The sequence below is a fragment of the Nomia melanderi genome, chromosome 7, assembly GCF_051020985.1.
Source record: "Nomia melanderi isolate GNS246 chromosome 7, iyNomMela1, whole genome shotgun sequence".
NCBI classification, from domain to species: Eukaryota; Metazoa; Arthropoda; class Insecta; order Hymenoptera; family Halictidae; genus Nomia; species Nomia melanderi.
In genome coordinates this window covers 1,395,692-1,972,407 of record NC_135005.1, presented here as the reverse complement: position 1 = coordinate 1,972,407, position 576,716 = coordinate 1,395,692, and the positions used below count along the sequence as shown (strand labels likewise).

Genomic DNA, 576,716 nt, shown 5'->3' with positions numbered 1-576,716 from the left:
ATGGTGTCTGCTGCTTCTCCTGGAAACGCTTCAAGTTCAACAATGCTTCTTTTACTGTTTAATCTGGAAGACGAATCGCGCCGAACGCGAGAATGGATCGAGACGAAGCTGATCGTAGAATCTAACGGTGGACCAACATGTTTCTGGTAGTGTTCTTAACCTACTCCTCGGACGAAAACGAATAAAATCGATGTATACGAAGTAAGACGACAATAGGACATTTCTATCATTTTAGTGGGGATTTCTAGTTAGCCACTTTGAAATCTCAACTGGATCAATACATCAAGGGTTCCATTCTTTCGACACGATTTTCTAGCCCCAGCCTTCTTTATTTTTAAGATTCTTTGGGTAAAGTCGCTCCTTTCAGTAAAATGTTGCTCTCAGTAAGATAGGTTAAAAACATATTTTAACGTGACGTAGGATTAGGTGATCAGTGTTCTTCCCAAAAATGTGAAAGGACGTAGGACTATGTTGTTGGCATTTTTGTAAATAATTAAAAGTGATGCAAGATTGTATTAGTGGTATTCAGATGAAGAATTTAAAATGATAATAATAATAAAATATTAATAAAGTATTATTATATTAAATAAATACTTACACACACCTAATCCAAACGACTGACAAGCGCGACGTTCAGTTAGGACATAAAGATGGTCCGTACCGATTACGTTATCAGTCGCCAATATGTTAGCACTAATAGTACCGGGAACCGGTCAAATGACCAGATTTCAAATTCTGCGTTTTCTTTTCTTCATTTAATTTTATATCAATTCCTACATTGTCCGATTAATTGGTTTTTCAATTTTCATCCTTCCTTTCGTTCCTAGTATCAGTATATTGTAAAATGCCTATAGTTAATTTTGAAATGAAATGAAATGAATCGAGAGATGAGTTGGAGACTGAAGGACAGGAAAAAGGAAGACAGAGATGGGGGAAGATCAACGGAGGGCTGAAGGTTGCGCTTATGTGTTGGTGCACGAACGATGGACCGTCAGCCGCACCATGTGCTAACTTAACTGAAGGGATTAGGAGCTTAGTTAATGGATGCCCCTCGTACGGCTCACGGGTAACCACTGTGCCTGCCCCCATGCCCGTAGCTACGACGCCCTTGAGCGCTCGATGGATTTCCAAAATCTTTCGTAATAAATGCCGGGTTATATGACCGAAGGGGGTCACCGAGGTATTCTATGGCCCTTAGACCATTTGCGGCCTTTGGGATTACAGCGCTTAGTTAACACCGGATCTCTATTAACTCTTAGGGCTAGCCGTGCCCCTCGTGCCTCGTCTTTTAGCGACCAGGAAGTGTACTTAGCGCCGATTGAAACGGAGAATAATTTATCGCCGGTAACAGGTTACCTTCTCGATGAGTCCGAAATCAACAGTTAATGTCAATCGTGTAAGTTGGGGAGTTTCGTCGATAGTTGCTCGCCTCCGGCGTTGGTTGTTTATCGCTTGTGAAGAGTCTAACGTCGCTGTACAGGCTGCTACACGCTTTAGATGAGCCTGATAGTTGATTAGTTGAGTCTAATTATTAGACTGTAGATTTCTATGGGTTTCTAAAATGAATGTGATAATCGCTATAAAATATAAAATACGTTTGAATTTCATACTGTCTTCACATTAAGTTTTTGGCATTGAAAATATTTTAGAAAGTATTATAATTATATTCTTGCAGCGAAACGTTTTAAATTGGAGGCAATTATGTTTATAGATAGACGATAATAATATTTGTTGGAAAAAATGATTTTGAAAATATAAATCAAAAGGGGAAATGAGTTTTCTTTATTCAGACATTAAGATTAGTTTGTTGCTATTTGTATTAAATAGTGATGAAAAGGCTATATAAAAGGCTATTATAACTATATGATAAAAATAACAATCAGTGAACATATCAATAAACATTTACATCTTTATGCAGCTGACCCGTTTTAAAACGGGAAATTTTAATTTCTAATCCTCTTTATCCAATAGGAATGCAAACGAACATTGTCACATTTGTGTAATTCAAATATTTCATTAATACTTACGTTTGACTATAGCGCAAATCCATTCAGTTCCTGAATTATGAGCGTCAGCGCACATACAGCACAAGTGAAAGAGGATCACGCAAATTCAGACGTAAATATACACCCATGAAGCGCACATCCTCTCCGCATACACAAGGTTCCGCGCATCATTTATCTTACAGGCTATTTAAATTAGACAGACCCTCGTAGCGAGAGTTCGAACATATTTCTAAGAGGATCCATTACGTATTTACCAGCCCATTAAAACAATCACAAACTCCAGATTTAATGCTCCTCACCGAAAACCGTTGTTCAACGGGATTAAACGTGGTCATAATGTGATTATAAATAATGCATAGGGTAACGTGTTACGGGTTCCTTGGCCGTCGCGAAACCCGCGGTGGCCGATAAATTTGGAAAATTGTTACCTAAAGCCGCGGCGCCGCCGGTAGTACACCGTTCCACGCAGATTTCCTGGAAATTCTATTCGATCCAGACCCCGATTTAGATGGCTCAAGGCGACTGCGTGTTACGCGGTCCCGCGTTATTTATTGTCGGCAGGTACGCCCGCTGAAAACTTACCGTGATATTCCGGTGGAAGTGGTACGAACAGCCGAAGAAGAAGGGGCCCACTGCACCCACAAATCCATACGAAGATATTGGCAACTCGACCCGGCCTGTCGTCACTTTTTACCATCGTTCTTACTCGCGACTTTCAACGACCTTGTCTCCTCTTAGGATTCAGCATACTCCGTATGACCTTCGACCCTCTGTCGTCGGACTTACCGAACTTCGAGGGATGTGACGTCATGATCAAATGATCGGAACAGCTGACCAAGTTCGGATGAAATAACTGCTTCATGTTGTTTGTTTTGCTTTGCTGCTTTCAGACCCGTTAATTACTTTTGTTACTTTTACTTACTATAATTTTTGTCAGTTAATTACTCTATCCGGGAAATGTGGCCATTTTACTAAACGAATATTTTTAAATAATTACATTAATTCTCGTTTATATTTCCTCATTTTTGTGAAGTGAAACTTCATTTAAACTTCATTTAAATTATTTCAACAAATTTGGTCCTTTTAGTATACTAATAGAAGTAGTTACATTTAATTTAAATTTTCTGTGATAATTAAAATTCAAAAAGGACTTAGGAATATAGAAAAACCAGTAATAGTCGGTATTATATGCAAATAATTTTACATAATGAAGAAAAATGTTTGTACTCATTTAACACATTGCGTACTGGTAACGAGAAATCTCGTTTTTACATAAAGACACTTAGCTATGCAACTTTGCTAATTACCACAGCATTTAAAAAAATATTAAATTTGATTCGAATTGATTATCTATTTTAAATATATCACATACCAATATGATATCTGAGTTTTTGTATGCATAGTGATATAAGTTGATCTAACTAAAAATTGCTATCCACACAATTCAATTTTCTAAAAAATAGCCGGTACACAATGTGTCAATATATGTGATCTCATGATGATATTTTATATCATATTGATATTTCTTCATTGTTGAATCTTAATCAAAATAATACAATATTTGTATTATTTATAAATTTGGTATTTTCAGTTAGGAAGTGTATTGAGTTTAGTTCATTACTATGTAATTATACACAGTATTCATAACGGCTGAGTCAAAATGACTAGTTTCGGTTTTCTTGTTTCCCAATTGTTGATATCTCAAAAGCATTGAATATCCAAAATAATTTAAAAAATAAATAGTATAGTAATCCCGGCTGAGCCCCCAATTTTATAGTGGGGCTACTATTATTATAGATTTTGAAAAGGTGGATCTTCAGTAAAAAGAGAATTAGGAAACAATATGAACAACACGTAAAAATACAACTTAATACCACGAAGGCCAACACACGACTCTCTATCACGCACAAAAATGTTCTTCTCCGCTGTCTCTCACCAAAATGTCCTCATGCACGCATTTCCACTCGCTTTTAACACACACCCCCATTCGCTCTGTCTTTCTCACCCTTGCACCCTTCTCACTCGCATCTTTCGTCCATAGTCAAAATTCACGCAGTCACGTACACGCTTTTTTCATGGTCCAGTCGCTCAGTTCCAGACACTCTTCCTCGCATTCTTTCAGCCACTCGAGATTGTCTAAACGCAGTCACACTATTTTCCAAACATCCCGGAGCCGGTCCGTCGCAATACGACCTAGTCGCCCTTATGCACGCACAACAAATCATTCATCCTACAATACTTTAATCTACCCTAAATATTCTAGATACTACAATAGTTTCACTTAAATACTATATTGAATGTCTAAAGAAACTGCGAATAATCTATTGTTAACATTTTTATACGGATTGCGTATCAATCATATTAACTGCTCGGTAGTTTTAGTGTTAAGACAGAAAATGGTAAACAAAATTTCACCCAAAATAATATTACAGTCTATCGATCACATGCGCGAGTCACAAACAAGAAACGACAATTTTCGTCGGCTTCCAAACAACGTGCCGGTTCCCGTTTCCAAACTTTGATCACGAAAGGAAACAATTTTCTTTCAAATTTGCTATCCATTCAACGCTGTCGTGACTGTTTTCAGAATTTTTCATTTTTTGGGGTAAATTGTAAGTACATTGAATAACAGCGAATGTAATTGTGAAATAAAAAAAGTATTGTTTCCGTTGAAACTGGCGTGCAGTTTCTGTGACGACGATATCGATGCAAGAAACTTTCCAGGAAAATTACGATCCGAGTGTTACACGCGAGCGACTGAATAAAGATTAAATTAACAACGGTGGTGTATTGATAAACATCATCGATCCGAGACATTATTGTTCTGGCTTATTGAAAACCCCTTATTTCCGTAACAATTTGATTTAATAAACTAACTGCGACTTCATTTTTCCATGTGACCTTATTTTGAGTAGCAGTATAGGAATAAAAACGTTGTGAATATGTTTTTAAAAGTTTCAAGTAATTATATTAATGTACAGTCGCTGTATAATTAAATAAGCATGACGTGTAATTAATTATATATAAATAAAAAATATCTTACTGGAGGTATCGGTAACTATACTAATTAGATGGCAAAATAAAAGAAAAATTATTAATATCTTCCATGTTTCGTTTCTAATAGAAACTGTAAATCGATGCTTTAATTAGATTCATACATCCTATCATTATTTAAAATATCGGTGTCAATGAAACGTAGAAACAAGTTACAATTAGTAAAGAAGTTCAGAAAATGATAACACATGTGTTATTCTATTTCTAAACATAATGATCACAGTCACTGATCACATACAATGAAAAAGGGATATTTTATTGATTAATAAACAGTTTGAGGGTTTAACAGTTACACAAAATAATGCAACCTACATTTAACCAAAAGCATAACATACTAGCTTCATACCAGACAAGGAGCATAGATTTATACGTGATCAGACAATTAGTGTAGAAATTAAAAATCAACAACATACTCGTAAATTTTATTATAAAAATGATAATATTAACAATACATAATCTACCCGTTATTCGATTTGTGTAATCATACTAAAAGACATTACAAACGTAACCTAGTAACAATAATACCCTTTCAATTGACATCCATATCCAAATAATTTAATTTAATACAATATATCCTAAATAGTAATAAAAATGTACTCATCACATATTGAGTATTAATCACATCTATAAAAAATCCTTTAACAAGTTGATCGCCAAAGAAGCACTCATCAAAACTCTCATGCACTCGAAACAGGCCTTCTTAACGAAGCAGAAACTGAAAACTCAAAATGTTTCATAGCCTGTCCTTATATCTCACAAATCCAATAAAATCCAGTTCCCCAATACGTCACGAAAAAACTTAATCTTTAAGTTTACGTAGAAAGTAATGTCACCTGATGACGCGACAGTCAAACTGTTAAGTGAAACGAACTCGCGGTCGACGATACGTCGAAAAAACGAACTCAGTGAGCAACGTCGAACTATATTATTCCATAAGCATATGACGGTGATAATGGACAGTTCAGTGGACGCAAATGAATATCGCCGGAAATATCTGAGCAGCATTTCCAACGCAACGCATGTTTCGACGCCGCTCATCTCTCTCCCGTCCCTTGCCCCTTCGCGGCCGCCCAGTCACCCACCACTTTCACTCTTGCGCGTGGAAACACATTTTCCTCAATTCCAGACGTCTCCGCGATTTTCATTCCGCGACCCGTGAGCAAATAACTCGACGGAAACTGACCGTGGCAGCGGTAGGTAGCGCGCCAATGAAATCCCGCGGGTTCAATTTTTTTCCCCTCGACCTCGTTTCTCTTCGATCTCCCTTTCCCAACGAGCGATTCTTCCGCATTTTACATCCTCTCGTGCCGCACGCCCGTGACACAATACACACGCACCGCCGACCGCGAAATTTCACACAGCCGCCAGGCACCCCTTGCCCCTTTACGCCGACGTTTTATTTTGTTCGTTCTGTTTATTTTTCTCGACCGCCCCCCTGCTTCCTCTGCCGCCCCACCTCGCCCCCACCAGTTTGTTTCGCTTTATTTTCATGTGCGTCTCTTTACGGGGAATCATAACTTTTTCGAGCGACGCGGTAAACGACCTGTAACCAACCGTGCACGGGCCACACCGTGAACCGAAATGCGCCACAGATGACGTGGACATCGGCTTTTAGTCTAATTTTGCGAGGACTGTCCGGTATTGTGTCGTCTGTTTTGTGTCAGTTTTGGAAAATTTCATGGTGATCTTTTGTTTAAGTTCTGTCATAAGTATCTTCTTAGTGAAGTTTAAGAAAGCTTATATATGTTTCTAATTTAATTTTGTAGGCTCTGTTTTCTGTCGTAACACTTCAATGTCTTTCATGTCTGTTTTGGAAAATTGAATGATGATCTTTCATCTAAGCTCGTTAGCATCTGTCTTCTACTGTATCACTTGTCATGAGTGTATTTTTAGTGGTGATTAGAAAACGTCACATATGTTTAGTCTAATCCTGCAGATTTTGTTTACTCATTGCATTTGACTATCATTGCATTTATTTTAGTTATGTTTAGCCAATTTTATACTGGGTTTTAGTCTAATTTTTCAGAACCTACTTTCCATCTTATTACTTGTGCACGTCTTTTTAACTAATTCTGGTAAACCTTATATCACAGTTTTAACTGTCTTTTTGTTTATTTTAACCGTATCGGATTAATTTTCAAAGTCGATTTGTTTATAATAATTTTATTGTTTATTTTCGACTATTTCGGTTAAGAATTCGACAGTTGTATCATTATTCAAGGGAGCCTCTATATATTCAAAGTGTTTCAGGAACAAGTGACTGAAGTCCATGCGCAAATATTCTACTAATCCTGCCACGTTCCCTGCCACGTGGGTTAGCGGTAACCCGAGGTATACAGAATGTCTCTGTAGCTGCTGGTATACGTACAATTATAAGATACGGGTGACTGTCCTAAAGGCTAGTGGAACATCACCTTTAAAAATAATTATTTGTAAGAAAGTACACGTAAATGTACGTTGCTGTAAAAAATATTCGATCTATTATAACACCGAGTGTTGGGAAAAAGGGGAAGTATAATTAGAAGCAAAAATTATGTATATAGGATTATTGTAATTATCACTTCCCTCCAATTAACTTCTCACTACGAAATTTATTTTAGAAATATTTCATAGGGTTCATAATAAAAACAAGCAATTGCTAGTGAACAGGTTAAACGCAGGGCAAATACAATTATAATATATTTTTTATAAAAAACGGAAACAGAATAACGAATAATTACATGTTTACTCAGAAAAACAAATAATTTATCGTTGAACAAATTGATATTATTTCGGGTTCTAGAATTACGTGTATACTCGTCAAACGCAATTAACTGATTAATACGGGCGCGTACTGGCACTTGGCAATTCGCATGAAAAAAGATTGATTTTATTCAACAAAAACAAAAGCACAAATTCAAAGCATGGAATATAATTACTTTACATCACGTGTATATTGTAAGATGATCGACGTCAAAAATGTGTTTGATACGGACATTGCTGAATAGACTCACGCTAAGCAAGATTCGCCTATACAAAATCTATAGACCACTGATTACTATACAAGTTGCAATCGAGAAAACTCGAAATCTCCAGAAAAATGAATTCATTAAAGCTCGCACTTTCAACGCGCGCTTCAAGTTCACTTCATCCGAATCTCTTACACTCCCACATCCGTTGAAACGGGACGTTTCACTTCCGATCGATAGCCGCGTGCGATCGTGATTAATATTACCGTGGCGCGGCATAACCGAAAGCGGCCCATTAATTCAATCCCGAGATCGTGTATTCATTATAATCAATTACGGCAACATTTAATCGTGGCGCGCGGTAAACAGGCCGGCGTTTAGCCGCGGCCGAATAAATATCGGTGAATAAACCGCGCGAAATGCTTGGCCGCGATCGGGAGCGAACGGAAAACCGGAACGAGTAGCGTGCCGGAACGATTGTAAACGCAATTAAGTAGATTAATAATCTCACGGAGCGGTGAATAAGTGCGGTTGTATGTTTGCAACGCAACGGGGTATAGACAACGTGATAAGATTAGACTCTTCGGTATGGAAGACTTTATTTGATAGAGTACTGGCACACTTCGATAGCGGTGGAGATTATTTCGGACCGAGTACTTGATACGGCGCACAGTGGTCGGTTTAGCCGTTTTAGGTGACTTAAAGTCAATTTCAAAAATTCTGCTTAAGCTATACAATTTTTGCTCACCGAGATAGTTGTACGTGTGACGAATAAGGTAACAATTATATTTTTCACATTAATGTATGATACTTATAAACTCGCGTATTTTAGATAGTACGTGATTCCTTTATTATGTATCTTTGTGTTATTATTTATACTTAATCGTGATTTATAATCAATAATATTTTTTACAATTGTAATACTTCATGAATGATTTTGATATGCTTTCCTGTGAGCTTCTGCTTTTTTTCAAACACTCCAACCTTCGGCAAAAGTTTGTGTTCATTATACACGAACAATTTTTCTGCGAATTGTCGCCTTTTTCTTAGAGCATTTTTCACATAGCGTGACACGAAGCATTGGTTGATATTTATTAACCTGTTCTATATTATACAATTGATTGCAATCATATGTTATTATCTACTGTGTTATTATTATTTATTATATGTTATGTAATCTAATCTAACGTATATGAATATTCAGCTTTTTTATATAAGTATATATAATGAACAATATTTAGTATTTACTTATTTATTATATACTTTATAACTGATTATTATAATTATATTTTGTCGGAAAAGTTCGATATATAGATAGTTTTAATTTTCACCGGCTAAATGGCCAAATAGGCTACTGTGCAGTCTGTAGAATAGAGTAGGACTAAAAGTCCAGCAGGTAAGAAATCCTAAATTGAAAATTATTATTGTTTATTAGTCGACTGAGCGGTGTATAGCACAATTCAGTCAACGACAGGTATTACAAAACATTGGAAGCGTTGCTATTCGATTTCAAGTGTTTTTAAGACTTGTACAACGATTTTGTGCTTATTATAAATTATTGTTTAACGGAAATTTAAGTGACTGTATGAAGATTCTATGTTTCTTTAGCAATATGCTCATGTTTTGATTTATTTCTGGGTGATAATCTTTTTTAATGTATCGATAAATCTATCGAGGTACCACTGGAGCAAAAAGTCCCTCATTGGAATTTATTACCTTGCATAGAGATTTATCGTCTTTTTATTTAAAATCTATTTATAAGAGTGCTGCAGTATAAAATACAAACTAATCGCGGCTTAAAACTGTTAAATATAATGAAAATAAACATTCATAATTTTAGTTTGTTGAAATTTTTAAATCTCTATAGATACTCAAATGAAATATAATTTACGTCTGAATGTTTCTTAAGTAGCCTAAAATGTACACAGAGTTTGGTAGTCGCTATTCCTCGTAAAAATACTGATATTATCTACGAATTGATTTGCCTTTCCATTCTCTAGAAAAATACATGTACCATTAAACAAATATCATGAAATAAATGACATTTAAAGATAGTAGTGCTCGAATATAGCAAATTTGTTACTTCACACTATTACTTCAGGTTTTTAAATAAAAAACAACAGATCCACGTAGATCCACCAAGATTTTAATTACATTTTATCACTCGACCTCTGTTCTTTAACTCCCATGAAAACTAGTTACATTTTCTTGCGAGTTTGTCGCGATATCCCTTTATTTGGCAGAGGAAAAACTCCCAGCCTCTGACTTTTTGGCAAGGCCGTGAGCACGTGGCTGTTCGAACTTTTTCTGATGACACGGCCGGGCAGTCCTGTAATGGTACCCGGCTTGTGAGCATTTATTACTGGAAACATCGTCATAGATGGTACACGCGTGCAAACTAATCAAGCAGCTCGCTATTCGGCTTACAAACACCAAGAAAGACTTTTCCCAAACCTACGTATCTGCAATCTATAAATTAATTATTTTCATCGCTGCGAACCACATGCTGCTACGCGTTATTCTCCACACCGCGAAACTTCTACACGCGGAGAATAAACGCAGCTCGGTCGTCGTCGCGCAGCTTGCTTTCCCTTTCTTCTTTTTAGTTTGACGACGGAATCGACGTCTCCGTCGTGCACTGTGCATATGCATGAGTAATTTCGACGCTCAATAAATAGAGAGCGAGGCGCGTGGATCGCGAGTTTCCTCGCTTAGCGCCGCGCCGCGCGAATTAACCGTTTCGTGGGTGAATATGTTTCTTATATCCAAAGTGGATTTGTCGCGGGAGCTCGAATGAAATTATGGAAGTTTGCGGGGAAACTCGTGCGCTTGCGAGCTTCTGTGTTTAGCCGACTTCAGGGACGAAATCTGCAAGAGCGAGCGTTGACGCGGCTCAGACAGTTTTCGCGTCTTACCGTTCTATGCGGAGAAACTGCCGACGGGAATGCAAGATTGAACGAAAGGGAGAGAAAGATTCCCTGAATCAAACTCAGGCTGTGAGTGGTTCAAGGGTTGACTATAGTTGATTAGATATGTAGGCTAGTAACGGTCGATTGTTCATGTTATATTTGGCAAATAGGGTGACTGCATTTTGGAAAATCTTGAGTGACTGAAGGAGTGCGAAGGAAGAGTATTTGGAACCGAGCAACTGGACCGGGAGAATGGAGCGATTAGCGGAGCATACAGTTCACCGATCGTAAGTTAGCTGGTTACGCACAAGCTAAAAAATCATAGAGGCGAGGGGACTCTTCTACTCGCAAGGAAAGGTATCGAACCCGGAAATTAAAAACATTATGAAACTTTGTGTGAAAATAGAGTAAGTGTGTACCGTAGCTAGCAGATCCGGCTCGTAGGACCGAAAATATGTATGCGCTAACAGCTCCGGTTCGCAGAACCAGAAATTGCTACGCTACGATCGATGGGTCGACGCTAGGTCGCGACTCGAATGTTTCCGCGAATTTACGTAGACCGTACGCGTGATGCCCGCCAAATTAATCTTGGGCACCTGGATCCGTCGATGGAGCAGTGGTCGCGTGTTCGCGTTACGTTTTGTTCGAATCGAGATTTTCGTACGAGTCTTTCGTGTGATAGACTTGAAGGTATTACGTGAATTGAATTTTCCGAATGTTATACATGAACTCTACTTGTCGAACGCGTGTCGTGGACTGTTCGAATGCGTGTGAAAAACTATCTTGTCGAATGCGGGTGCGGAACTATGAAGAGAACAGTTCTTGTCGAATGTGCGTGAAAAACTATCCTTCGTCGGAACTCTTGCACCCACAAGTCAACTTTCTTACCCCTCCTTCGGATGTATGGAAGGGGATGCTGACGGAGTGGGAACAAGAGATCGACGAAGTTTCGAGTAAAAAATACATTTGGCAACAGCGAGAAAATACCGCTACCTTGACGAACGTGCAAGGGTGTACCACGATGCGAGTACGCACCTTTGTCCGCAGGTAGTCCTCGCTGTTGCGCGCACGTTCGGTTAGTCAGCGACGAAAACCCGTTACGTGGGCCCATGTGCACGTGCCTACCTAAGTACGGGCACGTACCCAGGGCCGCGGGTAATCCTCGCCGTTGCACGAGAATTCGTCTGGTTTATGACAAGGGCGATTTTTGTACGGGACAGAAAATGCGAGACTGACTTGCACAATGGCCGAAGCCGGGCCCCGGATCAACTGTCCCGAACGCTCGATCGTGTTTGCGCCCGTGTCATAAACCAGAACCGTGTATCGACGTGCCGCGGTCCTCGGTATCCCGAAAGGCCCCTTGTTCCACGACGGAACAGTAAGTCGTTCAAATCTCTCAAGTCGCTCAAATTCAAATATTTTCATGTCTATTGCAATATTATCGACGTGAAAGTCAATGTAAAATTTTATTTTGCAATTTCAAAGACGGAAGAGCAATGTATTTTTTGCTTGAACTTTTTTCCTCTATCTCTCATCGTTTTCAAGATAATCCACGATATTATTATCACATTGCAATGTATTAGGCTTGACTTCCTCTATTTACTTACAAAGTTTCATAATTGTTTGAATTTCCGGGTTCGATACCTTTCCTTGTCAATATGCTTGTCAATATTGACCAAGTCACGTAACGAAGAAAGCAAACAAAACTGTACGCGATGCAGTGAGATGTAACCAATGCTGGCGTCGAATCGCGTTTCGGTAGCTTCTTATGTTTATAGGATCATGGAAACACAGATACCTAATTAATATGTTTCTTGAAAAGACTGTGGTGGAGTGTGACGATTGAGTTTTCTTGCCTCTGTGCACTTTTAGCTTGTTGGTAGTCGGTCAACTTACGATAGTTGGATGATACAGTGTAGCCGTCACATCTTGTCCGAGCTCCAACAAGCTAAACGAGCACAGGGACAAGGACAGGCGCCCACTCACGGCGCTCGGTCGCTAGTTACGGCAACAATGACTCCTCAGTTTCGGCGCGTCCTTGTTATTGGTTGAGTCGCGCAACAAAGAATGTACAGTGCGTTGTTCATGTGAGGCAAGTCGGCCTGTGGCTCAAAAGTGAAGAGGAGCAAGGGGACTCGGTCACACGTTCCACCTCAGCTCGCGGCTCGACCAGTAACAAAAACATGCAGAAACTAATTCGAGTATTAGTATCGGTCCGCGAGTGGAAGTTCTCCCTTTTCCCTCTTCACTTTTAAGCTACAGGCCGGCTTGGCTCTCGCCAATAACGCACTGTAGACAGAACAGAATTCGACGGAGTGAGATATAACGAACATTGACGTCATATTTCATGTCTATGCAGCGGCAGCTTTTTACGTTTGCCGAATCCTGGGGACACGGAAGCTTGACTACTATGGTTCCTGGAAGGACCGAAATGGAGCGTGCAACTGATTCTCCTTGCCCCTATGCACTGTTAGCTTATCAGTAGACAGTCGGCCAAGACGCGAGACCTACACTGTACGTGACTGCGTGAGTTTCAACTATGAGCGCAAGGGACAAAGTACAGGTGCGAGGAATGCGAAAAGAGAAAGGAAGACCGATTGGAAGTGAGAGTTATGTTCAAGTAGTAGTTCAAGTAGCTTTATCTCTATAAAACTACGAATCTTGAGCGATACTTGGCTGTGATTCTGTGCGGTGACTCTGAATCGTGATTCTGTAAGCATCTTGTGAGCATTAGCGACCGAGTGAACATAACTTGTCAGCGCAATAGCATTATATAGCTACTATTTTCAATTAATAAACTGTTTTCGTTAATTAAATCCTACAAATTGCGAGCTCATCCGGCATTGGCGGAGTGAGGACAAATCCTACAGGTATCATCTGGTCCATTATTGTTTAAACATGCGAAATAGAGACAATGTTATCCGCCCGTTATGCAGTTCGCGTACGTGGAGCATGATTGTCTATGATTACAGAGTTTCGTATTTATATAGTAGCGGGATTACTAACACTTGCAATGTAAACGGAACCGGAGTAATTCTTCGTTAATGAAGTTGTGTAGGATCGTGTTTAGTCAAACCGGGTATGCAGTGATTGTTGGTAGCGAAGTAGATTATGTAGAATCGTCCATGTTTAAACGTAAAATTGGTCAGTTCAGGCAAACAGTGTGTTGATTCTGAACGGACAAGTGCTGAAAGATGAGTTTGATCGGACGAGGTGTGTATAATTAACCAGTTCAAACAAGAAGTGAAAAACGACTGTGATCAAATCAGTGGTGTAAAATAACTTTAGTTTAGTGAGTGGTGCAAAATATCATTGATCGGGTAAGTAGTACAAAGAAACATAAACGGATGGAAAGTCTGAAGTATACTTGATTAAACAAGTACTGTGAAGCAAGTTTGAATTAACATAAAAATTAAGAGTAGGACATATCGATATTACTTAATCAAGCAAATAATTTAGATTAGAAATTGCTGATACAAATAACACAAAATGTTTTGGTAACCCCTTGCCTTGTAACAACGTGTCAGACCTGTGGTGAAGATTTTCAATCTGATTAACAAATATAAATATTACTCAGTTCATTCTAATTCAAAATAAGTATTACTTTTTTGTAATCAATTATGATACTTAACAGGAAATATAGGCATAGAATAGGCCTAGAATTTTTCTCCTTTTACAATAAATTATTAATGACACATTAGTAGTATCAATGGGAGTTGAGAAAGAAATCATAAGGCAAGAGGTTAATTAACTATGCAACGACCAGCTAGATTAAAGTTAAATTACTAATATAGGTTTAATTGCTCATTCGTTTAATAAAATAACACGAATTTATTTATAAATTTTTATTAATTAGGTTAAAATTTAATTGGACTTATACGATTGTTATCCAGGAATGCACAATCTGAATGAATGCATATTCAATAATACTCAATTACATTCATTCTTTTGACATATTCTTCCATTTTTTGGCTTGCGTATATTTTTATATTTATACAGAAAACTCAATATACCATTGAAAAGTATAAACGAAAATTCGTGAATATTTTCTGTAACATTTCGTGCGTATCGGAGTTGAACACATAATTAATACTATGAAAACTAAAAAATCCAATTTTTCTCCTCTCCTTTGTCACTGCGACCTTTATTGAAATTTCATGTTCGCAGGAAGCTCTTTTGTACCTTGCAAAATACATTCACTACACTAAAACGGCGTCTCTCGCCTATAGGGGTCGGTGTACCTACCGGGTTGCGTTTTAATTTCGATTTATCAAAGCAGTGACAGCAACGTGAAAGGATCGGATACGTCACACACGTGTGGTCCATCGTGTCACCCCTTAATCCTTTCGAAACCCTCTTGGGTAACTGCAGTCCGTGACAAAACTAGTGGACACCGACAGGTTTGTCTGACTAAAAGCCCTTGATGCAACCTGTCAAACGTGGCTTACGTGATTCTATCTTTTACAGCGCTATACAATTGCTCTTAGAATAACCCCATTTCGATTCGCTTTTTACTTCGACGAACTTTCTGCAAAACCGCACTCCGTTTTGTTTTCTTTCCGCGATAGCGACTTTAAGCCTCAAATACGAAAAATTGATAAAAGGTTGCTAACTATTGAAGTTTTAGTGAATACTTTCTGATATAATATTAATAGTAATTATACAATAGTAATGTATGATAAGACGATTTTGGATACTGACACGCTTGTAAGATAAATATTCAAATAAAAATGCAACGGACAGTTTGAATAATAATTAATTTTTGTATAAAAACAAGGACTTATGTTGTTTTCTTTCATAAATATAAAATGCTTCTATCATGCATAATTTTTCATGGTTAAATAGTACCGGAAAGAGTTAATCTCAATAATGTTCATTCAAAACTGTCGTTCGATACGCACTCCCCACCACACAATAACGGATGTTCGATACGTATGATCTTTGCATGGTTAATAAGCAACTATTGGGTAATAACCTTTGCAAATAATATTCAATATGAACTTTTAAGTGATTAATACACGAATACACTATTAAAAATAGTAACCTTACTATAATTACATTCCTATATCATGTTAACCTTACTATTACATTCTAATTTTAATTCTTTCAATAAAACCTTATATCTATAAATTTATAAATTAGTGTATTCAACAGCTTTCACGTCAAATAAATTTTTGAAAATCTTTTCGTCTTTAAGTCACCGCAGCAGATAAGCAATTTGAGTAACAGAATTTTCATCCTACTACATTAAATCAGTGCAAGAATAAAAACTGCGTTTCAAGTTTCAAGAAGACGCCGCGCAGTCTGCGTTTAAAGACAATTGTTCGCTGAGATTTGTCAAGACTCCGCATTAATTAAAACGTTGCGATTCGAAGTGCGCGTATTAACTCATCACGTCGCACGACGCCCCAAGAGTGGCGCAGTTTGGGACAATAATTACGGTAGACTAGACACTGGTGGCCTCGTCTCATGAAAAGCACTTGACGCGTCCCTTCGGACGCGCCGCAGTGCTGCGGTCGATGTAATTCAATTAAACCGTTATTATTGTCTGCGCGCAAGACTCACGCGCCCCGTGTCCAGACAATTGTTTCACTTTAATCTCCATGAAGCATGACCCAGCCAATGAAACATGTTAAACCGATACATATTTTGAAACGTGCTGCCTAACCGCCCGTATTCTCCAATTAATGACAGCTTAATCTCATGAAAGCTGCTTTGGCAAGGATTGAAGAGTATGACACGGATATCGGGTATACAAAACGTTGAGTGGCAAAACATTTAGCCTAGAATGTAGAACACTGAGTGGAGAAAACAAAGATGGCGTAGACTTCAAATGTTAAAACAAACTGTAGAAGTTTATTTTATCTTTCCCTTCGGAATTTCCGAGGGAGATTTTTTTCTTTGGGAAGTTACTCAATGAATAATTCTCCGTTCAAAGATACTCTCGAGAATTTAGCAGGAAAATGATCAAGGTATAGTCGTAAATTTTCAAAGGTCTGAAGAAGTTATTCGAAGGTTATTTTTTATCGATTATACTGCAACTAATTACTCGAATAAACACGTTGGAAACAAAACAGATTGCTATTGGAAACGCATTAACGCAGCCCGACACAATTGGGAAATTTACATCTCTCGAGGAGACATATGCGCTCGATAACAGTGTCTCGTACGTCACAGTGTTCACGTTCTACCATTCTCCCAGACTTTCCAATCGCTGTCATAATAATCACATAACCCGCTACACCTGCGAAACAAGCCTACGCAGGTAAAAATTGCTTACAATCAGTTGTAAGAAATACTATAGTGCTAAAGAGACACCACCGCATAGTATTTATAATACGTACATTTTTGTGTCAATCTTTACAACATCGCGTGTACTGCGTACAAAGACGAAGACTCGCTCGTATGAGTATAATTACAAGAATGCGCGCGACCCCCCTTCGTCATCTCTCTTCGAGGAGGATCGATCCTTCGTGTGTCAATTTCCACCCAAGCAAGATCACTAGCTTTTCCTGGGAACATCAACAGGGAAAGCATCCTTAGCCTCATCTGTAGGCCCTTGACTAGCATCTACGGTGTTGATAAAGGACACTGCGTCTGGACAGTGGCGTCGTTTATGCCGATCTTTTCCAGTCCAGATATTTTTCGGCCCTGTAGGTATAGTTTATTCCAGACAATAAATTATCCCAGGTGACCCTGTTGATTCTTAATTGTATTTCCAAAGTTTCGTACACAACAGGTGTTTGATTTACAGTTAATAATAATAATAATTAGCAAATGATGAAAAAGGTTAATTAATTGTTTTTAAAGTGTATACTCTGAATCTGTGAATTATTAAGGTTGTTATTGTATAGTGATTTATTAAAACATGACACAAATGTAAGGTACAAACAGAAGAGAAAAGATATATGTGATATTTATGCAATAGAATCTACCGAGTTCTTGAATTATCTGTATATTTTTTAATGATTTGAAAATGGTACTGTCAATTATTAATCATGTTTTCTTTATACTTGCATTTAAAAAAGTGCTGGAACATGACAAAAAGAACATTTTGTGTGTCTGTGTATTAAATAAGATCAATATATCTCGTTTGTAATATACAATAATTTAACCTAAATTCAAATGTAACAAAGGTCGTGACGATATTCGATACTTAATTTAGTACTTGGTTAATTCATCTTTAGACTGATTTGAAATTTGAATTTATATCAAACTTATCTTGCATTTTTCTAAAACGTGATTTTAAAAGGTCTAGCATAAATTGACCTTGTAGGCCACATGAAATCCGAACTAAATTTCTACTAAAATCGTCAAATCTACCTGTAATGCAACCAAATCCCTAATTATCGTAAAACCCGATGTCTCGATAATTTTCTCTTTTATTTACTCAAAACGGAATACGTATTATTAAAATTGATTTTACCCGTTATATGCTTATAAAGGATTTACGCACGTTATTATTTTAATGCGATCGAACGCGTTGTTGTTCCCATAATATGATTACTTATTAGCCGGTGTGGATTCATTACGTTCCCCAGCAGAACGCCATTTCATTTCATAATTCCTTATGTAAACGAACATACATTAGTCCAGTCGGAACACGGGCAACAATAATTGCACATTTATGATATTAAATAATGAAACATCTCGTTACTGAAAAACGAGGGATGAAGCAATTAAACGTTATAATCAATGCACATTCGTTGCCCGAGTCGTTTTCACTGCCCTATACGCAATATACAGAAACGAAAATTTTCATTATGTTCCTGTAAATGTCGCACTTTTCAATCGTTAACAGGCGTTATCAAATTACATGCTACGTTACATCGAAACGAGGTGGTAAATTATTAATATTTCGGTATACATTTTACTATTCCACAGGGATGAAGCAGTCATTAAACACTGGTCATACAAAATTCGATACCAACAGATTTGATGAGCTCTGAATATTCTGAAATGTCCCAGTTGTAATGCAATTCAGGATCTGTTGCGTCTGTCTTGAAAAAGGATTATTTAAAACAGCATAACCGCTGCAATAACGTTTGTTACAACACAACTTGATAAGAATATACTATTCTTCTCGTAACATTAATATAATATTATAAAGCGTTTGAATAAAATATTTAAGCTTACGTTTCGGAACAATAGTTTCTTAGCAGGCAAAGAAATTTTATATTCATATAGGAAGCCGAGCCGCTGCGCGTGATCGGCCTTCCCCGAAAAAAGAGTACGCGTGTTTTTAAAGCAGGTCAGGGGCCGTTCATGTTTGCAGTAAACGAGCGCCACCCGATAAACAATAATAGTAGGCTAGGTATGACTCGGAGTGTGAGTGTAAGTGTGAAGTGTGATGATCCCGAGTGTGTGCGTGAGAGAGCGAAAGCGAAATTGAAAGAGAGAAAAGACAATAAGAGTAATAACCCTTGAGTACGTACGTGTAGCCTCTATATAAATGATATAGGTCGCGGGATCAGGGTTAGTTAATGAGCTCGCAGTTATTATCGGACATGTTCTGTGTTTCGTTATTTTGTAATTGTCATTATACTATTAATAAAACATTAAATTATCTACATTGATGCATGATGTATGTTCAATATGAAAGTTCAATATCGCATGCACAACAAGTATTCACTTTCAATTTATATTAATTGAAGGATATTAATTATTATTGTAGTAGCTTCTCGTATGAAGTACTACCGTATATATAAAATTTATTTTATTAAATATAAAATTCTTATAACTTCACGACCTGTCGCTCTCAAGTATTTCCTACTAATTAAACTGAAGCATAAACGTTTAGTCACACAGACGCTCGTATCGCTTTGTGATTATAAAATGTAATGAGAAAAGTATACATACACCGCGGCACGAACTTATGTGGTGACCTAACAGTTTCTTTGTTTTTGATTACCGTGTGCGTGCATACTTCATATTTTGCATGTTAATGTCTGCATCCTTCATCTGCCAAAATGTAAATAAGGTTTATCACATTGCTTGTGAATAAACATGACAATATTAAGTAACAACAAGTCCCATGATTAATCTTAAAATTTAGAGTCACTAATACATTCCGTATCTACTCTAATACGTGTATTAATTAAATTCAATTAAAAATCTGCAATTCATCTCTGCCTCTATACTCTAATGCATGTGCTTAAAATTTCGATCAAGACGACATACCCCCGGAATCGTTTCATTCAGAACATTACAAATTCTTCGATTCTCCAAATTGAAAATAAAAGATATTTCAAACGTTAATACCTTAACCACTTAACTGCGTGTGACGAGTATACACATCTTAAAATTTGAAATGATATTAATTCTTTCAACGGTGAATTATTTATTTTTTCACATATTTATTCACATTCTTCTTCGTTTTGCTTTGAGTTTTCATTAAAGTAAAGCGCATTCATCCTGCATTTGACGAATATACACTTCATGTTTGGATTTTAGCGCGCGCAAACAAGAGATTTTTCCAATTAAATTCCCCAGTTAACAGGTTCATTAAGACACCACATCGTTCACAGTTCACTGCCAACGAGATATTATCATAATCCAAGAACTTCATCAACAAAGTCCTCGATTATCCCGTAAAACCACATAGACGCTTTCAAAACGGTTTCCATTCATCATCAGAACGTGTACGTACCCATCTGACTCTGCCGTTGAATCAATCGCGGAAGGGGATTCTTATTGGAAACGTATCGACACGGCCCAGCAGAAAAACGACGGATTCCAATGTTAGATACACGTATCCTAACCCCCGTAACCGTCCCAGTTCAATTGTTCGCTGGGATATAGTAGCTACGAGACGGGCAATGCCGACGAGCCTGCTCCCATGAAAAGCATTCGATGCGTTCCATCGACGCGAGGGTGTCCTACATCGGACGTGCCGGATGCTTGTACTTCCCGGCCCCCGCCACGTTTATTTCCATATATGTTACGCGTGCCAACATGCTGCTTACTCCGCCCGCGGGACAATAAAGTAGTCTGGGCGGCGGTGTCCCCTAACCGAATCTCTTGATCCTCTTTCCACTGGTCTAACCAGTCGCCTCTCTCTCTCTCTCTCTCTCTCTCTGTCTCTCTCTCTCTCTCCGTCCCATGGTGTCAGCAGCCGAGACATTTCCATTTTATTGGAAGCCGGAAACGAGTATCGCGAGGAAACGACTCGTTTCGTGGTGTTCGTGGCGTGGAGCTAGCGTCTCCGCGCAGGAATCCGAATTGGGTGACGTGCGAGCACTCGGGACACTTGTCCCGGACCACGGGACATCATCTGCATGCGTGACCCGGCTGGCCATCCTGGCCGTCAGGTTCTGTGCAGCCGCACGCGGAACGTGCACGTACATTGCTGTGCATAAATATTTAGTGCAGGAATTCATTCGGTGCATCATTAACCCTTTGCGCAGCAGAATTTTTTGCATCTTTGAAAACTCTTCTCTTCGAGAACTGAATTATGCATCGAAGACTTGAATACTAGGGGAGAAGGCAACCGCGTGTTAGTCTCTCGTTATTTGAATAGTTAAATTATCCATTATCATTAAATCATTCGTTTTGGTTTTAAATATCAAATCTTTAAGTCAACGTTACAGCGACATTTGATTATAATTTGGTTAATACTAGAATTTGTGTTTGCACGTTATAATCACTTCTCGAAGACATTATAGGAGTGCAGGAATTGAAGTTTCAATTGATAAAAATCAACGTATTTAATAATTTGTTAGTTATTTGGTAGTTTTTTATAATTATTTGGTAGTTTCTGTGTTAAAATATCGTTTGTTTGGTTGAAAATTATTTAATTTTGAGTCTTCGACACATTTATCGCCACTTTATGGCGAAGAAATGTTCAAATTTCAAACGGATGCAATTAAGCGATTAAATGAAATAAACAGCGGAATTTACTCCGACACTTAATATCTAGTTCATTCGCCTCGTATTGACAGACGTTCTTGAAGATAAAGTAATTCTGAAAGTATAACGCCGTAACCATAGCTTTACTGATAGTATTGTTCTTAATGAAAATATTAATTACTTGTATAAAATCTGTGCGTAAATTCATTCCTATTAAGAAATAAATGTATATATTTATTTTTGAATTATAACCAGATTTTTCTTATATAGACAAATGGAATAAAAAATTACTTGTAAAGTGATAAGAAGTCGCAGATAATGAAGGTAAATACATCATTGGTTAATCTTCTGATGACCGTTGTTTACTTTGTCACCTGTAACTCGCAGTATTGAATACGGTGGAATGCGTCTCGAGCGAAAGCTTTGATTTAAAAATGACTCCAGCGTAGTCGTCTGACGTACGGTCATCGAAGGATTAACACTAACCGATCCGGCATTTTTCTTACCGTAACCAGACAAATAACTAACTACAAAATAAAGACAAACAAGTTAGATGATACATATTTTTAGCGGAAACAGAAACAAAAGGAAAAATAAAAATTGAAAAACTGATTAATCGGATAATAAAGGAACTGATATAAAGTCAAATGACCGAAAGAAAACACACGATTTAAAATCCGATCATTTGACCGTTTCCCGGTAAGGTTAGCGTCAAAATAGTAAAATGTGTTTTATTTACATTGTTTGAGAATTCCTGAAAAGTACGAGAGAACTTACGATCTGACTTACAATTGGCAACAAAAATATTCGAACGTTATACATACTTAAGCACATGAAATGTTCCATAATTTGTTTGCATATTGCTAAATATTTTAAAAATTTTATTGCATATAAATGCCATGAATTGCAACTTGTTTCAATAAATAACAATATACGGTGTACTATTTTTTAAAGTGATAATTTACAATTTTACACACGCTATTTAAATACTTTCGTTGCTGACTGTAATAATAATATAGCGGTCTGACGAAGTCACAAACATTTTAATAATATCACATCATGTGTGCAAATACTTATGCATATTAGTGTACACCGCGGTCGGTGCATTGCTGCCCATACGACGTTTCCGTACGCGCGATGCGACGTTTCCATACTCCTTCGGACTACGGGGTGTGCGTGAAATTTTCATTAGGCACCCTCGTATGCATTTAGGGGCCCCGTCACGTCGAGTGGCTGACGACTCGTACGGTTTTGATTGGGACGGCTGTGAGGCATTAATTCAGTTTAGCGAATTACGTCCGTTACGGTTAGGAGCAAATGAATTTATATTTATGTTCCGCATTGTTTTTTTGCTAGGTAAATGAATCGTGAAATATTCTTTCCTGTAAAAGGGGTAGTAATTATGTCGGGATTTGGTGCGACGTTTGTTAACGTGACTACTAATTTACTAAATATTTTACTATTTAGGAAGTTCTGTATTTGGACAGTATATTTTTTAATAGACTATTAGGATACAAATATTATTAAAATGTATCAATTTTTTCAGGTAATGGAATCATTTTTATGTTTTTCTTAAATAAATGAAACAGTTTCACTGGTTTTAACTATTGCGAGTTTTAATCTTGTTAACTGTATATTGATCGGTCGATATGAAAATAATCATATATTGTAATGGCAGAAAAACGTGTAAGTTCTACCAGCTGGTGTTTACGTAATTTTGTTGTAAGTAAATGAATTTATGGATACTTTCAAGAAGTGGTATCAATATTATACAAAGAGTATATAAAATTATAGTTTAAGACTCTATAAAATATCATAGGATAGAAATTCATTACGTTCTAGAAATATGACCAATATTGATCGTACATAAGTTTATGTAGTTGTAGAACGAAGTCCTTATGTACATGAAGCGACATGTCTGCTGACATGAGAAGAATGTTATCTTGGAAAAAGAAAATAATCAGTAAAAGTAATAGCAAATATTTTAAAGATTCAAGAACGTATAATTTTTTCGTAAATACTCGGTAAATTTACTTTAAGCTAGATTTTATTTGCTTTAAAACATTAAATTAATTATAATATAAATTATCAAATAAACGTTACAATTAATTCTAAAAAATTTATCAATTATTGTATCTATTATCTGTATTACCTTTACGTAACTTTAGTTCATGAACGTTTGTACAACAAAATCATGAAACGGGTAGTAAAAAAATCATCAAATACAAGAGATCGAATGAAACTTAAATTTCATAAATAAGAGTAATTTATCGAATTTATTCTTATTCTTTTCTGTTTTAAATTATCTTCGTACACTAGTGCTTTAACTTTGTCATAAAATCACAGTTTTAATAGTTATTTTATATTTCATTAATAAAAGTTCTGGAGGATCGTATACACTTAAATAGATAATAATTAAGAATAAAACATAAAAAATATATGTTATTTTCTAAACAACATTATCTAAGAAATGAAGCAGAATAAATATAGAATACAAAACATACATTAATTTTTATATAATACAATTTCATCGCGAACAGGTTAAAATTTCAGCTTCAGATTCATCTACCGCGTAAAATTTCCAAACCTCTCTGTTAAAATTTTGACTTTTCTAGAGCATAATAAATGTCCCTCTTTAAAAACACCTCTCGTTGTTTAAAAAAATGAAAGTCTCCGACACAAAAATCTAAAAATAAAAGTTTAAGTTAATAAATTACATTTCACACGTATAACAATTTTCTTGTTACAGGAGAAACAATAATCACAAAATTACAATAGAACCTCAATTAACCAAGTTGCCATTTTCCTCGATCTAAATTGTCCAGAGTTTTGGTTAAATTGAAACCCAATCATACCGACTTTTCAGACCATACCTCAGAATATGCACAATCAAAATTTCCAAACATATTTTTAAAAATGTCTTCTCAAGCCTTCATTTATTTAGTTTGTCAGACGCCCAATCTAACCAGATAATCAGGACTACACTGTATTTCATAACTAATTGAACATTTGAACAGTTTCATTCCAGTCCCGACAAACACGGTTACAATTGGCACACCTTGTACAGACCTCCGCGGACGTGGATTCTCTAGAATGGAATGGCGAGCGATTCCAGGTCGGTATTCTCGGCCGCTCGCGTGAATAACTTTATTCGATTCGACCCCCGGCCCTGCCCCTCTTCGTGTATCCTCTCCAGCTCACTCTCACCCTCTTCCGGGCAACCCGGTAATCGGTTTACTCCGAGGCACTCGCCGCGAAAGTACATCATTCGGGATTATTGCGTCAGGCGTATCCGCTGCGGTTCGCGCGACGCTGCCTCGATGAGTGCTCGCACGTAGTAGATGCTTGGACGAGCGCTGGCTATAACGGCTCAGGGTGAATGAACTTGTCGAACGTTAGGAGTGAAAGACCCGTCTGGTGTGCTAAGTGCGAATGACAAGTGCTTGAAAGACTGCGGACTCGTTAGGGTTCTGGATTGATTTTTAGTGGAGTGCTTTCCACGAGTCACGTCTAAAAGGGCACGTGCGACTATGAAAGAGGAAATAGAATCGTGCCTCCGTCAAAGAGCACGCTGTGAATATAATTGTCGAGAACTGAAGGTGCAATTGCTGATCAAATTATTATGACAGCTTCGGGATCATCGCTTATTTGATTGTGCATGGGAAATAAATGAGGTTGCTACTTGATGCAGACGTTGGGATGTATGACAGGAGGATATCATTTCAAATGTTACGTTGCTGAGTAAGTTCCGTCTGTCTTCTCGTTCGTATAAACAATCTGTCGCTGTTATATTTTACGAATCTTTAATATGTAGGTTGCTGTAAAAATTTCGGGAATTTGATGTTCAACTGTTTATATTATTTTCGTAAAGCTTCAGAGTTTTAATGTCAGAAAGTGCTAACACAACACAATGGAAAATGTATTAATGTTGGAGAAGAATATATTGAAAAAGAATAAAACTGTTGGTTCAATCCTATTTGTAACTTTTCTCATATTTTCCCTTTTTAAGGCCTAAGGGAAACTGTATAAATTCTCTGAATAAGGTAATTTTTCAAAATTGGAATTTGCAATTCAAGTGTTTTAAGACATCTCAATGATAACGCAAGACTACACATGGCTATGGCAACGCAAGAAAATATCATATTCATTATATTCCCCAGATCTGGCGCTAACAGATTTACATCTCTCTCGAGCCTTTCAAAACAATTTAAATGAAACGGATTTTTCAAATTTCAGTGGAGTAAAAAGTGTAATACAATCATTTTTTAACAATAAATCCAGAGATTTGTATGAAAAAGGAATAGTCTTGTTTGCGGTAAGCACAAAATGTTTCCAAAAATCGAATTCGCAGACGATACATTGAAACAGAGAGAACTTATCCAGCAACCTAATATTCTTGACATTGACGTATCTGTTCTTCTTACTGAGTTTATAAGAACGCGTTACCTGTTGAGCTGAACACACAGCTGGTAAATGTGTTTTCGAGGCATTCTAATAAATCAATTTATACGAGCAAACGAATTGAATTTCTTGAATCATCAATGGAAAATAGCAGCATGTTATTAACTCCATTGCCAATGTTAAAGAACAGGTAAGTTTTAAAATTATGTGTTATAACGCATAATTAAACAGAGAATTATTCATTGATACTATTAAAATCATAACCATTCTTTTTTCATGTGAAGATTTTTATATTTTTTACATCTACTCTGTGTATTAGGCAATACACAACACCTACTAGTCAGCAGACAATAGTCAATAGAAAACATGAGTAGCCAATGGATAGATGACAATAGGAAGTATAAGGAGATAATGAACATAATACAATCAATATACAATGAAACATTCAAGTAATTAACATGGACAGATTTGAAAAATTTAATTTATCTCTGCAGGATACTGGGCCCACGTATAAAATTGGTTAAATTAACGACTAATCAGATTAAATTTGTGAAAACCACACATTGAAAATTTAAGATTTAAAATTTAAAAACCTTTAAAAGCTTTCCATATTTATCCTTCCGAAACGGAATATTCGGTCCATTTATATTTAAAATTCTCTTAGCCTAGTTAGGTCTTTTCACTTTTAAACATTTTACTCCAACGAACTGAAATTAATCTCAAAATCGGATTCACTCAGCAATACACGGGATATAAAAGAGAATGTAACGCTGTGTTGGCAATTTTACTCTTATACCTGTGTCAACATTGTAAATAATTTCATACAGCAGTTATAGCGAGAAAGATCATTGAGGTAATATTTAACATTCACAATCCAAAATCTCCGTAAGACAGTCTGCATATAATTTCAACCGTGTCGATCGCCGCACGGCGAAATTTTCGAAAAAACCGATGTCACAACTTGAACGCCGCTTTCAAAAGTTTCCGTCCGGTATTCACAGCAGGATTACAAATATACACTTCTGTAGACACAGGGCTGCCTCTCTGAAACATGAAAGTAATGTGTAATCTCGACTAAACAAAAACGAAATAAAACATTTCGCGCCAAGTAACATTTAATTTCGCTGCTCTCCTATGATGTTTAAAATTTATTCATGGTTCCACTTAATTCCGAATGCAGACACATAATACAAAGCCACGGTGTAATATTACTAACTAAATATTTCTCGACGCCTCAGGTTCATTTTCTGAAAAATTAAATTTTTAAATATTACTTTTTAAGCTTGAACTCATGTTTCTGCCTAATTTTGAATGCGCTCAGATAATTCTATGCATTAACAAAGATTTTTCATGAAAAATTATATAAACATTCGTGTTGTCACGTAACCAAATATTTATCAATATCAAAGTTTGATTTTTAAACAACCATTACTTCAAAATATATAAATATATGATCAACATAAAGAACTCCGTTATATGGTTAATGCTCTCGAATTGTTCGACGTACTTTCACAATGAATCTTACCTACAGTTTTGATTATGGATGATCGTGTGTCACGAAAATTCATTGTTTATTGCGAACGGGCGCAAGTGGAAGTAACCAAGTTTCGAGAAAAGATGATTCAAAGTCGCTTCCTCGTGCGGAATATCAAGTAAAATTTCAGACATTTTCAGAATACAGATAAGCGTAACGTCCCCCGTAAAATTGAACATTCCTGTGCAATTCTTCACGACATCTTTACTGACTTTTATGATTCCAAATATAGCGGTAAATCAATATTTCACCACAGTTACCTCGTCAAACATTTTCGACTGTACTCCTTTATTTTCTGTTTCAATACTAGGCAACGCGAACACAGCTTTCCGTGACAAACTGTGTTGAATCTATGTTTCTCTTATATACAATCAATATCCTCCTACACTACAGCGCGTGCTTATATTGTAGATTATGGTAGTAGAAGTCTAAAGTCAGTGTAAATATCGTGTTTGACAGAAAGGAAAATAAACCTTGTTAGAGGAACATGAATCGTATGTAATTAGTGAAAGTAAACGATGACCCGTACATTGCAGGGCAGACTATATATCTAGTTAATCAAATAGGGTGGCGAAACGAGTTGTATGGCTGGTGAAGTGACATCAGGCTATTCGTGTTCAGAGAAGTAGCATAAGAACAGTATATGGTAATACGAGTAGTATAAAAACTATATTGACATGTCAACTACCACCATTTGTTGGTAAGAAAGTTGGTTGGAAAATTTTGAAAACATGAAACTAGGTAGAGTTATTGATTACTTAATTATAATGTCATACCTTATAGCTTCATATAACTTTACCTGTACTATTAATTTTATTTTCATTATGTAAAGTATAGGATTATGACAGTCAAAGATATGGAATCTTGATAACGAATGTGTTAAGACATACAGTTGTCGAAGGGATCAGACTACAAAAGTAAGTAACAGAAACCGTATACAGGCAGGCAAGTAGCAGAAACCAGATATAGTCAGGCAAGTGGTATCGAACTTATATATGGCCATAAAAGTGGAATGGGACTCACATGCGATCATGCTAGTAATATAGAAGCCACATATCGTGAAAGAGTACTATGTTGGGGGTCGTGGTCTATCTCGTGAATGATTTAGAACTCGCGACCTAGCGAAAATATAGTGGACTGTATTTGTACAACTTAGCCGGTTTACAAGTTTTCGAAGTGTGTCTTTTCTAGTCGGTGGTTGCTATACGAATGCTTTTCGAACTCGCGAGTGCTTCTCAGCTCCCCCTTGGAATTTGCAATTGTCCACTGATTGGTTCTTCCAATTTTTGGGAAAGTCCAATCAGCGAACCTAAGTTGGAAGGTACCCCTTCCTTTACGCCCTCGGCGTGTTTCCTTGAGGAAGGGGTCGTGAGATTTTCCAAGGGGGGAGAGACTCGAGAATTCGGCGATGGTGGACGACGAATCTGGTCAACACCAGAGACGGTTTCCTGACCCTGCATCGGCCGCGGAAACCGTTGGGCGACCCATGGTTCTTGCTGACATGCTCAGGCCGTGAAGGTTTACAGCAGGGCAATAACTATTGAGACCAACAAAAAATGCGTGCAAGAAACTAAAGGTATCGACAAATGCTACGACAAAGAGTAAAAATTGTAAAGAGCGTACCATCCGGCGAGTGTCGTCCAGATGGCAAAAAAGAAACTAAATTTACGAATTCTCAAAAATAGCTGTGCTTCTAATCCCTGCCATAAACCCCGTACAAATCGGCCCGAACATACTATGCAACTAATATGTTGTAATACGAAACATATAGAAGTGACACATTATCACACGTATCACATGTATCCATGCAAGTAGTATTATATAAGTTCCATATACGCTCGTGTAAGTAGTCTAGGTTCCATATGCGATTATAAATGTAGTATAGCATTTGAAATTAATGTGTTTATAATGTGAATATTGTATTCACTGAATAGTAAACATGTTGAGGTCTCCATATGTATAATGCTTGAAGTACGTATAAGAGTAATGTTTATATATATATAAGCCGCTATCTTATCAATTGTTAACATTTAAAATATACATAGATATACATTCATAGTATTACATTCATTTCTTTTTGAATAAACTATAATCATGCAATCGTTTTAGCAAACACAATTGTGAAAGAAATTACACGATAATGGGTTAACTGAAATCGATTAACACAGATCTTAAATGTCTATTTCTATAATAAATATATCGATTTTAAATACTTTTGTGGACCAGTGTATATGACCATACAAAGTGTATAATACCCAATTTGATTATGCGAGTAATATAGGACTTTCGTACAGTTAGGGAAGTAGTATAACATCGCATGTAGCTATTAAAGTAGAATAGTAATCACATGACGTTATAGAAATACTGTAAATATCATATGGTCAGATATGTATTACAAATACCACACTGAGTCAGACAAAAACATAGAAATAATATACAGTGAAGTAGTAAAAAACAATAAAGTCACATAAGTTACCAAAACATAGACTATCGTCAAACAAGAAAAACTGATACTAGATTATGTTTAAAAAAATCTGTAGAGTCGATATGATAATTTGTCGATCAAATCGATTCTGATTGTATCTGATCCCATCTAGAGGATAATTTCTCCTTGATTGCAATAACACGAGTATCAGGTTCTTGGTAGTTGGAAAAGTATATATAACCAGGTTCTAGTTAAGTAAATAGAACAGGAATGTGGCCAACCAGGTAAATAGAACAGCGGTTGTATCCAGTCAGACAAGTGGCGTTACAAGCATTCAACGGGGTAAGTAGAACCGGCGTTGTTTCAGTGAATAAGTAAAATCGAGACTGTATTCTGCTGTACAAGAACATGCCAACCAATTTTGGTTTCTGTGCTAGAATACGATACGTTCCTGTTTAATATATTGAAACCATTACGTAGATTTTAGAAGGATGATAACTTGGAAAATATAATAGGTTTCGACTTTCAACGAACTAAAACAATACCATGGATTTTTCTTTGACTATAAAGGTACAAGCTATTGATTATATAAACAACATATGTTGCGGTAAAAAGAGGAACAAATAAAAATCTGTAAATAATAAATGTGATTAATCTGAATTAACTGTTCTTTTCATTTAACATTAAAACAATAGGTACAGTTATACAAAAACTACAGGAAACAATAATAAATTAAACATTAAGGCTGAAAACATGGTAAGATAAAGTTCTTCATATACATTGACATTCTTCATTGTACTTACATTAATTATTGAATAATTTTGTTCAACGCTTCGTCTTGTGTTCAGTACAATGTACTGATACAATAAGTATTAAAAACGTTAAAGAATCACAACAGACGTTATTTTGCACTTAGACATTAAAACAATTTCGACTTGTATTCCGGAAAATGGAACAGTGATATAAAAACGAGCAAAAACGACATCAAGCGAGTAACAAACGCCATTACTAAACCTGGACCAAAGTGTATCTAATCATTCAGACTCGACCTCAAATTTCCAATCTACCGTTTCGACGGATACATTTGCGATATTATTCACCATTCACCGCACAAGCCAGCAAAACCCGATGTTATCGAAAAATCGGAGCGCATTACACGGCCGAAGGAACAGTTGTACTTTACGTCGTCGGTTCTCCCGATTACTTCCCCCAGTTGGCCGCCGACAAACACCGACCGAATTTCCCACGCCGCGCGGAAATAATTAAATCCTATCCGTTGAATAAATTTTCATTGTAATGACGCCGCGCCGGAAACTGTGCAGAATTTTAAATCACTTTCTCCCCGCATAAAATTCATATTTGTGAAATATGAATTCGCCGAATGATGGTTTTCGTTTTCCAAAAAGGAACGAAAAATCGATGGGGAACGCGTCGCGCGCCGCGCCGGTGTCTGAGCCAATCGAAATTTGCTCCGCGCCCGGCGCCGGTGTTTTACTCTGATTCACAGTCCGTTTTTTCCGATCTCAGGAGGATTCCCCGGCCGTGCCGCGTCGCGCGCAATCACCGACAACGGTAATGGTGCGTCATGCGCCAGTTTATCGGCATCAATGATCAGTAATTATAATTAAACGTTAATCACCCAGGAGCCGATTCCGTGTGTGTTCCGAAATTCGATTAGGCCATATCAGGAGAGAGTGCTCCACATTCGGAATATGGAAATCTAGCGTCTCGTTGCTTGACACACGCGAATTTTACAGTTTTCTGTGGCTGTTCTTTGCAGGAATCGCTATGGTTTGTGTTGAATTTGACAGGCAACTGGGGATGATGTCGAAGCCGCGAGCAGGAGACCAGAGAAAATCAAGAAGAAAACACAAACAGGAACAACTTAAAAAGAGACCTCGAGCTATTTAACTGGTAAAAGAAAATGACAACAATTTATGTCTTCCTAATATACACTTGTAAGTCGGAGACGTCCGCACGCTATAGCTCCTAGATACAAATAACAAATCTGCGCTTTTCTGTGCAACGTCTTGCTTCGCTTTTTCTATTTCTTGATGCACAATTGGGTAGATAGAGTTCGATAGCTTAGTCCCTGTTTGCAATTAAGCATGGATGCTCGTAAAAGGTTACTTCAGATGCTCGACAACGACGATGTAGGCGGATGTCACTGTTTCGGGATTTTTCCGCATCTCGCAGAAAAGGACATCTCGTGAAATGCCTATCATAACTTTACAATTGGTCGGTGATAACCAACATGTGTCCAAATGCTATTTCTTTTAGAAGATCTCTTCTAGAAAAGAATGTTACGCAGAGCGCATTGTGTTTTCTTTCACCCTTTAGCTACTATATGTTACTATGGTGGCTTTCGCGTACAGTAGAACCTCGCTTATCCAAATACGTTGAGGGAAAAGTTTGTTCAGATAACTGGCTAGTTCGAAAAAAGATCTCGATTCTTGGCGACGTTTAGATAATATAGTTTATTGACCATGCGTCGAAGACTGAGGCGACCTGAACTGGAGTGGAACCATCCTCTTGCCTCCTTGACTTCCCAGCTTTCACAACATGCGACAACACTTCTGTTGAGGACTGTAGTCTCCGTCCACGACGTAATGACTAACGGAATGGTACGAGAACAAGAGAAGTCTCGTGTTATGAGCTTTGTTTATAACTTTGATTGCTTACGTGTAAGCGTCTCGATGAATAGCAAGTTAGAATTGAAGATGAGTTAAAGATTAACCATTTAGACCACCATTCCTTAGTCTAGTCATCAAGTCGTGGGCGGACAGAACACACTTAGCTATCCGCTCCATTTTCACGGTCTAGTTGCTGGGTTCCAAACATTCTTTTGTGAACTCCTTTCTTTGCATTTCTTCAACGACTCAAGATTGTCCAAACGCAATCACCTTGTAAACTTCAAATAACATGAATTATTTATAAAAATTACAGTGGACTGTATAGACAGCTGATTCTGGGAGTGTGCTTATGTGATAACCTTAGTTGCCAGAATTAATGTACAGAAAATGTGTAAACGTAAATTAGGGATGCTGATGACCTTACGGAGCTTCGTTACTGATTGACTACCAATTCCTAGAAAACTCTCGTTAACAAAAAGAAAGGTGGAAGCGACTTCTGGAAATTTTAGAACTCACTAATTTGTGCGTAAGTATCTTATTTTGGCGCGTATGCCTCTTATTTGGGTGCGCGAGTGACCACGCGTCTGGCGAAAAGGGGCCCGCAGGTAGAAAGGATTTTAGCTGGTCGTTCGGAACTTCTCGGCACATATTAGATGACTTTACCAGAAGCTATAAACTATTCTCTTGAGAGCAATAAACATAAAGTCGCAAATACAAACAATGAAATAACCTGTCAGTACAAGGATGCATAGAAATTAAACCCTTTGCACTCGAGAGGTGATTCTGACTCATAACTTGATTTCATACAGTAAAATAATAAATTTTGGTATTATACTCCGTATAATGTATTAATTTAAGAAATACTGAAATAAAATAGCTGTGTTCCTCAATGTATGTGTGATTTTTCGTCGAGTTAGTTTCACAAAATATGGCCTTTATCTCACCAGAAAACGTTAAAATATTTCTAGTGACAAACTTCCAAATGCAAAGGGTTAAAAGACTTTAGATAGGCTGTAACTCTTTGTGTTGCATTGTAGAAATTAAAGAATCTTCTGGAAATCGTCACTGCCCGTGATTTTGAATTTCTAACACACCCTATTTTTTAAACATATCGTCGCCACCCAGTCTCAAGATGACACCGACCAAAGTACAAACAACTGACCATTCATACCCTAGATATATATCATCTTTTTGAATGATACGCCACCACAGTGGCTCGCCCTTTTCTTTATCGCCAATAGCTGTGCACACTGTTATTTACACTCTTGCCGTACAGAGATGTATTAGTAAGTTCTGTTGTAAATAGACAGTTAAAAATAAAGAGTATTTTGAATGAGAGAAGAAAGTACAGTTGTACACTTATCAGAAATTGCTACAGATTTTAAGAGAACCAAGAATGTAAAGAAATATGAAAATGGGAACTATGTTTGTCAATGATATGCCTCTTGAAACAGGTGATTTAAGAGTACCATAAATGTTTCAATACAAAATTTAATCTTTCTTATCATGAAATATCATTGAATGCATTTGTAATTGCATATAGCTTCTTCAAACTGATGATGCAACTCAAAGATAATACTTTATGTAGAATTTTAACGAAGAAATCAATGAAGAATATTGAATAATATTTTCTAATAGCTAGCATTCGAAAAAACTAAGTCTTCTGGCAAGTGCACTCTGATTTTCCTTAAGCAAGAATAAATACGCGGTATATCAATGACATCAATTTAAATGTCTCCCGACATTTTTTTGCTCTTTTTTTATGTAGATTTATCTGTTTTCACGTTGCAACGCCTGTTCGGGTAAAGCTTGTATATTCTTTAAATGAAGATACATGTTTCGTCGTATATTTCTGCCAATAGTTATTATTTTCTACTCCTCCAAGTAACTTTAACTGTGGCTTTTAAAGTCGAGTATGTAAAATATTTATACCCAAATAAAGTGACACTTCTCGACACAAGTCAGTGGAATAGCTCTTTATATAGTCAGTTGAAGAGAAGGTATTCAAGTATGCGAATGTATTTCCGTCCTGTGCCCTACTTCCAAGAAAAGAAACAGTGAACGTTCAATTATTTTACCACAAAATAAAATTTTTTCACTCCACAATTCGTCTACAATTAATTGGAAACAATGGAACCGTTGTCAATCCACTTGGTTACTTGGAGAAGTATCAGCGGTAGATTGAAGGAATATATACGAAATCGAGGGTGACAGCATAGGAGCATCGATGACGGTAAAGATGGAACTATTGTCGAGTCGAATGGAAACGATGACGTGTGGAAATTGTAAATTGATCCCAGGCCGAATAATATATCGTGTTTGTATCACCGAAGCGACAGCTAGAACAGATCGATTTGAAAGAAAAATAAAATGGATGTTCCAAGCATGAAATATATAGGCCGTGCGATATTGTAACTTCCACTTCTTTTTTTAACTCTAAGTCACCTGATTTTATTGTCATAATTTTCATTCAGTTGGTTTTCTATAATTTTCATACACCTTTGTTTAATGCTTTGAAGTATCACCAACAATATTTGATAATTGCGTTCAAAATTGTGTACAATTTAATGGAATATAAAAAGTATGAGAAATATTTTTTAAATTCTTCGATATGTTATAAATAATTTTGTTCCGGTTAACATGAAATCATTCATTACGTAGATTAAAACACCATTTATACTAATAATAAAAACTTTGTATTTTTTGCACATGACACTTGGACAAACATCACGTTTTCATTATTTAATCTTTACATTGATTTATATGTATTTATATATATTTCTAGTTTTGTAACACCCGTCAAATAGGTTTAAAATATTTTGAATTCAGACAAAATTTCATTCACCTTATGAAAATACTTTCGCGCAAGCTATAACATTCCAACGTTATCGAACTTCATTAAAATCATAATTTCAGTACATTATGGAGATCAAAAACTGTTATAAACGTATTATACCCACCGTCAAAATGTTATTATACTGCAGGGATTTAATCCAATTTACGCTTTCATCGACACGTTCTGAAGAATTATGAAAATTTGTTTCAATAATTGCTAAAATTGAATCAGATTTTCATTCCAATAGAGATATTTTCATTGAATTAAAAATAACACGAAATAGTAATGATTAAATTTTGAATTTTCTGAATTTAGAAAATTTGCATACGTAGTGAGTATTTAATATCCCACAACTTATTAATTAATGTTGATTTTAAAAAAGCGAAGGCGGGGAAGGTTTGAAAAATAAACCGAGGAAAAGGAAAGCTAGAAATCAGAATGAAAGGTAAACGGGAGAAAAATGACATGATGCGTCCTATAGGGACTCGATATTTCAAGCATGTCCGCGTATTCGGTAATAGGAAACGGTTTACGTCTTCGATTCGTCGTCGGCTCGGTAGATTTATTCCGACCACTAGGGAGGGATTATTATTTTCCGTATAAATTTACATGGTAGCTCTCCCCGCTCGTTTGGTGATACAGCGGGAAAGAGAAGCCTGGAAGATGGACTTAAGGATTCCGAGTGAAAATCCTCGTAAATCTTAACACTTTACGTAACGAAGGTTTATTAACCATTAACAATCGAATGTTTTGTGAAAATATGAAAAATCTGGTTTTCATTTGTATATATTATACTTGTTGCAGCTTGAAATACATTTTCTGTTTTGTTATATCAAACACTCTATAAATATTGTCTCTATTTTTAGTCACTATTCCGTTATTTTATTGTTGAAGTGAGCATTAATAAAAAATTAAAGACCATTAAATAGTCTTAAGCTTTTTAGTGACGGTACCATATTAAAAACGAGTTTCAAAATCTTCTTTACATGGTAATCGTAAGAAAAGTTATTGGATTATACTGCACGAGATGATACATTGGTTAACAGTCATAATAACTTCATAACTTCATAATTAACAGTCAAATTGATATTGTTATTGGAACATTTATTAAGAAATTTCAAGCTGTTAACCTCTTGTGATTTTACATAGAGGCAAATTCGACATTCGATTTTCTTCCAGTTGTTACATATATTACACACTTTCGTTAGAATGATTTATAGTTAATTATACATCGTTATCGTGCCATACATAAAAATGATTTTAGTGTCTCAAATATTCAAACAAAAGATTCAAATAAATAGGAAAAGTGTTATAACGAACTACAGTTGATTCAAGAAATATGGAAGTTTCAGAGTGAAGAACCAAAAGTACTTCGAATCGTGCAATATTAATCATTGATCTCGAAAAGATTATAAAATATTTAATCGTTTGCACTTAAAGTGTCCATCTATGAAATCTAGGTTCAGTGATATCTGCTTATGAGTTTACAGCTGTATGTGAAGCAAAGCTGGTTATTCAACTTTTGTGAGCTTTCTTCCGAAGAAGATTCTTCGATGGATACGACTCACGGAGTCACAAAGGACTGCGTTTTAAGAATTCCGCGTATTTGATGGATCAACCTTGCCATGTGAAAGTAGAATCGGGTATATTGAGGAATCGTGTGGGATGAAAAGCACTATACTATGGGGGAATCCTTAAATTATACCTGATGTTGTCCCCTATTTGTTAAAGAATATTAAAGAAGCAAATTCGACACTTTGACATTATTAATGGGTGTATAGAGCTTGGTACCAATATGAAATAAGTATTACCATGATATAAACTAAGAATTGAATAGGATATAGCTGGTTCTTTAATTAAATGACATAATTTAAATAAATTGTTTATCTAACATGTTTCTCGTTTACACATGTAGTTTAGTGTAAAATTCGCTGCTGACAGTTATAATTATTATTTTACCTAGTTATTATATAAGCGAGGAAATTAATATTGTAACAAAATATAATAGTATTTAGTTTCCATTGGATTATTTCTTTAGTCATTTTTCTTTTCAATGCTACTTATATTTGTATCACAATATACAATTAAATATTAAGTAATACATAATTTAATGAAATTTCACTGAAAAAGATGTTCTTTACATCTCCTAAAAAATGCAACAAATATTTTTTTCCTAAAATATCAATTCTTTTCAGTTTTCATTAAAGTATATAGCGAACATTGAATAATTACATCTGGGACCTCATCGTAACTGTAATATCGTTATCCCCACAACGTACCCAACAGGTTTCTCTGGACACATCATGACGCCTGCTGACCGGCCATAGCTGAATAATATAACATAATTCAACTATAGTCCGTAGCTATTGTTGGACCAGATGATTTCAACGTCTCTTTCCTTTCTATTCGCAATCTTTTTCTATATTCAAATCGTTAATGGCTTATTATACAATTATGATCATGATTCTAACGTACTTGATGCCATTTGCATCAGATGAACACAACAAATATAATGGTGAAAGTTCCATTCAATCAAAAGTTTGATTTTTTAAGTAAAGCTCAATCGCGAGCCTTTAATCTTATCGAACGTTTCGACCCTCAGTCTTCCTTTTTCCTTCAGTCGGGTTGTCCTTTTCTACGTCCGCCATGCAAACATCTTCGTTTCTTGAGGTGAAATCGATTCTACATCTTCATAATTGTAACATACATGTTCCGCTGTGCTGTAATTATCCAATGTTCACTGTATTTATCTGTTGCATTACAGTCGCACTGACACGCGACAAATATATAAAATTCTCAGCAAAGCAATAATTATGTTGAAAGTTTTTCCAATCGCTGTGTCTTGCATACGCAAGTTTGTACCTTATATCATCGACAAGTTTCGCGTACGTTTCAACGCTTAGTGTATCGTTAAATAATCATGTTTCGTTTGTTCCGTTTACATTTCAATTCCTTTAATCCACGAGAAGCAACGAACGCGTCTTTCCAAGTACTATCGCACTCGCCAGAAAATATTTGTTGAGCCGTTCGTAGAACCCATGGCAATAAACACACATTGGACATCGACCGTCATTCTATTGTTCAGTTGTTATGTACGCGTTTTTTCTCGCAGTCATATGGTCACATGATCGGCCCATATAATGTGTAGTTTCGGATTGTTAAAATATATTTGTCTGCTTATCAAGTGATTCGTTTATTTTGATTATTAAAGTGCATTCATCTCCTCATCAGGCTTTAGGGTGCATTTATCTCCTTATCAATATTCATACACATCATTACTTTTTCTCAAATTACATTCAGTATTGTGTCCAAAAGCCAATTAGTAACATCGATAGAACTTGTTCCCGCGAACCGAAAAGGGACGAAGTACGACGGCAAGGAATGAAAGGGTTATGTTGAAGCGACATCACAATTCCGGCGGAAGGTTCGACCTTCGCAGGGAGAGAAAGGGAGAGAAAGGGAGAGAAAGGGAGAGAAAGGGAGAGAGGGAGGAAGAGAGAGAGGTTCGCGCTTTCACCGCGGTATGTCAGGCTTCTCCTTAAATCTTCATTTCTATAAATCCGTTTTCTCGTTTCGCGACTCGAACACAATGGCGTCGGCCCGATCCCGAGGCAAGCCGGGATTCGTATTAATGATCTTTCCTTCCTGAAGCTTGGTGGCGGTTTCATCCAACGGTCAGAATGTACCGCTGGGATCTGGAGGAGAATTAATATCGTGAAAAATTCGTCAGTCATAGCCGCCACGACGGATACAGGCTCCCAAGCGGACGGCTCGTGATTTCGTAATGGGTCCGCCGCGTTCTCCTCAGCCAGGAATCAATTAATTCTGCTTATCACCGTCGGTTCTAATTGGCGGTAAGTCCGTCAACACGTCGTCATCGGTGATTTCAATTACTGAGTTAAGTCGTAAATAAGTTTCGTCCCAAACAGAGTGCAATTATTGTTTCAAGAAATTATTGTATTAGGTCTTTTTAAAAGTAATACTGTTTCTTGCCTCACTTTGTAAGATATTTTTGAATGCCGTTTTGAAAATTGACACTTATTGACAGTAAGAGCGAGTATATATTATACATAAGAATAAATATTATTAATAAAAATATTGAACGTTTTAATGAAATTTTATTTCTTTTAATGTTACATGCTTTGTAACAAAACTATAATTTGGAGGAGGAATAACATTTAGATTGCGGCGACGATTTGTGTCACAGATAAATATCGTTAATTCATGTATGTTAAAAATAACACGGTGAACATATGCGGTTATAGACTGTTTCATTTGGGTATATGGGCACTGTCAAGACTATCGAATATTTATTTCAAGTTGCGGAAGGACATTATAAATTTGTCATGTGCGACCGAGGAATCTAAACGTGAGTGGAACTGCAATAGAATTGTTGATGATAGAGCTGAGGACGTCTGCATTGAGAAATATTAATAGGTTATGGAAGTACGTGAATAAATGTGTATCTTCATTATATGATTGAATCAAATAACGTGTATTTCTAAAATAAAACTACGAACACATCTTACAGGAACATCGATTGTCTATAATCAGACAAATTAACTGTTTAATGTGGCAGGTCAAATAGCAAACACTTTAGCTCGTAAATCATACACGAGTGCCTTTGTGATATAGAGTTTCAGTGCTCGGGCAAGTAGTACAGAGCCATCCTGATCAAGCAGATAGTATGTGGTTACCCTAGTTAAGCAGATAGCACAGGTCAATCGTGATGAGATAAGTACTGTAGAATCTCCAGAGTCGGACAAGTACTACTAAATATCCTGAATCAAATAAATAGTTTAGGTTTATTCTAATCAGTCACGTAGGATAAAGCTACTGTGTTCAGGTAAGGAAAATGGGACTTTTTGAATCAGGAAAATAAGTAAAACTTATCCTTATATTCCTGATCAAGTAAGTATTGTAGAGTTATTCTAATCGGACAAGTAGTACAGCTACTGATAAGTCAGATAATATAATACATCTGTGTCGTTTAAAAAAAATATAAGGCTATCCTAATTCTATAAATTGTTTAGAATTATCAAATTATTTATGTCATGAAAAGTTTGACGAATTAGATAGATAATTTACGACAAATCTATCGAAAACAATTAGTATATTATAACCTTGATACAGTACCAGCTTCATTAATGAAACAATACAGTATTTCATTTCCTATTGGAGATAAAACTCTTTATCAATATATGGGAGGAAATGAAAACATTGTACACCATTTTTCATTCGAGGAAAAGAAGATAAGAATTTTACCATGGTCCACTAAATTCCCGACTTAAATATTATCGAGAATTGTTGGAGAATACTCGTCAGGGATGTATACGCGAAATGTCGGCAATTCAGCAACGTTGAAGACCTCAAGAAGTATATACAAGAGAAATGCAGAGCTTTCAAATTCAAAAGATGAAAAAACTGTATGAATCTCTTCCCAAAAGAATGTTAGATGTTGTAACTAATAAAGGTGCTAGCACACATTACTAATAAAAGATAGCGAAATATATATTCTGTTTTTCCAAAAGAAAAATAGCCTATTTTATAGTTTTGTGGGTGGTCATCAGAGGTATTTCTATGATCGTGCGTGTATTCGGAGAATCGCAATTCCAAGACTTCGCAGAAAATCATCTCTGTTACGTTGTAACAACATGTTTCGGATGTTATGTTTCGTTCCCGGCGAGATGCAAGCTATGTTGGGAAGCATCATTGTTCGAGGAGACCGTTAGACAGAAATTATACTTTCCGAAGTAAAGGCATGTACCACCTTGACAATTTCGGGATTTTCCATTTTTTTTGTGCCTTCGATTTGACCTTGCCGAACTGAAAACTTCAGGTAGATTACGGGGTTATAGAGCATCCCTTATTACTGTTTACCTTAATCGATATCTGAGATAAAAGACCATTGAAGTCCCGCTAGGAATATTTTTTCGACACTCACCAGTTCTTGTAAATTCATCGAGCAGTAAGCATCAAACAAACGCTCGTGCAACAACACTGTACCAAAATATTAAATTTAATGTTAAATTTTATTTTTAAAATTAAGTGTAGACTGATTTGCACCAACCCCAAATATTCGAGTGCCATTAATTTGCCGCTCGCAGCGTAGATATAATTAACTTTGAAATTTAAAGTTTAAAAAACATTGTGCGCGTTGAACAATCTCCTATGGCAAACAATAACAATTCACTGGCAGAAGAAACGAATTCTTTCTCATAGTATTGATACATATAATTTTGTATGATGTCCTATAGCTTAATCACGAGGTGTATTTCATGGAATAGAATTATAACGTTTTTCCTTAACAGATAAATATTGTTCAACGCTCATCTCACACTCTATTGCGCAGTGAATCCCCCACAGCAATTTCATACTAAACTATGACTACCAACTTGAGGAACGTAAAAATAACGTTATACAGTGTTATACAACAGAGGTGTCTAACTTACTCCTCTCACGCTAGTAACTCAAAAACAAGGTCTCCCTATTACCTCTACTCAAGGAGTTACCCGAGATGGCGTATGTAAGCAGTTCCATGTAGTGTTAAATATAAACAAGAAGGTATGCAGAAGGTAACTTTTGTGAGAAGAATGTCACTATGGTGCCTGTAGAGATGCAATTAGACACCCTTGTTGTAAAGACAATCAGAATTTGGGCAAGTCAGGGAAAGACGGTCCACTTCTGTAATCGTTTGAGTGCCAAGCAAAGTAGAATCAAATTAACTTGATTTATTTGTCTTCCTTTTAATTATTTATTTTTATTTTTGTCATTACCTGCTAAGAAATGGGAAAACAGAAAAATCATGCTATTTACAATCTTCTCATGTAAAAATAGAAAAACGTAATTCAGTTTCTGAACTGAAACGAAAGAAGCGCGATCGCGCCGCTCAACCCTTTTCTACTGGGTTTTTGCAGAAACGGTTAAAACAAATATTACATCATAATCATCATTGATAACAAAGAAATGTATATACATATGGGTATGGATGGTTGAGCGTGCCTGTGGTTGACCGGTATCGTCTTGCGACATAATGGCGCCGGTTTGCCTCGAGAAAAGCGGAATGACTGCATTTTGAAAAACCTGCGAAGTATGAATGGGTGATAGTTCGCGCGCGTGGTCGGTGTTATCTTGTGACTGGACGACGACGGCTCGTTTGGAAATAGGGGTGATTGTGTGTGAAAAAGTCGAGTGCCTGTAGAAGCGCGAAAAAAGAGTGTTTAGGACCGAGCGACTGGGACCGTGAGTTTAAAGCGTGTATGTGACAGCGTGAATTTTGGCTATGGACGAAAGTTTAGGATGCGAGTGAGAGAGAGTGTTTGAAAGCAAGTGGGAATGCGTAGGCTACTGACTTCTGGGTGCGATCAGCGAGCGAGCGATTGTGTGATTATCGTAATGATAGTATTTTCATGTGATCTCTGTTACAGTTTTAGTCAATAAATTGTTGTTCTTATTAATTTTGAATATTTTGAACATTCCCCATCACCAATAACACCAAACTTCCTATATATATGCAGGAACGGAAAACGCGCTGCAATGAAAGCGATGATCACTCACAGTCTGTCGATTGGTCAAAATGTATTATAAGGTTTAGTTTCTTAAGGTATGAATGAACGACTGTTTCGGCGTGTGTTTGGTGTCGTCTTGCGGCGAGATGATGCCGGTATATTTAGAGAAAGTATGACTGTAGACAATATGATCTCGGTCACTGAAGAGACATAAAGGAACAATGTTTGGAACCGAGCGACTGAATCGTGTGCCATGTTAGGCATCTTTGTTGCATTCGCTTTTTAATTCATTCAGGAACTGACCACAGGCAGTCACATTCCAAACCTTCGTCTTCTCCTCTATCCCTACATAACATTCCTTTCAGAAATGTCTGCACATCAAATTTATGCATCCGGTGAAAATATCCGCCTTTTCCAAAACTCAGGGACTGCAGCGATGGAAGTCCGAGATAATGACCACAGGACCCAAAGTGGCGGGCCCTAAGTAGTCTTGCCAAAACTTGCAGATCACTGCAGTCCCAGTTTTCTCAAACCCCCTTCCCCCCATCCCCTTAAGCTTGATCCTCTAAAACCAAGGAAGAACCGCAAGGGCACTTCAGTCTTTTTGAAACGAGCGATACCTGCGTGACTCTCTGTCCATTTGTGTAACAGGTTTTGTAGAATAAAGCAAACTAAAATCAATCAAGTGAAGTTTTCTTTCCCGTAACGATCTCCCAGACTCACATGGCACATGAGAATGACGTGATCAGTAAAGTGTATACGTGACTGCGAGAATATTAACTATGGGTGCAAGGAACAGGGTGCAAGTGGGAAAGGATGTCTGTGAAGAGAAGAGTGATTGAGAATAACTGTTAAAAGTGCGTGTGAGTTCAGCGGGAGGACAGTATAAGGAGTATAAGCAGTATGAACATTGTCGAAGTCAGGACAAGCGAAGTCGAGAACAGTATACAGAGTGTAAACGTAGTGTAAAGAAATCTTTAGCGAGCATCGGCAGATTCACGCCTGTTTTTATTTATCAATTATCTAGTTTAATGTATAGTCCAGTATAATCTACTTTGTAAATGTATAGTCCTATTACGTTGTCCCAATCCTACGTGTATTTATGAGAGCAAATACATATAAGAAGAACAGTTACAGAGGCTTCTGTGCAAGATTCAGCATACTACTAAAAACAATTGAGAATTTAGACATTTAATAATTTAAATGAAATAGGCCATCTCTCTCGGAATTACTCTATCTGTTAACACTTTCAACTATGTCAATTATTTGTTACTAAGTCTTCAAACAATTTTTGATATACTGCTATAAATAATATAAATAATGTTCTAAATAATTAAAATTCAACGGTGAGGTTAAGCGTTGAATGTTTCTTCGATTTTCGATTAGATTGTGGCTGGATTCTGGGTTAACTATCCTTGGAAATGCGTTTTGTGAACAGCGGCAGTTTCTAAAGGTACTGAATAGGTAATTTGAATGATAATGTAAATGCGCCGCGCATTAAAATCTTAATATTCGATTATACAAGACGTTTTATAAATGAGCTGGAGGTATGTGTGACACATGTTTCGAGGGTGTAACACGGTGGTACATATTATAACGTTTTCTGGATGCTGGCCAGGTTGCAAGTATTCATATCAGCAACGGTTGCCAAGAGCACGGGAACGTCTAAACGTGCAATCTATATTTTCTATGACACAACGTCGATACGTGTACATGTTCAATTAAAATATCATCGTTGATCAATTAAAATTTACACCCTAACATCTCTATTACTAAAGTATTGTAGAGACCTTTCATTTATTCTTCGATAAAACATCATAAATTTGATGTGTTTCGACTATTTCGAAGTATTTTATATTACTATATAAGTACATACCATGTATAATTTTCATAAATTGAAGCTTGACTGACTGTGTAACTGACTCAAGATTTTGTATATCATTATACATTTTATAAATCTTTAGTGCGCAATGTTTACATTTCAGAGTATACATACACTCTTTATATGTTGATCCTCTGGCTTTCGAAAAATGTATTTACCCTTTACTAATTTTCACTTCATCAAAGTAAAAAAAAATATTATAAATACATACTATACATTAGCACTTCATTCTACATCATAAATTAGTATATTCTACATCCATTGATTATGCAATTCCACGCAAGTATATACGCAAGTATATTCAGTTAGCTCCAAATACGTTAACGCTAAACACCATGATTTCCAATGCAACAAAGTAGCACAATGAAAACGCACACCATATGTCGGTGCTGCAAGCAGGAAGTGGTTGCAGTTAATCAATCACCCATTCCCTGAACTAAGAAATAACCACGCAGCAGCCTCTCGCCGGCAGCCAATATTTCCAGATAATCAAAAAAACATTACGACAGCGAAAACATTTTATACGCGTAATTCGACGCGGAAATAAATTTCGAAATCCAGATACGCTTTGCAAACATAGCTCGCCGCGAGCGTCCTCACTGGAGCAGTGTTCCTCGAAAGTTTTCCCTGTTCCCGCAAAACGATAACAAATTTTCGCGTGGCTCCCTTTTTTCCCGTGCAAAAGTTATTTCGCGTGCATACGTTATCGAAATTCCCATTCAGAGTAGCTCCACATACGTGTGTGTCCCGCTTTCGGAATCGCGGCCACCTCCAAATGGACGCCTACTCGATTTTCCCCTTTTCCGCCGCGCGAAATCTTTCTCCCCGCTTGTGCAGCACAAACTGAGTCACAACTATGACGCTTTTCGTTCCCGCCTACAACGATCATTGGTATGCGAGCGCACGCTCCGCGTTCCGCGAGACCGGCGGAACGTATCTCAAGCGGGCGGCTACGAAAACGACGTATATACTCGCCGCGCGGGCCGACGACTCGACTGCGCCGAACTGTTTGGCCGAGTATGTGCTAGATACGCTGTTATATTGTGCTGCTACTAGCTCACGTTCGACGATAAGGTATCTACCGGCGCCGTCTTTTAAGTCTCTCGAATTTCTCTTGGCCTATTTTCGGAACCGGTAATGGGAAGTTCGCTTCTGTTGGTATCTACCCTCTAGGTTTACCGTCGGGAATTTCTCTTCTTACGAATGACATATTGATTATTTTCACTCAATAAGGCATGGATAAGATGGAGATATAAACCGCGGAGGTAGCTGACAATTTTGATCTAGAATAGTGGGGAGAACACATTTTTTATGCAGTTGAAAATTTCAGATGCGGTACAGTTGGGTTTAAGTAAATTCTTGCTGTAGCAGCAACTCTCACGAATGCTTCTGGTGGAAGAGTTTTGAGCGTGAAATGAAATACTTTGATACTTTGTGTTGTGTCTTGTTTCGTTACTAGGACTGCAACCATTTTTTTATTATTTGTTTTTGAGATATTAAATTATACTATAATTGTAATCATACATCAGCTGTAAAAATTAAATAATTATTGGAGCGAGATAATATTTTTCTTTGATTGATGCAAATTGAGAAATATGTTACTTAAATTCTTTTTGAAGCTGCTGAAATAAGACAAAGCATTAATATTATATTTAAATTTTTTATTATAGATCAGAGAACAATATTTTTTTAAGTAAATTTGCTTTCCCTTTCTTTTCAGTCTTTTTGAAATGAAATACTATTTTTATACAGTACTACTTGTTTTCAATGCAGTACTTATTTTCAGTGCATCAAACTGATTGCAGGTAAATAGTATTATGTCAATATTGATATTTAAATCCTTAAGAACTTATTATAAGAAATAAGATTGTATTTTTATATAAAGAATGTAAAACATAAAAAGCTGTTTAACATTTACAATAATTTTGTATAGTGAAAATTATATTCTTCCTGCTAAGATCTCATAAAAAAATGAAGGAGATATAAAAATTCCTATATTAATATTCATATAGGAATTCTTCACCATATTTGCACATTTTACGTAAAGGATTTTAGTATTTCAAGGTGAACTACTAATTTCTATCGATATTAAACGTCATGTTCATGTTAAAGTAGCCTTATTCAGAGCATGTTTCATATCATGCTGTTGGTAATACCAGCATATTTAGGTACCATTTGGGTTATTATCGTTTCGTGTCGCATTGGAATATGTCCACCGTTGTGGTTACATTAGCAATCGGCCAAGGAAATAAATTAGTGTACACTCAAGAAATAATGAAGAACATAATTGAGACGACTGACTAAGTTCATGAATTCAAATTGTTTTGCTAAATCCGTATGAACACACGAAATGCAATCTGCACAACAGCCTAAGTAAATTACGGTTCACTTCACTGTGTTTTGCTTTCCATATTGCTTAGTGAATCGTGCGCAGTGGAAGCCTACGCTTTAGGGTCCCCATAGAAACAACAGGATTCACTTTACGAAATCTGATACTGCCTGGTCATCTTACAGGTATGAAAATTGATCATGATATTAGAAAGCGTAAATAGAGAAACCCCTGCTAACGATGTTTTGATTAAAGTAATGGTGAACCGTGGAAATAAACATACAGTGGAATGGTTTCTGAATTACAGATTCATTATCTTCTAAATTGATATTGATAAATCGTTAAAATCGTTGAAAATAAATAAATTACTAAAAATAAATAGTTCAAAAAACTGTTTAAATGAATAATGCTACAGTTTTCATTGAACTGTAGTATACAACGTGTACCATTTTACTGGGCACTTCAATTCATAACTGAATTTAAATTTATAAATGTAAAAATTTAAAAGAATTTAAGAACGCTATTATTTTATTCTCAGCTCACTAATATTTTTAAGAGAAGAAACCAGTTCCCACTTACCATGAGTCCCTAGATCTACTATCTATTCATTATATTCATATCAGACATTCTGAGAGACGAGATTCATTGTCCTACAGGACGGGTAATTCTTTTATCAAATCTAGCGTCATCGGGGCGTCGAGTGAAGTGTCATCCCGCTGTCCGACAGCTGCCAAACGCCGAAAACGTCCCTTAAATAAATAATAAACGTCGGCGCTTCATCGTTTCCCCGGTGATGTTCCGCGCAGCGGTGCCAGTAGGGGCGGGCGAGTCCAGCGAGTTCTGCGTCCCGCGATCGATGATATTAACGCTTAAATGGAAAATGCATGCCGCGGTAAAACGGACGTTATTTGGGTCAGATGCGGATATCTAACGCGCTGATCGTGATAACGTTATTATTACCAGACGAATAAGACCGATCGCGCCCTGCGCACCGGAGCCGCCGGAAACCGCGCCCTCTGAGCGACTATATTTCCGCGGAATAAGATTTGCGGAATTTTGTAAAATGGCAACTCAACTGGAGATTCGATATTGCGGAATTCTGCGGAATAGCTGCTGGGGAAGTTCAGAGTTCCAAGGACGACGCCAGCACCGACACCGGAACCAGAAGCGCGATAGTTTCCTTTCTTTCTTCCTGTACTTCGTTCTTCTCCCCTGATGCTTTTTCGTTCAGCTCCGTTTCGTTTTTCGGAAATAACGGTATACATGTTTTCGTCACTCGATTGAACAATTTTTTTTTAAATAGGGGAGATTGAAGGAACAGTTTTAAAAATTGGTCTACTTGTGAAGATGAGTGTGTGAGATTGGGTGTATTCTTTGACTACAAAACGAATTTTGAATCTTATTGACCTTTTGTTATAAAAGAATGCGTTGAAGCCATGACTATAGTCAAGTTTCTTTGTGGAACTGGGCGGCGGTCTGACCCAGCAACGCTGTTTATTTTTTATAAAGGTTTTGTTCGCCCGCATATTGACTATGAATGCTTAGTTTAGCTTCCGCTACGTAAAAATTTGAGGGAAAAACTTGAAAAAATTCAATGTTTTGCTATTAGAGCCGCTCTGGGTCTTCGTATAACCACTAATATTTTATTACCAAAATCAAAACTTTCACATGTTGTTGATCGCACTGAATTTCTATCAAATCATTATCATTTTCCTGTATCTCCTCCACGGTTAAATATTATCAATACTCTCAATATGTAATTATGGTTATAATATACAAGATCTTAATTATTGGATAAATTGAGCAAATACCAACTATATCCGCCATTAAATACTATATCGCTGCTGTACGAGCCGAATATTCAAGCGTGACAACTTATGCGTGAATTTGAAAGAAACTGCAATCTGACACCATAATGTTATATGCTTAACTTATTGTATTCTATAGTATTCTAAAAAAGATAATTGTAATAGTTTAAGTAAATTTGAAGTATAGCTTTATAACTCTGTGCTGAGAGTTTCAATTAAGCTTTAAATAAAAAATATAAATGTATGAGGTATCTTGTAAAATATAAGTGTAATTTTCACTTAGTTGTAATCCTTTTTTCTACTACATCTTTCAGAACTGTATTTGATAAAACTATTTTATCATTAACAATTCAGTGGAAACAGACAAGAATTTAACACTAAAACTGCCAGTCCCACACATTAAACACAGATACTGTTATATCATTTTCATATTTTACCTATTTTAAATTTATATGATATGGAATATTTTTCAAATATGCTATTATTTTATCTGTAATAATGCAGATATTTATATTTTTACTATGAGAATTCGTTGAAGAAAAGTCAATAAAGTTATGTTTACATATTAGTAGACGGCAGTCTTTATACATACGTATCATTTTCACCTTGCCTATGCCATAATTATAACGCGAGAAATTAAAGGTAACACACGTGTGCTATCTTTTTCTTTGGAAATGTATACAAACTCGTTGAAGCAGAAACTGTTCACATAATTAGGTTCTTCATATATTAACTCTTAAAGGTTACGGGAAATTTTCATGCATATTCGAGAAATGCCGTACACTTTTAAACAAAGATGCACGATTATAAATAAAAATTTATATTTCGGTCAATTTTAATTTAAATTTCATAACATTTTTTCACAGCACTAAAAATATGTTGGATTTCCTTTATTACTAATAAAATCGAAAAGAAACTTTTAGCAAGTGCATGAAAGGGCGATACATCGTTCCTTGGCACTCAAAGGGTTAAGACTTCACTAATTTCCTCCACTATTTCTAATTTCTACACATTCAAATAACTGGAATTCACGTTACATTTATACACATTATTTAGCTTATTTTTCGAATGATGGCAAATTTCAGTTTTATAATTTTGCGATGGATTTGTAAAAATAGTTAATCTAATGAATATCTAATGAATTCATTTAACTATCTCATAATGAAAGATAACAGAATTAACCATTTCTTATTACTTATAGCATACTACCTAAAGTGTTCATATAATTTGAATGATATTCGGTACGTGTTCAGATAATAACAGCTCAGCTACGGTTCGCTTAATTTCGTGCTTATGAAAATTTCATTTGGACGAATAGGATTCAGATACTTGAAGCTTTACCGTGGAATAATCTTCGTACTATAAATTGAGACTCTGCAAATTTATTGTAAAAATAAAGAAGGATTCTTTCACCAGAAATGATATTTCAATATTTTTTGATACTGATGGACGTGTGGATTAAAGTTTGCTGCTTCGGTAGCTTCAAAACCCCTGATATCGGTGAAATTTATTTCTGCCAGTCACTTGAAGCTTGTCTTTGTTCCATTTAACTACTCAGCTGTATTCGATATTCTACATGTTGGGTAAATGGACGGTCTTATTCTACATATATTACCAAGTGTTGTCTGGCGAATGGATGCTCCTATTCTACTCGTTCGAATAGTCACTACGTTTGTTTCACCTACCTATACTGTAACCACTCATATTCTGTCCTTTTGAACAGTAATCAATTAAGCTTGCAAACTTGATCCACCAACGATTGTTCTGATTCCAGTTGTCCGGAGAATAGTTGTCACGATTTTCCTTGGTAGCAGATAATTATTTTTATTAAATTTAATCCGTTAATGGTTACCCATAATTAATTTGCCTAGAGTAGTTATCGTCACCAGCGTATGCAGTACATTTCGGAACAATGATGTATCTATTCTACCCACTAAATCAATAATCATTCTTATACTATTTATTCGATCAGTGAGTTCTCTCTGTCCCACTAATTGGATCAACAATGTAGGTTGTGTTTATTAGGACACATCAATGATGTATTTGTTTTTCGACTACTGATTCGTCACATTGTGCTTATCTAATCAATGGATGTCTATGTTTTAATTCCTTATTTTATGATTTCCTCCATTTTAATCGTTCGATATTTGCCTGCTCCTATTCTACATAAATGATCTCTGACCGTCCCATTCTACTTGTCTGACCAGTGATGTATCTATTCTAGTTACTCGATTAGTGGCTATCTCTATTCTACTTATTCAATTTCTCACCACACCCATCTATTTGCCGACCAAACATGGTACCTTTTATTAAGAAAGTTATTGTTCTTTGTACATTTTTGAAGTACATTATCGATTTTACTTAAGTTATTTATTTGAGTGTATTGTGTACTGTACTCTTCTAACATTTCTGTTTTACCTAAAAGACATAAGAGTAACAGAATTTATTATCCGTATTCAGTAGTTATTATAATATATTCGCTTAAAGGAACAATTACCACAATGTCTATTAACACTGAAATTATCAAACAGGTCAAAATGACGCATTCCTGATATCTTCTTTTTTAAAAAGATAACAGATGTTTCTCTGAGAAATTATTAAAAACAATGATTTACAAATACACAAACTGAATTGTAAATCAATTGAAGTCTCGATAAACACACTTTTAGAGTTTCTATAGAGAAATTTCAAAAAGTTAATTTAACTGCTCAATACGTTTATTGTTAACTTCTCGATTTCTGTTTTGTAAAACAAATCGCTACAATTCCTTGGAGTGGTCGTGGATACTTGGTCAGAAATCACCACAACAACATTGATATCATCATCTACATAAAATTTAAATTAAAATATTCGTGTACTTCCACAACAATCTATTTCCAGCGACACTATATAGTTTCTAGACACATAGCTATTTCCAATTCCCCTATTACGCGCTATTATCCGAATTACGTTAACACGTATATGAATCAATAGCACGAATATCGCAAGCTCAAACGCGTAAAGCTTGCGCGTGCGAGAGTATCATAGGAAATGCGCGACCATTTAATATGTTCTACGCAAATAGAGAACTGTTAAACAAGTCACGCATGGGAAGGTGAGCCGAGCAGCGTTCCCGTCGTGCAAAATTTACGAGCCGTACTAAAATGACTGACAATTCGAAGGAACTGGTATGTGAAAATGAATTTTTTCCCGTTGCGCCGAGCCGCTCACCGATTCCGGCAAATGTTTGGTTTGGATCATGACGAGTGTGCTTTTAATTTCTCCTGGTCCTGTACATGGGACGAGCTTCGCTATGATGCTTTGTTGCATTGAGCTTCCTCGAACCCAGAGGCTCTTTCCTACTTTTCCAATCACAGCAGTACAAACACTGTTTGAGAACAGAAATATTTCTCTTGACACTGCGCGATTGTTAAAAAGAAAATTCAACGTGCTTCCTTTCATCTTCTTCGTTACTGGAATTTTTCAAGTGGCGAGTCTCTTTTTATTTTCATGAATTGTAAAGTTTGACCTTGCGCTTTGAACTGGTAATATCGTGAGGAACTCAGAACGAATCACATTTTGAGCGAATGGCGCATGTGACTAAACAAGTGTCTTCAGTGACGAGTAAATTATTGTTTCATATTGCAAATAACCGATTTTATTTGAAATCGTGCGTAGTTTTTAAAACAAAGCATCTTGTTTGTTGCAATAAGATTTTAAAATGATTCAGAAATAGCTTCTACTTTATTTTATTTCTAGAATATTAAAAATGTTTTTTGTTTTGCTTCAAAACATGTTTATTTAACTTGTATGAAGTATGTTCTATTAAGAAGTTCAAATTAAAAATGAATTTACTTTATAAAATATTACGGTTTTTGCATTATGATATCATTTATTTGCTGCTCTCATATACATTACTAAATAATGATATAATACCATATAATTTTTCAGAAAACACCTCTTCTGAGGTTTCTATTAACATAATTAACTGGTTCATTTCATATCATTTACCCACTGAAACATTTTAATGATTGAAGCAAGAACAAATGAAATATTCAACTTGTTATTTTAACTCCAGATATTAAATATAAAACTGGGTTCCCTGAAACTAAAGTATGCTTACATTCATACGTGGCTTTCGGGTGAAAGCTGTGTTAAATAGGAATTTGTTCCCAACGTTTCGCCAACATTACAGGTAGCTTCATCAGGGGTTAAAGACACATTGACACTTGCATGTGCCTAGGAAGCCTGTCTTTATATAGATACATAGTTCAAATTCCGGATTAGTAATCATTAGTAGTTTTTAATTGATCAACTGAACAATTACCTATATAAAAACAGTCTTCCCAGGCACACGCAAGTATCAGTGCGTTTTTAGCCCCTGATGAAGCCAGCTGCAATGTTGGCGAAACGTTATGAACAAATTCCTATTGGACACGGCTCTCACTCGAAAGCCACTTATGAATGTAATATTCCCGGCCGTGAAAGCATTAAATCTACTATAAAGTATGCTTATTAGCTCTTATGGTGCTGCGTACGGATTTGAAATAGTTACTCTTCACGACCTCGACAGACCTTCATTTCAATACGAGTATTAACAAGTTATTTTTCCAAACTAAGATCCCAACAAAATAACCTCATCTTTTCAGTAATTGTAGAATCAGAACTCCGAATTGGTAATTCTAAAGTTAATCATCCGTGATTTAACACTAGAATTACCGTGCATTTAACACGATTGATATGTAATTCCTATAAAAATGGTAACAATAGATTATTTTCAATTTCTTCAGATACTCATTATAGTATTCCAATGATTTATTTTCAAAATCATTTCGAATATTCAACGTTTTGAAGATGTTAATAACTGCGAAATAAAAAAACCGAAACTAGTCATTTTGACTGGTGCATAGTTTTAATGTTAAACACACCAACCTAAAAATATTCCAGAATATGTTTCTATTAGATTGATGTATATGAAATTTCGAAATTTTTCGAAAAAGGGAAATCTTATTTCATGTTCTGAAGGACGTTTATTCAATCAAAATATGCTCCATTCAATTCGATACACTTCTGCCAACGTGTTTTTAATAAATACATCCTGCTTCTGAAAAATTCTGATTGTTTAGAATTAATAAATTCTGCATTGTTCTTTCATTCACAGTATTGTTCCCAAATGCTGTGTTTATATTTTGAATGGCTTCTACAGCAGTATTTCAAAGCTCGAATTCATATAAGAAATTTACACCAATATTGACGGTATCTAAGTATTAAAAAAACTATTCAAGAAACAGTTATTATGCGAAATTCGGAAAAACCTTTTGCAAACTGTTACTCTGATGACAGGGAATGAAACTGTTTCCGAAATTACACGAAAAACAAAAGAATAGCAACAGGAGTACGAACATTTACGAGTAAAAGAAGGCCGACATTCCATATGCAACCTAATACATACCTTCATGTTCATGACATTTCCTCAGAAAGATCGAGTACTTTTTAATACCACAGAAAAACAAAACCAGCTTACCGATAATTGGGTGGGGTTGCTTAGCCACAGGGGCTCGTTAAGGGATTCCTCGAATGCTTCTTCGGGGAATAGACGGTCTCGCGTATAATCACGGACGGAATTCGTGTTTGTCCATGCGTGACGGTGAAATTCTGATTGGGCCTGGGGTTGAATGCGTGCGTGTATCGAGATTCCGGTGTCAAGCCAAGGGCCGGTACGCAAAGCTGCCGGCTATGTTCTGAGAACGGCGCAGCAGCGAGGCTTCGTTTCGCCGGGAGTAACGTATGCATGAAAGGAATTCTGATGAAAAGATACTCAAAATTGAATTTACCGTGGCGCCCGGGCCCGGTATCGTCGTTACGTGGAACGCTGTTTCAGCTGCTCCACCGCCGCTCGAGGGTCCAGGCGTTTATGTAACGCTGCCTGGCTCTCGGGTTGCCGCCTTGCTTGCGCATGGACAATTTTCGTCCGCTCGTTAATGACTTACACACGGCCTCGGACATTTGACCCTTCCCGCTTGAATAATTGACCGGATGGTCTATCCTAGTACAAAGCGTTTCATTGAGAAAGGAGCTTGAATATTCGGTTTAGTCGTGAATAATTTCCATCACCACCGTTTTAAATTTCTTCCCTTCCCGGAGAATATTTACAATTTACAGTAACCCAACACTCGCCCTCTATTACTATCGTTCTTCCACGGAATCCGGTTAGCTTTCAGAAGTGTAGAATTTCCGTGTTTCCGAGATTACAATTGTTTCTGCCTTTTTCTGTCCGGTTAATTGAGAATATTCGATTTACTCGAGAATTCATTGCACTACTACTGTTTTAAATTTCTTTCCTTTTCTCGGACTATTTGCAACTTGACCCACTGCGCTCTGAAAGTATTTCACTAGAAATACTAAACGTTTTCCAACGAGATACAGACGAAATCTTTTTAAAGCCATTTAACGGGAAATCATGCGTAGATTAAGATGCATAATTCTTCTTGGAATATTTCATACATTCATGGAGCATACGGAGCTTGATATTAAATATTAAATTTGATAATTTTGTATATATTGAAACACGTGGTCACTGAAAGTGGACATTCGAGTGCAAAAGGTTAACGGTACCTAAACGTGTGTCCTCCATTATTACAGTTCTTTGCGATTAACTCTCAAACGTATTGGATTTTCATGTTCTCATGATTGCAACTGCTTCTTCATCTTTTATTCCGGTTGATTGAGGAAGGAACTAAGTATTCAGTTTAGTCGCGAATTAATTCCAGAACCACGCTGTTTTAGCCCAATTGCATCCTTTGACAGATTCAAAAATATTCCATTACAGTTAAACTTTTTTTTTGTTATATTTGAATGGTTAAAATGCAGAAATAAGTATATATAGCACAATATAAAATAATAACAATATAATAATACGGAAATATTGATTGACTATTTATTGGTAATCGACTTTAACGACATAATGCAATAATAATGCAAATAGGTTAAATTCCTTCCTTTGTTTCTTTCAAACCATTTATAATTTATCAATGTAATTATTACAATTACAATACAATTATAATTATCACTCCATGATTATCTCTCAAACACATGAAATATTCGTGTTCTCATGCTTACGATGCTTCTGCACTTTTTTCTGTGAAAAGTTCTCTCAATTTGCGATAACGGAATTATTACTGATATTCCTTGCTTTCTCCTCGGAATTATGTTAATTGTATTGCTTAATTAAGGGTCGACGCGCATTTGGTAGCGGGACTGGAGTACGTGACCCATTTCTTTCTGGAGAATATATTATTTTTTGTGCGTGATGAAAGGTACTTGTGACTTTACTGTGGACTATGTCTGTTTTTCAAAGATGTATGTTTACGTGCTGTATGGAAAGTAAATGTTTAAAGTAGGCGAATTTAATATGCAACACTTGCTATAGTTACTAGCAATATTCTTCACGAGGAAAATACATTTGTAAGTCATCTCCTACGCATGCGGGGAAAACAAATCTGGAAATGTACTCGTATTTTGTCCAACAGATAATCAAATATTTTGAAGAAAGTAAAAATAGTTTTGTAATTGCTATGAAAATGAGAAATTTTCGAATTAATTTAAAGCACTGGGATAACGGAACTATAGGCATACACTTCACTATTAACAGGTAAATTAGCTCAATTTCTATAAATAAATGTACAGTTTGAATTCTATGGTGAATTAATTTATACTCTAGTAATTATATATTAAATGTAAGTTCATCGAGTGAACAGTTTGAGTCGATTAGAAATTATTATTAAAATAACATTTTATAATTAACTTTACCTAAATTAAGAGTATAAGTTCTCGTAATAAATTATTATTTCAATAATTACGAAAAATTAATTTAAGTAAAATTGTATATTAGAATTAAATTACATGAAAAAATAGTTTTAATGCAATAAAAATCATATTTTAATAGAATATGCATAATAATAACCTGTAATATTTGTACTTGTGAATATTACTTTTAAAATGTAATACAAAACCTATACAATACAATTTTAACAAATAATGTGTACCCAAAAATTTATGTATTTCTATAATGTAATGATAGAAAATTGGAGTGAATTGTATAGATAAGATTATAATACCGCTTCCGTCCTACATTATACAAACAGATTTAGAGAAACGCAGCATAAATCGCACAGTTTCTGAAGTCTCGCTGAAGTTTCCTGGTTTAATGTATTTACTCGACGCACCTCATCCCCAAGGTACAATTGCGTTGACAAAGGAGTAGAATTTCCTTGACTATCAAGTACTATAAAACAAGGAGAAACGTTGTGTAAAAGAAGTCTTCCTGATTTCAACACCAAATATACGGAACTTTATCCTTTAAGTATTTACAAGTTTATTTATTAATGAGTAATTCTTTCTCATTCCGTGATATCCTTTAAATATGAGAATTGTTCGTTTAATTCTTTCGTAAATTGTAATTTCTTTACAGCTGGTAGATTTATACTAATCACGAAGGTACACGTATACAAATACGACTAATAACTGTATGTTCTCAGTAGATATTTTTGGAAGATGACCTTGGTATTTCATACTCTGAAAACATTAAAAACAAAAAGAAAGTGTTTCTTTGACTGAACGGTTCTCTTAAACTAATTGTAAGTTATTGTATATACTTACCTATTTATAAATACATAGCACCAATTCTGAAATACAGGTTACATTTTCTTAAAGAGGTGCAGGTAATTGCTAATTTAATATAGGAAACAATATATAAACAAATTTTACACGATAAGAAAAAACAAAATTACATAGCTTCCATTTTTATAAAAATGTTTAAAGAATTTACGCAGTTTCGTTATTTCAACGAGAACAGAAAGGAGTACGTACATTTGTCCAGTTGGAGATACCGATCACTTGATCGCGTGCAATACGTTTAGTGTCAAGGAGAAGAAGAAAAAACAGAATTCCTACGTAAAGTCCGCACTTTAAACAATTACTTCATGTTCTTGTTCGAAAGTCAATCACCTTCACCTCCGATTCCTTCCATTTACTTCTTTCCTCCAGCACGTTTGTAACGCTTTACCGTTTCTTTGAGTCGCGCCCAGTCGGAGTACATTCGACGTTCCGCACACGGCGCTGCGCCGTGAATGATTAAGCACGCGGTGGTTTAGGGTATACAGTCGGAAATCGACGGCATCGTAAGCACCTCTAAAAAGATCGTCGACGCGGTGCGAACTTCTTTTCCGGATAACTCGTGTGTACGTGGCTGGGCGCACGCTAGCTGCACATGTATACAGCTTTGGGCGGCTCCTGCCCGATTAAAGCTCAGCGAATCGTGGGACAGCCCTTTGTCGTCGGCCCCGGAGCGGAACATGGGAGAAGAAAAACGTTAACGTAGGAAAATTTCTGTCGGAGGCGGCGACGAATCCCCAGAGACAATCAAATATATGCGTCACGTGCGATCATCCGACAAATTGTTCTTTACAGAGCAGTGGATCTCACTGTGAAATGGTGTTTAATCGCGGTACACGTTACAAAGTAGCTGAAATGAATAGAAAGGATATGAAAATATATGTCATCAAGAAGTTAAATGTAGCTTGATATTATATCTTAAAAATCAACATACTTTATAAGCGAAATGTAACCAAAATTTTCGATGACTCAAGACACGTCAACTGTATACTTAATGTAACTCTCAAGAAAGGAATAGCGTGTAGCTACAATTGCGAAAAATTTATTGTACATTTTTATAATACGAAAGTATATTAAAAATGATTTATTGTGAGACGTTGTTTAATCTTTCCGCGAGTCTAGGTTTAGCTATACATTCAAAATGATGTCCAAAAAAAATTACGTATATATTGATGAAAATTTTATTAGAATTTCGCCAGTATAAAAGTATTTTGGAAAAATTCCATGTTCCAGTTTACAAGACAGTTACACTTCTGAAATAATTTCGGAGAAAGTATAACATGTAAATATATTGATAAGATATTTATTATAGACTTTTTTAATAAAATGGAATCTTATCCAAATTAATACATTGCGTACTGGTAACGAGAAATTTCATTTTTATATAAAGAAACTTAGCTATGCAACTTTGCTAATTACCACAGCCTTTAAAAAAATATTAAATTTGATTTGAATTGATTATCTATTTAAAATTTATTGCATAACAATATGTTATCTGAGTTTTTCTGTGTATAGTGATATACGTTGATCTCACTGAAAATTGCCATCCGCGCAATTCAGTTTTCTGAAAATTAGTGTGAGTAAATCGGGAAGGACTAAAGGATCGTAAGAATGTTGAAACAATGGAAATATATTTTGTGGAAAGTGAAGGCTGTAGTATCTTTGAAACAATTGTAGTTGAACGTTGTTTAAATGTTTAACGAAAAACAGTTCATTGTTGTTATATAATAATATAAAACCACCATATTGAAATAAAATCTAATATTTATATTTCATAATGCAATCAAAATAATAAAGCATTTTCTCCACAGTTAATTTTTAATGAATGTCTCACTTTTTAGATTACATTTATTTCAGAAACATTATCACCATACCTACTCAGATAAAATTTGTTACAACTTTAATGAGCAAACTTATACAAATTTTGCAACATATACTATTCAATAAACTATACAGTAGAAAAATGCATAAGAATTTCATTAAATGATTGAATGTTTCTTCATAACACTATATAACGCAACTATTTTACGCAAATATCTCAATATTAGAAATTGACTCCGCTTCAACGTCAATGCGTTCAATACTTCCTTCCAAAAAGTCGGTTTACATCAGAAAATTCGAAGAACGTTCATAGATCCGCGATACCGTTCCAACGTCGAATTTGTATCCGAAATAGCATGCACGATTCGGTTCATCTCTTAAGACCCTTTCAACGGAATTCCGAAAAACACGTGAATGCTCGCCCTTCGAGTCCATTTCTTTCCCTTTCTTTTCAAGGGAGGAGAAATCATCGTCGCACGACGGCTTTTAAATGGAATTCTTCGATTTCGTGAGGAACTCCCGTCGAGGTCCGGATTGCGAGCCTAAAGGGAGAGAAAGTGGAAGGAAGCGGGAAAGAGGGATGAAGAGAGAGAAAGTTTTGACGAATGTCGTGACTATAATTTCTATTGACCGCTCCACGTTCGCTTCTAAAAGGGTGCATTGAATCGTTCCGTGAAAGCTGAAAAACTTAACGGGGCTTTCCAGGGCCGCTCTCTACACGGGCACCCGGGTTCTTTCGTATTTCTGCGGAGGGAATCAGCAATGTGTACACATCGCCGGTCGTTACGTTCTACTGTCGCAGATTCGTGTAGAATTTAAAGTCTCAAGCAGCGCGACAGCCGGGGGAGCTGAGTTTAAAATTAAGGCAGTGGTATCGTGGTCGGTGTGCACTCAGGAATTTAATAGCCCCGTGTAAGTACACACTTAAGGGCGTATTACCGCGAGGCAGGGAGCTCGAGTGTGCGGCTGCAAAGCGTTGAGAATGAGGAAAGAGTATTGTAATCACTTTGCCCGTAGCATCAAGATAATGTTACGCTAACCGTGAACAGATTTCTTACTAATTAGCAGCGTCGGGATGACAATCTTTTGTTTACTCGGGACCAGCCATTTTTCAGGAACAGATGACTGGTATCCATAGAGCATTCATTAAAATTTCAGAGACGTCCTTCTTTTATCTTCAATAAATCTTGAAATTATAAAATTAAAATCACATTTAAAAATATCTTTCATCTGCAAAATTACGTTTTATTTGGTAATTTTTATCATTCCTTTATATTATATCGTTTGGACAGTAATTTCTATCAAGGTTTTATGAAAAATTATTTAACTTTTGTTAATTTTTACATTAATTATAAACGAATAGTAGTATTTATGGCTATAAAAATAAAAAGAAAGTAGTATTTATTATTGCCTATTTTGAGAATATTTGAATATTTAACTTTTTTGGAAAACAAAAACAATTAATAATTAGATTTGAATAAAAAAATATGTAAACTATTTTTAAAATTAATTTGTCAAAGGGTTTCAAACACCATTCATTTACAATATTTTACATTCAGAAATTTGTTGTAATTACATCGAATTGACGATGAACAAAATCAACTTAATCTCTGGTATACTCAACAGTCATATAAATTCAACTTTTTCGAAAACACAGGTTCACAGGTACGCAATAATTTCAGCTTGAAGTGTAGGCTTTCTTTTACATAATGGATTACCTCACTTTTTACTACATCAAGATTACAAATGCAACGTTGACTACTCTTTTCCATTTTCGACTATGTCATAAATCTTAAAGATTTACGATTCCACGAAATTTGGACATCAAATTGTGCTTTTGAGTACACTACGGCCATCTAAGATTGTTGCAAGATTGTAAAGTCAAAGAATTAAACCAAAGCATGTAATACGCTCTTGGTGAGGTAGACTCGACTTGACCACACTACCAACACAAACCAGATCTTGGTTATACCGCACTTTACACAACAGCTATAAAACAGAATGATTTAGTACTGTATATCCTTGAATTTGTCGCAACCGAGTTTATCATACGGATAAAAGAAATACGATGCGCCACTTAAAATATTACGTTCACTTTGAAACTTCTACCACTGGGTAATTATTTATACTTCTTGACTATACTGAGAAATAACTGTTAGAAGAGAATTCTGGTCAATTTTTAATTAAGGTTTAGCATTAATTCTCTTTGTCATTTCAATCTTTAAAATCTGTCGTATACACAGAATGTTTGAAAATATTACTCAATTGCTACGATTATTTACTTTACACGTGTTACACGCTTACTTCATTTTGCACTAAGAACTATAAAAATAACTTTATAACTTACCAATACTATTATTTTACAGAAATGGAAACAGATTTGATAATTCTGTATTTCGATAGGATTCTAATTGTAATGTGTAAATGAATAAATGTGTTTACCAATATAATTCCGCATGCAATGTTTATTTTCACAGTTCTGTAATTGAAAAATAAAGAACCCAAAGCCAATCATTTTCAACTATTGGTAATAAAAGAACAGTCAAGAAATTTTTTATCCTGATCTTGAAAAATAGTAAATCATTCTCAATTCAAGACATTTCCCTAAAACATTTGTATATCCCGAATCACCGTAACCATATCATCAAAAATACAAAACATATTTAGTTAGCCTCCTTTAGCTGGGACTTAATATATATACACTATATTGCAAATGCGTTTGTCCATTACCAAAAAATGTCTTAATCCGATAATTTTGAAATTATTCGCGTGAATCTCTAAAGCAACAAAAAAGCTATCCGAAATGGAACGCAGTCGATACAACGCGTACACAGATTAACCGAGTATTAATTATAAAGCGAGACGGAGCACGTGCTCCCGGGGACTGTTTAAACGACTTTTTCCGCGGCAACAGGGGAGCAATTTATTTCACATGATAACGTTACGCGTTCCCAGCGTTATTGCATGCTGCGTTGCATCACACCGGGCGACTTGAATTGTGATACGTGCCGTTTACCGGCCGCGCCTCGCGCGCGCGCACGCGCCTGCCGCGTGGATCTACCGCGTATTAATAGAAAAGCGTAGCTACGCTCCGCGTGTTGTGCGTGCAAAGCAATTTCGAAATTAAGGCGGCGCCGGTAAGCGGCCCTCCGCGTTCATAAATTCACAGCTTGGCGCACGCGTGCGCACTTTGTCGGTGCATTATCGCGAATGGGCCCCGGCACCTGTAAGGCTTGATCCACACTAGCGATCAGGGGTGAAGCTGGAAGATCACTTTGAAAAATGCCAGGCTTATTAATCAGTTTCTATATGCTCCAATTTCATTTTCCATGCAAACTTTCTGTTCGTCAATACAGTTGCACGTTGCTGATAAAAGCCATAGTAAAGTACTCACAAGGAAAGATCTCGGAAATTCAAAGAATTATGAAATTTTCTGTGTAAGTAGAGAAAGTCAAGCCATACATAATACATTACAATTTTATTTCGTGTTGAATTTCACTTTTAAGGGGTAAAACCACCCCTTGAAAAAAATGCAAATTTTTCTTTCCTGTGGATTATTTTAAAAACTGTAAGAGATAGCGAAGAAAAGTTTCAATGAAAAATACATTGTTCTGTTACATCTATAAAACTGCAAACATTTTTCAGAAAGTTCAATATTTTGAAAATTTGAAAAGTCTTTTCAGAATTTTATTATGCAATTTTATATGAGTAAAAGAAAAATGTATTTTTTGTTTAAACTGTTTTCGTTATCTCTTATCGTTTTCAATATAATCCACGGTATAAGGAAAATTTTCATTTTTTTTAAGGGGTGGTTTCATCCCTTCAAAGTAAAATTTGGCAGGAAAAAGTTGCAATCTTTTAAGCTTAACTTACTCTACTGACACACAAAGTTTCATCATTTTTTGAATTTCTGGATACAATACCTTTCCTTGTCAGTGAAATCTCCATCTTGCCCTTATAAATCCGTCCCTCCATTTACGCGGAGTATCCGTTCCACGTGGATTCGTTTTACGTGAAGAAAAATCGCATAAATAAAGTATACTGATACAACAGAAAACAAAATATTGGAAAGGAAAGCCGGTATAAGTTATTGAAATACATTTTTCTTTTACATAGCTTGACAAAAAAGTAATAATTTCAGGAAACAAAAGTAAATTTTATTCGGTGTCACTAAATTCAAATCGTGTAAATTCATATCTCAGAATAGTGTTATAATTTATCGCATAAATAAGAAACTCGTGTGTAAGAAGTGCCGCGTAAATGGAGGAGCGGGTGTATCAATCTGTTAGACACCAAGTAATCTCCTAAAGATACTGGGTTGTTACAAAATGTTCTGGAAATTATGACAAAAGTCACAAATATGTTTGAACTAATGGTTTTATTGTCTTTCAAAATATTCTCCTTCAACATTAATACATTTTCCATCGTGTTGTGCCAGCGCAATTTGAGCTTAAAAACGTGAAGCTTTAGAAAAATAACAAACGACTGAATGTCGACGTCAGAAATCACGGATTCCCAAACTTCCTCAGCAATCTACGTATGATCGGGTGTTGATTAGTTACAATTCTGGGTTTTACCCGCGCGTTCAATATAACGAGACTGCGTTCTATACAGCTCAACACTATACTACCATCTTAACCATTTGAGTATGTTCAAATTTCATGTTTAGAACAGATCCACTAGATTTTATCGCTTTGGATAACTTACAGTGTGCTTGAATTTTACTACTACTTACCATGCGCATCGTGTCCCTCTTTTTCATGTAAACCATGTAAGCAATATATTTTTTGTCTATTTCTCATTAGTTTCCATCATTTTTATTGAATAAAAGAAGCGTACCGCTTGGGTTTTTCTGATATGAGTTTTTCTTAAAAAATTTCTGCACTAGCCAAAGAACTTATACTCCTTCAATTAGTGTCAAAAATTTGGGAGGAAACGTTTTCGCTTATTTCTACATCAATAGCAATTGTCCAAAGGGTATTGTCAAGTATTGCTCAAACGATGACGTCCGTGTAACGTATAATTAGGTACTCAAAAAAGTATCCATCCACCTATTTGTATAATACATTTTACATATTTAATGAATGTTAAAGTTAAAGTTACTAGGTATAATCTATATTGTTATAAACTTTGATTTATATATTTTAAATTGGAATAAATTCAGTTAAGAAATCAAACCCCATCGTAGTCTATTACATTTTCACTCACCTAATTATGAGAACATGTTCTCTGAGTATGTTTTATTAAAAATTGCATTAATTTTATATAAGGTGAACATATTATTACCCATAAGAAAAAGGCAGTTCTGGATAATTGAACATTGAAGAGTCGACAAGAAAATATTTCTTTAAAGCTTTTTCTCTATTCCGATCCACTATTTCTACGACTGAAATCATATAGTTCGCTGTAAATTCGCAAATGTTCTATGAGATGTTGATCATTTGTTACTTTTTTTCGATTGCCAACTATTCTCAATTAATCGCATCCTGTGAATGCTCCCTTAAAGACCGTCGAGACGTATGAACCGCAACCATTTCAAGGGTGATCCTGTGATTTAAGGCACCCACGCACGGACAAGGTCGCGCTCGTCACGCGACCTGCGTGTGCATCGTGACGCATCGTGACCGTTGCGAGGGCCGTTCGCTGCCCTGCACGACAGTCTAGATTATCGTATTATCAGGCAACTATTCTAAAATTATCTCTCTGTTCATCACGATATTACTTTCCATGTATTTTTTTTGTACATTCTACAGTGAATCTAACTAAAGTCAAATAGATCATGCTATTGTCCTTGATTTGTGTGACATCAGGCTATATTCAGAAAGTGTCAAGTTTTTAGTTGCGTCTTTAGTCTTGTTGCGATCCGTAACGTGGAAAGTGATTGATAAAAGTTTACTACTTGTCAGGTCCCTAAATTATATTTACATAATAATATTTATTTAGATATTAGATCTATCTAGGAAGAAACAAAATTTGGATTTACGACTTCCAGTAAGGGAGCGAAATGGTTATCTCAGTCGTTTCTAAAATAGCTATGGCTCGTTTTAGTGTTCATTCGTTGCATTTATTGTTTCGTCCGTTCAAAAAATTGTATATCTTATGAATTGAGAACTAGAATTCACTACTGACTGTTCAAGAGCGTAAATCGATATCATACATCGATGCAAGTAGCGTAGGAAAGTGATTAGTCAGACACTTGGCGTGGGGCGACATTGCTTGATGGATCGAGCGCGTTTTTGTGAGCGACATGGTTGTAGCTGCGACAGGCCAGCACGGAGTTTGTGTCGAAGTCGTTTTGAAGCTATTTGGGGAAGAAGGGCTGTAATACATTCTTTTGACGAATAGCTGATACGAACGTTGAACGAGAATATTATGGAACACCTGGCTTTTTTTATCGAATAGAAATCTGTTTCTTCGAGATTGCACGCTAAGTATGTTCATATTAGGTTATAGATTTCCCTGTGAATAGAAGTTTTACGCAGACGGCAGTCATCAAATTCAGATAAACAGGAATTTTATTTTTTTTACGATAATAGCTTCAGTTTTGAATGAACAATAATGTAGGAAAAGTTGAATTCTATGACAGTTTTTGTGGTACTTCTCTTCGAAAATTCACAATTTAATTAGTACACCTATTTTTTTGAAGGTTGAACCCCTTACCTTGTGGTTCCTTTCATAACTCCCTTTTTCTTGTCAACAATTTATTATTAAAGGAAGAAATTTCAATTTCATTATCAGTTTATGATTGTAAGTGTTTGCATGGTAAAAAAAGTAAAATCTTATACAAATATATATTTTCACTGGATAAACTGCAAAAAGAAATAAATTATTAATAATACTAGATCATATTATTTTCTACATAGTTGTAAGATTCTTCCTTTTATAATTTAATCTTGCGATAAAACTTTACGAAATTGATCTACAAGCATGAAATTGAATGAAGGATCATCAGTGACTATAACTTAAATATTAACAAACACGATTTCTTTGAAGGCGAGACTGTCTCAAACATCTAACGGTAGTTACAACATTGGCTCCTCACCGACTTGAATGACCTTGAAATATTTTGTAAAACTTTCGTACTTATTTACAAAAAGAGTAACCCTCATATGACCTTCATCTTGATATATATTGTTAAGGTCACGGTTCTGTACACCCAGGATTTCAAACCTTTTGACAGTGAGTATTGATTCAGAAGTTATGAAGCAATAAAGTTTCGCATTGCGCTAGAAATTTTCGTCTTCATTTTCATATTTAAAGTTGTGTTCTTTATAATATATATATACAATTTGAAGCGTACAGCTTCGCTCAAAGGAAGGAAAATTATGTAAAAGAAATATTCATGTGTATTAATTTTTTAAGTTTTTGATATTAATTGAAGCTTGAATTATTTGACGTTATAGTTTCATTACACATTACTGTATTATTTGAATGCTTATTATAAACATGTCTTTTGCATCTAATAGTGATTTGTTTCAGTTTAGATGCATTGTATTTAATTTTTTATTTGTTGCTTGTAATACGCATTTGCAGAAACATCTCCTTACTGTTGATTGCTCTCTATTGTCGTTAGGGCTACGTTTCCTTTTTAATTTTGTTCCCTGTAGATATTTTATACTTTCTACATGTTTTTGTAATCCTTTTAAATTCGAACACCTATCATCAATATACATTTTAATCAATTGGTTTCAATTCGAACAACGGTAAGTAACGCGATTATGCTTTCCTAATTTCGTATTATAAAATACCGAATGACATAATCGCGTTGTTTTTCTATTTCTAAGTAGAAAACAAAATGACTGGTGTTGACGCTCGGTGTCCCGAACTGAAACACCGTTACGTCAACGTTCCTTTAAATCTTTCAAGGGATCGTAGCTCAAATAACTTTATGAAGCCATCGACCATTACCTTCAACAACCACCCTCAGCTGTTCGAGGATTAGTATTTTTACATTTTAGATATTTACTCTTTGCATGTTTTATTAGGGTTAAGGCGCTTCATACAGTTTTTTATCTGTTACGATCGAGGCACGCGGAATTTCCATGACGTCACGCCAAGGTACTCTCGATACCTGCAGGTGACCGATAGACTTGGAGGTGGTCAACTTTCCGGTGATTGTCACCAATCAGGAAAAACTGCCTCCTCACTGTCCAAAACGTAGAACTCTAGGAGACCACCAATCCGCGTGTCTCATCCCCCGACGCTGCCCTTACAGCCACCTATTTAAGGGTAGATCTTAACACAAAACGCCGAATTTCTAACCAAGAGTTCCACGGAGTCTCTAACGAAGAGTTCCACCACAACACATATCGACGGAATCTCTAACCGAAGAGTTCCACCAACAACACGCATCAACGGAACATCTACCGAAGAGTTCCACAAACAACACGAATCAACGGAATATCTAACGAAGAATTCCACAACTTAACGTATCGACATCGATCCAATTACAACTCATCGAAAATCTCATTATTTCATTCAGGCTCAGCATCACTAATCTGAAACTGAGCCAGAGCATCGCCGTAACTAACTGCGAAGCTCAACAACTGGAAATAACAAACGTAAATAACTCAATTCGACTCTACGGACCGACAAGCTGGTAGCAGAAACATAATCGAGTCGTTAATATTCAAATCGTTATTAATATCTTCATAAAACCAAAATCGTGCGATCGACCATAAATAATGTTATAAAATTTTTTAACACTAGTACTACCGAACATTTAATAGAATTGATATGTAATCCCTATAAAAATTGTAACAATAGATTATTTTCAATTTCTTCAGACATTCATGATAGTATTCAAGTGAAACCATTTATTTTTAAAATCAGTTCGAATATTCAATGCTTCAAAGATGTCAATAATTGCGAAACAAAAGAACTGAAACCAGTTATTTTGACTGATACGTAATTTTCGTGTTAAGTGAGAAAATTAATGTTTTCCTAAAATTTGTTGATGCGGTGGGTTCGAGGAGCCCCCTCCTTAGTACCCCTAGGGTTAATACTTGGTTACCGCCGATTCAACTTAAAACTATACCCCTTAACGAAGCCCAAATCTTAGCAAGCCTCCGCACGGATCGCCTCCAACATTAAGACATTTCCATATTCTCCATCTGCGGCTGTAAATCAAGAATACCGCCGGCATTGCAACCACCCCGGGGCACGAACGCTCATAACCGCCATCAGAATTCCGTCGAGCGTTCGTCGGCGTAACGTGCGCGGCGCTCCTTTGAATTTTATCGAAATAGCAACATTTTGTAGCGACATCCCCGCGCGCCGCGGCTCGAAATATTTCACCGGTGTCGGCTGACACGCGTCCGCTAAATTCGTCATTGATCTCGAGCACGTTGCCGGTAAGGTTTTCCGATCGCGTCTCTCCGGCTGTGTTGCGAAGAAGGGGCGAACGGCTCCGGAGGACGTTTTACACCCGGGGATCGCTCCCCCGCTCCTCTCGTGGAACATTTAAAGGCAGGGTCTGCGCACGTACGCCAAAAACGAAAATTGTGGCCGAGCCGTGTGACAGGCGGAAGGAAATGGAATTTTCGCACCTGCAACCCATACTATGAAGCGGCGAAGGGACGCTAATGCCGTCGTCTCATTTCTCACCCTCGGCTCGATGGAAAGAAAAAAACGATAGGTGGCAGCCGGGAGGTGAAATGGGGGTGGTGGTGGAAAGGTTTAGTCACGTTCGCTCGAACATCGATCGGCGTGCGGTCACGAGGCATCGGAACCAACGCTTGGAAACTTTCTTACTTCCTATGAACGGTTCGGGGAAGGATACCCCCTCGCTGCACGCTAATTTGTCGAGTAATAACTTCTTCCATGGGTTGTCGTTTTTTAGCCACCCTGTGTTTTCATGAGTGAGCGAGGAACCACGAAGTGAAAGGTATCATTAGTGCGTGTTGGATAATATTATGTTTTAATCATTTTGTTTTCTTCTTAGTCACTTTTTATTTCATTTTTCTACCAAAATTTGTGCTTCCGTAGATGGGTGTGCGGGTAATTTACAAATATTAAGACGTATTATTAATTGTAATGTGCTGGTGAATACAAAAAATTGGAAAGAAATTGAATGCTTCTTGGTTTTTTATTTTTTTTTCAATGTGTTTTCAATATTTTATTGTTAATTTTATGTGAAATGTGTACTAATGACGGATTTATAATAAATAATTAATTTCACAAATTTTTTCTATGTCGAATTTTCCGTTTCCTATAAATCACTATAACCTAACCATTTGGTTTATTTATGATTTAACTAGAGTTGAAAGTTGAAAACTTCGATGATTAAACTTATGTTTAACTTCAAACTTGCGTTTTCTATATAAACCGGGGAAAATTAGTGTTGCGAAATTCATTATATTTTGCGGCAGAATTTAAAGTAAGTAATATTTAATTATTTATAGAATATACTTTTATAGAAATATATTTTGTTTTCTTTAAATATAATCAAACTAAGTATGTTTTAAATAAACTTTATTTATGATAATATTTACAATAACTAGGTTGATATTTGTTTATCAAATTATGTCAAAAGAAGTAGATATTGTAAACAGATGAATTTCATTTTTAACCAAACTCAAAGAGAAAGACACAGATCGATATAAAAAAAAATGTTATCGATTCTAATACAAAGAATAAATGTTTTAAACTTTGGCGCCCATTTTGAACATTTCCAACAAAATATTCTTTCCTAACTTCGCAAAAAATTATCCTTATCAACGAGCAATAAATGAGCTTTTTAAAGCATGGCAAGGCAAAGATTTGCTGAATGTAAATAATATTATCGTCTTTTTAAGAAATTAATCTGTTACACGTAAGCGCATGCAATATTCTCTTTAAGCAAGTATACTGTTTGCAGCAGCAACGTTTCCGCAATATCTAATAGTTTGGGTATTACGTGCCGTTCCAACTGTTATTCCGTCTGCGGTCCGTTGCAAAAGGGAATACGGTTCCAGAGGAAAGAAAAGTGGCGCATTCGAGTGAAATTTTGTCACTCTCCCCCTCGTTTGTACGTTCGCGTTGCTCTTGTTTGAGTTCGCCGTTTGCGACGGGCCACTTTTGCGATTAAAGTTTAACTTTCAAGTCAGGCCAGTGTGTTCTCCTGACCGACAGCTTCTTAAGCAAGGCCAAGAAAAGAGTACTTGAAATAATTTCCCCCGAGGTCGGCAGTATATAAGCGAATACAGACCACCCTTATTGCGGTAAATGTACTCGCAGCCAGCAGAAGAGTTGTATTAAAAATGCGTGGAATAAATTAGATGAAGACTGCGTTGGAATTGGTTATGCTGCATTGTGCAGTTCATTAACGAAGCTAACATCGTGCCTGATAAAATTATGCGGTTGTTGGTAGTCGTTTGTACTGGACGGTTCAAAACAAATGTTTATACTCGGTCACCAGATTTTTGATGATGGAGATTCGGATAAGTTAAAAATTAAAAGTAACATTTGATAACAGTTTGTCATATTAGTAATTAAAATAGGAATCCCTAGGTTCGGAGAATCAATTTTTGCAGTAATTTATTGTTAATTTATCAGCATTATACAGAATATTTGTTAGTATTTTGCGAGTTAAAAAGTTGTAAAGTGAAATTCAGTTTCCGAGATACTAAGAATTGGTGATTTAAGATTTAGTCTTCTAAAAATTAGGTTTTAAACTCCAGATAGTTTTATATAGTTTGTTCTTTACTGATAACTACATATGAACCTCTAATTATTATAGACATTCAAATTTGTAAAACTATTACAAAATAAACTTAAAAACCATTACTATTCATTGTGATTATGTAATTATTTTGGCGATTGAATATTGGACTCTAATCGAGAGGTACATGACATAAGACACCAATCATATAAAAAAGAGAAAAAGAAAATTTTATGTTAATCAAGGATTAAGTACATTTGCAGTTCATATAGGAAAAGGTTTTCCTCTAAAATAATACAATACGTACATAATAACTTCGACAAAATTATTTCACAGTGAATTTTTCATTTAACATTAATAATTAATAAAGTATAAACAATTATTCTTCCAGTTTATGCACACATTCTGGTTCACCGTGCTCAGTTAATTGTAAGGAAGATTCTGTTTTCCAACTTTAGAAATAATACTATTGCTTTCAGATGGAATTTCATGCAGGAACTTCATATCCAAGATAAAGTTATCCGAGTCAAGAAAGAAGCTTAGATTCATAGTCAGAGGTGAGAATTTTTCACGAATTTGGGAAAAAATTCGAAAATTCCTTTTACGAAAATAGTTCTCGCGCTGCAGTAAATTTTATTCACAAAGAACTGAATGAAATTTACCGGAAACCCGTGGGTGAACCCACCGAAATTACAGGGCTGGCCCGAAGTGCATTTTTACCTTTCCCTCCACTAGCACGAAAAAGAACTTAAAAATTCAAAAATTCGTTTCAACTTCAGAAGTTTCATTTAAATTCAATGGCTGCTGGTAAGGTAATTGTTGAATGAACCGTGTCCCAAAATGCGTTCGACGAGGACGTCTCCGTTGTCGCTGCGGGACGTGTAACGTCCAAAAGTAGCCATTAGCCGGACCGAAGTAAACGAGTCGGTTAAACGTGTACACGCATACAGTTTACGTTACGCTTTGTTATAAATCAACGAACTAAGATGACGCGTGACACGGTCACGTCACGTATCAACAAATTTACATTGTCGAAGGTATGAAATTCATAGCCAAACAAGATTTTCAAGTAGGGTAGACCGAGGCAAATAATAAGAATATTGGCCATATTTGTTACATTGTTATAGAAATGAGCATGCTGACCGTCGATATTACTTCCTACGACTTCCCTACACTTAATCCAATACATCTTTAATTGTTTCAAATCGTTGTTTTCTACCAGCACGTGTCAGAATCAAAGCGAACGTAATGAATTTGTGGCTTGTCTAAAATACGTCGTTGGAATTTTACGTTTAAAATGGCAGGCTAAGCTTAGAAATTCAAATGTTTCGATTATTATTAGTCTGTAAGGTATCTAAATTTAGTAGTTAATGTAGTTATTCAGTATATTCAGATTGTTATATCGTATTTTGTTCATTTACCGTATTCACTTTGAAATTCTTCGAAACAGGGGAGTTGGATATTTCTCACTTTTCACTTTTTCGTTTATAAAACGAAGATTTTTAAGTTTTTCGAAATTTTTTACTGATATTGAACTTGAATGTCTATTAATAAGAAATTTATGAAAAAGTATCACGATTCTAAGTGTTAACTATTAGTTTTTCGCTGTTACAACTGAACTGATCAGATTCGCCTCGGTCTACCCTACAGTATAACCTCGATCGTCCAAGCTAACTGGTACAAAATGGTTTGGTTAATCGAATAATGGTATAATTAATTTAGATACAGACAGAATTAACAAATAATAGAGAATTCGAATAATTCAGGTTCTATTGTACCTGTGTACAGAGGTAAACATTAAATTTTATAGAAATTCCGTCACATCTATTACATTGACATACTTCATTTCTATACACTCATATTTTCGTGAACTATATTAACATTTGTTCTCCTACAAAAGGAGTTATACATAGAGCATGGAGAAATGAATGGCGATCCTTCAAAAATTTATACAATGTAATGCATAATAGAGAAAAGTAAATTATTTTCGATTGGTATTACATCTAAATAGATATTAACACTACAACTACCGCACCCGAGAAAATTACAGGTTTTAGTTTTCTTATTATGCAATCATTGGTGTATTAAAAGTGTTAAATATCCGAAATGATTTTGAAAATAAACAGTTTCACTTAAATATAACATTGAATGTCTGACGAAATCGAAAAAAATGTATTGTTACAATCTTTAGAAATGCTCGGTAGTTTTAGCGTACCAATTATATATGACAGAATCACAGAATTCTGAAGCATTTACCAAAATATTATATTACTAATTTTTATTAAAGTCTACGTTAGTTACTCCTTTCCTCTCGGAAAGAAGCGAGACCACCGGAGATAGCTGAAAAAGTGGCCGCAAACGCCACCAAAAATCATTTTTGTACCAACTAACCGTTGACGTTCGCAAAAATTACACACGCCATTTTCCAGTTCGCAAATTTTACATTCATCTCTCTTCCGCGCGGGTGAAAAGAATTTATGAAATTCGCCCGATAACCGACGCACGGCCGTCGGGAACTGAAATATCAACGTTCCAATGTCTGTGTACGCGTGTGTATGTTTTCGATAACAAAATTTATTATAAGTTCACAGGTTTTTTCCTCTCGATTTTATTACGAGAATTAATGAAATTTCGCAGGCGCCTTTTGGCGTGGGCTTTTCGCGTCGGCCGAAACAAACGCGGTTATTACGCCTCGTATGCATAAAGTGATTGAACTCTCCCCTTCCTCGCCGCTGCAGCCCGCGCACGCAATTTTAATTCACGTCCCGTAATAAAGGGAAACTGAAACGGACGCGTACCGGTGTGCTTGTAAATGCGCTATCGTAAATTCGATGTGTACCGCGCACTCATCTCTAGCGACTTTAAATTTACGACGTAACGCGCGAATAAATTATGGCAACCAACGCGGCGGAACGCTCGGTATCGCGGAAGTTTCGTGGCACGTTAAGTTATTTGCACTTCGTGAAGTCCCATCTTCGAATGTTCGGTATGTTTGACTTCATTATTGTTCCGTGTCTGCTCAGCCATCGCTGCGTTTCGTATTAATTCACTCGAACCGTGCTGCGCGCTGATTTCGAATTCTTTTGTCTACTAAACGCGGGATATCGCAGAATCTTTTAATTAAATCATGGCGCAAGGAATATGCATACACTAAGTCCGATAGTAAATCGTACAATAGTACATCTATATCAAAGATATTTCTTTAGTTCTAAGATTGTTCTTGTACTTGTGAGTTGATTATCAGATTCTTCTTATTTACTGTATTTATTCTATCTTAATATTTGTGTATGTACTTTGAGTTTTTATAAAACAGAGCAGATACTAAATTATAAAACTATTTCATTTTCTGGGAGTTTACCTTTTAATTCTGTGTTATTTACAAATGTTTTCAAGGTAAACTTTAATATCCTGAATTTAACTATTTTGGAAATAACGAAATATTTATTTCTAGAAGTTACTTGCTGCTTTAAAAAGCAGCAGTTCTATTTCATTATACCTGACTGAAAATATCATAATATTAAAAGAAAACAATGTAAATATTTGTCAAAAATGTTCTAATGAGTAATGCAATGCGATCAATAAAATGTACTATTTATTTTTAAATAAATTTAGTGTTCTTCCAGAATTAATCATTTTTAAAAAAGAAAGGATTGGACAAAAATTTCAATCCAGAGTAATAAGTAATTGGTGAATCAAATTTTCGTGCAAATTACATAATTTTAAGTTCTACGAAAATTCAAGGTTAAACTGAAACTGTAAATATAATTAATTTCTTCACATTTAAATCTTCTTTTTTATCAATTAGAAGGAATTTCATATTTAATTCCAATATACGTTGCTAGTGTTACAAATCAGGTAACAGATGTATTACGATTCACGAATTGCAATGAAGCGTTTTATTTCATATTCTCTTCGGTACGTTCTGTACAAATTGGTAGAGGAAACCGAGGAATTAGCCGTTGCCGTACAATACATGAGAGAATAAAAATAAAACAGCATACAGAATCCTGTACTGAATATTCACACAGAATTTCCATAAATAAAATGTTTGAAATCATATAATAATTTCACTTAAAGTAAATCGTATGATTTCTTCACCTCTATTATTGATATTGCATTTAAGTATTTAAACAGTTTTTTCACAAATGAACGTCTGAAGCAATATTGTTGAACTCAACAGAATTTAATCTTTATCTAAAGCGAAGGAAACTGTAGGAAATGTAGGTACTTTAATAACCTGTTATTATCATATAACAAGTTGTTAATAATATAATAATTTAATTCGTTTATTAATGTTGATCAAATGTAACTAAACACGTTATGTGAATCGCATTGTATATGTTTCTATTAGTTGAAAGCATTAGATGAATTACTTTGAAAGTATTAACTAGTTCACTGTCATCGATGAGTATATATGTCGTCTTAAAATACAAAATGGCATTAACTTTTTCAATGATGAAGTATTTATTTTTTCAGATAAACGTGTAATTCTTCTTTATTTCGCTGTAGTTTTCCATTAGAATATATTATAAATGCATTTCTCCTAAATTCACAGTTGACTGGTTAAAATTAATTATTAACTAATAAAATTAACAGATTATTTATTAAATCACTATTTTTCCAATGAACATATAAGACATTTCACCTATAAAACATTTTCCCCCGAACTTTTCCCTTAAAAATGGTAACACGTACTAAAGAAAAGAAATTCAATATTGATAAATTAAGGAATAATGAATATTAGACGTTTTAAAATGTAGATGATTCATTGGTACGCCTAATGTTACTTTGTCCAAATGGATACGAAGAAAATTCCGTTTCCATTCTCTAACTTTCCGGTGCAATCAATTTCCACTGCATCAGGTTTCATCAGTCTGAACAACAGCCTTCTCCGCTTTCAATTATTTTGCAATGTTACGAGCAACGCAACGAACGCTACGTTCTTAGAATGTAATCTCCGACGCATCCATCATGCGCGCAGCAACTCGGCTGCATGCTTCAACGAAGAATATTTCTTCCGATTCGCCAAGGATAACGGACGAGACTCCAGTTTTCTTCAATCAGTCTTCGGTTCTTCTTAGTTTCGTAGCTTCGATGATGCGTGATATTTTTCAAAGATCTGTCATTCTCGACGTGTAAGTTTCTTATTGTATTCAGAGGAGAAAATTTTTCATCTGAAATATCCAGTCGCTCGAATCAGCCGGGGAATCAGAATTAAAAACGTTAACAGAAAGCAATTTTATAAAAATTTGATCTAATAATCATTTATAAATATACTGTAGATATTTGTATAAATTATCGTTTACGAAAATTAATTTTTAATGATCGGAATTCAGCGGAAGTTTATGTTATGTTATGTTTAACCTGTCAAAAATTGATTAACTTGAGAACTACATGTAGTATATAGAATATTTGTAGTAAACTTGCAGATTCATTGTTTAAAATGCAGACTAATAAATTAACGTTACAGTAGCATATTTAATAAATATACTAAGAAAGTAATTATTAGATAAAAGTAATTAAATAGTAAAAAATTAAATGGTAGTTAGTAGTAAATTATCAAATATAAACTAATTAAGAAAGAAAGAAAAGCAATTATTTCAATACAAATAACACAGTTTTACCAATATCTCCTTAAAGCGAAAAAATAACTTATTTTTCATAATCTTACTGATACAATTAACAAAAAAGATATTCTACAATCAATGAAATATCATTGCAAAGTGTTTAAAAGGATTCTGTTTCTTATTCCTCTGAATAAAGTTGCTCTTTTTCTGTAAGTTCAAGCTGGAACGTTCAAATAGTAAATGTATTAAGACTGACATAACAGCGAAATGTTGTTAAAAAAATTTAGGCTGTTATACCGTAGACGTTAATCGCACCAAATCTTGTGCCTGTGATCACAGGGCACACGAAACTCGGGAGGAAAAGGTGGATAGCAGTGAACGTAAAGCGGGATACATCTTCGAGGGAGTAGAGCGCATGAATTTCTTGCAGCCGGTTCAGCCAACTTTCGGCATTTATACCGGACTCGATCAATAATGCATGATGCTCACGTCGAGACGTCCGGCAACCAAAGTATCGGCCAAATGGAAATGGAAACCATGCCACGAGCTTTTTTTCCCCAGTGAAAAATCGGCGCGGACGGTCGCGAGTCGATTAATTCAATTGAACAGCCGTAGATAATGGTGGATTGATAAAAAACGATCGGCAATAAAAAGACACAGAAAAGCTATCGTTTCCCATCGCCCTGAACAGATGAATATCACCGTGTAATGTTCATCTATTGACAGTGACTATGATTGATATTTGCACGATTTAAAAACGCATACTCAATTACGACAGAATTGGTGCATCTGATGGGTTATCACGGGACCATGCAATTAGAATAAATGTTTTCGTTCGATTTCTGTGTTTTATTATCTGTTTTACAGCATAACATACTTTCGACATGTCGTACCTTTAGCGCTGTCGTCGATCAATTTATTGGAGTTTTTTTATTTTATCTTGGTTTATTATACAGGATATTATCATGTAATTAACAACAATAATATTGTATTAAATTTTCCTCCATGTGTTTTTTATTTTCACGTACTATTCAAATAAGAGTGTAAAGTCACAAATAAACTATAATATACAAATTAGTTTCATACTGATAGTTTATATAAAATGTGACTGCACTTCTAACTGAAAAAATTAATATTTCCCGCAGAACTGAAAGTAAGAAAAATGTGTAATGGAAAACAGAATATTTAAAAATATTAAAAAGTATGTGAATACATATTCTGCTAGAAGCCACATGTTTTAACGAAAGTAATTTATTTATGGCATTCATTTAATACATGTGATTATTACTTAAATTTCAATTTTTTAATGTAACTATATATTTTTAGTTATTACGTTTGTGTACAAATGATATATAAATAAGTACGTAAAAAGCATACACTTGATTTTGGTCAGGTTTCGAGATATTGCACGCACAAATATGTATATTGGAAAATAGAATCACTGTGAATAGAAAGTATTGATGATTGTTTTGGTCGAGTTTTCCTTCAACGGGTTTTCAGTTAATATCTCTAGTGGGCTACGAATTGACCACGCTTATTATTCGAAACTATAAACCTAATGTTGTTCCTTCGTATTTATTCCCAGTTTTACATTCTTCTCATAAATGGTAAATGTGCAGAAAAATTGAAACAAGAAAACGTTGTACTATTTCATGTTATTAATGTAATGAAGCATATAAATTTGTTATATTTGTAATATGTTTAGAGAGACACGAGTATCGTTTAGTTATTTGAATGAAATACTATTTACATATTTGTTTATTACTATATGAAGGCGACTATTATGATAAATTCAATCAAATATAATAAAATTACCATATAATGTCACAGAACGACAATAATAAAATGAAATTCAAATATTTTGTATTAATACGCTGATATACAGTACTAGAATTATCTATTATATTTAATAATATTTTTTACAGGTAATATTACTTTTAAGTTCACGCTGTTCACAATTCAATTACAGCACGTGTAATTTTTACAGCTATGTGACTAGTAAGATCGTTTATATTCAATTTATTTTAAAAGAAAAAGAAAATATTGCACAGTCATAGTACTCGGAGTACGTTACTGAAATCTTCGTTGCAAGAAGGGCCCATTTTTAATCATTAACCTCGTTATTTCTGTACTTGGCGCAACCATAAATGCTGCAATGTTGAAAGTCTTTTATGAAGCCTATAAAGTATAGTACCCGACCGAACACTTCAAAATTATTAATATTATTCGCAACTTTTGAAATTGTATCTTAGGATTCGTTCAAGCTTCAAACTAAGTTTCTTCAAGTGTAAAATTGTGGAAGAGATTTCATCCCCACAGGATAATTATGCCTAAATGTTATTTTCATTTACTTTCGAAATAGATAAATTATCATTATTTCTAAATATTAGTTATTATTCACGTATTGCTTATTATTTATAAATAGTGATGCTATTTATCACGAAAATAAGTAAAGAAAGAAAATTTAAGGTTTAAAAAGTGCGACATAATTTTATTATTATTATATTAGTATTTAATTTATTACATATGACAAATATCTTTAAGTTATATTTACACATTTAAATTATATGCAGTGTATATGAACTAACTTTAAATAGTTTTGTAGCTCTTCTGATCATCAGTATATTCGAAATATTTTTAATATTGTACTGGAAAAGATGTTATATGCCGCATCAGAAAAAATTCAGCGTTTCGATATTTTCATTAATTGATGTAAAACATATAACATCACATATGTACGGTATATAATAAGTTTATAAGAGAAGAGAGGTTGCTGAGATCTAACACTATGTTCGTTTTCCAAAGTTTTATTTACAGAGCGTTAACACAAGTTGTTGCGCGGCTCGGAGATGCTAACTAACTAAATAATGACGAGAGTCGATGTTAAAGCGTGTAGCTAACCAAAACTTCGTCGTACGTTGTCTCTGCTCTTCTCCTCGCGGCTGCAACGGACTTCACCTTACGAAGACTTTTTCCTTCATGACGAGGACCCCAATTGGCTTTTCGCCGACTGGTGGAAGTCCCGAAAAGAGGCTTCCACAAATCAGGTTATTTTACAACTACCCACCTACACTTTACACTCCCAGCGCATTTCTTCGGAGCAGTGGTAGTTGTTAAGAACGCTTTACTTAATTTACGCGTAACCGAACCGAACTTCAACTTTTGCCAGTTGACGAAGTTCAGGCGCACGCCTCACTCAAGCACCTTGAACTGCAACCCTTTAGATGATCCAAAACTTATGGCGTCTGCTTACGCTATTGAAACTATCTTGAGAAAGATACGTGAACCTATCTATAATATTAACCGCGTTTACAACTACCTTTATTATAAATGATCGTCAAACAATACAATTAACACGTTATTACCAGCGTGTAGCAATAGTGGTACACAGTCAATTTACAGCATTAAAATAAATTAGCATTATAATAATTGGTTCATTAAATTATTTATTTTAGTGTTGTAAATTAACTGTGTACCACCGGTAATACACGCCGCATAGTACAGCCACACGCACGTTTGCTGGATGAAAGTCAATAACTAAACAAGTACGAGTGATACAAAAACATGCTTCAGACAAAAATTGTAAGGTATAGAGCTAAAGATATGATGGTTATATTATTTTTTAATTATAGAGATATTATGAAGTTTTTTAAATGACAATGGATATTTTGCGTTTTGATTCCAATATTATATAAATAGAGAAACAAAATTTATTTGCACAAAATTATGTGAAATCAGATCTACATATTACGAAGAATATTTTCCATTGTTAGAAATCGGTTTAAATATATTTAACAATGAATACAGGATAAAAATATAAATGTAAACCCGGAATATCCTTAGAACAATCTTGAAGCGTGCTAAACAGTAATTATTATTATTCAATTTTTCGAATAAAAATCATTCTGTATAGCAGGGACTAGTTAGCAACAAATTGATAGCCTTCAATTTTCGTTATGTGAATAGTCGCATGTTTACGCCTACTGGAACGTGTTAATTGTACACCGAGAAGTTGAGGAAGCTTCCTGAAAATTTGGATCACAGTAGACCCAGCCACCGTTGTCAGAAGGTTAAACGTGGAAAAATATAACCGGTCGGGCGAGACGTAACAAGAACGTTCCGTGTCTTCCGTTTATTTCCCGGTCGTCGAAAGTCCGCTCACGTTCTCATCCGTTAAGCTACTTCCTCGACGAGCAAACATCCAATAATTCTGTTCGTGCTTCTTTTCGTGGAACGAAGCGTTACGTTTTAAGGTGAATTCGTGGGACTCAATTACTTTGGACGAAGCGGACTTTGCCACTTTCTAATGGGAGACCTTAAAAAACGTCCTCGATGATTATCTTTTAGACGGTACTACGCCCTATTACTCGTCGTCCCTATTATCCAAGCGTTACTGCAATTCGAATGAAAATATTGACGTAGCCAATTAAATTTAAAATTACCGTAAGTCTTTTGATATTTTTATTCAGCACTTATTGAAATATCCAACTGATAACGAAAGTTTATAAAACTTAAATTTTTCTCAGTTATTAAATTTTATATTTTCCTTAGTTTAATATTTTTCATCATTGAATTTAGGCATCGCAACGATCAGTACTTTCCGGCGGGTATAGGTTATTTAAAAAAAAATCTCTACTCGTCATGGGACAGCATTTATAAAGATTGAAAAAACATTTTCAAAATCGTTAAAGGGAACGAGAGAGGGAGAAATGACGAAAGGTGGGGGTGAGAGTAAATTCGTTTCAAGCGCTAAGTACACTCAACCGAGTACAATCTTGATAGCACTTGAACATATCAAGGCTCTAGAACATTTTCACTCGGCAGAGAACTATTCTCCGCTTCGAAACTATTTCAAAGTTCGTCGGCAGCTCACTGGAACTTTAAGTTCATGTGCCGCTCTAGGTCCAGGCATTCGTAAATTGGAATTTGACATTATTATTTCAATTAATCCGTGGCTACGCGTAGAAAAAGGTCAACGAAAATTAAAATAAAATCCGTTGCCGGTATAAGGGTCTAATAAAAGTTGAAATAAAATTTTACGAGGATGGGAAGGTAATAAAAATTTAATAAAATCACGCAAGAATATTAACTGTAACGTTCACGCATTATGTCTTTTTTTTATTGTATTCCTTCAAATTTCCACGTGTTTCTACCCCCGTCGTTCTATTTCTGTACGCGGAATTGTTCAGGATTAACGTTGCATTTTTCACGACGACCGACGGAAATTCCTGTTCTCTTTAGCTCGGGGAAAAAACAATCATTTGGATTTATTTGAAATAAAAGTGTTGCAGCTCGTCGACCATACGAGCGCCCGTTGTCCACTAACTTTGAACCGGTATAAACAATTTGCGTACCCGGCACGGAAACGTGACAATGCGCGCCGGTTAATCACGTGAGTGGTCTGGTCTATCCGTAAATTGACTATTGATTGATTAGTTTCTTTTATTTGACGAACAACGGGAAAGCTATTACGCGCTCTCAATTATTATTTAGACCTGTGCTGGTTCGTGAATTCAGTCGATAACATTTTTTTCCGCTTTTTTCCTTGCGCCGCCCGTATTTTTCGTTCTCATCGGCATCCACCCCGTAGGATTATACGATGAATAATATAACGACTTTAGTTTGTATCATGAAATCGCGTCAATTTCCCCATTAATAAGCATATCGACGTATACGAATAAGATATAAGCAAAATTTTAATCAAACGATGTACGTCGGGTAGGAATAGTTCGTCGCAATTTTACGTGGGTAGTTTAAACGGTTCATGCTGTGCTTAATCATTGGAAATACAAATTTATTTTGTTTAACAATTTGAATTATTCTTATAGTTTTAAGCGGTTGAAATTGTTTGAAGTGAGCTTATTTAACTTTTATTAGTGGATTTAAAACATATTTATTCGAAAACAAAATATAAAAATTTTTAAATATAAATTTTTTTTGTCACGAAAGAAGTGTGCAGGGATTCAGTTTTTAATTTGTTTAACTGTGGTACATGAACATCCTGGAAAATCTGATGTTCTTCTTATAGTAATATTTTACAAGAAAGTCGGCAAATATTTAAGAGTAACAGATTTAGCTAAATGTTATTACATAAAAATATGAATGATAAATGATGTTAATCGTTTAATCAAGCTTGAAGAGTAAATCTGTAATTTTGTAAGTTTAATTTTTATGCAGGTACAATTCTTAATTAAAAAACTCGAAAAAATCTCACATATACACCTTGGTAAGAGTAATCTACTAGATTTTTTTCAAATCTTTGCCTACAGCTTAATAGAGAAAACATAAGGAAATCCAATAACCCGATCTATCTCCATAACTACCCTCTTGGTCAAGTTAAGGGATTGAAACTCAGCAGAGAGTGATTTTTCTTGGTGAGCTATCGAACGGTCCATCGTCAGTTTAATTTGGTTCAAGGGCACTTTGACCCTCTTATCAGACTATACTCCTCATTTAATTTCTTTTGTAACCGACAGCAGAAGGTAAATGGTTACAATCAAGATGTAGAAAAATACAAGACGCATGAACTCTTTTCGTGGATTTTATTTTAGATATCTACATTCGGACAGATACTTAATTTCTTCTTCTGCACGTACGTATTTTGTTTCTTAAAGTAGTATTATACAATAACTCTTTTGCAAAATACTAAGGTAATTCGGCTAAAAAACTGAAATATTCATCTAACATATTTTTATTATAATTCGTAACTCGAATTATGTACCAACATACAATATATTATTATAGCTAATAATAATTTTCGAAAAAATTTCAAAAACCTAGTATATAAAAAGAGATACTTTAGCAGAATAATACTCATAAGACAAAAAGATGAATAAAAATTATTGAAATTTTTACAATGTTTTATATAACATTAAATATCGTATCAATATTCACATATGTGCTACATAAAAACTTTTCCTAAAAATCACACTAAATTTATAATTATATTTCTTAGGTTTCACAATTCAATGGCAATTAACTAATTCACCATGGTTTCGCTCTATTACGGTTTAAAAGACAGATTTCGTGGTTGGAACAAACGGGGAATGTAGAAAGCCGGAGAAAAAACTACCTGCGGGAATTTATGAAACAATCGAATACTTTTACAAAGAAGTAATTGTCTCACTTTCACTGGCTAGGCTCCCGATTTTAATTATTTCGCGGCGTTCTCAGATATTAACCAGGACGGCTTTAAACGATACGCAAGCCACACGCAATAAATAATTTCTTCCCGTTGCTTTTGTTCCGTCTTTCCCGCCGCTCTCTCTGGCCGTACAAAGCACCAGGTGTAACCGGCAGATCCGGGCGTTGTTACTTTCATATTAAAAGGATTAATGTAGTTAGGGATCTACTGGTTCCCGTCGAAATATGCCCCGTATATTCACCGAAGGTGAAATTTAGGGGATGGGACAGCCGAATTTACGCCGGTCGCCGCCCGCGACTGTATTTATCTATATAATTTATAAGTACCGAAATCTAGAGACGCGCCGCGCTCGTGTTGGTTAATATATTACTATGAAAAATATCTGATTACGTGCAGCGAGTATCGAAAACATTCGTGTTGTTATAAATTTCGATGTTAAACAAAGGATAATTGAGTAAAAGACAAATTAAATATTTGTTTCTAACATAACTTCTTAAAAGCGTTTAACCCTTTCGTCTCGAATGCTACACGTAAGTACCACGAACATTTTAAATTATTAAAACACTAGAAAACGCATTAAAGACAAAAGAAAATTGTAGCACACGAAGAGCTTATTTCTTTCACTGAAAAACTTTTATTTCACTTGGAAGCAGCTATTCTTGGCCCTCTCTTTGATTTAGGAGAACAAATACATATTCAGCGACAAAAGGGTTGAAAAGGAAGCGATATTTCTTTGACCTGTTCCAACCTGTGAACTGTGGAATTTAGTATCAAAAAACCTCCATGGGTGCGTAACAAAATCATGCAATGCCGAGTATGCGCGTCAAATACAGAGAAAGTTTTCCTACAATATATTTTGATGAAACTATAGAGTAAAATGAAGAACAATGATATGTTTATTTGAAAAAATAAATAACCGATTGTTGAATAAATTAGTACCTGTTATTTTTTAGTTTTAGGTGACGTGTATTTTCATTAAACGCACTTAACTTGTTACAAGAATCCAATGCACAGATATGAAGGCAAGTAAAGCGAGCCTGGTTAAAGTAAAATAGGATTTTCTGTTGCGCTGATGTAAGTACATAACTTACACTCGTTTGCATACATTATAACTCAGTGTCGTTTTTGTAAAACCAGTTTTTTGTAATTTTACTACAAATATACATTAAAATTATCGTTATTAGTTAAATTTAAATGAAAATCAAATAAATCGTTCCATGTAAAATGAGGTAGAAACATTGTTGATTTTTTTATACGCTTTGTTTATTCGTGGATTTTTCAAAAGTTGAAATTTCAAACATAGAATTCTGGAGTTAAGCAAAACTTATTTACGTCTTTCTTTTTTCTTACTATTACTGTAATATTATTACTAATAATTTGGTCACCAAAGACAGTTATTTTATTTCTAAAGATTTTTAAATTTATTTCTACCGTAAGACTATTATAAAATTATTTTATATTCATGATCATATTCGTATATACATTCAAATATAACAATTATCAATTTTTAATTTACATATAACAATATACTTTTTTATGATCGAAAACTAATTAGATTGACAAATTAATTCAATGTTAGGATTGAGAATAAGATATATTTGTTAATTAAAAATTGCCATTGATTAACGTATATCTATTTTGTTCATTTGAGGCAGTACAGATGTTGTTGTTGTTGTTGTTGTTGTTGTTGTTGTTGTTGTTATTATTATTATTATTAAATACACATATATTACATCCTACATAAAATAAAAAAAAAATCCGCTACCTCTGCATGGAATCAACTATTATGAAGGACAATATTTTTTACAATCTATACCTCTGATTCTAAAGCGAGCAGTATTATATTGATTGATTATTTGTTGTAACACACTGAGCATGCGGCACAGTGTAATTTGTCTCGCGGCAAAAACGAATATACAAATTATTGATTTTGTCTCCGAAAGACGGGAACAACAAGCTGTCGACGTATTTATAATATTATAATCAAACTTTTCACAATGAGCAATAAATAATATTTCGTCGACTGGGAATTAAATTTTATCATGGAGACAGTGGCATTTCATTTCTGACACTGTCCAAAGGAAAATTATTGAGATATAATAATAGTAACAACCGTTTGTCAACAGACAACTTACGTATTATATTCGATTTTCATTTTATAGAATTGTTAACTACTCCCAAGATTTACTTTCGTACAATTATGTTGCTAGAAAAAGTTATTACTAAACTATAGATTTTCTGTATCTCTGACAAATATGAGTAAATGTGTAGAATATTAAATAGAGAAATCGTTACAAGTATTTAAAAGTATTGTTACTTTATTCTCGATATGTATATTAAAACTTTTAAAAGAAGAAATCAGTTCCTATATAATTTATATTTCCATAAATTGCTTTACAAAACAAAATTCATAATCTAGGTATTATTGTAATTATAATGCAACATACATACTACATATATACTTTCTTGTTTTTTGATATCAAATTGAATATCCTACAAAATATTTTTAATGGGTCTTTTAATCAGTTAACGACGAATGTACACGTTATCTTAAAACTCAAAATGATACTTATTGCGTGCACAATGAGATTTTCAAAAGTAAATTCCACAGTTAACAAGCTAATTTCTTTTATTATTTTATATTTCATGTACTTAACTATTCCTTTTTGTAACATTATTAGATATTCTTATATAAAGTACGTTACATACGAAACGTTATTTCAAAAACACTCTAACTGAATGTTCAACACTTTTTCCCGCGAAATAAACGTTCTCCTACATGTAGTTTCCCACGATAGAAATGAAGTTACGTTTCACGTAAGAAATTTTACGAAAAATTATCGTTCCCAAGTTCCGGTAAACTGTTTTCAACGAGTTAGGAGGTGTATTAACTCGACATCTCACGCAAAAAACGGTAACTCGGAAAAATAGCGAGCACCGGAGCTTTTATTTTTGTTTGCGTGATCGTTTCGAATTATCCGCCTCTACACTATTCCGTTCATATGTTTTTTATATTCCGTTGTAGTCTGTTTCATTTAAACGTCAGAAAAATCGATCGAATACTGATTAAACAATGTTTTGACGTTTCATTATCATCGAGCATACATTTCAGTATATATAGATCTATAGAAATATATAATAGATCATGTCGGTATTATTTTTTATATTTTAAATACGATCTTCAAAATATTTTAAGCGTACTGAAATTCCATCGAAATATTTAAGTTTTCGACAAATTTTTTGAAAATGAGGGGTATAATATTTAGGTAATGTGAAGATAACAATTCGAATGATGTAACTGATATTTGATACGATAATATTACATTAATTGATATAGCCGTCGTTTCCAAGAATTGAAATTTGCAGAGAATTAATTAGTTAAACAATCAATTACATAGATGCACTTTCTACTGTTTGAAATGACACTCTGTCTATTAGAGGTGTTAAATTCTCTGATCTACGATTGAATTTCTGTAATTTCCTGAAATTACACAAATAGATCCCATTTATAAGAATTCTTATTGCATTTATTTAGATACAGAACTTTTATTTGAAATATTTTTAATTCATTTCGAAAATCATACGTTACGTTAAGTAAGTAAAAAACGCAAAATAAAATCCCTTTTGTGTGAAATTACATTTACAAGAAACTTACATGTATTTAAAAACATGGAAATTATTAAGTCATTTTATAAACAATGTAAAATAATAATAATTGCCAAATAATTCTTCGATACTCATTAATTTTTAATAACAGTAAATTTATTATTACTACATTTGTAAACTATAACTTTCACAAATAAACTATTTATTTTATTCATTGAAATACAAATGAATATTCAAAACAGTAAATGTTTTTTGAGATACGAATTCAAAAATTTTTCGAGACGTAATAATTAAGCGTAAATATAAATATGTATACTTTGTATGAAATATTAATGTCCAGAAGTGTTGCTTGTAAAATGTAACGTAACGTTCGTAAAGAGCGAAATTTAACGTGTTGTTAAGTCTCCATTGTTAAAATTATAAAAACAACACCTATGACACGTTTACATCGAAAATGTAAGGAATGAAGTAAAATAGATTGTCCGTTATACATGGGAAACGGATACATACTCCTGAAGGTTAATTCCTTTCGATAGAAGGATTAGGTAGGATACCGTGAAACGTGTCCGAACGGATTAGCGTGTTATACCTGAATCCAACCCTCGTCACATTTAAACCTCTGACTTTCTTCGCGCCAAATTCGCAAACGCGATGACATAGCCTTCATAAAACATGTAAATTAGATACTAAAAATGTTCACCCACACTGACAGAATATTTAAGTTTATTCATTATGCTGGTGTTCTACTTGAGTTTTATTAACTAATACAAGTTTTATGCATTCGACGACGAGTTATAATTAGCTCAATATTTTTTAATTGTCAAATATTACGAGAATAATCTTGAATCAATTATTGGAAACATTATTTATTCAGTTAAGTACACGTGTTAATCTAAATGCAGTTAAACCATAGAATCTCTTTTGTTTCTAATGAAACAACGACTGTGAAGTTTTTCATAGAACTTGCTCTACTTACCAACAACGAGGAACATTTATATAAATTATTAATCGCACTGTTCACAGATTAAATCACAATCAATTCCCACTTGTGAACTTGTTTGGATATGGAAAAACTATTCGATAAACGTATCAAAGAAACGAACAAAGCATATAAAGCAGGAGTAAATAAAGGTGACAAAGAACTTCTGCACGTAATCTCATAGAAAATTCGGAGAGCACTGGGGACGAGAGTGTTTCAGATCGGATTAACGTCGTAGTTGTAAGCCTAACCCTCCTACGTCCACTCCTTTAGGACCGGGTTACGAAGAACACGCAATACAACATCTTTTTCCTCGGATTTCTCCTTTTCCCCAGCAACGTGCTAATCGCCTTTCTATATATAACAGCTTTATCGAATGGCCAGGCACAGCGTAAGAATCCTACGTGATGGCACGTCGATCGTAATTGTTCGACAAGACAGTTGTACATTTCACGTCTTTTCACACATTTTTCGTTTATGCTTTTCACACGGAAATTAGATAAAATATTTTTACATTAAAAGTTATTCACTCTTTTAATGCCGACTAAAGAAATTGTACCCAAGCGGAGAATGCCGAGCCAATTTGATGTAATTTCATAAGATTTGAGAATAAAGTCGTAGATAAAGGTAAGAATGTTATTTACAAAATTCAAGAGGGGATATATTACGAAATAAAGGGAGAATGAATGAATGCCAATTGTATTTCAATATTTGTTGAAAATTGTATTAATAGTATTTGTTCAAAGGCATTAAGAAAAATGTAAAAATCAGTTTTCTTTTATAAACAGTATTTGCAAATAAGAAGAATCGTCGTTTGGTCATAGTTTGATGTAAAACACGTAGTATAAAACAGATATACTGCGTTTCCAATTATTTAACTAAATTAATTGGAAAACTAACTACACAATTATAATTAAGATAAATCAAATAGTTAAACCCATAAACAATTTTTTCAAATAGTCGAACATCTCACGTAAGACTTCTGAAGTGGAATTCAACCATTTATAACGTTTTATAAATTTATTTTGAGACAGAGATCTCTCACAATGCGAAAAGGGTTAATGTATATTTAATAGAATACTTTTAACCAGTTAACTGTGTTTGACGAGTATACACGTTATCGTAAAGCTTGATACGATACTAATTCTTTCCGCAATGAATTCTTTATATTTTCACATAAACATGTAATTCTTCTTTGTTTCGCTTTGATCTTTCATTAAAATATACCCTATGTGTATTCGTCCTGCGTTCGATAAGTACACGCTCCACTTTTTCATTTTATTGCGCGCAGAACGAGGGGTTTTTCCAACTATCTTCCACAGTTAACTGGTTAATATAATATTTTTATGTGAAAAAGTAGAATGAATTGAAAATGTTGATCTCACTTCTACTACTGTAGGGGTCAGAATGATAACATACGCACGATAGAATGTAATGAACGAACTGTGTACGTTTTCACAAATTTACATTTATAAAATTTTATGACAACTAAAGCGACTTAAAACAAAATGGATCTTGTCATGCGTCAAGTTTGGTAATTCCTTAATAACCCTTGCGAAAACTTTTGATTCGGCATGCTTTACACAACTATATACGTTATAAACTGTATACACGTATTCAAGAGTGTACATATTTTTTATACAGGTTGGTCTATTAAACAGCATCAAATTATACAGTCAATTACTTTTTATTGGTTTATTGGTTCCTTTAAAACAAGACTCTCGAGACCAGCGCAAACCATTTTGTCTTTATTCCCATACGTTGGCGACTTGCTACTGTTCCATATATGAAAATAAAGATTCAAGTTTTGCAATAAATAATTCTTATGTGTATAAATCCATTTTTCAGTGGTTTCGTGATCATTTCAAGATACAGGTGTAATCAAAAATAAAAAAATACACCTACAAATTTTTGTAAAACATGGCCGTGGCGTTTGTTATACAAACAATTCCGTTTAACTATTATAACAGCATAAATTAAATTATGTAGGAATATAAAATTAAAGGTTAAATACCTTGAATAATGAATCCAATCGTTAATTAGAACTTGTAATAGCACAATTCAATTAATTGCCGTTTTATTCATATTATTTCAATGTTTCTTCTGTAATTTTGCTACGTGCAGTGAGCAACTTTTATAACTCACAGTGCGTGCATCCAATTGTCGAAGTCCCCACTTCCCGTGGGTATCCAGTAAAACACAGATAAAAAACAATATCTCCTCATACGCTTAGAAAAAAAAGTTTTCAGTTTTCAAGCCGATGTTACGGACTGATGCGAATGAATTTCGCACTTTCAGATTGGAATACGCGAACAGGTTCAAATGAAATTTTTTCACAAGAGTGGTATTGTCAAATTACTAGGGTGTGAGGGGCTATGGAAGGGGAGGAAGAAGCTTTAGTTTGATAAATTTCCGAATCGGCAGTGATTCTGTCATAATCGGATTTCAAACAATTCGGTGACTATTCGCGCGGATGGATTTTTATACGAAGTACATGCAGGTTTTATTTGCGAATGTAATCGGAATTTTATTCCGGCTATTAATTGAGTCGATTGGCATTTGAACGCTGTCGGTAGTTACTTAAATTTGCTCGCAGATATGGGGAATTTATATTCGCTGAAACACCCCATTGGAAAAAACTATTGTCAATTAAAAGGAATTAAAACTGAGTTGTTTAGCGACTTATCTATCGACTGATGGGAAAATTCTGTTGACTTTTTAATGATGGACCATATTCGTTATTTTTAACACTCGTGAACACAAGTTTTACCATCCTTGTGTCCTTAATTTAGGTTTACATTTATTTTTATATTAATCGTATTAATTAATAACCTTACTACCATGTGTGCGTTTAAAAATAAAAGAAGTAGGCATTAAAGTTCGTTCAAATTAATTTTTCTGTTGCAGTTTATAAAAAAGTCGAATGTAAAGTGATATTACATAAATCGTTTAAATGGTTTGTTTTAATATATTACTTTCGCAACAGGTCTTATGATTATATTTTAGAAATTATTCATTTTTATCACGCATAATTATATAGAACTAAATACAGACAAACGGTTTATTAAATACTAAAAAGATTTTTATGTTATTTAAAGCTTGGAATCTTTAATCCTTTAAAAATAAAATGTAATTAATATTTTAATTCTTAATCCTCAGTGCTTAAAAAAAGATGGTAAGCTCTATTAATCCTTTATACATAATCCTTTTAAATGAAATATTACCGAATTTTCCAATTCTTAATCCTCAAAGTTGAAATATAAAAATTGAAAAAGTACGAGTGCAGCCATTTGAGTGCGGCTTCTTTTAAATACGCAGTCCGCTAACAATAATACCGGCAGAAAATTCTAAAAACCTCTGATTATGTAGAAAGCTACAGAGAAAACTCTCGCGAGGAGCCGCAGCGCCATGATTTCTAATAAACAAAAAGAGCACATGGGTTCAAGAAACGGAGTAGAATTTAACTTACCTCGCAGGTTGCACGACCATGCAATGTTTCCTCCGCAGAAATTCCAGCATTGCGTACTCGTTCCCTTCATGTTGTCCGCCAAATTGCAGCGTACGGACACTGAACAAAGCAACAACGAACAAACAGAAAACGAAGGTACAAGAGACACAAGAAAAAACAGAAAAAAATAAAACGCCAGAACGAAATGAACCGAACCACGCGAAACGCTAACGCTATTACGCTGTTTTCGAGTTCTGAAGATAAGAGAACGTCCCGCAAAGATGGCCGGCGCGATATTGGATCTGTGGAAGTCGCAGGAAGTGACCGGGGGGTAAAAGTCAAAGCGCTGAGTAATTTATTGAAAACGAATCGCTATGTACAAACGTATTAAATACAAGTGTGTGACATTTATACAGGGATTGGTGGAAGGTTGCGTTCGAGTGTTAACCATGCACGACAGTCAATATGCTCGCCGATAACAATAGATAACTGGCCCTGTACCTGCGGCTGCGAGCGGTCGGCCTATTTACAACCCATTTCACCGTTTATATTTGCACGTCGAGATTGGCAGGTGCGTCGCGTTCGCGGGGCCAGTCGGTTCGCGACATTTATTTGCCGAAACCATAGGTCGACGGGACGAACCTGCCCCGTTTTCGTGTCTTCGCCGCGACGGATCCCAATGAATTATTGTAATACTACTCTCGCTGGAAACGATATAACGCGATCGCAAACCAGATTTAGGTCGTAGATTCAGCTAGTAGATTTCAGTAGATAGTTAGACTTAACTCGCAAGGGAAATTCAGTAAGATTTGTAGAGTGCCTCGGTAGAAATTCCAGCGTAATTCTCCTTGTGTCATTTTTTAGTTTTCCAGGGTGAAACCACCCTCTGCGCGGTTTCTCACGTTTCGTGCACGTCTTGGATACTACAATAGGTAAAAAGAAATTGTTAGAATGAAAAATTTTATGTTGTTCGAGTTTCGTGTTGCTGCATAATGATGTTGTAAAGGATATGTTCTTTAAATATGTAAACAATACGTGAAAAATATTTATCATTTTTATCATTCGAAATTCTGCGCTACGTAAAGTTCAAAAATAATTTATTGGATTTATATGATATATGTATAGAAGGAAATGAAATTTTTATTCTAACAATTTTTCTTAATTTTGAGGCTTATATTGATCTTTGAGGGTGTTTTTGAAAAATTAAAAATTAATCAAACTGCCATATCTATTAAGATAAGCAGTTTAAGCATTAATTATAAAGTTTGTGACTTTTTTCAATAGTTGTTGCGTTTAAAATTTGTAATTTGATAATGAATTATACAAATTTCTGAATACAATCGGTTCGTAGACAATTCTTACGACCATTCATGCATGACATGTTGATTGATTGACGACCTGACTAACAATAAGACTTCTGTATTTTAGATATTGATTGGTATTACGATTGCAACATACCTATTCCAGCGAGTGTAACATGCCTACTTGAAAGTATTACTTTTGAAAGTAAAATTTGCGAGTCAATGAAAATCTGGGACTCATTGACAGTTAGTATTGGATTGGAAACAACTTGCAAAAGTCTATTCTTACGTGGACACGTAACATAAAACGTATGAACGCAAATATTGTACCTGATACCAGCGTGAATGAAGTTGTTCGCGCAGCTCTCTTTTATTATATAAATATTCTCCTGTTTTATACAATAAGGGAATTGCGTTAATGTAAACGACGGGTATTGAAAATATGTCTCTGTCGTCAGGAACTGAAATATAAATTTAAATCAACAGGAATTCTTTCGCATCGATTTATACCCTTCAGGATTAATTTATTGGTGGACAGTGATTGAAGGGAGATATTCCTGTGGCTGTTAGGCAAATCGTTCTGGATCACATGTTTTCCGTTTTGGGATATCACGATTTAAAATTCGATGTGTCAATAACTGACAGTCGATTTCGATAATTCTGCACCCATTGTTTTTGAAAGAAAAATTTCTTTCTCGTTTTTGGAGAATATAATTTCTATTCTCGAACCTTAATTGTGATATGTACTCAAAACTTTTAAAAAATGTGACTCGTGTCGTTTTGTTTCTCAACCACAGAGCTGTTTACTGCTGACACTTGCTTTAATTGGCAGTACCGTTCACAATATAACATTGAAAAAGAAACTATACGCAATAAACTGTCGTATTATAAATTATCACTAAATAAATGTTTTGCCTGATTTTAAATGACTATTAATTTTTTTTTATACTATAATAAATACCGTAAATTGAAAGCAATTATCAGCGTCGTACAAACTCTTTTATTTTTAAATTTTAACTTCGACGTTACAGGTTGCACATACACATTTATAAATGATATCATTACATAAAAAAGAAATGGATAGTATAACAACACGCACTTATATCTTCTTGGTGTATAATGACCGTTGTAATACGCAATGTTATTCTACACAGAAATTATTTGTCTTATTTAAAAATATGGCTGATGTTCAAAATGTTAGACAATTTTTATCATCTTGTATAATAACAAATTCGATAAACAAAAAAGTCATTTAGTATACAATTCTAAAGAATATAACATAAAAGTATTCAACACTTTACTTACCGGCATTTTACTTGTTAATATTTTAATAGTAAATAATTAATATTTTTCAATTTTTCATTCAATTCTTCCACGCCAATAATTCGTTTCAAGATTATTACAAATAAATGAGTGTGGACATTTCATTTTGGTAAAACTGCAGTTTAATGCTTTTCCTCAATTCTTTTAATTTTACTATTATTCTTGTTTAGAGGGCCCTGTTTTATGATTATACAGAAATATGTTTTGATGATTATACAGAAAGAAAACAATCTTACCAATTGGAATGACTTTGATATTTGTTGCCAAGGTCATCATTTGAAATAAGTCTTTTTCTAAACATGTTACCGTTCATCAGCCGTAGTTTCGCATATTCTCTCTGACAAAAGTACCAGTAGCTTCGTACGTTCATTTTTTTTTTGGGCATATAGAAATAAGTTTCACTTGCATAAAAAGAATCGGTGCAGGGTGGATCCCCTCTTCTACTTGGCCTAAGTAAAACTTATTTCTATATATATATACAAAACAGGGTATAAAACTGCCGCGATTGACTGGGACTGTAGGAATTTTTGTCGATGAGAGTACACGTAACAGGAAACGATTGAGGGCTTATTGCTGTATACCACAGCCAACGCGATGACCGCGGGGCTGTGCTTGCGGCTGTCTCGCAGACACGCTCATATATATATATATAGAATTCAATGTAGCAGTAACAAACATTTTTTAGCAATTATCTCAGAAGGTACAAGGCTATAAAACTTTTATCAGAAAAAGTTGATGAAAACATCAATTTTTATATTTGTCAATTTAATATTAACTTAATAATTATGTAACCTTTCGAACTTCCTCCCACTGATTTCTCGTTTTAGCGCTAAAATGAAATCATCTAAAAAGAAATGATAGTGAAATAGTTGAGATAGAGAAAAGATAGTAACTGCAGTTTTACCTTAATTTTTAATACATAAGCTGCCTCGGCTAGAGAAAGTCATTTACCATATGCTTCTTGGGAAATCACTTAAATATCTTAATTCAAAATGAAAATAAAAAAAATATCTAAATAATCTCCTTCAACTGGGCAGCTTGTACATACACGACCATGTGAAATGATACAATACCGATTAATAAAGTGTTAACAAACTTCACTGCAGTGTCCATTTTCATTAACCCTTTGCCATCGGTATATTTCTTTATTGGAACTACCAGCTAGTCGGAGCAAATTCAACTACTTGAAGTTATTTCTTCATAAGTGATTTATAATAAACATATGAACATTAAGAAAAAGCACAGAATATTTTGGAACTGATATATTTTGTTTAATATTAGCTGTAGTATATAAAAATAAAAAAAATTTAATTTTTACACCTATACAGACAAAACAAGATCACGCCGCCAAATTAGCGATGCCGACTTCGCAGACAAATTACAAATGACACCGATCGCAAAGGGTTAAACCAGACAACTCTCGTTACGCATCCGACGCCATTGCCCATGATACCAGTCTGCGAGAATGAATCATACTCAAAAAAGCTACATTCGCTGAAGCATCCGCAGGCTACCAACAACAAAACAATACCACATTCATACCAGCATACAAAAGTCCGTACGCGCAGAAAGTAACCCGTGAGTCCACAAGAAACCAATAACGCCGCAGCGCGCAGAAATTAATAACGAAAGTATTCGAACGAATTACGCGCACACAGCACGCAGAAGCAAACATCGGGAAAGCCGAAATATCGGTCGCGATATCGGGCGAAGCGAAATTTCCGTCCAGCAAGGGAAAAAATCAGACCGGCAGCGTCGAGGCGAACACAAACAGTCGCATCGTTGATCGGGAACAGGAGGGTGAAGAAGATCCGCGCGAGGACACCCGAGCAGGCCCGCGGTTTATCGGTGCTCGCCAAAATCCGTCGGCTCGAGCGAAGATATCAATTCGGCCCCGTTGTGCCCCTATCGGGTTGCAAAAACGAAAGCTCGCGGCCGGCCGATGAAAGGGGAGAAAAAGCACGATCGTGTTTCATAACGAAGGCAGCGGATATTAAATTCCATCGGCGAATGCGGAATTCCCGTGTACGCGGCACTTCCGTGTTCCGACTTTTGTTTGCGACCGACGGCCCAAGCCGGCAGACGCCGAAAGCTGAACGTACGCCACCGCTGCGTGAATATGCGCGCGGAAAAACAAAGCTTGTTCACGGAGGAGGGACGGTCGCCCTCCGCGGCGCGCGCGGCGGAAGAACGGTCCATTCGATTTTCGAGATCCCAGTGAAATTACACTTTCGTTCGTCCTTTACAATGCCTGGTCAGCTGCATGCTCATCTAATGCATTTTTTTCATTCTTCATAAAGCGAGGACTGTAAGTTTCTACCCTTTCATTGCGGAGGGCTTTAACTTCTTCCGCTGGAAAGACGTACTGCGTCTTTTCGTCGCGTGTCTAGATGTTCGTATCAATGTTTGTATAGAAAAATGTTTGGAATGGTTGCTCCAGATATCGTAAAATTATTGTAGTTTGCAGTTTTGTGCACCAGGTTTAAATAAATAATAAAATATGAATTTGTGTACGCTAATTTGCGTTGTGTTATTTGATTATTTGTTGCGTGAAGTGTAAGGATTCGTGTATTGCCAGATCACTTGTTTGAGTTATTATAAGATTCAGAACGTTTCATTTAATGTAAGGAACTTTTCTGTGGACGTGTAGATTGGACTATGTTTTTTTTTAATGAAATCTAAAGTTTTTAATTAATTATAAAGAGCAATTGTGTTTTATTTCCTGTGAAGAGCACTAACTGTAAGGTAGAAAACAATATTAATTCTCGGTAATTTTAGTAGTAATCGGTAATTTAGAAAAGTAATTTTATTATTTCATATTCATTATCCATAAAACGATTTATTGTTATAATTTCAAGTGTCTAATAATAGTTTTCTGTTTCAATGAGATTAAAAATTATTTTAACTTAATCTATAGTAAAAATAATCACGTACCTATATATTTCACAATATATATGGTTAATATACAATTTTTGAATCACGAGCATTTAACTAAATATTAAAACAATTTTTTAACTCATCGTGAACATTAGAACCTTCAAACTCTTGTTCTTTAATTCCTTCATTTTTTAGCTCCGAATAACCTTCTTCAAATTTAACTTTGGATGATTAATGTCATTAATTTTTTAAATAAATCAATTAGTTTTCCATTGCTAGATAATTACTGTGTTCAGGTTACTTTCTATATATAATTACACGTTGTAATACAATGATAAACAATTCTCACAGTGCACTGCGGAACTTTACATTCCACACCTAAACTATTAATATTACTTTGAAAAGTGTCTAACATATGTCAAAGTTTTAATACAAAAACTATAATTTAGAATAATTGGTTGTGACTTTAATAGTTGAAGGGATGAGTAAAAATAATAGAAACCAAAATGTTAGTAAATATTTGCTGTGGATAGAGTCTGTAATTCCGCTTTTATTGAAATTAAATTTGATTACGCGAAGCCAGATTCGTCAAACGATTTTTATATACTCGTATATTGTGAGTAAATACAATGTTCCATAGATAGTTCCAATATAACCGTTGACCATTTCATATTTGACTGAACGGAGATCTCTGTGGAAAATTGTGTTGTGATATTAAACCTTTTAAAACGACGGGTTCCGATCATAATCGAAGTTTCTTCGCTAAGGTTTGCTTAAATGGATAGAAGAACGGAGAAATACGTTGACACACGACATAGATTGACGAAGTAAGCAAGCATGGCCAATGCTTCCTGTTCTCAAGGGGTCAATCAATTTTGCTGCAACTGAAGTCAAAGTATGATCCATTAGTTTCTGCAGATAAGCACCAATCTTCTTTCGGCTAATCAATCATGCTTTTTTTGAAAAACTTGTTCAAGTACCATATAATCGATGTAATGGGAGCAAGTTATTTGACCTCGATCACACAAGTAATTTTATGCGTTCTAAAAAATGCAACAAAATTTTCCACGTATAAATATTTTGACATGCATAGTGAACAAAAAGAACTAAAATTTCAAGAAAAAACCAAGTTTTCAATTTATAATCGTCATAATAAAATAGTTTTCATTGATATCGATTTGAATAATATCTTATTAAAAACAAGATTTATTGTATTATTTTGAAAATTTAAGTATTGGTCTTAAGAAAACATTGCAATATAAGGTTTAATAAAATCCCTCAGAAAAAAGAACTCTTCTAACAAAAACCACAGAAACCACCCGAATATTCAATGAGAAATAAAAAAAGGGTCCTTTGACGTATAAACATTCATCTAAGTAAAAGCAACTGTTAATAACTTTACTTGAATATTTGTAAACACTTGTTCGATGTTCAATTGCTTGGGAAAACGTGTCAATCGCCGAGCAATTAAAAGTAATTATTTCAATACTGCAATATCATAATTTGTTTCGACAATTAAATGTAATTTCACTTATGCGTTTGTTATATCCAAATTAAACTTTCGCTTCTTTTGTGTCCACTGTCAACGTACTTAAACGCAAATTAATAAAAACTGTACACAAATAATAATGAAACATTTACCTAGAGTTGTTTATATTATCCCGAGTAGCACGCGGGAAGCATATTTAATGTATAAAATTCGTATTCTGGAACGAAACCTCGTTCTTCCGCCGGTCGCGCTTCCTCCAAAGAATAAAAACGTACAATGGAGACAGTCGATTAATCACTTTCTCGGTGGAGGTGTGAACTATGCCGCGTATACTTGCGATTACGTTATTACAAACTGTACAAAGTGTTTCTCACGGCTCATAAGATTATCGCTACATTGGGAACGATTAGTTCAGTGAATTTACTTCGTTCAATGAATCTGTCGCTTAACCCTCAACGATTATTCACTTGTATATATATATAATATATGCATATTTATATCTGTCTCTATCACTCTCTTACACGCTCTCTCATTCTTTCACTTCTTAAACGCGCGCTCCACACGGTAGGAATTCTTCCTACAAAGAGAAACACATCGTGGAACACGATCAAAGAACGATTTACGCCGGATATGTGTTCGTTTCATAATATTTACAAAACAATGAAATTCTTTCTCGATGTTATTCTCTTTCGATTTAGTACGTGAATATTTTTAATCGAAATATTTGCAACATTCACGTCCCTATCGGACATCAAATATTGCACTGTCGAATGAATGATATGTTGATGAAATGATATTCAATTCTTGATTAATAAAGCTCCTTTTATAGGTGATCCAATTTTGGCGATTAATTTTCATCGCGATTCCATCACCTGAATAGACAGTGCTGGAGCGCTTAATTATCACGTAAAAAAAAATAGTTTTCATAAAGACAGGACTCTTGTAATCTGTTAAGCCGTTAAATTTTGCATCATACAAATCCGCATGGATCTAGTAAAAAATTCATAAAAACGATGTGTAACGAATTATATTGTAATACATGTAAATAAAGCGCAAGTAATGTTGCTAAAAAAATATTATCACACAACTGAATTTAATAATTTAAATGACTAATCCAAAAAATATAAGAAGTTTGAAGAAAATTAACAATAGAAGAAATTTTAACTTAAAAGATACTACTGAATATGCACTTGATGAGTTAACTCGTTGTCTCTCAGAATTCCCACAAAAATCCCACGTATCTTCCTTTCTTTGTTTTTATGCATGGAAAAACACAAATACATTTTTCATTTCAATTTGTAGGAAGGGCTGTGTGTATACTTTTTCCCGTAGACAATTCGATCGTACAGAAGGCGCCCATTAAATCGACCACGTACGCCGCCAATACATTTCATTAAGCTCATCAAAGTAGATATGTACATCAATCCTTCGCGACACAACATGTCACGTTCTGTACGATCGACCGTGATCACTTTTCCCCAGTTATCCTTTATTGTTTTCCCTTATTGTTTCCGCGTGATTGGAACGCTCGTCACGCGCGTCGCCAAATGAATCGATTATCCTTCGTCAACGAGCCGAATCAGGAATCGACTCGTATGAGATCTCGCTCGATATTATATAGGTTCTCCTAATAGAGTGGCAGTATTCCTTACCGCTATATCGATCCTTAGCTTTATAATCATCATATTAAATTACCAACGTCACATTATAGACAATATCGTAGAATTTTCATATTCAAAATGATATCTCTTGATTAATTTATGGAGCGACGAACGTAGTCCTGTAAAAGGACTTCAATATCTATATTTGTCCTATAATTCGAAACACTGTTGTATTTTCATTGGAATGATATATATGTATGTATAATATGATGCGAGTTGATGATAATTAGTTAACCGACCGTTGGTCCTCTTACCAGAACTACTTCCAGCCGCGCATATGTACGTCATTTATGTTTCTTACGGCGATTTATATTTTATAGATTGTTGTAGTGACTGGTTAGTAGAGTAACGTCATAAATTCCATAATAACACATCGGTTTACCTTTTGTTCCAACGCCTGTTTGGCGACACAATTCGTTCTAACAGATATAAGTTCTTCATTGTTCCGCGTTGAACACCTCGGATCCAATACCCGATAGATAATGGTTCGACAAATACGTGTGAAGATAATACAATTTTCATTTTAAATATAAGAATTTAATATTCATCCGGATTATTTGAATCTGATATGAATATTGCGATAAACGAATTAATATAGATAATGTTTTGTAAAAATAATTAACATTCAATTTACTTCAGTATAATTATAATTGCACGTCATTCCAAATTTCAGTTCGTAGATTTATATTTTGTTGAGCTGTTTATAATACAAAAATTAGGGAAGAACACTAGTAAAGAATGAATAAAATTAGATCAATTGATCCTTGTCGAAAATTATGTCACGCGATAATTAAAGTACGGAGTTAGCATAAAAATTATAAGAAAATTATTGTGTCCGATATTTATTAATACTCCATAATGGGTACATTTTTTATCATTAAAACGCTTAAACATCTTGGCTAAGTAAGGTCCATAATCGAAAATGAAATTTACTAATATAAATCCAATATATATAGTAGAAAATGATTAACTTTGTATGATTACATTCTTATGTTGAACCTTTTCCATTGTTATAATTACGATATTATAAAATTAATATTATAATATTATGATATTATGAAAAACCAAAGCCTGTTGTTACCCGGCATGAACAAGATCAGTTCTAACAAGGAAGGTTATATAACCCATTCGATTTTGATTAACTATTATAAATTCGTACAACAACTAAACAAGAAAGAATAAATATATTTTTTAATGACACATACTCAAGTTTATAGAGTAATAGTTATCCCTTGAAAATCGATGCGTTCAAAGTCTACCTCAAAAACTGTTAACCCTTTGCCTTACGATTTATTTCGATTCGGATGTTTCTGCTTACGTTACTTAGTCTTGTTCCAATTTTATTGATACAGTTATTGTAGATAAAATTGTAGTATTACAAGTTTAATTAAATTTACTTATGAAAATAAGAAAATTATTTTGTTTACGACATGGCAGATTTGTAAAATGTACAAAAATCAATTTTCGTGCGGAAAGCACGTGCAGGCGAGATTCGTCCTTTCCACTCAAGGAATTAAAATACAAACAAACGCCAAGATAACTGCAAAAAGTTAATGAAAAAATGAAGAAAACGTATTTTCATCTTAAGATTTTAGTGCTCGCAAGTTGAAATATTAATGTAATATCAAGCTATCAATAGCCTGAAGAACATGTATCTAAAACCAAAAACTGTCCTTTCTGAAAATACTCCGAAAGTAAGAATACGAATCAACATTTAATTTATGACATGAAGATGTTTTCGATGCTACCTTGAATGACCGAGATATTAGTACTTATTTACGGAGCAAACCAGAATATCTATCGGCTAAATGGAACGAGCTTGTTCTTTCCTATAAACTTAACTTCAGGTCACACGACAGCTTCTCCTTCTACATCCTTCATCTCCCCCCACCCTCTAACCATCTACGAATACCCTAGACCAGAATCACACGATATATCCGACTCCATGGTTTCGTCGGATTCGGTTTCTCGGGACAGCGACCATGTTTTGCAAATCGATAAGGGGGTTTAACGAGCACAAAACGGTCGCTCGACCGCCGAGAGGAATGCGAAGCCTTATAAACGACGTTTCGCTAATCATTTTCTTTATACTATCGATTAATTCTTCAACATTCTTTACACGCTCTATTATATATATTTATATATATCATATATATATATAATATATTTATAATATAGCTATACTGATAATATTATATATTCGTATATATTATATATATATATTCATATATATATGCATATATATGTATATATTTGTATGTATATATTTATACGAATTTTATACTGCAACCTCTATTGGTATTGTCAAACATTTATGCACTTCGGTTAAGCGCACCTTAAGCTTATTAGTAGTTTCTTGGGAACTTAAAGGTAGGTGGCTCGAGGAATTTTATTCTTATCGGCCGAATATACCTTCACTTTCGTCTCCTTTCTTTTTCCCTAACGAAGCTGCCCCGTCACGGGACACTGGTTCTCCGTTTCGTTAACCGGCCCGCACCGAACAACTTAATCGGCAATCTTAAGTTTCCAAGCGCCGTGCAACTTCCGGCCGATACAAAATCTGCGCGCGGTCCGTCTGTTTCTCCTTCGTCAGCGGCGGTTAATTAAAACCTCGCCGAAAAAGAACCAACGACTTTCAGTCGCGTTTCGTTCTCGCGAAGCTAACGAACTTTGCCGAATACTTTATCGGTGTCCCATCCGCCGCTTTAACTCATTTTGAACGTCGGAGCAGCGACGCGATAGATCCTTGGTTATTGCACCTTTTGTTACGGAGCTTGTGAATGTGAAATTGTAACCGTTCTACAAGGTAATTGTGAATTTTTCACACGGAATTTGAAGACGAATTTTAAAGCTACGATGCTTGGGGACTTGCTTTATTGTATTTTATGTTCATATTTCTTTAAATAATTATTAGAAAACTATATGATACGTTGGTGCATTTACTTTAATTGTTACATTATTTTAGGATTGTAATTGACAAGCAAATTCATTGAAAAATTGATTAACAGATTTTAAACTGTTAATCGTTGAGTTTTTTAATCTACTATTCAAATCCAGTTGTATATATTCAAACTATGAGAGATACTCGATAGGAAAATTACTAAATGGCAAAGCAGAATATATTGTATTTATTCTTTAAAATGATTCGAATTTCTTTTAGTCGCATGTTTTTGAAGAGTTGTTTAATTTTTCTTTGAAGTAAAGTTTGCTAACAGAACATATGCAATACAGCTTCTATTAGTAACAGGATGAAAATAATTTCGAGAAATATTTATTTTATTTTACGTACCAATATGAAGCTGAAAACGAGAATTTATGATACAGTATAAAATTCATTTAATGAATACGGACAGACAAGCAATACAGTCTCAGGATACGGTTTACGAAAATAATTTGATTTATTATTACTTTTTATTAGATCCTTTTTAATAAGTTTGACATAAAAAACATGTTTAAAAAATTTCCTGACGTAAACTAAGAATCACGCTGTAAAAAATGTATTTGCTGGACATAGGAAACACCTTTGAAATTAATTCATATAAATAAAAACTAATATTGTTTTCTAGAAATCCACACTCCTTCATATCATTATTATACATTTCTCCACTTTGCACAATTCTAAAGACAACTAATTCCAATTCTATTTCCCTTCTTTTCAAAATCAAACACAACAACAAACTTCGTCAATTAGTAATACTTTAATTCTTCCCTATTTCCAATAACCAATGATCCACCTCCCATCACTCTTCTGCTCTTAAATAACCCTTTACGAATGAGTGTTTCAAAATTTGCGAACCGTTGCTTGCGATGTTGAAAATCTCCTGCAATTATATTACGAAGGATTTCATTTATTCAACATAATAATTATATACGTAATAAGACCTTTAACACAAAAAATACAATTCTGGCAAATCTTGTTCAAAAGTCGATATTCAAAAATGTTAAATAAGCATTCGCAGTCCAGTCGCGACAAAAAAAACTTTTTTCATTTTAACAACTCATGAATACTGTGCATACTCTTTAATTCTCAACATTCAAGTTTTTAATGAATAGTATTCAGATTTAACAGTACTTAACAACGTTCACATCCACAAAGGATTAAAGTATCCTTTCTTTTAAATGTGCCAAACCCAGAAACTTTTTTCTCAAAACAAAAGCCGGTATATAAAACAGCATTCCTCGACGAAAAGAAACGGACGGATGCGCTGGGGCGCAAGAAATAACATCCCGGAAATAATTAACTTCTTGCCATACAATTTTCTTCGCGACTATGCCTGTTAGATCTTATTACCATTAATAACTATTAAATTTACCAGATCGAAAACAAATTTTCTGTTCACTGTCAAGTGTGCATTTGCTTTGAAGGTAAAACATTGATAATAATAAAATGATCTTTCACTTGGAACCTACGTGCAACGAAATAACATTGACTTTTATTAGACCGACCTGGAAATTCTTATCGCGTGCCTCATTCGTCATTATATGGCAAGAGGTTAAAGATGGCTTTATACAAGACCGTGCCGTGGCTATTTCGTCTCAAAGCTGAGTCCGTGTATCAATGCATTAGTACTCGCGTACGTTTAGAGATCATCCGAGGCGTCATTTTTGACGAAAGAGTTAGCTATCATAGCCATGCTCTTGGATGAAGAGAAAGAAGAAGAAACGCAGCAAGGAAAGAGAACGTGATATAGTGTTCATATGTAGTGGCAGAAGCCTAAAGAAAAAGGAGAATTTGATATTTACAAATAATTAATACATCACGAAGAAAAGTCCCGTGAATGTTTTAGAATGACTCAATATTGCAATACTTAATACTACAAGAGAAACGTCTTTGAGTCAATACTTTACGGATAGGACATCTACAAATGTTCATCCATATTCGTACTATGGCAGTGTCTTTCCGTGGCCCGGCTGGTAAACCGGAGAAATATCGATATCAAATACGACCGGGCATGCCTGGATAGCAACGGACACGGCACAGACATATTAGGTTGCCCTATAAGTTTCTCTCGTGCCTTTGCAGTGTCTATTATGACAGATGTTTCGGAAAGATTTCCGAAGAGATGAAAGAAAACGATCAAAGTAGATTGTGCATAATTCAAGAACATGACACGAAACGTAAAGTATAGTGCATCCATTGAGTATGAATAAAACGAAAGAAACATTCGAGCCAGTCTAATATAAACAGTTCCGTGTAAAACTACGGTAACCGATTTGCGCTCGAAGTGCGACTGGAACACGATACAGACACGGCGCGGTCTTGTATAATTGGACCTTTAAGCGACGCGAAGAACGTCGTGTCTCCCACGATCCAGAAAGTCTGGGCCACGTGTACTCCGAACGTGACGCGGGTGTCGTTGGCGGTGGGTATCGCAAGCTTGTTTGCCGACAGTATTAATTTCAGGACAGCGTGTGTGCGATTTATCGAACGTGCTCATCGACTATTGGCCCACGATAGGAACGTCCCGTTTCGTATCGAGCGCCGGAATCATCCTCCGACCTCCAGTCCAACTATAAATACAAATCCGTTCGCGTTCCTGTTAATCGCGGCGTAAACGCGCGCGATGAACATTGTGCACTCTTGTGTACCCCTCCAGGGAAACTCGGAAACCTCGTTGATTACAAGCGTTCGGTGAAACGCGAGTTTCTCGGATGCGAGTCGCGCGAATACTCCTCGCGGTCCAGCGATCGCTCGGTGTATTAAAACGATCGCGCTAATGAAGTCGCGGTGACCCGCGCGAGAACTCCGGATCGTCGTGTAGAAAATTGATGTTTGAATCGTCAGTGACTAAGATCACGCGGTTCGAACGGGTTCGCAGTGGCAAATCGATGAACTGCTGCAAGATGATCGTGAACGGCGATTCTTACCTACCCCCCTGGATGATCCGAGGATCGTCTTCTCTCGTACGATTCGGTCATCCTAGGTACTAACTTGGTCTGGTTTGTTGGTGGAGCTTGGTCGTAGAGGGGCTGTGCCACCAATTTCCGTTCAGCTCGCCGATCATAGAAAGCCGGATCAGATTCCAGCCTTCCAGTTCTCTGTATCAGGTGTCGTTCGAGTCGCCGTGCTTGTAGCCGAGGTTCTTCCGTTGCAGAAATAGGTGGATCTCACGGAAGTTCGGCCGGTCCGCGTCGTTCCTCTGCCAGCACTCGCGCATCAAGTCGTATACGTCTTTGGGACAGTTCTTCGGTAACGGTAGGATAATCTGTGAATCAGAACAACAACGAATGCTAAGCACAGTGGTACCTTGTGTAACGCGAACTAAAAATTTAGATGTTGTCTCCACATAACGCAGTTAAAAAATTGCTGACAAATAATTGTAAAAGTGAGATTCCTCGTAAAACGATAATATATGCAGTCAGTAGGAAATGAGCAACATACAAATTCTATAATAAAAACTACAGAAAATGAAGAAAGCAAGCTAGTATTTAAACGTGATATGGATGGTAGTTAATTTTAAGTGATTATGATAGTGAATTGATTTTATTTTCGTTTACCTTTTCGCTTTAAAATCTTCCACATATAAAATGAAAACATTTTATGTTCTTGTTGTTTTAAAATAAATTGCATATTATTTTCTGTTATATTAAAAAAGGTATTTATTTAATTTAATTTTTGAAGCTCTTTGTTTTGTATAAGACGAACTTGTAATTATTGTAGTTTTATTAATAATAATTATAACTATTGTAACTTTCAACATTGAAACTTGTAAACTTACATCAAGTAATCAATTTTTTTAAATAAAATGGCATTCGAATAAAACAGAATTCATTAAAATTGGAATTTCTTTAAGTAATAAGAGAAACTATCTTTGACATTGGTATAAGTACAGTTTATAAGATAACTACACTTATATGAAATAAAATTATTTTTGATTTATTCTGTTTAGAAATGAGTACTATGAAATAAGCCATTGAAACTGATATACAACAGAAAATATAGAATAATTTAATAGATAAAATATACAATTGTATAAAAATTACTTTTTTATTAATAAATTGAAATTATTACTTTGTTATTGCTTAGAGTACTTCATTGTGATTGAAAGTAATTCGCTTTCGAGAAAAAATAAATCAGTGCTCGAACATTCTGAATGGCAGTGAACGTTTGTCGCATGTATATTTCACGCACCGGTATATACGGTCTCATAAATCGACTGTTGAAATGTTTGTTATCCAGTTCTGCAGACCTACACTTCCGTCCATATGTCATCGGTCACTTACATAAATTTCATGAATAATGAAATTAAAAAATAGTCAATAATTCTGTGCAGTATACAGAGAATATGTTTGTTACATTTTAAAACAACTGAATTCTAACTAAACACGATGGTAGATCGGTAAATTTTAAAAATATTTTGTTAATAAATTCGCTGCAAACTTTTATTATTTTCTCCTGCTCGCTTTCTTATTATCTTAAAGATAGTATCAAATTATAAGAAATAAAGAAAATTATCCCATTTTTCTCTACAAGTTACCAATTGCTTAAAAAGATGGAGAAATAGAAGGACATCAGAAGATTAAGGATAAGGAAATAGAGGATTCATCGGTAATACTATTACCTTCAAATTGCGAGATTATGTTAAATTATTTTAGGAGAAAATATTATTCTATTGTCAAATACGAAATCGTTCATGTTGAATGAGGAGCTATTGTACTTATAGAATAAGAATAAATTAAACTAAAATACTCTTCAAATAATTTGAGTACTTTTAATCATTTAGCATATCCGTAGCCATATGGAGGTAAATATTTAAAAAACTCTTCTATAAACTTTTAGTTAAAGAAAAAGTTGTAGAATAAAAGTTTATAAAAGATTTTTAAAATATTTACCTCCATTTGCTTTCAATGCTTCTAATGTTCACATTTCTCAAATACAAAGCAATTATTGAATTAACAGATATTTTAATCAGAAAAAAATGAAACGGGAAAAAAGTATTGATAAAGGAATCAAAATTTAACGCGGAAAGTTTGGGGAATGTTTAATGTAATCTAAGGATTCATTGTTGACATTTAAGTTAAGTATACGGATGGAGTGTGAAAATATCGAAGAATTCTTACCCTCCTCTCATCCTCCTGGTAAAAATACGTCGCGTTCTCAACGATACGATGGTCGGGTAGCTCCTCGAATGGTTGCTCCCTGGCGAATGTTAAAATTTCCCAGAGCGTCACTGCGAATGCCCAAACATCGCTTTTTGTCGTGTGCCTTCCCTGTTTACAACAAATCGCAACAAAGCAATTCATTAAACCTTCTCAGATCGTAAAATTATTCATTTATATATACTTAATACATTAATAAATTCGATAATCTTAAATACAATTATATTATTTAATACTTCACAGAACGAAATATACTTTAGTACCATAATTCATAATTAAGTGGCTATTAATAAAGTTTATTATTTCAATGAAGGATAGAATTTAAACTTGTTGTTTACGGAATTTTATTCTGAAAACAAAGTAACATGTAGTAACAGCTTTACATTTATTTTTTATAAACGATATACTCTGCATGATTCAAAGAGATAAATACTCCTTTAGTTAATGGATCTAAATTAATGGAATCTTTGATTTTGATAAGATTTCTAAACGCGTGATAATCCATTACATTAGATTTACTAAAAAAGGAACCACAAGTCATGTAGATTCCACTTTCAAAAAGTTTCTAAATCGATCACTCGATTAATTAACTGCTATAATTTAGATTAATTAATTACACTGTCCTGGATGGTTAAAATTAAATATTTTTAAACAAACTTTAATAGAATTAACTGACTTCACCTTGGATTCGCACAATATGTAATGTAATAGATATAAAAGGTAATTTTTATCAACACCACCATATATACCAATTTTAATTTTCGAACCATCTCTAGAGAAACTCACCAGTAAAGTCATAAACAAGCAATCGCTTTGAAAATATCAGGCGCCAAAATCGTTCGATTTTATTTCAACGTCGCCTCTACTTCTGTTATAACACATACCCTTTCATATCTATACAATTTCCATTCAGTATCCGATTCCGATAAAATCGATAGTTATGGAGCAGACTGTCATCGAGAAATAATAATATAATGTATATACATGTGAAAATATTTTGTGAATTGAGAAACGGAACCAATAATCCTATGATACTCTTCTTTGTGGTACTAAGGATTCAAGTACTCCTGACGCATTGTCACGGGAAAAGGAGTCGGCTAACAAGACGACTACCCCAAACTGTAGATTATCGATTCATATTTGCCTGTCGCGAGTAAAAATATTTCTGAAAAATCGGTAGGATAGTTCGAATGTCAGGTGATACTTATTTTACCTACCGGAAACATGTTAACACGATCAACCAGTTAACTGCGTCTGACGAGTAAACACGTCATCTTAAAACTCTAAATAGTGCTACCTTTTCAGCTAATAAACTATTTATTTTCTTAGACAAACATGTAATTCTTCTCCGTTTCGTTTTATATTATAAGTGCGTTTGGCCTGCGTTTGACGAATATACACTTCCTTATTTGATTTTATTGTGTGCATAATAAGAGATTTTTTAAACTAAATTCCACACTTAACTGGTTAACCCGGCGCGTTTTCATATTTCATACAGCACAACTTGTAAAGCAACGATGGTCCACGTTGGGTTGGAAATGTTAGTAATTATTAAGATTATAATCTTACTTACATCTGTACTATCAAAAAAATTAGCTTAAAAATTTTCTTTTTCCACGGTTCAAACGGAAGTATGAAATACATATATTCCCTTATCACCAAATTTTGTGTTATTTATGTCTGTATTAAAATCTTACGTTTAAAATGTATGGAAAACTCAGTATTTTAGTATTTCTGGATTGTAAGCGAAGAAATGCTTAGACAAATAACAATACAGAAATACGCACTTAATAGAATAACATAATAGTAATCATATTACATGTGTTAATAGGCATACACAACTTTAGATACCAGTTTATAAGAAAGAAAAGAAAGTAAAAGTGAATTTTTCTCAGTAGGCTCTGTCTTCTTCGTAACGACACATTTTATACAATTTTACAAAAGTCATTATTTTACTGTAATCTTACAGATTAGGAGAAACCATAAATGTATAAACATACGCACTTTAAACATATGATAATACAGCTGTTAAGACAACAAGGGGACAATTTTACGATACGGGAAAATATTCATAGAGACGTTCATAACCGTTAGCTTTACATTCGGTACTTTAGCAGGCCGGCCTGCAGTCAATATGCGGCACATAAAGGTTCAGCTTAGAGATCAACCATTGTCTGTTTTTTCACTTTAGCCCAGGTATCGTAAAGTCGTGTTCCATAGGGTCCGTTAAAAATTCAGAATAAAGTGTCCTCAAAGATCTTGACCTAACGAATTTCCCTAACGTTGCCAAACATTCATCCAGCGTGGCGACCAACTCCATCACCCCCGCTCCAGGGAAATGCCGCGCTACGGGCATACTGGAAGGGGACGATACAGGAGTGGTTATCATACTTAGGAAGGGATGGAAAAACGCCCCTGAGGCCCACCTTCGTACATCGAGAGGGAGGGAATGGGCCCAGGAGGATTATAAAAACCTTTCAGAGAGTTGAGAATCAGTCAGAGTTTGGAATCAGACAGAAACAGCATCAGTACAGTTAGAACACAGTTTAGAAACAAACCAGAATCAGAATCAGTTGAGAATTAGAAACAGGAATACGTTCAATCAGGAACACGTTCATTTAGCATTCAGGAACAAATTAGAATCGCTTCAGAAAACCTCCATTCGGGGAGGTACATCATTCAGTCAATCAGTCATTAGAACTCTTAGTCTCAACATTGGGTGGTCCTTCGAGAAAAATTCAGCATATACTCAAAAGTGCTCGAGACAATCTAAGTGCTGTACATTTGGTCCTTTGAGCCGGATCAGCGTTCACGAGTGCTTAACAAAAGCAATAGTGTGAAGTATTATATTTGATACACTGGTGATATGGTAATTCGTAATAGTGTAATGATACAACGATAGTATAATAATAGTTATAATATAACCATAATATTAAAGTATTCATGTCCACAACATCATTCACAAATTAATCCGATATCACATAAATGCCATCCGGCGATAATGCGAAATTAATTCACCGTATGTATGAGCTAATAATACACACTAATTAAGCAATAATGTAAGTGATTAAATTACATTACTTGAGATGATTTCTCGTTCAATGATTCATTAACAATCCACATTATTATGAAAAGGCTTATCAAAAAATTACAACCTGTTGATCAGCAATAATTAAAAATCAATCAAACAACGCCATCAATGCGTAAAGTCTCGTTCGCATACGACCTTATGTAAACGCCTCCACCATGAAACGTTTACTCTCCTCCGCCGATCTCTCGCGATGTCACCGACGCGTCTTGCGGTTAGCTCGGTCGGCGGTCGCGTATTTCTCTTCCGCGAAAAAGCCGACGGACCGAGAAACAGCACGGAAAACCGAGGAGAATTCCGGGCAGGTGCCCGGCATCGTACCGCGAAATTCGACGGGAAATCAACCGTTCGATTCGACCTCGGCGCAATTAATTAATTCACCTTCCTCCCACACCTAATCAATCAGACCGGGGGCCTCGCGTTAAAATACAACGGAGAGAGTCATAAATAAAACATTCCGGCCGCGCTGTGCCGCGCCGCGGCGGGGAGATTGACTCGGTAATGGCGTCGATTTTTCATTATCGTCAGATCCGACCGGAAAAATGAAGTGCACTGCGAAGGGAGAAGGAAAGAGGTCGGTTAGAGTACGCTGCACGCTAGAAGATTTTCCTCGTCACCTGGCCGTAAGGGTGCCATTCGAAGTTGAAACCGATTTACGGGGACGTCGAGCGCGCGCCGCGGCAGGTGGTATCGTTGCCGGGCGAGAAATTACTCCGACGTAAGTGCTTTAGTTACGTAATTTCAGGGAACTACTCCATCCGGGGGTAAAGACTGTACACGCACCCGACGAGTTTACGGATCACGCGCCCTCCTAGAATCTTATAAACGTACTTCATCGTGCGCGAGAGCGTGTGTATACGTCCCGGGTACGATTTCTAATTAGCTCGCTAACGTACTGCTGCCTAGTGCGTAGTACGAATCGATGCGATACAGTTGAGTGCAACTTTGTCTTGACTCTGGGTAGACTAAATGGTGGCTTTTCGAGTCACAGAGATACAGGATGTTAGAATGTATTATTCCGTATGTGTAGAATTATTAAGAATTCACGATGTCGTTCTATAGAATAATAAGGTTAACGTTGAAGTGAATTTAGTTGAAGTGAAGATGGTGTTTAAGGTTATGAGAAAGGAAGAAACAAAAGTCGAATGAATGGGCGTTCTTTATTGTGTCAGTATATGTTGTGTTGCGAAGATCTCTTATGTATTGGCTGTGTTTTACAGCTCTTGTAATTATTTTTTAGTCACAAAATAAAACTAACAAGAATATACAACATATTTGGTGCAATATAAATGACACGAATTACCTTTCGGTGTTGTATCATTTACAGATATGCAGTTATTATACTTAGTAAGAGACATCAACTTATCTATTCTATGTTTAACATATTTTGCTACATTGCGTAATGTTTATTCTAACAACAAGTAAACCGTATATAATTTCTTAACACTTTCGCGGCGGGAAACATAGTCCTACATCGTTTGAAATTTTTTAGTAGGATACGTGCAACGTAATCCTACGTTATTTCAAATTCCGTAGCTGAGCTTTATTAAAAAACAAACTTTTTCTCTACGCATTTATAATGTTTAATTTTTTAAAACATTGAGCAACCAATGACTATAAGTATTATAACTATAAGTATTATATTCACATATCTACAAACAATACAACCTTGCCGTATTCAGTTACAGACTTTTAGAAATTATATGCTCGTATTCGGCTAAACGTTTTGTCCGGCTATCGCCTGTCGCGAAAGTGTTCATTTAATGTATTGTAGCTTAAAATATGTCAACTGAATTTCATGACAATATAAATTACTCCTAATAATTTCACTTTTAATGTTTGTTAAATATTGTAAATACATTATACAAATAGGTAGACGAACACTTTTATGACTAACATTATATATTACATAAATATATACAAATAAATCGTTATACAATTTTAATTTGCATATCAAAATAAGTTTTCCTAAACAAATTTATATTTTAATCTCGAATTTTTTGTGAAATTCCCTTAGTATGCAGTGTATTAGAAAAAACTCTTGTTGCTTTTCTAGAAGATTTGTATTGAAGCATTGTTTTACTGTTAGTGAATGTCTATTCCTAACCGATGTATCAGAATTAAATAGTAGCGCTCGTAGATAATTTTCTTTATTCTTCGGGTTTATATTGGTTATTTCTGATTTTTCAACTGCAGAAGTTATCAGTGAACGAAAAGAATATGGTCTGAATCTTTTAGAATAATTGATATTTTTAAACTTTCAGATTTCTACACAGTTCTCTTAAAATATTCATTGTAATTTTAGAAGATAATAAAAATGAAAGAAAAATTTAAAATTTGTATAAAATATCTGATGTATTCGTAAAAACATATTTTATTATCAATGTTTGCTGATGGAATATATGCAAAGGTGTGAAGTATTCAAATGAATATTTTCTATTTATATTGCAACACAATATTTCATAAGAACCGACTTGTGATTTATGGTAAAATACGTTGGATAATATTTTTATTTTATCGGGTAAGTTCATAAGTTTTATGCAGCTTTCGACGCAAGCGCTCTGCACGCATGGAAAATATAAGCACGTGTGCAAACATCATTAATCATTTGCGGATGGTTATGTTCTTCAGGGTTTCTCCTTGCTCTTAAATTACTTTATCGATAATTCTTTCGATGTAATCAATCACACTATGGTTGGAGCCTCAATATACAAGGTGGTAAAAGTAAAGAGATGATGATTTTGTATAAAAAAGTAAACTGAAAATTAAGAATGAAATTGTTTCTAATAAATTTCTAGTTTCTACATTTCGTAAATCGAACAATACAAATACAAACACACAAACTTGACTTTTCGTTAAATAAACAGCCTTGTATGCACACATTTAAATCCAACTTTTTTAAACGTTTCGAAAATGTTTCACTTAATGAAAGTTGTCTATGCGGTACTTCATTAACCACAAAATCTAAGTAGAAAGATTTGTGGCTGTTTATATTATCGAACATTGTTTGAATAATATGTTAAAACGTTACTGTTTAGTTTTATTTAAAAGTATATTCATGTTTCACGCGTTTATTCATTTGATACTGTTACAGTAAAAAAAATATTACAGTGTAGCAGATTTATATGGAAATGTACAGGCATGTCAGTTATATCGTATTGATTCGAGACGTGTATTATAAAACGAACAGTGCATCGACACGCACCACTACATCTCAATTCAATTAGAAACAATATTTTTTGTCCGATCGTTGAATTGTAAATTCCCCGCCGCGTTGAGCAAAGTTAACTTCTACGTAATGACTAAACTCATTTATATTGTGAATAAAAACAAAAAGGAAAGACATATACTCATTGAAGATAAAAACGAAACGTTAATGATTGTTAACGTTGTGATACCAAAAGTTTTTGTTGGATATTTATAAGTTCATAATCATGTATCTTTGAAATGATTATGCAAGATTTTCGATATACTCTACATTATGCATCTGGGTAGTCCAACGGGGATTAACAAGTAGTCAAAAAGTTAACAATTACAAGAAATATAATACCTATCATAATGTTATAACCTTCTGAATTTGATCAATGGCCCAGAACCGTAGATTCATAAAATACTATCGCAAGAGAATGTAGCACGAAGTACAAAAGTAAGTTTTATCTAAAGATTCTTCAATCTTATCCTAGTTCGTGAAGTATCTGCTTGAAAGATCTGGGAATAAGAACAACGAGGTCGAGAAGTTAAAGGTTATTTCTTTATTGAGCTATAGTGTAACTTGTCAAAGATAGCAATTTTATTATTACTTTTATGTAACGTGTAGTTTATCGCCATATCTAATCATATACTGGCATGATTCTTCACAGAAAGTAGAATTAGAGACGCAGAATTACAAATAACACTTTTGATTAAAGTATTATGAAGAATATGTTACAGAGGACTGTTGTAGGTAAATAAATAAATACTGCATATTTATAAAAAATATGCGAACAAATGTGTAAATCATTGTATTATATATATATAATATATAATTGTTAAAATTTGTATATTTAAACAATGTTTCACATCCTTTATGCAGCGCTAAAAATATTTACTATACCGTTCAGTGTTTCCAGTAATTTAGTTGTATTTAGTTGTTAAATTAAACTCACGTAAGTCTATTATGTTGCCAAATAACACGTAACACGGCCTTTGATTTGCACTATCCACTGAAGAGTTTCTATAGTTTCCTATTTTAAATATAAATTCAAAAAAGAAATTGCTCAATCCTTGTCAGTTTTTGAAAAATTTAATTTGAAAAAAAGAAATTAGACTTGCAACGAAATGTTTATATACTAAATATTGAATTTACATTTTTCCAATGGCATACTTCAGGCAACTATTTTCATATAGTATTCAACAGTGGTAAATTTAACTCAATCAAAAAGTTTCTATCACGTTGCAATGTCGTTTCACTATTTTATAATTGTAAGAGGAAATTCGTTTCTAGATGAGAAACGTTCCTTCGTTATTTACTTGCCAGCCACGCGTCGGCTTTAATATCAAAACGATTTGAGCGCGGCTGGCTGTCGTAAAGTTTACGACGGTCGATCGGGGGACATTAGTTCGCACCGTCGTTCAACTTAATAAAGTCAAACGTTAAATCATTAAATCGACGCTAATTCCGAATAATTCTTGAAACGGCGTTTCGCCCGGCCCGGACCGGTCTCGTTTCATTAACGCGGCACAATGGCGGAGGTCGAATAAACGATGGCAATAATGAAACATTAACGATCGCAGTCAATTTGAAATGACTACGTGAACGACCGGCAAAATACTATATCGCCCGCTCGTTTCCCATTTACTCGAATTACCATTTAGCTATCAATTTGCCGCTGCACGGATTTCATTCATACGCGATTTCCGATGGTAATGGCTCCCTGTTGATAAGTTGATCGACGCTGTGCTCTAGGAGCGGAACCAGCAGAAACTGCGGCAAGATGAACGTTTCAGCGAACTTTGCTTTCAACGTGATTCACCGTGTTACCTCTTTGTAAAATACTGGCTTCGTTAGAAAGTTTTTCTATATGTTTTTATGACGAAATTAGTTCAATGAAGTAGTATTCATAGATCAAAATATTGGACAATGTATTTGTTTATTTGGAACATTTATCTATGTATCACAATGTAAATCATAAAGAAATGGAAAGATTTTCTGGTTGATGTTATATAATGTTAAAGAAATATGTCAATGTTATCAAAAAATAGAAAATATTAAAGAAAATGAAACCATGCAAAATATTTTATTATGATACATCTTAATTGCTAATTGAAAATAGATATAAAATAAATTGTTTTTCTACTCAATTTTTTACTTGACAGATTAAACATAAACGAATATTAACTAATTTATATTAAACTTTTTAGGATACGAATAATAACATGCTATTGTCGATATTTATAAACGTTGTATAATTGGGACAATTTTTGTCGTACCTCAAAATATATATGTTTATGGTTTATACGAAACAATTGCATCCTTATGTCCTTGCTATACAATATATTTATAAACATTTATTCTATATAACTATATATAGTCAGTTAATTGCTAGTCTTTATTTATTTAAAACTTTTTGCTGGAGGTTTCTAATCTAATTCTCAGAATGTTTTTGGTCACTGACCCAACCTTCCTTCCATTGTATTCTAAGCGAGTGATACCACTGTCCTAAGGGTGAGCTGATTTCTCAGGACTTTCACCAAGCTTGGAAAATATCGTCGTATGACTTGGTTGGTCCGCTGTTTTATTACAGGGACGACCCACATCTTTTGAAGTGTCTGTCACTGAACGTCCTAAATTGAGCAGTAGTCGTAAGAAATTTTCCGGGGTCTTCTAAAATTTTCAAATTTTTCAACTGCTCGAACATTTTCATAATTGGATGTATTTAAAAATGAGAGATACATGGCTCAAGTGTTATTACCTAACATAAATAGTCGAAATTAATCTATTTTTAAACGAAGTTTGTAACGAAAAAGTATTATTTTACATTTTTAACCTTATTATTAGCTTTTAAATCTTTATGTAAACGCAGTTATTTCAATATTGTAAAACATTTTTCGACCGAAACGAGTGTTTCATAAAACTGGAAATGGAAAAGACTATTCAAAATGGAGTTTATTAAAATTTAATTGAAAATTCTCATCGTGTCATTTATTTTTGAAGAAGTTACAGAATAATTGAACGTTGACACACAAAAGCGAACCCGTAGTTCGATCAAACAATAGAACTAGAAATACCAACTTGTTCGGATTGAAGATTCCACTCAGTTTGAAGGAGTATGTGTTACGATTATTCAGGGCTACCCACCAAAGGATCATATAACTGAATTCGGTATGGAGAACAACACGTTTAATTGGTTTCAGCGATGCTTGTGGCGTTTGAAATTAAAGAGATACCGTGTTTGAAATCTACATGTGTGTGCATACGTGCATGTTTTAGGAAATACAACGCGTGGTTTCATTTCGAGAGTTCTGGGAAAGTTGGTCGCGCGGCGGAGTCAATTTCAAAGAGAGACCACGCGATCACATGTTTTTCAGCCACTCATCCGTAATTACTTATTCATAATTCCATTTCGCATCAATTCAAGTAGAAACATTCTCAATGATTGGAATATTAATAATTTCAAATATTTACGTAACCAAGTGATTTATAACATAAGACACTTGTATAACTTTCTTCGTTTCTCTCTCCTTTTTTCATCGATTAATTGATAAAAAATATTGCTCATTTATTTTACACGATCTAATAATTGGTTCTAAGAGGACTGAACGTGTAATCTGTGTGGATAATCATTTATTGGATGTACAGTCTTTAAGAACTATTTTTGGTGAAATACTGGACCAACTAAATGTTTCCGTATTTTGTTCACTATCAAAATGTTAAATACATGAATATTGTGAAACATGCAAAAAAGTTGTTGAGTATAGCAGTAATGTGATGCTGAATAAACTGTAATTCCGTGAAGTGACGCATATTCTTAATCTTCTTCAGAAATTTCGAGAAGACTTTGTAACTAGTTAAATAAGATTTTGTTATTGAATGTTAAAGAAACAACCAATTATGAGTAATTCCTTAAAAAAATCCTAATTAAGAGAAGTGATGCATTAACAATATTTTGTAACAGGTACGTTCGGCCAAATGCTTTCAATTCTTTATTTCTAACTTAAAATTTTCAATCCTCGGTAGTAAACAAAGACAAAAAATAACGCAAACAATTCTACAAAAAGAGTTCTTCGTTCTTCTTTAAAGTACATTTCGGGAGTGTATTTTAATACATAAAAATGTGTTTCCAGTAACGTTAGATGCAGGGTTTTATGTATTACTACTTTATAGAGCAACGTGTCTCATATATCAGTATCGATTCACGAACGATGCGTTCCGTTCACAAAGATCACATTCTATTGCATGCATGCCGGAGCAGATGGGTTAACAGATTGACTGCCACGAGAATTTTGAGTGTTTTGTATAGTAATACATATTCTTTCGTAATAAAGGCAAATGGCATTACAAATAATTATTAATGATTTAGTATCACAGTACGAATATCGCACTATTTTCCAGCTACTTATATTACTAAATATTTTTATTCCACATCAATTTTCTTACTGTAATCTTTCCACCGTTGAAATCAACGTGTTAACACTAACTGTATCAACGCTTTGTATAAATCTATTTCTACCGTAATCAGTCAAATACTTGACTACAATATAAAGTAAACAGATTCGATGGGAAATTTTTCTTAGTGTAGATATAAACAAAAAGAACAACAAAAAATGAAAAACTGATTAATCCGGCAATATAGGAACTAATATAAAATTAAATGAACGAGAAAAAACGCACAATTTTAAATCAAACTTCAAAACCAATCATTTGACCGGTTCGTGGTACGGTTTTGTTACCATAGTCGACCTAATTAAAATTTCGGTAATTTAAAATTTCACTAGTTTTTCCAGAGATGCAGATTTCGCTCCCCTCAAAGAAACCAGCCTCACTAATGCCAGTCTCTATTATCTAAAAGACGTTCGAGTACACATATTTTGAGAAACACAACTTCACTAAATGAAAATAAACACGAAAATTTCTAGCGCAATGCGAAACTGTAATGCTTCACAAATACTGAACCAATACTCACTGTCAAAAAGCTTAAAGTTTTGTACAGAACAGTGACCTTAACAATATATGTCAAGATGAAGATTATACAAGGATTGTTCTTGCAAATAAGTACGAAAACTCTCCATTCCCAGACATATTTTTGTGAATATCTGGAATACTAAAGCCGAGCAGCGGTACATGTATAGGAAAAAGTTGTTCAGAATCAAGTTCTCAGCAATATATTCCAAGGTCATCGAAGTCGATGAGGAATCAGTGTTGTAAATAATTACCAAAATTTCAGAATATAGAAAGTATTGATGCAAATCGAAATGGAACGGTTCGTCTGCGACAGACGCGAGTTGATGTATTCAATGGTCCCGTCTGATCACGCGCTGGCTTATTCCACTTGTCACATATGGTTCACCCGGACCGTGGAACACGGAAAAATCCCCATTGTCGGAGACGTGTCTGCATTCCCCGAGGAATGACTCGCGTTTCCGGGGATTCCTGAAGGATAAACATGACCAATCTCGTTCTGTTTTTCAAACGTACACTGGGATCGCTGGTAAATCGAACTGTGTATACTCTAACAAGAGCCACTGCGTTTTAACGAACGCAGAACGCTTCGGGTTTAACTTTTTAGGGAGTCTTGGAACGATTCCATTAGATAGTATCACAAATCCGTAGAATATTTATTTAAAGTTTTACCAGGTGAAATCGTCTTAGTTAACTTATCATTCCCAATTAACGCTTTATCTACCAGAAACCTTATAATCGGCTTTCCGATTGCGAATGTTTATCAACCGATAATCTACTCAAATTGCGGCGTTTTAAAGCTAAAGAAATCAGCGATATAACTTTTAGCGAGAAATTATAGTTCCTGTGCTGTTTAATAAGGGCAAGGTTTTATTTCGACGTTGGGTAATACAAATTTATTTTATACTTTCGTATAATTCGCGTTATTTTTATTTTCATATAGTTTATTTCTATAGTTTCAAATACAAATTTTATTCAGTTTTCTTCGGTATGCTGTTAAATCAGAATTGTTTTCTATACTTTTATAGTACGTAAATGTTACCTGCAGTCGAAATTAAGAAACCGATTGCCTAAATTGGACCGTTGATGCTATTATAAATATATTCTTTTGTAACCAAGCACATAATGTTTCAGTCAGTTTTTTGTATGCACGTATCAACCATACCGCTAAGATTGTTTTCAATTTTTTCTACTCGAAAATATCAACACATTTTCGAATTTATTGATGTATTTGTTTAACTGATCAAATATAGGGAACTTTCCCCTACTTTAATTTTAACACTAGAATTACCGTACCAGTCGAAATGTTTGTAATATAATTTTGCAGCGCAAATATCGCTCTACATGCTGATAGGTATGCTTTTTTACAGTTAAATTGTGCTCGCTTCACGTTATTAACTTAAAAATGTATAGAAAGCAAATTCGTATAATATTCTTGTATGAGTATAAACTGGGTCATAAAGCTGTGGAAGCGACTCGTAATATCAACGATGCATTTGGACAAAATATTATGAATGAACGCTCGGTGCAACGTTGGTTCAAAACATTTCGATTAAATCCAATATTGGTCAATTCAAAGGGCCCAATTCTTCTACACGATAATGCTCGACCACACGTCGCACAATCAACGCTACAAAAGTTGAACGAATTGGGTTATGAAACTCTGCCTTATTCAACATATTCCTCGACCCTATCGCCAACTGATTACCACTTTTTCAAACATCTCGACTATTATTTGCAAGGGAAGATATTTACCAACCAAGCAGCCGCTGAAAATGCGTTCAAAGGATTCATCAATTCTGGAAAACCAGAATTTTATTGGAATTAAAAAACTGATTGTCTGTTGAAGATAAGGTTTGGAAACCGACATCAATTACTTACTCACCCAAACATAATCAGCGACAAATGATCGCCGTAAGTTTCAATGTGTGTGGGCCCCTTAACAATAACTGTACCAGGAAGTGGTCAAATGGCCGGATTTAAAACTCTGCGTTTTCTTTTATTCATTTAATTTTATATCAATTCCTATATTGTTCGATTAATTGATTTTTCAATTTTCAGCCTTCCTTTTGTTCCTGTTTCCACTATGAAAAATGTATCATCTAATTTGTTTATCTCTACTTTGTAGCAAGTTATTTGACTAGTTACGGTAGGGAAAGTGCTGGTATGGTGCGTGTTAACCTTTTGCGATCGGTGCCACTACAGTGCCGACATTCAACATTTGTCTTCAAAATCCGTGTCGCCAATATGGTGGCATTATGTTTTTTCTGGATACAGTGTTATATTACTCGATCGTAATATATATATCACCTATAGAAAAATAGCTTTAAAAATGTATATTTGCTTCAACTAGTTGGTATTGCCGCTAGAAAAATGTACCGATCGTAAAGGGTTAACCCTGTCCTGATAAAGATCTGCCGATGGACAACCGACACTCCTCTTGCTCGCGAAAAGGCCTGTTAAACAGGCCTGCATTAACACTAACTATTGTGCCAGTCAAAATGACTGATTTCGGTCTTTTTGTTTCGCAATTATTGATATCTTAAAAGCACTGAATATTTCGAAATGATCTTGAAAATGAATGGTTTCGCTTGAATACTACAATGAATGTCTAAAGAAACTGAAAATAATTTATTATTACAATATTAAATGCTCAGTGATTCTAGTGTTAAGAGGTTAAAGTTTTTTCGACATTAGCTTTACAAAATACTTCAGAATGTTCCCCAATAAGTGAAGCGATCGTGTCGGGATTGTCGGGCGGTTTAAGCAGAAAAAATTGACTCAACATCGAAAACGAATTGTGGAACGCATATGGGAAGGAGGGCAGGGCGGGAAGCCGCACCCTCGTCGGGACTTTTAGGGTTCCGCGATGACACGGGGAATAAGCTCGATTCGCTAATGCCGCGCGACCGCAGACAGTTCTAGCGGGATGAGGGTTCGCGGTTTCGCGGATCGACAGTCCAATGTCGGCTGGGCCGCGGACGAGAAATTAAAAACAGGATTCGCCGAATAAAATACGTCTGCCGCGACCCCATTTGTTACACCGATGTACTGGCATAACGCGTGCTGCCGATAAATTCACCGTGGCTCGATCGCGCCGCCGCTACGCGGAATATGTTTTCTAGCGACTTCATCGCGAACGAGCGGCCCGTTTCATATTTCTTTGGGAGAACCACGCGATAACCATCGGCTCCACTCACCACACGGAAAAAAACTGTTCGAGTCTTTTGCTTTGTTAACTACGGCGCGAGATTTGTATGTCGCCTTTGATGTTTGTTCCGTTACTGTACGCTGCAGTGCCATTATATAAATTCAAATTTTCAATTCTCGAATGTGTATGCTCCTTTTTTATTGGCACTGAAGGTTATGGAATTTTTACGATACATTGACTTTAGAAACTACAGGAATTGATATTAGATTTATAAAGCTTTGTACATCTTTTTTAATGTGGAAAGGTCGTTCGTTTTGATGCTGAAACTTCTGGATATCTTCCCGTAGGGATATTTCTGTGTACGTCTCGGAATTTGTGTTCTGCGAATGATTTTAACCCTTTGCTCTCGATAATATTTACTATTATAAATATTCATTATTTCCTGCTGAAATATCGATAACATTATTTGCAACTAAGGTAAAGAAAAATCTTGCATAAATTAAGAGACATAACTGTTTTATCTTCATGTCTCACGTGTTGATACCTTACACAGAATTTAATATTGAATTTTAAATTCTACAATTTTACTGCGTTAATATTATTTCAGTCGCCTCTTCAGTGGAAAGGATTAATATTATTTCAGCTTATTATTACGTCCTTAAATTTCGTTTAATATCAATTTATTCCAAGTATTTAATATCCTGTTTCGTTTAATTAATTTTGTTAGTATTAAATTAAAACTATAAACATAATTTTGCAAGTATTACATAATACACTACACGTACTATATAGTTTTCTAAAACTGAAATTCCGAAATGTAACTAAGAAGCCAATGTTAATAATAATTTTACTCAAGACGTCATAATATATACGTAATTCATGAAAATATAAATAACGTATACCAAATGTATAATAATAATTGCTATTTCTCTTTTACATTAACATATTACTCATTAGCTTGTTTTCCAGAAATTGATGTTGGGAACGTGATTAAGAAGCAAATGTTCCAGGTAATTAGCTATTTGATGCACAGTAATCTGCTCGCCCCCGTTCTAGACCGGCACGGCTGTTTAAATCTAGTTCGAGTTCCTTCGATCCCCGTGGATCAGCGTAGATGGGTTTCTGAACAAGGAGGAAGGTTAAAATGGTTTCCAGCGGATCGAGGCAGCATTCGAAATCGTAACTGGTTGAGGCACTCGGAGGCAAGCTATTAAACAATGATCGATACTGTTCCTGCTTACTAAAACCGGGATCGACGAATCTTGAGGGCAAATATTGAAACAAAAATAAACGTTCCGTCCATCCGTTCGAGTGCGAAAATCGAGGCTTTGATTTCGAGCGTTCAAAACGGACAACGGGCATTCGCGAAAACCAAACCGAGTTTCATCGCGCGCGAATGTGCAGCCACGGTCCATTTAAACATCACTGACCGAAACGGCTCGAAATAAAACCATTGGATCACGTTCGCGTTTCCCCTCACTGCAGCACGCTGTGTACGATTCTAACGATTTAGATTCATCAAATTAATTGCGTTATAATTTTCGAGGAAGTTGAATGTAGCGAAATTAAATTTTTAAAGCAGTAGAATATGATTATTGATCATATTTCATAGTTAAAGTAATAATTATGGGGTTGTAGATACATCGACTAACTTGGTAGAAAATTAATTAATGACTATTGTTGTCAGGGATACTACGTTTCGAGGTAACGTAATTTGAGCTACGATCTTGACAAGAAACCTTTTCTGAATTGTGCAGTTTTAATAAATATGTAATTGATATAGCAAGAAGATTAGTGGAAAATGAGTATTAACTAATGTCGTCGAAGAAATTGTAAGAATTACTATCTCATGAAAGCCATCTTAATTTTCCTGATATTTATTTTGGTTCGTTAATAACTTAACTTTTTGGCACCAGGAAACAATTCTATAGTTGATGTATAACACATGAATCGAATAAAATGGAGTCGTATGTCATAATAGTTTTTAAATATTTATATATTATACACACTAGGCCAGGACCTGAATTATTTTATTATCGATCCATCATTCAATATGTACCAGTTAGGTACATATCAAGTATATTAAACATTTGAAATTGATGCAAAGAAAAAACAAACAAATTATATATTGGCTAATATACAATATACATATACATATATATATATATATATATATATATATATATATATATTTATTTATTGCGCTACTGCACCTCCAATATTAATTTAAAAAAATGTTAGTGTTAATCATTAAGCTGATTGCCTACTGTAAATATTATCATGAGTAAATAAATTCCTCCTGGGTACTTTAGATTCGCAAAAAAATGTTTAAATTAATTAAATCATTTTTCACGCTTCGTATAATGACAGGAAAACGAATTTTATTAATAGATTCAAATGTATTAATTAAACTCACTTCGGGGTGATAATAATGTAATAGTACTTAGATGGTACTTTGATGTTTAAATATGAAATGTTATCAAATTAAAAGTGGCTATATAAAAACAGCACCGACATTTAGAAAACAGATTATTTTTCATTACAGGAATAACCTTTGCCAATATATAATTATATATTATTATAATTACTGAGCGAAAAATAGTTACTTTAATTTCGTATGTTTCTATAATAGCTGTTATTACTGGCGCCAAAATAAAATAAACGATCCGAATAAAAGGTATGACTGCTTCTTTGAAGCACAGAAAAAGCTTCATATAAATATATTAAAATGTATTACTTAAGAAACATCAACTGTTAGTATCAATTATTAAAATAATTAGCATTCTCAAGGGGAATTCATGCCGAATTATATCCCAAACTTCAAATAAGCATAATCAATTCAATTGTCTGAATTCTCGACGTGGATGTTCGAAATTCCAACAGATTGTTCAATGACAGACTAATTAATTACTTACCATCAGCATGGATTCCCAAGCCATCCACCGAATTGGCAGTGGAGGTCGACCTTCGACCCGGAAATAGTCAGCGGCGTAGGCGTTCCTTCCGGAACCAAGATCCGACACTTTCACCGAATAACCACGGCCCACTAAGCAGTTTCTGCGACAAACCAATAAACCGTTTCATCGTATATCTCTGTGTAATCTTCTTGTTTTCCAAAAATAAAAATGGTAGTATTAAAATGCATTACAATCACTACAACTAGCATTACTACATAAAACTACTAGCGTGCAAAATACACTACATTGGATTTACACCAGAGATGTTAGCGTTACAAATATACAAACATTCACATATCAAATATATATTACAGTAAATGTGATTAATCCGGTGATTATGTATAATTGCCGGTTATTATATATAATCACCACTAATTTTGGTAAATGTGATGAATTCTTGAATATTTATCAAATTAATCGGCGAGTTTATGTAATTCCCAACTCGCAATTTAAGAATTCATCACATTTACCAAACTTAGTGGTGATTATATATAATAACCAGCAATTATACATAATTACCGGATTAATCACATTTACCGTAACATATACATATTATATACAAAATATAGATTTCCTTGTATTTCTCGGCTAGTTAATCCCTTTTCCATTTGGTTCTCGTCATTCGTTCGTTTTATGCTCTGACAGAACCCTTCGCGCAGACCCTGCTACCCTTGTAATACTTACAGCGCAACATTCGTGCTGCTAGAAGACAGAGTAGACTTCACGAGACAATCCGTCTTCAAGGCCAAGTGGATTATTTTGGTTCCCCCTGTTATGTCAGTTGGAGATACGCGGATAAGTGTATTGCCGCGAAACGTGCTTAATACACGGTTCACGGATCTCGAGGAGTGTCGTGTTATCCATAAAAAGATCTTGCTTCGGATATTTCCTTCAAGCCGATAATGCTTCGGAAATATTTTTGAAACAAAGATACAATGGTTGCAAATTCCAAGATAACATGAAATGTCACAATGCACAGGACAGTGGTATGATTGAGTTAGAAATCGTCAGGTGATGATTCTGAACACTTTACAATATTCACTCAATGTATTTCAGAAACATTGATGAAATAAAGGTAGAATTATTTTATTCTTGGCATTACAATTTCTTTGCCAGCTATGTTTATCAAAACCAATTAGTCTTTAAATAGCTAAAAGGACAAGAGTTTCAGAGTTCGCAGTATATCTATATCTACTATAACTAATATTAACAAGAAGGGTGAAGCCTTACATGTAATTTAAATTATCTTGATACATTCAGTGATGATAAATTAGATATATAAATTATGATGAGATGATTCTGAATTATTTACAATTTCAATTTAATATACTTTGAAAGTTTTATTAAAATATAAATATAATTATTTAAATTTTATGATTATGAATTTGATATACTTTGAAAATTCTATTAAAAGAAATATAGTGATTGAAACTTCATAAACTATATAACTGTTTTTTATATTGTTTCAAAATACAAGTCAGTGACACTCATGATCTACACAATATCGGGAGGTGTTTTTAATCCTTTGCAATATAAATTGTTGCCAATCTTCTATTTTTATATTAACAATTGTGTCTGAACACATTAGACTAATTAGCAATGGACAATACCGTTTCTGAATGATCAATTTCAAGGAATTTAAAAATCAATTGTAAAATGAAAGTCAATTGTGTGGTGCATCCTGACCGTTGCACAGGGTGTAGTTGTATTTGAAGTAAATACTAAAATGAGTCAGTAAAACATATAGTAATTGAAATAAAACTGAATATCGATCCTGCGACGAAATTGGATTTGAAAGAGTTCATCATTTGGTTGCGATGTAACAGAAAACCATTAGTATTATGCAGCGTGCTATTTTCATGACAATTGTTTTGAAAGAATTAAAACGAAAAACCCGTTGAAGCAGTTATTTGATTGGTGGCTATGTGTTATAATTATAACAATATATCGAATGCTATGCTAAATTAGTGAAATAATAAATATGTTTTCAGCAGAATTTTCCAGACATATATATGTACATATTTACCTTTCACTAAACATGTAACAAACAATTTTGTAAGTCTTTATACGAGCACCAACTCCAATTAAAATGGCAGTGAAAGAATCACTTGAAAATGTTGAACGAAATTTCTTTGTAATAAATATTCTTTTCAAAAGTGTACAATTTAAATATGCTTGTTTCAGGTATAAATGCATGCATAATGTGTCAATATATTTATTTTACATTATTTATGAATAAAATGTTTGAAAGAATCGATTTGATTCTCTACGTAGAAAACAAATAATGCTCAAAGAATGTAGATCTATGCTTAAATGGTATACAAATTTTTATGAATGGATTTTTTAAATGACACTCGAAACAAAGCTATTCCCCAATCTAGAGCCACGAAGCTTCCTTCGTATACGATCCCAATTAAACAGTAAAAATGGAATACAGAATATTTGGTATAACCGTAATACAATAGGGTAACTTTATACAAAACAAAATTCATCAAATAAAATTTTTCGTAACTCACTGGGATTTCGAAGTAACTGAGTTCGACTCAATCGCCAACATACGGCTTGTTAAACACGAATACACTGTTTCGTCTCTATATAATATACTCATTCTGCTTATTATAATTCCGAATACAAATGTACCCAACAAATATTCAACAAAAACCTTTTTATGAACAGAATACAAAACAAAATTATAATCTTTTCTAATTTAAAAATGATGTGAAAGCTTACGATACACTCAATACATTCTTCGGTACTGCAATATACATGTATGCATGCACTCGAATTATCCTACAATGGTACAAAATTATACTGAAATACATGATATTTATATTTCTTCACTTTCAACAAAACCTTTACTAGTTTTAAATCATAGATGTCCTATACTACTATCGGTATCTAAAAACAACCAGCTTTTTAATATACTAATCTACTTTTTGATGTACATAAATGGATACTAAAAACTCTGTATAACAGTAGTCAGAGTAAAGAATACAACAATTAAATGACATTTGAAGAAAAATTAGTAAACAATATTTCAATCAAGTACAATTGCATCATTGTATAGCCTATAAACCACATGAAATAGTATTATTTCAAATGTAACAGTGTATCCTTGAAGCATTCAGAACGTTCGAATAATCATGAGCCGTACTGTACAAGGAAACTCGGCACTTTACACAACTGCAGCGACTACCGCGATAGGTGAAAGCGTTTCTTTTCTCTAAAAGTAATCCTTGGTCCTCCATCTTGCTCTTTTGCGTTCGCGCGCGCGTTAAAGCCGCGTCTGGCGTCGATGCATTCTGGAGGACCATTTGGAGGCTCGCAAAGGGGGCCGCTTTTAAGCAGCCAACAGCAGAAAAGGTTCCGGGCACGTCGGAAGCGATGGTCGTTCGAAGTTTCGCACTGATTTGCACGTAAAACCGGGCGTTTATCGTATACCGTGGCGGATGGAAGAACAGTTTAGTAGCTACCGCGACGCTTTTATTTTACGCTCGCCGCGGAGTACCGTCGACCCTCGGGTTTCTCCCGTTCCGGTCGACTTGCTGGCAACTTTTTACGCGATCGGTTAAACAGAGGAGTTTGGGCTGCGGGACGCATGGAAAATTTTGTGCTGTGCTTTGTGCTCCTTCAATTTTTTCTTGCATTTTCTTCTAGTGTACATTTTACAATTAGATTCTTCATTTTTTAAACAAATCGTAGTCTATTCGTATAAGGAATATTATTTTTGAATAATTAATTCCATAAATGAATACATCTTCATTGGCAATTTAAATATTCGCGTATTAATATGCACAATAGCAAAGCTAAAAAATTGAAAATAGAAAAGTTGACAGTTCTCTTCATTAAACATACCGAACATCATTTTTCTATTTTACCGCCATAACAAGAGGAACCCATAATTAACCTCTCGCCGTGCGGGTCGCGCAAGGGGAATGCGTTTGACGTTCAATTGCATAGTAAAATGACAGAAAGTACCGTCAGCGTGATACGCTTTGCTCGCGATATTAACTATAAACAATCGTACTCATTACGTGCGCCAATGAATTTAACATGATTAAAGTAATCGAAAGGATCGTCGAGTACACCGTGCGTATTTTCATTAATACAATCATTAAATGTTTCCGTGAACCGGCTACCTTTCGCGGTGCGGTATCGTGAAATTTTTCTCTTTTCGCGCGCGACAGGTTCCACGGCAGGCGATAATGCGAGCAAATTGTTTGCACGATTTCACCGTTTAATCGCAAGGACTCAAAGGGTTGCCAACTGTTTCATATACATCGTTTTATTTGCCGTTGGCCGGTTGGTTATTGGGCTGTTCGGCTCAACACTCGTTTCTATAAATCAACAGGCAATTAATTTCAGCACCGGGCACGACACGCGCGCGCTCCGCGTTTATGTGTGACGGCCGCGCCTGCGACACAGCGCATTATAATTAAAGTTTATGATTAGAGTTAATAATTCGAACACGTGACTCGGCTATCCTCCACCCCGCGTGTACAGTTTTAATGGCGCTGCTATGCCAAAGTAACTCTGTCGCCCCTCGTGGAGTTTCTAAATCAAACCTGCGGTAAATTCAATGTATAACTGTTTAAGTTCGCCCGAGTTGGAAACATATGTCTCGAAAATTTCTCCTTTGATACGTTGACTGCTGCATTAGCACCCATAAAAATACTATTACTTCCGGATAATTTATTAGCTTTGCGGGGAGGTTTATGTTGCTTTAAAAACGAGTTTAAACCAGAGCAGTTTTTATTAGCAGTTAATTAAAAGTACAGAGATCGTGAAAGAGTAAAATACACTAGATGTAGTGTGGTAATCAATAAAACAGAAAGTCAAAGCAAGGAGTAACTGCTCGATAATGTTGGTAGAAAAAATAATAATAATAATAATCTGAATAATTTCTTTTTTATAAACTCTTTAAATGGTATGTACTGTTATGTTGATACAATTAACGGTTAGAAAACGGAATTAAGTAGAAAACATATCTACCTTGACCAATTTTGAGCGCTTTTTATCAATCATCCGATATTGTTACAATCTTATACTAATGATTCCGGATTTAGTAACTTCAATACATACGATATTCATCCGAACCCGATAGTAATGGTTGTAAACTAGTGGTAACTGATAGGAAGCTGATAGTAACACTAATGATGGTTCAGATTTGATAAAGCTAGATATGAACCCGATTTCTGATTGCAAATTGGAAATAAACTACATATTATATATGTGTTAAGGACAATTTTACTTGCACGTAAAAATTTTTCATTAAAAACAAAATTTGCCTATTTTAAACTTTTCAGTATTCTCTACAAGAATTCATCAATGAAGCAAACAAAAAGGAAATATTAAAATTATTACTTTCTATCAAGAATTTTCAGATTTTGTACCTTACATCTACTAAAATCATAAAGTCCCTTTTGTTGAGAAATTATAACTAAATAAATTTCTTTATATAAACACTTTATACAAATATAAATATAGGGTGAACATAAAATTCTTTTTTTCCTCTTAGTAAATTATTAACGACAAGATGATTCTAACGACCGAGATTCTAGAAGAAATAACGCAATGGATTTCCCTTGTAAAAAAATTCAAATAGTTATTTCCCGTAGATTATCTTGAGAACGATAAGAGATAGCGAAACAAGTTTAAACAAAAAATACATTGTTCTTCTACGTCTATAAAATTGAAAAATAAAATTTCTCTGTTTAAACTTCTCTTCCCTATACCTTACCGTTTGCAGGATAATCCACGGGAATAGAAAAGTTTCATTTCTTTCAAGGGAGGGTTTCACCCCTTCAAAGTTAAATTCGTCACGAAAAAAATTAGGTTTGACGTACTCTACTTACACACAAAGTTCCATAATTTTTAAAATTTCCGAGTTCGATACCGTTCCTTGTTAGTAGTTAAACAAACAGAAAACCTGCGATACAACGATTCGATGCACGCAACGTTACTTTCCCATCGTACTCAATACTTCAACCACAGCAAATAAGACGTTCATCTTAATTCAAAGTTGAGAACTCGGTACGCTGAAACCAATAGTAGGCACAGACTCGTTGCAGCAACAGTTCCGCGGCGCGGCTGTTTTCAGCGCGGCGACGCGACGACTGCGCCGATGTAATGCATTCGCCAAGGGTGAAGCGGCAGGGTATCGTCGAACGAATGACTGATCGCCAAAGTTTGCCTTAAAGTAATCTATGAGAAGCTGTCTGTCGTTACCTTGTGGCGAGATCCCGATGCACGAAGTCCATTTCCTCGAGATGTTTCATGCCGGATGCTATTTGCGTGGCCATGTAAACCAACGTGCCGAAACTGCAACACGAAGAACGGGCCCTGAAGTTTGCTAGCCGAAACTCCCACTCCGTCTATGTGTATAACGCGGCGCCCAGCGCGTGTATCTACAGGGTATCGCGTTATGTACACGAGCAGTCGTTTGCATCGGCTCGCAATACCGCAAATGACGACGCTTTAAAGTACAGTCGGACGCGCGTCGGGCGGCCATTTGCATTAACAACAAAAGCTCTGGCAGATCGATCGTTCCCGTCGTTCGTTTCTCCACGCCATAGAAATAAACTTCGACGTTCTTTTCGCTCGCTCTTTTTTTTCCCCCATTCGAAACACGAACCGGTCAATGAGCCCTTTTTCGCAGGGAATCGGTCGCTCGCTGCGCCATCGTTTCCCGGTTATCGTTGCGCGGAAGGTCGTCGCCCATGTAAACAGCATCGACGAGATCATCTACATGGATTTTAAGCCATATAACAGAACGAGAAGTATTTTATTATTGTCGGATCCTTTTTTAATAATTATGTTAGTAAATACAATTAAGTTGTTACAGCGTAGAAATAAGTACTTGCACAAGGTGGACCACGAAGCGTCAGCTCAGATTATTCTGCTGCTAGCAGTTCGATCGGAAATTTTGTTAGCTATAATAACATGGTTCAAGGAGAGCTTTAAGATGATCGTACCAAATTTTTGGTCAACCCTTTTTTTCCAGAGTTATCAAAGTCTACTCAAGGTCAAGTACTACCGATTGACTATTTATCAACAGTCTAGTAAAATATTGAAAAATTCTTTTAAACAATCTTTCACTTCCTCCAGTAGCAATGATGTTAGCCCCCTTTTTAATAAAGAATTTCAACGTTTCAGTAAAATAGGCAAATAGTTTCAAGAGTGGCCGACTGTTGATCATGGGGATGCTGTGTTGTTAAATAATCTACAATTTTTATAACCATATCCATGATATCCTCAAGCCGATTCGACGTTTGATTGATAGATAAACAACGTATTTTGATACTCTGTCAAGTGTCACAATTTTTTGTATAAAAAATGAGTTCTCTCTAAAAGAACAATCGCAACGAATCGTCTCAATTTCCATTCCGTTCATATAGACAATCGGTTGAATTATATGGAATGTTCTGTGAGCGCTGATTCGACAGTCAATGTGTTAATTACGGACAAGCTACTATACGACGAAAACGCGTAGGATACGAGTTTCTCGTTCGAATCGCGCTCTTTTCCAGAACTAACATTGTCGTAAGCGGATTACGCGGCGGAACGGATTTATTTGCTCGCGGGATGGCCACGTCAACGGAACCCGCGTAAATACTGTCGAACGCGGATGTTCACGAAGAGAACCAATATATTTCATTCGTATCCAGCGAAATATTCTCATTTATTATATGTTCTGGCTTTTCCTTTTTCTCCGCTTTTTTCCTTTAATTTCGAACAAAAACATACGAGCACGTAGGAACGCGAGCTTTCATTGTTTTCCTTTCGGGAATATTGCCCAGAGATTTTTGCCGCGACAGGAATTCCGACGGGCAACACGAAATTTCAATTAATGTACGTTTATGTAGTGAGGGGTAATATTTCCGGTGGGTTACTGTCGGAATTTATCGTTGTTCACGAGTCGTTTTCGATGGCGTTGACGGAAAACCGTGGCTCGACGGTTACGGTGAAAACTGATCGGCGAAAATATGAATCGGGGACCGTTCTAGGAATCGCGGAACTGCGTTCAGCGGTGGCCCACGCGACGGGCGGGCACAATGATCGCGGCCATGGCGAATGGAAACAGTTTCGTTTGTGTTGGCGGTTTAATTAACAGGATCAAGTAACCTGAGCTCAACACGGAAACAGGAATCTAATTCTGTCTGTTACAGAATTGATTTGTTTGTTGCGGCTTCCTGCTGTGCCTATCATGGTATCGATTGCAACGAATACCGCACGATAAACAAATCACTTTTAGAATGTTGTCTTTCAATCATTTTTAATAAACTGTTCGTTAGGCTCGTACGACTGTTCGATTTTGAATGTTATGTATAACAAGCACTTAATACATTGTTAACTGGTCACGAGTTAACCTGTGTTTACACTTGCATTAGCCATTTCGATTTCTGGAACGCAGAGCAATATAGAATATTGCAAATGCAAAATATTCAAAGTTATATAAAAGATATATCCAAAGTTTCATTTCAATTCATTATGTATAAATAAAGTATATTGAAGTTTATTTAGACTGTTTCACTATCATATTTAATTACGGAATAATAACCGTTGACATGGAATTGCTTCTCCGTAAAATTGCCGGTTAACAAAGTGTTAACTGGGAATGCGAAGTCGATTGGTCATTCGAGTTCAGTTTCATTTTTCAATATTTCTTTATTTTCGCGTTTATTTAATAAATTATATTCGTGTTTCATCGAATCGTATGTCCGTACTAGTACAAACCACGGAATATTGAAATATATCATTATACAGTGTTTACTATATTAATTTGATTCGTCTCGAATTCTGCTTTCGCGATTGCTCACGTTTGAAAAGTACACAGTTAGGAGATTAAACGTGATTATTCGAGGTTTGATTAAACTGTTTGTGCAATTTTCAAATTTCTTGCGGTAAAAATATCTAGTTGAAGAACCCTCGCTTCTCATTAGTAAAACATCTATACTTGATATCTTTATCATTTACAGACATATTGAATGTAAAAGTTAACACTAGAACTATCATACCAGAAAAAATGAATAATTTTGGATTTCCTATTATGCTTGTATTGGAGTTATAGCGCTATTGATATGTCATGTTACTTTTGAAACGAACATTTTAATTTCTGTAATACAGTGTAAATTGTACGGAAACTTAAAAAAAGGACTCTCACAATATTTATAAGAAGATGTATTCTGTAATTCCATTTATCTTTACAGAAAATTAATTGTGCAACAGCAACGTTTCGTGAATGCTGAAAACGTACATTAAAAATTCCCCAGCAAACTGGAAGCTATACCAGAAATCGCAGCCTAGAAAGACTCTTAAGATTGGAAAAAGAGTTTACACAAACATATTATTGAACGAGATCACATAAATATGAAACAATAAAGATGTACTTCTTTCGATAAACTAAAATTATTCAAACATTTTGATCGCACCTCGTAAAACGTAAGAATAAGTTATTGTAATGAGACAATGTGAGATATAGGAGCGCGCGAGACTTGTTGCACTACTTCCGACACATTTTACTACCGTACAAAGAGAGTGTTACACCTTTTTATTGTATAGCATTGTTCATTCGACGATACGAAATTTATATATGTAGTCATATAATTTTTTTTATGGTCGTGCTGCACCATAAAACAACGCAAACTGGTACTTTACATTTGTAGAGCACTCGGATATTACGTCTTTCTTACAGTTCTTATAAAGTATGATTGAAAATAATCTGAATAAATATTACATATAGTATTTCCACTGTACATTGATATCAAGTCCAACTAAAGAACAATAACACAAAAATAAAATTACTACAAAGTAGTACGTATCAACGGTAACAAAGACTATGCATATTACGGATTCATGGGACATTCAAAAACTTCTTTAGTATTTGTAGAATTTTTCATAAAAATTAAACACATTCAGTATTATGTACAGAATCGATGAAATACTTCAATATTTATGTAATTATATAACTCCAAATCGAAATGTGAAAATAAATAATATCTGTTTGTATTTGTCGTTGTAATTGTTATTTTGTTACAATATTTACATGTGCAGTTGTTGAAAGTTAAAAAAATTGGAAGGAGAAAGGAGAAAAAATAATTGTTCTCTGTGACATGAAAAATGTGTCTCGTGCAAGTTACTTGAATTCCGTTCAGAGATAAATTTCGAGTGGTTCCGAATAGTAGATTCGAATGCTTCATCGATGCAGTAAGATCGTTTCTCTTGCAGGGACCAGCAAAAATGAGTTCATAGGAAAAACACGCTCCGCCGACAGCTGTCATGAGCACCGATGATCTTCTCTGTCGTTCACCTTTCATTTTCAGCCGATTTCTCGTATTTCGAGCACTTTCGACTGATTCGCGGACACGCCGCATTTCCACACGCGCCTCGAACGTGATTGGAACTGACGTCCTCACAACGATAAAATCGAAAAATTGGGTTCATTGTTCTCCGACGGAAGCCATCGTTAACTGGAATATCATTCGTCACGCGCATGATGGAGCGACAAGAAAAATCGCCGTTGTTTCATTTTCGATTGGACACGGAGGTTACAACGGGGACGCCGCTCTACCGAGTGATTAAAAAAGTCAAGCATCACCCGACTGTACGGTTAACTGACACATTGTAATATATGAAACTAATTTACCACGCCTACGATTCGCGCGAAATATTTCGATGGAAAATTGCCCTGCCACGATTATCGATAAAAAGGTTATTTATTTGAGGCTTGAAATTTGTCATTCGATCAGAAGCAATCGACATTTATTAATTAAAATTTCATTTCGTTTCCTCTTCCCATCCATTTTTATCCTGGTTGTTAAATTTTTAAAGCTGCTTTGCGCATGTCGTGCAATTCATTTTATTTTATTTCATTGACCTTGACTCGTATACGAATAAATAATTCAGTATTGTAAACGTTTAATCATGATAATATTCTTAAAACAATTAATTTTGTTAATTTGTACAAACTGAATACACAAAATTAATTTTGTATACGGTGTATGAATTTTTTGTTAATGATGCGCGTAATGTTAAAAAGTGAAGAATATTTATCACGTTAACATTTTAATATACTAAATAAGATTCGATAGAATCAGGATTATCGTGTTGCGGTTAATTTTACCTTATTATTTAATCTTTTATTATATAACAGCCAATAGAAAAGAATTGATATGAAAGTTCAGTCTCGAATATGTAAAGATCAAACGGAGAAGGAAAATGAATGAATAATTAATAATTACGATTGGTCTTTGTCATCTTCAAGAACTAGCTTAAAAATTTCTAACACAACACGTGTTAATCCTACCGCAAAAAATTATACATTTCATTCTACTTCATGGAAATGATTAGAAAAATTACAATTTCCATGAAAATTAAGAAACAGCCAGTCTATAGAATTGAAACAAAAATTATAATTTCCAGTTAGAATTTCATACGTGTCTGGAGTGACGTTATCTTAATCGCATCTCTACAACCCAATATAATTACTCTACTATTAAACAACAATGTAAAGCAATTCGATTTCCACTCAAGTCAAGAAACTACCGACACAATTCACTGGAGAACCGAAACACTTGATCTTCGATCGCGACACCGTCGTCCGATCAGCCGATCGTCAGTCAACTTTATCATTTCCTATAATCAAGGCTCCGCCGCGCCGGCAGTGCAGGCAGTCTGAAAACGCAATCCCTTCCGGTCAATTTAATCCCCCTCCCCCCGGATTGTCAGTCCGTCAACCGATAAAATTGTTTCGATACTGAAACGCTGTAATTAGCCGTACCTGAGGGTCTTAGCAGTGTGCACGGTCGACGTTTCAGCGATGTGGCTCTGCAAATATTGATTCAAATCCCCGTACTCGCCGTTTTCCGATACGATGCACATGGGGTCGTCTTCGAGGCTGGCGCCGAGTAGCCGCGCGACATTCCGATCGGCCAGCCGTGCCAGTCTTTTTGCCTCCTGTTGAAATTCTATCCTGGAAAATACACGGGACACTCGGAAGTAATATCTTTATAGTCGGATGCCCTACCGACCGGCTTTGTATTCAATACGGGCGGGCGTGTATATATACTGGAAATAATGCGAGTACTCTGTCTGCGTATCGTATCGTTGTTCCCTGAGAGCTTGCTCTTGCTCCTCTCTTTCCGTCCAACTGCATCGGCGAACAGGTTGGGACCAGACGGATGGAAAGGGATCGTCGAGGGGGACGAGGCTGAAAAAACGGGAGAAAGGAGGGCATTGCAGCCGGCGGAAGCTACGTAACGCGGCCCACAGATAACAGCTACCGAGATTATCGTTTCAAGAACGCTCGCGAGTTTCATGTTTAATAGAGCTTTGCTGTTGTATTCCGCTTCTCTAATATTTATGATCCGGATAAGAGAAAGCCTGATGTTTCTGAGCCCCCCAAGGACTGCTTACCCTCGAACACGAGTGTTCGCGAATCGATCCAGTCGCAAGTGTATCGTATGCACATGCTTTTCACTTCGCGCGATGGACGTGGTCAATGGGTACTTTGACTTTACATTCTTCTTCTGTATTATTCGAAGGAAACGATGGTTATTGTTAGACGTTGGGTACTGTATCAGAAGTGTTCTGTGTTTTTATGAAACACCGTATAATTAAAATATTCGATGACTTTCAGTTTTATTGAAGCAACTGATCAGACAGTAAGAATTAATAGTTACATTAATTTGATGCAGTGCATGAGATGATGATTAGGCTTAGCCTCATATAACTTGTAATAGAAGAAAATAATTGTTTTAGTTCATTGGTTAATTAAGTAATTATAAATGTTCAAATCAACGTGTGACCTTATGACCGTTATTATAATTATCTCGTAAAACTTGAGAATTGGGAAGTTTATTTCGCGAGAATTTCTGTCAAGAGTTATTAATAAAATGTTGCTGCAAAATTTTTCATGATTTCTTGAGTTATGAAAATGGTTAAAGATTTTATATTCATATGTGTGTGTTAGTGGCGTGATATGTTGACTATGCAATACCGTTACTGCATTTTGCATTTGTTTCTAGAAAATACCTTTAGTTATTATGGACTGGGATTTTAATTAAGAAACTTTATTACGCCGAGCAATTTTGAGGCGCAAAGAACTTTGCGACTGTAACTGCGTGTGGTCGACATGCAAACAGGAGAGTGCGCTTCTCTGGAGATCAACGCAGTACTTTCAGGAAAAGGGAAACCAAATAAAACTTTCCGCCGGTGCGGAGTAAATTGCGATCTTCTAAAATTGTGCAATTGCCTTAATTTGCTTACATGCCGAACGAGCGGAACATCAAAAATTACTTGATGTAGGTCTAAAAACTTCTCGGAAACATCTGGTCCAATTGTAGAACCGAGAAACTGACAATCTTTGATTATACATGCGTGTACAGCTGCATGTTAACGAGAAATAATATTAATGACATACATACATTATAGATACTATAAGAAACTAAAAGTAAACAATTTTCCTTATCATAATAAAATTTCACCGGTTCACAAAGAAACTAGCAACTTTGTGGAATTTGTTTAAAATACTCATTACATTAAAATAAGAAAAAGGGAAAATTACATGCATCTGAAATTCCACAGCCCTGTAGCAAGCGAGTGAGAGTCAAAAGATGCACGAGTCAAAGAAAAGATTGCATAATCCTGCAGATCAAAAGTTTATGATCATTTATTTCGTGAAAAGAAATCTTGAATATTTTAATGGAAAATATATAAAACGAATTTTCATACATACCAAAATAATATATACAATTGCAGATAAACGATGAGATTACAATAACTAATTTGTATTTATTTGTGATTATCGTTCGAAATTATTTCATGCGTCTTTCGTCGACATAGGTCTTTTTTTAAAAATAACAATATTATGATTGAACATTTATATACTTAGTGTAATATTCGAGAAGAATTATGGTAGACACGAAAAGCTCTATATTTTGTAAAACCGATAAAAATGTATGAATTCAACGAAAACATTAATGTAATGTTATTACACAAATAATAATGTTAACAAAATTATACCAATGCAAATTTTACATTATTTTATTCTTGCAAAACAGGTTGAGATAAACAATCGAATAGTGGAAATTTCTCATAAAATAATAGTCTATTTTGTAATAAAGTGAATCTGAGATGTGTTTGCTTTGTTAACAATAACTGCTCAGCAATAAGTATAGTAAACCAACATCACCCGTAAAGATGAAATAAATGAAATGAAATTTAATTTGCAAAAACATCCGCATAGCAGTCGCAACTTTCCCATGCAGCATATTTAGACTCGCATTCGCGCAACACGGTCGTTTCACCTTTCACCATGGAACGCGTTGACGAAATTTGCACGGGAGCCTGTCGCGCACCGTGCGCGACCCGAGAAACGTATTCGTAATTCAAGCTGTAATTTGCAATATTGTTTTGACACGATGTAACCACGCGAAATTCGCGAACGAGCTTTTGTCACGAACGATATCAATTAATGAAGAGGAGGGCGCAATTAGCGAAACCGGCACGACACGGTGCACACGAGCACGCCTCGTCGTTCGAAAACTGGGCGCATTCTTCGCGCGATCGACGAACCGTTTCCGACAGTTCCCTTGCCGAAACACGGTTCGCGTGTCCCGGGTAAGATAATCATCAGATTTTCATACGAGACGCGCGTTAACGAGAGTTTCTCTAGTTTCGCGGGGGAAGAACTATAACGAAACCAACGAAGAAAGAGCAGGAACGCATGGTGCAGCAGAAAAACCGTAGGGACATTACGGAATTTGTTGAATATATTGACATTGTACATTTCCTCTTATTTATCATTTTCACTTCCCAGAAATTTGGTGGTCTAGATTGTCGTATTAACTGGAATAAATTGTTAAATTATTTTTTATGGCAATACTATTTTCTATGTATATTTGCATTCTGGATAGAATTGAAGTCGATAGGATTATAGTAACATCATAGAAGAGTTATTAGATATACTAATATACTTATAAATATGTGTGACTTAGTACAGCTTCCTTTATTGTTGGTGAATTTAATATCATTAGTCGCTGTGCGTTTAAGTAGCGTGTATTACACAAAGCGTTGGCTGATACTTAAGTGCTACCCACATGGGTCGTCGCGTTGCGTTATCGTAGCGTATTGAAGTGACAACACCGTATTGAATATGCGTATTGCATATGGCGTACGAAAGCGACGATATGCGTACGCTTTGCGTACCAAAGGGACGACGATGTGTGTACGCTTTGCGTGCCAAAGGTACGACGATTGGGCGAAATGTTGGCGTATTTTGTGTACGGTATTAATTAATTACAGTACAGTTGTAATGTTGAATAGCATATTAGTTGTGAAAATATTATTAATTTAAAGAATGTGGAATGACGAGGAGGACGTAATCTCCATGTATTGTTATACAATATGTATAATTATATTATATGTAATATGTATTATTATATATAATATTATTATAATCTATCTTTCTCATTGGATGTTTTTCTTTTTAAGTATTTCACAAATGATCTATCTATTTCGTCAGTATTTGATTCTTTCTTTTTCTACAGACTCTTGCTTTATTTGAATTTGCAGAATTTTGAATTTCTATTAAGTCCTCCATCTTCGGTTTCTTTCGTGCTGCGACGTCAGAAGGTAGAATTGGAATACAATTTTATGACACCTCGTTAGCAACGGAATCAGGAAATTATTGAATCGTGGCAGTAACTTATTTTTTTTACATAAATGAATTTATGGACGGTCTGCGGAGAGCATTATATTCTTTTACATTCGGTTTTGAACTCTTCACTTCTGGTTATGCAATTTAGAACAGTGTTTTCAACCTTATTTCCATCAGTGAAAGATAGCATAATTTTACACGGACCGGTAATACGTTGTACTTACATGTCATCACAAGAGTGCATTAGAAATACACAAAATTTAATACTTATTTTCGAAACACATACTTTCATTCATTTGAACACAAATTATTAAACAATGTGATACTAAACAGAACGCTGTAAATGTGTTATCGAACAGTTGCGATCAATATTTAAAAAAAGCAGAACTTATAATTATGCACTATTATAGTTGTACATTCTTATTTATAATATTATAATTATATATATTTTCAATAGGCACTCTTTTGCAAAACGGTGATGGATAAACACTATACACCATTCTGCGTTGTCCTGATTTATCTGGTCGCTTTTCGAGCGCGTCGCGCTGGTAGCAAGCGATATGTCGCGTGGGAAAAGAAAGAAAATTAAATGAAAAAAGAGAAAAGATACGAGCAAGACAGAACAAACGAACACAATTGTACTTTCCAAGCATCCCGAGCTTCTCGTCAACGATACACGTCCCGCGACCGTTGTGCCGAGCGGAGGAACCTGTAATCCCCGATCTTGTCTACCCGGATGATCCGTTTGCCGCGCCGGCGATAACGCGTCGCCTGTTCTCCGGAACACGCTTTATCATGCACATCCGCTTTTGCATCCTTGGCTTCGAAAAGGACGGGAGAAGTTTATGGACACAGGTACGTGGATTGAAGAAGTGCTGCAGTTTGTGAATTAATACGGTCCACTCTCATTTGCGATTTCTCTTGGCTAAGCTACTGGTTTTTGTTCCCTATAATCCAGATAAAGAGTTACTTTGTTCGTTGTATCTCTTAAAAGGTGTAACATGAATTTTGAAAACTTTTGAAGCATTTGAGTGCGAAAGAAGGTAATCTCGTGTTGTATGAACAATGCTACTGTAGTTTTTGCAAACTCCACCTGTACTGAATAATAAAAGTTGCTTAGACTTATAATATTACAATATTATAGATAACATTTACTTATAATAAGGATATATGTATACAAAATTATGTACTTTACATTTTTTTTACACAGATAGAAGAAAACTGTACTGCACTCAAACGGTTATATTTAGAAAATCAGGAAGTTAACCTTTCCTTTTATATTTCTCAAATCAATTTGAGGCTAATTGTAATTGTTATTCAAAGGAGTCTCGGCCATAATACATACATGAACCAATTGTCGTGAATTACAGGAAGTTAAAAAATCTATATTTCTTAAAATCTAAACTAAAAAAGTCAAAATATTTTGTATCCTATTAAACAGTAATCCTCTTTATCTTGAACCGTCAGAAAAATTCGAATTATTCACTGAAACAGTGTTTCCATCCTCCTAGAGAAGTATGTGCTAGTCGCCTCTTACGTTACAGCCGTCGAACGGTAGCTTAAAAGTGTACAGAGGCAATGGCAGCCATTCACTCGCGGCACTCGGCCCGAGAGTAATGGCGGCTCAATTTCGGCACGTCTTTGTTATTGGCCGTCTAATTTCTTCGTCCCGTGGCTGAGTCAGTAACAAAAACGTGTCAAAACTGAGCTGCCATAAGGGCCTATGCACATAAGCGACGCGACCCCGTCGCGATCTCGTGACGATAACACTGGTATTTTAAGTACATGTACCACATATACAGAGCAAATTTCATCTTACACAATATACACATTTAAAGAAGAAAGAAATATATTTGTCCTTGTCGTATATGTAGTACACGTTCGTAAAATCGCCAAACGCTGCGGCGCCGCAGAGTGGACGTATCCTTTTGCCCCTGTGCACTTTTAGCCTTTTGCATTCGGAAGTTTCTCGTTAGAAATATTTAACATTTTTTGATGAGACAAAGATGATATCCTTGAAACTAACTCGAACAAAAATCACAAGTGCATTGAAGAACAAAGCTATTTTATACCGATATTTCACGTATCGAGGCATTGTACAAAGTTCAAAATTAAATATCAGATTTTATAGTTTTACTGCGTCAAATCAAGTGGTAACTGATATTCACCTCCCTAGGTGTTGTTAAACACAATTCCAGCTCCCTATTATTGAAGCAAGATGCCGTTCCTCTTGGATCGCATCTCCAACAATTACAACGCGGTATCGTAACAGATCAGATATCGATAAAGCGTCGCTCATAATTACACTCTAAATGAAACGGGCGACGCGTTACTGAAACATTCATTCGAGTCTCCGGATACAGTGGCTCGGAACTATTAAACGACCGATATTTTACGGCGATCGAAAGTCTGGGAGTTATAGAACAACGCCGCGCCGGTGAATTATACCAGCCGATTATGGAGTGTTACTCTGATTCATTTATCCGGCGTAGAATAGCGCGAAGGGGTGTTGGAGGGCGGAGTAAAGAGGCAGGTCCATGGAAGGGAAATAATGGAAATATAGGACATCGATAGAAAATTATCCCAATCGATTATATCTAGAGCGGCACGTTAACGCGATAATTCGATAATGTGGCGCAAAGTGATTTCAAATATAATAACACAGGCCGCGCATTAATTTGCCGCGACACGATAATGCGAAAGGTGTTTAAACGGGCGGCGGACTGGCGGTATAATCGAATAACTCCGGGCCGGGACGCTATTATTTTTCCCGACGCGCACGGGTCTTAACGACGTAACACCGATACCGTGTTACCCGCCGCGATTCATCGGCAGTTTCGTAATTGACTGTATCGAGCTCCCGATTCGACCCAGATATCCTTTGAAACCGACTGAACTCTCCGGGGAATTATTTAAACGGCCTGCGAATCACGGGGCAATAACGGACCGGAAAGTTCGAACGTCTAATGCCAATATTGATTTCACGTCAAAATTTTCGCCGGCTATATCGCGCCGTGAAAAACGAACGAGAAGTCGGACGCCTAGAAAGTTTTATTCGAAACAGTAATTGACTCGCTGGCCGGCTTGATCTCGAATTTCCGCGTTCAGAGACACTGCACCCTATCGGCCAGATTCATTTGGAACCATAAATGTCTGTCCGATGCGGCGATGGGATTCTTCTCTGATACAGAGACGCTGATAATAATTATTTAAACGTAAATTAGTAGATTTATGAGTTAGCGATATAATAGTTGGATTGTTTATTAATTTATTTTTATATTTCCAATTTATTTAATATTCATAATTAGAATATTAGTTGAATTAAATCGAGCACCATTTGATTTAGTTGAAGATAAATCTCAATTAATATCTGGTTTTAATACTGAATATTTACATTAATTTTTATAGCTGAATATTTAAGAATTATATTTGTTAAAGTTCTTACAGTAACATTATTTTTTAGAGTAGAATTAATATGTTTAATGTTTGATATTTATTCTATAATCCGTGTGATTTTAATTATTAAAGTTCGTTGTACAGTGTGGAGCAATAACTATTATCACCTCAGATATCTTCGAAGTTATAAGTTTCACAGAAATATTTTCTGAAATAAAATCGATATGTTTTTGCTTCCGTATCATGATAGAGGATCTCAAAACGAATTCAACGACCCATTATATAAGGTCATTGAAGGTCATAGAAAGTAGGGAAAGGCGATAATACTTACGGTTTTGGTAGTAAGTGAAACATACGTTTATAGTAGGTGTTCGAAGTGGTGACCATCACTGTCAATGCAACATTAGATTCTTTTTACAATTGACTGACTTGCGAGTCTTATAGCGTAAGAACTTATTGACGCACAGGCTGCAATAATTCGCTGTTGCATGCCGTAAGGTGTAGTTGGTATTTCTTTGTACACTTTATCTTTCAGTGTTCCCCACAGGAAGAAATCTATAGGTGTTAAATCTGGTGAACGAGCTGGCCACAATATTGGATCGCCGCGTCCAATCCAACAACAGTGATGGTCATCACTTCGAACACCTACTATAAACATATGTTTCATTTACTACCAAAACCGTAACTATTATCGCCTTTCCCTACTTTATATGACCTTCAATGACCTTATGTAATAGGTCGTTAAATTCGTTTTAAGATCCTCTATCATGATATGAAAGCAAAAACATGCCGATCCATTCAAAGAATTGAAGTTGACATTCAAATGTACGAAGTAACTACACCTGCAAAAAAACTATTATCGCCACCGGACGACTCCCTTCGTACTGTGCAATTTTATTTCTGTGAAACTTATAATTTCGATGATATCTGAGGTGCCCCATATAATAGTTATTGCCCCACCCTGTATATATGCATAGATGCGTTAGCGATCGGTGTACCACTTTCAGCTACTTTTATGATTACTGCGTTTATCGAAATTTGAATTATCACTAATGCATGTAAAATTGAAAAAATAATTGTAAAAACAATTCAATCGATAATATGTATATATTTCTTTATTGGAACGTACGAATATACAAAATTATAATGTAAACAAGTGATGTAAACGTTTCGAATCTATTTCAAAAATACGAAAAACTACGGTAAGCGAAGGCATTCTCATTTTTCTTTCTTCAATTAACCTGATTAACCTGAATAATATAGTCATTATACTGTATTAGACTTAACTATTATGCCCACCTATTATCATATTTATGTATAATAAAATATAATTATTACCATATTACTTTATTCAATTGATGTAAAAAGTATGCAATTATATAAATTGGTTAAACAAGTGGTTATATAGATATTACGAAAGCAAAAAAAAAACGAATGAAATTGGAAAAAAAGGAGAAGAAAAGGGACTAAAATTACAAACAAAGAAGCAGCACATAAAATTAAATTAGCAACAAAGAAAATAAAATTAGGGAAAAGAAGAAAAGCAAAATAGTAAAAGAAACATAATATAGAAAGACAAAATTAAAACCTAGAAAATAAAATTATACAATTGTATTAAGTAAGATGCGTCCAAAAGAAACGCATTATAAAAATTTACGACAAAGATTATTAAAATATAATTCAATATGAAATTCAATTTTATAAAAATCATTAGAGATTATAGAAATAATGAAATATTAATTGCTTATTATTTTTTACTTATTAATTATCTAACTTTGTTAGGACAACAAGGGGACAATTTTACGATACGGGAAAATATTCATAGAGACGTTCATAACCGTTAGCTTTACATTCGGTACTTTAGCAGGCGTGCCTGCAGCCAATATGCGGCACATAAGGGTTCAGCTTAGAGATCAACCATTGTCTATTTTTTCACTTTAGCCCAGGTATCGTAAAGTCGTGTTCCATAGGGTCCGTTAGAATTTCAAAAAAAAGTGTTCTCAAGGATCTTGACCTAACGAATTTCCCCAACGTTGCCAAACATTCGTCCAGCGTTGCGACCAACTCCGTCACCCCCGCTCCAGGGAAATACCGCGCTACGGGCATACTGGAAGGGGACGATACAGGAGTGGTTATCATACTTAGGAAGGGATGGAAAAACGCCCCTGAGGCCCACCTTCGTACATCGAAAAGGAGGGAATGGGCCCAGGAGGATTATAAAAACCCTTCAGAGAGTTGAGAATCAGACAGAAACAGCATCAGTACAGTTAGAACACAGATTAGAAACAAACCAGAATCAGAATCAGTTGAGAATTAGAAACAGGAACACGTTCATTTAGCAACCGTGTCCATGCAGGAACAAATTCGAACCGCTTCAGAAAACCTCCATTCAGTCAATCAGTCATTAGAACTCTTAGTCTATTCAAAAGTACTTGTGACAGTCAGAGTGCTTAACAAACTTCGTAATAAACTATATTTCAAAATTGATGGTATCAAGTACCTTATTAAATTATATACTTTTTTTATGTTACATATATTGTTAAAAGTACTTAAAACACTAAAGCTTAGAATGGCTACAAATGACACCATTACTCAAAAAACTAATTCAATCCTAAGAAGTATAAGATTATCTAGTTTGAAGTTATATCGACTATTAAACTATATACTGTGAATATTTTCAAGAAACAGTGTTTACTCATCACATCGCAATGATCATACAGTTAAAAATTAAAATTAAAGAGAACTTAGATGTTCGGGCCGATTTGTACGGGGTTTATGGCAGGGATTAGAAGCACAGCTATTTTTGAGAATTCGTAAATTTAGTTTCTTTTTGCCATCTGGACGACACTCGCCGGATGGTACGCTCTTTCCAATTTTTACTCTTTGTCACAGCATTTGTCGATGCCTTTAGTTTCTTGCACGCATTTTTCGTTGGTCTCAATAGTTATTGCCCTTCTGTAAACCTTCACGGCCTGAGCATGTCAGCAAGAACCATGGGTCGCCCAACGGTTTCCGCGGCCGATGCAGGGTCAGGAAACCGTCTCTGGTGTTGACCAGATGCGTCGTCCACCATCGCCGAATTCTAGAGTCTCTCCCCCCTTGGAAAATTTCACGACCCCTTCCTCAAGGAAACACGCCGAGGGCGTAAAGGAAGGGGTGCCTTCTAACTTAAGTTCGCTAATTGGACTTTCCCAAAAATTGGAAGAACCAATCAGTGGACAATTGCAAATTCCAAGGGGCAGCTGAGAAGCACTCGCGAGTTCGAAATACATTCGTATAGCAACCACCGACTAGAAGAGACACACTTCAAAAACTTGTAAACCGGCTAAGTTGTACAAATACAGTCCACTACATTTTCGCTAAGTCGCGAGTTCTAAATCATTCACGGGATAGACCGCGACCCCCAACATTAGAAAATATCATACCATAAATACTCCAAAATGTAAAAGAATGTTACTCAACGCCTACAAGGGTACCGCTCACCTTGACAACACTGCCATAAAAACAAAATCACCACTAATTTTATGAACCAATGCTTCAGAACATAGTTACTAAATAAATGTTTCGATTTATTAAGAGAATATTATTGTCGTTTTAACATATGCACCTTGCAGTGCTTCAACTTGTATGTATAAATTACTAACACGACTCCGTCATAAACAAAGAAGAGATTAAGCACATATATCATTGACAGTTTTATGAGCATCGAACCATAATGCATCATCGACACTTTATCGAATATTCAACGTTCAACTATCCCGCGAAGTCTCGCGGTAGAGCGAGCTCCGTCGACTTTCGCGATTATTTGCTTAATACCGGCAAATTTCGGGTTAATACGCGCCGCGGAGGCAGTTGATGATAATACAAGATCCTTACCTAAGCGCATCCGAGGAGCCGGGTCTCAGGGACTTAACGATCACGAGGTCGCTGCTGGTGTTCCGGAAAACTTCGTCGTATCCGGGAAACCTGTCGACCTCGCAAATGTGAACGTCGCCGAAGTATCCGCAGCCGAGGTTTTCAACGATGTTGAGCTTCTCCCGGGGGAAGTCTAAGATGCACTCGGGCACCTCGTCTTCCTCCTCCGTAAGCATATCCTCGGGACTGTAGCTTGTCATGCTACTAGAGGCTTTCGCGCTCATTGGCGGTGGCGTGCTCGGTGTGGGTGATGGCGGCAACGGTGGTAGAGAATTCTGTAATAAAAGGCAAATGCGCCGATGGAAAAGACTGGGAATATTTGCAGAGATATCAGCCACAAATGATATATCGTATTCTTCATTGGGTCTAATACGTTTTTTTGCGAACTACATTGTTGACGTTCAATTTGGAGTCTTATGATAGCTGGATAGAGCTAATACAAGTTCCAAACAGTCCCAATTTTTAAATTTCGAATTACAAGTTTGATTTCTTAAAGCGATGCAAATTGTTGTTAATAAAAGAATCAATTTTGAAAGTTGTTTAAGATAAGAAGCGGATAATTCAGTGTTTTAGCCTTTAATCAATGGTACTCGTGACAAACGCAGTTTCCAGTGCCATAAAGATTTAAAGCACTCATTATAGATGTTAATTCAGTATGCAATCTAAGGTAACAACAATGAAATTAATGTTATTGAAAATTGTTAAGTATATAACTTTATGTTTTAGAGAAGTATGTAGCAAGCAAACAGCTAGAATAGTTTTATATGTGTATGTATCTTATATTTATTATAACTGGTTCGTCCAATATGTTTGTATTTATAAATTGTGATCGCTAATACTAGAAAATATTCAAAACACATGAAATATCTATAATGCGTTTACGAGAATTAAATCAATACTAGTTTATTTTATTTAATATTTGTCAGAATCAGAAGAAAAATAGTATTCAAAAATGATCAAATCAGTTATTCGACATAATATATTATTAGACTTAATATAATACGTTAATACCATACCAGAAGTGATTTTAATTTAAAAAGCTTATACTCTCCACATACACTTTTATAAGTCACAGGCACTTCCATGATATAATTCTGCCTCGTACTACGTTTTATAGGAGTTTAACTGGAGTTCATTTGGTCTCACTAAATGCTTCGTTCGTTGCGTTACCCCAACGAATCCCCCAAGTATTTAATTACCACATTTGTATTATTCATGAACCCGTTATCAGTACACCCTTCCATTCAATTATTTTTACGTTACCCCCGGCCTAAGAGCAATTAGGAAGCGAACGTATAAAAATTGTCGATCGATCTTTCTATGGTAAATACACCAGCGATTAACAATAGTCAACTTAAAAGGCTAGAATGAGGAACGATACTGTAATCAGATGAAAATACGCGTAAAGCCTCGGAGAACTTAAGTAATCAATAAACACACCCTTTATATTATCGCTCGGTAATCTGTGTGTGCCCACGAAAGACGTTTCTCTTGGGCGTCTCGCATTAGTTATGATTGATAGTACCTACACGTTACTGCCTTGTTTTTCATCCATTAAGCTTCATTATTTTCCGTTCGAGGTATTTTAACAGCGCACGATAAATTCCTAAGGCGAGAAATTATTTATTGTAATCATGCTTCTAGCAAGAAAAAAATACGTTTTTGCCACGATTACAGTTTTATCGGCTTCAAAATCAAATTATACAAGTGCGGTCAGAAGAATATAAAACTCTTTAATATTAAACCTAGTTTGAAATTAAGAATTTCAAAGTAATTTATCTTATTGAATCTAATTAAACAATAAACTAATGTGTTTTGAAAGATATACTGACTCGAGGTGAATCAAGTTGTGAAGTAGGAGCAGTTACTAGAAAGCTACATCATCAAGATCTAAAATGCTAAACTTCAGAGTGCTGAACTCCAGATTAACCAAAGACCACCTAGATCCAAGGATCCAAAGATCTTAGTACAGAATCCCTCAAATCTATTTACTAAATCCACAGAACACTTCAAGTCCTTAAAACATATTTAATTCCTTTAAAGTTTGTACATCCTCAGATTTGGCACCCTGAACCCGAAGATGCTGAATCAAGTGTTCAGACAGTCTCAAACATAGATTCTCGAATTCTGACAATTCGACGATTGGATTCAATAGGTCTTTGTTATTTTTAAAGATACGTCAAACGTCTTAAAGACGAAGTTACCTTGATTGTTTTTAATTAAATAACCTACTTTCTCTATAGATCGATAGAGTATCAAATTCTGCGTATCAAATTGTTGACATTCATGTGTTCTAAACTTGATATTTAATGATATATTAGCAATAGTTTGATCCGCGTAAAACAAATGTTTCTGAGTGTCCATTCACGAAGATGGCAGTTTTTATCTTACAATGTTTATCAATATGGTAACCTTAAAATCTCTAAAAAAAAAATGACAAAAAACAGATATCTTATTGGTATCACGAGAGCCCCACTAAACCATTCAACTCTGTCCTTAAGATATTTGACGTATCTTTAAAAACAACAAAGACATTTCAGGTGGCAACGTTAGGTGACTCACCCTGTATATTAAAGTTCGTATAGTGCAATTCCGAAACGTGCAATTCCGATATTTTCAATCCATCAAACATTATCGAATATTCGAGTATCATCGAGTTCACAGAACACAAATTGCAAATAAGGCCACTGAATTCTCTCGAGAACAATAACACCAAATGCAGTGGCCAATGAGGTACAACTGGAAATTCCGATTTACCATTTCTCGGCGAGTCGTGCCGCAGGATCTCGCGCAGAAATAACAAGACTTCCAGGGACAAAGTTCAGGGGAAATTAAATTAAAGCGAAAGCCGGAACAGCGGCGGTAGCGAAATAACACGGAATTAAGAGGAGCCGTTGGATAAGCTCGCGGGCAGCAACCCTCGAAAGGGAAACGATTCAAGTGGCCGCCACCGCTGCTGCCGCCGCCGCGTGCCGCGATCGCGTTGTAAGATCCTACAGTCACGAAGTGGTGTTTGACACAGTTTCAAGCCCGAAGTGGCCCGCATTAATGCCCTGGGAAGGGACTAATCGTCGCGGATCGCATGTCTGCCGTACATTTTTGATACTCACCTTGCAGATCTCCGTACTGGCGTAATACTTTTCCGGCGGCGGTGGTATGGGCGGCGGGTTAGAAGGATATTCTTGAACCGGGGGAATTGGCCTGGCAAGATTGATCGCCGTGTTCAGCAACAGCGGAATAACCGGCTGCACCTCCGTGATCCCTGTCCGACGATACCGTGAAACGGGAAAGGGAAAAAAGAAATTTTGACAAGGTTAGAGACACGATGGGCACGACGCACGGAAAGGAACAGTTCGTCGCTCGACTCTCGACGTTCATTGCGGGTTGCATGCATCAACTCTTTTTCCCGGCTGCTTCCGTTTCTTTTTCTATTAACGACCGCGACACGGTTTTGTTTTATTGGGACACAGTGTCGCCCGTCATGCCCGTCCCCGCGTTTCACATGATTTACTCTTATCTTTATAGGACGGAACCGTTGATCTCGCGCACTGATCGGGAGCCATGTGATTCTGCAATTAAACCTTTTTCTCGGCGTGTTTGCATTTGCATCCGGGAACGATTTTTAAGCGACGTTTTCGAGGAAGTTTCGCCTCCATTGTGCCACGACTTGAACAATTATTAATGTTAACCGAGTGAAATGCAGTTTCGAACTGAGATTTAACGAAGTGACAAATGGTTCTATTAGCTTGTTTTGCACATCAAGAGGTTGGTATTCTTGATTGATGCACGCTGTTCATGCATACAGTGATTATGAACGATTAGAATGTACATGTTCATTTGTGGAGGCTTACTATTTGCAGAGGGCACACCGTTTCCCACGATAAACTGATTATAAAGTTGCTTAAAGCGAATTATTCCAGACGGATTTTCCATATTTCAGTATACGTGCAGTTAACCCGGGCCGTTTTAAATTGAACTCGAAACGAAGCTTTCTGGAAAGTTCGTTTAAACTTACCATGGAGATTATAGCTTAACGGAAGAGTCATTTAGCTCACGCTACTGTTAAAATTGTTTTTACTGCTACTGTTCCGTACCCAGAAAACTTCTGACAGCCATGCTTGACCGCAATTCGTTAAAAAGCACTAGAAAACGCAATTGTTTGAAATGCACTGTGTCGTCAAATATCATAGCACAAGCAAAATTAAAACAGAACCTAGCAATACAAAATTTCCTTAAATTTATTCAAACGATGATCAGTAATTTAGCACTATAGATCAGAAATATATCCATATTATTTACAAGAAGTGAATAGATATTTACGAAATCAAATTTTATAACAAATTAATCATTGACCTTTTTGCACGGACCAAGGTTTCATATAAACTAGCCTTCATTCCATACGTTCCATACAACAAGATTTTAACATAATACACATCATGCACAAAATCCTCTGCTGCCCGACTTAATTATCCACTGTGGATTTTGTCTCACAATGATCCTTAATGCAAACAGCAATTACGAAAATCTAATCGGTCGTGCAAAATGTTCGAACGTGAAATGTTGCCGTATTGGTGATAATGGTTACAGTCACGAGAAACCCGTCGAGATATTTAAAATCGATTAAGGACGTGCCGTCGGCTGTACAGAGGGCCGATAAATCACGTGGAAGTTTCTAATGATTTGTGTTCATGTAAGTATTGGCTTAAGTGCCACGAACTCTATAATAATCTGTCGACCATTACCCTGTAATTTAATTCGAACGCTGCCCGCCTGCATATCGCGTTAGGTGTTGCGTTTATCGTCGCGGCCGGCGACTATAGTCCACCACGGTTTTACGTAATTTTAACCAAACGCAAACTCGATAATGCACCGCAGCGCAAACCCGCTCATTCCGAGTTTTCACCGCCATTTAATTAAAACAAACAACGTTGTAATAAATATCGAGGGCAGTCCGATTCCGCGCAACGAAATTCTACGGCTATTAATGATCGACATCGCCCAGCAGCGGAACTGTGAATTGATAATCGCTGGAACCGAAATGCTTCTTCCGCTCGGGAACGATTTAGAGCGGCTTAATAATGCACGCATTAAGTTTCGAAGGCTCAACGTCCAATTAGCACGTTGGATTCCAACAATTCACAAGTCACGTTCCAACCCGATATGTCGTGATTAAATATCGAATGTTTCTATTTCAGTCTGTTACTGAATTTTCAGTGAACTGTTGCATCGTTTAAGTCATCGGAAGTAATGTATTATACCGAATGATAAATACAATAATTTGTATTTGTGATAGACATAATGTCCTTTCCCAGATTGGCACCGTATACTCTATCGTACATTAATTAATATATTTAGCGTATGCGCGTGACTGACAGGGTGTCATGTACTTGCACGACTGTACTCGTATTTTAAATGTATTTTAGCAATATGAATGAAATCACATAATTTGGTTCGAACAGCGAATGGATTAACGAGTAAATAAAAATTATTCAGCAATACGAATGAAATCACATAATATGGTCCGGCAATCGAATAGGTTAATGAATAAATAGAAGTTATTTGTTAATAACAAAAGACAACGTTAAATATAATAAACATGCCAAATGACAGAGCATTAATACGATAACACAATAAAATCTAAATAAAATAACAATGATAATAACAATCGTACAATGATTAAAATAAGGAAAACCTGAATTTTAAAATATGCAATACTTTGTAGCGAATTTTCTAATCGAAATTGTGCATTCGTAACATAATGAAACTAAACGATGCAAGCCGAACAACAAAAAGTAACAATAAGAAAACAAAATCGTTTGAATCTTTATGGCGCTTAATAATACTGTACAATGTTTGATGAGGCATGGCGTCAGTAATCGTGCGCGGCCCGAGCCACCACTGTTTGAATTAATTTAAATCGGCCTAACGGCGCATGCACAGGCAGAGTTCGAAAGGCTTAAGTATCGCACTTAACGTCGCTACCAACCGCTGTAATCCGTGATAGTTTTGTGTAGCTGCGGTGTCGTCGTGGTGTAGGCAGCCGCGTGGTACTGCGCCGGAAGCGGAGGGCAAATTGGTCCCTTGTCCTCGCCCTCCTCCTGCACGGAAACCTGCGGCCGAATATCGAACGTCACCGTTAATACACCTGACATTTATGCACACGCGATATCGTACTGGGAACTTTCCGTCACTTTGTGCCGCCGACTTAACACTATCTCCCCTCCCCCTTCCGCCAGAATTCACAGCCACCCTTATTGTATTTTTTTATCGTACCCTGAAATCGTATTTTTACCATTCGACTGCGCGCTGGGTACCAACTAAAGTCATTGCCGTTGCGCGACACGATGTTTGCATGATAGCCGCCGAGGAGATTTGCTAAGAGATTACATTCGAGAGTTGCGAGAAATTTAATGGTTTTTATTGAAAAGACAAAAAGATTGATCAATTTACTAATCGTTCTTTAATCGTTTGATAGTATATTTGTGTAATAAAATAGTAAATATTATGTATTAAACGATACTAGATGAACTTTGTTAAAATAACGTTAATTATTGAATGAGTGATTGTGGGATTAATGTTAGTTATTAAAAAATGTTTGTAAGAGCTGACTCTTGTATGCAGAGCGACGTCCTTTGTCGGAAGCCGATATAGGGCGCTCGGAAAGTGGGATGCACGTGCAGGAGCGATTCCCGAAATCGGCGCGGCGCGTTCTTTTAGCGAGGACCAACAGGACGCATGCGGTGTCTTTCAAGGCGCAGGTGTTAATTTCCGAAAATGTCGCGTCATATAGTTCTTCTGTCGGAAGCCGACACACAGCGCTCGAAAAAATCGGACACACGCGCGGAAACGGTTTCGCGGAATTGTTGACGCACCCTTCAAGCTTAAAAAAGAAGGCGATTTTCGATCGCCACGCATTCCAAAGTCGATCGTCAGTCGCGTTCCGTCGAAGACCAGCCCAATTATTTTAATAAACTAAATAATCATCACGCAGTGTATTTCTGTTCAAGAAAAACTATCCTGACTCTACCGAACTTCCGCTTACATGTTTAACTAATTAATTGAGTAATATTAATTTTCAACTGGTGTCAATGTGACTTTTATCGGTGCAATTTTTAGTGGTAATTTTATATACGAACAATATAAAAGTCAAGCGCACTAATTACCTATGTAGTAATATCCTTTTTTTAGTTTAAATAGGACACATATATTTTTATATGCACATACATGCGTAGAAAAGTAAAATATACCTAATATTTTTTTGATAATTTATTAATGACTCTTAGATTTACCTTTCCAAATAATCCAGTCAAAACATTTGTACAAATCGTTGATACATTTTTCCAGCGTTAGAAACAGATTATGAATTGCACGTCTGCTATGCATAAAATATGCGTAAAACTTTTATCTCGCCTGACGAATCACAGAGTCACGGCATCGCGCCGTTGCCAATAATTTCATGCGACGTAATTATCTGCACAATGCATCGATACGCATTCATCGATGTACGGTAATTCCAGCGAATAAAATTTATCATATCATCGAGTAATTATTAGTTACGGTTCGGTCTGACGGAGGTGGAAATTGGATCACTGGATATTGTGCAACCCACAATCCTCAATAATTAACGTTCAGCCGAATGTCTGTGTCAATAAGTTCGAATACGTAAAAGAATGTCGTAACAACAACCAATAATGAAACTTTCTCCCTAAATTCGATTATGGATATTATATCAAACCATTCTTACGCAAAAGCTTGTTTCAAATAACAAACGAAAGATAAGAATGACGAATATATTCATATTCGAATGAAATTATATTCGGCGTTAATAAATAAACAATTAATTCCATGAAATCATGTTTGGCGCATGATTAAATAGGAATTTAGTTACTGTAAATTTTAACAGTTAGAAGCATGTATACAATGTAATTGTTTAATCATAATAGGTAAATCATTGTAATAAAGGCTTTAATCGAAATTTTGAAACAAGCATAAAATTTAAAAATAAAACGATACTTAAAAGATATAGCCAAAAGCGTCACATGCTTTTAGCATCCTTAATATAATAGTTGACAATATCTATATCTATAGTAAAACTTATAATAAATTATAATAAATGAATAATGAAAAGATGATCTTTTATATCGATAATAAAAGTAAGAACCACCCATAATTCCCAGCTTCGAATCACTATGTCAGCATTTTCCCCGAACATGTAAACCCACATAGAATTTTCAAGTAACGGTCGCGTTACATTACCACATTTCCATTAACGGTGCCCGTTACGAGCGCGTCTTTTACACGGAGGATGTGTACTATCGTGGCTCGCGTGGCGCTAAACGAATGGCTTCGGTCAAGGATCGACGCCGCGTCTCAGGAAATTAAGGCTGTTACCGTAACAAACAATCCCGCGCCCGATCTTGCTCACCTCTTCCTTTCTTCTGGTCGATAAGAGGATCATGTCAGAGCACGAGTTTCGCTACGGTTGCGAGATAATATCCATTGATTTTTTTTTCTCTTGCCCCCGGCTCGAATGTCAGAGACAGTCTGGTTGGGAGGGCACCAGGGGTCGGGAGGGATGTTAATTTCCGTTTAGGAAGTGTTAGGGTGCCATGCCCGCGAGATGCTGCACCGCCACTGTTAAGATAAGATAACCACTTAGCCATCGGGATTCTACTCGAATCTCTTTGCCCGGTTCCTCTCTCACCCCAACCTCCATCCCTTTCCACTGTCTTCTTTCGCCGCCAATGTTCTCCGTTTTTTCTCTTTGATCGTCGCCCGTTTCTGATACGTTGCTCGTCTTCTTGTCATCTAGCTTTCCATCTGACGCCTCTCTTTCGCCATTAGGGCTATCTGAACTTCTGCCGCGACTTCCTGCGCCCTTATGGCCGCGCATTCAAAGCGACTTTGCCTGCTCGTTCGCGTTGATGGCTCGATCACAAACCCTCTTTTCTGCTACGTTGAGGTAAACGCTGGGTGAAATATTATTTTAAATAGCAGATTGTCTATTTCACCTTAGATTTTGCTTATAATTTTCAAGAAATGTTGCTTTATCGCGATCAATTTTTGAATTGTTCTTTAAGTTAATATATTAGTTAGTTAAGAGTTCATGGATAATATGTAGTGCATAGATTTCATAGGGCAATATTCAATAGGAATAAATAAGCTGACTTCGAAAGCAGCTTTGACATTCTAAGACAGCATAAAAGCACCAGAAATTATTATAAGTTACCTACTTATTTGCTCCTTTAATCATCTTTTGTTTAATTATGAATTTTACGTCGTATCTACAGTTTCGTAATTATCAAAGACGTGGGATTACAGTATTCGTTTATTAAAAAATTTGTATTTTATAAGATAAGTAATTATAAGATAAGTATTTTAATAAATCTTAATCTTCCAGTTGCGTTTTCAGTAAATAAATTTCGTAGGATCATTATTGCAGCTGATTTATGAAGTATCCAACAGCGATGGGTGCATCAGTGAAGTACGAAAATTGTAAGCCATGTACTGAAACGATTGAAACGGTTTCATACGAATAATAGCACTGAAACCAGAAATGAAGTTTATCCAATTATTATTTTAAATATATTTGAAATACGAAATTATTTTTGTATGCTTCACATTATTAAAATAAAAGGACTTTATTTGCCGAAAATTTGTTCTCTATATAAAATATTATTTTATCTAAACCGTCGAACACCTGATATTTTACATACACAATATGAAAAAATATTTTTTTCTAATCTTATATAGCTTTGATCTAAATTAGTTATTTTCTGAATAGTGCGAAGCTATCTAGGGTATGATCGTGGAAGGACGCACGCGGCGATCTTTTATCTCTTATTGAACTAGTTGTAATAAAGTGCAACAGTGAAGTCTCCCCTACCCATATTAAGGGAAGGTTCCGATGAGCGTCGTTAACCTCTAACGTTGGCATTCAATATGTTTCCTGCTATGTGAAATTGTACATTAGCGTTATCACGATGACAGACGAACAGGAAGTAAGGTTGTCATTTTATTACCATCAGGTTGCACGTCACGTTCAATATTTTCCAAAGGAAAGCAAGCTGAGATGAAATTTGTCAATTTCGTGTCGACTTTTAGATTTATGCCACTAATTACGTCACATCTTCTATATGATAATATAATTTTTTTAAATGTATGTCTGATAAAAATCGACTACTATTATCATTAATATTACTAGGATAAGAAGGAAAACATAATTTTCTATACGACACTGTTTTATAACATTATTAAAAACAAGTGAAAGGCTATTAAAAAAGTTGAAATGTAAATTTTATGTAGAGGAGAGTTATACAAAATCCGCTACCATTGTTTTTGGTAAGATACATGCTGCAAAATACAGTTAAAACCTTCCGTCGCATTCGGACAAACCTCGTGACATTATCAAACGAATCCTAGGACACATATCATCACAGTACTCTGTGTAGACGAAGTTAACAATTTCCAGTTGAAAAGTTTCAGCATTTCAGCGGTGAAGTGGCCCCTTTATGCCTGTTTTTCGTTTAAAAATTTATTTCGAAAAATACTATTTTTATTTTGTAGTCTCTATACAGCATTTTATTGCTTTATTTACCTTTAAATCGTATACCGAAATAGAAATATATAATGTTTAGTAAATCAACTCATTTCAGATTGAAACCGAATAGTTGCCTAGTTTTGCCTCGCGCTACCTACAATTGCAGATTAAAGTAATATTTTTTAACTTATGGCAATAGAAATGGCGATTTTTATTTAATTAACAATGAAAATTAATATCATAAACAGTTAAAATAAACTAAAATTGTTTATAAATACTTTATTAATCTATCTAACAAGTGATTATGACACTATTCATTAAACAAACCCATCATTTTTATTACGTGATGCTTTCTTAAGAGTTTACACATTTCAAAAATATGCAAAGTTATAATTATGAACCAAAGTATCCACACAATTATTTCAAATTCCACATACGTTCGATCGCGAAAAGTACGTTTGTGAGACGTGATTCCAACGCAAGGTGTTAATTTGGACAGCCATTTTGTTTGTTCGATGCTCGATCCTGATGGAAAATGGAGTACAATGTATTCTCGCGCGCAAACTCACACCCGCACACACAGCCTCGTAATTGGCAATATGAAAATCTTCGGGCGGACCCGAGCGTGTTTCGGTGAGCCGGGCTCAACGGCGCGAATGATTTAATACGCGAGGAAAAATTAATTACAGAGAAACCAATCAGCAAGCGGAATTTTCGACTGATCACACGGCAATCTTCGTTTAAGCGAAAAATAATCGATCGAACGAACGTTAATTGAAAATAGTAATTACTCGATAAACACCGGCCGGCGGGGAAGAATCTCGGCGGAGCTTTCCGTGAACGCGCTTTCACCGACCAGCTAACGGTTCCTCATTATAACGGCCGACTTATTTTCGTGAACATTTACCGATTCAATTGACAAAATGCTGGTTCGTCAAGCGACTGAAAAAATGCAATCATTTTGATATCTGTTTGTATGTTCATTTGACAAGCAGATGTTCCTCTCCTGGTGTCAACACTCGCACTAACAAATTGAATTATAATAATCACCGCTTTCGTTTTTAACAATAGGTTTATGGACAGTTGTACAGTTTGTTCTATTATGTTTAGAAAAATTGAAGTTCGCTCATTTTAATCTTGGAAATTAGAGATTTAAACATCGACTATTAGGACAGATATTCGTGTAACTATATCAATCGAAATTGACGTAAATATATATTAAATAATGATCATAAACCTAGTGTTAAATTTAACTACACATTTTTCCCATCTTTATGTATACAGATATTTGATTTCCAATAGATAAGTCATTTACGTTAGGAATAATGGTTATTCATAAATCGTACATCATTATAATTTTATATTTAAATATTTACAGCAAAGAAATATTCTTTCCAGTTCAGATGATTACTGATATGGAAAGGTTATATTAACTTACTTCTGTAAGGTATTGTAATTAAAATTTATTCATTTACTTCGGTAAACTTTTCAAAACAGAATTCACGTATACAGTTTTTAACATAAAATTAGTTATTATAATGCTGAACACTCTATTAATAGTAGACTTTTCTACATTTCTTTTTTTTACATAGACTTTTCACTGTAGGGTTCCTTTAACACAGAAACAAATAATATAAGGGTAAATTAAGGAAAGCTAATCATTATTCTTTTTTTAGAACAGTATTTTCGATACAGACTGTTTTATAACTAGACACTGCAGTTTTCACGATTTACAGCATGCACCAGTGGATGTAAAAGAAATTTAATCAACATAAGTGCTGAATACAATTCGCACAAAATGTTTTCCAAGCACATGCGTCACTTCTAAATAATTAAAGTAGAAATTATTTGAGTCTCATTGTCGGGAAATACTTGGATACCATTACGGGTCCGCAAGAATTTTACTGTCCAACATCACTTTTCCAATTGTGGAACTTGCCAGACATTACCTCCATTTTTACGATCTCATAAGGATAGGTATAGATTCTAGGAGTGTCTCTTCTATATTTAGTCTCTTGTCCCTCGCAATAACTTCTTAATGGAGCAACCAATCAACTATGAAGGAGTGGTTTCTCAATTATCCAGAAGGGTCAAATTTTTGCCATTTTACTACACGATGTTCCAGAACCGACAGTGCAACTAAATCAAGTTACTTAGTATAATATTAATTTGATATATACATCATGCACAGACAAAACGAAATAAATTACATTTTGGGAAATTAATCATACTGTTTTTTATAAATGTTCAATAGAATAAACATTTTCCATTGAATAAAACTATTTTCTACTGACTTGTTTATTATTCATCTGTTGGAAGTATCACGTAAGAGGAGACTAAAGACTTTTAGGGAAAAATAATATTATAATGCCAGAGATGACCTCATAGTACAAAGGATTAATACATACCAGTAATTTAAAGGTTAAATATTAAACATGTAAAACACATTTAAACGTACGAAAAACATTTTCACTTCATATCACATATAATATTCTGTGTTACATTTAGCAATGTTTGTATAAATGAATATTTCGCTCTAAATATTAACACACAAATAAAAACGAATATTTGCAGAAATTATTTTTGTGTGTTCTTATATTTACATATTCGTACATCATTCTTTCCTTTCATCGCGGAAAAAAATTCCTATTATTTTTATTATCATTATCCACAATCCACTATTTTAATTAGATTATGAGCAAATATAATAATTATAAAGGCTCTGGTGAGAACAACACGCTTTGTGTTCCTTTGTATTTTTACTTTAATTATGATTTGAGAAGCAAAACATTGAACTAAATCTAACATATGATTTCTCAAACATTTGCTGGCGCTGACATAAAAGTTAATCCTATATAAATAAAAATGACACGAAGTCTGTATTGAAATATACCTCTGAAATGCACCTATGCTATGCAAATATTATTGAGTATAATGTTTCAGGTTCAAAGATATTCTTTTATATTTTCAATTCACATTTTTATAAAACTTGATTGATTTTCATTTGTCATTATATTTCTAATGTCTCCTATATATTCAGAAGTCCAGTGGAATCTATTGGGATAATTTGAAAACAGGAAAACGGGAACAGCATCCACCATATCTTTTCGCAAGGTATTGTCCACTTTCTCTGAATGACCCTGTACACTGTGTACGGGACGATAACACACCCCCATGCGGTCAACCAGTGTTTGCAGTGGTCGTAAGTATATCAATTGGTTGCACAAAAGGACCCTTTCGACCGATACATTGCTGACCCCTTTCGTGGACATAGACAGGTTCGACTGACCCGTGTCGCTTTTATTGAGGAATATCGTACAGTGCGTAGTCGAGCGCCTTCCGTTATGGACACACTAGGTGTATCGACAATCATAATACTTGGCAAACCTTACGATCACTTGCATAAATATATGCAGGAAGTTTTTTATGAAAAACTTCATGTCGGGAATTATTAAATTGCCCCTGCTCTATGATTCCTTTCCCAATTGCGCTCAACAGAGATATTTTATTGTTCATAATTTCTTAGAGAACGAAGAGAATTCTACGTTTATTCTATATCTACGTTTACTCAGAAGTAGCACAATTAATAATGGAAAAATAATCTTCAATTCGGACTTGGAAGAATGAAGTGATATTTGTATTTGTTAAATTCTATTTGGAATCCTTACCACGAGTCTGACACGATATCGTAGGGCAAGAGGTTAAGAATATTTTGGAAACGAGAATCATGTAAACGCAACTGACCTCTCTATGAGTGTATATATTACATTATTAGAATTTTACTAACATGCGTTACTTGATTATTTTTCGTTTTTATCTTTATTTTACGTTGATATAGCTTCTGTTTCATGCTATCGTAATTTTGTATATTATACTTATCCAATTCTTTTCTCTTTGTCTCATACTGTATATTAAATCTCTTTTCTTACAAACTTTCTCCTTTTGTTTATTATAATGTATCCAAGTAGTTATTTTTATACTTTTCTTATATATCGTATAAAATATTAACACCTTTATGTTAACGTATGATATTGAAATATTAAATAAATGATCATAATAATTATTGTTATTGTTATTGGTCCTAGTAATTCAGAAATTTACTATAATATAGTGTTATTAGTTCCTTCATATTGGTATTGTTATTTATAATCAGTTTATACAAAATTACTATAAAAAATAAAGTACATTAAATTGGTCGTTTGACAAATATGAATATATGCTCGTTCATCTGTTTAATGTTCATTTGAATAACGCATGACTACTAAATTAACATTAATTAACATCAATCCAGCTCGTGCCATATTTAGAAACTGATCATTTGATTGCAAATGTTGATGCGTTTATAGTCTATAAGAGTCTTAAAAAAAATAAGATGAAAATTATAATGAAGTTTGATTCATTTTTATCTCATTCTTAAGCAAATGGTACTGTTAATACAGGAAGTGAATCCTTATTCAATTTCGAATTATCGATCCTCCATTGTAAAAGTGTAAACGCGTATTAAAAATCCAATGACGTTAAAAATACTACCATTGAAGCTATACTAATCAATTTTATCCCCAGACAGTAAGAAGCAATTTACGTGTTTTTTCAGTTTAATTATTAATAGATACATTGTTTTTATCGAAAACCTATTTTACTTTATCGAATGAATGAATCTTTAAGTTGGAAGTAATGTTAAAAGGAAACTAATTTCTGAATGTTTGCAAACTTCACAAGGTACTTTTAAACGATAATATCAGGAAGGAGAAAACACTAGATTTTAATCAAGACATAATGTAATTCTATACGTAAACAAAATGTTTAAAAACACTGCTGCATAAACCCGGCCAATCAAGAACAATATAAATAGTATTGTTTCTATACCCTTATGAATTTCTTTTTAGAAGTCATTCATACACGGTGTTATATACTCTCAATAATATTAGATAAAACAAACATGTTATAATAATATAAAACATTAAAATAAGTACACCGTGTAATGAAAAGCATATAAGAATAATATATTCAATGCATGGTTCGTAAGACCATAAAATTATATAATATTCGATTCAAGCACCCTCCCATGCAATATTCATCAAAACGTGCACAGATACGTGTCTGCTTGACAAATTTTCAAGAGACATTTTCCCGTATGAACTCATCCTACATTCTCGACTTACTTCTGCATGAGGTGCCGCGTCCAATTCGATTACACCAGTTTCCGATCTCAGTATCCGCGGTATAACAACAGCGCGATACACCGACAACGAAATAAATGATAGATAATACCCAGGAACATGGGCTCTGTGCAAGTGTTTCACCGTACTTATTACCATGCTGTATTTGTTCAGAGATGTAGAACGTTTCGCTGCATACTAATGGGCGCATCCAGTTTATCACGGGCATCACGATCGATAGCCTGCTATTAAATAATCTCCGGTCGTCGCGGTTGAATTAAAAGTTCCTTCGTCGCAGCGGCGCGTCGCGTCGTAGAAATTTAAGAACCACTCGTGACAGTTTTAAATGCCGGCGATGAGAGATGGTTATAAATTTTACATCGAATGTGGATTAATTTTGACTCAGCTGGAATCTTACGAATCATCGCTTGTCGGCGACTGTAATTAAGCAATGATTTCCTTTTTTGAATCTTTAATACGATGAAAATTTATTGCTGTTAAGTATACATTTGTATTCATATGGGTTGCTCCATATATAGGTTCAGTAGCGTTTGTGTTTATTAGTCGTTTGTTATTTTTGCTGCACATTTAGTCTCTTTTTTCTCTTCAGTTTTGTAAGATAAAGACCGCGTGTTACATTAAGTTATATACTAAGAAATAAATATACATATAATATATGAATAATTGTTTCGTTAAAACTGTCATTAACAAGTACATAATCCGAAAGATTTATGACATTAAAATTTATGACAGTAAATAATCTGAAAGATTGATAAGATTGAAATTTATAATAATAAACAATACAAAACAGTTATCGGAGTGAAATAATTTTAAAAGTGTCTTACAAATTTTTAAATATACAGGAATTCATAAACATTGAATATTAATCAAAATATCTAAAATAATTCTAAGTTTTAAATGTATTTAGGTTGATGTAAATTCTTTAATTAGTAATAAAGACTAACGTAAAACATTCCCATGAATAATTTCCGTTCAGTCTGGTAATACTGAGTACGAGGTTGGTTTAAATCGCGACTGATAATCATCGTAGATAGAATTTGTCGCAGGTGAAAACACAAATCGAAATAGAAGGCGTTCACGTTGATGAAATCCCAGACGTGCAAAGAAGGGGATTTCAGGAACAAAACGATCTTCCATTAATTAGCAGTGGAGTGCTTTTTGCCATTTTCATTACCATGGGTACATTTCCGCCCTTTTCCCGTGAAAGCTGCTCAACCTGTCGGATGTTTGCACATTTCCTGCCTTCGCCCGACATCTGCCCCCTTACCCAGTGTCCTTTACTCTTTCCCTTATTCCGTGCTTTTTGCCTCCTACGGGCAGAACTTTTCCGGTTTTCCGCGTTCGATCTCTGGTCACGTATCACTTAATCCGCGAGAACCACAAAAATTATAAATTCAAATAATCCAGCTCGATATTATCATTTGATTACCCTGCACGCGGGTACACAAACGATTGTACAAAATGATCCTGTTAAGTCGGGCCACGCGATTATTTCCATGAGAGGAATATTTTATTTAAAAGTGGATATTAATTTTCTGTACCCCTTTTTTCGTGAATGATTCATCTGAGTGCTTTGCATGTGAAATGAATGCACGTAAAGAGGTTATTGTAACGTTATTCGTTAGATTTCAAAATCAATCATTTAATTTAATACGTCGTACAATTTGGTTCAGTTTATAATTCATTTAATTTGTAAGCCATCTAAATTGATTATCTCAATTTCTACTTCGTTTAACCTTTTCAGTGCGGTAATCGTTTGTCATGACAATAGTCGAAGAACAAAAGCAATGTCACACAAAAGATTGTCACTTAACTTGTCACTGATGTTCTTAATTTATTTTTAATAAATGGGAAAGATAATGCAAATGCAGTTTACGGTTGTCAATTTTAGTCAATGCTCGTATCGAAGAGGTTAAAATATTCTATACAACTTGATTAATGCGTGTACAATTTTGACAGATTATATGATAATCAATTAATATAAATAGCTAATATAAACGAATACATATTAATACAAAAAATTGAATATGGATAATAATATATACATAATTTTTTAATTAATAAATACATAAATGTCATTTGTATAATTTTTCCGTGAAATATTGTATAGATACCACACTTGGATTTTAACTTTTCTGATGATTCCGTATCGATTAATTTTTCAAACATCTAAATCATATAATTTCATTTCACTACTTACGATCTCACGCAACTTTCCCAGATTAAAATCGAGTTTAACGTCTCGAACAATTCCTATTCACTGAAACTCTCAAAACCATGTCAACTTGCACAACTCCAACGCATTTCGACGATAAGTGATTAAACGACGTATCATTCTCCGCATGAAAACGCGGTCCACGTAATCCCAAAAAATTCACCGCAACAATCGCGATAACCACGTTAAGAGAACAATACAAACAGACTCTTTTGAGGAGAGCCACGCAAAAAAAACGGGGACACCCATTATCTCGCATTTTCATTCTATTTTCTTTATCTCACTTTCAGTTCGATAATTTCTCTCAATTGGTGCAATTCGGGGGAACGACGCCAGTCTCGTTTCTTTTGCCTCCGGATTGCCCGGCGCACCGTTCGCTAATTCGCAGTTGACGTTGATGAAAAGTTTCCTCGGTGAGCACGCGTACCGAAAAGGAAAAGATAAAAGTAGGGAAAGAGAGGAATAGAAAAGGGGGAGAGAGGGAGAGCGAAAAATTCCCGACGTTCCCGCGAGAGAACCTCCTGAATTCTCTGTTTGATTTTCATCAAGACGGTGACGGTACGCAGCCGGAAATGGCCCCGTTCCACCCTAATGCTTAATCCGGAAACGACTGGCCGTGACAATGCGGATACACGCGTACGTCAAATTTGCGGCCCGGGATTAGAGTATACGCTGGAATCAGAGAGTTTGTTGCTTTAAATTAAAATAATCTGTTTTCGCTCGGCCGGCCCCCTCGTATCGCGACGAGCCCTAGAGCTAAAGTCGGTAATCGCATTACCTCACTTTTGAACGCATCCCCTTCGCGTCCCCTGCATTCCGTGCTGCTCGTACACCTTGCACACTCCGCGCGCCCGTATAAGAGCGGTTATGTAGGTGTGCGTCCTGATCAGATTCGAACGAGCATAATAAATTCGACGAAATTTAACCCTTAACGGTCGAACAACAGCGCTGAGCAAAAATGCAACAAATTTTGTTTACGTTCGTATTTATTATTGTATTATTATTTTAATTACTATGATTATGTGTAGGGCCATATGCATTTCGTAGGGTTATTATTAGATTGCGGATCTTTATGGAAATTCAAATTTGAGAACATAATTAGAAAAATTAAATTACGATATCAAATGTTTTTAATAGTTTATATATTTTTCTAATCTTTCACTTCCAAATTTCTCATACATTCACAAAGATCCGTAGTCCAGTTGTACGTAACTATGGTAAGGTCATATAGCAGAATGAAATTAGTTTATATTTATTTATTATATTTCCTGTAATTTGAAATATATTTCCGCTTTTGTTAAATTAAAAATCTTATCAATACTTCCTCTACAGTTAGCTAATATTCTGTTAATTCATAGGGGAGGTTAGTATCATTAACAAGGAAAAGTATCGAATCTGAAAATTCAAAATATTGTTTTTTTGTAGCGAGTTTCATTTTGAAGGGGAGAAGCCACCCCTTGAAAAGGTTATAAATTTCTTTTTTGTGGATTATCTTGAAAACGGTAACAGATAGTGAAAAAAAATTTAAATAAAAAATACATTGTTCTTCCACGTCTATAAAATTGTAAAATAAAGTTGTAAATAAAATTCTAAATAAAATTCTACATAAGATTGTATAAAATTGTAAAATAAAATTTTATAAACGTAAAAGAATAATGTATTTTTTGTTTGATCTTTTTTTCGCTATCTTTTACAGTTTTCAAGATAATCCACGAGAAAAAAAGATGTTCATTTGTTTCAAGGGTTAGTTTCACCCTTTCAAAGTTAAATTCGGCACGAAAAGGAATTGCAATGTATTAGTATTGACTTACCCTACTTACACGCAAACTATTATAATTTTTTGAATTTTCAAGTTCAATACCTTTTTTGTAAGAAATTGTCGACCGTTAACCGTTAATGAAATTGAGTTTTCTGTGCTTTCAATTATGCGACATTCCCTCATGGAAATTCGATGTTCACTCATTACGGCGATATCATCAGGTAATCGTTAGAACGCTGCTTTACGAAAATTTCGATACCGCGGATGATTTTTGTTACTTTTAAGGGCAATTATTTAACTGGAAAGTTCTGTATTACGGGCTTCAGGGAATAGATAATTAGAGTTACGGGAACGGACAATAGAAAATCGATAAAAGTGTAATGAAGACAATGCGAAAGAGGAATTTAATAACGATGATGAAAAATTATTGAAAGGCGTCGCTTTAAATAATTTCATCGAAGTGGTGCGATATAAGTGAACTAAAATATCAATTTAAAGAACTTTGCTTATATTGCAATGTTTGTAAAATATTTGAATCTCAATACGTTGTTTTATATTATGGACACTGTTATGTTTACATGTATATACGGGGTGATTTAATTGGAAAGGATATGACGGTAGATGAAAGAATAGGTTGAGAATAAATAATAAAATTTTTTCATTTCTTTCCCTTCATACATCAATTTCTAGAAAATGAAATGACGTGCAGTTGAATAACTCCTAACTAAATGTAACCCAAGTAGACAGTGAACTCGATAAGGGATCATTTTACATTTATTTATTCTACGGAGTAAAATTGGACAGTTCGGTTTAAATTTCTTTTGCTGAATCAGCCAATTATTAAGTACCGGAAAATGTTCGTGTAGTTTTCTGGTTAGCACTGAATTGAGATCTGATTTCAATTAGTATTTCACTAGTTTAATGAATGAAATTAGTATTAGCAGCAAGTTTTGTCTATGCCGTTGGTATTAAATTAAATTAAATTATTTTGCAAAAATATTCTCTGGGTTTTTTTATGTAAGAACCCGCACTTTTTGCGGTACGTATTATAATCGATCAATACAACATTAAAGAACTGAATGACTTAAATAATAATACTTATCGATGTGTACGTTGACACGTCTTATAAATTCAGTATTCACGTCGAATGAAACTAAAGGTTTACATTATCATATTAATATTAACACTTAAAATCTCATCATAAGCTATAAGATCTGTACAATCGATGATAATTATTACTCAAGAAATTACTATAGCAATTGATGCAACCGTAAACATCATTTAAAAAGAAAAAAATATAATTAATTATCAAATTATTAATGCACTAAGTATCATTATCTCATAACTTCAAAATTCATTTGATTAGGAATCTCTATCCTACATTAACTTAACAACGTTTATTAGTGTTCTTCAACATTTTACGTCCTATATTTCAAACGAGAGATTCGCGGGGTAATTTAAAAATAAATAAATTCCAGTATTACTTAAAAATGTTCAGGAAAATTAATGACTCGGATAAATATAAATGATAAAAAAAGCAATTCGCCAATTTATGAAAAATATTCTGGTACTGAAATACTGAAATAATAAATTGGTTAGGAATCGTTGTCTACGGTCGCAGAATGCATATTTTTTTCGCGATATATTACATAGTAACAAACTATGAAACAACGGCACGGTGCATGCATTTTGTTACATACAGAGTTCGCTACAACGCCCATGAATGCGCGAGAAATTCAAAAAGTTCAGTATTGTTTCGGCGAGTTAGATAAAATGTTCTGATTCACACAGTTCCCATTACATCGTGAGGAAAAAAATATGCGGAAGGTAAAATGCTCATTGGCGTTGGCGAAATGAAATGCCCGCGCGTTTAAATCAGTGAATCACGCGAGCTAAAAAAACTAAAAATAAGTATTCGAATATTTATTTATATTACGCTTCTGCCCGGATGAATATCAAATGAACGGTTCTGTCGGAATGATATCCAAATCAATATTAATAATTTTATATATTCATTTAAATTTATGGAACAGAAAGCTGGGAAATTTTAAATCACTAGTTCCATGCTCTGGCCATATTTTTCAGTCGCGATTTATAGTCGCTGGTTGGAATTTTATTTGAATAATTTCATGGCCAAGCGAGTCGAAACACATCTGTTTCGGCTGTCGGATGAGAATCGAAGAAAATATTGTGTATACAATTCAATTAAATAAAAGCTTGGCAGGATAATGATATACAAAACTCAAGACTTCATTTCCATAACTATTGGTATTTTATGATACTTTATTCCTACAACCGAGTCCGAAATTCGTGGTTGTCAATTGGTAACTGCGACGGTAAAATTCTATTGTGGTTCTGAGAGCTCCATCAACCGTGATAAAAAATTCATTGCATGTCTGATCTGTTCTCTCACTCGTCTGTGGTAATAGTTATCACGTTATTCTATAAAAAATCCTATAAAATTCAAAGGGTTTCGTTCCCTACAACTTTTCCATGCATAGCTTTTTATTCAAACCCTTAAAAATGTTTGTAGAAATTAAATAATCTCTTCTGTCGTTTTTCTCCTATAACAATAACTGTAAATTGAAATAAAACTTGGACAAATGGAATGAATAAAACTATTTTCATTGTTTATATCGAAATAGAAATCCAAAGAAATAACATCTTTTCCTTTAAAATGGAAAAAGTAAAGTATAATAATATTAGAAAATTTTGAGAAATGATAACTACATTCATGATTCTGATATAACTTCATAAACACATTATTAAACCCATTTATGAATTAACCGCTTGCCTTATAATATTATAATCGTAGCAAAGATATCACATTGAATTTAATAAATACTTTCATATATTATTCAATCCATGCCAATAGGACGTGAAACTGATTCTCCGTCTATGAGCATTCAACCACTTCAGTAAATTGACTCTTACAATGAACACAAAACGTCTTTTATTAAAAAATTACAATTAACTAATCTTTGTGAACCTAATACAAAAATATAAGGTAATAAGATTAAAATAGCATACAAAGCTTCAGTAAAAGAAAAACTAAATGGTCATTTATCGTATGCATCTGTCATTAAATCATAAATCTAAAAACAAAACGGGACGTTCAAGCGCACGTCAATCCGCAAATAGAAAATCTTTACATCCATGAATACGCTATAAAAATGACAGTATAGGCCGAGGATAAAATCGGTGTAAGAATAGCATGCTTGAGAGACGTATCGCATTCTCTAAATTTAAGAACCACAAAAGCGAGTACTCCCTCGTCCCAAAACGAAATCCATATTGCCACCCTCAATGTAGATCCCGTTCCCGGATAAACAGTCTCGAGAGCCATGTAAGCCTATCGAGTAGTCGATATCCGGGTGAACTCTCACGGCTAAGGGGTGGCTGCCAGTTCGCGGGAAGTGCAACGGGGTCAGCCAAAGAAAAAAGGGAAATCGCGACACTCGACGGCTTTAGAATGTCGGAACGAGACAAGTAGCAGGTGGCTAATGCAAGAGGGTGACGTGGAACAGGCTGGAATACTGGAAGGAGGATGCCTACGTGTGTACACAGGTTTCCTTACGGATGGGTGAACGAGCTAGATAACGCACGTCTTCTAGCGGCGACAATGTGCCCGTGCGAGGCTAGCTCTCTTTTAATTAAGTAGAGTCAGCTCGATTGCGTGCTAACCCTCGCCCCTTCCCCGCCCACGCTTTTGTCCCGATCGTAGCTAATAAAAATTTACTCAGTGGGAATTATATTGATTCTGCCATATGAAGCTTGACAGACCGGTCGATTCATGAAAACAGAAGTTTCTTCTATTTTACCTAGACTGCGTCGAAATGAACGCGACTTCCGGTGGAACCGAAGCTCCCGTTTCGTTCTAATGACCCGACTTGCAGAATTCTCCTATGAATGGATATTTATGAAGCTAAGATGTTCTCTTTTGTCGTTGCTTTTCGTTGCTTGAATATGAAACGGAATTCGCTTTTAAGGGAATTTTTTAGAGTTTTTAATGAACGTATTCGTGCAGTGGGATGACGATCATGACGGTCCTGCTGTCGTTTATCTCGTGCTCAAGTGCAGTAGTTTAATCCGATGTTTTGTACATGTAAAGCGGGGAATCCCCATCCTCGTCCACGTTTTTATTTTAGAATTCTCAAAAATCATATATTCTGGTAAAGTCCATTCATTGAAATTCGAAAAAAATGACTTACAAAACAACTTACTTTTAATTTTCACAAAAAACCGTTGGATTAAAACTCTGGGATTTTTGGGAATTATAAGGACAGATTCATGTACTGGGAAAAAGCGTATTGCGGCTATACCTGCGCTGCATTCCAGACACATTTTTAAACGTAGTAGTAGAGTGAATTTTTTACGATTAGTTAAAAAATTAAAAGAACGCGCCGGTTTTCTCAGTGGAAAGAGGTGTTTAAAATGATGACGTTAACGACATATTTCAAAATCATCAAAATCGGTGCAATCTATATCGTCATATACGTACATATTCATTAATTAACTTTGTATATACATAACTTCTAAATCGATAAATTCCTAAACTTGAAACTTAATATTTAGTCCTTTTTCAAGTACTGACAATATATGTAAAAGAGAGTTTTGAAAAAATTGTGTCCCATAGTAAAGTTCAAATGAAACATCTAGTTTTGCATCTACGGATTCAACAATACTAAGTTGAATTTTGTATTATAGTACTCAAACGAAAAGTTTCTCCAATATGTGGCTTATAGCATTTAAAGAGCACGAAATTAACTTCTTATACTTTTTTGTTAGTTTATTTGAGCTTTTTGTTAAAGTCTGGGGATACATTTTTTGGGTATTCTAATTTTATTGAATTTTTCATAAGCATGGAAACCATAAAAATGCGTAAAACTTAGTTTTAAACAATAAAAAAAATAAAAAATCGTACACCCTTCAAAAGCTTGAATTTTTTGTGATTTGGTATCGTAAAAATCAAATCGTCATGTATTTCTAGTCAAAAGATATAACCTTCGAAACATTTTGCCAAATACAAACTTTGAACACTTCTCCCTCCACTCTCTTAGGGCCCAGAAGAAAGTTACGCTAGGAATAGATGACCCACCTGTAGGTCTATGAATGTGCAAAGTTTTAACGAAATCGATGTGGGCTGAAATTGTATGTGTTGTTGGATTAGAGATGAAAAGTTTTGATTTATTATATTGATTACTGTTGAAATTATTTTATACTTGCGAACTTTAATGAATGTTGATTCTCTCAATATGTTTAATCATGAATATTTAAATTTGGAGAAATAATTATAATGTGGCAGCGCATGTCTTGACTATAAGAGAAGTTAAAAAAAAATGGGATAACACCTATATATTTCACTAGTAAACTGAAATAAAAAATCTTGCCAGTTCTTCATGACGTGTGTATGTGATCTTTTATCAGTAAAAATTAAATATAATATTATATATATTATAATATGTTTATATTATAGCATAAATTATAAATTGACTACTATTTTATTTGTTTATTATTATGTACCCATTAAATTTGCATAATGATTAAAATTTTAGAAAATCAATTTTCTCAAATACACTATCTACTAATAAATCTTTATTAATTATATGTTGAAACATAGATTCGTATATTAATAGTTGTATGTTAAAATTTTTAATTCCACTAGCCAAATTCATTAAGACGAAAATCAAATGTGACAAAATTATAGTTTTAGCTTCGTTTACAAAATTTTAACGATTAAAGTCCGCCAATAGCGATGTGTGAGTTAGGTCTCCATTCTGGGTCGAGCTGTTAATGACCTAACTTACCCATAGCGCCATTGACAGATCGTTATAGTTCAGAGAGCTCTATGATCATTAATACTTTAAAACGAAAATAAAATGACAATTTTACTGGTTCTGATTTTTATTTTATTTTACGTTGGAGAATCACATAAAATTTAACTTATAAGTATATAAAATTAACAAAAGTTCCAATATTATATTAGATAAATATATTCTTTATAGCCTTAAACAATACTTCAGATAGAAATATTTTTTTAATTTTAATAATTATTTAAAGATTTTTTGCGACTTATCCTCGTTTCACTCCGTCAACGTGCTGTTGAACCTTATCGAATCTTCGAATACTTTTGGAGAATTGATTGCTCGATCTTTTCATGACGTCTATATTACGGGATTGATAATGTTAGTTTTCTAACTAATGCTAGTTAGATTATAATCGAAAAGAAGAAAACTACGTATGTTGATTATTTTATATTTCTTCTAGAAGTGAAAAACGATGATTGCTCTAGGACAAATCGTATGCGGAACAGTTCAATCCAATTAATGGACCCAATCCCGATAACTAATAACTCCTATTGCTGAACTTTCACAGGAATCGCGGCTTGTGAGTGTTCTTCCGCGAATAGAGAATATTGTGTCCTGCTCATCGTTTCGTTTATAGCACAATATTCAAATGTATTGGGAAACAAATAATATCCGCGCACAGACCGATATACACATTCCTTAGTACGAAGCACACACAACGGCTAATTTATAGAGCATTATATAATTTATATTAAACACAGGATATTCTCTAAATATATATTATTATACATTGTATAACTTATGATTTAATTTATATAATTTAAAGAATAAATATTTCTATGCTGAAATGTAATAAGATTTCAATTGAATTATATTATTCCATTTTAATTTTATTCAATTTTCAAGTTTATGATTTAATTCGAATTTAATTACCCGTTTAAATGGTAAAAGAAATTATTCTTTTTCTCTGATTTTCATAAAACTGTATTATCGGATAAATTTAATGAACGTCAATTTTAATAACGGATCTTTTTGCTTCACAAAATAAATATTACATTGAAATTTCCTTTTATATTGTTTCAAAAATCATTCAAAGGAATTTTTTGATCAATCACAATATTTAGCGCTTGTTATTAAAGATACTGTAATAAAAACCGTAATTTCACCTTTTGTAAGTGATAAAACATAAATTCGCCGAAGTTATGCAAACTGAGGAAACTTAATTAATGTTTATAGCCAGTTTTAATATAGCGAGCGTCACGTCTCTGTCAGACAATTGTTTGGCGCCTGTCTTAAGTTGAACTCGTTGGCGCAAACAGGTTTGAGGAGAAGCTTCCGAGGCGAATTGAGCTTCGCCGTCTGGCTCCCATTATTTCCCATCGTTCAGCAACCTGTTAATTACTGTCTTCCGTACATTCAGTAGAAGGGTCGAAGTCCCGGCGCTGTCCATTGACAGCAAGAAAGTTCAGCTTATTATTAATCCAATTACAACAAGTTCAAGACACTAAGAATTTTCGTGTCTTTTATTTCCGTGTTCCGTTCATTATATTTCTTTGACTGAATAAATATGATCAGAAATTAAATGAAAATTCAAACGTAAATTTAGTACTGCTTTTTATTCATTGTTATATTCTTTCTTTCTTTGTTTTGTTTGCGAATTATATTCTTAATTAATATACAAACACTATCAAATAGAAATATATTTATTTATTTAGGGATTTCATTATTATGACAATAACAAGGAAAATATTTAAACGTTTAACGAAATTTTCTTTTTCTGTCACGTTTTATACATTTGCGAATGAAACATATATATAAAATATAGTCTCATAATTATATACCGTTTCGATGATTGTCGCTTGCTTTTTTACGCTTCGTGTGATATTCATTTATAACGCCAAAGTATTAATTTTTCAGTAAATTTTATTTGCTTTTAACATACGGCATGATTCAACACTAAAATATTAATTCTGTGGAATCTAAAAATTCAAATATTCTTCGCTGTGTATGTCTTAGAAAAATATTAATTACCATAGTAATAATAACTCACAGTTTTGTGTACAAATTTCCAAACTAATTTTGATTCCATTCAAAATGTACGTACTTCATCACGGTTCTAAAATTACATACGATTTAATTTTTAAATATTCTGAAAGCAACGTAATGAAAGCACACTTTTCACGGTGTTAGTTCCAACATAAAGAAAAATATACAAAAAAAAAGAAAAACAAAATGTCGTAATCACAGTTCCGGTTGTAATTTCGTTGTAAACTAACCACGTATAATTAAACAAAATACAACGAAACAGGCACGAGTAAACTGCGAATGTTTATGCAAATTAACAATTATACGACAACCGTTACGAACGGAACATTTATCTAACTAATTAAACAACTAATTAAGTCAAAAGTAAATAATCAACTTCGAACTTCATTAATCTCGAGCAAAACTTCTGTTAGCAAAGTTGTAACTATCGCACCAGTCAAAATGGCTAGTTTCTTTTTATATTAACTCCACTTTTCAAATACTTTCAAATTCGAATACTAAAATACCAATTTTATTTCTTTACATACGTAAAATTCCGTTTTCCTCGTACTGTTCATTTCGTGGAGTTACCCACTATCAAACTCTATCACTTTATCAACTCATCAACCGAAACTCAGAAGCAAGCATAAAAGTAAAAGAAAAGATAATTAAAAAATGAAATTCACAAAGCAAACAGTTCACCGCAAAACACTGAACGAAAATCAAATGAAAACGTACACGTTACCGAATTCCTCGCGAGAATTTCAATCCGTGCAAGTTCGCAGTCGGTTCACGGGCCGAACTGGGCCGCGCCTCCGCGTTTCCTTCGACCTCGTGCTTCGTTAAATACCAATTTTCCGAGGAACGCGTTCCCCGTGCATTTACTTATTTCCACGTTCCCCAGTCGTGTCTCGTTTCTTTTCTCCAATACAAAGGGGAAGTCGGAATGCCTTGCCTGGCATCCGTCTCTCTATTTTTTCCTTTGTGCTCGCCGGACTTGTTCCTTCCTTTTTTCACCTCGCCTCGTGTTTCAACGCTGCCCGCCGCGCTAACAGCGGTAATTAATTTTTCGTCTTGAAACGCGCGGCTCTCATTACCAGACCCCGGCACCTGTGTGTACAGAGAGTACCGGACGGCGGTCTTTTCGGCGGTGGCCAACGGCACACGGAACCGCGCACGGATGACAACAAATATAAAACTTTAATAATTCCCGCGCTCGCGCGCGGTCAGTACAGGATTTACGAGCGAGATAGACACATTTCTCCAACTATATAACTATATATATATATAACATGTATATAGCATATGTAAACATATATATATCTCTCCTTCTCTTTGAACAATTTCTCTGCGGCGCAGCTATCGCGTCGAACGAAATGCTGGATCGCCAACCGAAAACTCTCCACCTCAATATCTCTTGACCTGACGTTACGAGAAGAATTAGGTAGTAAAAAGTGAACGACTCCATGGGGCTAATATGGCACAATGGACATATCTTTTCACCACACTTTTTTACGAAATAAATCGCTTCTATGACTTTTTCTACGGGTGTTGCGGCGTGTAATGTTATGAGAATGTTGGATGTAGCGTATACGTGTTTAATGGACAAATTTTCTCGGTTCGCAAGGTTATATACGATCTTCAAGTCAATCATTCCTCTCTTTTCCATGTGAATATCAATATGAAATTTTACTATTGAATTTTTCCTAACAAACGCTTTTCGTTTATGTGGAAGAAATAAATTGTGATCTTGAATTTACATAAATTAGTAAAGGTTAATACGGTCTTGCGTAAATTCTTCATGCCCGTATATGTCACGGACATGGTCGTTAAATGGTCAATGTATTATGTGTGACGCTTTTTTCCCCTTTTTATAAGTTGATTTCGGTAAAAATGGCACTTTATAATAAAAATCTATTTTGTTTCTTATATAGTACACGTTTGTATTACATGTGATGTCTGTTTAGAATTCTGTAGAATGAATCTTAAAAATCTGTTTTTCTCTTCATAAAATCTATTTTAAATGTCCGATAGCATACATTATGCCATAAGAATATTCGATCGCATTTTTGGAGAACGTGTATTTAGAAACATTTCGCAAAAAGCTTGTTCAAATAAAAATAATATTTAATGTTTCGATCAAACACATAATTTGAATACTAAATATTAAATTAATAGTTAAAACTAATAATAATACAATAGGTATAAATCTGTGCACTGTAGATGATGAAAATCATCATCATTATATTTGAAAGATAACTTCTTAATAAATAAGCCACAACAAACGTACACAGATGACAAAAACCTACAACATAGGAGAAATAAAAACTATAATATCTTCTTTATAGTTAATTTGATAACAAAATTAAGATTTATTTAGACTGGAACAGCTGTGTAAATTGCAATTATAAAACTTATAGATTTAGAATGTAATACTTTTTTCATGTTCGTAAAAAAATTAATTTGTTGTATTATTTAGAAAAATAAAAGAAGCTAAATATTATAAAGTGTGTTCATCTTTAAATCTAAAAACTTCTATTTCCTACACATTACGATAAAATTAACAGTTCGTGTAAAATTCTAAGTGGACGCGTTACACGAGTCGCTTAGTATACTTTCCATGAACATCGAAAACGTGAAAACATCAATCTGAACGTAACAATATTGACAGTCAAAATGTGATCATTCAAGACCGTTGGGCAAGGGATTCCCCGAAAAACGAGGACTTTGTGATTCATGATTTACGAGGGCAAGCGGTCCAAGATTCCCAGGGTGACGCCATATTCTTTTGAATTTTCGTTTCGGCCATGGATGCACGTTCTTTACCGGCTTCAAGAAAAATATTTGATCAGCTCCCATCCTAGCTTGAACTTCCATGGCCGGCATCCAGGACATCGTGTCGAACACGGCTAAGATGTTTTCCGTGATTGCTCAAAAGCCTTTTCACCGAGCATAGGGCAAATAGGCGCCGCTATCGATTTAGAGTAAAGGTCTCGATTTTAGACGTGAACTAAAATGAAACTGTAAACGTGGCACGCGAAACGTGTATTAAGAAATTCAGGATCCGTATTTTTATCACACGTGTATTCTTCGTACGTGAACGTTTCTCTGTATTAGTTGAAGTAAGAAGGACTTTTCAATGTTTTAACGATATTTTAGAGAACTGTGTATACTTATTTTAACTATGATCCTAGAAACGTTGAATAATGCGTTACGAACTATAAGTACAACACGTATTCGCGGCGGTAGAATGTTAGAAGTTACAATGTGAACCGTTTGATTGTTGTAGGCGGCCTACCGAATCGTTCTTTAGGCAGGGCAGAGGTGATGAAATGTTTCCAGTAAATTGCAGGTGTGTTTTAGTAAATAGGAACTTTGCGATCGGCGGATTTCAAAAGGGAATTTCCTTATTGGTTGATAATTTGTCCGCTCGGATGGTGTATTAACCCTCGCACTGTGGATGCTGGTCATTTTGACCTAATTATATATAGTATAAAATGTGGAGTATGTACAAAATTTACATGTAATAATTATATGACACATGTAACTACTTTATGTACTAATTGCTTTTACTTGTAATAAGTACTATACATACGTAAACATATTTGTAACATTTTGAACAAATATTCCCCTGTGAATACTCCCAATAACAAATGTTTCCTATGGGTCACTGACCCTGCATTCGCCTGCTGCTTGAGTGTCGAAGCATTCGTCTTTCGAGGATTAAAACGCTTGTGTAGTCTTGGCCTTATATCAACAGTAACGCCTTAATTTTGAGAGATCCTTGTCATTGGTCGAGTCGCATAATAAAGAACGCAAACGAAACCAAATGCGACAAAGTGAGATGTAACGATAGAAAATGAATGTTGGCGAATTCTAGGAGGTCCAACTTTAGAAAAAATGAGGTGGAGCGAGAGACACTGTGCGCTTTTAACTTGTGAGTAGTAGGCCATGACGGGAGAGGCTCAATGTATACATTGCACGTGAAGCATGTATTAACCTCTTAATTGTCAAATTTTCTCGGTAAACAGTGTTATTTGCGAACTTCAAATCTAGTACTCCCCTTATTTTCAGTTGATTGCGAATATAAAATTCCTTTCAATTCCTAATAACAAACGCTTTTCATTTATATAGACAAACTATACCGTAGTCCTGAATTTGAAGAAATTAATAACAGGTTTAATATCGTTCTTCGTAAATTCGATGTGCCTGTGTATAACACAGGCTTAACAGTTACAAAATTAAAGAATTAAAAATCCATATTCCCAAATCTACATATCCGTTTGCGTGTGTATTACATTGCCCTGTGAATATTTCTTTATTTCTTAACAACTGACGAGATAAGATTCAAAACTTCAAGTTCACCTGTTCACCGACTGTACACAGGTGTAACAGAACCACACGAGTACTCATGAATTAAAAACTTGACGGATCACACCCTCGCAGTTAGTCTCTCGAAAAGTTAGTCTCTCATTCTGGAACTTGCATCAATATTTTTTCAGTCAAGTGAAGCTTAATATAGGACTTTCATCATTTATTTGAGGACAGTTGAGAAACGTTGAAAATGTACTTATATACGATGCAATTAAGGTAGTATGAATAATTGTGGCAAAAATTTATCAATTACTATACTATTCGAATAAATTGAATGTTTAGTCTAGCTCTACATAGGACTGCAACGTTAAAATTTATTACACGCGTACGCACGCGTGTATTTACATAGACGTGAAATAGGAATCTATAGTTCAGGGTTTATTAGGCGCAAAATAAATCTTAAAAAACCGGACGTCGAATCGCGCTCAGGAAAAATCATGTGAGGAGGGAAGGGAGACAAAATCGGCGTCATTTGGCAAATTGGCAGCGTCGAGTTAAAGGATTACTCCGGTAACGGTAACGAGGTGGCATTCAATGTCTCGGTTTCCGACCGCGAGCCCGTTGCCTTGTTACGATTCGAGGGAGACACCGGTCGCCTCGTCGCGTTACTAACAATTTCCTCGACGGATGACGCGTCGGAGGAAAATCTCGCGTCGCGAGAACGACGGTGAACCGGCGTCGAATAAATGCTGTCCGGTTAAAGGATTTTAAATGAGACTCTGGGCAATGTAAACTCGTGGAACGAAGGTAATTCGAAAGTTTCAAACGATGGATTTAACTGGCTGATTGAATTCCGAGAGAAATTTTACGATCCTCGCTGTTTGTTCACCTTTTATTTGAGATCCGCATGTTTATGTTGTAATTTCGTTTAAATCGCGCGGACGGTGCTTGTTTTTAATCGACCGAGGATAAAGACGAGAATAAAGACGATCTACTAGCGATGATAACATTGGTGTCTATCGTAATGGAAAAGTAAAAGCATCGACTTGCATAGTGAATTAATAAGGAAGTGAATATTTCAGTTCATTTTATTTATATTTCGATCAATTCTGAATTTTGTACAACTAGATTCATATTAAGTATAAATTCAATTTTTATTTTTGTCTTTAAACACGTTTCATTAAAGAGTAACAACAACAATTAATATTTTCCTTTCTTAATTAAATGAAACTCTTTAAATCCAATTGTCGAAGTAATAAATATTTGATTACTCTTTTGATCAACTACTCTGCCTTTTTTAAAAAAATGCATAGAAGTATCACTTACTTCGCAGATGAAAACATTTCAAAGAATTCAATTAAAGAAATGCACTTTTAATATTGGTGATTGAAAAATAGTGTCCGCGCGAGGTCGCCTTACCTTTAGATCCCCGTGTTGATCGTAGAATGTCGATGGCGCGAGGGCAGCTTTGAGTCTCCTGTTTCTGTAGAAAATGAACATGATGGCCGCCAGTAGCATTACGATCACCGTTGTTAGGATTCCGATCACCAGACCGACGAACTGTTTCGATTCCGGTTCCTTACTCTTTTCTGGAACTAACAGTTATAAGCAACAATTACTTACAATAATGTTTTGGTAGTTAAAGTGAGCGTATGTGACAGATTTAAATAATAATTAAAAAATTGTATTCAATTCACGTGTTGGGCTATAATGTTGGAAATAATAAAAATATCAAAATCTTACAGTTATAATAAAATACACAAACATTTATTAACACTGAAACTATCGAGCAGTTGAATTAACTTTTTGAAATTCCTCTATAGAAACTTTACGAGTACATTTATTGAGACTTTAATCGATTTTCACTTCAGTTTACGCATTGTTACATCGATTTCTCTAATAATTCCTCAGAGAAACATCTGTTCTCTTTTTTATAATTCCAAAAAGAAGAAAGCAGGAATGGGTTATTTTGATCCGTCTGGTAGTTTTAATGTTAAACTAATAATTTTATTGGTTAAAGATCGTGCACATGTTAATTTATTAAATTTAGAAGTAATTAAATTTTGCGAAGAAGATGATTATCCCCAAACATCTCACATATTTCAAAGGAAAAATATAACAAGACGTAAATATGCAATGAATTTAATAGAACAATACCTTTATGAATAATTATTCCCAAATGTTCATTAATAGAGTTGAAAGCTTTTCACGAATATTGACTATTAATAATTATGGCTTAAATATAAAATTAGTTACAAAATGAGTTACATTACAATAAGAGAATTTAAGTAAAGTGCTTGATATCAGCACTAATATAAACAACTTTCTAGCAATTTCCGTATTTTATTTCGAGCGCCACCAAATTCTCTGGTAACTGTGTTCAATGGCATCCAATTAGTAGAGGTGACGAAGAGTAAAACGACGGTCTCGTGGTTTGATGCGGACGTGCGTTTGAGGCCCCATGAACAATCGTACGTGATCCCAGACATGCAAGTATACGTGTCTCCAGTGTCTACCAGGCAGGGGACCGGATACACCAATGTACATGACCTATCACGGTGGATATTATCGTGAAGGCAATCTCGCATAATGCACGATGGGGTGATAATGATGATTGCGTTCATCATGCGCGCTATAATTGGATCAACGTGGATCACCTCTGTCGATCGGTTGCTTTTAATCGGCGATCGACTGTTCATTATAGTTTCATATTGTTCGGCCCATTTAACGATCAGAAAAAAAATAATCAAAGAAAAATGCTTTCCATCATTCAGTGAAAAAATGCACAGTAATCCCTCCATACTTGAGTGCTTTCACGATGCGCACGCTCTGTTCGTTGAGAAGATTAATAATATTAGTAGATATGTTAGTACTTCGTTAGTATTATATTAATAATAATTGTTGCACTATATTATATATACATATAACAGTGTATTGTATATTATATATTAACGTATTATTAATGCAACATCAGAATATACAACATTCAAATATAATTCAAATATAATTTTATATTTCTATGGTTGTACAAAGATACGTGGTTTAGTAATAAAATATACTTTAGTGTACTACACGTTCCTTTATTTGTTCGGATACTGGAGATTTCACTGCATTTAATATTACATTCAAACGACTGTCGTTTTATCAGCGATTTTGCTGTATTCCATCCTGAAAGAAAGTTCCGTGGAATTTCGAGCTCTTTCGCGCTTCATTTGAGATCGCTACAGACCAGACTCATTTTGCTTCTATTCTAACGCATGTCGTAACGCTCCACGGAAATACACTCCAAACCGACGAGAGGAAACACCACGTTACACTCTGTAACGTTTCTTGCTTGGTTTCTACTTCTCCTTTCCCGTGAGCTGAAGATTATTGCGCAGAGTACGGAATATTGGTCCCGTCACGTGAAAGACCGAATGAAACGAGCTTTACACGACCCGTGTTGCGTAGATGCAAAAAATTTTAATTTTCTCTTCGACATCTGCAATGAAAATATTGCTGGCGACGTGCATATATTTAAAGTTTCCTTTTATTTTCAATTTTGTTATTGGAAGTACTAAAAATTTTAGGTTTTTGACACCTTAGAAAATATTATGACACTTTGCTTACATTATTTTCCTGCAGTTTTTATAACTTTTGCATTGCATTATTTTATACAATAAATAAATAATTAAGATATATATATGACTGTAAATAACATTCGCTATTTAATATTATTATAATTGTTATACTGTTTATCTATGCATATTATAAACTTGAATATAATTAAATAATAATGTATAATAAATACATAAATCGCAGTGAAGAATTGAGTAATGAAAGTAAAAGTAATCAATTCATTTTAGTTACTGACGAAAAGACTTGCACAATTATTATTTGCATAAAGAAAGATGATTAGATAATAATTTAAGCTTATTAAAAAACTATAATTAAACTATAATACTATTATTAATATAGTGATGCTATTATGTGAAATAATACAAAAACTGAAAATGTAAACCTCTATTACAAGTACAAACTTTTATTTATCTCATATACTTTAGTAAATGAATTTTAAGGAAAACGCACGAATCATTATTATGAGAAAGCAGAATGTTCGAAAAAGATCGAGTGGCATGGTTCTTGACACAAAAAGGAAGTATTCAATAAAATTCTGTCTATTAGCATTGCAAAAAGTAAAACAAGTTCTCCGTGAACTCGGTCATAAAACTGGTCGATTAAACTTAATATCCTTTCAAAGAAGAAGTGCTGGATAACAATTAGATCGTTTATTGGGCAATACGACGACGTGAAAACGTTGGCAAGAAGTACTTTAGATTTACCTCCTTTAACACTTCAACTCAAAGTGAAGTACTCTCCGGAGGACGGAACCGGAAAAAAGGAAATTAATTAGGTTTTACTTTCTCCTGGCAACGATAAAAGAATGGAATGGTATTGACGCATTATCGATTTATAGATTTCGTGGAAGGGAAATTCTCGATCCTCTCCGTTGTTTAGTTTGATAACAAAACGAAGAGCTTTTAAGAAGTAAAAGATACCATATCTTATCAGAAAATATATAAAATATAGAAATAAATTCAAAGCATGAACATCTTATACTATCATGTAAACAAATTTTTTAAATGCTACAAAAATATTTAAATTCGCCATAGCCCTTAAATTTATGACCGATTATAATATTCATATAAATAATTTTTGTATCCACTGCAACTGCTCAAAATGGAAATGTTGACACAATTTTCTGAAATCTTCACGAGTAATACTACGTGTTCAATACTTTGAAGTTTTTATTATATTTATTATATTATATGCATTTTAATATTACGACTTCAATTACACGAAATTAATTCATAAATCTATTTCCTGCAATTTATTTCCTTAATATTATTTTTTACTTAGTTTTACATAAAAGTACCCAACCATACGATTAAAATTAATTACGAATATTCTTCGGTTATCATAGACTACACAAACATATATAAAATTAGTCAGATCACTTGACCAATGTATTCTTCATAACTACACATGTTTTAAAGTTTACGAAACCCTAAAACCAATACAAAATCACGTATTTCACTAGGTCCAAGCTAAACACGAATGAAAAAGGGACTAGAATCAAAAGCCTCATACAAAACACTAGACGCGGTATAAATAGAGAATTCTAAAAAATAGAATTAAAACATTCGATATTAATCGGGCCGCACTGTTCCATTGGAACCAAGCGCGCAATAATGGGGTCGGGAATCAAATTTTTTTTCAAAATCTCGTTATACGATCCCTTTCACCCCATTGTACCCAATCAACATTGTAAAAGCGAGCGGGAGAAACAACAAGGAGGAAAGAGAGGAGAAAGGAAAAGGAAAAAGCAATGGAAAAAAAGGACTGTTCGTGATCGGCATTCAATTTTCGTGCAGCATCGAAGCACAAAAAGGCAGGCCGGGAAAAGAGGGTGGGGAGGTGGGTGGGGAATAAAGAAGAGTGGAAATCGTGCGGAAAATTACGAAGGGAACCCTTCGATGCAACAATACCAGAAACCAGGCGAGTAGACTTACGGGCATTATCGTTGTTTTCCTCCTTATTAAAAGTGGCCTTTACTTCGTCTCTCTGCAACGGACCCTCGTTATTCTGATAGGGACTGCCGGTCGCCAATACAATGCCACTCTTGTTCCTCGGCTCCTCGTCCTCGGTGTTGTTCCATTCGGAGATTACTGCGCATCACGGATGAAGACTAATGAAATTTGCGACGGTCAAAGAAACGAACCGCCAACTGAATCTTTTTAAACACGCCATATCGCTTTAATGAGACGGCAAATTAATACTTCTGTCGTATCACTCGAAACCTTTGCGATCGGCACATTTCTCTGGTGGCCATAGTGCGTAAAAATAAAAGAAGTCGATTTTTGGAGTGTTTCAGAATAAATATGATATTTTAAAAAACTTTAAAAGTCGATTTATTAGTACTTTAATTATTGGAAATAATTCGTTGAATCAATAGATCATAAAATAATGCATGTACTGGAGTGTAAAATTATGCTGCCATAGTGACAAACTAGCTTTGAACACAAATTCTAAATACCGCCATTGTGGTGCCGATCGCAAAGAAATGATCGTTTGCTGCATATGTTCTTTATTATCCTTCCATTTGGGATTATTTCTCATATTTATATATTACGAAGGAAAATAAAATAATTAAGAAAGAACAATTTACACTACTTCATGTTCTTGGTAAGAGTAAGTCTTTTTTAAATTCACAGATTAATAAATACTTCCAATTCTATGATTTTGTTCATAGTTGTAATTAACTTAAAGTATTATATAGAATTTTTCTTACATTTGCAATTGCTTTTTACATATAGATTTATTTCAATGTGGTTTGATTTTGTATAAAACACCCTAAATTTAAAATGTCATGCTTATAGATATGAAAATATTTTTATTAGAACGGTTAACTGTCATAGCATATAATTTTGAATTACAATGTTATGTCTATTTATGACATTATATTTATTATATTATATTTCACTATAATGGACAAATAATATACTGATTAATTCTGTAGTACTTTTATTTTTTCTAAATAAACTAATTAAAATATTTAATTCAAAAGTGTTTTATTATACATTATCATAGTAAATATTCTCTGAATTTCTTTAAATAACTATTTTATATTAAACTTTCAATTCGTTTGAATACACGTTTCTAAATACCTTCGAACGTAAAATATAAAATATTCAAATCGAAAGCAATTATATTTCTATCTCTCGCAGGGAACTGAATAAATAAACAATAATAGTATAAAGCACCATATGGTCCATACGATAGAAACAAAAAAATATTTGTACAAAACGTGTGTTCCAGATATTACACAAACACATTCCCTACATGACATTTATCTTCCAAGCTCGTTTCTCTCTATCGCATTCGCCAATCAGAATCTTAATTCGCGAATAACATTCCTCGAATAGACTCAGCAAATTATTCGCCGTAGTCTGTAAATTTCTTACGATATCAATACGAATCTTATGGAAACTCCAGGACAGTCAATTAAAAGACGGCGAGGAGCCATGCGGGCTTCATCGGGGAAACTCAAAGAACCGTCTCATCTTTCTAATTAAAAGTAAACCAGGTTTCGGAAGTTGAAAAACTACGATTAAAGCAACCGCCGCTTCCACGTGAATAGCGTCAAGAATATCATACAAAAACAACAAGAGAAACACACAGGAAAAATTGAGAAAAAGGACAACAGATCTCACGAACCAAGACTTAACTAAGCCCTATACAAAAACATCAAAAGAAGGGCACAGGAAAAACCAAGAAAAAGAACAACAGATCTCACGAACGCGGCAGAAGTATTACCGTATAACAGTACGGAAAACGGAGCAATTTCGCGACGCAGTATACACGTTATTTCAAACTTTCACCTCGTCGCGATAAATTGCGAGAGCGTAGCCGAGGCGGCGTGAAGCCTCGCCGAGTACATCGGGGGCGAACATTTAATTTACGGTCAGTTCAATGAGCGTCGGGCTTGAAAAGAGCACAGCACCCGGTTCGAGAATTGTTAATTGCGCCCGGCTCGCCTGTTAAGTGTAGACATTAATTACAGCCCGCGAAATTGCTGTCGACGATTTTCTTCCCGCGGCGAGGAGTCGCCGGCCCGGAATCGATATATATTTTCCCTATCGATGACGGGTCTCGACGGCCCGTTCGTGAACGCCCCGCAGTAGCCTGTGACGAGAAGAGAGCCAGGTCGATGGGAAGTTAACGGCTCGTACCAGGAGACCGCGGGCCACTGTCGAATGATTAACGACGGTCTCGGTCTCTTGGTCGCCGCAACGAACCGGCGCCGAACTTTTCGAGAGGTTCCCCGCTGCCGAGGACCGCAGAAGGAAGTTTCGTTTCGGTTCGTTTCACGTGGACCGCAGGAACGTGCATGTTACGGATCCGTCGTGAGAACGGACCCGTCGATTCCGACGGGTCCGCGTGATATCGGTGTCCGTTGTGTGGCCGTTCCGCGATGGATTTCGGAGAATCGGTTTTTGTTGGGGAAAAATATTAACCGTGTCAGTGCTGAAGAATTTGTTTTGTTTGTGAAGTCTGTCTTTTGTTGTTTCGAGAAATAATGGACACGGTAATAATTTACCTTGTATAAAAAGTAGTTATCAAAATAATACTTCATTTTTATTTTATTGAAAATTAGTATTGATACAACTATAATTACTCAATGAATACGAACGTTATACTTCGTATTTCTGGCGCAATCACGCGATCGTGCTACTCTGCGTTCGGACGGTTAATAAAAGTGTGTGTTAGAATTGTAATCAAATAAGTGAGAGGATTTTTAGCATTTCGATATGTGTAAATGTATTTTATACCATAATAATTACGGAAGATAATATACGTATAATTAAATTTGATGCATGAGTGCTTGTGCTTACATATGAACTGTGGATTCTTTGTCTGTTCGACGCAGGTTTCACCATCATTTTGCAAAATTAGTGTTTTGGGTTCATATTTGAACAATGAATAACTCGGATTTTTTTTATTTTCTATATATCTGACCGTTGCGATAAATTCTCTGCATTAATTTATATCTCTCTAAACTAATACAATATTATAGAGATTTCATGAAAGAGGTTTCAATGAATTCCGAAAATTAACAAAAATGAAGCATAAGTATAAATCAAAACATTGTAATATTACAATGTGAACAAATTTATTATTTCTTAAGAAAGAATAACTATTCTTTTGATAAGCAGCTGTTTTCCTATTTTTCAGAGTTTTGAACAACGGCTATTAGTAAAACCAAAAATGTTGTAATTAGTTGGTTAATCATATTCTATTTGTTAACATTTTGTTTTCAATTTAACACGTTATGTGCTGCAAAAATCTTTAGTTGATATTCAGAGAAAAACTTGTTTTTCCGTAATTATTCTTTTATAGCAAAGAAAAGAAAGAACAATAATTATTTAACGTTACAATCCTTGCATTACACTGTTGTCAAGTTAGTTACGTCACTAAACATTTTCATTCGACATCGGTTATCTTGCATGTTACGATTGTTTTCAAGTAATTCAGAAGCGTCGGTCATCAGTGACTGACATGACACTTAGCGTGTTAAAGTACTATTTCGTCTAGAACATATAGCACCTACAATTTTAAATAGCATTCAAAATATTTGCTCTCTATATTTCATCCAGGTCTGTCGGCGACACATAACGATCTTCTTTGACAAGCTGTTAATAGTTTTTGAATTGGGTCGTTAAATGGTAGGTTTGACAGCTATCAGGTCAGTCGAGCTATTAGTGATAAGGTGGGTGACAGTTTCGGAAGGTAAAAAGTTTGTCAATTATGTAACGAGAGAAAAATTTAATCCGAAAGAGAAAAGAAATATGATGAAACGTGAAATATTATAAATAAACGCAATGCAATAGGCAAAAATGGCAAGAAGAATACGAACTTTCTAAATCTCACCTTTTATATTTGTTGAAGTCTACATATCTATTTTTAGAAAGTAATAGGTGCAGTTTTCATACGTAAAAATATTTAATTAATATATTAACATGTCTAGAACGTAATAAGTTAAGACAAAGAACCGAATTACGTAAGTGGGGTGCAAAATGCATGAAACTACTGAAATAATGAATTAAATAAATACCAGATGATTACTGAATAAAAAGAATAAAGCAATCAGGCACTAACAAACGAAGTTAAAACGAAGTTAAAGGTAAGTGACAGACTTTAATTAATGCTATTTCTTGCTGCTTTTTCTGTTAAAATATTACTTGAAGCTTCTGCTAAAGTAGTTAATTTTATAACGAAAGTTCATTTCGTAGTTTCCATTTATAATCAGATTGCAGTTTTCAAGCATTCATATGAGTGTACAGAATATCTATAGCGTAAAGGAATAATTATAAGAATTTAAACTTTTCGTTATTTCATTTTCAACTTATTAATTTCTTAAAAGGAGTTTCCAGAAGAGTAGTTTCTCGTGATTACATTAATTTTGATTTTACATCAAAGTTGTGATTTATTTATATTAATATAATCAAAAGGTATATTAAAATCAATCGAGATGACAATTCCGATGATATCACACGATCAACTATAAAAGATGACGGTGGGTAAAAAGCGCGCAAGTATCCGCAGCACGTTGCTCGAACGAGAGCACGTGGTCGCGGACCAGAAACGAAACTTACTGTTGAAGCACACGCCCTCGAAAAGTTTCAGTTGGCGAAGTCAGCGTTGGGCACACCGATAGAGCGTAACCATCGTTAATCATTCCTTCAGTGTGCCGGTGTTTTCTCGTTTCACGAAAGATAACTCCGATTGCTTAGCACCGGAGTGGTTGGAATTCCATACCATTCGTGTACCACATAATTCACGTTCGCTTTTCCGAAAATGTAGCACGAATCACATTCCCAGATTTTTGTTCAACTATTCATCGAATCAATTCTCCTTATTTAACTATGCTTAACCCTTAATAACCGATGGTGATCTCAGGGACGCAACAAAGGACATACATATGTACCAATGGAATGTGCATCAAAGAAATTCGTGAATAAGTTTGGTTAAAGTAAATGACTTGTTTTCGTATTTTAATTGGCAAGGAAGATACAAGAAAAATTACAAACAAGACTTTTTTAATATATTTTTTAAACATTACTTTTGTAGTTACGTTGTGGTGTAAGTTCTTTTTCATCTCTGTAGTTAAGGGTTAATTGAAGAAGGTAAACATTAAATTACATTGTGAATTAAAACTTAAACTTATTTCACAGGTTTCTGTCCAGATGCAATCTGTTGTATTTACAAGTATGGAAATTTTAAAGCATTTCGACGTTGCAAAGAAATCGTTTACATTTTGTATTAGAAATATTAAAGATCAGTCTAAGATAAATTATACTTTACTAAGATTTTTTAAAAAATTTGTTATAAATTTGGAAAATAAATAATGTAGTCGAATAAATGTTAGTTAAGAATGACTTTTCAAGATTTTGTACTTTCATTCATACCTAAAAAAGAAATTAACATTCCTTAATAACAAAAAGATAATCCTAAAGTCATAATTTTTAATGACAATCGATACGAAAAATCAGTTTTTCTTATTAAAAACTCTCAATAAGGATATTTCAAGCAAATATACATTGCCTCACTTGCCAAATTGTTTCCATCGTCTTCAAAAAGATCACTCTTGACGCTATGGACAATAACAAAGTAATTTCAAGCCTTCAGAACCTCAAGCAAAAGAACATTTTCCACTTAACGATCACAGAGAAAAATTCTCTCGCGTTCACCACGTCAGCCAAGCCGGGGAATCCATTGTTCCCGTCGTCGCGGATACGTCCCGGGTCTGACGTATCGCCGTCAGCGCAGAGGCGCCTGATTATCCTTCATCTTTCCCAATAATTCTATCGTTTCCACGGCGAGGTGACGTGAGCGTGTCACCGAAAATTGGAAATCGAATCGACCGAGATATTGAGGAAGAAAGAAGACTCCGAAACTCATCCGTTCCTTGATCCCGAGTCTGCAGGAGCCGTCTTCGCGGGTAGACACGTGGACCGCGAACAGGATACAGTCGCAGCCACGAAATGCGGTAACTTATTTCGTTTTGAATATTTTTGTGTCTCTTCTCTTCACAAATTTCCCATTTCTTATATCAGTAATTTAAAATAATAGTGTTTCAACTATTATTTCTAAGTTCTCGAGAAAAACAAACTTTTGTGAAATGTGAAATGTGAAATGTGAAATGTTATAATATTGTGAATAATTCGTATTCTTATTACTTAATATTTTTATTAATTATTAATATTAGTAATTGTAATATTAATATTTAATTAATTTAAGAATATTTCATATTTAAAATATTTACTTTTACATAATTTTTATACGCAAAGAAGTACACTTAACGTGAAAATCACTAGGAATTGATATCTGTGTATGAACAAACGGTTCTAGATTGTCGATTAATCATCAAGTGGTGCATAGCAGATGGAAACGGGCAGAAGGAGGTTATTGATGAGTACAGCGACAAAGGTAACCTTACACTAGTATTGATAAATCGAACAGAAATTTTCTCCAACCGCAATATATAATTTCAGTTTCTACTACGATAACTGTTTTTAAACGTCTAGTAACTAGACAGGAAAATGATACATAAATGTAAGTATAAATTTTATCCTATAGCTGAAGAAATAACGGAAAGGATAGTAATTCTCTATGAAAATTAAATCAGAAAATGAATTATGTGTAAGATTTCTTTATTTGGGTCTGATCCTGGAGAAAATCATGATTTAACTTTATGGAGTAAATGCGCTTAACTGACTTAATTGAATACACGTGGTTTAATCGACAAGAAATCATTTTTTATGAAAAAATGAATGAAGAATGTAGTATAAGGTTCTTTCACTTAAGAGATCTACAAAGCAGTTACAGAATACCCTCAGTTTTAACGATAAAAGAGTTTCCCTTATTCATTTATTCTTTTTTTAGCGAAGGATAACTTACATTCTAACCAAACTGTTTAATCCTTATGTTAGTACCCAACTTCCTTCACCCAATTTTTATTTTGTTCTCCTGAAAGTTCGATAAAATCATTTTGAATTTCCATTTTTTAAACATTTTTACATCAATTTTAGTTTCGAAAACAAATAATACACGCAAAAATATTGTGATAATAAAAGTTGGATGAATGCAGACATTTTGGTTGCCAACATAAGAGTTAAATACGTACACGAGCAACACGAGGAAACGAATAGAACAGATTTTTATCGAGAATCGTGTTTTATGTTTTTCTTACCTGATTCAAAGATTACTTCGCTGAGCATAATCCACCGAGCCGCGAAATACAGCTGCAATTTCAGAAAGCGGCCAGCACGTGAGTGAAGCTTTATGGTAACATCACGTGCCTGCTCTAACACCAGATCAGGTATGTAAGAGAACTGGACCGGCTCTCCGTTAAACTGATTTCCTCCAGCGCCAAGATAAACCTTCGCGTACGAAAAGACCTGCGGAAGAATCACACGTGTATACACAATGGCGGATTGACACGTTCACACTGGTTTAGCCAACCAATGGGTCACAAGACGTGCGTTTATCTGACGGACAAATGAGCGCCAGCGTTACTACAACTTACGTGTTGAAGTATTTGACCAATTGCCAGAACCCAAAGGCAAAATTTTTATCCTCGTTTAACCCATTTGTATTATTAACGCATTTTTGCACGGATTTTTCCTGGTCTGTATCACCGGAGCGCATATATGGGTACCACTTTTGGGATATTATAACTAGAGCGCATACGAACATAAACACGGACAGTTACGCCATGTCCAGTACTATCGTAAAGATTTACTGGTCAGCATTTTCGAATATTCATTAAAACAAATTTATTGAAGAAAACTCGCGAACGTTTAAAACAATTAGAATATGAGTATTAACTTTATTGCGCTAAATAAGATTATGAATTCCTTGGTTACGCCATTTTGTTTTTAATTTTTTATACATTTCGAACCATTTTTATGTGGATGCAATAAAAACATTTTTAGTGATAAAGATTAAGTTTCTACTTTTCCCTATGATGTAAATGGTTAACCCTTTCGTCCCGAATAGTACGCATCGATAGGGTAGACCGAGGCGAATCGGATCAGTTCAATTTTAACAGCGGAAAACTAATGGTTACAACTTAGAGTCAACATCTTTTTCATAGATCTCTTATTAATAGACCTTCAGATTAAAAAACTTAAAAATCTTCGTGTTATAAGCAAAAAACTGAAAAGTGAGAAATATCCGATTCACCCAGAATTCCGGGGTGAATCTAATTATGTTTTTAAAAATTTGAATTTGCATAAAGATCCGCAGTCCAGTTATGAGTTTCTATTCAAATTATTTAAGCCCTTAGTTCCCACTGCAGATAAATGGTTAAATAAATAGAATTATAAAATAAAATATCATTAGGATATATTTATTTATATTTAGAGATATATAGAACTTATATGTGTACCTAAAATCTTGTGGGCAAAACAGAGCACAAAGTAGTCAATATCTTACACTTTATTGAATTCATTATTCATAATAATTAAGAGTTAAAATAAAAATGAGAGAACTTGTATCTTGTTTCCATTTTTGACACTAAAAGTATCACGACCGGTCAAGTAACTAACGTTAAAATTTGTTTAAAAATTCTAAGTTTTTTTCATCTATTTAACTTAATATCAATTTTCGTATTGTAGGACTAAATAATCAGATATCTCTTGAATATTTGACAGGTGCATCCTAATAACAATTTTTCTAATAGTTTCAAAGATATATTATATGAAGATACATCGAAATTGCTTGGAACGCCACAAAGTGTATAATGTCATACGCGAGCGGGATGAAACGGTTTGGTGAACGGGTAAACAGGAAGCAAATGGTTGAACGTGATGGAAACACACCGTCTTCTTCTTTCCGCGTTCCAATATACACAGAGGTGCGCGCGTACGTGTACACGAAATAGAGCATTAACTATCAACCGCTCTTGGCAATTTCGCCTCTCGTAGATCCGCGAAAACGCTATCCAGGTTGATCGAATTAAAAATTTAATCCTTTGTCGGTAGAGTTGCTCCAGATCCTCCGACACGTTTTTCATTCGATATACGAACCGTGTTCGGCGATAGGATGAATTTCTCGTGACTCTTGTACCCGAAAGAGGAACATGATTTTTGGATTTCAATGATTCAGCCCGTTTCAACCACGCTGTTCTTCAAACATTCAAATCTCTGTGTATATACCGCGATTTAGAGTTTCTGCGCGGACCTGGACTGTTAGCAAAGCTGCTGGTTCGGTGGAGAAACAAATATCAGTGTTGTTGCGTTCAGTTAACTGTTTCGGGTTTCTGTTTTATCGATCAAATATTTTTAATTTACGCCGGGGAAAATGCCCAGAAAATCCAGACTGCATTGCTTCAGTTTTTCCCGTGTATGTTGCAGTTATGTGAAGCTTAACAATGAATACAAAGAGAGTCTTTCTGCAGCGAAATTTTGATACATGGAAAAAGAACGGTTACAATTGCGGCGTTGCATTTTTATGCAGAACAACGCGTACATCTGTTCGTTTTCTCCAAAAGGCGTTGCACTTAAGATGAATAAATAAGATAGAAAAGAATAAAGAATGATTGTCTTTCAACAATTTATAAAGATTATTTTCGTTCTTATATACAGAAATAAAACATTTATTTTTTGAATCGACAGACTTTTAGAGACGCTTTCGTTTCTTTTGTATTTAATAATTTCATTGCATTAAGAAAAAGAATTTGTAAATCGAACACTTGTTCTTTCTTATTTGTTCCGATTTCATGTATCAAATTTTAAACAATTTCTATTGTACGTGAAAATAAACGAACAACAATATAAAATATAACGTACCTGAACATCTTTGGTGAAGTAGTTGTTTGTATGTAGGTGTATGGCAGTGAAGTTACGCGAGTAATCAAATTCGAAGGTTATTTCAACGGGACGTCCAAGCATACTGGGTGTGTCATTTCTCCAACCCACCCATTCATACCCTGTAAAAGAAAAAGTTCAACGATTGCAATTACTGTTAAAACTTAATATTATTCCTACAATATAATATGAATACGTAATGACCATTTGTAAAAGAAAGTAAACTTTTATTCAACTACTGTCATTGTAAGGCACAAACACTTGGAACAATAAATGAATTAAACAGAAAGTTATATCTTTTGTAAAGAACTTTATTAGATTCCAATGTAAATCAAAATTTATATAAATTTTCACCAAATTTGAAATATAAATTTCTACTTATTTTATCTAAGTTGTACCGTTTTGTATTTTATACGTGAATATATGTGTCTTCTAATTTGATCGTGTTTATGTAGTCAAAGACGTATTTGTTTAAAATACCGAGATAAACTGAACTTAAAGATTATATTTTATCATACATTAATGCTGACTGACAGAGTATTATTCTGTTCGCACGAATTTTGATGAAATTCTCTGTATGTATAAAGTACACGAAAACAATTTGCATGTATTTCCTTCGCCGGTCGATGGACCAGTTCGAGAAGAGGAATTCTACTCCGCAGCTGGGAGTTTCGAAGCTATCAAATTGAATATTTAGAAAACAAATGGAATTATGCAAATCATTAAATTGCTTTTTGATTTTCAGTGGCGTACAAAGTGATGTGAGCTGGTTTTTGTTATATTACGGATCTCTTCGGTACAATATGCAAGATTAAACATTATTGTAAATATTCATAATATCCTAATTATCTTACACATTTTAAATGGTCCACTTGCTTTGGATGGTAGGAAAAATCAAGGAAAACGTGATTTGGTTTTAAAGAAACTAAAAATTGTTACAAACAAACAATATTTTTTAAGGTTAGTTACAAAATAGCAAGGTCATCAGTGTTTTTGTAAATTAGAGTAATAATAGACAATGTAAAGGCTAACCTAATTATGTAACTGTGATATAATGAAATAAACATGAAAGCACGATCAGTAAAGAAATTTAATTTAACGAGCACTCAAAAATATTATTATTGAAATCATTTGATATATACATATAATGAATATATCTAAAAATAAATTTTGTCCACTTGCTATAATGTTGTGTTATTGCCTATATAATTAACTCTAACATAAAATTTCGGTTTTTGATTGAAACAATATCGATGTTAATGTTTTTTACTCGAATTATGCGATTTATAAATATTTGAGTCTGAAACTTCAAGTTACTTCTATTAAGATTATTCAATACCGTTTCAGTGTACTTGGGGTACCTTAACCAGAAATTATTCTGATCCCAATTTCTAAGTTTAAGATTATTCTGATTATTAATCCGGATTATTCCGCTTCGAATATCTTGACATTGAGTTTCACTGACTTACATCTCTTGACACTATGTTATCTTGATTAGTAATAATCTTGTTCAAACTACAGGTTTACAACAAAAAGTAATACATTTTAAACACACACCTCTGATATGGATGCTCCTTTTATAAGTATTTATTTAATATATATTTTTGCATAAATAAGTTAAAAAGAAAACGTTTTCTCAAAGTAGAACAGATGAAGAAAATCAAAGTACCTATATCTGAAATTTATGTAACCAGTGGGCAATAATTTTTAATTTCATTATTTTTTATGTACTTTGATTATGATTAATTTCTAATTATTATTAGGTTTGAAATTTCACTTTATTAGAACTTCGTTATAATATTACTGCTAACATTAATTTCTTGGGTATTTATACACAATATCAATTTTTATAAAATTAGTCAGTCAAAAAATAATAATCTCTAAAATCATCTTAATTTTAAATAATCATGCATGCTTTATTCAAATTGGACATAAAAAAGTTTATTAATCTTTATTTTCTGTTATTGCAATTTTTTAAAATATTTACCATATCTTTAGAGTAACCAATTTCTATGGTGGTCTTATTATTCCGAAATGTACCATAGCTTCCATTCTTCATCTACCGTATGAATTTAAAAACATGTTCTAAACATAGATCGTATAACATATTTTATCTCATTTTCCTGTAATTTTAATGAATTCCACTTTTAATATTATTAAATAAACAACTACATGATTAACAAGAATTTAATCCTCGAATTTTTACAATTCGCATAGAGCGTTTCACACGCAAACAAAAAATGCTATGTCTGTTCGCAACGAACGTATCTGAGAAATGACATTTTACATGGCCGGATCCGATTACTCCATCGACACGCGCCGCCCCGATAAACGAGACAATAAAATCTGTAACATAAATAATCCACGCGGTTCGTGCGTGACGCGAAATTTGTTTGCGCGCGGGTCACGAACAGCGCGGGAAGCGTTCACATCAAACGAACAAATTGTTTCAACACTGGTCCGCATTTGTTGCAAATTGCGCGAAGCTCTTTTAGCAGAAGTTCCGGCGCGCAACCCATTTTCGTCCAAACGACAGCTGGTCTTTGAATGTTACCTTAATTAATTGCCAGCTGAATGCAAAATAGTAGGCGTTTCGCGCAATCTGCGACTGCATTGAATTCAGTGCATTCTATACAAATGAACAAAAAAGGGAAGAATAGAGAATCCCGGCATTCTTCCGTTCTCCGTGTTGGAAACACTCCGTTCATTCTTCTTTCTAAAAGCTCGCGAAATACATATGTTGCAAGCACGGTGTCCTCAAAACTTCGTATGTAAATATAACCGCTGCTCAGCTTCGGTCTCACGTATATACATATCAAAGCAATTTCGATACTATATATTGAATCGTATAAAGCAATCAGATATTATCAAATGAGTTAAAATTATTCATTTCCAATCTTATATTTTAGAATTATTTAAAGAATATCGATCTATTTATTAAAATCATAAAACTAAGATTTATTTTCAAATATATTTATTTTTATAAATAAAGCAGAAATGTAATATTGAGAACACTGATTTTTTTTATGCATGAAACATATATTTATTTTTTCATATATAAATTTATTTAAAGCATATTAGAAACAGTGTCAGCTTATCTGAATTTTTCAGCATTTTCATATCAGAGCATTCAATTGAAAATTTTATATTACACTCCCTTACTAGGGAGCTCATGCTCCGATTTATAATGGATACGTTACCGTGCTATGTGCATACTAAGGTTCCGGAATCTCAAATACGAGAGTACAATCAGTGCAGTGTACTCTTGTTATATGTATGTCAGTTTAATACACATTGGACGCTAGTATTCAATTTTAACCCTCCATTACTCACGTGGATAAACACCAGCAGATTAATTTCATCGAACTATTGGCAAATGGTGCTTCCTTCCCGATTCTACATTTATGTGTCTTTCAATTAGAGCTCCTAAATTATATGAAATAATTGTATGACATATAATAGGGATATTGTAAAAATTTATAAAACAATTCAAAACACTTTTGACTCTTTGACACGTTCTTTTGTTAAATTGGTGTCCTCTGTAAATGTAAGTAATCGTTTAAATTAAATAGTAATATTTTTCAAAGCGTAAAAGTTTGTTTCCATTCAGCTGCAAAGTGTGTTAGGAAAATACTAATGAATAAGTTGTCTCGCCTTGGACATATCGAGATTCCCATTATGCATAATGATATGACCCCTTTAATTCAGAAATCACTTAATTAAGTATTAATATAATTTTACTTCTATTTTACTCTTTACGTTACTTTCCACCATTCCTGTTTTCCTAGCAATTAAACTAAAAGTTTTCATACCTTATATTTCATAAGGTCAGAATGATTATGATATGAGAATATATATAAAGTATGCACAGTACAGTATTTTTTCGAATATTTGTTACGAAAAATCATTCTCCACCACAATTCTATTTTTCCAATAATGTTCTTAAAAAGTGGAATTTACATAAATACACGTGGCCCGATCGCGAATGATCGCCGAAAGAGCCGGCGGAAATATTATTTAGGCGTTGTATTGAGCTTTGGCAACCGATTTTCCGGTGTCTGCTTCGATTACTCGAAGCCACGATCAACCTGGTTTCCATTTTAAACGTGTCGGTGGCTACATGCCGCAAAAGTAACGAAACACGCTTTGGAAACTGGAAGAGTTCTGTGTCAGTGAGGCGCAGCGGCAGTTATTCCCCGAATCCTGCCATTAGATTTCACGGTATAGGATACCGCGGACGGGCTCACGCGTCCCGTGAGAGAGCGCGGATTGAAAATGGACTGCAATAACCTTAAAGCCGGGTGCGGACGCCGCGCCGCCGCGAGTTACGCGTTTTTCCGAAGCCGGTCTCTGTTACTTTTCGCGGTCCGCTTCGAATTTCCGCCTTTAAACTAGACGCTCGGCTGCGGTTTCCTGGCCAAACTTTCGGCCGCATGCGCGAATTCGGGAATTCTACGGTTGCCTCGCATTCCCGGGATGAACTGCCGGAAGTTTAGTTAAGTTCGGATAGCACGGGGCCGTGCCGCGCGAAATGTCAGCACGCTGACAGCCCTGTTTTTCGTTAACGCATGCCGACGACCGAATTACGGATGATTAGTCCCAGTATTTGGTAGTTGGGAGTTTAATTAATCGTCTATGGACGTATCTTAGGCTCCTTATTCTGATTAACTTGAAAGAGAAGTTCGAAATGAAAGCATTCAAACACTGGTATTCGAGGTTTAATTAAAATGTGATGAAATATATTATGCGCATCGTTTGTGTTTGTGCTTTAGAATCAAGGAAAATGAAGAGGCTTCGATGAATAAATGATTAAAATTATTAGGACAAAATAAATTAGAATTATTTAGTATTGGGAAAAATTTAATAGTAGGAAAGTTGAAGGTTCATTATAATGGAGACATAAAAACTATTGATTTTATAACATTCAAACTCTTGTTGACGACTTGAAATTAAATTTGATAGGTAGGGTAACAGCACCTAATACGGAACACCTGATTTTAAAAGCTTGTAAAAACGAGATGTATTTTTTTCAATGAAACCCGTATCAAAATGCGAAGAAATTGATGAATATTCATACGCTACTGGATAACAATGTAGAAATTTGAGTACCTCCAAATTACGGTAAAAAAATGTAAATAAAATCAAAAATAGCGAACTAAAAAAGTAACTCCTAATATGGAATATCAAGGTAATTTACGAAGAAAACTCATTTTTACCATGAGAAATTAATATTTATGGACTTAGAAAGAATAAATAAACAATTCTTCCACTTTTTTGAACTTATATCATGTTAATTTTTTTCTTTTTTTTCTTCTATACGTTATATATATGAATAACACATCGGAATAACTACATTTTTTCTCCATTATTATCATTTCAGTATTTGTCAACATAAAATAAAAATATAAAATAATATTATGTAACATTCACAAAGAATGTGCACTCAATATAGAACGTGTTCCATATACACGTATTCCGCTGGAAAAAATAATAACTACCTTGAGAAAAAAGTAAATTTCCAGCAAATTGCTTCTGAATAGTGAAAAACAAACATGTTTAATGATAAATTAATCAAGAGTAAAATTTTTTAGCCTATCTGTATTGAGAAATTTAACGGTTTAACTCGTCTTTCAGAAATTTTACGTACTAACAGACACAAAAATGCTCTGCATTCAATGACAAATTCCTAATTAATGTACTATTAATATAATTATATTATATTACTAATGAAATATTTCTTATACTAATTAGCACACTAAGTTATTTATTTTCCGTAATATTATGGTGTTTCATATTAGGAGCTGTCCATATTAGTCACTGCGGCTACTAGAGTAACGGCGCGTCGCTACTCTACGAATAACAAAATATCCCTTGCAGCTTTTGAATACTTCAGATCTGCAGTACGTTTAATCATTTAGCGAATATATTATCTTTTTCTCTCCAAAAAGGAACGACGCTATCGATGGACTAAGATTTTGCAAGTATAATCAAGAGAACAATCAAATAGCAATGACATAACACAACGTTACAATGTTCGCAAATGTGAATAGATGATAAAGGAAAACAATTTCTTCAGAATTACGACCTATGCACGAAATAAATTTTCTTATAAGGAATCTCAGAACAAACTCAACATCATCCACTTTATGAATTAATCTATTTATGCAACATCAAAAAGTAAACGCACGAATGTTCAGATAAATATTTCGAGCAACACACCGCAAATCCTCTCCGCGTCATTGCCGCTCTATTTACGATTCAATTTCTTGTAGCTTCCCCGGTGGCGGTTCATAAGATCGTGAGAAGTTGATACACAGTACACCCATGCTACGCCACCTCGCAGAGATCTGTTCTTCACGCTATAAATCCTGCACACTTTTATCTCTCGTTCTCGACGAATTCTCTACGGAAGCAACGGGGTGGGTGGATAAAAGAAGGTAAAAGATGAACGCGCTACGGAGAAGGGGTAGTAGAGAAAAACGAGGGGTTCTCGAGCAATGGTAGGATAGACTCCGTTTCGACATTGTTGTAAGGGAATCGAAGAAATGGGACATTGCAGCAGGCGCGGCGAGAGCCTATAGAGCAACGATGCGCCATCTGCTGCGTGTACAGATCATCGATCATTTAATAGCGCAACACTAACCCAGCATCAAATCATCGTCGACATATTCGCATTGGACCGTATGCATAAAAAAAGTATAAGCCAAGGGATATTGAACTGAGAGCATGCGAGCTCTATACTGACTTTTCTTCCACGCAGAGTTACCCTCTTCATATATGCAGTGGTCTAGGATTTACTGTAGAGGATAGACTAAGAAAAGTTTGGGAGACAAGAGTGAGGCGTTTCGTCCGGGGTCTACCAGTGGACTCGTCAACAAGGCAACCTGGTAGACTCGTGTCTTAGAAGTCGAGACGAGTGATAGGGGTTTAACGAATAATTAATAATACGAAAACTGACTAAGAGCGGGAAAGGCCTAGGTATGTTAGCCCTCTGTTGGCGGAGAGCTAGAACTGCCGCCACATATCTACCCTCCGTTGCAATGAATGGCACTTTCGTCTGAGTGGTCAGATTCGAAGACGTACGCCTTGCTTACGTGGATTTTTGGTTTTGGTATATGATTCTTTGAAGCGTTCAGGTACACTAATCTGGTCGCGCGATAATAAAAGATCGTTAAATCATGAAACATTGGTGTACTCTCAGTTTCTCTATCTTTTACGCCTACGAAAGCCAATGACATTGTTATATGTAATGTCATAATATATTATATATATATATAACAGTTAACCTGTCGATGTACTGCGCCTGCACAGATTGTGATGAGGGATAAGCTTGAAACCTTTAACTCTAAAAAATTAAAAACATTTATTTTTCTTTTGATTTTGTAAGTAAGTATTCGATTCTATATGCACAAATAATGAAATATCTTCTGGAAACTTAAAATTCGTAAGTCAAAAGACGCCACTCGTTTGTCTTAATTTCTCATCACGTTTTGTAATGTATATTTAAGATTCTCCAGAATTTAGTATCTGTTATTAGTATTTTAAATATTACACATTAGAAATTTAACATTTTCTTCTACTTATACTTAATACTTATAAGCATTTAATTTTTCTGTATAAATACGAAAACGATTCACTTTACATATTTTCTTATAGACCTAATCAAGTACGTCCATTTATCGACAATGGCATAGCTTAGGCACACCTCGTTATCATCTTGATAGCGAACTTAACTCTGTTATCAGTCATGCTAATATACTTTTGATGGTAACCAAAATGTATTACGATAAACTAATCAAATGCCTCCATTTTTTCCCTACTATCTACATTCTCAATAAGTAACAATGTTATTTTATTATTTTCCTTGGTAATAAATGTTAATATTTTTGAGAACACAAGAAATGAAGTTATGTACCAATTTCTCAACAAAAATGCTTTTATGACTCGAATCATTACAAAATAAAAATACTGATATGGATTATTTTCACCCACCTTGTAAATCTAGTGTTAAGCAGAAAACAGTAAAAGCCTGTTATATGAAATATCAGATTTACAACTCTGCATTATGGTGATAGCACACAATACTGGCATAGAACTTATCAAACGTTAGGAGGGTCCGAATCGTTCCATTTCGATTCGGTATCTACTGTACCCCTTTGACTTCGGATTTTCCAGCGACGATTCCTTCCGATTCCTCAACAATGTTCGAGGCCTGCGCTCACCCGGCATTATATCATCCCTTAATATCGTCCCCCCGAGTAAATAGTTTCCAGTTTCCTGTCGTCGCCGCCTTCGGTCGCTATCTGCCATCAATTCTGAACATTCAGAGGGGTCGTAAGATAAACACCGGCGCGCGTACATCGTGGCTGGAACTCGCCGCCACCCGCGCCGTTGCCTGATGATTTTCTCACTTAAACCGCCCTGAAACTATATGGCCGCGCGAATGGCGCTCGTAAAGGGGGTTGCCAGTCGATGCCCTGCGTTGTCACCTACTGACGACGATGTACTCTCGCGATTTGAGAGGACATTCTCGTGTAACGAGGTAACAAGTAAGTGATTTTTATGAATTTTTCTTGTTGGTATTGCTGCCAATATGATAATATGAATATTTAAGGATGTAAAGAGCTTTAAATTTTTAATTTTTATTGAGTAATGCATAATGATTTCTTTAGTGACGTAAAAATATCTCTTAAAATTAGATAGTTTCCTATGGATTGCATCTTTCTCTGAGGAGAAGTCTGAAAGATTAATGTAGCTTCCGCTTTCGGAAGAGAAATGAACTTTCTTAGTTTTTAAATAAACTTATCCTATATTATTGAAAAAGGTGTAATAAGTTTCTCCTGAGAAACGCTTTCGAAGTTTTGAATAAAGTTCCAGGAAACTTAATAATGAAAATCAATCTAAAAAATTCATGACGTTGGAAAATATTAATGAAAGTATCTTGAGATCAGTTGAGCTGTGTTCCGTCCGACGCGGAACAAAACGGAGAAAATCCTCGAAGGTTCGTTTATGATATGGACGTGCCAACAAATTTACTTTCGGGATTAGCTTTTTTCGAACTCAGTTTATTTATTTTAGTTACAAGGGGCAATCGCACCCTAAACCATGAGAAAATCATTTAGTTAATCCGCGCATCTCCAGACAATAGTTTTGGAATTTTTGTCGTTCGTACAGACAACCGACCATATCATAAACCGGGAATTTCCGAAGGGTCGACGCGAACCTCGTTCGTAACGGTTCCGCCAGCCATGCGTCAACTTGGAGGAAATTTCCAAGGCATCGGCAAATCTTCGAGGATCCCTCGCACGTGGTCATTGCCCTCACTCTTGCACCAAGAGGGCAGGCCAAGGGGCGTCGTCCAAGACGCCCCCCGATTTTTGGATTTATGTGCTGATTGGGTATTTTCAATTTCCCAATCAGCGCACCCGACACAAAACCTGTAGGTGTCGTATAAAAACACCTACAGGATCGCACTCAAGAGGTTTTTTTACGCTCATTACAAGATAAGTCGCTCAACCGTTCGGAGTGACGATATCTCGGGTTTTTTCGCTCAATCGTTCGGAGTGACAATCTCAGAGACTTTTTCTCATTGCACAACGTTCAGTCCATCGTTCGGGACACATAAGTCGCTCAATCGTTCGGAGTGACGATATCTCAGATACTCAATCGTTCGGAGTAACGAGATATCATTCATTCATTCAAACAGTAGTCAGTCCATCGTTCGGGACAACTACAACTAGTGATCTGATCTCAACCAGTCGGAGATCAGAATTGAATCAGTCGATTTCTGAAGAAATTCGTAAATCGACGCGTCGCGAGTATTAACGAGACCTAAAGTTAAAGCTGGGATTTACAACCCCAGCCGAGGAATTTAATCCGCGTTAGTATTCGTGTACGTGCGACGCAACAAGCTGCATAGTATCTCGTTGTAAGTAATTAAGTTTTTTGAAAAGACGAAGAAAAAGTATGTGGCACTATTTAAAAAAATACCAGTTACCTTAAAATTTTGTAAAAAAGAAACTTTCGAGGAAAAATTTCCCTGTGATTTGGCATTGATGCATATGCATTCTAAAACAGTGTAACTTCATTCTGAAATGCCTTTTTATAGTTTCATGAATAATAAAGATTATAATATCTATAATGATTATATAATGTCAAAGATTATAATATCTATAATGATTATAATATATAATCATTATATCATATGAATCATAAGGGACAAAATAAGAAGCAGAGCACAAACATAACTAAACCTAGGACACAAACGCATTAAAAACCTTGATGTTACCTAAAAACCGAAATAGACACTACCTGAATACATCTGAATCACTGTGCTTGTTACCTAAATCACGACAGACTTTGATCTATAAATTGTCTCCCATCTTTTATTCTACTAGAGCTGTTTAGGTATTTCCTTTTCTAGAAACCGTGCAAATAACGCCGTTAGAAAGAGATATCACATGAAAATACAACTGAATAAACATCCGGAGAATTACTATCAGCGAATATTGTCAAGGACAGTGTAGACTAGAAACAAATTCAGCCGACGAATACTCTTTCCCTCCCCCGTCACTTGCAATTTGAAAGAAACCGAAGTCGAAGGAACGAACCATAGCTTGGTATAAAGAGAGTCAGGAGAGCCGGTGCACGCAGTCTCGACGGGGTTTAAAAGTTTAAGAAGCTGCAAGTACGTAGCACGGAGTGTGCCTGGCCTGTCTCGACCGCGTAAATGGAAAGACACAAATGTATCCTGGGAGCCGGTAAACAGCCGTGTGGCTCGCAGTCTAGCCCACGGTTCAATATAAATGTAAATTGGAACAGATTCGAGTGCGGCACGGAACACGTTTGCCTTCGAGTCCAAGCTTCCAGTCCAACGCCGCCGCGACATTCTAGGATTCCCTTATCTCTGGCTGGCCTACACACCTGGAATCGACGCAAGGCAAAATTTTATTTCCGTTTTAAACCGTGCTCCTCCCTACCATTGGAAGACGCCGACGATGAATTCGCCCCACGAACGGTTACCGCTGACCAGCCCCGCTTCTAGGCCTCCTAGATTATCTGGCGCGCGTTCAAGAAGTTCCATGATTTTCCCGCCCCGAAACTTCCGGCGAAATTTTTCGGATTTCGCTTCGCCTACCTTCGTGCCAACTCATTGCGCCCGCGTTACAGGGGATTTGGGCTGGGAACTGATTAACCGTACAACAAGCGGCTGTTTCTTTTTTAATGAGTCTATATGTTCTGTGTAATCGCTTCGGGATTAATGCGGAAGTAACGCAAAAGCGCGAATAAAATATTTGTGAAAATTTGTTAGTTCATGGGAAGTTTTATGTACAGAGCGTTTCGCAGTGTGTGGGAAGTAAATATAATTATATACAGAATGTGTGATTCCCTTTTGTGAGAGTAAAATTATTAACAGTGAAACAACTCCTGTAAGCTAATATTGAACGAATCGTAAGGATTGAGATAATGTTAATATTTTAGAAATTAAGAATAGAATGATAAAAATGTAAGCAAAAATGATAAAAAGGGTCCCAGATATATACGCATGTTAGATGTAACTTTGTTTATAGTTATTAAATTATATGTAGTAGTTGTTCATCTATCTGTAGAAAAATTGCATTTGAATATAATTATTTATTCCTTTAGTTTATTTAGCTATAGTAGTTCACAAATTCGTCTGACCTTGCTATACTGAGTATATTAATTTTTCGTATCATTTTTCTATCGTAAATGAACCTCTGCATTATTTCTCATGTAAAACACTTTATATATATATATAATCTCTACTGTTAGTTATTATAACTTGGTAATATCTCTGTGTGCTTTTAACCAACCTCCCCCTATATGAGACCGCAACATCCATATTTTACAAATGGTGTGTCCAAACATTCTAACTTTGGAATACCTTTTAATCAAAATTTATGCGTCAAATAAATAAAAAATTTAATATTGACTTTACGTTAATATACACATGACACACGGTTCTTCTCTTTCTGGTTGATTCAAACGTGGTTCCAATCTTTGAAATCATCATCTTCATAAAATACTCATTTATCTCTGAATTTATTAGATATGTACTTCACTGATAGTCACAGCTTCTTTTACTGAATTTTCATTACTTTTATACATACAAATTGCCCGTTAAAACGTATAAAGTTCCAAGACCCTGCATCGTGAAAGTACCTGCAATATGAATCTTCATTGAATGTTCAATAATCCTTTGAAACACCGCTGTAAATACGATAAAAAATGTCTGGTATATTTTATGAAGCATAATCTACGATGGAAACGCATTCGAACGTTCAATAATCTGTTATACGATTCAAAAAATATGCATGTCGCGATCTGTCTTATGCGTCGGAAAGTTAGTTGAAAGTATACTAAGACGATGATCTATAATCGTTAACGAGGGAGACTGTTTTGACCTATTATTAAGTTTCTCTGAATATTCATAAAGTTTCTCGTAAAAAATTTAATTTCTTAAGGAATATTACACGTATGTACGTTCTTGTGCAATGGTTGTGTAAACAGTCACCTTAACTGTTTGATATAGTTATTTCAGTATTTTTATAATTATTCCTCACCTATTATCGAAAGTTAATTGATCAGATTAATCAAAACGTAAATATGTATAACGTTTCTATGTTAAGGAGAGTATTTTACTTGGTTTCTAAAGAGTAAAAGTATATAAAACGTAATAATTTATGTTATATTTGTGTTATATTTTTTCTGTACCTTCTGTACCTCGAAGTACACGATTTAATATTCGGACACCATGATATTTTCTTTTTTCCTGATGATAAACAACAAGTTGCCGAATATGAAATGACGAATTTTTACTTTTACGACCCATTTTTACAAATTCGTTGTCGAACTAGCGAAGTTTACTATGAGATTAATTATTTGAAACTGAACGAACTACGACGCACATTTGATATTTAAAAACAGTCCTATGGGATCGACAAATTTACTATTAGGAAGACGATATAACAGGTGTTCGAATATTTTCTTAACCTCGAAATTCAATCTAATTTCGTTCATAATTTATTATTATATACAACAATAAAAAATAAATAAATTAATTTTATGTATCTATAAAATAGAGTGTATACTTTAACGAATCACGGATTAGAGTACTATGTAAATAAAAATACGAATACTATATCAAGGAACTGTACGTAAGTATATGAATAGATTGAATTCTGAAATTAAACGTGGTTTCCTAAAAATAAATCAATATGTGCTTTGTTTTAGAATACATTTTAGTAGAAATGGGAAATCTAAGCCTGAAATAAAGCCGTACTCAAAATATCATATTCCTAATATTACTAAACTTCTAAATTCCATTAAATTAATATTTCCCATAAACCGTTTTCAATCTATCGAGTTGCAAATAGATACTCTGATCTGCCAAATACCAGTCGCGAAATTAACGGACTGCTCAATTAAACCAGCGAGTCACGAACACCGACGATGCATCTGATCACCCCGAAAGAACGAGGATCCGCGAAAAAAGACGGACAGGCGGGAAACGAAGAAGAGAAACAGCATAAGTCAGCCAACGAGCGGGTAACTCGCGAGTGTAGCCGTGACGGCTCTATCACGCTAATCTAGACACGATCAGGCACCTCGCGCTAATCTCGTTGCAGCACGAAGCGGCTCACCTTTCCCGTTACCGCTGACGTCCAATCTGAAGTTGTCAGGACCCTTTTGCCCGTCGACAAGTTGACCGAGTCCCCCGGAGAGGTAACCTCCTTCCTCCCGGCCATCGTACGTTCTGTCGGAAAGGTCAACCTCCGAGCCTCTCTTAATTCCTTGGGGCATGGAGTAGGACACCAGGCCATCTGCAAAAAAGTACAGCACATCGATGTAATGTACCTACATACCCTGGATCGCGTCGCGTAGAATACTAGCGAGCGATGCATCACCGCGACGGCACATGGTGATGGGACGGAAACGTTATTCCCGACGATACGTGACAAGATTTCGCACGATGCGCCGGGCACCGGACGAAGCGCGTGTACCGACAATGAAACGCGTAAGAGAAGTTTTCAATTCTGAGAAACCTGTGCCGGTTACCTCGGTTAGGGGAAAGTAGGGTAAATGGGATACTTTTCTTTGAATCGTAATTACAAAGTATCTGGAGTAATAAATGTGTAAAACTTTTTTTGGAAGTCTTCAATAGACCTTTGGTTGTAAGGAAATAAAAGAGTTTTTTATTAAAAATATTTATTAGTTACGAAGGAAAATTTTTATAAAGTAAAATGGGACACTCATATGAAATCATATAGAAATACGAAATCTTTATTTTTACTAAGTCAAAATTGTTAACTGAATATATTTAGTTGTTAGCTGATATAAATAAACTATAAGTATATATGATTTTATGAACAAAAGTAGCAATAAATGTGTCATCTTCATTTTCTGCGTTGGTATAATCTAATTAGTTTTTATTCCATCCTCGATTCTAATTTGCTATACGTCAATACGATTACAGGTAACCAATTAAAACTGTAAACAAAGCACATAGCAACGGACTCATGTGCTCTTATGCTGAAGTGTTTCGTTTTGCCCTACGCACTATAACTTAGAAAAGCATTTAAAATTTACAGTTTGACATTGGGTAAAGATATAACTTAAATGTAAAAAATACAGCTTAAGGAACGTAGAATCCAGTACTGTAGTTATTTTGTTCAAGTTTTTAACCCAAAGGTAAAAGAAATGCTTCAAACATCTATGTAACATCAAAACTATTTCACTGAATGTCTTTGCAATACTTTTAATCGGAAAACAACTCATACACTGCTCTGCAGTCGATCTCAAACTGAATCGAGAAATTATTAGAACCATGTTATGCAATATCAAAATACGTGGTCTTTATCTATGAAAAACATTACTGCCTCATTTTAGCTGACCACTCAGTTTAACCCCACTTTCCCCTACCTGTTGCCTACCAGGGTGTATCTCTGATTGATTTATGATATGTTCACTTCGTCGCCAAAAAAAGACGTGCACGAAAAATGCGCAGAGAAGAATGTGCACACGTACAAAAGCGCACAATGTAAAATGCGCACATGAATAAAAGCGCTTCATATAAACTACGCATAATATATAATCCGTACATATAAGAAATGCGGAATATTTATTGATTTATTACAGAAAATAATTACTTATATATAATAGTTGTTAAGTAAATTATTTATTGCAAATTTGCAATTCTTCTTAAATATAACAATTTATCTGAAAATTTATTATAAGTATTAACGGCTGATGCTACTGCATCCAGAAGAGTTTTACTTATATAATAAAGATGGGTATAGGTGGGGATAGTTTTTTCATGAGAAGGGGGTGTAGGCGGAGGAACTGACCCCCCTCCCATACCATTGCTTTATAATTCTACAATACATATAATTACGGATCATGGAATTTGCATAGTTTACACAATGCATTTTTCGCTACGTGCACTTTTTCATTCTGCGGTTTTGTACACATGGGCATTTTTCGTTTACTATTTTGCAATGTAACTTTTGTTCTTTCAAGCTGATTATTCGGAAAATCGTTCATCCTAATGGATCTATTTCCTAATTATTTCGAATAAGGGTGTTCTACTGTATCCGAAATCGATGACCCATCGTGTGGAAGATGCAAATTTTTACCCGTATAATTAGCGGTTTGCTGTATAGATCGTGTATGCTCCGCGTTGCTTACGAGAAAAAATTTAGAAGAAATGCGGGTCTGATTAGTTAGTTTTCATCTTTTTTCTCCTTGTTTTCAGTACTAATTTGCTATTCGTTAATACGGTTACTCGTAATCAAGCAAAACTACAAACAAAACACATGGCGGGAAACCCCTATTGCCCTTGTGCCATTCCGAAGCTCTTCTTGTGAGCAACGAGTATTACACGGATCAGTATGAGAATCAGTATGATTGATCAGTAAAAGTGATTGAATTGTGTACGATGTGTATGTTACATTAATTTATTTTAAGAATTTCAGTACATTAGGAGACTTGATATAAATACTAAGCAGTTGGGCGGTGTGTTCGTGTATATAACGGTGTACTTATGACATTCTTATTTCGTATGTTATTCCTAACAAACACATATATCTATTAATTCAAATTATAAGTTAACTCAAAATAGAAACGTTTTCTAGCTTTTCGATCATTTAAAATGTTCGTGGCACCTTTAACCATTCGGAACGAAACGGTTAAAGAATAAAAAATTGCGATCCTTTTTGGAAAAAATTGTTTTCTTCGCGAGAAAATACCATTTATCGGAAGTACGGAAAAACACAGTTTCGTCCCGTACGGGCGAGTAAAAAGTTATTTTCATCAATTTTAATCAATGTGAAATTACTCTAATTAAGTTTAAATTATAGACATTTATATTAAGGTTAGGAACATTTACCAAATTTGTAAATAATTTTAGTTTATTTTAACTAAAACTGTAAAGACTACAGAATGTAAATAATATTTTTCCACACGGATTTTCCAATGTCAAGATATAAAAAGACAAAGGCACTGTTTCACCTCCAAAGTGCTGAAACTTTTCAACTTAGAATTTTTAACTTCGTCTGCATGCAATACAATAATAATCTATATTCCGAGATTCATTTGATAATGTGACGAAGTCCTCCAGAATGCAATGGAACGTTCTGATTGCATTTTAGAGTTCTTATCTTATAAAAAACACGAATACTCCATTTGACCCACGTACCCAATTTTGTACAACTTTCCTCTAGATACTGTTACACGCAACTCTATTCAATGAACGTAAAAATAATGTTTAAAGTTAAATATCTTATTTTTGTTTGAAAAACTTCGTTTCTCAAAGACTAAATTAGTAAGAAACGAATATTTTAAGATTTATATTCAGCTCAGAACCAAGAATAACCAGTCGAATAATCGCGAATGCAAAAAAGGAAAGATTGCACAGGGTTATCGGAAACTAAACAAATTTACAATATATTAAAATATTCTTACTACTGTTGCCGAAATATTATCAGCTCGCCACAAATGGTCCATTTTAAAACAAACATTTATCAAAACCAGTTTTCCATCCATAAGGACACCAATTCCGTAGCACAATAACGTCAAGCAACTGCCACGTGAATGCAAACGTCGTTCACAACAGCGCGCGTCGTGATTTAATCTTTATACATCTTCATCAATGCCACAATCGTGGCCAATAAAAAGGATGCCCGTTCCCGGCGGCCTCCGTTCCCGCGGGACCGACGGAAAATGATTTATTGGACGTTGAAACGATAGCTGGAAGAACTGGTAGACATTACTAAAGACGGGCGCGGAACAAGTTTGAACACTTTCCGGAGGGGGGATGAATATCCCGTATTCATTCGGCCGCGTTTCCGCCGCTTCGCCGTGGAACGTATTGAATTTAATCGGGAGTCGGAGATGAGATGGAAACGCCGCGCCGCCGACGGTATTAAATTAATCGGTTCACGTGAATGCTGGCCGTAAGGAGAGCGGGATATTCACTCGCGAGCGAACAACGGACGCGTTAGAAAACGCGCCAGGCCAATTCACTTCTCTCGGTGCCCCCCTTTTACCGATAACAGTATGAACGATAAATTTTACGCGCCGTAAAAACGCCGTCTCCGTATTTATCATGGTGTTATTCGTCGTGCATAGCACGCGGCAGGCGGAAAAGAGGGTGGGAAAAATGCACGAAGATATATACGCTGGCCGCGTGCGCCGCAACGCTCTGTGTCGCACGCGCAGTAATATCCAGTAATTTCAACTACAATCACCGGGAGACCGGCGTATGGAAAATATTTCGTTCTTGTTACAGTAATTGCTCGCCGCCGGAATTGTATATACAAGGGTCGTTTACGGTTTCGCTGTTATTCACCGTAACGAGCCGCCAAATGAAAATACCGCTCACTCGATGATTCGAAGAATTTTTTTGGGTTCGATAGATACCATGTATCTTTACTGATTTAACAGTTGAAACTAGGATAACGATTTCAGAATTGATTATTTACATTTCTATCCTTTTAGAGTGTCGAATTCGACGAAATATGAACGTTATGAAAGTAATTAGCGCAGCTCGTTGAATAATCGAAACTGGGGCGCTCGTAATGATTTAAGATTCTTTTATATTTAGCACTCTTGTCTGCTTTTTTAATTCAATGATTCGATCGAATCTGAAACAGTTTTAACGTCTTTAAAAATGAAAGAGTCGTTCAAGCATTCGGTCTTCGGTGGAATATTCTGTAAATCAATAAGTAATGAAGATAATAACTGGCAATCAACTAAAAAAAAAGAAAGACGGTCGATTATTTTAGAACAGAATCCTTTCAAATGATTGAAAATAAAATCTGAATCGATTTTATTAAACTACTATTATTATTTTTCTGTTTCAATCGTGTAAAATAAAGAAATAGTAATAAAACAGTAATGAATGCAAAGGACTCGTTGAACGATAATGCAAAATTACGCGACACGATCTGATGGTAATGTAGAATACGATAATGGGAAACGAACATCCTCTCTCTAGATATTTCTTACATAAGCGTAAGCGATTACTAACGGTGTCGATACCGTCGCAATATCGATACTTATAACCGTGAATTCGAGAATCGGGCATGCTCAGCCTCCGCGCACATTGGCACTCGGCTCGTTCAACCGTTTCCGGGTTAGATTAACGCAAACACACCTGTACACCCTTTGAATTGGGTGCACTAGTAAATCTGCGTTAATGCCGGCTTCCAGTCGGCGAAGTTGCTGCGATTCGATCGGAGTTTAAGAATATGAATGCGGTATGGTACAAACGGAAGATCCACTTAACACGAAGCTTCCTCTTTAAATTGTTACTTTCTGCAGTGAATCTATATTTGTAAAAGAAATTTGGTTTACTTTTGAAATCAAAAGTAGCGACAGCGAGATTTTAGTTGTAAGTTAAGTTAGTTAATGCATTCGCGTCCGGACATGTTTTTACATATTTAATCGTAATAATAACAATGTTTGCAAAAATTATGCTAGAGTGCATTCTGTTGTCACATGCTTAGTTTTCTGACATCAGATGCTAATTTTTGGTAAATATTAATCTTAAATATTTGGTATAAATAATTTGATAAAGAAATTAATTATTAATGTTAACTTACAGTATCGAACAGCATGGACGTGATAATCTGATACGAATTTGAGTATTGAACCGTAACGCGAGAAGTAAAATCCGTGAAATGTAGAACCGGCGGGGTTGGAAGAAGAAACATGAACTTATGGAGCCATAAAAGTGAAGTAAATTTATCAATCGGAAAACGTGAAATGATGAGCCCCCTTCAGGATGATTTCGTTCATTTCACAGATATTGGTTCTCGCATAAATGTCTCTTATCTCAACAGAGGTCGATCCTCGAAATCACTCGCAATAATTTCATCAAATTCGAGACAGTTTCCAGTCAATTCAATTCGGTAATCATAACTGCAATGTACTTCGATGTTATTTCCATATATACTAATTTCGTGTAACAGTTCTTATATCGAGAATAATTTATGTTAACCGTTATGTTAAATACGTTAAAACCTACGTATAATTTATATCTTCCAAAATGACTTTTAAAGTGATTAAAAATAATAGACTTGTATTTTCTTATTAACTGTGGTCATGTCTATTTCAAAGATAAAACCTCTTTTCAAAAGTAGCCCTTTTTAGTATATCCTATTATTTTAATAACTTTCTCGACTTTTCACTACGTAATGTATCAAAATTATTAACAAAGAAAACAGAACCTCATTTCTTTTATTATAGGAGCATATCTTCATAGAAAACAATTTTCACAACACTATTTCATAATATTTGCTTCCAATAAAAAATTTAAAATATCGCCACAGAAATATGGAAAAAATTTAGTGACAGTATTTTTAATTGTATTTGGAGTGTAACATTGTTCACTAGTGTAACAAATGTTACGATTCTCACAGCATTCAGATTTTTCCGCCAAAGACTTTGTTTGATTGAAGAAAACGGTAGAACACCATAACGATGATAAAAATACGTGAAAACTATCAGGTCGTCCTTTCCAATACTTAGAGGTGGACAGTTTGCCGCGAATAAACATGAGAACGTGAAACACGGACAAAAGGCGAGGTGGCTTTAAATTTCACTCACCGATCCATGGACAGCCGTAGAGCTCGACCCGTATGCATACCATGCGCATGTGGGAGGTATAAGGGATGAAACGGATTTTTGTTGCCACGATAGCTGGATCGAAGATTTGCTCCTTCTCCGTGTACGGATTATTGTTTCCCGCCAGAAGCTGTAAAAGAAAAAAATTGTCGTTCGTTTTATTAGTGTATTTACAATCGTGCCAATGAAACAAACAAAAAACATTTTGTTACGCGTTCATGAATACTAGGTCATCCCATACGTAATACCGTTTTCTTTTATGTTAAGTTTTAGTGTAAAATATTAATACACATGTTTTACTTTAATCGTCGACTTATTTACCATCATTGTGTGACCTTTTCCTATTCTTCAATTAATTTTTCAATGGCATCTTCGAAAATAGTATTTCAATATTTCATATAAATAGTATTACAATATTTAATATAAAAATATTTTTAGTTTCTCTGAATGTTGGGATTTGGTTTGAGGATAATATGCATTCTTGTTATTGCCAATCATAAGGGAAACGTCGTGGTATTATTGTGGTGGAGGTTCAAGATATTAACTGGTGCAAAATGAACCACTTATTCTAAGAATTTAAACTGTGGCATGTATCATTTCGCACATATTAGGGATTCAATTGATGCAATTTGCAACAGTCTAGCATAATGTGTGTTACATTTCAATCTCACATGACGTTGGATGTTTAGATAGAGAATATTTCTATATGGTGGAACATTTAATACTATGAAAGAGGATAATTTTATAGTATAACGGTAGAACAGACACATGGAGTTAGTAATTACAGGCATCCAAGAATGAAGATGTAATATAACTCAAACCAAATAAGATATAAAACAAGTCGTGACACTCTTCTAAAAGTTGAGTTATTACTAGTCAAGATAGCAAGACATTTCCTTCTATAAATCCCTGCGTTTCACGTTAATTATTGAAGAATAAAGACTTTAAGGGAGAGCGTGGTGTGCGTATTACTTAACAACACATATATATTACAAAATAACCTTGAACTCAATTGATCTGTTTATCTTCGAGTAATATTTGCTTTTTACAATATAATAAGACATCATTTCAAACTTCCAGTTCGTATTGTACAAAGCTGCTGAAAAGTTCGAAAAACATTTCGTGGAAAGTATCATTCCATTGTAATGGTTATAGTTCTCCAAAGGGATGGCTGCAATTGTAATTTAATGTAAAAGTTACAAATATAAAGCATCTTTTCTGTATAATATGATAATAAAAGTCCGATTACCATTCAAATATACGATTGTCTCCAAACGATAAAACTTTATATATAGGTATTTTTCTTTAAATATACAGACTACGGACCAATAATCGAAAATATGACTAAATTTTATCCAACATGAACAGTTACTGTAAAATATTAAGAAAAAAAATTAATTTATAGAAGACAGCTTCATCAAAATATGGAAATGTTTTTTGAACAATGTATTGCAACATAGGACAGTAATAAAGGTAATAAACGAGACGCGTCAGAATGTTGTTAAAATACCATTTCATTTATATGAACTTATTGAAAGTTAAGCTATAAAGTAGAGATTAACTAAGTTCCTACTTCACTTGTGAATTTTCTGCAATTTACTGCAATTTTAAATTTTAGAATTTTAGAAATGAGTTATGAGGACAATAATTCAGTGAAGCTTGATGAATAAATTTATTCATTTACATGGATAAATTAATTTATTTATTTATATTATTTTGTATACTATTCAATATAATATTATACATAAAAAGTGTTCATATAAGTGGATTACTGCTTAACATTAATTTAGATAATAAGAGCTCACCTATCATGCACTTATTTATGTACTTATGAAAACTTCGTTTGAATAAATGAACTTCTATTTTTAGACAGAAAAATGAAATATAATTTGGTGATATAATATTTGTGTGGTGTGTGGCTGTGTTGGCGACCAATATATTTTATCTCGCATTTTATTTTTCTTCGTATTAAATATTAGCGTGATAACAATCGACACTGACAGTCAATCGAAATCAAGATCCCAAAATATTCGAACGATTCGCCCCTTTAATTGAATCACACCTGTGTTTTTAAACCCAAGTTTTTCTATGCTAATGCTTACCTAAAACTACTTATTTTCACTCACTGAATATTTAACTGGTGTATACTTTTGTATATATCTTTTGTACACATTGCATTCAAGTGCCTTCATTTTAAAACCAATTGTTTGACTGGTTACGGTAGGAATAGGTATCTATAAAGTATCGGTACGTTTAGTGCTAATAAATGAAAAATAATTGTGGCATTATAAGATGCTTCAAGAATACTGAAAGTTCTTGCTTTGTTAGAAATTGTCAAATAAGCTGAGGTACAAAATTCTAATTCCGAGACCTAAATGTACCCATCAATAGCCATTCGAGAGTTAAAATATAATTAATTATTTGCATTTCTCCGTTTTCGACTATATACTGCATCCCTAAGCAATTCGAAGCAACCAGCAACATATGAAAAAGAGAAACGACGTCGGATGACGGAACCAGAGGCAACATCGGTCACGCAGACGGCGGTTTCGTTAAGCCCGGCCGCAGACGGAGCATCGGGTGGTCATTGGATCGTGTTTACAGCGTTAAGAACGAATCTCACGGCCCTCGAGCACCATTTTCCGGATCCGATTAGTAAACAACAGCTCGGCGAGGTCCTCTTCTAAATGTAAATGCCAGCGTTAAATCTGGATGGAAACGGCGGTCGTCGTTCGTTTCCTGTACGGTGGCCTCCGTCTGTCTCTTCATCCGATCGATGCCCACAGAATAGAACCGCATCGTTGCCGCGCGAAGGATATGGGGGTTCCGGCTGAAATATGAACGCCGAGGTCGAGAATCAAACCTCGAACGACGAATCCGAGTCCAAAACGAACCGGCTCTCCCGTAACACACTAACGTGCACGCTGGATTCCACGCGCCCGCTCGTGAAGAGCAAATGCATACAAACGTCGACAAGTACTGCGGCCGCGATGATCGGGCTCGGTTGGTTTCGTTTGCGTTTCTGTGGGATTAGAATTTCTAACCGAGTATCTGTTATTTAATCGAAAAAATATATCAAACGCGTAACACGACGCCTTCGACCGCTTCACCCTGTGAAAACTCGACACGCGCGGTTAACATGTGTATTGCCGACATATTTAGATGGGTGTATCACTCGTAGTGAAGACTATTTGGTCATGCATTTACCCTTTAGATGACCATTTATTTACACTGAAACGACCCTGCTTAAGGTATTTCATTCTGTCGCAAATTTGTGCACAACTGGTTTAAAGAGAACTAGAGCTTTACAGGTTAAGTTGAATTTTTATTTATGAAGATAAGAAAATATGAATGAAATTTTGATTATGTTGCGACAGATTTATGAAATAGTTTGTAAAATTAAGTTTCACGTGGAGAGTCAAACTGCTAAGTATTAATATAATCAATTAGTATAGTAAGAAACGTGGATCGATTGGTCCATTCATATTGAGCACTGAATTTCCTTGTTAGGGTCTCAATGGACATTCTGTCTTATAGTAAAATTTCCATTTACCTAAAGTTTTACAATGAAATACAACATTAAATTTTAGATATACTGTTAAGTATACCTATAGTAAGTCGTATATAAATTCCGTTGTACAGTGTAATTGTTGTTCTAGGAATTGCTTGATTATATTTCGCATAACAAATTGCCTTAAAAACGATAAGACCTTATTAATAATAACGACGAATGTATATTAGAGTAAAGTCAGTTACAGTATATTTAATTGGCGAATAAAGCTTTTATTCATTATAAAACGCGGAATGTATTTACGAAGCAATAATAAATAAAAAATAAATTAATAAATAGGCAAACGAGATTAACCTCTCAGGGACGATGCCATATTCTCGGATTCTTTTAATTTTGTGTCAAATCTTTTTTATCCGTTACAAAAGTTATCACAATTTATTAATAATTCAAACATTTTGATATTTTGTATGGCTATTTTTATTTCTAGAAAGTGAAAAAAAGTGATAATGAAATGTACCTATATCCTTTTTTTGAAGCGGAAGTAAAGACGCTGGAAGTAGTGTCAGAGTCAGTAACATATATCAACGTCGTCCCTGAAGGGTTGTTGTAACTTACGAAATGGAAGTTAACTGAATTCCATTTGATCGACGTTCTGAGACCTGGATTTTCGGATAACGGAATTTCTTCGTTCAGTACATGTTAATACATTATTAGCAGGCTAAATGAGGCATGTCTTTAGATATTTTCATAATTCATTCATAAAATGGTAAATTTTAATTAAATTAAATTAATTAAATTAATTAAATTAATTTTCTTCTATGTTAGAATGAACAATACTTGCAATGAAAGCTCCTGTTATTGGTTAATACAGAAGAAAAGTACAAGGAAATCAAACAAAAATAAAATTGCTTGACCGTCTTTTTTCTTTTTAGAAGACTAACCGGGTAACGAATAAAATTTAAATTGGTTTCTTTAAAGTCTTATTGTTATTGTTTCTGTATAGAGATGGGGAACAAATATTTTTATAACATGCATTGAATTTTCTATTACGTTCGACTTTGTATTGACAGATCGCATACGTGTGATTTTATTCAGAAGTAGGCGCAAAAATATGCTTTAAATTGTTTAAATTCATAAAAATTTTGAAAAATGGAGATGTAGAAAAATATTTCTGGTGATACTTACAAGATATCAAAGCAAAGTGACCATGTCTTTGACTTTGCTGTAAGAGATTAAAGTGTATCATCCTACATATAAGAACAATGCAAACTTCCACTTAAAACAAATATTAATCATCCAGAACATTTATATAGTATCAAAGAAAATAAAATGAAAATGCGATTCAGTGTTTCATGACAAATACTTCAATTACTTTACTTATTCTTATTTTGAAACACAGAAACATTCCTAAATTATACATTTTTCTACATTTGTCTATAGTTTTATAGATACAAAATAAGTAAATAATTAAAAGCGAGTACACAATTTTATTGCCACGCTAATCTTGATAACTAAATAAATAAAGAGCAATATTCAGATTAAGTTCTTTAACATTGTGATCACAAGAATACATTTTTCGTTCCATTAAAGTCCTTTTCTGCGAAGATACTCTGTAGGAATATGAACTTCCCTGCAATTCTAATATCATATTTCTGCCCTTAGTTGATGAATTTAATATCATGCTGATTCGATCACTACGTCACACACAGGGAATATTAAAATACTTATAGAAACAATAGTTCTTTGATGTCCGTACTATTTAAATATCGCTTCGTCAGTCGCAACCGCTCCGGCCGAAGTTACTTGGAAATTACCTACTTGGATTCACTTCGCCCTCGCAGTTTAATACTCTATTACTTTCGAGACTATGTAAGTCAAATTCCTACTTCGTGAATTCGTATCAAACTTCGCGCAAACTTCGCGCAAGCGTTCGTAAAACTCAGTAATCTAAAATACGCTGATCCAACATAAAGCTTCCCCGCACCATGACAGACTCGGTAATTGAAATTCAACGTCAACTGTGGCATTGGTGATTTCAACTTCGCTTTTCGTCAGTTTGTGGTTATCTGTTTCACGTGTAGTTTAGATACTCGAAAGTCCTCCATTCTATTTTTTTTTGTTTTTTCTTTGTAGCAGGAATTGTTTTTATTCGCTTGTCAGGCGGATCAATAACAACAGAAGCTTCGAACTCGACGGGCGAATCGCGGGGGATGATACGATGATGCTTGAAAAGCGATTTTCGTGAAGACTTTTCACACAGATCGAACGATTTTCTAGCGCTTCGCGTTAGCAGCACGCTGGCTGATATATTAAATGGATTCGTGCCGTTTCCATGAAATCCGACGATGTGCTTGTCGCATCTGCGAGACGGGAACGGAAGAAGCAGAAGAATTTCGAGACGCTTTATTCGCATCAGAGTATGTATCGCGCCCGAGAATCGACGACAAAGCTGCAATCGCTTCCTTAAGCTGGATATCATACTGAAAAAAGATTATTTGAGGATACTAGTCGGGATCACATCGCTGCATCAAGAATTGCATCGTATAGAAAGAATGGTAAATTCTAGGAAAAGAAGTTTCATTCGCAATTCATCTAGAAATCTTTATATATACTTTTCATTTAGAAAAGTGTTTAACTAAAATTGATAATAAAATTCTGTAAATACTTTATATATATATATATCATATGCCATTATTGTAACAAACAAAAGCAAGGCTAAAATGTAAATAATAACGAATTTAAATTAACAGAACATATGTACTGATATTTGAATTTAAATCGTATGAAAAAACTGTGTGTGATTTACGTATCGTAGTATTATATGTCAATGATTTTTTGAACATACGATTTTAACAAATAAATTGAAGGATAAATAAAATAAACATTAAATTCCCTTCGAATTAAAAGAATGTATACGTAAGTAATTCAATTCCGAAGATAAAATATGTAAAGAAGTGTTTGGAGACCTACATATACAGTAGCATAAATCAATGATTTTTATTACTGTGTGATCAGTACTTTAGATTATTACGGACTAGAATAATTCGTATACTATTATTTTAGTTATAATCCTAAAACAACAAAGTGTTCTGTGAGCTATTTACAGTAGTATAAGTCAACGATGGTAAGAACTCTGACTAAATATAATAATACATAAATCAAGGAACAATAAAAATCAAACGTAAATCAACTTCACGCTAAAAGAAAATGTGCGTTTATGTTTTAATTTGAATTTCAAAATAGAAAACCGTTCGATATCTTCTGTATAGTAGTGCAAATCGATGGTTTCCGTTGATTCGTGGCTAAATGTCGATGTTCTATTTACTGTGCAGGCATAATGTCCATGTCTCAGGGTCACGAGACTCAATATCGAGCCAGTCGAGTCGCGGAAACTAATACCGATGAACTCGAGGTCATAAGGATCCAATATCGACGACTCCCATCGTCAAGACAGACTCTACCGGATCTAGGAGTCGCGGAATTGACTACAAGAGATCCCCTAGGAGATCAGACTCGGTGAGCACGAAAATTAGGTCTTATGATGCCGATATCGCTGATCGTGTCTTTCCAGATCTTCGTTATGGAAGCCAACGATCCATAGATACGAGATGACGACTCGGTTGTTCTTAAATAATTAAGAATGTTTTTATTTCAATAAATATATGTCATTCATTTCATAATATAAATTATTCATATTTTTTTAAACATAATCGTTACATTAATTTTCTACAAAATATTAGGATATTTTGATGAAACCTCATTAAATAACTACCACCCTCCCAATTTCAGACATATTTATTTAATCATGCAAAAATTGGATTCTTCAAAATGATATTGTCATATGTTGAACATTTTGAAAAAACTGAAATATGTATTTTTTCATTGGGACAGAAACTGATAAAGAGATAATCAGATTTAACGAGTGTAACATGAATAATTGTTCTGTCTACAGTTTCTAAAAAAGAAGTACATTTGGAAGACTCGTTAATATGTAAGTAAATGGATTAATAAACGATTCCTTTTCAGAAACCCGGTTGAAAAATGCCAAACGGTGCGATCGCGCTTCTTTCGTTTCAGCTCAAAAATTAAATAGTGCGATCGTTCTATTTTTCATTTCGAAACAGGCAATAACAAAAATAAAGATAAATAATTAGAAGAAAAACGAATAAAAAAGCTTCATTTGATTTTACAAACCGATAGGCTGGCACTTTTAGGCAGTGTACCGGTAAAGCGCGATGGCGCTACTTGGCACTAAAACGGTTAAGGTTCATAAAACGAAAGAAATTAAATATACATTCGTTCTTTGAAACTAACACTATCTCCGAAACTACTTCATTTATCCACTTCAAAGGAACAAAGGAACATAATCGCATTTACCATCAAACGTAACAAACTTTCTCAATTCAACTTAACAAAGTACATATCAAAATGTTATACTTCCCGTTAACCAAAATTTCGGAAAAAACATTTTTGAATAAGTATACTGTACAAACATTCAACATGTACCTAACTCTCTTCTACCGAAGAAGAACAAGAATTCTAGAACCCACAAATTTTCACATATCAAAACGAGAACACTAGCTCAAGATCTGACTCTCTGAAGTTACCGAACGCGCATCGATCAACGGTCCATCGAATTAACGTGACTCTCGGGCGCACGTTGAAACCGGACGGGAGCCAGACGCAGACGAAGAGCGTAGAGAGCTGGCAGCTGTAAACGGGCAACCGAGTTGTAAACGGCACGCAAATGGAACGCGCCCCTTAAATCGTTGTGCGCGGAACCCCGTAGAGGGGGCAGAGGGTGAGGCTATAGGGATCGAGGGGGGCAGGGGCTAGTGAGAGGTGAAACGGAGTAGATGGTGGAGGTGGACGAGGTTATATCGGCCGGCCCGGAACGACCGACCACGGATGCATTACAACTGCAACTGCAGCGTGCAGGAATACAAGCCAGCAGCCAGGGGTATACGCGATAGGAATAATTAATACAGCCATAAACAAGAGCAGGGACGGGCCAGCGGTGGTCGGGCCGATATCGTCCTACCGACACATAAAATTGATATCCGTGCTTGAAGGAGGGTAGGATCATTCTGGAGGGTGACCATATATCTCGCCGCTCAGATGGATCGCTGTTGCGCCGCTGGCAGCGGAATAGGGCAGCAATTGTAACAAAGATTCCCCTGTATATTTTACTGGTTATTTATGGGTTCGTTTATTGCGATTAATCCTGTCACGACGAACGCAAGGTGTCATAAGGTTTCACTTTCGCTACCCGCGATAAGAGACGCAAGATAAGTCGGTCTTGCGCGATCGCGGATCGATTAAGGGATGATTTGCATATTGTATATACTTGGGGGCGAGTATTAATTAAGGTTTACTTTGCGGAACATGATAGCGTTGTGTTTATTGTAGATTGTTGGGAGTTGGGTTGAGTATGATGTAAGAAGTTGAATATTATAGTAAGCTACGAAGTTAGATAGTGTTGAGCTCTTTTAACCCCTCGCCTTACGATTCAATTTCGCAGGTACATTTGTTAGAACTATTTATCGTTAATAATGCACTAGTAAAAGAAAATATTCTATGTCTAGATTTAGTATAACCATACAAACTGCTAACAAGGACAATAATGTGTCATTTAAACATAACACAATTTAATGACATCTATGCTTGTTAAACCATATTAGAGATCTTCGCGTCGAGTCTGACACGATATTGTAAGGCAAAGGGTTAACTAAATTCTTTTTATCTTGCTATGCACTTCTATTGCATTTTCATTGAAATTATTCTTAGTTAACATTATCGTACCGGTATTTTATATACACCTAACCCTTCCGTAACCGGTCAAATAAGTGGATATAAAATAAAGGTAAACAAATTAAATTTTTCTTAGCGAAAACAGAAACAAAAGGAAAGACTGTGGCGGCAGTTCCGGCGCTTCGCCCATAGAGAGACAGCATACCTAAGCTTTTCCCGCTCATAGGTAATTTAGAGTCAATTTGTATATAAGAATCCGTTAAGCCTCCAACATTCGTCTCGGCGTCTAAGGCACGCGTTCAGGTTGACTTACTGACGAGTCCACTGGTAGATCCCGGACAAAACCCGCTCTCTCTCTCTAAAACTTTTCTTAGTTCATCCTTTTTCAGTAAATTCTTAGGCCGTTTCAAAACAACAGTTAAAAAACTGATTAATCGAACAATATAGGATTTGATATAGAGTTACATGGACGAAAGAAAATGCAGATTGTGGTATTAATGGTATTTTAAATATGTTTTATTTAAAAAAAACACAGGAATTGATAATTGAATAAAATACACATAAATAGAAACGATATAGCTCACAGTGTACAGGTCTTTTCTCTTCTCAAGTTAACGCAACTCTCTCTAAGTCTCTCACCATCCGCACTTAAAAACCATTCTCTCCCCCACAAGCATTCTTCTTACTCAGACTTCCAACAGATTATCAAACACACCTCACTCTCACCACCATGCACTCATCATCCTTGCTTACGCATCCTTCGGGAAAAATCTATCAACCCTTGGGCCTGGTCTCCATGAGTCCCTTTTCTCTTTTATGACCCTTAGAACACTCGCTGTTCCACTGTCTTAAACCTACGATACTACAAGATTTTTGATCAAATTTTCAAATTGGTCATTTGACCGGTCGTGGTACGTCTAGTGTTAAGGTTTTCTGAAAGTTTGATTTAACATTGGGTTTATGAACGTTTATTGCACGGTTTATTCTATTGTTTCTAGACAAAATTGATGTTCGTTTGGTTAGCTCTTGGAAATTAGGGATTTAAAAATAGAATATTAGGGTACATATTCGTGTAATTTCATCAACTAAAATCGACATAAACTTATTAAGTAATGTTTATAAAATTCTATATACGTAAAATTAAAAATATACACGTGGAATAGTATTTTATATCTGCAAGGGCATTTCGAAAGTGAAAAATTTGTCTGCATTTCAAAGATAAAGCGTTTGTTCTACTTTAACGAAGTGAAGAAGTTAAAGGTGTGGAAATTAATTGATAGAGAAAGTGACTGTGTGGAATAATGATGTATTATTTGCAGTTATCGATGAATTATCTATCCTATATTTAATTTACGTAATAAAAACAAAAGAACTGTTAAAATCTTTCTCTGAATTTAAATACATTTTTGTAAGGAAACATTCTAGAAGTGTAAACAAAACAGATCCATACGTAAGAATTGAGAAAAGGGTTCAATAATGGTGATAAATATTTCACACACAGTATACAGCTGCTATAAACAAAGAATTTTAAATCAATTATTGGATACTAATGATTTGTTAAATATTGATCGTTAATGTTAGGTTTAAGTTCTGCTTTCCTAGTTTTCAAATATTTCGGAAACGTGTGTATACCTTGTTTATGAGGTGTATTCGGTTCGCGTATGCTGGTTGAAGTTTTATCTCCCTAACTAACAGAGAAACGGCGCGTATCTAATACTGTTCCAGTGCAGTGTATGTAACCCGTATTTCCAAGCTTCCCGGTCTCATTCGTTCTGGACAATCACGCTGCAATCGACCTTTGTCGGATAGGTCGCATTAGAGATGACGGTGAATCTGACGATGCTGGAAGTGCTGTCTATTCATCCCCTTCGGAGGGCGAACTCGAGATTTACTCGATTTACTGAAATTGTAATTCGAATACAAACACTCGGTCGTCATGCGATTTGTCTAGGCTGAAAACTCTATCGATTGTCATGAACAATACTGAGCTGATTATTTCTTTACAAATTTATTAAGTATTTTCGTCGAAACAGATTTTAAATTCCTCTAAGGAAGATAATGCAACGAATTTTAAGAATTTCATTGTGAAATTGTACATATTATAACTTGAATTAAAAGCATGGGTACGCCGTGAATCTAAAGTTAACTTTTCTACACATAATCAAACAAATTTAGAAAGAAAATTTAACTGAATAAATAGAAAATGTTCTATTATTCGATAATTTCTCTAAATTCGCTGCATAAGCATTTTAAAAAAACATCCATTTGAAATATATGCGTTGAATATAATTATAACTCAACGTGAATTTTAAATTAATTTCATAAACAGGAAACTATACATTGTGCATCGGACGTACACAAACAGGAACATTGAATTGCATCTCGCTGAATACGAATGGTGGTATTCCCACGCGAGAATGAATTTTTCTCCAGCCGTCAACTTTATAAAATGGATTCTTGCCGCGCGTAAAGTTTTCTAAAACTCCTCGAAGCGTTCCGTTCCGCGCGGTGTTTAAAGAGGGACAAATTGGAATTGCCCGAGGAGGGTAGTGTACTGATGGAATTAAAGCCACCGTTGGAACGTCTTCCGCCGAGTTTCATTATCTCGACGAGGTTAGGAGGTCGAAGCCAGGTAACCCGAGCAGGTGGTAGCGGTGGCTCGTCTTATGGAGTCGAAAAACCAGAACGAGCTTACGCGGCGCGTCCCATTTCCGACCGCTCCTCGTGGCGCCGTGTAGGCAATTACTTTCCAGGAGCAATGTGCTGGAAAGGAGCACGCTTCTAATCTGTTTGCGGCCGAATTCAGGTTCCACGGACTCCGCTAATGAAGAACTGTTTCATTTCAACGTTCTTAATCCTGTGAACGCTGGGACACTTGATACTTCCTCACTTGCAAACACCGATTTCTGATATTATTAAAAAAAAATATGCCAATAATTCTGTCTCATGGCGGGGTTTTCATTATTATTTCGTATAGCCTGTTGTATAGAGTTAAATAACAAGCATTCTTGTAGAAGCGCGACAAAAATATAAGTAAATCACTTTTTGTGAAGGTAATGTAATTTTGATCGTATAGGGGTTCCTTTGTCTCAAATACCTACAGTAATAATTATATTCAATAATTCTATATATTTTCTAGATGATAAATAGGTAGATTTTTAGGCAATTTTCCTTCTTCATAGAAAAGTTTGAGACAAACATGAAGTTTGTATGAAGTTTGATTAAAAATGTCTGCATATGATTAGTTGAAGCTTTATATAAACTTCTGTAATTAATGGTAATGCATGAAAAAATAAATTTTTAAATAAATTTGAGAACGATTTAACGTTAACAGAATAAATTGTTATCAATTTACAAACATTGAAAAGTATAGTAAATAGGCATTCTTTTTTTATGCGTGACGTTTTATTCAATTGAAGATAAACTGAAAAAGGTTAAGTTCGAGAGAACTTAATAGAATTAATAGAATATTCATTAGAAATTATAAAAATTCCTATATCATTGCCACAACGTAAATAGAATGGTACAAATATAAACGGATCGAATACATAGAACAGAAATTTCATCAGCTTTAAAGTAGAATAATAATTTGCACGCAACGAAATTCATTAAAAATGGAGTAATTTTCTGTATTAAAATTTACGAATGAACACGTCGAGTCAGTTGAAATGTGTCTCGTCACAGGTGACGGGGAAATATTCGGAAATGATGTTTTGTCGTTGGCGTTACCTCAATCCGGGGAGTTATCCTTAAGAAGCTTGTCTTTAATCCGCTCGGGACTGAAATCTTTCCTCTGTTACGCTAACGAACAGCCATGTAACTCGGAGCTCTCAACTCGAACGAAAACATTTGTTCTCAAACTTCAACCATTTTATGACCAATTTTACCAGAGAAGGAGAATAAAATTAAATATTCCATGCAATTTGAAAAAGTGATATGCAAGTCAATTTGAAAGATTATATTCAAAGTAGGAGGAAATAATCATGAAAAAAATGATAGAAACTTTTTTAGAAACTAGAATTATTAAAGGTAATATTACCTTAAGGATTAAGAATTTGTATCATCAGTATTTTATATATCACGAGAAAATGAATATTAATATGGAATAAAAGTATAGATATAAGTACCATTAAATCCGAACATAAATATCTGGTTAACAATTGCAGTAACTATTGCTGTTGAAAAATTTAGGAATTCTTCGTGCTGAATACGTTACTAACACAAGTATATATTCCAGACATTAAAAAGAAAATCGGCACTCGACCACAAATATTAACAGACCCAAATGATAAACTAAAATCATGGAGAAACTGATTTTTCGATACTTCCAATCGAATCACCATCACAGGACAAAGTATGAATGACACGCCGTGAATTTCAATAGCTACCAGGAATTTCGATTTGGCGGGAAACCACGGTTAAGCTGAAGTGCTCGCGAGTAGTAAGTATTCGTTGATGTCGAAATCGATTTCTTCGTGCTCGGGCGACCGGTATTCCCAAAATCAAGCGAAATCGGTCGACGTTCGCTAAAAAGGAATAAAATTCAACCCCTTCCGTTCCTCGCCTCGGGGCGAGAGTCCTCGTCCGGATGGAAGTACTCACCGATCGAGCCTGCATCTCGATAGAGTTGCGAAAAGAGAACAGAGAGAAAGTTGAAAAAAGGAGAGATGAGCCAGACTTGTCCGGCGAAAAAAAGGAAGGAATAGGGTATGAAGAGGAAAAGAGGGTGAGCGAGAGCGGAAAGGGGAAAGGGAAGAAGTGTGGCCGTAGAAAATTGTTTCCAGGCCGCGCGGTAATCTGCTAATAGGGTGTCCACGTTCGGGCCGGTAATCCGTAATCCATCAATACCGACCGATCCTGTACCGGTGCTCACACGCTTAACAAGCCTGGTCTATCGACGATAATTCATACACGTTCCCGTGTGTTTGGTTACATAATATTATACGGGACCTGTTAAATTTCTGTGAAAATATTCTGAAGCGATAAATTTAAATTTTGAGTTTTTCTGCACCAGTATGCGTTCATATTTACTGTGTTCTTTTTATACTAGTATTTTTAGGGCTTATTGTTCTAGGGAATTAAACAAGTTTTCGGTGAGTTCGTAAGGTTTACGTTAAATGTTTGAATTAAATATCTGGTCGAACGCAGTGTTTGTAAATTATTCGATAAAGCTGAGAAGTTAGATGTGAACTTTAAAAGTCAAATGTGGTAATAAATATTTTAAAGGCGAGTCTATTTAATTCTACATGTACAGAAGATAATGTGCTAAATGCAACTGAGCTCACAGCAAATTAAATATCAGCAAATAATAAATAATTGTCTTCGGTTCTGTGATAATTTTGCGAGTATGCGTGCAATGTAATTTGTTAAATAAAATTTTCAGAATAGTTTATTGAATATGCGATACGATTATAAGAAAGACAGCTGATCTAATTCTTCCACGCCAAATGGATGATATAAACAAGCATATCACAAACAATTTAAATGAGATCTCAAGAAGACAAATCAATCTACTCTGAAGTAACTTTAATTAAATAAACCAAGCACAACCCATTTCTCAGGTACATTATTTATTCGCATGAAGTATTCGAAGGCTGTTGAAAAATAACCCACTTCTTTCCGAGTGTCCTTTCTTACTTTCGTATGAACAACTGCAGAAATTAAAGTTAGTTAATTTCATGGAAGAAAGCGTGACTTCGGTGAAACGTGAGTCCCCTTGGCGCAGGCAGAAATTTTTACGAGACACCACGTGCATTTCCATGTTCGAGCAGGCCGAAGGAAATTTTCTAGTTTCCCCTTGTCGCGCATTGAATTTCCCGTGGAAAGGGTTCCCGAGGTGGTGGTGCGGAGAGGATAGAAATGTCTGCCGGCTCGGCCGCGTATAACTTTATTTCTCTCCTTAATTCCTCGCCGGGATGAAACAAGAGGAGTCTAACGGGATTTCCTTCGAGGCTGAGAGACCTCGTTGATTTTTCAAACGCGCCTTGAAATTCAACGGATAAAAGGAATGACAACTGCGCCGCCAAAGTATAACACTGTGCCCGGTATGCTGACTCTAGAAAATGTTTCTTCGCTTTCAACGGTGAGGTATTTATTTTTCAAAGTTCAAAATATTCGTCTCATAAATCTGCTTGACATTACTTTCTGTAACACTTCTGAAACTTTCTCGCTTTCATTTTAGAAATTTTTAATTTTCAACTTTCGTTTAACTTTAACGCGTATTATTTCTTGGTACAAATAAAATTTAGTTTTTAGACATTTCCTGTGTTTTATTAGAAACGAATATAATCATTATTTTATTTAACGTAATTTATTTAATTCATCATTGTGATAATTACTAATCAAATGCTCAAGTAGTACAATTTGAAATTTTAAATCACAAAACATCGCCACTAGACTTAGATCTAACGCACCTGTATTACACTAAATCAAATAAAACTTCATACTACGCTAAATTTTCTAATGTATAAGATGAAACTGCTAGTTAACTCTACATCTGATATAATTACATAATGTGATAAACAAAATTAGTTTAAAATCTGCTTTTTCAGAAGCAAATCTCCAAAAACTTTAAAAACAATATTTAAAGTCACAAACAAAGATTCCTAGTAACAAACAGCTACACAGGAAATGCTAAAAGAATGAAACAAAGATAATTGCAGCGTTAAAACTTCTCCATCCGCACTTCGTTCACCGTCAGGTTCGCGCATTAGCTCACCGTCCGATTATAAACGTAGCTGAACTACTGGCGGTGATATAGCACTGTTTCGATCAGCCCCTCTGCTTGAGCCGCGATCCTATTGAATTTCCATTTATGATATCGGGCCGCCGATACGCTTGCTTATTTTTGCGCATTAAATCCTCGTTTTGGAAATTACTCCCCGTCCCACGGCCGCCACGCCTCCACCCCTTCCTGCCTCGTTAGAAGGTTAAGCGGTACCGACGGCGATGGTTCTCAAAGTTTCCTCGTTGTACGAACTCGTTCGCCGGGCTCCGTTGTTCTCGCAGTTCCGGCCGATTTTTCGAATGGAATTTCATATTTTAATTGCCACTCGAAAAGCAAGATTCCCAATGAACGGCTGCGGGGAAGAGTGGGGGAGGATTTTATTCGCGATTAAACGCGAACGGTAAACGGTCGTAGGAATTTCACGACTCCGGGAACCGGCAGGGAGTTTAATGGAGCCGGCGCGCAGCAGCGACGGGTTTGAGAACCGTTTTAATAACGCGATACTATCAAAATTCACTTCGTCAGGCGAGTTTAACCGATGGACTCCGTAATAGACGCTACGTTCAGCCGATTCTCCATTCTCCGACAACGGTTTTTTTTTATCCGTTCGTTCTTCCGGTTTTCTCTCACTTTTTCTTCTATTTCCTTCTTTTTTTCTCAATTCTGCAGACTCGAGCAATATTATCGCGAACGAACGCGCCCGGTAATGACTGCTGCGTAATGACCGCGCCCCGGCCTGCTAGTTTCGTAATGCCGGGCCGCTCGCTCGCTATATTGCAATTTGAATTCCGCTGAAATCAGTGGAAAAATGGTGGCCGCTGGCCCCGCGGAATGAATATGTTAATTGGCTTTGGAATTGGCTGTCCCTATCGGTGATTGATTAAAATTCGATACGTGCCGTCTAGCGGCCGCGACGATCGCCTGAGGGGGCGGGAACGCGCTAGTGGACCGACGCGACGCGACGGTGCGAGGGATCACCGGGACAGACGGGGGCTCGTGGAAGTTACTTTACGGATAAACGAGATTGAAATTTCGATGGAAATTACCGGCCAGTATCTGTGGACTTAAGCGGTCGGTCGTGAAGTCAAACAAAAGTCGGGAACTCGTCATCTCTGGCCGGACGCACACCTCACGACATTATTCAACGACGCGATAACGTTATTCGAGCGCCGGCATTACGTCCATCACTTGTTTATTTCTCAAGAAAACTACTAAGTGTTACTTTAATTTTCAATTTATTTTAACAGTACGAAGTTGTGTAAGATGTGAAATTATGTTTCGTTATAATAGATTCTATTTAATAGGTTCCGGGAGGCTTAAGCTTTAATGTTGGCTCGTTTTGCGTACACTCCAGTACAGTTTTCGACGTTCGAGATTACCCTCAACTAGAGTGCATATACGCGAACCTGCACACTCAACGAACTTGAACTCGATTTGCTTGCTTGAAAACAAACCATCGCGTGGCTGTAGGTAGGAATATGCATACCGGTATAATGTATGTAATTTGTATAATTTTGTTAATGGAGAAGTTTTGTGAACAAACAGCGTTTGTTTACAGCGGCGAACATAAAATAACATTCGGGATTAAAATTATCGTTTATTTCGGGACATCTGTTATATCAAGAAACTTTCTTTGATTCTTTTTATTATTTTCATTATATTAACGGAATATTATTATGTCACTCGCCGGAAGAGTAAACAAAAACCACCTCTATTTCTGTTAAATGGAACAGTGAATTTCATTTATAATGAAAACTAGTTTTGTCTAATAATACAAAATACAACGATCATTCACCATCTTTCGCTGTCTCTTTCATTAAATATTATTCGTTGAAGGTAGTATTAAATGCAGATACAAAGATATTTCGAAGGAGTTCACTAATTCTCTTCACTAGTAATATTAAACAAATGCCAACTTATTATTAGCAAATATCAATACGAAGTACGGTAGAATACTATCCGTCCACAGCCCGTTTATTTGAACTAATATTGTTGCAATAATCAATTTACTACACATGATATTAAAATTTCAGACTTTAATTTCAGACTACGATTAATTATGTGTATATTTCATATGAATGCCAGTGTGAAATATGAAAGAACGTTTCGAAAATATTAGAAAGTATGAAAAATAATGTTGTAGCGACACTGTTTATATAAGAAGGGAAACTCTCATGAACACAAGAAAATTATTTTAAAAAATTGTCACTACAACGCTTTACTTTAGACGGTTTACCGCGTGTACACAAAATTGCTGGTTTAAATTGAAATGTTATATTTACGATATCCCGATATAAAAACTAATTTTTAATAAATATCTTTTTTAAACGCGCCTTTGCGTTCGAAACGTACAGCTGCCCGCAAATATCGTTCCATTATGATGCAAACGAGCTAATGTAAATACACCTCACTATTAATTTGAGAACTTTTCAAACATATTTCACGTCTTTGAGGTACTGTTCAGGAATATGAAATAACACGAGCGTGCATCCACTGCAAAACTGCACACACACAAAATAAAACAAATTCAGAACTTTTTTAAAAATTCATTGAACGAATTTTTAAATTTATTTCGAACGTTTATCCATATTACAAATACCCGAAACTCCAAGAGTTACTGCTAATTACTTGGGTAATAAAATTCGACTATCCCCAGCTGTGTTTTAATTCTTAATTTCGGAGTATTACAAATCAGAACGGTTAATAAACTTGCCAGCAACAAATTTTGTACGCCCGTTCAAATGGAATTCAAGCATCACGAAAATAGCACGACAGATGTTGTAAGGTAACGCGACGACTCCATTCCGGCCTCGAGAAACACGAATATGTGTATTTCAGCCCGCGCAGAGAATACTCGTACATGTTGACTTTCACCTGCGGATTTATCGCGACGCACCTCTGGGAATGTTATCATTGGGGAGCAACCGTGTCTTGTTTCTCGCGTGTAGTGTCCTCCTTTCGCCAGAATCCCGGCAGTGCGGGCGATAAATTCCGTGCGCGAAAATTACCACACTATAGGCATGTTTATTTGAAAGCTCGTTTGTCTGTAGTGCGCCATTCTTGCGGACGGAAACTGATAAATTATAACGAGGCGAACAATAAATACAATTGAGATGATAAATATCTTCGGACGTCATATTACTTTTGTGTAAGCCAAGATCGTTGTACATTAATTAGTAAGTTGTGGATTCACTGCGTTTATAGGGTTTAGAGATATACAAAATTAAAGAGAACGAGTGAGTGGTAATGTTTTTATACTCATTGTACTCTCGGTATATTCTCAGAATTCACAGGATACTGTGAATAGAAATTTAATCAGATACCATAAAATGAAAGAAGGAAGGTGGAGTAAAAAGAGAGTGTGGAAAAGAAAATTGAGACGCCAGAAATTTAATATAATATAATAATAGTTACTGCTTACAGTATCAAAACAGTAATTTCAAAGTTAGAACTAATTGAAAGTAGCAAATGAGGGAATTCCTTCATTATTGAATTTTCATAATTCTAAGTATCTATAGTTTTTAAATACAATTACCATGCGAATTAACACACTAATGTTGCATTCTAGGGAAAGTACATATGGAAAAATTTAACAAATAGTTTACAAGACATCTGAAACTAAAAAGTTCTAACCAATATATTGTTAAACCAAGAAATTTTGTACAAATACTCTTAATTGTTTTGCATTTTTTAAATAAAAAAATTCCTAAATTAAAGAAATTAAGACTAACCGTACCGGCACTTTGTATATACTTATAGTTATTGTAACCAGTCAAATAACTGGTTACAAAATAAAGGCAAATAAGTTAGATAATAAATGTCTTACAGGAAATAGAAACAAAAGGAAAGACAAAAACTGAAAAACTGATTAATTGGATAATATAGGAATTGAATTTAATCAAATTTTAAAACTGGTCATTTGACTGGTTCGTAGTACAGTTAGTGTTAAGAAAACATACGCTTCTTGACAATACCAAATATCCTCCACTCATGTACTCGTAATACATTCTATATTAATTTTTTTCACTGGGGTTACCACTTTTATATTATTCACATTTTTTATAGATACTACATCCCTAAGAAATTTAGACAATTACATGAGCATACATAAAATGGTCTACATAATTTCAATTTCCCTTGTACGTAAATGATTTCAATTGGAAAAAAGTAAATATATTCCACTGTAACAAGCAATTTATACATTTATTCAGTATTTCACATTATATTCCTTCGAACAGTTTACAAGGAAATAATTCTTTTTACTTTACTGGTGATGATTTTCTCGAAACATTTTTCCTCCAGGGATAATTCAATTTCTCGATAGTCATTTTATAACGAAGGTAAGTGGAAAGACGCCGCAAATGAAGGCAGTTCACGGAGTTCCGTTGTTGGCGCCGGTACGCCGACGTTAATGAAACACGTCCACCGTTGGCAATTGTCCCACCGCAGCCCTGACAACGACACCCTAACGCAGAAGGAGGAGCCGATATCTAACTGGACTGCCGCGTCCCGTACCGTTTCCATCAGAACGCATCTATATACGATCTACAGTCCAGACCTTCCACTGTTTCCCTCTAAATTCAAATAAAGTATTTTCTGTTAGATCTACGGAATCTCTCGACTCTGATCTTCGAAATGTAAATGTTTTCAAAATAGTTAATAATGTAAGCAATTATTAATAGACGAAGCTAAATATTTACTATTCATTTCCTTCCTCTAATATGGAAAGAACAAGCAAACATTAAGATGGCTAACGTTTCTTTTGATATAAATGTACATTTCTTAGAGACTCCAAAACGTTTTAATTTTGACTATTAACGTTTTTCAATATTAACTGATATTTTCTAAAAATTTCGGTTTTCAGACTATGTATGTCTTCTTAATTCTACTTATCTCATCAATTTTTCCCATTAATTACCCTTTATCCTATATTTTATTAAACTCATTGAAATGAAATATTCCTCATCTCTGAGCCACGATAATAACAAACAAATTTTCCTATAAAATTCTAATCAGCGTATTTTTTCATTCACGCTTTACATTCCTTTTGACCTCTCACCTATGGTAACTTCAGATATTTCTCTAATGAAAGGAATTTATTTTCCAGAGATGAAGAAAGTAAATTCACATAATGCCCTACGGTAACGTTTAATACCATATTAACGACAGTGTATATTCTTCAAAGGCTACTTCACTCAGAACTTCAAACCCGATTCCAAGCTGTACATTAACCCTTTAAGAATATTGGTACAGTGAACTAAACTACTAGTCCTTGTATACAGATGAATTTTCATCTGATGAATAATTTTAAAATTTTAGGTTATAGTATATATTTTAATACGTATACACACTATATCATAAGTGTTTCGACATCTTATGCAATAATTTCCTTATTTCATTTTCTTTAATATAAATTTGAGCACAGAATTTTAGTCAGTCGTACGTCTGCACGTACGTGTTATGACCTGGGAGTCGAAAGGGTTAACTAATTATTAACGAGAAATTCTTCTAAGAACGCGCTTATTCCTTTCCTCAATTCTTCTCTTATTTAATATATTTCACGACTCATGATGAGATCATGACAGCTTGGAAATTTTCCGTACGGTCGATCGCATACGTGAAAACTGGTTTTTCCGTTTCGCCTCGCGTTCTTCCCGCTCGTGGTAGTGGCGACTACGTCTGCCGTAGAAAAATGCCTGCGGAGGGCCGGGGTCACGTACAACGGGGCGATAACACAATCGTTTCGCCTTTTCCCTCGTTCGCCCAGCCCGTGGCGCGTTTCTTGGTCTCTCGCACTCCCTTGCCTAGTTCCGCGACTGGCTCTTTCGTTCCCCCCTTCGTATTCAAAGTGCAAGGAGCAAAAGGGAAAAGAGCGTGCGCGCACAAAGATCACATGCCGGCCAGATTGAGGCTGCAGGGTAAACGTTCGTGTTCTCTCTTATCCTCCTCCAACTTCCGTTTCCTCTTAAATTCTCCCCCATCCACTTTCCCTCCCATCTTCGTTCTTCCACACCTTTGCCTCCACGCCTTTCCCGTGCAGACCGAATCCGAGCCGCTCCCTCCGCTTTGAGCAAATCTGCGTGAAAATGGAAGGAACGTCTGGGCATGAAAGCTGCTCTGAGGACAGGAGGGAGCATGTGTTATGTGCACTCCGGAGAGACGCGGCGCGGCACCGTGTACTTAAGAAGGACAACGCGGCGGAGTGGGAAAGAATCGACGCGCCCGGAGAGAATATCAGGCGCGTCCCGATGACAACGGCCACGAGCTTGAATAACCAGCATCCGGCGATGGAACTTGGCACGGAGTTCGGAATTACTTTTGCACCGGGGAGCTTTTCTTTGCCGAGGACCGAGGAGCTTCAGTTTTGTGATAGATTAATAGAGAACCATGGTGCTACCAGCTTTTTCATTCCCGTTCCCCAACGCCGGGACTAATGAAAGCGCGGTTAGAATCATTGGGAGTACTGTTCTTGTAGAGGATGTTGCAAAACTATCGGACCGTTCGACATACGAGTGCTTCTCGAGTAAATACAACTTTTCGAAATATCAACTCGTTAAACATGTAGTACTTTTAGAGAGTGTTGTATGAAATCGTATTGATAGAAGCAGAAATGATAAGACTTTAAGGTAAACGATCGGAACAAAGTACATAGCTAGTTGGTGAAAAAAACAGCTGAATTATTAACGGACCGCATTAGATGTAAATTACGACGACTAAGTGTCCAGACAGAAAAACACGGAATGCTACATGATGTTACTGGAATCTCGAGGACCTGGCAGCTTATCTATCAATCATAGAATCTTATAGTTGAGGTATTACCGGAACAAAACCTCTAGCTTTATAGACAATGAAAAAGGGAGACTATTAATGGCTTATATCAGGTCTAAATTATGAGGACCAAATACAAGGGAAGAAATAAAAATTATTTTTTCTTAAATGAAGGTTTATCGTCGCATCAATTACTGACTTATTAGCGGCAGCCAATAATAGATTGTTTTAGTTAGATGGAGTCATATATAGGTTTGTTGTTTAGGATGAAATTAATTCTCTCTGTGTTACGGAAGTATTAAAAAAACAGGAGAAGAAAAAATATTGATTCAAGAACAATAAGAAGAATCAACTTACAGCTGATGAAAAGAGATGAATCACATGTAAAATTACTTTTCACTCGTTTTTCATCTTTTAAACAGTATAACTTCAGCTGAGCAATTCTGATCTACAGTAAGTAATACTAAAAATGCACAATAATTAAAGCGATTCAACAATTATAGGGTAAGTTACCGAACAAGTTCCACTTGTAGTATTAATAAATAAATACCTAAAAAACCAATTTAGTTAACAACAAACGCTTTATTATTAATAACAATAATTACTAAGATTAAACTAATACCAGTACTAAAACGCTAAGTCGCCGGGCTAAGATCACGCTCGCGCTTTCAACACTCTCGCTAGACTCTCGGTTCAAGACTCCTCCGTCGTTGAACATCCACGCACATTTATCATTCATCCCCAACCGTTCTTTCTTCCCTTTCACATGCATAATCCTCATATCCATAATCAAAACTCACACAGTCACGTACATGCTTTGCTAATCGCTGCATTTCACAGTCCAGTTGCTCAGTCCCGAACACTCTTTCTTCGCACTCTTTCAACCACTCATGATTTTCTAAACACAGTCACATTGTGTCCTAAAAATACTAGCGTCACCCACTCGCAAGACGATACAGACTACGCACACCGACAATCAACCATTCACACCTTACAGAATATTCTGAGTACTTTTGGTACTATGACATTTTTAAGAGAAAAGGGGAAACTGCCTCAATAATGTTCACCGTTTTCCTTTGCCATATACGACAATTCCAACCACCAAAAAGTGAGAAACAAAATTGCTTATTCCCACCAGTTATATTGACCCTTTCGCTATAATGGACGAGATATCTCGGTTCTAGGATGTCGAAGAAACGATGCTGTGGACGAGATATCTCGCGTATTTTTATTATTGATATGAAGCATTTTATTTGAATACGATTAACAGAAACAACATTGCAGTATATTATCCCAACAAGAACTTGAAATCTTCAATTCAAATCAAACTCAATCAATCCGCCGTGAAAAACGATCAACGAACTTCTACGAAAAGTCAACAGGCTTCTTTCACATCTTCAACACTTCTTCAACATCTTCATTCCATAGCAATTTCACGGTCAATTTCCCGGATGGCAATCGTTGTCGTAATCCGTACCGTTCACGACGCTCGATCCATCTATTCAACCCAAATCCGAAAGATGAATCTCATCCACATTATTATCGCAAATGACCGTCTGGGTGCCCGGCCAGCTTCGGAGCCACGCGGACGCAATAATAATTTAAGGCGACGTAACCAAGGCCCGTCCCGATGTTCCCGTAATTTCATCAACGTCGTTAAATCCCTTTACCGGGCGCGATGTATTTTGACGAGCTAATGGATATCGCGTACAGATTATCATGCTAAAGAGACGTTAATTAACACGTCGCCCGTTGTAACGGCCGCTTACACTGGTCACGGATTTCTGGCTCTCGTGGTATATAGACAGCCACGGTGTAAAAGGGATGGAACACGGGCCGTTCGGTAGTCGGCGCAGGGTAGGTGACACACCGAGCGGGGAATACAAATGGTGGACAGCCTCCAGGCTATCGGGGCTAGAAGCTTCCCGTGCGATACGCGCAAATTTCCCCGTTCAAAAGAATGGAATTACGGCTGGCGACGCTTTGTCCCCGGCGAACCCCGGTTAAATCTGTAATCCGATTTCCTTGACGAGAACAATTATAAAGAGTGGCACCGCATTAATTCTGCCGGTTCGGGTTTCGCCGCGGAAATTGCTTTGCAATTGGCTCGTCTAACAATCCGCCGGAAGCGGCGGTCCGTGAAGGTAGGTACGAAAAATCGGGACGAACGGGAAGAACGGAACAGAGCGGTTAGGGGTTGGAGGCGGACGATGCATGCGGATGATCGCCGGTACGTACTTATAAATGAGGTTTCGATCCGCACTGCCCGGTAAATTTCATTTCCTCGGCTCCGCTTGCCTCTGACGTTTCCACATATTTGTGTCCGGTTTTAAAAAGACACTTGGCTAAGGTTCGATTAAGTGGAGAATGGGTTGTTGTCTGCGACGCGATGAAGCGTTTCATGATTATTGTGTTGTACGTGAGAAATTGAAAGGGAACGTTGTTTGCATTTTACGTATTAAAGTGAGGATAAAAAAATATCGTCGCATTTTTAAATGAAGTTTAAAGAAAGGTTTCACTGTTTTAGCACTTTGCCGGCAGGATTGTTGGAATGAAAATACGTTTGTTGTTGCCATCGTATCACTTCGATTCATTGTAGAAGAGAATAATTTCAAAATATTTGATACGTATGAAGAGCTTATGACACGATCAACCTATGTGTGTACAATAACATAATTTATATAATGTTAATTGATTCAATAAACACTAATTTCAAATAATATCGGTTGATAAGTATTGATATTGAAAATGTGATTTTTAGGATCTTGGTGGGTAAAATGTTAAATTAAACATCATTGCACTATGCATTGCGTATTTTGTTTGGAAACTACCTGTTGTATTCTAGTTCACCTATTTGTAATATTTATACATACATCATAATATGAATGTCACACTGAAGAGTAAAATGACAAATCACTTTAACCGGCCCAATAGTTTTGGAAATTATAACGAAAACCTATTGTGTATGACTAGTTTTTATCGTAATATAATAACAAGGTTGATGATGAAATGTACACGTGTAGCATTTTCATTTAATTATATTGGTATTATCTGTTTAGTTTAATCATATTGGTTAGTATCTGCTGTAGGAAAAGTTTATACATAGAAAAGTTTCAAGCCTTTGAGGAGTACATTACTCGGACAATGCACTTGTTGCGTGGGGAGACATATTTCGAAAATATAACAGAAACTTTTTACTTTGAAATGAAATACAATATTGTTCGAATCAGTCTTTAACAATAAAGTAAAATACCTTGACAAATGTTACTTTGACACTTTTTAAAATGTAGGAATTATGACTTAAAGAATACAGTGATGCATTTGAAAAGAATGTGAATTGTAATTTGTTTTTTTAAATCATGTATTATGTTATATTATTAGTAATAGGTATAACAATAGTGAAAAATTAATTAAAAGTAATCAATTTATATTATCCATTCTGTACATGATCAGGATGAGTAATATTGTTTTGAAATATCAAAACAATGAATTATTTCCATTTTTTAACATGCATCTGAAGTTAATTATTATAGAACATATTAACACTTCTGTTACGAATAGTAAATAATTTATCGTACAAAAAATAAAGAGAATGATTTTTCTACAAATTTCATTGTTAGATCCTGTGTTTTCAGAAATATGGGATTCAGAAATCCACAAACTATCAATCGAAATTAAGTGCTGCGTTTGTCTATTGTACTCAAATTTCTACCTTAAACGAACATGCAGAATAACGAATTATCAAGGCCTGAATATCTCAGTTACTTTATATTGTTTTCTTACTTTTCTCATTACATTCCTCTCCTATAGTAATATTATTGTTTTGCTCATATTTACTGGGATTTTTACTCAGTTTAGTGAGTTGTACACGCCCTATCATTTGTGTGCAACAGTTTAGAAACACCCTGTATTTGTGACGCCTCAATTTTCTTGTCAAAGTCCGACATCATAAAGATGTAACATGTATTCAATATATAAAACAATAAAATAGATATCGTATGTTCTTGATCTGCTGGTAATTACACTTTTTAATTCTTGAGCAGCAGTCGAATTGATCGATTCAAAATTAACTCTTTCCATAGAGACTCATACAGACTCATCTCTTAGTCGCCACTTGATTTGATACAACGAAATTATAAAGTTCGATATTTAATATTAACTTTGCGTAATGCATCAATACATAAAATATTAAAATAATATAGTATAGTTCCTCAATGTACATACGATTTCTCTTTAAGTTAATTTCAAAAAACGTCGTCTATATACAACTGAACAATAAAACTCTGGTTTGGCGTGGTCTATTTTTTCTGAGACTCTAGTGTCGAATGAGTTAATGATACAGCAAAAGCGTTAAGTCAAAATGTAGGCAGTTAGGTGTGGCACAGGACGCGTGCACACGGGCCAACGATCGATCAGAGCCGGTCCAAGCGAGTCGGACGACACCACGAATTCTTCGTGCGTCGCATTCATAACGAATGTAAAAGAGGCAGTTAGTCACGAACACGAGTGGCTGAAAACTCCGGCGGCAAAAAAAAAGAGGTTCCGACGCGAATCGATCGCCGGCAGCCAGCAGTCAGACGGTGTGTACGTACCTCCATGCCGCGTCGATTCCTCCATCGCACCCACTTGTTGAACCCCGGCCGCCAATATTCGACGAAGTACTCTTCGGTGTACTCGACACCGTGGCCGTTCCCGAATCTGCCCTGGGTCCTGGTCGACGTCAGTATACGCGCACTGTGGAGATTGATCTCGAGGTACTCCTTCCCCTCTTTCGTGACCATATTTTTCGGACACCAAGCGCCGCCACCCTTGTCCTGTCTCAGCCTGCGAAACCGAGGAATTACGCAAAGAATTATTACGACCGTTCTGAACCAGGAATTTTCTTTTTCACGAAAATATTCTGCTTTTATGGGAGAGCCACATGAATCACGTACTCAGCGCTGTTCACGTACTCGCTATGTGTTTTGTTCGTAGTTTTGATTGGTTACGTGTAACCGCATTCGCGAATGACAAATTGGTAATGAAAATGGGATGAGGAAAGATGAAAACTAATCAAGTAGACCTGTATTGCTTTTAACGCGTTGACTGCCACGAGAATTTCGAACGTTTTATGTAACAATACATATTCTTTCATAACAAAGGCAAATGGTATTAGAAATAATTATTAATGACTTGGTATTATAGTACACATGTTAGACTATCATCTAGATATTTGTGTTACTAAGTATTTTTATTTGGCATCAGTTTTCTTATTGTAATCGTATTTAAGCAATTTTTGAAGCTTCGGCTACCGGTGGCCATCGTGGTAGTCAACGTGTTAAAGCTCTTCTACTGTATGACGCTGAGTACGTAACGAAAGTATTTAAAATTGATGTATTTATAATGGAAATGGACATCGCAGACGTGTGCTATTCAATTCCAATGAAGTGTATACACATTATTCTCACATGTGTTTCAAGTATCATGCGTACGGGAATTTCAAAATATTTGTATTATCTGATCAATACAACAATGTCATTGTGAACATACCGATTTTAAATACTTTTGTCGGTTTGCACTCCGATATAGTTGCTAATAAACGTATTCAATCTGCATGATTCTGCGAATTATTTAAAAGAGATTTTTCTGATATGAATTAGATTGTCATAAAAACTTCTTTCATTTCGTTAATACGCAATGAATTTCCAATGTATTTTGTTTTATGGCGTGTTACTGAATTACGCATGATTTACTCTGATCGACTGTCCTTCCCTATGTCCCCAAAAGCCCAATAATGCCATTTTACTGAAAGTCCAGTTATATTAAATGTTACAGATACAGCGCAAAAGAAACTTGCTAAACGAACTAATACATTATTCACGAACTTCGAATCAAATATTAATTTCGTGCTCATTTAAATATCTAGGTAAAATTGATATCATTCGATTCCACGCGATAAAATTTTCACAATACAGTAAGAGATAAATGAAAATTTGAGTAGTGGAATGCTGATAAGATTATTTAAAATAAATAAAATCATAAATAATACCGTAATAATACAAAACATTTAATGTAAAGTGCAATTTATTTACTTTTTCCAATCATTAAATATTACTTTATTCGATAAAAAATCCTGTTGGGACGTCACAGCGTCGTCAGTGGTAGCGACGAATAGAGACGTTGTGTAGTGGACTGTATTTTTTCTAACACTTATATTTAGATTTCTCAAGTACACTCTATCTGCTAGGTTCTTAGCCCTAGGGCGTCTATGACAACTCTAATCTAAAATTGAAGCGCTCTCGTTAGAGGTGGACTTCCACCTCTCTAGCACATTACTAGTACTCGCTGATTGGTTTTCCTTAAATTTTGATAACAACCAATCAGCGAGTCTATTTTTTCTAGAAAACACCCTTCCCTTGCGCCCCAGGCGCGCCCTTTCTGGGTGGGTGTTCATGTATGGAAAGTGAGGGCGGCGAGAACAGTTTGACAACCATGGGGAAATTGCTCCAGGTGTGACTCCGGTGCGTTCACCGTTACAAAATATTGTCGAAATTACCCTTCGGAACTGTCCCCTTTTATGACACGTCTTAGCTATTTAGGACAAGAGAAGCGAAATCCCAAAACTAGACAATAAAGTATGCGCTCTCTCGCCAGGAAAAATATTTTAAGTCTAAATTGCATGTCAGATGTTAACCAAAAATCCTAATCTCACAAATTGCCAACTACGCACGTCCGCGTCATAAAGAGTATTAGTGCTGGGCACTAACAAATCCTCTGAACAGTAAAGTAGATAAATTTGTTCTCAGTTCCGGTTTTATGAAAATAGAAAATTAAGAACTTTTACTTCACAATATTACGTAATACTAGTGAAATAAGACTACCTGATTTCATTTAAAATAAAAAACATAATTTTGAATCCTAAAATTCATGTCTACTGTAGCATACATTATGGAACAACTAAATGAAATAGTCAGTCAGGTAAATCAGTAAGAAACTAAAAATTGAAAGAAAAATACTAACAAATACAATTGACGAGTGGATTCGTCATCACCAGTTAACAGACGGCAAAACCACTGGTTTTGGCTACCAGTCAAAAATTCATCCAGTTCCACTGCACCGAATCACGTACCAAGCCCCCTTTCCACTTACTGAAAACCATATTCCCTCCCAACCGTATTCTTCGCCCGACACGAGACTCGTGAAAAAATAATTAATGGGCCCGGTCTTTTTCCCTTTTTCCCATTTTCTGCGCGCTGGTTCCACACCGGCATCGACACGGGTGTTCGCGTATAAATTAATGACGCTTGGATTGATTTACGAGCGACCGTTTAGCCAGAGGTTTTTTCAGTATCGATTTTGAGTTATTTATAATCATTTATATGTATCGAACAGCTTTTTGCTATAATGGTTTTCAACGCCGACACCGTGGCAAGTTGCGCGAAAGAAAGAGAGAGAATGGGAGGGTGAGTAAGAGGGGAGAAGCAATCGGTGTTTAATCATCGCGCACGGTTCTGACCCATTTACATCGTTGCTGAGAACAACGGGAAAGCAGTTTCGATTGCGAGCTGCATCGCCGTGCCTGGAACAGCATTATTATGGATGTTCCACTCTGTACACCTGTACTGCTTGACGAGCATAACGGCTTCAATCTGCGACGAGTGTTTCCGAGACTGAAAAAATTCTCGTGGGAACACTCGTTTCGCGGAGCCGCGTTTGCAAGATCTGCATTAGCGGCCGGCATATCGATTTCTCGTGAGGAATAGCGAGATTGAAGGCATCATTGAACATCGGGGAACTGATAACGGAATTACATTCGAATGCGTATTTTCGAACACCAAACAATTCTCACGCTAACGGCTTGAACCTTTGGGAACGAAAGCCAGGGATCGTGAACTTGCAAATTATTTGCCATCACTCGAGTTATTTTTATGAACGAAATATATTTTAGAATACATTAACATTAGGTTTACGGAACTCTATAATTTGAAATATGTTGAATTTTATAATCGTTATTTGGCAAATGTTTACGTCGACTTTGATTGATACAATTACATGGTTATACATCCAAAGTGTTTATTTTTAAACTTATGATTTTCAAGATGTAAATGAACGAACATAAATTTTTGTAAAAACAATAAAATAAATTGTACAATAAATATACCTACTGTTAAGTAGTAGGCTAAGTTGTATAGAGACAGGTCACAAGGTTGTCAGAATAAATTTGTAAATAATTTACTCAACATCGAAAATAATGTCTGTAAATGTAATTGTTCTTTTCAGATGAAATTTTAATTTATTTAAATTATTCATATATATTATTTTATATTATTTAGATTATCGTTTTGCTTTATAACCCTAAGTACAGATCTTTCACATTTTAAATTATCATGAATTCGTGTTTCGTATACTTTATGCGTTTATTTCAATCTACTTGACAAGTCATAAAAGGAAATTAACCTTATCAATAATTAATTAACTTTAATTAATTAACCTTATAAACACGCGCGCGCACACACACACACACACACACACACACCATGTATCGACATAAATTCATTCATAAGAAAATATTCCCCCCACACATCAGAAACTTTTCAAACAGTTCCTTCCACATATTTAAATATTTAAATATATTTCCCAGGATAGAACAGGTGGCAAGAAACAGAATCAGAATCGGACAAAAAAATCATATACTCACACATTCAATCAAAAGACAATACCGATCTGTAATGAATGTGCTGACACAATTACAGCGAAGCGTTTACTTCTCCATTTCAACAAATACAAAAATCTCCGTAACAAGCAAAATATCAACCCAGTACTAAAGGAAAACCTCAAGAAATAACAAATAGGAGACCTCATAAAATATATGAAGAAAGCACACCTAATACAGAAAACAATATAATAGAAACGATGGTCGCTAATAACAACAGCAGTTGACGCGACCTTAAACATGATTTTAAAACACGAAATATTAGCATTCTTACCGTTCCTTCAATCCGCCAAATCGACTAAACGAAAACACAAAACCCATCACGTTTCTCTGAAATTTTTAAATGCACTTTCTAAAATCTGGTCTAATACAAAATTTTTAAATCGACATTCATATTCCAATAACTCCAGCATTCCATTTCATTTCCATATTGTTTACTAGGTCCTCGGGCAAAATGTTTTCCCCCAAGCTCGAGCGATCGCAGGCCATAATTTCGAGCGCCAAACGCGTTTTTAATTCACCTAAGGGTGGGATCGTGGCCCAGATGCATGCGGAATATACTTCGCCGACGGTTACAGGCTCACCGGGTGTGCACGTTCAATAGACACCGATTATTGTGTACGTGTGCACGTGTAATTCCGGCTAAAAATAGCGCCGGCCCGATAACAAGATCGTATTATGTACAGCTCGGAGATCCTTCGCGCGATAAGAAAGCCGAGCCGAGTTTAATTTTAAGCTCTATTTACCGTGGAACGAGCTTTCGGAATTAAGGATATCGGCGAGCGGGCACCGGCCGCGCTGCGAGTGGCTTATTATCACTAGCGCGACTGAGTTATCGGCGACGAGGAGCCGGCTCGGTTGCCGAGTGACTCATCGGCCGTTTCCCTGATACAATTTTCTTGATTTTCAAAGCTCGTTATCCGCGTAATCGTCCCGAAATGAAATTCTATTCCCATCCGAGAATAATTTTTTCCTCCTCAGATATTGCGCGGATTCCCTTCGTCAATTAAAATTAATGAATCCTGACCCGATGAGCCGCGGGGCGGATGGTGGCTCTGACAGATTCTAGTTCTTTGTTTCGTCTCGCGTTGAACGGACCGCGGATTATTTGTAATTTCGTTGCGATTCGTCTGTGCCGGGCAATTAAAGGGTCTCCGGTTCTTTTGAAGAATCCTCATCTTACCTCGATTGAACTTCTGGCAAGACAGTAGAGAGTTTCAGCTTTTGTTCGACGCGGATTTTAAGATGTTTGATAGCGGTAATATAGTATTAAACTATATATATATATATATATATTTACATTCTTCAAAATAGTTTAGTACCACGCTATAACTATAATAAATAAATATATATATATATATTTATTATTTATATTTATTATTATATTTATTTATTTATTATTTTGAAAAATATATTTATAATGTATAAATTAACAGTCCAAGGGAAATAGGATTTATAAATATTGTCCTAGCCGAAAAGATAGCCTGGTAAGCGACTAAATATTGAAGGTGTATAAATAAAATGAAAAATGATAGACTATTGTCGAACAAATTGAGGACAGCATAGTTTATTGAATTTTAATTTAGTAAAGTCAAGTTTATTTTTAAATTTTCTTAATAAATACGACAAGATTATCTTGGAAATCTAATATTTACACCAATTATCAGTCTCTATTATCAGTAGTTAAGTAAATTGTCAGCTTCCATTATACAAAAAGTCTTACATTTAAATATATTTATTTATCAACTTGGCTATGAAATTCTTGTTACTAGTGGCTCTGTTCTCACATTTTAACAATTAGTAATCTGACAGTAATATAATTGTAGAATAAATTAATAAGGCGTATCGCATCTCGTTACACACGTTCAAATTATGGAAAACTAAGATCAGTAGCAAGCAGAAGATTTCTTGGTAATGGAGATTCTACCCAAACTACTCAACCTATTTTAAGTCTCCTTCATTACGAACCTCATTAAATCTTGTGATTAGTCTCAGAGGAATATACTTGTAACTGCCTTATTAAAAAAATAATTCTATTTTAAGCTGAATGGAAATGGAGAAAAAAATAAATCGCATGTATACCCACTTCAACTGTATTTAAAATTATTTTGTCACTTTATTTTGAAATATTCAGTCCTGTTGTCAAGTTACAAATCAATTAATATAAAATCAATTATTGATGAATGAAATTTATGCAAATAAATACATGTAAATATTATCCGAGTAGTGTGTAAATTACTTTTATTAGACATTCCACATGCTTGAAAAGTTTAATCTCTAAATTTCGTTATATTTTTATGAAATTCTGAAACTCTTCTTTAAACCCACAATCATTTTAATATCCGCGCGCCAATGAAAAATAACTAGACACTCCTAAACCTTATCTATATAATTCATAAAGTACCATTATAAGACGTTCCATTTTCTCAATCTATTTCACCGGCAAATTTATTCATTCCACGGTAAAAAAATTTGAAAAAAGGAAGTACAAAAAATACCACGCTTATCCTCCTCTAACAAGAAACTGAGCTCCGCACAATCTCCTAGAGTCAGAATAAATTTTCGCTCGCGAAAAGTCCGATATCGATCAGCCAACTTGCAGCAAAAGCAAGGCATCTCCCACGAGTGAACGTAACTTCTAGCTTGCTCTACAGGATCCTCGGTACTCCGATCCAGATAGATGCGTGCATGCGCGACACAAAGCGGCAGAGAATCTCCATGGAAATATTTCAGCTGGTTCGGTCGTCGAGCACTATCATACAGGCGGCATGCCCGCATGTAAACAATAGACCAGGCGAAACCCACTGAAAGCGTTTGCGGTTAATTAGGCACCAATGCTGTTAACAATGTCCTGGCTTCATCCCTACCCTCCGTTCCTCCGCCATCGCCCCCTCTTCAACCCGTTTTCGTCTATCTACAGAGTTACGTCGCGCGGCCGAAATTCCCCATAACGCAGCAGCCTCGGTCAGGATTTTAGGCGAATAAAGTTATCACCGACCCTCCTTCGCCGACTGATTCCGTGATCGCCCTCGGGCCGGCTAATTATCTGCCGTTCCTGCGGGCTAATTACGCGAGCAAGGAAATTAGCCGCAGCGAGCGCGGGGGACCGAGGAAAATTTTCGACGACACTCGTATCCGGCGGTTAACACGCGATCAAACGCGGAATTCGAGACATCTTTCCCATAGGAAATTCCTCTAAGCCAGAGAGATGTATGATTAATTCGAAGGATACTGATTTTTACTTGGATTCTATGATAAATATGCGAAAGGGTCTTCGAGTTTTCTGAAAGACAAAGAAATGGATGACAATAATTGTGGAGCCTTTCTAGGAAATACGTAACTGCTGAAATTGAACAATTGATTGTTTTTTATTATCTTTAGTATACAATTTAAGTGCAGGTTTCCTGATTGTGGATAGTTATCGATAATACTGACGATAGGTGCCGGTAGATGAAATCATTGTGACTAACGATACAATACATTCCATGTAACGTTAGATCACTTTCCTTTTCCTTCAGAAAGATTTGAAGTTTGATACTTATTATTCTTTGTAGACATATTTTTCAACCGTTTTAATGTTAATGTGTGGAATAATTTCTGATATTGAATCGACTATTATATGAGGAAATGTTTCTAACAATAGTTGTTATAATATCAAGGAGAATCTATAAAAATTCATTGGTTGTAACCTTAGTATTTTTTGCTTTGATATAAGGATTAATATAAATTAGTACAAATAGTAAAATATGTATATCAAAATAGTAAATAGTAAAATATGTATATCAAAATAGTAAGTAGTAAAATATAAATAGTAAAATGGTAAATGGATACTAAAACAGATATATTTGTTTAATGCTTATATTCCTTTATTCTATAATAAAACTATGGACATTTTTGCAGTTTTAGCCACGCCACACTGCTGATATGTGCAATCTCTAGAAATCTCTCTTTATTTGTGGTAATTTTTATTTCTGTCACTGTCACCAATAAAATAAATTCATACATCATAAATATTTTACTGAATGTTGGCAGTACCAAATACCTAACAAAATATTGCTTATTTCCTGTTTTTTCATAATGTGAATGTTCCAGAAAGAAATCTATATTAATGACCTTAAGAGTTCAGCATTTCAACAATTCATCAAACGTCAGCGATTCATAAAACCGTTCAGTTTGTAAACTTCAATGTAGCTTCGTCTGCATACTCATGGATTTTTCTACTACACGACTTAACGCATGATCTGTTGAAACATTTTGAAGTATTCACAAAAGCTTCATAGAAACATTCAATCCTTTTGAACCAAAAATGTGTACAAAGTGACTTTATGGAGACTTCACTGAAATAAAATTTTGTTGTTCAAATGAAAAACATTCGAAATACAAATGATTGAAGTGAAAGTAATAAAAGTCTATTATAACTCTTCATATTTTCCAAATTTTATCGGATCGATTCAATAATGCACATATATTCTTCGCAATATGAAGACAGAAAAATGTAAGGAGAATGGATTTTCTGAATCAGAAAATTCTTTTAAAGGACATTAAAAGGCCAAGGAATGTACAGCTAGTCAATCAACGAATCTCGAATAGCGGGTGCATTTCGTGACCCTAAATTTTGATAAACAGTACGTTATAGACGCAATCCCTTGCATATCGCACAGCTAACCGACAACAGATGAGGGTTGTTTCAGGAACTGGTTCTTATCTCTAACCACAGAGAAGGATAATGATGAGCCACTGAAAGGAGGCAAGATAGAAGCGACACTCTAAACAATGAAACGTTTGCAAAACCCTGTCCATCATTGTTAAGAATACATACAGTTAAGAAATAACCCTCATCGTCCCGTTTGCATAGTCAAGGAACATTTAGTTTTTACGATAGAGAAAAAGGCCCGGACACATTAAATAAAACCCTAACCATTCGAGACACCATAAAACAAACAAATTCAGACATTTTCAATACACAAAGGACGGCTTAGCTTCACGACACCCTAACGGTACTCCACACTCCTACTGACGATACCTGACTTGACCTGTCCAACTTACCCTACAAGGCGTGACCACAAGACAGCAGATTCAACCCCCAACAACTTCATTGGACGAAAATATTTCCCACCTTTTAACATACACACGAAACAGTACACACCCTCATCTCCACAATTAGTATAAGACACACTCGATTGTACAAATCAGACAGAGTTCATCAAGACAGCGACATCATAGTATTAAGACAAGTATTTTCAACAACAAAATAAAGGGACACACAGTCCGATAAATCAAGCCAATCCTTGTTAATTATTCAAAACTTATTCAGTACGCCAGTGCAACCAAGTTAACAATAAATATCTGGCCTTACAAACCAGATACATAAAATTAACAATTTCTTTGGTCCATTGACCTACATTACACATTAACATTTTGGTCCTTCGAGCCGGAGACATCCGGAACTAGTGCAACTAACAAACAAACTGTACTTGTGCGAACGAGTGAACCATACATATTACGTGTGAGTTCAACAAAGGCGGCTACTCCAATTGGTACAGCGGACTTCCATTCTGCCGACGCTGTTCAAGGGATAGGATCTTACATCTCATCATCGAGAGGCCTAAATATTCCAGCAGCCCAGGGGAACGTCATTGCCGAGCCAAAAAAAGGGAACGCAGCTACAACGTACAAGATCAAGCAGGAAAACAGAAGCGGAAACATCAGTGGTGATCGCCTTCCTACACAAATTTCCTATCTTCAACCGTAAGTCATTTCTCCATTCTTCGATTTGAGTCAGTTTATAAATATGGAAGCTACATTGAAACAATCTACTGTAATCCGAGGTCAAATCAAAGCGTCATTGACTCGCTTTAAAGCATACTTAGATTCATTTAATCATTCATCGTCTGTCACTGAACTTCAAAAACGGTTAGAGAAGATAACACCTTTGTACGAAAAATTTGACACAGTACAATGTCAAATCGAGTCGTCCGTAGAAGGTACGCCGTCGGCTGAGGAACATACAGATGTTCGCGATTCGTTTGAAAATTCATTCTTTCATTTAACCGCCTTAGCAGAAGACATAATATCACGATCTCAAGCACATCATACACAATCCACTCAAGCACCAACACCTATTTCAGTTATCTCTAGTACAGAAAATCGTATCAAATTACCGACCATAGAATTGCCCACGTTTGACGGTTCCTATAACAATTGGGTGAAATTTAGGGATACTTTCGAGTCACTCATACATAATAATCCAAGTCTGTCAAACATAGAAAAATTCCACTATTTAAACGCATCAGTAAAGGGCAACGCAGCACGTACAATTCAGGCTTTAGGCATATCGGAATTAAATTACACGCTTGCTTGGAATAGAATAAGGGATCGTTATGAAGACTTGAAAACGTTAAAGTACCATCATGTAAGATCAATGTATGAAACACCATCTTTTCCCAAAGAATCATTGACGGGTTTAAGACATTTAATTGATAACGTTAACAATAATTTATTAGCACTAAAAGCACTTGGCGAACCAACAGACTCTTGGGATACACTCATAATATACTTACTCACATCAAAATTGGATATTAACACACAACGCGAATGGGAAAGGAGAATGAATAATATTCAGGGAGATGTATCGCTACATGATATGATGAATTTTCTTGAAAATCACTGTAAATACTTAGAAAGAATCACAGCAGACAAAATAATACCCAATAAATTCACAAACGAAATTAGGCACAACAAATTCAAAGTCGTTACCACACACGTAGCGAACTCGCATACTGGGTGTCCTCTCTGCACAGGGGATCACCAGTTATATAACTGCTCTAGTTTTTTGAGATTGTCTCCCATTGAACGTCGAGCAAAAATTCAGGATTTACACATATGTTTCAATTGTTTCACAGTAGGTCATAGAAGCATAGACTGCACACGAAGCTTGTGTAAAAAATGCTCAAAGAAACACAACACATTGTTACACATAGATTATAATACAAACGCATCACCTCAGGTTAAACCAGCTCCCACAACATCAAGACAAAACACATCAAACGTAAACGCACACACTACCACAAATATGCACGAATCAATTACCGTTCAGACAGTTATCACACAAGAAAATAAAGTGACAATGTTAGCCACTGCCTTAGTTTATATTAAAGATCACCGCGGAATAAAAAGGGAATGTCGTGCTCTTTTAGATTCAGGGTCACAGTCACACTTCATGTCGGAAAAATTAGCAAACACACTACAATTAAATCGTGAGAAAATAAATGTTCGAGTCTCAGGAATTAGCAAGTTAGCAAAAAACATCCAGCATCAGGCACATACAAACATAATCTCGCGTTTCAACGGTTTCAGCAAATCAATTTCTTGTTTAATTTTACCAACCATCACTGATAATATTCCAAATCGACCAGTTGACTCTTCGCTATTAGGGATTCCATCCAACATGTTTTTAGCAGATCCATACTTTAATGTTCCCCGAGAAGTTGATATGATTATCGGCGGGGATTTATTCTGGGATTTAATGTGCGTAGGACGTCACTCATTAGGACCCCGCCATCCTTCCTTACAAAAAACACAGTTAGGTTGGATTATCGTAGGAAAGTTAGAACTTTCTCCCTCTCTCGCGGAAACACACACCATCTGTCACTTAGTCACAAATGAAGAGATTCACAAACAATTAGCGAAATTTTGTGAAATCGAAAATGACACGAACGAACACACAAAGACACCGCATTTTTGCGAAGAACATTTTAACTCCACTGCCACACGAGACATGGAGGGGAGGTACACGATAGCAATTCCATTCAAGGAAAATTTAGAACAATTAGGCAATTCGATGCACCATGTAGAGAAACGATTACACAACTTAGAACGTAAACCAGATACACAACCCGACATTAGGGAAGAATACACTAAATTTCTAGAAGAATACGAATCATTAGGACACATGAGCGAGGTCACAAATAAGGAAGAACTATACACACACTCAGGGTATTACTTGCCACATCACGCAGTTTACAAAGCAAATAGTACTACTACGAAATTGCGTGTCGTTTTTGATGGGTCTGCCAAGACCACGTCGGGGCTTTCACTGAATGACGTTCAATGGGTCGGACCCGTAGTTCAAGACGATTTAATATCGATTCTTTTACGATTTCGAAAACACCGGTACGATCTCTCGGCAGACATTGCCAAGATGTATCGGCAAGTTTGGGTGCGAGAACAAAATCGCAAATTCCACCGCATACTTTGGCGCAAAGATAAAAACAGCACGATCAAAACATTCAAGGCATACATGTGTGTATTTGTATGTTTCTCCACTAAGGCTGTACATTTAGAATTAGCAACAGACATGACAACTTTATCATTCTTAAATTGCCTAAAAAGATTCATAGCACGCCGCGGATTGTGTCACACCATTTTTTCAGACAATGGTACTAATTTCATCGGAGCACGCAACGAACTTCTCGATCTTAGTAAATTATTAGTTGATAAAGAACATCCTGAACGCGTTGAAAAATTTCTAAGCGAAAATAAAATTCAGTGGCATTTGACTCCCCCTCGAGCTCCACACTTTGGAGGATTGTGGGAGGGAGCAGTTAAATCCACTAAGAATCATTTAAAGAGAGTCATTGGCGAAACTCGCTTAACATATGAAGAAATGTACACCGTATTAACTCAAGTCGAAGCATGTTTAAATTCACGACCCTTATCCCCCCTTTCCGATGATCCAGCAGATCTATCCCCTCTCACACCTGGACACTTCCTTACCGGCGATTCACTAACCGCATTTCCAGAACCTGACCTGAAGCATATCCAGGAAAATCGACTCAGTCGTTATCAACACCTCCAGAGTATGTTACAGCATTTCTGGCAACGATGGCAAGCTGAATATCTCCATCAGCTGCAACAACGCAACAAATGGCGAACAAAATCGCCTACTACATTTGGACCCGGGACACTAGTTCTAATTAAGGACGACAACCTTCCACCACTCAGATGGAGGCTGGGACGGATCGTCGAACTTCACACTGGAGCTGACAGGATCACTCGAGTGGTATCCATTAAAACAGCGGAAGGCCTGACCAAACGGCCACTCACCAAAATATGTATCCTGCCAATGGATCAAGACATAGAAGTTCCACCAAATGGATAATCACAGGAATTGCTCCTTGTATTTATATATTCATAATTCAATTGTATATAGATTCAAACCCACACCGTACATTGTAAGCTGTATATATTGACACACACATTCATTATGTAATTTAAGTTCATCTCGCATCAACACACACATTTGTATGGGCAGTTATCATATTTTTCACCACACACATAGACTCTTTGAACGAAGTCGTTCAAGGCGGGCGGAATGTTAAGAATACATACAGTTAAGAAATAACCCTCATCGTCCCGTTTGCATAGTCAAGGAACATTTAGTTTTTACGATAGAGAAAAAGGCCCGGACACATTAAATAAAACCCTAACCATTCGAGACACCATAAAACAAACAAATTCAGACATTTTCAATACACAAAGGACGGCTTAGCTTCACGACACCCTAACGGTACTCCACACTCCTACTGACGATACCTGACTTGACCTGTCCAACTTACCCTACAAGGCGTGACCACAAGACAGCAGATTCAACCCCCAACAACTTCATTGGACGAAAATATTTCCCACCTTTTAACATACACACGAAACAGTACACACCCTCATCTCCACAATTAGTATAAGACACACTCGATTGTACAAATCAGACAGAGTTCATCAAGACAGCGACATCATAGTATTAAGACAAGTATTTTCAACAACAAAATAAAGGGACACACAGTCCGATAAATCAAGCCAATCCTTGTTAATTATTCAAAACTTATTCAGTACGCCAGTGCAACCAAGTTAACAATAAATATCTGGCCTTACAAACCAGATACATAAAATTAACAATTTCTTTGGTCCATTGACCTACATTACACATTAACAATCATTCTGTACAGTCGCAGAGCCAATCCTGAGTTATACGACAACAGGAATATCATTTTCATATGGTTATAGTATTTTCTGAATATTTACCAAGTTTCATTGATTAAAAATCGTTAACTTCGCAATCTTACGTCTATTAAGAATATCGTTTTATCGACTAGTAACTGAGAAAGCATAAGGTGTAATACCACTGCAAGAACTGTAATCGTTTCTTAAAGAGCACACGTTCCGTCGTCGTTTACGTAATCGGATCATGGTCGATGAAACAGGTTTGAAGTGTCTAGCATGATACCGGCTGTGTTACAGCAGTTCCTTTCGTTAATAGCGCCATCAACGGGGCGGATGCTCCGTAAGTTGGTCGTAATAACAAAAGAAAACGACGCTCCAGGAATCGTAGGAATTCCCTTACGTGCCTTCCCCGAACCGGAAAAATTTGTAGCGCCGGAAATGCTGGAATCGCCTCGTTCCGCCACGAAAAGACATAAAAGAAGTTCGAAACGTACTGCTTAAGATCCACCGAACCCGTGTGTTTTTAATCATAAACTTTTACAAGCCCCCGTAAACCGCGACCGTAACAACTACGCGGAACTTCATCATGATGCTCCGTCATCAAATAAAATTCTTCGATATTGCTTAAAAACAACATCTGGAAAATTGCATTGCTTTTACTTCTTGCTCTGAGGACATTTGCTGACAATTTATTAATTGGAAAGCATATTTTGGATATGAACATAATTTGAATCGAAACGTTTCATGGTCTGTTTCTGATAAGCTACAATTTATTTGAAGAAATACCAATTATAATCTGTGCACCCACTGGCTTATATGACAAAATTGTTAATGTACGAAAAAATGTTTTTCTTATTAAATAATATTACTTATAATTAGAGGGTTAACAAAAACTGATAAATTATTTCAAGTATTTAAAAAATTTGTGTAATTACTCTTTTTTTACTATTATTCAAGTTTCTAATTTTATTAAAGGCTAATTTAGATTGAGAAATGGAAAATTAGGAATCTATAAAAATATCGAAACTGGGCAGAATTTTTCGGTGTTACTGGTGCACTATAGGTACCAGTGAAAAATGAAAGATATGTGATATGGAAGAATTATGTTATTGTGATTACAAGACAGTTGCAATTACTTCTTATATAGTTGTATAGAAATGCTCAGATTTGCAGAAATATTGAATCTAAAAACGAACCTTGTAGTATTACCGATACAAAATTAAATTTCTTCTGGTTCTTCTTTTCATTAAATAATTTTATGAGCAGTAATAAGCTTGAAAACGGGATACTTATAAAATCTTATAGCAACATAACAAAAACGTAATATCTTTTCAAAGCTAATCGTGATGAATAGAATTCAAGAGTTTAAGTAGTACGATAAAAGTGATAAGCAAGAAATTTCATCATATCAAGCAAGGTTGGAAGATGACTTGATAGCTAGGCTGAGAAATGCGGGTCTCTATGGTCGGAGTGGAAGGACATATCACGCCTATTGTCTCACGCATTTTCGGCTCTAGCATGCAGTTTCTGAACAATCACACATGTTAACCTATTCAGACCTGATTTCCGTAGAAAATTATGTTCACGTATCTAACAACAATAGACCGTCATTCAACGTACCGTCAGTAATGACATTATTTCTAGTAAAATAGTGGTAGTATACTACTTTTCTGATAGAAATAGGCTCAAAGCAAATGTGTATATATGGTTTCTTGTTAAGGTCCCCATAGGATTTGAGTCTTCCAAAGTTTCATGATACATGTTGCACTCAAGCAAAAAGTAAAAAAGGCTCAAACCCGTCGCCTGTTGCGATGCCTGTATCACCGCATGTTTCAACATGTATGCGGCCCTTTATAGCTTCAATATTTTATCAGATATTGAAGTAGTAAAACATTGTACATTATAACGTGCACCGGATTTGAAAATACTAATTCTGTCGCATGATGGTGAGAGTAAACAAAGCACATAGCCAAAGATCTTTTTTGCTCCTCTGTTGTCCTGCTAATCAATTCATCCTCCCAGTACAAAGAAACAAAATGCATTCATCCTTAACTTAATTGAGATAATTTGTAGTACCTCATCGTAGTCCGGTACAAAATTGAAACGTCCTAGTATACATCTATCTTCGAGGTGGCACAGTCGAGTCATTCGATATTTATTCGTGGAAGTTCGGCAAACGAAGGGTAGCGTCGGTTTCACGCGCAATTAGGGCCAGCTCTTCTGTTTCACGGAGAATTTCGTTATCGGGGAATTCTAATTTCTTGGGAATTAGTTACGGACTTCGATCCTAATAGGAAGCCAATAGTCCCGACGAAATGTGCGGTAGCGGGCCAGCAAGCAGTCGACCGAGCAACCAGCCTTATGGGTTCGGTGCTCCAAAGTAGCCTCGCTGAGAAATGCGGCAAAGTGGAAGCCAGGCCGACCAGAGGCATTACGGTGCCTCATCAGTCGAAAGGTGCATTAGCATTGCTAATGACCTGCGATCATTACCGGCACACGCCGCTGCAACCATCTTCGTCGTGCTCCGCCTGCGCCGCGTTTGCCATTTGAAAATGGGCCGCCCGCGTCCGTGGAACTACCACCTCAGACTGCTACAATGATCTTCCCGATGACAATAGACGGGAAAAACGCGAGCGCGATGCATCAAGATGATTAAATCTTACAAGGCAACGTACCGAAGTGACATCCAACGATTTTCGTGGGACTTTTGTAGAAAGTAGTTCTTATGACAGTATTTGATACGTGAACTTTCTGCCGGCCATCTTTTCTATTGAAGGGGTGAGAACAATTCTTAATGCTGCGGTGGAAAATATATTTGGTCGAATATTTTGAAAATCGTTACAGCTAGAGCGACGGTGTGACAAGCAAAACTGTGTATTTTTAAATAAGGAATGCAACTTTATCGATAGATTCTAGCAGATTTCATTTGTATAAATAATTAATTAACACACGGGGAAATATGTTTTTCATTAATTTTGTAATAAAATGTTAAACTATTCTTATATACATTTATTGTGAAAAGTAAATTTTCAAATATGAAATATGAACAGATTGAATTTTTGATTTTTGTACTATGAAGAATGTTGTTGCAGTTGAACATTTCACATATTTAAGAAATCAATCAAATTCTATTGCATTTTAGGTCATTATATCGCGATACACTTTGGAAGTTGCTCTACGAATGTTTTCTATAATGAGTGGTTTGTAAGGTATATTGTTTCTCATTGAAAACAACTTCTATTTATTGAACATGAACCATAGTAAACCATTTTCAAACTATGCATTACATGTATCAGTCTTATTATTCACTATAAAACAATGTGGCAATGGTTGTTATGAAGGTTATGAAACAGAAAATTTAATAAGGTATAATATCTAGCTTGCGGAAGTTTTTTCATTTACGAAGTCCTTTACCCATTTACAAAATGCAATAAAATAAAAATTGTAATAAAAAACCATTGCTACATAAATGTGAACTCTTAATTAAAAATGTAAAATTCTACCTGATATTCTTTTTTAAGAAGTTCCAACTGAAAGCGACCTCACGCAAAAGATAAATTAAACTGTATTTATTTATTTACAAAAAAAATTATTCGTTGCCGTAAATTAGTCTTTAAAGTTACAAATTTAAGTAAATGTCTACCAGTAATGTTGTCGTCTCATTTTAAATTCCATAAATACTTAAATTCGTTAAATTCGCCATTTTTATAAAGTAACTTATTAAAGAATTCCGAGAACCCGTACGAAAATCCATACATCGCGTAATACGTCGGTAAATGATAAACTTGTTTATAAACTATGCAATAACCAGAAATTAACCGTTTAATGTACCGGAAGTTAAACGGAAGGTAGATGCGGAGCAATGCAATCAGCAGTTCTTTAACCGGAGAAAATCGACGGGACGGCCACTGTCATCGACTCACTCGCCGAGGAGCGGCAATATTCAGGACACGCCCGCAGGCCACTCGCTTTCTTTTATTATCTCGAGGCGTACGTGCAGCTCGACCACTCATCGCAGCGACGATGAACTCCCTCAGCCCCTCACCCCCCTGCAGCTCAACCCCTCAACGTGGAACGTTGAACAGTCGGGTAAAAACTAATTAAATTTTTCCATAATACGGCAATTTCGATGATAACGCGGCAGTCCGTCGCGGGAATTGCGGGGACGCTTGAAAAGTCGGGGCGAGGACCGGTGGCGAAACGGTGCAACGTTACAGGACATTATGCCGTGCCGTATGAGCATTTCGCCGGGGATTAATGCTCTCGCTAATTAGACGCGAAACGACCGACGATTACGTTACGCGGTTCGCCCGGGAAGACGGAGTGCCCTGTGTTGCGGAAATTTCACTCAAAAATATGGATTTCGGGCTAACAAGCTGGCCTGTCCGGCGAACCTAGTTCACGAGACTTATTAACAGAGATCCTTAAATACATTTGAAAGAAATTTACAGAAACGGGAATACAGAATTGAGAACTGAAGCTCATATTTTATATTAAAAATTCGAGTTGCTGGTAATTTCATACTGGAAACGAATGATTGCATTTGTGGAGTTTAGAATATAAGTGAAGAATACCCTACGGATTAAGATGCACAATTGATTGAAATTAGTAGTACAATAGAAAATATTTATGATAAACAATTGTTGCTCCTTTTCTTTGAAATCTTGTTATAGGAAATACAAAAAACAATATCGTTGACGTATGAACCGTTCGGAAAGTGTTATTCTATTTAAGAGGAACGTGAAATTCAATTTCACGGAACAAAACATTCGATGCTTCGTGATTACAATCGAACACCTTCCTCGAATAGAGAAGTCGAATGGAGAGTAGACCGAAATTGAACTAGACTAGGAAACAAAATCTAAATCTATTCGATCAAAGGTGGGGGAGGTCAAACGGAGCTAACCTAAGTCCACGACATTCAAATCAAATCAACCCAGGGCCAAGGAACACGGACAGGATCAACCCAAGTTCGAGGAACCTAAATCGGACCATCCCGATACGGAAAGATCCGAGTTGGCCTAACCGGAGATCGATAGTCCCAAATTGAACCAACGTGGAACTAAAGCATTCTAATAAGACGATTCCCGATACAAGGTCTACAGACCTACATAGGACTATTCAAGTATTGATGGATTAAACTCTGAAACAGTCTAGAGACCTAAGTTCAAGATTCTAACTGGACCTTGATCTATGTATCATACAATTTTAATATCGTAGAGTATACTTTAGAAATACGTAATTCTATTTGCAATAGTATGTCATCTGAATCTTTGATTTCAATGCGTAGGTACTTTGGTTTAATCCTTTATGGGGTAAAATTTTTCAAATACGAAGAAAAATGTTGTTTCTCTTAAATATTCTTAATTAGGAGCAAAGAAAGATTAATTGATTACTTTTAGTTTTTAAATTTGTTACATACATTTTTTTATCGAAATCTATCGATTTATCTATCTATTTCGATTTATCGAAATCTAGATCATAAATGAAATTTAATCGTATTCCAGAATCAGCACCCAGTTACCAATAAGATCACAGGTTCGTCTCTTTATTTAATAATTCTGAATCTTGTCTTTAGTTTCGTTGGTTTCGAGTCTTCCGATATCGAAATTATCTACTTTAAATTTCTGAGTTCTAGAGTGGTTTGTTTCGAGTAGGTATCCCAGCTTTAAATTTGTTTGTTTCGAAACTCCTTCGAATCTAGAATCACTGTCCAACGAATTTAAACTTTTTTAATAAATTCAACTTTAAACAGACAATCCTCTACATTTTCTGCAAGCTGAATACAAATTAGGAATCTGAATAAAGGTTATATAAATCTTTATAAAAAAAAGTAATTCCTTAGATTTAGCTAAATAAAATTATAAACAGCATAGGATAGAGAAACATCATTATTTTGAAATTTTGAGCTTAAATTGTGAAATTTGAAGTTTGATATTTTAAATTAAGTTGGTTAAATTTGAAATTAGAATTTGTTGACTTTAAAATTTCAAAAGGACATTCGTATTATTATATCATTACTATTATTATATCTAAAAACTGTCGTAACTATTATATCATATTTAGAACACGACTCTCTACAAGAATCACTTATTATCAGCATCCGCGAAATGTTACAATTCATGTCGGGCAGTATCACTTACGAACAAGAGTATGCAAACAACAGGTATAAGCATAATTACCTGAACCTCTAAAATGCAATAGAACTATCCCACTCACGATTCACGTTAATATTAGATTCCACGCGTATACCTGAACAACGCGACTATACATCGCAAGCTCAACAAGAAAGAACCCCGCTTCAGCGCCACGTGTTGCTCTCCCCCACCCTCGAGCACTCCGCGAAGCATTTCCATCGATTCGGTAGACTATCGGATAGCGCCATCAATTGCTGACTGTGCAGCGTAACAGTTTGTCAGTAGCTAGAATAAAGAAGGAAAAAAGGAGGAAGAAAAGGGAAAATTGTATGAAAAGGGTGGCCAAAGAACTTCCCTATTATCGTAACCGTCATCGTTCCCCTAACTTTTCCAATCTCGGCCGCGCGCGAGTTGTTTCCCAGGTCAACGAGTCTTCGCAGTTTGCTCGGTCGATCGAATATTTTCGATGGACTATCGCGGCACGTACACGGCGACACAGATTTATACAGAAGCGGCCCCGTTTACGGCGTGCCAACGCGGAACGCGGAACAAGGGCGGACACGCTAGGGCCCGGCGTTCTTTCACGCTCGCGAGCCCGGCCCCTCGTTCGGTGGCTTCCTACCAGCCCGCGGTCGCTCGCGGGGAAACGGTTATCGAATATGCCGAGAATGCCGGCGCCGAATACGCCATCAGCCAAATGATCCGTGAAAATTCCGGTTGGCCCCGACGCGATTTTACGCGAGCTCGATCGCTCCTTTTTTACTCTCTCGCACGTGTGCGCCCGCGAGCGAGCGAGCGAGCGAGCATTCTCCATCACGTGCACACCGTGGAAAGCACACGGTCGAAGAACGACAAGGAAAAAGCTCGACGGTGTACCCGGAGCCATCGATATTAAAGCTTATACTGAATGACAGTGATGCTCGATGGAACGGCACGGATTGATTCCGCCTCCATTCCGAAGGAATCCGCGGATCCCGATACCGGAACACTTGTCAATAAATAGAACCGTTTCCTTCCGTCTCTCGCCCCTAACCGTCGACGTCTCCCGGTAGGTCCCTTTCTCTTTTTGTTACGTCGTCTTGAAAATTCGCGACCCGTCAATCACTGAACGACGTCGCGCGATGCCCGGGATGGAAACGTTTTAAGCCGTCCGGTAATAGACAAACGGAAAATGAGGTTTCTCGAAATAGAGGTGGTATTGTGCGCCGACGGTTGCGTTCGGGGATGGGTTTAGTAAACGTCGCTGGTGGAAATTGGGTTGTTACGTTGCTGCAGTCGGAATTGTTGATGATGTATTGCTGCGTTTGATACGTTTATATCGGACTCGTATTTCACTTTGACGTTGGATTCTTGTATATAATTATTAAAAATTAATAAATTATTATAAACTTAATAACATTTACGTACTGTCTCCTTTCATTATAGTACAGTTTCTACCTTTTAGATCTTAATAAAGTTTAATTAAATTCAGTGTGATTTACGGACATTGGATGTATAATTTTCTTTTCTGTTTCTGGGCACATATATGTTGCATTAGATGTTTGTATAAATCAAAATTAATGTGAATTAATATAAGTAAAATTTATGACTTCTGTACCTTTATATATAAAACTTCTCTTAGGTATCTAGTTAGCAGATTTTGTGGAATAAGGCCAAATTATGCATTCTTTGGAAAATGTCTTAACATCTGGTTAGTTACATTTCATTTGATTTAAGCGAAAGTATGAAATTTTTAAATTTTAAAACAACGCAGTAATTTTCATAAACCCTTTGAAAAAAATTATCTATGTGAAGGAGAAAGCACTGTTTGGATTCAAAAATTGACGAACGATAATTTTCTTTTCCAAACGTAAACATTATTATCGAAAATTCAATGTTCAGCGTGTTCAGCAACTTAATAAGAGTTACCACGAAAGGTTCCGTTGAATTTGTTTTTCTACATTCAGAGTGAATGGATCCAGATAGATAAAAAAATATGATCCAACCAGGAAAGTACATTTTTAAAAACGGTAACAATTTATACTTAGTAACTTATTTCATCAAATCATTGGATTAAATATATTTAATATTTAATATTAAATATTTAAAAATTAATCAAGAAATAAGGTAGAGAACACAACAAAGAAAAAAAGCAGTAGAAAATATGCCCTAAAGACCATAAAAGACAATTCTGTGCGCAAAAAAAAACTTACATCAACTTTCAAAAACTGGAACAGTTTCAAAACAAAATTTTATAAAGTTTCAATGCTAAAACTTAAAATATATTATACCAAACCATTTCCACGCGTTTATATAATTAAACTTGACAACACTGGAAGTAAATTGCCTTTAACACGTTGAACGCCGCACGATTTCACAGAGAAAAATACACAAAATGTAGCATAATTTGTAATATAGAAATGTTTTCAAATAACCATCGTTTAATCGAGCGAACTACAATACTTCGATTTGGTTGGAGATCACCGATGACCCCCATGGCATTCAGTGTGTTAACATTTTCATACGTGCATTCCCACAATGGTAACACTTAAGAATATATTAAAAAGATGAATATTTTTTATAAATGGGTCCGTGAAATCCTAACATCAAACCAAACTTAAACGTGGACACATACGGCGATGCCCTCGAAGAGGATGAATCTTCTTCTCAAATCTATTCAAAGGATGTAACTTGATTTTTCGTCGTCATAGACCTCCGACCCTTTGAGTTTCCGTTGCAAAGCGAGTCTGATAGCAATGGTAAAGGGATATCGACGTTATTCCCGCGGACCGTGGATCCTTTTTCAAAGTCCACCGTTAAGGACGATAAACGGGATAAAAATGTGGCGGCTTATACATTTATAATACCACATCACCTTATCTCACCCTCAGCATACCCTTGCCGACGGTTACAGATGGCGGGACACATCCGGGCCGATCCCGAGGGGGAGCTTCCGCAAGTCAAACTCAATCTGCAAATGGGACGGTCCTATTTTCGGCATCTCGATGCCGCTTGATCATTCTCTTGCTGTGCCGGTGCCTTTCATGCGGGCAGCGGTAAACTTTCCTTCGCAGTACGAACCGCTCGGTGTTTCATTGGTCTTTCGTCGACCGTGTCTCTTTGTGTTGTCTAGTTTTTCGTCGTGCGAAAATTCGCAAACGAATTCCCAGTCAGACACCGTTAAACTGGACAAAACTCATTGTACGAGGCAGAGTGACGTAAATCGCGGCGCAAGTATTCATTTATGCGAAATAAAATTTCCTTGGTGCAGTTTATAGGGACCGGAGTTGAACGAAAGTTGACTTTCACGATGATTTTAATGTGGCAACTTCGGTGCGTAAGTTATATCGAATTTTGTTGCTTATTGGCCGCAGTCAATAATGTAGGAATAATCACAGGATACGACTGACAATCTTTTTACACGACTCGACAAACGACAAACTGCCCCCAAATTCAATCACGCTCTCCATTTATACTCGCATCTTTCATCTCACTCGTACACCTTCCAGAACATTCTTTCGTCACCTTGCACTGACTTCATGTACATTTGGAATATTCCAGTTTCGTTAGGCTGAACGTAGAAAAATCAATATTAGTAAAAATCAATATATTCTAGAATATTCCAAATGTCATGAACATTCACAACCGATGCATACCGTCGTCATACATCTATTGCATACACGCACATTGTACATTACCCATACTTTGATCTATTGTACACACACATTCTTTATTACCCACAATAATAATTAATGTGAAAATATTTAATATCTTATCAGCAGGATTGGTAGAATATTCTGTAAATAGTGGTTCAAGGAAAGGCGTCATTTTACATAAAAGAGTGAGTCGGAGAGGTAGATCAATATTTTTTATTCGTGTTTTCAAATTACAAAAATAAGGTCAAACTTAAATTTGATCGAAACCGAAAATTCAAAGGAAATAATTATACCCTACATTTATTTTACTTATTTTTTTCATGTGGAGTACCTTCCCTTAATTATTCCACTCTTATCCGGCAGAGTCGGACAAATAAATGCTTACTCCACAAAGTTTTGATCTCGATTTTCTGAAAAAGGAAAATTCAAACTGAAAAACGTTAATTTTTTATAAAAAGTTCCTAAAAAAGTATGTTCTGAAATTTTCATTTACTTTCGCACTGATCTATAATCAGCTAGTAAAACTAATATAATTGTTCAATTACCACTTAAAAACTATCTGGATAACACAGAAGTGAAAGAAATCTCTCGTAATGTACTTTGTTCGTAGTTTTGGTTCGTTACATATGACCGTATTGACGAAATAGTAAGTTATTACTGAAAACAAGAGGAGAAAATCATGAAACTAACCAATTAGACGTGTATCCATCAACGAACCAAGTGGTAGACAGGCAATAAGCGCTTCGAGGAACACTTCGCCTAATTTCCCTAACGATGCCGCCAATGTGCAAGGACTCCGTCTACTATACTCGAACACCACTTGAACCGGTAATATTATCCACCGTAAAGTCCTTGACGAGAACAGAATAATTGGAACAAAGAAATATTCCGATTATAAAAATAAGAAATAAGTTAATTGAGAAATCCGAAAATATGCCCCGTGAATTCGGACAATAGAATTCCAGTCATCGGTGGCTCGCGAGTGTCCCGTGTAATTTATGTGACCGCTTTAAATAAATTTTAAGGAAAAGTTTCGCGCGACCCGCTCCGCTGTTGAATAATTGCAGTTTAATCGATGCTTCGACTGTTCCAGTTTCAACGAAAATAAAGGCACTCCTCCCGCGTGCCCCTGGAAATACGGAAACTTTTCGCGAGCAAAACCAGCGCGGGGGATTCGCCGTGGAACACCGATGAAAATTGCGTGGCCGGGCATATTTCAACGGGGACAGTTCACGAAATACGTCGTTGACTTTGTCCCGTGCAACCGTTCTCGATGAATATTTGTCTCTCGGGCCCTGTTAAGCGTTTCGTCGGTTTTTTTCTCTCTTTGCCCATCGCGTCGCTCCGTACACACGTCGGAATTCGTCGTTAGAAACTTACACTCCTGAAACGACTCGATTCGAGCCACCGATATCGATTGTAAAGCTCGACGTTCGTTCGCGCGGATTACACGTTCCCGCAGGATTCACCGGAAAAAGGGCACCAAATACATCGATGCTTTCCCTGGAAAAAATGTATGTGTAGCCGGTTATAACGTTGGCAAACTAGGATGTTTCGTGGGAAATATATGTTGTGGACTGTGCATTCTTGCTGCGCAGTTTTGCGGAACGAGGATCTCGCGTTTTGAAATATTGAATTGAGTACACTGGAAGATTTCGTCCGGCTCGGAAGTGAAAACAGAGAAAATTTTTATTATTCCTCTAGGACATTATTTTTGAAATATAATTTATTGCTAGTAGGATTCTAATGTCTTCTCTAAATATTGTTGGTTTCTTGTTGTTACAAATTTCATTTCAGTTTTAACCCTCCGCTGCGAATATGCTTTTTGGGAATATGATTTATCATTGTTCTGAGTTCTGTAAAAATCTGATAAAATTCTAAAATATTGATTACAGTGCTTACTTTAATGTACAAATGACACTTTAGCCAAATCTGTAATAATCAAGTATTGAAAAAATATACTGTAACGTTTTACTGATAAAATTTATCTTTAAAAAAAAGTATGAAGGGATTTGCTATCCCTTGAAAAAGTATAATTATTTGGAGACTTCAATTTGGGAAGTTGGCAATTATATCAATGGAAAATAAAGTAAAGCATCGAAAAATAAAATTGTAAATGACGTACAAAGCAAATTACGAACAAGTCACAAAATATACATATTAAAAGGCACAATGTTTATTATAATAGTGTGTCCCATGCTCCTCGCTGACTGCTGCTCTGCTTTGAATACTTCCAAAACATTAACACGGACAGCAATGTGGACCATTAAAGGAACAAAAATGATTTTATCCTCTTAAAACTTGGAATTGAATTGGAGAACGACACTTGGAATGTCTAATTTTTATAAATGCAAGATTTTTTAGGTGGTAGACCCAGGTAGGAATATAATAAATTTTTGGCAGGACCATAAATGATTCATATTGCCAGCGGGAGATTAGGTACGCTTTGACTAAAATTGTTGACCCAATATCAGTGTGTACAGTCTGATATAACAGTCTTCTTAAAAGTGGGTCTAGGAACGCGTTATTTCCTTGAAACTCATAAAGTACACAACGTTGTAAATACATTTTTGCACATAGGCGTCTCTTGTACAATCGCCAAACTCGCCTTATCTACTGGCAACATTAGGCACAGTGCCTAGAACCTACGAGAACAGAATTAATAAGAAGTGCATCAAGAAATAGGATATAAAATAAGATTTTAAAATAATATCAGATTGCTAAAAACCGGAAAAGTAAAGCAGGTAAATTAATTGATCTCCAAGATTATTACCATGTACAGATCAAATAAAAGATATTATCTAATGATCAGTTGTTACTATGTTCACATATAGCTTCGAATGTAAATTTTTGTATTCTAGGAGAAAAAACTGAACTTCTGAGTCTACAACTGAATTATTATTCGGGAAACACGGTATTCAAAGGAATTTAAAGAAGAATAAATATAAAATATACATAAGGATTGCTAAAAATCTGAAGGAATCAAATGACTGGATTTAAAATTCTGCATTTCCTTTTATTTATTCAACTTTATATCAATTCCTATATTGGCCGACTTTTAATTTTTGTCTTTCCTTTTGTTTCCGTTTCCGCTAAAAAAAAGGTATCATGAATAGGAAAAGTGCCGGTTAGTATTAAATAATTTATCATACATACTTAAGAAATGATTCGACAAATATTATAGACCACAGAAATGGGGAAAAAAGTATTTCCATTAAAAATCTATTCAAAGAATTAAAATAATTATATTAGATCGTATTTATTAATTTTTCAGATTACTAATCACATTTTCATTAGTAACTTCGCGAAATCAGTTTTATATTATCATTACTTACTGCAGAGAACTAGAAAAATGATAACATTTATTAACGGGAACATGATTAACGGAACGCATGAAGTCACGATAAATTGAGTATTCCTTTCCAGGAAGCTTGACCGTGTTTACAAAGAGAAATTGCCGAGGTGCAAAGCTTTCGACGAAACGCAAGGATAATGAAAGCCTCCATAAACTAAAACGAGAACAAAGTTTCAGCTCGTCATACATTAGAAACGACAATCCGCAAAAGTCATCCCGTCACGACCGGAAACTCTTTCGCTGGTAGCTCGTACGTCGAGATACGTGATGCCCCTTTAATGAGACGACAACTTGCTGCAACTTCGACCCTCGTTGTACCGACTTAAAGTTCGCGTTATCGTGCAAAGCCTAAATTCAATCCTGTGAAACAAAGTTTCGCGAGGTGGCCGTGCTGGGTCAGTAATGACGTCAGACGAGATTCGTCCTCGCGCGTGCTCGAAATAAGGATCCTGCTACCGACCGTTACCGCTTATTCACGATCGATTTATTATTAAAGACTTTATACTCACAAAAATAACGGAACAATGCTGAACAGACTTTTTCACACATATATATATTTTAACTTAAATATTTAAAAATTTGATTATTATTTTTGTTGTTTTGCAGTTGGAACAAACAAAGTGGAATTGCTAGTGCTAACCGTTGGTAAAATAAGTTTCTAATTTTGTATGTTGTATTCAATAAGTTGGAGAAATTGTGCACGTGAATATTTTCAAACTGTTGAAAATATTATATTTATAATGTAGTTATTTTGAATGACAGATATTACGAATTTCTTTTTGTATTTAATCTTAAAGTGTTGCTTAACATAATTTTATTTCGGAATAATTACAAAATTTAAGTTAACGTGCAAAATATTTTAGAACAAAATCTATAAAAAATTCTTATGAGGCTTATGCATTAATTTAAACTAAATAATATCTACTTGTTACAGAAATAATATATTTTTATTCAATTCAGAATATAACTTTGAATCACACTCAATTACACAAAGATGACAAATATTCTCAATACAATTCAGTTCTAAAACGCAATCGATAATCTCAAACATCGATATGGGCCCCCTCGCGCCAAACAATGTACAGAGTTAAACGAAAGTGAACCGCAGCAGGGTTAAACCCCGGACCAATTCCGTAGAAACACTAATCGTTCCGAAAACTCCGAAGACAAGAATTTCAATCCATCCTCGCTGCGTCAGCCGCTTTTCATTTTTCCAAGGAAAGCTCTCCTCAGGCGAAATCAAATTTTGATCGGATCGATAAAATCGGCTCCGCTCGAAATCCAATATCTCCATCGAACAGACACAAATCTGCGATCAACGGCACGGGCGACGGTGATGGCCAGCGTCGAGTGGGGCGCAGCTCTCTAAGCATGCACACCGTGAAGAAGATAGATTCGTGGACGCTAAATTCTTGGAGTTGGAAAACTTCGCAGAAGAGTAAGGAGGGGGCGGGGGCGTCGAAACTCAATAAGGCAGACGTAGCGCGTCAGCGATGATTGCAAATACAATTTCGCGTTATCGCTAACGAGAATTTCGTCTCGGTTGCTCACGGTTTCGCGGCGAGGCTGCAGGAAGTAGAATAAAGAGGTACGTGGAGGAGGCGGCTGATACGTAGTCGATACTAGGCGAATCAGGACTCCGAATCGAGGGAACGTGCGCGTCGACGTCGCCGGTGCACTCACGCTCACAGGCACGCGCGGGTAACGCGGGTAACGCATACGAGCCGAAGAAGACGCGTTCACACGCCCATCGCGGAACGCGGAAGCGACGAAATAGATTTTCGTTATCGCCGCCGCGTCCACCTCGTCGTGCCGGCGACGGAATAATGTCAGCCAGAGGCGGATCGACTGTCGAACCACTTCGTGGGAATTCGATACCCTGATACGGTCTTCTCTCGTTCCTCCGAGGAAATGTAATCGTTTGAAAATTCTCGAGAAGTGATTTCCGTTTATACGCTTTTCCAGATCTGAGTAGTTACCGATTCATTAACCTTTGTTCTGCTAACATAGGGTATTTTTTGCAACGAGAACTAAATGAGTTTGTTGTGAAAGATGCACTCGTTCAGAAATTGGGGCAATAAAATTGACACGTTGAATGCCATGGGGTCACCGGTGATCCCGACCAAATCAAATTACTATAAAATGATTTAATATTATATTTTTTCCGTTTTATGTATTTTGCTCTATGAAATCGTGCGGCATTCAACGTGTTCAATTGAAACTGAGTATGTGCTGGAGAATATTATATTAAATAGTAATTAATTGTTTGATTTAAAAACAATAAAAAATATGGCGTGGTGGGTACAAATTATTCCTTTCAATATTGCAGTTATAATATTTCCGTTTTGTAACGTTTTCGAGGGGTCCTTTAAAACAATTGGTTGGCTGGCAGCCAGATTTTTTCTGAAAAGTATCGCTGGTAACTAGCAATTGAAATTGAAATTCGTAGGAATAAATAACAACTGTATAAAAGGTATTTCATTTATATGGATGTCAGTTGTTATAATTCGGTGAACAACAAATTGGGGAAGTAATATACCGCTATTTAATATTTTACTATTTCAATGTTATTAAACACGTTAAAATACTAACTGCTGCATTGCGTTATAAGAAAAACATATTAGCATGGCAAAATATGACCACCAAAATAACTTTGAAAGAATGTTCGTTTATCCACGTCATTTGTCATCAGACTTCTTTCAAAGATGCAACAAAACCTGTCGAGCAACGTAACAGTTACAAGAATGTCGCGTAAAATGACACGTCGTAGAATTGTAACAACGCTACCAATCACTGAATAAAAATTAAATTCTCCGTAATTTCAAAGCGAACGACATAAAACGAATAAACAATCGGGCAAGTTTGTAAAATGACATTTCCCCGATACAAAAAGCACATACCCTGTAACAAATGTCCCATTTGTTCTATTATAATCCGTCCATTCATTCCAGCGCAACAATATACGACCCACATTCGCGCAACAGTCTCGATTTACAGTTCGGTCCCGTGTCCCGTTCCCTCAAATATTGACGTACACTTCCGAAAGTTCGTGCAACGACCAGACAAACTTCACCTTCGTCTCGCGAAATTATAGAAAATTCTAGGCGCGACATGTAGGCCAGACTGACAAGGAACGACCAACGGATACATCGATTTCCCGATGAAACAACAACGGTTCCAAGCATCCATTTCGCTGTTCTTAATAATTCCCGAAAAGTAGTATCGTTGATCAGAATCTCACGGAGATTACTTTTCGTTCTTTCTACCCCGGAATTAAAATTGGAAACCGTTTGAGATGAAAATTCCGTGGACGCATCAACGGACAGGACATTAGAGCCAAGGTTCGCATGGTTACGATCACCGGACGCATAAAGTTCGCATATTTTCGGTTTTATTTAAGCATGTGGGTGCTGCCGAACGCAGATGGCTGAACGTTATTGAATATCAATGGCAACGATAAATTGCGAGGGTAACATCCACCTTCATTCCTGAGATATCTTTAAGGCCCATAGAAGGAACCGGCTATTCGCGGTTTACTCTCGGCCCCTGGAAACGTTTGCAAGTATAATCTACGAGTAATTCGGTTTGCTTTCGTAATCGAGCGTTTCGGACCGTGGTAACAGAAATTACTTTGGAAATTTCGGTGACAGTGATGAATATCGATTGCATATTTAGATAGCGATCGTAGCGGGATAAACCGTTTCACGCGAAGCCTGTGAAGTCACCGATATCGCGGGTATTGAAATTCGTGCTAGATTTGTATCAGAAAATAATAATTCTTGATGAAATAGGATTTTAAGTTGCATAATTACTTTCGTTAAACGCGCGATAAAATTATTGTAAGAGTTCGTTCTTATGGCGAGACTGTTCCGTACCGGCAATGGCACTGTAAAGGCCAGTAAACCTAATCTGCAATCACGTAATTGACGGGCGACTCGCCTCCTATTCTCTCGCTCCCCCATCCTCGGCAAAGTTCAAACTAAAGCTAATCTACTGACAGCCAATCTTATGATATAGTAGAGAAAGCAGAGCAATTATCGAGAGAACTTTGATAGAATTGGGAAACTTTAGAAAAGCGTGTTTATTTTTTGATTAAACTATTACCAGTGAACTGTTTATAGAAAAATTAGCATTTAATTGTGATGGATTTAAAATTAATAAAAATAAGAAGAAATCGAAAAGGAAAAGTCGAATTCCATATTTTTGGTTAAAACTACTCAAAAAAATGTGTTAAGCTGTTACATATAAAATATTTTATTTTCATAATCTACATATAAAAGTGTATGTACCTGCTTATTAATTACTGATATAAATATTATAAGTTCTCATGTACCTATTTTTATTTTCTTTGTTACTAATATTAATAATGTTCTTCTTTATCACATTGTTTAATAATCTTTAATAATTTTAACACTAATATTTTATTCTTAAGGTTCCCATTACGCACTGTCGAATTCTTAACTGTATTTCTTTAACTAATACACTGCCAAGACCAAATAATGTGACTTCATTCGTATTGCTAAATTCAAAACGCTTCATATCAGAACGCATTTAAAATGCGAGTCTATTCGTGCTGGCAATGCATAACCATGAGTATACTTATGGTTGGCAGTGAGTAAGTTAATATAAATATACTACACTTTTTATTGAATACTGTCCAGCGGTGATTTTCGTTCGTGAAAGAATTCTATTCGCAGGAAGCTGAATAAAGCTAAAATTTCTAACTTAATCAAGGCAAAAACATCTGACGTCTAGCATAATTATATCATCATTACCAATTTTAGAGTAATTCATCTCATTAAAAAATTCTCAAATATTTTGAATTTTCTTGTGGGGTATACTGTATCTTGTACAGAAACCTATTTAACTATTCTTCTTATATAGGTGTATTTATTTTCAAACATATATTTTATTTTTAGTTAGGTATCAATAATATTCACGATATTATAGTTCTTTTTAAAAAAGTGAGCTATCTCCCCTGACTTACACTACATGTTCCCAAAACATTCCGTTTTCAGATCCACAGAACTATCGATGTGCCAAGCTTAAATCAAACGCATTATTCATAATTCCACATGCATTTTAAATACAGATCTTCGACCCGGACCAACTACAGAAAGAGGCGAACTGTCGCTGTTAAAATACAGCACGCCGCTATCGCAAGCAGAATAGCAATCCGAAACAAATCATTCCGCGCGGAGGCCGGGCCGATGCGATTAGGAAGCGTCGGATTTATGGCCGGTCAGGAATCAGGTTAGAAAGAAACACCAGCATCTGGAAGCTAAAAAACCAGCGCATGCGCCGATCCAGTCACATGCACGAGTCAACAGGCTGGACTTGTCAAGGACTGGTTGGAGGACGATCGAACCGGTTTACCGCGAACTCGAGCGTAAAGTAAAATGGTTCACAATCATTTGCAAACAATTTCCATCCCGTGAGACGAACGGATTTACCCGGCACGCTTTGGACGCGACCCCGATCCATGTCGAGAGTCACAATTACGATAAGAATTTCATCGAGTTTTCGGAGTGAATCATATCGGATAAAAGAGAGCTCTCGTGCGATGAAACGAGCCAGGGGCCGGATGCAGGAATAGAGCGAGGAAACAAAGAGACTCGTGGCTTCGGGGGTGGAGGTTGAGGGAAGACGAGGAGGGGATGGATTAACGTTGAAAGCGACGGCGGCTTTTACGGATAAAGGATTTTTAAGGGTCGGCCAACTTAATAGTTACCGATTGATCTCCAAGATATAACGGCCGTAATATTTTATTTTCGTGGAGGAGGGTCGAAGCGGATGGAATCGCGAAACGGCAACTACATTACGGCAAGGGTGGAGAGGGGTGGCTTTATTAAAATAGAGCTTGCCTATTAAAACGGTGTTCCGTTCGAGTGGCGAAGTCGACGCGGACTTTAAGGCTGGCGGAACGTTCATTTATCAGATTTGTCCGGCCACCTATTCACCCCCGGAACGTTCGGCCGGGATTTATTAAAAGTAACTTCCACTGTAAATTCTAGCGAGCACTTCGAACAAAGAACTCCCTTTAAAATTATATTCTCCCTCCCGCCGCCCGCGATTACGTCTCGTTCTCATTTCGCGTCGCAATAAACTTTATATTTGAGGGTACTTTTGGCAAGCCATATCAAAGAATCATTGGGAGAAACTTATACTATAGAATGAAAATTTTACTGGTGCGTATAAACCTCGATTGCAAGGATTCCAGTTTCCGAGCGCGATACGCTGTTATCGGAGCTGGAATACTACGCCTTCATAATATTCATTCGTTGCGTTATAGCGGAATTTTGCAAATAATGTGTGTAAAACAGAGAATTCGTTGTTGGCTTTTATTATATGGAGATGAAAATATTCAATTTGAGAATGTAATCATTTTCTCCGATGCACAAATGTGCATCTAAATGATTCGATCGAGGTACATTAGAGTTTAGATATCAGTAGGAAATTCTATGACATTTGTTATTTATAATTATTGCTGAAATAAAAATATTGAAATGTTACAAAATAAATTTAATTATGATTACATTCTTTTTAATCGTGTATCAATATTGTTATGTTGTAAAGAAATAATAATTCTAATAATGATGCTATATTCTTTCAACCTCTATGATTTTTAGAATTTTATGACTTACCCAAAACTTTGTTCAGGATTACCTTTTAATCCTTAACTATTACAGAACACCTGTAAGACTCCAAATTTCCTTTCTCTAATTTATTCCAATTTTCTATCTTGCATACTCTTTAATCTTTGTATGCCAAATATCTTTCAATTAGAGTCTTTTATCTAATTATTAAAATAAACGAATAAAAATTAGCACTATGTTAGATTTTCTACAGTAGCGGCATTTTCAACTTTGCAGTGGTTAATGGTTAACAGTAACAAGACTGAAGATTAAATAGAAATATAAGAAATTTACCACCTACACAAGAGAACTCACTTAACACTTTATTCACGGGAAATCTATGAATAGATTTTCCGATAACAAAGATTATCGACCGATAAGCTATTAAAATTATATTGTTTTACAAAATAAAAATCAGAACGACGTACTGATGAGTATTATTCACATTTTGATTCTAAAAATACAGAGCCTTTCAAATAGATACATTTGATAACCAACACTGAGCTAATATTTTCAACGAATTTGCGGCCAACTGAATCGGTTGTCAATAAGTAGCAATCTCTATCACGAGCGACAGATAAAGCGTTAACCTTTTAGCTACGGCGAGACTAGCCTCGAAGCTATACCACTGTACGGTAAAGATTGACGCGGTCTGCGTATCATAAATGCAGCACAGCGATTTGAGACTGATAGAATTTTCCACTGTGCCATAACGTTAGATTAAACTATAATGTGCACAGCTATCGATTACAGAGAAAGAATTGAGCCGTTATAGTGGCGTATACTATCTAAAAGGTTAACCTCTTTAAGGATACTGGCACATATGTGTACAGTTGATTTTATTCTAACATTAACGTCCAACGAACAGACACTTATTTTTCTTCATATATTTTTCATAAATGCTTCAGTCCGTCTTCGTATTGTTCAATTCGTATTAGTTGTAACAAAATAAACTGTACCCAAACGAAAACTAGGATCATCCGTATTTTTTTTCAAAAAGAATTCGGCCTTAAAGAGGTTCAGAATAAAGCATTCATGCCACAATTCATTTTCTCAGCCTACTAGCCTCCAAATCACGTTTAACGATCGTTACCGGCTAAAGGGACGGCGCCGCGCCCCTGAACAACCCCTAAATTCCATTCGCGGAAGAGCTTCGGCGATCTTGGCTCGCGTCCCGCGCGAGCAAGGCACGGGACATCCGTCGGATCCGGGGCTGAAAACGGTCGGGTGGCGCGGCGGTTCCGCGCATTGATACACAAGCACGGGCTCGCACACCTGGTCGAGATTTATGGGCCGCACGTCGTCACGCGAAGCAAGGGGTAACCCAAGCCACGGTTTCTGGGGACATAATATGACGTATCGAGACTCCGTCGTGCCAGCGGGACCGCGGTACGTAAGTACCTGGTCCCGGAGACGAAACGAACTCGCCGGGAAATGGAAGAAAAAAAAGGATACACGAACCATTGGGTTGTGGAGTGGGTTCAAGCGGTAGGGGTGTAGTTGTCGTCCATAAATCACTGAAACGAGGAGGGGGAGTGCACAGAGCCGGCGGGGTTTTCGAATCGTAACAAAGTGGAAGATAGCCGGGCTGGAAGGTCGGGAGAATATGGCCACCATTTTTCGTTGGCTTCGCTCGCTGAAAGCACACGTAACGCCGTAGGACGTTTTATGTCTGCGTGATTCCTTCTTTTCAACCTCCCCCGCCGCTCCCTCTCTCACTCTCTCTCTCTCTCTCTCTTTCTCTCTTTTTTCCACTTTCTGTATTCGTTCTTCGTTCCCCCATCGAAGATTTTTGTCTGTCATGCTCGAACCTTTCATTCTTATTTTTTTCCTCGCTACCATTCGTTTTCTATCTCTCCCTTTTTCCGTATACGCTACCTTCTGCACCCTTTTGCTGTGTCTTTTCATGACATTCCCTCTCTTGGCTTTACCTCGACTTGACCAACCTACGTTTCCATCTTTTTTCCTTTCTTTCCCCTTATTTCGTGCCAATTCTGAAAGCCACACCAGCGGTCGCTAGTCAGCCAAAAAGGAAAATTTTTCCCATCCACGTACCGATGACCATTCACTAGTCGCGGGTTCTTATCGACCGCTGCTTTTTGCTCGTGAATGTGTCTTACCGTGCTCTAATCCATTTCGTATACTTTGTATCGCGTTGTGTCACTGTTCACTTGTATTCAACTCTTCAAATAACGCACATAAATCGCTTTTTGCTTTTGATGACTACCGGAAATATCTATCGACCGACGAATTACTTTTTTTTTAGTAAATTATGGTCATCTAGAAATTTTCTGGTGATTTCTATTCTTAGTTTCTTTCGTGACAGTATTAACTTTTAAGTATAGATGTTCGTCTCACAGACCTCTATATAAAATATCATGAATTTTGAAACCATTGACATTTTCATTACATAGTTGATACTGTTGCTATGTAAAGATGTTTAAATGAGTACATAAAAATTTCAAACACTCACAAATGACACATTGTGTATTAGTTTACGTTTGATAAAAAAACAAGAACGTTTCTTATTTGTTTAATTTTTCCTTTAGATATCGCTAAATCATATTAACTGTCACGAATCTCAAATTTTACAAGTGTCATCTTTATCACGAGGGCTGTACATCAATCTTTAAATAAAAAATGTACTAGACGTAACATAACTATGTCATTATTACCAATTTTATAACTCTTTAAGGATAAAACGTTTTAGCGTCAGGTTGCAGAACCTACGAAAAAATTGAGTTAAAAATGTGTTCGCGGTTGAAATGACGCACACAACTCATTCTCTTTTTTGTATGGCTGCAGAACGTCTCCATCGACAGATGAATTCCCTTTTTTCGGAAGGCTACGTCCACCCGGCCACGAGGCAAGGACGAATATTCTTCGTGTCTGGCATTTTAAACTCACGCGATGTAATACGGGCACGTCCGTTTCTCACGAGACTGGAAACGATGCAGGAGCTTCTTCTGTTCCCAACAGGTTTGATTATATACACGAAAAACATTGAAACGGATTTCTTTGATTCGTTACGAAACTACAAATCTGAAGGATATACAATACTGTTCATATATATGCGACCAGGGGAGACTCTATATTTCATTCTAACTTTAACCCCTTAGACCCCGAAGAAATTTTTCAAGAAGTTTCGAAACTTCTTATATTCTTTTGAATTTTTATCTAACTTGTCCGCACTAAAAATTTTTCTTATAAAGACTTATGTCTAAGAACATTCAATTTAGAATTTGGTATACCTTACTGTTTGAGAGTTTCTAACGACATATTTGGAATTTTTTAATCAGTGTTACTTATGTTAAATAACGATTTGATGTAAATTGTTACCAATTTAGTTCAATTTATTCTAATCGCTAATCTTTAAAGTTTTCCAGATCGATTCATCATCGGACAAAGACTTTAATTGAACGCGATATATCTCAGTTGCTCGAATAGAGTATGAGTATAGGTCAGTAGTAAGGATAGTTGAAGATAGTTGAAGAATTTCCGAACAAAGAACCGTAGCATCGAAGATGAATGTGAACCGAAATGACTGTGAAGTTGTCCGAAGACATTCTGTGAGTTATTCTCGAGTATAATCCGATAGTAACAATAGAAGTATTATCTTTGGAACTTACGATTTTATTATTGATAAAAAGTTACCTATTCCTACTTATAGTATATACCAAAAAAATCAAATTAATTGCTTATATATTACGAATACCTATGCAAAATTCCATTTCTATAATTGATAATAATAAAAGTATAAAATAGAAATATATTTCCCGCGTTAACAGTTTCAGTAGTTTAAGAAGGATAATAAAAGAATAAAATTCAGTAAAAGCAAATTCTGTTTACGCTATTTTAGTTTTAAGGTCAACTAATTTGTAATACTAGGGTAATATAGTAATATAATGTTCCCATTGCATCAGTAAGCAACAGCTAAGTCAATTTCATACACAATAAAACCCATTCGTCTGCAGACGTTAAATTCCGCCATTGAGATACGTGTATCGCCGCCGACGGCAATTCACTACACGTGCATGAGCATAAAGCCGTTTACACGTCGAGCGGTCTACAAACACCTTCCCCTTGCGCGTCCTTTCGATACTCAATATTTTTTTTATTTTCTGGCCGATTACAAAACCGTCTGCGCCAAACTCCCGAAGCTTTGTGCGGCAACAATGCGATGGAAATGTAGTGCATATTTCACGGTGAGGAAAATAGAGAACATCCGGGCGCTAAGCCAAATATAGGTCGGCGTTGTAACGCTCGAACGATACGCGACAGTGTTTGTTACGGAAGACAAAAGCCGGGCTACGTAGGAAGCGTGGGCTGCTTAAAGTTTCAGATACACGCTCGCGTGGAAATTGTGTCGCGCTTCGGAAACGTTTCGACGAGGAATCGGCCGAATTAAGGTAAATGACCCCATTACCGGACAACAGAATTGCTCAAAAGTTTCGGATCATTCATTTGGTGGAAGAAACAACTAAATTGTTTAATGGATGGAATATAAATGAATATTTCAACTTTTATATAATACTTTAGGTTAGTATACATAATATATAGTTACCCAGAAAGAATAAAATTACAGTTAGTATTTATTTGATGTTATTGGTTCAAATTATTTTACAGAAATTTGCATTACTGACACAATTGTATGTAATTTTTCAAAATTGCTTTATGGTAAAACATAACAATTTTGCCAGTTTCGATTGATAACTTTTAAACTTTAAGGGAGAAGACACTCTTATTTTAATTGATCTTTCTACTGGTGTGTTTATAACTCGTGAACTATAAGGAACATTGAAAAAGCATTTATATTAATTTTATTCTATTACTAAAGATTATTACAGATAATACATACATCAAAACAAAGTACCTTTAACTATATTGTTTTAAACTGTAAAATTTAAATTGGTAAATTGATATCTGCTAATGGAGACAAGATTGTGAACGGAAGTATTTATGTAACTTTACTTGAATTTAGCTTAAATTTCTTGCAGAAAAAACGAGGATGAAATATTAAAAGTTGAAAATCCGACCAAAAACGCGGTAATACGACAAATCAAGACATAGTTACCTTTAACGAACATTAGAATTTTGTATTATGCTATATTATTTAATATTATTTAATGTTGTTTACAATATATGTACGTACAAAATGTATTCAACAAATGTAAATATTTTATACATTTCAAAACAATAAAGTAGAAATATTATTTACATAAAACTTTATTTCGGTAACGTCTAGTCCCTCTTTACAATTGCTGAAAATGTAAACTATTAATTTACAATAATTTAACCTAAATTATGCAATCGGTAATTACTCATGTCTTATATCACGCGTACTAAGCATGCTTGGAATAATGTTATTCATTGTAAACAATCGTATAACATGGTGTTACACTTATGACATTGTATACTTGTTTTCAACGAACGCACTGATACGGTCATTTCAATTGAAATAAAAATATTTTGACATTCGATATTCCAATAATTTATCTCGTTTACTAAATGTTTTGTTTTGAAATTTAGAAAGTTTGTTCTTTTAATTATACATGTATACCGCTTGGAAAATAGCAGCTGGTGATAGAAGCTAATATCGGGAACAAATAGAAATGAATAGGAGTTGACTAGTGAATGGGGATGAACTGGATCGCGAATAGAATACAAACGGAACAATCGCCGATTCTCGAGGCCCCCCTTTATACGTCGGAGTTGTGCTTGGTTTAATCGAGAATGGCGTTATGCTAACAAAAGAGGCATAGTCTCTTGTTTCCAACTCTTATTTAGTCGTATTTAGAACCTTGCAATAATATATGAGCGTTGTTTTTTTATAACAATTAATTTTAGAACATGGACGATGTTAAAAATTATTTAAATAATAACACAATGGAAAAGGAAATATTTCCTGGTAGTGCACGTAATATGTTGATATTTAGAAAAAAAAAGAAGGTTTCAGCTATTGTTAGTTTTCATATGTATACAAATATTGTTAAAGATACAATATGTTTCCAATTAATTTTTACTTTCTCAAAGTAAGACATTTCTTCATCTTTCATTTTTAAATTAAAATGCAAAAAGCTGTTTAATTTACATTACAACACTAAAGCAACTAGAACACGTGCTAGAAAAAGTAACAAATTACGTAAATGTTCTCATTTTGTGAATTAATTTCTACCGCCTGTTAAAATGATAATTTTAATATCAGTTGATCTATATGTGACTGTTGTTGAGACGACAATCTAAAATATTCCGTTCGAACACTAGGCTCACAAAGCAACAACACTGTACAATTAATTCCACGCAAAAACTTCATGCGTAATCAATAATTCCGCAATATATAATCCAGATAAAGCACATGTTTGCTACGGATGTATTATTTACGAAGTAAAAAAACCCAAGCGAACGATATTTCTCCCGACCGCCAGGTCTTAATGAAAGATCGAACTCCGGAATGAAAACGTATCTTTCATCTATAATTATAATCGTGCGTTAGCGTGACGGGTTCTAGGTTATCGAGAATCGCAACGAGACAGCGCTTGATGTCGATGACCGCCAGGGACAGGAATTCGGGTCAGCGGAGGATTCGATATTGTCATTGTTTCTGAGGATCTTAAGGATCGACATAAAAATTACAACTGAATCATATATGGCTTCAGTATGCAGGGTGGATCACGAAGCGTGATCAGTTTAGATTATTCTGCTGCTGACGGTTTGAACGAAAATTTTGTTAGCTAAAATAACATGGTTCAACGAGAACTTTAAGATCATTGCATCAAATTTTTTGTCAACCCTTCTTTCCTAGAGTTATCAAGGCCACCTTCAGTTTTTTAGAGACAAACTTATAATTTTCTTACATCTATCTTTTGAGGGATACTGAGATGAATTCGATAAGCATCAACATAAATATTCTTTTTTAATCTTAAAATACTCAAGAAAACTCTTAGTTGGAACAACTTTGCAAAATTCTTAAGGATAATTAAAGAGGAATCGCAAGCCACGCTGTTATACACTTTCTAGGGTTGTCGATAAATTAGTATTAGTCATTATTGACTTGACCCCTCGCGTACTGTTTATAAACATTTCTTTCTTTACCCTGAGACACATTTAATGATATTAAACGTAATCTGTTAGTAGTGTTTCGTGATTTGCGTGTGCTGAAAGCGATATTGATAATTCTCGAAAAAAGGGTTGAGAAAAAATGTAGTACGATCACCTTTAAAACTCTGCTTAAACCATGTTATTTTAGCTAACAAAATTTCCGATCAAACTATTAGGACAGTAATCTAAGCTGATCATGCTGCGTGGCCCACTCTGTATTATGTTTGAACTCCCAATAACAGGATCAAAAAATTATTGAATAATAACTATAAAGTTCAGATTCTTCGTAAAAGAAGTCATACAAGCGGAGAAAGAAGTTGAATCAGTATTTAGAAAGGGAATTTAATGTACGATTCCGTAAGATGGGATTTTTTAATTGCGTTATACGGGATTCTATTGTACATAACTTGATACTTTTATAACGCGAATTAAAAATGTCGCTACTACGAAAGAAGTGAAATTCTTCAGAACACGTTACTAAATGGAGATTGCGCATTTCGAAGCTGAAGAAAATTAGACCGATGAAGAAATTGGTCAGTACCTAAAACTTAATGCTGATGGAACTTAATTTTAAGCTATTCTGACAGTAATTAGTCTTTAATTTTACCTTTTGTTCCAGTTTTATATTAAACATAATATTTAGTTAATCCCAACTTTTTATGCTCCTAACATTTTGGCAGCAAAATGTTCAATTCAAAGTCATCAAATTTTTCCATCTATAGTCGTTTATATGTACATCAAAGCGACTATACTGGGTGTTACCTCTAACGCGACGCACGATTTTTCACCCACTTGCAGCAATCTTACGTAAAAAAGTTTAAGACAAGAGTTGCGGGGTATGGAGTATACAATAGATATCAGTAATACAAATTTCGAAAACAGTTTGTTTTCATGTCGAAATCAAGGTCACCTTATGTTTTACAAATAGAAATACATATTTTTTTACCATATTGCAGAAGACATCGAGACGAATTCAAAACACATATTACATGATATTTGTACTAATATATTACTTGATTTACAGTAGTAGAAATGTGAAATATTTAGCTTTCCGTCGTATTTGACCTGAGGACATTGTAAACATTATTTAACACTGAAGAGGTCACATTGTTGTAAACAATTACTTTGCACCAAATATTGGAAGTACGATCTTGTGTGATAATCAACGAAGGCTAACAAAGGAACCGCAACGACAAACTATCAATTTCGTCCAAGCAATATACCGTGTTTACATTCAGTGATCTCTTCAGCGTCAAACAATGTTTACAGTGTCTTCAGGTCAAATACGACGGAAAGCTAAATATGTCACATTTCTACTACTGTAAATCAAGTAATATATTAATACAAATATCATGTAATATGTGTTTTGAATTCGTCTCGATGTCTTCTGCAATATGGTAAAAAGAATATGTGTTCCTATTTGTACAATCCAAGGTGACCTTGATTTCGACATGAAAACAAATTGTCATCGAAATTTTTTTTACTGATATATATTGTACACTTCGTACCCTGCAACTCTTGTCTGAAACTCCTTTTCGTCAGATTGCTGCAAGTGGTGAAAAGTCGTGCGCCGCGTTGGTGGTAACACCCTGTATAACTGAACTTTTCCAATGTTCCCAAACTCATGTGTTTGTTACATGCATAATTCCATCAAATTTTTGTTTTCCGTTTTGTGGACTTAATCGTTTTGTTAAACGAATCTCTCACATACCAATTATTCTTCAGGAGTTACAGCACCTACAATATTTGTCGACTTCTAAATATTTCACCGATACACTTTAATTTTTCATAGGTTTCAATTAAATTTGTATCTATTTCAGGTTTCATTTCTATAAAAAGCGCACCACGATCTTCCGCTTCGCTGAACAAATAAATTTTTCTGTCCGCTATGTAATATCTTAAAATCGCGAGGAAAGATTAATGAGTCCAGAAACGATTCGATTCTGCGGCCAGGTCTAATTACCGATGGGACAGGACTAATTCTTAATCGACGGTAATTCTAAGTGACAAGGGACGGAATCTCGATTATTCGCAATCGGACACGAACGGAGCAAGGATATCGGGACAGAGATTATTTCTAAGCCGGCCGGAATCGTATTTAGGCCAATCTTGGCAGACACCGTCGCGGACGGATCGCGGTCGTGAAAAATTAGCCGGCACCCGGCCCCCGTTTCCTACCCCTTTTACTAGGAGGAGCAACGCCTCACCCTAATACAGATTTATTGCCGCCTAAGAGCCCGAGCTGGCCGTCCTAATACAGGTATTATGCTGACGCAGGAACGAGGAATTTACACGAAATTGGAGGTAATTTGTAGGGGTCGAGTCCGCCCGCCTTTCACCCCCTCGCCGACCACCGCCGACCACCCCGCGTTCCCCCGATTCCGACCTCCGTTACATCGAACTCGACTCGTGTATGGCTGTACACAGAGAGCCCCCAGAATGTTTGGCTGAACTTTAACGGGATATTCTACTGATTGTACTTGTTGAGGTACATTATACCGGGGTATGCATTCACCGGAACAAAGCTACTTTTGAATAACTCATTATAATAAAGAATACGTTTGTTCCTATGAAGAAATAGTGGCAAGAATTAATTGCAAAACCAGTGTTGAAAAAAATTCGATTTTGAAATGTTAATTGTTAAGAGATTTTGTTGAGTATGTCGAAGATTTGTATTCTGTTTTGATTATTTTTAGATGTTTCTATTTTTGGGTTAGATTTCGAAATCAGCGTGGTTTTTTCTTTGAGAAAACTAGTATAATGAATGACTAGATTGTTAAATATGTAAAACATTTTTAGTATGAAATTGTCGATTTTGTTAAGTTGGATAAGTAGGTGTGCATGAAAATTTATTAATTTTTATCGTATCTATGAAAATTTAATATTACGAAAACATATAGTTTCATGTATTCTATTTGCCTGAAATAGATATTTTTAAAAGATTCAGTGTTTAATTTATCAGTGACATAAGATACCATAACATTAGATATCGGGTAATAAAAATACGTGTTTTCACAAATAAATGTGCGACTGCTTTCAAACCAGAAGAACTGTCAAATAAATACAAATCGACATCTATCGAAAGTAATCCATCTCAGTAAAGGAACTCTACTTAAATATACCTCACAGAAATCATTCTAATTTATTTGGAATTGTACACTTAAGAATTTTAATACGGCTTCAAAGATATCTCGGATAAAAATTAATAATCAATGCTGTATGTCAAAATAAACGAAGAAAATCCAAATTAATCTCCCACTGTCAATCGTTTTTCATCCAGCCCATTTTTTCGTTTCACAAGAGCTGAATCTCCAGTAGCGAATGAAACACTTCTCCGATACGTCGTCCTTTTTACACAGCCCGATAACGTTGACGATGACCTCGCCTCGCCGATCAACGAGGGAGTTTCGTTTTATCTCGAGAGCATTTTGGTTACGTTCGGTGGAAAACCAGTAAGACTGCCGTTGAAAACGAAAACAAAAAGATACACCTGTCTTTTTCTTTCTCTTTGAGCCAATATTATTCTTCCCGCCACGAATCACGGATATCGAAACGCATTATTAACAGATATCGGCTGGTGATTTTCTGCGGCACGTTACTAGTGACCCTCATAAATTGCCTAGATTCGTAAATGTGCCGAATCGATTCGGCTGTCAGGCGTCCGACACTCGCAGCGAATCAGGATCGCAATATCGCTAGTAAAAATGTTAGGAAGACGATTTCTCTTATTGACAAACGATGGACACTCGGCTCCGAGACTGTATCAAAGTTAATCCGTGTTCGCGATTTTTCTTCTGTAAGGGAACCAACCGTGCAAAGTCATTCAATCGTTTGAATTTCTAATACATTTGTTACATAGAAAATATATTAAAAAAATATTGTTAATCCTTTTATTTTAAGTACCATTTTGAGTATTTAAACTGGTAACCAAAAAACGCACAGAAAAAGGTGCACAATGTAAAATATGCACAGTGCATAATCCGTACATATAAGAAATGCGAAATATTTATTGAATTATTGCAGAAAAATACTTACTTATCGTTAAACAAATTAATTATTGTTTTGCAGTTCTTCTTAAGTACAACAATTTTCTGGTAATTTATTGTAAGTATTAACAACTGCTGCTACTGTGCAGCCAGAAAAATTTATTTATACAGCACAGATTAGTATAGATGAGACCAGTATTTTAAGGTGAGGAGGTGCAGGCAGAAAGACTCTGCTAAGACTTTTGCTTTACAATTGTACAATACATACATGTGCAAATTATAAACTGTGCATTTCGTACATCTGCACATTTTTCGGTAATTTAATTGGTTAAGCTAAAGTAGAGGCACGTTATATATTGTGAACTATTAACTTACTTATAGTTAATACCACTTAATTCATTATTTGATTGTCCTATTAATTTGAAATATCTTATATCGGATACAAGATATTGAATGAGAAATTGTATGATAGTAATAATGGATTAACTTTATGTCTTACTATATACTTTAATATTTAATTAATATCGTGCCACATTTGTATTTCGTTTTTGTTAATTTTATATGTGTTACTGTACCTTCAGTATATATTACACAGCCCTCAAAGGATTATAATTTTGGAACAACCGCCGTTCTATATTAACCATGGTACGCGGAGATAATTAGGGAAGACTAAACTTGGAGTCAAGTAACTCATCGGCTTACATACCAACTTATTTCCATCAACTTTTGTCAAACAAAAATATCATTTCTAACCTTAAACTAATTCTCCGAACGCATAAACGAAAATAAATAACATTTACGAATTTGCTTAGAATTTTTCACCTGTATATTTCTGATATTTTGTAAAATTAGTCTGCAAGTCAAATTGAAGAATATTAAAAACTTTCATTGGCCTGTTCAACAATAAATTTCTGAAAGTATCCAACTAAATTTTCTCTAAACAGCAAATATTTTCAAATAATTTCTTCACGCATTACATGTTTGTATTACTAGATACTCACAATAAAATTTGATATTAATTTAACTAGGACACCGAGGAGGAAAATATAAAGGTAACTATTGCATAAACACAGAACAAGGTTTAGAGCGTGCCGCGGGCCTCCCCCTCGATCAAGATGGCCGAATTACAAACCCGACCGTGAAGAGATTCTCACAGCTGAGGATGTTCGCGCGCTAGTTCATGAAATACGGCACGAAAAGACGCCGTCTTAATTCTTCCTGTTCTCGCAAAGGTTTATCGTTCGCGCGATTAATTCGGTATTACCAGTTTACAAGCAGCCGTTCTTGTTTCCTCACATCCCTCAGAACCCCGATATCTGATATTCATTCCGGCTCGCGATAACAGAATTTTACAAGCATGCTTTTCAGGCCATTCGCATTTTAAAATTTTAATGCGAGCCAAGGCACGGAAAGGAAAAGAGGTAAGTAAAGAGGAAGAGAGAAGAAGAGGGAAAGTCAGACCCGGGCAGCCTAGAGATTTTAATCTCAGCGTCGTAATAAGAAATAAACTGAACCCACCCGGTGGACTCGCTAATACAAGACCGGCGGATTGCTGGTGAAACGTTCGACCGCGTCACGCGACCCAGATTGCGAAATAGAAAGAATTTCGACGCGATTAGAGAGCTTACCGGACGCCGCGGACGTCGAATTATCGAGCTTAAACCTTCCTAACGCGGAGATTTATTTTCGACCGCTGTTGCCTCAGTCGACAGAACCAACGATTGCGTTTCGTACACAGTTGCCGGGTTAAACGCTTCCAGCGATGCACTCTATTACACTCTGCGAAATAAACTCTACGTTGGAGCACGCAGCGGACCGAAATTTTATTACCGGGACAGTTTATAAAAGTTCGAGGTCGGCTTTTCCCCCTTCGGCCACGGCGAAGAAGAAACGAGAGTCGGGGGAATATTAAGTTAAACGGTTTTCGATGTTATACTCTTTTTTTCGGAGTGTTTTGCTCTGATTATGAAGTAATTGATATACAAGATTGCTTATAATAGTTTAGATTTTTTTTGGTTTTATAGGAAATCATTTTTCCGCGGAACCCGCGCGAGAGTGTTACAATGTTCATTTTTAAGTGCTTCAAGGAATTTCTGTGTAATATGGGAATATTTTTATTAAGATTTTGTGTATGCGAAAAATTATTTATGTACTGTGCCGCTAATAATTTGAACATTTTATATTTGATTAGACGGAGTGGATTTATTTAATGGAAAATATATGAATATGTATTTAAAGTTTTGCATTTTTTAAATACTACTTCCGGCTGTAGAATGAATAAAAATATTATTTCTGTCTTGTTTTCTGTCTTCTTTGTCGAAGCAATTTCTCTTTTTCGTAATAAACATCTTCGCGATGGAAAACCTGGCAGTACAATACAGTCATTCTAAAGGAAAAAATTCAGATAATTGTTCAAGATGTATGAAGCAGAAAAATGAATAAAACATTGTTGGTTGTTAAATTAAAATATAGAAAAATACAAGATTAAAAAAGTAATAAAGTGAAATTATTTTTCTTCGATTTTTCTTCGTAAATAATGATTGCTAAAAGTGGTTTCAAACTTCTATATACATATAGTATATATGAAAAAAGAATCGACAAAAATTCGGATTTCTTTAATGATGATATACGTGTTTAGAATTTTTTAATTTTGGAAGATTAGGGAGCATTTGAAGGTTATAAACCAATGGAATTGCCTTTACACCAGCTGCAACATTTTAGAACCGTCCTAACCCTTTGCTCCTCAATTACCAGCATTGCTGGCGCAACAACTGAAGCGTGCTACTACATTTGCCAGCACTGCTGACATAACAACTAAAGGTGTTCTACTTTAAGCGTCAGCGTTACAAGCACTATTACTCTTTTTCAGATTGTACAAATAAAAATTTGGAAAGTTTTGATAATATTATCACTGTTATAAATTTCGTACACGTGTACTAGATTTGCTGTTATTACCTGGCAAAAATGTTTGATTGTTTTTATTAGACTTTATTATATTACTTTTTCCATTAAAAGAAATCTTTTTTAATTGAAAATGTGTAAATAAATGTTCGAATTTATAAGCTATTCAGATTAGTGTACAGAATTATCGAGAACTGTTGATTACAATCATTAATTTATATTTACGGTCATAAAGTCAACTTATTAGAATACCTTACGTTATATTTCTTCAACTGAAGTAATTTTTTTCTTTTTATAATATAATTATTGTATAGAAATGTAATTAGGTACACAATAGAGAGACAAAGTATTTCGACCACTGCAATGCAATAAAATAATTTCTATTTTGAAATCTAGCAATTTTTAATACTTACACTATCTTTATATTTCATCTTCTTCCATGATACAAAATTTGTAAGTGATAATGAAAGCAAATTACTATATACATACACACAGGTATCAATTATCTTACTATACGAATTACCATCAATAGAAAATAATTTTCCTAAAACCTACTGCATTTTTCTCAAAATATAGCAATTTCCTACATATCATCAAAAGACCCCTGAATTTCTGAAGATTAACAATTAAAAATTAGTGAGATACACGTGTGCTTTTTGACGCAGTTCTCATCAGTAACAGCAGTAAAAGGTGCTAAGCACAATAAAACGTTTAAAAACCAGGGGGAAACGAGGACCCATTTATTCCAGAAAGTCAGATACGCGGCGAGTAACGGCGAACTTCAAAAATTATTCCCAACTCTAATTTCGTACTGGAAACGGTACTTCCGACTAACGAGCCGCCATTGTGCTTCCACCCTGCTCCCTCTCCTCGATAAAGAGTTCAAGTTTTAAACAAGACCGTTGCGTTCGTATCAATCTGTTTAAGACTGTGCAATCAACGAAATCGCGGCGAGGTTTGCCGTGTAGATCGCGGAAAACCAGAAACTCCCGTGTTCAGCCGAAATATGGCTGACTTGCTCGGCTGGCAGCCGAGCATTCCGCGATATCATTGTTCACTTACCTGGCATGTTTCGGACCAAGACTGGGATCGTACATAGAACTGGCCGATATGTCTTCATCGGGGATTTCGCCATTCTCCATACCCAGCGGCGCGGTACATTGTCCTGAAAGGATCCAAAGCGGTATTAGCCGGAGCCGAATATCCATCTGGTCTTTGTCAACTTTGGGCTTTAAATTGAGCACGGGACCGGTCGCGAGAAAATGAAAGGCTAATGAATGGAAAACGTGGTACGATTGTCGACCGGGAATTCTGGGGGAACTCGATTCCTACAAATAATCGTATGAGAAAATATATTTATCTGCGTCACGCAAAACATTCCTCCTTCAAAGGTGTAATGTTACGTAGACACGGGAAATGATAATCTTATAGCTTATGCCTGCATATACAAGGTGTTCCGTGTGGTTCATACAACTAATAACATAGGTAATTTATTAAAATTATTCTCCCTGAATATGGAACTTAGAATTTCATAAAAAATTTTTTACTTTATTCGCCAAGAAACTGTTATTGCACAGCTGCCTTTTGATATTGTTTGGAAGCAGTGTAATTGTGTTGATAACGCGAGAACATTTCTTTTTTATTTTGGGACTGAAATATATTTTTATATCATTGTCTTTTGCATTGATTTTTCTTTGTATTACATATTCTTTCATATTATTTCTTTGTGATTGTATCATATGTAATATCTAGAATTTTTAGCGTAGGTTAAAGTATTTTTAGGAAAAGTGAATGTAAGAATGAGTGTGAGCGAAGGACAGGCTGTAAAACGGTCGAGGGAAAGTGGCCTGCACAACGTCACGGACCCAAGATTGCAGGACCAGCTTTCCAGGGGTGCATCCGAGTGTTTATGATGAGTGCGAGTGAGAAGAATGCTTATGGGGGAGAGAATGGTTTTTAAGTGCGGATGGTGAGAGATTTCGAGAGAGTTGCGTTGACGAGAGAAGAGAAAAGACCTGTACACTGCGAGCTATATCATTTCTATTTATTTGTATTTTATTCAATTATCTACTCCTGTGTTTTTTTTTTTAAATAAAACATATTGAAAATACCATTAATACCACATATATTTTATATTATGTATAATAAACAGTTATTATGGATAGAGATCCATTGGATAAACTTGTTTTACACAATCGATTATTCTATAAATTCCGTAAAATGTCGAGTTTACTTCGGCCTAGAAACCGTAACGTTACCACAAAATATACCGTTCTATGTTCGCGACGGTATAGTCACGATCATGCGAAAATTCTCTAGCGAAATCCTCGGGAACAGAAGTCGTCACCAACACGTGACTTCGTTTCCAGGCGTGTACACAAGGGACCCAATCGAGGTCCATGGCGAGCTACAATCGAACTTTCTTCCTCATTCTCTTACTGTCATAAAAGTTTACTGTGTTCAAGATGACCGAAATTCAGAAAAATATTGGTAGCAGTAAAACATGATCATAATCTATCATAAATATTACAACTTGTATTAATTCTGAATTTTTTATAAAACGATTCTGTTGAAACTCAGGATAGCATTATTTATTTACAGAATGTTAAACTATTTTCAGGAAGAATTCCAAGAATTCTTCTGGTTAATATTAGAAATCTTAGATATAATGAATTATTATATATTTATAATTGTTAGATGTAGAAACTAATTTGATGTTTTTTTATTTGATTAATAGTAAACCCAATTTAAATTTACATATTTTCAATCATATTTAAATTTTCTATTTCTGTGTATTTAAAAATTGTGGATATTATGAGAACTGTACGATTTTTTGCAAAACAGGGAATGAACTTAATATTTTTAAAACTAAGTATATCTTCCAACTCATTAAAGTAAGTAACGCTTTCCAGCACTGCATCTAATTTGGATATAGACTAATAATTGTTTTGCAACTTGACCTACATTTTATCTTTTTTTCTCAATGCTTTATTACAGTGTGTTTTTGTCAATTTAATTTCTCATTGCCTCATTAAATCTCGCTTTAACACGCGCCACTTATTAATTTCTTATAACGCAATTTGTGTTCCATACTCCTTTGCTTTTATATGCCTCTTTATATTATTATATGTAATTCTTTCGATTGCTTCGTACTGTATCTCTTTCTTAAATAATCTTTTCCTTTGTTCGCTACTCTATATCGACCATATTTTTACTAAATACCTCTCTTACTTATTAAAGAACTGCCACGACAAGAATTATTTTTATTAAAAACACTTATTATAAACCAAGAAAAAATAAATGTCGATAAAAATAAAGCGTGACCGCAAATGATAATTCCATAACGTTCCAACGCCAGTTAATTTCAAAGTTCTAATAAAATAATTATGTCACATGTTGCTGTAATATCCAGCTGTTTCATAATTTCAAAAAACTTTCTCATAGGTTTCCCGTTTACGGACAGGCGATGCCTCAAAATAACGATGAACACGTAACTAACACGGGTAACCAGCTGTAATAAATTGTCGAATCCATAGTGACACAGTGTGGACCACGATACAGGCCACGGTACGTCGGTACACTTAAGCTACGACATTGCAGTAACGCTGGAAAGTTTCAAAACTGCAGAATGCAGCGGACGTGGGATTAGCCGGGCTACGGAGGAGGAAGAGAGGCCCTGGTGCACCGGCTATGGTCTTCACGAAGTGGCATTATAACGGACAAAACTTTGCTTGTGTTTGTAACTGTCCCCTAGGTTTCAGCTGTCGTCCATTATATGGACAAACTTCATCCGGGGGATCGCACGGACATCTTCATTCAATGAGGCAACCCTTCGAATGTATCTAGGAAACCCGCGAATATTCAATGGAACCCACAGTTCATTGAGATCATTGATACTTTCATTTCTACTTTAATAATCTGTCACTTACGGAGCTACACAGCTCGCGAAAATTAACTCCTAATTACAGAGATGAAAAAACTTATACTACAACTGTTGTTGATTTGTGAGACCAATGGGCACTTTAAGATGCAATGAAAGCATGTTTCTTTAAAGAAGTGGAAAGAAGTTTATTTTAATTTTTCTTAATGCATCTCCCTTATCAATTAGAGCAGAACGACAATTTTCATTAATTGTTACGTATATTATTATTACTTTGATTAATGATTTATTAATTTCTTTGAAACATATTTCATTGTTAAATATTTTTTTTTCGTCTCACACACCAACATTGGTAGCGAAAGGATAAATTTGCAGTTGCTGATGTGTTATATCCAAATATATCTCTTAATATATCTCTTAATTCCATAGTGAAATAACAATTTGTAAAGTAATATATAGTGAATGTTCAAACCCGATTATAACAAATATATATTTTTCCACAGATTCTTCTTTTGATCCCATTCATTAATTTTCTTTATTAATACATTGTATAGAAATAAATTGCAGATTTACGTAATTCAATATTTAAGGCCTTGCATGCTACAAATTTTGAATTTATGTTTATTGTGCAATATATCATTTTAAAGCACAGATGTTACACTACCGTTTAATGATTATGTTTGTATCTTTCACGTTTATTTTGTTATTATTTTAACCTTTGGTAATCAGCAGCAGATGTTATTCATTATAAATTTCTAACTGCTGGTGGAAGTATCCTGGCGGAGTAATATTATTGTTTAACCAATTCTACAAAAAACGAAACGTTTTGAATTCAAAAATTAAATTAATTATGCTATGAAATACTGTGTTACCCATTTTAGCCACTATTATAAATAGATTATTATTCTTTAAAATACATAAAGAATCTGTTTCAGTGAGAAATATTTTGTGGTAATGACGATATTGTAAACACTTTTCTTTCTTTCGTTACTATAAAAATCTGAAATCTTAGAAATAATACATTTTTTAAAAGTGTTTCTTCATTTCATTACTATAAAAATTTGAAACCATAGAAGCAATATATTTTTTAAAAGTTTGCATTATACTCGGGAAGCTGTATAAATTATAATGAATTTCATTTTTACTAATTAAATTTGTTAAAAATGAAATTGCAGAATTTTAAATATCATCCGTGAATATTTTAATGTATTTCTGCGAAATTTAATATTTGTACAAAGAACAGCCCCATTTTAAGTTTTGATTTAATATCGTAACGAGAAACTACACGTATTTTTTAATGCACCGGGTGGAACACAATTTATATTACTTGCAATAACATTCACGTGTATACAATAATATTTACGGTATGGGCAATAAGGTATCGTGTTTCGAATTTGTGCAATTATCAGGTTACGTAATTCCAATTTATCCGTTTTCGAGAGTACGATCAAAGCGAGTAATTGTTTTAGTTGTACTTGTTAATAAGCATGTTGGAAGGTGTGACATGATAAATACTCTATATGCAGTTGTGTAGAAGAGAGAAAGGCTTCGCATATTGTACAATAAAATTGTACAGCGAAAGCAATGCATGTTCGGTTTAATACTCGTTAAAATTAAGCCACATAGAATAACAGGATTTTAAGCGGATTTCCATCTAATGAGGTAAATTAATTCATTACAAGTTTATCGTTAATTAAAAAGCCATAATAATTATTTTCTATTCCACAGAAACATATTGATTATTAAAATAAATTGTTAGTAACTGACCACAACTACTATATCATAGTTGAGTTTTAAAATCTCATTTCTTAAAACTTTTTGAACATAATTAATCTATCTTACGAACAATTTAGATAAATATGCAATACATATAACATATGTTATATGCACTGTATGTCAAGTGGAAGATTACTTTTTTCAAATTATCTAATTAACAACATCAATATCTGTCAGAATTTGATTTCTTTATCTACTTTTTATAAGAATGGGCAACTGTATTAAGCTAGGATTTAATATCCTGTATATAGATTCGCACAAGCATAATATTATCCACATCCTATATATAAATAACATATAAATGGTTATTTCATTCATTGCCACGATCTTAATACGATTCTTCGAGCCAGCAGCAAAAAGAAATCGACTCCATCAGTTTAACAATGTTTGTAAATACGAAATGTAGTTCACACAGAATTAGTGCCCCCGAGTTGAATGCGTAGTTTACTTTAACTGTCACACAAACTAATAGCAGAGCAGTTAGTTCTCGACTTCGTATAAGTAAGCCAGTGTTACAGCGAGAGAAACTTTGCTCCCGCTTCTTATGTCCCTCAATACTACAAGCTACCGTTTCACCCTTGCACGTTTTGTATACGAATTGTCTGCTATGCGCGGAGAATAGACTGGTTCGTTGACTTCCGACATGAATTACAATTTTCGTGTAAGGTTCTGGTTAAGCGAACTTATTTCTCCTTAAACGTATATTGTTCTCGCTTCCGCTTCTTGTTACCGGTGTGGAACACCGTGCTAGGCAGAATAGTCGGTTAATATTGTTCAGCCGTTTGTTAGACAATTAACCCTCTCGCTGTTCGTTACAAGACAATAATCATGGACAATGCTTTTTAAACGATTGGCGTAACACTGCCGGTCGGAAGCGTCAGATAAGGGTTTGCAGCTAATGGAAGAGGGTAATATTAGTTTAGAACAATACAATGAAACTTGTTGGGTTAATGAGTTTCATTGAAGCTTCGTGAAACAATATTTTTTTTCTTCGTTGACAGAGCGATACCGTGTTGTACTTTTGCACAGATTTACAATTAGACGTAATTCAAATAATATTGTTTGATAAGTTATTTCAAGCATTATTATATTCCATAATTACTTGATTCCATTAATTTTTGAAACAATTATTTCAAAGCTTATTATTGTATAACTGAAATAATAAAGTGACAGTTTCATGCTCAAAGTGTTCATGTTCATCCCTTACAATTAGAGGTTTAAGGAAAAAGTGGTTCTTTTCAGTCAGTTTTTATTAATACAAGCAAGATGTAATTACGAAGATAAAACTCGCTTCTCACATATTTACATACATTAATATTGTAACATAAGTGGCGTGATTTAATGTACCTCTACTAAATGATTATCTAATAACAAAGAATGTTTCCTTGAAGAGCAACTCTTTCTTGTTATTTTTCGCTGTAGTAGAACTATTCAAATAATCTTGAACAAAAACTTTATTCAAAGTAAATGATTGTAAAAACTGCTTGAAGTATTCAAGATTTTTCAATTGTATTATCATTTATTATTCCCATTAATTTCAAGCAACTCAACTAAATATGACAAAATTCTCAGATTAATACCAGGTTACATAAAAATCAGTGTGCACTATATACTCTACGTCCCATGTCAGCACACGAAGCATCGCGACTGCCGGCTAATCAGGAAAAAGCGTCGCTGAAGTAGACAAACTCGATACAAGACAAATTTCCCCGGGTCTGACGAAGTCGGAAGTTGCTGCTCGCCGGATCGTCGAGCCGCGCGGAAACTCTAAATACACTGACATAATTGCTCACTGGAATAAAACAGTTGCCGCGCGACATGTTCGCCATTGTTCCCAGCTGCCAATGTGCATGCCCGTTCGTCTACGGTCATAGACTTGTTCTTTGTCGGGATAAGTACGGCCTAGTTCTCTTTGTAATTGAATCCTTAGAACTGCTGCCATGCCGGGTGCGACGCAACTTCGGTCCCGCTTCGCGGGATGGCAGCTGCAGGGTAGGTAGCTCTTTATGCGGCATCCATTACTAGGGCAAACTGCGGCCGAGATGAACCGTGCCGTAATTATCGAACTCGTGACACGCGAGATAGCGGCTGACAATCCTAGCCGATCCCTCCGCAGGCGTCGCCGCGCAGGTGTTCGCCATATGGCCAAAAATTTTCCGAGGAAAGGAAACTTCATTGCGGATCCTAGCCTGCAACTTTCTATCCGACGCGCGCGGGAATTCTATCGAGCAGAATACGGTCGAGATGTTCCGCTGTGATTCCACGAATGGGGACTCGAAATCGAAAACCCCGCCTCTTACCGCGCGTACACCGCCTCGGTTCAGGCGTAATTTTCAATTAAACTTGGCAAGCCCGTGTACCCACGCGCTTCGTGGTTTTACAGTAAACGATGAATGCATCTGGGCTGAATTTTAAAATTTGTTGACTGGCATGGTGTTGCGTGGTGAATAGGAATATAGTCTGGTTTGTTTGTGCTTCGATTATGTTGTTACGTATGGAGAATGTTTTCCATGCGACAATTCGGTCTCCGGCAGGAAGCAGCTTACGAATAACTTTTAACCTTTCATCTAAACAGTAGCACCGTTTGAAAAAAAGTAACTGGATCGCAACTGCGACAGTGCGTCATACAGCTATTTTCATCCATTTTTTGGGTATATAAACCTATTAGCTTCGACTCTCATCGGTTCAAACTGAAAGAGACTCTCGTGCCGTTATGTCGGGCTACGTTAGTTAGAAATTGGTCGAAGCGATTCCAGTGAGATCGGGTTAAAATTCTCTTTCAAATTGAGTTAACCTCTTAGAATCCGTGAATCTGGTAAAATTCTATATTCGGCAATTGTTTTCGACCTATTCTCAAACCTGACACTGCGACAGTGCGTCAATACTGAGGAAATGTAGGTAATATTTTTATAATTTTTTAAATTCATCTGCAACCCTAAACATTTTTGTAAGCATAGTTATTCAGAATATAATCGAGTTGTATTATAAACGTCGTGATTTTCTACGACCCTTAATTATTATCTAGCGATTGAATGTTCCCGCATGATACAATTTTACCCCTCAAATTGTATCAAATAATTATAATTGCAGTGTTACGGGGCCTACTAACAATCCTAGCCTAATCCTAGCCACTAAAACTCCCTAATTTCGCATCAGATCCGTTCGCGACAACACTTACTCTAGATGAATAAATTTCTACAACTTAGTGACTCCCCAATTTTGTATTGGGTTTGTCTGCACACCTTATTAACAAATGAACTCCATATTATCAGGGTATAAACCCTCTACCCGGCCTCTCGCACTTCTCGCGATCCTGGCTGGTATTTAACAATGTAATACTTGAAATTTAGATAGAATATTTTAGATTTAAAGTCGCGAGTTTGGGTTTAACATGTCAAATGCCGTGTCGGTTACCGATGACCGACGTTTCTAAATTGTTTGGGAAAAGTTACAATATGCAAGATAACTGCTGTCGGCCAAAAATATTTAATAACATGTATAAGTTAATAGCAGTGTAATGTACGAATTCTAATGTCAAATAATTAATAATTGTTCCTATTTACATTTGCTACAAAGGAACAAATCACGTATAAAACACTCAAGATTCTCGTGGCGCTTAACGTGTTAAAAAGTATGAAAACGAGAACGTGTGCGCTAGAAGGGATAGGAAAAGGGCTGTAAAATAGAAAGTTGTAAACGATTAAGAGCGAAGGAAGATGGCTTGCAGAATATCACAGCGCTGTCAGTTTTAGTTGGAAAGAATTGAAGGTGTGAGTCCGAGTTTTTGTCAAGAATGCGAGTGGGAAGAACGTTTGTGCGGGAGAATGATACTGAATTGATTGTACTGAATTCAGAACTTTATATTTCCATTACTTTCAGTTTAAAAAAACACTATTTTTCGTATTTTTTACTTCATTCTTCTTACATGCTGAAAAAATTTTATTCTGTTTTCTTCTTCATATATTTAAGATGATGATATGATAAATGTAGTTTTTGCACTGCAGTATTAACTCCAGTTGAATTTTGAATTTATACGTATACGGAAGGTAATACAAAGTGGCAGGGGAAAACTATGAGCTTCGTGTTACCCATGTTACGTCATTTAATAGCCATAAAGTACTGGGACGGGGTAAATACAATATCCTACAGCTATTAAAAGATTTTAGAAAAATAATGATAATTTTACATCTATCAAATGTAAATATTGCAAAAATTTTAATATAACATATCATGAATCTGTTCCACCTACGAGGAAAGACATAGTTTACAAATTTTGAAAAAACTTGTTCGATATTTAAAAAGGAACCGCCAAAAAATAAGAAAATTGAAAGAATTTCACAAATATTTCGTTCGAAACAGAACAAAAATTTTTTAAATATTTTTTCTTTATATACAAGTTCAAATACAAACTAAAATTTTGTAAAAATATTGTACAATATCTATTCATAATAAATTCAATAGTCGCGGGACAAACATCAGTGTTATTCATGTCTGAATAAAGTGGTACGCAATGCGTTGAAAAAGCCATTGAGATCGTGTCCGACATTCAATCAAATGAATACGACGCGTGAAAACATCGATTACCTATTAACTGATCGTACAAAAAAGAGCAAGGGATCTATTTATGATTTGAAAAATCGCTTCGCGGAACCGTTTTCCTTTCAAGCTCCGTTCCCGTTGATCCATAAATATCAAAAAATGATCGATCAAGAGGGAGATACCTCGCGCCTCACCTGAATTACATTCACCTTTAATTGAAGTTAGCTGAAAGGGCGACGAATTATTTTCCGCTTAGGGCGCAAGCAATCCCGTTAATTGAAGAACATTAATTTCAATGTGAAAAGAACGGTTGTTCGGCTCCCCTTTGAAGTGTGAAAAAGCGGAAGCGAAGCGATTCGCTAATGGATAATCAAACCCATGGGACTAGGAACAATCGTAGTCGATAATTAATATGAATAAAGAAAAAGTGTAATGCGGTTGAATGAAAAACAATGAGAGAATGTTGTCAGAACGGCACGAGGAAACGGGGCAGCACAATGTCGTTCGCTTGCTGGTCTGCATCTGAGCAGCTATTAGATAGTATTGTTAATTCATCGTGCCGCTGACATTTCATTTGTGGCTACACAATGGTGCCGCGAGGCTAACAATAAGTGTGCGGGATCTTCGGCGTAGCCGCGCGACCGACTGCCAGCCACTGGAAAAATGAATAATAATACACTACCTCACGGGAGACTGGGAGTCCTGACGATTCTTCTTGTTATTAATTGTCCCCTTTGCCTTGTGTGCTACTTATGAATTATTAACCCTTTATACAATTGCTGTAATTTCTATGATTGTAATGTATGAGGCATTAAAACGGATCGTCCTACGTTTTGGGTATATAAACTGTATAAAATTGCAGTACCTCGCAAATTGCGCTGATAATCATTTATTATGCATCAACTTTTTACGTATTTTATCTTGCGATAAAATGAATTTTCGGAAAAATTATACAATCAGTGAATTTCAGAAGAGTACTAATGTAGTGAATAAAATATGAGTGCCTTTTCTTTTTTGATACTTTAGATAAGATGCTATAGGATGCTCCACTAATTATGGGTATCTAAACTATTTCTGCTTCTATTGACGATCGATCGTTAATAGTAAATTACATGGCTAAAAGATCAACAGTTGTTGATAATAAAAACGAATTCCTTGAATGGTATCTCGAGAGCGGATCTAGAACCTCTGATCTCAATATTTATTACCCAGTCAATTGTGCTTTAATAAATTGACCACAAGAATTGGTATTCACTAGCTGACGTTATGCTATTGATAAAGAATTTTTTTAATAAATCAAATAAATAAATCATAATATAAAAGGTAAGTGTGCCTATTTCATAATTATTATTGACAACATTTGTCCCTATTTTACTAAATTTAATTGAAAATACTTTGTTACGTTTGTTATGTTATTACATTATTAATATTGTATCTTAATTTCAACTTTCTATATTGAGTTTGTCTTCTTCCTATGTTGTTTTCCTTTTAAATAAGAAATGCGCAGTCCCGTTCGAAATATGCATTAAGCATTATTTAATAAATACAAAAGTTGTTATTAATAAATTGATAACATAAATTCTTCGATACTCCCGAACATATTATCGATATTCAATCTTAATTACATTTCAAAACAATAGAATTTAATCGACAACTGTCGGCTGACTCGACATGTTTTCCATTTACTTTTCATTTATTTTCTAGCCGTCAATATTTCAACATTGTCCATTATTTTTATGAAACTGTAACGCTCACATCAACCACTGAAAATACATCAAAACTTTTACAGTCACCCAATATTATTATACTTCCAGTAGTAATATTGAACTCTTTTGTTAAGAGAACGTATTTACTACCTATTGTTTGAATTTCTATATCTTAATTTCTTGTTTTATAACAACGGACGACTCGTATTAAAAGTTTTGTACTCAATTTAACAAACATCGCTATTACCCTCTGTTCATACGGCAAAGTTGAAAAACCTTTAAAGAAAATATACACCTATAATGAATACAAAATTCCTTTATCTCTTTACAAGTAATTATCGTTTGCCTTTAACAAGTAATTAGTCGAACAGAGTGTAGATAAAATATCTCTCTTTGGTGCGTTTATAGTGAATCTGCTGAAGCTGAAGAAGAATTCTCATTATCTACGAGCTTCTTGAAGTGGTTCTTTTCCTGAACTTCCACTTAATTTACAATCTGTTTTATTCACGAAACATTAAGTATATTGTTTTATCGCTTTGTCAATATTAACGTGAAGATATTTCCGTTTGGATCTCACCTGAAAGCTTGAAGTGGCATATAAAAAATATAAAAAAAGTACACCTGAGACGTAAGTAAATATTGTATATTACAGGCACTATTCGTATCATCAATTATGAAACATAGTTATATGCATCGTTTAAATGTAAACGCTTCCATTATAAAACAAAGGCATGTATTTCTTCGCTTTACTTGTACCTCCACATTGATCGAATATTACAGCTTTGTTGTAAACGTACCCTTAGGCTGCGTTTACATCGCAGGTTCAATCTAGCAAAAAGAGCGTCGATCATGACGTCGATAAAAGCAATTCAAAATAGCTTTCTATGACGTATTTATAGCAGAGCTGCGATAATCGCGCGGTTTCAGCTGTTCAGTACATATAGCATGTTTAATAAACATCTGACCAATTAATTTTTCTACGTCCATTACGGTGTGTTTCTTTCGTTCTATCTCGGGAAAATGAGAATATAATGACCAATAACTGCAGAAAATTAACATAACTTTTTAACTATTTATTATAAAAGGATAAATCCTTTTAACAAAGTTCTTTCTATAGCGGTAAAAAGTAATTAATAATTAAGCCAAACATAAAAAATGTCACTTTTCTCCATCACGAAGCCGACCAGGTAAAAAAATAGCACGTATCGACGTTTGGATCGATGCCTGTTGCTTTTAGTCGCCGCTACAATGTAAACGTTTCCATAGTAAAACAACGGAACATATTTCTACGCTTCGCTCCCATCGATACACTTATCGAGTATCGCAGCTTCGATGCTAGCGTAGAGAGCATCCATCATATCGCCGATACGAGCTATTCAAGATAGCTTTATACGATACATTTATAGTGGAGCTGCGATAATCGCGTGGGTTCAGTTGTTCAACCTATGCAGAAGGTCTAATAAACACCCGAGCAATTAATTTTTCTACGTCCATTACGAAGGTGACCAGAGTAAAGAAACAGGACGTATCGTCGCTTGGATCGACGATCCTCGCTTTTACTCGCTGCTCCAGTGTAAACGTTTCCACGGTAAAACAATGGAACATATTTCTACGCGTTGCTCTCATCGAAGCTCTTATCGAGTATCGCAGCTACAATGTAAACGTAGCCTTACACGTCCGACTCGGTCGGCGGCGCGCTACACCGTCATAATTGTATATTACCGGAGGCGGAGCGCCGGCCGGCCTGGCGTGGCGTGTCCTGTTTGCATCGGACCGTCGCGTGCACAACAGAAAAATTTAAATTTTACAGCCCGAGTTTGGGAGCCATTGCCGGGCCACGCCGCTCGCCGCTCGGATCGCACTAAGAGAAGAGAAATTCGCGCGGAATCCCTGGAGGCGGCGCATGCGACTCGCCGCGGTGTGCGTACCCAACACGACCGAGCCGGGCGTGCGTGTGTACATGCGGCGAAACGAACAAAGCGGGGAAAAAAGTTGGAGTATAATTTTTCTCCGCTTTAGTATCCGGCGATATTACGGCGGAAGGCAGCGGGAAAGACAAAACTAAAGTAAATTCATTTTCGTGGAATAGTCGCCGCAGAAATGGAACAATATTTTCCCTTCGTTTTGCCGTTTCCTCCCTTTATCTGGCGAAATGACCTGCGCGAACCGTGAGTTAAGCGACACTGGATATATTCGTCCTTGGGACACACTATTGCAGGGCCAGGGTTTTCGTAGCGGACTCGAGTAAGCAGCTGGGAGTTTCGACTACGATTGGCATTTCAGGTCAGCTGATGGAGACGTAAGATGTTGCAAACTGAGATTTTTGGGGATTTATAAATTACTGAAGATTACAAAATTATAAAATTATTTGCTATTAAATCTTTGTACTCGGAATGATAAATATGCTAAGTTTGTATATTTTTGGGGAAAATTTGGAATGCTAGTTATGATGTGAATATTTTTGAATCTTTTCAGTATAGCATACCGGATTAATAGAAATGTATTATTTTTTAATCAAATGATCTTAAATATGTAGGATAGAGCGTGGTGAAGGGCAAGCATGGTGATTTGCCTAAGAATTACTAAACGTTGTACGATATTCAATTTATTGGTATTCCTCCTCAAGTCGAGGAAAAATATCTCGGGACTCGTGTTAAAACAGCTGGCAATTTCTTCTACATTTTCCATTAGGGCTTCAACGGTTTTGCCCTTTACGCAGACCCTAGTTTATGACTTGTCTCTGCGTTTGAGTGTCAACGTAGGGGGTCGAGCAAAGGTTGCTTGATCAACTACGTGCACTCCTGTTTCCCTTTCCCCATTTTCACAAAATACCTACAAATAGTAAAATATAATACATGTTCTTCGGGATATAAATATCTTTTGAATAATTAACTGAAAATTATACCATAGTTTTGTATTGAATCTATCGAAAATGAAATATTTTTTGTTAAAAAACAATAATCATAAATGTTTCTGAACCTATATGTTTTTATTTATTTTCCCACTTTAAGTATCTCTAATAACAAAACTTGAAACTTTCTATATTGCGAATTATGATAAAACTTACGAGGCGTATTATAAGAAAACTGCAAATTTTATCCGTTTGGAGGTCACTTAATTTATTAAAGATATTCTACGAATTAATCTGTAAAAATCTATATTCGCATAAACGGTGTAAGTTTCAAGGTCATCGTAATTGCGCCAAAAGAGTTTAATGGATTTAGTTATCAAAGAGCATTGTGACTATCATGAATAAAAGATCGACTACATCGATTATTCGATTATCCTGATTGCGAACTTTGCCACAGTAGTTTCCTTTACGCGAAATTAGTCGAATCTGCGACTACTCTCGTCTCCTCAGTTAGTCGAATCAGCCTAACTACTTATCGCACCTGCTGTTGAAAGGTAGCCGGAGAGTAAGTTATGGACGAATCCTTTATTCAACTTGTAACTACACAACATTATTTTTTTTTTATCAAACTAGATCGGGCTCTTTGTTTTAGCATCCAGAGATTGAATGTGTAGTTGCGTTGTTTGCTCTGTGATATTGATTTCAAACGGGACTATAAATTCTGATTGGACTTACAAAGAACGGGACTGTTCGCCGATTCTTGCGAATCGTTGAACATTGAAATGGCGACAGAATATCGGAAAGATGAAGTTGAAGTTCTTCAAAATAATAGGTACAATAGTTTTCTACGATTAAAATAACGATTCTTGTACTTTTTACAGGGTAGATTAGAAAAGTAAAACAAATTGCTGTGTGTTTGTTATATAGTACATATTCTGTTGAAGAATATTCAACATGTATTCTTTTGTTTATAATAAACAATATTAAAGGAATGAAAATATCTTTTGAATTTAGAGATTAAAGTAAGTTTTTTGGTTTTGTTTGACCTGTATTCTAAAGTATCTTGTCAATATTTACACTATACAAGCCATATGCAGAAAAATTGAAAGAGCAACAACAGTTTCAAGCAAAGAATAGTAATTTACATTCATTTTTACATTTTATTGCTTTTCGTGTAATTAAAACAGGGAATACCAATCGATAAGTTTGGAAATATCAGTGTAATATCGGGTTTCTAGGCTCAGAACCGTTTACAAATGACGTGGTATTAATTTGGTATAAAGTTCTATATTAACTTATATATTTTATATCTGAAGGTAATGTCTTTATAAAAGTGTTATAAGTCGTATTTAGTAGTGTAAATTGTTAAATCAGTATTTAAATTTCCGTAGGTAAAGTGTGTATATTAAAGCCTATAGATGCTTTCAGATAAAATTCATTTGAGGGAAAACTGGTGGTTCTTCAAAAAATTTTTCAATCAAAATCATCAGTCGGAAAGGTATTATCCCTCCGGCAATATGGTTTTTCACTAACGCAGCTAGCAATATGGACCTGTAAAAATTAGTACCAGTCCCGTAAAAATCTGAACAAACTCTAACATGCCTATTATAACTCCTAATTTAATATGCAAATGAAATTTTAGGTAAATCTTCATATCATTTTTCAGTAATACTTAAAAATCGAGGTACACGAAGAAGTACATTTTTCGACATGCTTTTAATATATTGCCATATTGCCAGAGAATGATTAAGTTAATTCCAGGGGAGATGGACCGTACAATTATCTCGCATAAACAATTGATACAATTACAATTACAATCGATATTTTGTCATTTTTACTTATAATTTCTGTTGATCGTTTTATAAGAAAGCATTTAAAGTTCATTTAGAAATGAAATCTGATGCTTTAATTTTTTTAGTTTCCATTTGCATGCGTTTCAGAGAAAATATGGCCACCTCCCTTGGAATTGCCCTATATAGAGCACCTAAGAAGCCTGACTTACCTAAGTCGTAGCAGTGACACCGTGTCAAGGACAAGAGAAGAAAAGCGCCGATTAGAAGTCCTCGAAGGGAGCCTGGGTCTGGTCTGGGTAGGAGGACCGGCATGTTACTGGTGACCTGGGCCATCGGCACGCCGACAACTTGCTCCTCCTCATCACTAACTGTCGACGATCCTGACCGCATCGGTCATCAAGCACGTTCCTGGCATCGCGATGGCCGCAAGGTGGTGAGTGTTCTCGCCGATATCCTGTACACAGAGTAATCCACGTTAATCCTCTACGGACTCCTAGGAAACATCCGCGTTAGACGGTTCCAATTGCTTTTCCGCATAAGTTGTATCGATACTGATGCAAATCATGTGTTAGAGATTCAAAATCACGGGCAGCGGCGACTTTCAGAAGATTCTTTAATTTCTATAATACAACACGAGGAGTCACGGCCTATCTAAAGGCTTTTAAATTTCTATGCATCTTTGTACCGACAGGGATTGTTTCATTGTTTGTACTACCGACTTTATGTTTATTACTTCCAGAAGAATAGGCTGTGGCTTCTCGTAAAGTCATTTAACACGTGGCAAGAAGTTCCGAACGACCAGCTAAGACCTTGTTTACCTGCGGGCCCCTTTTCGTCAGAGGCATGGTCACTCGCGCGCTCAAATAAGATGCTTACGTGCCAAAATAATGTATTTACACGCGTACCCCAATTGACCAATCGCAAATCCGTTTACTTCAACCGCCAGTAGGAAAATTACTCAGTTCCAAAATTCTCGAAAGTTGCCGAAGACGCTCCATCTCTTCTTTTGTCAATGACAAGAGTTTTCTACGAATTAGCAAGTTAGTCAGCAACGAGGCTACATGTGCTTAGAAGCACTTCGTCTTTATGTTTTACACATTTTCTGTATATTATTCTAGCGATTAAGGTCGTTACACAAGCAAACTCCAAGAACTCAGTTATCTATACAGTCCACTGTCATTTTTATAAGTAGTCAGTTATTTGGAGTTTACATAATGTACTGAAAGGGGAAAAAGCAAAAACTTAAATGTTTGAAGCAATAGAAACATTGCATAATTTTTTCCAGGATTCTATCCTGTTACTTTCATACTCATATGTCAACTGGAACTGTTTGTTTAAGCTATTCTTCCAGTGAAATTGATACACCTTATCAAATGATAAGATAATTAAAATAAGTAGGTACTTATAAAATAATTTACCTAAATTTAATCTTTTGGTACGTGAACAATATATAATATTAATAATAAAAAATATCAAATACATATAAAAGAAAACTGCATTTGGAGTTTCTTAATTCGTATGAAAAAATAATTGCCTTCAAATGTATGCCAACAAGGACAGATGTTAAGCACATATGATACACTAAAAAATGTTCAATGTTAAGTAGATTAAAAAGATCTATTTTCCAAAGATTATTTTTTCTAAACAAACACTTTACATATCTCGACATTGTGATAACTCCACCAGTTTTAGCTCTTGTGATTCATTTATTCTCCAGGATATCAAATACTAACGCACACAGAATTTAATTTTACTCTAGAAGTCAATGAATCTGTGGCGGCAGACCTGAAGCTTATCCGCCAACAGAGGGCCAATACGCCCTAGTAGGCCTTTGCCGCTATTAGCTCCTTTTCACAAATATACTTTAATATACATTACTTAGTATAATTTAATATAGATACTCCACAGTAGAACGATGCGGAATGTGTGCAGCAGAAGGTCTTACAAAGAGAACCAAATTTATCTTTTCCTTCGATTTCAAGTGTCGAAATTAAAAATGCAAAGAAACTGAATAAGTAATTACTGTTGCATTAGTCTTGTTACATGTGCCCGAAGTGTCTAACCACAAAATCGAATCGCACGAGACCAGTTAATACTGTACTGTCGCTACTTTGTCGAATATAAAATGTTAATTATAGCTGCATTATTAATGAACATTCAACGAGAAAGCGTTAAGAGACCGTGTTTCCGCGATTGCTAGATCACGGCTTGCAAATTTGTGCAGCCGCACGGTGATAGATGGGCAAACGGCATCGCAAACATACCTCGCGCGTGCCGGTCGTGGCCGCAACACTCCGTGTGTTTGATCTGACGTTGCGCCATTCGTGTCGAGCAAAAGCAACAAATCCTATTCACAATTTTTCGGTCGTCCAAACTTTACACATTTGACTGTTTCCACTAACCAAGCTTATATCGGTATACTGATTTTATTTTTATAAAAATTAATTTTCTTTCGTGAAGAAATCAATTGCGATATTGTATCAAATGTAACTATAAAAACTTTTTGGGTAGAAGAAGTTCTTACAGGGATGAGAATTTAAATAGGGATACACTGGTTCCTATATTTAATCATATTATATTTATATACGACAAAAATGACTTCATGACAGGTGTGATACGGTTTAAAGATATTTTCAAACGAAAAAATAGAAATGAAAATAATTTGAAAGAAAAATTCATTATGAACGAATTTAAAGAGTAAATATCAAGTATTTGATGAAATGATTACTATGGGCATCAACGAACAATCTACTATTTTCACTAAATTTAATATTATTGCAAGTTATTATTCTAGATTCCATTAACTCTTAAAAGACATCTACATCACGTTGTATGTTTCATCAAAGTATTTACTTGATGGAAAATTCAGTTATTTACGAAATCGATTAGTCAAATTTATAACTTTCAAGGATATAGACATTTGCATCTATTTTATTCTAAAATAAAATGTAATTAAAGTACATTAAATATCCTTTCGGATAAAGTGTTCTTTATCCATTAACGTTAAAAAATTCACTCGTCTATTTAAAACTTAAAAAAAAGGCTGACAGATTTGTTACGTTTAGTTTATATTGTAATTCCTTTAAGAAAGTCATGATTTATTTATCACTTTACTAAGTAAATGGGAAGATTTTATCACTCGTCGTATTCAATTATCGTTGAGAACAGTTTATTTGCGTACTTTTGTCGTTCATCCCTTCCTCTATCCTCTTCTCACAGATCCGTACGCACGACTTCTGGGATTCGTTCGAAACTTGTAGGTATTCCAACCACGACGTCCTATAGAACAAGTTTCTGGACTATGTGCAAACATGTATGTACCCAAGGAACAAGAACGGTCGCACGTGCGACTAAGACGTAAACGCCAAACAATTTGGGTATGGCCTAAGGACTAGAAATAATTAGTCGTGGCACGACTTTAATTTACCTTACATTATAGTCGCATTAAAACGGTGTGCGATAAATCAAACGTGTTCCCGTATAATAGAGATTTAACGTTAATGGAGTTCTACCTCTGTACCACTCTGCTATGGTCCTGAATTTATTTATGCATGTGAAATTAAAAAATAGGAGTAAGTGATTTAGTAACAATTTTCTTATAAAATTTTCAAATTAAAAGTGTCTTGACAAAATTAGAACACGATTCGACAAACAAAACAATGCTACAAACATGAAAATGTTACGGAGAGAAAAGACTCGAAGAATATAGCATATAAATGTACGGGCGATAAGTAGTAGGGGAACATCGATGGTCAGACATCTGAATCGATTATAGAATACACAGTTCGCATATTTGAATGTAATACAGTATAGTGAATATTATCATGGATATTATCATTATTAATGTTACTGCGGGCAAGTATGCATGTATAATTTCGTTCAATAACAGATTGTATAATTTATGCAACATACGAATTTTTGTATAGTTATCTACTTGGAAGAGATGAGAATAGTTGTTAACGTTAGGGGTCAAAATATTACAAATTGTGTAAATAAAAATGAAGAAAATGTTAAGTATAGGATTGTGTATTGTTAAATGAGCAGTTCATATGGATAAGCAGATTGAAAATGTGTTAATTCATTAATTCATTTGAGGTTAAAAATGAATACAGTTTTGAGAGTATAGAATGTTCATTCAATGTAAGCATACTTTTATATATTTATCATTACGCAATAAACGTAATAATCTAACAGTAAAATTTAAATAATTTACAAATACTTTTGATGGGGTTATGACACCAACATAAACAAAGTTCAAAGTACTTTTTTAAACGTTCTTAAACTCCTCGCTGATTTCAATCACCTTGAAATATGCTGCCTGTGTTATCATTCTGAACAACCTTCCCATATATACAGTTGGTAATCTCTTTTAATTTTCAAAACATTCACAAAGATACATCCGAGAAAGGGGAACTATTGTAATGATTTTTATTTATTTATTTTTATTTTAATATATTGACAAATATTCTTAAAGCAATTGCTCTGTATGATTAGCATTTTACATCTTAGGGTAGTGACTATTGGTCTAAAAGTTATAAAGCATTAAACTTTCGCATTACGCTACAATCTTTCCCCTTCACCTCTATTTATTGATGTTGTTTTCTATATTATGTACACACGAGTTTCATTTAGATAATAGAGATTGGTATCAGTGAAGCCAACTTCTCCCGGGAGAGGACGCAGACGGAGTGTCTCCGCCCACGCTTTTACTTTCTAATTGCCGACAAAACGGCTCAGCCCTTCTCCATGTTATTCCCATCCTAGAAAAACCAGCCACACTCATACTAACTTTAGGAAAGTTGCTGAAAACATTGGTTTCCATATTTGTCAATTTAAATCGGCATTCTTAACACATTGCATACTAGTAACGAGAAATTTCGTTTTTACATAAATACACTTAGCTATGCAAGTTTGCTAATTACCGCAGCATTTAAAAAAATATACAATTTTATTCTAATTGATTATCTATTTAAAATATATTCCATAAAAATCTGATATCTGGGTTTTTGCATATACAGTGATATAAGTTGATCTTACTGAAAATCGCCATCCACACAATTGAGTTTTCTGGAAATTAGTCGGTACGCAATGTGTTAACTTTGTAAGGTATAATATAATTCAAAGTTGAATAGATCTATAAATCATTGACGTGTCGAATCTATCGTCTATCTATCTAACAATTACGTGTGTAACTATCGACAATTTCCAGTAAATATTTCGAAAACTAAGAATAAGTAAGACCGCTGCATACATGCAAGGAAAAAATTGTTGTGAATGATGTCCTTGAAAACATACTTCAAGATCATCGAAATCGGTGAAGACGTAGCTTTTTATGAAGTTTCACTTAATTTGGATTTTAATATATTTTCAATAATTTTAACGTAATAGTCAATTAAATCAGACAAATCTTTTTTCCAAAAACAGTCCAAATCTTGAGATAAATGGTAATAAAATACTAATAAATGTTTAATAAAATTATTAATAAATTTTAATTTTGTAAAATACTAATTAAAGGATTAAATTTGCATTTCATTTTTTATTAATTAGTATTTTATAGATATTTTATTTATTTTTCTACGTTAAATTTCTTTATCATTTGTATGGTGATTTCCCAGACACGCTGCACACGATGGTAAAGTTCGGCACCGTCCAAGCGGTAAGAACACGTCTCTGTTTTCTGTGTAACGTTTCAAGGATGCGAGGTCGGCCGCGTGTAGCATCTGATATATAGCTATAGAATACGAAGAGGCTCGTAAAGCCGTCAGAAACAAGTGTTACGCCCTGTATTGAGGTTGTAAGATATTGCGGTATGCATGTTCCGAAACCTATAATGGAAGTTTCGGATCGAACGCTTTGAATAGACGACCACGTGGCCGCTCGCGGAAAATTACATCGCACGTATGATCGTTTGATGAAATTGACCTTCCTAAACCATTATTACGTGAAATTAAGGCAACATTATATTTAATAAAGCTCGTGTAACGGAAATACGTGAACACTTGTTTAGTCCTTGAAGAAATTATTTGTTTATGTTGAAATTTTTCTCTAAAAATAATAATTGCATAATATCAAATCTTTGGTTAGATAATAGCTTTTGTTTAAGCATATATTATTTGTACATAGCCGAAATATTTCACTCCCTCAAAATATGTAAGTAGCTGAAAATATTCGCACGCTACTTCTTATTTGTTTGTTTACCAGTGTTTGTAAATAATCCTTAATATTTGTATAGACAAATAAGTGACAGATAGAATTGCACTATGATTTCTATCACAATTACACTCGACAGAACGATTTTATTGTTTATAATTCGTTAGAAAAAGAATAAATTCCATGCTTACTGTGTATTATAAAAAAGTAATATTTCATTTGAACTTTAACAAATATAAATGTCACTTAATGTTTTCAAGTCCAAATTCTATTAAAAATCCTCATCGCATGTCTGACACGGTATTGTAGGTAAAGGATTAATACATATACATAATGAAGGCAATTTGTTAAGAATACATACAGTTAAGAAATAACCCTCATCGTCCCGTTTGCATAGTCAAGGAACATTTAGTTTTTACGATAGAGAAAAAGGCCCGGACACATTAAATAAAACCCTAACCATTCGAGACACCATAAAACAAACAAATTCAGACATTTTCAATACACAAAGGACGGCTTAGCTTCACGACACCCTAACGGTACTCCATACTCCTACTGACGATACCTGACTTGACCTGTCCGACTTACCCTACAAGGCGTGACCACAAGACAGCAGATTCAACCCCCAACAACTTCATTGGACGAAAATATTTCCCACTTTTTAACATACACACGAAACAGTACACACCCTCATCTCCACAATTAGTATAAGACACGCTCGATTGTACAAATTAGGCAGAGTTCATCAAGACAGAGACTACACATTATCATCATAGTATTAAGACAAGTATTTTCAACAACAAAATAAAGGGACACACAGTCCGATAAATCAAGCCAAGCCTTGTTAATTATTTAAAACTCATTCAGTACGCCAGTGCAACCAAGTTATAATAAATATCTGGCCTTACAAACCAGATACATAAAATTAACAATTTCTTTGGTCCATAGACCTATATTACACATTAACACAATTCTTTGAATGTCCTGCCAGTTATGATTATTGCAAATATTACAACGCAGCTTAAAAATAACAGTAATTAAGTATTCTTATTAAGTTATTAGCGTATAATGAATGAAAATGAGCTCAAATAAGTATAAATATATTTATCTAGAATTAAAGATTAGCATGAATACATACTACTACCTATCATTAAGCTGTTAACTGTGCAATTTGGCTTAAAAAATCTCACGTTGTGCGCACAATAAAGTTAAACTATAAAATGAGTATTGGCCAAGCTCCATTAATTTCTAAAACATTTACCCAAATATTTTCAACTTGTATTACTTCTAACTTTAAGGGTTGTTTACTCCTCTAATCTAAATAACAGCTAGCAAAAGTAAAATCGTATCAAATATATTTACACTAACATTCTACGAAAATTTCATCAAGATCAACCGATACAAGATAGGTTTCTTCCCGCGCAATAGCAAGTGCTACTACTACTACTATTTATCAATAAAAAGACACATGTTTTTTCTCGAAGACATACACAATGACAGCAACCCGTGCGTTGAACCGCGAATCCTCGCGTCTCTACCCCGCCACTCTAATTATTTGCGATGATCGATCGTTAGCGGGGAACGAGCGTGGAATGGATCGAATTACACGCGTCCGTGGGCCGCGTTGTTACAGCGATGCGACACCGCGATAGTTCGTTGAACCGCGACGCGCGCCGTTGTCGTTACGTTGTTTCGCGAACAATATTTTTTTTCCCCAGCTCTCCTTTCCCAAGCGTGCCGGCGAACACGCGCGGCGCGCGGAATAAATCGTGTAACTGAAAAGTGAGCCGACCGGCGTTTAGAGGGGCGGAAAGAGAGAGAGAGTGAGGAGAGTGGGGATAAAGGTGGGGAGGGGAGGAGACTTGTTCGATTAACATTTCAACGAAGCCGAGATTTATTGCAAACAGGAAAGGCCGGATGGTGAATTACGAGCTCGAATAAATTTTCCGCTAATACACCGTCGGAATAAATTTTAGATAAACAGCGACGGCTTTAAATGGTCGGCGCCCCGGTGTCATTATACCGCGCGGGACGATATAATCATAATTACGAGAAAAAGCATTAAATACGGCGAAAATACACGAGCAAACTGTCGGGTTTGTTTTCAGAAGAGAATTGTGTTTATTTGAAAATTGTAGATTGTTTATTTGTCGTTTGACTAATCGTCAGTTTGCAACGAAACCTAGGTCCATCAAAAGGTAACACCTAGCTCTATGATTTCTTTCATAACTGTGCTCGGTAGAATCATTGTAATTCAATAATTTGTAATTCAATAATTGTAATCTGCTATAAATAAGAAATATAATAGAAAGTTAATGTACATCCATGTGTACTTTTAAACATAGCTTTTGATAACGGAAAAATAATACTTAATTTGAATTCAAAAGAATTGAGAAACATTCAGTTTCATAAACTTCTAGCAGGGATGTCTGGCGTATCTGACACGATATTGTGTAACAAGGGATTAACACGAGAATGATACATTGCAAGTTTCTCCATTTGGTTCGTTCTGAGAACTGAGAATTTACTACGGATGAGTGACAAGGCTAACCAATCAAAATATTTCTATGCTTTATTTTCTTCTGTCCGTAGCTGCACATTTTTATTAGGTTTACAATGCATCAGCAGCTATTAAAACCAGGTCGAATTTAAACTTCTTCGATTTGAAATGAGTGGTAAAATTATTCTAGCAAAAAATGAGAATGAGGAATGAAGCGAAATAGGAAAGCAAGCATAAATTGAACTCTTAGTCTTAAGAACAGCAAGGAAACCATTCATCGTAAATCTGGTCTGAAGATTGTGTAGGTATAAAAAAATTGGGTCAATTCGGGTGAGGAATTTGCTGAATGCCCAACCTAATGAATTTTGAAGACAATTGCTGTTTTCGGTCACTCAAGTGTCGAGCATCCTGAAGTTTTCCCCGCGGATAATACTGCGGATCTCAATTACCTTTAAAATAACATTGCCGCAGACTGAGTTTACCGGGTGAAACTTAGCCTGAACCGAAGCATCGAGTTGTAAGCCGCTTCCCGAGCAATTCACCCCTCAAGTGCACTTCCGGGGAAAAAACCGCTTGTGAATGCAGATTCTGAAAAACTCCCTCAACCTTGTAAACGTTAAGTTTTACCATCAATAACGAGCCGGTTAACGATTAAAGGCCCCCCGGTTAACTTTAATTCGATTACTGTGAGGAATTCGACGTGTTTCTGAGCGTTGATTTCCGGTTTACTCTCGAAAAATGCGTTAAAAGTCTTTTCTTTTGTTTGGCCCGCGTGGAACGAAGCGAACGCAGTCGTTCATTTCGTCTAACGAAACGAGTTTTACGCGGAGTGTTTTCAAATTGTTTCGAAACGAATCTCTAGCAGTGTCTCTTCAAACAAAACGAAACGGATGGAACTGTTTTATTAAAACTTCGATTTTTTCATTTTGATTATCGATTTATATGTTTTAAATTCTTGTATTGTTTCCGAAAAATTTTTTCACAGCGTTATTTTATTAATCTCCCTAATTCAGCCTTTTTTCCTGTTAATTAAAATTACATTTGTAAAACTGATATTTTCTTTTGTGTTCATTTATTGATACTGAACAAGTGAACGGTATAACCGTTTATGTACATTTATTGAAACTGAAATTATAATTTTTGTTAAAAACGAAGTGGTCCCGAAAATTTGATAAAATATGTTTAAAATACTGTGAATTTAATCAAAACTGGGGGAAAGTTTTGGTTATAATGCATATGCTTTGACAAATTCGCCAATGTTCGACTGTTCTTATATTTGGACAAAATTATTTCCATTTCCATCCGAATAAATAGTTACAATAATTTAATAGATACAATAATTAAGAAAACTAAATCTAACATTATGAATAAACTAATAAGTTTATGTTTAAAATAGGTTCACCATTCTTTCATTAAATATCAAATAAATAGCATACAGAAATAAAATTATATTCGATTTTTCGTATTTTCAAATTGAATATTCTCGAAATAAAAATTTAATTTACAAAAATTTTAATATACATTTACAATTCTATTTAGTAAAACAATGTAGATATGTTAATGTTGGCAAACAATAACAGTGAGTACAATACTCTCTATTGTCAGTAATAATTTAACATTAATTCATAACTAGACAGTAGGATCGGTGGAAGATAAATTATATCATACTATGGGTAAATGTTTCTACATAGAATTAGTGAATAGTGGGAAACGTATTATTCAAGTTGCGTTTAATTATAAATGGGTCCTATAAATTTTCTGTAATATATTATACAAAGAACATTAAATTATGCTATTTATTGATTTCCAGGTATAAAATTAGTACTAGTTCCACATATTCCTACTCACTTATTAACTATCTCATTAGAAACTTGAACTTTAATATCATAAATTATTTAAGAATATTCACGTTTATAATGTATAAATAAGAAACCTTTCACGAGCATAACTATTATACAGAAACTTTATATAAAATTGTTTGTTTCAAATAAGTTTCTTAAACAAATAAATTTAATAAGATACTTTTAATTCCTGAATGTGCTTTTACATAAAAAACTACAAAGGTATTGTACAAGAGTGTTTGTATAATCCCACCACCTAGTAATCGAAAATCATTTAACTTCAATTCTAATGCAACACTACGAATTAAATGACATAAATCGCGAGAAACAAGGTAAAAGAAATATAAATTTATTCTAATTTCTTAAAGATGTTCTAATACGTAGCAACTTATCCATCAATTTCCATATATGAAACCCATTCACAAACAGAATCCCACCCCAATCACATCCTCAAATTTATCATAAATCTAAATACCAACTTAAAGAAGGAACGAGAAAAGAAAAAGAAGACAAAGAAGAATGGTATCGAGGGAGCAGATTCTAAGGAGTGGACCAAACTGGGTAGCTTCGTCGCATCTTTTGTGCGGGTTCGATAGCCCGTGGTGGGCAAACAAGCCTGCGGGACACAAAACAGGGTCTACGATGCGGAAGTCGGGGCCGGGGTTCCGTCCAATGGACTTTCCTCCATCCGTTCACGGGATGTCGAGCACCGTCATTACGTCGTATGCAGACGAGCCGACGTCGCCCTCGCGGACTGCTCACGAAAGAGTCAGTAGCAGTGGGGGTGAAAGATAGATAGAAGAGAAACACAGAGGGACCAAGAATACGCAAAGGAGGCGAGGTGAACGGAAGGATTTTCGGATGCAAATTTTATTCCGTTTCTTTTCTACCGGCCGCACCTACCGTCTTCCCTCACCCCCAAACCAACCCCTAACTCCCTCCTCTCGATTCTTCGTTCCATCCAGTCAGCCTTTTTTCCCAGAGTTTTTTCTGTCCTTCCGACTTGCCAGTTCCTTTAACCCCGGCCCTTTTTCGAACGATCCCACTGGATCCTTTACGCGTCGTCGAGCAGACAGAGTTATCGCGAACTGTATTTTTTTCGAAATCTCACGGGACCGCGAACTTAACCCTTTCAGTATGGCTGACGAATGTATCCGCCACGAGAAAATTGTGCCATCTGGCCAGTATAGTGTAATATTTTGATTTTATTAACCTAATAATTTGAAACGGCGAGTGTACTAGTTATTTTTATTTCTCTTTATCGTTGACTGTTTTCCGGTTTTCTTATTTGTTTCTAGATATTCTTGCATATATAATTAAATTATACGATGACACTGTATAAAACGATCTTTCTTCTTACGACACTGTACTGAAGGGTTAACCCTTTGTACTTGATAATTGTCTCACTACGTGTATACATCACTTTCTAATGAAATATCGATAACATTTTCACTAATATAAAGAAAAATGATACACGAATCAGAAAATAGAACTATTTTATTTCAATATTTAATGTATCATTGCCCCGCGTTGTTCACGAAATGATCAAACAAAATCTCTAACAAAAGACCCCCCTTTTCCCTGTGCCATCTTGTAAACAACCCGCAGTACATCACACAAGATATTGATATTGAATGTCGAATTTTCTAATGTCGCTATATCAAACCACATGGCGGTTATGGGTCGTCTCTCGGGTGTAGAAGGTTACATCACGCGGTGGATCTTCAAAGGCATCTGTCCAAGTTATCGCAAAGTCAAAAAATTCGACACCGGAAATCACCTACTGAGTTAATGAATTCTGACGGACTCGCTGTTTGACTCTCATGGGATTGTCGGAGAACACCGACAGCTACGTCCGGGATGAAGAAAGATTTCCGATGCTCGACCATCTCGGTGTCTTTCTCCCGGTGGGAACGCCCAAGCGAAACGACCCTGTCTTCCGGAGACAATCGTCGATCCTGAGAAAATAAGTGGAACTGAGTGGAAGGTTTGCTCGGGAAGCGTTTGGCGCGCTGTGTATCTCGTTAAACGTTGTGTCTACTTGGTGTGTCGATCGGAATAAAATTGCTGTTTGGACATTCTTGACCTGAACCGCTGTTTAACCCATTTGCAACGTACCACAAAATAAAAAATATACCTATATTACCAAATATTTTTTTTGTAAAGTACTGCATTTTTTTTCTTCGAAACAAATGATATGTTTTCAAACTATTATCACGTGTATAAAGGATACTTCTTTTATTTCATATAAAAAATATCAAAACTTTTGCATCAACCCAACATATAAGGAAAGAAAAGAATTTATATGTACATTTTTATCTAGTAGCTTGCGTTACTTAAACCTGATAGATAATACAGTCCGTTCATGATCACCATTATTCATTAACAATGTGAAAGCATGTGTATATGCGCTCTGGTAATAATGATCAATAAAATACCGCGCATGTATTTGCTAATGACGAAAATAGATTAAGAAGAGAGTTCATTTCTAGTCTTCTGATTGTACACTGACAATTGGCAACTTTCTAACTATTTATCTAGTGTGTTGTAATATTTGTAATTTTTATATATAACATTTATTATGTAAGCAAATCATTTTGATTTTGATGAAATGTTTGTTGGGTTAATGTAAATAATACAATCAGAAAGGAGATTATTCTACAGGTAATAATCAGTTGAAGAACTAAAATGAAGTCTCTTAATTTAAGGTTTCGTTTAAGGTTTATTTTTAATATTTTCAGCAGTAGAAATGGTAAGTCAGAACATTAACATAATTTTATTCAATATATCGTGCTTTTAAATGATATTTTAAATGAACAAGTTTTCTTATTTTTTCAATTTTCTTTTACACACAAAACCATCGTAATATCATCGAACAGCCTGCAAAATGTAGGTAATGAATAGCATTACCATTGTTTCAGATGTTACTTTCTATAAATTAATAGTTACTAATTAGACCATGAAATACATTCGGGAGGATGGTCTAACGATTACACAATTATATTGTACAAATGATGCGCATAGCTGTCGGTAACACAATGAATGATGCGGTAGCACGCAAATAATTAAATCTGATAATTATATTCAGTGTGTTTAGAAATTGATCACGGAACACTTTTTGTTCGTTTCACAGTAATTGCTCCATCATAAAGGAAGATAATAATGACAACAAACCATTAACTGATATTTCATACAAGATATATTGAAAACAACATCATAGTAATTGATACTACATATAAATATACATTACTACAGAATTGATTTTTTCAAAGAAGCTGAAGTGAAAAATCTGTCAATCAAATAGATCGAGTGAGCGAAGAAAAATATTACAAGCTATATTCTTCAAAATTATTTAAATGCCAACATTAATTTTTTTAAATTATATATTATAGAGGAATCCATTATACATAAAGACTAAACTAGTATTTTCAATTAAATTTTACACAACTTCGAAAAGAGCTATCCAAAAAAAATACTAATTTGCAGATCATTTAGAAAAATAACAGAGTTTTCGAATTGTTGAGAGATTTTTTCAGGAAAGTAAATTATACACAAAATATTTACTCGTTTTGTGTATCCAATAAATGAATGTACCATGCCAACAACAGATTTTTTATTTAAAAAAAATCAATTTCATGTTATTGACTTAATCGTAGGTAAAAAATTATTTGCCACTGAATTATACTATGACTCGATACATCATAAAGTTACATATTTTCAATTAAACAAAATTATTTTTAACATTAAATTGAACTGAAAAATACAATGACGTTCACAACAACAATATATAATTGAACCACATTTTATTTTTCGTAATTACACAGAAAGCAAAAATAAATCCTTTCGTTTGATTATTTTTAAAGGAAAAATCTATCTTTTTCATTAAATTAAGTGAAAAATTTAATAATATTTAGAATAATTAGGACATAGTTCTAGAACTCCTCAATGTTATCGATACTCCTCTGTATGAGTAAACTATAATTGATTGAACACGACAAAAGATAAATATGAATCGTCAGGAAAACATATGTACAAATCGTCGTTACACACGCTACACGTTGCAAAATATTTTTGACTAAATGTGCCGTAAACAGCTTGTTACACAGTGGGCAGGTTTTTTAAGATTCCATTGAAAACGATTGCCGGTGGTCAAACGTAATAGTCAGAGATGATATCGTGGAACGTCACGACACCGGTTTCCGTTCGCGAGCAGTACTAAGGAAGTCACTCGGCTCCATGAAAATTCTGATTGCTTTGCGAGGACCCTCGAACGGCGGGTCTTTCCGCCGAGGAAACGGAGGTGCGCTAAGGAATTTTCATCGGGGGTCGTGGAAATCGACGTCGAGTCTTGGCCGCGCGAGGAATCGCGGTACACGAAATTCTATATTGAAATCGAACGGCGACCTCTCGGAAACTTTACAATTTCCTGGCCAGACAAACGACGATAAATGGTGCACTTTGGTCAACGTTCCACACACTTTACCGTCGAATGCATGTTCTCTTATCGGTTTCTCGGTTTCATAAACTGAAATAAATCGGGAATAAAAGCACACCGGACCGGAAAACTTTCCATCGAACAGAATTCTTGAAAGCTGCCGTGGAATATTGCATTCGTCCCGTTCAGACGACGCACAAAGAAAGGAGAGACGAAAGGAAAATACGAGGTACTGTCTCCTCGTTCATCGCGCCGGAAGATTATCGAAGTAATTCATGATTATTTTATCTACGTGAGAACACTTTTTATTTAAAAAGGTTAGGTGGTGTTCTTAACATTTTACTAACCACGTAATTTTCACAAGTTACGTAGTAATTTAACCTTTTTGAATGAAAATTCTCGTAAAATATAGAAGACGTTTTAAAAAAATAAATAATGATTCAATGGCAATATTTCTTTGTTTTTTGTTGCTCGACAGTAAAGGAAATAGGGGAAGATAAAACGGAAAATAAATATATATATTAAATTATTCACAACAAACTAATAATAAATTCATTTTGCAATTGTTAGCAGAATTCAGATTTATGGTAATTAAATCAAATTAAATTCAATTGCATTCAGAACAATGATCTGAGCATATCTGGTTTATAACGGTATTTTAATAATAGTGTTATCATTATAACATGAACAGTAAAGCAGATTGGAAACGTTAAAACATAAAATCATTTCCTACAAATTTTACACAGTAAAATAGTAAAACTATCAGTCCGTGATTTGCTCGAAATTTTTCGCGTGGCAGTGAAGTGCCACTGTTCCGATTCCGATAACAGTGTTTTCCCAAATCCTTCGGCTCCTCTAAGGAGGGAATGCGATTATTCGAATGTGTCAGTGTCAGGGAAAAAGGAGGACAGTCGCGGAAAAAGAGAGGACTCGCCGAGATCAGACTGGAATTGGTACAAACCGAATAATTCCGACGGAATTTCCACTCGAATCCGAAGTAATCGAGACGCGCCACGATGCGCACGCTTTATCGATTGATCTTTCGAAGGCAGACCGAGTTTCTGGGAATAGAACAACTGGATCGACAGCGTGTGTGCAACAATGCCTCGGAATAACTGGCATAAATGCACTCCTCTTCCTCGTATCGGTAAATCCTTACGTAACGACGAACGACTTGGCAAGGATCGAACTTTCTGGCGCTTTTTCCTTCGGTCTGCAGCTTTTTGTACCTTCGAAGGTAGTTTCTTCCTCGCCCTTCTTCATTCCCGAGTAATCCACGGTACATTAGCCGCGACCCTAAAACTAACAAGCTTAACGCGTCGTTTTACCGGTTCGTGATGATAAACGCGAGACCAAGTGAAAGCAATGCTTTGGAACAGTATAACTTTCGCCTGAAAATCCAGAGAAATGCATTCTTCTCGAAACAGAAAATTTCATTAATGTAATTTATACTGAAATGTGTGTGAAGTGGTTGTGATAAGCAAAATCTACTTTAGATGGATCTTCGTTGAAGACTTTCAAAAGAAAAAAGTTTTTCAATGAAAACAAAGAAATGTAAGATACTACTTAATTAAATCATTATTTACAATATTGGAGATATGCTGAGACATATATCAAATTTTACGACACATTGTATCACATCCTAGAATTATGAAATACCCATAAAACGCTATCAGATCGACTATAAAACTTATACTCGCAGAATATCTACAATCTAGTAACAATAATTCACAGATAAATCCCTGTTCCCAGTATTCGAGTAAACATACATATTCCCAAAACGAACAGGCGAGTACGTAAACTCAGACCGATAATGGTTCGTACCGAATATAAACTAATTTTTGCACGACACTCGGGAGGTTCTCCGCGCACCCTCGTTTTTGTTGGCAGCCAGACCAGCGGTGTAATGGGGGACAGTGCGCTGAGTATCGACACGGCATCGACACGTGTAAGTACGTCGCAATGCCAAAACGCTCTACTTAGGTGGATGTTTATACACGTCCAAACGGGGGTACTGTACAAGCATGATAGAGCTCGACGCAAGCCACCGCTACTAGGACAACGTATGTACACGCGTGTATACAGGGTGTTCCAAACTTAAACAACCGAACTAGGAGGGCCTAACCCTTTGTCATAAGATTTTCTTCCCAATTATGTTTGTCAAATTTACATCACTATTAATAATTTACGAAATCTAACAGAAGTTTTAAGTTCATTGTTAAGTTTACAATTACTTTGAAGATAAAACGTTGATAACAACAAAACAATCATTCATTCTGGATCTGTGCGTAGCGAAATAAAATTAATTTTTATTGGACTGACCTGGAAATCCTCTAGATATCGTTATGTGCCAAGGGCTCAATTTACAGGCGAAAAGAAGGAAAAAACAGTATATGAAGTCAACGAATACGTTACTACCGAGTTACAAACAAATATTATCACCGATATCAAGCATATCCGACAATAAGGATAGCACTTCGAGATAAGGAATTAAAAACTTTAGATAACAATTTCGCATTGTAATATTATTAGGAGACAGATCTCTGTGTTAAATAAAAAATTTCCAAGATGACGTAAAAATATGAAGGTTCGGATTAAGTCTGGCTTACGTAGAAACCAATTCCTTCCTTTAAGCGTTTCAGTAAATTGAAGTAAAAAAGTGGAAAATTTAGAAAATTTAATGAAAGTATATTAAGGATCTGTGCAAAGTTTCAATTAAAAGACATTCACATCTTTTGTCAACAAAGGGACCCATATTTTTCATCAAAAGAAACGGGATTCCCCTCGTAAGTTTAGAACACCCCGTATATGTTGAAACTCGTCGGTGGCGGGGTTCTGTATTATACACGACGTCGCACTAGTCACGGAAACGTGGCCGGCGACACTCGTTGCGTTAGTCAAACGGAAATTAACCAGCGCTCGCAGCTGTATTCGGCCTCCGTGTCCCTGCACCGGGATTTCGTTCTTTCGTGTCCGTTTTACGAAACGCAGTGATAAACACCCGTCAGCTGATTTTCATACGGTCGCATCCTAAGCGGGCCAGATTTACGGACGACTCGTGGACCCAACGGATTCCGGGATTTATGGTGATTGTATTTAGTTATTGAATTTGCCCTGGTATTCTGAACCGTACCAGCAGAATCGGGGCTCTTTATTTTATCGGACCACAGTAATGGTCGACCATTTCGAACGCCGAACGCCGTGCGCTCGGTCTATTAAATCGGTATCGTTGCTTGAATTTTACATTCGGCGTGACAATGTATTGGGCACTTTTTACAGTTAAAGTGTATCGTGGTCGTTGGATATTGGTCTCGGTTTTGGTGGCGGAATGATTTCAATCCATAGTCCCCTTGGTATCGAAATTTCATTAAAAATTTCAGGGTAATTGGAGAACAATTTGGAACAGACTGATTGCACTTGGAAAAGATGACGCGAGCTTTGTTTCTGAAAAATGAATTTAAAAATTCATATAGAAGCTAACAGACCGTTATTCGCTGTCACTGGTTGCACAAAATATTGTGTCGGTGCAGTGTCAGTTTATTCAAAACTGCCAAAAGGAAGAAATAATGTTATGTTCTCTTTTCCTCGTGTCTTAAATGCAATCGGAAATTATTTAAATGTACACCTTAGGTAACTCATTGCATCAAATTAGAAATTGAAAGAAAGTATAGAAAACAAGTTCATATCTTCATTATAAAGTGTTTATTGAATATTAAATTTCTGAAAGAAAAATTTCTCCTCCACCTTTATTGATTTTGTATTGTACAATCAGTTGATTAGTTAAAAAATTTACATTCTCTGAGTTAAGAAGTACAGAGATAATATGACGAGATAATATACAACATAATTAATTCAGATCATTGATATACATTCTAGACAGATCACATACAATATGAAAGATATCCGTATGTATTTTATGCAGAATGGTAAAATCAATAAAAGTCGATATGAATTTGTAATGTTAATTAATAATTTCAATTTCATTAGCAATGGATATTACCATTCGATAAAAATTCATAGCCGCCAGCAACGAATAACGGATCCGTCGAGTGTCCTTGTCGAGAGACGCGATTAAATAAATTGAATATGACGTGCGATTCCATACACATACAGAAAGGCATTCGAAAGAAAAATGGAGAGCGTTAATATTGTGAGATCGGCGACCTTTAATGCCTCGTGTATGATGAATATAATGAATATCCGATATCGAGGAATGTATTGCCGGCTGATCACCGCACGCTGACTGATAATTCCTTTTCGAGCGATAGCTCTAATTTAAAACGGTATATTTATTAAGACCGAAAATCTGCCAGTCGGCCGTCAGATCGTTTCACCCAATTGCCGAGCAAGCACGTCCGGTGAATTTCGCTAATTGCTGTGCTGATTGGCGGAAATCCAACGTGTCCAGCCGGACAGAGTGAATGCCGGTCATTAACGCGTTTAAAAGTCCTCGAAATTTTCGAGTCCCACCGATACTCGTTTTCCGGTACGACACGGAATTCTCAAAATATATCAATCGTCGGCAGCAATGGCTGCACTGTCGTCGAATTTCGTCCCGAATTGCCTACTCTGATTCCCCTCCTCCTTCTCCTCGTATTTTCTTTTCGATTTCGTTGCTTCGCGCTCACTTAAAATTGCAATTTGTTAGTCACGGTCAACGAAGCTACATTCATTAATTCAATCGCGTTCCTTCGCAATGCTCGGCATTTCCGTTTTCAAAACATCGTTTCCTCGTGAATATTAACGCGACTCTCAATCGTCTCTATCCCCTTCTTTTTCGCCTTCTTTAGCTTTCTCGCTCTCTCCTTCCGTCTCTCTCTTTCTCTAACTTTCTCTTCCGTTAGCTTAATTCAAGTTATTTCAATGCGAAACACCCGTCCACGACAGTGTCGTTTGTATAGTAATTTAATTAAGTAAAGCTTGATGGGAAGTATCTGCTTTTCCGGATAATGAAAAATATAAATTAAGCTGCTTTAATAAGGACCGTCCAGAGTACACTTTAAAGAGTAATCTGCGTATAAGAAATAATTGTCATTTGTGCCTTGTTCTCTATTAACTTTTTTTCTTATTTATGACGAAAATAGGAATACCTGGCTTGTAGACTAAACTATATAGATGTTCTCAGACCACAGTAGTTCTTCATTTCTATTCTTGAATGGCCGCTGCTTTAAGAAGTACAATAATACTTCTTACTTAGGAACAATGACGACTTTCATTGCCATTTTAAATTGCTCGGTAATATTCTGAAACGATTCAAACCGTTATGCGGCTTTATTACGCAGCGAAAGTTTGTACTGGTTCACATTTGCATTGACTGTCGTATAAAAATAAAACTACTGGAAAGATTATTTTCGTCTATTACGTGATTTATTCGATTTGCAGTAGAATAAGAAGTGTAGCAATTAAATAATAATTAATTAAGTGATTAACTAAATATTTAAATACTGACCGATATATCCGTAATCAATGTATTCACAATTAACATTACATGTATAAGTCTTCAAATTAAAATACATACATTTTTATTGTTATTGTAAAAATGACAGAAACAAGTGTTTTTTCAAATTTATATACCTATTTTTTTAATCTATACAAATTAAATTTTCAACAAAGTAGCACAAAGGAGTACAACAGTACGAATTGACTGAATTAAATATTACATTGTAACAATAACAAAGATTTCATTTCATTTAATTAAATCCTTTGTTCTATGCACTCGGATAGAGAGAGTAAATTTTCCACTTTAAAAGAACATATTACATGAATAAAATTATACAACTATTTAGTCTAAAATAAACACATTTACACTAATCCAATATCTGCACAGAATTTCACAATCGAATTGTACTCAGACTTTTACATACTTCTTATCCAGCTTCATCGTTTCAAAACACGATTTCTAGAAATTTCGAAAGTAATAATCTCCATTTGATTCTACCTATAAACTTCAGTGACTTATTTTCACTGTTGCAGGCTAAACAACTACAACAAATTCTTAAAAATTTCTCGCTAAAAATATGTCTCTACCAGCCGCTAATTTCCTATATTTTCGTAGTAGAGTCGTTCCTACAACAAATTGAAGCCCGTTCAGTATTCTCCGTATTCACTCTCAGCTATCGGAGTCAACCGATCCGTTGTGTATGCGCACGTGCGCAAACTAGCCCGCGTGTAGACGTACGCGCAAATACGCGCGATCCTACATATGCGCATTATAAGACACGCCTATATACGTCCATCTACACATCTATCGACGTATTGTGTCGTAATACGTGCGACAATGCGTGCTACTGCTATTCACCGATATTTTACAATGGTTTCACTTTGATGGATACAACCTGAAAGACATTTTGTTACTCTTTAATATCATGTAAATATATTTCATTCCAATATTATACATTATATTTACATTTTGCACGTTTTGAACTTGGCATGATTTATCCGCATATAGATACTTGCAATTATCAATTACAGTAAAATGAACTCTTACCATTGATTCGTTGACTTTCTAGTGAAACTATTTGCTCTAGTTAGTTGTAGCCCAGTTATTTGCTCGGTCATAGCAACTCTACTTATATGAAGAACAGATCTACCGAAGCTGACGTTTCCTACGAATATTCATAATAATAGTCGGTACATTATTAATTAAAAGTAAACCTTGTGCTGATTGTTGAATTCGCCTTGAAAAATACAATAAACTAACAATTATGAAAATACATAGTTCCATTAAAAAAATTGCATTAACCTTGGAATCCCTTTATATAACAATGAAAAAAATCGAAACAGCTTACTAAGTGTCCCTCATCGTGTCAAACAACTTTTATCTGAAACATTGCTTCGTATCTTCAATAATTACGGAAATAGTTGAGTCCGTACAAATAAAACAGACATACCGTATATAATAATCCCGAAAAATCTTCGACAAGGAATAAAAATGAAAATTTAAATAAACGTTAATAATTTTCATAATACCTTTAACCTTTTGCGATCGGTGCCGTCGCAATGGCGACATTTAACATTTGTTTTGGAAATTGGTGTCACCAATATGGAGGCATGTTCTTTTTTTCTGATTACAGTGTTGTTTTACGATCGAAACGTATTGTATTTATTATTCTTTACAAAATTTATATTCAACAAAACACATTAACTTCAACAAATTTTCAACATCCATATATTTATTATAAACCACCTACAGAAAAATAAAAACTTTGAAAATATATGTATTTGCTTCGATTAGTTGGTACTGTCACCAGAATAATGTGCTGATCGTAAGGGATTAATCTATTGAAGATATTACCACAAAAATTTTACATTCGAATTCTCAATCCTTTACTACGAAAGTGTGATTTTGCATAAGAATCACAAACAAACGAATTGTAGTAGTTGTCATTTTGTTGTTAGTTACAATATTTTTCTCTTTTCAATCGTATACGTTCCACTGATTGAAAATGAATTATTAAATGTTACATTCAGATGGAAAGGTCAATATCGATGAGAATACTAACAGAGTTAAAATATAGGGTGCTGCTTCTCGTCGCTGTAAATCACTTCGGATGGGTCGTCTGTAGCAGCAGATATTGGCATTTTGTTTACATATCTTATATTTCTGCACAATCTCATTCTGATCCGGAAACACTATTTGACAGCTATGTAAAAGCATGCAGACATGATGCCCAGAAAATCAAACGTGACGTGTGATGCTTATTGATTTCAGGTTTCGGCACCGGAAATCAGTTTACTATGCAACTGACAATGTTTCTTCTTAGTGAAGCTACAGTGTACGTATTCTACTAACTGTGAAAAGAAACTGTGACATTTAGCTTAATCAATCATTTCGATATATTTTATGATAATTTTGTATTTTGTTTATTTCTTTTATTTAATAAATTAAAATATTATTTAAGAGAAAATGATTAATCTTCGTTTTACATGGAAAAATTACATAGTCATTGATAAGGTAAATAATAGATTCCTGTATCTCATTTGATAATTTCTTCTATAATATAAACCTTTGAATTGAATTCGACAAATCTAAATGTTATTTATTGTTCATGTCTATCATGAATGTTTAACCTTGATAGTAAACTTAGAGACAGAATAAGCAACAAATTCTTTTCTTTTTCTATTAAATTATTCACGATAAAGTAGTTTTATTAAGCACAATTGTGAAAGAAGTCGTAGAACAAGGAGTTAATACTTAATAATACATACTGGAGAATACATAAATTCAAAAATAGCTTGATAAACATTGCAATTGATACCAATATACGTATATGATAGTAAAAATGTCCGTTTAGGAAGTTTTAATTAACTCAATTTTTATTACAAGTACAAAAATATATTGTATTCAGTTTGAACTGCAAACTTGTTACCAAGTTCAAGTATATATTATGGTTTAGGAGTTTAATTAATTAGCTACCAACAAGTTGAAGTATGAAGCCCGAACGATTGTTATTCATATTCATGGTTTGAAACCAATTATAGAATTATATCGAAATTCAATATCATTATCGTTATTTGCACGTCCTTTTTATTTAATGAAACACAAGATACAATACAGATTCATCTTTAAAATGTGAAGTGTAATAGCGAACCGTTAGGAAATGCAGTTTTATTTTAACGAAATAAGAATTATAAGGAAAGAAAAGAGCAATAAAAGAAAGTGCCTTATATAACCAAAAATGAATGTAACCAACTTCAAGCAGAAATCTAACAAGATTTCAAAATATTAACACTTAAAGCATTAAATACTATTAAAATACTTCCAATACAAACCAAATTTATTTAACATTAAACAACCACGCTATGACATAATAAACAATATAGTAATTCCAACCTATACAATGTTCTATTTTAGTAATTGTTCAATTCGCTGTATAAGTACACACAACTGCGCCCATGTCCGGACACAAAGCTTATTGAAGTCAGGAGGTAGTGGTGAGTAAAGTATAGAACTAGCCGAGTTTGGGACTAATAGGAAGTGGACTAACAGGAAGGGTCAGCGAAACTGCGATTCGCTGAGAAAAAGGTTGGCCTTAGCAGCAAACAGCCAATAACGCAACGTGTCGTTGCATGGAGGTAGTTCGCTGGTCGTTCCCCGATAGTCGCAGTACCTTGGTCCGCATACGTACAGTGGCCGCAACCTCGATCGGTCGCACTATACACATGATTAGAAGTTTCCATGCGGGAAGCGTTGAAACTCCGAAACAAGTTCAAATTACATATATATGCATACACTGAAACCTTTCTAATTGCTTTTCAGTTGGTGAGTTTGCGTCGCGGCGGTCAGCCCACCGTTGGAGACGACGGCGTTGCCTTAACAGCCGTGCTGGATCGCGTTTATCGCGTCTTGCGTTTCCCCACGAATCGCATAATACGGCCGACATCTCGTTCCGGCTTCTTTCCTGCGACAGTCACGTTCCCCGCAATGGAATCCAGAGCGGGAACGTGATTGGAGCGTTCGCCGTATCCGCGGAAAGCACATTTGCTCGCGGATTTCCTCGGTCGCGCCTATCACGCGGGGAAAATGGCAACAGGGAGAACAATAAACGCCCGCCGGAGACGCTGGAAATATTTTAACGCCGACGACCGCCCGCGCGCGCCCCAACAAAGTGAGCAATTATGATCCACCCTTTTCGGCGAGGGCGGGCTCCGGTTTACGACGGGACACCGTTGCGTTTTTTTATCGCCGCTTCAACGCCTGCTACTTTACGACACGAAGTAGTCATTCATTATGAAAAACAGAAAGCCGCAGGAACGTAAAAAAACGAGAATTCCGGAGGAATTAAACGCAGCAACTTCCGATATTTTCTCTACAGATGACAAGGGAGGTAATTTTATTCGCGAATAAGCTGAAGAGGATTTTATTTTCCGCTTGTCAATGGTTTTTGTTAGCTACGAAATTCGTTCATAGGAGTTGCATAAGAATTTCAAACGACAACTAATCGGATCGCTTGTTTTTCATAATACTCTCGTTGATAAACTTATCACTAAACGTTTAAAATGATCATTCTACGGATATTCTTCTAAATTTCGGTATAAAAGAAATAAAAATCAAATATAAGCGTTAAGGTTACTTTGAAATATTCTGTGTAAAAGGTTGAAAATGTTTAATAGTCATTTTCCATAAGCGTCCGTAGCTTACGCGTGGAAATTCTTATACATTAGAGAAGGAACAGGATTTTCTGGTGGACCTAATATATTCTTTTGAATCTAGTGGTTGCCGACAATCTGGTCGCCACCAAATGTTCGACAGTGCGTAACGGCCTTAAGTGGTGCAAAGCATTTGAAATTGGGCGTGAGGAGGTTGCTGATGAGTACTTCGAAGGAAATGGTCTTAAAATGGTTATACGAAACGGCCTATTTTTCCAATAAATTCTGTTCTTATTACAGATACTTTCAAATGTTCAATGATTATATTGGAAAATAACTACAAACTGTAAAATTACAACGGCGACAAAAAAAATGTTTTCATTCAATTTATACATTTTAATATCGTTCTGGAATTCCTCTTCTTTAAAAAATATGGTCATAAGTGATTTATTGATTTATTTCGTACATACCATTAACAAACTTGCTATCACTATTTGTTTTGATAACAATTTTCACGATTACAGCATTTTATTAGTCCTGATTTATTATCCAGGTAACAATTCCATTCATACATTTTCCTAGGTAACTTATAAAATTGGCGATAAATGTCGATAAAATTTAAACCACATCATCGAATTGAAATTACTTCTGATTACATGGGTATAATTACATCACATAAGTGTCATATCAAATTCAGTTCAGAATTTCTTTAAGACGAAGAAATTTGGAATAATTTAAATATATACTTTGAGTTAGATTATTACAAACTGTGCATAAGATTTAAATACCTAAAAACTTCAATTAAACACGCACGTAACCTGCTTTTCTTTGCGTACGGTACAAAATTGCAGTCGCGTTAATTGCACATATTTGTAGCACGAGGAGTAACCTAAACTAATAATTTACATATGACAACAAAGACTTTTAAGCTATTATCTCTGAAGGTACGTTAGTTAACATCGGAAGCACGACAGCTCGGGGTACTTCCCTTGTAACTTCTGTTACTGGAATTTCCTGTGATAGCGAACCGAATAATAAATGGTAGACTTTGATGAAACCAATCAGTCTCGTCTTTACCTTGTTCTCAGTTCAGCTCGATTTGGTACAGTTCGGTTCGGTTCTGTTCGGTTGGGTTCGGTACCGTTCCCAATAAGGAGGTAACCCGCAGGTTCTCGATCCTCAGTGAGCATGTTCATCGTTACAAGAAGACAAGACGGAGAGGGTCGTGGAAGTCAAGGAACCGTAAGGAGCTAACGCAGGAAGAGAATAGGAGGCCCTTCAAAGAATAGGCTATGGTTAGCCAAACGGTCGAGAGTAGACGGTCTCGAAATAATCTCTTTAAGAGCTATCGCTATCCGAGGGAGCTGAAACTCGAGTTACGTACTTCACCGTGGCTTTGTTCAATGAGCGGCCGCCTTCCCATACGCGATCGGGCTCTTGACTTCATAATAAACGTTATTCCCGGTGGCCAATAACGACGAAGATCGAATTTATTTCTCTATTCCACCTGGGCTAACTTTACGTCTCTTTTCTTCCTCCCTTTCCAGCGGAATGGAATTTATTAGGTATTTTCTTTTCTTTTCATTTTCTTCCGTTGGTGTGAAGTTAAAAGACACGAGAAGAAGGTTATCCCTCGTAGCAGTAATTACACGGATAGGGGTAAATGAAAGGATTTTAATTCAAGATGTAACAGGAAATGTAATTCTACATTTGAAAATTGCCGTATTTTACATTGCGAATGGGGTTTCAGATGTAACGAAAGAGATATTTAAATAAAACGGGAAAATGATGTTTCTATTTGAGAAAGTTTGAAAAGAAGGGACCAAATAGCTTAATTTAATATTTATAAGGTATTATTATATTTTGAGTAAAGTACGAGGCTTTTTGAATAAATTTGAGGATAAATTATTCTGGTTACCTCTACAAACGAGGAACAGTAATTTCATATTTTATCTGCATTTATAGCAAATCTGAACGCAAAAAGTCCGTAATATGGAAACTCTCGAATATTTTGATAAAGCTTCAATCACATGCTTATTTTCAGTAGGATACAAATTGACTAAAACGTGATTCGGTTTAATTACAATACTCTGAGTAAATCTTTTAAAATTTGAATTTATATAAACATTCACATCTTACTGTAATCCTTAACAAAAAGCATAATACTTAGTATTTTTATAAGTTTGTGAAGGAAGAACTGATATTTGAACTTTGAATATTTTTCAAACAGATTGAACGTTTGAATTTTTTTATACATATGAAAATGTGCATGTGTAACCTTTCGTATATCTTATACTCTTCATATAATCCGTACGTAAAAAATTTCATCAAAATAAAAAGAATCTTTCAAATATAGAAAAATTATGGAATTTATTTTAGAAATGTAATGTAGTCAATTTATTTTTTTAATATTCATATTGAAATGATTCATAAGATTAATTACTTTATTGTAATACATAGATAGCATTTAACTATAATTTTCAAATGTAGTAAAAACTGTCTCATTGATATTTTGTGCTATATCAATTCCTTTCTTCACACAACAATTACAATAAAAATGAATTAAAATCTCAGTAAATCACTATTCTAATGTATATAAATATTATCATTAAAAGAATTTATTCCGTCTCAAACTATAATGTCCATGAAATTCCAAATTTTTAAAAAATTATCTTAAACCTTTAAAATTGATCGAACCAGTTAAACAGTTGATTCATCGTAAACAAATGTGAGCATTTTCTTCTGATTACAGAAAAGCAAATACATCCTTTCTTCCGCTAGCAGTTAAAAATCTTGTACATCTCGCCTCTTATTGGTCATTTGGCAATTTCGAGATAATTGCACGAAAAGTACACCCGTTACATTGTGCACGAAGTCAGCCAGAGAACACGGCACAGCCTGCCAGCGTAATTTGGTGGATGATGGGCCTATTAAGAGGTACCTGAAACGTTGCGCTATTTCTGGACGATATATGGTCCCTTTTGTCTTTTGCTTGACGCCACTATTTCACGAAAAATATTAAAAGGATTAAGTAAATAATTACCGAGCCCGAGCGTGGGGATTCTCGTTGAAAAGACTCAATTACGTCGAAATCGGAGTAAATAGATGTTTCTCCCCGGCGAACGGGGCTAACATTTAAAATTAATTAAATGAAAAAACTTTGTCGTTCGTTCGACGAGTAGATCGATTGCCCGTCCGTCTCCCCTTTTCCGCTTGCCGCTACAATGAAGGGAAAAATAGCAGTCTATCTTTTAATCGTAACTTTTCCCGCAGTATGTTGCAATTCTATTAGGTACTTCTGAGCAGCGAAAATGGCGCTTTATGACGACAGTCTGGAAACTTTGGGTGGCGTCCGCGGAACCGGCGCAACTCACCCTATAAAGCCAGCTTTATGGAGAAACTGGCGTGACCTTTTCTATCCGGTATGTTTCTTCTTTTAAGGCAGTTCGTTCGAGTCTGAGCAGCTGTTTGAGGAACATCGACCGACGAAACTTGTTCATTAAGTATTCCTGAAAGTATCTCGAGTTCCTTAACGCACTATTCTATGAAGCGGAAATTTTCTTAATTGCATTGCCGAAAAACGAAGCTACGTGTGCAATTAAAGTTTTATTTATCATTTGAAAAGGGACGTTTGAAGCAGTCAATTCAAAGGCGGTCTGTAAAGTATCAACTCTATTTGAAATATAATAATTGCTTACTAACTTCGGAGAAAATATATGTACTTTAATGTATTCAAACTTCTTCAAACATTCCCGAACATACTTAAATAGGCTAAGTTGAAATATTACGGATTCTTTTCCTTTATATAAGAACATTCATTACATTTCTTTATATTATTACAAATAATATCTATAAATAATTTTCTAATAATAGACAGTCATTCTAATAGTTATACGAAATTGAAGAAATGTTTACTCGGAAACTTTTTTCAAATATAGGATATGGGTTCCATCGATATAATTTTATTTAAATGTACATGCTCATAGAAAATTGTAAATAAATATAATTCTGTATTTTTCGATACTGCTTTCAGTAAATTAATACCAATATATTTCATGTCGCTGAGAACTTTTATTCCTTAAAAATATATAAATATCCATTGCAGAATTATTACAATATAAAACACATAAAAACAAGTTCACAAAAGTGATATAGTCAAATGCACTCTTTCTGAGTCACTATGATTCATTAAATAACCGAAAATAAAAATAGATATTACTCAAACACAAATATCATTCAATTCCCTTGAAATTAAATTAAATATTATTCTTCTGTTACTATACATTAGAGCAAACATAGGTATAGAATGTGTCAAGAATGTTTTTCTTCTTTCAATAAATTATTAACGACATAGTCGTATCGATCGTTATTCAGAAAGAAATCATAGGGCAACGGGTTAACTACCCCCTGTTCCGTGAAAGACAGCGCTTCTTTGACCGGTAACAAGCAGTCCCTAACCGACATAGGAGTACTTTCCCTCGAAGAACAACAATAACTTCCGACGATAAAGCGGCCGGCCTGGATTTCCCGGGGACGAACCGATCACGACCACGGAAGCATCCCCATTCAATTTGACTACGGAAGTTTCGTGGACGGCATTCCGGGCTCCTTTTATTCGACGAACTCTTCGAAAGCTGTGCACTTTGGATAGGGAAACTAGGGTGCCTGAGAATGGGGTAGTACAGTGTACCAGCAACGGAGGCAGAGAGTGGGGAGCTACCGAACGGCGGGAGGACAGCCAAACAGAGTGAAAGAAGAAGGCAAGGTAAATAAAGGGTGAGGGGTGGGACGGAGATAGGAGTCATTGAGACGGTGACGTAAGAACGAGAGGGAGAAAAGGGGTTCCTGAGTGGACGGTTAAACGACACTTCATACATGAGAGGTTATCGTGTCTGGTTGGCACTGATATCAGGCTGTTTCACCGGGGCGTCCTTTTCTCGAAGGCTCGCGTCACCGTCGCGCCGCCTCTAGGGTGCCTATGCATCGCTCGCGTTCTCTCTCTCTGCCGTCTTTAGTCCCATCATGCCGGGTTCATTACTCACATGCAAATACCGAGCACCTTCGTAGCTGGAAATTCTTGGTTTATACGCGCCCCGACGCCTCTGAAGAGGTATGATTCCTTCTTGTCACGCTTTTTAACCTGTCCTCCGCGCGCAGCCAGCGCTACTTCGTTCCTATCTCGAGGCGAACGCTTGACAGGTTTGTGTCTCGCTTCGCTTTACGTCGCGCTTGAGGGATTGTGAGAATTTATTGGGTTGTTCGGGTACTCGTGATCCTCATGGCGCGATGAATTTCTTGTAATGTAATCTACCGGTCGGGGACATACACTACTGTTTACATGGTTGGAATCACTTGATTGACAAGCAGGAAATTTGAACATTTTATTCATTCGGAAAGTGTTAAGGGATGCTTGGAAATGATACAAATGATTACTATTCGTTCGTCTTTATATAAAGTTCGTTAGGTAATTGGTTCATCGAGAGAATTTTTCATTTTCTTAATGAGAATTTTATTGCGGAAGAGTAATTGTCAAATAGGACCAAGTATACTAATTCGAAAAGAAAATAATACGAGAAATAATAAAATTAAAATAATACGAGATACTGTTAAGGCCACTTATAGCCTTACCGTTTCGTCCGGGCCCTTGAACGACCGTAGTTTTAGTTTTGTGTACGCTTTTTATCTTTCTAAGACTTAGCTGTACATTTGTTAGTTTTTTCGTAGCAATAAGAGAAGGTCCGTTACATTTTCGCTGTCTATTGTTCACATCTGGCGTCCAGTTACCAGCATTTTTGACTCTCTAGCCCGTTTAGCATGTGTGTTTAAGGGCCTAAGCGTTTCTCGCTTTTTTACCTGCTACGGTCGACGACTGCAAACGGGACGAATTAGTTATTAACATTAGCAACTTGGAGACCCAAGAAGGGAGGGGACTGTCTCTCCCTTCCACAAACTTCTAGAATTAAAGGGCCAACCAGAACGACTTCACCCCCGCGAAAACGACTTGCGGAGGTGTCGTCGAAGACGTTTCTGGGAGGCCCAGTCAGTTGAGAAACAAGTTTACACGAGTATCAGCTCAAATTGTACATAGCACAGAGTACGGAGTAGGAAGTACGGACTACAAAGCACAAATTAGCAATTTCGATCAAGCACATAGCATTTTAGTCAAAGTCCACTTCACCTCCTACTCATTTCCAAGTTTTGTTCCCGATTACCATCGGGTGGTCCTTCGAACCGTACAAGTTTATTAGTCGGCACACCACGTGCAAAATTCAACAAAACTCGATCACCATTCCGGTAACCACGAGTACTTAACAGATACAATAATATAATTTTATTACAATAGATATAATAAAGAATAAATAGCAATCTATAATATTTCTTACATTTTCAAATTAAATTATTGGCACTGTTCGTGCACGCTGTCCTGGCTATGTTAGTGGACGTGACGTAACACTATCACACGCCGAATTAACTTTGTGTGAAATAGTTGAGATGAAAAAAGGCCTCCTGCTTTTCTCGGTTGAAAGTGGACTGTACTTGTTGATTGATAATGAGTAAAAAGAGTGTGTATGTGTGTACAAAGTTGATGTGTGTGTTTGTCCAGTGAGTACAGCGTGATTTGTAATTAACTTATGTTATATATAAATAGTGGTGTAGGGCGATGTTCTTAGTATCAAATCGAAAAGCCGAACGACCGGGGTGTTGTCGATGACAGTGTTTTTTCTACGCCCACATTACTTGTGGTGGAGGTAGGGGGTACGTCGTCCCTTCTGACCTGCAAAGGTACCGGTGGCTGCGCGCTCGGGGTTTAAGTGGTTGAGCTGCCGTTTTTTATGATATGTCAACTGCTGATCAGTTGTGACACCGAATAGTAACATGCAGCCAGCAATAAAACGCTTCCAACATTTACTTATATTATGTTAGACATGAGCGCGCATAATTGTTTGTACCATAAATCTACTCACACGACGACTGTGTCGCACCCAAATAAACCGTGCCGGAACAGGCACTTTAGATTATTATTATTAGAGTTAATAATTATAAAAATTCTCTCGTTTACTTCATATTTTCTAGAATATTTAATAACCATTCAATGTTTTAATCATTTTAATTCTTCCCAATACGCTTCTTCGACTTCTGTATTTCTGACAATAAATGACTTATTGTTTCATTAAATTGTAAACATTCTATGATTTTATCTACATTAGTATCCTCCTCGACATTATTAATAAATTTCTGCAATATTTTCTACAACTTGGTTATATTAAAAATCAAGAATTGCACCGCATGCTGCTCTCACAATGTGAATAGATATCAAGTAATATTTTCTCCATCGGAGATACAATCTCGCAAAAGAAATGAAACTTTGAATCATATACATCAACCAAAGAAAAGCCATCTCTTTATTCCACATACAAAATAAATCGTAACAAATTCCATCACAATGTCCAATACACCATAACATACCCGTTAGCTACGATCACTATTACGTTCACCATTTGGCCAAAGTCGTCCGAGCTCCCATATCACATAGATTTTACAAGCAATGAGGCGAACGGAGTTAACTCTTTACCGGGTAAACTCCCCGTGAAGAGTGAAAAGAAACGTCGTCGTAACGCGACAGTGTAACGCGACACCGACAGAACTCAATTTTCCCCGGAGTCCGTCCGGAAATAGGGGCAAACAAGCCCGGCGAAAAAAAACACGAGCTAACTTGTAAACCAATTTGAAATTCCTCTTTATAAAGGGAAAAAGTTCCGTTTTTCCCGGGCGGATCTATTGTTCCTGCGAGTTACGAACGCAACTGCGAGGTATATAGGGCCCGAAACCCCATCAGGAAATTCTCTCTGCCGGGATTCAATATATCGTATAACCGTCCCCGTCATATCCGATTCTCTTTCAAGCCGCGACTCCCTTAGAAGTATGTACCTGAAAGCCGGATGGCCCCCGGTTGGAAGAGAAGAGAAAAAGTTCCCGAAGGTGAAGAGAGAACACCAGAGAGAAAGTTCAGCCATGTCGTTTTCACGGCTGCCACATTAGCCATAGGAAAGAGTCGAATGCGAGCCACGTAGGCACCGGGGTGTGATTCGTCGTTTAGCTTCCATCAACGCAGGCACTATCGCTGTGCGTTATGTACTTAGGCGTGAACCGGCGAGAGATGTTGCGAGAAATGCGTAGACAAGATATGCATAGATGACCGAACAAAAATGTTAAGGTGAGGGGGGGAAAAAGTAGAGTATGTCTAGTAAGGATGTGTAACGGCCATGCCTTCAGTTATTGTTAGTTGCCAGTATCGTCCAAGTTCTCTAGTAGCCAAATGACACGAGTCAAACTTCTCTAACGACGTGTCGTTAATATAATTTTAGCAATTGCTCAAGTTGCATAAATTTTACATTCATGGCGAAAGTAATTGACAAAACATATTTGACATAAGTCAAGAAGTTGTTTTAAATAAGTAAGCTTAAAATTTAGCCACCTGTTTAGAAAAAAAATTGTCCTCGACAGATACATTATTGTTAAATAATACAGATCATGTGTCAATGATCGAATAGTGTCAGGCATTAGTTTTTTAAAATCATTCTTTCGAATATAAAATTAAAGAACGAATATTTGTAATAAGATTCATACATTATTAAATCACCATCCTTCTTATTAAATTGATTAATTTCAATTATATACTATTAATTTAAATGAAATTAAATTGAATTAAGTAAAAAAGAATAATAAGAAACACTCTATTTTGAAAAAGATATTGAACAAAAATTACTTGGGAACGTGAAAATATCAACCACAATTGAAACAACATACTTATTTAATGTTATATAATAAAGTTCTTTTTTATGGGCTATCAATACGTGTTTGAATTACCATTTTAACTTCACCGTACTGACTTCCTCAGCGAACTATGTAACACTCCGTAAATGTACACATCACAGAAAGTTTTCCAAACTAGAACTGGAACCATGTCGCTGTTTACAGGTAATTGGAACTCTACCAGAACGGTACTGTACCAAAGGGGACCACCAAAATAAGCTACAAAATAATTCTGTGCAAATGGTTTTATGTACATAATAGACTGAACACAAATAACACAGAAACTGAAAGAAATTTATTCTTACAATTTACTAGAAAAATTACATCTGAAGTAGTTTAAACACTCAGTAGTTTCAATACTGTACAACAAATTCTACTCAATTATATCTGATACTCATACACTGTAATAAATCAGAAAAGAAAGATAAAGACCAAATTACCTTTCCCACGAGTCCTCTGCTAACAACATCCAGATACAAATATGACTATACAAACTTTTCCTAAACAGACTGTAAGCACCAGTAAAGCTGATAAGAAAAATACCTGAGAGTAGAAAGAATGGAAGAAAACGATGGTAAGCAAAATGATGAGACACCGAGATGTAAAAATGTAAAAGAAAGGAAGAACGAGGTGAAGGGCCCTGAGGGATGTGCCGCACGGCCCTGTCCTATGGGGAGAGATCTCTGTATTCCCGGCAGGAGTCCGAACACTCGATAGTGTGCTTTAGAAAAATTCGTGACGAAACTGCTAAAGCGAGCCGCGCACAATTTACGTTATTAAATCGGCGGAACGGCTCGAAGCACCGGACGAGTGTTGCCTATTCGAAGCTATTCCGCGTTTAAGTTCTCCTTTCGGCCCTCCCCGCCCTTCTATCCACTTACGCTTCCACACCCTCGTCGTCCTCTTCGTCGCTGGCCCCACGACCGACCGGCCAACCACCTCCCTCTCCTCGATTTACGGATTTTCACGTAGACCGATAAGATTCTTCGGGGGTCCGGTCTGATCATAAGGCGACCTAGATTTCCGTCGAGTGTCGGACTTGTATATATTCTCGGTGATCACGTAGCGCGCACCGACAGGAATTCGAAATGACACCTCGCGCTCGGACAACGACGATCACTTCCTCCAGGGAGGACCCGTCGCCGATCGAGATTTACGCTACTCACAGATTTTTCTCTGACTGAAAGGAATATGGTTTTGATAGTATCTTGATTGCGATTGGTGCGATCCTCCAGGCATGAAAGAGGAATGGGCTCGTACAACGACAGTTCAATATCCTTAAGTCGAAAATTATTTGGATAGTTGATGTTCATTCGGGTTCTTTTGGAATTTAGTGAATATATGTCGTATAATGGCTGATTCACTGGTGGTGGCACAATAGGGTTATAATTATGACACGCTTTATGTACATATTTTCTTTTCTTGTTCTGATATTTCAAGTCTCAATTTCAAGTGTCTTTGTTATATATAATTGCTTATTAATAGTATCGGGATGATACGTAATATGATATAATTGTCTATTAATAGTATGATGATGATCTCTATTGAATTTTCATCATATGAAAGAGCTTTTTATAGTGGGAAATCAAGAAGATCTAATTCTACTCCAAACGTACTAAGCACAGAGCAAGTTCAATTTTTTACAGGAAATAGAGGGTAGATATTGTACATATTTACATGATCCTTACTAAATTGAGAAACTTTTGGATGAAACGTTTTTCAAAATTTTTCACATATCAAAAGTTATAATGACCTGAATTTTCTGTATTACAAGGATTCTACCTTCGGTATATTTCTGAACTCTGCACTTTTCCCCTTCAGTTTGTAACCTTCAGCGTTACTTTTCCTGCAGAGTTCCATCTTCTTAATTTATAGTTTAATATACCATTTAGTAGAAAACTCCTGTTGCTTTTGCTTCTTTTCTCCGTTACATATTTTATATATGAAAGTTTAACTGAAGTTCCGTTTTAGTTCTGGCATTAGTTTTCAAAAGAATTCGTAATAATACTGTTCCTTCATAAAATATCGTGAAACGTATGTATAAATAATGTATAAATGTAATTAATAATGTATGTTTCCTGCTATAAGACATATTACAGTAATAACATTTTTCATTATCTATAAATTTCCAATAAAATATAAAGAATAAAAATACAGTTATTAACCTTTTTAAATCAAATAATACTTACAGTTTTGTCTCATTCTGACGTGCAGTGGTGACGTTTCATAATGAAAATGGTACGTAAAATCAAATAAAATAAATACAGGCACAATGATTAAAGTCGGATGGAAACAAATGATCCAAACATGAAAAATATCATTTCCAATGTTCCTGCAATACATATCCACTTCATATTTTGTTTTTGTACTGTAAACCTTACAATACTTAAAATGTATACCTTGCTTGTACAATAATACCAATGAAATAAGCAAGATGACAAACAAAGTGATAAAAATAAAGATACGATTAATTTAATAAAAATTAATTTCGTTAATTACTTCAAGGGGTAAACACAAATTAGTGGATGATGCCGCAACATTAATCGTTATGTTCTACGTACATAACATTTCATTTATTTTAAATATTTCAAAATCAAATAGAAATTAACGATATGAAATAATTACTTATAAAAGTATGTAAAAATTATGTAACAATTTGTACGAAACAAAAAATCTATAAAAATTCATATTTGTATCTGTATGTTTAACGAAATTAATTTAATTTGTTAGGTACTCGTGGTTACCGTAATGGTGGTCGAGCTTTGTAGGCGTTTGCACGTGGTGTGCCGACTAATAAACTTGTATGTCTCGAAGGACCACCCGATAAGATCGGGAACAAAACTTAGAAATGAGTAGGAGGTGAAGCGGACTTTGACTCTAGTGCTATGCGCTTGATCGAAATTGCTAATTGATACTTTGTAATCCTTACTTCCTACTCCGTACTCTGTGCTATGTACTGGGTGAGTTGATGCTTGTCTAACTATGTGTTTTCAACTGACTGGGCCTCCCAGAATCGTCTTCGACGACACCTCCGCAAGTCGTCTTCGCGGGGGTGAAGTCGTTCTGGTTGGCCCTTTAGATCTAGATGCTTGTGGAAGGGAGAAACAGTCCCCTCCCTTCTTGGGTCTTCCAAGTTGCTAATGTTAATAACTAATTCGTCCCGTTTGCAGTCGTCGACCGTGGCAGGTAAAAAGCAAGAAACGCTTTGGCCTTAATAACACATGCTAACAGACGGGCTAGAGAGTTAAAATACTGGTGACTGGACGCCAGATGTGAACAATAGACAAGGAAAATCTACAGCAAGAATCGCGGGCCTTATGGGTTCAGGGATTTATGGCTGCCACGGTCCCTTCTCGTAATACGTAAGGACGATTGCAAGTTGCGACGGGACGAGGGCTTTTATTGTTACGAAAAAACTGCCAAATGTGCAGCTAAGTCTTAGAAAAGATAAAAGTGTATACAAAAACTAAAACTACGATGGTTTAAGGGCTCGAACGAAACGGTAAGGCTATAAGTGGCCTTAACATAATTAATAAACCATTTTTCGAATATATTACAATCACCCACAACAAGATATCAATACTCAAAAATATCTCAAACATTTCTAATCGTCTGCTATCGAGATGAATATGAACAAACTCAATAAACGAAACCACACTATTTATACAGTATTATACTCACAAAACTCCTAAATTTCCGTCCGCAAACGAACCAACTAAACATCGATCAACAAATTTCCAGACACATTTTAAGCATTGCGTCATGTACACTCCCCAGCTGGCACGTTTCAAATTCACTAAGACAAAATTTACAGTGGGACGGGAGCACACAAACATAAAATAGTTACGCGTCATCGACGATGACGCGGTCTGGTATTACATTCCGTAAAAAAATCACGCAGCCATCCGAAAAACCGTATAAAAATTCTTTCGACATAGACGTGTGTGTAGCCCCGGGGTTGCATTACGTCCGCGGGATATAAAGTTTGACGACGACGCCGTAAATCGGCCCAAAAAAACGATCGATGAAATCGATCGAGATGCCGCGAGCCGTGTGTTCACGGAAGAACCATGAAGTACGCGCACCAGTACAAGCTCCCGCTTCTTTTCTCCGCTGTGTACTCGTGTGCCCTTGCACCCCCTCCACCAGCCTGCCTTACGGCCCTCTGTTCCTTATTGTCAGTGCAAAGGGCGATTTCTCTTCGAAACGACGTTACCCCCGCACCGGGAGAATTTAAAACGAAGTCACGATTCCTTATATAGGATGCCAGCTATCTACTCGCGCGAAATACTTCGAGATAAAGGCGTGTACAGGCCGGGCTCTCCTGATATATACACCACCGGAGAGGTTTTTCTACCCGGAATAATGTTTCACGAAGAGGAAGGGGGGAGGAAGAAAGCCGCCACTAAACCCGCGTTAGCGAACCTTATTTGTTTCACCCTACTTCCCTCGGCCCCCTTTAACCTCGTCGTTTCTACATTTTTATCAAATTCTACTTTATTTATTCCGTCCCTTGTCCCTGTTATGTCCCATTCATCGTGACATCCGGAGCTTAGGTTTACGACGAGGCGACCAAAAATTGTTATTTATTAAAATGGTTCGAATACGGTGTTTTTACACGTATATTAATAATTCAATTATGGATGTGGGATATTTAGAAGGAAGAACAAATTGCCAGATTAGGAAGATTGAAATTTCTTTCATGTCTTAGTAGTTTTCGTGTGGTTAAGGATGTACGTTTAATACGATTTTAGACAATTTGAAAATTAACGGCGCTATAAAGCTTTAAAGGACTTTTAAAATGTTTATGGAAAAAATATGTACGTTGGTACAATTGTTTAAAAAGAAGTTACAAAGATTGCTTTAAAAAACGCGTTTCGATTGGAAAATTTATATACTTTTTTGCGGACAGCTTTAAAATACTCAATATCCAAATTAAATGTCATATTCGTTAAAAATGAGTATTTAACATAGAAAATATATGTATATATATTTATATGAAATATGAAATATATATGTATATATATAACGTTAGTAGTCTCTTAAGTTCAAGCATTTTCAATGTATGCCTGAGAGCGATCAATTTATTACGATTTCCTCAAATAGTTCTATTATTTTACATGATAGAAATATATCTTATTCTTGGCATTTAGTAAGGGCCTCTCTCACAGACGGTTAAAATCGCTATTTTTATAAGTCGATACTTCTGGGAAGTAATGTAACATAAACTTCTTTCTTGAATTAATGTAGTCTCGCGATTAAAAATGGACATACACCTGAAATCAGTGCATATTAAACTCGATGTCTATAATAACGCATAATTTTCCCATAAAAAGAGAACATAAATACAATAATTTGTGTTGTATTTGACTTGTTTGGCTTCACTGTATATTTTATACTATGAATATTCGCTGCTGTAATAGATAACTTTCCAGTTCACAAAACATTTTGGTACACGCGGTATAAATTGAAAGTCCCGTAAAAAGCATTCGACTGGGGACGTGTTAGCGACGGGTAGAGGTCTCCTATAGACGCACAACCTCATTGGACTCGGTCCCCTCGCGAGTTTTCCCAAAGCAGAGTTTTCTGCATCACATTTTCCCGTAGTTGAGTTCACTCCCAATTAGGGTACTGTGGACGCTGGCAACTCCGAATAATGACTGCCCACGAAGGATACCTTGACAAATGATCCTCTGTGTTGCTACCCCCATGGACCATTTTAATATGTAAGTGGAATGGGTTCCATTTGGAGGGAATTAGGGTAAACATTTGACAGGATAATTCAGACTCGTCAAAGTTTTGTTCGATAAGCCAACAGATCTCAAATACTTTATATCATTATTGTTCTTTATATATTTGCATACGTTTTGAATAAAAATATCAAATAATTAACGATATAATTACTACTATTGTATGTATATTCGTTGTTCACTAAAAATTCATTAACCTACTGAAATTCATTAAATACTAGAATTCATTTTAATGGTAGATAAATAAGTAATGAAAGATGGGAATAATTAAAACATTCGCGTAATCGCATTTAATCTTTCACGCTTTGAATTATTATGTATACTTTTAAATTAATTATATAAACATTAATATAAATATAAACATGTTTCGCAATCATTACAATATAAGTTCATATATAAATTAAATAAAATATTGAAAATAAAAATTTTAAAATGTACTGTTTATAGTAACATTTAATTAATAGCGATATTTTAAAATTCCCAGAAAACATATATAGTTAATGTTTAACAGGTGCATAATTGTTTAAAAAAATTGTTGTCCCCAAAAATATAAAAATTATAATATTATTAATTCAACAATGTAAATACTGCAAGCAAGATGTTCCAATTAATAACAATGAAACTTACATATGCTTATTCACATTCGTCACTGTTCCATTTGCCTGTGTCTTTTATTCTACCTATCTACCAGGAAACCAATCATCTTTTATGTGTGTGAACAAAACCAATATGTCTTTATAGAGTCTGTCCATATTCTGCGCTGCTTCCCTTTACTAAATCAAAAACAGTATCCGTCTTATTTGTCGTGCCACGAATGACTTCTGTATTCCTTCTGTTTGACCAAAGATAGACTGCATTCCGTTCCTTCGATCTGGAGCATTTTCCATTGTATTCGTCTGACCAGAGACCGTATTTATTCTACTTGTCTGAACAGTAACATCGCTCGCTCTACGTCCTTGACAAGTAAAGATTCCTATTCCACTTATCTGACAGGTAACAGTGCCTATTCTACTTGCCTGACTCGAGCGTTGCTTATTCCACTTGTCTGTCTAGAAACGCTTCCTATTACGGCTGTCTGAATAAAGACAGCTCCTACTCTACTTACCTAACAATAAGTGTGAATACTATCTAGAATCGCTTTGAATGGCAAGTTAGCTGTTCTTGAAACGCTGCGGCCTATTGTTAGATTAACCAAAAGAGTTCCATTATTTTTCATTTGTATTATCAGACACGAATAAATTCTATGAATAAAGATACTGAATGATAGCAGACAGTTATCGAACAGAATAAGCAATATATAATTTAATATGCTAAAGTTAGACTTTAGAAGAAAAGAAAACTAGAAGAAAAACTTCTAAAAAAATTGTTCATAAACACACTGAATAACAAACTATTTAAAAATGCACTGCAGTTTGAGAACTAAATTTCTATATTATATAATACCATTTAAACCAATAACTCTTTTTTATCACATTTTTTTATATTTCATTAAGAATCTATGCTGCATTTACTGCAATGTTTTAACAATAACATTCACCGAAATAAAATGACAACGAATCTGTCAAATAACTAATCACACAAAATTACACTGATTCGTAGAAACAAAAAATGAATTGCAAAAGTCATTTGTAGATGTTTCCAAAAATGAGCTTGCAAACATTATAATACAAAGGAACCCACCAGTCAATGCAATTTCGCGGAAAATTAATAGAAATACCAAACTGTTGTCCGCTATTGTATAATCAAACGAACCGCCACAGATTACAGAAAACAGTAGCATCAACCTTCGAAATCCATCCCCATGAATCCGAGGAAGCTCGCCAATGAATTTCACCGTCTAGAAGAAGGTGTCGTTCCGCCCAGATGCGTCAGCAAGTGCCTTTTCGTTCTCACTCTTTTCGGAGCGGCGTTACCATTTCAAAGGGAACGTCGGGATTGGTTAATTTAATTTCCGACCGGTTCAAAGTATGGAGGAGGGTAATACGATTAAAAGGAACAGCCGGACGTTGCGCGAACGGCGTACACAGCGATCCCAGGTAAGTGGCACCTGGAGAGAACCCCAGCGCTGTTCGCTGGACTTCGCTTCCTCGGCGTTCCCGTTTGAGCGTTTCCTGCACCTGCTATCCGCGCACCATCGTTACTCATCTGCTAGGTCCGACGAGAAAAAAACGAGGCTGTAACTGTAGTTCCTGTTCTTCAACAAATATTGAAATTTAACACTAAAATTACCGAGTAAATAGACTGGTTAGATTGTATTCCTTTATACACGTTAAAACAGCCCTTTCATTGAAATCTCGATCCACTTGCTTTTATGTTACGTATTACTACACCAATTTGTTTAACTTTCCGCACTCGAATGCCTTCTCTAAGGAAATATTGTATGAGTAATGGAATTAAACAAAAAGTTGATTTTATTATAGTGGATAATAGATTAAAGCTATAGAATAATTATTTTTGATGATATATCGTTTCATTTGAAATGTAATTGTTATTTATTATATTGTAAGTAAATACATTCGACTCTTAAATGAACCAAATAAAATCTGTGTGCAAAAAGATAATTTTTCAGGAAAAGGGTATGTATATATCTTCTGATTCTCTTCTATTAGTTCTAGTGTTAACTATTATCTTCTTTAAAATAGTCCTCTTCCGTATTAACATATTACAAACTTAATAACAGTGAAAATTGATTATTTTTAGCTTCCTCCTTGATTATTTTTAGTCTTAGACTTGGTACTGACGGAAAATGTATTCCTTTAAACTGTGGCTTGGATTTTAAAAGCAAATATAAGTGACAAGGTACAAAATGCGAAGACTATAGTGGTTGTTTAAACACAGAAATATTCTTATCGGCTAGAAATTAACTCGCTGCTGATTGATAAACGTCTAACATTTTCTGATGAAGTCGCACATTGATTATGCTTAAAGATGCTTTAATTCGTACTAGGTGAAGCAATGAAGCTAAATTTCATGACACTATCAGAAAATACAACAAGTTAGATTATCATTTCTTTATTTTCCTTCTTCTACTCTTGATTCCCGAAATATACAGTCTCGTTTTTTCCCATCAGACATCGTGCCCTGGCGAAGGAATCATCTCTGAAATAGTCGATTCACCAAACGCCAGACGCAAAACAACACTTTGCAGTTCACTTGCTACAAGCAAGAAAATTCTTGAGCGTAGTGTACAGAGTTTGCGAGTGTTCGAACATTATCAATGGAATTCATTCAAGGTACTGTCCGGCTGAGAAATGACGGCGCTTGATCTTCGTGGTAAGAAGTCAGGGTAGCAAGGGGACTCCTCCACTCACGATGTTCCGGCCGCCTCGATTTTCGATGCATAGTCATTATTGGCGCGCGATAATAACAAGGTCCGAAAGCGAGACCGAATACTACGGAGAGAGATGTTACGATAGAGAAAGAAGCTGACGTCACTATAAACTTTGGTCTCTATTGTTACGTCTTACTCGCAAGATTTCGAATCCGGAAATCCTAGAATTATGAAACTTTGTGTGTGAAAAGAGTAAGTGAAGCTTAATACATTGCAATTTGTTTTCGTACCAAATTTCACTTTGAAGGGATGAAATCACCCTTTGAAGAAAGTACAAACTTTTCTTTCCTGTGGACTATTTTAAAAACGGTAAGAGATAGCGAAAAAAGGTATTAACAAAAATATATTGTTACTTTACGTTTATAAAATTGCGAAATAAAGTACTTAAAAAATTTAAACTTTCTGAAAAATTTTATTTCGCAATTTTATAGACGTAACATAACAATGTATTTTTTGTTGACACTCTTTTTCGGTTTTCAAAATAATCCACAGGAAAGAAGAATTTGCACTTTCTTCAAAGGGTGGTTTCATCCCTTCAAAGTGAAATTTGGTACGAAAACAAATTGCAATATATTAAGCTTCACTTACTCTTCTCACACATAAAGTTTCATAATTGTGAAATTTCCGGGTTCGACACCTTTCCTTGTCAGTCGCATGCTGTCTCGCTTCCATCCTTTGTTTTTGTCGCGAGATCAATAATGACCACGTGTCGAAAACTGACGCGGCCCGAACATCGTGTGTGGAAGAGTACTTGCTTTCCCGACTTCTTACCACGGAAATCAAGCGCCGTCACTTCTCAGCTGAACAGTACACCTTCATGTCAAAACGTAAACTGGAAGTAACGTTGTTGACACGTTAAGTGCCACGAGAAGCCCGAACGTTTCATACATGATTTGGTCCTTCATAGCAAATAGAAGGTAAATAGAAGCAATTATTAATTATTTGGCATCAGAATTCTTAGATTACAATATTGTTAACTTATTTATGTTATTAAATATTTTTAGTTGACAGCAGTCATCTTGCTTATTGTAACTTTTGTCGAGCGTTTCAGAAGCATCGTTTATCGGCGACCGACACGACATTTAACGTGTTAAAGGTCACTTTATAGAGCGCCTTCGCGCAATTCCGAATTTTCAAGTTGTTTCCATAGTCGAAAACGTTTCGGAGAAAAAAGAGAAATATTTTTTCCAAAGTTCAATGCACGAATTGACTCGATTTCTGTTTATTTCAATATTTTGACTGGCTAAAAAACGGTATACTCGAAAATTTGCTAGTTTTTTCGTGCACTACGGCCGCAGTCATAGCTCTCTGTTCGGCTGTATTCCTCTCGATGCCTGCAAAAATATTTGCGGACACTTCAAAGTTGAGATATGACCCCTCTATCAATGGAGGAATTATAAACTATTTCAGAAACGGGTGAACCATTGCGAATGAGACATGCTGAGGGCATGAAAGTCAGCGCGATCGGAAATTTCAATATAAATAGTGGAGTTGTACTGTTCGATTTTCTACGAATTTCTAAAAATACAATGGGTTTAATATATCGAATGAAGTTATTATTGAAACTGTGTGACAATCTTCGTTTAGAAATTAGTAAGTAACCAAAGTTTTTTGTTACTCTACACATTTTCAGATAAATGATTAAAAATGCAAACGATTTAATATATTTAACTGACTGGTGAACATAAATTTTATTCGATTCCTTAAACGATTTGTATTTTCAGGAATTTATGTAAGAATATATGAATCAAAGATAAAAATTGTATACTGAAATATTTAAAACACAAGTTTATGCAGAATAAATTTCTGATGTGGGAAATATCCCGATACTATCCGCAGAGTTAACTTCATCGGAATTCCCCGGAAACAAACTAGGAGGTAAACCATTAAAATTAAATCCCGTTGGATGTATAAGTCAAAGTGAGGGAAATGAAAAATGGAAAGTCAATAAACAGCATCAGCTTTGAAATGTATTGTATCAGACAAGCAAATAGTCCCAAAAATTTTAATTTCACTTCAAACATCGATTTATCGTGAAATATTTATTTTTAATGATTGAAAATGTACAAATATGTATTTGGTATTTCTTTAAAATGATGAAGGTACTAAAGAAGTAAAGATTTTTTAACTTTCTCAGAATTCTTATGGAAATTTCTCTGATTGTTGCATGTAGAAAAAAACTCATAAACGTAACGGGGTACTAGATTTTTACATCTACTTTCATTTCCCTGAACATTGCATATTTTCAAATACCTAACTTATGAAGCAGCAATAAAAACTGCATTTGGACTTTATAAAAATCATTATAAAAAAGGAATTCTTCTCTACAGGGTAATTCTGAAACGAATTTAGAGAATAATGCTTTAACTACCACAAAGTTGTTTACATTTCAAGTTTAGAACGAAAACAAGCAATTTCAGTTTCCGATTCTGTTTCATGACAAAAACAAATTCTTTGAAAAAATCGTTGCCCAAGGTATAAAAGCAGAACCTTCAACATTCAAAATGATTCGAGATAATTGCGATACGATTTTTTATCACGCAATTACAACATTTCAAATACCGTCAATTATGCGGTTAAAACGTAGTGCTCCATTAGCTATGTGGCGTAGTGTAGAACCCTTTGAGTAGAAAATTATTTCGACTAGTGCATAATAAAGGTCGTGTATATCGCGAGGGGGCGGATGACATTATCGTTCGGCGAGCGAGTTTAATAACGTAACACATGGCCGGCCATACAAAACGAACGGAACCTATCTTCTTACTTCCGGCTCATGCCAAATATCGCTCAGAACCGGCGATATTTTTCTCCGGGTGACTCTTCCAGGTGACTGTGGACCAGGATGCGCTCGACGGTTTTCATCTTGGATCTCGAATCGTTTTCCAATACGTACATCAATACCCATGTACGTGTACCAGCCGCCGATTTCACATTCCTGCCCATTTTATTCCAAATATCTAGCGGACCGGCATTAAATCGAACTAAAAAAGGGACGCGGAACGCGCGGGGGATGGGAGGAAAATGCCGGATATGCCTGAAAACCGTGTGGAGGAAGATAGACATGATCTTCCTCGCCGAATGGTCGGGGAACCTGATCCCCTAATGCTTCCCTTTTTTCGGAAATTTCCTTCATGTGGATGTAAGTAGGGATATTTTCAAGTTAACAGTAACGAAATTTTACCAAGCGTACAGTGATCTGAACTCAGAAATGAAAAATAATTCGGAATATTCACAGATATATTGAAAAATTGTAATAGAATGAAAGTACACTCGTCTCTTCATTTACGCGGTACATACTTCACGTAGACCTCTCGTTTAGGCGGTAAATTTTAACGCTATTTACGCTGTATTGTTTATACGTGATATCAATTTGCACGATATGAATTTAGTGACATCGAATAAAATCTACTTTTGTTTTCTGAAATGTCATTGTTGTTATATTTTTGTTAAATTACTTGAGATAAATATGTGTTTGCAAAACTTATCAGTTTTTCTTTCAAATATTTTCTTTATACCGACAGATTCTATTTACACGATTTTCATTAGCGTAAAATAAATCTACGTGGAAATGAAGGGATTGGTGTAGATAAAAGTGAAATAAAAATGGGGAATGCAATATCATTGTACGAGATTTTATTGTCGGGAGAATTTATTTTTTACTCGACTAATTTGTTACATATATATATATATATTTATAAAATTACCCAATAACTTAAGGATCGCGATAAGTTGAGAATCATATAAATTTCTGATAAAAAGATTGCAAACCCTGAAATATTTCTATAAACCTAGAATTAATATTTTGTCGAGTAATATTTCATGCTATCCCGAAATTATCGCACATAGTTGCGAAGCTAAACTCAAAAATAAGGTCGAATATTCTCGGGGCGGTTCAACCCGTGAAAAACGTTCATTCAGCAACGCTTAGAGGTAAAATATCTGAACGACGTGTTGAGCTCGCATATGGATGCGTTCGCATATTACCCGGTAATCCAGAAAATTAAGAGATGGGTTGCCGGCTGGGTGCAAATGAATGAGGCTTCGCGTCGCTGTTCCAGAGATACGGCCCTGGAATTCAATTATCTTTCTCTTCGATTGTCCTAATTAAATACTCAATCTCATCACGGATACGTTCGGCGTTCTGTCGCCCGTGCAATGTAAATCCCGACCGAGTTTTGCGTGAATGGCACGCGGACTGTGTGTCAGGCGTAACTGAAAATTCATCTACTTTCCTTTTAAATTTGCTGTCGAAATCGAAATTGAAATGCGAAATTTTTCTACACGTGATTTCTTTAACCGACATTTGCGTACAACTTTCGCATTGAAGTTCGTGCACTGTTTGCAATTTGACTGACGTTCTTGTTACATTCTAATTGAAAAAATAATGAAATACTGTACACAAATTTTAATCCATTAATTTATAATTTTTCTTTAATGTCATGAAAAACTGGTAACAATATGGAAATTTTCCTGTGCACGTCTGTTTCAGCTTATTGATTAAATGAAACAACGGTATTATGCAATTTTCTCGACCGTCCGCGTACATTCTTTCTTCTTCTAGGTCAGTTTTTAAGAGTTCCAGTATTAAAAAAAGGTTCTGTCAATGAATGATGAGATGTGCCATTCTTTGAAATTTACTATACATGATTAAAGTAAGGGTTTTAAAATAAGGTGTTAACACACCTGTACAGTTACAATACTGCAAACACATACATTATTCGTCTTCAGAGAATCTATAGAAACATCTTTTACGAGAAATATTTTTACACCTTTTATAGTTAAAGCACAAAAAATGATTGTAGTTAAAAATCTGCAGGGATCATCTATCGAATGTTAGGGAGTATAAAGATGTTACAACTTCTTGTATAAAATTACAGAAAAGTGATGTCTTTAATACACGAATATCTCTACATACTTTCCTAAATACACCTACTTATTTCTAATGTACTACATATTTTAACGATAAAACTACTTTTTTAATCTTTGTTTTACCAGCACAAATAACTCGAAATTATTTGATCGTTTAAACGGTGAAAATTGGTTTGCCCTATTAGCGAAAAAACATAAATGAATTCTTGAAATTAAGTAAAAACTGAATATTGAATAAATGAAAATATTAAACTAACAATCGAAAAATATTCCACTGTTTTTATTTTGTTCGTAACATGCCTGTCTTCTAGTCAAAGTAATTAATATGTTAATTGCCGCATCCTCTCAACACATATAGGTGACACAATTCCCTACCGAAAATTGTAAATAAATGTTCACCGTAATATCCTAAATTATCAAAATTTCGTTGCAATCTGTAGAAAAATAAGATGGTTAAAATGGTGAAGGCAACAGCAAAAATCTTTCCTCTCCAGGTCCTATTTCATTAAATAAATTTACCTAATTTCAGAAGATTTCTATGGGTGCTGATTTATCAATTAACAAATCAATCCAGAATAATATGAATAAAATAAACTTTCAACGCCGAAAATTTTCCAAACGTTACTATGAACGTAATCAAAAGCATGTGACCACAGGGCTCGAAAATAATATCGAACGGTCGGAGTGACGCTGGTCAAACTTTTCTCCCGGAAGTGAATTGAATTCGTAACGGCAGGAACGTTCGAGGTCGAAACAAAACCGTGCGCGAAATCAAGCGCGACGAGTGTGGCCATCGCTTCGGCGTTCCTTGGGGATTTTTACACCGCGTTGCGCCGCGACACGTAGCCGCCGTAATATCGCTCGAATTTTTGGGAACCTAGATATATAGAAGCACGATGCCAGGTTTATTGATCGAACGACCGTTCACCAACACCGTTCTCTTCCGCGATGTAAGCTCCGGAGGAAGCTTTCGACGTTCGTGTTAACCTGATTGCGATTACCGATCTCGATCCGGATCGACATATTGTTAGCTCGAAGGTCACCGCTCGAGCGTCTTTGATATCAAACACGCGACGAGTCAAAGGATGCTGAAGGAAAAGGGATAACGACGTCGAGCATGCTTCACAGAGAATCGTTGTATACACACAAGGGGAAAAATACTTAACGACGTACGGGGTTAGGTATAAATGGCCGTAAAAATGGGAACAGTTGAATATCTCCGTTATTTATGATCGCGTAAAGAAGGTTCTTGCAATAAAGTTGCGTTGTTTTATAGGGTATATGTAGCGGCGGAAATATGTTCAGAAAGACTTTTTTCAACAATGTAACTAATTCTTTCTGATTGAAACCGCGTAAGTGTTTTTAGACCTCTCTATAAAAAATATGAAAAGCATATAAAATTAATTCTATAGGTTCAATAAGGATGTGGAATTCTTCGAATATTGAGAGTTATTACGGTTCATCTACTCAAAACCAATATTTATGAAAATATTTCTGAAACAGAGATTGAATACGAAAGAAACACTGTAAAGAAATTAAAAAATTGAATTCATGTTTTTTTAATTAAAACAAAGATACATTATAGAATGGAAACCTTAGGTACGTATATTTCACGCATTTTTGGCTGATCATGATCGACCTTTGCCTACAGATCAACTTACTAATTTATAACTTTCACAATGTCTGCATGTTTTGACAAGAACGGTTGTATTGCATTGGATATAACAATTGTAGATTTTATTGTATAACGTCATTCGTTGTAAGTATTTAATTAAAAAAAATATCTATAATTTTTTAATTAAATATATTTGTTTTCACTGATTGAAACAACAATTCACAGTGAAACCGAAAGAATTTAACAAAATATCTATAATTTTTTAATTAAATATATTTGTTTTCACTTATTGAAACAACAATTCACAGTGAAACCGAAAGAATTTGCTGAATTCAAAATGAATAGCACCCACTCTAATACAAGAAAAAGAAACGATAAATCACAGCAAACTCCTTGGTCGCGAAGAATGTAAGGAAGATACGAAAAACGTAAAAATACAAGAATGCGGCTTCAAAGTTACATTGTTTCGCGAAACGTTAACTTCGGTAGCAGAGAAAAGCCAAAAACAAATAAATTCATTTCCCGCATATCCCACATTTTCGGTTTACATTGACACACGGAATAACCGACTATCCCGTTGCACCGGGAATTCCGAAATACTCTCTTTGTACTCGAACGGTATTTGTACCGTTTCAACGCGGAATCCAGGAAATCGAAAAAGAACGCGTACGGGACAACAGAAAAAATCCTCTGGCAGCAACGGAATGTTGCTTAATTATGCGAAGAAGGGGAAATCCGCGGAAGGGGGCGGAGAAAGGGGGACAACGGTGGAGGAGAAGGGAAGCAGGCCGTTAATTTCAGCTCGTTTCCCATGGCGACCGACAATCGCGATTCGACGAGCAATTCCGAATGCAAGATTACAGCTGTCGAAGCCCCGAACGAGCGTTGCAAGTTGCATGCACGAAGATTGCCAGCGGATTTAATGCTCGCCGTCCGTCCAGCCCGATGGGATATTCCATCATACCACATATTCCCTCTTATGGCTTTCGTTTTGTTTAATAGCCGACGAGACCGACCACAATCCGTAATGATAAATAATTCCTGGTACCCGCTAAAATCCTTTCCAGCTTATTCAATGCTCGCGCGTGCACGAGCTCTCACTCGCGCGCCGATTATCGCTTCCTCCTGCACGCTCCTCGTTATTGAACGTGTTTTGTGTGTGACACACTCGCACACACGTTTACGCGTGTCATCTCTGCATTAGTTATTTTCATTCTCCTCGATAATTCCCTGAGAACGCGGGTATAATGCGCCCCTTGCCGGGCTCGTTGATACTTTTCCCGTTTCATAACGCATGAACCGGACGGAGAGACCGGCCGTTCGTACTTGTGCTCCGTCAGAAACATACGAGCGGGGATTACTGGACTCATGAATCTATGCAGCGTACGGGGTGCGGTGTGCTTATGGTACGTAACGTGTCGTTACAACGGTTTCGGGAGTGTGTTGGTTGTATTAGGGGAGAGGGCTGGCGTTGTTGAATAGAATTGAGACAATGGAAACGGAGAGAGAAAGTTTGTCATGGTATTTGCCGGAATTAATTCTTCTTCTAGACGAATATTTCAAGGGATTGATTGATAATCTTTGAAAATTAGATTAGTTATATAACTGTAAATTGTTTGTGGATTCGAAGGGAATTTAATGAGAAGATCAAGTAGAAAACAAGAATTTACGAATTAATAGTATTATGAAATAAAGTCGAAACTGAGAATTTATATCGCAATCTGAAAATTTATAATTACTTTCAAAGTGTGATTCAGCTTTCATTCGTTTATTATACGTAAAACTCTCTCTAATAGATTAATAATGTTTTTTTAACTAGATGAAAGTTAGTTGACTGTAATTTGATTATACACCGGCTACGTTTTATGCTTCAAATAATTACTAACCGTTAATACTTGAAATTTTGAACAACTCTATTTGTTTTTACAAAATTAAGTAACTCAGACTTCCATAAATTTATTTTTACTTCCGCCATTTTAGTGTACAGTGATCGGTTTGATCTGCATTCAAAAGTTTATATTGAATTTAATGAATATAATTATTCACTACACATGAATTAGACGTCTTGTGAACTATAATTTATTTTCAACTGTTACGGATGTGTTTCATGTTTTAATATATAAAATTTAAAATATCGAAACTTTGATTGTATTGAAGTAATACACCTCTGTTTATTAAATTGTCAGTTTAACATTAATGTTAAATAATAATACAATATCGCAAGGTATTACACTGAGACATTCGTTTAATCAATATACTATTAATATTAAATTAATATATGACACTAAAAGCTCACAAGATGTACGTTCACTAAGCAGACGAGTTCTATTTAATTATTAAGAGGAAATTAAAATAAGATGAACTTAGATAAAAATTGTACAAATAAATTTCCAAATTCGGTAAGTGAAACTTGTCAACGAATCGTTCATTTCAACTCGAAATTTACCTAATAGCTTCCACTCGCGTTTAGTGAAGATCGTTCCAGATACCATTCACATATTCGTTCCAAGATATTGATGAATTCCGAACTGCGAAAATACAGTGAACGCACAGACACCAGCCATCAACGTGCATTAATGATTCCGCATTTTCCGCAAGGGATTAGCTGATGGTAATCCGTTATTTCGAGCCGGGCTGAATCAGTGAATCAATAGTATGAACTTTCCACGTGAATGTACGCGTTAGAGCGTACTTTAGGTAACTTCTCGTCATGGTTGAATTTGTACCATGAACAGACCTTTCCATTTTCGAAAGTAGATGGATATTGGTAAAATTAAGAGTAAAAATTGAACTAAATGTTTTAATTCCGCAAAATTTAACCAACGTTGTAACTGACAATTATATAAAGATTAACAATAAACATTGGTAACATTACCTTTCAATTAAATTTTGGAAATTCCTTGCAATATAAAATAAGAAGTTTTTTTTATGAATAAGTAAATTGCTTTTATATTTAATTAGATTTCACAGTTACTCTTTCATTCCCATCTCAAAAACTGTAAGAAAAGTGATTGAAATTATTCTGTTAGCTACATTTTTGAAGATTTGGAAAATACATATTCGATTGTTAAGAGGATTCCATTAGTCTTATCTGGTATTTTATATCATGTTGTACTTCAATGTAGTCTCCCGGGTGAATCTCTACCTTTGAAACGAAGGGCAATCTTTTATATTGAATTAATTAGTAAAAGAACGTCGAGCAGCATCTTGCCGTTGAATCCGGTCTCCACTACCACAGATTTATTGCGTCCACTATATCGTTCCACAATCCAACCGATCCTAATGAATTTTAACCGGCCACTGTCTCGACCAGAACCTAGACATTCTTATTTACTTCGTGCAAGTTTATCATATGCTGTAAGTAATGTGACTGTTAGATATTATTTGTAGTAATGTGTTTAAATTATAAATATATGTGTTTAAATTATAGCTGCAGTGATAAAGTAACTTTAATTGGAATTTTAATTTCGAAAAGTGAGAGCAATATTTTAATCAACTTAATGTACGCAAAATGTTTTTATTTAAAAATTTAATCAAATCTTCAAAAATACTGAATTGCATTTTTGAGGAAAGAAAAAATGCAGTTTCACACTTTCAGTTTTCATCTTATATATTGTATATAGAAACAACCTTGAAAACTATCGCATGTCCAAGTATAACGTGCATTCAAAACATGTTTCCAACATTCCACCAACATCACAATCAGCGTTAATAGGATGTTCAATAACATGTAATTACTGCAGTATGTGAACTGCTATCAAATCGTTCAAATAATTTCTCCACGAAACACCCAAAACTCCCAGCAACGAGAAAAAAGTATCGGACGCTTGGTATAAGGATTTTGTTGTCTACATCATAGCTATTTCACAAGGGTCGAAGAGCATACGTAAAAATCCATCTCCTCTGCTGAATATTTAGATGCTATTGAAAGCAAAGCGCTTAAAAGAAAAACGATCAAGGATTGCACGCGCTGACAGCGAGAATTTGTTTCCGTATCTTCCAAAGCGAAATGAACACAGTCATTTCTGTACGCGGCGTGTTCCAAAGTATATTGGAGTGCACAGTTTTTTTCTAGCCGACAGCCTTCTCACGCTGATTGATTGTGACGAATAGCCGGTGTTGCGAGGACGTTCTCCGTGCACGGACCGGCGTGTACGCATTTCGAACACACTCAGGACGAGCACCAATTTAATCAGTCGTATATGCCACTGCCTTGTCACGGTGCAACCACTCATACCGGCTCGGCCGCTTTTACAGGGGATGTCCGCGCGGTGTATTCTACGATAATTCATTTCGAGAGTTAGCCGCTTTTTCCATTCCCCTCCGCCACCCCGGCAAATATTCCTTCGCCAGATGGGAAAATACTGACCACTGATATCAGGTAATATCATCTTTCAGAGAAAGAGTGATTGCTTTAAAGGGTCGTTTTTGTGTGTATTCATTAATTTTTGAACGGTTGATTTATTCGTGCTGAAATACAAAATAATACCGTGTTGATTTTCTTTATACATGAACGCGGAACTGTAATAGAAACAATATTGGGCATTGTTCGAATAAAACATTATTTGGGTAACAATAACGAATGAATGATTAATGGTGATTCGGTTATTTGTTATTTAAAATATTCGTTATCCATGTGAGGGACTTTTATTAGTTATTTACAATTCGTTATTCTTTGTTTGTATTTGTAAATTCGGTTAATAGCGGAGCATGTCATTTATGTTTCCTATGTTATTATATGTATCTTTGAGTAAAAATTATTCAAAATAACAAATAAAACGTGACGAATAAATTGAATTTATTCATTATCTGTGAACGATGAATATACTAATTATCTGTTATTCGCAAATAACAATTAGATTGAATTTATTCGTGATTCTTTATTCGTTATTTTAAATAAATTTTTATTGACACTGGATAGAGGTATAGGAATAGTCGTAATATTGGCTTGTATAAACATGAACTAACTAGTCAATCACTAGATTAAATAATAAAGTATCTATTAAGCGAAAATAAAACTGAACAACTCATACAAAGAAAAAAATTATCATTTATACAGAGCATAAAGAACAAAACAGAATCGTTTTGGTTATCCAAAATACATTTTATGACAAGGTACATGGTTATATACGCCTACGTGAAAGTTCTGTACAAACGCTACAGTGTTTTATACGATGAATATAGTTACCATTTAAAGAAGGGCGAAGAATGTAAGGAAAATTCTGCTCGTACGCTTAAAGCGTAGGGGGATTTCAGGGAGGAAGTGGCAGGGGGTGGAAGGAGGAAAAGAGAAAGGAAAAAAGGCCGTTCGAAACGCAGGGAATGCTTGAACTTTCTGGCAAGTTTCGAGTACCCGGCCACTTGAGAAGTTTTCAGCTGGCTGCTTTTCTCCCTACCCCATAGGTTTTCTGCCGCTTTGCTCATCGGCGGCGGGTCGCTGCAATTTGCACTCGCAACATCGCTTCAATTATGGGACAGTCAGATTCACCGCTCATTAAAACCGCTGGAAATTCTTCTTTCATTTCTTCCCTTATCTCAGGGTCTCCTTTCCACCTCCACCCTCCAGCGATGAACTTTCTTTCACAAGTTCGTCTACCCTTCCCGATACAAAGATCGATCGGCCGCCTTCGTATGATGGCGAACTTTATCTAAAATCGAAGTTTTCGAAAAGCATCGAGAGCTCCTCGAACAATAAGCACTCCTTTCTCCCGCCCCATCGTCTCCCTGGGATTTTCTATTACTTCCTAATTAACCTTTTCAATGTGGCGGTCTACCACGTGATGCTTGTCCACCGCCGAGAACAACGTAGTAAAACAGTTGTAACACCGAAATACACTGCTTCTAATAAAAGGTTGTGAACTTGTGTGATTTGTTCTGTTGGTTTCTATATAATAACTAAGTAAAATAATGCAGGAAATTAATAGAATATTATGAAGCTGTTTCTTTTTTATCAAGCCTGTAATTATGACCATCGCTGAGAACAAAATAGCGAGGAAGATGTGATAGTGTAACACTTGTCTTATAATGAAGTACCGTAAGGCTATAAAGCATTTTTTTCGTAGCTCTCTAATAAGTAGATAAAATAATATAGAAAATGGAAAGGAAATTGTGTAGTTCTTTTATTATTAATAAAAGCAGTTCGTTTAAAGTTAAGGTAAGATTGTATACCACTTGCACGCTGTTAACTATAGCTGAAGCTCCTACTAAAGCCATTGATACAACTACTTCAACTACTTTTTTGTTCAACTACTTCAAGATTTTTATTTGACTTAACATTATTTAGTAGCATTTGTCACAAATGCATAAAAGCACGTAGTAAATTTACTAGCTTCATGTAAAATAATATAAAGTAGATGAAGGTATTTATCGGTTATGATTATATTATATATTAATATTTAAGGAAATATAGCATATATACTTAAACGTTTTTTTTTATAATATTATTAATGCATAAGTGTACATAGTTATGCATTAAACTAAATTACATTAAATTTAGGAAAAAAATTTAAGAACGTTTGATTTACAATAATATTTTAACAAAAACGATGCTGAAAGATATTTTTACATCATAAGAAGAGTAACCTAGATAGTGATTTTTGTGACTATGAAGTGAAAGAGGTCAAGAAGACAGGAATTTCGTTGTAATTTTAGAAACAAACTGAGCGAAAAATATTACGGAAAATAATTCGGAAAGTATGCAGTTACCTCATGGCCTATTTTCATCAAAACAAACAATTTCCATAATAAAAGTTTGAAAAAATCACGAGTAAATAATTCATCAAGGAACAGCATTCATCTTTACTGAACAAACACAATGTTTCTACAGTTTACGCTTGATTAGAGTGAAATTATTATTACGTTAATAATTTTAATTTACTTTTTATTACTTTTTATTTTTGAAACTGATTGAACTCTTCTTTAAATTTAATTTTTCAGTTTTGTTTTCGATTCAGTTAAGAAGTTAATGTCCCGAGAAGAAGTAATAGTCAGAAATTAACAGAACACTTACCATCCCTGATAATAGACCCGAAATTATGGCAATGAAAATAAGACAGCTGTATATTAGACAAAACATACACACCATTTACAAAATATACTGTTCGAGAAACTACTAGAATGTCCAAATGAAACTATTACTAAACTTAATTTGTTGCAGATGAACGCGTGTAAAGGTTCACTATTGATCCGATTATTATGATCTCACTAAAAAGGAAAATTGAAAAGGCAACACTCTCTTTTTATTCATTTTTAATATGCTGAAGAGTTTTTTATATCTGCGATGGTTCTGGTTTAAGAAATAAAAAAACTGTATTGATCACACCAATGAATTTTAAACGTATAATGCATTTATAATTTTATAATACGTAATTGAATAGATGTACAGTGACTCACAAAAGTATTTGAACACTTACCATGAAATACTTTATTAACTATAATAAGTATATTATACAACTCTTACCGAAATATTATAAACATTGTAAGGAGGTATGACTCTATATTATATAGGTAAAATTTGAAGAAAATCGAGAGATATATACAATAATTATGAATTGCTTATAAACATAAAGAATGTTGAAGCCACGAAAATACTTGAACACGTACCCTTTTAATCTTTAATATTTAGTAGGTCCACTTTTGGCACGAATAACATCTTGTAACCGATTATGCATACGGTTTACTAACTTTTCTATAACACTTGGTGATATAGAATTCCACACTTCAAGTATTTTTTTCTGTTAAACTTGACTTGACATGGAGGGTATTATATATGATCCATTCCTTAACGATTCCTGCAATATATTTAGGATCATTATCGTGTTGAAAGTAAAAGTCTTCGTATATATCCAATTTTCTTACATTTTCCTTTAAATTTTGTTGGAAAATGTTCAAATATTTGCATTTATATATTGTTTCCTCTGTGAAAACCAAATTCCTGGTGCCGTCTCCCCCCATACACCCCCGGATCATAACTGCGTCACCCACATGTTTCATCGTAGCACGCAAGTTGTTCGCATCCATCTCTGTATTTACTTGTTTCCAAATAAAATTACGTCCGTCCAAACCGAAAAAGTTAAATTTCGATTTATCTGAAAATATTACTTTATTTCAAAATACATTATTTTTACTAATAACTTCTTTGGCGAACTAATCTCTTCTTCTTATAAATATTACTAAATGTCCGGCTTCTTTCTAGGAACGCTGACATGATAATTATTTTCATGTAGCACTCTTCTGCATAATTTTGAATGAATACCTTTCTCGAGGTTCTGTTTAACTATCGTTGCAAGTTTCGTAGCAGAAATTAAACATTTTTTTTTTATTTCACGTATCAAAGCTCTGTCATCTCTTTCCGTTAGTGTCTTTGATCGGCCTGAACGGTATTTATTTTTTACAGTTCCTTCAGATTTCCATTTTTTAATGACATAACGTATTGTGGATCTATTTATATTTAATAATATAATTATTTCACCGTACATCTTTCCTTCTTTACGCCACTTGACAGTTAATTTTCTCTCACTTTCAGGAATTTTAGGTGTTTTAGGACACATGATCGATATAGTAATGTTTCACCATGAATACTAGACTGTGACTGACAAATGTATATACGTATACGATGACGACTAACGTTTTAGTGTTTACATTCAGTGCCTGAAAAACTGTTTCCATTGATTCTTGGAACTCATTTCTGTGTGTTCAAATACTTTTATGGCTTCAGCAATCTTTATGTTTATAAGAAGTAATTCATAACTATTGTATATATCTTCCGATTTTTTTGAAACTTTCATAAATATCACTAATATTTAACGAAACAAAATATATCTATGAAGGTAAATTACATATACGAAGAATAGGTAAATAGGCTTCTGTACAAGATTCAATATACAACTAGAAACAATTGAAAATACAGATATTTGATTTAAAAATACTTAGTATATACATTTAAAATTCATTTCTAAAATCAATTATTTCAGACATATTTCGAACCTAACCCCATGCTTTTCATTACTAACTTGAATAATTATTTCCACTTTAAAAAGGGAAGCAGAAAATTGTAGATTTAAATGAAATATGTCAAGTATTTTTTCAAGCACTACATCATACCCAAAGAGCGTTAAGATCGAAATGTATCACTAGTCCGACGCTACTTGCAAGTAATCACGGAAACAGCGATTCACATTGAATCACTCAAACAGGATCGTATTATAATCAATTGGACGGTCTTATCCCGGAACCCAAATTAATCAACACTGTCACACAGATAACAGCAACCGCAGCTAAGACATTTAGTGTCTCAAATCGAAACAATACACTCCCCGCAACAGAATTAACTAGATATCAGATGAAGTCCCATGTTCCAGGTGACCGCCGAAATCTCCGTGCGGATGAGCCCGGGAAAAGATAGCGGGCTAGGTTAAACGTGAGCGAGCGCGGAGACGGCGTCGTGATGTACGGCGTCGCGGCCAAAATATCGATCGAGCAATTATTCTCGTGTGAGTTACGACGGGCAACGATCGTGAGTTAGATTAAGCCGGTGACACATGGTGATATGAGTTACGGGATCGTGTCCAACGTAGACCGAACCGGCGCGAAGATAATATGGGAAACGAGGAGTGTACCGTCCTATCTCATCCTTTCTCCCTCTTTCATCCCTGGCTTCCATTCCCTTCCTCTCGCTCCGCGTCGTGCCATCTTTCTCCCGCTGCCTGGCCAGAGCTGGTATAAGCGGATACCTCAGCCGGGTCAGCCAGATTAGCCGGATCATCATGGAAGCACGAAACGGTTACGATATCCGTGATCTGTTTTGAATGCGAATTAACGATTGCTTCTGTTAAACGTCACGGTTGTTTCCGATGCCGGCTCACCCGTCATGGTTCGCCGCATTGCCAGGCTCGCGGGACTTCTTTCGATTTGTATACCCGGCTCCCTGACCGTAAAACGCAACTGGGTCAATAGGATTGGCAGAATCATGGAAGAAACACAGAACGGCGTCGAAGCAATCCCCCGCTATTTTTTACGGTCGCCGGGGCGTGTTCAATGGAATATTAGATCGGCCCGACGACAAAGCGTCGTTTTTCTCGAGCCTGAACTTTCTATGGCATTATCGAGCCCGTAGGTTCCTGTGTATTTTTTAAGGGCTCTACGATAAATCACTGGCTTATTTGTGCTTTCCTGCGAAATCACTGTACGATTGTTCTGTTAACTGTGACGTTCATGCATTTAACGTGGTACGGTAAGTGTATCCGGATCAAAATTAGAGAAAATGGACTCTAAAGAATGTTTTCTAAATAAATTTAGAGGCTGTTCGAACGATACAGTGATAAAAGTGTTTAAAGGACAGGATTCTAAGTCTACATTTATGTACTAAACATGTTATAATCTGACATTTTTATCATAATATTTATTCTTAAACTGAACTATATGTAATGCTTATGAAAATTTTGTAAATATTCATAAAAATTCTTAAATTCTTACTTATTAACAAAAATCAATAGGTGAATTATCATAATTGAATCTAACGAGGTTCAACAATTCTGTATTTGACAACAACACAAAAGTGAAAAAATATACGTGAATTGAAGACTCGCCGAGTGTAATTTTCTTTCGGAGTTACTGTTGCCACGAATAAAATGTTCTTTTTAAGAAAATAGCATGTGTGCAACAAGAGAACCGCCTTTAAGGCAAAGATCACAGATCCCGCGGCTCCGTATAAAAATGGCGAATAAAATTTCTCGTCTTGATCTAACCAAGAAGGCAGCGTTGATTGGTGCCCCGTGGGTTGTGATGAGCTGATTGAAGAATAGCTCGCGGCTATTCGTATCCACAACTCGCGGAACCACCGTCGGGTTACGTAAATTGAAGGAGCGGGCCGCTAGATCGTCTTTCTCGTTGAAATGATTCCTGTTGGAAATCAGAATTCGCGTTCGAGAGATTGAAATCCGCAGTTTGAACCACTTTCGCGACAGACCGAGCATGAAACGCCAGTAACTTTAAAATAAACCGACAACGCAGCCCTGGCCGAACTTCATTAATTACTGGTTTTCTGGTGAGCTGGCCGAGCAAACATTTTTCAAAACAGCGATTGAAAGAATTTCAATGGAGCCGGCTGCATCTTAGACTTCGATGAAAAGATTTCGGTCGCTATTCATATCGAAAATTCAAGTTATGAGACGTTCCTGGCTGGAAAACGGGAAGGGATCTATGGAAGTAAAGGTCGCGCTGCAATGATTCCAAAAAGGGAAATTAAACGCGGAAGATTTTGAGAAGAGGTCGTTGCAACGTAACCTTTTGCTTTCCTGATGTGAAGACGCTTAAGCTACATTCAAACATTTCAGAAGTAAAAATAGGCTTATTAATTCACAAGAAGTATACACAACTGAAGAATATTAATCGCACAGGGTTAATCGTTTTTATGTACGGGGACTAGACATATTTAAATTTCTAAATTATTTAAGAATTTAAATAAAGTTGTTTTAAGTCGTGTATGTACATCACATAGGCATACATTTATTTCCTTTTACAATATTGTACACATCTGTTTTCATTATTATTTTACACACTGCACACAGTTTTTACGTATAGAAAAATGTTTTATCGTAAAATAATAGTACACGAATAATTTTGGAAAAACATATGGACAGAAATCAAGATCTAGCAAGGACTATTGACGGCAAGGAATTGTTTCGATCTATGAAGCACAGATAACCGACGAAATAAAGCTCCAAGTTCAAAGAACCTTGAAGTTGGAAGACCGTCAAGACCACTCTATATATTGGCACGTTTCTCATTGGGACAAAGTCTCGGCCGAGTCAATTGATGAGAATGAAAGACTATTGATGGTTCAGGACAGATTTATACCATGGAATCCACGTATCTATTGGTGAATAGAGGGAACCAGGGAGACTGAAGGCTTCCAGAGCCTCGGGGGGCCGGTATCATAGCATTGATGCAATCCTGGGGCCAAGTTCTTATGTGGACATAGAAACCAATGAATTAGTAAAGGACTAGTGGAGACTATTGGCAGTCAGGAATTGATCTAGATTATGGAGTCCAGGTCCCAGGAGATATAAAACCGAAATCCTTGAAGCTGGAAGGCCGTCAAAGCCGCTTTATCTATTGGCACATGTCTAAGGATGGAAATGGGAGGCGATAAATACTTGAGATTACGTCCAAACTGTAGTGCACCTATATTATGGAACGAAAAGCAAGGATCATTAATTCTGGCACATTGCATATGGATCACAAGTCTATCAAGATGACAGTGATCTAAGGTTAAAACGTGTACTAATATATTCATTTAATATTCCCTTAATTTTCAATGCAAAAAAACAATGTACTTCAAGGTTTACGGTTGTTGTAAAACTGTATACACCAAAACAGTAATCCATGTAATTCCTTCATGTTTTCAATAGTATAAAGCTATTTATTTCAGAACAATAATGCTTTGTTCGTTTCAATAATTTAAAATTATTTAGTTCAAAGCAATACTCCATATAGTTCCTTTGTTTATTTCAATAATATAAAAGGATTTATCTCAAAACAATATTCCATAAAGCTTTGTTTCTTTCAAAAGTATAAAATTATTTATTTCATGATAATAACCCATACAAATTCCTTGTTTCTTGCAATAAAATTGCAACCAAATATTATTTACTACTAGGTAAAAATGTAATGTTAGTTAATATCTATACAGAACGTGTTGCAGAACAAACTGTAACATCTCCCAATTTGTTCATACTCGTCAGCACGTAACAATCTCCATTCACGTTCAGAAATCATAGAATCGCTTCGATCTATCCTTTACTAGATCTACCTAGAGTTCGAATGAATCGCAACTGATAATTCGATCAGATCTATCGATCAGTGGAACGGAGAGCAAACCGATTGGGAGCCGTTCCTTTTCGTACTTGCGTCATAAATCAGGCCCGACTTCGGCCCGAGTAAACCGGGAAGGACTTCAACGATTAGACTCGTCGGTCGAAAGTTGCCGAAGTTTCCTCGTTCCAATCTCCTTCGCCACCTTCTTCCGATGTTCGTTTAACTATCCAACCATACGGCCAGCCGTAATTCCCCTTCCTTCGACTGATTCCCTCTCTCTCCCTTTTCCCTCCGAATTTCTCTCGAAGAGAATGAAAAACGGGCACGAGAAGCACGCGAAGAATTGGGCAGACAGGAAGAAAACGCGGAAGGAACCAGGCAGAAGCAAAAAAGAAGTTCGCGGCACTCCCTTCTTTCTTCCGCTCCAGCTGAAGAAATAACTGTCGCACAGCGAGAGATAGAAAAGATGAAAAGCTAACTTTCGGGCGTCATTTGATAATATACCCAGAGCGATGTGGACCAGACCGTAATTGGCCCGACTCGATACCGAGTCGATGGGATCCGAAGAAACTTGGCTTCATCGATCGCGCTAGTTCCGGCGGGTAGGCCCGATCCCCGAGGTCGCGGTCTTCAAGGCATTCCGAACCTCTTACCCGCTCGACCACATATTTTCTTTTCGGTTTTTTCTTCCAATCCATCGAAAGAACGCGGTATTTGCAGCCGGTTCTCTTAAAGTCGGGAATCGGAAAGTCTGTTCGCATAATTCATGAGATTTTGACGGTAGACGTTGGAACGATGCTAGACATTCTGACGGTGATTTATGGAATGCGGTGACTTAATTGAATTTCGAAATCTGTTATTGCTTGTCGATAACGTTGAAAAATAGTGGTTCTAATACATTTTAAGACCCTTGTACACAGAATGCCATTCTACTTATGCAAACCGAATTGTTTTGTATGGCAACGTGTGTAATGTTTGTTGACATTATGACGTGCATAATGTATAAATTAGTATATTTTATAATTTAACTTGTTAACTATGGAATTTAGTTTGAAAAATCTCTCGGTTTGCGCGCCAAAAATAAAAAAAATAAACACGTGTACTCGTAAAACGTAGGACAAAGGACCTAGAGTATATTTTAATGAAAAATCAAAGTAAAGCAAAAAAGAAGTACATGTTTATCTGAAAAAATAAAGAATTCATCGTTGAAAGAATTAGTATCATTTCAAGCTTTAATATGATGTTATAATAGATACACAAACAACAAACATAGTCCAGTAATTATTATTACTGCATTTGCTATAATTGTTTCTTCATTCTATGACGTCAAACTCCAGAATTATTCATAGCTTATATATTACGTTACATTCTGTACAGTGAAATATCATTTAAATTGTTAAGCGAAACAGATATTTCCCGGGACAGCATTTAAACCAGTCTGAAACGAATTTGTTTGCATGTGAGCATAATAGAAAGTGTAGAGGATAATTTAATCGCATTACAAAGAAGGACCTCACGGCGATAAAAAAAGTAAAGAATTTCGACAAATCTTGACTGGGTCGCATCTTTTTCAGTGTTCACGGTAATTCAGCTGCGAAGTCGATTAGGAATATTAAATGACATTCTTCCGAATTACAGCGCGCTTGCAAGGCTGTTTTCACTTTGTCCCCGTTTGGTACGCAGCGGCCCGAACAATCTCCGGAGCGACGTTGAAAGTTCTTTCTTTCAGTTTTCTACGCTTTGTCCCGCCGGTATTGTTTGCCGCTTTGTAGCGAATTCTGCACGCAGCAGTTGACGTTCCAGAAAAATAGTCTGGGAGCGCGCGCCTACTAGCTAGGGAAAAAGAAGGAAAACAGAGGAAATATTGTTCATACAACTTGTTGTGTGGCTTAAATGGCGCGGTTTCGAAGGATCCTGATTCAATTAAAATTAGATTAAAATGGAATCGTGCGCGCGCGGAACAACGTTAATCTGGATCGAATTAATATTCATGATTAATCGGATTTCATTTTCCATCGGACCGCCATTTTATATTTTCGTCGGAACGATGGGATTATCCCATGTAACGATATTTACAGATGACTGCGGATGAATCGGTGGCCGGTAATTGTAAATTAATATGTGTCAACTTTTATGGAATTATGAGGTTGGGAAAAATACACTGTTCGCGTGTTCATTTCAATTGAGTTAGTAGAATAATTGTGCGTCGCAGCAAAACTTTTAACAAAAATACAACAAAAATAGTGCAATTTGTTAAATAGTTAGAGGACAATTCAAGTTGACGATTAAATAATACAGTGGAATAACTACTTACTTGAAAAAACGTTAAACTAGAATGACCATTCGTTCTTAAAATTATTCGAATTTATATAAATTGAATCCAAACTTTGCAAGAACCTACTAGAATTACCAAATAATTTTATTATTGAATTTCTAAACCTATCATTTATATTATGGTACCAGAATAAATTGACCACTAATACATAAATGCACTGAAAGATGACAGAAAATATCGACTAACAATAACGTTCGATTTAATAAAGCGAGATCTTTTTTTAAAATGCTAGAAGTCGTTTCGCCGATCCTATATAATACATATAATAATTTATGGCTTTTATCTATGACACAAAGTAAAATGAATGCTATAAATTTATACTTTATTGGCAGAAGGCCATAAAAGTGGACGGCCTACTGAGTCTGAAAAAATTTTATTACCAAGCTAATAATATACTGTTATATTGTTGGGTTAAATTCAACACTTTAGGCTATAAATATTACAGTTATAAAAATAACAAAACAGATAACGTTCCTTGTCACTCAAAAATCAATGAATTTTTTTACTTCCTCTTAATTTTTTTATTCTACTGATTTAATTCAACAAATCTTATTTTTTTGAATAATCGACCATCGAGTATTTCCAACACTTAATGATAAAATTCCATCGTAGAACCTGCATTCCATTATTATCATTGAAATCTCAGATATTTGAAAAAATGTGACAGTCGCATTCTGGTAAAGGTGACTAAAAAAAGAAATCAGAATCTCAAGTGTCACAAACATAATTACATAAGTATTGGGTTATCCAGAAAGTTCGTGCTGATTTTCGGTGGGTGGTAGTAATACCGGTCCGAATATAAGCATCTTTAGAGAAAGATTTGGTTAGAATACATTCAGTTTTTGTCAATTTTACAATCTCTTGAATATGGAAGTAAACAAAATGCATTATAGGCATTTGATACTTTTCTTCTATCGGAAAGGCAAAAATACTACACAAGCAGCAAATAAGATATGCAGTATTTATGTTGAAGGTATTATAGTTGAAAGGACTCTGGAAAAATGATTGACTAGATTACAAGCTGGTGATTTCAGCCTTGACGAGCGGAAACATCCGAGCAGACCGTCCATTACTGATGAAAATCTGATCATAATACTCATCGAGAATAACCCACGTTATACGACACGTGAATTAGCAGAAATATTAAAAATATTAAGAAGCACCATCCACGAGCACGTCGCGAAACTTGGTTACACAAACCGTCTTTATGTATAAGTGCCTCACAATTTGACGGAAGAATTGAATTAACAGCATTTCCATTTGCAACTCTCTCTATAAACGCAACGAACACACATCATTTTTTAAACAAGTCGTTACGAGGGATAAAAAGTGGATTTTCTTTTGAGGTTTAACGTCTCATTAACAACAAAAATTATTAGCGACTTATTTGATCGTTCAGTTAATAAATATAATTGTTCATTAGTTGCTGTTTAATAAGTGGGTCTAGTGATAGAATGGAAGGTTGTCCGTGTAGTCGAATCGGTATCTTTATAGTTTATCGAGATTTCTGTGTAATTTGTAGTAGGTCATTAGGGTGTTCTGATATGTAGTTGATGAAATTGCTTTGGTGATATTATCCTTGACATGTAATTTCGTTCTTGATTGAATATATTTTGGGCACTTGAGGGTTTTGTGCAGAATATGAGTGTGTAAGTTTAGTGTGCCCGGTTGTGATTCGTGTTGCAGTCGCTTGCCATTTTCTGTTGAATTTTGAGTTGGTTGTAAAATTGAAGAAATTACTAATGGATTTCTGGAGTGGACTAGCTTTATATGTTTTCCATGTTGAAGCCCAGAATTGTTTTATCAGTGATTCTATGTGTTTGTTAACATCTTGAGCTGTGTTAATATGGGTTGCCTTTCAGTATGTGAAGTGGTAGCTAATTTTGCTTCGATATCGACTATGACGTTCTCGTAAATGTCTTTGTGTGAGGGGATTTATGAACTGATTATTTTTTTGTCGACTCTTTTCATTTTGTTGAATTTAAATTGTTTGGGAGAAGAACGTTCAATGAATTTGTAGGCTGTTAGAAGTGCATATGTTTCGACTGAGTCCGCATTGTTGAATGAGTGTATTCTGGATTTTATTGATTTGTTATTGGTATAAATGCTAGCTCCTGTCTCGTAACTATTCTTTGAGCCATCCGTGTAGATGTGGGTATAGTTAGGACAATTTATTGCAAAGAACGTTAAACAGATTTTTCCAGTCGTCAAAAAATGGATGGTTTATAATAATTTTAAGCAAAAATGGTCCTGGTGAACACGAAACGAACCACCCTTAGTCTCCTCAAAAGCCAGTCTTCACTCGAAGAAGGTCATGCTGTGTATCTAATGCAACTGGAGAGGAATCCTGTATTATGAGCTTCTACCAATCAACCAAATCATAAACGCAGAAAACTATTGCTCGCAGTTAGATGAAATGAAGACAGTAATTGAACAAAAACGTCCAGAATTAGTGAATCGGAAGAGCGCGGTGTTACATCAGAACAATGCGCGGCCTCATATTTCTTTGACTACACGACACAAGTTGTTGGAGCTTGGTTGGAGCAGACATCGCATCCTCAGATTTTCACTTATTTGGATCTTTACAAAATTTCCTTAATGGAAAAAATGTTAATTCCTTGATGGACATAAAAAATCACATTGAAAAGTTTTTCGTCGAAAAACCTGAGAAGTTCTGGAAAGATGGAATTTTCAAGTTGCGTAAAAGATGGAGAAAGGTTGTGGAACAAAATAGTACATACATAATTCAATAAATGTATATCGAAATTTAAATGCGCTGCCGTTGAATTTTCCTTAAAAATCGGCAGGAACTTTCCGGACAACCCAACCCAGATAAAAAAGGCGATTGAAGGACTTAAAAGAAGAAATGAGGGTCTAGTATAATATGTAGGTATAGAAAGCTAAAACATATTTAATTATATTCAAGTTGATTACATCAAAATGTAGAATATAAATGCGCTGTAACGAGAATACTCTCTTTTTAAGGAATCATACGAAATATTTTCACAGGAAAGGGAAGGTAGCATAATACGATAAAATGACGTCCAAAATAAGTTCATTTAGGTAGTCTCGCTAATGAATTCGTTAATTCACTCATAATGGAATGCAAATATGAATATAATCTCATATTACAAATAACGGTTTTACAGAAATTCATAAGTGAAAGAATGTGCAGATACAAGAAAAAAAGTTTCTAGTAACTCCAGTACTTAACCACAAAGGTGAATCACTTGAAACTTCAGTGTTAATCAAAATTAAAGTTTCCTCTTTTAACCCTTTTAATCCGACTGTTATCTAATAAAGTTACGCATGCAAATACGATAAGAACTTGTTTTTGTGTATGTTGGTATCGGTATTTCTGAACAACGTACAACAACTGGAGAAAACGTAGACACAAAGTAAGTAACAAACTCTTTTCTTCACCAAATAAATTATTGACGATAAAGTAGCTTCATCCAGCACAGTTGCAAAATAAATCACAGAACAAGGTGTTAACACTAACAGTACCAATACTTTTCCTACCGTAATCAATCAAATAAATGCCTACAAAATAAAGGAAAACAAGTTAGATAATAAACTGTTTTTACTGGAAACAGAAACAAAAGGAAAGAAAAAAAATTGAAAAACTGATTGATCCGACAATATAGGAATTGATATAAAGTTAAATAAACGAAAGAAAACGCAGACTTTTAAACCCGGTCGATCGACTCCCGGTACGGTCTTGGTTAAATAAAGCGAAAACGATCGGTGGATCTCCGAAGCAGCTGCTCAAGAATAAATTCATTGTCCCCGAACAGAAATAATCGAGCAACCGCGTTTAAGCGGAACGTAGGGTGCGCGAGCACGAGAGTTCGCGAGACTGAGAAGGGTCGAGGAGAGGAGTCGCGGAAGATTAAAATCACGGGCAGCCGCGTTCCGCGTGTAGCTCGATTAAAACGGATTAAAACGAAAGCAACACCGCGTTTATTCTCGCGCGAGAACGTTTTCCGCGCTCCGTTTCCGCGGACGGCTGTTTTACATTTTAATTGACCGAGCAAATTACGCGAGCCGTATCGAAGCAGGAATTCGCTGCCAGCGCCGGGCTCTTGATCGAGTCGATCGCCGACGCCGCCGGTTACGCCGCGGATTTCCTGAATTCTATTTCGACCGTCGTGTCGCCGGATTCGAAATAAATTGCATAACTTATGCGCCGTTCCGAAGTACGAATGGGCTTGGCGTTATTGTCGCCGATCGACGCGCCCCGCGGGCTGCGTAGGGCGGCCTCGTAAAATCGTCGAGAGATCCGAACGATAAGCAATGTTTTCCAATTTCCGGCATCGACGTGGCGCGCGGCGTGGCTAGACTACGGATTCAGATCGCTCGTGATGTTCGCCGATAACTCGGAATCACTGCTTCATAAAGGAGCTGTTTCGATTTCAACACGGCGCGACACGCGTGCTTCACGATAACGGCGATCGGTTATTCGACTTGTCGCTGATTTCTATTATTTGAGCGGATCAAACGATATCGGATCGGTGTACGTAGAGTCAGTGTCAATTTTCTGGTCTTTTAGATTTGTACTGTAGCTGGTAAATCGTGAATAGTGTTTTATAGTTTGATGTCTTTTTTATTTGTTCCTTTTTCAATAGCGGAAGATAGATTCTTGTTCCACATGAATATTTAAGAATGACGGAAATGTCAAATTTTAAGATAAATTGTTTGAATGATTTAGGATGTAATTGTAACTTGCCGTGTCGTAAATACGGTTTATAAATCAATTATTTCATTTTTTATAACGTATTAATATTAGTAATATTGGTAATAATAATTAACAGCAATAATTTATTTATTAATAATGCATATGAAAGTATTTTTTGTTTTCAGTAATGAATAGTATACTGTTAATATTAAAACGTGGGTCTAAGTGTTTTTGAGACTAGTACGATGACCAAGTGGCTAATAGCCATGGTGGTCACCGGTGACCGGTGCTTCCAAATCGCTTGGGAAAAATTATCTGCATCATGTACAATGATTGATATCGAATAAAAAAGTTTAATAGCCTAAGTAACTAGAGGATAGTGTAACGTAAGACCTGTAATATTAAGTAATTTATTGTTCTGCTTTAATTTGAAACGCTCAAACACGTTTTCGCATTCAACGAGTTAAATATATGAAAGGAGTATTCTACTACGACCGATTTAAAAAATCGATTGTTACTTTATTTCATATATTGATGGTATAACTCTTCAAAAACGTGCTTTTAACAGTAGTGATATTCGAAAGAGTAACAGAGTTAGAGATTCTTTTGTGTAGCACTGTCATAGCCTGACTACAGGACCTGAAAACTTTTAACACATTTTTCTCGAAACTAAATTTTTCAAATTGATAGCCACGATACCTTAAAAACTATTGCACTGATCAAACTCCAATTTCGTACACGACACCAGCACATGCATGACTATCGTCGGCACCTCAATCATGCGAAGATATATTTTTTTCTGATTTCTATTATCATTTATAGAAAGAAAGTCACAAATAATTGAAACTTTAGATTTCTAAAGTGCCGATATTTAAAAAATTTCTAATATTTCTTCCTTTTTATAGCTGCGATAGCCACATTCTTTCTGTTTGAGACACAATTGGATCTTTTTATTCAAAACGAACAGAACAGCACAAATCGTTGCAACCAGCAACCGACATTTTTTCATACCCAATTTCCACATGCTTCACGATAAACATTTAAAAATATTATTTAACAACAAAATTTGTAACCATTCTTCAAACATGTATAAATATTATGGCATAAATCTTATAATAATTACTTTTACCAAATTTTCATAAATAATTCGCAAAGAAACGTAATATAAAACACTCGTCACACTAGAATACTTCTTTATTATTTCTTATACAAAAGATATAGTATATTATTTATCGTACTCGCAAGTTTCAGTTAATAATCAGTAAAAGAAAGGTGATTAAAATTATTCATTGAAAAATACCGATATGATCAAATACAATTCTTCCATCTCGATATCCGTCTAAAACTCAATCCAGCGAGCCCCGCTTGCAAGTTTCAGTTAATAATCAATAAAAGAATGATCATTAAAATTACTCGTTGAAGAATTCAGAAAGTATTCAAGTTAAGGAAATTGGATCGTAAAAGAAACTCCGAATGCAATTTACCAATATTGATGAAACGCGACGGAATAGGCCGAACAGACTTTTAAGTCGGTTATAACCAAACCCGATCCTGATTCTTCGTGGGAATTAATCAAAGTGAGGAAGCGACGAAAAGACGAGGGGGCGTTCCGTGATGAAAGATAGTTCGCGCGCTCAGTAAACATATCCGTCGAGAGATAACGAGGACAGGCTCTCGCGACTTAAGCGGCGACCGTAAACGAAGCCGAGGGGTTGCTGCAGGCGGGAGTCGTTTTAGCCTCATTGGCGAGGGAAACCCGGCCGGCGTGGTACGACTTGAAAATTAACAATAATACCGGCAAAGAGCTGTGTGGTTTGTCGCGAGTGCTCGTTACGCTCTCCGTGACGCGACGATTCCGTCTGCACGGCCGGCAAACGGCTCGTCGCGGAAGAAAGGCTACGAGAGAGACGCCGGGTTAAGGCGACGAGCGACGTTAAAGAGGAGATTTACGCTGTGACTACAATGCCACTCACACGCGAGCGACATAATAGACTCTTCAATGCTAAAAATTCATGCCTCTGGGACAGTATTCAATGAAACAGCATTAGTTACTATTTATGACGGAGCGGGAATGTGCTGCGGAATAACTACTGTGGTAAATCTTCGTTTATAAATTCGTCTTTTCTTCTGCGGCGGAAAGAGCAGGCAGAGAAGGAACTTGAGGAATTGAATTTCTGACGTGTAATATGCAGTAAAAATAGAGATTTTAATAGACACTAGTGCTACGTGTATTTTTTTGGAAATGCGATGAAATGTTTTGCATAGGAAATAAAACTGTGCATACTTTTTTATGAGTTATCATTGGAAATAGTGAGTCAACGTTTAAATTTTGCAGGATAATTAAATTGGTAAGATCTAGAATGTTATACAGTGATTTTTAAAACTAGAACATTGGAAATATGTTATTTGCTGTTATTTATTATTTCAATCATTCTTTTCCTGACTCTCGGAAAATTGATGGGAACACACTTATAGAATTTCGAATGTAACCAGTGTAATATTTATTTTAAACGTAAGTATGCAATTAGTAAATACTCATGCTATGTGCCATAAAAAAGTTTAGAATACAATAAGAGTAATAATTTGTATTTTTATAAAATAATCATTTGGAAACTTCTAATTTAAACGTGCAGATTTAGTCAACGAATATTGAAGTCACTAGTAAAACTAATCAATAAAAACTATTCCCATTCGTAACTGTGACCGTATGCTTAATACTATTGTTTTCGCGTCAAATTTTTATGTAAAATATGTCCCTGTTATACCAGTAAAAGAAGTTCAAATATTGTCACGAGCAAGATAAGAACTAGTTCACGTATAGTAGTCCCAATTTTAAATTCTATGGATGTCATGAATCATCACATTACCGCAAATATGTTCCACTTTACATGAACCGTAGACTTCTATTCCACTGAAACCGTAGAATTTCTTTCCGGAGAAAATCTAGTTCCAGTTTCTATAGCTACCTTGAAAATAGTAAATTTATGTTTCGTAATAACCGTGAAATCGTGTCCTAGTTCGAGAAGAAATAGATTTGACTTTCATAGCAATCGAGATGCACAGTATGTCACGCCTGTTCACAACTTTGTTTTAATTTAAGATATTATTCAACTGAAACCTCTACATAATTGAAACTCACATTTCAGACAAATTCAGAATCAACGTTCTACGAAAACACATTGTCCTTGAGCAACGAAAGTGATAGAAATAGAAAAAGTGAATCGTAAAGTTAATGTTTTAAACCTCTTTCACAGTGATATTCTCTGAAACGAAGAACTTTTGTTAATAACAAATCTACGTCGAACATGTATTGATTTGTAACAAATATATATAAAAACGATGATTCTAACCAATCTCTTTGGAATTAATAAAAAAATGAATCAAATTTAACGTAAATCTATAAAGCAGAATACTATTCTTTCTAATAGGAATGATTATAAACACAGATTTCGTTACCCATCGCAATAGATTTACATAAACAAATTACAAGTATAGATTGTACAGTTTTGCTTTTTACGAACAAAACATCGCACGCACTTTACTTTCATCGCAATTAGCTTTGTCGACGGGTGATGCGGAGGATCTGCACCGAATGCGACAGCCAACGTTGCGCTTGGACGAGGCACCCGCTCAGACGAATGCACAAATCTGCATCGGAGCGATGTGCACGGATCTGTATAAGTTTATAGGGGAGTATCAGAGCGGCGAGGTCACCGAATCAAACAATGCTCAGGAATCAAGGAGAACTGGCGGAATTAGATACCGTTACCCTTCCGGTGTTGGCGAAGAAATATTATTGGAAGCCGGTGAATCAAAAGTTACGTCGTTGCAGCGTGTTTGCATGGAATACGCTCCAGCTGACTTAGGAGTTCGTTTGAAACGCAAATGCGGTTGATCAGGACACGGACAAGGAATAACCGTTAGCTTCGAAATGAACTTTCCTTGACGGTGTCATAACTTTTATTGAGAGAAACCAAATTGAATGGCAGGCATTCACAAATTTATTCAAACCATCGAACAATAATTCATTATTCTTTTGTTATATATTTGCAGAGGTTTGTAAAGCATAATCAGCTTGTGCGATATAACGTTTTCTTATCATTGCATGTATTCTTTTGCTATCGCATTCCTTTCTGAATGCTTCGTTTTATATTTTATACACGGATTGTAAAATATTCTTGATGTTTAATTTTATTATGGAATAAGAATATTAATTTAGTTGCCTTGAATAACTTTCTGTGCAATTAACAAAGAATTATGAAATTTAGATATTTACATCCATATCTAACATGTTGCATACTGGTAATGAGAAATCTCGTTTTTATGTAAAGACACTTAGCTATGCAACTGTGCTAATTACCACAGCACTTAAAAAACTATAGAATTTTATTCGAATTAATTATCTATATTATAATATATTACATAACAATATGATATCTGGGTTTTTGCATATACAGTGATATAAGTTGATCTCACTGAAAATCGCTATTCGCACAATTCAGTTTTCTGATAATTAGTCAGTACGCCATGTGTTAGGATAAAAAGGTATTATTCCTAACATTCAAACTAAAAATATTGCAAACTATTGATAATAAAGTACGTTACAATTTTAGTTATTTTTAAACAATGGATTTCTGAGCGAAATCAGGTTATTGTTGATCAATTAAAAAAAGAAAATAAGAATTCAGTAGAAGCTTATTTTGATTTTGGAAAGTTTCACGCAGTTAAAAATAAAATAACAGTGCTCTTAAATTTTTCCACAGATTTTCTTCTTTTATACTTTACGCTCTCGTATTTACGCAAATGCATAAAATTAAGAGACTAATTATTTTATTGCTGAAGCTATACTATTTATAAAAATGTAGGAGCAAAATTTATCATAAAATTATTAAAACGAATAAAATTCTATTTAATTAACTGTGAAATTTAATTTGAAAGATCTCCCGTTGTGCGCGCAATAAAATCAAATAATAAAGTGTGTACTTGTCAAACCCAGGGTAAATGCACTTGTGATATATTCTAATGAAAAACTACAGCGAAATGAAGAAGAAGTACATGTTTATCTGAAAAAATAAAGAATTGATCGTTGAAAAAATGTATACTCGTCGAACGCAGTTAACTGGTTAAATTAGTTAAGAATCATGTTTCTATTGTTTTTGGTCACACAGTCGTTATATAACTAACGTAGACTGCTTTTCTTATTTATTAATTCATTTTTATAATTACATACGCACGTAATTGTATATGTACTTAACAGTATGCATCAAGTTTAAAGTAAAATTCATTTTTATATAAGATGCAAATTTTATTTTAACCTAAAATAGGTCATCCACCTGAGAGTTAATACCACAGAACCTTAATAAAATCGATACTCATGAAATTATTCATTCGATCAAAACAATTTTCCTAATGAAATAGAACCTGAAAAGTTACGATTTTTGACAACGAACACTCCTTTAATCTTCTTACATTTCCCAGATTAAACAAAATTTGATAGTTCCATATGTCACTGAATCAATTAATTTTTAAGTGTATACAAAAACTTAGTCACCAAGTTTGAATAATGTAACGATCAAACTGTTACAGAATTAAATCCTCGTCCTATAATATAGACTCGGGATGAAAATTTTAAATTGAATTTGTTAAATCTAAATGTTATTTACTTTTTCTGACTATAAATTAAATATTACTTTGGCATTATCAATAATTAACGTTTGAAATAAATACATAGAATAGGTATCAAATTCTTTTCTTCTTTAAATAAATTGTTAATAATAAAGAAGTTTCATCAAGCGCAGTTGTAAAAGAAATCATAGAACAAACGGTTGATTCACAAACAAATGTTTTGAGTCATACGAGTAAATAAGGGGGACGTGTAAAACATAACGGTGACTAAGTAAATTAACTGCGGACTGTCCTAACATAATTCGAGCGGAAAAAACACCGGCGGGAGTCGATGGGGTGGTCATTGAACAATACTTTTCTCGAGTGCCCGAGTCGCAAAGCGTAATGCGCCCCGAAGGGAAGCGTATTCTTGATTATAGGAGAAAGCCACCACTTAGTCGGCGACTTTTCCGAGCGGGTCGAAGAAAACGACTATCCTTCGAGGCTCGCTGCGCAATCACGATCTCTAAAAACGAGGGAGGGCGTAAAGTCCGCGGTAATAAACGTAGATTAACGGCCGCATTGTTCCCGAAATCGTAATAACGTCGAAACAGCTGCAAAGTGATTGCACTGATATATGTAATATATAGACTGCGGATGTTCAAGCAGTTATACAGATTTTTATGGACTAATCTGGAGAAGCTGGGGTCAAAGATAAATTTGTTTAATATATTAAAGTAATTCCAGGAGCGTGCAATCCAAATAAAAATTTTATTTAACTTTATTCAACTTTCTTAGCGAATCGCATTCTCAGCAATTGACTTGGCGAGGCCAGAAACTGAATAATTTACGTTCTATAGATTTCTTAAGAATAAGAAACGAACTTATGAAGTAAATCATTCAAAATTTTCTTAATTACTTTTGATATTCGTGCGTCCTTGGTTATATAATAAATACAATATTAATGATTCTTGCAAAAACCAATTTGCTTGAATTTTGCCTGAAGTTCTGTGATTTGTGCTGTTTCTTTACTAAGTTTGTATATAATTGTACACAGTATATAATATTATTATTAATTATAATATAATATTATTATTAACATATTGTAATATTGTAATATAATATTTTTCACTGAATCTATCGACAGAAATATTTAACAAAATATTTGACAGGAAATCAATAAACAGGCCAGACCGTTTCGCTAATATCAAAGTCAGCAATAAGGTTGGGTTAACATCGAATTTGTTGGCTAAACCGCAATAACGTCGAAATAACTGCAGAATAATAAAATCTCTATAAAACGTAATACAATAATCGTAAAATAGCAGATATTTACGCAAATTTACACATGTTCAGTTTGATTAAAAAAAAGGAGATTTAAAAGGAAATTCATTTCTCCCGTGAAACATTTCACTGAATTGAAGGCGCAATAAAAAATTTCATCCTACATCGTTATATTTTTATTTCACCTATATTGAATCTTCTCCCACTGCGGTTCCGCGAAATTCATAAAATCCTCTTCAAACAGCGTTGAAACAGCATGTAACGCAAATTGGATATTACCAGGGCTAATAATAAGCGTCCTTTCGATCAAGTTTAGCCCGGCAACGGTTCGAATTTCCAGTAAAAATTCCGTGAACAGAATCAACAAACTGTCAACGGCAGTTAAAAAACGTTGAACTATACGCGACGGGGGCGCACAATGTTGCCTCGACTGCAAATTCCATTTCCGCGCGGCGAAAAAAAGAGCGGCCAAGCAATTTCAGAGCGTATGGACACGTAATGATTACCCAGAGAAAAATTAATATTCGCGCGGCGGTCGTGCCGCGGCGGCTTTAACCGGGCTAGTTTTAGAAGCAATCTTTTTTGCCAGAAAACACTCTGGCCTTTCGAAAGCTATTAACCTGGAAAAGCAAGTTTAAAGGCTCGTCTATCGACCGTTTCGTTAAATCCATATCTAGGGGACCGCCTACGTAAAAAGATGAAAAAAGACGGAAACGAAAGGAACAGAGGTAACAGTAAGAATTGGATCCCTCGAAACGTGTTTCGCGCCGATACCTCTGGAAATGGATGAGAAACGGACGCCGCACAGCGAATTAACTCGCCCATGGTTAAAATTACTTTCAGCCGGGATTAGATTAACGCGAGGAGGCCGGAGCGCGGCAAGCCGTTCGCCCGAGCCCTGGTCTAGTCTTGCGGTAACGCAGAATATTTCATTTCCACGGTCTGTTTCGATGCTGAAACAACCGGATTAAGTAATCTCATTTCCCCCGGATTCCGGAACGGTGAGAAATCTGCGGGCGGCTCTCCGTCGATGGCAGACAGTCGCTCGGCTTACGCGCCACTGTCGGAAGAAACCGGGCGGCGCGCTGGATTTCGTGAGAGACAGACGCCGCGAGTCGCGGATTGAACTTTTCAACGTCATCCTGGGTAGAGCAGCTGGAGGAAGCGTCGGACGTTCCCGAGTCGTGAACAAATCATTTCAAGATTAACCGGGAGGAGTCCTGTTGTCGGTTTCAATTCCCCGGCTTTGTCTTAACCTGCGATGCTTCTTCGACTATCGCGATTAGTTTGATAACGGGAAACCGATTTCCGCTGGATTCAATCTGTGAATTGTAAAACTGTCGGATAAATTGCTTGTAAATATGTTACAAAGGAAACACTAGTTCTTTTTATATCTGCCGATCAGTATAGCCAATCAAATAATTGAATTTGAGAAGAATCGCTTTAAAACCGGGTGTAAGCGAAATTGGACGATTTTCATTATTTAATAATTATGACAATGGTAAGTGCATTTCGTTCTCCTGAAAATCATTTATATAATGTGTTTATTTATATTCTAATTACAGATAGGAATACACTTAATGAGTTTTATGAATATTTTTCAATTAATTGAAGTGCAAAGCCTAAAATATCACGAAACAAGCAAACGTGGGAGAAATCAAACAGTTATAAAATTGTAATTATATAATTTCGATTGGAAGTGTTTCGTATGCGACTTTTACACGGAAAGCATGAGTGTTAAGTACTTTATAAAGTGTAGTTAATGTTCAGTATTTATATTTTAATATAATTGTTTCGGCATTCAGACCTATATCTAGGTCAAGACGTCGGAAAGAAGCCCACCTTTAGCCGTCATAAAATTGGCGGATGTAGAAACGGCAAAAATCCTATATACATCTCATCACTAACTATACCTGGATTTAAAATTCTGCGTTTTCTTTTGTTCATTTAATTTTATATCAATTCCTATATTATCCGATTAATTGGTTTTTCAATTTTCATCTTTCCTTTTGTTTCTGTTTTTTCTAAGAAAAATTTATCGTATAATTTGTTTATCTCTATTTTGTAGCGAATTATTTGACTAGTTACGGTGGGAAAAGTGTCGGTATGGTTAGTGTTAAAGAAATCTGCCAGGCCGTTTCTACATCTGTCGAACACCAGCAGCCAGAGAAATCTCCACCATAATTGTAACCCTCTAACCGCAGACATTTTCCGAATTGGGGAAAACGTCGTCGTTTCGTCTCCAACCGTCGAGACAGTCAACCCGGTTCGGCAGTCAACCGACAATAAACTGTGTTATCTGCAAATCGTATTTCCAATCATTCAAACACGCTCCGCCGACATTAATTTGTTCAATAAGCATCGGACTGTGCGACTCACTATTTTGAGATACTCCGAAACAATGATTAATACTAAGTACTTATGTTTCAGTCTTTGCATACATTTGCAGATGCAATCATTGATGATTACAAGTTAGATGTTATATTTATAAATAAATCACAAAGAGGTACTTACCCGTATTACAGAGAGATTTATATACACAATTAAAAATAGACGCTACAAGAGAACTGCCACATTGCCACAGAATTGTCACAAGAGAATTGCCAGTGTCGATCAATTACATATGGAAACAATATCAAACGGACATGAAATGCTGCACAATTTAATCATTGGATTATGTTGCTGACTGTATGTATATGTCATCGAAATAAGTCTTAAAACAAATTGATGCTATTTATCATGATAATAACATATGAATACTGTGTAATTTAGATATATTACAATAAACTTAAATATGTAATCTCATAGATACCGTAAGATGGAAAAATTGGAGACATGTATAATTGAATATAAATAACTATATGTTTCTTCAATTCATTTTTGAATTATGATTACCATTTAAAAGTTATCATACTAAATTAAATATTAGTACACATTAGTCCTCACTTAAACAAGTACGTTTTAATAACTACCGATTTAAAGAACCAGACAATGATGAATACAAATGGCAACATTTCCTTTGCCTCAACATAAATTTAATAAGACAATGAGATTTACAGGATACTTTTTAAGTTGATGTTCCTATATTAAGTTTCATCTTGATGGCTACATCTTGCAGGCATTCCAGCTAGGTCACATTAATTCTTCACTGACTAGGTTAAAGGTAATTAAACTGAGACGTATATCATCGCACGTCGGAACGGTTGGTATCACTGGTTGCGTCGGGAAAATCTAGCTCCTGCTGAGTTCAAGAAACGTCACTCAATGTAGATAATTTAAAGGTTGCAGCCAATTAATGATTAACGAATATTATAAATTATTCTATTAAAATGTATATACTATATAAATAAGTGCATATATTTAATTCGATTTTCCCAAAATCCACTAACCAAACTTCCAGGCAATCAAAAATTGTTTATCAAACATTGCAAATTGAAACAATCCAATGCAAGGTTGATTAACATCCTACAGGAAGCCGCAATACAAATCAGAAAAAAGATCCGATCAAATAGGTAAAAGTCAACGGGTTGTGTACAGATACTTTCGTTTTGGTGTCCAGCATCCTCTCTCTTCATCCATATATTGACGAAAACTCGATTTTCAAGTGAGTAGATGGTTGAATAGTATTCTATGTGTCTTACGAGAATACTAGCAAAAAGAATGTGTATCAAAGTGTACAGTTTTCACCTGCTCTCATCTCACTCTCCATACTGCTGTTGTATTCGTCAATATGATTACACGTATGTTACGTACGGAGAATGCTTTTTGTACGACTCCTCGGTCTCTGACAAGACGCGCTGTATAGATAACTTCTTAACCCTTCATCCAAATAATTGCACCCTTTGAAATAGAGCAACTGAGCTCGTAACTCCGAGAGTGCGTCATATGGCTACTCCCACTCATTTTTCGGGGTATGTAAACCTAACAATTTTTACTCTCATCGGTTCAAACTGAGAAAAACTCCCGTACCAATACGTCTGTCCACGTCAGTTACAAATCGGTCCCAGTATTCCAGTGAGAACGGGTTAAAGTTCTCCTCCGAATGTAGTTAACCTTGTAGAATCCGTGAGTCCGGTAAAGCTCTATTCAGCAATTCTTTTCGACCGTTCTCAGACCCCGCATTACCAGTGCATCAACACCGAGAAACTTAAACGATAATTTTATAATGGTTTAAACTCATCGCGACACCAAACATTCTTATAACTACAGTTATTCAGAATATAATTGAGTTACACCTGACCTTACGCGGACTTTTTTCACGCCAGTCTCTTTTTTACGCGATGAATTGGTACACTATTTACACAGTAGTTTTTACGCGCATTCTCAACTTACGCGATCTGAATTTAGTAACAGCGAATAAAATATACTTTTGTTTTCTAAAATGTCATTATTGATTTTTGTTAAGCTATGTGAAAGAAATATGTATTTCTAAAACTTATAGCAGCTTTTCTCTTCAATATTTTGTTTTTCTTATACCGACAGGCACTTTTTGCGCGATTTTCGTTTGCGTAAAGCGAACCCACGTAGAACGGATTTTCGCGTAAATTGAGGGTCAGGTGTATATTATAAAACGTCGTGATTCTCTAAAACCCTTAATTATCGTCCAAAATCCTGATCTAGTGATTGAATGTTTCTACATGACACAATCTTACTGCAAGGATTGCATCAAATAATTATTCTTACATCGCGTTACAAGGTCTGCTAATAATCCTAGTGCGTCCCTGATCTCGCATCAGGTTCGTTCGCGACAACACTTACTCTAAAACAAAAAATATCTCGAACCTAGTGGCTCCCCAATTTCGCATTGGGTTCGTCTGTGCGTCTTTCTCAGTGGCTTCCCAATTTCGCATCAGGTCCGTCTGCGTATCTTACTAGCAAACTGACTCCATATAATCAGAGTATAAATCCTCCACCCTCTCGCGCTGCTCGCAGCCCTAGCTCGTAACCCGTAATCAATTAAAACTATTGTCTGCCTATTACTCGATGATTAGGCTGAGGAACGCGGGTCTAATAAATCAGATTTCATATTGTCTCATGTCACTTTTGATACTACTACGCTATTTGTCAATACCGTGACACGTAACCAATCAAAACTACAAACAAAATACACTGCGAGAGGCCCCTGTTGCCAGTGTGTCGCCCAATTGGCCATCAAGTAGTACACGAACACTATAAGCAAAACGTCCAGCGAAAACCTCCTACTGCCCTGTTGCCCTATGCTCTCCCGCCAGCATTCTCGCCAAAAACGCAGAATAGGTGAGTTTTAGTAGGGTTACAGGACCCGATAATGCAAGAGCACGGTCCATCGACCAAGTCGCGATAAGTGGAGCCGCGGTAGCTTACACAGGTGTGGCAAACGCAAGCTCGAAGGCACGCGAGCGCCGTGTCCTGGGGCGTATGCTTTGTGCGACCCGCGGCCCTCCGCGTCCGATGGACACGTGCATCGACGTGTGCACGTTCGTCGGGACGCCGCGTTTACTGTCTTGCACCCGCGGCCGTGGCTGCGTGCGGAGAACGCGCAGCGACCCACCGCAGGTAATTAGGTGATGCGTTCAACGTATATCAGTTAGCCACCAGCACCAGCTAACTAGTTATAATCGATTATCGCGTCCCCGAGAATCGAATTCTTCACAGCTCGTCTGCTCGTCGCCCGCTAGCCGACTAAGCGTCCTCCCACCGCGCGTGCATGCATCCAGAGACACCGCGGCTTTGCGTTTGTACGTGCACTTTGTTCCTGGGGTACTTCGCGCGGCGAGCACTCACCCTCATGAAAAAGATCCCTTTTTGCCGCCGGTCCTAGGGAAACGTTGACGGAGTTTTGTCGGTTCAGTGAATGGAATACCTTTTGTGTTCGGCGGCCGGAATTATTCCGGTCGGTTGTAATTAGCGGATCCGCGTTTCCGAATTTGTTGCGGGTGAGTGATGCTAACCGAATGTTTTGGATACCCCGCTGGAAGATATGTGATTACGCGGTTATAATTAGATTGCAGATTTTATGTTCCGCGGGGATGTGACGCAGACAAGGATCATAATGTAATAATAGCGGAAGTGAAAGTGTTTGGTTTATAATCCTTTCGTATTACATTTGTGTATATACTGAATTTTACATTATGATTATTTTATTATTACAGTGCATTTATATGCGTTTATATTGTATTTATTAATGATATATTTAATCTTTCCATTGTAAAAGTGAAATTGAGACACTGAATTTGTACTTAACCGTTAGTTTTAAAAACTAGTGTATAAGAATGAAAATGTTCATAATAAAATCTATGTTATTTCATTCTGATAGACAATTAACCTATTACCGAACCTATTACGAAATTGTTGTTCTTCGAACATGTTCCTTACATTATATACAAAATGTATTTTAGATTTGTACAAGATTTACTTTGTATTACAGATTTTATATTTATGGCATAAACGTTTTATTTAATATCATTTCGTTTCAAAATGAATCATTTTTATGGTGTACAGTGCTTACGAATATGGGACATTTATTAACTGCATAATTCAACTCCGCGAGTTACGAAATTAACATTCGCATTGTACATAGAATGAATTTAAAGTAGGTCATTCTTAATAGCTAGCATGAAACTTATACAACGTTTTAAAAACTCAATTTCCGTTTCTCCTTCATTTTTCCGACGGTATAAACAACCATGCATACAGTTCTAATATATTACAATTCAGTCATTTATTCGCCGAAATGTTAAACTACACAAAATGAGAAACAAAGAGATTCGATAAAACTAGGCATACAAAGAAACAATCAAGTGCTCTGATATTAATGTCTGTAAATATTCGGAGAGTGGAGTTGATCACATTAATGTATATACAATTCAATTATCCTTATATTTTCTCACACACATTGCAACATCGTTCACTAAATTTGATTGAAAATGCGTAAGTATACATCCACTTTTAATTAAATTAACTATGGGAAGTATAACAATAATAAATCTACCATAATTCGATATTTTCAAGAGCATTTTACTCGACTGTACATTTCAGCCAAAGCAACAATCACGAATATCGAATTCATAGGGGAACAACGTTGGCGCGGTCGATCGATGCACATTCTTTCCAGGATTCCCTCAGATTCCCGATTTTCATTATTTATTCCCCAGCCACGGAATACAGGTCAGCGACGTAGAAAATAGTCGCATTCAACGGGACTTCGTACCTTTTTAAGCGGGCAAATGCCTGGAAATGTGTCCTGGCAGGTGTAGCAGCCACCTCCGAACCAACCGGGCGATCGATACCCACGGATCGCAATCTTGCTGGGTCACGTTGGTAAAGCTACCTCGAAAAAAAGACTTCTCCCGGAAAACCTTCCTTTCTTCTTTCTCGCTTCCCTGGCCACTTTCAGCCACTTAAAAAGTAGAAGCGAAACGCTCGCCGAGGAGAAACGTGTATTACCTCGGGGAGAGCATCGCGGCTAAAGGGAAAGCCAAACGGAAGTCCGCCCTGGGAGCCGCGACGGGTATTTCGAAATTGACAGACTTAACGAGCTTTGATACTTCGTTTGATTCGCTTGTCTTGCCGATCGAGTGTTGTTAGGCTTCTTTCTTTAACGCTACAACTAACTACCAGACAGAACAAAATGATCCATTTGAGAATCTTTCTTTTGAGATCGTTCAAATTTTGAAGACGGTTTTACGAGAAACGATAATATTTATGAAATAGGGAAGAAGTAAATAAACAATAAAGAAGGCTTTAAATTTCAAGAAAAGTGCTTCTCTTAGTTTTATAAGTATTTATAAAGTAGTCACTCTAGCCACTTGGTAGTTCCAGTGTTCCACATCTGTGTTTCCATAAATTAAACAACACTGTGAAGTATAAACTAACACTTTGGTGGATGAATATACGATGAGAGAAGTAAAATTTGAATTAAATTTCAACGAAAACAGGTATACAAGTTCCAACAACTATTCAACTATTCTGTCTCCCGTAGAGCACGCTTATCTTTTAAATACTTGAGGTACTCGTAACGGCAGTCTCGTTGAGAGCAATGTAGTGGCTTTAATATCCTTCATTGGAGGACTTTGACATACATTTTCTGTGCACTATGTGACGGGTAAGTAGAAAGTTTCGACTTAATAGAAGATTTGCCATGCTGAACAGTTCAACATTTTTATTTTGGAAATTCTCATATTTTAAATACTTGAGACGTTTGAGGCAATAGTATTATAGGTAAATGAGAGACTTCTTTATTAAAGGTCTTTTGATACACTTTGCAAATTTCATAACTTAATAGTCTTAGGGTAAATAAAGATCATGTTAGGTAAAAAATATTAGAATCTTACATTTCACTATTAAATACTGTGGGGTGCGACGCGTAAGACCAGATACCGCAGGTATACTCGGACCGTACAACCAGATCACTTGAACTCAGATGGTTCGCAGGCGGCCGATGGTGGCCTGCAGAATCATGCCCCGTGTTGACGAAATTAGTATTTAAGACGATTGTAAGGTCTTTTTAAGAGAGAGTAGTTTCGCGAGTTAAGAGAAGCAGGACAGAGTGGACTAGCGTGGAACAGTGTAGTTTGAGAGTCTAGAGTAGTAGATCAGAGTAGACCAGCGTGGAACAGCGTAGTATTGCGTAGAATAGATTAAGATACATAGTTTAGTTTAATTCTAGTCACTTATAGTCCATTTCAATAAAAATACAAATACACCTGTGCTTGTTCTCGCCAAAACTTTCCAATCCCATAATACATATAAAAGTAATAAATCCATTGAATGAAGTAATTCGATAAGAGTTTGAAATGTTTAGAAAATAAACCAAAAACTATAAAAGAGAAAAATGATGGAAAAACAGAGAGGTGGAAAGAGGGAACGTTCAGAACTAGTTCATTTGGCCTGCATTCCGACAATAAGCTATTAATATTTATACTATCTATGAAAAACAATCTAAAGTATGCATGGAAAATTACATACAATCTTATATCGTATCCGAATACCCACTTTCATATTTCCTTGCATACAATTTGTTTTATTCTCGTGAAAATTTGATAGAACTGTAACTGGATTTCTGCTGTGAAAATAAGAACTTTACGCAAAAATATTATACTACTAAAATTTTAAGAAAGGCGGACATTTTGATTGCAAATATAAGGTAATTATAAACACTTCTAGTTATGAAGAAGATCATAGGGCATAATGGCAATTTATAACATAATAAAAAGCAACGGAGTTCTTGCTTTCGTCTAATGAACGTCTAATTTTTTCAGGTGTTCAACGTGCCCCGAATTCCATTTGTCAAATTACAAAGACGAGCTTGGCGGAAGTTCGTCGTTCCAACTCATGGGGGAGTCAGCTCAAAGTTTCGACTTCAAGGTATGAAATGCGCGGTCGTCTTTAACCCTTTCACTGCAGGAAAGCCTAACACGAAGCGCGCGTGATAGATGCCAGGCGTTCAGCTGTGACTGTTTCTGCAGACTGCGAAACTTTGACGCAAATTGCATATTCTATGTTCTGCGTTTCACTAAAGAAAACTTTTTAATAAGTTCAGGTAGTCTATTGAATTTTATCCCACTGTAAACCTCCTAAGTGGTTGTCTGTGATTACGGCTTAAGCATAAACAAAATGAATTTCAGATAGATACTAATAAACGTAAATGTTATTATTAGATTGTGAATCTTTACGCAAATTTAATTTCTTAAGAATATAATTAAAAAAATGGAATTACGGTGCACATTCTATGTAATTATGTATATGCAAATTTCTCATAAGTGTATAAAAATCTGCAGTCTAGTTATTATGCTGATTTCTTTAAAATAGATAAACCTGTAAAATAAACAGGTTTACAATAAATATAGATTTGTATTCTTTTAAAGAATTAACAGTGATAAAACAATTCGAATCATTATAGTAATAAAGGGAATTCTAAGATGAATAGTTACCGGATGTTTACTTCAAATGTGTATTCCTGTTATCTTCTTATAAATGAATAATCATAAAGTAATTTGAACAATTGCAACCACAAAATAAATCCTAAGATAAGCATAATATATGCTTACGATAAATGTGTATTCATTTAATTTTCTTACAAATGACCAATAAGAAAGTAATTCCAGTAACTGCACCCATGAAAGAAATCTCAAGGTTAATAACTGCGTCTTTGGCACAATGTGAGCGATATCAGTTGAACGCTCATAGGCGTCACCAGCATACTCCACACGAAATTCACAACGCCTAACCGTGCCAATAGCAGCGGAAGGGTTAAAACGCCGCCAGGCGCGAACTGCGTGTACACACAAAAGCATCACACAGTAGTCTACCGATAGATGCGCAGAGGCCAGCCGCAGCCAGCGGCATTAAAGCCCCGAAGCTTCAAAGGAGAATCTTCCCTTGCTCCTACCGTTTCCCGCAAGCAGGTTTCGTCGATTATTAATTTTTATCGAGAAACCAATAACCTCGCGAACTTTAGAGCATCCTTTTTTATTTTGTATATCATTTTTTATTAGTGGCTTGTCGCCTCGTAAATAAGTTTTCACAACTTGTATTAACGCTTTACATATAGAACATTATTAAATAAGTTTCTCAACAACGTGCTATGTGAAAGGAGTTCAGTAGATCTGAGTTCAGATTCAGTCTCAGACAATAACGACTCGCCTGTTCGTGATTTGAGATGCCCCACTGACATTTAAAAATTCACCGAGATATATTTATATGATAATATTCTCTTTTAGAAGATTAGTAAGTAACCATCGATGAATAAAGTGTTAGTAGAGAAACTATTCAATCTCATTAATAAAGGAATTGGCAATATATTTCTAAAGTCGTTTAGGAACGGGTTTAGTCTCATCATAATGCAGAGACTGTAAGAAAATATCTGAAATTGTATTTACACGATCATTGAAATCCTTTTAACTATCAGAGACATCGTAATAATTTCTGAGTTTTTTCCAGTGGCATTATTAAAACCAAGGTCTGTTTGTTTTAATTGAAGAATATACTTCAAGTTCGGAAATTGCAGAGGTCCCAGGAATAATCACAGAAAATGACAAAGATCTTTTAAGGATTTAAAACAGGCGGTAACAAAGACCATCATTACCAACAATGGTGACGGATGTCGAAAGAAGATGGCCAAGAGACAACTGAATCGTAACATAAAACATACCGTAAAAAGCAATGGGAAGGCTTTTATATTCTTATTAAAGATTTCATCCCATTGTGTCGCAAATTTGTTTCCCGCTGTTCCGAGATTTTTTAAAATTGTTTGCCGAATAAAGAGTGCATTCTTTTTAATAAGAAAAATATTCATTGAACCATTTATTCTCCTATCTTACATTTCTCTGTCATTCATGTATTTTTCAAAGAGTACCCTCATTTCTTCACAAAATCCGGACGTTAAGGGCACCAATTTATAACTGCTTTTATTCATCTAAAAACTCTCGAAAACCCTAATTCCGATGTATTACGCTGTAAGAAAATGCAAAAGAATCTAATTTTGGACACCGCAATCAGAAGAGCGCAACGGATAAACGCAACAACTCGACAGAAAGCGCATTCTCTCGTAACACCTGTATTATTGTCCCTTATCGAGAAATGAAAAATCTACAAACTCCGAATTCTATTAGATCGAAAGTTTATTAAAATGTAGTTACAGCTGGGAAAGGGCGAGCAACGTGGGTGATTTCAATCTCTCGTATTGTTTAACTGGAAAGTTTCCGTCCCCAGCCGGTTCCTCGGCGTGATTAAAGAGCTGCCTCGACGTTGTTCTCGCAATGAAACCCGCCGTTTCCAGGAAAGACATTGTTCTGAAACTCGGCGCGTTCGTGCAGCCGCGTATCGACTGGCAAGTGCGCTTCGCGTCGTCTTTCTGTACGGTCGCGTAGTACACATGCACACACACGCGCGCACGCAGGCCCTTACACATCTATAAACGAAGAAAAATAACCCGGTTACGAGAGAACGAGCGGGGAGAGAAGCATTTACGCTAATCGCCGCGTAGTTCCACGGTTTCGGCGGGGCTGAACGCCGCCTCTTCTGCGCCGTGGCAACGCGTCGCGACGTAATTGATATTTGCCTGGTGATTTATGAAATTCTCATGGAACAATTTCGCCGGTAAATTGGCCGCATATTTTTTAAACGAAACTCGTAGCTCGCGCACGCCGCGCCGCACCGCGCCGCGCCGAGCTGAGCCTGGCCACGCGTTCGCTCGAAAACCAATATTTTTGTCTCTGTTTCGCATATCTGAACGATCTGACCAGAAACCTGGAATTCAGGGGATTTCGGAATTTCGAGTTTCGACCGCGCCTGGTGGCTCTCGCGTGTTCCGATTCGATCCGTGCTGCTTCCTCGGGAGCGATCGGAGGTACAAAGCTCGGAAAAATTGGGATTCCACAACGTGAGATTGCACGGTGCTGATTGAAAATATTTGATAGCTAGTTTGTTGAACAATTAATGTGACTGTTGTGCTGAATGAAATAGAGATTTTAAAGAATTAGATTTAATTCTATATGAAATGCTATTGCTTGGACGTGTATGTACGTACGTGTATTGAGAACGTTGAAAAAGTCCTTAATTTTTTGTAATTACTTAAGGATTAATTTCAGTCCTAAACTATTCAAACATTTTCAATTTTTGAATTCTAAACTAGATGCAATTCTCCAATTAAAAAAGGAACAAATACAGCGGTTAGGTTAGTCGTAGGCGTAACTTAAAACCTCAAATTTTAATTAAGAAGTGTTTCGTTCAAATAGGAAGCAGTTGTTTTATATTTTTTAATTTTGAATTAGTAATATTGAATAGAAAATAATTTATATATGTTACAGGAATTTTGTCTTATAAAGGATTAAAGAAAAGCGAAAATAGAAGGAAACGAAGGCAAGAATGCTGTGGAGAACTCAGAGTAAGTGGTAAAGCAATAAACACAGAAGGTGTAGTGGTTCGTGCGCGCTAGAACGGTAAACGTACACCAAGGGTGGCGAAGCAAATACGGAACTGTAGAAAAAACAGAGAAAATGAAGAATATTGTAGAGAAAGTTAAGAGAAATAGCGAACGTGTGAAAATCTGAGAAAGACGTGAAGAAATGGGTGAAAATAGACGAAAAATGTAATTGCCACTGACGTGGCAGCTGTTGCACAGGAAACAATTTTTTGTAAGGAAAAGTAGCCTAATTTGGACTGACTTCTAAATTGGACTATAATTCTGTCACATATAAATTGATTGTGACGATATATTTTTTAGCATGAAACTATAGCTTGTATCCCGCTTAAAAAGGGCATTGAATGAAAAAGCAGTACAACGAGTAATAATTTTAGTCCGATGCAATTTCTATTTCGACACTGGCTATTATAATTTTACCTATGGTTTCGAAAAGCTATAACCTTTTACTGCTAAGTAAATTATTAATCGTGGTGGGCGTAATGATAAAGAAAGATCATGTCTTTAATGATTTTATATTATTTTCCTGAGAATTGACTTAGTCTTTGTTTCTTACACCTACTATATTTTGAAACTAAGGTAGTTTCTTAAATTGGACTGGTTTAAATTGTGCAACGCTTTGTTTTCTTACACATAAAAATGTTTAAATCTGAAAACTGTAAAAACTGGGATAAAGAAAAAGTAGGAAAAACTATAATTGCATACGAAATAAATGTTACAAGTTTAGGCCAAATTTTTCTTCAGTTTTCTTCAGTATGCTGTTAAATCAGAATTTTTATTCTCAGAATTGTTTTTTATTCTTTGTAATATGTAAGTATTGCGTTTGTATGTATTTCTATTTATAATATGCACTTTATATATTTCTTAACTAAAATATCGAAAAATAGACATTGTACAGTTTAAGATACTTGTGATGCAAATTAGTAAACCAGCTTTCTAAATTAGATCGTTACCGCTATTTCAAAAATATTTTCTTGTGACCGGTCACATTAATTTCAGTCAGTTTTTTTTATATGTGTGTATCAACCACAATGTTAAAATAGTTCTCCATTTTTTCTGCTTGAAAATATCAGCTCGTTTGCGATTTATGGAAGTACTTGCGTAAGTGGTTCAATTCTCCTTCAACATTTCCCTTCGGTTAATTTACATTTTTGTAAACAATATCTACATACTTGCTTCATTTTAATTTTTTTAATCCTTTTACTTTATAATATAAAATCACATATAGGACGAACATTCCAATTTGTGAATTTAATAAATTATGAATATTCTTCAGTTTATATCAATTGAAGGGGAATAATATTTTATGTCTATGAACATTGAACTCTTACAGTAAAAATGAACTTATAATAAATGACTAGTTGCGTCTTGCGATGCAAAATTATTAACATTAAATTAATTTTTTCAAAACCAATCGTGATATAAATTAAAAGGAAATGAATCAACAGTTTTACTTTTTTTCTTTTCTTTCTAATGAATTGTATACTCTATATAAATAAATAATTTTGATAAGATAAGCATTTCTGTTTACTGAGACAACTGGAGAAATCGAGGAGGTTTCCTTTATTCCGCAATAAATATCGTTACACGCTTTAACTCCGCGTTAGAAACGCTTGAACGTCGATAAAGTTTTTGCAGCGTAGGTACTTCCGGTCGGGAAACTTTGCCGCGTGTTTTATGCATACGTACAAGCGCGGACAAAATTAGCGGACATTTTTTACTGAGGTACAAGTTGAGCGTGCTCGGGAAACTTCAAGTGTTCAAAAGGTTCTGAGAGAAGAAACTCTGTTTCGTCCATCTTCTCAACCTCAAAACCGCCCCGACACTTGTTAAGTACCTTATTTGAGTTTCAAAGTTGAGCTTTACGGTCATTTTTTCCCCCGGGGCAAGCCTACCACGGCGCACTCTCCAAAAGGCCAACGCGTCTTTAATCACTTCGCGTATCGACTTGCGAAACGATCTCTCTTACTTCGCATAGCTTCCTTCGAAGCAAATAATTGTATAACACTCGGAAAGCGACCGTTCTCAATATTCATTGAAGGATGAAATTGTGGATTGTAATTCCCAATATTTATTACTGTGTAAGCATGATCAATCCCTGATAATTGAAAAAGGATTGACTGCATACCATTGTTAACTACTAGGCCTTCCCGTAGATAATATCAATTCTTAATGTTAACTCCCAGTGTGAAAAGTTACTACGTTTTCTTTGATCGTCGACATATTGACAATCGTTGTGTATGATCTTTCTCCATTTTTAATATTATTTCCGAAATGGCATTATAATGGGGTAAGAAACGAAATTACTTATGGAATGATCTAATATTTTGTACACGTATAACATTAATTATCGGATCCGTTAGAATCTTGAGCTGATAATTATTATTTTTGTACACCCTTTGCAGTATTTGTTCGTTTAGTCATCATAACATTTTATCAATAAAATAACGAATTATAGATATGTCCAACATGTTTGTGTCAACGAAGTTTGATTAGAGGCCTGTGTGAACCCACGCGTAGTCATCTGCATAGCTACTAGAATCGTCGATACTGCAACAGTTAATACATAAACTCCATTTTGAAAAGTAGGTTATAGAAAAATAACAGTATATTTTTTTGCAAACACTCATTTCTTCATCAAAATACCATTTAGTAGATGAAATGTTTGTTTCTTATACTGTATGCTTTGTACTTAGAACTCTATCACAAATGCAGGAAGTTTTAGTTAAAATCCTTTAAAATCTATATGTGCGATATGTGTATTATGGATATAGTTACGATAAAAGAAAGTGAAGTAAAGTTTACAAGTACCTGCTAGCGAAAAGTTTAACTCGTAAAAAGACAGAGAACAAGGAATGCTATGTACTCGAAGAAGAAGTAGAAGAAGAAAAAGAAGAAGTTATTTGAGTCAGACAACCTGCAAAATGACATACTTCTCTGTACAATATAATTTTACGTGCCATCCTACGGCTCTGAAGTGTTTAAAGATTAATTTACGACATACTGTTCAATTAATCTTCTTTCATTCATATTATAAGTTTATAGGAAGTTCTTTTTAAAAAGACTACATTTTACCGTTTAAGTGTTTAAAGTAATACATTATAATACACTGTATATTATAGAACTAATTTGTACAAGAGAGTGTTGGATTGTTCTAAATAAAATATATTAAAGACTGTGACATAATTTGTTCGTTAAATATTCTCCAAACTTTTCATACTGTACAATTATTCGTCGGTCTTTAATATATTACAACTTATACCATATAAAAAGAAACAGTATAGAATACGAAGAATGTCGGAAATAAAAATTGAATAATCGCAAGAAACACGTAATTCAAATTTTAAGATTAAAGAAGCATACTTGATCTTCGTATTTTATACATCCCTTAGAAAAAGATTGTTCATATCAAATTATGTGCCCTTTGAAACTATCCAAATTTTATTTACACATTTTTTTGTATTTTTAATACTATCATTGATATACGGTGCGATTGATTTAAGTAAGATTTCATGTGTGCATAAAAACTTGGAACGTTATAAATTACGTTATTGTATATGTTTCACTTAAATTCTAATAAATAGCGGATTACCCAGGGGACAATTGTTAATGGATCACAATATGTATTTATACTGCGACAGGTAGCTGGCAGCCAGAAAAATTGCGCTGGAACATTGTCGCAGTGGCACGACACGTAATTTATGTTACTGTGTCTCGACGTCGCGATAATGAAAGTACCGCGATGCGGATTAATTAACTCGCTGTTACGAAAAAGGAAAAAAAGGAACCCGTGGGAGTCTACTCCTGCCGGATCGACTTCAACGAGAATCCCTTTATGATCCTCTTTTTACCGCCGCAATGAAAATATCGTCCTTTAATCCGTTGCTTAATTACCGTTTAGCGTTTCACGACTCTCCACTCGTTTTCGTTGTTATCTAGAACACGCGGGGTGGTTTTACTTAATGCACCGCCTGCGAGCGATGCAGAAAATCAACACGAATAGATTCCTTTCGATTTTTCTACTCAACAAATGGCTTTTCAGAAGCACATGTGTTAATACTCGTGGCTACCGTAATGGTGGTCGAGCTTTGTTGAATTTTGCACGTGGTGTGTCGACTAATAAAACTTGTACGGTTCGAAGGACCACCCGATATGATCGGGAACAAAACTTAGAAATGAGTAGGAGGTGAAGTGGACTTTGATTCTAGTGTTATGTGCTTGATCGAAATTGCTACTTGATACTTTGTAATCCGTACTTCCTACTCGAAGAGTTATTAAAATATATTTTAATCTATTTTATCACCAATTTATAAAAGATAAAGTAAACCATTAGTCTTGAATAGACTACGGATTTTATATTGAACAAAAGAATACACAAAACTGATGTCATAGAAATATTAAAAAGTTTTAACAAATTTCTGTAGTGTAATCATGTACAACAGACAATCATTATACGTACAGTCAATTTAGATTTTCCTAAAATGTATTCCATTTATAAAGGTTGTATATATAAAGGTTAATATATAAAGGTTCATTGAAATAAATTACATTTTTTCTAGGGTATATGAACCTTTTAGTACTCAATTATGAAACTGATTACTCTTTATGCAACAGTTAAGTGATAAATATTGACACCTCATTGATATTTTGTTACTTAATCAATATATATGTTAAATCTTTTATGTAACAGAACTGCCATTTATATCGGGGTCACACGTGATCAAATCCTGTAATAAGCAGTATCTTAAACGAACCTCTACAACTCCCTCGAAACAATAAGTTATCGATTAACACATTGGCATCCACGTTACATACACGAATGACACAACTTTTTGTATAAATTTAAAAATTAATTTTCTTGGTGACATATACAACAAACCAAATTTTATTAAATTTAGGAGATGCGGGAAGGTTAAAAGAACAATCTCAGTGAAAAGTCTTGACTCTTCAGTTTCTGCCTCCTTAGGAAAATTGCTTTGATTGTACGAGTAGCTTGATGAATGCTGATTGGACAGTTAACGTGTTAACCCCTCATGGACCCCTCGAGTACATCGTACGGAGCTATTAGCCATTATATGCAGTCGAAGTTTCATCTCTATATTAAAGTATAATGAATATTTTGAATAAAAACTATATCTTAATATTTCAACATCTTATATACAATAACTTTCTTATTTTACTTTCCTAAATATGAAGCTGTAAAATAAATTTCACTATGACATATCGACCACGCATGAAGACATATGGGATACGTTCTTTAGGTCGAACAGATTAAAGGCAAACAAGTCCAATCGTTCTTCAAGAACCGCTTACAGTTCATCGCGTTTTGCAAAACCAAACGATTCAGCCATAGTCAACGATGCTTCGAAAGGAAGTAAATCGACAACGTAAACCGGGACTTTTTTTGACAATAATTATATTTCTTTTGTAGTGAGTATAGAGAGCGAAAAGTGTACGCGGGGTTAACTGAAGTCTCTCAGTACCGCGGGTCTGGTCGCGGGATTACATGACGCAACTGGGGTTCCGCAAACGTGAAGGAACTCCTTATGGGTTTCGCCGCTACATACTCGTTTCCGATGGCGCACGAGCTTTCGGTTCATCCATTGTGGCAGCCTGAATTCAGCGTAACTAACCTAACTCGATTGCCTGCTGCACTGGGTCATATCGAGAAATTCAACTTACTTGTCTCCGCGACACCGCGCTGTGGCGTTCTCCAATTAAGCGATTCGCGTCTGCCAAGCAGCCGCCTCTCTTTCCCCCATCTTGCCGGATTAGGGTAGAATCGCGATGAGTACAAACGCTCCGCTATATAGAAATCCTTTATTACGCCTGTTCCACTTAGCATTCAGCACTCGCCGCGATACTACGTATACAGACGGTGAAGTAATAAATGTCGGGTATTGCGTGGCATAACATGCAATGTAAAATGTGGAATAATTGTTGAGGACAACCGCAGGCATTGGTTTACGACACGGACGTGCTCCGGGGCAATTTTTCGGGATACGGATACATTTTGTGCAAATCCAGTTTTGGCTGTACTATGATGTCAAAGGTTTGAGTTCGTGTGATTAGGCTAGATAATGTTGTTTTCTCAAAGAAGATTTTCTCTATGAGAATTCATTTGAAGATCTAAACAACTAGTAGGGTTGAGACATTTTTTCTTTGCACATACTAACAGCAGTTAACAAATGTTTAGACCATACATAGTACAAAGACTGGAATTTATCACTTATTACTTTTAGGTAATATACTACTAAAGTATGTCTACGAATTGAAGAATCTGAATCCTTCTTAAAACATTTGAAACAAAATCAGCACTAACCTATATTATGTATGAAGGATGTAGTGCGCAAGTAGCGGTAGATACAATGTATCGAGATCGGAGGACGACGGGTAACAAAAAGACAAACTACGTCAACGTGAGGGTAGAGAGAGTCAGTTGTGTTGTAACATTGGCAAGAAGAACACCTCGTGCTTTTTAGCGTTTCTGTAAAATTTATTGATTAAATCTAGTGATTATACGTTACCCATGGTGTCAGTTCAGTGCAACCACGATCCTACATGTATGTAAAGGAAATGGGTTTGAATTCCGCCAGATACGGGTGCTATTGGATAGAATTTTACTGACGTATCTGATCCTTACTGTATCTACATCAACACACCGCTGAACAGTCACGTATAAACACTTATTTGTGTACGCATCAGTTTGAACAATCGTTGAAGCACGGAATTGCGTGAACAGTGATTACAACATTAATATTACAACAGATTATTGTATTAAATAATGTGTTTAATTCGTTTCCACGTTAATATGACTTTAGTTGCGCTTCAGTAGTTTACTATATTTTTCACGTAGATTTTTTTCCCTTCATGTTGAACAACTGGTTCGGGGGCATGCAGTGCATCTATAGTTCCATATGATCGCTTCAGAAGCGAACAACAAACTTTATGTTCCTCGACGAGCAATACCGGAGTCTATGTCTTGGCAGTGAATTACAAGCGCAATTCTAGAAATCCGGCATGGCGTTCGGTTAAAATTCTCCTTCAAGCCGGCGGTTTGTTATTCCGGTGAAGAAATTCCATCGGCGAAGCAATTAAATTCTAAAGCGACGGTCCTAATGAATCGGGCTTTTTTAATTACAAAGGACGAGCGCGGAATAAATTGCAACGAAGCTGGGCTCGTCCAGCGTCTTGCCAGTCGCTCGTACGTCGTCGCGCTGACGGTAAACGTTTCGCGAGGTAGAACGCAGTCGCATTCCAGAACGCTGATTTTAACAGCGTCGTTCACCGTAACGTTAGAATTTCGCGCGCAGCAGCGCCATCGCAGTTTAACAGCCCTCAGGTTCGAAAGTAATTAGGTTAATTCCACTAAAAGCTTGCGTGGCCAAGTACGCCCGAAATTATCCACAGTCTCGACGAGTATTTGCTGAAAAAATCCTGTTCTTTTCGTCGATCGTCGCGACGACGGATCAATGATACGTTCGACAGCTAGTTGCCGAAGACCGCGGTAGTTTTTCGTGACATTTTTATGCATCGCTTTAACAGAAGGAGTTGTAGGAAGTTCGTGGTAAAGGAAGATTAATTTTTCGACGCTGATTTATGAAAAGCGCGGAATTGGAAATATACGAAAATTGTTTACCGCGGAAAATGGAAAACGCGTTCAAATACTTAAATTTTCATTGCGTATACTTTACCGTGCCACGTATGTATGTAATTATTCCTTTGATTCACATTCGTGGCGTGATACGAGAATATGATACAGGCATTTTTATGAATTTCTGTAACGCGCAGATGAATATATTATACGATGTATATACGAAGAAGTCAGTACTTGATTCGGGTGTGTATCGAATGAGTCTAAGAACATTTAGATTTTATTACATTATATCTAGATAAATTCGTTGACATACTTTATTCTTTATTAATGTAATTATGTAAAATACTATTATTTACGTAATCGTAATTCTTTGTGGGCGGACACTGTTCAACAAGTTATCACTGTTAGAATAAGTAAACATCTCCTAGAGATTAAGAAAAGTCGCATAAGAAAATAATCACAAGCAATGAACGGACAATAAGAATTATAAATGAAATAAAAAATGTAAGGTATTTGAAGTTACAAATGAAACTAAGATTTCTTACACTTCAAAAGCAACCTTTTTCACCTTCGACAAATTTTCAACTAGAATTATAGAAAAAACACCACAAAGATACATTTGCAAGTTTATGACTATTATTCTTACTGCAAGAATTATGTTATTCATAGTATTAATATATACAAATGTATTATTCTTGTTGCCCTGTTGTAAGACATTACATTTTATGAGAAAAATCTACTGATAGTTGGCATTTTTCATTCTTCTATCTGCTTGTTCAATATTAATTCTCATAACAGACGACAGAATGAGGACAAGTGAAAAAGTTGAAAGACGGAAAATCCGTGGGAGGAAGGTGGTTAACCGATGTCACGAAAGGGCTCGTGCTGGTCGACCACTTACCAGCTACATTAGAACCAACCAGGTACGGTGACCCACAAGTTTTTCAATTTTCAAGCCTCGAAACTCGAAAACCAGCATGCTATCATCGAGAACTGCGTGCCGGCCACGGCAGGGGACGAAAATCATATCACGCTAATCCAGGAGCCGTGTGCTCCCGCTGCGCGGCCGCCTGTGAAACGCCGTCTGTAATTAGTTTCGCCATGAAGCTACTTTGAAGTTTGCTCGGTGACGATAAGCTTTGCCGTCAGCTGCGCAGGCGCGGCACCTTTGGGACTGAATGCTCGCGACGTGATGGAATCTTGTTTTATTTATTAGAAACTGGTTATTAATGACTCGAAAATTGCGTTGGGAAATTTTGATTGCGGATTTTAAAAATGACCAATTTTCATCCAGTATAAGAAAATGTTTAATGCTTTTTCTATCTAATAAGAACATGAAGAAATTTTTAGATGACAAGATTGATAATTACAGTGCTAACGTGAAATGTAATTAAGGACAGGTGGAACAAGATAGGAATGCTAAGAAAAAATTGCTATATAATTTTATGTTTACTGATTTCATGTCTGTAAAACACACTGCTTCGAACCAGTTATGCCTTTCTATTTTATTTTTCTACATCCGAACCATTTTATTTAAACATTAAGTGACGTTATTAGAATGTTCTCATCTTATCTTAAATGTTGCTTTATCTTTTTCCTATTATTGTCATTATATTTTTACTGATGTTCACAAGCAAAGTGATAAAACGATTGAGAATTTGTTACTGAGTTGTTCATATTTAAGATACGTTTCATATACGATTCATATAAAGGATAAGATCACGAACGTAAGAATCAGTATTATGACTGACAATCGCATAAGAACGAAATAAAGTATAACTACAATTTCTTTGTATTTTTAACAATATAAATACATAATAACACGAAATAAAGGATTATCCCGTTTTGCCTCAATTTCCTCTATTCGTGGACATAATGTTAAAACAAAGATATCTTTAATGAGCTTAAATAAAAAAGTGCTTTCTCTTCTCATTATATTCGTGCGTATAACACGAACTTTTGTCGAGCAAAAAGTTTTGTTACAAAAAGAGTTGTACGTTTAATTGACCATAATTCTTACAGCGAATTTCTAGGATAGAAAAAACATACAGCGTTCGAATTATCGCAAACATTTCAAGCCTACTTAATATATTCATAACTATAAAAATACAGTAAACTATGTTATTTGTTGTGTATAATTACATAAATATACACCGTGGACGACACAAAAAGCATCAAATAAATAAAAAGGGAACTGATTAGAATATAGTTTGAAATAAATCAAAATAGTACTATTAACGTTGTAAATAGACGTACACAGAAATAAGTAACAAAAATGATTTACTGTGCCTTCTGCACACACTTAAAACTAATTTTAGAACTAAACCGATACGGAGTTCCAGTACTGCACAAAATTCTCGTACGAATCCGAACTTTTAATTTACCGAGAAGTGAACTTCACCGCCACGCCCAATGAAGTCCAAGAAAAAGTAACGATCCGGAGGCCGCCTACGAAGTAAGAGAACACGAGTTTCCGCGAACGAAATCATTGCCAGGTAAGTAATTATGTTTACGCGAAATGCTAGCGAAATTTGCAGGGCGAGTGTACACAACGTGATTCAACGTCGCTCGGAGACGAAGCTCTTTTCCCATGCGCCCTTATACCGGAATAAACAAATTTTTTCGTCGTGTCTGTTCTCCGCAACGGGCTGAACGAAACGCGCCAATGTTTTCCTATCTTGTTCCGACAGCGTTCACTCTTTTTCATGTAAGTTTACTGAGAGTAAATGCTATACTGCACGCTCGAATGAGCGGTCCTGCGACCGTACTTAAGCTGATTACGACATATGAAAATACATCGGACGGTGAATACCCAAAAATGTTGACAAAACGTTTGCTTGGCCGTGTCAATTTTTGTACCGTGCAAACTCCGTGCTGTATGATGTGAAACAATACCAGAGAATTTTTGTTATTAAATGTGGAATAAAACCGATGAATTTTATGGAATTATCTAACGTTCGAGATAAGAGCAAATGTAATTAAGTTTTTTTATTGTAGAGAAATTAAAACTGTACATACTTTATGGTGTGGACCATTTCACATTTTATTCTTTTCACCTTGTTTGTAACTGAATAAATGAGATCAGAAACAGTTTAGATAATGCTAACAATTATTTTTAAACCAAAGAAAAATATTTTCTTCAATCGTTAATAACATTTTAATAATATTTATGGACAACGATATTTCAGTTACCATGCTGTCATCGAAATAAAGAAAATGAAATTTGTATCTTTTTACAAAAAAAAACCAGCGTGAGTTGTAAGAGCAGTACATAATAAAAGTATGTCTTAATTTATAAGTACATAAATTATGGTAATGCAAACAATAATAATAAAAAAATAAGATATCATTAATAAAATGAAATACACAGAAAACAATGATACTTTTTACCTTAGCAATCGATAAAAACTCTAACTTATTATTGGACAAAAGTTATTTGTAATTTACACTCATTTTACGACCATCGCGTGCACTAGCTGCCAAATATTTCTTTCTATTTCGCATCCATTAAATGTTTCTGTCGTCTTCGGCGGACTTAAGAAACGAGTGTGCTAAAAGAAGATAACAGCTGGTAATCCTCAGAACACCCACCTGTTATCCCCGGATAATGTTCACGTCGCGGTCCCAACTTTACGAACATTAAATGTGCATTCTGGTAACTGTCCACCGTACAACAGCAACGTCACAATGATAATATTTCTGTGTTCGGTGTAAACTACCCTCTCCTTAAAAAAAAAAAGTATTGCCGGACACTGTGTCATTCCTCTTATAATTACAACGTCGAATCTCCGGGTTACGTGAAAGAAACTTACTACAAACTCACGACGTAGCGGCAAACGGCATTTAACAAGCGACTAGCAGCACGGATGGTTTAAACTGATTTATTTGGTATGGGCCGTAAATAGAATTTCGAACACTAATGGAAAGTACTGTAACGAGGAAATATAATGCATCGGGGGTAGTTAACCCCCGGTGAAATTACTTCTTATGAAAACTTGTTCGTCGAAGTCGTTCGCTGGCGGTCGAGGAAAATTGCGGGATGCGCAAAGAAGATTGCCGGGACGGTGAACAAGGAAGAAAAAGAACGTAGCAAACTCGCGCGCGCAAGCTAGGAAAAGGGGAGGCGAAGGGATCGGCCGAATAATATTGCGGCAGCGAGCGTGTTTACTCGTCGAGAAGTTTTGGAGCAGCCGGCTGGTTGGTTCGTTACGGCCGCAACTCCACTTACAAGTAATTAGACTAACAAGCACGGAGCCCCGGACACGAATTTCAACTGGAAATTCAGTCGCCGGCTTGTCGGTATTCGCGTCAAGTTCGCTATCGTTCATTTTCTTCATTGTCCTCGTCGCCTTTTCAACGGTGACTTAAGAAGATCGCCCTCTCCTAGGGTCAATTGAGAATTGATTCGCGCATCGATCGTGTCTCGCCTGAACAGCGTATAAAACATTTCGTCGCGGGAACTTTAATTACACATGGGACAAGGTAGGCAGATGGAAAAACACAGCGGCAGTTACTTAAAAGGAAAAGCAATTGGTCGCTCGACTGCGCGACCCGAAATCGGATCTCACGTCACTCAACCGAGCCTGGATCTCAGGTTCTTTAGATAACGACTTGTTCGTTAACCTATTTTCATTACATGCGATGGCAATTTAGTTTTCGAGATTCGCTTCTGTTTTCGAGAGTTGCAATTATGTGAACTGCCCGTTCCCGCGTAATATTAACGTCCTTCATTTATAATTTTGTCATTCCTGTTATTTGAATATATTCTTCTGCTAAGTTTACATTTTGTTTGTGAAGGTTGAGTTTAATAACCATTATTACGTATTGCAGGGATACATTATAAACGTTATTCATCAAATGCAGGTGTGTGTGTCTTTTATTTCGTTCTCATTAATGGAAAAGGTAATATTGTAGTAGTGCATACAGTTATTGAAGTGCACCACGATGTCATGTTTTCAAACAGCAATCTACCTGTTTTCAATATTCGACGCCCCTTCATATTTATCCTTTTCCGAAATCCATTTTCTAATTTATTTTAATCTTGCTACATTCTTTGGATCTTTTTTGACCCAATCATATTTCTATTTCTTTAGTGCCATTATGTACCCACTTAATCTTTTTTAATCCAATTAGTATTCCCATTCTTTCAAAAACACTTTTAAATTTGAACAAAGTGACAAAGAATAGATACCAATGTATTTCTAGTTTTCCAATGATATTTAGGACATACAGATCAAGTGAAGATCGTAGTAGGGTTAGAAATGTCTCAGTCTCGTAAACTTCTAAGGGCTACATCAACAAACAGCGAACAATAAGCACATACAAGATAAATCGAAAATGCAACTTAATTCCTACTTATACTAACAAGATCATCAGATTTAGTACAATTGTTTTATGTTAAAATAAGTGAGGAGCAATTAAACTAGATACCAATTATTCCATCATTAACACTGCTCGTTTCCTCTCGCAGTAGCACAATAGAATACGAATCGTAAATTCCAATATTGTTATGCCATTGAAAATTTGCAGAATTTATCTCGCTACAATTTTATAAAATCCATTACGGTTTCGTCAAGCGTTTTCAAAATTCGCTCTGTGTAATCCCTCAGCTATATTATTAATCCGCTTTTTCATTGCAACGAAATGCACTTTGTGAGTTTACAAGTTGTATATTCAGAGTAGCATTTGTACATATGTTATATACTGTTCACAGTTTGCAACGATTGTTCATATATGTACCCGGTTGTTCTATGCGAATAAAATAAAAACAAACCGTAGTGATTTTTGAAATCCGTTGACTCGTAGAGTCTGATTACATTGTATTAAATGATTAATTAGATTTACTGTCATTTTTATTCTATTCGAAACTTCATATAATACAATATTCATATAATATTATTGCTTCATATAATATTAGCTTAATAATTTGATCCATATAATATTTGCTCAAACATTTCCAGTCTACTTATGTGAATTTGATAGAAGTTTTAGTAATTTAAGCAGTCAAGTCAGCGTGGAACCTATCAGATAACGAAGACTTCGGGGACACCTGTCCCGCAGTTATATATTCCATAAGCTTGGAATCAATCCCATATCTTATCCTCATCACCTTGACTTTCACATATTCTGAATCTTTTAGACCCCTCAGGATTCTATAGAATATTTTATACGTATTTCCCCGTCAAACTGTGTGAAATAAAGCTATGGAAGAAAATACGATAAAGATAGTATATCAAATTCTGTTATAAACATACATAATATGTTAGAGACTCCTCAATGGATTTGGAGACCAGAATATTTTTCAATGAATTCCATTGCCAAATTTTCTAAGATGCATCGATCTAAAGACTTCTCTTATTGTATTATAGATTTTTTCGATGCATCTTAGAATTTTTGGCAATGGAATCCACTGAAAAATATTCTGGTCTCGCCTATCTAAAGACTTTTTCAAATTTCTATGCATTCCTAAATTGACAGGACCTTCTTCATTAATTGTAGTCACGATTTTATGTTTATTACTTAAAGAGAATAGGTTATGATTTTTCCAAGTGTCATTTAACATGTGCCATGAAGTTTGAAACGCCACGCGGAGACCTTCTTACCTGCGAACCTTATTTTGCTAGGAGCAGGAATACTTTGCGGTTTTCTGATTAATCAGTGAGAAAATGCTATTTCAAAAACCCGCCAATAATAATTTTACTGGATTTAAATGGCCAATGGAAAAATTTCTTGCCTTCGAATATTTCTGGAAGTTGCCAAATACGCCTCCATCTTTTTTCAGCAAAGGAGGTCTCTAAGAAATCGTCGAAATCAGTCGGTAACATGACTCGGAAAGGTCGAGAATAAGTTCTACATCATTCATTTTGCCCTCCGCACATTTATTCTTAGCGACTAACTGCGCCATATAATCAAAACTACAGAATCACCATATATTACACTACTATTTGCAATCATTTGGAGTTGACATAGTACTTAGTGAAAAATTATAAACATGTATTAATTTACAAAGTTTACTGATATAACCCTAAACATTCTGTGTATAGACGCAGTACAATTTATTAATGACTACAATTCAATTATGAATTGAAGTATTGAATTTATTCAGATAAATTCAACGTTGTTTAAAAGTTTCGAATGATCCAAACTCGAGTATTTCATGTCTCAAGGTACTGAAATTGTTGAATAAACATTTCGATAATACGCGCGAAATGGATGACTGAATCAAGATTATCCAGCTTATTCAGGTGTCCAAAGTTGTAAATATTAGGTTCAAGGTCATATTTCATGGGGTCAATGTCATCTACACGTGACCATCCAACTCGACATTGTCTGTCGAATCCATGTCTGAAACGAAACAGAATCCATCAGATCCTTTACCGTCTATAGTGGATCCAACGCGTTCGAAATTGCCCATATCAGTTCCCCTTGGCCCAAATGTACCATTCCATGTTCCACAGATCTAGAGTAGACTGTATCAAGCCCCGTGGGTTCAATATAATCTGTATCAGTTCCCACGAGTTCGGTATCGTCTGTCGCGAGTCCCGTGACTCTGATACTGTCTAAATTGATTCCCACAGGTCCAAAGTTGGTCATAGCATAACTCACCAGTCCAGTGCCGTCTGTATAGCATCCTAGCGGTACTATATGTCTATATTATATTGAACGATGTCTGTTATATTCATAGCATATCTTACGATGTCAACAGTAACTCTGAATTATATATTTTTAAAAAACGTTATATTTACACTACTATTGCAATAATTATTTGAATTTTTTTAGAAGATCCGAACATGTTCTCGGTGTATCGATTGTTATGTCAAGCTAAAATAAAAATGAATAAATATCTCCGTCTGAAACTAGTATTTAGAACAGTATAATTAATGATGTCACATTACGTTTCAGTTTACGTACAATTTTTAAGAAATTTTATATGGGACTGAAATCACAGATAGACTTAAAAATAAATATTTTCTTTTGCAATATTTATAGATAAGGGACATTCGCAGCTGAAATTTCATGTTTTATACAAACGACTCCTCTGCTTAATCAGTGTATTGTAAATTGTAACCTTTCTAATACGATTTATAAGTAAAATTCTTGAATATATCTTTCTGATTGGTAAATATTCATTCAGGACTTTTAAAACGAGTTTCGAAATGGAATGGTAAGATTCTTCTTCCAACCATATCGAATTTCTCCACATTACACAATACTTTCATTGATGCAGATTTTGCTAGTACCTACGTGTTAGATGAACATTCGTCATTGCGACATTCTTTTGAATAAAATAGTGGCAGTATACTATTTTTCTGATAGAAATAGCCGCAAAGCAAAGGTGTATATATGGTTGTTTATCACAGTTTTAATATTTCATCAGATATTGAAATAGTAAAACTGTGTACACTGTAACATGCGCCGGGTCGGAAGGAGTGAATGTTTCTATCAGATATTTATAGACCTATAATTCAAAATGTACACTTACAGAAATCATTATCGTTGCAAAATTATTATATATATCACACATGTATACACCAACGATGTCCTTTCTACATTTTTTGTAACTTTGTCTTAACTTATTTACAACATACCATATAAGGTAAGTCGGGAGAGATGGCCCATTTTTTTTAAACGACTATTACATAATGAATGTCATTAATATCTACCTAGAGAAAATATATTTATGAATGTAGATACATATAAAAAGAGTAGATGAATAGGCTTCTGTACAAGATTCAGTATACCAATAGAAACAATTAAAAATGAAAATATTTAATAATATAAATAATACCGGTCCATCTTACCCATTAAGCAATCTCATTCGTAATTACCATACTATTACAAACAATTAAAATAATAAAAAAATAATCATCGTGAATGTCATTATCAATAATAATAAATAGAGATTCGTTGATACAAATTATAAAATCGACAAATTTTTATCAAATACACTCCGCGACAAAAGTATAAGACATGCGCGAAATTCGATAAAAATTCTACGTAAGTCTTGAATTTTGTCTTCCTTCATTCATAGTGTTATTGTTTACATTATATAGAAGTATATTCTACAGTTCTACGAAATATCGAAGGCTACGATTTCAAGAACTTGGAAAATGTATGTAAACATGCTATTCTGTTCACAACAAAACTAAGACAATAGCTTTGTTCTTACATAATATAACTACAATGCCGCGTGGGAAAAAGCTGACAAACAGTGAAGTAAGAGTGATCGTAAATTTAGAAGAAAAGAATACTTCTATTTCAGAAATTTCAAGAGTGGTTGGGCGAAATCGATGTGTCATGCTCAATTATGTAAAAAGTAGAGAGAATTATGGAAAAAACATCCTGGTGGGCGTCCAAAAGCGACGACCGAGCGACAACGACGAGCCATTCTGAGAGTAACGTCAAATTCTAGCTTGACAGCACAGCAAATTGTAGCGGAAGCTGGCGTTCACGCCAATATTCGTAATGTGTAACGGATAATTAAACGAGTCAAGCATTTAAAAAGATGAAAATTGCAGAAAAAAAACCGCCGAAAGTGGAAAAAAGTGGAAAAAAGTTGTCTTTTCAGATGAAAAACGTTTCAATTTAGATTGTCCAGATGGTATTTCATATTATTTTCAAGTTTTGCGGAAGGGAGAGTTGCATTTGCCAAGGAGGCAAATGGGCGGAGGTGGCATCATGGAATGGGCCGCAATGGGGTACTACGGAAGAACCGATATAAAATTTATTAACACCAGCATGAATGCAATTAAATGTATAGAAATACTAGAAGAACAATTAACGTGACATACCAGTACTATTGCATGTGAAAATTATATTTTTCAACATGATAATGCCGCTGTGCATACAGCAAAACGTGTAAAAAAATATTTTGAAAATCGTAATATACAAATTTTACCATGGCATGCGAGATCGTCAGATTTAAATGTAATAGAAAGTATCTAGGGAATTTTAGCACGTGCTCTATATGGAAATGGGAAACAGTTTTTGTCGATGGAAGAGTTGAAAGCTCGCATTGAAGAACAATGGGCCAAATTAAGTCAAGATCAAATAAAAAATTTATATAAATCGATACCACGGCGATTAATTGACACTATAAAAAATAAAGGTGGCACTATACATTACTAATAAATAGAAAACAAATTTTTTTCATTAACTTCCACCCACTTTTTCTTACGTAAAATATACATTGTCTTATAGTTTTGTCGCATCTTATTTTATCAAAGATTAAAAATTTTAATGAAACTTTTTCAATCTAATTTAACAACATTGCCGCTATGGAAATGTATGTACTTTAGTTGACTCTTTGGATTAATAACGAAAATTTTTACGAAAAATTTAGTATTAATAAAATATTAGATAAATTTGCAGATGTCTTATAGTTTTGTTGCGGAGTGTAGTCTTTCTACTGTGTCTGTTGAATTGTAGGTTCCGTTATATGGGTAGTTCTATAGTCTTATAATTAATCGAGAGTATAAATAAATTACAAATATGATACAATAATTGCCAAACTAATGTTGTAAACACTCTAACTAAGAATAGGCGTATTATTATATGCTACGTAATACCTACTACGGTTGCAACCATTATTTACATTTATATGAAACTTATTATGGCAACCCTTTTGTATACATGAATGAGACAAGTACAATATTCAAGGTAATATCAGACACAAGTGGTAGAAACAACCGATCGTAAGACCGAAGGGTGCGATTTCGTTTCGCTTATCTGAAACGGGGCACACCATACCTTTAATACCGATAGTAATATTATGACAATAATTTTAAATATGCATTTTGAAATAAAATCCTTTTTATAAAAGAAAGTTTAGAAACTATGATTATATATTTTTATTAACTTAAAAACGTCGGACTCCTAAGAGAAAGTTTTGTGAAATAAGGATTTGTTTGTAATGTTCAGTACAATAATATTAATTTTTAAATAAAAGGGTATCAGAAAAATAATCACCTCAAGTTGACAAGTATTTTCTACAACAAAAATATCGATATCCTATTTTTTATAAAAATAGGTAAAAAAATTGCTAAGAAGTAGCAAAATACATATCAAACAAATGTCCCTTTAAAGCCCTTATATCATGCATATATTATCCCCTTATAACCGTCATCAAAACAGGAACACTACACTTAATATTTAACAACATTATTAATACGCATTAAAATTATATTAAAAACCTATATATTAATCTAATCGTGATTGAAAAGCCGTTTGTCATTATAAACGAGAGGTCCGAAGTTAACGCGGCAACGCGTAAACGAATCCAGCGTCAAAGACGGATACGAATGTCCATGTCGAAACAGCAATCGCGCAACCTCTGGCAGACCACTTAATAATCAGCCGATGTTCTTCCAACGGAGCACGATCGCGTTGTCGTCGGACAGGGTCAGTATTATTCCCCGGGGTGGTATCGGTCGAAAGGAATCAGCACGATCCCGGTGAACGACCTCACGATGTGTACATAGAATAGCCGTGGCGAAGACCATCCGGGATTACGCTCGAAGATCGCCGATTTCGATCTCCGCGTCCACTCGTGCAGACTCGATCCCCGGGAATCCCGAAGTCGCGCCTCCCGTTTCCCGTGCAAATCTTCCCGGCGCATCCAGTTTCTTCGAACATCGCCGATTGTTTTCGCCGTTACCCTTCCGTGTCCGCGAAACAAATATTTATCTTCCGAGAAACCAATCCGCTGAGATGAGAGGGTTCTCGCTTAGGAAAGCTCTCCTCCTTCCGATCGTGAAAGAGGCTGGTATGGTGAACACTGTCGGTGGTGGGATAAAAAGGAAATCAACGTGGAAAGAAGTTTTAGAATGGAACAGATGATAAAATTGTAATTTTCGGGTGATACGAATGAAGGCGACTGACTACCGCTAGGTTAGCTGAACAGATTTCTCGGCGATGATCGTTACGATTTACGGTAGATGATTTTATCCCCTGAACTACAATGAAACTGTATTTCCTTTTCTTGGGAAGAGAGTGTGTGAGCTTTAGGGCAGTGTCGTAAAGATGGGCGTGAATCTTCTGGCCATTTGCATTTAGAAGAGTAATGCTGAGTAGAGTTTTCTGAGTACTGGTGATACCTTTTTACATCTGGTTGTATCGAATGCTACTTCTAATATTGAAGCTTGAATCACGGTAAAGTCCCATTGTTAAATTCTTTATGATTTTTAAAATACACCAGCGTTTACACGTTCGGAAGCATTTACTTTTAATGAAAACATATGATTAATATATTCTATATCCTCATCGTTGGAACTTCTGAACGTGATGCTTGAAGAAGCAAATACCTACATAGATTCATCGCTAAAAAATTAATAACGTCATCTTTATTTGGAGCATAAAATACAATATTCGCTTACTATTAAAAAGATGTTAATATGTATTTAAATTTCCAAAGATTTTCTAAACAAATTTTATGTTTTTGTCACTAAAATTATCATGATATTTTACACGAGTTAATGAAACTGCAAAATGTATTATACAAATCTTATTTACTTTCCATTAAAATAACAACTGAGGCAAAAAATAGGAAAAATGTTAAGAATCGAAGTGTTACGGCGTGGGCAACGGGTTGCGATCACGAATTGAACTTGCCCATTAAATCATTCCATCGCTATTAATTTCGCACTGGAAGTGAGCATCCCACGAACGGATCGTTCAATTCGAGATCGCAATCCGTAAGGACATCCACGCTGAAGAGCAGCCGCTGAACCCCATCACTGATTCACAAGAATAAGTGTTCATAGACATTCGTATTGGAGGGCAGTCGCTGAACGTCTTTAGTACATTGTCGTACGGACACACACAAATCAACGTCACGTACATCCCTCCAACGCAGCAGCCTGAACACACATCCTGGAGAAGTTTCTGGTCGTCTTGTGGGAGAGCAGCCGTCGTTTATCACCGTGATGAACATTGAGTGAGTTTGAGAGTCTCCACATATTCGTTAATAATTTTCCTATCCTATTAAACAAAGATCGATTTTCTGTCATCAACATAAATTGCTCATAATAATAGTCGAAGCAAAGTATAATAGTTTAGTTCAAACTCGGTCTAATGCCAAGGGATCGGTAACACGTATTATTACTTACATTGTTAAACACCCTGATGTAGACATTGAAGATATAGAAGCGCTTAAAATTAAATTAGAGGGCGCTTAAAAATTATTCGAAAAAACACAATTAGTAATAGACATTTTTTTACAAGAGCATCCAAACAATGCTGACTTAATTGTAGCACAAGAAGTAGAAAAAACGTTATTCGAAGAACAATGTTATAAATGTGCAAAATTCGTAAGTCAAAAAGTGCGAGCATTTACAGAAATGAGTTCAAGATCCAATATATATTCCAATATCACACAAACGAGTAACGATTATGCGATAAGTATAATAAATTAACAAACAAATGCTCAATTACTCAAAATAGAAATTCGCCCCTTCGATGGCAATCCGGACGATTGGTAAGTTTTCACGATACTTTCCAGTTTTTAGTTTATAACGACTCGAGAATTCCAGCCGTTCAAAAATTCCATATTTTAAAAAATTCTTTACGCGAAAATTTTACCACAATAATGGAGTCCCTTAGTGTTCCAGAAGAAAACTACACGGTCACATGGGACCACTTAAAGTTAAGGTGTGATAGGCCGAGGCCAATCATATACACATACATCAAATTCTTGTTAGAGTTGCTTGAAATTATTAAGGACTCACCATTAAACATGCGAAATCTTGAGGAACGAGCAATAATGCATTACAAGGCCCTGGAATCACTCAAACAGCCAGTGAAAGAATGGGACTCAATACTAGTTTATATTATTACATAAAAGCCCGGCAGAAATATGCGCAGAACATGGGAACGCACTCTAGAAATTTCGCATATACCAACCTTCAATGAACTAATAGAGTTGTTAAATAAACAAAATATCCAAACACCCATCAAAACACTTATCAAAACACATATTAAAACAATGAAAAATACATTTAAAAACTTGTAAAATCAAACATGCATCGCGGATAATCGTTTATCGGTACGAAAAAACAAATAGAATGTACGTCTTGCAAGACCAATCATTTTATACCCAATTCTCCTGAATTCTTAAAGTTAGGCCCGCCAGATCGAAGCAAAGCAGTTAGGGATAAACAGTTATGTACAAACTGCTTAAGAAATAATCACACAACATATAATTGCATTGCAACGGGATATAAAAGGTGTAATAAACAATACAGCGCATTGTTGCACTTTCATGAAAACCACGGTTCATCAACAACTGAATTTCCTAGTACAAACAACATAAATCAAACTAATGAAGTGCCCAAAGATGCTTGTGCAATAACACACGATTCAGAAATTTTGTCGGGCACTGCGCATGTGAAAATATTGGAGAAAACTCAAACAGTGCACGAATGTCGCGTGTTGTTGGATGGATGTTCACAAACACACTTCATCACAGAAAAGTTTACAGAAAAGCTGCAACTTAACAAAGTAAACATAAATATGCTATTTGCAGGATTAGGTTAAGTCACAATCAGAGTATATTATAGTGTAATAACAAAAATAAGTTTTAAAATAAATTCATTTGAATCTGAGTTAGAGTTTGTAGCATTACCTGCAATAACAAATATTCTACCGTCACGATTCATCATTAAAGACTCGCTATCAATACCACAAAACATCAAGTTAGCTGATTCGCAATTTAACAAGCCGGCGGAAATCGACGCGCTAATCGAAACTTCCGTGTTTTATAAATTATTATGCAACTATCAAATTCAGCTAACAAACAAAGCAAATACTATTTTACTAAAAACTCTTCTTGGTTGCATTGTGACGGGAGAGGTTGATGAACCACCATACCACAAGGTTCAAGAGTATGCTATTTAATATCATCAAACTCATCAGATTATCATCTGTCACGATTTTGAAAGTTTGAACAGATTCCTGTCAAAAACATTTATTTGCTGAGCAATGTGTGAGAATGTCTATGCAACAATCACGAAATGCGATACAAATTGTAGATACATTGTAAGGTTACCATTCAATGATAAACAAAACAATATCGGAGATTCATATTTAATGGCACTTAAGTGTTTTCATTCGTTAGAAAGAAAATTATCGAAAAGTCCATCATTAAAGCAAATGTACAAGGAGTTCTTTAACAAGTATCATTCATTAGGACACAAGCAAGAAATCACTCAATGTAACTCTAAGCATGAAGGATATTACATCTCTCATCACGCCGTAATCAAAGAAAATAATATAACAACCAAACTGCGCGTAGTTTTCGATGTCTCAGACAAAAGTATAACAAATCATTGAATGATGCTCTTGTGGGAGTGGAGTGTAGGATAATGAGGAGACAGTAAAACACAATTTATACCCACGTTTTGCGTTCGCGGAAGTATCAAAAATCTGGTATTTATTCGTATCTTTATACAGCGCGGTTGTACGATGTACTTTTTGGAGTAACGCGTCGGCGGTACGATGCTCCAGTTAATAGTGGAATCTCTAGATGCCGTTTTTCTACTGTTCCAATTGAAAATCGGATGTCGCTCGTCTACTGTTGTATGCCGCGCGCCGAAAATGCTCCAAATATGCTTAAATGCCGTCCGCCGCGTTCCTCTGTTTTATCGGGGTTATATACCCGGTCCAAGACAGAGAACCGCGGACGGACAGGACAAATCAATCAAAAACGTGGTGACGAAGTCGCTACACTCTATTAATACGACTCACGATTCAGAATGATTTAATATTCATTATAATGCGATTTAGACTACACAATATTGTTATTACTGCTGATTTGAAAAAAATGTATAGACAAATAAAAGTACATGACACGGATACCAAATTTCAAAAAATAGTATGGCGCGACGAAGAAGATAAAAAAATTCGAGTATTTGAACTGACGACAGTAACACAAGGTGCTGCCTCAGCTCCATTTCTAGCAGCAGGAACATTACTACAGTTATCAAAAGACGAAGAAAGCAAATATCCATTAGCTAAAAAGTAGTTTTTATGTTGACGATTTATTCACCGGTGCAAATACGATTCAAGAAGCAATAACTTTAAAAAATCAGTTCGTAAACATTTTAAATTGTGCAGGTCTTGAATGACATAAATGGGCATCAAATAACACTAAACTAATACATGATTCCGCGAAGATCATCAATTTACAAAACGTAAATGATCTTATAAAATGTTCCGTGAGTTCTCTTCTTTTTCAGTGTAAACACACCAAAAGAACAATACTCTTTCAAATTACTCAACTATTTGATCCGTTGGGCATTCTAGGCTCAGTAATAATCGTGGCAGAAATAATTATGCAAGATTTATAGAAGAAAAATTTAAATTGGAACGAATCACTCCCTCAAGAATTATATACTGGATGGATTAACTTTAGCCGGGAATTGCATGTGCTAAATAAATTTAAAATTCCTCGGCAAATTACGTTGTCTAGTGCAGTAGAATATCAATTACACGGGTTCTGTGACGTAAGTGAAACCGCTTATGGAGTATGTATTTACTTGTAATCTGCCGACAAACAAGACAATTGTTTAGTACAGTTAATATGTACGAAATCACGCGTAGCTCCAGCACATTTATTGGCAAAATTATCAAAGACAGTAATGGAAGCATTAAAATAAAAATACGCTAAAATTAACATGTGGTCGGATTCTACAATTACACTTCATTGGATAAAAATGTCTCCACGCGCATTAAAAACATTCGTAACTAATAGAGTAGCCGAAATTCAAGAAATAACCAACAGCGCGAATTGACATCATGTAGCAACATCTGAAAATTCTGCTGATTACATATCGCGAGATCAAATCACGACAGCATCCGAACAACACAAATTGTACGATTTGTAAGTATTAAAGTTTTTGTTAAACATTGAAGCACGCTGATTCAACTGGTGATACCTATCTCTCACCATTCCATCACCAATCATTCTTGAAGAAGCAAATACCTATATAGATTCATCGCTAAAAAATTAATAACGTTATCTTTATTTGGAGCATAAAATACAATATTCGCTTACTATTAAAAAGATACTAATATGTATTTAAATTTCCAAAGATTTTCTAAACAAATTTTATGTTTTTGTCACTAAAATTATTATGATATTTTACACGAGTTAATGAAACTGCAAAATGTATTATACAAATCTTATTTACTTTCCATTAAAATAACAACTGAGGCAAAAAATAGGAAAAATGTTAAGAATCGAAGTGTTACGGCGTGGGCAACGGGTTGCGATCACGAATTGAACTTGCCCATTAAATCATTCCATCGCTATTAATTTCGCACTGGAAGTGAGCATCCCACGAACAGAACGTTCAATTCGCGATCGCGACCCAATGCCCACGCCGTAACACGAAGAATTAAAGTTAATACATAATATTTCAATTGAACAGGCCGATTTATTTCATAAATAATATTGGAATACGTAATTCAGAAAAGGAAAAAATTCAGAAAAGGATATATCGGATGCAACATAAGATTTCAAGCTGAATGGCGTTAAGCTAAGCTTTAATCGTCTTATTGCGTGGTAAATCTCTTCTTTGCCCGGTCTTCCGTTCGCCGAAAGCACTTCGCATACATAACCGACGCGTCGCGGCGGTATGATTCGACGCCATTGTATCGAGCTTGCAGCCGTGGCCACACGCTTATAAGCCCGGTGGCTTTTGGAATGCAAGGATTAAAAGCTGGTCTTGCTTTCTTTGCAGGAAATCTGCCGGCATAGTTGAAATGCCCCGCTGCTCGAACGTCACACGAACGTCCGCGGAATAAATTAAGAATTCGTGATAATATTCCGCGGCTAACCGGCGTTATTCTCACGAGCTTCAATTTCAGTTCTTTCCGCGAAGGAATTCGATGAATTCCACGCAGATTCCTTTTTCATTCAATTGCCTGAATCATTCTTATGCTGAACCGCAACTATCTTTTTTTTTGAATTCTTCGTTTTCAGATTAAAATTCAGCACATTTCGATATTTGAACACTCTCGCGCGGAATTAAATTCATAGAATGTCTATTGTTTCTAATAACTTAATTAAAAAGAAAATCGTGTTTATTGTATCATAGATATGTATACCTGAAAAGATACTTAGAATGCTATTGTTCTACCAGCTGCGTTAAGTAAAATAGTTGAAAAATGAAGAACTTTTTTTATTCCTTGTGTTTATAATATGCAAATTAACAAATTTTTATGGAATATATAATTGACTTTTTGTTAGAAAACAATTATGTTTTGTAATTTGCCATTTCATGTGTGATAACCTTCACAGAAGGTACTCGAAGTCGACAGTTTGCATTTCAAGGCATATCTGTACTCATATTTCCATCAATACTCATTAATTAACCTTTTAAAACTATTACTAAAATTTGTTGTACTGCATGAAAAAGATAAAGTTTATAAAACCTTTTTAAATTATTTCAGATACTTAGATAATTTATGAAATAACACCTACATATTCTGAGACGTGCTTTTATGTTAGAGTACTATTCAACAGTTCCTTTTCTTCCGGAGCAAATATTTCCGTGGAAAAAAGGATGTCCAACACGACCCAACTTTTTCTTTCGCAGTCCCTTTGCGGAACAGATCTCGGTTAGGTCTGTGGTTTCAATGTGAAGCCACCATTTTATTTTATCTAGTGGTTCTCCGAGTTTGAAACAAGATTACTTTTGCTTATAAAGCTTTGTGGCGATGTCCCCAACAAATATTTAAATGTAAAATACTACTGACCTTTCGTTTATGCCTCCATTATTTACATACTTTATTCAGTGTCAGACTGTCTTTGATACTGTTCTGGAGAACTTGCTCAAACGGTTGTGTACATTATATCTTTTGTCAAAATTTTGAACTCTTTTTGTGAAAATGAAAGAAAGTAGTTTTCCTGAAAGTATCTAATATGTTTTTTTTCTTTATCAAATAACATTTATATTGAAGAAATTAAAACAGCTCTTAAAGTAGTGGATAAGAAACATATTCGAGAAAGTACTAAATATCATTTGTTGTTAAGAATCTAAGTTTAAACAAAACTCTAAAAAAAATTCCACTCATCTAAATAGTATGTTAAGAAAGAAAAATATGCTTTTATATATTTTTCTGATCAATGATGATCTATCTTCTTGTACGTTCATTTCTGTGTGATAAGATAAATATTCAAATACAAAATACAGATAATCTAGAATTTTAATATTTGTATTATAAAAAGAATGATTATTCTTCTGATGACAACAAAAACTATACGTTTCAAATATTTTCCCAAGACCATCTCCTTATTAAACTTTAAAATTGTCACTTTTATTTGTAAATAATGTAGGAAATCGTTTCTTAACATTTTGATTAAACAGTTACTTTCATGTATTTACATACACAATAGAAGTTTTTCTTTTCAATCCTCCTATAGAAAGCTAAATATCCCTTTTCAATATTTTCTTTAACAGTTCTTTGTTTCTGCAAAAATGTCGCAAAACCACTGCGGTTCCCTATTCTGTCTACCTCTTCAGATTGGTTTGGTTTTCAAAATCAAAAATGTATGCAAACAGTTTTAAATATGGAAGCTTCGATAACCACGAATATTTTGCTTGGCTACACACGGCTTGAAAAACGTATTATTTCTTAATGTGGATCGTGAAAGGATAAACAAATCGACAGGAGAAACCAAGTGAAAACAAATGGAACGGAGGCTGTGTAATCCCCGCGTGGCCCACATTCACCGATATGCCATTAAATATTTCCCCGTCGCGTGTATTTATACTGTCCCCGTTGTTACATATGCATACTCGCGGTATCTGCATATTTCACCTTTATCAAAGGTGACTTTCATACCGAAGCATTTACACGGTCGCGACCAGCCATAGAATTTCTCTGGTTCCTACCTGGACACGCACCCCGCGATCCGTTAACTGTATTTTCGAATGGATCGTAAATTTCTAACGCCAAACCAAACATTGTCCTTTCATCCCTCAGATTTACTCGATGAACTTATATGTGTCATTCTTTCTGTTTTTTCTTTTTTTTTTTTTATTTGGAAGATAACCATTAAATCTGATTCTCACTACCGCTCGTCTGTGGACTTTTTTGACATAGAAATCCGATGAGTTATGTCACCTCTCACGAAATGAAATCATTTATGCATCTTTTTTTCTAAATTTCTATTCCTAACGTGGACCAAAGTGAGTAGCATGGCTGCTACATTATTCGGTATATCATAATTTTATAAATAGGTGTATGTCTCTATGTCATTTTTGTAAAAACTACTGCAGGTATTGATTGCACTTTTTTTTAAATGAATGGAATAAAGTAGGTGACTTGCAGTAAATATTGATCAATAAATAAGTTAATACACCAAACTTCCGTTCTAAAAAAGGTAGCGAATTATTGATGAGTATCGAAATACAAGTAATCTTCATATAGGGAAAAAGGTAGAATTTTTTTGTAACCCCTTGTAATTCCACAAGGAAAAAGTATAGGTATTTACTTATATGTGGAACTTTATTAGAAAATTTAGGCAAACAATAAAACACACGCGACAAGAAGCCTATATAATGTTATTTCAGCAAATATAAAAAATTGTTCAAATTAATAATTGTGAATTATTCAAAATTGAAATTAAAAGAGTTAGTAAGCTTATAAAGGCACATTTTCAATCAACGCACGCCTATTTTAGTGAAACTTATGTAAGACATTGTTCTCAAGAAAATATTTAGCGCATATTTTTTCTTATGGCTCAACATCCATTTTGAGGGGTTGAAAACACCCTTCAAAGTTGTACGTTGAAAGTATATTTTTTACTATATCTCTGAAAATGGAGGGTGTAGAAAAGAAATTTTCTTTTAAATCGTTCGTCTGGAAATGAACAATTTAGTTGCATAAGAAATATATTTTAAAAATTATTTTTAAGAATTAAAAACTCTAATTCTTTTTGAACTTTCTATTCGATTTTCTTGAGAAATATATTTCTATTGTAATGTAAATCTGCGTGTGAAAACTATGGATCAAAATAGAGAACACGCTTTTTTGAAATTTTTCGTTTTCTGCTATTTAATTATAATTATTGGACGCTTAACTTTCTCCTAGTTCTTGTGGAGACAAGTGTTTTGAAATTTTTTTGTAAATGGTAATGTTAGAATTTACAATGTTTTTCGTAAACAAAGTTGGTTGCATTGTGAAAAATAATACCATGTTTCACGTTATCAGTTGCTCCTTGGTACTACACCCCTAGTTCCAGAGATATTGAAAGAAATGTATTATATTTTCAGTCAACAATTGTAAGGGGTATTTTTACTCCACAAAGTAGATTTTGGCCAATAAGAAAAATACGTATCAAATATTTTCTTAAAAACTATGTCTCACATAAGTTTTATCAAAATCGGCGTATGCTGATTGGAAAGGTTCCCTTGTTAGTAAGATTAGTTAACTATTAATATGTTTCACACACTGATTGTCACACGAAACAATTTCATTTCTTAAATCTATCATTCCGTCCATTAGACGCTGAAAGTTGTTCAAATAATTATATAGTAATCTAGAAATTTCAACTGAAACGAAATCTTAAATGTGACAAGAGATTTTAAATTACACTGTGGAACAAATTTGAACTTTTTTTGTTTTTTACAATAACCACTAGGTGATTCTTATAGAGTTCCTTACCCTAAATACGAATCCGTACGGATCCAGGTCTATACAACGCGTAGTCACGACCCTGCATAGCTGTGGCCGGCGAACGATGGTCGTGTGGCGCGAAAGTTCCGTGCACGCGCTCTTCGCGGACATTTTCTTACCCTGTCCCAAAGAAAAACCGATTTCACGCTTCCCGCAGGGGGGTTCCTCTTCAGAAATGTCTGCAGAATCCAATGGCGCATAGCAAATTCGTGCTAGCCAACCCACTTTTCGTAGAAATGTAACAGAAGTGCATACAAAGTACGCGCATCTACCCTTTTTTAAACTTTGATCATCATTTACAAACATTTAGTGACACGCAAAATTCAAAATTTTTATAGCTACGTATTCGGGTAAGTCTCCTTTACTTTCTGCGATAAATTTTAACTGCCTATCGTTTTTAGTTTTCATGTAACACTTGGTTTTCTGAAAAATTCGATCGTTCTTACAAAAACACAGTTTTTTCGAAAACTGGACGTGATCCAGCAAGTTGGTTTCCAGATTCGTATTTAGGGTAAGGAACTCTATAAAAATCACCTAGTGGCTATTCAAAAAAAAAAATCGTGTTTCAGTAACATAAGAAGTCATTCGTAAAAGCTTCCCTTAGTGCATTGACTGATATCATTATATAATGAATATCAATCCCGGAGATCAACTCACTTTTTTCCATTTATTAGCATATGTAATTGACTACAGGAATACATTTTTCAGATATTTTGTAAAAATTGTACGTTTTAAGTACTTTTGGCAAATTTTTTTATCGTTCTTCATACTTAAATAACAAAGCCTCCGAACAAAATTTTTAGGCAGTTTTATACGTAGAGCCAACTACAACAATTACCACAACAATTAATACATTGTTGACTGTTAATTTTACGCAAAAGCTATCCCATGTCACCGGTTATTATCCCGCACTTAAATATGAAAGTGAGACAATCTAAATAAACTTCAATATACTTCATTTACACATAATGAATTGAAATGAAACATTCGACGTACCTTTTACATATATAATGTTTAATATTTTACTCTTGCAATGTTCCATATTGCCTTGCGTTTAAAAAATTTAAATACCTAATACAAGTGCAAACACAAGACAACTTGTGACCGGTCAACAACGTTTATACATGAAAACCCGAGTTAACTCGTGACTGGTTAACAGTGTGTTAATACAAAAAGCAGTACACGTTCATCAGTCAAGTCCAGAAGGAAACACAAGGACGTAAGTGGTTCAAGGCATCGTTGTTTCGACAAGCTGTTCCGCGAAATATTAGCGGTCATCGGAGCGTGGCAAAACAAGGCCGGATAAGGTTAACAGGGCCGATCGGAAAACTCGGGCAAGTACTCCCGCGGCGTTTCGTATTTGCGGTCACGAGGGGGTGAATCGTCATCGAACCGCGAAAGAATGGGGCCGATTCCCGCAGGAGAACCGTGGAGCTCCAGCGTGGCCTTATTATTTCTGATACCCAGTCATCGAACCGAACGATACCGTTGAGAATTTTCATCGCGAAACAACGCGTCCTCTCCGTTGGATCGTTTGTAGGAAACGAAGCTGCCGTATCCCGCGTATCGCGGCCGTTCCTGTCGATGGCTGGATGAGAAGCTCGTTCGCGATTGTACCCCTCTAAAAGAACATTTCCATGCGGTACCAGCGTTCAACCGTATTTCCTCGGCTCCTCCAACCACGCCCCATGCTTCACCATACGAAACAGAGGTAAAGGGATACGAACGATTTATACGGTCAAGATTGCGTATCACTGCGCCCGCAAGAAATCCTGGGAACTTCGCAGCACGCGGCCGCGGTACAAAGAACCTACTGTCTGAAAAGCCACTGCGGCTACGCGGGCTTTCTGCAAACAAGAAGTCGGCAGCTCGTATCGCCGGTCTCTCTATCTGAAATTGCACTAACAAATTGTTGGCGCGCTTGGGCGTGTTTCGATGATTTAGATAGCCTGTACTGCTAAGAAATGGCTGAATGAAGAGTTCCTTGCGACTAGCAGAGTTAAATGTGTATGTCATTGTTTTATACTTTGATGGTGGAGTATTTAATCTGTTAATCGAGTAACATTTTGAGTAAAATGCGAGAAGAATAATTTGAGATGAATGAAATTGAGGTAGTCAACGTACTGCAGCGATAAATAAGAGCATTCTTGGCTGAATAAATGGGACAAGACAGAATTAGTGGAACCTCAGTATTTCACGTAAATCTTATGATTTACTATTAATGTCTTCGGCACAGCCGTTCATAAAATAATTTTAATATATTCATTAAGGACAGCATTGGATTTAGCCGTGAAAATTTGTAAAATATCTTTAGCTTCTGTTGAAATGAAGAATATAATTACGATACTTGAAGTTAACCGCTCAAAGAACAATGTTATGGCTACGTGATAACAGTCGATAAGCACAGGCTAACGAAATCATGTGTACGTTATAACAGTCGTCAAAGTGTTAAGTGAATAACTTGATTAATATTCGTCAACTGTGAGGTCTAGATCAATACGTATGTTTATCTATTATTTAAAATATACATTTATCATATTACAATATTATGAGTTTACAGTTATATGCTTTACTTACGTACTAGTAAAAGGCTTAGACGAAATATAATTTTCATTTACGCGTTTACATTTATTTTTAATTGTTTCTTTAATTACTGAAAAATTCAATAATAAATTGATTCATTTACAATAACAATTTATATTCCGCTTTACTTAATTTTAAATAAAATAAAGACTTATTAGTCTGTAGAACTGTCAGCTTAATATTTGATAACAAGCTGAAATTATGTAATAATGTTAATTGTGATTTCAATATTAATTCAAAATAAGATTTAATTGCAAAATTTATTCCGTAATAAATAAATTTTACTTAGCATCAATCCCAGTTAAATGTTATATTACTCGAATTCAAATATAAGCCAGATTGAATATTAATTCTATTAAAATCTAGCTCAATCTTCTATAAATCTAATTGAAGGCTGATTAAAGTAAATTTTCCCAAAACTACGACATAAATGACACGTAATTTAAAAGATAACACACCAAAGTTCTAGTCAACTAAATAAATAATTAAGAACACCTACGAATGAGTTCTGTTACTCGAAACGCAAAAACGAATCAAAATCGTAGGCAAGAAGAGAGTGCCGTAATTTATCAGGCAAACATATCAAGAGCACAGAGTTCCTAACAGAATTATTAGGAAATTCATTCGCAAGAAAGAAACTGACTAATCGCGAGTGCGGTGGTTGTTAATGGTATTACGGCAAATTGATACGTTTCCATTAGCCTGGAAAATGGGGGATTAGTCGGTTGATTCAACGAAATATCCCTGAAAAGGATTTTTTCCTCGCGCCAATCCTCTTGGGCAAGGAAGTTTCGTAATTCGCTTACGCATTCGCAACGGACTTATCCTTGATCTCGCCTCCGCGAACTTTCCTGTATATCCATACCGTGGACTTAGTCTCGAGTACAGCGCGAGAAGTGAACGAGTGAACGTGCAAGAGACGAGAATAGAGAGGATAGAAGAAAGTGAAGCATTTAATCGGCGTGTATTCTCCCCTTCCGCCTCGCATTCTATGCGATACGGCTCGTTGTATTCTCATTTTAGCATTCGCAGTTCCGTTTTAGCAAATTGCTTCCTCTATGATTATTTTAGTTTGCGTTTGGAAATGTTTCTCTTACGGAAAACATGATTTTCCGCCTGCGTACTGAATTTCTTAAAAACTTTATCCATTTAAAGACTAATATTAAACGGAATTAAAAGTTATTACGTGTTTTTAGCTCTATTTGAATAAATGGTCGATTGTGCCTTATATTAGAACTTTCTGAAATATAATTAAATTCGATATTACAGATGCTTACTTCAGTATTAAGGTATTAACGTCATTGGCAGAACTATATAGTGTATTTTTATTTACAGAAAATTTGCTGTCAAATAATTGATTTTTTAGACTTCATTAGTTTAAACTTATAATCTATTCCTTGTAAAAATTATATTACTTTTGGGAAAACCAAAAGTTTACCAATTACCAATTTGTTGTATAATAATAGCATATTGTACATTATTCGCGTAGCATTAGAGGAATGAAATATGAAAATAAAAAATTAGCATGTACTTCTTCTAAGATGAAAAAATGGTATAATAGTCAGAAGAAATTAGAAAATTCATGAATGAAATAGATTTTTTATATTGTTTTATTTTATTTAATCTGCTTTTTAAGTCTCCAGGTTTAAAAATAATGAATTTGATCTCGTTTTAGCCTATAAAATATTCCGTCATCGCTGTTGCCTCTTCTTCAGACGAGAAAGTCGTTGTCCTTCCAGATGTTCAAGATATTCCCAAACTTTTTGTTATGGCTTCGCGAAATCGCTTTACGTGAAGCTCTTTTTACACAGGTCAAAGCACAATGTCCAATTTTTCTCATTGTTGAAACCGTCGATGAATATTCAATTTAAGAAGTATTCACTTGCATGAGTAGATGCTGCAAATGAACCTAGAGGTAATCGTAATTTTTTAACACAATGTCCCAACCATATAATCTAGAACTGTCCCTTGTTAAATTCTTAATGAGTTGATCTAATGAAAAAATTGAATAAACTAGATTCTACTTATCATTAAATATGAGACTCTTACTGTATAAATCAAATTACTAAAGTGAGGTCTCTTGTATATAATTAAAAAATATATATAACCAAAAATGTAAAGGTTACATCTAATATAAAAAATTGTATGCATCATACAATAGTACATTACAAATAGATAACTGTAGAAATGTATATAAAGTTCATGTTGAGCTTTCTAACTTTATACGGAGAGTTCTGTTTCTTATATTTGTCTTTGACTGAACAGGAAATAAGGTTTTATAATTTCATCTATAATGTGGTACAAGAAAATAACCAATAAAGCCATATGATGTTCTCCTACATAGCAAGCCAAGTTTATATGAACTATTTTTTTAAACCTTCAACGATTGATAAGATCCTGCAGCGATTCTATTTACCCCTTCAAGTATTACAAAGAAAAGTAACGCAAAAGGCCGATAATGTAGTCATACATGAAAAATGATTAGAAAAAGAAATTTCTATATACTAATTTGTTATTTCTTTTATTTAATTCTTTAATTTATCTTATACATTTAATACGTAGTATGGTCTTTTTAATACTCTGTCCATATTGGTAAACGCCAATTTTGATGATGGCTGAAAGTCTATCAAACTTCTTGTCTTTTAAGGGCTAAATGAAGGACAGTGTACGCTAGTGTTCCAGGAGAAGTTAAAGAAACGTCCAAATGAAAAGCGAAGGGAGTTTACAGCCCGCGTACACTGAATCCAGGATCGATCCGATGCGGAAGAGGCATCGCAATGTCAAGTTCTACGGGCGGAAGAGGAATCGTCCGCGTAAGCGGGTTTCTATTACCGCGACGAGAGGAGAAAGAAAGTGGATGAAACGGCAATGAAATACAGTGCAACCGTGTGACCGTCTTCCGAAGCTACCTCATTCCTTGGAAGGCCACTTCTGTCCTCTTCAGGGACGCGAAGTTGCCTAGACTAATACACGGTAATCACAGAGTAGCTGACGAACACTCCACAAACTTGACCCCCTCGACGACATGAATGATTTAGCGAGAGAACAGAGGGCGGAGGGTCATTATTGTTATAAAGGGGAATGCATTTTACACGGCACGTGGCATAGACGGGACGCACAATATACACTACCGCTCAACAATTTAAAATCACTTTCTACACTGCGATCGCCATATCATTCGACTTCAGATGATACTACTTTTTGTGTAGATTTAAAAATTAATATTTTCTTTCTGTCTCGTTAGAAACAGAATATTTAAATGAACAGTTACTTTAATAATATTTACGCTGATGACGAACTATTTGAATTAACACATGACTTATGAGTTTTTTAAATCTATAATATGTGATCAGATGCTTATATAATTACCCAAGAAAAATAACAATATCTTCGCCTTAAATGTGCTTCCTATTCCCTAACAAAATTGTTAATAAAAAAAGGGAAGTTATTTCACATTCAAAGAGATTATCAGTATTTCACACGGTTGAACTTATATCAATCATATTCAACTAATTTATATATTATTCAATATGTTTTCAGGAGTCTTCATCTGAAATAGAAATATTCTCAATTATAAAAGGAATCAAATTTTTACTTTTAACATAAAATGTTAAGGAAAATAGAAATGTACGTATTCAGTCACATTTATTCTTTATAAAATCCAATCTTTCCTCGCCAAATGAACAATTCTAAATCGGCGAACAGTAGCATGGATACAGAGAAAAACTGATGAAACGAAGAAGCGCCATAGCCGAGTGGCGTTTAAAGTTCAGCCAAGTCGAAATTAGATTGATGAGTCCGATGAAAGGAGAGTTCATTCGACGACACAGTAGAATAAAATTTAGTACTATTGCCCGGTCCGATAATGCACTTACGGCGAAGATAAAACCTTCGGAATTCGATTAAGAATATAGTTTAAAGGCGGAAGAACAAAGGTCCGCGGGTTCGGGGAACGACTCGCCTGAATTATCGCGGCGAATTCCTCGTCGCCTGAAGGTGTTCTTTCGCCTCGTTTCATGAAATTCCTATCATAAGTCTCTTAGGTAAGTTGATTGGATTGGTCGGTCGCAGCGCGGCCGCATCTCGTAACCGTGTTTTCGAACGGCGAGACCCGGCCGAAATTTATCGTACGAGCCACCGTATATCGACGCTGCAGCTTAGATTTCGATTTGGCCGGAGCTTCAATCGAACGACGTCAATTTTCACGGGCCTCGTGAAACTTCAAATGTACAGGATGGATAGGACTTTATGAAATTCATGAGGAACGAGCACGCGTGACCCCCTGGCCAGATCACGCGGTATATTTCCTGGAAATCGTTCGAGTTGAGCGCAAGAAAATTTTCTCGGATTTTCCTATAAGCCGGGAACCTTCGGTCCAGCTTAGAAATTTCTCAGCCGGGGGAACGATACCGCAGGAAACTCGATTTCCATGCGTGGACCGTTGCAACTGTGGCCTTGTGCGGCGGTACGCTCGCGGGAAAGGAAAGAGGAAATGCAATTGTAAAGAAGAGGCTACTTACTGATACTGGTACGTCTTGGGAAGCGGTACGTTTCACTGCATGTTTCGGTGTCCGAGTAACCTGGGAACAGCCAATGAACACAACGAGATTTTAGTCTCTGTGGATCGTGGATATATTAATTTGAGTATTTAAATTCTTGTGAAATCGACGGAAACCATCGTTTAAGGAAAGCACATCAATGACGTTATTAGTGCATTCATAGTAAAGTGGGAGAAATGATATATTTTATGATGATGTATATTATTATGGCAATAATAATTCTAATGTTAATGGATTATTTAGTCTTTAAGAATTAAGAAGATGAAATTGGTGACAGGAATAAAAGAAAGTATTTACATGCGAAATTGATAAATAACTTCGTTCATTTATATGCACATTAGGCGAAAAATTAAGATAAAATTACGCGAAGTCTTAAGAAATGTGCGTTTGCAAGTTTTAGAAGAAATTATGAACTAATTGCTATGACTATATGATACTTTCAGTGTTAAATATCGAACTATCATTCTTAACGCAAACTTTTATAACTTTTAAGAGACGAAACCTGGGCAATTTAAACCTGCAATGCATTAAATAACGGGTCTAATCATACATGAACATAAAAGTACGTGTCGCGTCGGGCACACCATTTAGATTCATGTGTTATCATTTCTTAGTATGCTATTAAAGATACACCGAATTAAAGTTGTGAAGAATAACAATACGGTTTAATATGAAAGTGAATCAAATGAAATAAAAATAACATATCCTGTAATAATACTAGAACAATAAATCAATGAAAGTAATTTATTTTAAACTTTGAATAGAAATTTCCAAAGTATATTTGTCCAAGATTTAGCCCGACTTTTATTATTACATCTATATAAAGAAATGAATGTACTCCCGAAAGTATCTTTATAATTTTACTAATTATAAATGAGAAATATCTGAAATAAGTCATCTTGATCGTCCAAGTACTTCTATAATACCTATACCAATTGTTCGAAGTCTATTTATGTATGTATTCTGAGGTGTAACTAAGAATCCAAAATCGTACTGAGTTTTCGAATAGTCAAGACTCTGGATGATCGAAATCACGGAGAATAGTGATTCGATTAACACTAGATTTACGGAACCCGTCAATTTGACAAATATTGAATTTTTTAAACATTATTTAGTAACAGTTTAAGTTGATTTTCATTTGTGTGATTATGCGAATGCGTGTCGTGATACTCTGGTTTTTAATCTACAATTTTCGCAGTTTATATAGACGAGCACGTAGTTTCCTAGGAATAATAGAATAAAGTGTAAAATAAACGTCTGTAAATACAGTGTCAATCGTGGTTTGCCTTGCCGTATAATATAACCATATTTGTTCTGATCGAAAATGTCAAAGACTATCAAAATGATTTGTCCCATTACCCGTGAGAACACGGGATGAATGTAGCTCAGGGCAGACGCGGCACGATAAGACCTCCGAAAACGATCGTGACAGAGGGAAAGAAGTTCGCATTGATTCCAGCCAGAAGATGTCTGCATTCACAGCGGGACGTTACCATAGGTATTCGTAGGTTTCAGGGTGGCCAAGCAGCCGATACCCTTCTTTATCATTTTTACAACCGAGTAGGAGGTCGTGGCAGAGGCGTCCGCATATTTATTCAACCGTGCCGGCAATAAAACACAGGCTCGCGCGCATATCCGGTTGTCTTATGGCTGTTTTCTCGGACGGTATAATATTTCGTTTAGGAATTCCGAGACAGTTAGGTGTAAGAGAGAAGAGCGAGACGGAGGCGCGTGCGAAGCTATGTCTGATTTAATACGAAAATAGAGCGAGATCGTATCGCGTCTGTCTGGAAATTTGACGAAGGCACCGACAAACTGTTCCTAGTAAATTCATTGGGAAACTTCACGAAGCTGAACGCTTCTTCCTCTGTCTACCAACCAGTTTGCCGAAGATATTCAATTTAACAGAAAATTTCGCCGACAACGGCGTGTTACGTTATTCCATAACTTAGAAATAAGTAATAATGGAATGACTTCGTCTGGTGTGGTAAGGTTACTTGGAAAATGATCTCCTTTTTAAGTAAACGACTTCGAATTCGTCTCGAGTTACTTAGTTTAAGGGAAATGTAGCTACTACATGTAGAGAAATCTTTAATTAGTTCGGTGCAAGTCTATGAATATGCTTTTTACCTGCACTACTTGTTAATTAAAGCTATCATAACTCTATAACAATGTTCCAAGCAAGATTATACCAGCCATTTTATAAATTATTTAAAAACAAAAGAAAATTTTATCGTTTGCCGATATTTAATATTATATAAAAATTCTACCGTGTTGATAACAATATCTTTCCACAGTTTTAAAGTTTGCCGATAACTTGAATGTTTTGATTAAAGATTAACTTTTTGTACGCAATAATATTGATAAAAAAACTTAAGAGATACATCTACTTGTATACTTTTACTTTCATTGAATTTAAAATAATTACATTTATTATTTGTTTTGTTTAGCAACCTTTTCCCGCCTGTGAGTACGCGTACCTATTTAAAATATTTATTTGTGTATCGTGGTAAAAAAAGTAAAAATACGTAAACAGACGAAATATAGTTGAAGTAGAACAAAGTTATCATCAAAACACTAGTAATTAACTGTATTTTACTTAAGTTATAGTAAACATTGCCAATATTGTATTTAAATGCTTCATTTTCCTCCCTTTTTACAGAGAACTAATCCCGTAAGCCTATAAAACTATAAACGTAACAATTCTCGCACAATAAACTTACAATTTCATGAATTTGAAAACAATTTAATTCTGAATCAATATACAATTGGAGGGATCACCGATATGGAATGAGGGTTAAGAGAATCCAAGAATATTGACTAGCCTTGCAAATTTAATAATAGAAAAAGTTTCTAGTGTTAGAAATTTAACAAGAAACTCTGGCTCTGACCGCATTCTACGCGGCTTCTGAAGTTTCCCATCTTCCGTTGTTCGGTTCAAGCATTCAAGTGGAGATCGTTGCAATCTCAGCCAAAAGGATTCCATAGGGAATCGATATGCGAATATCGGTTACGGGTTGGAGGGCTTTGAACGATGAAAGTTGATTTTATCGTTGCGTATTATAATATTACAAATTGAAATCATTTAGCCAATAAAATGTTTAAACTCCAACCAAGCAGTCCAATATACGTACGTTTTGATGGGTATTGATCAAATATCAGTATAATTAATTATTATTTATAATTAAAAGGAATTATTTTATGACTAGTCGGTAATTTTGTCTTTATTGAGGAAGTAGGAATTAATTAAATGAAGAGTTTTATTAAAATGGATATTAACACCAATTTAATCTGAAATAGCAGGATTTAACAATATTAGACAGTAATTAAATATATAGATTAAATTGAAATTCCCAGGAAATATAAAATTGTCTTGTTTCATAAAAAAAATTAACGATGGCTTTTAGTTTTTTCAATATATTAGATATCGAAAAAAGTTCGTGCGTATTCTTAAATAAAAATTTATACACAAACAACGTTTTTGTAAAATTATTTTAGTTTATTTGATAGCAACGGCATACACAAAACTTGCTACTAATACTAATTTCATTCATTGAACGAGTGAAATATTAATTGAAATCGGACCTCAATTCAAGTACCTTTTCCGGTACCTAACAATATAAAAAATGGACCATACATTTTTTCCCAGTATTTTCATGAGAAATCTAAAGAACAAATGTAACAGAACAAATATCTACAAACATCTATGATCAATGCCATAGAATATATTAAGCTTATATATTTAGAGTATTTTCCAACAAACAAAGTTATCTTCGCCAATACTTCATTACACGATACGCAAGCAACTATAAAAGAAGATACAATATTGTCCAACAAAAGAATCGCCAAACGAAGAAAAATCATACACCTATTAATTTATTTTCTTACATTTTCGTACTGAACGTGCTAGATTGAAACCCAAGAGTGATACTACTGAGATGTACCTATTCCGTGAGCTATTCGGTACCCAAACAAATATCTAGCAGCTCATAGTTTAACCCGGAATCCAGCGTTCACAATCTACCACTGCTCCTGCCCTCTGCTCTTCTCCTCCTTCTCGAAGGAAGAAAATCATTCTGAGTCCAGCTTTGTTTCACACCCTTCGGGTGTTCCAGCGGGGGCGCATAGACGGACGGAAGTGTGGACGCGGAGACGCAAAGACAAATAGGCAGCCAGGAAGCAAGCTATCGCGGTACAGTAATCCCAAGCGTGTTTTCTGGGTCGGTTGCACCCTGGATTGCGGTTCCCAGGTCGCATTGTCTCCGCGAAATACGGGCGCGGAAGAAACGAAAATTATGCCTCCGCGCCCGCCCCGCAGCCGCCGTTCGCGAAATGCTTTATTTCCTTCGCCGGTCTAGGAGTTTCCTCTTTCACGCTTCCCCCAGCCCTCCCTTCGTGATCCATTCAGTTTCTCTTTTTGTCTGGGAACGAGAGAAATGAGAGAGACCAAGAAGGGGGGGGGGGAGCGGTGACGACGAGGTCATTTGCCTTTTACGTCGAGTCATAAAGGGCTGAGACGCAACGTTGTCTCCGCGAGCGGAGGCTCGAAAAGCAAAACAGGGACAGACGGAATGGACACGGAGCACGGAGAACCGATGCAACGAAGGGTAACGGGGTGAAACGTTTATGGGAGAAGAGACGCGAACTCTCCCACCCGATGCTAGACGCTGACACGCGCTCTGTCTATTTGCCGCGGAAGAGTTAAGACGTCGAATGATAGACGATGTTAGGTACAGAAAAGCTCGAGCGACGACGGGACACAAGGATGTAGGAACGGGATGTAAGTCGCGTGCCAACCAGCTCGCGGATGAGCGTTTTTTTCACTACTCTGTGGCGGCTCTAAAATTAAGCAAAAAAGGTGAAAGGAATGGAGGAAAAGAAAAGGAGGGAAGGAGAATGGCGTTCCGCTTGGGAATCTGCTAGTGGACTAACAATAAGTAATAGCGAGAAAGGCGAGTAAATCTCGTAGCCATCTAGTAGTAAATGTAGAAAGTGCCATCATAACCTATTCTGAACCAGTAGCACACGCATTTCTGTTTTGATGACCTAATGCATATCTCGAAATAGAGAAAGGAAGAGAAGCGGAAAAGTAAATGAAAAAAATGTGTTTATTAACACTAGAACTACCGTATCAGTCAAAATGACTGGTTTCAATTTTTTTAGTTTAGCAATTATTGATATCTTCGAAGCATTGAATATTCGAAATGATTTTGAAAATAAATAGTTTCATTTGAGTACTATAATGAATGTCTGAAGAAACTGAAAATAATTTATCGTTATAATTTTTATAGGAATTGCATATTAATCGTATTGAATGTTCGGTAGTTCTAGTGCTAATAGAATCATCAGTTAAGGGACTCTTCTGGTTTTGTGAGTTATAAACAATTCTTTTTGCAGCTTCTAAATACCTACAGTTCGTTTCTCACATTAGCTGCAGCAACCACAAAATTAAAGTGCACAGGGACAAGGGGACTGTTCCACTCATGATGCTCGGGCCGCTTCAGCTTTTAACGCATGATCATTATTGGCGAGCGGCAATAACAAAGGACAGAAGCGTGACCGAAAGCGATGAAGTGAGACGTAAGGATGGAAAACGAAATTCTCTACAGTTCCATCTCACTCCATCGCATTTGGTCTCGTTTCCGTCTTTTGTTATTGCCACACGCCAATAATGACCATGCGGCAAAGTCGATGCGATTCGAGTATCGTGAGTGGAAGAGTCCTCTTGCCCCTGTGCACTTTTAGCTTGGTGATCGCTGAAACTAACGTGAGAGGTGAACTGTGGATAGAAATTTTTAATATCTATACACAAGGAGAAATCACTATTTAATAACAAAGTACTGAAAATGATTAAATTCATTTGACCTAAATGTTAAAATGATTTCCTAATGCATTTGCACTGAATGATAAATGAATCCTTAAACTTATTAATATGTTCATATTAGTAATCTACTGTAATCTATCACTAATTGCATTAATAATCATTTATCATCATTCACATCGAGAAACAAGCACAGTTGCCACTTGACAACACATTTAACCAAATAATACAGATCGCATTCTTCAAGTTTCAAATAAAACAAAATTTATCTTATACACCCAACTTATTTTTTCATATTTTTGTTACGGTTGTATCACCAATTTAAGCATATCCTATATAGAAATAAGTCATTGATCGAGTAATTGCAAGAAAGGAACCTTCTGATGGTTCGTACAAAAGGTACCGCCATAGGGATACTTTCTCGTTAACCGTCGCATCCGGATCTAGTCATTTACCCCTCTTCGGATCCTGTATTTTTCCATTTTACTGGATATTCGAAAGCTCCCATCCTCCAGCTGATATCTGTAACATGCTCGGAGACAAGGTCGAATCGAATCCGATCGATCGAGACTATGGGCAGGTCGGTAACGGGATTAGCAGGGAAATTTAAGAATTAAGCGTGATTCCGCTCCGTATCAGGTTCCGCTGACGCTCGTCAAGTTGAATTACGAGCGGTAATCCCCGAGCGGAGGCTAAAACTATTCCGGTTGAAAATCGAATTTTTAGCCGAGCGGTGAAGTATTAAGCGTGATAATTAAAACTACAAATTCTCGTTCGAACGGAAAATGTCGGGAACCGATAAGAGCATGCATGAGAGGTAGAAAGATAGAGGCTGATATAAATTAGGATCCGCTTGGGATAACGCCGAGATTCCCATCCACAGTGCCCGAAAATTCTATAAAGTCATTACTTGTTTTGGTAAAATCTTATAATTAGTCTATACTAGGGATAAATTTTTGTATGGTAGCATTTTAAGAGTAATTAAAAAAATATATAAGTACACTGTTTGGTAAAATGAAATGCAAAAATATAATCTAACATAAAATCAATCGCAATAGGTCATCAATATTTTACATACGTAAAATAGAAATTAATAGTTTTCAGTTCCTTTCTGTATTAATACTTTCTGTAACAACCATTTTTATGGATGACACTAAAAATATGGTTTGGCATTGACAATATTAAATTCTGTAGTGCATCTGTTTCGTTACTTTTTCCCGCTTCGTTCACTATGTTCCGTAATTCAATAACAGAATTGTATATTGTCTGCTACTGCTGTGAACTTTTGTGGTAATGATCCCCCAAAGATTTTCTATGGGCTTCAAATCAAAAGAATAAATGGGCCACGATAAAACTCATATATCTTTATGTAACTACTGCTTTAAATACTTTGATGCGTGCACTAGAGAATTACCATGTTAATACATAAAATTATTATCTTCTATGTTTTCTAGAAATGGTACTAAAACCACATCCATATAATCAAATTCACACAATTGTTTATCACTGTATATGAACAATTAATTCTTTTTACAATCCTGCAATTAGAGCATCCCATGTCTTTATACGCATCGACCGATGCCTTTTCTTCACTTATTAACAATTTTTCTCGTAGCATTTTAATATAAATAAATCAAATAATAACACCCACAATTTTGATGAATATTAATATGATTACACTTAGAATAATCGAAGCTTGTTGTAATTATCCACTTTGAACGTAAATAAGAACTTTATGGAAATGTTGAGTACTGTATAATACATAGATATATTATGTATTAGTATTGGAACAAAGAACTAAACAATTATTTTCTTTTTTTTTTAAATAAAATATATTACTATCAAATCGTTTATTCAATGTTTTACTAATATACACGTAATTTATACAAATTTTGAACTTGGCAATCAAAATGTTCGAGCATATCCAGAGTTAATATGAATTAATATGAAGATCTTGACATTACGTCCATTGTTTCGTTGATTGTGGTACGAGTATACCCATCATAATTAGAATTTTTCATTGATGATTGTGGCACCCAAATATTTACCTAGTGAATGTTTAACATAAAAATACTGTTTCTGAAGATGTTGCGCAATAGATTTACCGACAAAGTAGTTTATTAAAGTAATTGCGTAGATTATAGTATTGTTCGTATAATCGTATTATTCATATACTGCCTGATCCTCACTTCAAAGCATATTATTCTTAAGCTATGCAAGCAATCCTAATAATGATATTTTATTACAAATAAATATAAGTTAAAAGTTAAATAGAATATTTAATTAATTAATTAAATAAAAGAAGAAGAAAGATGCCATAAATTATTTTCCTTTTAAGTGGTAAAAGAAATACATATTTAAAAACATTATTTTATTCTATTTACCTATATGTTGCAACAAACTTGACTGATTTAATAAATCCCTTAAGAAGTTATTAAAATTTAAAAGAATGTGTACCACACACTAGTTTTCGGAGAATCATTTATTTTTGTACTCATAATTGTTATATATGTAATAATTTTGCATATATGTATAGTATTATAAAGGTAATACTAATGATTCAGTAGCATTCATGCAAAAAAAAGTTTTGAAGTAGATATTCTAATTGTTTTTGTATCTACTTTTAGTATTAAATATCAATTATTAAAGGAAATTACTATTATCATATTTCACTGAATATTCGTGTTTAATGTATGCGCATAAAGATTCGAACACAAAATTTCATCAGTGAATTGTCGAATCTGGCAATCGGTTGATGAGGATCATCGATTAGAAGATTGTAATCCGTGCGGATATTGAAGCCGAAAAGTGATTGTCGATATCGGTGTGAGAATACCTGGCTTAGTTGCATAATTAAACAGAAATATCGTCGCACAATTGATCGAACGTTTAAATTATGCAACATTATGCGAAACCACGATAACGGTACAATTCAATGTATCTCGATTAGAGCTCTCTAACCTACATTCATGTACCGCCCGAGCGAGGGATCCGTGTTGATTACATCGTGTAATATTTCATCCAACAACGTTTTCTGAATAAACAACCTACTACCGAAAAGTTAAATCCAAGAAAAGGTTGAAACTCACTGAATAAAACGGAAAATAATATTTTTACCTGTTAAAAGCTGAAAACGTAAATCACCCGAATGGTATATCGATTACACGTACGATGTTCCAATTTAGGCTCCATTGTCGTTACATGAACGAGAACCAATTAAGGTTTCTGAGCTTCGTTGCAAACTAAATAAAATATAATTTTATGTTAAATCCTGCTATTACTAATACTTGAAATATTCCACGTTTCATTTATCCACGAGAGATGAAAAGATTTTCGTAGAACGGAAAGTAATCTCATTATGAAACATTTAATTATAAAAATACCATACCGTCAAAAAGTATAATTATAAAACATTTTCATGTAATGTTTACAATAATCATTGCAAAGGAAATGCAAGTAAATAATGGATATTTAAATGAACCGGTTTTCATGTAATATTTAATAGGGAAGCATAAAATACGGGAATTACAATTTATAGCATTATTTGAAGAAAAAGTTATCATTATAATACTTACTACGAGGAAAATAAATTTAAAAAATTATCTAAGACACGCATTCGTGGTTGCAATATGTAAAAACGATTAATAATGATCATTGCCAAGATCCAATAATGATATAGCGGATGTAATGCATTTGATCTAAATCTGAAAAACATTCAAGTTCCATATTTTCAATAACAAAGCCCTACGTAAAGAACTTTACTTTTTAATTGTTTATTCGATAGATTATTATCTTACACGGTAAACGAAAGAAGATAGGAGGATTTAAGTTCAAATATATTCTTAATAAGATAATTTTTAGTCTTGCCACTTAAAAAATTATGTTTCTGTTGACTATATTTAAAAAATGCTTTTGTCACTATTGAACAAATGGTTTATTTCAGAGAAGCAAGAATTATTATATTACGTATTGCTGAAACATTAAGGAACTTTTCGAGTCTTTTATTTAAGAAAATATTATATACAAATATGTTATTCGCTCGTTTATAGGATTAGAAAAGATAGATACATATTCATCAACTCTTAAGTTTTCTGAGTTATACAGGTCTGACATAAGTCAACAAGTCAACTTCACCAGTTAACTGCGTTCGACGAGTATACACGTCATCTTAAAGCGTAAAATGGTACACTTTTTCAACGATCAATTAATTTTTTCAAATAAACATGTAATTCTTCTTCATTCTGCTGTAGTTTTTCGTTATAATATATTACAGATGCATTTGCCCTGCATTTGACGAGTATACACTTTATTATTTTATTTTATTGCAGGTTCAACGATAGAGTGTTCAAACTAAATTCTGTAGTTAACTGGTTAATCACTTTAGAGTTTAGCCATATGGGGACGAAACTTCTGGAAATATTCAGAACATTCAGCAGAAGAAGTACATTAGAAAATATATAAAGAATATTAGAAGGAAAAAAGATTATAGTATATTAACCTTCAGTTATTTAAATAACTGTATCATTTGTGTTCAATAGTTTATTCTAGATATGGAACTTTATCATCGCCGATATGAAAACTTCATCTTCAAGAGAATAATATTTAATCAACAATCAACTTTTAAAACGTTACACTAGTTATTTTCGGGTTCAATGCATGATCAACAATTCAAAAGTGTTGCAGACATCATTTTACAGTTTAATGCGCGATCAAGAATCAATTTGAAAAGCGCTGCACAGCCTGCCAGCGCCAGTTTCTTGATAAGACAAAGGAGGAGCGATGTCTCCATTCGATTTGGAAGCCACCCTGTCCTAATCTGCGAGCATCAACCCTAATCCACTCGGAAATACATTAGCGGGCGCACGCGCGCATACGCGATCCGCCTGTGCCGTCGCACGGAACCCCGGATTCGGCCGTTCAGGTGCCCTCTGCTTGAACCGGCGGTTGCAGCGACTCGAAAATAGGGAAGTGACGGCGACGCCACGCGTTTCCTCGCGTCGGCGACGAAATAAGATACTTCGTGAAAGTAATTTTCTCGGGAAAAGTAAGTTTTCGCTCGAGTAATAGCCTCTGCGCTGCCACTGTCGCTGCACGACCGGTTCCTGCTCTACGTATTCGCGAACGAAGAGGGAAGGAGCTGTCGGTTCGGGGTGGCTGCTATTGCCAGAAGAGATCCGACGCCACAGGGGGCTGAGGTTAGAGATCGAAGTGTAACTTTAATCGTTCCTGGTCCCGGGCACCCGCTCTCCAGCGGGACATCCGCCGTTTGCTATCGCTCGCTTGGAAATAGGAGATCGAGACTTTTATTCCTCTTCGAGTACGGAACGTCTCCTTGTGATTAGCATTCCAATGTTACCGTTGTAGCTACTTGTCAGTGAAGTTTGTTCGGGTTTCGGGGATTAGGGTATTAGGTCAAATGGTTAACGCGAGTAATATTGATAAAGCTATGATGTCGTTTATAAAGTTTAATAATCCGTAATTCTGCGGCGCAACAGGTTGTATGTAATTTACGTACTTGTGATTAAGGATTAGAAATTTGCTGTTTATGATTGGGTATAATGTATGTTTAATTTCGTTTGGAACCAGCTTGAGTTGTTTATTGTATTTGATTTTGTAGAATAATAAACGTTACCGAAACTGCGACTCGTATTATTTGAATGCGACGTGAATGATTTCCCTAGTAATTGATCGTTCATTTTTATTCGTTTTATTTGCTAAAACGTTGACATATTAAAGTGAAAAATATTTTACTCATAAGTACAATTAATATAAGAACTGTAGATCATTCATTAACATAAGAAAACAAAGATCCCAGAAGGGTTCGGAATCAATACCTTGTCTTTAAAACATAATAACTGAAACCGTTGTACGGTAACAAGGACATGAGCAGTCGATATAAGGTAGAAATAGGTCAATGAAGGAGAGGATAAGATTGAAAGTAATTTTCACCGTAATTTTATCGTAAATATTCGCACTACAGTCGAAAACTATTTTAGTTAAAAACCTAGATAAAATTATAAAAGATTATTTGCTCCTAAACGATGAAATACTTAAATATCCGATAACTGGCTCATCTATCTTAATTAATTTCACATCATTAAATGGCGATAAATGTATTGTGCATATATGCTATACTAATTATCCTGAACGGTTGTAATTAATAAACAATGTATACTGCTAAAAAATATTTTTAACGAAGAGTTAAACTCCAATATGTTGCGATATTGTTATTAAAGTGCAACTTTCAAAGCTACTGAACTGTAAAATGATTTACAACGAGGAAGATAAATAAATATTGCATATTCGACAAAATATTGTAATTATCGCATTTCTAATGGAATAACAGTTCCGCCGGAATTTTAAGAAGTTATTGATTTCTCGTGTGCGCATATCAATCATCAGATGACGGGTCCCTTGACATTGTCAGCGGGCAACCGACTCATCCATAAATGCATGTCACGAGGTATTTTGAATTCAACTAACAAAGCGTGCCGCATCCGCCCGTTTAATACTAATGTTTACCTTTGAATCTGATGTTACGTTTAGATCCGATCTAAGTGACGCGGGCTCCGTACCATTGACCTGATTATGAGTGACCATTGATTATTGATTACTGTTTGACCAGGCCGCGCCATTAATTACTGTCTGACCGTACCTGATAATACTTGATTGTGTGCTAAATCTGACAGCTCTGCTGGCTCAGAATATTCATCCTGCATGGTCCAGCCGTAATCTATAGCAGATCCTGTATCATTATTTATATTAATTAAATATCGGGTATCGAACGCATCATTTGCAATACGTTCTCATCACATATCCGTTACTGGAAACAATACGAATAATTCTATACCTCCAAAAGCTGGTGTTTGCATTATAAGAGTTCTTTTATCATTTTCTATTTAATAAAAAATATTAAAAAATATTTTAAAATGTTTAAAAATGTTTTTATGTACTTTATCAAGATTACTGTCGGCAATTACTTGTTTTATTTTAATGAGAATATACATTTTTAATACAGCACTTAAAAAACGATTTCTAATTATGAGAATTAGATTCTATCTTTTAGCTTTATTGTTATATTATGTATTCCTAATAACTATAAAGGTTACTAACGTTTAATTTTTGACAAATCAATGGAACAAATTTGTTTGGTATCGTTTATTATTTCAAGTGTCATTTACGTTCGGCTGAATTTAACATAGAACCAAAGCTGAATTATACAATGCTAATAAAATATGTTATATTTCAACGATATACGATATTGCGTCGGAATTATTCATGTCGAATATATTTCGACGTACATATATCTAAGATGCTCGAATGAAATGTTATGTCAAGTACAGCTCGACTTCCGAGCTCGAGAGGTTGACATCAATTCCAACCGGTATGAAACATAATCTATACGTAGGTATAGGTCGAAAGAAATATCTCTTAAAACGATGTAAATATTTCCATAAACTGTAACATTCAATCGTCAGCCTCAAGTGAATTACTAATAATCAGTATTTTAAATTAATTCATGAAACTGTTAATAATCAAATTATAACGCATCTATCACATCAATAAATAATCGTTACAATTTCAAAAATATAACTATATTTTTTTGAGTTTTCTTTTAAGTTACTAGTAGTGTAAGGTGTCAAGAACTTAACTATATCTTTTATAGTTTTCTTTTAAGTTGTTAGTAGTATAAGATGTCAAGATAAGAGCACTATGAATGTTAACAAGATAATATAGTTTTTCATTTCGATCAATACATTTCAATAATATATTTCAATAAAAAATCATCCGACCTAATCAATGGATAAGGTTAAAAGTCGTTTAAATTATTTCGTATAAATTCCTCAGAAAATGAAAAAACAAATTATTTAAATAACATAGGGTAAACCAACGTAATTAATCAGAAAAGAAGAATTCTTCAAAACTTCTATTGTTTCCACGAGTGTTAATGTTAATCTATTGACCCCAGTCTCCGTAAATGAATTCGTCCGTCATCGAACCTGTGTCACGGCAAAGAACGAATGCATCGATCAAGCCTCCGAAGATTAAACAAAGTATATACCAGACAACGATCTACCTGTCCCGCTTTTCGCGCGGGGAAAAACAGCGGCGACACCTCTTCAAGTCGTACAAAGGTAGAGAGCACGCTTTTTCCCCGCGTTTCCGAGTAATATGTCATCCTAGATTGCAGAATACTGCAAAACGCGTCTGGGACACGTAACAACACGCGGCACGAGCCGTGCAAACCGTTGAGTCATTCTCTCCACACGACGTATCTACTGGCAGCGATAACACTCGACCGCACGAAGCGTCTAGACGCAGCCGAGGGTGCGCACAGACGGGGGGAGCAAAGCTATCGGTGACTTTTACATCGTGTAACCAACCGGATATACTTTTTTCCCACTCTCTGTAATTAACCCTCTATCGCTCGTCGCATCTGGAGCCGACGACTGAGACCATTGGTATCGATAACGCCCGCGTTTCGCTGCGACCACTGCAAATATTACGAACTCACACGAAACAGCGCGGAGACAAAATGTACACGGCCATTGGGAATGGCTTAATCTTCCCGCGGCTGCATAATATCTGTTAATTAAATTTAGTGGTGAGGGCTTGCATACTTTGTACGAGGATATAAGAACCATAATTGTTTGTAGTACATTTGAAAATAAAGTGGTTTTGTCAGTGGATGTGTGTTTTCGAAACAAATAAATGCATCTCTTTGATAATTGGGCTTAAATGCATTGAAGTTCATTTATGTCGACATAGAATGTAGAAAATCATAAAGCTGTTAGAAAATAACAATTATCTTAAAATACTGTGAATTTTATTAAAAATGAAAGTAGTAAATTATTAGTTAGTTATGATACAAAATGAAATGCAAGCGTAAACAATATCTTATAGAATACGATTTCTTCGAAAATGCAAGCGTAGACAGTAAGAAAGGAAATTCGTGATCGTCGTATATTTCCGGTGAACGGATGCACGAAAGCGAGGTGTTTTACCGGAGCAGAAAATCAGTTCTATTTCAGACAATGTTGATTTTCCGAGCTATGTTTACTTAGTTTTACTCAATTTAGTGGTCACTGCGCGCTCTCAAAGTCAGTAATCTGCTTTTGTTAACGCGACGTATAGGATGGGCGAACGTTTATGTTTCAATTTGGTACACCGAGTTCACCGTTTTACAAACGACATCAATGTCACGGGAAGCACACCGCCGGAAGCTTAAATTGGTGGTCTCGTCTCCGGGGCCCTCATAGACTCCTGATTAGATATTCCAATCAGAATACCTGATGAGAATACTCACTTTTAGTGGATTCTCAATGTACTTAGCCGACGTCGAGGAGCCCGTTTCACTTTAATTGGATTCGTCATCTTAATTACGGCGGATTTGTAAAAATCGATTTTCGAAATTCGCTGCTCTAGAAGTGCCATGATGAAGGTACTCTAATTATACGCGTCTTGCTGCAGGTAATTTCGCTTGTTTAAGATGTGCAAAGGCTATTGTAGTGCAAATGACAAGAAGTGCATAACAAGTTCGATCCCGCGACGAAGATAACATAGAATACTTGCTGTGCTTAAAGATAAGGAGTGAAAGCTGAGGAATTATTATATTTAGAAAATTCAAATAGAATTACTACTTAATGCAAAAATCTGTACTAAGTAGAAATACACATACTTTACTGTGTATTGGACTTGTGTAAAAATAAAACAATAAATTTACTAATTGTAATTTCTGTACGTACCGTTATTTTATTTTAATAATTGGAAGGAGGAAAGAGTAAAGCGTTACGAAGCAATATCCGAAGGGTGGACTGTAGTAATAAAGCGAAAAAAGAATAACTGCATAAATAATAAAATAAAAAGTAGACACTGTAGGCACAATAAAAATAGAATTTATATAGGAAAAAGAGAATTACAACTTTAATATAAGGCGAAAAATGCAGGTTACTATTATTACTATTTTAATACCCGCAGAAAGAAATGTATGTGTCAAGATCTACAGATATTTATTTATACAATTTGAAAACACATTAATTTGAAATCTGAGAATTCATAGAATGAACAATCACCAAGAATAATGCATAGACAATAGAATTAAATTTAGCGAAAGAAGATTTAATTTTGGAAGCGATAACAAACTTATTGATGGCTTGCGCAAAGAAAGCTTCAGGATAAGTCAGGGGTAGAGTGTCCAAATATAAAAAGGGAAATCGCTTGTTTTTAATGGTCTGTAACTTTTCGGAGCGATTTCTACCAACCGGTCAAAATGACCGATTGGTATATGTGATGTATCACATACATATCTCAGAAAAAATGGAGTCAACAAACGAAACCTTTTACTATAATTGTCAAAAACATGCTTACAAAAAACTTTAAAATATAATTTAAAATAAAAGTTTTATCAGCAAATGTTTAAACCGGCCACTTAGACCGGTTGGTGTATTTAACGTTAAAATCGAGGATTCATCAAAAGAAAGCTTCCAGGTATCAATCAGTGAAAAGAGAAGTCTACTTATAGTTCAGAAATGTCGCCACAAATAAAACATCTTTACACATGTGAAAGTAGTATACGGTACCAACGAAGTGATTAGGGATAAATGTGCACAATATTGTAAAAAAATAGAAAATTATAAAATTTTCTTCAGTTTTATAAAATGTGCTTCCAAATTTGAATTTTCAATTCGCAATTACTATATCCCAAACTTATCAAATGATTATGAACTTTTCGATTTATTTTTACGTGAGAAATATACTGGTTTTAGATTTCAAAGTATTTCATATCTTTCAAACATCTTTTATATTCGCTTGAATATTTTTATTACAACACGCACACTGTTTCAAATTAAATCTCTTTTTTATTACAAAATAAATGGAAGATGAAAAAAAATTGTGTACTTATTTTTCATGGTCCAGTCAACAAACGAAACTCATTCTACAGTTACAAAGGGAGATCTATATTTTTCCATATATACAATTTCCCAATATAAAAAACAACGTGCGTACTACAGTTATAAAGAAAAATCAATTTTCCTATGTGTAACCACTTCCGAATATAACAAATGATATCCGTGCTGCAGTTATGAAAAATAGTCAATACCTTCCTATGTGTACCATTTTCAAACACAACGAACAATACTCACATTCCAATTCCAAATGGCAATAGGAACTTTTCTATATGCACCATTTTGAAATATAATTGCTAATTGTAACCAACGAACCCCAAATTTTTTTTAAGAAACATGTCGTGTAACAATTTTAGTTTAACCTATTCGAAATGAACTATATCGTGCGTATAATGCATTTCCCAATCAAAAAGACGAGTTACACAACATGTAACTGTGTAAAAAATTAAAGTTGTGCAAAAATTCAAACTTGTATTGATATCAAGCTAAGGTTCCAAAAAGAGTAACCCATAATCAAGATCATTGGTATTACAAAAAATGAATAGCAGGTAAAAGCGATGATTTAGAGTCTTGGCTCCTAGAGACCGTCTGTGAAAGAAACCCTCGTCTCGAATGGGTTAATGCAATATGATCCGTTCCGAGAGTAAAGTGTGTTCTGAGGTAACAAAGTATCGTCAATGCCAGGTAGAACAATAAGTCGACCATTACTCGGTTGATGGACCTTTTGGCAGGAGTTCCTTTCATTATCGGGCTGCGTAATTGGTGCATCCGGAATTTCGGCATACTGTCGGCGAGTGACTCAGCAAGCCAGTGACTCAGTCCCCTTTGCCCGTCTGCATCTTAACGAGCAGGATGCGCGTTAAGATCAAATAAAGAGCTTCCGGCCAACAGAAAATCAAGAAACGTAAGACCCGCTAAATTTCCAGAATTTTTATCGCGTACCTCGTATCTACCTTAATGAATATTCCTCGTGGTGCGCCAGCAAATTACTGGAATCCAAGCGAAATCGGCTTAAATGGGAATATGATAATTAAGAGCGGTCTCTCAAGAAGAATACTAATCGTCAACAGAGAAAGAAAGAGAAAACGAAAAATGGGAGAGGAAACGACGAAAAACGCGAAACGATTTCCCGCGAATTCTATCAAATAAATAGAATCTCAATGTTCCTTTTCATTGAAAAATTTTCACATTGTTCTCGGATTAAAAAAAAAATTTGTGGTTCTCGTGTACTCAACAAGAAAATGAAACTCCACGTGGAACAACTTCGAAAATCACATCTTTCAGTCTGAATACAATTTTGTCGTAGGGTTAGGTTACTGTCCCGGTTAGCCAGCCGGTCATACGTTATGACGCTATAAACTTCCATCTCGAGGAGAATTATGTCAGGCATCTTTGCGATTAAGCTATTCCAAGCCCTATACTGTTTGCTCTACGACTTTGTTCATACGTCGTGTTATGATCCTGACGATGTTGTTTTAATCATGGTCACATACGCGAATGTGTAACGGTTGCGAATTGTTGTTACAAAGTAACATTAAACTCAGACAGATTGAATTCGAGGTTCATCTGGACGTTTATCTATTATACTTTTGAGAGCAATTACAAAAGTCAAAAATCAATTTTATATTAAATATACGAATTAATGGGAAAATATTTATGCATTATTATTTTATGATAAAAAAGGTTGAAAAGCATTCTGAAGTCAGACTTTACATCTACTTTTATCTTCTTCAAAAAATTGTATGTTAAACCGTTCCTATATATATATATATATACGTACATCATTTCAAATTTTATAATTTGTTGCGCTCAACACAATTATTTTATGTTTCCCAGAAAATTTGTACATTTTCTATTGATTTAAAATTTTGTCGTTCGGATTTATAATCACATAAAATTTAAATACAGTAATACTTCATTAATACAGTATGAAAAAAAAATCGTAAAACATAACCGTTTGCACTCATAAAGTTTCTCACTAGAAATACTTAACACTTTGTGATGAGATGTAGATAACATTTTTTGAAAGTAACTTAACAGGAACTCACACATAAATTAAAGACCAAAGATATTTTATTTTAATATTTCATACATCTGTACATTATACGAAGCTTAGTGTCAAATTTAAAACTTTATAATCTTCCTGTGTCAAATTAAGTAGCGACTAAGAGGTATCTCTGGAGTGAAAAGGGTTAAGAGATAATAATAGAAAAAGACGAAAACTTAAAGAACCCCTACATTAAAATGAACTACATTATCAAAAATTGTGTAGTAACTTGGATGCAATAATGAATACCAATATAAACACCTTGATAAAATACCGTTCATCCGTAACACAAGGGATACGCGGAATACACGAACATCGAAGCGAGTTACATATGATCCCCTAATAATCCGAAGCAATATAATACAGTTTACAGTTAATAATCGCGCGATTACGTGAATCAATTTATGAACCGCGAGGACGGATTCAGTGGTAAAGATCTCGCCTAGTACACCAATCACATTTCGCGCCGTGTAAAATCGCGTTTACGCGTTAGCTGGGCAATCGCATTGAATTCCTCGCCGACAAAAGAAAACAAATCAGAACGGCCGAGTCCGGCGGAATAAATATTCGCGCTCGTGGACTATGAAATTGAATAATAATTCTCGGGCAAGTTGGATGGGGGGATAGGAATCGCAAAGGGTGGATGCTCGCTGGGCATAAACCTAGGCCGAGGCAGCGGAGGGGAGGGGAACGATGTAGCGAAGTCGTAAATCACTCTCTTAACGAAAGTCTTTGTTGCAATTTATGCGAGGCGAGCCGGTAAATCATTTCGCGAACCGATGGGGCAATTTATAACAATTAAGCGGGCGGCTGCTGCGAGGGAACACGAAGGAGCTTTCCTCGTTGAGAAAAGGAGGCTGTAGCCTCGGCTCTGCGCGTGAGAGCCGTAATAAGTCTTAATAAGTACGCTGGTACCGGCACACGCTTTAAGAAACCTGCGCCGCTCCTTACCGTCTTTTCTATTCTGGCCACTGCCGTAAACCTTGTGTATCGACTTGATCGGTTCTCCTGAACGTTGGAAAACTTTTAGATATGAAATTATGATGTAGTTACACGCAATATTAGTGGTTAACTTATGACAAGCCTTAGTTTCTGAACGGTAAAGATGAAGGTTTGTTGTTATGGTTTGTGATTTTCTTGTTTTGCTAATCGAAGAACAATCATATACTTATCTAGCAGTAAAGGGATCGTGCTATTTTATTAGGAATTTTAACAACATGCTGAAGTTTCGGAATGCATGAAGTATATGAGTCACAGCTATAACCTCACAAAACCGATCGAAAGCAGGATTACGCAAAATTTGATTTGAATAATTGATAGACGATAAAAATAACGAATAATATTATGTTCGTGGAAATAATAAAGTGAATAAGAATTTATTCGAAGAAATATCTATTCGTTGCTTCAATAATTATTGTTTTTATAAATATGATAATATCCTTTCCTCGGATTTAACAATTAATTATTCTATATTCAAAAAGGAACTCATTATTCGTTATAAATTAATCATTAATGTATGTATGCTTAAAGAGTCACTAAATTCGTATCTAATATTACGTGCACTGTGGATCGAATAAATTATTCAAATAGATAGATAAAATAATTTGCTGCGAATAACGAATAATTATTATTCAAATTAAGCATTCCGCTAGTGAAAATTGATTTGGCTATCCAGTCCAGATAAATATTTATCAAAGACACTTCAACGGTTAAAATATTAATCCCCGTATGATGAATGTCTTTTCAACCGAGCAAAAACTGCTGCCGTATTTACTTATTTACTTATTTATTAATTTATACACATAGGTAACTGCAATAAAAGTGTACATAAAATTCCATGTAGAATTTATATTCCTAACTTGCATACATTGAAAATTCCGTAACTACCAGGAATCAATTAACACCAGATTTATGGATCATGTTTGTATACTTTATTATTCATATCAACTATCATGTCAACTAAAGTCAACAAATTACAAAAAAGTAGATACTTATAAAATTTGAAATTCGCGAAACAGATAGGTTTTATAAATTAATTATTAAGTATCATTTATGATATAATTATAGACATAGTTGGTACAAACATAATGATGCATATAAGGATCATAAAAGTAATTGTGTTAGATTAGTCGTACGAGAGATATTTAATGTTGATTATGTTCCTTTTGAAGATAAATGCCAGTTTCATTCTAATTACTTCATATACATAAAACATCCACACTTTTAAGAAAAAAATAAAAGCGAATTTTCTCAGAAGTTACAACAGAGCTCTAATTGTTTGTCACACTAATCTCCAACCACCATTAATTAAGATATCCGTATTGTAGACAGATCTCCCTCCAGGTACTTAAAACAACTACCAATTACGAGTGAAAGAGTTCTGAGAAACTCGATTAGCATAAAAATTCTCGCGTCAAACGGACCGTAAACCAATGTGAACAAAATTATTGCACCCGTCAGGTAGTAGATGCTGGACTCGGGAGTTGTTTACTCTTTGTCGAAACGACGTATCTACGAATACGCGCGGCCAGATTTATAGGCGAGAAACGGGACACCTACCTAATGGAAATGTAAATCGGTCTTAGGCGGTGCCGGTTCGCATTGTAGGCGGTGAAAAACGCGCGGTGAACGAAGAAAGTTCGCCGGCGTGCGTGAACGTGCGAATTGGAGCGACAAAATAAGCGTAGAGACGGCGGAAGCGGTGTCGCCTCCGCCGAATGGCTTTCCGAGGACAGAGTGAAAGAGTGAAAGAGTCTAGGGTCCATGCGAGATTGCACTGTCTACTCTTTGAGCTCTCACAGACAGCCGTGCACATATAAATACTTCGGGTGCATAGTTTGGGACCGCCATTAAAGCGCCGGCTGTGCTCACAAGATGCGGATGTGCACGAGCCTGTTACCGATAAAACATCTCCGTATATTGCTTCATCGCAAACGCCAGCCTCAAACTAATAAACTTTCCGAAGAGTTACAATGCAATTGTCCAATGAAAAGAGATAAAAAAATATTCAACATGTAAGAAAATAGGGATACCATAGAAGTCAACGACGATCTTGTATTCACTATGATAAATTGTTTTAATCCCTTGTTTTGTGACTTGCTTAATAAGCTATTTGTTTTATGATTTATTTAATGACACTAGGTGAGGTACTTTCTTATTAATAAACTTCCAGCAAGAATAGAACTGACATTCTTATTGTAAGTACATATTCATTGCAAAAGGTCAATATTTGAAAAGAGCATATAGCATTAGTTATCATATCAATAGTATGAAGTGAGAAATATAAATTGATAAATTGAAAGAATGTCTTTGCTAATTTTTCGTCTAACTGAATACTGTAAGGCAGGGTTTGAAATAATAAGCTCGAAAACATTCATGTAAACGAGACTTAAATAAGTCTCGCTAACAAGAGGTTTAAAAACTACAAATTTGTTCATGTTTAATACACACTGAAATCTTTGAAATATCACATAAAAGTTTTTATAGCCCATTACGTTACATTAAGTTACATATACCATAGGTATTTCTATTATATGTGGGAGAAAAATATTTGCAATGCATTTGAAATGAATTGAATAACTAAATTGTTGGTTTTTATGTATTTATAAATATAACGGAGAATAAAAGCATTGCAATTTATTCTTTAGTTGACTATTAAGACAATAAATAAATTTTATTACAGTAACGCGAAGTATTTACGGTCTTTTCACACTGCTTCCGCTTCGATGTTTACAATGGCCGTAAAACGTTGTGCAACTAGGAATTAATCAGCTTTACGTATACAAAGAGGAACTTCGATAACCAATTTTCTTGAAAATAAAAATGTTTCACAGCAGAAATGCTAGTTGCGTCAAATATTTCAATTTTCATCGGCATGAAACAAATAATTTTTCCAATTCTATAAAATAATAATAAGACAAAATTTAAAAAAAAGAGTATATTAGTTAGCTCTTCACATCACATTCTTTAAAACTAAATTAAAATCAAAAGAAATATATGACTTAGACCACTTTCATAATTATGGGCACATATAACATTCGTCTATTTGATTTTGGTATAACCTTATTAGAATATGAAAATGAAAAAAAAGCAAAAGAGAATGGCGCCTAATTTTAGGGCGACAAATATCTTTATTAAAATGTCGTTTAAAACAAATAAATCATTGAATTCAATCAGAAATTGGAAAAGAATATTCTAAATTACAGAAATATAAATAAATATCGGTGATTAACGTAAATACAAATTAATCAAATTCATGGAAGAATGTGCGCTATAACATTACTTCGATTACGTTCATATACAGCGGATGAATTTAATATTCAAACATAACAATATTTTTATTTTGATGTATTATTATTTTGTTCGTAACGAAGAAATTATAAAAAAAGGTACATCGTTGGTAATATTAAAACATTATACTATTATTAATCGGACACAAAGTTTATAAGTATCAAACGGTCAATGCGGCTCTATGAAATGTGATCGAAGCAACAGTGGCAGCAGAAGGATCAAGAAGTCTCTCGTCCGTTGAGCACTCACTTCGATACTGATCCGAAAGGTCGAATAGAGTGCTCGAACGGCACGCCATTGATTCGGCTGCCGTCGTTTCCGGCAAATGACACTCCCCGTTGGTCGTTAGGGGGAATTCATTCAGCGGCACCCTCGAATTCTTTTATATTAACGAACTCAGCCCAACGGCGATTAAAGCCGTTGATATAGAAGAATGACAATAAAAAACCGAAGGAGATCTTGAATTCATTAAAAGTGGCCCAGTGCCAGTTTGTACTTTACACCTTCACCCTGTTATTTAAGTATCGACTATCTGAATTAATGAACTCTTCACTGTGTCGAAACCACGATTATCGATGAAACATTAGGCTAACAGTTACGGACGTTCATAATTCTCCAGGGCAATATAAAGAATAATTCAGCAACACAACTGCAATGCATGAATAGTTGTATTTTCTGATATAATAACTAAAGCTTTCTCAATTTCTATTAATAGTACCGGAGCATAATATGAATGTAATTATATGTATATTTTCGCATTAAACCCAATCTGAACATAACCTAGAAATAAAATCAAAATAAGAAATTTTAAAAACATTTTTATAAACTATTTAACCAGTGGTTATATGTACAAGAAAAAGTTACTGGAAATGTTGCCCACGGTAATATATTTGAAGACCACTGAAATCACTGGCTTTTGCTTCATGTTATATAATTGCCTAAGAAAAAGAAGAAGCCAACTTTCAAAGCCGAAATTAACAAATTTGGAATATTTAGAGAAAAACAGGGAAAACGGGGGAGAAAAAGGTGAACAATGATCGGAATGAACCAACAGAAAAACTATTTCATGGAAGTTCTCCGCGCATCCGACAGGTGAATAGTAACTTTTTCACTTTCGTTTAATCACGGTCGAGAGTAAAATTATACAGTGGTTGCATTAAACTGAAAGCTGTAGCGAATACGTTCGAGATTCGACAGCCTCGGTGAAAAATAACGGCGAGGCTCCCTCCATCTGCCTTATACTGTTTGTTTTTCGCGAATACTTTAGCCGAGCTTCACACTCCGACGGTTTTCGCTCGAGCCGCAAAATTGCCCAGGGTAACGAGCTAGCTCAGCTCCATAGAAAGTTCCGAAGCGTCGAGGCGGAATAAAGTAATAACTGTAATTGATCTGATAACTTATTACGCGGACCGAGCACATACTGCACAGCAGTGCCCTTCTCTGCCCCACCCCCTCCACGAGGTGACTGTGAATGTAAATAGGTGTGTTCAATTAATAACACCCTCAAGTATAAACGTTACCTCGCCGTAATCGGATTTTCTTTTGTTCATGAGAGTTACATAATTCGACAGAGAAACAAACTTTGATTGCGGGATGCTATAAATTATTAATAAATGTGCAGCTTATAAATTGTCTGTGGTAAGGAATGAAAATTTAACGCTACTTGGAGAAAATCGTGGAACACGTAAAACTGTTAATGAAAATGTGATTATTAGAACACTAATTGAAATTCTGGATGATACTCTGTTTATAAGTAGATGGAAGTATATATTCAAGAAAATTGTTCAACACCTTGTAAAAAAACTATAAGTGAAAAATATTATTATTTGTTATATCGAAATGATGTATTGTAACTTACTCTCATCATTACAAGTTTGTATTTAAGTTCCTCTTCAAACTTTTATCTTATTTATTTTTAATAACAATTGATTTCAGGGAGTTATCAAGTTTTAGATTTTGACGATGATAGACGTGATTTTAAAAATAAGTGTTTATCATTTGTGGTATGGTCGTTTACTACACTTACAAAACGTTGAAAATTTTGTGATACTTCTGTATATTCGCAAGTTTACTACAATGAAAGTTGATAGGAAATTATATTTAAATGCACAGATGTAAAGAAGGTTGGTCGATAGTAATTTTAACCATTTACGCTGGCCTGCTTGTGTCTGCGTGCCGTGAACAGCATACAGTTTGTTCTAAACAGAATTCTCAGACATTATGAACACCATTATATTAACCACAGAAACACGTACTTCTTAAAAAGGGTTTTGGAAAATGTAATTTTCTGCTTCCTCTTCCAAAGTAGGAGAAAGATTTCTATTTCGCACTAATATAGTTTACACTCTTTTGATAAAACAGTCTAATAAGTTATTTGTTATTTTAGTTTCAAAGTAAATTAAAAATATAGAAATAAACTTTTATAAAACAGACGTATTTCAATGACAATTCTGTATATCATTAGAGATAGGATTTCCAGGACAGTATATTGTACTAAACTTGATGATTAATTACAGCAAACTATATAACATAGTTAGTTATGTGAGTGAAGAGAATGGTTGAAACACACAACATACAGAAGAGCGTAAGCGTGGTACCAGCGTTACTCCATACAGCTGATTTTGTAATTTCTGTAGCAACTAGTGCAACTTCCATTATATAATGTACTGAAAGCCGTCTTGGTAGTGCATATGCATAAATTGCAACTATTTTAATCTAATATTGCAACTATTTTATCCTAGTATTTAATCTAATATTTTGCTTCAATTATTAAACTTAATAACTAGTTTATTATTCTGAATTCTACAACTATTAAACTAATCCTGAATTCATCCCCTTCATAAGTCATTAAACAACTAAGTATGATTTAAAGTGTAGAGCAAATTTATTATTTAATTTTCATTTTATTAAACACAGCTTGTGAACAAAAATATAATTCGTTCGATTAGCTGCAAACTGGTATAGGTGTAAATTTATTCTCTTATTTTTCCTACTTTGTAAACAAATTTCAACGCTGGATTATTTAGTTTGATCAATTAAATGCTTTTTGCCAGCAGTATATGTCTAAATTTCATCAAACAAAAATATTCGGTTCGCAATGTAACGCATATTCTAAATTGAATGTGATAAAAAAAAACTTTATTAATCTACCTCAATACGTCGATATCATAAAATCAACTTTAACAGAACGTCATCCAGAGTATGAGGTAAAAATCATATCTCCACGAGAAAAAGGTTAACCTAGATAGTATCACAAAAAATTCCTCTCCCTATACTCGTGCATCATCATGAATGAAAAAGAGGGTCTGGTATAATGTAATTAATAAGTAGTCGAGATGGGAAGATGTAATCATTACCGGTTCCACGAGGGTCCGTCCATAAGGACAGATTAGTACGATGAGGAATCTCAATCAAGCACTGGCGGGTCTGGCAGGAAAGTTTCTTGAATCGCGTCCACTTATTCATGCCCGTAGCAAGAGAGAACTTAGATGAGGAGCAGGACGGTTGCGATAGAAGCGGAAGGAGGACGATGAGTTGGATATTCAGGAGTGCATCATGAAGCAATAGTTCCATAGCCAAGGTTCGCTGATATTATGAAGATCAAGGGCCAGGCGATTGCCGGGCGTTCAAAGCGACGCAAAAGACATTACGATATGACAGGCGTTAGTAAACAGCCGATCTTCTCTTAGAGAAGAATATAATTAAAGTTGATCCTTTGATATTGAAATCCGGTTCCTTGTCAAACTAATAACAAGGAGGACCGTTCGAATACAAATATTGTTTCTGAACTGATAAAAGATGCAAATATAGTTAGGGAACAAATCAGGATCAATATTTAATTCCTTATTATGCAGACTGATTTAATGGGATGGACGATAAGTAAATTGTATCTATTTATCCGTAGCTGTATAAAAAGTTGTACAAATGAAAGGATAAGGAGTAAGAATGAAAGTCAACCTTAAATAAATTATGAAATTAAAAATAAACCATATAGAACATTATTATTTATGATCGTGATATAACTTCGTAATATTTCCTTTTAGTGGTGCCGTTACGAAGGTTTTATTACAAAGAAAATACCTGGTAATATCCTTCTGTATGCAGTTTTAATTGGAACAGCGACTATTCGTGTAATCCGATTCCTCACTAAAATAAACGTCAATCCAACAATAACAAACGAATCACAAATCAACACAACGATACGATAAAATAAAAACTCGCTTGCAAATCACCAGAACAAATAGTAAGGAATGTATAAAAAAAGTCAGGTCGGCAGAAATATTCCCGGGCACCGATCGCTTTTCAATGTGCGATCAAGAAAAAGTGCAGCGCAAACCGATGCTTTGAAATTCAACGCGAAATAATGGATTCCGATGCGGCGTTATTTAAACGTAGTCGAAAGCAGCGGAGGCTCGGGCGTCGGATGTGCAGGGAAATCGAGGGAGCGATTGCGATACAATAAAGGCGGAAGAAACGGTGAAGAAGCAAGACGACGGGAAACAAAGAACGAACGGAAAAAGCGGGAAAATGGCCAAGAGTCGAGAACTCGCGGGCGAAGTTTGTGGAAGCGTCGTCCGTCCCCTGTGATTTTCCGCAATGTACCAGGGATGGTATCCTCACTATGTATCTATACATACAAAACCCATCATTTTGACTCCGTCTTTCTCGTTCGCTTGCCCGATCCTCCACTTTTTTCCTCCTCGTTATCGCCGTCTCCTCGTAGCTCTGTCTTTGCCTGACAAACTTATGTCTGTAATAGCAACACTATAAATAAACTCCGCGAGCTGCTCGAGCCGAGATCACGGAGCCTCGGGAATATCGCGAGAGGAATTGAGAAAAATCGCGACGTATCGTGGTAGTATCGATAAAGTAATTACCGCGGGCGAAGCTTTCATTGGCGGATCTGTCGATACAGGTTAGTTGATCTGAGCAGACAGTCGACGGAAGATCGGACAGTGTAACGCGAAACGAAACCGGGTCATTTGTAACCCATTTTGTATTTGCTAAGACCTTAGATAAATCATTTTATCGGATTCTTCTATGGAGGGAGAACTCATGTGTGTATGCATGATATTCAGTTTATAATAGTGAGTTACTCTATAAATAATACGGTTTTTTATGCTTCCTTTATTTTAAACATTAAGATAAATTAATTTATAAATAATGAAGGAAAATATATTTTATATTAAAAACAGTTTTCTTTGTCTTAATGAACCTACCTCTGGGTATGAAAAACATGCTGAGTATTGATTGTGAGACTTGCAAAAAACCTGCAAGTGTCCTCCGATGTTGAATGTTGCGTGTCTGATGTGAGACTGTCATTCCATTAGAAGTTGAAAAGGTTCCAAAAATAATCGTTAGAAACTGTTATATATCGGTTCCAACTAAAACAGTTAGCCGAAATATAATCATAACTGTTATTGGGTATATCCGTTCGGAGTTATATCGGTTTCGGATCTGGTTCTTTAGAATCAATATTATGTCGATTTTGTATCAGTTTTGTATCTGGTATTTTTCGGTTCTAAAAGAAAAGGCAGGTAAAGAGTGGACACGTTCACAGTGACTTCCAGAAATGCGAAGGAGAAGAAAGGATTTGTCATTCATTGAGAAAAATGCGTAATACTCATGGGATGAGACATTGCGTAAGTGAGCTAGAAGTAACTCACTCCGCGAGTGACCGTTTTCCTGTCGAGGAGGATCCCGCTTTCCCATTGGGGAGTGGGCTTGCACGTGAGGAACGATGCTCGTGCGACTGACGATCCTTTTGATTCAGGGGATCGAATCTCCTTCACCCGTTTTATAAGTGTTTTACGAGGAGTCATAACCGATTGTCCTGGAAACCCTTTACCTAGAACCCACGTGTTGATACAATGAAAAGCAGCCGTCCTGTGTAGGGACTGATTGACATGTAGGAAATATCCTGCTTAGGCTGTGCCTCGTTGCATTGAAAGAACAGAAGTTTTAAAGTTTAATGTTGTGCTAGGCTTAATGACCTACAGAACATTAAGAATATTCTGATGTGTTGACTTTGCCGAAATTGTGTTGAGAAGTTTTCTAAAAGTCGCGCCACGAAACAATAGCACTCGTTTTTATAAAGTATTTAATGTGTAGCGAGGCAAAATATTCGGGAATTTTCCATAGTACACTTCCTCGCGTCCCGCCGAGGCCGTGCGAGTCTGGCTACGGTCAATTCATGCATCTGGCAGCCAGATTCGCACGAGCCAGGGTTTTTCCAGCCAGCCACGCGGACACTTTCTCCGGGATTTTCGCGCGCTTTTCACGCGCTTTTTTCCTCTCGCGCTTTTGGGGTTCGCGTGGCTTGCTTCCTGTCCTTGTCTAAGTACAGGGGGATATAACCCGGAAGACCGGCGGGACTACTCACAGTTCTCAGCTATCTATCCGCCACTGACAGTGCACCGTCACTCGGTTAGACTCAACTTCGCTACAACGCTACATCGCCCGAACGCGAGTCCTATATAGGACTATCGAGAGTATTCTCAGTTCCTCTACCGAACTCGGGTAGTTCCTTTCGCGCTACTATTAAAAGAGGTATTATCGAGAGACCGCGATTTCTCGTTCGCTAGTGCGTCACGCTCTCCCCACACTAACCACCTCAAATGTAAAGAAGTCTGCACTACTTATCGGGTACCTCGATTTTATTCCTGACAAAATTTTTTTGTTTGATTATATGAAGCTTTTTTCTAAACGGAATCGTAATTCTGAGGCATTATTAGTGCTAGACTATTCGGTACCCCAATCCCAATGGTTCTCTAATTCTGATACTCCACACTTTCTTCAGTAGGTACTTGTGTTCCAAAGTTTAGACCATCTCTGTACCATTAACACTCCTCCCTTCTCACTAGTTGGCTAGTAGAAGACCTTGATCCAAAAACTTCTTCAGTGCAAGTCTCCTAATCCCGGTGGTCTTTCAACTCGAACAGTCTCACTTTCACTACTGCACCCTTGGGCATAATACCTGTTATACATCTATGAATATATGCAGTACATTATAAACCTATATGCATACATATTATGAGTCTTATTGTATACCTTATAATGAAAGTTCTTACGATTAAATTAACTTTTCCGGCGTACTGTAAAGGTGAAATTAGGGTATGTAGGTTTCAAAATTGAACCATAAAACAGGTAATCGACAAGAAACTGACTTAAGGACATCAGTTACATTGATTAATATCGAGGTCGCTTTATTCAAACCCTGAAGTATCTACGATTCACCATACATTTGACTATGATCGAGGTGAATCTTATTCGAGTGCCTGCGAGTTTCAGCGGACAAGTTTGAAGTAGCACGCTCGAGCGATGCGCCGACCGAGAATTATGCAAGTTTCTAACCCCAGATTAGGGATTCGCGATGTATCTAATGGCATTATTAGGGTCGTTGCTAGGAAGTGGTACGCTTCTCGAGAGCGGTTGATCCCACGGTAGCACTAAATTTCTAGCTTATAATGCAAGCTAACTGACGTGCGAGGGAAAGAGAATATTGTTGCTTCCACATCCTTCTCCCTTGCTCCTGTTATCTTCTCTGTAACTTCATCTCTTTTTGCAATTTCGTTCTCCTTCCTCCTCCCTCCACAGCGGCCTTCCACTTAACTCCTCCTCTCCGCTCCGCGTGATTTTCCTTAGCTTTCAGCTTCGTATCATCCCACCCGCGCCCGGTTTCCTATCTCGCCGTAATACACGTAAATTCTATGAGGATGACCTTCTATGGAATGCCTACAACATATCGCTCTTTGTGTGCAAAAGCATTCAACGTTTCTACGCTCTGCTCCATATACCGTGCAAGCATTAATTAGAATTTCCCGGGTCCTATGAAATTCAACCGTATGAATCTGTGTACAAAGTATTTAATTAACCTGTCACGCGATCTCTGAACGCGGGCAAGCTTGTTCCGTGAAATTTTCGGCATCGGTAACAATATGCAATTAATAGTTGTTCGAACGCCAGTTGAGGAGTTTCTACGCATTCAACGAACAACAGTGCCAACTCTCTCGTTGACTGAGTATTCAATTCAAAGAAATTTAAACGTCCGATAATATCAAGAATTCGTATAACAAAAAATCTGTATGCATTCGAATGAATTAGAATCTAATACCTAATTGCATATTTCATTTTTCTCAGTCCTTCACAATTAAAGTTTAATAAATAAGGTATTAAATGTACACCACTTTATATTCCTACGAATGAATAAATCCTTCTTCTAAACAGCAAGTGGGATTATTTTGCTTTTATTTTCATCTCGAAACATCTCGCGCGTAAACTTATAAAATAACAACCACAGATAAAATTGGAATATTCAGCTTACAAACCAGAAACTTGAAACTGAATAGCATCTAAATTTGTGTATAAAGCTGACTATAAATTAAATATATCAAACACTCTGTACTAAAAATATGTACGACTATTAAAACCTTGTTTCATTCGTACTCACTAAAAAGAATGCTTCAGTGCATAAATAAATTTCGCAAGACATTCAACAATAAACAAACGTATGTACGGTGTCGTGTAACTGGTGGTACAACCAGATGATGGCTGATTCTACATAAAGAAATAAGTCTAAAATATACAGTAAAATTTGTTCGTATAAGGTTTTGTCTTCGAGAAAATCAAATTTGAATATTTGCCGGGTATGCGTGCACTTGACCATGTTTCGTTATTGAATTTCACTGTAGATCATTGTTTGAAATTTAAATTTGTAAAGACTACTACGAAAATGTTTACTGTACTTGAGAGTTACAAATACGCAATGAAACAGGATGTTAGAGTAACCATAAACTTTATCATTACAGACATTGTTGCAAATGTTGTCCATTCTGTCGAATACATAATTCTGCTTTTATAATCAAGATTCTATGAACGCTTTTTAACGCATTCTGTTGTTGTAACGAATGAAACACTACAATAAGCGAATGTGCACAGATTCTCCTTGCCCCTATGCAGTTTTAACTTGCAGGTAGTCGGCCAAGACTTGAAAAGCTTACTGTAGGATAGTAAGGACAATAGAATACTAAGTAAATTAAACATTTTCGTAACACTGGAAGTCTTTGTTAACACAAACTTCAATCGAGACATTGATCTACAGTGAAATTTAATAATGAGACATGGTCAAGTGCACGCGTACCCGGCGAATATTTAAAGTCGATTTTCTCGAAGACAAAGACTCATACTGTAATGCCTGGAATAGGCTTTCATAATTAAATAACGGGCAGTTATGAATAACACGTTTCAATCCGGACCATGTCCACGTAAAAACTGGCCGTCGCAGGACGGCTGCAAAATATCTCGCTTGAAACAAATGAAAGGCGCCCTGATCGCGGGCACGTCGACTGCCATACAATGTATGTGAATATCTTACACATACGAACAAATTTTATTATATATTTTCGATTTATTTGTTGAAGTAGAATCAGTCCTTATCCGATTGAACCACCAGTTACATGACTCCCTGTATAAAAGGTTCTATATCGTCGAGTAAATAAACACTTTCTACAAACAATATAAATTCATTCTCAACGTTCTTAATATCGTACAGGCAGTAACGAAGCAGAACATATGATGCAAACTAAGAGAGATTCACCATTTTGACCAAAATAAAAATATACTTCAACCCTACTACAAAAAGGTCTCAATATTCCTAATTGTCGCACAATAATTCACAGTACACAAAAATATACATAAATCAGTACACCTTCAAACTAGACATCAAATAAGTACTTTGTACTTGTAGCCTAAATCCACCCGAACATTTATAATACCTTATACACGTAAAAGAAATAGAACAAACGAGGCTGGCCACAAAGAGAATAGGACAAGCACAACAATAGCACGGAAAGTATCAAACATAGAGGCACGAATAAAGAACTACGGATGAAGAAAGGCGTTATTGTACCGATGGAGACGAGGCTGGGCGGAATGGAGGGTGTAGGCCTGTCTTAGCCTGGATGACAAGCCGTTCCTAAAATCCAGTTACTTCAATCAGAACCTGAAATCCGGAGCGTGTCTGCTAAATCAAAACTTTCCGCGCTGGATGTGTCCAAGAAACCGGAAACTGCTGGTTTGCGTTTTCGCTCTCGGTGCCGGGGCTACGTGTCTCGTTCTCTCTCGTTCTGCCGCGGCGCGGTTGGCCGAGTTCCTTCGACGAATTTCGAACCAGCCACCGAGACGAGAGGGACACGGAAGGCGAAGAAGCGGCCGCGAGAAGTTTGGTAACAGTCTGTCAGCTGGTTACCCGCGCAACGTTCGCGTGCTACCCGCAAACCGACGGAATAAGCGGCGATAATGCGAGATAACTCTATAACCGGTGGCTGCTCTTGGATGGGGCCCGTTACACAAGCTTTACGTCCGCTTCGCGCATCACTGTCGCGAGAGAATACCGGCCGTCGTAAAATATAGACAATGCTGAAGATTTTTATGCGCGAGCCTTTTTAACCTAAATATTAACAGAGATTACACTTCCCCGTCGAAACAGATTTAACTGCGTTGTGGTTGAGTGGATGTAGCATTCAGATAGAATAGTATAACTTTGTTTTTTTTTATTCTCGTCAACGTGCACAGTTATTGTATAATATTATGTAGGACAGACAGAATATTTTATTTGTATAAACAATTTTTTTACTACACGACTTGCAACAAAACAATGAATCTAAATCAAATTGCGCGTATACACTCGCACACTTTCTAGAACATTCTTTTGTCACGTAACTTCACGTACATTTGGAATATTTTAGATTCATTTAACATGACATCATTAACATATAAAAATCAATATTACAGGAAATCAATTTAATCTGGAATATTCCAATGCCTTAAACATTTATTCAAAACACGCACAGCCAAGCCGTTCATCTGTTATGTTAGTTCATTGCTCATCGTTAGTTAGTTCATTGCTCATCGAAACATCGGTTCCCACGATTAGGTACGATAATAATAATTATACATATAATATTATACAATTATTATACGGTACTAGATTTCATTTTATTATAAAATTTTCTATAATAGTTTTTACAGATTTCACATGTATTGAATATTAAGTTTTTTATTTTGTTAAAAATCTTCAGACTTATTGTTAGATACCATTAGTGAAATTTATTGTTAATGAATGCATATTTATCATATTTTCTTTACTTTTACCATTACCTTTCAATGTTTTCTATAGGATTATTTGATTATTTATTGTTCGCAATTAACTGAATATCTTCTATTTAATTTCTTTGGGATTTGTTGAAGACAGAATGTGATTGTAAATTCTTAGTGAAAGTTTACTTTTTCTTTGTACTTTTAAAATAGTAAACTATTGCCTCTTATACTGAAGCTATTTTTAGATCGTTTTGAGGAATTGCTTAGATTGCTTTATTATTAATATAATTGAATTCACTTTATATTTTGTTCCTCTATTGATAATTAGTAATTTTTTTTCAGAACATAGCTAAAATAGAGGAAACATTGATTTACATTTGAATAATGCGCAATCAACCGCGCTGATTGTGATTGCGAATACTTACTATTTTATTGAGCGACTTTTTACTAATTCAGGTAGCTGCATAAAGCTCTTCTGCTGACGTGAACGAAGAGCTCGCATCGAAGCATATCATGTAATGGTTATGACTTATTTATTCAGACGTTGATGCGATATCGGCGTAAGACATTTTACCGCTTCTGCAAACTAAGCGTCGCCAGTATGTAAATTGAACACAAAAAAGCTTTTATTTTAATGACCACGCGACAGGAATGTTGCTTTATATTATAAATAATACTGTCGTGAAAATAGAATTTTCACGGATTGTACATAGCTCGTTCTGTCACATTTTTATACAAGTTAATTCATTCATATTCTAACTCCTATTGACGAACGATAATTAGTACCCAACAATCAAATATTACTCGCACGAGATTAGGGTACAGATTTCGGATCTGAACGTAGTCGAATTGGTCGTAAATCATCGGAAGTGCAGCAGCTAACGTTTATTTACGGTGTAACGAAGTGCGTGTGCAGTGTTTGTAACGCGTTATTTGCAACAAACCTGTTAACACGAACATTCAATGATTGATCACCCAATAATGTTTGGATAAATACCTGAGGGCAAACAGTGCATTTCGTTCAGGAAATAAATTACAAAATTGAAAACTGCAATCCAAGGAGTTTTCATCCCTTGAAATATTGATTCGAACTAAAATGAGAAATTAACAAAAATGATATTCGTTTGACAACGATGAGATTCTTCTGTTCTGTTTAACTGAATCAAAAACCAATTTTCATTTATGTTATTCATTTTTCGTAACTATGTCTCGAGTTTGTAACTTTTCTCTTTTTTCAGTTTTTATTTCTCTCCTCGTAGAAAAATGCATTTTTAACGAGTTAAAAGGGAATCATTTCCAAATAAATGTATACTATATCTAAACGCAATTAAATTTCTGTATTATCAGAAACTCCATGCAGAGTTCATAACGCGATTTATTAGAAGTATGAAGTATATATAGCTCTCTTAACAGTGAATGTGGTTTGATGCGAAAATACAAGCTCGACAATTAAAATATTTACAGCTACAATCGTGAAATCAGACGGAGAACGTTTATTGCTTGGCTTTTAACTCTCCTCCCATTTAATTTCTCCATTTCATCTCGCCACGGTATACAATTTACAATCGAGTCTTTTACCCAGCGCTCTCATTATTTTTTAAAACGGGTACATCTCGTGCATCGAACGTAATCTCATTAGCGAACGAAACATGTTACACGGTGCAACTTAATAACGTTAATGGCTATTTTTGATGTATGCAATACTGGGTAAAAGGGTTTCTGTTGTATAAAATCTTTACTCCCGACCGCAATGGTGTACGGCGAGGCAATGAGAACGTCAAACTGAATTTCTGCTCGAAGTGCGTACGCCAAGGCAATTTTTGTCCGAAGCTTTTCCCATCGTGCGAACCAACTTTCATAGTAAAGCATGCGAAACTTTCCTCGATATAAGGGTAATACGTTCCACGGATAGAAACCAAGTGTTTAAAGCCAGCCTCTACAAAATATTAAAAAGCTCACGGATCATTGAATAGACTACTTGTGTAAACATGCACATTTTTCTTATATTTCAATACACAGACAAGTATGTAATACATATGAACCTAAATTATGGAACCCCTTAAGACTAAATACTTCACACTAGAGCACTCAACGGCATAAAATATAAACCTATAAGTTCTGTTCGATAATGCCATCTGAAGTTTCCAAAGATTAGTGTTCCGTCCGATGCGGAACAAAACGGCGAAAATCCTCGAAGGTTCGTTTATGATATGGATGTGCCAATAAATTTATTTTCGGGATTAGCTTTTTTCGAACTCAGTTTATTTATTTTAGTTACAAGGGGGCAATTTCACCTTAAACCATGATAAAATCATTTAGTTAATCCGCGCATGTCCAGACAATAGTTTGGAATTTTTACTTCGTTTGTACAGACAACCGACTATATTATAAACCGGGAATTTCCGAAGGGTCGACTCGAACCTCGTTCGTAACGGTGTTGTATAAAAACTACAGTGATCTCGATCAAGAATCGCAATCAGTTATCAGTTACAGTCAGAAACACAGTTAACACAGAATCACTCAACCGTTCGGAGTGACGGTATTCTCAGATACTCAACCATTCGGAGTGACGAGATATTATTCATTCATTCACACATTCATCAAGTCCATCGTTCGGGACAAACATTCAGTCAGATCAGTTCAGTTACGATCTCAGTCAAGAAACAAATCAGTTATCAGTTACGAAACAGAAAAACATTCAGTCCATCGTTCGGGACAAACAGTTACGACAGTTACGAATAGTCATTCAGACACAAAGCAGATACCGATCAGATTCTTAGACACTCAACCGTTCGAAGTAACGAGATTCTATCAGATTCTGCAAGTCCATCGTTCGGGACAACTACACTCTAGCTTCACACTCTGAAGAAGCATCTAATTCGAAATTCGAGAATTCGTTCGTTTCGAAACGCGCAACATCAAAACGGGTTCTGAGTATCGTGAGAAACCGGTGGTCTGATCTCAATCATTCGGAGATCAGAATCGAATCAGTCGATTTCTGAAGAAATTTGGAAATCGAAGCGTCGCGAGTATTAACGAGACCTAAAGTTAAATCTGGGATTTACAACCCTAGCCGAGGAATTAAATCCGCGTTAGTATTCGTGTACGGGCGTGCAACTATCGAAGTTGTCACGCTGCGACGTCACATTTTTGGTCCTTCGAGCCGGATCTGCTGCGGAACATTTTTTGGTCCTTCGAACCGGATCTGTGACGTAACAATTAGTCATTCTACAGAAATGGAGCTTATAAATTATCATCACGCTGTGAAGAGGTAATTGCTAACGATGGAAATTATGTTGTTAATAAGTATATTGAAAATGTATTATTTCCTTTTAATTAAAAAATGTACAGAATTTTCCAGTAGACCTAATAGTTCATTGTATTTTATCAACTGAAATGCTTTAAATAATAACTTACATAAAGAAAACAGTAATCTTATTACTTTAATACGCTGCGCAATAAGTTATGAGTATGAGTATGAGTATTGTTCATGTGTGTATGTGTATTGAACTAATTCGATGTTATTTCAACGTAGCATGCATTTTGATTTAATCGTAATTATATAACAATATTTAACAGATATGTAAAATATGGTATAAAATATATAGAAACATGTTTTCATGGCTGCATTTCACGTAACGATCGGCCTCGCGTGATAGTATCTCCAAAATAACAGAATTTATACTGCACAAATTGTTCACAGTAGGAGAAAAAATATTTCATTAATTTTCGTGTGCACATTATACTGCGAAATGATTCGCAATATATTATGCATATGTCCACGAACCATTAACAAGATTGTGCATGCAATATAACATTAAATATTAATTAATTACGTTAGCATATTACGCAATAACAATTATTAGGGATGGAAATAATTATACCGGAGGTACATGACATAGTGAATGCTTATATGTAACATCAAGCACAAATTTAATTTCACGAGACTTCATTTCCAATTTATTACTAGCTGGTAGATCAACATGAATGTTCCCTGCACATTGTTTAAATTGTATTATCCATTCTACAGTTGTAATTTCATTGGCAGTAAAATCAATATGATACAAATAATACTAATAATAACAGATATCATTCAACAGTATCTGTATACGTGTTAGCAAAGTCGACTTTGTAGAAAACCTTACACACATGTATACGAGACATTGTTATTTTTCTTTTCTATAAGCAGATACATGTGTAAATAGAGAACTTCCATTTTTAGAGAACTTTCCATGTCTACATGGATATTACATATATCAAACGTCATAGTCAAATAAAAGTCAAAGCGGAAAAGAGATAAATAGTGCACGACTTATTAACAACGACCGAACTATGGCAAAATGTGTTTTCGTTAAACTGCCAATAGAACTTGCATCGTCATCGTTGATTCATTATTCTCACCCGTTAGCCTACTTTTCCAGCACATGCGAACGTTTATTTTTCCATGGATACAGAATTTTTATTCCACAGCTTCGCGGAACTTCTTTTATCTGACACGCTTTCCGTGTTCACGAGTTCGTCCTCGGCTCTTGAAAAACACCATGTCCACGTTAGCGCGGACGTTTCCCGAATCTAGCTAACACGTACTATTTAAACAAGCTTATTATTCTTCTATCTGTTGTTACCCTGCCGCGACTGAATTCCGTGTTCCGCCTATCTCGCGTTCTGGGAGATTTGCATGCGGAAAAATGGTTTCTGTTTTTGGTGTCACTCGTAAACTTGATATTATACGTCTGCACGAATAAATAGATTTATAATACCATTTTAAACGAATTACATTTTTTTAGTGATAACATTAACATACAGTTGACTGGAAAATTTGTACAGGATTAAAATCAAACCATTCGAGTATTGAAATATTAATATCCTAATATTGTAAAATATTAACATTTTAATTTAAACAGTCACTAATCCTTTGCAGACGTGGATTCTGTAAAATATCGAGGATATTTTCCATATAAAACGTTGTTATCAATTGAAGACAGAAATACAGATAATTAACGTTTCAAAAAGCTTAATATTTGTTTGCAAAGCGGTGATATTCAAGTTGAAAGATAACAATAAGATATCAAAAATCGTTCGTATTAAAGTAAGATAATACATCTATTTGTGAAATTAACAAAACAGTAAAACAACCTCAAAAAACTGATATTGTTATTCGGGTCAAATAGTCGGGTAAATAAAAATCTTTTTCAAAAATTAATTAGTTTAAATTATTAATTAATTTAAAAATTGAACAGTTATTAATATTAAAAAATATTTAGCAATAATGTAGGTCTAAACAAATAAACAAAGAATTTTTATTTTTAAACGGGTAACCTGTCGATTGTTGACAGAGGGTCAATGCGAGAGCTCATGCTTTAGGGGAGAACTACCCCGCAGGTATTTATAACATTATCACTAAAAAGGATATTCACAAGTTTTTCTTCTTTTCAGTACTTCTTAAAAAATTCATTACCACCTATCAATAATATTTTTAATCGTCTGTTTAGAGATGTAAATTATAGTCAATAATATTTTATTCGCTACATTTTATAAGCACGCTTATTTGCACTTGAAATAATTTTATCGTTATACAGCATATCAAATAATACTCTTTATTATATAAACAATTAATTTTAATTTCAGTTATAATAATATTACCTTACTTGCAATAGCATTCATTTTCAATGTGCCAAATTGAAGTACATATAAATATAATTAGTACAGAGAACTACATTCAATTCATTTATGATATAAATCATACAATAATCACTTTCTGAAAACTAATATTTTCTACTCGACTCTCCTTCTGCGGTTCCAATAAAACATCACCGTTTCTAGACAAAAAAGTAAAAACCAAGCACAGAATCATTGAAAACAATTCCGACGACTATAAAAAAAACTGTTCTTTCACCCATAAGGATAGGCGACAGGTTTCGAATCGCATGCACCCGAGTTAAAGAGTCTCCTCCATCATTTACGAATTCTCGGCGCGTACCCAGCGGCACGACGGGACGCGTTTAAAAGCAACGGGAAAAGAGACGGTTCGATTCGCGGGTCGTTACGACGGAAGCGTGTGCAGTTTATCGCGGAACGAGGGAGCGAAGGTGCACGGAGGGTGAAAGTGCGCGCAACGAGCGAAAAAGCGACGGTTTGCAGCTCGTACGTATCGATTGCGATGTCACTCCTGGGGAAACGTGGAGGATAAACTCGCGAATAGCGGGGCTGCGATACGCGCCCCGTTTCGGTGCCCAGTTCTTTCGTTCACCCCTGCTTCACACTGCTCTTCTTTCCCTCTCCTTCTTTTCCGACTCGCCACGCTGGATGGCAAAAGCGTACGGCATATCGGGAGCGATCCGCGCTTCCCCCGCGGCAATAATTTTAACGGCAACAACGCACCGAACGGGGAACGACAAGATATCTAATATTCGCTTGGTTCGGTTTCCAAGTGGAATTTCTTGTTCGCGCGAACGACGACCGCTGAACTCCGTGTATTCGATAGTAGCTTAAAGCCCACCCCGTAGCGTAACCTTATCTTAGCCCCCGAGCGCATCGGTGAAGCGTGAAATTTAAACCCATTCCGGCCACCGCATAATCAACATCGTGAAATCAATGGACTGTCTTGCGGATACTGCGTGTGATCGACCTACGTGCAACAGCTTCCCCGTGAATGACTTTTCCCTGAGTTTTCGCAACGGTCGTTTGCATCTTGTACAGCTGTTTAGGGGTACGCACTTCTTTTCGAGTGTTTTATTTTATTTACTGGTACGATTCAATGGAGGTAAAGATATTCATGGTTGGCAGGTTTAGAGCTTGAGAGTTAACACTGGATACTGAATTTGTGATAGCATGCGTGCTAGAAATTGAATGTTTGTACTGTGATGGAAAATAGCGGGGGTCGATAAGTGTTTGTGATTATTAGGCAGAGCTGCGTGGAAACTGAAGTGGAAAAAGTTGTTTCACTGCTGGAACACACAATAAGGAAACAAAAGATACAAGAATAATATTGTTCTTGCCGGTATACTTTTTCATTTGGCTTTAAGTTCCATAGCGCAAGTTAACGCCGGCTGCTATCTCAATGCAAATGGCGACAGACTCGGCAAGTGCTTGTCGCCAACCCCCGTTGCCAACATGCAACAAAGCTACACTGTGTGTCTAGGGTCCCACTTTAATCCGCGAATGTAAATATTTCGAAAAATGTGCCGAATAGCAATAAACTGTTTCCACAATATTATAAGATTAAAGAAAATTTTTTAAATTTTTATTCAATGAATTAATTTTTATAAAAATTGTTAGTTTAAGACACATTCTCACTTTTAGTGATACCAGAAATATTGTTTACTCATCAATTAAAGTTATTATTAAAAGTACGATTCCAACCTGAATAAAGAAATTTATTCCATATTAGACTTCTTTTGCTTTATAATTAATTTATAAGGATAAGTTCCCTGGATAGAATACTAGTAGTAGACAATAAAATTGCAACGTCTGATGTCCGAAATATATAAGTACAATATCTACAGTGCGTATCATTTAAAACTTTTATAAAAGTACATTTATTTTGAATGATTTAATGTTTCATTATAATGCATTCTCTTTTCTCCAATGTAAAACAAAATTTTAACTCCTAATAACACTTACGGTTACTGTTAATATGAATGCAACAAAACAATCGTTATTTTTAAAATTTCAATGACTACTAGTGTACTAATAAAACGAATGATTTTATTTTCAGGAAAATATTTAGAAAGGTATGTAACCATTTTTGATGAAAAACTTTTGTTACATTTATTCACATTGAAATTAAAGCTTACACACGACGCTTGATTGTTCGTGAAATGACTAACTTCGGAAAGAAAAATTATTAAATCGACTAAATCAATGAAATGACTAAAACAGGAAAATTGGTAAAATATAACGTAACAAACAATCTTCTGTTCATGACACATTTATTTCAAAATCTGGAACACCTGACGGAATATCGTTCAAAATTGAGCTTATGCTCTCACCAGTTTAATAACTGTAACTTTACATAGTTACGAGCTCGTTGGAAACTCGCATAACAGCTATTCAAGGGGATCGTATTTTCAATAACCGAATTATGTAAATATAAACCAGTAGCTGAACGAGATCCTTAAAATGCGTTAAAATTGATGCATGGTTATTAAATTTCATTATACGCGGTAGTTGAATGAGAAGCTAATTAATATCCTTTGTTAACACGTCATGCAGATTCAAATTTTAATTTTTATGAAAGTGTACTGACAATGAGTGAAGCAAATTTTGTTGCGATCTATAAAGTATAAAAAATGTTGGTTAAGCATTTAATTTAATTATATTTAATTTTGCTGTACTTTTCTATGATTTTCGACAAAGTGGTAAAGGTATACACTATTTCTGCGGTTATAATAATATACCATGAAGTTGCATAGAGTAAAAGATAAAAAAAATTGTAATAATTATTTATTTTACAAAAATTGAAACAGAGTTATGTGCATGACTATTTTCATTACTGCTACCATTTCTTGGAGCATTAATATGGCTTACATTATTTTCTAAAACTACATCCTTTTCCTTTTCGTAATAGAAAAGAATGTATCATTATTTCTACCGTTACCACAATAAATTATATAATTGTCAAATTCATATTCCCGATGGTTGTGACAATAAATGAAACAATTTATTCGCATAAGGGGTGTTATGGTAAATTTATATAACTACGACTGAAAAGTTGTAGATTTCAATGACACCTGATAATAACAAAAAAGAATATGTAAAAGTGTCATTGAAATGAAAAAGTCAAACCATAGGTAAAACATGCCTGAAGTTTTTCATCGTATTATTCTAAAGCAGATTATTTAATGGTGCTTGCTAATAATTGAAATTGCATTGTTAAATAAAATTAGACAGTGACTAATTTAAGACCAATCAACAAATGGTTTTTGAATATGTAGGGCTTCCAATTAATTTCACCTTGAAAATTTCAGTTGTTGATAGAAACCCCTCTCTTAGAATAAAGGACACGTGGAAAACTTAATTAAAAAAATGGCCAACGTTTGACCCGACCACGTCGAGTTTGCGAATGTCCCCAAGCGGTAAAGGTTTACGACCGTATTGTTCTGCGAGTCAGCAGTAGAAACCGGCACGTACGAACCTCGACTCTACCTCGCGTACAAACTGCAGACCGTTACTCTCAAAGACTGTTATCTACCGTGAAATGATAATATATATATAAAAAGATATAGTAAAAAGTCAAATTCTAACAAATCTAAAACATTCTGTGGCCCGTATTAATCGACAAATGTTAAAATATACAAAAGAATATAATAAACAAATGAGTTTGAAGAATCCGAAAGAACCGGTAACCAGTAACTACGGTTCATTTACCGTGAAATATCAAAGGTATCCAAAAACATAGTGAAAAGAAGTAAATTCCAAAGAATTTAAAAGTTCTTTGTCGCATGAAGAACTATTACACGGATGGACCGTTATAATTCCGGAAGCGATAAAGTGAATGAAGATTCCACTACGAAATACGTTTTACGTAACCATAGGTCTCGCGAAACGCTAGAAAATTAGTCCAGTCCAAAGGAAGTCCCGTCGAGGGGGATGAATGAAGAGAAAGCGCGGCTGTCGCGTTTCGTTTCCGGTGCATTCGTTCCGGTGTGGACTGTAGAGCCGGTCACCTTTGCGCGGCACGCGGCAAGCGCCAAGAAAACGCGCGCGCTTTCGCGTAGACCGCTTTCTGCCGACGAAACTTCTGACTGACTCCCCGGCCGAGATATCTCGGTTGCCGGTGCGGCTGAAAGTAGAAACAGAGTTAACTAGTCCGCCGTGAAGTTCCATGTACGGACGTACACGCTCCGGTTCGTGGCTTCCGACAGCGCTTTTCACCGGCGGAGATTCTGACACTTGGACGTCTCTCTTCAACCTGATCCGTTACCGATGAACATTTTATTGCGACGATGAAGAGATCAAAGCAGTGATATTAAACGGTCACGCGAGCTCCGTGCATTATACTATTACTCCGCTCCTCTCGCCCGCGTCACGCGGTCTTCTTTTCAGCCCGCGACTGTTGCATGCTCGTGCAACGCGAGTGAACGTGTAGTTTCCATATCGAGTTTGTAACATCGCGGGTAATGAAATGTATGAAGCATATTATACACAACAGATTTCAGTAGTTTTTACTGATATCTTTTCAACGTACTAATTTGACGGTTTTAGTATCATGAACAGGTGAAATTTTATTTTTCAAGTGATTTCTGAGACAATTCTATAGAGACACTGTACAATGTAGTATCTTTATTAACACATTTAATGTTCATGAATCACATGTAATGCATTCGACATAGAAGTTCTCACACCTATGTACTTATCATGTACGATTCAAATGCACACTTCTATACAACTGCAATATATTATGTCACTACGCCCCCTTTCAATAAAACCTAATTTTGGTGCCTCACCCCTATCCCTCCCTTTATGTCATAAAATAATATGGACACATTTTTAAATGGTAAAATATTTATTAATACAATAATGTGGGTATGGATGATCGAGTGTTCCTGTATGTGTTCGATGTCGCCTTGAGACAGGATGGCGCCGGTCTGTCTAAAAAATAGTGAAGTGACTGCGTGTGGTAAAGTCAAGTGATTGGAGAAGAGCGAAAGAAGAGTATTTGGGACCGAGCGACTGGGACCGTGAAAATGAAGCGTGTACGTGGCTGCGTGAATTTTGGATATGGACGAAAGGTTAGCTTGCGAGTGAGAGAAATACGAGTAAAAAGGGTGTAAGCGTGAGAAAGACAGATGCGAATGGGGATATGCTTTAACAGTGATTGGGAATACTTGCGGAAAAGAATTTGCAGTGCGATTAGCGACTGTACAGTTGACATAGCGGTAGTATTTTTGTGTATTGTTGTCGTAGCTTTATTAATAAACTGTTTTGTTATTGTTTCATAAACTTTGAGTAATTTTCACATTGAATGTTCACCAACAACCTCAAACTTCCTACAATAATGAAAAAAACGTAAATTATACGTCTATTAAATCTTTTGCGATTTCTTTTGCACCAATCTGCACCTCCCAATTTGGAAATTGCTGAGTTAAAAATTTATTGGACATGTGAGGACAATATAATATGTTTAAGTAATTTTATATGATATTATACAAAAATTTATTTTCTTTTTATTTCTATTTATGCGTATAGAGTCATTAAGCCTGGGCAGCGAACATGTTAAGATGCATAGATGTTTCAATTAAGTAAATTACCACTGGTAAAATTTGATAACGTAGTTATCATGGGAAGTTCTTTTCATCGAAACTACTGCAGGTAGCAATTTAAAATTTGAACACGATTAACAGTTTAAGATATAACAAGTTGTGGGGGTAAATTCCTTAGGGATGAAGGGAATGCACCTGCCAATTTTTTTAACAGAAAGGAACCTTAACAATCTGTTATTTAGACAGCTGTTATCAAGTCTAACAATTTATGCTTAAAACATATTTTGTATTCAAAAATTTGCAGGGAAAAATAATTTTCTAAAGGCTAATTTTGGAAGAGGTCGAAAGATATTTATATTTATCCCTACATTTAAAATATGGAAAACTTAAATCATAGGTATTTAAAACATTAACATTAAAGTCAATTCCTTTTGTAATCACTTTTATTTAATTAACTTCAATGCGTGAAGAAAATTATATCAACTGCTCTACAATAATCAATAATATCTTTATGTCACTGTATAATTACCTTAATTTGCAGAACCTTCTCTACCAACTTGAAGCAATTCATGAGTAACTAACAATACAGTAATACACTACAAGTTAAGTTCATCCTCAGATTCCATAATTCACGAGCCACAGGGATCTGATCTCGGTCAGTTGTAATTCGAACAATCCGTCCACACGAACAATTCTACGAGCATTGTATAATAATGCTAACAATACAGAAGTCCATTGTATCTCCAACTTCCTAATTCAGCATGAAGAACTATTCTCAAGGCACAGAAAGAATTGGTTTTTCTAATAAAAATTGAATTTTCATTTCAGTCCGACAAGGACATTTCACGGATAATACAGATATCAAGTTTTCTCATTGGGTAATGGATAGCAAAAACATGGGTGTTATTGACAAAGTACTGGAAGATAAAAGTATTTCGCGGGACGTTGACTTTTAAAGCGGTTTGATCAGCGAACTATGATCAAGCGGAATACATCAAACATCGCTTTGTGGTTATTTCCCGATAACCGGCACCGAAAGGAGCTCCCGCCATTTTTGAATTTATTAAATTTCGTCCTAGTCTCTGAGGACCTCGCTTTGACGAGGAACCAGACTAAAGGAAATCTCGTGTGCATGTTATTTCTGTAAAATCTTTTAAACGAATGAATATCGAACGCGACATCTCAATTCTCGATGAATTCTTCTTGGGCTAATATACAAGGTCGATGAAACTTTTCAAGATGACGCACGATCGTGTATTGATTTTACCTGAGGCACCGGCGAACACGCGCGAACTTTAGATACGGCCAGGATAACAAGGGAGTTCAAAAATAGGCGTTTGGATCGATGCAGGTGCTAGTTCGTCCTTGGAACGGACCTTAACCAAACAAACGCTTATGGTGTTAGTTTGTCTGCAGTGAAACCAGTGTTCTTAGGAACAATGTGACAACGAATATCGACAAATGTTTATATTTCAATATATATAATTATGTTAAAAATTAACTATATATGTATTAATATATTTTATGTAACATTCCTTAAATACACATTGTCCAACTAAATTATTAAAATATTTTTTCTCACGCTAATATTTAATTATTTTACAGCGATTTAACTTATCAACACTAATTATTTCTCTTAATAGCTTCAGGGGTTCTCGAAGTCGGTATTTTTTTGTTGTCAATCTAAATAATTGTGCTTAATAAAATTCAAACAACTGTACATTCATTGTATTATATTTCACTGCACTAAAGATTTTTTTAAATTTTAGACCTTCTTAAGAGATTCTCGGAATTGCATTGCAGCAGGCACAATATATAATAAGCTGTGAATCCTTCGCCAAGAGACTTAAAGGAAGAACAAATATAAAACGTTTTATGCTGTAATGCTCAATGAATGCAATTTATTCCTAACTGTAAAACATTTTAATTTCCTTCACGACTACATATACGATGATTATAGATTCTTATAAATGTTTACATTTTTAATACTTAACAATCATAAGACTAACAAAAATAAAATTTAACCTCTTATTTTAATGATGTCAATAAACAAAGTATAAAATTAGCAAGAATGAAATTATATAAACAATTCTGTCTTGTGCCTTCACGAAAGAATTTGTAACTAATAAATCTATAAAGATCTGTAACTTAGTGAAGGGATGTAGAATAATAAAATACCATATACACCAGTTTCAAAGTATTCTTTTCAACGCTTCCAAGAAATATATATAATACATAATTTTTAACATTCTCCATTCTCCAATAATTCCACCAACAACACATATAATTAACCTACATAAACTTATAATCAAAGTCCTTAATCGCTCTTCTAATTCACTTTACACGATAATCGGCCAACCATTAAACAGCAACAGCAATTCAGGCAAAGCAGTAAAATTAACCATGAAACGGGCTTCGTAGAACACTATACACGAACGTGACATAGGTATATCACGATGTTTAGCTAATGTATCCTTGACCATAACAAATTCGAAAATTAGGCGAACGGCAGAGACAGAAAGGCAGCTAAAAGATGAAAGAATTTCCATAAAATGACATTCGTTAAACGGGGTGATAGTAGTTAACCGGCGGGGGTGGCGCAGGTTGAGGTGAAGGCCTTCAAACTAAACCACCACTAGTCCCACAACGTAATCCAATATAAATCTCCTGGTATAAAGCTGTTCCGATTAATGGCTCGACAAACCAATGTGGTAGAGGCCAAACTACGGCTATATAACCAGGACCAAGTCCCCTGAAGCGAAACCCTCAACCCCCATCCTATATTCCTTTCCTCCCTCTGTAAGCCACTCCTACCGCCATCACCATCAGCGTCGCCACCGACACGACCACGACGATCCCCGTCTGGATCCTGGAGGTGCTCGGATAGTAAGGAACGAAGAGGAACTGCAGCAAAGGGACGCCCGTGGCTCGGTAGAGGGAGGTCGGTGGGAACCCGCGTCTCTAAGACCTACCGCCAACTTTATCCTGAACTTAAGAAATGGCAGAGCTAATGAGCTTTTAAATTATTCCGTGGTGTCGCCTGAGAAAGAGAGAGGAAGAGAGAGAGACGGAGAGAAATAGAGAGAGCGAAAAAGAGAGAGAGGGGGGGGGGGGGAGAAAGAAAGAAGGAAAAAGGGAGAGAGAATGAGTGAGGTCTAGAGGTAGGCCCGAAATTCTTAGATAGAGAAGAAATAGGGAGGAGAGGAGGAATCGAGGGGAATGGCGAGGAACGACGAGCCGTGGAAAAAACAAAAAGGAGGGAAAAGACGGCGATGTCGGGGAGCGTAACAAAAGAACGCGTGTATACGGTACCCTGAAGCACCGGAAACAAGGAGGGCATGTTTTCAAGGAAATAGTGGAAGGAAATGCAATCTTTTCGTGGAAATGTTTTAGATTGAATAATGCGAGATTGTGCTCACGTTTTTGGAGAATTTGTTTGCACACAGTATACAACGCGTAATTGGAAATGTTATGATGAGTTTGTTTACAACTAGTTTAACAGATATTGAAGAATCAGAGAAATATCATGGGGTTTAAACGTTTTTGTCGTATGCAGTTTATAAGATCCCTGGGTTATTTTCTTTTTACTGCTTGTTGGTAGAGTTTACTTTCATAGCGACGCCAGTATGTAGATGACAGTAATATATAGTAATAGGGCAAAAGATTAAGACCAAAAGGAATGAAGAAATACAGTGGTCTTTATTGCATGATAAGAAGTGATTTATGTGTTTTCATATTTATCGGAAGCATGATAGGGGAAAGTAATATTTATGTGACATATCTGTGATCTAATTATGGGCTACAATTCCTTGACTTAAATTTACAGCCACTGCTATAAACTTGACTATGTTGAATAGGGATATTTTGAACACCTTGACTGTCACAGGAAACTTTATGAAAATTTTACTTCATTAGAATCATCTTTTTGCCAAAGTGATCATTTCATATGTTAATATCAATCATAAAACTACTTCTATTCTTCTCAAAACTTGTGCACTTTAAACAAATTTATTTTCTATAATATTCCTTTGTTTCAAGTTTCAAACTTTCATTATTCCTGTATAATACAACATTTATCCATTATTTGTTATACAATATTTGAAAATATTGGTTATGGAATATACTGTCTAAGTTTGCACCAAAACCAGTAAAACAGCTTACATAAAACCACCAAGTTCTACAGTTTAGGAACATTTAATCGATATACTCAATATTAAATTCAATATCATAAACAAATGCAAAATACTACGAAGTTTATATTTTATTTTCAACCCAATAAAATCCTTAATATTGGAAATAAGTTTCCATTTAATTTCCCCCTACGTAAATCTGGGGTCTGATAATAACAGACTGTTTCATTGGAGAAAAATTCAGCTATACGAACACTTACATATTTGTAATAATTCAGACAGATATAGTTCCAGAGTGTCTGTCCAAGAAAACACGAGCGAAACGAACATTCCCTTTTAAAAGTGTTAATTAACGGCCCATGTTATTCATTCGATGCCGGGACAGAGGAGAAAATAAAAATTCTAATTTATGGCCGGGGCGGGAAGCCAGTGCGGGCCGTATAGTAAAAAATATCAGCGTACGCCGAGAGGGCAAGCCGGTATCGAAATAAAGGGAAGTCCCGCAGGTGGAAAATATCATTCTGCCACTTAGGCGAACATATATGAATCCCAAAGGACGCCGTGGAAGTACGTACGCGGATTCCGCATCCCGGGACTTGGATATAATGAATACGCCCGGAGAGACACTTCGGTAGCCGGTAGGCCAGGGTAGCCGCGCCGGGCCGAAGTAAGGGACAAAACAGTGACAAACGGAGGAAAAGATGAGCGCAACTGAAACGGAAGAAAATACCAAGGCAAAAGGGTCGGGTAACGCCGGTGAAAAAGCGGCCAAGATTAAAATCCGCAACGCACAAAAACGTAAAGAGGGCCGGGCGGAAGGTGGAGGGGCGAGGGCGGAAGTTACAAGAAGGCGCGAGAGGTCCGAGAAAAATGACAGAGGCAAGAACAAAATCGAGAAACAGGCGGGAAGGGTTCGCGAGAGAAGGGGTTGGACGAAGAAAATGAACGAACACTGAGGGGTAGCCCCGGTGGTCGTGGTTATACATCTAACTCTGAATATTGGAATAACTCGAATGCCGGCTCCCGACATTTATACCTCGCGGCACGTCTATATACACCGAGATATTCGGACGATTGCCAGGAACAAGACATTCTTTACGGTGCCGGCCCCCAGCCCCCCTCCTTAAGCAGCCACAAGGGAAAGCAAGGGGGTGGTAAAAAGGCTAAAGCAACGGCAAGGAATTCCTCACCTTTTGTCGGGCGTACGGCGAGCGCGAACACCGATGTCTCCAGTTTCGTTCGGGCGTCGAGATTCCGCGCGATCCGCGGCTCACCCCTTCCCCTCCCCTTTTTTTCTCTACGCTCTGTGCGCACTCGCGACACGGCTGGCAATCTCGTTCGTGGAACGGAGAATGGCACAGCCGGAGGGTGGTGAACGGGTGTAAAGTGCGAGCGCGGGGGTGGGGGAGGCTTGTTCGTCCGATCACGACGAATTCATCGGCCGTCGCAGCCGGTTGCTGGGAAAATTGTGTCGGGCTCGCGAGCCAGCACGGGAGAATCGAATTCCCGGCCAGTTTACATTTCGACGTCTATTTCTGGGCATTCTCGGTTCCGCTTGAAAAGCTTCACGCGACTCATCGTGTGAGCAATTACGTCGAAGGCCGTCGATCGGTCAACGGTGTATCACTTTTTACACCAGAAATAAATTATCACGAGGAGACACGCGTGACACAGAGAAGGAAGGAACTGTTGCGCTCCGTGGGTCAGAATTCTGAATCAAACCGAATCGAGTCATTGCCTTGATTGAGTCTGTAATCGGTTTGCAGCGGGAATTGATTTTCCGCTTCGACGGATCACGCGCTAGTTTCGCCACTGCGTATATCAATTTTTGTAGATTGTATGGGTAGTGCCGAACTCTAGTTGAAGAGCGTGCGAGAGAATTTTTACTTGGCCAACGATTTTTTGGAAATGTTTTCTTATGATTATGATTCGTAAAACTGTGACAGTAAATTGTTATAAATTTGTCGTTTAAATACAAATATTCTTTTTGTAGCTCGAGCAAAAAAAAATTGCGGCTAATTGTAGTTTTCAGTAAAACGGGACAGTAATATTTTTCATAGATAAAGAACTTGTGCATGAGTTATTTGTCGATTAAAAGCATTCGAAAGATATTCAGTAAAAAAGTTTTGAGGTTACATACATGTTTGAAGTATTTTTTATTTAACTTTCCATTAAAAAAATGGAACAAGATAACTACAGTACTGGATTCTAAGTTCCTTAATCTATATTTTGACACTTGAGTTACTTCTTTATCTCACGCCAAACTTAAAATTTTAAATGCTTCTTTAAATTGTGATGCGTAGGGAAAACGGAACATTTTCGCACAGGGACAACAGGAGTCCTTGCTACGTGCTTTGTTCATAGTTTTAATTGGTTACGTGTAATAGTATTGAGGTATAGCAAATTAGAATCGAAGATGAAATAAAAAGTAATCAATCAGATTACACCAGTGCGGAAAAAGAAGAGGACACATTTATTTCTGATTTTTGTTCATAGAATCATATATATTTATAGTTTATTTATACCAGCTAGCAATTAACTATATTAAGTTAGCAATTTTGATTTAGTAGAAATAAATAGTTTATATTTTTATATGATTTTACACTGATTTTCCGGTTTACCGTACCATTTTTGCGAAGCAAAAATATTTTAATACCTTTAGAAAACCGTATTTTCCTTTGTAAAGAAATATTTTTATTAAAAAAATCTTTTATTTCTTTACAGCCAAATGTCTACATACTTATGACGCCCAAAAACGGTTCCGTGCGTTTATTGCTCCAGATACTTTGTTATTACGATTAAGAACAAAAGAGTTCCATTTTACCCTACATTCACCTACTTGAGAGGTGTTTCCACTATAAAAAATCAGGAAGTAATAAAAAGGAATATTGTATGATATTTTTATTTCATGATTTTAATTGTAAATATTTTAGGAACCCATGTTTCTCATGTTATTAAGAAAAACATGTATGCGGTCAACCTGTGAAAGACGTTAATTGATTACATGAAGGCGTAATCTGGTTAGAGTCGCCTGTGATTGATTACGGAAGTGTGTACGATATTTAACGCTTTAGCGATAACTGCGATGTTTAAGCCTTAAAAACTTTATCGATATATTTTCCTTTCCATTCACTGAGTTCCTGTACATTATTCTTTTCTTGAATGTAATGTCTAAGGTACACCGTCCACAGATAAATATGTACATGTAATTCGTTGGTGCATGCTGAGGTAACTTTTGAAACCATTGACGCACGTATTATTGTTTAACTAGCGAATGGATCGCAATACGATGTATCGTATTTGATATTAAACAGCGGAGGCACCAGGAAATCTGTAAATACATATTTAACGTTTGCGATTCCACGAGTATTTTTCCATTCCGATCCCAAGCGTAGTAACCGATACAATTTTGTTGTACGTTACTAGAGCGGAAATTGGTAATATCATTGGATTGTATAATATAATTAATAAGAAATATAAGAGAAATTCTATAACACGTTCCATAAAACCAGATTAATAATTGGATTCTACTATAGAGAAAATATAAATTAAAGTTTTTATTCTATCATTAATATAATTCTTATATTAATAGATACAGACAAATATTGAAACAAAAATTTACAATCATAACAGGGCCATCTTTAAACTATTTATAAGCCTATGTCTAAGCAGACTGAATGCTCAATTTCATTCTAATAGGTACATACTTTAGCAACTTTCTTTTATAATTGTTCAGAATATTGTAATTACATCATATATAAATTCAATTTTAATGCATGCTGTGTTCTCAAATAAATTAGTGAAGTATCATATTACATTGCATTTAAAATAATTGATATCCTTAATGCAAGTTCTGATGTAAAAAATCGAGAACACAGGTTCAATGAAAATAAATAAAATTGTATAATTTTACAGGAAATTAAAGCAATGAATATAGAACATAAAATAAAAATTTCTAACACGAAATCCTTCTTTGAAGAAATGTAAATAAATAAAATAAGTATACTCAACATAAATAAATATAAAAATACACTGAAAATGGTTGAAAATTGTTAAATAAAAAGTGAAATTGTTACCATAAAAAACGTAAGGGGACTCTTTGTCCTAGGTCTTAATATTAACATAAAAATATCATAATGTATTCCTTTTTTATAATTCTGTACTTTAACTGATATAATTAATAACCCAAATCAGGTATTTTAAAGTATTTATATTATATAAATTTTTATAGGTTACAGTAGTTAGTTTAATGATTGATACTATTAAATCACTAATGAAACATACAAACACAAGTAGAAAGTAGAAAAATATTCATGTTCATAAACATATACCACCAATTTCTTAAAAAAGTGATGTCTTACACAACTATTTTTTTCTTGTGAATTCAAATACCTAATTAAACTTTAAATACAATTACTTTTCATATACAGTTTAAATATTTATATTATATTGTTAAAATTCTGAAATATATTATTTCATTTCCAAAAATACGTAGAGTGTGTTCAGTTTTGCTCATCACTGTATTTATAGCAATCCTTCACATCTAAAATGCAATAAAATGGAGATTCTGCCACACATATATTTTAATTAACTGAATAACACTTCAATACAAAGCAAATTCACGCCCAATGGAGATTCTATTACACATATATTTTAATTAACAGAATAAAACCTCAATACAAACCAAATTCGTGCCCAATGGAGATTCTACTACATATATATTTTAATTAACAGAATAAAACCTCCATACAAAACAAGTTTACGCCCAATTTCAGAAATAATATGAACATTCACAGACTAATGATATTGCTACAACTCGATGATACAGATCGAACCACGCTGAATCGCAGCTTCTAAACTTTCATTTCCGACTACTGATAACATTCAACACCACTCAACTCCGTGGTTCGTACAATTCTATAAAATTATATATTCGAGATACCGACAGCGATGTACCTCTCGAATATCAATGATTCTAAGGTATAGGATAATCAGTATAACTTCTTTTGGACGAGTTTTCGGATGATTCGCAGTACAACTTGCTCGATCGTCCAAGTTCGCGGTTAACCCTGTCTTCCGGTGAAAGTCTCGGTCGTAATATAGGACTTGGGCGCGATTATTCATAGCAAAGGACAGATAATCGATAATACGTCAGGTCGATGGGTGGCGGTTGCCGCGGGATCTCCCGGCGACGCACGTTTAGATTGCACATCGAAACGTTCTGAAAATCGATAATCGTCGAACAGGTATCGCTTTCAATAACACGTTCACCTGTTACTGAAATTGTTCGCTATAATTCGTAATTCATACAGTTTGAAAGGCAATGATTGCACACAATGTCAACAAATTTTTAATAATGTTAACAATGCTTGTTATACATTTTAAAGAAAACATATAAATTTAAGTGTATACTTATATGCGTAGAATGTACGGACAGACATAAAATCTAAAACTAAATACTAAAAGAGAAAAACGAATTACTTCTTTTTAACATGACTACATAAAAACGAAGTCCAGCAAATGGTTAATATTAATTAACACCGCAAAAGATATGAATTAGTGATACATTACTTGAACAGTGTTTTCAAGGAATTTAGTGTGAAATCAAAGTTTGGTTTTTAATCTTTTGTTTCCAAACATTATATAAGTATTGCTTCTGTTTAATAAAGAAAATTGATAGACTAAATAGGTAAAGTATAAATATGCAATGAAATCTAACACTCTAATATCAGTGAAATAAATCTTAATATATTCGCATAACTTTTAGTATAAATTCTTATAATATTATTTAAAGGTTTCTTAACTTTAGAAGATTATGTTAAAATCAAATCGTGTTATATTACGAAAAAACGGTAACTCAATTACATTAAAACGTATGCGACATCGTCGCTCTATCCAATAAAGAATATTCCATAATACATCTCCTGAAAAGATTATACCCTTTCAAACGACCCAACTCTAAATTTTATAATCCGTGTTACCATGTTTTTAATCCCTCCTCAAATGGAAAGTTTGCTGTTCAAGATGAAAATTTCCAAATGACAGACTTCCGAGAGAAACTTTTTAATTTACTCTCGAAATTCTAATAGATGTAGCGAGAGCAAGGCTGAGTAACTTCGTTCATAATGAAGTCGCTCTGTCTTCGGCGCGAGGTTGCGCACCTCCAGGTGTTATTATCCGGGCGGTAAGTTATTCACCTAGATGGAGCAATTAAATATTGTCGAATAGTGTGCTGTGATATTTTAGTCGAGCTCGACAAACGTTTCCCGGCAGCGCGTACAGCGAACCGGAGTGCCGGTAGTTCGTTGCATTTGTCAAGATTCCGAACGTTCATTCGTCTTGTTGTTTACCACGCCGCCTCGTCGTCACGTCGGGAAGTAATATCGGCGAAATATGATTTCCGTAGAACTCTCAAATTTCGTGCGAGCTCGCTCATTTATTTCAACCTGGAATTTCGCGCGAATGAGTATCCAACCAGAAAGTCCTGTGATCTTATTAACGCGACTGATATTAACGATCGAGGAGGCATCGACTCACTCGGGATTCCATTTAAGATTATATCTTTAACGGTCGTTTGAATCCGAGTTAATTAACAGCTACCGGAATAAACGTACGATTTATTGATACTAAAACAATGCAATCACAGACTACAATAATTAATAATGAGATATTCTTAACACGTCGACTGTCGAACCAGCACGTATAAAAATCCTAAAACATTAAAGCAATTTGTTTAATGAAACGGAAATTGAGAAATATAAATTTATTTCTTTCGATGACTTTATTAAACTCCTCACATTTCAGAGATCCTAACATAGAACTTGGTTCACTGAATACACTACCGCTCAAAAGTTTAGGATTACTTATGTGATGAGAAAGAGACTTGGTTTTTAGTGGCTGAAGAATTACGAATAAGTGTATGAACTTTTACGACTGTAAAAAAACGATAACTTTAGAATTATTAATCTGTGTCTAGTAAAAATTATCGCTTGAAACTAGTTTTACTACAATATTTTCAATGGGAATTTTATTCTAAAAAACTAATTATTTAAGGGATTGTGTATTATGTCAATTTCAAATATGAAAATCGTGTAGATATATGATGCGCGAAATCAATTTCTTGAAATTGCTTTTAAAAAATCTAATTTTCCACGAAAACGTATAATTTCAGGCAAACGAGTCATTAGAATTATGATATTAATGACAAATAATAACTTCAGCTTCCACCCGTGCTATTATAGAGGTAAAAATGCGCTATTGGATGGCTTGCAAGGATGTGTTGTACAATTTTTGACATTCTGTCAATACTGTAACCCCTATGATGAATTATTTCTAATTAACGAGAATGTTGCATCATCATTAATCTTGATTGATATTCTGCTTCGCTGTTTATTCGCTGAGCCTGAAGCTAGTTGACAATACGTTCATTCCATAATCAAGCAGCACATTAATTCCATGATTTTTAATTCGTCATTGATCATTCAAAAGTATTACCTTCAGTAACCAATGTTTCTACACGACACTTTTAACCGTAAATTATTTTTGTAAATGAAAATATTTTGTCATTAAATTTTCGTAAAATTATATTTTCGAAATACAGCAGGCGTTTCAATTGGAATATCATAATCATATGATTAATTATTCGCGTAAAAATAGAGTTCTAAAATAAAATTTTTATTAACAAAAATTGTTGGTATCAACATATGTATGGATAAGGTTGAAGATAATATATAAGCATTTTTAAGCAGGCCCAAAAAAAATGAAGGTTAAACTACTTTTTAACTTTATCACTTCAAAATAATAAATCTATTATATTTTCCTCGTGTAGTATAGTTCAGAATAATTATTTATTGCCATTATACACTTTCAGAATTGGTATTGAAAAGTTATAGATATTGAGGAGTTAGTTTACTTAGTTTAGTATAGGTATTATTCGCCACAAGAACTATCAAAATTTACGTGCGTAGATGATTTTGTAAGACTAAACCAAATAATTCATAGACGCAATATCAATAACTTTTTTGTTAGTCCATTGAAACGCGTGAAACGTCAATTAATAACGTAATCACGCTGAAAGCATTATAACGTTCTCTGTCTACAAACCCGCTTTGTCAGGCTCTTTACCACCACATTATCACCGTTCCATATCTGGGATCTAACTGACAGTAATTGGGCCTTGCTTTAGTTACACTGATGACAAGAAAGAGCAGTAATGAACGAGAAAGACGGGCACCAATGAATAACTGCAGAATCATTTTCATTGCTCTGTTTAATCGCCTTATTAACCCAAACAGTGTAGTACCACAATTTAATTCTCTGTTAACCTTCGTAATTGCCATATTTTATTAAATTCAAGGCATTCTCATATAAAACATTAAAGAAATTTAAAAAACGAACACAAGAGACTTTTCTAAACGTATCGTTATACGTTATAATATTAATTAACGATACGCATAAAATTAATTAGACTTTGTATTCATAAAATACAAAACCGTGACCATTAAAAACATATAACACTGGTAGCAAGTACATTAATTAGTTTATAACAATCTTCCAATCATAAGAAATAGAAGAACAAAGAATTCTCGAGCTTATTTATTTCACCCAACATCCATCAATCTAAATATTCCAGCAATCGCGAAACCACCATATTGTTAATTAGAAATTGCAGTAACCTCACTCAGTGGAAGGCACCGCAAGCTATTTTTAACGAAGGCAATATCGAAGCGTAATTCGTGGCGAGCGATAACGAGCCGAGCAGACTCGTTCCCAAACTTCGGGCGTGTTACATAATGCGACCGTCAGACTGTGAGGACCGATATTCACAGGTGACAATTACATCGGCCCCGACATTGTTCGGCTTCCGACATTCCGTTGCATACATACTTACATACATACACGCGTATCCCGTAGAAACTAGAGCTGCGCGCCGGGCCGCGTCTGCCGATCGCATAATGCTCCGACGACGCCGCGGGCGCCTTCAGGCTTTTTAGAATTAATCGACGCGACGGCGCCATGCTGCCTTATGCCGCGCGCACACTTATGCACACGCTACTGTAATTCGGCAGCCGTGGTTCAACGTGACTCGAAGCAACGGGACAAATGCATCGCGTTGGCACCCATTACCTTCGGAAACGATCGCAACGCTTTGTGACTCGATGGCAGAACTTGTACATATACAGTCTTCTTGGAAAATAAGTTTCACGTCTTTATCACGTTCGCGACCAGCGCCACACATTTGTGACCATCAACATTTTGCACTTTGTGTAAAGAAACTTAAATTACTTTCACCTAGGTTTGTAAAAGTGTAACGCTTGGTAAAAGGCGTAAGAAGTTGGCGCGATTTTTGTCTGGAATTTTATTTGTATTACAGAAAGACGGTTTGTTGCATTTAATGAAACATTGTAGCTGTGAAGATTACTACTGAAGCAAACGCTGGTCATGCACGTCGTGTACGATTTTTAACTTTTTCACTTCGGCGCAAATTTGCATATATGTAGCTGTTTTCCCTGTACGGGAAGCCTTGTCATTTAAATGCAGCGTTTAACAACTGGTATGCTTACAGCAGGGTAAATTAAACTTTTGAATGTTAACAAGAATAAGATTCAAAATATAAGGGACTGTTATAGCATGTGGGATAAGTGTACAAATGATTGTTACGATAGTACTGAAAGCCACCTATAGTCGTTGCTGGGTAACACGGATCTTCACATGGATGCTGAGTACAGTCTATGTTAAGAGTGAGTGGATTAAGTTACAGTATCATATATTTGTATTTTTTAAATGCCGTTTCGGTGTCATGTTCGTGTTTTGATCTGAGTAGCATTCTATTTATTTAATATCAGACTTCAATTGACTTTCCAAAAGAACAATTCTAAAATTTCTAAACTTTTTCTTTATAGGTTGATTAGAATTTGAAAAAGATGAAAGTAAAATGTATAGTACGGACGATTCAATCACATTCACATTTTCATACCTATTTGTTCTCGATTCGTACAACTTTCCTATCACATTCTGGTGGTAGGAAATGCTAAGATGTTTTTATTTCTCATGAACGAAAACTTAAATATCTTATAAGAATTGTTCGTCTGCAAGTAGATTCAGAAATACGTAATTATAAAAACATATTTTCTTGAAACGATGATAGAGCAATAACTCGTTTAATACTTCACGAAGTCGTAGATGCCTGTTTTATAATATTAAAGAAATTGTCGAAACCGTACGATAATTAACAGAATGTTCGGAATTCCATTAACACTTCACTCTTGAGAGTTGCACTACAATAAACGAAGAATAAATATTTTTTATCGTTGAACTTTTCGATTTGACTTATCTAAATTATGCTAAAGTTACATGAGAACGGTGAACATCCTTTTTTTAGATATATTTGCAAGTCTAGTATGACGCCAATAGATACACAAATATAAGTCTAACTTGCATTGACAAATTAGCAAACCATCCGGTTGTTAAAATAAAACGTTTCCTAATTATATGGTCTTGACAATTATCGTACTCTTATGATAAAGAAGGAAGTAAAATACAAAAAACCATTTGTCAGTAGTGTAATTAACAAATCTGTTGAATAAATAAGACAAAAATAGAAATTTAGTACTGTAAAAGAAAAAAAGTGTTTGCGAACCACATGCTTAATGCGATTATGTAATAGGTAATTCAAGTAATTGAATTAATTGTATAGTATGATCAGCACGTGTTATTAACACTATTAAATATTCGATTAAAGTAATTAAAGGATCCACATAGAGTAAATTGCTTCTCTTCATATTCAATCAATCAAACAATGGCGTCAATCAATTTGGCGTATATAATAATATAAACAGTACCGTTCAAACTTTATTCGTGATAAATATAGACAGCCTATTATTCTCTCAACAATTGAAGATTAATCATATTTTTCCATTAAGTTCATGATTCAATCAATGTAAGCGTTAACTTATTTTCCGAGGCAACTGTGCGTGCAGCGGCGTAGACACTTACTCAATTATGCACGCGGCGACCGCGGTGAACGACGAAAATAATTTCCCTAAATCGCATCGAATCGTTTTTACCCGTTCCCGTGACTTCATCGAATAAACGATGTTATCTCTCGGCGGGTCATTGTTGAACGATTGTTATGAACCGATCAATTGAATGAATTTAAAAATTCCCGGAGGGGACGGGATCAAAAAGGGCGGTGACGTGTTTTTTCGTTCGACCGATTCCCGAATCAGAAATGATTAACGGATTTATCTGTTTGAACATGCGACAAGTTTCATTGGGGTTATTATCCTTTTATAATCGCGTGCCTTCAACATCTTTATAATTGAATTGTTATCCCCACTGCTACATCCCTTCAGAATGTATTGCTAGTCTTGAATAATTATTGCAATTACCGAGGAAATCGATCGAATGTTTAAAACCTACTATTTCTTTTTGTCTTAATAAAATTGAAACCCATGTTTCTTTTTATACTTGTATTGTTCATTATATTAATTCACAATTAACCAATCACGGTTATATTGTGATGTATGTGTTAAATCACGGACTACTGGTTTGCTAACTTTGCTGCATTAGTCAGAATATAATAACGTACCGTAAAAAAAGATGATTAGCCGATACTGACAGATTTTACATTGTTAATTAACGACCATTTCGTCACTGTGATTTTGTTTCACTTTAATTTGTCCAACTCAAAGAAAATCTAATCAACCGAGATAAAGTCTTGAAATTGTACTTATATTAAATTCGTATTTTAACTTTTCTATAAATCCATGACATAACAGAAAATAAGAAAGTCTGTTCCGGATTAAGAAACTTACAGTGTACCATTCAATTTTTCTTATGTGTTGCATAACCAATAACTGATATTCGTTCAGTACGAACATTGTGTAGAATTTGACAAACAATGACGGTTTATATTATACGTTACACCTCAGAACACATGCGTTATTACATGCACCTTGAAACTCTTTATTAAAAAGAAAAAGAAAATAAAGCAAAAATAACATATTAATTCATTAAACAAGAATGAAATAGACTATCTCATTTCCTTTGCACTTCTAACCAAAATAAAGCAATTTATCTAGTACCATGTCTTAAAGCCAAGTACAAATCGGTTCAATGCATACTTTTCCCGTCACCAAATGCTGGCGGGTTATTCAGGTGGCCTATTTTAAGTGCCTAGTCACGTTCAAAATAGATATATAATTAAGATAAATAGTAGATCTCAATGGAAATTCACTGTTTTATAGACTGAATCATAACGACCGGAGCCAAATGGAAATTTGTTTCTGCTACTGCGACTTTTACGAGGTCAGCGTAGAGCGAACGCCTTTATCAAACTACACCTGACCATCGATTTACACGGACTTTTTTCACGCGAGCCTTTTTTTACGCGGTAAATGGGAACACTATTTACACGGTAGTTCTTACACGCGATCTTAATTCACGCGATCTGAATTTGGTAACAGCGAATAAAATATACTTTTGTTTTCTAAAATGTCATTATTATTATTTTATTTGTTAAGCTACGTGAAGTAAATATGTATTTATAAAACTTATACCAGCTTTTCTCTTCAATATTTTGTTTTCTCTTGTTCGGACAGGCTCTATTTACGCGATTTTCGTTCGCGTAAAACAAACCCACGTGGAACGGATTTTCGCATAAATCGAGGGTCAGATATATATAGAAGTTGCCGTTATATAGTGGTCTATAAGCTTAGCATGTACAATACGTTTAACAATTCAGTCTGCTCATTTTCATTCCCTTCTTTCCAGGTAATCATTGCTGGCAAAACAAAAATGAACTGTACCAACAGCACTACCTTGTACAGTCTCGTCATTAGTCCCAAGAGATGTAATAATTGAGAGATAACACCGTACAAAGAGATTCGTGGCTGTTTATGCATCCCTTTGCATAACATTTCTATTCCGCGGTGTACCGAAAGATCGTCGAAAAATATTTCGAAAAAATTTGTTGACAACGAAGAACGGAACAGGTAACACAACAAGAAGTAATATCGCACGAGCATTTTTTTACCGAGCATGTAACTCGGTCGAAAGACCGCGCGCATGGCAATACCAGGGCAACGGGTGCTATCGGTGTATCTCCGATCTGTATTTCCCGATTGTAGGTGCGCTCGGTGTTCTGAATATGGCGAAAATAATCCCCGAGAGCGAGCCGCGTGATTAAAACGAGTTCCCGGGCTTTGAAATTTCACACGCGTCAATGATAACATGCGGAGAATTGCGCCGTTTCGCTTTATTCCGAGAGGTAGTCGCTGTTAGTCAGCCGCGTGGCCTGGGAATACTACCGAAGTGCTAGAAACGTGAGAACGGATGGACGAATATTTTATTTTCTTAGCTGAATGTCGATCCAGCCGAGAATGCGGCGTATCAAGCGTTATAGGTATCGATTGATATCCAATCTCGCCGATGAGCTCTCGATTGTGCGATAGAAGTGAAGGAATGATCCCTGAGGACGGCACGGCGCGTGAATATGGAACGATCTTGTATATTTACACAGGATGAACTTTTCATTGTATTCAGGTACCAATCTTCCGAGATCAAACATGGTTGTCGTTCAAGAAATTCTAATTGTATAAGCGAAATGCGTGTAACACTTAACTCTCAATTACTCATTGGGAAGACTTCATTTCATTGAGATTTTATCAAATTGTTAATTTTGGTTTATGTATGATATTGTTACGATCACGAGAATTATTGGTCAAGAAGATAAGACATTTCATCAAGACTTCAAAATTATCAAAGATATTCTTCTATGTCTGTTGACGCTCCTGCAGGTGACCGATGGACTTGGAGGCGGTCAACTTTCCGGTGACTGTCACCAATCAGGAAAAACTGCCTCCTCCCTGTCCAAAACTTGTAACTCTAGGAAACCTCCAATCCGCGTGTCTCATCCCCGACGCTACCCTTACAGCCACCTATTTAAGGGTAGATCTTAACACATATCAAGCGAATTTCTAACCAAGAGTTCCACGGAGTCTCTAACGAAGAGTTCCACCACAACACATATCGACGAATTTCTCATCAAGAGTTCCACAACAACACACATCGACGGAATCTCTAACGAAGAATTTCACAACTTAACGTATCGACATCGATCCAATTACAACTCATCGAAAATCTCATTATTTCATTCAGGCTCAGCATCACTAATCTGAAACTGAGCCAGAGCATCGCCGTAACTAACTGCGAAGCTCAACAATGTCTTTACTGAAACATTCAAGGAGTTCAGTTCTTCTCATGATTCATAAATAATTATTTCATAAATTCTATGCATTGCTAATTGATAGTAAATCAATAAATCTTGCTACTTTATTCAATTTCGTTTTATTGAACTCGTGAAATGCAAATAATATGTATATTCAACTGAATATTTATTATCACAACGTTAATTCTCAAATAATAAGAGCTATTTTTACCAGTAAAATTCTTCTTTCGAAGCTGACAATCTTCCTAACAAGCGAGAATTTCAAACATCGCGTTGGATAGTTACCATTGAAACGCGAGCAAGTTCCATTTGGAACTTGAATAAACTTTACTTAGAGAAAGTTGTAATTGAAATTTGGCCAGATTCTCATCAAAACGCGAAAAATTTCACTGGATGATCTCCGACTGTCTTGAATACAAAACGAGGAACAGAATAGTTGATGAGTGTAGATCGCAATGTTCTATTTATTCAGACCCTAAGGAATAATATAACCATAATATACATGCTCGCTTGAACAACGTTTGCTGTTTGAAATCAGATTCAAGGTGTCGGTATTTTATTAACTTGAAAACGAACGCACGGAACGTGTGTACAAAGAGCCGGTGCTAAATTTCAACTTTAGCCACGTCACATTGGCGTAGTTTGTTTGAACGTTTGATATTGTGGAGTACTTCAACTCCAGTTTCAAAAGTCTCGCGTCGAAAAAACGACTGTGACGGCAGTAATGAAATGCTAATGTAGCATGAAATCGTACACTCGAAACGAGTGCGTTCTCCACCAGTCAAGTGTAATTAGCGGGCTGGATAGTTTCAATTGAGTCGAACACGGTTACCTCATGCCTGGAAAACAAAAATCATTAAAACTTTGTTTTCCACTATCAGCGTCGATTTTACACTGTTCCTCCAGCTTCTTAATATATTTAGGTAAGAGTTATTCTCCATCTGCAATTAAGAACTTAGAATTGCCCTGCTTTTTACATATACGACATTAGATTATAGTCTTTCCAGTCATTAATAAAGTAGACTTGATAAATAGAAAAAATTATTGTCATTATTGACTTGATAAATAGAAAAAATTAATATTCTCCAAACTTTTAAGAATTTCGTCGCTAAACGATATCGAAGGCTCATGTACAGTGTGTCATGTAATTGGTGGTACATCTAAATAGGGGCTAATTCTATTTCAAAAAATAAGACGAAGATTAAAATTAAAAATTGAATAAAATTTGTTCATATGAGGCTTTGTTTTCGAGAAATTCGACTTTGAATATTCATTGGTAAATCGTTGTCTCGATAGAAGTTTATGTTGATTAAGACCTTCAGCGTCACGAAAATGTTTAATCTACTATCCTTACTATCTTACAGTAAGCCTCTCAAGTCTTAGCCTACTACGCGCAAGCCAAAAGTGCATAGGGGTAAGAGGCATCGGCGCACACTCTACTTATTATAGCGTTTCATGCAATAAAACAACAGAATGCATTGGAAAATGTTCGTAGAATTTTAATTAGAACAGCAGAATTATGTATTCAACAGAATGGACAACATTTTCAACAATGTCTGTAATGGTAAAGTTTATTGTTACTGTAACATTCTGTTTCATTGCATATTTTTAACTCTCAAGTACAGTAAACATTTCCGTGACGCGGGAAGTCTTAATCAACATAAACTTCAATCGGGACAATGATCTACTAAGGAATATTCTTTTTGACATAGAATCAGCCCCTATCCAGTTGTGCCATCAATTATGATTCAAATTTCTTCTTGTGTGTTAAAACAATGGAACCAAGGAAAACGATAATATTTGCATGATACAATTATTGCCTGACATTAAAAGCTAATTTAAATAACGCGCGATCTGACGTAACGACGAAGAGCTATAAGTCATGATGATCAATTTATCAATTCTACAACGATCGCCTAAAGTTCAATTATACAGAACATTTCAAATAAAGACACCTATTCGCGAACACAGTAAGAACAAATGACCAACTGAAAATAATCGAAAATATACTTTCTACTTTCCTATTGAAGAGAATACAATCAGGTAAAGACAGGAACACACAAAAATTCGAATTTCTTCTAAAAGTGTACAATTTTGTACAAATCTTCCCCAATAACCGTCACTTTTCAATTCAGCATTTCAAACCACGCGAACCCAGATTCATAGTATTGTATATTACACTTTTCACGCGAATCAATTTGCGAAGCCAGTTTTCCGCACGATGTACAACTCATTTATGTATTTCACGCAGTGTCAGACGGAAGTGGACCGTCGTTAAGCAGCTCATGCACGACATATTTCCAAGTGTGTCGCGACCAACTAGAATGCGCCGCGCCGTCAGAGATAGCGCCGTAATATCGAACGTTCGAAATCTAATTCATCCCCAGAGTCCCCAACTCCGACGCAACAAGAAGTACGGTCAAAGATAAATTCGCCGAGCAGACACTAAAATGATAACAACCGCAGAGAAAGTGGAACGGTGGACGTGTTCGTACTGTTTCCTCGGTCGCTAGTCAGGTGCGAACCTAGTGAGTCCCCAGGCCACAGGATTTTCAGGGCAGCATCCCCTGCAACACGTGCACCCGTAACACACTGGATAGCCGGCCACTAAATGGCGTCGTTATAATTATCGTTAAACAACGTGCTTGGCGCCATCGCAACCTGTCAGGTATCCGCAGCTGTCGCGACGACGCGACGTGACGATTCTACACCTACGGACACGGAGTAAACGCGTCAAACCTCGGGTGAAGTATTGCTCGGAGCATTCGAGCGCGATGATCGCCATAAATGCGGCATGATAGTCACGCTTCATGGAACTCCACTGGAGCTACAAAGGACAGCTGTGTGAACTGATTTTACTGTGCACGTGTGACTAGGTTTGATGCTTTGAGATAAGGAATGCAGTGACTTGTTAATCGGGGATAATTAACCAACGTGCCAATTTTATTCAGTTGCATCGTCCGATCATGTCCTACTCCTATTGAATAATAAGTGCCGTCAAGCTTGTAAAGAGTTAATATATTAAAGATGGGGTAGTTTACTGATGGATCATGTATACGGTAGTCATATTCATAACGCCATTAACACGTTGACCGTCTAATCGACACTCATCGAATTACTCGTACCATCAAAGTAATTTTCCTAAGGAAACAGAAACTGAGAAGTCAAGGTTTTTTACGGTGATTGTTCTCTGAACCGTTTGTGGAATAAGCAGTTTGTAATGCATAGATTATGAACTATGGTTTATAGTTGTTTATAGGAAAACGCCTAGTAGAATTCTATACTGTCATAGTGTAGAACTATTTATACATTGCAGAATTTTGCTTCGAATGCCTAATAGTATTTTCAGTTTAACGCTAAGTGTAACAGTACCTTAATCGTATTGTTATACGAAAATATAATTTTTTGTTGAACTATAATCTAATAGAGATAGTTCTTAACTTAGTATTTATAGTGAAATAATACTTTTAAATTAAACAAAATTTTAGTCTAGAGTACTTAATTTGCATAATGAGACAGACATAATTAATCTCCAATTCATTTTGGATTATATTGTTTTCAAATTATACATAATGTATAAAAACATAAATCTCATGTTATTATACATGTTATGAAAGTTAGTCCAGAATTAATTTCTAAACTTTCAGTGACACAAAGTTAGACGACTATATATCAATGTTATTATTCTTCATTAAAATATTACCTTTGTCGTTTATAAACTGTTTTACACTTTACAGTTCATATTCTCTATGTACTTTATATTCTTGCGTTCACTGATTCAACGGCACTACCTGACTCGAATAATTTTGAAACTATGTAAGACTATCCCCATATTCTACAAACTTATAAGACACCTTCGAAAATTTTACTTTTGAATTCAGCGTGAAAATTTATAAAAAGATTTCTACAAGAACGTCGTAAATAAGCAAAGTTCGAATAAAATGGATAGTAGTTTGTATAACTGGATGTAAACTGAGTTTTCCGTGGTCGAAGTTTTCCTCGTATGAAAACTCGCTACTCGGGATCATCGCAGTTAACCAATAATTTTAAACGTGTGCGCCGCAGTTGCCGATAAATATTTTCTCGCATTCAACGCAGTATTCCAAATCTCGTTGCTGAAATTTTATTGACATTAATTTATCGACGGTCCGATAAACAAGGACATCCGATGGAAACAAGATGGTGAATATTCGCGAAATCGATAGCAAGTAAAAATAGGTGTTCCTAGGCTGAGTTTCATCGAATTCCGTAACAAACAGCAACGTGAGAGACTTTCTAAACACATAGCTGTGCGATTGATGCTCAAATCGCGAACATGTTTATCCAACTATACATTTACGACCCACCTCCACAGATTACGTATTTAAGTTTATATTTCAAATTATACGTATCCTTGTTGTTACAGGTGTTCAAACTTGATAAGGGAATTATTGCAGTGAGAATAAAATTATACAAGATATAATAAAATGTAATATGAATTATTACAATCCTATAAAAGGTGCACACGAAAAATGCATACCTATACGAAAACGCACAAAGAAAAAGCGCACACAGCGTAAAACGCACAATGTAAAATATGCACATAGGGGTAAAAGTGTAGAATATAATATACGCAACGAGCATATTCCGCGCATATAAACAATGTGAAAAATTTATTAAATTATTGCAGAAAAATTGGGAAGACAGGATGTTTCAAGAAATATAAGAAATTTACAAAATGATACAGAATCAAAATGATTTACTGTTAAATAGTTCATTTTAAATTTGCAATTGTTCTTATATATAACAGTTTATTTGGTAATTTATTACAAATATTAACGGCTGCTGTTATTGTAAATTTAGAAGAGTTGCACTTACATGACAAAGATATGCTATAGATGGGGCTAGTCTCTTTATGAGGTGACGATGGAGGACCCCTCCGTCACCCATGTCTTTATTTTATAATTTGACAATACATATACATACAGGTTATGGACTGTGCGTGTTTTGCTATGTGCGCGTTTTTCTCGTGCGATTTTGTACACGTGCACATTTTTATTTTACATAGAAACTACCAACTTCCTCAAAACAAATTGGAAAAAAGTTTGAACACTATTCATCTAGATTATCAACTGTTACGCATAGATAGAGTGAAATTACTTTATTGAAAACGTGGAAATTATGGATACTTGTCAGACAATAATACAATTGGTAATATTAAAATCACTATCTTTTTATACGAAGATTAAAGTACATATTTAAATATTTATTTATACAACTGTCATAATAGATCCACAAGACTCAGACATTCGAACCAAAACACTTACTGGCCAATATCAGTTTGTTATAAATAGATTGGTAATTTTATAGGCTAGAACCCAGAGTAATTCATTTTTACTGAAATAGCCGAACAAGTGGAAATAAAAGGGTGACATAAAACTTGCAGCTTATACGAGGAACAATTACATAAAAACTGATAAAATATTTTATTTCACTTTTCCCTCAGCGCCAACATTCGTACGCCTGTAACCACCACAAATTCGACAAAAAGAAATGAAAGTAGCTAAACACAAACAAAAATTCCTGTCACGAAACGCTCAAACCTCCAAAGAAACTTTAAAATCGTTCACGCACTGAAACAAATGACCAACAGTTAAAGTTCCAAAAGCCTAAAACAATCAAGAATATCGATCGATAATTCAACCATCAAGCGAACAATTCGAGATCTTAGGAAGCAAAGAATAGATCGTAGGAAACTTCGCCGGCGAGCCGTAGCCGCCAACGGGGAATCGCCGACAAATTATTCGAATATTAAGCAGGCCAATAACGTCCCTCGTTGATCAGGCTGCGACCGACCCAATTCTATCAACGCTGGAAGCTGGTAAGTTCGCCGTTTTGTCGGCGGTTATAGGCAGCCCACGAACCGTCGAACAATTCCATCTCCCGTGGAGGATGTACGAGCTCGGTGGTGTGAGATTCGAGCGGGCTCCCAGTAGTATGGGATGGTGATTAGCTCGGCAGAAGGCCCCCATTCGCGGGGCTAACGTAGCGAACTCGTAGCAGCCATGATGGTGAAGGGGGGAGGAAGAGCGGTGGTGGAAGGGGTTGAGACCGGGATCTGGATCGGTCGTGTTAAGTAGCATTTAATTGAACGCCCTATTCAAGTTCGTTAGTACACCGGCACAGTTATAGCGTCGTGAAGCGCCTGCCGGCGAACTATTAGTAAGAGTTTAATTATAATTACCGGGAGCCGGTAATGCGAAATCGGCGCGCTTATCGAAACTCGCGACGTAAACATTCGCGGGTAATCCGAAGGAGGAAACGAGGCGACGCGTCGACGCGATATAAAGGCCGATATGAAATGTAAGGCGGACGGGGCGGGACAACCGGGACAGAAATCATTCGCGTCGCGTTGATGGCGAAAAAGTCGGATGCGCGCGCGCCGGCCCCTTTGATGAAGAAGCCAACGAGAAAAAGTGGCGCGGAGGAAGACGGAGGCGCGGCCGAACATGCTGCAGATAATTACGCCGATTACGGGGCGAGTTTCGTGGCAAATTTGCATTCGCGCACCGTTTCATCGGGCCGATCATCGGGACAGGTTCCCGAACGGGCGATCAGCCGATTAACTTGTCGTTCGCGCGACTCTAATCCGAGCATCGACGTCTTAATTGACCGTGCCCGGGAATAAGTGGCTTGTATTTAAAGCGGCGGATACTGTCGCGCGGCGACGGAACGACAGGCAAATTAACGCATGTCTAAAGCGCCACCCTACTGTTAGGGTTCAGAAATAAGAAGGCGTTCGAGATTCCTTTTTCCGTTTGTCGGACTTATTGGTTCATAATTGATAGTTTAGATATATCATTAATAAATGTACGTTATTAATATATTAATTTCAAATTCTGCCAGATTGATTGACTAAAACTGTTCATTTCAATTAAAATTGCAATGGTTTTAAGAGATTTGGAAAATTATTGCGCATTTACATGAAATCGGGAAACCCAAAAGGTTCTTTCATTTGCATGAAAGTGTTGTAAGCTAAAAGAATGGCGAGGTCTGAGAGAAAAATTTCATGCTATTTCTTAGCCGCAGAATTTAAGTTTCGCGAATGTTAATCTACTTCTAGTTCCAAAAATAAAAGAAAATCAACTGAACGTATTTGCAAAATTTCAGGTAAATTGATCGAGTAGTGTCCTAGATATTTCATCAGCCACTTATAACGACGTCGTTTTGGAGAAAATAAAATATTTTTATACTGGATATACGAAAAGGAAAACACGGTATTTATAGTCGTTGCGGAGCTACGCTAATTAATTTTCGCTTTTTTCGTTGGAAGCGTTTAAAAACATATTAGCTTCTCTTTGAACAGTTGCTCCTCTTTTGCCGCTTATTCGTGCTTTGTCTGAGCACTTATAATTCTCTATAAATACGTCGTATTTAGAAGATCTAAAGTCATTAAATTAATTATTAATCTCATTGTTTCAAATATCTTAGGAGTAGAAGAATAGCTTTTATTAAATATATGCTAAGTAATTAACACTTCGAATGATTTTAACGCTGCGATACAATTATTTTCATGTGAAACACCATAATAAACCGTTGAATAGATCATTATTATTTTGAATACTTTCGCCTAAGAATCGCTCCAATAAGACAGTGATTAATCAATCTTCATAAATTAGCTCATTAACTTGTTAATCGTTAACTCAGTAAGCGAAAAACTAATCGGGCTTCTCCATAACAGTGAAAATTTCTCATATAAGGAGGAAGCCGCGAAAGAACTAGAGTTACACGGAAATATACAGTCACAGTCACTCGTCGCGCAACAATTTTGTACAGCTTTCGTCTTAATAAAGAAAAAAAAAACTCTTCATCATTTTCCTAGACCAATTTAATGTCATTACTCCTAATAACCAAAATACCCTTTTCCTTTAAGATTTCGTCTCTAGATACAATTAAATTTAATTCTGGCTATTATATATTGAAAGCTTTTATTTTCATCGCTTACGGAGGGTTACTACCTCCTTATAGAAATTTATAATTTGTCCTTAATTCTGACAGAGCATGTAAATCCTGCTAAATCAAGTAAATGACCCATTTCTTACAATGCCTAATGCATCGATTTATAACTGTACATTGTTACGCTCAGAAACCGATACCTTCGTTACCTTTGAAACTGCATCTCGATTCCTTCAGCATTCTACCTTGAGATATCATATTGCAATATGAAAGGATGCAAAATAAAACAAATGAAGTTTTTAATGTCACGGCAGCAGTCATATCCCTTAATCGATCGAATGGCAATTCTTATTTTCACCAGGTCGAGCCGGTTCTCCTGCGAATCGGACGGCTGAACGGGCGCGTCGAAAGGATTACCGAGAAGCGCGCGATATTTTTTGCTTCTCTTAACAATCTCGAGAACAAGTGGTCGGAGACGATAGAGAAAACGAAACAGAGAAAGAGAAAGCTAGAGCGAGCGAGGAGCGAAGGGGTGGCCGGAGTATATTTCAGGTACCGTGCAAGAGGCCTTTTAGAAAATCACGAGTCGGAAACGAGTGCGAGCACGTGTGTGCGAGTGCTCCCGGGAGCAGAAAAGAACAAAGAGCGCGAAGCGAGGCGACCGAGTCACGAGGAATAATAAAGATCGGGGAACGGAACGCGGCGCGGGAGAGGATTGAACCACCGGTGGGAAGGTAGCCGCGGGTGAAAGGAAGGTTCCGTCGTTTAAATCACGATTTTCCTAGGCGCCCCGTCATTTGCGGCCGATCCACCGATATACCAATCGATGTTTAACAAGACCAATCGCGCACGATCGACTCGGTGTGACAATTAAGAGCGTATCGGCGCGCCATCGCTGGAATCATGGGCCCTTTCCCCCTTCGTGCCTTTTCAGTTCCAACGCGCACAGAGACTTCCCTCTGCAAGGAAAATTAGAGGATTACGATGCCGTCGGGGGTTAAAATAAGCTGCCTACCCGAGCGACAAAAGAAACCGGGAAAAGGGACAGATTACGGGAAGGATGTGGAGGATGGAGAATTAACGGCGTCGGTAACGAAAATAAAACGTATCGTGTATCTAGTAGCGTGAGATAGGATGAAACAGATGTGTAAAAGTTTCTGGAAAAAGAAATACTGAAATGTATGAACATTTCACTTTGAAATTAGATTTGAGCGGGAACCAAAATTTTGAAGATTATTAAGCGAAATGAAAAGTCATGGAGATTGTAAAGTAATTGAAGAATATGGAAATTAGCGAAAAGAAAAAGTGTTTTCCAATCAGAAGTACTATGTTATTAGGATTTTACACTGTATATACCGATCTCGTTTTTTTTATTTTGGCGATTAAAGTCAAGGATACTACTAATCAGAGAATCAAATTAATTAAAGAATATTAACACTTTACGAACGGATCACGTAAATTTACGTTTTTCCATTGTGACTTCCTAGGACGGGCTACATAGATTTACGTATTAAATATACCTAAAACATAGGTAAATAAATATACCCTAAATATACCCGGAAACTGGGAAAGACAGGGTAGATTCGACCCGTCCGTTAAGTGTTAATAATGTTATAATATTCAATAAAAAAGGTAACATTGTAATTTTATTATTTGCTTAAAAAAATTTATTACTCAATAGAACACTTAATTATTCCTTATATCGCGCAACTAATTCATGACATTCATTTAATTTCACAGCGCATCTGAAATCACCTTTTTGCTTATAGAATATTCAGTCGTTTTACACATCAGCGAAATATAACACATCAGTGATAACAAACACACTGAAACAAAGATTTTCATGTAACGAAGGAAACTGCACCCATTATTTTTGTGCTTATCATACACGTTTAAATTACCAAATTATTCCATAGATCATCCAGTACCTACATACATATACGCCGGAGAGAGAGATATCGGTGAGCAACGAGGACGCGAGTAATAAATAGTAGATCATTCGAGCGAAATAAATTTAATCACCGACATTTCTATTACTACGCGTACCATAAAATAAGGTATTACAGAGGAACGTGGGAACAGAAGCGGGTCGTGCGTTGGAAAAGCGCGCGATTGATCGATCCCCGATTTGACCGAACCAGAGAGATTGATACCGAAAGAATGTTGCGCCTGCATCATGCACCTATCCGTCTTTCTCATTCCTTTTGATAGAGCAGACCGTGCATGAAAGGCGGCGATATTAATTCACCGGCTATTTTCTCGACAACGGTCGAATACCGATACGTGATTTACAGCGTCATCGGATGCTCGTCGACCGTCCGAGATTTATCGTACGAAATTGACAAACGAACGGATGGACGGACGGCTGAGTACACTTCACTAACGCGCCGGAACACGGAACGACACAAATTTTCCGTCGCCGCGGTGAAGTTTGTTAACACCTCTGAATTATACGCCGACATCGTATTATACGCTCGCGGATTCGGTCGTTGCCCCCGCCCGGAATCTCCTCGTATTCGGTCGTTCAGCTCGGCTAACCGCCAATCGATATCTCGTTTAATACTCGTAAAAGTTGAATGATTCGATAGTCCAGTTAAAACGATTCTGCGGAAGGATAACGTATGAACAGCAGGGCGGAGTCCACGGGACTTCGTCTCGATGGGAACGCGATAACAATCTCACGGAACCGTTGTCCTTGTTCGGGCACGCACACGTATAAAATAGGGATTAGGGGTTATGCGTGTATATCATTGCGTTGACGAGCAGCGAATAACCATTCCATGTTAGTACCTTTAGAACGCTATTTTCAGACTTGAAATGCTGTCGAGAATTTCAAGATTATTTTAATCCTGTAAAACCGCTGCGTCGAGCTTATGGTATGAAGATAGTGATAATCCTACGATGAAAATAATTGATAAAATTCTTCGTATATTTTAAGTACATTAGGAATGTAGATAACTCGAATATATTCACGAAGATACTTATATCTTAGCAATTTAATATTTATGTATAGGATAGATTAGGAATTTTGATCACTGGAATATTTTCATTATTTTTAGAATATAAAACAAAAGATTTAAGTATAATTACTGGAGTATTATAATTCTCTTGTTACAACTTTTGGAAATAAGGATTCCTTGTTATTTTTAATACATCTATTAAAAAGCATTCAGTTCACGATAAGCTGACAGTGAATAAAATGATACTAAAGAGGATTCAACTTATGGAGCATTAATCGTTACTTACACACTCTTGATATAACTTATTACAATCATATCACAATTTCTACTATATTGGATGGTTAGATGGCGGTGGATACGCCTACCGTCACTGGCCACTGAAACGATTATCGAATGGCGACTACAGCTCTCTGTAATCACTTTGTCCCGCCAATGCGACATGATTATACAAAGGAAGTAACTTAGGTTCTACATTTTTAACTACTTCGTCAAATCTAAAATATTTAAAATTCGTACAAAATTCTAAACGATTGATCTAACTGGTAAAAATGAAGAAATTTTCAACTACGATGTAAAATCATTTCTTACTCTACGTTCATCACCCCGTGTATTAAAAAATTACAAAAACATGAACCAAATAAAATTAAAATTGATATCCAAAATGGTTGTAATAAAAAATTATAACTATAATAAAAATTATGCAAAAGACAGAGTCTTCTTTGACAATTCGAAATTTGTATTCTAAATTGAACATTTAAGAAAATATTGCGCATAATCATTTTCAAACATCCGTGTTATTAAACATTATCTTTGATATGAACAGTACATATGAATTATCACTTCTCAATTTCCCAACATTTTTTAAGAATCGCTTCCTTACAACAGTATTCGCTGTTCAATTTCTTGTAACTCAAGCGTTTACTTAAAATCCACCTATTTACGAAGTGAAATGTCACAACCCACGAAATACTATAAGTTCCGTTGTTCCCCAAGCCCACGTATTACTTCGATTCGATACACTGTATACGAGTCGGAGAAATTTTTTGACGGCGTGTATATCTGGTTGATTCATTGTAATTTGAACGGCCGGGCCTGAGCCAACGGAACCGTGAATTCGATTTTATTCTAGAACGGTCATACGAAAATTTCATTCCGTTTCACCGGCGAATCCGATACAACCGGAATTTTCTCATCGGCGTAAATTTACTTCGTTGACCCGCGGGCATTGGCTCTGCTGTCCCAGTTGCTTAACCATAACTCTCCCGAAGAAAGCGTCTATATAAACTTTACGTTCTGGCGTCTTTATTAAGAGAAATTGCTTATTGCAATGTGTAAATCCATAATCAAACGAATGACCACCCCGCTCCTGCACATAACTCCCAATTTCTCGTTTCCGAAGGAAACGTCAATTCGCTGAGATTATAAAAAACCATCGCTGTAAAGCATCGCAAAAATAGCGGTAACCTTTCCGCCCTTCGGTCGGTATCGGTGGGTAACAATTGTTTAGTGAAGACAGTGCAAGAAAATACGGAATATATATATATCAGTTACAACTTGTACCATTTTTTCTATAGAAAGTGAATTGCACGCAATGTAATATTATAAAATATTTATATTATAATACATGATAATAATTTGTTATATTATATTAACATAAAGAAAGACTGAAAAATAATTTGCTTCTTAATTGTGGCTATTTTTATCTACATTTCAATAATGTGCACCCATTTACTTTTATAAAAACTATTTGAAATCGATAAAAAAGTGTACATTTCCTCTTTTAAACATTTAGTCGTATTTTGTAGCATACAATCAATTAATAAATTGTCATATCTTTTGATAATAAATACATAAAATAGAACAATGAACAGAATTAAGATACATCAAGTTGTCATTCAAAATTGTATGCGCAAAGCTTAATTAACTTAGTGGAGTTACTTTTATTTGGTGATTAAAAGTTAACTGAAATTTAAAACCAACTGTAAATTATGAAGGAGATCATTCGGAATTGATCTTAGTTCTTCTATCCTTCGGTTAATACTGAAATGAGACTGATAAATTAAAAATCATCCCGCGCTATACAATTATGTATTAAATGGATTTCTATATCATAGACGAAGGTATTAAATTGTTTTCCCCATAGAATATCACTACCTCTCACATTAAAATTGTCAGTCTTGACAATCGCCTAATGGCTAAAAAGTGAAGTCAACAATGGCGTGTCATAGGCATATTGAGGGAACGGGACGCGGTTCGATTTCTCTACTATTGAGAAACTCTGAAAACCGGGCGCAACAAGGAGGCAATCGTCCCTCCTTCAGTATAGCTCAATTTGTTTGCAGAACCGGACCGTTCGGCTTAATTTAACGACGAGTACGTGGCCGTACTTCGTGAAAAACCTCGACAGTATCTCGTGATTTTCCTGAAAGCGGGACACGCGAAAATTTACCATGAACGAGCTCTCAATTTCCCTTCTTTAGACAGCCGCGAAAAGAAAGCGCACAAAATTCTACAGTAATACGTTCACGAACTATAGTTTAGTTACTATGGTTACTATACCATTGCAGGCACACGTGCTTCCCAATATAGACCTGAACAAGATTCCCTCTTCCATATTACAACGAAATAAAATATCAACTTTATTGTGCATGTACAGCAATCCCGCGAGGAACACTTAAGTATCTTCTGCTAGGTTGACGCCATAAAAGAGCTGCATCTAACAAATGTTCAATAACATTAAAATGTCCAAGTGTCGTGGGCATAAAGTTTGATTCAAAGTTAACGTCTAACTAAACAAATCATGCCTTTTATTTATAATAAAATCGTGGGTTGCACCGATGTGAACAGATACGTTCATGTGGGGTGTACTGTAATCAGTGGTACAGTTGAAACGAAGGTGAGATCAGTGAAATTGTTACATTTCGGGTCAGCTTTCTGATAAAATCAATATTGAAAATTTATCGCTTACAGGTACACTTGTATAATAGGCGGGAAGTTATTTTACGCCAAAAAGTATATAAAAAAAATGTAAAAAAAAAATTTTTTCCATTGAATCCTAGTTCTCGGGAAAATTCAGCTCGAAAATTTATTGAGCACGGTTGCATTTATCTGACTGCCGATGGGACATGTTCGCGTTCGATTTTTCCGAAAATCAGGCTTCGAATAAAAAATTTCATTGAGCATTTTTTACGTATCCTCACGCGTAGAATAACCTCTTGTCGATTGTTCCGCCCGAATTTAATCTGGAGTTAACCAAGTGCACGTGTGCTCGACAAATATTCACATTTGATTTTCTCAAAAACGAGATCTCAAATGAAAAATTTTAATCAATGCTTCCGAATTATTTGTTTCGTGTGCAACCATGTCCTTTTCAATTTGCTCACCACTAGTCAGAAGATAATCTGTAAAATTTTCATTAGATATCACGTTACTACAGCTTACACTTTTTAAGGATATAGTTCACATTCTATTTGGTAACAAAATTTGTTAAAGCGTGACGTTACGTAATTATGCAAATCAACTCTTGCTATGTAACTAAGAGGTCGGCCATTAAATAAATATGTATAACTTTCCCTATTGATTATGTATCTACATTCGCTTGTTCCCCATTCAGACATTGATCAATTGACACCATTGTTTACCTTAACAAATGTATTTCATAACATACCGACATATGCTTATTTTCAAATTTTCATTATACGATTATATTATCTTCGAAAAAAATAAATATATCTGTTATAATTGTATTTTCTATATTTAAGTGCAACTAAGTCACATTTCACTAAAGTAACACCCTAATATTTTTAGCAAAAAGGTTAGTTTAAAAAACATTTCTACTGTTTTAAAATTATACGATATTTCGTTAATTCATTGTTAGTTCAACGGAAACAGAATGCATTATTCAGTAATCTCATAAAAGTTTCATGCTTCTTAACGCTATCTTTAGAATATGACAGGTATGGAATAATCTAATTTAAAATAAACCCGACCGAAATTCAAAGGTTCGCCGTGAATGTTTCAGACATTTTGGGCAAATTACAAAATAGACCATGAAACGTGTAAAACATTCATGAAGATTTCATCAGATGATATTTAAGACAGGGGTTACACGAAAATACTAATTATGTTAAAATGTCAGTCGCTCGTAGCATTGCCGTCAACTTATCAAACCCATTTATCGAATGAACGTCATTCCACCCGGCTTTTTAACATAATCATTAGCAACGCGTGCGTAGAGGAGTAACAAGCCCGCGGTTTCATTGAATTCGGTAATCGAGAGTATACCACAGAACATCCGCGCGCATATAGCATGAGTCTATTTCCAATATAATTTCAGTAAGTCTTCACGCAATGACAGCGTGAATATCAACGCGCACTCCCGGATAATGTGTTCCGAGCAAGCTTCCCATTCTTCGACCGCAGTCGTCCGTGGAGAAGAAGAGCAGAAATCTCGCCGAAACGTTTTCACGCTATCATTTATACCGGTGTGCCATGTGTGTCGCGCAATATCAGTCCGCGTAAAGTATTCGCCTGTCTCCAGCTACGATCGAGAAAAAAAAGGAAACCGGAAGAGGAGAAGAGGTTGGTGAGGAAGACGAAGGGAGGACAGCGAGATGAAGATAGGGGAACGAAGAAAATACAACGGGGCACAGCCGCAAAGACACGAGAAATATCTAGCCCAGCGAGTCGCAAACGTTGCAGCGTGCTCCACTTTCCACCGCTGATACGGCATGTCCGTCGTGTAAAATAAAACGCACCGACAGAGTACTTTTGCGGCAGCCGAAAACTCTACGGCGGCCGGCGCACATTTTTTATTCTTATTTCGCTTCCGTACCAAATTGAGCACGACCAGCCGTTTATATCGCGCTTAATATTGGTCCGGCCGGTGACGTTAAAACGCGATAAACCTTCCAACCAGGCCGAGGCCACGTAATTTTTTCGTTGAGCATCATATCGTGCGGAAAATGAACAAGGACGGGCATATTTCGTGGCGGTAATTATGATGGATGTTCGATAACCAAACTGTAGCGTTGTATGGATGCAATGAGAAACACTTGTGAGAATGTACATAGCATCACGGTTAAGTATTGCGGTCTTGATTTCGTTTATTCAGAAGAAACACGAGTTTCTTTGTGGGTATAGGAAATAATTCGTTTCAAACAACACATCGAAAATAGAATAAAGCTTTTGAAGAATCAGAGTAGGTGTATGAAATGATTTCACTACAGACTGGATAATTTAAATTTAATACAAACCTTGCAACCGTCTAGACATTCGAATCAAATGATATAGTAGTAGAGGACTGAAATAGAATTAACCAAGGACGCAAACACTCAACTCGGGTTAACTGAAGATCGACAGGCTTGAACCAAGTGAAATCGAATCAAGAATTCAAGTAAGCAGATAACTTCAATCTAGAACTGAGAAATTCGAATATGACCGATACAGAATTCGAAAATTCTAATTTCATACACTAAAAATTCAAATGAAGAACTTAAAACATTTTAATCGAAATGATAGAAAATTGAACAAGCCTTTTGGTAAAGAAAAATTTTATTTATAATATTGTAAGAGATACTGTAATTATATTTCGTCAGCTATAAATCTAAAAAAAATTATCTTTGTTAGAAGCTTCGTTCCTCATAATATATGACTCCCCTCTAAATATTTTGTCACATCTTGAATACCCACAAGATAATCACGTTATAGAAAGTGATTTGCATTAGCCTGTTTAAGTCGTTAACCTAAACATAATATTTTCCGACACCAATCATGAAAATAACTATTTACTTCCTAAATTAAAAGGTAACTTCACTTCATGCGGATAAATTTTCGAAATTCTATCTATTTTATCCTCCTTCTATAGACTCATTGTCTCCGAAATTTACTCTGCAATTGAATTTATTAAACTGGATACTGTCAAAGTTTTGTAGGTCAATTGGGGTAAAAGCGTTACTGTAATATTAGGTATACACGGTGACTCACAGGAGACAAGAATCCAAAATACCTTTCCTACTTTTAGTGATATACAAAAATATATGAGGAGCAAAGGAACAAAAAGAAAACTTTATGCTCCAATTGGTTAGGTAGACAATTTATTTTCATCAAAACCGTATTACATGAAAATAATATTTTATTAAATAAAGTATATTTTTAAGTATAAATAATATTTTCATTTCTGTAATAATTTGATTGATAATGATAACTGTTTAAGTAAATACTTAATTCACGTAGTATGGACGACATTTCATTCCTTCAACTAAAACGTTAGTCTATTCACGCATATCAACCTTCATCTATTTAGAGATATTCCATTAAGAAAATTAGTACCCGAAAAACAACATTCCTTATACAAAGACCGTGGGTAACCTTTATTACATCGTTAGCTACTTCGACCCGAAATACTCCTTTCATTAATATCATTATATCGTTAAAAATGATGCGTAGAACTGCGCATGATACGAACACAAAATGATTGAATTAATTGAATAACCACCTGTGAAATACATTACAGTAAGAGTAATATAGCATAGCTAAGACATCCCAAAAATGAGGTTATCCAATTTCAACAGGTACCAGAATCTCTCCACACGCCTCCCGTTCACGGATATAGTCGAATTAGCATACAGACACCGCAAAGGCGAAGTAAAGACAAAAACGAGACGTGTTTATTCGAAGGGTGATCGCGATCGCACGTGAGGGATCGCTCGAGCCGCGGCACGGCCGCAATTTCCAAGTTGCCGCGGCTGAGCTCGATCCCTTATTTAAGAGATCTCCCCACGTCTCGTCCCATGAGAGTCCCGCGGAAGCATCAATTTCTGAAACAGGTGCGACGTGCCAAGGCGTTAACAGAGGCGCGGCGTCGAAATTCTTCGGAAACGTTGCCCCTTCGATCACACGCTACATTCGCGCAAGCTTACAAGAGCATATATTTCTTCCAACGAATAATTATCATTAGCCCTTCGTTTCTTGCCGCACAGCCTCAAATCTGGCGCGGTACGGGATCATTCGCAGGATCATTAATCGAATTCCGATAATTGCACTCTGCACGCGTTGTAATTGCGTTCCAATACGCAGATCCATCGCGTTACCGGGAGGTGCAGATCCCGGTGTTCCTGGATGAGAGAAGGAATACGCATTTCGCGTACGAAGTAAAAACGAAACTACCCAGGCTCAGGTCGAATACCACAACGAGCGGTATGTAGTGTGCCTTGGAATTCACGCAGAAATTCCATGCCGGAGCTTCCCGTTAAACTCGTCTACCAGGGATCTTCTGGAAGCGCTCTCAATTTCTACAGCGACAGTGGTCCCTTTCCCCTCCCTTCTCTCTCCCTTGCTCTCTTTCGCAGACTATTTCCAACTCATACCCTCTCCCCCTCGCCCTTCTCTCTCGCTCTCTGAGGAAGGAACGACGAAGGTATTGGCGGTGTTGTTGGTTGGTTACAGTTTTGCTAGGTTCCGGGCCATGCACGCCACATGGCCGACGGCGCTATTGTAGGAATACCTAAAGGGTACGGCTAAAATATGCGCGTCCTTGCTCGAGGGGTTAAACACACGAGCTGTTGCGACATCGTTGCCCCACCCTGCCGTCTCCCATACGAATTTTCAATAACGCCTGCCGGAATCTCCGTCGATATTGGCGGAAAGCGCGGCCGGGCAAACCGTACCTGCCTCGGGAACGTCTGAGTGCAACGAACCACGGACCTTGCATGCGTAATGCCTCTCTCCCTCCTTTCGTGAGCTGTTCGTCGTCTAACGTTTTACCATCTGATTTCTCCTATTGCGAAGTAAAATTTCTGTACTGGTTTTTTGGGTAAATAGAAAGTGTTCGATTATGTGAATGAGATAAAAATCAAGACTCATGAAATATTACGGTTTTCATGTCGTGTTTACGTAAAAGATTACATTTTTAGCGGGGCGGCACAGACACAAGGGGTGTCTTCCGCTGTTTGTTTGTTCATAGTTTTTATTGCTTACACGTAACTGTATTGACGAATAACAAATCGGTATCATAAGAAAGATGAGAACTGACCAACCGACCCACATTCCTCAGCTTAGCCAGCAAGTAATCTCCCTGCAATACATCATTGTTCACGCCCGTATTGATCTGCCTCAAGCATGGTATTATTGGTGGATGATCATACAGCAGTGCTCACGTAATAATCGCATTTTACCTCGAATAAATAGAATTAACTTCACCGGCTCTGTCTTCGCGTTACACGGTAAATTGAATGGACTGAACACAGAATATGACAGTGAAGAGACATTTGAAAACTGATTTTATTTCATTCCCAGTAAATATTGAAAATTGATTTTATTTTATTCCCAGTAAATATTGAAAATTGATTTTAAATTGGTACGAACTAGAGAACAATCTTAATATTCTTACTATGTTTTATATTTTATTGTGTAGATAATGCGGTTTTTTTGAAAATTGAGTAAAATAAGAAAGAATGTCTTTCCTAATTACTTTTTTAGTATATATACTATCTAAATGGGATCGTTAAGACACAGTTGCTACAAAATTTTTAAATTGTACATTGAATATTATACTGTTGTAACAGTTTAACATAAACTACGCAAGTTTAATGCAGGAAATAATGTTTCGCAGATGGATGATGTACTTTTATCTAAAAATTATACTATTAAAGATTCAATGGGGGACTCATCAATAAAACCTAATTTTTGAAAAGTTAAACCAGTAATTCCTGGAAAATTAAACTAAAAATAGAATTTGTATCATACATATATAAAAAAATATACATTACTCAAACTAGTAATTGAATACTATACTCCCTTTAAAACTAATGATACGAATTCAATGTCTGTGATAAAAATTTCCTAATAACAACAAATATTTCATTGTAAATTGGAAAACAAACTCTACAAAATTCTCGTAACGTAATAAATTCGAAACTCAAATCAAACAAAAACTTCAACGTACTAAATAAAGTTTTCAGATATTTTCATTTCTTTTGTAGCTCAAAAAAATCTCAAAAAAATAAGCGATTACTTATTTTATTCCAACCTGTAGAAATAAATCCATAAAAGAGTAACAATTGTACAATGAGTTTACCTTCTTGCAATGAAAGTATATTGTGCTGCGTCGGAAAAATAATCATCTTATGTAGAACATACCGCGCAAAAAACTTTGATGTATTACAGCTACAAAGTAACCAAACTCTTACACCGTCTATGGCCAGGCTCTCATCGTAACAAGAATCGATCCTAACAACTGTCGGAGCTCCGTGCAAGTGGAGTTAATGCAATGGCTGAAATGCTCCAAGTTTCCATCGATCCTAAAATGGCTACTCGTTCGATTGTTCGTTGCCCCGAAGGTGTACCAAGCGCATGATTACCAAGTTCTTTCCAACTCCCTAGGAATGTCCATGAGAAATTTACGAACTGAGGAAGAATCAAGCACTGTTCTCTTAACGATGAACTTCGCTCGATCGCGTTTGCCTTTATGAACATAAGAAACGGTCCCACTGGTGTCTGCCGTTCCAGTGTATAACGACTAAACGCTTTCGCGTCCACAAAGATTCGCGTATCGTACAGAGAGAATTCCTAATGCGACGTGTTCATGGACGCTTTAAAGAATTATGCTTTTATCTGAGCTTTATAGTTACATTCGTCCACGTCCGTTGCGTAGAGGCAAGGAATCGCGAGCTGATGTCGCTACCTTTGAGGACACTTCCTTCCCTCTGCTCCCTCCAGTATTTCGGTCAAGTGGCGGCATTATGCTTCAAAACATTTTCACGCGAGCCCGTTTCCCTATACTCCCATTGGCGGATTGCGCACACTCGCGCAGACCCTCAGACATAAGCATTTACACGGCAATACGAACGACTGCGTACAACGAGCAAATGGAAATTTTAAGTGCACCCGCGGCTGAAACGTACATTGGTTGCCGCTTCAGCCCGTGTGACCATCCATAAATGGACTCGTCTTCCTTCATATCGGTGTACGTTAATGGCGGGCCGATCCCCGAAGAGTCTTTTCATTCTACGGTTTCAAACGTGTAATTAATGCTCATCGAATTCACGCTTTAGACTTCCATGTCTGTCGCGAGGAAAATAATCTCCTAATAAGGGATTGATCCGACGTGAAAGTAATCTTCTCGTAGAAGCTTGGCCTCGTATTATGAAATTCTTTAACACTCTTCCCGACGCGTCATTAATATTAAATACTAATTTATGATGAATATTTTACGAACAAATTTACTACTATCAAGTGTTTGAAGGTGGAACAGTTTACTTACAGGAAATCTTACTGTTAATCATACCAGAATAAAAAGGAAATGTATTAACTTTTCAATTTTTAATTTCTTACATGCAGATCAATATTAAGAATGTAAGAATTCTATTGTACGAGAATCGACTTATCTGTATTCTAATGTTTCCCTATTAATTCAGATGTAAGAGATTCCAACATCTGCCTTATTAAATTTTGGACGTTGTAATGCAATATATTTTATAAAAATCATTTTTCCTAATTGGTAAATGCTTTTTCCACCAGATAATTTTGTACAGTCAAAGTTAAATAATAACTGATTCGCAGGATATGGAGAATAAATAAAAATTCTCCAATACAGGTAAAAAACACGTTGAATCGTGATCTTTGCACGATATGATCTTATATTGCTTTGTAAAAATAATTTGCTAATAAGTTTTTACACAGAAAGTTAAACATTGTCGATGTAGAATAAAAATCTGTATACTTAACTATTATATTCTCAAATTTTCAAACTATTGATTATAAACAAATAAAAGATATTGAAAGATATAAGCAGCAAGTGTAAAAGTAACCATTTCAGAAAAATTCGACGAATTTTTTATTATGAAATACTCTTACCATACGTGGCAATCGTGGAATGTAGAAATTGTAATGTATACGTCACATCGAACCACAACGATTTGATAATTTCAATTATAGTGTGCCAATTTCCTACGTAAAACAAGATCGTAGTTAACAGCGGCAATTCTCACAATACGAATACAGCGATACAGGAAACAGCGGACAGTGCAATGAAAATCGTCTCATTTCGCGTGGAACCAATTAAGAGCGAAAATTGTAGATTCCACGTTTGCATTCTCGTGGCGTCGTAGAACAAAACCCCAAAAACGAATATAATCCTGCTCGCAATCTCTTTATGTAAATTTTTAACGTCTTCTCGTGCGAAGAGAAATTCCAAAGCAACTTCGACTTTTTATCAAGCTTTAAATGGGCAAAATCTAACAAATCTAAATTATTATTAATAATATTTATTGCCAACAACGAATATAATTTAATAAACGATTTACTGTTACTCTTTCGCGTTACTATTTGTGCGTTCTGTATTACTGCAATAAGCACGTCTGACACATTTAACTTCATAAGCTCGAAGTTAGGAGTCTCTAGAGTGCAAGTTTTAAATTGCTCAACGTAATTGAATCGGAGAGCAATCTCGGAATATCAAAGTTTGCCTACGGAAAATTGTAGGAGTAATAATAAACCAAACTCTCCCGTATTCTTCTGAAACTAACAAGAGCGCAGAATTAATGGAGCTGGTTATTTGCGGCTTCAGATACATTACAAGTATGGAATTTCTGAGAATTTAATTCGCGTAGGTACTTCAAACTGAAAATGAAACGTTCAAAGAGTCACAGTTGCTTAGAACATTCAGATAAAAGCAATGATTACATACGTAAGGACACATTTAAATTGAATACATTTTGTGAAACTTTTGAACAAATTAATAGTGGAGATACTTCAAGTGTATTTACGGCTAAATATGATTTGTCGATATTTGTAAGTTTCGATAGTGTGACATTTGTTTTGCATATGAACTTAATAGACTTGTTATTATAGACGACAGTAAAATCACAGATAGAAAATAATATCATTCTATCCTTAGAATTTAGTGAAAGTGGCTGTAGCCGTAAAATAAAGCAATCGACAAATACATTAGTAGATTATTTTTGAATATAACGAATAAATTTCCTCACTGTAATTCTTCAAAATCAAAAATTCATGCAATCACATTTTATAAAATATTCTTTACTTCTTCTGACCTACTAAAACTTTTTACTGCTGTATTATAAGCACTCCTAACGCTACAGAAAAATGTGGTCTTGATATTTCCCTAATTACATGAAATTAAAGCTTACAATTAATTAAAGCGAAATGCTCGTTGAGAGCTCGATTATAATACATACAAATTTTTGATATCATTTCACATATTTCTGTAACATAAAGAATGTAATAAAAAAAAACGTTTGTTCAGATTAAAGGGAATATAAAAATTGATATTTCATTTATAAACGTTAGCTTTTCTACTACTATTAATGCCTTCTTAATAATTGCATACGAAGTAAGTAATTCAAGTAATACAGAATCATTCGAAATATATAATGTAATACTTTTATCCTACATTTTTCAATCCCGCGACCTGCTCGGCATGGAGGTACAACTCACGATAGCAGAAAATGAATGCCGCGGCACGTAAGTGTATTCCCATGTAGTATGGACGAGTGTGTAAGTCACTCGACCTCACGTGACTGCGCGAACTTGCATGTCAGCCGAGGAGCTCTAGACCGACTATCTAGAATCTTTCAATTTCTCATACTTTCTTACTCAAGAATCGAATTCCTATTATGGATGCAAAAGTACTGCACATTTATACGTGTACTTTCACGTGTACATAGATCGTACCGATGAAGAAGCTCACTTTTCTTTTGAAACGAACGATTCTCGAATATTTCCTCGAACTTATCGCCATAAAAAATATCGTGACATCAACGTTTCCCTTGAATCTGTCATATGTATTTTTTTATGTATTTAACCCTATAATATCTTGAACTCGCGAAAACATTAAAAAGAACGTGAGTTGGTAAGAAATTTATGAAACTTCATTTATAATACAAAGTCATTTTTATGAAAAAGGGTGTAGCTTTTATATATCGATGTACGGTTAGTAAGAAAAATATTCAAATGGCGGATTTCTACATTTACATTATTAGTCTTTAACTACTGAGTTTAAAAAACTTACACTACAAAGCATTGTTTTTAAAAAATTTTAAATCTTTCATTTATAATTTTTTAATGTATCTTCCTTACCGATCAGATCAGAGAAACAAATCAATAATATTTATTTTATCAGACTTATTCATTAAATGCTATAAAGCACGTTTCATTACCAAATTTTTTTTTCGTCCTTGAGATCAATATTAATAGTAAAGGGTTATAAAGGTTTCAGAATGGGCGATACAATTTCAAAGGAACTGATTCTGCTTGAAAAAGTAACTCAAAAGTATACAGTGAACATATATAAATGTTATGTATGATTGAAGTAGATACGGTAAGCAAAGAACGGACATGTTGAGAAAGTCCTGACCGATGATTCTGCACAACAAATTAAAACGAAATTAAAGAAGTTTTTTCAATCTTTGTATAGCTTCCTGCCTCCAATTTTAAATATCTGAAATAGTCAAATATTTCATCTCTCGGGCTTCGTTCATTGATTTCCATTAAAGGACAAATATAAGAAGATAATATAGAAACTGAAATAGATTTTAATTAAATTCAAATAGAAGTTCTTATTTAAAATCAATTTTCTCGCAAGTCAATAAACGAAGAAACGTCACATACAGTTATTTATGTACCCATATTATCTCTTCTAACCCATCAAGTATATTAAGGACAACATTCTTAACGCGCATCATGAATATCTGCCCCGAAATTCCATGGCATTATAAATTCCACACAGCGAACAGCTAATCATCTCCAAGGCGACGAAATAATCGCTTATAACAACGCGCATGTATTCGAAATGCGCGATGCGCTCCCAGCGTTATGTAACAATCGAGTTCGTGCAGGCAGCAATAAAACGCGTGATTTAATTAAAGCAACGCGGCGCAGATTAAATCGCGAAATGAAATTAAACAATGCATCGGTGTCAGTCGGCGAGTCGGGCCAACTATAATTGAAAACGACATAATTGCCGTCGAATATTTCAATCCGACGGGAATTAGGTCGGGCCGTTTCGAAACCCAGAGGACACTGTTTTCACAGCCACCTGGTTCGCGGAACTAAGAAATCCCCCCCCACTCGTCAAACTAAACCTGGAATGACTCTAATCACCCAATCACGTGCCACGAGGTCGCGAGACACACTCACGATAACGAAGTCCTCGGGGCGAGTGCTTTCGCAATCTTCGCGGCGTCGCTTGGTCAATGAGGGTCGAACGATTCCGCGCGCGGCTGACAGGTAGGGTAGCAAAGTCGTGCCGGTGCCTGAACAACGGGAACAAGAGAAACGTGAATAAAAGACAGGAGAAAAAGGAAAGAGACGGAGAGGGGAGGGGTGAAGGAAAAAAAGGAAGCAAATCCTTATCGATATTCCACTGATTTCCATATACAAGAGCATTAAACCGAACGGGGAAGAAGGAATTTGACGAGCAAGCGGAAAGCAGCCGTACGACGACGCGGAATCCAAACAGTGGGAAGCAAAGCGGGATTCGTGCGTCTAACTTCGCGAGAGAGCCTGTTTACATGAAAATCAAGAGACTAAAGTGAATTTCAGTTCGGCAAACCCGGCCGCTTCTGGCTGCGCCGGAATATTTCGTATTCTCAATTAACGGTGGAGGCGCAAAAACCAAGAATAAAGGTTAATAAAAGAAGCGGGGGTCTCTTTTTGGTGCGCGGCAACCGTTTCTTCACGCGGATGCTAGCTATTTTTAATTCTCTTTGCCCACAGCACAGCAGCCCCGTAATGACGCGCATTAACCAATTAGCGCTCGCCACCCCCTTCCCGACTCGCCCCTCGGCCTTTTTTTCTTGTTACTCTCGCCTGGCCACAGTTCGAGATACTGGAACAGCCGTTCCAAACGGGCCCGCGGAAAGATGCAACACGCCGTGTCCACCTATTTTCAGCACCATGTGCCATCAGGGCTAACGCGGTGCGTTGCAGCTACCCCGCGGTTTGGCAGAGCTTTGGACCCGCCAAAGCGAATATTATTTCTGCGGTGACTCCGACTCTTCGCGAGGGACCGTACGGAGGGACACGATTGGCTTAACGAGACCGTGCTCCCCTCCCGGAACTCGGGCTATGAATTTCTCAGGAGAATAAAAAATTCCTAAACACCTGCGTTCTGCCTTACCCTGGAAATTTTAACGGAATTGTTTATTACATTCGACACCTGGTGAACCCTAATCAAGCATGATATATAAGTTTCTTGGTCGATAAAAGATAATGATTTCTGGTGATACACGCTCGACTGTTCTAGATTGAAAATTTAAATAAAATGTTATTCAAGTGCATGTCGAGTTTATCAACTTTGGAGCAAACGATCGTGTGTTTTAAACAATTCTGCTTGTTAGTCTTGAAAGAATATACTTTGCTCGGTAGCATTTCATTTTATGGAATATTCAGTTACTTTCAATTTTGAATTACATTTACGAACCTACATTTTTTATCTGTTTGTACAATATTAGATGGATTGCCTTAATCGTTGTGCTATTCGTTTCCAAATACGGCGCATTATATTCTTTTTAAGTATGCCAATTATATTAATAAATAGCAGTCAGTTGCATAACTGAGATACAACATATATTAGAATATATACTACATTATAACGTTTATTATTCTTTTCAATCTTATCAGAGAGTATTCAAATTACCCTCTCTGTGTACAATATTTAATCATTTTGATTATTTCATATCAAATGTAATTGCATTGAATTCTGGTGATAGACATGTGAATACAATTTAGTAAATGGCATTGTGTGCGTCCTGACGTGAAACTTAATTATCTTGAAGCGATTAGTGTAAGTTACATTATTACTTGCAATCGCGGGTTTATGTTTAACAGTATACCAGTTTGCAATTTAGGTCATACGGAAGTGTCCCGATCCATTTTCAGTATCTTCCAATTATTTAAAGCCGCGTATTTATGGACTAATAAGAATAAAGGAAGTAGTCGGCTGTAAAGTATGAAAATATCAGAGCGGAAGAAAAATTGGAACACTAGCGGAGATGAATTATAATCCTTGGACGTATTTTACGGTATTGAAAGAACGTTTTCCAATATGGTAATGGCAAAAATTATTTATGCGGGCGCGGGTCGACATAGGTATTAGAAGCCCGGGAAATACTGCGACGAGAACGAACGTCTTTTCTATATTCAATTCGAATCAACAATTTTCGGGGATAAGATATTACGATCGAAATAGAAATTCAATTCCGCGCGCGCATACAAGATGCAGTAACTGAAGGCATAAATTCAACTGCTCGATTTCAATTGCGTAAACTGCCGTAAAATCGAAAGGCAAAAGCAACCGAAATATCCATATGAAAAAAAAAAGAAAGCAAATCGTGATAGAAATATATCAAAGCTGTTTGATTCGAACACCGTTCCATGAATAATCAATTCCCGTATCAATATTTGAAAACAACAGAATTAATCGAGTCTGTCAAAATGGCGTCTAATTACGGCAAACCGTATAATTTCTCACGCTCAGCGTATTATTTTCAAATAAATAATCAAAAAACAGTACTCGCCGTGTGTAGACAAAAAAAAGAAGAAAATCCACAGTGAAACGATAAAATCGTCCAACGCAGTTGTATTTAATAGTTAAAACATTCCACGTTCAATAGGTATCACGTATTTGGAACGATATCCAGACGCGAATCGCGCGTCACCGAATCATAAATCGGCGCGACAGGATGCCGTATCGATAGATAAATATAGTGTATCACTTACCGGGTAAACGCGTGAAGTCGCTCTCGCTGTGGGGGCAGTCGCACACACTCCAGAAAAGTGGGCACATACACGAGAGACCGTGAGGGAGGGGGTAGAGCACAAGCGAGAAACGGTAGCGAGAGACGGCCGACACGGACGGGCAGGGTGGTACGCGCGGGCTCACCGATGTCCCAAACAAAAGTTACGTTGGGGTAGGTTACGTCAACGCCAGATTACACCGAAGACGATCTATCTCCCGCACTGGCCGTGCCTCGAACGATCCGCGTTTTCGACCTGCACGTCGACGACAAACACGCGCGCACGACTATTCACTGTGTCCTCCGCGCCGACTGGGAACAGAACCAAACGTTCAATGGCGTCCAATATCCTTTTAAACGACTGCCGAGTGCTCGGAAAGACGAGGGAAAAAGAGCAAAAAAACAGGGCTGGTGGGGTGAGGAAGGGAGAAGGAGCGGGATCGAGAAAGGAGAGAAAGAGAGAGCGAGGGAGATAGAGAGAGAGAGAGAGAGAGAGGTGCGCCGCTGGCAAACGGAATCGCAAGCTTCACGTGCTAGATAATCGTCTTTCAAAGAGGATCGAACTCGACGCTTTCAAGATGGAGTACACGCTCGGCGTGTCTCGTTGACAGTTTATGTTTCAAAGTTGTTGACAGCTCGCGTATGATCGCTTTAGAACTGCTCTCTGCGATTCCTATACCCAACCTATCATTTTGAACACGAATGCGGTTAGAATTGTTTCTATCAAACTTCTCGACGGAATCACGGAAACTTCTAAATAAAGACTGTTAACGGTAGTCTTCAATTTTAAAGTATCGCTTTTCCAATGAAAACATTATGTATCATTTCCAATAAATTAATAGTGAGTACGAGATTAATCGAAAAATAAGAACAGTCGTTTAAAATATATTAATGTGCGAATTAGTAATCCAATGTTTCGTAATGATGTTTAGGTGAAAAAAAGATAAGAAAAATGTCTGACCGATCGTTCGTCCCAGTCAGCGAACCCAGAACATCGTTGGAAATGAAAAGACGGGGAGAAACAACGTGGCGAGGCTCGCGTGACAACCGTTCGCTAGTACGCACACACGCGTACACCGTACGAGAGGACTGCCGAGAGAGGGCGACACAACACCCTCACCGATGCGCGGTTCGAGTGCGACTGAGCGAGTCGAGGCAAGCCGTCGAGCCGAAAGCCACAAGCCGCGTCAGCCGACCGGCGGCGACGGACCAATCAGAGCTGTCCCCTGCGCAACTACCCGACACCCAAGAATTGACCACATGCTCGCCCATTCACCCTTTCTTCCGCCCTGTCCTTTTACCTTTTTTTTCGCGATAAGACATCGAAATCCGCGCACCACCTTCTTTCAACCACCCTCCCACCCCATCGGCCCATTTATCGCGAGACGGATTTCTAAGATGGATGGATTCATATTGTTTCTGGTACGCAACGTTTCCCTAATACGTTTCTGTCGTGATTCGTGATATATCGCGGACGTACGCGAATGTGACACGGTTTCACCGGAAAAGTGAAATAAGACGTCGTCGGTGTCATTACTCAAGATAATATTGCCCGGTTCTTGTAAAAAGGTCTGTGCGAGTCTTAATTATTTGATCGTTAACACTACAACTGTCAGACGGGTTAATATGACGCGTTTGAAAAATTTTATTTTACATTTATGAAAATTCTGAAGATGGTTTTCTAAGACAATATAAAATAAATTTGTGTATTTTTAGAAATACACTAATATGAGACGGTTCAAATCTCGGAAGATGCACTCTTCTAACGTTTATAAGAAATGATAAATGAGTCATTCTAACTGCTCGGTAATTCTAGTGTTGAAAGATTGAAGAACGAATTTCATGTGTGGTATACTTTTCTTTTGTTACTGTCTATCTATCCTTCAAAGATATTAACAGGATACACTGTAATGATGAAACGCGAAATATAATATAGTAGTATCAGTGTACCATTCGATTCATGTTACAATATTACAATGTTACTGAAATCGTGAGGTAATTGTAATGCTGACTTGTCTGTACAAATCAGACCGTTTTTACTTCTTATTTAATGATAACTAAATAATTGTTTCGCTTGAGAAGGCGGTTTAATGTAATTTCGCCATTTGAAGTTATTCACTAGTACATTCACCAGTATTTCACTTTCTCACTATTTTAAGTCATTCGGGTATAGTTATTATTATTACATTTTGAACTCCTAAAATTCTAATTAAGTTGATTGCTTCTAATAATCTGTACACAAATTGAGAAAACTCTAGGTCTTAATTTCTTGTATTATGAATTAAGGAATTAAAAATTTTAAATCAAATATTTATCCACAAAATATTGTTCTCGGGAAAATTTACTTCATTTTTATTCTGCGTGTATTACATTGTGTGTAGTCTTAATACTTTCGACAATGAGAAATATATTCCACAATATATAATTTGGTAAAATTTATCACAAATATTCCATTCTATTATGTATCTTTGACCATCCAATACAGTAAGGACATACCTGAATAAAAATATTAGTCTCTTGTGAAGTTCGTAAAATCGACTTATATTTAAATACAATGTTTAAGGAATGTTTAAAATAAAAAATTTGTATGAAACATGTATGAAAACATGTTAACTTATTTAATATAGAATAGTGGTTTCCCATTTAATGTTTCTCATATAACAAAATATAAACGTCGGTAAGGTTTGACGGTTCACAACATCCTATAGAAACTCTGTGTATTTTACACTTCACTTTCCATTCGTAATTTATAAATCCGTCCGCAGACAGCGAGCAATATTCACAGTTTCACCGGAAAAACGATTGAAATCGCAAGCTTTTTCCCAGCCTTGTTAAAAGTCGACGACGTCTGTACCTTACTATACGCAGAGAACTTTTCGTGACCTTGCGGTCGTTCGTTCATCGAGTTCTTTGAGCTCATTCAGATTACAGCCGTACAGAGAGCACGACTGAAGCAGTCGATTCACCGGGGAATTAAAATTAATGGTTGTCTGACTGTTGGTTTTTCGAGCGCGTATTATCGCGCTCTGAAAAGGGAACGGACAAAGGCAAAGTGATTAGTGGGCGCGGGTGCACAGTATTCTTCTTTCACACGAGCAATTGCGGCCGCGAGTGGCGTGACAACATCAGTATGCCTGTTACACCGACGGAATCTACGGGAAACGGTGGTTATTAGTAAACCGTTTGTTTCAATTTCCAGCAGATAATCAACGAAAATTCAATTACCTTCTTCTCCGGCGTCTTTTGCGCGCGCCACACGCTACGCGCACCAGCGAGCAGGCGAGATCCGTTTTCATCCCCTTTTTTTCACCCTTCTCCGTGTCAGCCGGCCGATATTCCATTCGAAGAAACGCCGCCAGTCTCGCATCTCGTACACGATCGAATTGATATCGTGAAACGCGGCGTGACGTGTCGTTTATCGCTTTTCGCTCGAGTTTTTCCGGGGGTAGGTTACGTGAAAAGGATTGCTTCCGGGGTAAATCTAATATCGTTCTTACCTGCGCCGCGCGGAAGAATGGAGACGCGAAGTAGCTCGGCAGAAATCGCGGCGCCGAGATCCCATGGGATCCCCCGGGAAAATCCTCTTGCTCTGCGTGTGGGCGTGTCGATTCCATGGTATTTTATTTTAATACAATCAGGAAACGCGATCACACTCCAATAGATGGATTTCGGACGGCTCGAGCTTGCAGTGCGTCTGTACAATTCAGAATGACAATGCGGATGATTTCATATTAGTCTCGCAAAGAGCAACATTTCTGTGATGTCAATTGATATGAGATATATCCTTGAAAAAGACTTATATATATGCAATGTATTTCTGCTTCTACTATTATACTTCCATCCATTTAGATGTAGTTTTATGGACAGGAAATCGTTTCCTATTAATAAGTAAATGAGCAGATAGCACCAGACAGCGAAGTAGGTTATAATTAATCACTTCTTACGTATCACGATCTGCTTCGTACTTGCTCGTTTAAATTGCTCATAAAAAGATGTCATATAGATATTTGAATGCTTTTAACCCGCTCGCGACCGTTGTCAAAGTTATTTTATCTTTACTCTCAGAATCACCTGAGGTACTAACTCCACATAAATGAAGGTACATTATTCCTGTCGTGACTATAATTACATAAAATGGATAACCTAATGGCAGACTTTCGACCTCGGTGCAGTTCGAGCAGTAGGTGACTTACTGCTTAGAAAAAGTGGTCATAAAATATTTTTCACATTTCAATGTTCCAAACATGAATTATTAACTGTAGCTCTGAAAATGTTGCTTCTTTTTTTCTTTGTTTAAAACTTTGTCTTTGAATAAAAAATCCAACTTCTGTCTTTGAAATCGTGAATGTAATAAACATTATAATTTCAATTTTATCTATGTAATATAACACCTCCACGTTCTCTCAGTATAAATTCACGTAATTTTTTCAACAGTTTTAAAACACTACTACGATTGTTTAATATTTTTAGTCCTATCACATTCTTACTTTTTCAACGATATTTTTGTAATTTAGAATGCGAGTAATATATTTTAACAATCTGTTCTTGCGTCACTACGAATATTTCATTTTAGTACACAAATGTTGCTAACATTTTCACTTCGATCCAACTCAGGCTGTAGTCACGGTAACTAGTACTTGCACAGCACTCGCCGAGCATTTCGTGGATGACGAATCAAGGCAGCATTAGATGCGAAAGTGTTGAGACGTAATCGAATTCCAATATTGTGTAATCGTCATGACGTGTTTGGTAATGGGCTGATCGCAGCTATCCAGAATCCTCAGCTCAGCTTTTGAAATAACGCGTATGTGTAACTGGGTTATGTACACAATAACGACGGTTACAATCGAGTGGAATCACAGACAGGCCGGGAGAAATGCACTGGGAAATGTACATACCTGTACGGGATATTTACGTACTATGCCTACATGCCGTGAGATACAAAAGTGTATACATACAGGAATATCGGGGCTGAGGTGAAATCTACGGTATTGTAAATACACGGGGAGAGTGTTGATTAACTGCTCGCTTCTACGTCGCTTCTGGTAACTCACGCTTGAATTAAATCCGATAAAGATCGATAACCGCAATTATGTTGGACGCTCCCTGCGATTATAAATGAGAACGCGAATGTGTCATGAGTTTTCTTTGGCTCGTCTTTTAATGGAACACGTAGCAGCTAACTGCGTAAGAGAGATTCGACAACTTTGAAAGTGCACTATGAAACGATGTATCAGAGAGTCGTATAATATGCTGTATCTATAACTATGTATTGTATATAATCCCTGTAGATTTATAATAATAATTAAAATTCCATCATGTAAGCATTTCAAATTATTTACTAGAACAAGGAAGGTATTAATACAATTGCATTATTAATCGGAAGTTTTAATAATAGAAAGAGAAACGAATCTGATTACCCTGATTGCGTTCTGAGTCCTCCATACAGTCTATAATCTAATGTAGAAATATACTATGGCGTTCAACTATAGACGAAGGAATACTACTATATTCCCAAACAAAAGTGAAATGAGATGCGCGGACTACCAATACCAGCTAAGTCACCGATAAACTGTCAAATAGACTCGAGAAGCGCACAGGGAGCTTAATTGGGGATGGCTCGATTGCGCGCGATGTACATACGTAGCGCTATCGATTGACTCGTTATTCAGCCGTAACGGCATCTTAATACAACGCGTATAACGTATTAGTTAGTGTAAGCGGTTTAGGCGGAGCTGGTGCATTGCGACTTCGGTATCACGAGCTGCCAATGATTGCTCCGATGCGAAGTCGGCGCAAGTTACAGCCAAACCCCGGCATCAGGTTGAACGGAGTCAAATGCGGGGCGTCCTACAATCAAAACATTATAGGCATGCACCGGGTGCTGCTGATCATGTTATACAATCAGCCTCTCGTAGGACGGAAGTACATATGCTTCTATGAACTGTGGTTTCGCCCGTAATATGTGTGCGCGTATACGCGCGTGTACGTCGCGATACATGGGCACGGCCTGATCAACCGATGCCGAACGTCGAACTTCGGGCTGCACTAATGCGCGTGTGGTCGTACACGGGATACCGATTCGTGTGACGCGGGAGACTCGGTTTTCGACAGATAAAACAGGAGAATTCATAGAACAGCTGACCACGGTGGGATATTCAAATGGGTCGCGCGATTGATTGGCATTCCGCGCGTTGTTGTTTCAAAATTGATCCACCGAAAAGATCAAAGGAAGTCCGTGAACGGTATGCGGCTCGCATTAATCACATTGCTGCGAGACAATAATAAATGAATGCGCACCAACGTATACGCGTACATTCGTAACGAATATGGAAAAGGATACCAGCGAATTAATCGTCGGCGAATGGCTCCGATGACGGGCGAGCTTTTTATTCTGGCACGGAGTAATCGAAGGTCGAGGCAATTGTTCGAGACAATTTAATTGGTCGGAAGGTACGCGATAGGACAAAATGGAGGGCTAATGAAAAGACAAGAATTCGGACGGCGCTGAGTAAACAGAATATTCGTGGGCACGTTCGCATGCGAGCGAGTGCCGGTGGTTCCAGTATCGTTTGGACACGGGTTTAATCGAGATTCCGGGTGGAGCGCGCGGTGGGCGTGGACACGTTTCGCATCAGGAAGGGTATGCGTACTGAATACAGTAATTATGATTCTCGGACTCATCGCATTCAGAGGGAAATGAACTTGGCGCCCCGACACGCGACTTCATTAACGAATGGCCACGTTGAATAGACCTAAACATCCAAGCTCCTCGACTCGAGATTCCCTGGCCCGCCCCGGCCCCGGGGAAAGGAAAGAAGGGGGTTAAGGGGCATGATTAATTGCGCGTCGTCTAATTACCAATTAGTTAGACGGATGGAGGACATTGCATAAAAGCAGCAACGGCTAGCTGTTTTTCCCATTTCTTCTCTTCGAGTTGCTATCTTATACAAAGAGTCTACGTTTAAGTCGTGACATAGTTTTCTTCTTTAATTGCAAGTAAATAGTCGCGCTACGGACCCTGCTGCGAAGCGTGCGTCGGCAAACGGAATTTTTGATTATTAACGTATCTATTGGTGAACACAGGCACAAACTCTGCACTTTTTCCTTGAAGATAAAATTAGAACTTCACTTTCTCGCTGGTACTTTTGAATCGTAGGAATGCTGTCTATAGTTCAGAATTAATAAGAACTGATGGTTGGTAAGTGGTGGGAGTAACTGTATTGATTTTCATGATTCAGCTGTTATTACTATTGGTTCTATACTCTCCATTTATCAATTTTATCTATTAATGTCACCATAAATAACACTATGCTTATCGATTTTTGTAATCTAAACGTTCCATATTCTCGTTTCATATTCTCTTCATTAATGAACAATTCGCCCGTGTAAAATAAAATAAATATTCAATGAAAACGGTAATACGTACACAGACGAGAAGTCAGAGGAATAAATTACAGAAATTCTATTGTTACACATTTTGAACGCACGCAATCGTGTGTTATCCTGCAATCAAATTAATTTCCAATTTCCGTTCCTCCTTTTTCCGTAACTGTAAACGCGGCCGTTGGAAATTGTTTCGTTTTTTCCAATATGCTGCGGAATATTAAATAGTCAACATTTAATTCTCGATTATTGTATTCCGCATAAAAATTACTCTACCAAATATCCGTTCGTTAATATAAATTCAACCGTGACAAATAAACTGGTTTACATATGTTGTCACTGGCCAACAAAATTTTTCTCTACAAAAGTCAATGTCGATCACTTTTCAGCATTCTTCGCGGGACAAAGATCTCCCCTAATAAATATAGTCTCCCTTGCAGATCTTTCATTGTAGATGCTCCTGTTCTATGAATATCCATATGGGATTTCCATTTAATTGAATATCCCGGGAAAGAGGTACTTTGCGTTACTTTTCTGACTTTATATTGGTCGGCGAAAACAGAATATAGGTAAAATACGATCACTCGGAAAGGGAGAGGGGATAGAGGGAGGTTTCGGTCCGTAGACACCAGGGGTAAAGGGTGTTCTCTCGGTGTTCTTGAAATATTTATGCGCTTGCCGCCGAAAGCGTAAATATTGTATGGTCTTCGATATCGCGGCTTGCGGCGGGGTATACGTCTTGGTAAACTGGCGAGGTCGAGGACGTAGGTGTTAGGCATCTCCCTTCCGTTGAATTCATTTTCTTTATTTATCGTCCGCAATTGTTTTTCGATATCGTACCCGGCGGAAAATTACCGAGCTTCGTTTTCGATTCCGTCAAATTACTTTATCCGTAACTTCGATCGTAAATATGAAATAATGAATATTGATACGCGTTTTCGAAATGATGAAACACAAATTCGTATCCCGTAAAAATATCGAGGCTTTTTATCCGGGGAAATATATTCGACGCTGAGATCAGATGCCTATGAAAAACAGAACGTCTTTGGCGATCACGTTATTAACCATCTTGACTGACTTTATTTTCTCCCCTGTTTCTCCACCGAGCAATATCCCACCCGATACATGTTTAATCTTCAGTGACGTTCTCTGCCGCTTCTATACAGCGGCACACATCGCGCGCTTCCCCACGAGGATCCCCTAAATCCTTTCCGTAGGAAAAAGATGGATCTCCCATTAAGCAAAACGCCGAACAAATAAGGATTTTCCCTTGAAATGGGGTACCCTCGAGCTTTATCGAAAGCCAGACGAGATTTGAGAAGGCGCGGCGGCGCGGAACGCCTCGGAATATGTACAATATAGCTTATTTTATTCATTCGGGAATATTACTCATGCTGGAAGGTTTGCTTCGCAGTACCTGATTGTATATCGGAGCTCTGTTAATGGTTGAAGAATGATGTAAGACGTGATTTGGTATCGAAATATCGTAAGCTCTTTCATTGTAATTCCTTCATTGTTAATAGTTTAGTAGAATTATGAAGTGTCCTACGTTCGAGAAACTCTACTTTTCACTAAAAATCGAATCTTCATCATGACAAAATAATATATTATTTCAAGATGAACTAAATGATACTTACATGAGAGATGAAAGAAACAAAAATGTTTATTAAATTATAAGTAAAATAAACACTTCAGATTCTTTTGTTGATGTTTTTTTGCACTATATGCTATGAATGCACGATATTTACTATTTATTGATTAACTAAAGAAATTTTGTTATCTCCATCGCGCAAAACTAAATTACTAGATTTATAAATTATAATTCGTCCTTATTAAGAAGAAATTAATTACATTCAAATGAATAACATTATTAATAACAAATGCACGTATGCAGGAACGAAAATATAATGTACAAATACAGCATAATCAAATAAATATATTTAACAGAATGTAATTGAATCATCAAAATAATGCAACTGTTTTCATGAAAATAATGAACATTTTTTAAAATGTTTCCCCTTGAACGTTTATCGTATTATTTTTAAAAATGCAATACGATATTCTTGTTTTTAAGAAGATAGTACAACACAGAGTTCTCCATAGAGATCACGGTTCATTAAAATTCGTTTCATTCGTCGAAACCGTCTCGTTGGATCAACTTGCCAGAATAATGGCAAACGATTTTGAAAAAAGACACTCATCATTTAGAAAGGAGGCGACATTTTGTTAATTGCGGTTCTTCGTTAGAATAAATTATTCTCCACTGTTTCCATGCACCATCCCCACCCCCCTGTCGCCTTCCCTCTCTTCTGCCAGTCGCACTTTCCTTTTGTTCCGCCTTCCACAGATCCCCTTTGACAAAGATAACGAGGCTGCTCGAAAGGAATTCGAAAGCTAAATGCAGAAACCCTATATATCAGGCCGTCGGCCGCGCTACCCTTCCATCTTAGAGGGTGGCGGTGACCTCTTTGAAAACAGAATCAGCCCACCCCCGTGAATCCGTCTGCCTCAGCCGCGTCCAAAGATTGCGGGGAGACCGGGCGTCGCGTCGCGTCGCGTCGCGTCTCCCGACTTCGTTTCCACAAAAGAACAGAATTTAGTGTACACAATTTTAGTATGTATATTTATGCATAAGCTGCTGAAGCTCGGGCGTCTGTGGAATCTTAAGGAACGAGCCGATGTAACGACGCTCGCGATAGTCACGAACAAATCAAGAGTCTTGATCAAACGCGTTAACCCTTTGCACTACATAAGAGTTTCTCAGTCACCACACGATTTAGCACAGTAAAATTATGAAGTACAATATTTAATGTTAATTTTCATATGATACATTAATATGTGAAATATTAAAATAAAACAGCTCCTTTCTGTAATTTATGTACGCTTTCTCGTTAAGTTAGTTTCAGGAAATGTTGACTATATTTCATCAAAGAGTGAGGTGGATATTTCTGGTAGGAAACTCTTGGAGTGCAAAGGGTTCATTCACGGGCTTAAGAATGGTTATACCAGGAATAGAATCACGTATGCACTATCGTGGATAAGCAGTTGGACATTTCCGCATTGCTAGACATGCATGAAGAACTAATATAGTTTTGATAATGATATTCTTTATATGCAATAATTTTGTAGTGTAATAAAAACATAAATATTTGAATAAGATCACATGAAGTGTTCAAATATTTATGTACGGCAGTGTGCGTAAATATATACTTTTAACATTTCAGGCGAATGATGGTTAAGTTCGTTCCTTTTTAAAACAGTATGTCGTCATCGAAGCTTAAAAGAAGTGAGTGATTTGAACACCTTTTTCATCTATTTTTAATCAATAAGGGGTAAAGATTTTGACACATTTAAAGTATTGAGGGACAATTTAGTTGTATATTCTTTTTTAAATCTTTTATTTTCTATATTTCACTTCCGGTTGACAGTAGTTTCGCTGGACATACAGCCAGATAGTGTAGAAAAATTCAATGGGAAAGTAATAAAAGTAATATAATTGTAATGATAGCAAATAAAAAAATAGCATAAATTGTTCCATACCAATTATGCATGAGTGACAAGGAACACATTGCAAATAATTTGTATGAAAACTGATGTAAACCTATTGTACAACTGAAGTCACTTTATCTAGAGTTCTTCAAGTTTAGATTAAAAAAAAACTTTACAACATGCACTTTTTCTTAGGTAGATTTTACCAGTCGATGCATAAAACGTGAAAAACTCAACTGTTCGCGACTTTCATCTTCCCTTCGTCGTCCGGTCGATGTCCTGCCAACAAGTCACCTGACAAGTCCTGTCTAAGTAGATTAATGGAATATTTGCCGCGTAGTTACGTAATAACTTAGCACCCCTGCCTCACCCATCCTTTAACCATGTGCTTCATCCTCGCTTCTCGTGTCAGCGATAATCGCGTCGAAAGTCAGGAAGTTACAACGCGACTGTCGTACTATACGAATCCATCGTAGTACACCAGTTAATTCACCCTTTCTATTCGGTGGATAGAATCCTGATGTTATTCTATAATGTCGGCGAAGGCGTCATTCAGTGTCAATGACTCTTATTCAAGAAGCGAATCGAGCTTGAAATTGTGTACTGGAATACTGACTTTCCTCTATATCTCTAGATGTGTGGATACGATTCAACGCACTACCAAAAGCAGACATAATACTGGTATGATTTTGATACCAGTATTAGGTCTGAAAGTTAAAACCAAAATAATAGTGACACTAAACGTACCACGATCAATTAAATGACCGGTTTTGATTAAAAATTTTGAATTTTTCTTCGCTCATTTAACTTTATACTATCTTTTATATTACCCGATTAATCCTTAGAAATCCTTGACTAAAAGTCATACTTGAATCCATCCACTCCTGTAAAAATCGAATTTCAGCTCCAACAAGCATAAGTGTGGCCAATGAAATTTAACAAATTATGCAACGAATGTTCCTTGCTTTTATTACGAATTTATCCAATAGTTTATTATAGAAAAGAATGAGCAATGATAAAAAAATACGTTATAACAATCATCTATTCCAAGACACATAAAGGGTCAAAGATCGAAAACTTACCCTTTTTGGTCAGACAGAATTTCTTTCTCGAACACGTCTAAGCTGAAATGGATTGCCAGAATCCATCAGAGTGACATGTCTCTGTGATTAAGAGTATGAGAACTACAACGAAGTTCGTCAACTACTAAATCAAGTCGCAGCTGCTTACGAATTTGATGCGCTATATAAGATATTGATCCATCTATGATGAAATCCTTAGAGTACATACATTTTTCTTCGACACGATATTTCATATGAAAGGAAAATTTGCATTCATAATATTATTTTCAACTTTATACATTTCATATTAATATTCAGACACAAAATGTAGTGAAGAACCTTCCCCGTGATGTTCTATTTATCTGTTTTACGAAGAGTGTTTTATAGTTTCCGATTAAATGGAAGTCGCAAAGTGTAGTTACCGACCTTGAATCCCAAGGTTCGCCAGCAGTTTCGGGCACAGATGCTGCGAGCAATCGAAGTAATTTTCGAGCGTCGATTTTCCCCGACTTGGCCTTGTTAAATTTAAATTTAAATAAATTAAAGGAGGGAGTTTTGCGTCCCATGGAAAAATAAGATCGAAAGCACAATGTAGGCGGGCATTTCGACGCCAGGCCTTCACCCCCCATCTTCCTCTTGTTCTAAGGAACCCTCTTTCTTCTAGCTGGTTTTTCGTCGAGTTGAATGGCGGCGGAACGGCCGAGCTTTAGAGGTCGGGTGTTCAGATACAAGGGGTATTTTTAACAGAGTTAAGGTACGGATTTGCATAGACAATAAAGACGGCGCGATATATTACCAGAACTTTTAACGCGCAAGCCAACCACCATGGCTTGCTCCGTGGTATGAATAAGTCGTAAATAATTTTTCATCCGACTTTCCCTCTCGTTCGTCCGCGTGATAGAGGATTCCCTGCCGGAGAGAACGACCGACAAAGGAGAGAGCCTTTCTTCCGTTGAGCACTAGGCTCGCCTCGCCCTTTCCGCCGGTGGCTCGCCTTTGGCAGACATTTCACTTTTCATTAAGAGATATGGTCGATATTAGGGCCTATACACACGAGCGACATAATCCCTGTGCGATGCCACGACGGTTTCGCTGTGCGATTCCGTAGCGTGAACGTTGTAGCCATTCGATCATTAGTGTATCAGAATCAAATAACTTTCGATAGAATTAAAATATAACAATCAATTTTTGTTATGTGAATGTTGAAATGTTGTATAGTAATGTAACAATGCGCAAAATGTACGTTGAAAAATTTTTTACTTTGAGGAAATTGATTAAATTTGATACTTTTTACAACTTCTCGAAACTTGATTTACTTCTTTTTTCACCACAATACAATAAATATGTATTAAACGTACAAACTACATATACAATATATACACATGCACAACATACATAGTTAAAAAAGAAAAAGTATATACATTTGTCATTGTTGTGGCGATCCGTTGCGATCTCGCAACGATCGTTGTGACCTTAACTCTGCGGTTTGGCAAATGACGTACGATCATTGTCACACTGTTTCGTCAATCGCAGAATTGCAACGACATCGGAGCGGGATCTCACGATCATGTGCATTGCACAATTGAAAGTAAAGACCTGCTGAATCGCACAGCGCTATCACCGGGAAATTGCAGCGGGATCGCGTCGTTCGTGTGGATAGACCCTTAATATTAGATACCGGAAAAAGTTCGTGTTGTTTTTTTGTTAATAATGAATTGAAGACCGATTTCAATCAGTAGATTTCTCACTAGTAATTTAAACCAAAGCAAAACAAAGAATAATTACATCTTCATCTGAAAAAATAAATAATTCCTGGTTGAAAGAATTAGTATCATTTCAAGACTTAAAAAAAATTGTTTTACAAAACAAAATTTTATTCTATTATACAGACTTATCTTACGTTTTCTGTATTTAAATTTTGTTTTAAGAACCGACATGAATTTTTCCCAATACCTAATAAATTGTAATTTTCATCTGAATGTACAACACATACTTCATAACAACTGATATTAATAAAACGTGTTCTCAGGCGGTATTGTAACATAATGATTACATAATGACAAATAACGTTCACGATAAAACGATAGGAACATGCTCTGTAGTAAGTTATATCCATCTAAAGAAGAGATTAAGGTAAACATTATTATAATATGAGAGGTCGCAAGTTTCTTTTGTCATAAAACTAATAATATCTTGTTTTGCGTTAAGATCAAATTGCTGTATGTATAACATTCATACAAACATAATTCATAAAACAACCAAGCAAACGAGGAGCAAATATTATTTCACGTCTGTATTTATATTTTCTCTGCCATAAACAAAATCTGAGTCGTTAAAAATTGTATTTTTTCAACACTTCTATATTCGTTAAGGTTTTATACAATATATTTTCACAATTCATGATACGTATGGACTACTAGAAAAATCACGCAAAATGTAGTAGTTCATTCGTGAAATACTAAAATTAGACTCCATTGTAATGTACATATAAACAAAAATATCAATGCAATTATAGTGAATTAATGAGTGAATAAATTACTAATTATTCCAAATGAACTTCTCAAAATGATCAAATAAGTGTACATTATTTCACAGAACTTAGCAAATAATAAATACATAATTATTTTGCAATTTGAATTAACAATAGTATACACAACAGTCGGTATTTAAAACATCCAAGCATTCGAAGGAGAGCACAAAAAATTGAACCAACTTTACAAAACGCATACTCCCTCTTGTACCGAACGTAGGAACCTAATAGGATCCTAGACGTCGACTAGTCGGTTCAACTGTTGGCGCATTTCTCCAGAGGGTTGTACCATAGCAACCCTTTATGGTTGGACGGATTTCAACGGGATGGCGCCACCATTCTCGAACTAGCTACCCTATCATCCCCTTGTCAATAATCCTCTATAGTACCTGAGAACACTAACGAAGGGTTGAACGTGTTCCTAAGATCACTAGTATCTTCCTTTCAAATTGGATTTCCTTACTTTGCAGCGGGAAATGCGTAACGAAAGCGTAATCTTGCCAGTTTAATTTACATGGGTGGCACGGCAACGTGAAACAAAGCGAAACGAAATTCTGCGAGATTTACAACCCTTGTGCCTTCATTATCCACCTGATGCATATTCAAATTTTCTTCGGCGCATACGGATCAGGAGTAAAAATAGGCTACCCAGGCCAAGTTTTCGCGACCTCCTGCTGACGGATAAGCGAGTATGCTTAATTAATGGCAACGTTTCGTGAGTGATATACTCAATCTTGTAATTAGATTATCGTTGACAATGTCTCACTCTTGATATAACTTCTCAAATTAAAATATTATTACTCTTCATCTCGTGTCAAGATTAGTATTACAGTTTTAGGTCAACAGATATGCTTACATATATTTTAGTTGGATAGAAATATGCGCAATGGAAATGAAAAAATTAATACCTTTATTCGTGTAATAACAGAATAATAAATAAATTAGTATGACGACCTAAATTTTTTGTTACGGAAAGCACGAAGTATTACTTTATTTGAAATTAAATGTTTGGAAATTAATATCAAAATATTATACCGACTTATGATTTATAATTCGAAACTGTTAAGAATCTTACTTGTTCAAATAATATAAGAGAAACACGGAAAAACATTATCAAGGCTTTAATCCATTTTATTTCAGGTATTATAAATATACAAAATGTAATTTGCTTGTTAAAAAGCAGCGTAACCTGCAGCTTACAAAATATCCAATGCGTTATAACATCGAATCAGACTCCGCATGAATATTTTAAGCGGAATGTATTATTATACATAAACATCATTCAACTCACGTAACTTGAAGTAAAATACCATTTTATGTTATGAATATTTAACCTTAAAATTCTCCGTGAACCTATAGTACATTTATATTTCATTCTCATTCTAAGAAATTATAATAAAAACAGTGTTAGCAGGAATAGTTTCCGAAAAATTCATGAGTTAACACCCTGGAGGACGAAATATACCTTCTGAATCCTAATTTTCTAATATCTTAGTTTCTGATTTGCCATTGTAGGTCATGTGTATGATGACCTATAATTTTGTGTTTCCTCAATATGCTTCTGCATATTAGTTACTTACCAGAAACCACAAGAATCCTTCCTAAACGCGTTCAAAGGAACCATCGATATCCGTGGGTCCTGACACTGGGGTAACATGCAAAGGCACATCGGCAAATTTGCCAAGGGACGGAGAGGACAAGTCGCGAGAACGACGTCATTACTCAAATTCTCATTAACGACGCTAGAACCGAGCCAGCCAGCGAGTTTATTAATTAACGCAGCCAGGGTGGCCCCTTAATATTAGAAGGAGTATCTCGGGAGAGCGAAGACTTGTCAGTAGAATATATCGCTGTCGATTCTCATTACCGAAGAGACAAATGAGCGATCGGCGTTCTCTACGGATGCTTCTAATTCCTCGATAAACCTTGCAATATTTTTTTAATGTTCTTTACCTACCCTACTATGTTTCTAATTTACAATATGTACCTCTTGGCATATAATTTCACGCATCGTCAACATCGTACTACGAATTATTCACAATGACTGTAGCATATGAAATGATTCGAGAAGAAAACAAGTCGCGCGATATTAGCATGAATAGAAGTCTTGGAAGTCTGCCCTTTTGTGAATACGTCTTATTACCCTTTCATAAGGTGTCAAGCCAAGGTATTCTAGCGATACGCAGCGAAAGTTCTATTCTACGTGTCGCAGTGTTATAACGGAGAAATATATTCCTGTTAGTCTACAAATAAGAAGAACGGTAGCAAATACTGTGTTTGGAAGAAAAGATGTTACTCATAAATATTCTAAACATTTTTACAGACTCCATATTTAAGAAAAGATTGAATACAATACTTAAAATTTGTATCGCGCAAAAGTTCAAGTATGCGAGTTAAATCCTTTCAACTCTCTAGTTAACTATTAAATAAAAAGAAGAGGAGTGAGGAAGTATTGATGGTACAGAGCTTAGAGATTGTAAGTAGTGGAGCAGAGTTTTACCTGCGTAATTCAATGGAACAATGGTGCAACAGGGCATTTTTCATGTTGAAAGATCATTTGGACTTAGGAATCTTAATAACATAGTACTGAAGGAGCGTGTATTAAAATGTTCAAAAGACGAGGTCTCCAACTATGCATCCAATAGAAATAAAAAACTAGATACTTATAGTCCAAGACAGGTTCGCTAGGAACTTAGGAACCTGACAGCCTAGCAACGGCGGAATTCTAGGGTCATTGTCTCATAGGAACAAAGCTTTCTGCTATTCAGCCAACGAGAGGGGAAAGGTTTTGGTGATGCTAGACCAGCGTAAAGTATGGGACCCAGGTGTCCAGAATCCAAAGTGATTGATTGCTAAAGGACCATAGCAGCATAAGGGTCCTAGCAGCTTAGCACTCAGAGAACTTGGGTGTAGGTCTCCATAAGACAAGACACCCAACTATTTAGTCAAGAGGGACACAAGGTATTGGTGCGTAAACCTCGTCTAAACTACGAAATTGAGATAATCGATAACGAGAGGAAAAAGATACTGAAACCTTAACTACAAAGTTACAATTATAAGTTCATTGTGTAATATAACAATGTCGCAATATAATCAATCACCGAGAAAATGAAGTTAATCTCAAGGTCCGTGACTGTGCGACGTAGAAGCTCAATGACGACATAGCATGCCGAGATGGTGTATCTCTTTTCCCTTGTCAACGTGACAATGTCGGAACATATACTATGTCGTAAAGATCGTGCGACCGAAAGGATGCTCAAGAAAAGAGTATTGCTTTCCAGATATCCTATACTCGTAAAACAGTCTTAATGCACCCTGTTCGCGACCAGTTATATCGATTTCTGTGCTGTACAAAGTACGTGGACAACATACGTTTGAACGAATGCAGCATCACCAAATAACTCAACGACTAGTTTTTCTGTGCATTGTGCTTCAGAATTATATCGGCTCCTTTTATGATGATCTAACCTTTCACTCTGTTTGGAAGAAGTACTTACCCGCACATTTACAGACAGACTTTTTACTATTACAGAAACCTCTACATCTAGTTGCACGCTTGCCTTCATAAGACATGTCGTATCAGATACGCGATGAACGTAATAACTTAAGAAGATTCATACTTCCTCTCTTTTTTACCTTTTATTACTAATAAATTCCTTTTCGTATGAAGATTTCATTATCGCATCAGCTGACCATTACCTCATTTGGTTTCATTACGTCATGCGCCATGTTGTATATCTACTAAGACATTATATCCTCTCTCGAAATGTTTGAAGCTCAAATTTGAGTTACGATTGCATTTAATCAATAAATTTACATTAATTATACCAATAAGAAAAGATAAAAACGTAAATATATTAGAAGAATTCATCATGATTTTAAAGAGACTTCGAAAGCACCATATGAAGTCTATAATTGCAGCAGTTAAAACTCATGTCAATATTAAACGATTTTAGGGACAGGAACTACAGTTTGTGCAAAGTTTATGATTTACTATTATTATGTATTCTTACCACTAAACACTTCTTAGAAATTATGAGAATATTAATATACATCCAAATCTATAAATAATTAAGAGTCGAAAAGATTATTGTACTTCTTGTAGATTAATAAATTAGTATCATTTGGTTTAACAATACACATATTGAAAAACTGTGGAGAACACGAGACATTTCTATTACCTATATAAGAATTGACATGTAATTTAGATCAAACACATTCGATATATTCTAATCTGATCGAAGTATAACATTTTCACAGGTGAAATAGTGTACATCTCTGAACATATTATTGAATTTTAAACGAAAACGAGTACAATTTTTTTAACATTAATAAAATTTTCCATAAGCACAGAGATTTCTATTCATGAAGAATAATTCTTTTTAGTAAATATTGTAATATTTACTAAATCAGACACCTGTGTTTCAAAGAAATTCATGTTCGAAGGTATTCTAATTAATTTCCGTTCCTTTCAGTAAAAAGGAACATAATTTCGGAGTGGCGGCCCAAATGCGTCGGGCATTATAAATGTATTTTCCGAGGCAGGTACGAGGTTCTAGACATTTGAATAGCGTCATGAACACCCCCGTGGGACTACGTGTGGTGTTTTTCACTGCGTGATGTAGCACTTGACTGAAAAATTCCCAGCCGGTTCACTATTTTTTCCATTCACCTCACTCTATTTTTCTCGCTCGTTATTTCGCCGGCTCTTTCTCGCTTCTCGCCGCGAATGATTAATGATCCGCAGCGGGGAAAAGGAGCAGGCGAATAAAAGTATACGTCTACCCATGGAATTTTGCTCTTTCGCGTGCGTTTGACATGTTTCCACCGTGTTTGCTGGACTATTAATGCTCGCCGCGAAATAATAACGATATAAATCATCCATCTTTGCCGAGGTGTGGTCGTGGATCAATTTATCGTCACGAAGTGAAATCGATAAGCAGCTTCTTTGCTTTCCTACCGCGTAGACGATTAAAGTGCTGCACTAAAAATAGTGAAATCCCCGTAAAATCTGACATTACACCAATTCATTATTTCTGACAGCCATAATACGCCTGTAAAATTTGGTCGACGTAATTCAGCATGCGTTCTGTCTTTCTTAATACGGAAAAATTTATTCCGCGCCTCCGTATATGTCCCCATTCCGCGCAAAAACGTGTTTGCATTCACGGTAGACAGCGATGTAAAGTGCGCTTTACGAGATACACGTCGCGGTTATAAAATGTCGGACACAAAAATGGAGATAAACACCGTCGGTAGTTTGACTTCAAGGAAATTGTTCTGCACAAATGTTATTAACCTTATTAATTCTAAAATATTCTTTAATTACCTTTAAATTTTGGATTAAACGGTCTGCCTGGGTTCAAAAAGATTTAAAATTACTGATAACTAATCTGTTACAGTGTACGCTCGTAGCAAGTAAATATAGTTTGTATTTACAAGTATATCTTTAGAAAGAAAGTAATATCAGTTCTCTTTTAATGAAACTTACGTTTAATATGCTGTAAATTATTCTCAATATAGGTACTACATCGTGTGTTCATATCGTCTGGAAAGTAAATATCTATTGATTTTTCTTATGAGACTAAAATTTACATTTATCGAAAAGTAAAACTTTATCTATGACTTCGTCTATGACCTTCGTATTCATTTCATAAACTTAATTATTTTATTCGTGGCATATTCCAGTGCATCTATATTAAAATTTGAATTAAACAATTAAAAGGAGATAATCTATAATGACATTGGAATTAATAAAAATGACATATAATCTATTTAAACATTTTTGTGGTACGAATAAGTTTCTAAGGATTTAAATATGTATCTCAGTTCAAATTGACCCAAACAGCGCGCAAGAGTTAAATGAATCGCTGACACGTATTTAGGCTCTTTGATGGAAGGTGGAACAGTTTATCGTTCACAACGACATCAGAGTTTCTCAAGTAATTTCAAATTCGGTGGACAAGAACTTTCCGGCCGAGTCTCGTATCCGCAGATTGATACTCCGCGGGGTAACATCCTCGCTAGAGATAACCTATTAATCATTACGGCCGCGTGAACTTCACCCCCCAAAAACACGCCCGACGTCACGGTTCACGACTTGTGCCGTGTTATCGGGATATCCTCTCTATTGTTGAATTAAAACCCCACTTTGCCGGTTAATTAAGCCGCGTCGGGTTACGATTTCACTCGAAAACTACCGGTCGTCTTTGAATGCTCGACGTTCGTCAGATGAAAGCGGGCGTAAGCTTGAACGACGATTTCATGATCCATTACGTGAAAAACTCGCCAGAAATACTGGCGAAATTACTGAGAACCCAGCATCGGTACAAAATCTCGCTAAACAATTCGGACCTGGTTGAACAACCCGCATTCAATGTTACAGGGTGTCGTTAAATATTCAACAGATATTCGGGTTGCACGAAGGCTGCAGTTGTGGCCTCACGAAGAGCCGGAACGGTCGGTCCGCTTGAAAATCATTAGGCGAGGGGCTATTGATAACAGTACCCCGTTAGCAGTGGCATTGCGGAAGGAAGATAGCAGCCGCGACTCTTTAGTACCGGGGGACAGAACGGAAAGGGGGAGAAAGGCACCCTTCGGTCCTTGCACCTCCCCATTTTTTTCAAGATAAAACGTACACCCCGCATCAAAGTATCCAGTCCTTTTTACGGCCGCGTTCTTTTTTAAGCGTTTCAAATGCCACCGCGCTAGTCGCTGCACAGTCGCGAATCGAGAAAGCACGCTCCTCTTTTTTTTACTGATCCTTTCTCGCCCCACCCATTTTGCCACCCTTTCCTCTATATTGCGCTCTTTCACTCTCCATGGCCTGCCTGTGTTTCTAACATTTCTCTTTCTTTCTCTCTCTCTTTCTCTCTCTCTCTCTCTCCCTCTCTCTCTCTCTCTCAATCTCTCTTTCTTTCTCTCTCTCTCTCTCTGCCTTTCTCTTTTTACCTTGACGGCCAGATCTCAACGGTTTTAATGGCACGAACGAAATGACGCATTGCAGAATTTAAGCCTGCCTTCTCTCCCTCTGTGAGGCTACGCGCTCTTAACAAGTAATTACTATGTTCGTTGTATGCAAGCGGGAAGAAAACGCTAAATGGACTCGCTGCGTGTGCCTTTGAAAGGGATTTATTGTTAACCGTAAATACTGCGCTTAGCCAGCGAATACTCTCTTCGCTTGTCAGTGTGCGTTGTTTTCGGGCTTAAGGTCGGTTTTAAAAGGTTATCGGAAATGGGAGCATTTGTGAGCTTTCTGAAACAGTTTAATGGAAATTTGCTTGTTCAGATTCAGCTAATGACGAACGAATAGTGCAGGGTGGATTTTGGCATTCGAATAGCTGTGGAACAATTTGTTGTGTCCGTTTTTATGCCTACGTCTTTTAAGAAAGAAATCATCCCTTTTACCATCTTTTACTTATATTTATATCTCACAAGCTAAGGAAAAGAAATATACATCAATGTTCCACTATTTCCGAAAGTTTATGTATAATTGATGTCTATAGTAAACTAGTTTGGAAAGTATAATTTATATCACAAAGTTTGTATTCATAGAAATAGAATACTCAAGGTGTGCAAGAACCCGAAAATATCGGGTCAGGTTGGATTAGTGAAAATATTCAGATTTCCCGGGATTTCTTTAAATTGTAAGTTCAGAGATATTTTAATAAAATAAAATTCTAGTGAAAACTTGTATTTAGTTTTATTCTATTCATTTAACTTGACATCAATTCCTATATTAACCGAATAATCAGTTTTTCAATTTTTATCTTTCCTTTTGTTTCTATTCTCACTAAGAAATATTGATTATCAAACTACCTTCCTTTTATAGTCAGTTTAACTGACTACAATAGAAATAAGTATATACGATGTGCCGGTACGGTTAGTATTAAGCAATATCACTACATGTAAGTGTATCTAATTTTAAAATAGCTTTTAGTTTCGCCTCATTTTTATCTACATAACCTTTGTTTTATATAAATGTATATTTTTAATTTGAAAACACTACATAACAATATTTACGATAATAGAACATACAACATAATACAATAAATTTAAACAGATATCTTAAGTTAATTTAGTAATTACAGTGATTCTGTATCACTTTCCGTGTCATTTTCTAAGCAGTAAATGTGTATTCTATATTCGACTGTATTCCAACGACTAACGTTCAAAAATTACACGACTTTACCAAAAAATTAGAAAAATCAATCAAACGTTTCTACCTCTACATCATTTAATCAATATTTCACTTCAGGAGGGAATGCCAGCAGGCGAGTACGAAGCTCCAAAGCGTGCGGGCAAAATTCTATAAGCGATCAATCAATAGAATCGATTAATGCCGCTAACGGGAAAAATTCGCGTGCATTCACGAGACGACACCTGTTCGCAGGAAAGGGAGGCACGCGACACGGCGTTACCCAAACGACCAAAAAATCGTTCAGCCGGAATACTAACGGGCCGCGTCGAAATTATAGCATCGAATGCGATATTGGAAGGAGTTGGTCGATACAATGGGTACATTTAGTGGAATTGTCGCGCGCCGAAGGGACGGGGGGAAGAGAGGCAGAGCAAGAGGGAGACAGTCGGAGCCCATTAGGAAGGAAGAGACGACGAGAGGACATGGAGGTGGTAGTATGAGGATTGTGCTAGTCCAACGGAGGGTGGCAGCTACCAATAGGGGTTGCATAATTCATAGCCTCGGTTACACCCGTACCGGAATTGCGCTCCGTTCGTTGTGTGTTTGCATAGTGTCAGAACAATATCGCCATGCGAAAGTTCCGCGTTCCCTAGAATGCGATTTACGTCTAAATTGCCAAGGTTACAGCGCGGTTACCAGAGCTTACGCGCGCTTTTATCGGCGCGCGCAGACGCGCTGCAAAATGGATGCGCTGATGTAACGCTTAAACGTAACGCGGGTAACATAAAATCAGCTCGTCTACGAATTCCTCGAAGTGGAACAGAGGAACTATCCGCTCTGGTTTATAGCTGCAATCCTTCAGAATTCATTTCGCAACAAGTCCCGTTACTATTTCAAACAAACTGGATAATGTTCTCATATTTATACTGCAGAACATTAATTGCATACATTAGTACAATATAATTTTACTATTAAAGTCGATAATAGATAGATAATTGATTTGTATTTATGCAAACAGTGCTACTCACCCCAATTAATTATTGTTTCATTGACTCCTGCATTCATTTGAATATGCTGATTATAAGGCAGTACTGTTATGGCAGTACCGTTTCTGGTATCCACATGCATAGTTAAAATGTGAAGCAAATGCTGTACCTACTTTTCTAGATAATGTCGTCCGCTTATATCGTAAATCTGACAAATAATAGTTCTTTTCTGATTCAACCGATTAATCCATTTCGAGAACATTAAAGAACCGAACTAAGAAATGCATTATAACTTTTTAATATAGCATTCATGAACCCTCAGACAGTTTATTAATTGTTGCAATTATTTATAACAAAATGCAGTTTCTGCCATTCATAATGGTAGAATTTCCGATATTGTCCTTACGCGTTCATTACCTCAGTAACGTTTTCTCGCCGCGAAAAGGGGAATTTAAAGAAGGTCAGTTACGCGGGGAAAGGGGCCGCGATTAAAACAGAAGGGATATTTTTAAAACAGGCCGCGGTCGCGTTGCGTCTGCGGCGGCATTAGCGGAAAACTTTCGTTCCCTTTGTAGCACATTTCCCGGATAAATCCATTCCGTGGTCAGGTTTCGCTTTCATCTGTATGTCGAGAGGATAATGGCTGTATTCCCAAACGGCCGTGGCGGCGAGAGGCTCGACTGAGAGAGCGAGGCAAAGCTCGGCTTCACAGACAGGCCCGATATAAGGGCGGGAGAGCGCACGGCTCGGCCGGTCTAAATCTTTTACACCAGATGTGAAGATGATCAAAGGATACCTTCGTCCACGGACACTTGTACCTCGGTCTGCGCGGCGCGGCCTCTGAACGTGATATATGTTGGTCCGCGGCCAAGCGATGATACTGCCGTCTCCTTCCTCGCGCGGCCCGTTTCCGTTCGGAAGTATTTATTTTATTAATGTTCGCCATTCGTCCGTGTCGGACAGTGACCGTGAACACACGACTCGCTCCGGGAGACACACATTTTCGGAAGTGAACACATGCCATTGCCAGCGAGTGTCCGTGACTATTTCTGTGGCTGTCGCGCGCGCTCTCCTCTAGAGGAAAAGACACGGAAACGGGAGCTTTGACTCTCCGCTCTTCGCTTCTCCTGTGAAAACAGTCCAACGGCCAACGCCCGTGGGAACAACGTCGCCCACCCGCTCCTCCAGAGAATTTCGACAGGCGCACGTTTTCTGTAAATGTTCACACCTGTGACGCCGGAAAATTACACCGGTAGAAAATAACGCACGTTTCTATTGAATACCCCGGTTTCGGTAAATGTTTGGATTTTAGACGGGAAATTTCCTTCCTACCGCGAGAAGGGTTCATCTTGTATTCCCTGGACCGACGGAGTGTAGACATGTGCATTGTGCACACACTCCGCGACAAAATTGTAAGATATCTATGATCCTGGTGAATATCGTTAAAAATTCGTACAAACTTACCGATGTTCAGTGAAAATACTATTATAAGCATATATTATTTATTAATAACAACATTGTCAGCTTTAATGTAAGTAGAAATATATTAGTATTGCAGACTATAATAAAATTATAAAAAGGTACATGATTTTTTAAAAAAATAAATATTTCATTTTTCGTTGATAAAATATATTTTTCCCAATGTGCATATTTACAACATCTATTAACTTTATCATGGGAATACGTGCTATACTTTTTGTCCCCACTGTCGATGGAAAGTTTCATTATAACATTTTTAGTCACTCATCCTTTTTTATTTTTCTTTTTTGTTATATAATGAAGTAGTAACGTTACCGCCAGGTCCATGCGAATTGAAGCATTTTTCATGCCTGAAAGTTTCATATTTTTGTCTTTCTAAATGACGTGCTTCTTTTACGATGCGTTGAATATATCTTATCTTTGTACTAACACCGGCTTCTCTTGCAATTTGCCGGGCTGTGAGCGTCGAATTAGAAGCCACCCTTATAGAAGCACGTCTGCCCCGTGAAATTGAGGCTCATACGCGTTCACCAGTATGTTTTTTAATATTTTCACTTCTTCACTTTTTAAGGTAGATGTTACACCTTCTATTTAATATTCACAGTATCTGTGCCATTGAAACATTCCTTTCATTTAAATTTTGTTACGCGTAGAAGAATGTATTTACATTTTTGCTACCACGATTGGTATAATTGATAAATAATTTTTGTAATTCTATAACGCTACTAAACGAAGAAAGGTAAAGGAAGAAAATCCTTCACAAAGTATTATTTCTTCCCATTTCCTTGTATCCTTATGATTTTATAGCAGTGTGTATGCAAATGGTGTACACTCTACACGTTATGCCCCTTTTCGTGTGCACTTACATAATACGGCAAGACGCGTAGGATTCCTTCTTGTTTTCGGTTGATTTTTCTTATACTTTTGAGCGGGAAGAAAAAAGAACGGAGGAACGTAATAAGAATAAATCGTCAAAGAAACGGCCAGATGGTGGTTGACAGGGTAGTCGACGAAAACGAGATGGGATGGATAATCCCATGGGCCTTGACGATGGCCGAACAGATATATACGACCCGTATCATAGTACCTACTCGTGTCGTATTTGTTTTTGGCTAACAAGTCCGTGCGAGAGCGAATCCGGCCCGAGAGGCCCCTCTAATGTATCGTCTGTTCGCCGATTATTTCCATGTCGTCGTTACAGCCGTTATCGCCTGACTTCCTCAAGTTTCGACTATCGGGAAGCGTTCCCGATCGATAACGATATCTCATAAAATTTTATACGTCGAAAAGATCGAGTTTAATATGGCCCGTTTACGATCGATCGTAAACGAGACATGAAACAGAAATATTCGTCGGAATCGCTTTAGAATAACGCGTAGGAGAAATACTTGGGACAGTCTCCCCTCTTCGGAATGTCCCGAATTCGCGTAGAATCCTGGTCATTTCCATGGCCAAGTCTTTAAAAGTTCCAATGATCCGCCGGATCACCGTTTGTCATCCCATCCAAGGGGGATCATCCCTGATGGAACAAACAACTTGGTAACCAGCGAATGAAATGAATTTTCGAACTGGTTAGAATATCTTCTTCTCATGGTCGCCCTTTTATCGAGGAATCCGGGCAGCTCTTGCGCGGAACGAAACTTCGAAAGTCCATCGTTCGTCAGGACATCCACCGGTTCATCTTCCACGACGCCCCGTGCATCCTGTTTCCTTTGTTTTCGAGTTCGGCCGCGAAAGCAATAAAACCTTATTATACCCGGACGGAATTTCAATGGCGCGCGACGGCGTTGCGGCGCAAGGTGGACGTGGAAACGCGAGCCCCGTAGAAAGGGGGTTGCCGGGAGAGGAAAGTGATCGATGGGGACATACGTCAAGCCGGTGGGACGGACAGCGCGTCGGGGCCACGAGACAAGATGAGAAGGATGAGAATGTCAGAAGGAAAGGAAGAGAGGGAGCAAAAGGTGTGGGCGTCACGGCAGGACGAAGGGAGGGACCGGAGGGACGGGTAGGGCTGCCAGGTGGCGAGACAACACCTAACGTGAATACAAATTACTCTCCTTGTGCTTCGGTTGCCAGCGCCGCGGCGCTTCATCCCACGGACTGACACTGCCAATCACGTCGGCCTTTCTGGATTAACGTCGACGACGACGCGTCGTCGGGGCGCGTAATTCGCGATGGATTATTGCCGGGACTCAATCTCATCGTCGGCCCCGATTGCTTGTGTACGAAAACGCGGAATGAATCGGCGATCCGAGAAAGAACTTGCCTGACTAACTGACGGTCGACGTTGTTCGCTTGTCTTCGGATTCTCGCAAAATTGCTGGGAATTTCAGAACGTCACACACATTTCTAATCGGTCTCTCACTTTGATCGTGATGAATAGACTGCGAATGTTTGTGCGTGTTTCTAATTTTATAAGCGGATTCGTTAACCGGCCGATTTATGATGTCGACTAAGTCTTTTGATGAAGATTTTATGTTAAGTAAGTACATAAGAATATTATTTAGTTTCGATCGAACGAAGGTAAATGTTATTTTGTATTTATGGATATTTAATCTTCACAACAAATACGTATCTATAGTCAGTTTAGATGTTGAAAATCAGATGTTGTAACAGTGAATTTGCAGAATGTAAAATTAAACATTTGAAATGACGAAACATAATGATGAAACCACCAGTTACTAGTATTACAATTTTTATATTCCTTGTAATAATTTGTTAATGAACGTTTCATTGTAACAAAAATAGATCGATCTTAGTTTATAATGTTGATCTCTTAGTCTTTATTATTTCTTAATCGTGTCGTAATCTTCTTTCAACCACACTACCAGAACACCTAACATTCATACGTCTATCTATAAAAAAACAGTACTATTAAAAAAAATGTCATCCACACTAAATAATAATCTACGTTGAAGGATAAATACGCTGCACATCCGTTTTCATTTCACTAACAGACGTTGCGTAATCCAACAGGCAAACTAGGACAACAGGCACCGTCAAATTATTGCGTCTATTGTCACGAATGAAGTGCCTTTTTGCCATTCAATGCCAGCCGTACCTGCGTCAACGGGGCATTACGAGCAAATATAATACCATCATTCATGTGCGCAAACATTACGTTACTCAGAAATGGATGTCGCCGTGTGTTACCATTCAATCCTCGAGCTCCTCCCCTATCGCTGCAGCACCAGGATCCATCTGACTTCGAGTCAGTACAAGCAATTACGTTTGGTATCGATCACTGCGGAGATTAATTTAAATAAACCAAACCACAAAGACCCAAGACCGGCGCGGTTACAATGAGCTTACCGACCGCACGAGTCCTCGAGCCGTCATTGTGGCCGTCACGTCCTCACAGAAACGAAAGCAAAGTATCTACGTGCTACCGTTGTCGTTGATCGGTCTGCGATACGTGACCGGGCAAACGGAAAAGTGGCCGAGCGCCGTGGGCCCAGTAAATCTCTCTAATCGGACAAATCCGGCGTTAATACGTCAAGAGGCTCGTGCCGTTCGTTAACCGATGTCTCGTATGCGCGGATACGCGCCGACTCGCAATAGCCAATCGGTCACCGAGCCATCCCCATTGTCCGACCGACTGGCATCAATCGGTTCCCGGTGCACGGCCAATAATATGAATCCCGGCCGCGCATTCAACGGCCCCCGACCAGCACACATATTCGTCCCATTGTAACGGTTTGTTTAATGCGACATTAGAAATTTGTTTCCGTCGACAGCTGCGGGGAGGGCGGCGGGCTTTGTGACGCCGGGCACAATGGGAACGCCTCGCATTCCCCGCGGTATCCGATGAGGCCAGGAACGAACAGGGAAAATTTGTGGGCACGCTCCTCCACGGAGGAAGAAAAGGAGCCGGCACTGAGAATAAACGCGCCCTACCTCCGGCAACAACCCTATTCGCGTGCCCGCTCGCCGTTTTCCACCTTCGGTCGCGGCGTTCCGCGGAGATCAACGTTTAAAAATTCAGCGAGCCGCTCCCGACCCGGCTTCGTTATCCCTCCGGCTGGCTCTCGCCGCGAAATTCCTCGGTTCTTTCTCGTTTACGCGACTGGGCTGGGGGTGTATATTTGGATTACGAGCTAGCAGATTAGTTTTCTTATCGTCGGGAACAGCGCGCAGTGTTCTCGCAGCGTGGCGAGGAATCTTCAGGCGTCGAATTACGTCGCGGAACGGATCGATACGGGTTATGGATGGGAATCACGCGTTAAGCGCGGAGGAAATGATTTACAAGCATTAAAGGACGGGGGACGCGATCCAGATCAGATTTTTACGCCCGGTTTTCTTCACCGACCCTGCTTCTCCGTGACTTATCGCGCGAAATAGTCGGCCGGGTCGAGAGTCACGTAACAGTCGAACGACAAAATGGAACGATGTACGATCCGCGGAACCGGGAGACCTCGTCTAGGCCCGTGATGCCTTTTTCCCTCGTTTCCCTGCAGTTCCACGGAGATCGATCGATATTCCTCGCCACCACGTGCACCGTCTTCCACATTGTCGCACCCCCGTACGTGTTCTTTAGCCCAGGCCGGGTCCCGGCCTCGTCGGCTAGACGCTTTTCCAATTTTCCCGTAGCAGCCACGAACGGGCTGAAACAATTTAGGTAACGTCGAGTCTGATCGAATAATATGGAGACTTCAGACTCCGATATGGAGTGCAGTCTCCTTTTATGATCGTGTTCCAAATAGGTTCACTCGAATGGGCATTGCGCCGCGGGACGGTAGATTTTTCTCTCGATCTATGCCGCTCCAAGTGCTTCGGCTCTTCTGTGTGACCCTCTCTTTTCCTGTTTCTCTCTTACCTATCGCTCTTTGCATTTGTTCTGTTACGGAGTAAATATTCAAGTTACAATATTTCCTATAACATCAATGTCCAGAATGTCATAGTAAACAGAAGGTACAGTGATGCTCGCTTAAATTTTAAAATTTCCAGGCTTTGCATTAAAATTCTGGCAAACAGGGCAACCTTTTGCCTTCTAAATTGACTTGAGGACAGCCTGACAAAGTCGGAGAATCGATATAATGAGCAGAAGGAAAATAGACACAGTCCATCGAACATCGAGGGTCCAGACGCGAGGTTTTAAAGCGATGCCGCACTCGTCAAATATGAACGTGCATTGAGCAAAATTTCAATTGCAGTAATTTTAACTTTACCTTCCCAAATGTAATATCGATGGGTTGTTGAAATTTATCTGATTAAAATGAGTTCAAACACAGCGTAAATCGTACTAGATTCACCGACTTAATGTAATTAACAAAGTTAACGGTTCATTTCTCCCAAATCGATAAAGCTACATCGATTTACGTTGTGTTTGAACTCATTTTAACCCCTCGTCCTATGATTTATTTCTTAACTATGATCGATACAACTACTTATCGTTAATAATTTATTCAGAAAAATAATTTGATGCTTATTAAATGTCTGTGTTTACTCTAAAAGTTAACAATTGATAATGGAAAAGTAATATTCAATTTATATTTTCAAAAAGTAAGTAACACTTAGATTTCTCAAATTTGGTTTAAAATTTTCGTCACGTGACTGACACGATATTATAGGACAAGGAGTTAATCAAAAGAATTTCAATAAATTACTGGTACTATATTGGAAAGGGTAAGAGGGAAATGACAAACTGAAATTTTCATCATTGTATAATTGCTGCTTATGTTCGCCACACCTTATTGAAGTTTACCCTCCACAACATAGTATTAATTTTCTGTCACTGTCCACTGGTATTATGTTACACTGAACTCGAGGCAATGAGTAATGGAAAAGAGTAGAAATGGTTCGTTAAAATTCAAGTGAGCACCACTGTACGTCCCCGATTTGTTCACTGTATGCAAGGCTGATAAGGAGAATTTTATTTTTAACTGTGAACAAAATTGATTCCCTTTTAATTACTCTGAATCTTTGTAGTACGTAGAATATCGTTTTCAGAAAATATAGTTAGAAGATAATATTATGTGAAAATTGAATAAAAAATCAACGTATTTGTTTATATTTACTTTCTAACTTCCTAAATAATTCGAATTCTTAAATCTACATTTAAGATCTATTGGTTTTATTGTGGAAGTATGGACTAATTTATTTTAGTGACACGTATAATTTAATACCTTTCTGCTACCGCATTCATTACTGTCACATTTATAATCCACGAAAAAAACTTTCCTGCCAATAAAGAGAAAGTAATTTATGACTGTTTATGTAAGAGAAACAGAATACAGAAAATGACACAAATTTACATTTTACAAGTTATGTATATATATATATCGATTGTAATAGAATAGGAAGTTCCTTCTTTTTTCTATAACTCTATAAAATGTCCAATCAAAAAGTATCAGCTACAATAACGTTCAATTATTGGGAAACACCTTCGTATTTATTTCCTTGAAGAGAAAGTCCATCCACAGCACTGAATAATTCACAGCAAACGAGTGGAACCCGTTATTAGTTCAGAAACATTTCTCTCTGGATGAATCTTGATAACGAAAGAAAACTGACGTCTGTCCAATTGAAATGCACCCCTTTTGTTGCCGCAACGATACGTCAAAGTATTAATTGATGTATGGAAATCACTGCTCCGGATGGGTTGCGCGTAGAAGACCTGCAGCCTCTGTGGTCTCAAATTAATCTCGATTCGAGCGGTCTTCCTTATCGATGAAAACACGCACGAGAAGCCGTCATTATCTAAACTCGATGTCATAAAACATGTGTACGCAAAGGTGGCTGACGTGCCGTATCTCTAAGCTTCATCGAGATGCATTCGAACGTTAGATATGCAATCTGACCGCAAAGACACGGTTTCTTCTCGTACTTCCAGCGAACGTTACCTTCTGTTTTCAGCCGGCGGACATTTTCCCGGTAAACTCGATAAACCGCGGTAGTAATATAAATCACGGAGATCGATTAAGCTCCGCGTCTGATCTCGCTATATATGGGTTCGACTTATAAATTTAAATCGAATTCGAAAGTAGATGTAATTGGCCAGTGTCCCTGGGTCAGGCTGAAAAATACATTGATAAATGTACGGGCCGAGTGGTCGACTGAATTACCGCTAACTCGCTGGAATCAATTAATATATAGCCCTGTATACCCAACGGATTCTGTTTCCAGAGGAAGAATATTTCATAACGAGGTATATTAAGAGATTATTAACCGTTCAGGCTAATAGTAATGAGATAAGATTTGTCTTCACGTGCGACATATATCCTCATCGATGACATACTAGCGACAGTAAATGTCAGGACTATATTTTTAAATCGATGTACATCGGTCCTTCGTGTCTGAATTCAATTTTGAAGTAATTCATTACTCCACGGGAGGCGAGTGATTTGAATATCTTATTTTTACACACAGATTCAACCCTCTTCTGCAATACGATATTCGGAATCTGTTGATCATCTGTTCCCACACGTGGCACGTGTAGTTGTTACACGGCTGTTTGAACGATGTGTTCCTGTAATCTAACGCTGGAAACATCAACGAGGTGTAGCTTGAATCGTCACGCTGGTATTTTTTTGTGGCTGTCGCATCAGGAAAGGGGTCTCGGGTCACAAAAGCGGCGCCGCATTACTTTTTTTTAAATTTGACGTTCCTTAAAAAATCGCTCCCGTGACAACGAATAATCACCACCAAATTAATGGCGCGACGTTATTAAAAGCGAACTCAGTTTGATATTGAAGTGATATTACGTAATGTTCATTTATCAATGTTCCTTAAATTCTGTTGTCTAATTATGTGCAGTGACTCACGAAAGCAGTTGAAAACTTCCAAATAAAGAGCATAATTCTTTGCGGTCCGAATGCTCTATTTTTCACTTCAGAACTTGTATCAAAGTTATTTAATTAAGATGTAGTTTAATATAGTACTTCGCTGATTTATTTGAAAACATTTAACAAGCACTAACATTATAGTTCTATACAGAATGTAATCTAATTAAGGATATTATGAATAATCATAACAAGAAGTGGTAAAATATATAACTACTAGAATGAAATTAAATACACAGTCGATCTCAACGTAGTAAAAGTTTCATTTTCCAAAAATATTAATTACATCGTGAATATCAAAATGCTTTTATTGCGATAGAAAATGGTAAGTGCTTCAATTATGTTGAATAAATAATTCACGTGTATCAAATTTAAAAGTTTGGTATAATATAAAAGAGAGTAATATAATATCAAGGAATTTTTGATAGACAACATGCAACGATATTTACAAAACGCGATAAGTGTTGGTATCGGCAAAATATGAAGACGAAAATGAGGTTTCAATACTTGATCATTCCAATGTATTAACGTTTCCAAACAATTCTTTGAAACTATCGTACACGTCACCGACAAATATTTCACTCTGAAATACAAAATTCAAACACTTTCATCCGTGTTATTCCCACCACGAAAATATTTCGATATCGAACGGTTGCCATGATTCACTGTTCCTACACGGACAAATCATTGGATGCGCCTTTTTAGACAGCAGGAGGGGCGATTAGCAATGCGAATTTCGCAAGCGGAGACAAAGATCGATGATCGAACCTAAACAGTGTGTCAGGAACGGTAGCGAATCCTTGATAAGAGAGCTAGTTTACGGCAATGAAATTATATGAGCCGTCACCGGGCGTGTATCTGCTCGCGCAGTATTATATTAGCGGGAGGCGTGTCACGATGAGACAATGAATTCAAGATCACGTCTCTTCCGTTGCCGGGAGGCGCGAACTTAAACCGAGTTACGAAATTAAGTAATTTATATTTATGTATTCACCGAGTGTAACAAGATAGGCGCGCGGCCGAGCGCGCGAGCGAGCACGCGAACGGAGACCCGCGTCGCGCGCCGCGCCGGTCGGCTCCGGCGCGTTGTCGTCTCGTGGCAGAGCTGAAAACAACCGGCCGAGCTCGTCCAGCCTTTTCCTGTTTCACGTCGCTGTGAAATTTGAGAGTGTCGAGGGTCCTTTAATCAAAGAACTCGCGGACCGTGCAACCGTCGTTTTGATGCCGCATCAATTATCTCAATCCTTTAAACCGGCTCGGAAAAAAATTTCCTTCTTTTGGAGGATACCCATATTCTACTGGTGCACATACAGGATCCCTTAAAAATACAGAGCTCTACAAAACATATATGAAGATATATATGATATACATGTCTGGAAGCAGGACTTATGTAATACTTCATAAATTTTAGAAGATGGTAAAGCAAACTACTTCTCATTCAGCGACTAGATAGACGTTTGGTACAATATAGGCTCTTCTTGCAAATTGAAAAATGAAAATGATTCAACAATTAAGTAGTAATTTATTACTTCTTAGAAATACGAAATTGAAGTCTCCTGTTTTTCGTTGCTGTAGGTAATTTACTTTATTCAGAATTGGTAAATTATTTTTTCACCTAGCCATCAATGTTCACTTTTTTTATGCTTAATTTCTGATATTTGGAGGAATAACCGAGAAACAACACTTTATAGGAAGCTTCTTTACTTTATATCGTGTCTTTTTTCATAAGAAACTACTTTTGAGAAATTTGTAACATATGTCTTCTCTTTTAAACACTCATTCATATAGTTTTTATGCAAATATTTATACAGCATTTCTGGAAATAAAAGCTTAAAATATAAGTTGAAGTATTTATAATAATTTTATTTATATTTAGGTAAAAAGTTAGAGAGAGGAATGCTACCGTAGCAGCTTTTGACCTGAAACGTCGCTTAGCGAGACGCCACTATAATGGCGTTTCGTCCCAAAAGATCACCTAGCGGAAAGCCACTATAGTACCGCTTCATCCCAAAAGATCACCCAGCGGGAAGTCGCTATAGTGACACGTAGTAGCTGAAGGGTTAATGTGTATCTTACTAATTCCTTATGATCTTGTGCAGCTATACGTGGTCTTAGTAATTTTCCTCACGCTGTATATGATTTTAATACATATAAAAATGTAGTGTTAAATAAAGTGAGTTTGTATCTGAGACTCGATAATTAAAGTGATTCAAGCAACCGACTTTCATGATATATTTTTAAAAAACTTCAAAAGAATTAGACCTTGGGAGCGAGCAACTCATTAGTTCTCTTGTTTATTTAAGAGACTTAAAAAAGTACCAAATTGCTCATTATTGTTATTTCTTAATATTGATGAATGATTTGAAACTATTTTTTTATCTTTTAGGATGCAATCTTACTAAATATTACAGCGATTCATAACGATTGCTACAAAATACAAAACTACATAGTATTTTAAAAAGATAATTTTGAAACGGAAAGTAAATTATGTTCTTCAAATATTTTCAAATTTCGCATACTCAACACGCAAATGCAACTCTCCGAAATTCGGATACAGAAGACTGCGTTTGTGGTTTCTGGATTTGTAAGAGCCTACGGAGACCCTTGAATTCGGTTAACATGGTAGTATAGGCTATAGACGATGTCGAGTTTGTCGGGCTTAATACAGGCGACTAGTAGCCTCATAGGATACCGCATAGACGATCACGGATTCATAGTATCCTGTGGAAGGGATTACAGATTCATAGGATGTGATACACGTAGGGACAGACTCGTCTTAAGCGGTCAGTGGCGTCCCGCCTGTGCAGAAAGGTTCTAGTAAATATCAGATGCGTTTCGGGTCATGAGACCCTTTATCATGCTGAAATAGACTTTATGGAACCCATCTCACTTAGTCGAGACCACCCTAAATGCATTTATGTCTGTGTGTATGCATGTGTACACGTCACATTTTAAAGATATCGCGGATCTAATTAATCATATTTGAAATCAGAAAAGGTATGGCACACTTATTTGAGGCATTCGAGATTTTATTTGATTCATCTAGAGTTGAGGAGAAGTCACGAAAGTTTCTTGGATTATTTAATATTGGAACTTCATATACCTGTAAATCTCTGTCTGAATCCGTAGACTCTGTTTACAGACGTAAAGAAGTCAAACGTCCTGAATTCACAAACGTTTCTGAACTAAATTTAAAGTATAGAAACTTTAAACGATGTAATCATCATAAACTACCGCTGCCTCCTTTTCAATTAAAAAGTTGATCATATTTTTGTGGATGGAAAAAGATTTCAAAATAACTTTTAATTTCTTAAATAATATACTATAACGCAAAATTGTTCTTCGTGAAATTGCAAAAATATTTATCCAACTAATACATGTTAAATATAGAATATCAAGTAATTATATAATAGCTATACAAAATATACATATTAAGTATATTCGCAAGTGGAATTAGAAAGGTAAAATTTACCTACTGGTACTTTCAAAAAATCACTTTTATATACACCTTATTTTTCATTTCTTTAACATTCTTTGCGTTAATTCTTCGGTAAATGCCCAATTCTAATGCAATTCGATGTCAGTAAAATAACAGCTGGTGATTTGAAATTATTCCCTTAGTATCTCATTCTCAGGCCATCCAACAAATTTATGTCATCTCTCGGACCACCCCGCGCCAAGGAAAAGAAATTAGGCCACGAAGGGTTACCCCCCAATCCGCATTAACTCAGTTCCAGGTATTATTCAACAGGCACAAAAGCCTTGTTAATCACTTAGCGCCTAGCTCGCTGCATCCAATAAGCGACCTCTCCATTGTCGAACCAGTCGACTTCATTTGTCTACGGGCGCTTCGAGACACCGAACAATTAGGGCAGAGGTAGAAAGCGTCTCGTCCTTCCAGCCCCCTTTTCTTTCTCTCCCGAGCCCCGTAAGTGTGGCAAAGATGATGGTCCCATGGGTGACCCATCGTTGAGGTCGAAGTGAGAAATCCACCCTCGTTCGTCACACGGTGACATCCCCAACCGCGTGCCACCGGGAGGGATACCGCCTTCCTCTGGAGGAACGTAGAAATACCCTGTCATCTCTTTCGTTTTCTTCTGCCTCTCGAAACACGCCTATTCCCTCCCGAAATTGCGTGTCAGCCGGGAAAGTCATAGGATAATTACTTGCGCAAAGAGCAAAAACAAAAGGACCAATTAAGGTATTCAAGACAGACATTCTGAACTACGCCAGTGGTTTCTACATGGAAATTTGACCGTGGGATCAACAATATGTTAAGGATGTTTTGATAGATGTTATTGAAATTTCTCGGGTTAATTGAATATAAAACTGGCCCTTAATGAAGCCCCCTGCATCAAGTTCGGATAAAATCGATGGAACTCACAGCTTAAAAGTCTGCCCGAGCGGTGGCGCCAGGAGTTAGGATTTCGAGGGAATATTGAACCGGATAATTCATTCATAAATGTGCACCAGACATGCCTGACATTATAGCCATTATATTAAAGATTATGTTGAATAATTCTATAGTTTGTGTCTATATCTTATCTACAAGAGAACTGACGTGTCTCAGGGCTGATCCGCTCTACGTGACCTTTTAATCTGTATATTGATTCTTGTTGCTACATAGAATCTGCTTATAAATAACATTCTTATCTTGTATACCGTTTAGAGGGTCAACGAACTATAGCACTGGCCATACACTTCGCGTAGAGACTATTAAGCTTCAGTTCCATGGCTACATGTGTTTACACTTCCTGTTGAGGTAGTACTCCACGTAAACATTTTCCTCTCGTAAATACAGAAATTCGTCATAACAGAAGTTGCTCATTTCATGAACAACAGGGATATATTTTATGTGATAATTACATCACTTGCATTATAATTGAAAACATGTTGACATACATTAATTGCTTTATACGTACACCATTCGCTCTTGAGAAACCGGAAGCCCTTCAATGCACAGCAGTTCGTTTACATTTATTACATTTTTAGATTTTGTAATAATTACCTATTTCCAAATCTGCATCTTTCAGTGACTACAACGGTTAGCTAGATACATAAGTTGATTTTTCAGAAATATTTTCCTTCTAGAGGCACGTGACTCCTTATATCATATTTGTACCACCAATTCAAGAATATCCAATTCTCTACAATTAGATATAATAAAATATTTAACGAAGTGTAATGAGATTCTTACCTCCTTTCTAATATGATAGGTCATTTTTCCCGGTTCCAATTTTGATAAATAATCGCTCATACATCTATATTTATATAAACCTCTACCTTCTAACTGTCATTTTAACAATTTATAACAAAGAAGCAATTCCTGAAACTCCCTTCTCCAATAGGTCGCTGCCGAAAACCTTAACAAACATACTCTGTTATCCTGTTCCTCGATACAACGTACCTCTATTTACAAATTTCCCGTATTTACACAAAAAATGAAAAGAATACAGTAATTTCTCTAACAAGAGTATACAAGACGAAGGCATTCCTTTTTATTCCAAAGCTGCAGCCAACTCTCCGAGTCTCTTTCACGACGATTATCCATAAATAAATACACCTACCCGAGATCAAATCTATTAAAGCTGAAAGCAAACACCCCAACGGTATTACCAAATTTCATTATTCATGGCCCGGCGATCCAAACTACCTGCGCAGCTCGCGCACGAAGAATAAAAAGGAACGCTGCCCCCCCCCCCCCCCAAGCGAGAAGAGCGCCGATCACTTAGAAGGGCCTCTTTTTCTTTCCGTTTGGAAGCGGGCCCCGCAGCCAGCCCGGTTAGGATTATTTACGCAACAACGTCGATAGTTGTCGAGGCCGCAGAGGACGGGCCAGGCGTACGTGGAATCGGCGTGCACGCGTCTCGGGGCGAGTATATGCAAAACATGGGCGGAGTTGAGCTGATACTCTCGTTCGACAATCTGCACTGTCATCAGCATGCGACGAAACGCAACGTGGCTCGTCGTGACGCATTGTAGAGGCGTCGTCGAGCGTCGCGCCGCGTTTACGCTGAACACGACGTAACGAGAGCGCTCGCGCGACTAGCGGTCCTGCGTTTAATCGGCCGCCATTTAATGAATGCGAGCCCACCATTTTCCGGCGGGCCGAACGAAATCGTAATTGCCGATTGGGAACCATAATTTACGATTGGAACCGGGGGCAAGGCGAATCGCGGCGCGCCGGTGGAACAGCGAAAAAACAAAAGAATACGCTCGATCGGCTAAACTACTTCTCGTGTTCCCTCCGGTACAGGATGTCGTATAGATTCGAACGTGTCAATTGCAGCTAAGGTAACGAGGACGTCCTACAAGAAGGACGTCGCGCGGCAAGATAAGCGACCGAACTCGCTCTCTCTGTTCGGCCATTAAACTAAATCCTCGTTTCGACGGCTCGTTAGCCGCGGGCACGAAAACGTCCTCGAAAAACCTGCCTCGACGAGTTTCTGTTTCCATCGGTTCCCGCGCACGTTCGCCAATCGATCGCGAATGATCCTACGTCGACGACAAATCGCGACCAATGACAGGAATCTCATCGATCCCTTGTTTTCTGTTCATTTATGGTGAATTTTTTGTTTTGCACGCCGTCTTTGGAGGCATCCTTTAAACGTTTCACCTTCTGCAAAGTGGAAAACATTTTGGATTCTCATATTTGGTGTCTTAACATCTAATGTTCGAATATTAATAGTATATCAGTAAAGAAACTTAGTTTTGAAACATAGTTCTGTTATGGGTAATACTGATATCAATTTAAAGTTTTGTACCGTCAACAACGAATTTTGAAAAGCGAGATTTTTAATATTTTAAAATTGAAAACTCGAACGTTACTTTTGTTAACATATTTGTGACTCTAGTGACTATAACGATTACAAATAGAACAAAACAAGAATTTTTTAGAAGTTATGAAAGTTTTTAAACATTATGAAGACTTAATACAAAGGGATTATCGATTGATAAGTTATCTGATTTCATAAGACCCCACATTCTGTTTTACATTTTGTCTATGTGTTTCGTCTATGCATAAAACATAAAAATAATGAATATACGCGGAGGAACCATATGAACACGATTATAAAATATTTTCATCTCTAAAATCTCTTCTCAATCTCAAATAAAAATAAGTATATAGAAAAGCATATTTAAAAATGCTTCAGATTTATATAACAGTATGTATTTTTGTGAAAGATTCAAATACATTTCATACACATCAAACACAAGTAAAGAGTGCTCAAAACAAATTAATTCGTATATAAGACACCTGAATGTGAAATTACATATTTTCTTTCACACAGGTTCTATCTTAAGCCGGTATTTTACCCACTTTTCTAATTCGTGAAGAACATAAAAAATATCGTCGAAGTCATTGTCAGTAATGAGAAATTTTATCTAGCTCAATTCAAAGTAACATATCTTATAAAATCATAATGCTTTTACTAAAACTTCAAGAGGTCACGTTATTATATCGATCAACGTATCAGGAAAGCCATAAGCCTTTACCCTGCTATCTTCCATTGAAGAGAAATCATAAATTCCACCTATTATTCTCGCTTCCACATGACAATACCCCTTTAAAACGGAAAATCCCCCTTTAATGTACGATATCGCATCTCAATTCTATGAAAACGTCCCCTTCGATCGTATGACCGGTCGCGTTTACTTCTCAAATAAAGGAGGATCGTTTCTATAACATTTTATAAGGCATAAGTATATTTCGAGTCGGAGCGATTCAAAGAAATTTCGGAAGCGAACGATCGTGCGTCGACAAACAAAACCATTTATCTGGATTCCGTTTAAGTCCCGGCCGCGCTGTCCCCGCCGCGCGATAACCAATGGGGACTATCGGGGCTCGCAATTTCCAATTCGAGTGTCCGTCAGGAATGGCCACGTTGTTCGCTGGTTCAAGCCCCGCGCTCGTAGCTCGTTAACGGGGGAACCGCCGAAGAGAAAGGAGAAAGAGCCCGAAGATGGCATGAGCCGATACAGGGTGAGCTATGCCCATCGCGAGCCTCCTTCGAGAGAATCTGGAGCTTCTCCTCTCCATTTATCAATGGAAGAACGAGCAGGAAGACGGGGCGAAAAACAAGAAGTTCCAGGGGAACGAGAACGAGAAGGAAAAGAAGGGAAGGACGTGGAGAGGCACGACCGAAGGAAGGTTGGGCCAGTGCAAACTCATTCGATCCTGGAATAGCGGCTCGTTATTTATCCGCCGCCCTGGTAATAGATCCTGGTCTATAAAGTCGCGTTGCTCTTCGGTAATTGGGAAGAAACGAACCTCGAACAAGGGAAATTGAGAATGGAATCTGTCTTGGCTCGGTGTCGCAACAACGCGGCTAGCGGAATTGAGGCCGCGCATTCGACACTGCGTTGGATCTCTTATTGGCAATGTAGTGTCAGAAAATATGGTCTAGAAGCTGGAAAATTATAAATTTATTATATTTTATATGCCAAATCAGGAACCACGTACTCAATGCAGATTATTTTTTGAATAATTTGCTCTAATTATGAGTGAGAAATTTTCTATTAACAATTTCAATCTGCGCGGATTAAAACTTATGTAATTGTCATAAGAGGACACATTTGAGTTAACATTTGACAATTTGAGATATATCTTCTTTTCATAATCCTTCCTTTGTTTCAATAATAATTAAATATGATTATTAATTTTGTTTCATTTTTAAAAAGATCCTATGCACATATATATTTGAATGCTAACAGACATATTTCTCTATAATTAGAAGACACAGTTTAAATACTAATTCAATCAACATATATATTTCATTATATTTTTCTCGATATGAATAATATAGGACACAACTAAACATATTTCTTAAGTTCAATTTGCTTAATATAATTCCCATAATGTTACTTTAGCATTGGACAGTAAATTTCAAAGAAATTCGCAGGATTAATATGTCGAAGCGATATAAAATGAGCTAGACGTCGTATTTTAATTAGCAACCAGAATTTGAAATATCCGGAAGATTTTAAGAGATCACGAGTCTGTTGGAAAATGTAATATCCCACGATGCGGAGAACCGAAATATCAGGACCAGGAACGGTAGGAAGTTGGAACGGCCTACTTTCCACTTATTTGCTGGCCTCTGGCGAATTAATCTTCCAGGAAACTGCGTCCGCCTTTCCGTGAGCGAGGGGCGCGGACGCGCGAGCGCACTCGCTCTTTTTTTCTCCAATACTTTCCTAACAAATCACGGAGAAAAATCTAGCAGAGTTCACCGTCGAAATCTTTCCAACTCGAAAGACGCTAGTTCGACGAAACTTTCCACCGGGGAAGGTATTTCAGAATGAATTCAGGCTGTTTCAGAATTTAGCTGCTGTAATCCGTAACTTCTACAACCGTTCCGAGTTTACAAAAAATTCTCAGCAACCGTCCTCAATTAAGGTACTAATGAAAGTTTCATTTTTAAAAATTGTTTCACGCCGTAGAAAATATCGCACAATTATAAATTCGTATAGTATTCTGCAAACAAGTATAATTTATATAGGTATTATTTCTTACTAACTTATCGTTTACTTTAAAAAAACTAAAAGTTAATATTTCTTTAAGAATAAATTAACATATTTCCTAGCAGCATGTTCCTGAATTTTCTTAATTTAATCAAGTAATCTGTTATGCAGTTTTTTTATCGATAATAAATTTCCCTTTTATGAAAAATATTTTTCTTACAGTTGTATGTGTACTGAAATTGTACCTTACTTAAACATTCAGGTATGTTATAATTTTGAAGCAAATAAGTGTTCTTTAAACAAATAAACGTTTCACTGCAAATATCCCCCCTTTGCGATAATATAAAGGTATTTAATTGAAATTATAAGTAAATATGCTAATTATAATGTGTTTATTTTATGTACTAATGATGTAACACAATAATTAAAATCGAATTGATGAAATGTACTTCAAATTATTGTACAATACATATTGTAAACTTCACTCATTTCTCTGAAATGTAATAACATTCTTTAGCGTTTATATCACCCAGTTTAGTATTCTACATTAAAAGTTTGCTTTGAAGATTGCATGAGAAAATGAGTTTTTTCAAAAGTATGTAACAAACTGAAAACTTTTTCGAAGAACGAGAGTCAGAAGTATCTCACGTAAAAAGTGACAAGTGTTTCAACGAAAGTGGACTCCGGATATGACGTTAAAAGTGCCTCTTCACAAATTAACTTGCTACGATGAATCCCGTTCATGAGTGCATGAACGATCACCATTTTTTCTGCTCGAAGGTGCTTCAATGATAACGCTCACGACCTTTCCCCCTGTCACAGGCAAGTGCGTCTTCGATGCTCGACACTCGTAAAACTGAAGCGCATTACGGGTTCATGAATCGATGCACGTAATTTTCGTTCCATGGAGCATTCTTCCTTTGAGACGTCACGCATTGTTCGGCCAAGTGCCACTTACGAGGGCATGAATTGACAATCAAGCGAACCGAAATGAACAATTATCGATTGCTCCTACTGGTTCAGGCAAGAAAATCATGACGCCGTCTGAAAAATTCGAAAGACACTTGTTTTTGCACCGTAAAGGTAGAATCCTTCAATTGAGGCTAGAATTCAAAATCAATGAAAATTTATCAGCGTACTATGCGTCTTTGTATAAACTTTGGTAGATGTTTGCTCCTTCGATTTAAAATTTCAGAATATTAAAAACAAATAATAGTTCTTAATGGAACTTCTGACGCTTTGTAGTTTATTATAATTTGTGTAATTTTATGAACTATAAACGTTATTAATAAATTAGTTCTTTGTATTAAGCTGTGGACATGTCCCTTTATCTCTCTAATAAAGAAATAAATACTTCCATATTAAACATTAGAAATTATAAGTAGTTAAAAAAAGAAAGTAATGTTACAATTATTGTTTACTTATTAGAATTAATAATTTAAATTATAATACAAATTGTTTGTTAAATAATGAAGATAATTACGTAACGATACTAATTGCACTTGTGTCGAGAAAAGCAAAGATTCACTCTTCATCGAGCAAATCCAATAAGTAGAAGTAAAAGTTATAGTCGGACGCGAATCGGAGATAAATAAAACGCAATTACTAAGGTTTACCTTGCCACGCGAGTAAAGAACTGCTGACCTAAATAGATACATTAAGTGATCAATGAATTCCGATTCAACTGAAGGGACAAAAAATATTTTCTAACATGTTTCGATCCGAATTCGTGCAGTAACGAGCTACAACTGCGCGAGTCTTGCCGGCGTTCGTTTAAACGCTATGTGCCCGCTCTGGAAACGTTGAATCAGCTATTCGTGAATTACCTTCCTTCCAATTCCGCCGCTACTCCGTGAACTACGACGCCACCGCGCCGGTAGGCGTTATCTCGCCACCGTCGACGTTTCCATGGTCGAAACTAACGAGGATTGCTCGCCAAGTGTTACGCTAACTTTTTAATAAGCTTTTGACGCACCGTGATACTCGTAAATCTGAAGCAAGTACAACTTTTTGCGCACCAATGATTAATAGTTTACTAAATAATTATTAAAGCCACGCTAATCTGTCTACTTGGAGACGACTTTTAGCGTTTAGCCAAGTTTGAAGGGCGACTTATTCTTCTTTGCATATTTTATTGTCCTTTTACGTCATTTCTGTTATTAGAATTGGTGGTAATAAAAGTAAGGATAGAGTTGATACTGATAAAAATTTAATTGAATACTGAACTGCTATTAGGGATATGCACATAGGTATCTACTAATTACAATACCTATTTCTGAAATAAATGTAAGAATGGAAACGCACTGCAACGCAGACAACAACCACCCGAAATTTGAACGATCTGTCGATCTGTCGCGACGCAGTATCTACATACATTATAGTGTTTAGTTCTTAAGGTATGATGAGGGATGACTGTTAAAAGTGCGTGAGAGTTGAGCGCTAGAACAGTATAATAAAAGATGGTAAGACCGGATAAGCTAAGAGAGTGTTACGCGAGAGTCTATTGCAAGCGATCTACCAGGTTAGATTCATTTTATTTAATTGTTGCACTTTAATAAACTAGTTTCTACATTTATTAAAATACGTGAGTTGTTGCAATTCCCTATACAGTCACATCATACATATGTAAATATTCAACGTTCAGATGTTATTATTTTGGAAACGTGATGTTTCCGAAACTGCAATGATTAATGTTCAATAAAATTTCCAATATAAAATTTTCCTTTTATGTTAAATACTTGTGTCAATTGTTTATAATACTTCAGTAAATTATATGTATAACACTTATAATATCCAACCTACGTATTTACACTAATTTTATTTCATTATGTGCAAAGAGAGATGTTTGATATTTAACGTCAAATCATTAGTGTAAGAAAATACGAGCTAGTAAAATTTTATTAAAACTAATACATGGAGTACACTTATCACTATTAATGTCTCGTAAACTATTCTTCATGAATACCAAAATAAGAATTGATTAACCTATTTGGATGATTGAACATTATTGTAACTTATTAAAGGCTTACTAAAAAATCAGTGTTATATTGAACAGCTTTCCAACTAAAATGATGGACTATAATCTCATTCAAATATAGTGGTTATAAAATTCCCACAATTATGTAGACGTGCTGCAATATTCTTGGAAGATACCACGAATACAAATAATACTTCGAATTTCCTTTGAACCATTACAATTATAATTTATTTTAAATCCTGCACATTTTGTAAGATGAACATGAAGCAACAAGCATCTTGAATTTTTTGGTTTCTTTTATCGTATATTTCAGATATTTATGTTTGCTATAAACGTTTAAAAAGGTGAATGGTACAAGTCCTAAATCTCGATTTAATTTTACCAAAAAGCCGAATTTATTAATTATGCAAATACTAAAATAATTTTAGGCATCGACTTAAACATTGAAGACCTCTACTACTGTCCGCAAACGACATTTATTCCAATTCTTAAAAAATTGAAACAGCAGTGCGGCAAGAAAAAGACGTCCACTCGCAATGAACGTTGGCATCCCGGTTTTGACCGTTTTTGTTATTGGCCCAGTTGCGTAGACCAAGATCGCACATGAAACACAATACAACAAAGTGAAATACCACAATAGAGAATGAATATGGGCGCCAAACTTCTTATTTATATCTCACTTTTTCGTATTCTGTTTCATGTGCGATCTTGGTCTACGCGACTCAACCAATAAGAAAAGTCTGGCAAAACCGACGCGAAAACGTTTATCGCGCATAGACGTCTTCTCGTCGCACTGCTATTTCAATTCGTTGGAGATCGGAATAAACGTTGTCTGCGAACAGTACATTGTACTCAAAACTAAATATTCTTGTTCAGAAAACTGATCCTGCTTCGACTAAATTCAAGAGAATCCAGCGTCTAATTCGAAGAACAGCGAACTAACAACCAATAAAGTGATTACAAAACCGAGCTGCCAGTTCCAAATTGTCATACAAAGAAACTTTAACGAAAATGTAAAATAACCGCTGTTTTATTTCGAATACACTTCATCGAAAAGGATCAGAAAGTTTCAACTATCCAAATACGAAAAATTCAAAGGGTTCAAGAAAGATATCAGACTGTCAGACAGCGCGCAGTCTGCAGTCGCCGATAGTCCTGTACTATTCACGCCGTTAACGTCACTCTGTCCCGCGTTTCTCTCCTCTCCACTCCTCTTTATCCGGGCATTCGAACCACCCACCTCCGTGGTAATTGTTAATTTACTTCGGGCAAAGAAGTGCGTCAACGTCAGGATCGTGCGGCGGCGGTTGGAGGAGAGGAGCAGGGAGACATTACTCAAATACTCATTAGCACGGTCGAAATAAACGCGCGGCCCTGGTCGCTAATTAACGCACGAGACAGCCCCGTCGTGCAACTTGCCTCTCGCAGCCCCGCAGATGGGTTAGGGTGGTTCTCAAGATATTGTGTCGTACGGGGCCCCTTTCTGTCTCTCTTTCTCTCTCTTTCCCCCTGGCCCTTCCGGCGTAACTCTCTTTCTCGCTCTTGCACGGCTTTCTCGTACAAGCCAACCGCTTCGTCTCGGTGTGCGTGAAGGTACCTGGCATTACCTGTTTTAATTAGCCACGAGACTAATGCGAGATCGACGTGGCCAATCCGGAATCCCAAGATGCCATGGCCACCTCACCGTCACCCGGACAAGGACCGACGAGCCAGAGAGGGAAAGGATCGCGCGAATAAAAGGCTGGTGAAATGTCCGCACGGATATCATGAAAATTCTAACAGGCTCATTTTTCACCCGGGGACCTTTTTAAACGGTTAATGAGAACAAATGCGGGTCGTTAAGTTTAAGCTGTACCGGCTGTCTTTTCATTTTCTACCTCCTTTTCCCAAGATCTTGCGGTTGGAGCTATTGTCGATTTGTGCAAAAAGATGGAGGATTTTTGGTGAACTCCTTTTCGATTTTTTATCAGCGATGGTGGTTCAAGCGGGTAATATTATTGGATATTTCCTTTTTATTGTAGGGAAGAGACGAAATTTATACGTTATTATGTCTCGAATGTGGATGAAACTATGTATCATCATGAATGTGGAAGAAATGGATTCTGTAATGATTTTATAATACTCTAAGTGTTCTTACAAAGGTACAAGGTCTTATTACTATCAGTCCCAGAAATCGTCTTTCAAACTATTCATTACTTGAAAAAATATATAGAAAATGAAGGAAATGATAATAAAAATGAATTTCACTGAATATTAAACGCAAATACTTTTTACAGCAAACACTAGTAGTTTTTATGCGCGCTCTGAATTTAGTAACACCGAATAAAATGTACTTTTGTTTTCTGAAATATCATTATCATTTTTTTTATTCGGCTATGTGAAATAAATATGTATTTTTAAAACTTATACCAGCTTCTCTTTTCAATATTCTGTTTTCTTTTCTATCAACATTCATCAAACGAATCCACGTGGAACGGATTTTTACGTAAATTGAGGGTCAGGTGTACACGAATTCATTTGAGTTCTTCATTAATCAAACAGGTGTAGAATTTCACCTTGATCCTCGAAACCTCAACCTTTTCTCACAACCGACACAAGACGACCAGCAGATTACCAGCGCAAGATTCAGACCACGGCCCATTAATGAATTACGAAGCTCTCGTAAAAAGATGCAGAAGAAACGTTTAGCAACCCCGCTGGTATTCCCGCGGCGCGTTGAAAGAAATCATTAATTAAATCGTTGCTCAGGCCGCTCCTTCGCCCAGGACGAATAACCGAGCACAAAACCGAGCGAAACGGTTGCCGAAAATTTATGACGGTGAACTTTCTTAACAACCTGTAACTGGTTTGCTCGCTCGAGGCGGCTTTCCATTGATAATCCTTCGCGCGAGTAGCGCGCGAGCTTGCGCAACGCCCGTCAGGCTACGCCGATGAAGGATCGTCGCAATTTCTCAGGGTTAAGTCTCTTTACTCATTTGTGGCGGTTAGACTAAACTCAAAAGGACTCGATGCACGATTGAGAAGAACATGGCGATGGCGAGGGGGACGGGTTTTATGGTGATCGAGAAGATTGTGGATTCGCGGGGAACGAATGGTTTGCGGCGGGATTCCTATGAAATTTAAATGCACATCGGGAAGCGTTCCACGGTGGACAGGAGACGCTAGTCGTTTGGCCAGCCGGAAAGCCATCGGCGGACCGAACAGAAAACCGGCGCGGTGGCCAAAAGGAGGACTTCGCCGGTTGTGCAAAAGGAGGAAAAGAACGGAGAAGACCGGTTAAAGGAGAAGAAACGGGGAGAAAGGCACCGCGCTACCGGCATTTGGCCACACAAGCCCTCTCATTAGCGAATCTGCATGTCTCAGTCCTCAATTATCTCATCCCCGCGACCAGCCGTTACTCTGTTTTCCCTTCGAAATTCCAGCTGGACGCCTAATACAATATAACCGAGTTCATTTCGTGCCAATTTGCATGTACCGGCAACTAATTCCGCGAAATTGAATTTGTCGTCGCGCCTTTCCTGCAGCACGTGCTCCGTCTACCGACCGCTCGTAAACTGGCCGGACAATAGACTCTTTCTCCATTCCCGATCCACTATCGAATGTTCGCTCTATAAACTTATATGAATCTTTTTTTTATCTTCTTTTGATTCATTCAAAAGTGCCTCGGGATTAATAACGCTGGTCGGTTGGCAATTTTCAAAGCGTTACAGTTTTACTAAATCTATATTGATATTATCGCTTATGTCAAAGAATTCGATATCAAAATGCCAAATGGAAGGTATCGAGATATTAAAAGTTTGGTATTTGCTACGTTTGCTAATGTAACGATATGCTCCTTTGATACCACGTGAAAATATCGATATATTTTATTTTGGGTAGGGATAATTAAATTGCCCGAGAAATGGGATACAGTTAGAAAATAAAGGTCCCGCTTCTTTAAAAGTAGTACTGAATTAATTTGTAGATCTAATTTAAAGTTATGATTGATGAGTTGAAATAAGTAGGTTCAGATACATTAACCTTGAAACCTTCAACTCAAGTAATTAATTTAAAATTGTATTCTTTGTGAAATTGTTCACGAAATTGTTTATTGTTTTATACATTTTTAAGTTACGTGTTGCGAATTTATCATGATAGCGTGAAAAAAGTATACACGAGAAAAAATGAACGTACTACGTTCCGTGATACCAGCAATCACGCGAAGTGAGCTTTTATGTTGTTTTTGTCTCCAAAGGAAAACGAATACCTAGACGCCTTTTGCGCAATGAAATACGGCCTCATAATATTAGAGAATTATGTTGGAATTTACATTTTAATGTACGTTCTAATTTATTAATGACATGAATATTTATTTTGTTGTCCAAAAAGCTGCAAGAAATGAAAGATTAAACTAAATATTCCGAAAGCAACGAAATAGAATTCTTAATTGTAAATAAGCGTTCAAACGTAACAGTCCACTATGAAAGTTTATTTTATTACCAAATGTCCAGTAACAATATTGAATCCAAAATATATTATAAAATTACTCTTGCAGTATTATTAAACAGTTATAATTTTAAGAAATTACCACTCACATCTTCACGTGGCACTTTAAATTTCAAAACTCCTGAAATGAAACAAAAAAAAGATATCATTTATGTTACAAATACTTTCCACAGTCGCAAAACGAGAAGAATGAACTACATTCGGTGATACTAATTACCCGGATACAAATTCAACACTGACCTCTCCATCATAAACGGCATTGCTGTCGCGACCATCGACAGCCGTCGGTACCAGGAACAGAAAAGAGCTTATTCTCACTACATACCACTCAATGGATTGAAGCAACTAACTTGAAAAAAGGGAGTAATTTACCATTTGTAACCTTGATTGAGAAACATTTTCATTTTTACATCTCTCCCGTCCCTCATCTCCCTTCTATTTAACGTCAGATAATAATCAAATCATGCCACTCGGATATTCTTTTATTACCTATTTTTCCGCGTTTATAGAACAGAATTGTTTTAACAACGCGTCCCTTTGATCGGGTCAACAACGACGTTAACCGTTCTGTCGATTGTACGACGGTGCGCGCCGATATCGAGAGCGAGCCCCGGTTCGAACTATTAATTTGAGCTAGCGAGGATACGAAGCATATCTGTCAATCGTCAGAAGTCGAACATAATGGAACGCGTCGGAGATAGACCCGCTTTGTCTACGACTTCACGATACAACGACCTATATTCTCGTTTGTATACGAATGTTTGCGGTAAACGCCAACGCCGTCGCGCGAAAACGATCGATAAATCAATTCGTGGCGAGTCCGCAAGCGCGGAGGCCGAGCACCGCTATACGGAGAAACTGTTCGTGTTGCGAGTAACACGGAACACATTTCTTTTTTTCCCTTTTTCATTTTTTTAAACGAGAATACATCGATCGATGAAGATACACACGCGAAAACTCAAGGACTCGTATAAATTATTAGCGACTTAAATTACACGTGTTTAAATGCGCGACATCAGGTTGAGCCTGGTTTCTGGTCGTAACACGTGTGTAGGTATGTCCTTTGGCACCGTTTGTAAATAAATCTCCATATTTTTGTGGGAAGAGAAGCTTCTAAATGAAGACCTCACTTTCGCCTGTTGTAAGAAACGAAAAAGTGCGACTTGACATCAAGATAAATGCATTGAATCCACGTGTATCCAAGAGAGCGTCTGGGTAACTATACACGTATAATAGCCTCACCTATGAGTCTGCGGACTGGAGTTTCGAAACTAATATTTTACTCAGCTTTATTTTAGAGCTCTAGACAAAAGAATGATGTTTGTAGAAATAGGGTTTTTTATAATAACACCACATGTAAAACTCAGATTTATTTTTCAATTTTCTATAACTTAAACTTCTTACATATATACAACAAATTTTTACTTAATAATTGGCGAATTAACTTTTGTAAATAAAGTGATAATTAATTTAAAGTTTTAAATATTCTAGTGTGAGAAAGGATTTTTATCTTTGTAGTTACCATGGTGTACAATATTTTCGTGTACGTGTACAGTAATTGCATCTCCTTTAAATAATTTGCATGTGAAGTTAGATAGAGACTAACATTGAAGACAGGAAAATTAAATAAAGAAAATCTTAACATCCTAATATTTTACAACGATCACTTTTATTGGAGAAGATTATCCAATTAGTTAATTCATTCTTTCTCATATTTCCCTTTAATATAGAATTTTCTTCATTATAGGGATTTATTAATAAACTGCATCTCAATATTAATAATATTTATATGATGTCAAGCGAATAAAATCGCCGCTCTTCATTCGAGTCAGATTCCGATATGAAATTACCCGGTCAATATCCTTTAATCTATTTTCGTTGCTCCAAATATTTTTATCAGCGCTTCAATTTTCATATTTCTGGTTTCTAATATTAT

At 35.9% G+C, this 576,716-nt stretch overlaps 1 protein-coding gene across 3 annotated transcripts; it reads right to left on the bottom strand.

Moving 5' to 3' along the window:
* Positions 1 to 92,311: 92,311 nt before the first annotated feature.
* Positions 92,312 to 526,131, bottom strand: Ddr (discoidin domain-containing receptor 2). 3 transcript variants are annotated; one of them, XM_031970341.2, is made up of 20 exons: positions 525,963 to 526,131; positions 524,985 to 525,313; positions 433,585 to 433,644; positions 308,401 to 308,645; positions 292,709 to 292,811; positions 243,804 to 244,035; positions 216,437 to 216,584; positions 209,971 to 210,150; positions 196,289 to 196,428; positions 193,687 to 193,894; positions 186,446 to 186,601; positions 182,313 to 182,488; positions 155,040 to 155,163; positions 152,164 to 152,315; positions 149,015 to 149,328; positions 137,864 to 138,055; positions 132,313 to 132,405; positions 126,043 to 126,184; positions 108,692 to 108,841; positions 92,312 to 106,836 (listed from the first exon to the last, which is right to left on the bottom strand). In XM_031970341.2, the coding sequence occupies exons 4-20, from the start codon at positions 308,579 to 308,581 to the stop codon at positions 106,675 to 106,677; spliced, it is 2,853 nt and encodes a 950-aa protein (XP_031826201.2). In that variant the 5' UTR covers positions 308,582 to 308,645; positions 433,585 to 433,644; positions 524,985 to 525,313; positions 525,963 to 526,131; the 3' UTR covers positions 92,312 to 106,674. The 3 variants fall into 3 exon arrangements, with proteins under 3 accessions (XP_031826201.2, XP_031826202.2, XP_076225149.1); XM_031970342.2 differs by having other exon boundaries at positions 182,313 to 182,482; XM_076369034.1 differs by lacking the exon at positions 524,985 to 525,313.
* Positions 526,132 to 576,716: the final 50,585 nt, after the last annotated feature.

What these genes read in the sequence shown, in the direction of transcription:
- Ddr (XM_031970341.2), bottom strand. Translation starts at nt 308,581, where the DNA reads ATGCGGTCAGGATCGTCGACAGTTAGTGATGAGGAGGAGCAAGTTGTC. An exon ending in CCAGTACGGAGATCTGCAAG is followed by an intron (nt 149,329 to 152,163) that starts GTGAGTATCAAA and finishes CTTTTATTACAG; the next exon opens with AATTCTCTACCACCGTTGCC. An exon ending in GGCTCCTCGGATGCGCTTAG is followed by an intron (nt 138,056 to 149,014) that starts GTAAGGATCTTG and finishes TGTATTTTCCAG; the next exon opens with GATAGAATTTCAACAGGAGG.